We start from the raw sequence: 415,000 nt of genomic DNA on the forward strand, positions 1-415,000 counted from the left end.
TGTGGAAACAGCTCCCACACCCGGTCGCCCCCTTCTGCCATTGATGAAGCATGTGTCCGTAAAGTTGAGGCTGCCATTTTGGAAGATGGGCGCATTACTATTCGCCAAATGCCCCAATATGTCAAGATTAGTACAGGGTCTGTGCAAACTAATATGCCTGACCATTTGCATATGCATAAAGTGCCTCCCAGATGGATTCCCACGTTGGTCACACCATTCAAGATGCGAGAACGCGTCGAGTGCTCCAGGATGAATTTAGAGATGTGCCAAGAAGATGAGTCAAGTTCTCAAAAGACTGATTACACAGGATGAAACCAGAGGCCATCATTATGATCCCGAGACCAAAACCCAGTCAATGCGCGTGAAGCATATGGAGTCACCACCTCCAAAGAAGGCAAGGATGCAGCCCCCCGCTTGCAAGGTCATACTCACAGTCTTCTGGGAAAAGTACGGAGTTGTGATGACATATTTCATGGCAAGGTTAACCACAATTAATGGGGCCTATTTTGCTTCACTTCTGAAGAAATTAAGGGAAGATATCAAACTCAAGAGGCAGGATAAGATCAGCAAAAGCACCCTCCTTCTGCAGCACAACGCTCCGGTTCACAACTCGCATGTTTCCAGATAAGAAGCACGGGCCTGTGGTTTTGAAACCATCCCCGTCCTCCCTCCTCTCCTGCCCTTGCGTCCACTGACTGTCAGCTCTTCCAAGCCATGAAGTTGTATTTGAAAGGAAAACGTTTCCCAGATGATGCAGCCTTGATTTCTGAAGTCACGTCGGGGTTGGAGGACCAATCTGGGGTGTTCTACAAAAACGGTCTATAGAGCTGCATGAAACGAGGAGAGAAATGCATAACTCTGGGTGTTTGCTAGGTAGAGAAAGACTAATAACTGAGCCAATTTTCTCGTCTTTACTTCTATGGGAAGTGGGTAAAGAGCATTATTTATTGCACACTGCTCGTATTGAATTCTTTTAGGATTAAGACATATTTTATAAATCGAATTGCAATATGAATAAAATCGTATCAACCAGAGAAATTGGAGTTAAATCTCTAGTCATTAAATAAAGAGCGACCGACTTTCAGAACGAGACACGATTTTATCGTCGCAATAATCATACAACATAGAACCCCTATAGAAGTTTCAATATGTTGGCCATCAGTTATTGGTAAATACTTAATTAAGTTGAGGTAATTACTCAAAATGGGAATGTTAATGAAATGACTATACCGTTAAAAAGTTTTATTTCATAATAAACATAATATATTACTAAACGTAATATATACGACATTGTACTCGATTTGCTGATCATACTGTTCGTTAACGTTAGATTGTTCGTAGTTTCGGTTTTAACTGAAAGTCTATAATTTATGTTTTAACATTTTACAACTTTACAATTTTTGGATTTAACATTTTACAACTTTACAATCTTTGGTTTTTGAAATCATTTCATTTCATTTAATGTAACGATGTGGTTTCTCTTACAATGCACATACCCATTCATATATTCTTGAAATTTAAACGCACCAATTAAATGTTTTATTTTAAAATGAAAAATGCAAGTTTAGGCATTGTCAGTTGCATCAATAAAGTTGATAAAATTCTTGTTTTTACCTTGCGCTTAGCAATAAAAATACTATTTGTATACTAAAATAAAATAAACATTTATTTGAATAAAACATTTTTGTTATAATTTGTATTTAATGTCACATTTGCTGTGTGTGTTTTTAATTACAAATAAATTTATTTAATTAACGTTCAATATCATTTCTCATGTCTATGACTTATTATAAAAGAAGCAGATGGTCGCAATCAGAAGAAAAACCAAAAAGACGACAGTTCAAGCCATTCATAAATATCTTCATAAAACAGTTGCTTTATTTTTTAAGTCTCATCCCTTTACAGTAGATGTCCCATTAACGATATTTCTCTGCGAGGCTCATTCACCTGGTGTAGATGAGGAGCCAGATGGTGATCTAGGCATGACGAAAGTTGAGTTCCTACATGGAAATTTTGAAAACTTTGTTGAAGGGGCATATATCAATGCGGCCAACACATACGCTAAAGGCGAAAAAAGCGAAGCTGGTAAATAAAATACAGCTTACTTGAACTGTTGATAATCGATGACGAAATGTGACGATGATACTCCTTCCGAATTGATGTATTTGACATGTATTCAAGAGTTTTGCTATAATTGTGGAGTGAAGTCGTTTTTCCGGATGTGTTTTAAAGTGATAAAACTTCCCCCATTAAAAGAAACTCACATTGAAAACTAAAATCTAATGAGAAACAGTATTACTTAAATTCCATTAAAAGAAAATCACATTGAAAAAAATTTATGAGAAGAGAGTATTACTTAAATTCCATTAAAAGAAACTCACATTGAAAAAAATCTTATGAGAAGAGAGTATTACTTAAATTCCATTAAAAGAAACTCACATTTAAAAAAAATCTTATGAGAAGACAGTATTATAAAAATTCCAGTAAAAGAAAATCACATTGAAAAGTTAATCCAATGAGAAGACAGTACTACTTGAACTCACTAAATTCTTCTATTTTAATAAACCTTTTCCACATGAATATTTATAAACTTTTCTGTATATAATTTATTAGTTTATGTCATTATCCAATGCTTCAAGCATTGAAGAACAAATAAAGTATGTTTATATTATTTGTGGTAAATGTTATTGTTTTTGTAAGATTTACTGCAAAAACAAGTGGTTCACTACATTTATAAGTTATTTGCGATTATATATATTTCTCATATCATCAGCAAATTAATGGTAGTACACCTTTTTAAATGGGGGTTGTAATTGAAAATTTTGCATATACATAGATGTAGTTGAATATATGTGTGCATATATATATATGTACACATATACATACATATATAGAGAGATATACACATATATATATATATATAATTACATATATATATATATATATATGTATATGCTGCTTTCAACGTCTTGTCAGACGAGTGCAACTCCCTAAGACACTAAACATCCATGAGGCCAAAAATAACTTCCGTCGCCACAGGACCATTTTAAATGCCTGAGGGAGTATATATGCACAGATGATGTTACAGCGTCTTAGATGTTTACGACAGGTCAGTCTCTCTCTCTGGATTCAAAATGGAACAAGCAAGAGCAAGATAGCCAGCAACGTTAAAATGCAGACTAGCTTAATGCATGTACTGGTATCCCGCTTTATGTTTTTTTTTAATCAGAGATTTGATTCTCCTAGAGAGGTTGATTTCACCACGGCTTACAGGATCACTCTCTACCACAACACACACAAACACAGACGGTGCTAGTTGGCCGTTGACCCCAAAAAGGGTTCATTCGCCCTTTTGAAAGTCTTGTTCTTAATCCTTCAGGGAGACTAGTCACCCTCCTGACAAGACACGTTTGGTGGGGGAACCAGTTTAGTCCCCGGTGACCCAACGCTGAGGCAGGTAGTACTGGGTTACATGGCCTGACATATACGCATATATATACATACATATATAAAAGCCAAGTGCGTCCAAGGATGGAATACTGCTGCCATATCTGGGCAGGTGCTTCTAAAACCAGCCTATCCTGCCTTGAGAGAGTACAAAACGGACTTCGTGGCTTAGTGAGGGATGCCCTTTATTTTCCTTGCTATCTTTCTCCCACAGAAGAGGCGTTGCGAGCCTATCTTTGTTTTATCGTTATTTCCATGGCATGACAAGTTGAGGGCTATGGAGAGTATAGCGGATGAGTAAGAGATTTGTAGCCCGATTCGTTCAACGTTTGCTGGACCTGTTAAGAAACGTGCGGTCGGACATTGTAGCGGAGAGGAATTGAGCTTTTTCTATTGACAAATGTTGGTTGTTGCTACGAAAATCATGATGTATTTCATCCATTTGTTGAGAATACTTCTCCGCCGTAATCATTTCGCCTGCATTCTAAAAATGTAATCGATGAAACCGCTCGCAGACCACTAAGTATTAAGCAAAACTTTCATTTTAGTTGAGTCCTGGCTTCTGGAAGTGTATGTGGTTTTGCCGACGTCTAACCACTGATCTGAGTGTTGTTGGTCGTCAAGAAACTAATTTTCATCGAGAGTTACAACCCTGTCGATACACTAGTTGTTCTTGTTGAGTTAAATAAGGGAAGATGCCAGTTAATAACGGTGTTTCTCTTGACTGTGGTTCAATTTAAGAGATCCAATACTTATCAAATCATGTTGTCTTTCAAATGTCTATTAATGGTTTGAAACTCGTGTTATATATTACGTGTAATTCAGAAGTAAAAAAATGCAAGAGAGCTATATGCCCAGTCTGTTAAATCCAAGGTAGCTGATCAGCGGCGATGTTCTCACCAGTTTTGGCAAATAACAAATAGGATCCTGAACAGAAGTGTGCGTTCTATCCCACCCATTATCAATGAACCAGAGGTCATCTCGTCAGCGTCAGACAAGGCCAAACTATTTACAAAGAATTTTCAGCTAATTCTACCTTATGCGACGAAGGCCATCAACTCCCCATATTTCCTCCTATAACACAGAACAAGCTAGGTAACATACAGATATCCGTGCATGAGGTCGCCAAGCTAATCAAGAACCTAGATTCCAGTAAAGCAACTGGCCCTCATGGACTCCCAATTATAGTGTAAAAAAAGCCTAAACCAGAACTTGCTCCCATACTTAGGAAACTATTTAAGCGCTGCCTTAAGGAGAAGTGCTTTCCGACTCCCTGGAAGACCTCATCAGTTTTCCCTGTATTTAAGAATTCAGGTGATAAGTCATCTCCCTCTCAGTACAGATCGATAAGTCTCCTTTGTGTTATGAGTAAGTTGCTGGAATCCATATGAAATTGAGAAACAGTCAACCACCTCAGCAGAAATAACCTTCTTAGTGACACACAATATGGTTTCCGCTCTGCAAGAACTACCGCAGATGTGCTGACAGTTATATCTTACAAGGTTAGTAAATCTCTTGACAAAGGTTTCCTTTCTAGGGCAATTGCTCTTGACATATCAAAGCCCTTCGACAAGGTATGGCATAAGGGTCTACTTCACAAGATTTCCAGCTACGGTATAACTGGAAATGTTTTCTCAATCATTAAATCATTTCTCTCCGATAGGCTCATAAGAGTAGAGCTAGATGGACAATAATCGGAGGCCTGCAATATAAATGCTGGAGGCCCTCAGGGGTGAATTCTAGACCCACCTCTCTCCCTGATCTACATCAATGGCCTCCCTAAACACATACTTAAATCATTCGTTGACATCTCTGCTGATTACACGACCATCTACGGCAACACATCAAAGGCTGTAAATGACAAAGTTCTCTCTGATTCTCTCTCCTCTGATTTCGAGCGCGTGGTTCAGTGGGGGAAGAGATGACTGGTTACCTTTAATGCATCCAAAACCAAACGCCTATCCTTACATCATCAACGCTGTGATCCCCATCTGGCACAAATTGTGATGGATGACTCTAGTCTGGGTGAGGTCCCGTGTTTTGACAAGCTTCTGGGTTTGACCTTTACTCCTGATCTGAAATGGAACACGTACATAACGTCTGTTGCCAAGGTCGCTGGAAAGATGGCCGGATCCTTCTACCGCTCCAGAAGATATCTCACTACTGATGCAATTCTCTATCTATATAAAAGCCAAGTACGTCCAAGGATGGAATACTGTTGCCATATCTGGGTAGGAGCTGCTAAAACATCCTATCCTGCCTTGACAGAGTACAAAATAGACTTCTTAGCTTAGTAGGGGATGCCCTTTTTACTACCCTGCAACCTCTCTCTAACAGAAGACTTTGCGAGCCTATCCTTATTTTATCGTTATTTCCATGTGGCAGGTGCTCGTCTTAACCCCGAATCTCTGGACTCCCCTCGCTAATCTTTCACGAAAAACACCCGTCTAACTGAATCCACTGTGAAAAATTTCCCCCACTCAAAAATCTGTGTCTAATTCAAAACGCGGATTCCATGAATAAAGCTTCTTTCTTAGAACTGAACGCCTGTGGAACTTTGTCCGTCATCCTGCTTCCCACCGGACTACAACTTGGATGTGTTCAAATCCAACGTTACCAAATTCTTAATGATCCGCCCCCTTAAGTAAACACTTCATCAAATCTCCACACTAACGTAATTTACTTGCAATAACCCTTATCCCTGAGTGGATTCCAGGACTTGATAAGTGGTGATCACTGTAAAAAAATGGAGCAAGTTCACGAATAGGTGTGCGCTGGTTTGCTCCGACTTGGGCTCGTAATTGATCCTTGTAAACAATTGATGGCTGAGAACTATGATCATTCTCCTAATGACTGCAGCCACGAAATTTCCTAAAGAACTATTGTGCTGTCCATTCTGTACTGGTTGTTTTGCCAAATGCTTCGTTTATATCGCAAGCTGTTTCAGTAGCTTTTTAGCCTTACTTTAATTAAAGTAATACATTATGCGAATCTGCTTTCTTTTCGATCTTTAATTCAACGTTCTGAAAATAATGCAATGGTGTGGTGTAATTAAAATTTAAACAATTACACGTTAAATTTAATAAAATAGTTATATTTTTAAATTATCTATTAATTTAAGGTATATGCACAAAGACTTTTAGAAAATACACTAGTTTAAATCTTAATTAGGAATTCCAAAAGAACTGTCTTCTCAGTCTCATAACTGCCGTGCTTTAAGTATGTAAAATTAGCAAGAAAACTTGGAAACAGTCAAATGAAATAAATATTAACAGAAAATGCAAAGACATATATTCGTTGAGTGGGAAGTCCGCTCAACTTGATGAACAAAGTAAGGTTGTGAACCCTCGATAGCAGAAACTGGTAATCGAAGTGTTGTTAACAGTAGTTGATTGTCAGAGTCAAGAACTGCATCCCCAACACTCCACTTCCCAGTTGTTTTCTTCGTTGAAGATGTTTATATTTCTTTCATGCATCCATGACTCTCCATTTTCAAACTGACCGTCATGTTTCTGGTGTCAAGTGTTGAAAGAATAGATCGAATGTTTTGGAAATTAACTCGATCCGTTCCTCATCTAACGCTCGTGTCTCACTGTTGTCGTCAGAGCGACATCTTACTTGCTTCTGCTGGTGTATGCGGCTATGTCTCGGCCCTTGCACGATATAAAAGATATCCTGGAATCTCTCTTTAATCCTGTCAAGTCCAAGAATAAGTTGCTATTTTTGTAATACACAATTTCGACGGAGGGCACGTTTCTTGCTTATTGAATAGCCATTTGTAGCTTAATCTGCTTTGCAAAGAGATCGTCAAAACGGATTTCATCTTCCGTGCGAACATGGTTTTCGTTGGTGAGACAACTGTGTACAGTGAGATTAGTTGTAATTCTGTACACGTGTAAGAACTGTTTGCTTCATCCGTCGTTGTACTTAGAGTTTACTTTAATAGGTTTTTTTGGGTTTCTCCAGGAATCTTTCCGCCTGCCACTTCGATCTCCTGTAGTATTTCACGCGTGGTAATGTGTTTGATTTGAAAACGTATTTAAAATGTTGAACACTTCGGATATTAACTGTGCTCCATTAGCGTTCACGATGCAGTCTACTACACAGAAGCGTGCAAACATCTCCTGTAAACAATTGTTGTTCCAGACGTGAGACTTTTCGATCTTCATATCTCCTACTATTGATATAGCAATCGACTACGATTATGTAATAATAGTCATTGAGAAAATCAGACAAGGCGATGTGGATTCGGGAGTATTGATTGTGAGTTTACGGCCAAGGGTTAATTGTGATAGGTATTGCTTTTGCATCAAGGTCGTAACTACTTCAAGAGTCGATCATCTATATTACGTCTTTGTTCACTTTGTACCAGTAGACTTAGCTTCCCATTCAGCTTTGCATCTGCTATTTAAAGAGTGTTCCGTGTGAGAATCCATATTATTTTATTCTAGAGAGTTTTAGAATTACCACTCTTTTTATATACAGTAAGGTTGCTTTACAAAGCGAGAATACTTCTGTAATTTTGTTGTAATTTCGAAACGATTTTGCTCTATATATCCTAAATAAACTCCATTGTTTCGGCTTCTTTTTAAACTGATGCTACTTATAAACTATCCGGATGACTAATTTGTTATGATGTAATGTATTCAAATTGGGTAATAATCTAGTGTGGTAGTACTGGTATTTCAAAGGTCCAAACTTTTAAGAGGATTTATAATCCGCATCTTTTTGAAAACACAGTCATCAATAAGGTCAACAGGATAACCATTATTGATTAATATTTCCCTGCTCATATCGTGTTCGGCATCTAATCTATTAAGTAAACAAATCATGAGGACTTTATGTATGTGGATGGCTCTCGTCTAAGGGAGGCCCCAGGATTTGATAAGCTCCTGGGTTTTACCTTTACACCTGATCTTAAATCAAAACGTAGATACCATGAACAAAGCTTCTTTATTAGCACTGCACGCCTGTGGAACTCTGTGCCGCTTGCCTGTTTCCCTCCTGACTTCAACATGGATGTCTTCAAGTCCAACACCAACTAATTCCTAATGAACCGCCCCCCTAATTAATGACACCTTACCAATTCTCCAATACTATTGCTACATTATCCCTTTGATTACTTTACACACAATAACCCTTATCCCTGAGTGGCCATTGGACCTTGATAAGTGGTGAACTCCATGTAAAAAAGTATTAATTAAGCGGAGCTTACGTGATTTTGGTACAAAATACAACCAATTCACATATAGGCCAGTAAATGGCGGCTTCTTATAAATTGTAGTGAGAAATACCCCCTCCTTGAAACTTCGACAAAAAACATCCAAGAAGGAAAGCTAATTGTCCTTCTCACTTTCCATAGTGAACTTTAAATTTAAATCCCCTAAAGAGTTTGGACCTTTGAAATGTCCGGTTTATTTAAAACTGCCGGGGATTGCGGATAAGAGTAATAGATTTTCCAAACAGATTCGCAGAAATATTTACGACTGCTTCTATTCTATGTCCTTGCGTTTGGTATACACAACACGACCTGCTTTTCCTTCTTTTCACAATAATAGTTTGCCTTACATCCAATATAGCAATATTGTGTATCAATTTACATGCCAATGCGATGCTGGTTATGTTAGGCAAACATTCTTTCATGTTTTGACTCGTAGAAACCAGCACGTTTTATCTAAAATTATTCAAATTGAGTCGTAATCTAGCGTGGTAGTATGTGCATCTCAATAGAGTACTGATAGTATACTTCGGTAAACCTTTGTTTATTTTCCAAATAGAGTTGAGCGTTTTCTTTCAGCTGAAATTATGCTATATTATAGCCTTTGTAACTTTTCCTAGTCGCGTTAAAACACTTTCTTAAATTTCCCTTTAAACTTGTCATATAATTGCTCGTAGAGATTACTACCTAATACGAGAGACTGTTAATCTGTAGGTCCCAGAGTTTAAATTGCTCGATCCAAATATAGGTTCGGATATTTTGTGCACAAACACCCTAACAATTTTGTGTGGTACCATTAAATGATAAAAGGTTTATTTGCTTTCTATTAAATTTTTATCTCATTGTGTTTCCAATCTTTTTTCATATGTTTAAAATCTCTAAAGAGACCACAAACACATACACACGCACGCACACGCACACGCGCATACACACACATATAAACACACATATATATATATATAATATATAAAAGATGCAACCTATGTATATTAGAATCATGGCATATACTAATATCAAAAGTAAAATTATTAAACAAACGACTAGATGTAATCCACGGTTGTTTGCAAAGACACACATATTTAATTTCACGCACTAGAGCAGAACGAAAAAAACAAAACAAAACGAAACGTATAATATAAGGAAAGATAAAAGATGCAAGCGAGGTAATTCTAGATATAAAAAATGATTCTATGAGAGTGACCCCCTTTAAACAGAAGGATCGAGTAATAATACGAATTCAAACACAAAGTAAAACAGGAATATTAAAATAAACTCGCAAAATGTAGAAATAAAATGATATAAAATCATATTATGATTGGAAAAAAACAAATAGAAAAAAGGAGAAATTAAAAAAAATGAATAATTTATAAATAACAAATAAATAAAAAATAAAAATACGAAACTACGGGTTAAAACGGAAAACTATCTTCACATAATACCAAAAGAAAGAGGAAGTGAGGAGGCATGGCTTTGGAAATCTTTTTCCCTGAATACGATGTTCAGCATATTAAAAATATACGTTTTGTTGCAAAAAATCTAATGGATAAACATCTGAAGAAGTTTGTGGGGACAGGATATGTTTATGGGTACATAAATCGTAAAATTGCCTACCCATGTATGAAACAAATGTGATAGAAAAAATCGCGGAAATACACGGAGGTTATAAAAAGAAAACATGAGACTTTTAATTTTTAACAAAAGTTTACTATATATATATATATATATATATATATATATATATATATATCCGCACTGATAAGCTATGAAACAGCGCAACATAACTGTATGTAGAGTACTATAATTCTCCCTATCTTAGATTGGGCATATTGGGAGGTGATATACAGTTTACCATTAGCGTATAATTCGATGCTCTTTGTGTAAACTAATTCAGCTTAGGTATTTGAACAATGTCAAAACATTATTAATTAACAGTCTACATAGCAGCAACCGAACAGCACAACGGTTAGAAGCTCCGAATGCACATGCCTACACTCTCTACAAGAGGCAATCCTTATATGTAGATGACTCCAAATACAAGCATATGAAACAAGTATAACAGACTGAGGAAATGTTTATAAGCTAAGACTGCTTACACTTATACATGAAATATACCGTTGATTTTTGTATACAATTACTCTGGCGTTCCAAGATCTTTCTGTTTGCCTTATTTGTACACAATAGTTTCGACACATCGGCACTGATAAACATTATTTCTTCCTTCCTTAAAAAGCAAAAAAAAAAACAACTTTATTTCATATGATTCAAGTACGTCTTTATTTATACGAAAAAATAAATTAAAAAAGGAATAAGCAGAGAACAGTAGTCATAATCCGCACTTAACGATTTATATACTTACAAATCGTCTTATGTGTGATTTGAAAAACTTAAAACTTTCTATAATTTCAACTACATAGATACTTAAAAACGGATGTGTGATTTGTAAGCCTTGGAACTGTCTGTTTTTGTCTATTTCCAAATTTAATGTGTGCATATGAGTACGTGCGCATGTGTGCAATTGTGTTTGTTTGCTGGAAATGTTCATGTACCTATACCTGGTTTGTTCTTTTTCATATAGCTCTATTCAAACTCCTTTTATCTACTTATCCCTCGCTCTCTCGACACACACACATACATACATAATACATACATACACACATACACACGCACATATAATTATTTATGTACATTTCATTTAATCAGGAAAAAATAAATACAAAAAGCAAAAGGTTTCAGACCTTTTCAAATTTTAAGGAGAAAAGATATGCCATGACTGACATGAAACAAGGCTAAAGTACTAACGTTATTAAAAAGTGTAGCCTTGTTTCATGCCTTCTTACCTCGAAATTTTAACCTTTTTTATTTTTGTATTTTAAATGTTGTTGCTTCATGAATCAAATTTGATCGAAACAGTCTGCACATCATAGCAAGGTATTACTGTATTTACATAAAAAATCATAACAAAAATATGATTTGCTCTCTTAAATTGCGCACTATCAACGGGCCTTGTTGAAATTATGTAATTCTTTATCTATCTTGAATATGTATATATATATGTGTGTGTGTGAGTCATGTGTGTGTACCTGTGTGTGTGTGCGTTATTCGATAAAATAATATTAAGAGTTTGATTTTTCTAATAAACTCTTCTATACAATTGTACAAATATTTTCTAAAATAAATGGTAGAAGAATACCTCACCGTACACGAAACTTAAAGAGCAAATATTGAAATTTAAGATAAGTAGAATACCAAATAAGATACACCTGCCACAGTTGGATATTCACTTATATGACGAATGGTGAAGGGTTAAATAATTCCATGTTTTATAACTCTATGGATTTCCGATGCGAAATTTAAGACAAATACAAAACAAAGGCTAATGATGTTTAAAATAAAGTAAATACTAGAGGAGACTAAATAAACTATGTATATTTTACGGTTTGTTAAACGGTTCAGTAAAAGGTTTAATTTCTTTTTATAAGAGATTTCTCTCTCTCTCTCTCTCTCTCTCTCTATATATATATATATATATATTAATATAGATACATATAGATAAATATATATATACTTATATATACATATATATGTGTGTGTGTGTGTGACTTGCCTACATAACCCTCTAAGTCAAACAAAGATTAGGCGGGCAATACCAGATAGGAAACCATAATGGTAATGCTAGACATCGTATGTTTTAAATTCATCCACTATCACGGCGGTACAGCAGTATGTAAATAAACAGAAATTGCCTAAAATATTATCCTATTTTTAGAGAAATGTGCAATTATTTAATGATATTTCTTTTTTGCTATCGATTTTCAACAGTATTTCCGATTTAATAGTGTATTAGAATTATAAGAGTCATTAAAACAAACGTATTAATTTATATTTCAAAGATTTAAAAGTAGTGTTTTCTGCAAAACTGATGACAATATACTTTTTTATTGCTAATCTAAAACGATAGCGTTTTAAACAATGTCTTGTTTATTCAGTTACTTCGGTACCGTTGTCAGGGTTAGTGCACTTAAACACATACGATGCCTAGCATTCCAATTATGGTTACCTATCATCGAATCTAACCATCCAAACAGAGCAGCTGAAACATTAAAAAAAAACATTCAAAATTTGGATTTTTAACTTTTAGATCAGATAGGTGGGCAGCTGTTTTGTTTTTATTTGGTTTATCTGAAATCCTAACCCTCTCACAATATTTGGCTCAGTTTTGCCTAATTATTTTAAGCATATTTTACCCACAAATAAAAAAGGGTACACCATTACAAAGTGCATTTGTCACTTAAATAATCGGTGACAATTTCGAATTAATTGGATGATGAAAGCAGGAACCCGGAAGGGTGCTGAAAATTTTAGCATATGTGGAAGAAGGCGTCCTTACATCTAGGGATCTCTACTGGTTAGCAGATAGATTTTTCTGTGTGTGGGGTTTGTCAGGTGGTTTTACGTAGAGGGGGTGCAAGGGCTTGCAGTTTGTCGCAGCATCCACCATTAAAAAAAAAAACTTGTAGAAAACTGCCTCATATAGGCCCACTTCCCATAGTAGTAGAGCAACGAAAGTGACACAATTATTAGTCTGTCTCTACATAGGAACCACTCAGAGTTAGGTATTTCTCCCATCGGTTGATGCAGCTCTGGAGACTGTTTTGGTAGGATACCCGAGGTTGGTCCTCCAACCACGACGTGACTTCAGAAATCAAAGCTGCGTCATCTGGAAATCGCTTTCCTTTCACAAACAACTTCATGGCTGGGAAGAGGTGAAAGTCAGAGGGTTCAAGGTCAGGAGCGTAGGGAGGATGGGGGAGGATTCGATAATCACACGCCCGTGCTTCTGATATGGCGATATGCGAGTTGTGGACCGGAGCGTTGTCTTGCAGGAGGAGGGTAGTTTTGCTGATCTTGCATCGCCTCTGGATTTTGATAGCTTCCTTTAATTTCTTCAAAAGTGAAGCATAATAGGCTCCTTTAATTGTGGTACCTTTTGCCAGGAAATCTGTCATCACTACTCCGTCCTGGTCTTAGAAGCCTGTGAGCATGAGCGTGCCAGCGGAGCGCTGGATCCTTGCTTGTTTGGGGGAGGAGTCTAAGTGCTTCAACAACATTGACTAGGTGTTGATCTCTGGATCATAGTGATGGACCCAGGTTTCATCCTGGTAAATCAGTCTTTTGAAAAACTTTGACTCATCTTCCTGGCACATCTCTAAATTAATCATGGATCATCGACGCGTTCTCGCTTCTGGAATGGTTGGATCAACCTGGGAATCCATCTGACAGACACTTATGCATATGCAAATTGTAATGGATAGTAGTTTCCACAGACCCTGTACAAATCTTAACATCTTGGGCTGTTTGGCGAATAGTAATGTGCCCATCTTCCAAAATGGCAGCCTCAAATTGAAGGACAGATGCTTCCACAATTGCAGAAGGGGGCGACCAGGTCTGGAATCTGTTTCCACAGACTTCCGGCCATGTTTGAATCCACGATGCCAGCGTTTTACAAGATCATATTATGGGGAATTATCACCATACGTTTCTTTCATTTCGTCAAAAGTCTCCTGTGGTGTGCGTCCTTTCAAATACAAAAACCGGATTACTGCTGAACATTCAACAGGCTCCATTTCACACATGCCTCAGTTCAACACGTGTAAAACAGAAACCACAATTAGGTAATGCTTAATCACATCAAATGTGCACACTCGTCTTTTGTTGACTACAGATATTATATATTATCGTGTGGATTTATGTTCCATTGGAATAAATTGATAATCCATTTTAATGTTCCGAATAAATAAAAATATAATGTTTTAATCTTTAGAAAAGAAGTATTGTATGTATTTATCTTCAGTAAATTTACGCGACTAATCTTACTTAGAGCCATGTCATAGTATTTTTATCTTAATAGTAAATGAAATTTCGAATAAAACTTTTGTTTCGATGTTACAAATCTTCTTACTCAGTAATTCTAATTTCATTCATAAATGTGCATATATTTCTTCAGTTGTAAATTTTGTTTATTTTTCGGAGTTTTGTAATAGTAAGAAAATTGTTTTACTATTATAATAATAACAACTATTAAACAAAACAACTTATTAAACGACACATTTTTACACTCATGCTGATTTAATTCATCTATCTAATATATATTAGTCCTCGCGCGAAAGAGCAGGACACAACATTTTTTAAATAATAATAATAATAATAATAATAATAATAATAATAATAATAATAATAATAATAATAATAATAAAATAACGATAACAAAGACTGTCGCTGGCGAGGATTACTATTTACTGTAACCAGTTATACAGTCCTTTAAAATTTTTCATCTCTATTTTTCTCGTTATGTAGTGAATATTTGTTAATGAAACCTGTATGACATATGTTCCTTATTACATTTTTAAGATTTTCTATTCTGAAAGAAGTTAACAAAGATTTAATCTAAAAAAGTCATTTTAAAGTTTTTGTTAAAAACAGTTAAGATTTTTTCATCATTCATGCCTGTATTACAAAGAGAGAGTTGCCAAAATGAGTTGTGGTGTCAGGAGAAATACAAACAGAAACAGAGAGAATATTACGGCCTGTAATAATACATAGAGGGTGTTGCAAAAATAAGTTGTGGTGTGAGGAGAAATACAAACTTAAACAGAGAAAATATTTAGACCTGTAATAATACAAAAAGGTGGTTGCAAAAATGTGTTGTGATGTGAGGAGAAATACAAACTGAAATGGAGAGAAGGTGATTTTTTGAAATATAATCTTAAAAAGATGAGATACAAGTTAGAAAAGTATTTCATCCAAGGCATGTAAATTTTTAAACAGAATGTTTTTACTATAGGCTTTAAAAACAAAGGTACACGATTCAATTTAAAATTTATTCATCTTCAAAGTGCACTTTAATAAATTTAACACAGTAAGGTATAATAATTTAATTTTAATTGGATCAAAAAATTATCTTGAATTTATTTTATGTAATGTACATATTGGTGCAATTTAAAAACATTATATTTCATCCAGCAATTAGTGATATAGGTATAAAATTTTAAATAACTTTTTTAAAAAGTGCAACAGAATGTACATTACATAAAATAACTTTGTTATTGTTTCGTATACAGTTTAATATTATTTCAACACAGAAACATTTTATATATTATTCCTTAATTGGAATCCATTTTTGAGATGAGCATCATATATTAATTTATTTTTATTTCGGACTATTAATCTCATCTTTATTAGTTGTTGTTTTTTATCTTTTATTGGTTTTTGTTTAATCACAACGTTTCGGCCAACTATTCCTCTGGCCTTCGTCAGGTGGTAACCGCTATCGATAGGAACTTCGAATCTCCTAACTGCATTCTCAGTCATCACTGCCATTCCTGGCGTAGTTGATAGAGACGTTGAATCTCTACGGTTCCAGATGAACATTGTCTGAAAATAGCGGTTTCAATCTCACCCAAAGCGTGCCAGAGAGTAATTGGTCAAAATGTGGTGAGACGACAACAACTACGGATGACAGTGATGGCTGAGAATAAAGTTAGGAGATTCGAAGTTCCTATCCGTCGCGGTTACCACCTGATGAAGGCCAGAGGAATAGTTGGCCGAAACGTTGTGAATAAACAAAAACCAATAAAAGATAAAAAAAAACAACAACTAATAAATATGAGAATAATAGTCCGAAATAAAAATAAATTAACTCTAACATTTTTTTGAAAAGTGTCTACAAAATTTAAAAAATATAATGTTTGTAAAGGTTTCATGCATATCAATGGGAAATTTCTAGTTCGTCCGTTGGGTCATCAAGCACATATATACGTCAATAATTTAAAAACTTTTTCCAGTTGTTTGGACGTATCAGGTTGACAAGATTATTTTCGTGGAAGGCACGCTTATTTATGCCAGTAACGAAACAATCTTGCGTGTTTCTAGCAATTACGTCAGTGAAGTCCTTTTTGATAGCGCCTAGGTTTTTTTTTTCAAGTAGAAAGTCTTAAAGATTCTTAAAAAACTAGTATTCAGTAGATGAGGGGTCGGGAGAATATAGCGGATGAGGCGGAGTTTCGAAGCTCAATTCATTAAACTTTTACAGGGTCGGTTTAGCAACATGCGATGGAGCATTGTCGTGCAGGATAATAAGGCTATTTCTGTTGACAAATAATGGTTATTGCTTCCGACATTCATGATGCATTTCATCTATTTTTTTTTAATTATACTTATTCGATGTCAGTGTTTCGCTTGCATTAAAAACTAAGTTGTGAGAACGTTCGCAAACCACCAAAACGTCCGGATATGTAGTATAAAAGCGACAATACCGTATGTTCTTGCTTCGCTAGCTACAATTATTTTCAGCTTTGTAACCCTGGATTCGCGATATGTCGTGTAGCTTCGTGGACGTCTAACCACTGAGCTGAGCGTCGCTGGTGGTAGTAAAAAAAAACATTTTGAATCTCAAGTTACAACCCGGTCGAGAAACTGTAGTTCTTGTTGCGTTTAAGAAGGAAAGATGTAACTTTAGTACAGCGGTTCTTTTGATTGTGGTTTAATTAATGAGGGAACCTATTCATCAAGTTGTATTGTATTTTAAATCTCTTCCAATTGTTAGAAATCCTGCAATACCCACCGTTGATGGGCCTTTACTAAGGCTTTTAATTGATCGTTGTAAACATCCGATGGCCGACCACTACACTTATCCTCCTCAGGAATCTCGTTGCCGACACGAAATGTCTTAAACAACTATTGTGCTGTTCATTCAGTAGTTGTCCGTGGGGCAAATGCGTTGTTTATACCGTAAGCTGTTTTGGAAGCATGGTGACTTCACATCCTTTGGACTCACCGTAGTAGCTTGTGGAGAGTAGAGTTCAATGTCTCGAAAATGGACTCAATCACTTGTACATTCAACGGTGGGATTTCACTGTTGCTGTCTGCGCGATATCTTCTTAATTAGTTCTGTTGGCGGACGTGGGTATATTTCGCTCCTTGCACGATATAAATAATCTTTTTGACTCTCTGATCGTATCAAAATTCCATAATGAGTTGCTATTTTTCTAACTCTTGCAGAACACTCTCTTTCTCTGGATGACACGTTTCCTGCCTACGCAAGTAGTTACTTGGTGTTTCGCCTGCTTTCTTAAGAGATTGTCAAAACGGATCACATTTTCCATCAGAATATGTTTTCCGCCGGTGAGACCGTTGTTTGATCATTAGGATTAGTCGTAATATTGTGCACATCTTTAAGAACAGGTAATTTCATCCATCGGTGTACCTTGGCTCTTCTATAATGTTTTTTCTGAGTATCGCCACAGATCGCTCCGACTGCCCATTCGAACTCATATGTTATTGCGGCTATATTGATATGTGAGATCAGAACATATCGCAAAACATCTTCAACTCTGCAGATGATAACTGACTTTCATTATTGCTCACTATGCAGTCTACTACACCGAAATGTGCAAACAGTTCATGTAAAAATTAATGTCGTTCATGATGTGAGTCTTTTGCATCATATGTCTTACCATTTGTTTTAACTAGCAGCAATGATAAAGTAATGATCGAGAAAACCTACAAAATCGATCTGGATTTTGAGCATTGCATGAGAGATGTCGGCCAAAATTTACTTTAAAAGTATTAGTTTGTTGGTTGTTTTTGTTTTACGGCATACTGACCATTTTCGGGTTATTTAATGCCGAATTAAAAGTATTGGTTTTCGGATCTAAGGCGCAACCTCTACAAGAGTCGATCATCTGCATTACGTCTTTGTGCAAGTAAGACCAGTAGACGTTGCTTTTCAATAAGGGTTTTTATCTGTGTATTTCAGAATTCCCCATGTGAAAATCTCTTAGATTTCATTTTGTAGAACTTTATTGTTACCTATCTTTCGCTATTTTATGACTGCGTTGTTAAGTCAGACTACTTTTAGAACGTTCTGTCTTTCATACCGTTGTAGCCCTTTTGTTTTTTTGAAATTCCTTTTTAATTGATGGTAGAAATAATGCGGTCTCTCTAATTGTGTTACCTATCATTGTGTCTATTTCAAAATCGGTACAGAACGCAGAAACGTTTTTTTGTATCAATTTTGATAGCTAAGCCGTATGGCCAATTTGTTACGATGACAGTCAGAATTTAGTAAGATAGCACCGACAGTTCAGTCGTCTACTGACAGTCAACTTCGGTAAACTTTTTTGGATTCGAAAAATCGTCAATAACATCTTATGATCGGTTTACACCATGAACGTTCTGCCATATAAATACCTATGAAACATCATTAACGCGAATAAATACTTCGAGCTGTTTATTTTCGATTTGTGAGTACACCTTAGAATATATTGTACAACTATTGAGTTTGCGAAGTGCGCGGAGGGCATAGTAGTAATCGTTCTTAGACGGTAACAGACCCGTGAATTAATAGTAAACAGTTCAGCTTATCAAACGTTTTTTTTTATTTCTTTTTTGTACTTTTGTACTATTTACTCGAGAACAGAAAAAAAAAATTAGATTGAGATTGTATTCTTTCTACTTGCAAGCGTTTTCATCTTTTTATGTGGCCGTTTCTTTTTATAACTTCTTTTTGGCGTCAGTATAACTTTTATTCATGGGACTTTCGAGAAAATGGCTTTATGTTCTCTCGGTTTTTTTTTTCAGATTTACACTAGCCGGGTTTTCCTTGTAAATTTCTACGACAAAATGTTTTTTAAATTACTGTCAATTGTTATTTTGAATTCTAATAGCTCTGTCGCAAGTTTTCTGTACCGTAAATCTTGTGATTGCTTAGGAACAATGAAATGAAATATAAACACAAAATTCAGGAACGTGTCTTGGTTTAGTGGGAACTCCGCTAAACTAGTAAGACAAAGTTATGATTCGACCATTTCCCAATGTGTCTAAAGACTGCTCGATAGATGAAACTGGTTACGGGAAGATGTGTCAGTAATAAATAACCTTCAGTGCATGTAAGGTTGCAACCCAACGATAATAAACATTATAGTTTTAGTCGATATATAAAACTGGATTACACAGTTTTGTCCATGTATCACCTTAGTCCAAATAACAATAAACGACATTAAGAATAGCTGGTGAAAACCGGATTAAGTTAAAAGTTAAAAAGGTTCTTGGCGCTCGAAGTTTCTACAATAATGTAGGATGTAGCAGCTCTTTCCTTAACATTGTACATATCGTTTTAATTTGCTTATATTATATATTATTGCTACGATCATTTGAGAAAACAGATATATAATTAAAATTCACCAATTTAATAATATAATATAATATAATATATATATATATATATATATATATATAAGGGATATTACTTTGCCCAACATAAACATATACAATAGATATAAATTATTATGTGTTTGCGAATAGATAAACAGTTCATAATATTATCCAGTAAATACGTAAGACACGCAAAGAACATCTAAGATTAAAAATAAAATCAAACGCAAATGATAGTAGATGCGAGAAAATAATTTTACTAATCCACGAAAATTTTCCCATTATTTGCTTCCTTTCCAGGCCGTATAACTAAACTACATAACATGAAGACAATTTCAATAAACAAATCACAATATATGTAAATGAGCAAATTAACAAAACTAATAACATTTTCAGCTAAAAAATAAACAAAAGAATTTATATAATAAAACACGGGAAAGATAATTCTATTCAACAATCGTATTTGTCATAATATTATTATTAAACGATAAAAAATAACATATTTATGCAGGGTTTTATAATATTTAAGAATTATAAGTTAATAAACACAAACGAAATATTATGACTGGAATGATAAATAACGAGTTTCTCATAATATTAAGCAATAACGAGTGCAAACGTTGGTCATATTTAAATAATTTAAGATAAAATGTGACACTATTTAACTGCTTTAATTGTACTTTCGGCATCCAGCATAGCTACATTCATACTGATTTAATATAGTTTATCTATCTACGTCGTGAATGTAGGGGTTACCAACGGAAATTAGAGATCTCTAAACAACAAAACCATACACTTTTTTGGTAAATAAATATTATAAGCGCAAACATTTAAAACCTGGCAATATTCTCATTATCCTGTTTTCTATCTTTTCTCGTATCCTTTGCTGATATTCGCAAGATTTAATGTCATATCCCTCATATATAAGTTTTTTACACTGTACGAGTCTTAACTCAATCAAACACATCTTCCACTTTTACACACACACACAGGAACAGACTCAGATGCACACACATACACACAAATATATATGTGTACGTCGGTGTGTTCGTGTGTGTATATATGTAATCCTACATAACCCGGGCAAAAATCTATGCCATAGAAATCATTACTTTACACACAAAGTAAAACTTGAATCGTGTTCTGTTCAATGCAACACCTAAGATGTGATAAAGTGATTTTAAATAAAAATGAGTCTAAGTATCGAAATTATTTATTGAACTGTTTTAAAATGAAAACATATTTTATTAATAGAAACATAATGAATGAAATCGGTATCGCCTACATAAATTTGAATTTAATGATGAGAGACTGATTTAATAAATGTTAGCAAAATAATAAACCACTACCAGATTAAATCGGAACAATATTAATAATACATAGAACCCCATCGATGTTTCTAGACGTAGGTCGGGCGATTTTTTTCATATTATTTATTAAGTTTAAGTAAGTGATTATTCAAAATGGAAATAGTTATGAAATGTTTATTTAGTTAAAAGAAATTAATTTTCTGATTAACATAATATATTATTAAACGTAATATATACGATATTGTACTGGATTTGCTGATTATACAGTCCGTAAACGTAGGTTGGTACGTAGTTTCGGTTCCAATAAAAATATGTATTTTATGTTATTACATTTTACAACTTTACGACCTTTTTCTTATAAAGCATTTAAATTTATTTAATGTTCGTTTTTTTTTTATGTAATCCTCTTGGTTGCGTTTTCTCCAACAATGCACATCAACATTGACATCTGCACATATAATTAAGCTTTTAACGTACCAATTATGTTTTATTATCAGCGTAATAAACGCAAGTTAAGGCATGATCAGTTGTAATTACCAAAATAAACCAACTTGAGTTTTTGTTTTTACGTTGTGCTTAGCGACAAACAAAGTTAGTTAACAATTAAAATAATAAAACATTCATAAAATAAATAAGTTTTGTTTTAATCTGTACTGAATTTTACATTTAAAGTCTTTTATTTTTATTATAACAAATTAATGTGGGTGATTAAAGTTTAACTTCTTTTTCTCATGACGATAACATATTATAAAAGAAGCAGAGGTTAACAATCAGAAGCAAAACTTAAAAGACGACACTTTCATCAGTTTCTCCATAAAACCGTCGCTTTACTGGAGGAACCTTGATATATATTTTCCTTGATATATTCATTTTCTGTGTTATATCAAAAACAAAAAAATCACAATGAAGGCTAAAATGGCAATGTTCGTTTTACCATTTCTTCTCTTCGCATTAACGATATTATTCTGCGAAGCAAACGCGCCGGATGGAGATGACGAGCCAGATGGTAGTCCAGGCATGACACAACTAGAGTTCCATCATGGCAACCTCGAAAACGTCGTGAAAGGAACATTTATCAATATGGCTACCGCATATGATAACGGCGAAAAAGGCGAAAATCCAGCTGGTAAATAAAATACAGCTTACTTACACTATTGATAATCGATGACGAAATGTGACAATGATACTTCCTTGGAATTGACGTATGTGACATGCATTCAAGATTTTGTTATAATTTTCCAATCGACCCGTAAAGTTTAACATGTCTTCAAAAGTAATAATATTTCTTCCATGAAAAAAATCATATTGAAAAGAGCTTAAATTAAAGAACTGTTTGGTTTTACTCGAATTCACTACATTTCACCGAAGGAACAACGACAAAATCGAAAGCTTGCCTTCATCTCCGATCTTTAAAGGTATAATATTGAACAACAAAAATATGAACACTTCACATCATTTCTGCATCTTTTGAAAATATATCTGAGTGTTCATATATTTTTTATCTGTTTTATTTAGTGGTCGAGCAGTGTCAAATATAATAAATATTTTAATGGGACACATCCAATACATTGGCTTTATGTCTGATGGTTCTAAAATCATGAAGCGAAAAAGAATATAGAAATGCAAATTTCTATCAATATTTCATGTGAAATGTTAAATTTTTTACAAATATAAACATATATGATACCACAAATATATATATATATATATATATATATATGTATATATATATATGTATAAATCTAGTACTGCATATGGATTAATATGTATAAGTTAATATATTTTAGTTATGTATCATGAGTATTATACCTTAATGATTATTACACTTGTTGTTTTCCTCTAGAAATGTACAAAAATGTATGATTCAAATTATTTAAAAAGAAGAATACTTATTCAGTTTCTATTTTAATAAAGCTTTTTCATTTGATCATTCGTTTCTTTTATGTCCGTACGTTATTAGATAATGATTATGTGCACTGATTGAAGTATTGCATTGCATAGCATATAAAGTAAGTATATTATTTATATTATTGATGTTAAATGTAATTGTTTTTTTCTTAACATTTATGATTGATTATTACAATGTTCCTCGAACGAACAAATTGTTTCTAAGTTTACTCGCTACATTGGAAACTTACAATTATGATTTGTGAATATTTCATATTTTCATATGCCCCTTCGTTATGTTATTAAACTTATTAAAAATGTATGATTTGTTAAATATATGCACACGTATACATGTGTATATATCGTAAAACTTGATAAGCACTTGTAAATCATTTTAATCCGTAAGCGGAAACCATCAAGTTTAATCCATGTAATTTCGCATGTAATGTTTTTTCTGTATCTAATAAATAATTAAAAAGGTTTTCACATGCTGAAGCATTATTATAAATTGACAGAGATTGTCATTTAAAAGCAAAAGCAATCTCATTGACAGTTTTTTATCTGTGTTATATTTAAAGCTAAAAAGCCAAATGACAACTAAAATGTCAATGTTCGTGTTACCATTTGTTTTTCGCATTAACGATTTAATTTCGCAAATTAACGTTTCTCATGGAAATGGGGACCAGATGGTAATTTAGCCACGAGGTAATGAGAGTTCCAACTTGGAAGTGTCGAAAATTTAGCTAGATATTATTTGGCGAAACAAATGTACCTGATAAAATTTCGAACCAGTTAAAGTTCCAACATGAAAACGCCGAACAAGTTGCTGTATGGATGTGTATCAATGCGGAAACCATATGCAATTCATTTATTTAGTTTATTTTACTTCAATTAATATTTTATTGAATTTATTTTTGATTAATAATAAAACAGTTTCCTTTAAAACTGGAAATCTCAGTATTAACTATGTGAGTTATTTGCCTTTGCTGTAATGGATCTATTTTAATTTAGAAATATCTTTAAAACTGCTTTATTAATTTTATAGTTTAATTTGATATGTTGCATGTAAAAAAAGGTATTTAAAAAAATATTTTCAACTCTTTTAATTTTTTAAAAACGTTATTTCTTGTAATGTTTCGGTCCTTTCTGTTGTAAAGCCTATATTTAGGGATGTTCTATTATTAAATTAATATATGGTTTTCTTTCTCGATCAATAAATATACCACACTGCGTACGATTAAGACGAAAAACGTGAACATCCAACTGGTAAATAGAATACAGCTTACTTGAACTGGTGATAATCGATGATGAAATTTTACAAATATATTTCCTTTAAATTGACGTATTTGACATGTCCTTAAGTGTTTTTTTATGGGGGTTTGATCCTTGCTAAAACATGTTATGATGAAAAAGCGCCTTAATCTAGCTAAAAAGTCCAGTGGTGGATCCCTTCGAAAAGAGCAAAAGTTTCGTAGCTGATGGAACAGATACTGCACTTTGATGCCAGCCCAAATGTTCAAAACTATTATCAACATTTTCTTAATTTTCTCAATGAAGCTCGTTTCACTCCTTATTAATAAATATCTTCTTTTCTTTAAAAAAACTGAAATCAGATAGCAGTTAATACTGAGAAGGATTTGTGAAACACCTATAACCCCTTTAAGCTTTTCCTTTTTCTGCACTTGCAATTTAAACATATGAATTTGTAGATAATTCCTTATTTTGTGAATTAAAGTCCTTACATTAATGAGTATTGTGTTCAATAGGTTTTCCTTATATTGAATTTCGATGAGTGAAACAATTTTATAGATGGTATCGGCAGACACTAATCAAATGTTAGCCTTTTATCATGTTATTTTGTGAATACAATTTATTACTTTTATACGATATTTATGATAAATGCCATCTTTATAAACTTAGAATCATAATATGACAAAATCAATTGCCGTCGACAAAATTTACAGGACTCAACTAGAAATAGTAAAGGTAGCATTTATATTTATATCACCGGCCATTATTCTAAAACATGGGTTAATAATTATTTTATTGATGTTTTTTTATCGAATAAAAGTGATGCTCATCTGTGTTTCGATATGCTTTCTTCTCGGGAGAGTACAGTAGTGTACAGGATGGTTTTCTCTCATAGTTAAATAAAGACTGATAGTGGAACAAACATGAACTTTATCCACGTAAAAAGATGTAATTTATCTAATTAAGAAAATACAGATTAATAAAATGAGTCTAGGGACACAAATTACAGTTGTTTCTTTTACAAAAAAAGCCAAACAAACAAAAAACATTGATTCAAATCAATGAAAACGTCATTAAAATATGCAAGCCATCACAATATATATAGTTTCCATTAGCATTTTTTTAAATTACTCGCCCCCCAAACAAGCCAGAGTTCCACTTAGATACAGGGGGCTACTATCACAGACATGGGTTACAGGGATACTATGAAAGGAGGTGACCATTATGATTTCTGTTTACATTACACTTGAACTTCTGCACGCCAGTACAGTCGAGAAGATGGAATTCAGAAGGGCATTCCAGAGTCTAGCATTTCTGTGAAAGAAACTATTAGAGTAGACGTTTTTCTTGCCTCTAGGGATCTCTAATCAGTAGGGGTGAAACTTTGCTGCTAGTCGTGGTCTACGGGGATAAAAACGTCGAGGGGTTTGCAATGGCTTGTAGGCAGAGAGATGCAACATTTCGTCGGTTGGACAGAGGTTAAAGCTAAGATGACAGTTCAGGATTTATCAGATTGGCGACTCTTTTTTGAACCTTGCCAGGAATGAGAGACTAGTAACAGCTGCATCAGCCGAAATGTTCAAACAATACTCCATACACAACGCTGGCCTTATAGATGTGCAGGATACTTTTAACCATTAGTAATTTTCTAGCAGGGTGGAAAGAGCCAACCTTCATCTCAGCAGCATTGGCAATGCTCTCACTGTCTCTAATCCAACCCATGTTCCCTGTGAAGGTTAATCTTAGGAGTATTTAAGTACATTCAGATAAAGTATCCTTCGCCATAGCTATTAGTAGTCAACAAGTTACTTGTCAGTAGTGAAGTAAACACGCGTGGTCTTGGCAGTATTGAAATGTAGAGCTCGACATGCATTTTAATTTAAAGTTTGTTTTGTTAATTAATTTCACTTTTCAATTATATCTGAGCATATTGACAGATATTTTTTTCTAGCTGGTTATTATTAATGCTTTAAATATCAGATGAATTTATCCGAAGAACAAGAGTATACTTGTTTTGTCGATTATACCCATATAATATGAATATAAAAATAAACAGAAATGGTGTATTCATTCATTCATTTCAAGTTAGTACTTTTAAAATGTGGATATAAACAATTTTCAAGGATATGTATACTTTTTCCACATATTTTCTAAATATTTTGCGTGTAAATTTTGTGGTTGTGTTTGGGAAATGTTGACATTTATCTATGGAAAAGTTGTTCTTAAGTATATCCTGTTGTATTATATATACTTGAAATAAATAATAGATTTTTATAATATATTCTATATATATATACTTAATATATATATATATATACTTAATATATATATACTTAATATATATATACTTAATATATATATATATATATATATATATATATATATATATATATATTAATAGCAAATGCCCTTAAGAGCGTTGTCTGGTGTAAGCATGCCTTCTGTCATATAAATAAAAAGTACGTTTTTGTTTTTGTTGTTGTTGTTGTTGTTGTTGTTGTTGTTGTTGTTGTTTTCTGTTGTCCGACCTCCAGTCTCCTCATGTTATATATGACTTTCGGAATAGACACCACCAACCTTCACTGTCAAGTAGGGTAGCCGCAATAGAAACCCAATTTTGACAGTGAGGGTGACTGATAAAATATTTGTTAAAATTTTTAACTTGGTAATCGCTATCAGGATTTCCACACGAATATACTATGAACTAACTTATAAATAAATAAATAAATGGGGTAGCAGCGTGTGCCATATATATTTAGATTTGATTTTGGGATTCTCTTCGCGATGTTAATGTGTGCATGGTTAAAGAAAATATAAATAAAAAGCATAACGCCAAAAAATAGCATTGTGGATGTTTTCTTAAGCAGATTTGAAAGCGAAAAACAATGTTATCTGTAAAGGTTATGTTTATGGTTTCAGCGATTGTTTTTGGAGAGGGAGGGTAGCTGTGATGTTATAATGTGTGCGTAATAAACTTTGAAGACGTAATATAAATAATTGTAAGCTGTTTATATTTTTGTATTCGGTTTAATATTCATAAAGCTATTGCTTCGTGTAGAAATACTCGCCATTAAAAAGGTTTTTATTTTCATCTACCTACTTTTCTAATAAGGTGTGTACTCTAGAATAATCGATTTTTCAGTTCTCAGCCAATGAAAATTGCCAGAAATTAAGAAAAAAAAAAATTTTCAAATCAGGGAATAGAAAGGTCATTTTATGTCTATGAATGTATGATCCAGTTACGAAGTGTACAACTATAATGTATTCATGATATGTATATTTCTTCTCCGTCAATACTGGAGGCTGACGGCAGACCTAAGATTTTGAGGGAAAATAAGAACTATGGCATCTAATGGTGGTGCGACTGTGATGATTTTGCTCCTAGGATGTAATGTAGATTTTTTATTATAACGATTAAATGTATCTTAAATACCGTTTTAAAGTGATATTTTTTTTTTACACAGTGATCACCACTTATCAAGGCCCGGAAGCCACTCAGGGATAAGGATTATTGCAAGTACATCACGTTAGTGAGGAGATTTTATGAAGTGTTTAATTAGGGGGGCGGTTCATTAGGAATTTGTAAACATTAGACTTGAAGACATCCAAGTTGTAGTCCGGAGGGAAGCAGGCAGACGGAACAGAGTTCCACAGGCGTGCAGTTCTAAGAAAGAAGCTTTGCTCATGAAATCCGCGTTTTGATTTAGGCACAGATATAGAGTGGGGGAAATTTTTCACAGTGGATTCAGCTAGACGGGTGTTTTTCGTGAAAGTTTGGCGAGGGGGGACCAGGGATTGGAGTTCAGACGAGCACCTGCCATGAAAATAACGATAAAACAAGGATAGGCTCGCAACGTCTCTTCTGTGGGAGAGGGGTTGCAGGGTAGAGAAAAGGGCATCCCCCACTAAACCACGAAGTCTATTTTGTACTCTGTCAAGGCATGATAGGCTGTTTTTGGCAGCTCCTGCCCAGATATAGCAACAGTATTCCATCCTTGGCCGTACTTGGCTTTTATATAGATAGAGAATTGCATCAGTAGTGAGATATCTTCTGGAGCGGTAGAAGGATCCCACCATCTTTCCTGCGACCTTGGCAACAAACTTGATGTACGTGTTCCATTTCAGATCAGGAGTAAAGGTCAAACCCAGAAGCTTGTCAAAACACGGGGCCTTTCCCAGACGAGAGCCATCCATCACAATTGATGCCAGCTGGGGATCAGAGCGTTGATGATGTAAGGATAGGAGTTTGGTTTTAGATGCATTAAAGGTAACTAGCCACATCTTCCCCCACTGAACCACGCGCTCGAGATCAGAGGAGAGAGAATCCGAGAGAACTTCGTCATTTACAGCCTTTGATGTGTTGCCGTAGATGGTCGTGTCATCAGCATAGATGTCAACGAATGATTTAAGTATGTGTTTAGGGAGGTCATTGATGTAGATCAGGAAGAGAGTTGGGCCCAGGATTGACCCCTGAGGGACTCCAGCATTGATATTGCAGGCCTCCGATTTTTGTCCATCTACCACTAGTCTTATGAGCCTATCGGAGAGAAATGATTTAATGATTGAGAAAACATTTCCAGTTATACCGTAGCTGGAAATCTTGTGAAGTAGACCCTTATGCCATACTTTGTCAAAGGCCTTTGATATGTCAAGAGCAATTGCCCTAGAAAGGAAGCCTTTGTCAAGAGATTCACTAATCCTGTGGGATATAACCGTCAGCACATCTCCGGTAGATCTTGCAGAGCGGAAACCATATTGTGTGTCACTAAGAAGGTTGTTTCTGCTGAGGTGGTTGACTATTTCTCTATTTAATATTGATTCCAGTAACTTACTTATAACACAGAGAGGACTTATTGGTCTGTATTGAGAGGGAGATGACTTATCACCTGAATTCTTAAATACAGGGCAAACTGATGAGGTCTTCCAGGGGGTCGGAAAGCACTTCTCCTTAAGGCAGCGCTTAAATAGTTTCGTAAGTATGGGAGCAAGTTCTGGTTGAAGCTTTTTTAACACTATAATTGGGATGCCATCAGGGCCAGTTGCTTTACTGGAATCTAGGTTTTTTATTAGCTTGGCGACCTCATGCACGGATATTTGTATATTACCTAGCTTGTTCTGTGTTATAGGAGGAAATATGGGGAGTTGATGGCCTTCGTCGCATAGGGTAGAATTAGCTGCAAAGTTCTTTGCAAATAGTTTGGCCTTGTCTGACGCTGACGAGATAACCTCTGGTCCATTGATAATGGTTGGGATAGAACGCACACTTCTGTTCAGGATCCTATTTGTTATTTGCCAAAACTGGTGGGAACGAAGCCGCTGATCAGCTACCTTGGATTTAACAGACTGGGCATATAGCTCTCTTGCATTTTTTATTACTCTTTTGCAGTGGTTGCTGGCAGTCCTGAAAGCAGTTTTAGTCTCAGTGCATCTATTACGTTGGTAGTTATGGAAAAAGTGATTTCTGTGCGCGATAGCAGCAGCACATTCTGGGGAGAACCATGGCTGGCTGTTAGGTTTTTGTTGGAATTTTTTTGATAATATGAATTGGTCTATGCCTACAATTAACCATTCGGTCAGATCTGATACTATAGAGGACACTTCCTTTTTAAACATGGAGTGCAGAGGTAAATCAGATATGAATGTACGGAAGCTATCCCAGTCAGCCATAGAGTATCGGTATACAGTACGGTGGAGGGGTACGTCTGATGGCTTCTTACATTTTGTTTTTATCTTAACTGATACGACGGAGTGGTCGGAGGATCCTAAAGGAGAATGAACGGTACATGAACATAGCTCAGGGGAAGTTGAAAGAAAAAGGTCTAAGAGGCTTGTATATTGATTGGGTGTATCGGGCACACGGGTGGGTTCGCGAACAATCTGAGTTAGGTCATAAGCAATGGCAAAATCATGACAAAACCTCCCCTCATCATCTGTCTTATTTGAATGGGTCAGCCATTCCACGTTATGTACGTTGAAGTCACCACAGATGTGGATGTTAGCCGAGGGATGTGAAGACAGTATGTGGTCTATTTTCTCAGATATGCTCTTAAAGATAGTAACTCCGCTGTTGTGGGGCCTATAGAGGGCAAATATAAATGCAGTGGTGTTAGCAAGTGCAACCCTGAAGCACATATAGGGTAAATTTGGATTTTCTCTAGAGATATCCCTGCCACATGGGAAGCCATCCTTAATGTAGGCACATATTCCATGCCCATGGCGAACTTGGGAGTCAGATTTAGCTGTTAAATTAGAGTATCCATTAATTATGAACTCATCTAGGGAAGTGGTCGGCCCTATTCCAGTTTCACATAGAAATAATATGTCCGGTTTCGTTTCCTGTAATTGGGTTTCAACCTCTGGAAGGTTGGAACGTAGACCCCTGATATTGGAGAAGGAGACCTGGTAGTAGGGGTCTACGCTGGAAGATGGGGTTCTAGGTTTAATCGAGTTTTTATTCTGGAGATATTTCATGTTGAGGTTTGGGGATTTGTGGAATAGGTCGGCATACTTGGTTAGAGCAGTACAGAGAGGGAAAGTAAGAGAGAAAAAGACAGGAATTTTTTTTTATTTGTAGCACACGAAAAGGTAAAGCCGTAACAATTACCCACTAGTATGGCATCGAGAGGCCCCATCAGAGACTACTGCATGGTCCAGATCCACTCACCAAATGGCAATACAGCAGTCCCAGTACTTTGCGCCTGCTGATAGGACAGCCTCCTTAGTGGTTAATCCAAGGTTCGGGTCCCTGACTATCAGGCGGCTAACGTCAGCCCAGACAAAACGTTTACCTCCAGCACCCTTACTAGTGACATGGCAACAAGGACAGACAAAGACAGAAAAATATCCGACATCTCAGACTACTGGTCACCAAGTAGTACCGACCTTTAAGCAGCTTTTATTTTCTTTTTTAGTACCGACCTTTCTAGTACCGACCTTTAAGCAGCTTTTATTTTCTTTTTTATAAGATATTGGTCAATTATCTGGAGATAATAAAATAGTATGTGGCATAATCTGTTGCAAATCTACGGTATTTTGGTCCAGAGAGGAAATTCCGTAATCAATATATATATATATATATATATATATATATATATATATATAAATCGGTAATCCTGTCTGTTTGTTTGTTTGTTCACAATTTGATTAATATATACAAAAGTTTCCTTACTTTACTCTTTCATTTATTTCTATATATAGCTTCATTCTAGGAAACTAAATACAATAAAAAGATTATGTCATTTGCATATGACATTAAGAAAAATCGATTTTATTAAATAGCGGTATCTTAATTAATGTTTCTAGCGAGAGAATTGTTTTCAGTGTTTTATTTAAAATTGTTTTTAATACATTTTAAACAATAATTACATTGATAACATATTTATTTTGTTGGGAATTATTATTTACACCATCGAAATTAAAAAAAAAAAACTTTTAGAGTTATTTGCCCCCTAGAATCTTCCGATCATTTCATTTGTTTGTTGTTATTATTCTTTAAACAGCTATACAGAAATCGCAAATTTTACGATGTGACCCATCGTTGTTTAATACCTAAAAAAATAGGATCTACTGCCCCCCTCTGAATTCCACAATTTACACTGTTCTTTCTTTTTTTTCACGTTAATCTCATCGATTACGAGCTTTAATTTCTAATTAAAAAAAAAAAGGTACATTTTTACGACGTGACTCAACGTCTTTTAACTCCTAAAAAAATTAGGACCTACTTTTTTGGGGTCCTAATACGTTTAAACAATTTTTATAAATAATATGAAAGAAGTAATTTCGAAAAAAAGAAAATTAATATTTAAAGTGGGGGATCACTTTTCTATATAAATTTAACATAAAAATGAACACCCAATTTTGGCCACAAAGCATTCAACGAGATATATCATCTCTAGCATTTTTTTTTAATTTAACGATCGAGATGGATGGGGCAAAACATGACAAATACAGTTTTTTTGTTTGGTCGGCGTGGGAATTACATTTGAAACATCTGGTGGAGAGGGTATCAGGTACTTCTTTATTTAAAGAACGTTAAATTTACATGTTTTTATCCGTTCTTTTATTTATGGAATTGTTGTGAGGGTGTGCATGTTACCCATGATGAAAATGATTAGTGCAGCAGGTGTGTTCCAAACGGAACTTCATGTCAACCCAGGCAACGCTGGTACCCATGCTAGTATATATATATATATATATATATATATATATATATATATATATATATATATATATATATACATGAACAAATTAATAAAATATGTTAAAAGGCATCTTGAAAAAGAGTTAAACACCTATTTAATTTTAAAAAAGGAAGCACAAGATAAGTGGATATAAGTGGAATATTTTTATTATTTTTCTGTTGCCTCCTGTTCCCCTTACCTCACCCTTTTTTTTTAACCAAGTAAGATCTTTGACTTACTTGTAGTTTCATTAAATACTTTTATATGCAAAATCCGATCCTGCATTTTGCTAATTCCTGCCCTCTGATGAAAAGGAGAGTATTTCTTCGAAACTCCACAGATTAAGGACTATCCACTTATCTTGCGCTTCCTTTTTTAAAATTAAAAATGTTTTTAATCTTTTTCAAGATGTCTTTTAACATATTTTATTAATCATTTGTTCATATTATAAGCTCTATTTCCTTTTCGGTTTTATTGAGCTTTTTATATCTGGCTGAGTTTATTTTACTTGTAAATATTAACTCTTTAATATTTATAATATATTTTAAGTTTGCCATTTTGATTACCTTAGTAAACTTATTGTAACTTTTTATTTTATATATATATATATGTATATATATATATATATATATATATATATATATATATATATATATATATATATCACATCGTTATATAATACTGGAAATATCCACAATGAAGGTAAATTTTAATCTCAAAGCACCTCCCTTCTAAGAGTGTTTTAGACAGAAAAAAGTTCCCTTGGTATTTCCGTCGAGCGGTTGTGCAATTATTGTCTTTCCGAATGTCATATTCTGGAGAGACTTCGACCATAGCTAGATCAATTGGCCAAATATTACGTCAGTCGGGTTTTCTCAGGTATTTTTTAAAAAATATTCCCTCGATTATTTGAAATGGCTTAAGTTGAACTGGTGTATATGATGTCTGTGGTGTTTTGCAACACCTGGACGGTATAGACTAGTTCGCTTATTATTTGTTTGAAGATAATGTTGTTTTTGTAGGATTTGAAAAGGAGTTAAATAGTTCTTATATAGCGTTACTATTTTCTTGCTAGTCGTGTAATGATTTTCTTTAATTTTGGCAATAGGCACACTTTGACTATTCGCTTCCATGTTTTTGATTTTGACACTTGCTATTATTATAGCAATAAAAGTGCCCTCGAAAGCTTTCGTCAGTTACTGGATGAGTCCTGATAAGCGGTGAGCATAGCAAAACACTTTAGATGTTAAGAAATCGATCTTGAAGTTGTCGTTAAAGAAAATCGTTTCTAATCAAAGCAATAAATTTGCAGTTTAAACTGGCAGATCTTTCTCTGAACCAGAGATTGGTATCAGGGGTTTATGGTCTGTTTCTTATGTATGTGCCGTCTTCCATGAAGGTATTTGTGGAACTTTACGACAGCGACTATTATTCATAGAGGCTCTTTATCGATTTGACAAGATTTTTTTTCAGCTGGTAGTGAGGATCTAAAAGCATGTTATTATGGAGAATGCAAGCATCGATGGTGTACGACCTTGTATCACTTGCGATGATAATGTCTTGAAAAGAGTCGTAGTTGGTGAGAGATCTGAAATGATATTGCTGATTAGGTCTTGGCATTCAGGTTTCCATAACGATGATATGTTCATTAAAGTTTATTTATTGCGGACTATCATCCTAATTTTTTTCTTACTTGTTTCACGACGTTTCGGCCAACTATTCCTCTGTTCTTCGCCAGGTGGTAACCGCGCCGGATAGGAAGTCTGAATCTCCTGACTGCTTTCACTAAGGGGCCTGTGGCCCAGTTGATAGAGACGTTGAATATCCACGGTTCCGGGTGAGAATTGCCTGAAGATAGCGGTTTCAATCCTACCGAAAGTCGGCCAGAATCTTACTTGTCCAAAACGTCGTGAGACAACAACAACTACGGAAGGCAGTAATTGCAGTGAATGCAGTCAGAGGATTCAGAGATCCTATTCGTCGCAGTTATCACCTGATGAAGGCCAGAGGAATAGTTGGCCGAAACGTCGGTAAAAAACTAAGAAAAGATAATAATAATAAATAAAATTGATAAATACTTTCAACTCAATGATTTGTTCTGCTTAAAGGTTCATTGAAAGGTGCTTTCATTAGTTCTATGTTAGTAATTAACCTGATGGTAAATGTTATCTAACTAAACTTTGTCAATCGCATTATTGCAGATTAGTAAACTATCAATATTTAACTAAATGTACGTCACAAAAACTGGACATTGTACCATCAAACGGCTGCTTTAGGTTAGTTATTTGCCAAAATTTTATTCGAATTCATGCTATCTGCACGACGTTAGGAAATGTTATTTATTATTAAGGACATTATACTGTCAATCGCTTTATTGAAGATCTCTTAAAATGCCAAAAAATCAGGTGATTAAAGGTTATCAAAAAGGAAATGATAGTTGCTAGACTCGCAAGAAGGGTGTCCATCAAGAGATTTAGTGATGTAGCTGAAAAGTAAGCCTAGAACCTTGGCATAATTACTGAAAAACCCGAACACGAAATTCAGACAAATAAGGGCCCCAGGAAAACCCCTTCAGATCGTTATATTCGGAAAATTCTTAGAGTATTCAACCAAAACCCAAACAGCACGAGTGTTTCCGTTTTTGAAAAAGCTGGACTCCCTCCAAGATCGAGGGAGGCTGGATACAATGTGTTGAATGAGACTGCAAGGAACATCAGACTTTTTACAAGGCCTCCATTTAGCAAACAATATCGGAAAAAATAAATGATTTGGACACATAATTACACGAAAATGGATTTCCAACAGGTTTACTTAGGGATGAAGGCCATACTACTCTTAACGGTCCGGAGAGATGAACCAAAGTTTGACCCGACCCGTTATAGAGTTCATCGCCAACAAGAAGGTTAAAGCATCATGTTTTGGGTGGGAATCATTGGGGATAAGTATGTTGGACCATGTCGAATACCAGAAGGTGTAAGGCTTGCCAGCAATTCCTTCATGGTCTTTTTGGATACTCATTTGTCAGCATGACTAGATGGCCTACCATTGTCACGTCGCTTTCAGATAATTTTTATGCATGAACATGAAAATTCAGCATCCCACTCTGCTTGTGGCAACTGCAGCTTTCCTTGAATCTATGAGATTCGTTGGGGACACTCTCATGACCAACCGTGTTCTCCGGACCTTAACCTCATTGAATATCTCTGGTCAATATTAAAAAGATACATTTTTTAGGAGGAGAGTCATTTACTTCAAAGGCTGCCTTGTGAAAGAACATAGTTGATGTTGATAGAGCCATAAAGCCTTTTAAGATCAAACAAATGACTTTCTTGGGGGACAAAAGTTTGATTCAAGTTATTTAAAAAAATAGTGAATAATTAATTTCTATGACGGTTATACATAAGATATGTTTTTGTTTATTATTCTTTGACGGACAAATATAATAAAAAGTAGAGTTCGCAAAGTAATGCATTGTGTTTTTGACGCAAACATATTTAAAGCGACCTTGAATAAAACAATAATAATTCCTCGACAAAGAATAGCCTGTGATAACATCGGTAATATCGCATGAATTGGAATTAAATTCTTGGAAATAACTAACCTTAAAGCAGTCGTTTGATGACATAATTTTCATATGGTGTGACCTATATTCAGTAAATTGATGATATTTTATTAATTTGTAATAAAGCGAGTGGCGCAGTTTATGTGACCGACGGGTTAGGGTAAGGGTTATGGTTAGTCTCTGTTTCTGATGTGGCCTATGTATTTGATTTCTGGTAAAAACATGTCTCACTTTGCCTCTTTAACCCTAAACCCGCATGAGTGTAATGGACTCCTGCTTTAGATTTACTAGTAACTAGTATATCATCCAAATATGCCGCATAGCATGTTATCCATGACCTGCTGTAAAATTGACCCCAGGAGCCAGTCTGTTGTATTTGTACAATCATCTGTGAGTGTTTATACAGACCAATGTAGAATTTTCGTCACCCATCTTTATCTAAAAGTTTGCATTTGATAGGTCAATTTTAGAGTCCATTTTTCCATTATTTAATTTGTTGCAAATTATTTCAAGGGTTCGCAAAGGATAATGGCGACTTTGCAAGGCATCGTTTTTCCCTCTCGCCAAATCTCCACGTATTCCTATTTGGTTGGACTTGGTTATTTAGCTGGAATGTAGGTGAATTCGATTTGATAAAATATGTCTGATACAGAATACCCGCTCGTTCAAACATCTTTTATTGTTTTCCTCTAAACAAATGGGCATGCTCCGTTTATTCTACAATAAATGTTGTGCACCAACCGTCATTGAGAGCTTAGATAATAATTTCGTACATTTTCCAAGGCTGCCAGAAAAATAGATGGGAAATTTTCGAATTAGACAGTGAACTAACTGTTTTGCGAGAAATGGCATTGTGTAATCCTATAGATTAAAGCTTTCTAGCCAATTCGTTCCGAACAGTATCTGAAGTTTGAATACGTAAGGTTTCAGATTTTGGTAACTGCATTTAGTGCTACTGTTAGGCTTACCTGAGCTAAGATGTTGATAAAAGTTTTTGGGCTTAACCATATTACTTTTCATGTTCGCATTTTCTATTGTAATATATATATATATATATATATATATATATATATATATATATATATATAAGTGTACGTGTTAAAATGCTATTACAATGAAAGGAATATAATGTTGGCGGTGTTGAAGAAAAAAGTGCTATGAAATAAAGCTATATATGCATATAAATATATATGTGTGTGTATGTTTGTTCGTGTGATTTTGGCAATAACAGGCTTACTTGAAAAATAAAGCTTCTACACAATGATGTACTGCGTGTTTTCTTCTAATACTGCGAGGCTCTTCTTTCGAAGAATTATTCTTTCTCTGATGGCGGATGTTTCAACTCATAATATCGCAACTATGAACAAGGACGCCGAAAATATCTCAGAAATCAATGGAATAATTTTATTTATTTGACAGCGAAATACTAAGTATTAATCATTTATTTTTTTTTCCTTTATTTCATTTTGTGTGTTTATATCGCTGGTATTTCCTGTTTATTGCCTGCTATTTGTTTTACGTTTTTATTTATATCTTTATTTAGATAGAGCCTCACAAGAAATGAAACCTAAAAAATGCAATATATATGAAAATTCAAAGCTGAAGAAAAACTGTATTAACTTATCAGATTAATAAGTATGGCAGAAAAAATGTCATCAGTAGACAAGAAAGTTACTGATTTTACCATTTTATCCATCTTCTAATGTGTCAGCTTGTTTAATTCTCCCCAATTACGCCAGTTTATAATTGGAATATAAGACTCCGAATCCAGCTTGAATTTTTTGGCGTTATAGAAAATATCAGAAGTCACATATTGTCTTAAATTCCTGTCAACAATGTTGTGTAATAGCGCTTACCAAATTTTAATTAGTGTTTCCTTGTTTTTGATGGCGTACTAATTTTATGGCGATTCTTATTGTAGTTTTGTGAAATTTGTTTACTTCTTGATTGGACCGAATTGTTTTGAATCCTATTCATCACAATGGTAAGCACTGTAATAAAGATAAATTACACGAAAGGTGACAATATTAGAATAAAGGGAAGCGGAGTTTTTGTCAGGTTTTGTGAAGTACTGGTTGTGTTGATAACCGATGAATCATATCGTCAACAGTTTAAAATTTCGTGTTTGTTGTTTTGAGAGTAATGTTTAAACTATTACTGCTTTGTGTCTACTGTCAAGAAACCAAATTTTAGGAATATTTTGAAGTACGGCTATTTTCATATAATCGAACATATAATCAAATGGGTTATTGCAAGTACAGTACGTTAGTGTGGAGATTTAATGAAGGGTTTACTTAAGAGGGTGGTTTATTAGGAATTTGTTAACGTTGGACTTGAAGACATCCAAGTTGTAGTCAGGTGGGAAGCAGGCAAACGAAACAGAGTTCCACAGGCATGCAATTCTAAGCAATAAGCTTTGATCATGGAATCCACGTTTTGATTTAGGCACAGATAAAGAGTGGGGGAAATTTTTCACAGTGGATTCAGCGAGATGGGTGTTTTTCGTGAAAGATTGGCGAGGGAGGACCAGAGATTGGAGTTCAGACAAGAAACTGCCATGGCAATAACGATTAAATTAAAGACGAACCAAGTATTTCATATAATGTCAACACAATAAAATTTACACTGGGTATGTTACTCCACGGACATTTCACAGGAATACATAAATGACGTTTCTGTTTTTTTTCTTATATGAGGATTAATTATTGATATAATATCGATTGGTGTTATATTTATAACGTTTCGATCAGGTTATCTTCTGGCATTCTTCTGTGTGCGTTTTGTAAAACATACGAAACACAAATCTCTTGCCAGATACCTGTACTTTGTTCTGTCGTCAAAAGTGTTATGCCTTCCAGGCAGGTTTTTTGAAGATCCCATTGAGTTTGAGAAAAATCGAATGCCGCAAGAAGAAAAAGACCGTGGAAGAATTTCTTCTAATACTGCGAGGCTCTTCTTGCTAAAGAACAGCTGAACGCTTAAGGCATACTGGACATTTACGTTTTGGTGATGGACAAAAGCATGTGATGCACATACATAGGTTGAAGAATCAAACAGATTACACTTAGATATTTGTTTGATTTTCGCAAAAAAATATATGTGTTAAATTATTGTAGACACATTTTTTTTACAAATAAGTCCCCACTTATCAAGGCCCGAAGGTCACTCGAGGATAAAGGTTAATGAGTGTACAGTGGTTATAGGAAACATGTTGTAGTCATCTTTAATAGTGGAAATGTGGTAAATTGGATTACTTATGCGGATACCTCATCAAGAATTTGTTCACGTTGCACTTGAAGACAACCATATTGTAGTCAGTTGGAAAGCAATACAATGAAACAGAGTTTCACGGGCGTGCAGTTTTAAAAAATAAACTTTGTTCATGAAATCTAGATTTTGGTTCAGGCACATATAAAGAGTGGGGGAAATTATTAATAGTGGTTTCAGCTAGATGAGTATTTTTCGTGAAAGTCAGGACAGAGGATGTACCGAATATCTAATACCGATTTAAGCATACATAAAAAATAATGATTTGAAATGCAAAAACCTCGTAATTTCAATAAGAGAATGACATAAATTAATAGATTAAAACTTAACTTAATAAAGTAGGGCCAAACAATGTTCAGTTTGATTTGGTATTAACAAATTGGTGTTAAATTTTCATAACAGTATTTCCGACATTAATATTCAATTTCTTATATTAGGCAACATTTTCAACATACTAGCGAGTGGTGCGGTCGTAAATATCGCTTAAATATATTTTAATTTGTTCAGCTTTTTTGTCACATGGTAGACACCACTTATCATGGCCCGCGACCACTCGTGGAGATAGGTTTTTGTGTGTACAGCAATGAATGGGATAATATTGTAATGATCGTTAGTAATGCATATTTGATAAATTGGGTTACTTAAGGAGTTGGTTTATCAGGGAATTTGTTTATGTTGGACTTGAAGACATCCAGGTTGTAGTCCGGTGAAAAACAGGCAAACAGAAGAAAGTGCCACATGCGTGCACTTCTAAGAAAGAACCTTTGTTCATGAAATCTTCGTTTTGATTGAAGCAAAGATAAAAAGTGGGAAAATTATTGACAGAGGTTTCAGCTAGACAAGTGTTTTCGTGAAGGATAAACGGGGAGGGGACCAGAGACTGCAGCTCAGACTAGCATTGCTATGGAAATAACGATAAAACAAAGACAGGCTCGCAACGTCTCCTCTGTGGGAGAGAGTTGGCAGGGAAAAGAAAAGGGCACACCCACTAAGCTACGACATCAATTTTGTACTCTATCATGGCAGGATAAGCTGTTTTAGCAGCTCCTGTCCAGATGTACTCCATCCGGGGACGTACATGGCTATTATATAGATAAAAAATCGCATCAGCAGAGAGATATCTATCAAGCTGTAGAAGGATCCCAATATTTTGTCAGTAACCTTGGCAACAGACTTTATGTACGTGTTCTATTTCAGATCAAGAGTAAATGTCAATCCCAGAAGCTTGTCAAAGCATGGAGCCTCCCCAAGACGAGATCTATCTATTTTAATTGATGCCAGACGGGGATCAGATCGTTGATGATGTAAAAATAAAAGCTTGGTTTTAGATGCATTAAACGTAATCAGCCACCTCTTCCCCCGTTATACCACGCGCGCAAGATCAGAAGATCGTGTCATCAGCATATATGTCAACGAATGATTTAAGTATGTGTTTGGGGAGATCATTGATGTAGATCAGAAAGAGAGTTGGGCCCAGGATGGACCCCCGATGGACTCCAGCATTAATACTGTGGGGGTCTGATTTCTGCCCATCAACCACTACTCTTACCAACCCATAAGAGAGAAATTATTTAATAATTGAGAAAACATTTTCAGTTATACCGTAGCTGGAAATCTTGTGAAGCAGGCCCTTATGTCATACCTTATCGAAGACTTTAAAGGTATTACGATAAGTATGTTGGTTTGGATTATATATGTAGTGTGGTTCATTGCTATTGATAGCGGCAGATCTTGTTATTTGATATGGTTTCTTGCGAGTCATATTGTGTGTGATTTCAAATTTAAGGCGTCATCAGGAGGAGCATAATGGTTGTATTTAATCTTTTCATTGTATCATGAATTGCTTCAGGCATTATTGAAGAAAGTGGCATTATATATATATATGTAATTTAAAAAAAATAATTATTGCGTTTACTAGGAGAAAGCTTCTGTAAATAAAAACGAGATATAAACATAAATATTTATATAGCGCTCCAACCAGACAAAATATAAGAATAACATCAATAAAACCCAAATGAGATAAATGTTATATAGTTGGCCGAGCAGTAGGTAGTTTGTCTACCTATCAGTTTATCTAATAATCTTTGTATCTAGCTATGCATGTTTTTATCTGTCTATCAGTTTATCTCTCTATCTATCTATTGATATATATATATATATATATATATATATATATATATATATATATATATATATATATATATATATATATATATATATATATATATATAACTTACTTGCGGGGTAAACAAGAGTGATCATAAAAAAAACAATATTAAAGACTGTAAATTAATATTTTCCAGAATTCCTTATTCGACTGGAAACTCAGAACGAACCATTAAGCTTATTTTAATACGAGGAGTTTCAAAGAATGAGTGTTTTTTTTTTACCAGAGCGAATATTTAAGCAAAATACTTTCTCATCGTGTGATACTACCGTTTATTTAAACTACACAACATGCATAGAATTTTAAGAGAAATAACATATGAAGATAGAAATATATGCAACGATCAAGTAGGTCCGGAAAAATTGGTAATATAGTTCATAAGATGAAATAGTTACATATTTGCAAACGAGTTTTTAAGAGGAAAGACGCGCATACAGAGTAATGCAGGTTAAGAATACCAAATTAGAATAACACATAATGAATGGTGAGCGTTTTATTTGTTATGTAAATTTATGTAATATAACTTTTCTGCCAAATTTAATAAATAGTTTATTCGAAACCGCAAAAAAAAAGCAGGAAACCACGTGAAATAAGTTTTGGATCGAAATAGTGTATGTGCATTCATTTACTGTGAAACGTAGAAAATTAGATTAGAACCGATTTTGAGATTGTTGATACTAAATATTATTTAGAATGTTCGAATAATAACGTTTAAATCCTACTCGCAAATGTTCAGAAAATTTTATCAAATAGGTTCAAGTTCGAGTCACATAAAAAGTTAAAATCACTCTGCTATCTTTTACCATTTATCAAATCTACAAATGTTTCATTCTAAAAAAGCAAATATCTTAATTCAATATCTGACAAAAATAAATCAACTCATAGTATTGTTCCAACGTAAACAAATAATAGAGATCAATCTATATATCAAATCTTCAGAATAACGAAATATATATGTTGTTATTTAATGTCTTACCATTTGCTTATCTATATATTAACAAGCACTGGTTGCCGGCGTTGCTCGGGTGTTTGGTGCTGTGTGTTGCGACAAAAAGAAAGTTGTTTTAGGCAGGCAGTACAGCGAAGGAGTAAAACACGGGAAAAGGTGGCGTCTTTGCTGTTGGGTCCATAATCCACTCGGAAGTTGCGAAGGTCAAAATCAAGGCTAGTCAAGCGAAAGGAGGAGATGACTTTTGAAAATATCGGCTAAAAAAGCGAATCCTCTATGTAGAAAAATGTCCAGTTGAGGATTAAAGAATTAAAGTTTTTAACGAATTGTTCGATATCTGTCGTCTGAAAGCTTAAAAGCGATACCATACAGACATGCATGCATACATACATACATACATACAGGCAGACAGACAGACAGACAGACAGACAGTTGAGATTTATATTATAGACAACCTTTCTCCCCGGCGTTGCCCGGTTGTTTGAAGGTGTGTGTTCAGCAAAAAAATAGTGGAAGTAGGTAGGCAGGATAGATCCCGTACCGTGAAAGAGAAAATAAACGAGAAAAAACTCCTGTCGAAAGTTTTAAGCAGACATAGAACATACATACATTCAAACAAACAGGTTAGATTTATATTATAGATGTAGTTTGTATTTAAAATGGTCGGGTATCTAATATCCACAATCGAGATTACTTCGTTTTACTCAATATGTAACTATGTTTGGATATAAACATATGCTTTTCAATCCTAATTATGCGTGAATTTTCTATAAAAGTATTTTTATTAGTTGAATAATTGCAACCTATATTCATATCGATTTTCTTATTTAGATCATTGATTTTCAAAAAATGTAAATTCTTCCATAATCATTAAAAAATATTCACGTGAACTCAAACATAGAACCTGATTACTACAATCTCTAGGTTAAAATGGTATTATATATTAATAGAGTAATAGAGAAAAATATAAAGAACCCTGTGCCATCCCTCTCATTCGTTTAAAAAACTAAAAATAGTTTTAATGAATAAATTATAAACTCTTCTAGAAATAAGTTATGTTTTTATGAATACATCTTAGATCGAAATTCAATTGATTATTAGAAACTTAGTTCTACATTGCATTAACACCAATTTATTCACATTGTCATGTGTATATATTAGTTGGGAAAACTTCTTATCCGACCTAAACTACGAAACAATTTTACCAATATAGATGTTGAGTGTATTCTTATATGTAACAGATACCAGAACTTAGATCCATCATCATGATATTTTCTATTGTGTGTCAGTAACGGTACGGCTTAAAGCAACTTGTTTGTATCAAGTTAAATGCACAGAGGTGGTAGGATTGAGGCTAATAGATATTAAACCCACTTAATTCGAATGACAATACATGCGCATGGTAGCAAAGTTCACCAATCACGAAAGTGCGTTTTTAGTGCAAACCTGTTAACGGTTGTTGCTTCCTCACATATACACCTTAAAGAAAATAGGGACGCACATGCGTTTTAGTAGACATTTTAGAGTTTAGAGTTCGAGTTTCCAGTTCGACAGTCTATAGCCTATCGCAATTCCGAGAAGATGGAAGAATTCTCGTGGGGGTGACGAGAGATAGCGATGGATGTCAGATAAATCGATCGAAAAATTTCCACATTCTTTTAAGGAGGACGCAGCATTAGGGATGCAACTCCGACCGTAAAACTGATTAAATGAATTGCGTCTTTTGTTGTGCATGAGAGATCTTTTGTTTCCAGTGCGTCGACATCGGAACAAACGACTCGAAGACACGGAGAAGATAAAAAATAATTCGCTCTGCCTAGTATTTCTAAACTCCTGGTAAGTGCTGATGTGCACTAAAGTGAACATTTCACGCAATATAGACATACATAATTTCCTTTCGCGAAACATTCAAAGGCAGGTTTCTTTGAAGATCCTTATTATTTTAATAAAAATAAAATTTCACAGAAGCAAAATCAAGTCTATAAAAACAGTATGTTTTTCATCTTCTCTCCAACGAACAGGTGGCCACTCAAGACATACTGAACACGTGCGTGTTAGTTATGTCGACTACGAGGCATAAACATATTCATGTTCAGAAAATGCACAGGTGGGAATGTGAAAAAACACTCATATGTTATATTCACTTATAAAAACGCATGAACCGTTTCTGTTTATTATATAGTCTCCAATAAAAGATATGCAAACGTGTCATTTTAATAAACGAATGGTGTAAATTTAAAATTCACTTATTCCTCCAAACACATCTATTATATATAGCGATCAACTTCGGTTTTGTTAGGTATTCATAGGAAAAACTCATTATAAAATTCCGTTTGATATTTATATTTGATTTATCATATTAAATCCATATCTATTAAATATTTAATTATTTTTAAAAATATATTTAAAGTACAATGGCGATTCGATTCTGACGGCGTTTTGTTACTCGGCCAGAATGTTCTACCTTGTTATGTATCTCACGATCGGAGGGGGTTCACATACACTTCGAGCGTCTCGCTGTTTTTTTCGTTTAGTTTTACTTGTTCTCTCCCTATTCTATTCTTTTCTATTTTCTTATATCTGTTCTGGCGATAATCTACGGTGTTGCGCAATTGTACTAAATTAAGACAAGCGGTTTGGACGAAGTACTTTTTTATCAAAGTCACTCAGAGAATTCAACCTCATCGACGATCCTCAATCAATGGTCACTCCTTACCGAACAAGTGCATTCACGTTCGCTGAGAGTTTGGTCGATTCCCATGGAAATAGCATACGTTTCAACTTGGAGAAATTTTGACACAAACCTTTGACATTGACCTGCACGTACAGCTGGGTTTACTAATATTATTTCTATTTACATCTGGATTTAGGATTTGCCGAAGCTGAAAAAAATTCTAGGAGATAATCCACGGTACAGGGAAACTTCAAACAACCATTGATACACTGTTGACATTTGGGAGATGTTGGAATTCTATTAGTCTGGCGACTGCTTTTTTTATCTAAAGTACTTTTATATACCTATCGTCTCTACCACCTATGTGCTATGCCGTTTTTATGGTTATCATATTTTTAATGCTGCCGACTTTCTATTGATTATTGTTTGTTTTGTTTCTTTTCATTTTCATTTATTTATTTATGTTTTTCTTTTTCGCTATTTTTCATTCTTTAATTTCTTGAAAGCTTTTCCCTTATTTATTTATATATAAGATCAATGCCCTTATGATAAGGGTTATAGTTAGTGTAAAGGGAGATATTTGCGTATTAATACGATTTGAATAAATGCATTGTATTTGTATTACATTTCTCCTATAGAGTTATGTTTGGGGGAATTATCGTGACAACAATATTTATATGTCTATGCATAAACTTAATTTTGATGGTTGTGATTTTTACGGGTAGTAAAATTGTTTTTATTACTATAATATGTGTATAATTGAAATGATAATATAGTTATTCTTGGGGGTTTGATACTAAAACTATCGCCATGTAAATGGATGCATATTTATTCATATTTCAACAATCAAGCATATACAGGGTGGTCAAAAAGTCAGGTAACATTTTAAAGAAAAAACGATATTAGCAATACACGTATATTTAAGTACCATACATTGAAATATAAAATGAAACAAACATGAAATTTGTTTATTTTGTTAACTGTCGTCCATTTCTCTCTCTATATATATTACACTCAAATATTTAAACAAATAATATTAAACAAATAGAGATTATAATGGATCATATTGTTTTTTCTACCTTTAACATGTTACCTGACTTGTTGACCACCCTGTATATAGAAGCGACGGCAGTAATATAAAAGTACTTTGGTCACGGGAATAACAGTAACCCCCATACGTATAGAATTCGAACACCCCCAACTGTCTGCAGTATAATTGCATAAAACAACACTTCTTTCCACGTTACTCTGAAATTTTAAAACGAATGTACGAATAAAACCGCCAGAAATATACTAATGACAGCTTAAACACGAGAAACAGCATTCCCCTTTCCTTCATAACACATCCCCCCAAAAACATACGACGCATATTCACAAAGTATCCACGCCAATTTTCAACGGCATGTACATCATGCAAAAATTTCTTATGAACACAATCTTGACAAATTAAATCGTTTAAATATCAATTCTATTTTCGTCTGATGAAGTGTTGTCTCTATTTGAACACCACTTAAAAATGTATGCACATATGCAACAAATAATGTTTGTATAATAGACATAATACATACATATATTTATATATATATATATATATATATATATAATTTGTACAACCAAATACGCACATATTATTAATAACGTATGCTACGGATATGACAACAATTAAAACATAAAATCAAGAATTCAAAAATCAAATAATAATATGTAATAATCGCGTCATTGACATCATAGACATAGCACAAGTACATGTGATTAGTTTGGCTTCTCTAATCACAATGATATATCTTGTAACATCACACCTAACATACCTATATTCTATTCTTGACACACACAGTAACGTTTCCGACTCGTCTTACAGATTGTCAGAACCAGCAATACATTTTTCTAGACCTATTCTTGACCACAGTTCCTTAAGATTTTTTTAATTTTTTTTTATATTTTCACCCCAAACAAGGCACATTGCCACTTTGGTGTAGGGGGCTACTATCAGGGGAAACATCTACTGGGGCACTATGTAGGGATTAGGGCAGCGAGATGTTGGTTCACGTTGCACTTGAACTTATGCATGTCAGTACAGTTGGGGAAGCAGTGACCTGGAATGGAATTCCAAAGTCTAGCAGTTCTGGGGAAGAAACTACTGGAGTAGAACGATCTTTTACATCTAGGGATCTCTACAGTGTGGGGGTGGGATTTCACAGCTTGTCGGGTCTGTCGAGGGTGTTCACGTCGTGGGGGCACAAGTGCTTGCAGTTCTTCAGAGCATTCACCATTATAATACTTGTAGAACAGGCAGAGGGATGCAACGTTTCGACGATGGGACAGAGGCTGAAGTTTTGATGCCAGTTTAGGGCCTATCAGATTTGCGACTCTCTTTTGAACCCTGTCAAGGAGAGAGAGACTAGTAGCCGATGCACCGGCCCAAATATGACAGCAATACTCCATACATGGGCGAATAGTGGCCTTATAGAGGTACAGGATACTTTCGGGTGTTAGAAGTTTTCTAGCACGGTAGAGAGAGCCCACCTTCCTCGCAGCGGCCCTGGCAATGCCCTCGATGTAATTGTTCCAGCTCATGTTTCCTGTGAACGTTAGGCCAAGGAGCTTGAAAGACGTACTCTCAGCTAAAGAGTCGTTGGCCATTGCTATAGGTGGTAGAGAAGGTTTCCTGTAATTATTGAATGAAACCAGTTTTGTCTTGGTGGCATTGAACGTTACCATCCATTTTTGTCCCCATTCCACTACTGAATTGAGGTCATCCTCCAGTGTTTCTGCCATTACTTTAGATATATGTTCATTTGTTTTCCTGTCGTGCCTGCTATAGAGTGTGGTGTCATCAGCATATATACCCATCTCAGAAGCAATTTTATCGGGGAGGTCATTTATGAATATCAGGAACAGCAGAGGACCAAGGATAGATCCCTGGGGCACTCCGGCATTTATATTATATTGTTTAGACGTACGACCGTCGAGGACAACCTGGATTTTTCTCTTATCTAAGAAGGATTTAATTATGTTAAGTATTCTACCAGTGATACCGTAAGATCTAATCTTCCTGAGGAGACCCTCATGCCATACCCTGTCAAAAGCCTTAGATATATCTAGAGCTACCGCTCTGCCCTCTCCCGCTTTGTCCAGTGAATGGTATATGCGTTCAGAGATTACAGTGAGGATGTCTGCCGTGGAACGGGCTTGTCTAAATCCATATTGATGGTCGGTCAGAAGTTTAGCATCTGTAAGGTGTTGGACTTGAGCATGGTTAATTAAGGTCTCAAATATTTTGGCAAAAAGTGGGAGGAGGCTAATAGGGCGATAATTTAATGGGTCAGTTCTTTCGCCAGAATTCTTGAATACTGGTACCACAGAAGCAGTTTTCCAGCAGCTCGGAAAGCAAGATTCATTAAGGCATTTGTTGTAGAGTTTGGAGAGAACTGGAGCTACTTCGGCTGAGCACTTTTTTAATAGCACAGCTGGGATGAGGTCGGGTCCACATGCTTTGGAAGTGTCAAGGTTTTTTATGATAGCATGCACCTGAGCAGGGGTGATTTCCAGATCGTCTAGCTTGGCATCTGTCCGCATAGGAAAGTCAGGTAGGGGGTGGTTTAAAGGGTCCAGTGTAGAGTTGGAGGCAAACCGACTGGCAAGCATGTTAGCCTTCTCGGTTGCTGAGCAAAGAACCTCGTGATTGTTGGTTAGTGGGGGAATCGTTGATTGCCCATTATTTACTACACTATTGTAGATTTTCCAGAAGTCACGAGTTCCGAATTTTTGTGCTTCGATGCGTTTTTTAGTGGTTTCCGTAAATTCCCTCTTAGCTGTCGCTATTTCTTTCTTAACGTTACTTCTAGCTTCTATGTACTTTTGTCTGTTTGAACTGGACTTATGTCGGTTAAACCTTCGGAATGCATGCTGCCTTTGAGCAATGGCAGTTGCGCAAGTCGAAGTAAACCATTGGGGAGAGTTGGGCTTGCTATAGAATTTCCGCATGGGAACATGCGCTTCGATTGCAGTTTGGAACCATTCAGTGGTCTCAGTTGCACACTGTTCAGCAGGAAGAGAAAAAATATTTCCCCATGGGGCGTCTCTGATAAGATCTCTGATAGCTTCCCAGTCAGCCTTTTTATAATATCTGGTTGTTTTGAGCACTGGCTCTTCAGTTTTGGGTCTAGAGTTTAGGGCGATTTCAACCATTATTACCGCATGATCAGCGTTCCCAAGTGGGCTGTCGGATTTCGTTACACAATCATCAGGAATTGTGGTCAAAAACAGATCTAATAGTGATGCGTGTTGTTCTTCCTGATCAGGGAAGCGGGTTGGAAAAGTAACAATTTGCGATAAGGAGTGAGATACAGAGAAGCTATGAGTTGCGCTGCCTGCTGCATCTGTATAAGTAGAGAATCCAAGCCAGTTTTTGTGATGGACATTAAAGTCACCAAATACATGTACTTGGGCGCTAGTGTCGAAGGAGAGTGCTGTGTCTATGCTGTCAGATACTTTGTTTATTATGGTGCAGTCTTGGGTCGAAGGAGAGCGGTAGAGAAAGTAAAAGTAGCTAATGTTGTGTTGCATGATTAGTCTAAAGCACATAAAGGCTTGATCATCCGTTTCTAGGTTTGTCTCTCTAGTCAGGGGAAGGGTATTACGAATGTAAACTCCAAGTCCGTGCATATGTCTGTCAGAGTCCTTACGGCAGAGTGGGAGATATCCAGGCATGTTAAAGTAGTTAGAGGGGATGGAGGAGTGTAGGTTAGTCTCACTTAGTGCTAAGATATCCGGGGCATTTGTTAGGAGAAATGCTTCAACATCAGCTAAATTTGTTCTAAGCCCACGGATATTTGTGAATGCAAGCCTCAAGGGAGGAGGCAAGTTGAATTTGTTTGACCCTAAGCCTGGTTTAAGCTTATTTTTAGATTGTACTGTCATCATGTTTTTTAACGAGTTTCAGTTGGGTTAGGGGAAGCCGAGCAGGAGGTTATGCAGAATATCACACATGCATCACAAGTAGACCATCAGCTGACCCACCATCAACTAGGACTGTGGCCTCAGGAAAGCCCACCGGGGATGAGTGCAGGGTCCCTTTCCATGCGCGCCATGGCACTGCAAACATCCCGATATTATTCAACTGTTGATGGAGCAGCCGCTCTAAGCGCTACCAAAGAGTTAGGGCTCCTGTACTACCAGTCGGAAACAGCAGCCAGTAACTGTCAATCCGTCACCCTCAACCCATCAGAGGAAGGTCAACCCAATCTAATTGCTCAGGCATATGTGGTACTCAAGCATTCTCAAATGCCCAGCTTTAGGGTTGGGGTGTGTCGGGAGTGGGGGAAACGGCGTTCATTGCCCTAGACAAGAAACAAGATCTACCAATGGGTGTGTCTGTCGAATCACTGATTATGTAACAAATGCAAATTGAATTCTCAGGAATGCTGATCACATCATCCTAAACCCTCGATTCGAAGTCGAAGAGTCACTGCTCAAAACAAGGTACTCCATTAAGACTGACGGAGATGCGACCAGAGACTAGATCAGAGATAGCCTTGAAGTAATATCGTTTTTCTATCCTGCGAATGAGTGTGTAAATGAGATTACTAAATAAATCGAAGCAGCAATTGAAGTATGTTTTCCCACACGGAACTCCTGTAGCAAACCCCACTCGCCCTAGTGGTTTACTTCTACTAAGAAAACTGCCCTTGCTCAAAGGCAACATTTATTTGGCAGATTTATCCAATAAATTTAGTACAAATAAACATTAATCTAGAAGTAAAGTGTAATTGTAAAAAGGAAATAGCCATAGTTAAGAGAGAATATACCGAAACCACCAGAACACAAAGTGAAACGCATAAATATGTAACTTGCTATCTCTGGAAAATCTATTAGAGTGTAGTAAATATTAGCTAATCAGCAATTCCCGACTCTCCAATAATCTTGGAGTTGTTTTTACGGCGACCAACAAAGATAATCCGCTTGCGCGTTGATTTGCTTCCAATTCTAATTTGAACCTCGCAAACCATTCCCTCACAGAGTTTCTCTGCGGGCGTAAACCACACTAGATTATATGAACACCACTTCCCCTCAAGTACATGACATAAAATACGTAGACACCTCAAACACACTTGGATCAAATCTCATTTTGTCTGACTATTGAAAATACCATAATTCTCTTTTTTTATATGAAAGCCTCCTTAAAAAATGTTAAAATATGTCTCGTCCTCTATTGGATGTATATATTTTGATATATGTGTTGATATATATGGTTAGACAACTATGTGTATTAGAAATTAAAAGAAATCTTCCCAATTGAGCTTAAATATCCAGTTATATTTATGCGGAGAGAATTGCCTGCCACTTTTTCTATCATAAACGATAATTCGTATAGTTTCACACAAAGTATCCGTTGTGCAACAAAAGTTTACTTTTGGTTGTCCCGATACTGCCGTACAAAAGACAATGCTAGACAACCCCTAAAATGTATCTGTAAAATATGGAATGCTAGATAAATATTTTCCACCCCATGTGTTGCAAAACCATAAACAGACTGTGAAACAGAACTATTAGAATCATGAAAAGGCAAACCTTATATTTACAGTATCTTCAAAACACATAACATTTTCTGTAATTATATCCACTTATCAAAATATTTACCACCATATAAAATTCTGAGAACCATCCGAATAATAACCAGACAAATTGTACAAATAAAGCGAGCAGCTTTACGCCATTAAACTGCTCAAGGCAAACTTTCAGGCATAGTACTTGAAGATTATACAACCAGAAATTGCTCTTATCTTTACAAATAGTTCCATACGTCGTTTAATAAAAGAAATTATTCCTTATATCATAGTACACAGACTGTTTGATCAGTAGTAAACCAAACTGGACAATTGTTTTCTGCAATACAATACAAATGAATTATCATGTTGTGAAAGTGTGTAATAAAATATACGTCGCAAAGCATCTACGCATAAACTATCAGCTTTGTGCCAAGCAATATAAATTTAGTTCCGTCAGATCGGCACCTAAAGTGTTGACTGTGATATCAAGAAGTATTATCTAATCGTTTGATGACGCCATTATGCTTGAGGCATTACTTTTTTTTATATATCAGATGTCTTCGATAGAGTTTGGCACAAAGGTTTTCCTCACAAACTTCTAAGTTATGCAAAATCGTTTAATCTGATAAACACTATAAAATATTTTGCTGGCTTCATTTTATTTTTCATACATTATTTTTTAATAGGTAATGTTTCTACTAGTAATTTATCGACCTTGTGCAAAATCCTATCTTCAAAAACCAACACGTATAGATCGAAAATATGCAACAAAGTGTAAGAAAATTATAAATATCTTGAGGGTTTTATTTATTTTTAATGCATTATTTTTAGAATAGTTAATTGTCCTATTACTAATCTATCGATTGTGTGCAATATTCTCATTCTAAACTACAACGGGCAGAGATAGAAGCACCATTCGAACGAGAAAAAAAGTTAAAGCAAAATTTCAGCATTTTTTTTTAAAGTTTTGTCATTTTAACTACCGTTAGTTTAATTTGGACTTAAATCTGCTAATTACATGATTTTAATATTATTTTAAGACTAAAATAAAAAAAAATAAGTTATTTTATTTTCGAAAATGCATTGTATTCGAACAAATTAAGACTTTTTATGTAATAAATTAAGAATTCGCTAAAGGCATTTTAGATAGAATCTCTCGAGTTGCTTCAATTGTAGACGTTTTGTTGTCCAACATTCAGACGAGTAAAGTAAAACAGAAAGTACACAGGTCGAGTAAACATTAGTCTTGGTTTTGGCAAAGATGCTACGATCACACCGTATATATATATATATATATATATATATATATATATATATATATATATATATATAACTACTTAATTTACTCACATAAAATTAATATACGAAAGTATAGATTTATGCGTACACTTTAAGTATTTACTTCAAAAGTGCTCAATACATAAGTAGAGCTTGTTAGTAAGTTATAAAATGTATATGGCAATTAAGCTACAGTGGATATTGTTTACATACGGTGTTTTTTATTGTTGAATGTACTTTCAATAATAAAACACCGTATTAAAACAACACTAGCCAATAAATACCGGGAACTTAAAGAAAGCGAACATTCGCCGGTAGTCGAATGGAAAATAATAAGACAAGCTACCATGTGTAGGGACCTAGACGGCCCATGTAGATTATGCCTTCATGAAAAAATTGCTATCCTGCACTTTAAAGAACCCCAACATCTATTAAACTTTAGAGGAGAAATAGAAAACAACTGTTTTCACAAGATAAAATTTACTCTAGGATAGCGATACAAAATAGTTTAAAACTAACAAAAGCAATAGTTTAAAACTAACAAAAGCAATAGAAACTAAACTACTAAATAAATTAAATAAACATGAATATATATAAACGATCACACATATTTGTATGTATATATATATATATATATGTTTTGTATGTGCATATATATGGGTGTGCACATATATATATTTATATATACACTAACATAAAAAAGCTAACCTAGATTTAAAACAGATCAAGAAACTAAATAACCAAGCTTAATAGAGCCCACACAAAAAAAATCAACCAATAGGCCTTTGTCCGATAAATGCATGTTCATTGGCTGATAAGAAGGGCGCGATGGATACTAGAAAGTTGATTGGCTAACTAAAATCTCAATAGAAGCTGCGCATATAAAAACGACAAACAACCACAGAATTCGCGCATAAGCCTAAAGAATCCTAGAGTGGATGAGGCGCGGAATATTCAGTGTCGCTTAATCGTCATATACATTTTATAACTTATTATATATATATATATATATATATATATATATATATATATATATTGCAAAAATATAATTATCCACTGGCACGTGTTTCGTTTTTTTAGATTCATCAGAGTGGCTGAATCTAGCGAGATCCAACATTAGTCAACGGTAAGAAGCCTAATACTTTACTTCTGGACTATATAGCACAAGATGTAGCTTTTTCGCGTTTATGAAGATGGTATTTGTTTGTTTTCTTGGTATACATTTTGCAATGAATTTAATTATTTATAAAAATGTATTTTTTCCAAATGCGAGGTGAGAATAATTTTCCCTTTTTAATAATTTTGTAACGCCCAATGGAGAGTTGTATATGTATTGTTTAAATATAACTATCCAATGACACGTGTTTTGTCGTCTACGACTTATCAGAGTTCCTGATATCAGGACCCAATGGTAAGAAGCTTAAGCATCTACCACATTTCGCACGACTGCCTAATTTATTATTTGGTTTTATAAAGATGTTACAATTTCTTTGTTTGTTTTACGATGCGTTTGAATTATTGTGCAAATATGCTAAATATTGTACACTGGAGATATTCGTGATTGTACTGTATAATAATATTTGATACTGGAGATATTCATAATTGTATCCTATTTCTAAAGAGAAGAGAAATAGGAGAAATATTTATCAATAATATCTATTTGATATAAATATGTAAAATATTAATATAAAAATATACCGAGAGGGGACTGGGTTTGTTATTGACAGATACGGAAACCATGTTGCATCATTTAAAATTGGACAAAAGAATGAACCAAATCAGAATGAGGATAATAATAAGAAGAATGAGTATCGATGAAAAATAATGTTAAGAAAAGAAGAGCAACTATCTAGATTAGGTGATTAGGTTATGGAACTGCCTAAGAATAGTAACGGATTTTAAGTAAATTGATCAATAGCAGATAAACCCATAGAAAATAAACATCGAGTAAATAAAAAAAAAAGGTTGTTACTTCTATTTACTAAAGGCCACATGGTGATTTTAAAGGGGAAATTCTACTCCAAAAAAGAACATGTTCTAGAAACTTTCTTCAGAGAAAAAAAATGTTATACGCTTAAAACCTGATTGAAACAAGATGTGGTAAGCGATTGTGTTAACAAGATTTTGATGGTTAGGGTAAGGGTTAGGATTAGGGAGGGTAAGTCTTCCAGAATTTGGATGATCTTATGAGAAAAGAAAAACTTCAAATTTCATTATAAATATATCGAATTTTGGATTCCAGTAAGTTCGCTATCAATTTCCGACTTTACATGACCGAAGCACTACTGATCAGAAACTACACTGATTCTTCAATTGAATTTATTACCGCCAGTTTGTCCTACAGAAATGCTCAAAGCATAGGAGATTGTTCGCTCAGCCATCGACTTACACTGGCGGCAAAAGGAAAGTCCGCACTTGTAACTTTGTTCAAAAACTGCAAATTTAAGCTAAATTTAATGTAACTGTTCAAACAAACTATACCTCATTTGGTTGGCCTATTATTATTCTATAATTTTACCTGTTCATATTTGACTTTTAATTGAAATATTATGTGTTCACGTCAATTAAAAAAAATAACTTCAAAAAAGAACGTCCGCACAATGGAAAATTGTTATTTAAATGTAAATGTAGGACATTAATGCAACACAAATACAACAGGAACACAATGAACTAGTTACTATTTAGTAGTCTGAATTATATGCCTGGAACCATTGAAAACAAACAATTTTGTGGCCTCTTTCATAAAAAAAAGAAAACAATTTTCTAAAGAAACGACATCTGCCTCAGTCAGAGCAAGATGTCTTTACCCATTCAATCCAAAAATATATCAGACTGAATACGAACATAAATATAGAGTCCCAGTGATCATACAAGCAATTATGAACATTTCATATTCTTACGAACCTGAACGATTTAGACATTCTCACCTTCTTGACAGTCGGCAATTTTTTGGGAAATACTTGAATTAGACTGCAATAATACTCCGGAGAAAGGGCATATCACTTTTCTTTCATTTTTGTTCAAAGTTCTTCCGAATTTGGAATTTTATCATTGCGTAGCTGTTACATGCTGTAACGCCATAAGTTTTCGATAGGATTGAGGTCTGGAGATTGTGCAGGCCAATCCAAACATGGAATACCATGCTCTTCAAGGAACCTCTTGACATTACCAGCAGTGTGAATAGGAACATTATACTGCATGAAGATGGGATAATCATCCAAACCCCGACCAAAGTAGGGTAGAAAATGTTCAGTCAACGTATTAACATACTTGCTCGAATAATTCGACCTTGCAACCGAACTATAAGCCCTGGACCATTGGTATTAATAATGACCCAAACAAAAACTGAACCTCGACTAACTTCCAGCGTTGAAACTGAGCACCTCGGATTAAAGTCTACGTCTTTCTTCCAACTGATGTACTACCTAAAATAACTGTCTAGCCTATTGAACTTGCTTTCATTGCTAAAAAGCATTTTTGACGAATATGAAGAGTCATGAACTTCATTGCATCTGACGAAGTCCAAACGGCACTTCTGTTCTTTATAGAAATAAGTGGCTTGTGTCTTGCAACATATCCTCGCAAATTAAATTCGTTTAATCTATTCCTGACGGTAGTAAGAAAACATTTTTAATAAGATTGCACTGTTGTTGGATTTGGAGAGCCGTTTAAAATTTGTTTCTTAGGCTGCGGATCTCGATAGCATTGTCTTTCTTGATAGAACTAACTCTAGTACGACCAGATTTAGGGGCATCGCGAATACCGACGGTGTTTGGGTGTTTTGCACAGCGTTTCGTACCGTCTTCACATCACATTTCAATCTGTGGCACATTTCTCGATTGGATAAACAAGCGAGGTTGAGATTAATGAGCTCCTGGTAATCACTTAGAGGAAGTCGTGGCATATGAACTGAATGTTACGTTGTATAACCTGGAACAACAACAATTATGTTTAGAGATGCTTTGTTGCCTGTTGTAGCATATTTTAAACTGATTTATAGGCGATGATTTAAACTAGTTTTAAGTGAATTTATTACTGCGGACTTTCTTTTTGCCTCCTAAATTTGAAGTTTATTTTTTTAATTGACGTGAACACTTGAATATTTCAATTAAAAGTTAAATTTGAATAGGTAAAATTTTAGAGGACTAAAAGGCGAATCAAATGAGGTAGAGTTTGTTTAAAAAGTTACATATAATTTAGCTTAAATTTGATACTTTGGCAAAAAATGAAAAGTGCGGACTTTCTTTTTGCCGACACTATAGGTTTGACGTATTTGAATCTAAATTCAAATTGTGGCAGGTGAAATTTCTGACATATAGTAAAATTAACGTTAGCAGGATCTTTTCAATGTACAGTTATTAGTTAATTGTTGTTTTCCTGTCCATAAGTAAATTTTATACCAACGAAACCGATAACTATCCAAGATCGTCCATTTTATTTTTTATTTAATTTATTCTAAGCGTCTTATAAAGTATTTTTACAATTGGAGACAAATAATATTTCGTCACCCTCCCAACCTCTGAACAATTTTTACTTATATTTTTAATATATACGCACGTGTGTACTAGACACTGCCTGAATTGTTGTTCTATTAAATAATTATGCAGCGTTAAGCCCAATTGTGAGCGCTTTGTCTTAGACCATAAAGTGATTTATTCAGTTTACATGCGAAATTTTATTTTTAATTTTTAATTCCTCAAGGTGGTAAATATACATTTCATAGTCAATCGGAGCATTTAAATAAACATTATTTTACATTACATCTATGTGACGCATTTTTAAATTTAAAAAAATTGTACGCGAGAGTAATCTAATTTTCACTACTTGCTAACGGTTTCACGAATACGCATGCGTGAATAATTTCCATTAAAATTACTCATGTTAAGAATAAGTAATTTGAAAAATCCTTTTTAAGATTGTGTCACGCTAGTCTAATTGTAAACGTACTTGATTTAGTATTTGTTTTCTTTTCCTACTTACCATCTATCTAAAAATATAAAAACACAATACTTCCATGCACATATCACAGTTTGTTTTTTTTATTAAAATATATGATTATGCGTATTTTCTGACCGGACAACGCCGAGTGACCTGCTAGTACATATATGTTATTGTAAACATCTACTTGTCTGTTCTTCAGCTAATTGGTTGGTTGGTTGTTTTTGTTTTCCGGCATATCAACCCTTTTCGGATTATTTAATGCCGAATCCAAAGATTTTGAAGTAAACAATTTTAATAGAATATATTTGTTGTTTTCAAGTCGGTTTCTATTTAACCCATAGTTACGAGTACTACAACTCTGGGTCAGAGTGGACCTGGGAGCAATGGCAATTAAACGGTGGCTCCACACTCCCTAAAACCCACAAGCTGGAGCCTTACCATTGGATATAGTTTACATTCATATCCAGGACACCCATTGAGGGACTTTTACCCTCTGCAGGGGGGCAGTCGGTGTATTCTAATGCCCCACCGACAAAGCCTGATCTTCAGCTGAGGAAGAAGGTACCACTGTAGATAGTGTTTGGTTGGAACGTTATTCCACATGTATTAAGTGTTGCATACATGTGACTTTAATAGATATTGCGATTTTATTGGGTTTCATGTTAGACTTTTATTTATATTATCTTCACGGAGAGAAAACCGTCATCAATGTGTACATGTGCGTGATATGAATCTCATTTAATTAAGTTTTAACTACTTTCAGAATAAAAGATTGGATACCCCATTGTACACTGTAGTAAATTAACTAACTTTGTGTAATTTAATTGCGTTTGTGAGTAGCGATTAAAAATTCGTAATTAAATTAGACTGTAGTACAATCTTTGTTACAGAAACTCGTTAATTATTTATTAGTATTAAAATGCCATTGATGCATTGGCACTTTATGGGAGTGCCTTAATTTGAAACTTGGACTGAGTACAAGGTCTAATCTGATTATATATAGCGACCAACAACCAAACCTCACTAAATGCGCTTTAGAGATTTGAAAAGATCTTAACAATATTTCCGCTTGTCTCATCAAGAATAAAGATCTCTTTATCGAAACATTTACTCTTTCTTGGCGAAATCAATATATCGAAATCAATACATCGAAATCAATATATCGAAATCAATATATCAAAATGAAAACTCAAATTTCTATGTTTGTCATACAGTCTCTTATCGTTTCTTTAACAATATTATTTTGCGACTCAACCAGTGATTTCAAAAGGAACTCAGGAAATGGTAATGGAGTAACCCAACCAACAGGAGGACCTGCTTTAATGCAAATCAATAGGAAAAGTTTCACAACCAATGATGCAGAAAAGACCCGACTAACTGGGGAAGCTGGCATAATAAAGTTTAACATTGTAAAACCCATTATCGAAAAATATCGGGATGATACTATAGTATATCCAGAAGAAAAAATGCTGAAACCACATGGAGTTAAAAATAACGACAAACACACTTCAGCTGGAATAAGTGAGGAGAGAAGTAAATATCCGGCTGGTAAATAGAATTCAGTGTGAAGCAAAAAATTAGCAGTAAAGAATAACAAAACCAATGATATTTACGCGGAACCGACGTAGCCGGAACGTTTCCAATCAAATGTAAAATGATGTTTTTTATTGATCCGTACACTTGAAATACTTTCGAAAATGTGAAATCTGACATTAAAACAACAACTATGAATCCGCTTAGCAACAAAATCAAACTGCATCACTGTGCAAGTTTCTAAATATCAGAAAAACCTTCTAATCTAATAGTTTCTTCCTTTAACACCCACATTTTGGAATTCCTTTCCTGCTACTTTATTTGCCGCCTATACTGAGATGAAGAAGTTTTAACGTAAGATACACCAAGCCCCTGTTAATATTTTCCAAGCACTGTCCCAAATACGACCCCCTTACGTAAAACTAGCGATCTGCATTTTGGGGGTGAATGTGAGAACAAAAATATTTTAAAAAAGGAAACGAACTATGATGAAACAGTGTCCGTAACTATTGAAATGTAAACAAACTATAGCGAAAGGAGACGGGAGTCAAGTACTACAAAAAAATTAACAATCAAAACTGAATCAAGAATAATATTTAGACGAGGAAGGATATCAAAAATTACTTTTATTCTGTGGAATTAATTTTGCGTTCATTTCTATGAATATCATATCTGTTCTCACAATAATTATACAAACACTTTTAAAATTCGCATACGCATAATAACGCACACATACATGCACACACACACACACACACACACACACATATATATATGATATATATGCATATATGTATATATATATATATATATATATATATGTACCCATACACACGCATATATATGTATATATATATATATGCTTGTGTATGTGTTTATGAATTATCAAATTATTTCTAATGTATTGAACTAAAACAAAACAAAATATTTCTGAAGTGTTCAATACGTAGGAAATATAAAAAAAAATGTCATACGCATTTTAAAATCTCTTATTTTGCTTTCCGTTATTTTACATTTGAATAAAACTTATTTCACATATATATTTTGTTAAGTTATTTACGAAGCCAACAAATAGCGGAAAATAACTGCTTTGATTGAAGCAGGTAAGTATTGATGATTAACTGTTTTATAACAAAATCTAATCCACAATATACTCTTTACCTACATTTTTGTCAGATATTAAATTATAAGAAAAGGGTTTCAAAGCTTATACGTCCCACTTTGTCAACAAGATGCCAACCCCTGTCCCGTCGTCAGAATGTTACATCCTGTGGGCCTGTTGTACAAGAATCTTTATGGAATGTTTTCTGATGAAGTAATTGCACTTGTGCCCACTCGACGCACATACACGACAAACTCACTTAGCAACAAAATCACACCCCTTCACTGCTGACGTCTGTAAATGTAAGAACGGTGTTATACTCTAATACCTTCTTCCCTAGAACAGCTGAACTTTGGAATTTTCTTCCAGCTACCGACTTCCGAAAGTGTACTGATATGCTGAATGTGATATGCAACGTATACCAACATTTTAATCTTTCTTATGCATGAGCCAAATTAGTAGCCCCTTATGTCCAAGTTGTAATATGCATTTTTTGGGGTGAGGATTAGTGAAAAAATAAAATTAAAGTAAAGAAGTGATAGAAAATATGGTTTAATCTTCATGTATTGAAAACTTAATAACAATTCACACATCCTCCTTCCTAAAACGGTTTCATTCGCCGTTTTTTTCTCCCGTTATATTATGATGATAGTGTTTTATATTTATACGGAATTTAAAAAGAAACATTTATGGTTTTAGTATCGAGAAAATCAAACGTATATTTTCGAAATTGCATTCTAGTTTTTTTTTATTATATCACATTCGACACTATAGAAATGCAACACAGCAATTCTTAAGTAATTATTAAATTACCCTACATGAACGCACATTATTAAAAATAATCATTAATTTACTAAATACTATTGTTAGCTGAGAACATTAAATTAACGACTGTCTCCCTGCTCTTATGCGTTTTTTTGTCCTAGGATATAATGGAATACATCGCTATCACCATTCAATGTAGACATCTTCTAAAAAAACACTCGATCTTTTGATTCGAAGTATGACTTTATCGACCACCAAAAACACAATATATTCGCACGTGCAGCTTTATATACACATCACCGCAGAAACATTTAAACACATATATATTTGTAGAGAATATACAGCCATATTTGTAAAAAAATGTTTTTTCGTTTACTAATGAAACAAGAAACCCCATCTATTCTCATAGATCTATTTGATATTTTTTCATTTTTCTATTTACGTAAAACGTTACAACTATATTTTATGTACTTTATTGTCTTTCGCAAAAACATATATTCAATCGAGCGAATGTTTCTTAGTGACTCGGGCACTTTTTATTTATTGATTTTTAGATTAGTTGTTCTTGGTTAACAGCGTTTCAGCCAACATCCTCTGACCATCTATGTGTGATTAACCGCTACTGGATAAGAATGCTGAGTTTTGTAACTGCATCCCTTACATAGTTGTTGTTGTTTCACACGCTTTGGTCAACTGAACTGGTTTTGGCCAGGATTAATACCTACGCCACATGCTTGAGGTGCAAGTGAGAATTATCTGAAACGAGATAAGTATATATTTTTAGCATTATGGTTCTTGTGTCATATAACTACGCACTAAGCTACCATCTTTGATTTATATGTAAATTATGTACTTAATAGTAAGAACACCACGCTTTCTAATTTTCATTTGTGAGTGAAACAAACAATTGGTTCAATTCACACAGTATTAAAATCTTACTATAAATTCTTGTAATCTTGCTATCTGCTCATAGAAACAATCTAATCAACCTTTCCATTACTGTTAATATACTCGCGGCTATATTAAGAAAATCTTGTATTCTTGATATAATCTAACAAATATGAAAATTTAATGCAATCAACGAGTTCATCAACGTGATGCCTACGTGAGGCAGTAAGGATTTGTTATCGTATCTCCATCTTTTTCAAGTATAACAACAACGTAAATGTTCAGTGAACTGTTTTGTGGGCATGAGGAGTTGTGCCTCAAAGTACATCAAGGAAGATAAGAAAAAAGGTGGTTTTCTAAAGTATAATTTTAGTATAAACACATAAATGCTAATTATCGAGTATGATACCACTGTGTTTTTTTATGCGGGCTGAAAAAAACGGCTAATTCCTCTTGTGTTTTTCCATTCAACTTGTATAACTTCCATATAACGCATGCCCCTATCATTTATAAATTGACTGATAAAATATAGTTTTCCATACGTTGATCAAATATTATTAAACCGGGAAAACCTAAAAGTATATGGAGCCAGGATTTTCGGTTCTCCTTAATTATGCGGCCCTGTCGGTGGGGCATTAGAATACGCCGACTGCCCCCCTGCAGAGGGTAAAAGTCCCTCAATGGATATGACCTTAAACTATATCCAGTGGTTAGGCTCCAGCTTGTGGGTTTTGGGGAGTGTGGAGCCACCCTTTAATTACTATTGCTCCCAGGTCCACTCTGACCCGGAGTGGTAGTACCTGTTAGGGTCCCAACTATGGGTTAAATAGAAACTGACGTGAAAACAACAAATATATTCTTTTAAAAATGTCTTCAAAATCTTTGGATTCGGCATTAAATAACCCGAAAAAGGTTTATATGCCGTAAAACAAAAACAACCAACCAACCAACCAACCTTTATTATGTATGAAATATTAAAATAGTCTATCGCAATTATAAATATTCCCCGTTTTATACACCGTCTTAATTCGGTACTTATGCAAACCATCAGTACAACAAGTCAAATTATCATTTATTTACAGTGTGGTTACTTTGCGAAATATATATATATATATATATATATATATATATATATATATATATATATATATATATATATATATATATTAATTCATTTTAAATCAGCAGCGCAGAAAGCAATAAACCACTTCACATATTCAATAAACTAATCTACAATGGGGCAGTGACAGAAAATGAACCGCTGTTTAAAGAAATAGGGGATTGACATCTATATGGAACACCGGACAGAGGGTTTTTTGATGTTGTCCTTGAACTGAAGACAAGTTCCTTCTTATTTAAAACTTAACCTACAGAACATGTGTTTCTCTAGATGCTCACATTATTCTAATTAGTCACGTGGATATCTTTATGGGTTGAAGATAATACTAGCAGACTGGTTAATATTGATGGTAAAACATCTGACCGCCACGTGTTCAGCCATTTCATGGGAATTCTTTCCCTGTTCGATTCTCTTACATTTATAAATGGCAGTCATTATTTTGATAATTATTTTATTTCATTTACATTTCTAAATTTCTACAGAAATCTAAGCACACTTCAATAAATAATGATGTGAATTATGTAAACATTGTGTTTAGTTTTGCTTTTACAATTTATTTTTCTATATAAATAGATAAGTTTCTGCATTGAATTCACAAATTTAAGCACTTGAACATAGCGCAGCGCCACCTCTTTACTCTTCATTCCATGGCGTCATCATACGCAATTCCAGGAAGCAAATATCCAACAAAAATACCGTTGAAGATAAAAGTCGCTATTTTTTTCCTCGATATCTTGTGTCTTTGTCGGGAGTAAAAACGGTCACGGCATATGCAGAAGCACAAAATATATAAGTTTAGGTTTTAACCTAGTAGCATCGAAGTCATATTTTTAACCTTTGTATATATATATATATATATATATATATATATATATATATATATATATATATATATATATGTATGTATATATATATGTGTGTGTATGTATATATATATGTGTGTATATATGTGTGTGTGTTTATATATACATACATATATATTATATATTTGTGCGTGTATATATACAATTATAAATTAATGTATATTAACTACATTTAAATGATCAATAAGAAGAAAATGCTTATATATATATATATATATATATATAGTTGATATATATATATATATATATACATATATTCATATAATTTAAATATATATATAAGTATATATATAATAGTGGAATTATTAAAGTTCAATTCTGTAAAATATACAAATATATTTAAGTTAATCATTTATTGTTCGAAACAAGGTATATACAGGGAAATGTTACATTAATTTCCTTAATCCATGGATTTTCAATAATGGCTCATATCGAGAGAAGAAATGAAATGCAATTAGAAAAATATTCAGCTATGAATAAACAAATATTTTGCTTTTCAAAACACACATTCAATATGTTATTTAACAGTTATGTGACTGGTGCAGAATATTTGGTTGTCCAATAACGTGATTTCCAAAGGCATATATATGTATATACTTATATATATATATATATATATATATATATATATATATATATATATATATATATATTCTTATGATGAGCTGTGAAACAGCGAAACAGTACTGTATGTGGATGACTATATATATATATATATATATATGTATGTGGATGACTATATATATATATATATATAAAGGGTGACCAAAAATATATATAAGCTAAATGGAGGCCATCTAGAACATATGCCGCAGAATGGAGAAAAAAAGGCCAAAGACCCTGGTGTTTTGATGTGATGTTTGAATATAATAAACTAGTTATGACCAAAGTTTCATTTTATTCGCACAAAACACTAAGAAATGGGGCTAATTAGACTATATATATATATATATATATATATATATATATATATATATGTATATATATATATATATATATATATTGTTTTGTGAACTGCGGGAGGCGTGCAATAAGTAATGCCCCTGACTCACTTCTCATAGCAGTAGAGCAACGAAACTTTGCACAGTTATTAGTTTTTTTCTCTACACAGTTATGCATTTCTCTGATCGTTTGATGCGGCACTGGAGACCGTTTATGTAGAACACCCCAGGTTAGTCCTCCAACCACGAGGTGACTTCAGGAATCAAAGCTGCATAATCTGGGAAACTATTTCCTTTCAAAAACAACTCCCTGGCTGGGAAGAGGTAAAAGTCAGAGGAAGCAAGGTCAGGAGTGTAGGGAGTATGGGGAAGGATTTCATAACCGCACGCCCGTGCTTCTGATCTGGCCTCATGCGAGTTGTGGACCGGAGCGTTGTCCTGCAGGAGGAGGGTACCTTTACTTATCTTGACCCGCCTCTTGATTTTGATAACTTCCCTTAATTTCCTCAAAAATGAAGCATAATAGGCTCCTGTAATTATGGTACCCTTTGTCAGGAAATCTGTTATCACTACTCCGTCCTGGTCACATACGACTGTGAGCCTTACCTTACCAGTGGAGGGTTTCCCCCTTTTCTACTTTGGAGGTGGTGAGTCCAAATGCTTCCACTGCATTAACTGGGTTTTGGTTTCTATATCGTACGAGTGATGGATTCAAGTTTTATCCTGTGTAATAATTCTTTTGAAAAACTTTTACTCATCTTCTTGGCACATCTCCAAATTCATCTTCGAGCACTCGACGCGTTCTCGCTTCTGGAATTGTGTGACCAACCTGGGAATTTATCTGGCAGACACCTTATGCATATGCAAATGTTTTCGGTGATTTTATCAAAAGTCTCCTGTGGTGTGCGTCCTTTCAAATTCAAAAACCGGATCACTGCTCGACATTCAACAGGCTCAATTTCACACTTGACTCAGTCTAAACACCTGTAAAACAAAAACTACAATTTGTTCACAGCTATAATTTGCCACCTCACCCGTCGAGATATAAGTCATTGCACAAGCAAAATATTAGCTAGATCAGACAACTGGAAGTGGCCCAGGGCCATTACTTATTGTACGCCCCTTGTAAAAGTAAGTAAAAATATCAACAGTTATATTGTTATATCGAATAAATACAAAAAAAAAACATAATAATTATAATCGGTTTTTGGTCAGAAATTTTTGGGTAAGGGTCAGATCTCCATGATTTAACCGCTGATGACTCTACCGATTTTGGGTCTAAGCACTTTAAATTTTAGATGAACGTTAGTTGGACGGAGATCAAAATTTATAGAATGTAATTTGAGCCACAAAGACTAAATGTTTAGGGCCAAAAATGTGTTCATTGCTTAAAAAATTGATCTCTGCGGTCTCTACTAAATTACTAAGTTTAATATTCTAAACATTTTAAATTTTACATAAACTGTATTCGGGGATTAAGCAAGCTTTGTACTCGTTTTTTTGCCGAAAATTTGGCTGCAAAGATTTATCCTTAACGGTTTCTAGACGACTATTTAGTAAATTTTGGATCTAAACATATGCAATATTACATAAATGGTATTCAGACTTGCAGCAAGCTTTTTAATTTGTATTTTTAGGGAATATTCGGCTAGCAAGAAATCAAAGACTCAACCAAACTCTTGTGCCAATTTTGTGTCTAAACATTTGAACTTTTAAGATGACTTGATAGATATATAAATAGATAGACAGGCATAGAAACATGTATGCATGAATATATAATGAATGAATGACAAAAGTCTATATGCCAAAATTCATAATATCTACCATCTTACAATTTATTACGTTAATTTACTTGACATTTTCAATTCTTTTCAGTATATTTTTTCGTAGCATAAAATGAAACTCTTAATTATTATATCAACCAGTGAATATGTTTGCCAATGGAAATAGCAACAATCAATCCATCGAAAAACGATTAAATGCATTTTGACATGATTAAAAATCCGAAGATTGCAAGAGAAGCTGTAAATATCTTATAACATTTTTACATTATGCCATTTCGAATTTCGAATTTCTAAATTTATAATGGCGTAATGTAAGCGTGGGATTTAGACTTTTTCTAGTATTGATCATTTAATGGAGAAGCTTATATTTTTAGCCTTAAGATTTTTAATAAATGTAGAATGTATTGTATCCTTTTTGTTGCCCGTGTTATCATTGTTTAAAAAAGCATTTGGTTTGAAAGATTGAAGTAAGTTAGAGTGGACGCTAAGCAAGTATACATATGAGTTTAAGTGAGTGTTCGTGGAATGTTAATTGTACGGTTTCTATTAGTAAAATAAGGTAAAGAAAGGTTACTATAAATAGTTTAGTTATGATTATTCGGGATTAGGTCGCTGTTGCAAAAAGGTCGTCAATATATCCGGATAATTTATGGCGTTGTTAACCTAGTTAATATTATCGTTAGCAATCGGAGAGAACCAGTTTGGGATGGAAATAGAAATGAGTTTTGAGATTTTATTTGAGGGAAAGCTGGATTAAGGTTAAAATTATAAGAACAATAGGAAGAGTATTTAGATGCAGTTCGCAGATTACATCCTTATGAATTAAATTATTATCTAAATGGCAAATCAGTTTCTTCTTGAAATTACATTTAATAGTGTGTGAACCGTGATAACACTATATTTATTCTAGATGCTATTATTGTTTGTGCAATATTAGGCATATGAGAATATGAGATGCTGATTGAGTTTTTGTTTAAAATTATGCTATATATATGAGAGTGTTAAATGATTTTGCTACAATTCTAAATAATGTCTTTTGGTATATTAGTTACGACGTTACTGCTAAAGGGGGTGATTAAATCAAATATTTTCTTCTGTTTAGATTGTTTCAGGAAACAAAATGGTGAAGATCATTTGGTTGAGTCGACCTAATAGTTATACGGTGTTATATCAATTACTCTTTGAATTGGAAGAGGATTTTCAGTTTGTTTTTTCTGTGTCAAATTATGTGTGATTAGGGATTTAGGCAGTTCGGGGAGTTAGCCTTTAGTTAATTAAATCTTGTCAGAATATCCTGTATTTAATAATGCATTATTGAAAAAATAACGGTTTTGGTCGAACGTTTTTCCGGCGCCTGATATCTTGGATATTTTGTATGAAACTGAGGTAACTATTGTAAACTGAGGTAACTATTGTAACTGTGGTAACTATTGTAAACTGAGGTAACTAATCAAATTAGGGTAGTTTAAACTTTATGGACATAAAAGAGAGATAGGTTATGATTATGGTAGAGGCTAAAAGATTCTGACATTACTTTTTAGATTAATACCTAAAAGGTTTGATATGTTCTTATTTTGACCTATAATTATGGTTAGGCCACAATTGTTGAATAAAAGAGTGTAGCCTCTTAATTTTATTCCCTAGGTCGATTTCTAGTAATAAGTAATGCGTCATCCTAATAAAACCCTTCATGCATAGATTTGAATAACTTTTTAACTTATGTCAACATACATTACCGACGAAATTTGTGATTTCGTGCAGAGTTATTAGAATCAATGATAATTAAATATGTTCTTTCCAGTCCAAATCTAATTGTCAAAAGGATGAGGGATAATTTAGCAAAAAAGATTAACTTAATTTCTAGGTCTGTAAGATCAGTGCATTTTTTGCAAATATAAGAGCTATATTTAGGAGACTAGGGTAAATTCTCTCGTAATAACTTGTTATATTAAATGTTTGCAAAAAATCCTGTCTTTGCAAAAAATATCAGGAAAACTAATTGTATTGAGCTCTTAACTAAAGCTGTGATGAAATGCAATGTAATATTGATCTCTGCACAACGTCATATAGAAACAGATGCATCAAATTACGAATGAATTAGGCTTGTTTGAAATAACAGAGAAACCACTTAGAGGACAAGTTACAATAATAAGAACATATAAATGATTTACTGCTATTTAAATAGAAAACATAAAGCCCACTTGGGAATGAAGATTTACATGAGCGTGTAAACATCAATAAACCTGATGGAATTGGCGAAGTGTCGAGAGTAGAAGAATCAATTGAAATGGAAAATTAAGATATTGTAACTTACAACAATTTCACATTATTCAACATGGGGTCACAAAGAAGATATTGATATTACCAGATAGTTTGACGCTAAGCAAAGAATTGTATATTTAGAGCAGTGCCAATTTTGCGAGTATTAGAAATAGAGAAAACATAAATCTGTCACTACAAAACGGGGATTCTGTATTCTTCTCGGTATATAATGTAGATAAGTAAATTTATGTGCGTAAGTTAATCTTTTCCAATGTATGAATTAGTTTTACTTGTAAAGAATTTTGATAGGGTCGGGGTACAGCTTTTATGTCTACAGTAAAGCGAGTTCCCCTGATGTTCAATGTAAACATCCAACAAAGTATCTTAAATTGTAATCTACTGTGGAAACAACATCTAATTCATGAAACTGACTATGTCTGTCTGTCTGTCAGTCGTCATATTTTCAAACTCTAGTTTTTTTTTCCGAAAAAGAAATATCGGTAATTGGCGCCTCAAATGTTGTAGATCGTTCTCTTATGTGTCTTTAGCAGGTTTAAATAGTTTTAAAGGGTCAAAATTTAAAAAAAAAATCGACACACATTGTGTACACCCATCTAAGTTTATTTTAATCAGTCCATGTGCGTGTCACATTAGTACAGTTGTAACGTCACCAGCTTTGATTGCTACAGCTTAGTTTTTGGTTTCGCTTCTAGCTGACGGCATCCAAATATGTTTTTTTTCACTTTTGAAATAACGATTGTATGATAAGATATTCTAGGGCTGGTAAAATTAAAATATATTTAAGCGTATATTACGACCAGGCGTAGCTGGGCGTCCCCTCCTCGCTCGTAATCTATGTAATTATAGCGTATGCCATTGAATGTAGGTATGTTTCACAGATTCCAGATAATAAATTATACGACCTGGGCATCCTCTTTATTACAAAGGAAAATACAAGGTGATAAAATATTACGCACATGAAATTCGTATATAGAGGAACTTATTTCATGTTATAGCAATCTATCCTGCTTTTTTAATAAATATGATATCCGAACACAAAAAAAGCAAGTTTAAAATGATATAAATTACAAGGATGTAGCTTTTAGCCCACGGGTGATGATGTTGCTTTTAGCCAATGCGTGAAACTAAAATATATCTTTGCAGTTTTCTAAGATCAAAGGGTAGTATCTCTTCCGTCCAAAGATGGTTAACTACTATTGGAAGGTTTCCGTTCGAGCTGGATGTCCATACAGTAGAAATATGTCACAAAATACTATAAGGATATAAGATATAATAATTAGATAAATATTTAAACATTTAAGAAAAAGGCTACGATGATTTGCAGGGTCTCCATTCATGCTGAATCGGCACAGAATGCACATAAACAATATATTACATACAGAACATGCTGCTGTGAACGTTTTAAAAGCCTATCTTACTAGAACTAAATAGAAATCCTTGAAACACTGCGAGCCGAGTAGCTGCCCCTGAGTTCACCTTTTAATGTCTCTCTCGCTTTCAGTCTCTCGGTCTGTCTGTCTCTATCTGTCAGTCTCTCTCTCTCTCTCTCTCTCTCTCTTTCTCTGGCTCGTGCACACACACCCAATACAAGGTTCTGTTTAAAGACAAAGCTAACGCGTTGAAAAGAGCTATTTGAAAAAAAAGCATTATATCTCTTTAAATGGAAGCGAGATTTGACAGGTAAATGTTACAAATATTTTTTGCGGACTAAAGGACGCTACATTTAATGCCTTTCTGCAGTGTGCATTTTAGATATTTCGTGTAGATGACATATATCTCAATACGAGAGTAATCCCCACTGGTTTTGTGCTACATATTTTCACTTTTTTCCATCCTATGATCTGTATTGTCATAATTCTTGCTATGAAAATAAATATTCCTATATGTCACCACGCTGCCCCCGCTCTAACTGCCCCCCCAAGAAAAACATTCCACTCTTTTAGGTGTATTTTTTTTATTTTCTCTATATAAAGATAAATAGCGGTCTTGCTTACTATAACAAAATAGATATCCTTTAAACCATACCGAGTAGCTGCTCGTGGGTTCACTGTGCTACCCCCTTATTATTCCTCTCTCTCTCTCTCTCTCACTATCTCTCTCTGCCCCGTGCTCACACTCTAATACAAGACTATGTAGAAAGAAAACGACTCGTTAAAGGCAGCTCTTTGAACTAATATATACACACACACACACGCACACACACACACACACACACACACACACACACACATATATATATATATATATATATATATATATATATATATGTGTGTGTGTGTGTGTGTGTGTGGCTGTGTGTGTGTGTTTGTGTATGTGTATGTGTGGGGGTGTATATTTAAAAAGATACGAGATTTTCAATGTGAATAGTATTACAAAATGTTTGCCGACTAAAGGATGCAAAATCAATGCTGCCTCTTTGAAGTTTGCCTTTTTTTAAAGATTCCTTGTAGGAGGCATACATCTCAATAGGCGATACATCCTTCGTTTTGTGCTTATTTTTATGCTTACGTCTTTAAGTATTTAAAATGCAAATGTGTCTAGAATATTATGAAAAAGTATTAAAACTATAACAAACAGTGACATATTTATTCAACAATACCAAGTCAGGAGTAAATATAGGAGGGGAAGCTATTTTCAAATAAACTCTTCAATTTGGAATAGAGATAGGAATTATACTACTCAAATATTAATAAGCCTCTCTTAACTTTTGTCTGTTGGGACACTAGGAACGATTCCGAAAAAACAATTAAAATAAGAAAGGGAGAAATTGGAATCAAAGTAATGGCTGTAAAGATACAACGAATAACAGTAATGTAACATATTACGCAAAAACCTTGAATGGGGAGACTAATACACATGGACAACATGCGCGAACCAGACGAGCTGCTGCAGAGATAAAACCTGAATAATCGTTAAATAGAAGCAATAACATTGAAAATGCATATCTATAAGTTATCTATTCCCTTCCCCATCCCATCCCATTGCCCATCCCCCACCAAAAAAAAAGATGATAACAAATAGCCGAGAAGGTTACAGGAGTATGAGACGACCGAAGAGAAAGCATTGACCAGGCGTCCGCTAGACAATCGTAAAGAGACCTTGGACCTTGATGAGACTTATTGTCACACAAATTTAACTGAAGATAAATGCAATCTGTAAACGAAAAATCAATGACACGCGGATGTTGCGATAATGCAAATTTATTTGCAAATGTTATCAGAAGAGGGGCGAGTACTGCAAAACTGTGGAAACTTATTGACACTCTTCATCCAGAGAACACTGCACGCTGTTTTTAAGTAGCGATAAATTATTACCTGTGTGAAAGCTATTTGTGAGCCAATAATAATAATAATAATAATAATAATAATAATAATAATAATAATAATAATAATAATAAGTGTAGATATTTCAGAATACAATCATTCATATGTAATATATTGATTTTGACATTCTGTAGATTTCAGCGTATGTGATATTATTGTAGCTCAGTTGATTAAACTGCAAAGGTATTTATCTGAGTTAGCAGGGTCTCTCGGCGTAGCCCCGTCGTAAAGTAAGCTTAAAGATGATGATAATTAATTTTTTCAGACTCTGTCTATAATATTTTAGAGTAAATAGTTTACTGTTTTTATATGATGTGATTCGATTTAAAAAAATAAAATATATAACATATGGCATGTTCATTAGCTTTAATGGAAACGGAAACCAGAAATTTTGAATATATATAAATATATATATATATATATATATATATATATATATATATATATATGTGTGGGGGGTGTTTGTGTATGCATGTGTGTATATATATATACACATATATATATATATATATATATATATATATATATATAAACGAGAGTTTCTCAATTATAAAAATAGAATCAAAAACTTATGAACTCTTAATAAAATTATTTATAAAAACATAGATGACTAAATTCTCGTCAGCTATAATCGAAACCGAGACCAAAACTTGGTAAGGATTCTTGGTAAAATGATTTCTAAAAATAAATGTTAGTCTACACCAATTAAACGACAGTCACCTGGATGTTAGCGTGACACACAAAATTAATAATACACATTCTATCCTTTGAATATATTGATGATGATAATAATAATAATAATAATAATAATAATAATAATAAATTATTATTATAAAGAAATCATATTATCTAATATTAAATAGTAATAATAATTGCAATTCGAATAAAAAAGAGAGCAACCACAAATTCGCCATCTTGTGAAATCATAAAAGATTAGGTGATTTTGATGCATAAGGCTACAAATACTTAATTTTGCTTGTACTTTACATTGTGCTCTGTTAGGGAATTTAAGAGAAGACAAAGTAGTGCATATTGAGGGACGCAAAATACTCCTTATATCTCGACTAAATTTTAGGAACGTATTCAACGTCATCAATTTGAGAGCTTTCGCTGTAATTCGGTACAAGCAGCTTTTATAAAATGGATCTAGGAAATAATAAGATAGCTGAATAGAGATACAGATATAGTTACTCAAATATGGAACACTTTACGCGAATGTTACCAAGACTACGCTGTACATAACGAAAGAGAAAATATGGAGAACTTTGATTGGGATTAAGGAATGAGGCGGGTGGCGGTTAGAAGTGTGCACCATAAACAGCCGTGAGGTATTACATCCGTGGCGAAAAAGGAAGATAAGCAGAAGTACTAGAAAGAATTGAAACAATAGATGATTGCGTTGTAAAACTGAAACTCCAGGGCCACAATGACAGTTAAATAGCCAGGGTACGTGGAAGTCTCTTTTCAAGTAGAGTTGAAAAGTAAAACACACTCCTATATTTGCTGGTAAGGTCACGCAATTATCACAAATGAAATAAATAGAAAAATTCACGGGAAAGGATGTGCTGATAAGAAAGGATGTGTAGTGTGACACTTAAAACAGGATCCCACATTTTTACTGGGTTTCCTGCACTCGCGACAAAAGTGTACCAACGACGCCATGACAAAATATCTGCAGATCTGCATGAGGGTTTGTTCCAGAAATTTGGAATAAAAGTAGAGGATATCGTATCGCCTTGACAGTGATAAATAAGATTTTCTGGATTTTCATGGTTCAATGACCGAGAGATAACTAACAGAAAATCACATATTATAAGTTTGAATGAACAAGAATAATGCATAGCAGCTTATTTTAGGGCTTGTCAAGGCGACTCTGACTTAGCAGGCAAAATTAATGAGAAACTACGGAACTTATAGAAACTGAGTATGAAGATGTAGGTTTTGAAACAAGTATACTTTCATCGTGCACCTAATCAAAGGTGCACTTGGTTTAATTTCAGATAATCTGTAGAAATAGTTCAACTCTTTAGAAATAAAGTACATTATCGAGAATCCAGTCATGTTTGAAACAGCCAACTTCCACGAAAGGTATTCTTATCTAATTGACCCCTTGAATATGTTAACAAGCTTTGGTGTAAAAACTTGTTCTTCAGTAAAAAATCACCGGTTTAAAGCATCAGAGCACTGTTAAGTTTACGAAGACAATAATAATGATAATGATAATGATAATGATAATGATAATAATAATAATAATAATAATAATAATAATAATAATAACAATAACAATAACAATAACAATAATAATAATAATAAAAGGAGTCGTGAGAGTTTTTAATTACGAAGTTTTTTGTCAATATACGGTTGCTTACAAGCAAAGCTAAGGCGTGTAGGTATTGTTTCGTATTTTTAGAAACATATGTATATATTAATAGATCCATAAAATGTTAATTATAAAAAATTGGAATCATATTCTTATTTCATGACAAAGCTTTTAATCATTTTTATGCAATAGCATTTTATCTTTTATTTATAACGCCACGTACAAATTTAAAAGTCAAACAAATTATTTAGTTGATTAAATTTATTTACATTAATTTATTCGCTTGACAAATTGCAATACCAGTCTGCGCAGATGTCATTCTATGTTCAGCTTACATGAAACAAACTTCACAAAATCAATTAAACTTAACTCAATAAAACGTGCTGTAAAACCAGAAATGGTATAGGTGTAAAATCATTTTATTTAAACGTTTCAATCTAAATGCAGTTTTACTACTGACTTGTCTATATTTTTTCTAACGACAAGGTAATTTAAAAATAAAAGACAGCTACATATGTGAGTGACAACGTTTTGGTTAATAGTTATTCTTATAAACATAAAAACACGAACTTGATATCAGGATAGTAATTGTCTGTATTTTTGAGATGAGGTGTTTTCATTTATTGAGATTGTCGGACTGACTTATTCATCTTGGTTGTTATAGTCACAGCGTTTCGGTCGTTTTTTCCTCCAGCCCACATCAGGTGATTTGTATCGAACGGGGGAACGGTTTGTTAGGAGTCTCCAACGCAACCCTTTAAGTAACATTCAAAACGGAGAATCAGCAACTATGTCTCAGAGCCTAGCTGGAGTCCGAACACGGTAGCCCGTAATAATAATAAAGGGTTGGGTTCGAGACTCCTAACAAACGGTTCCCCAGTTCGATACAAAACACCTGATGAAGGCCGGAGTGCAAAATGGCCGAGACGTAGTGACTATAACAACCAAGATGAGGAAGTCAGTCCGACAATCTCAATAAGTTGATATCAGGGATTCATATTATTCATGTGTCAACATTTATTTGACATGTTATTGTTTAACGTATAAGTTTATAAATTAAAGAGAAACACAAATTAATTATTGTGCATTTTTTTGTAAGAAAACATTGCAATACATGGTTCTCTGGACCATAGTTCTGATCTCAAGTGTCATATTCACAATGTTTCTGTCGATGTAAATAGTATCAAATCATCCACAGGCGAATTTGTTTTTCCACTAGCTGTGTAACGTAGCCGGTTCGCTTCAGTTATTCATAAAAATAAAACTGAAAGGAAATATATAAAAATCCATGTCGACATATTTTTTGTTTGTTTTTTAAAAAAATATTTTTATTACGCGCTACTCTCCAGTCTTTATACCAGCTAAAATATCTATCGCAACCACATTTCAATTTTTAAACCTGGTTCGCATTTTTATTTTTTTCGGTCGCATGCTAGCCACTGCCGTCACATTCTCGTCTCTCACTGTTCACGTCCATTTTCTTCGACGCGCAACGTACTATTCTGACAACGTGATGTATTTTCCTCCTTTGTCTCTATTTTCTGGTAGCTAGCTCTTTCTAATCTTCATACGCGCCTTTTTTTAGCTACTTTTGCTGCGTCTGCAAATCTCTACGCAAATCCGTGATCCTCCCCGCTAGTGATACTGTCTCACGCGCGTATATACATTATATTATATACTTTCACCACAAAACTTATTTCCTTGCAAAAAATAAATTAAAACTTTCATGAGTTACAAAATGAACCCCCAAACTTTCCAAAGTTAACACCTTTAAATTGAAAAATTAAATGCAAATCCAAATGTCTTAGTAAATACCGTTTTCGATATTTCAACTTTATTTTTTTTTTCTTAGCACATACGTTTTCTTATTTATTTCTTTATTTTTTTCATTTGTAAAAAAAAAAACAAGGGAATTCCAACATATGCTTCCAATTATTTAAAGGCAACATTTTAAAACTTTGAAAGGGGAAGACTTGGTTAAAATAGCAAATATGATGTTTTGTTGTATTTTCAGAAATTTCACTAAAGCAGTGTTACAGTGTTTCAGCTTGGCTGTGTAAGTATACAAGTTTAAATTTTAAAAGCATTTTACAAAGCCAATCAAAATATTGCAAGATAAAATCAGGGGTTGCATAGTCTTTGCCCGAAAATTCAACTAAATTGCGTAATTTTTATTTCATAAATAACGTTAGTTTTTTTTCTTATTGAGAGTGTTCATAAAACATATGTTATAATATGAATTGTATTTCAAGATATATTTATACATGTATATATTTTTGTGTGACTTTTTTATTCTCGTGGCTTTTTATATTATTATATCATAGTAACCCTGAATCTCTCTCCATATTTCATCAGTCATAATATCTATATCTTTCCTTGGTTATTTATAGAGTTTTACGCAAACAACTATTTTTTATTTGATTAATACTTATCCTTGAAACTCTTGGTTAATTTAGTTATTATTACATTGTATTTTACTGCCATGAAGCATTCATCTATTTATGGGTCAGTTATTTTAATCTAATGACTTGAGACAACACTAGTTTATCTAAACTTTTGTTTAGTCCACGAACATTTTTTTTAAGCTCAGCCGAGTTTGTTCATTCAAGGAAATGTCGACATATTTAGTCTCTTATAATCCCAGTTACTTTTGTCAAGATTATTCAAGACAATTCGCGCTTGGAACCAGGCCCAACAGGACAGATGTATTATCTGCGACTTCGACTAAATCGGATATCAACATTATACAACAATTCTGCCATTTTCCTCTTTTCGTGTCACAACACGGTTTAAACATATCATTAAGCATCGACAGATCTGCTAGTAAACACGAGTACTATTAATTCATATTCTCTAATTTCACTATCTTTTAAGCCTTTTTATTCGTAAACTGAGCCACCAAAACCCGTCAAAGTCTTCCAGCGGCCACCTGATTGCTCTAGGGGTTCGCCACATTCTTCAGTACATCCATGTGCACTTTTGTGTTTACTTTTAAGCCAACTAAAAAGATGTAAATGGCATGATCTTTCCCTCACTTAAAACCACATCAAATACAATAACTGTTGTTCATTGCGAAGCTTCTGGTCATGGTCTTGTTGCTATAACTTGGAACAATATGAAGCATGAGTTGTAAAACAGGGCATCTGCGATCTCACTTGTTGAACATCGTGTCACGTTAAAATATGATAAAAGGCTCCATTCCCTATTTGCGATTTGGATACAACTGACTATAGTAGATTTGCGGCTGCAAATGGAAATAGAATCATATCTTCTTTTCTAGGGCGACAATTTTCTCGCTTCACCATGGACGACACATTTATCATTCACTCGATTTATACTGTAAAACGTCTACGTTGAATAGAGTAGAACATAGAAACTCGCTATTGAATATATATATAAAATGCACATGTTTTATACAAACAATAATACATATTAAAACGTACACATATCTAAGGCCTAAGAGGTGAGGCGGACGACAGTACAAACATACCTGAACGTAGACCACGTGTATGAACACATAAATATATACGCATAATATACACATCCGTTATATGGTCCATTTTATTACTATAACTCTCGCTTCGTATACTTTATCAGTAATTCGTTGTTATTCATGTGTTGTGTTTCTGGAAAAGGCAGTTAAAAATTTGGTCATAATTTATTTAGTGCCAATATAATTCGGAGGTGAATTAAGTAATTCGCTCGTCATATACTTTTACCAGACGACGAAGCTAAACGTTTTCGTAGGGCTGATTTTATAGTGCGGAAAACGTAAAGAAATTAATGTTGTTTTACTCCAAATAAGGCGACCTTATTATCATGGACAATTTTATGATTTATAGTTTTATGGGTAATAAAATCTTGAATCTGTTTTATTTTTCAGTTTAATACTCCCTATGCATCCACATTGACTGTAAAATTCAATGCATAAAACTTGAAGGAAATACAGACAGACAGAAAAAAGAAAACATCACAAAAGAGACCAGGGCCTACATTAGCTTTTTTTTAAAAGGACTAAAAATTAAAAGTAATACAATTTAAAACAGTAATATAAATAGTTTTTTAAGATTTGGTATTAAATATATGCGGAAAAAAAGAAAATAACACGGATAACGAAAAAAAGATAGCAAATTACAAAACGAGGAAACGAATTTAGTTTTACTCACAATAAGTTTGACCTATAATCAAAAACGATATTTTATATTGTGATTAATTGTAAACATGTTGTCGTTCACGCATGTAGCCTCACAATAGCATTTATATAGAAACTGGTGTCGTGTAATATCATTTTTTACAAAAAATCATCTAATGTAGCATCCCTCTGCCTGTTCTACAAGTACTTTAACGGTGAATGCTCCGACGAATTGCAAGCACTGGTACCCCTCAATGTAAATACCCCCGACAAACCCGACATGCAGCTAAATCAGACCCCTCCATAGTAGAGATCCCCAGATGTAAGAGAGCCTTCTACTCCAGTCGTTTCTTCCCCAGAACTGCTAGACTTTGGAATTCCATTCCGGGTTCCTGCTTCCCCGACTGTACTGGCACACAGAAGTTCAAGTGCAACGTGAACCGACATCTTGCTGCCCAACTTCCCACATATCACCCCTGTAGATAATGCCCCTGATAGTAGCCCCTACATCAAATTGGCAATGTGCCTTGTTTGGGGTGAAAATATAATTAAAGAAATATTTCTTTGTGTTGTTCTGTTTAGATATCTGTTGAGAGACTTCAGAAAAGTACAAATTAGTCAACAACACACATTTAAACATATTAACCCCGAAACAATAAAATTGAAAGTAGCTGTTTAGTGCACAACCCCCTACCTAACGTCCCTGCTAATTCAGTCCAAATTAGTAGCTGCAAAGAACTTAGTTCCACTGAGCATGTTTGGGGGAAATAATAGTTCTAAAAGCGTTCCTTAGATACGATTCTTCTTTTCTATCACAAACGATCCGTGTGCTCACTTTATGAATGTCGTTAACGTTTCTGATTTTGTAGATGACGTCATCATCCATATCATAACTAGTCCTAGATGGTAATCTTAAGAGGACCATGATCACATAATTTTCGCCTACACATACATTGTTTCCCATCTGGTAAAGACACTTTAAAAGATAAAAAACAAACTAATTTGCCTTATATATGTTTAGTGCTGCACATGCTGCCAAAACCGCTTGCATATTTTCCTTTTATCGTCTCCTCATTTATTGTGTATACATTATTAGAAAACGTTGGACAGAATTTAAAAAAATAATATTAATTTTCTGCTAGAAAGTAATGTTACAATATAAAATACTGAGTCGTTATAAAATTAAACCAAAATTATGATGAAAGAGGAATTTTTATGACATCTCCTTTGCATATTGAATTTGTTGAAACTTCGACCTTCTTACCCGGTCTGGATTAAACTTTTTAAGCCAGTTTGTATTTTTTTCTAATAAAGTTTGCGAAAATATGTGTATATGAATTCCTATTGAAACTTGATCCTCTCAATCATACGTTTGGGTAGATTGAGATAAAAATCTCAGCAATGAAACCTTATCTTTTTTCGATACGTTGCAAACTTGCAGCGATTTCCACTACGCGCTAAAAACAGATGAACAATGTAAGTCGACATTGGAATACATATAAGGAATTTTGTCAAAATCATCACAAAACTTGATACATACAAGGCAAATGGCCATGACAATGTTCCAGACATGTTAATAAAGAAATTAAAACACCCCTTCCACTGATTACAAATATGTGTCAATATATATATATATATATATATATATATATATACGGAATGTATGTACCGCTCTAAATAGTGGAATATCTAAGGTTCGTATCTGACGCACGTTTAGTTTACTGTGGGAGATCCACCTCCGCATAAATTCGGCTGGCGAGTAAGCGACAGGGCGATAATATAGACAATACTGTGTCAGGAAGGACATTCAACGTATCAGAGAGAAAAGGTTTTTTTATCTAGATCAGAGGTTGTTCAATGAAAGACTTAATTTGCGACAAAATCACGTAAATTGTGCAACAAAGTCAGAAGTGTGCAAATTTTAGAGATGATATTTGAAGTGTTCGAAAAGAAACATAATCGAAAATACTTTGTGACTGGAAGATGTGGGGAATGCTAACCAAAAACCAAGTTAATGCAACCTTCAGATGCAGTAAAAGTGATTAAGGGCAAAATGAGTATACAATGTTAGAAAATTCGAAATTGGAAAGCTCCCAGACAAGAGAGTGTATAGGGGTGTTTATAAAAAGATTAACCATTTTTCATGGAACGACTGCATCTCAAATTAATGGAATGTTGACAAGCGATGTAATTCCTGAGTGAAGCACACGTGGAAGAAAAAGGACTCTACATGAATTATATTTCAAAGAACTTTGCTGTTTATAATGATCGGCCCACTTATGTGGCACCTGCAGACAGGAATTTTGGCAGATAAGTTTTACAAATACCTGGAACAGTAAGAGATCTTATAAAAAGTATTAAAAGCGATGTAGGCGAGGTAGTAGAGGGGCCCAAAAATTAGTGTTTTATTGATAGGACAATACTTCGGGAGTATAATAGGAGGTCTACAAATCTATGCATGTAATATACAGATTCTCACAAAAATATTAGCAGGTTCCATGTAGCTGAAGTAAGTAATATATTGGAAAGATTTATAATCGTAACGAATTTGCGCGGTTTCTTTAGAAATAAAAAGAAACAATGGAAAACGTCATAAGTTCATATGAAGAGAGGAATGTTTCAGGGGTGACAGCTGGTCACCATTGCTGTTTGTTATTATGGTACTTTTATCGTTTATATTCCGAAGAGTAAATACTTATCATGTGCGAAAAGTAGGAATACCAGGTAAACGATATATTTTCTTTATAGATGACTTACATTCCTATGCAAAGAACAAAGATCAGCTAAATATTCCTGTAAGAAATTTTCAAATATTTAGCAATGAAATATGTTAGAAATATGTTCTAAAGAAGTGATGGGTCTTGAAATTGAACATGGAATCCAATTTGGATAGTAAAAGAATAATAAAAAAAATTAATAGGGAAAAAATAAAAAAAGTTGAAGTAGACGAATACTCCTACTTAGGCATTGTGGAATTAGATAAAATAAAAGTAGTTAAAACGACGAAACAATAAGAAAACAATACAAGCAGAAACTATGGTTACTTTTAGGTCAAGATTGAATGGGAGAAAAATATCTGAAATAAAAGCAGGACTGGTAGATATATTTCGATATTGCGCGAGTATTATTCAATAGAAAGAAAACGAGTTGACAGATATAGACAAAGAGAAAAAACAACGATGTAATGAATGGAGCTCTTCACTCAAACCTGAATCGAGACGTTATATTTGAAAAGGTAGAGATAGGTTATATTTGAATAGTAAAGAGAAATTAGTGTAAAAAAAGAAAAATGTTTGAAAGTGTAATTCTCTAACCGTAAAGAACAGCTAATAATCAGCGTATTAAAAGTTAAAATATTGCAAGACAGCAAACCAGTAAAAGACAAGCAATTTGAAGCAATTAATGAACAAAAAATAACAGCCAAGCGGATTGTAAAGAAAATGCATAGACAATTCAGTAGTAATGTTCCAGTGGAAGTATACCAGGGAAAAACCTGGCGATGATTGTCAAAAAGTTACTTAAAAGTTTTTGGGAAAAAAAACTTAATATATGGCACACAAAAGGAAGCACCGAGAACTAAGTATGTGAAATATCACACTTATAAAACGGCTAACTTACTAAACGGCTAATCTGATAAAAGCGAGGTGATCATATTGTGACTTGTTAGAAAATAAACTAAGCAATACTCATTCATACACCAGTATCAGCTGTTGTGAATGCAGAGGAAAAATAGGAAGGTGAATAGTGCCTAAATTTGAGAAGAAAGTTATAAAGAATAGGGACCTTTTAGATACAACGATTAATCATCTCGTTAGTATTTAAAATGCAATAATGTATTTTCTGTATAGTTGATATATTTGTGAGTCAGCTTAAAATTAAAAGCTTTCGTAAACTATTAAGAAGTATTATATTGACTAGAATGGAACAGTCAAAACACAACAGCACAGAAAGACTCCCGAAGACCTCCCGACAATTATACAATACGTTTGCTTGCTTATTCAAAAGTTAATTTATTGATGTATTGCCGTTTAAATCTGATCAAAATCGGGAATCAGAATGACGAATCAAAGTTCTATGTTCCTGTAGATGTTTCTTTCTATTTTTATTATCAATATACTTATGCATTGCGAACCCTAATGTAGAAATGAACTCAAACAATAATGCACCTCTACCTAGTTTTCCCAGGTGGAAAGGCTGCAAAGGCATTCATGTTTTCCAAGACGAACCACCTAACCCATCGCTACCACCAGGCTTAGGGTTCATGGAATTTAACATTATAAATCCGGTCATTGAAAGCGATCGGGATGATACCAATATACATACAAAGCAAAACAATAAAATATAACATGGAACGCTAATTAACGGTCTCAAAGTTCAATGGAGGATTCGTCCGGGGAATACGGTCTAAAGCCAACACTGCTTATCAAAGAGAAAATTCGATGAACCAGAAACTATTTAAAAGGACATTTGTATCGAACTCCTATATTGAACATTATTTTGGCATGTAATACTTTACTTTATATTAAAGCAAGAAAATAATTTTACTTAACTATTCCCAATGGAAATATGAAATAAAAATGACAGAAAGAGAAACAAGAAAAACTTGAGAAAAAGAACAATGAAGTAACCATTGAAATATAAATATTACCATTATTTCAATTTGTAAAAGTAATTTAGTATGTATTTCTATGAATATCGTATTTGTTCTAAATATATATATTTATCTGGAATTGTTCAGGCAGTTATTGCAAAAAAAGATTTGTATATACTTTTATAAAAAAATATGAAACACTAGTAAATATTACATGTGATGTACTTTCAGAGTTTATTTATTTTCTCATGAGATTTTAATACAAAATAAACTCCGTGTAATGCATCTTATTTTTCTACATTTGGTATTAGAAAATTATTGGATTTTAATGTCTTTAATAGCAAATAAAATAATTTTAAAAAATGATTTTAATAGTCTCTTATTTTTCTTATTGTTATTTGCGTGATATTATCGACTATATTAGACTATTATTAAAAGTTGACAAGAGGAAAAGATATTCAAAAATTGACTAAAGGAAAAGATAACACGACAGGAGGAGAAAAATTTATTTTATCAGCAACAAAATGTTGTTCAACACTGCTCATAAGGAAAAGAGAAATTGTATTAATGGCTGGCAAACCGAATATTACAGGAAGAACATATTAATTGTTACTTGTGAAGGTTGCGAAAAATTTGTCGAGGGTTTATGATAAGTGTTTGCGACGATTGACGACGTTTATAGTTGATGTCAATAGCCAGCCTGTCACAGTTAAAGTAATGTTTTGAGGGACATAACTGCCCAACAGGCAGACAAACATAATCGCGACAGACGATACGGGCAGAAGTGTTTATTGGGCCGAAATGCAACTGATCTAAACAGAATGTTCCAGGAATTTTGTGTGATGTTACTTTTGTGAACACGTGGGCGTAACTTTCAGGCGTTGTGAAAGACGAGGAAATGGCCAGAAAAAAACGAAGAAGCACCTATCGGCAATATTTGTTAGGCTAGCGAGCAACATGGGTCACTACACTAGGATAAATTTTATTTTACACAGTTATGTCGTTAAATGATTAGGTATGTCGTAAAATACTTTACATAAAAATGCTTATATTCAGCGAAGTAATGAGGTAAGGTTAAATAAATAACCATTTAATAACCAATTATAACAATTCATTCATTTTATCATTAATTCTCGGATATTGCATCTTTAACTTCTTCGTTTGACAGATGAAATTATATTGGTGTTTTTTTTTCAATTATTAACTTACAGTCGTCTGATAATATGTCTTTTTGTAAAATTCAGCTATTTTCTATGTGTATGCTCATTCTCGTGAAATTCACTTTCCGTCTTCTTGTACGTTTGTTATTTATTTTTATGATCGTGTACATTAACGTTTTCTTAAAATTAATGAATAAACAACGGTATTTTCTAGAGTTCATTCTCCTATAAACCTGTATATGTACACACACACACACACACACACACACACATATATATATATATATATATATATATATATATATATATATATATATATATAATGGTGAAAAACACGAAGAGTTTCTGTTGAATGGCTTGTTTTTGGATTTTTACATTTACGTATTAATATTTTTGTAGTATTTTAAAATGTGTGTATGTAGGCCATATGTTTCGTGTTCTTGTATTTATTCGGTTAGCGCTTTCTACTAAAACTTCAGTCGTGGTCGCTTGTTTGTCCATCGTTTTATAACCGTGGGCATCTATAGAAAACTTCGTTTAGGGAGATCTTATCTCGTTTTTAAGGTCTCTCCAATTGTCTCTATGTGCAATATAAAAATTACTGTACAGTAAAATTTTTAATTGAAAATTAAGAATTTTCCATTTACCACCCGACTAATTATCATTAATTACATTCCTAGACACTTTTATATATTACGACTGAATTCGTATTAGACATCGTTTATGTTGGACCTTTCGTTTTTATGTACAAAACTTTTTAAATTTTCAGCAGTTTTACATTCGTATTATTTTATGAGGTGTTTATGTGTTCAGTTATAATGTTCCTAAATTCTTAGTGTAGGCAGCCATGGTGACTTATGAAAAACGGGTCAGACATGTGGAACATTAGTGCTCGTTGTGTAACGAATGTAATGATTTTTACTGGAATTGTTAAAGAGACATTCTCCCAAATGGGAAATAATTTTTTTCTAACGATTTTTCCAACACAATACTATGTATAAGACGGTATTATGTATAAGACGGTATTATGTATGAGACGGACACAATTTGTTTATCCGTTAAAGTAAATGATGAATTGAATTTTTATTGTTGACGGAGGATACATATTTAGGCATACTATTTGAATAATATTGTAGTACTTACCAACACAACAAACGCCCTCGTGTTTGTGCCTTGTATAGGCATGCGCGACAACAAAACTTGGGTTTTTATAAGCGGAAGTCTCGAGGTTGTCAGGAATCTACAGGCGCATGCGCAATAAAAGGGATTGTTGTTTAAAGGCAGGTCGAGTGAGAAGGTTGTTGTTGTTGTTGTCATTGGACGTTACAGTGACGCGTGCGTTAGCAAGTGATTAAGAGCCGGTTTATTTTTGCGTGTCAAGTCGCGCACCTCGGTGAAGGTCATATAAATCGTTCACCTCGGTGAAGGTGAAGGTCATGAATATTTCATCGGTTTTGAGGTTATATTGTAATTGTGTTCGGTAGAATATATTAATGATGGGGAATAGAGTATTTGGTTGATTGCTATTAATTTGATGGAAATGTTCAAATATTAATTTATTTTTCGTCAACTTTTAAATAAGGTAATTGATTGTTTAATGTTTTTTTCGTTTACTTATTCGACGAAATGAATTTGGCTCGGTGCATTATTTTTTTTTTTCACTGCAATTTTGTACCGATATGGACATTCACGTTTGTAGTGTAAGATACAAGAATTACTAGTGGTAGGATCTTATCTTATAAATTTTCGTACTGTCTGTCTGTCTGTCTGTGTTATGCGGTTTATCTCAGCTTACAGGCAACCCACTCAGGCAAGTAAGTTACCGAAATGAAGCTTAGGACCCAGCGGATATTTATATCCATTTTTGGTGTATGGAAATGCAAAAAATAAAAAAATAATAAAAAATAACGATTTACTAAACAACGTTTTATTTACTGGATATTGTTCCGGTGCAAGGACTCAAGTTTGCCCAGCTGGAAAAACTTAGGTTCTTATTTACTGGAATGATGAATTCCATTTTTGTTGGAGTGAATGAGTATATCTAGAAACGGGATTTTGTTGATAACGTTGAGTACGTAAAAACTGCCGAGGACTTTAATCTTTTCCAGACGGGATCAAACAAGCACTGCGCGAAAGCGAAGCGATATGAAGAGAGTACTCAACTATTCAGTGGAAATCGGTTATTTTAACTAAAAAAGAATACGTTCTATGGAAGACTTCTTATTTGGCCAAATTAAGTAAATGAAGTACCAAAGTCAGAAAAGTGTACAGCTATTGATGGTATTTGTAGTTTTAAACGGTAACAATAGAAGTGTGGTTGAAAGAGGTAAGAAATAAAATACAATGTAAGTTACAGCAACTTCAAGATGTAATACATTTGATCATGAAGAAAGTGAGTAAAGAATATAAGAACATTCCAAATTGGAAGAATTCTGGATGGTGTACAGCGGAATGTGTTTTAACCTTTAAAATTTTGCATGGCAAGATTTCATCGCAAATTGATGGAAAGTTGCAATTCCTTAATTTAGCACGGATGGAATAACAGTTGCTTGTTAGTCAAGTGGCCAACATGCGTTATTACACTTGGGTAGATCTTATTTACACAGTTATGTCGTTAAATCATTACGTATGTCGTAAAATAATTTACGGAAAAATGTTTATATTCAGCGAAGTAATAAGCTGAGTATTAATAAATAACCATTTAATAGCACATATGCGGTGTCATTGATATTTGAAAATGCGCAGCGGTCGATAAATACTGACGTGAAAACTGCTGTGAGACATTTAAGCAGATAAGATATACATATTGATTAGATAATTCTTCGGGATTGTAAGATAAGCTCGACAAAAATAGATAACATGGATAGATTACCGCAAAGCGTATGATAAGCATTCAGCTAGCGTGAATTATATATTAGTGGAAATATTTATAATAGCGACAAACATGAAACAATAGATGGTGTATATATCATCAAATTGAGATCCTGTAAAGAGATGGATTTTTCAAATGGATCGCTTGTTGCCCGTGTTGCTTGCTTTCTCTTGTAGTTCATATTACGAAAGTGAAATGCGTGTTATGATTTAGTAAAAATAGAGTATCAGGTAAAACATTTATTATAAATAAAAAAAAATAAAGTCGTATGCTAAGAAAGAACATAGACCAACTAGATACGTTTGTATGTTCAGGAATTAAATGTGTATAGTAGTTTACCTGAAGAAGTGTGGTGCATTGAAATTGAACAAACAAAAAAGAAGTTGTAAAATGTAAACTAATAAAACATTTGAATGGGGAAATGATAAAAGAGGTACAGAGCAAGGATAAACTTACTAAGGAATTGTGGAATAAGATGAAAAATATGAAATAAATAAGATATTAAAAAGGATTAAGAAGAAACCTGCGGTTAGTTTTTGGGTCACTATTGAAGGGGAGAAACAAAATATCCACAGGATAACGTGGCTAGTAGCTATATTTCTATATTGCAGCGTATAAATTAATGGCAAGAAAATTAGCAAAAGGCTAGCAAAACAATAAAATGCATAGAGCTACTCACCTAGGTGTGAAGTTGATTTGTTATATGCTTAAAGAGAAGAGAGAAGGAAGATGACAAGTCGGTGTACAAAGATGTACAAAAGACGAAAATGGTCTGAATGTTTACATCTACAATTGTAAGGAAAGTCTGGTAAAGGGCGTCTCGAAATTTTAAAAGATGAAATAGAACGAATTAATAAAAAGATATACTATTTAAGGCAGTTAATAAACAAAAAAATAAAAGTCAAGCGGAAACAGTAGAAGCGACAAGGGCAAATCAACTAGAGAAAACCTAATGTTAATTGTCACAATCAGTCTTGTATGTTGGAACAGAAGCGTAGGCACAAGCGACTAAGACACATATGACATTGATAAAACGACTAAATATCCACGATGTCGGTTGTGTAGACAGAAAACTGAGAATGTGCAACCCATCCTCAATAGTTTCGCAAAGTTTGTTTTAAGGAATTACAAGAGACGGCATAGCAAGTAAGATCAATTGGGATATATGCAAGAAGAGGAGAATAAAATGTAGTCGAAAAATGGTATGAGCATGTTTCAAAATGTGGTGGTGAAAAGTGATCGTGTTAAGTCATTTTGTAATATGAATATCCAATGTGATAATTTAATTGAAGCCAGGAAACGATATTTAATATTGGTAGAAGCAAAAGAACACTGCAATAATCATCGATATAGCAGCGCCCGCTGATGGGAATATGGTGGGCAAAACGAAAGTCGAAAAGTACCAAGACTATAAAAGACAGATAGAAAATTGTGGAAGTTAAAGAAGGTAGAAGTTTTACCAGTAGTGAAGGAAGCTTTGTTGAGGATAAAAAATAATTTGAAAAGTGAATGGAGATAATTTAGGTGCATTGCAATGTTGGAGTACTTCAAAAATCTTCCTTGTTATGAACCGCCAGAATCTTGTGAAAGACTGAAAGATCGATGCTGATAGCTTATGCCCATTTGTTATGTTCCGCCAATCAGTATAAAATCGGTAATACCAGACATACATTGTGAATGATAATATTAATAATAAAAATATTGATAATAATAATAATAATAATAATAATAATAATAATAATAATAATAATAATAATAATAAACAAGAGTAAAGTTTTGTTTTGTAGTAAGTAAAACTCTGAGTCATAACCGACAGTTTCTCCATAGCTAGTGGCTCGATATAAATGCTGGTTGTTGGAAACCATAGAATACCACACTCGAATAGGAATATAGCGGTGCAACGGGCACGCTAATTTATTTCTAGCCTTAATTTGCAGTCACTTACAATAGAAATACACATGAGGGAACCTCTATAAATACAACACACATTCTTTTGATGAATACAAATAAAATGATTTTAATGCAATGAGGACTGCATGTTTAGTGTAAGATTCCCAACCATCTGAGTGTGAACTTCAACCAGGCAGAAACTCTTACTTGAAGTATCGGCGAAGAGATGAGTTGGTGTGTACAATTTGAAACAGAAGTTTGCCGTGGAGTATAAACTCTAAACAGAATTCGATGATGATACAGTTGACAAAGTGGAGCTATTAGATTGAAAATGTTTGTACTCTATCCCAGAGAGAGAAAGAGAGACAGAGAGATAGCGAGATAGAGAGAGAGAGGGGGATAGAGTGAGAGAGAGGGAGAGACTAGTGGTAAGTGCACCATTCAAGATGTGAAGCTAATATTGCATGCATGGGCTAACAATTGCCTCGTAGACGTACTGAATACATCCAGGTGTGAGCATTCTGCTAATGGGGGGACACACATTCTCTGAAGCAGCCTTCGCAATGTTCTTAATATGTTTATTCCAGTTCATATTTCTTGTAAATATTAAGCGGTAGAATTTGACGAAAGAATTCTAAAGCGGGCTTTCATTTTTCATTGGTGCGTGAAGGGGTATCTTACTTAATAACTGTGAGAAGTTTCAGTGCGGAAATGAGAGATGGTAAATTAAATTTGCTCGTCTTAACAATGTAATGAGAAATACTTATTGAGCAGTTGCTTTTTCCTCAGTCAGAGAAAACTCCTAACACTTCATTTCTGTATATGAATATACACACGTTTTATTTTCTGCTTTTTTTCCGTATTGCTTCATGTGCGTGCGCTCAGTAATAGAAGGAGTGTTGACAGGAAGGTGGATGGATAGAACGTCGAGCTTGTTCAATGTTGCTTGTAAGCTTATTGTAGGCATTTCTTAATTTTTGCTGTTTTCTCTATGTGACATGGACTTCTACATGTGCGCTCATATCTACAGCTGCGTGCGTCTAACAGGTAATCTTAAATAACCGACGATATAATTCTGATATTGTGATCCCATCGACCAGTGCATTTATCTACCAGCTGTGTGTGGTTGCGTATGGGCACTTTCAACACGCAACATATCACACCTCTGTTAAAAAAAAAAAAAAAAACATATTCATATATTTCTCGTTCCCTCTCCGGTGTAGCTATCTCTAGCTGTTTATCACTTTATACTTAATTTTTTCACAATTCAAAAAATAATAATTACAATACAAAACCAATTACAATATGGAAAGTGATCAAGATTCAATATCAGTATAAAATGCACATACGAGTTCACATTGGCTTTGATATACATATATTTTTTGTTCGGATGTAATAAAAGCACATGTAATAAAAAGCACGTGTAATAAAACGCTTACATAAAACAATTATCAATAAGTAAATATCAATTTATATAGTTGTTACAAAATTTGCGTCTTGAAGAAAATCGACAATAAGAAAAATGCTGTTTTTTGATTGTGGTGCTTCCGTAGACTTTTTCGTGTAAGCTTGATGAACAGGCATTCGGACGAATGGTTTTTAAAACATTTGACTATGTCAAAGACTGATAGGCACCATCAATGACAGAAAAATGCGCGTTTAGGGACATGTGTCCAGAGCAAACAGTCTAACAAAAAGCCTGCTATTTGGTAACACCCCTAGCAAGGGAAAACGTGCAAGATCAAAAACAAGAGTCTTAGACGACGCGATGGACATCGGATGACGCCAAATCTGTGTCAACAGTAAAGACCCGTACAGGGTATTACGGCTGGCTAGTAATGAATATTTAATCAAAGAGATAACTATAAAAAAAGGTTTAGACATGATAGATAGCAGTTCTATCTAGATCCATCGTATAGACAAATTTTTCACAAAAAAGCAAATCCTCATATTATTTTTATCGTCGCAATAATATAAAAACACCACCTGACTTAGAATTACAACCATATCCACTTGGTCTAACAGTGATGTTGACATTCATTGGTGGGAAAGATAAGTGTACGAACAGCCACTGTGTTCACTTATGTCATGTATATTGGAACCAGAAATTGTATGTATATTTAATCTATATGTTAAATAAACGTCAAGACTAGTACTACGTTTGCCAATTTTGAAACTGGCAAATAAAATATATTCTCAGCTTTATATAGGCGTAACCAAGATGTCTCGGTGCGTTTCTTAATAAAACAGCATTACGAATAATAAGATTTTTTTATAAGGAATATCAGGGGTTAAGGAAAACGATAACACTTTAGAAAATAAATTATTCTACAAATATCATTTCATCTGGAGGTATATCGGCAGATCATTCGAGACTGATCGAATGATCCCTTATATAAATCCAGGTGAACCTCACAATTTTATTTGAACTTTTTTTCTGAATTTACGATAAAACTTAAAATTGCCGCACGTAATTTCTTAATTTACATATTTAATAACTAAACATTAATCAGAAGGGACTTTCCGGAGCATTCATTGACAACCTGAAATATAAGCTGACTTTATATTGTAAACAAACACAGACGACATTGGATAAACGTAATAATCATTATCATATCTTATTTTATTTTTTTTATTTATCTATTTTTGCAAGTTAATCCAGCGAGCAACTTATTCGTACTAATGTATAACAACAAATAAAGGATTGCTACTTTAATAATACATACGCAATTTGCATACATGAGCATATTATCTTTAGCTTATGTTACCAGCGGGCAACGCCGGGCGTCCAGTTTATTTAAACATATGAAGACTCTCATCAATGTTTACAACTGCGTAATTTTAATCTAATAAACTAATATACGTTTTGATTATCTACATAAAACGACCGAATGCGCAATTAGTACTCGATTAATTGGCATTCGGTTATAAAAGTTATATAGCTTTGTGGTTAAAGATAAAAGCTGCGTAATTAAATAAGACACTAGAAAAATCTTTTTTAATTCTAAGATAAAATATATCTCATTAGTATTTAAAATGCCTAAATGTATCTTCTACCATTAGTGAATATTTTATGAGCTTGCTTAAATTCGCAAGCATTCGCCAAGTATAATGATAAGTATTATATAAATAAATTAGAACGGTCAAAACCAAACAGCAGAGAAAGACTCTTGAAGATTTCCGAAAATTATACAATACTCCTGGGTTTTTTATAAGATAATTTGTTTGTGTATTGCCGTACAAATCCGATCAAAATCAGGAATCAGAATGACGAATCAAAGTTCCTTTTTCGCTTTGATATTTCTCATATTTTCTTTATCAATATACTTATGCAATACAACCCCTAATTTAGAAACGCACTCAAACAATAATTTACCTAGTTGTCCCAGGGGCAAAGGCTGTAAAAGCATTCATGTTTTCCAAGATGTACCACCTCGGCCACCGAGCCCACCACGACCGGGATTCATGAAATATAACATTATAAATCCGATCATCGAAAACGATCGGGAGGATACCATCGTACGCCAAGAGCAAAACTATGTCAAATAAGATGGAAAAACCAGTGACTCCTACAAAGTTTTAAAGTTCAATGGAGGATTGAAAATTATGATGCCAACTAGATTACGGTCTAGTAAAGGTATAACTGATTATTAAAGATAAAAAAATACCGAAGAAAAATCCATAGCATCAGATTAATACGAAACTATTTAAAAATATATTTTAATTGAAACCGCTTATCGGAAATTATTTTGGATATGTAATTCTTTACTCTATATAAAAAGGTTTACTTAAATACTCCCCATAATGATAGAAATATGAAATAACAAAAAAAAAAATATATATATATGAAACAACAAAAAAACAAAACAAAAAATATATGAAATCACAAAAAAAACAAAATATATTATGTAACAACAAAAACAGAACCAAAAATATGAAATAACAACAAAAACAAAAGAAAAAAATATATGAAATAACAACAAAAACAAAGCAAAAATATATGAAATAAAATATATATATGAAATAACAACAAAAACAAAACAAAAAATATATGAAATCACAACAAAAACAAAACAAAAAATATATGAAATAACAACAAAAACAAAACAAAAAATATATGAAATAACAACAAAAACAAAACAAAAAATATATGAAATAACAATAAAAACAAAACAAAATATATGAAATCACAACAAAAACAAAACAAAAAATATGAATTAATAACAAAAACAAAACAAAAATATGAAATAACAACAAAAACAAAACAAAAACTATGAAATAACAATAAAAACAAAGCAAAAATATGAAACAACAACAAAAACAAAACAAAAACTATGAAATACCAACAAAAACAAAGCAAAAAATGACATAACAACAAAAACAACAACGAAAAAACTTGAAAAACTTAGCATTGAAATATAAATATCACCAGTATTTAATTTTTTTAAAAATCTATTTTGTATGAATCTCCTTTGAATATATTATCTGTTGTCAAAAATTATACACTTTTTCTAGAATTATACACGTATTTATTATACTTTTATAAAACAAATCTGAAACACTATTAAATATTACATGCAATTTACTTTTAAATTTTAATATTTACCTTTGTTATGCATCGTATTTCTGTATGTTTGGCATTACAATATGTTTGTATTTTTATCTTTAATAGCAAACAACAAAAGTATTTAAAAAACGGTTTAAATTGTCTCTTATTTTTCTTTCATTTATTTGCGTGATATTATCAACGTTCTCTGACTATCATTACAAATTGAAAACAAGAAAAATATCAAAATATTGAAAAGAAGCACCGATACCATTACAGTACGGGACAAGTAATTTTATCAGCAAAAAAATGTTCATATAGAGTAGGGAAAATTGAATTGTAAATTTATGGCTGAAAAACCAACCGGATATTAAAGGAATGATTATATTAATTGTTACTTTTTAGGAATTGCTAAGTTTTATGGCAGGTTATGATAAGTGTTGGGCGTTGAAATCGGTCTTGGGTTTGCGACGATTGACGCCAGTCGGGTTAACAGCAATAGCCAGCAACCCACAGTGGAAATCGTGTTTTGCTTAAATTTTCTGCTGACCTGACTGAATAATATAATCTCAAAAGCCGACTATGATACGGGTATAAGTGTTTAGTGGGCCGGGAATGCAACTGATCGTTACAGAATATGCCAAGAATTGTGTGTGTGTGTGTGTGTGTTTTTGTTAAAATTATTTGTTATGTTTGTGAGAACATTCGCGATACTTTTGGGCTGTGTAAAAGACAACGAAATGGCGAGGAAAAAAAACGAAGGAGCAACAGATCCCAGCAGATAACATTGGTTCTAAGCTCTTTGTTGGGCGAGCTAGCAACATAGGTTAGGGTTACACTTTGATAAATGTTATTTTACGCAGTTTTTCGTTCATCATTTTGTATCTCGTAAAAAGGTTAACGGATAAATGGTTACATTTAGCGAAGTACTGAGGTAAGTATTGCTGAATAATCATTTAATAACACTTTTATTTTAAATTGAAACAATTCATTACTTGTATCATTGATTATCGGCTATAACATTGTGAACCTCTTTTTTAACAGAGGAAAAACTATTGGTCGGTTTTATTTTCAACTATAGAGTTACGGTTGTTTGATGAGGTGCCCTTGTGTAAAATTCATCTATTGTAATGTTTATGCTAATTATCGTGCAGTTTCCTTATTGACACGTTCGTCTTTTTGTACGTATGTAATTGATTTTTTTGATCTTCTCAATTAAACTGTTCATAATAGTAATGTAAAAAAACAACATACATTTTCAGCATTTCAAGTTCTTATACACACACACACACACACACACATATATATATATATATATATATATATATATATATATATATATATATGTATGTATGTATGCATAAACATGACAGGGTGTCACGAGAATAAAAGGCAAATTATGTGTATTTACTTGCCATATATATTATCCTAACTTTCTCTCTTTCTCTCTCTCTCTCTCTCTATATATATATATATGTATATATATATATATATGTATATAGTAGCATGGGTGTTCAGCATTGCCCGGACATTTGGAGGTGTATACTGAGCAAAAAACAACAAAAACCCGTAATTTTTTTTTTAATTTGACCCCTATTATGACCACTTGTCGTTTTGGGCTCAAATCAAATTATTAAGTTAGATCAATGTCCAAGGATCTTATATCTAAAATTTACAGTGTTTAGACCCAGAATTGTCGGAGGAGTTTGGTAGAGTTCTAAAAGATAAAATCGTTGAACTTTGACCCCTTAACAGCCAAATTTCGTAGCGAAACCCGATCACATAAATTTTTCCAATTCTCAGTAAACTGTATCTCAAATTTAGAGTATGTAGACTAATATATTGACAGACTTATTTCGTATGGAAATGTGCACAGAAACACAGACACACAGGCACACTGACACGTTCAATTCCATAGATATACTAGCGTTTTAGCTCGGCGTTGCCCGGGTGTTTGGAGGTGTACGCTGAGCAAAAAAAAAACAAAAAAAATAACAAAAGCAAACAAAAAGTGTCAATTTTTTAAACTTTGATCCCTATTATGAACCCTTAAAATGGATAGTTTTGTGCTCACATCAAGTTATTAAGTTAGATCCATGTCCAAGAAACGCATATCTAAAATTTAAAGTGTTTAGACCCCGAATTGTCGGAGGCGTTTGGTAGAGTTCTCAAAGGAAAAATCGTTGAACTTTGACCTTTTAACAGCCAAATTTCCGGCTGAAAACCGAGCACCTCAAATCTCAGTAACCTGAATATCAAATGTGAGTCCGTAGACTAAAAGTTCACAGAGTTATTGCGTAGGGAAATGTGCACACACAGACACACAGATACACACAGACAGACAAACACTTTCACTTTTATAGATATATAGATTTTGTTAAGAAACAAGGAGAGTTTCTGTTGAATGACATTGTTAGAATTTATATTTTACGTATCAATATGTGTGTAGTATTATACACTATATATAGGTCATATATTAAGTGTTCAGCGCTTTCTACTAAATCTCGTGTTTAAGTGTATCTAATTAACTGTATGTACAGTATTTATACAGGTGTATTAAAATTACTATATGATCAAATTTACAATTTAAAATTTTACAATTTTCTATTAGTCATCGTGTAATCATCGTTAATTACATTCCTAGGCACATTCATATTTTACGACTGAATTTTTATTTAATATTATTTACGTTGGGCCTTTCATTTTTATGTACAAAACTTCTTAAACTTGATCAGTTTTACGTTCCTATAATAATGTCGGACTTTTATGCTTTCAATCATAATTTTCCTTAATTCTGAGTGTGGGCAGCCATGTCATCTCAGATAAAAGGGCTCGGAAAGTGCAACGTTACTATTAGTTACAATATGTTTTTATGTTTAACCAATATAAGTATTTTTACTGAAATTATTAGAGAGGTCTTCTCCTAAATATGAAAATAAACTTGTAGATGTTTTCTAAAAATTTGTTTGACAGAAGCGGCATTGTTTATATGAAGGTGAGACTTTTACCTTTACAGTAAATAATAAATTGAAGGTTTTATTGTTGACGGAGGATACATATAGATACATATCTGAGAAGAATTTTTTGATAACGTTTTCATCGGTGTTGAGTTTATAGTCTAATTGTTTCCCGTAGAAATATTAATGATGAGGAAGGGATTATTTTGTGCATTTTTATTCGTTTGATTGAAATTTGTAAATGTTAATTGTATTTGTTTGCGTTCTCGCGCCAGTATTGAATAGAAGTAACAAAATATTCACAGTAAAGACGTGGCCAGTAGCTATATTTCGTTATTGTCGCGTATTAATTAATGACAAAAAAATGAGCCGATAGATATTGTCAAAATGGAGGAAAACATTAAAATTAATCGAATTCTTTACCTAAAAGTGATGTCGATATATTATATGTAACATCTGTACCTCTAAAAGGCCACCATTCGCCCATGTATAGAGTATTGTTGCTACATTTGGGCTGCTGTATCTGCTGCTAGTCTCTCGCTCCTAGACAAGATTCAAAGAGAGTCGCCAATCTGATAGGCCCTGAACTGGCATATAAGCATCAGCCTCTGTCCCATTGACGAAACGCTGCATCCCTCTGCCTGTTCTACAAGTACTTTAATGGTGAATGATCTGACGAACTGCAGACACTCGTGCCCCCACGACGTAGACACCCTCGACAAACCCGACATGCAGCTAAATCACACACCGACACAGTAGAGATCCCTAGATGTAAAAGATCTTTCTACTCCAGTAGTTACTTCCCCAGAACCGCTAGACTCTGGAATTCCATTCCAGGTCCCTTTTTCCCTAACTGTACTGACATGCAGAAGTTTAAGTGTAACGTGAACCGACATCTTGCTGCCCAAATCCCAACATAGTACCCCAGTAGTTGCTGCCCCTGATAGTAGCCCCGTACACCAAAGTGGCAATGTGCCTTGTTTGAGGTGAAAATGTAATAATAAAAAATAACCTTTAATCAAACCATTATAAACATAATTTATAGAATCAACTCTAGGTTCTTTACAGTGCAACTGAGACTAGAAAACATTGTGCAGTGAAGCTTTTTCTTGGTATACCGCCTCGAGTCACCGGCTGAACCAATCAATCTGTATTGGAAAATAGCCGATTATTCCGGTTTTTGATGATAAAAAAGGTATGGGAAGTAATAAAAACTGGGCAATGTCAGGTCTCCTTAGTGGTCTTATTTTTGTAGGCAATAGTTTTGATATTAATCATATTAAAAGTAATTAGTTTATGTAATTAAATAATATAAAATTGGTTTATTTGACACATCAGAGTTCCGTATTTTTTGTTTGTTTATTCCTTGCATTATATCATAAGCTTTATCGGTGAATTTATTTTCATTTTTTATGATTATACAAAATCATGTCCATCAGTTGCGATTATTAGAAAGACCATATCATTTCCTTTATATATTTTGATAAGTATTACAAATAGCAATGGTTATACGCAGGAAATTTTTAACACGACATTATTTTGTTATTTTTCTCCAAATTAGCAAAAATGCACAATGGAAAGTGTTTCATTGAGTTTCATTCATTAATTGATATTTATGGGAACTACAAATCTTATATTGGATTTTAAAAAATTGTAAAATAAGAAAATGATCTGAATGTTTACATCGCCACTGTTAACAACAAAAAACGGAAAAGCCAATTGTAATCCGAAGGAAATACAAAGGCAATTCAACTAGAGGCAGTGTACAAAGAAAACCTGATGATAATTGTCAAAATGAGGCTTGTAGGCTGCGACGCCTTTATATATGCCGCGAAGGATCAAGCCCCGGGGACAAATTATGTAAAATATAAAATTGATAAAATGGTCGAATGTCCGCCCTGTTTGTATAGAAAGTGAGAATCTGTTACACTTCGGCAGTATGATGCCAAGTTTGCTCCAAGTGATTACACTAAATGGCATGATAATATTGTGAGATAATCCATGGGAATATATTCGCAAGAATAGAAGGTTTGAGTGCAGTGAAAAATAGTGGGGGCATGTTCGGGAAAGGTAGTGGAGACTGATAGCGTTTAATTACTGTATGATATTAATATCCACTGTGATAATATGATTGAAGCAAGGAGACCAGGTTTGATCGTGTAAAAGAATAAACACATTTACACAATCATGGTAATAGAGATGCCAGCTGATGTGAATATGGAGAAGAAAAAGAAAAGGAGTAGGTCGACATGTACCAAGACTAGAACAGTGAGGCAGAAAGATTGTGAAAATTGAAGAAAGTAGAGGAGATTGTGAGGGACTCTTGTCGAGGATAAGAAAAGAATACCACAAGTGGATTGAGAAAAAAGGAATGAATTGCATTATTATAGTACTTTATCAAACTGCACGGTTAGGAACCGCCAGAATCTTTCAAAAGACTGAAATAATAATAATAATAATAATAATAATAATAATAATAATAATAATAATAATAATAATAAACTTTCCCTCGCTAGAAGTAAAAGTTCTGATTCATAGTTGACAGTTTCTATAGAGCTGGTCTCTCGATGCAAATGCTTGTTTTTGAAAACCATAAAACACAACACTTGGTTTTACGGGTCGTTAAACTGATTTTATAGCCTTGATTTGCAGTTACTTAAGAATGATGTCTCGATCGAAATACAATGGAATGAACTTCTACAAATTCAACACACATATGGTTTCTGAATACAAATACAAATGATTTCAATCTAAGGAGAATTGCATCTTTTGTGCAAGAGTCCAAGACCTCTGCGTCTGAAATTCAAACTAGCAACACTTCTTAATTTGAACTACTGAGTTTATTCAAAATTACGAACTCAGCGGAGAGATCAGTTGTGCTGTTAAGGTTAGAACAAGAAGGAACACATGTTTGCAGTGGAGTGTAAATGCTGAACGGAATTCGAAAGTGAACTTGTTAGATTGAAAACTATTTTCCCCCATCCAACAGAGAAAAGCTAGTGGTAGGTACACTATCCCATATGTGGTAACAATACTACATGCATGGGATAATTGTGGCATTGTAGAGGTGCATGATACCTTCAGGTGTGAGTAGTTTCTAACTCGATAGAGTTGACCTACATTTTCTGCAACAGCATTCGAACAAGTCTTACTGTATTTATTTCATGTCATGTTGCTTGTAACTATTAAGTCGAAGAATTTGACAAAAGAATTCTAAGGTTATTTGTCATTGATATGAGGACGAATAGCTTACGGAATGACTGTGAGAACTGTCACTGCGGAATGACAGATGGTTGATTAACATTTGTGTTGGAGACGCCCCTCCAGGGGATTAATGGACTATATCATGGCGTCACTTCCTTTAGTAACGTCACTTCCGGTATCGAGACCAGCACCCGGCAGTGAGATTGGCACGAGGCCAAGCTGGACATGTGCAAACGTCATACCGTTGAGCAATGGTATTCTCAACTCGACTTTGCCTGTAATTTATGTGAATACATGTTTCGTTCCTACAAATCCTGTGTTCCTTCGTTTATTAACATTTAACACCATAACAACTGGCGGCGGGGTGTCGACTTTCACACGGGTTAACTCCACAAGAAGAAAAAAAAATAATTAACTTCAAAAGAACGACGAATTTACAAACTAAGAATTCGACTACGTTCTAAAAAACAACAAAAAAAACGAACTCATGGCAAAGTTATCGACGAAATTGTAAGTAATCTTTTTGTCTCTATATTTACATTGAAAAGGAAAACTAAGCTGAACGCATTTTTATAATGTTTTAAGATTAAGTTGGTTGTCTATTGAAAGAAGAACGAAAAAAAGAGAAAAATGCTGGCCTAATGTTCATGGCAAGAATAATGATCTCGTAAAATGCCGACTGTTTAGGGTTAGGCAAATTTGAACATGTTTCAAATGAAGTGAAAAGTTTTTTTGCCATTTTTTTTACTGATAACGTTATGCATATTTAAAGGAGTGTGAAATATTTCTTTTTCCCATTTTCGTGTAACTTGGACTAAAAGAAAAAAAAGAAATACTTTTTTAATCGAGTGAAATTTTCTGAAATATTATATTTTTAATGTCGGTCCTAAAGTTAAAAACTATGTTTCTGTCGAGTGGGAACACCCCCCACGCACATAAAGAAAAACAGCCATTTTAGTTAACTTCCAGACAATTCCACATGTATATCCATTCTTTTGCAACTATATGGTACCAATGTATCTATTGCTTTTTGTTTCGCAAGTAATTTTTTCTACCCTCATATTCGTTATCTCTAAGGTTTTTACCAAGAAGCAAGGCATAAATTGCTACCTCTTCATACGCACACATTCAAGGAAAGGACATTTTATGTTTTTTTTTTAAATTATTTTATCTCTCCTTTCCAGTCAAAAACAGAAACAAATATTTTTCGTGCGTAAAAAAGAAATTAAAAGCTGGAGAAAGTTAAAGCAGTATAAATACAGCTAATAAAGGCTAGGATGGACCAGCAACAGAAAACTGAGGAACAAAACGGGCGGTTCATAAGGAATTTGTTTACGTTGAACTTGAAGACATCCAGGTTGTAGTCAGGTGGGAAGCAGGCAGACGGAACATATTGATGCACGTAACTATGTACAAGTATCCCCAAAAATGTCTTTGGGTAGGACCGAGAAATAGCCAACGCCAGCGTGTTGCTTTCTTAGTTTTCTGATTTTACACGGATTATATTTGAATATGCATACATTCACCTTCTTAAATAAACACGGTCAGAAATATTTTTGCTCAATGTCATGGAACGCCTCTTTACACCCATGTGACCCTTATCGTCATAGTGCCGCAATAACACTCTATTTTCTAATGCGGCAATGCATAGAACCTAATCAATAGTCTGTCGTCAGGTTGCGACAAGCAATACACTATCTCTTCCATAACTATGGACGTTTTTTGTTTCATTGTGGAGAATTTACTGTTTTCAATCTTATTTTTGAATTAAAAATTTCCTCATCTATCTCTTGTTTCCTAATTAAATCTAAACACAATACCGTTGGACGTTCGAGTGAAAACCTAGGAGCCTTCAACTTCCTTATTCGACGCAAAATCTATCAATTCAAAACGAGTCAAGTTTATCAGACTTACCGAGTAATTCCTACCGTCGATTTCTACCGGGGATCGTCATTGTCTCGGCTCGAATGCAAGGCGCGTGACACGGGATCCGCACAAACATTTTCATTTATCTTCAGCTATTTTAAGTCTGTATTTTCCTATTCTGTATAGGCGAGTTTGATAATTATTCTAGGGGGCTGCGATTGTTATAGATAGTGTATTCTGCTTTATACAAATAGTGATTCAACTTTTTAAGGGCGTAGTGTATCGCGCTTCTCTTTCTATAGTCGACTATCTCGCCTGCGTATCGTTTTGTTTATTGCATAAGAAGTAAATTGATATTTCAAAACCTTTACCGTCACTCTGACTATAGACTATTTGCGATAGACATTTCCCAATCGGATGATCAGAGCCATCCGTGTACAGTCGATTCTCCTTCTCAGGATCAGGATGAGCTAGTATAACAACATCTGCAAGCGTCATTTTTAGGCCATCAAAATCAGAGTGTTATGCATCATCCTAGTGGAACCTCGCATATTTCCTCGTCAAGCGCGCGAACGGTTCGGCGATCTCGGGGCATTATGATGTCATACTGATAAGGTTCTCACTTTGCTCACAGTAGTTAGAGTCGAAATCGATTTAATCGGTTTGACTTTGTTCCGGTATGGCTGTTTACTCCGTTTACTTTTTTACCCTAGGTATTTGACTTCTCTCCTACAAACTTACACTTCGCGGCTTTCACATTGACGTTATGCTTATGTAAACTTTGCTTACCATCGTATCTGAACAAATTAAAACATCATCCAAATACCGTAATGCTAAATCTTTCTGTCCCTGTCTAACTATGGACATTAATTCTTTGAAGACACCGGGGGCGTTCGCTAGTCCTAAAGACATCAGGGTAAAATGTAAAAAAAACGGTAGCATCATGAACGCAGTGTTCTCTTTATTGTTATTATTTAATTTTACCCGCCAGTACTCTGACTTTAAATCCAATTTGGAGACGTAGTTTGCCGACCCGAGCAAGACTAATATATAATCAATGACTGGTAACACTTGGCATACTTGTTCGTGACTTTATTTACATCCCTAACATTTTTCTACCGTCCTATTTTTCTACTAACACTATCGAAAAAACTCCAACGTCTCGCAATAACACCTGTCCTCATCATTTCCTATATTGCCCAGTCTACCAACTTTCTTGACTTTAGCGATGTTTGTTACGGGCATCTCCCTCTAAGCTTATGCATTAATACACACACCCTCAGTATCGTTTATGCACACGTCCCTATCATCCGTAACGAACAAATCTCAATTTCGCTTCAGCAATCTATAAACTTCCAACTTGAATTCTTAGGATATTTTCATTTTCTTTAAATTATTTTCGAAGATCTCATTCTTTTGTGCATCCGAACTATTACTCTTGATAATGATATCAGTTGCACTACACTTATCTATTTGGCAGCCCATTCTCATAGTGATCGTTTAGTTCATGTTGTTCATTATAAGCAGCGGAAACTTAAGAGAGCCTCGAAATTTACCGCTGCATTAGCTTCCAATATTCGCTAAGCTTGCTAACGAATCAACTGCTTATTAGTTTGACCTCATATTTTTATCCTTGACCATTTCTAAAACCTGCTTGAGCTATGCATGTTTGCCGACGTTGTTTTTTTCGTAATTATCTGTGCAAGCCTTACTATTGAACACATATTGGCATCATCTTTCAGAGCTATATACTCGTTACTTTTTATCGTTCATAAATCGAAGTACATCTTAACGCTATTTTTGTTAAGCCAGTGGCGGCCTAGTATCACATTTCGGTGGAGATTCTCTGCAACAAAAAGTTATGGTGGGAAGATTTATTTCCTCTCCCTACTCTTAATAAATCGAGTCCTCCTACAATTTTTGGAGACCTATCAGCATTTAAATCATTTTTATCACATATTTCAGATTTCTTTTAAAGTGCGTTAAAACACGCACTGCTAATTATTAATGACATCTCTGCTCCCGTATCCACTAGGGCTCTGTATTTTTCCCTCAGTTCGAATCGAAATGGAATCTGATGCGCCCATGTTAGCGACTATGTGAATCGATGCGCTCTGGTTCTTTTTGTCCAGCGTCGCATGAACTGCACCCCCCGTTTTTCTGGATACGCTACTTGCAGAATATCTCTATGTGCCCCACGTCATTACAAGAGTAACGCATAATTGCTTGCCCGTTTCTTTCCCTGTGTCTACTGAGTTTCTAAGTCAGGGTTTTTTTTTTCTGTAGGGTGCTTGACTCTCAGAAGATGTTTCCGGAGAGTTAAATCACTCCTGATTACTGTCCTGATGTCATGTCGATTACATATTCGTTTTTTTCGAGTATATTAATATATGGTATACACACTGTGGTGAGTTTATTCATATATGGTATACACACTGTGGTGAGTTTCTGCATATATGGTTTACAAACTGCGGAGTATATATGATATACAAACGGTGGTGCGTATATGGTATACAAACTGTAATGAGTTTGTATACCATATACCAAGGGTTTGTCTGAAAACAGTGTAAAAACTGTGATATGAAAGCTCATGTATATGTGGAAAACTATACAGAGGTGAAACGTGTCGTCCGTTGAAAGTACGATTAGAAGATCATCGAAAAGCCGTAGTACGTGGAGAGACTTAAAAGCCAGGTATAGATGGAATATCTGGTCATATAAGACGAAGTAAAACTTATAGACAAAGGAACAATAGAGAATAAGACGACCGTAAGAAGCAGCACATATGTCGAGGAATAACCAACTGCTAAGCAGATCTAGTACAGAGTTCAATACAATATGAGAACCAGTAATTATAAACATTAATATATACAAGTAATAAGTAAATCATTAATATATACAAGTAATAAGTAAATCATTAATATATACAAGTAATAAGTAAATCATTAATATATACAAGTAATACATATATATATATATATTATATATATATATACATTAATATATAGTAATAATTAGTAATAAATGATGATATTTACAACGATAAATAAAAAGTATGTTTAAGGCTCCTAAAATTCGTACTAGAATTGTCCGCAATGTCCCGTGGCGCAGTGAATTGGGAGACCAATTGTAAAAGTGATATTCTCCTGAAGATTGACGGTTCAATTCTCAGTGTAGCGACCGAAATATACATTTGTCGAATTACTTAGGACCTCTCTCCAGTATGGCTGACGGCAAACAGCACGCTACACCCGTGAAGTAAATAAAGTGTTCCGCTCGAAATTCCGTTCAAATTCCCGAGTTCCACAGAAACATTCCTAAGTTCGACAAGATACAGAAGAAGGTATGTTATATCAACCGAAAGGTTGAGTAACTCACACTCAAGATGAGAACAGTAGTCTCATGAATAATAATACACATAACCAATCCTTATCTAAAAAATTCAGAGACGGCATACTCATTTCCAGTTTTTCGTATATTGACTTGTTGTCTAAGTGAATTTATCTTCTATATAAAATGTTGTTTGTTTTAATACCTTGTAATGTTCTGCCCAAATACTTAAAAGTATTCCGGCTTCTTTATCTCTCGTCCGACTGAAGTATTGCTTACAATCACGACCTAGCCTATTGAACTTGCTTTCATCGCTAAAAAGCACTTTTGACCAATATCAAGGGTAAGGATAATCACTGCATTTGAGAAAGTTGAGACGGCGATTTCTGTTCTCTACAGAAATCATTGGCTTTCGCCTTGCAACAAAGCCTCGCAAATTCAATTCCTTTAATCTGTTGTAGACAGTAGAAAGAGTAGAAAGAGAGCACTTTTTAAGAAAATTGCACATTTGTTGGATTTTGGACCCGTTTCTAATCTGTTTCTACGGCTGCGGATCTTACTTAAATTGTCTTCCTTGTTAGAAGAAAATCTAGTGTGACCAGATTTAGGGGCATCACGACCACTGCCGGCGTTGATGCTTTCGTACCGTTTTCTCATCACATTTCAATCTGTGGCCGATTTCTCGATTGGATAAACAAGAAAGGTGAGGTGATTGGTTTCCGCACAATTATTAAGAGAAAGTCGTGGCATATGGGCTAAATGTTACGGTGTATAATCTGGAATAACAACAGTTACGATTAGAGATGCTTTGTTGCCTGTTGGTTTATATTTTAAACGAACTTAGGGGCAATTATTTAAGCTGGTCTTAAGCGAATTTATTGTTGCGGACTTTCTTTTTGCCTCCTCAATTTGAAATTAATTTTTTCAATTGACGGAAGCACTAGAATATTTCAATTAAAAGTAAAATATAAACAGGAAAAATCATAGACGAATAACAGGCGAACCAAATGAAGTATGAGTTGTTTAAACAGTTACATTAAACTTAGCTTAAGTTTACAGTTTAAAAACAAAAACTTAAAAGTACGGACCCTTTTTTGCCGATACTATATACATATATATATATATATATATATATATATATATATATATATATATATATATATCTTTTTAACCATCATATCTTTACAATTTTAAATAAATAAGAATGTAAATATATAAAGTTCTAATCTAAATAGGGAGTAATAAGTATTCAAATGGGTTACTCCTAATCTTATAAATACAAGATTGGTAAATAAAAAAATATAAACCTTTTTGAATTTGGAAATAGTCGAATCTCACAGGAAAGGATTCAGTTTATAATTTGAATAAGCTAGCTGAATTAATTAAGGATAGGAAACTAGATCTTATATCTGTAACATTATTTTTGTTCTTAAGATTTAGGGAGGTGGTGTTTGATCAACACTGCTGGGAGCCATGCTTTAACATACTGCTTAGTTTTTAAATCCTCTGAAAGAATGTTTCATGGTAAATAACTGATGATCCCTTAAATTAACATTGTTACTATAGTGAATTTGAGAGAAAGTCGATGCATTGATTGCAGATGATTAAATTACTTACTTAGTAAATAGTTTTCTAACGTATGATAAAAAATGTAAAAATTGAATTAGTTTTTTTTACATATTTTAAAGGATAAAAAACCTTCAAAGACTATATATATATATATATATATATATATATATATATATATATATATATATATATGAGAACAATAGGAGTATGGGATGAAGTCACAAAATTATATATTGGTGGATATAGGTTGGTTCATTTATTGAATAAGGGGATACAAGCAATTATTTGGGGGAGAGAAGGTACTATTTACGCAAAGGCATTTCGAAGCCTAATAATTTTCATCCGAAGAGTAGAGAAGATGCTAGATAGCATGGTAGAGATGCGGCGTCTAGCGTAGTGTACATTAGGGACGAAAAGACAAACTGAAATTATAGAATGCTGGGGGAAGCTTTATTGAATTCTAAATAAAGAAGAAGCTTGTTATATATAGTATGATTTAAGGAAAGAAATGTATATGGTCTTTACCATAGTCTTAACTTGAAGGGGTATATGTGTTATGGTGATAACGGGGGTATATAGTGGCTGCGTTATAGTTATATTTTAACGGTTTTTGAGGTGTCTATTATCTATGAGTTCGTATTTTTACAGGTGAAACCACGACGGCAAACAGCAACTATAAAATCGCGTATAATTTTGGGAGGGGTAGTTGTAAGGTAATAATATTGAATTTCAAAGCTCAGTATATGTTAAGTACTATGTGCCAATATTTCTAAGTTCTGTTGTTATGGTATAGGGAGTATGGATTAGGGTAGGTTAGAACGATAGGGTGGAAATATCTTTGTGTGCGTTTAACTGGATAAAAATAGGTATTTGGATACAAATAACTGGCGCAGTGGATGAATAAGGGGAAGTTACTACTTATAAAAGGGGTAATAATACCAATAATAATAATAATAATAATAATAATAATAATAATAATAATAATAATAATATTAAAAATAATAATAATAATAATACCAATAATAATAATACCAATAATAATAATAATAATAATAATAATAATAATAATAATAATAATAATATCAATGATAAAAGTAACACCTATGGTGATGGTAATAACAATGAAAATGATGATAATAGTAACTGTGATAATAGCAATGACAAGGATAATATTAAAATTATTATTAATAATAATAATTTTAATATTAATAATAACAATAATAATAATACTATAATAATAATAACAACGATAATAATAGTAGTAAAAAACAATAATAATAATAATAATAATAATAGTTATTATTATTATTATTATTATTATTATTATTATTATTATTAGGAGGAGGAGGAGGAGGTGAATAGAATCAAGGGGTACAGACAAATGGGAGGCCAGAATAACATGAAATAGAGTTATGGGGTGAGGGGTGAGGGGTCACGTGAAAAAGGAATATATATATATATATATATATATATATATATATATATATATATATATATATATATATATATACACACACAAGAGAAATAAACAATAAACGTTTTTTTTTAAATGGGGAACGTTTTGGATAACCAGGGTGCATGTGCACGAGAAAGCGGTACAAAGGAATTAGGGTAGTACAAATGTACCCATATATATACACAGACACACACACTGACACACACACAGACACACACACATACACACACATACACACACATATATACATACATATATATATACATATACATATACATATATATATATATATATATATATATATATATATATATATATATATATATATATATATATGATGGACTCTTCCGTCGATTTCGACGTAGGAGGTTCAGACAACCCCTATTTCTAAAACTCATTTATGCTTTTGCCTCTGATGACTTTTTAGTCCAGCAAGGGACTTGAAGACAAGGCCACAAATAGAACATGAATGTGGATTTAATGCTGCAGATATTGGTTCGGCTGGTAGTCGATTTGCTCTTACTCTGTTTTCTTTCAGTTGCCTTAAGCTTTCAGATGGAAACCTCTGGAGACCTTCAAAACACCTTGATCTCCATCCGTTTCGGTCATTCACTTCATCTTCAAGACTCCTGTATGGCATGTTCACTGCAGACAAGTTACTCTTCAACTTGTCCTTGTACCTAAGCCAAGGACGTCCGACAATTCCTTTACCCCCCTCAAATTGACTGTACATCGCAATTTTTGGAATTCTGTCATCGGACATCCTCAATACATGACCAGCCCACCGCAATTGCGATTGAATAAGGAATAATTCAATGCCAGATATTTTGCATTTTGTGAATAATTTGGCATTTGATACCTTGTCGCGGAGGCTAAGACCACATATGGAGCGTAGACAGCTTTTGTGGAAAACGTCCAGCTGATTAATGTGATGTCTGTATGGAGTCCATGACTCAGATCCATAAAGAAGAATGGAAAGAACAACAGCACGGTAGACAAGGATTTGTGTGTCTAGTCGAATACCTCTTTCGTTCCACAAGCGATGGCGGTGATATCCAAAGGCAAAAGTGGCCTTAGCAATCCTGTTGACAATTTCATTATCAAGAGAACCGCCCTGGTTCACCTTGCTACCAAGGTAAGGAAAGGACTTGACATAATTGATATCATGACCGTCGACTTTCAGCTTGCGCGCAGGAAATCTATACTCTGGTGGATTTTTCTTTACGCCTTCAACTTGTTTAGGGGTAGGGTGTGGCTGATGCACTACCTCAGTCTTCCTTATGCTAATTGTCAGGCTAAAGTCCTTGCACGCGGCTGAAAATCGATCCAGAAGAACCTGGGCTTCCTCAAAGGATGTGGCTACCAGTGCGGCATCGTCAGCGAAGAGCAAGTCGCGAATAATTTCGGTGCGAAGGAGAGTCTTGGCCTTAAACCGTTGATGGTTTAATAAGCCACCGGATGACCGAAATTGAAACTTGACACCAGTGTCCAAATCATCAAATGCATGTTTCAGCATTAGTGAAAAGAAGAGCGCAAAGAGGACTGGTGCCATTACACATCCCTGTTTGGTCCCATTCGTAACATCAAATGGATCAGACAGCATACCATCTGAGACAACACTGGCCTTCATCCCCTCGTGAAAGGAAATGATTACATTCAGCATGTTTTCTGGAATACCAAGCCTTCTTAAAACTTGCCAAAGAGCATCGCGATTCACAGTGTCGAAGGCCTTCGTCAGGTCAACTAACACCATATACAATTCCTGATTTTTCTCACGGACCTTTTCTGCCACCTGACGTAAGGAAAATATCATGTCAATGGTGCCGCGAACCGACCGAAACCCAGACTGTGACTCTGGATACACCTTATCAACAAGATGATTTATGATTCGGTTTAGAATGAGCCTAGCCAGAATCTTTCCTGCAATTGAAAGCAGAGATATCCTCCGATGGTTGTCACAGTCATTCTTGACTCCTCTATTTTTGTAGAGATGTTTGATGCAGGCATCTTTGTAGTCCTGTGGAACTCGGCCTGCTTTCCATATCTTTACAAAGAGAGCATGGAGCTTTTTTACCAGCACATGCCCACCATGCGTGTAAACTTCAGGCGGAATTGGATCCTTTGGTGATGGGGACTTGCCAGAAGCAATTTGTTTGATGGATTCCCATACCTCCTGATAAGCAGGTTCCAATGACAATTCTGGAATATCTGGATTCTAAGAAATAGAGGACACAACATCGCTGTCAATGACAGATAAGGTGTTTAAGACAGTTTCAAAGTGCTCCTTCCAACGATTGAGAATATCTGATTCATCAGTCAGCAATGTCTCTCCATCGGCTGTGCTTAATGGGGAAGCACCACTTTATATATACACAATTACATCCATACACATACATGGGAGTAGCCGGCAAACCTGTTTTTTTAAAGTCCTTTACGAGGAAATGTTTGCAAAAGCCCACATTCAATTTCTTAATTGCCAGGATACTAGGGCCAGCAATCTATGCTATTTATGAATAAGCAGGGCCTACAAAATAGGATACATACGTTCCCGTTTTTTACCAGGAGGGAAAGGATTTACGTCTCCCCTAAAAAATTATGTTATATTGTTCAGATGGTGTTGCATAGTTGCGCTGGTGTCATGGATTCTTTTTCTCCGGTATTTGTTTTAAAGAAACTCTTGCGGTGGAGCGTTCTAGAACTCGTTCGATCTGTTTTAGTTCCAGTCGTACCAGATAGAAGTGATAACTAGAAAAGGTTGTGGATGATTTAGAGATGATATTCAAGTCAGAGTGTGGGGTTGACCAGATAGCTGATAGGCATGAGGGGTAGATGAGGGATGGGGTGTGTCTGTATAGGTGACGGGAGTAGGGTGGGCTAGACCGCAGGAGCTTATCTTACATTAAATTTTCGGTACATTCAAACGTTTAAATATAAATACTTCTGCAATGAGGGGGTTAGTGTTATTCTGATTGCAAAGTACATATTTGCTGATTTTTTAATTACTTCTTATTGTGAGGGAGCGCTTGCAAATGGGAGGTTGCGGGTGGTGCTTAAAGAGTTCTGGTTTTAGATGTTATGTCTGAGGCCCTGGTAGGGGATTTCGAAGTTATTTTTCGTCAGGCTTGGGCTTTAAATTGGTTAGGCCATATTCTTGGTGCAACTAGTGCTGGTTGGTAGTTTGGTTGCAATTTTATAGGTGGTATTACGTTCAAGGATTTGCGGGGATAGTGCTGGTTAGGCAAAGTTTCTGATAGGTTATAATAAAAATAGTTATATCGCTAGTTAGGCCTCGCCAGGAGGCAAGCGATTCAAGGTTGTGTTTTTTATTTAGTGTTATATAATAGTTATATATTCAGTGGGTGTGTGAATAGTTTATAATAAGAAGTTGACGTTTCTTATGGCGATTTTGCAGATAACAAATGCTTAGTGGCGGTTGCAGAACAAAATAGGTTTGGGGCTTTGCTAGGGGAGAGAGTCAGCGATGTATATTATTACGTTTTATTTGGATAATGTTATAAGTGCAATATGTTAACTCCTGCCCATGTTAAGAACGGCTTTCGGAATAAACACCCTCCAACCTTCCAATGTTAAGAACGGATTTCGGAATAACATCCCCGACCTCCCCATATTAAGAACGGCTTTCGGAATTAGACCTCAAACCTCCCCATGTAAAGAACGGCTTTCGGAATAACATGCCCAACCTCCCCATGTTTTATTTGAACATAAGTAACCAATAATGTTTGTGTAATGAACAGGCTGTGTTTATATATATATATATATATATATATATATATATATATATATATATATATATATATATATATATATATATATAGTCTAAAGATGCTTTGAATAAAAAAATGCAAAAAATAAAAATAAAGAATGCAGTTTAAATTCCCGGATGGAAAAAATATATTAACTTTAACCTATCGCAGACTTAGCATCTACATAATCCGACTTTTTAAAATGTTTATAATTACCAAAGAGAATCCATTTATATAAGGATCAAACAAAAAACCTTTACTAAAATTGTTAAATAGAAATAAACTTAGCATTTGCATAAGCCGACTTCGCAAAAGTATTCAATTTTAAAACAGAATTTTACTACATAAGGATGAAAAGAGAAAACCTTAACTGAAATTTTGTCAATAGAAAACGGGGATCATCAGCTTCTTAGCATGAAGCTATTTCGGAGATTTATAAAAGAGGACAGCTGTTCAATACATTGCTCTCCAGTGGATAATACAACTTTCCCAATAAAAAAAAGTAAAATAATACGGTTACTTTTTTTACTAATATATGAATTTTTTTAATGAATTAAATAATAAAATAGAAATAGAAAAACTATTAATGAGTAAGTTTAGGATTACAAGATCCATGCTGCGACATGCCAACTAGCATATAAATGCTATGAGAATAAAAATGCACAAAAGCTTAAGTATCTTAGGTACCAGAATATATAAAAGGCTGTTTATTATACAAACATTATTGGTTATATATAAGCATATATGTTTCAATAAAGTCCCAATCCAGGGACAACACGTCGCCCGACCGTCCCTGAATTAAAACTCCGCTGAAACATGTATGCACATATGTAACTTATGATGTTTGTACAATAAATATACTATATATCAGCTCTATCCTGCATTGAATACTCTCTAATAATCACGAAGGTGTCATTGGATTTACACCTCGCCTCATATATATATATATATATATATATATATATATATATATATATATACATATATATATATATGGCAAATAGCAAACAGAATCCTGAACAGAAGCGTGTGCTCCATCCCAACTATTATCAATGGACCTGAGGTAATCTCGTCAGCATCAGACAAAGCCAAACTCTTTGTCAAGAACTTTGCAGCAAATTCTACCCTTTGCGACCAAGACCGCCAACCCCCAATATTTCCTCCTGTATCAGAAAACACGCTATGTGATATACGTATATCTGTACGTGATGTCGCGAAGCTAATCAAAAACCTTGATTCGAGTAAAGCAACTGGCCCTGATGGTATTCCAATTATAGTACTCAAAAAACTTCAACCTGAATTAGCGCCCATACTTACAAAACTGTTTAAACGTTGTCTTAAGGAGAATAGTTTCCCATCTCCCTGGAAAACCTCATCAGTATGCCCTGTATGTAAGAATTCAGGTGATCGCTCATCCCCCTCTCAGTACAGGCCAATAAGTCTCCTGTGCGTCATGAGTAAGTTGCTAGAATCTGTGTTAAATACAGAAGTAATCAAACATCTCAACAAAAATAACCTTCTTAGTGACACTCAATATGGTTTCCGTTCTGCTAGATCTACAGCAGATGTCATTACAGTTATATCGCATAGGATTAGCAAATCTCTCGACGGTGGCAATCTTTCTAGAGCAATTGCTCTTGACATATCTAAAGCCTTTGATAGGGCATGGCATAAAGGTTTACTTCATAAGATCGCTAGCTATGGTATAGCTGGAAAAGTCTTCTCAATTATTAAATCATTTCTTTCTGATAGGTTCATAAGAGTAGTAGTTGAGGGGCAAAAATCAGAAGCTCACAGTATTAATGCCGGTGTCCCTCAGGGATCCATCCTGGGCCCAACTCTTTTCCTGATCTACATTAATGATCTTCCAAATCATATCCTTACATCATTTGTAGACATTTATGCTGACGACACTACCATTTATGGTACAACATCTAAGACAGTAAACGACCAAGTTCTCTCCAATTCTCTCTCCTCTGATCTTGAGCACGTAGTACAATGGGGAAAGGAGTGGCTGGTTACTTTTAATGCGTCTAAAACCAAGCTTCTCTCTTTACATCATCAACATTCTAATCCACATTTGTCATCAATTGAAATGAATGGCTCTCGTCTTCAGGAGGCCTCAAGTTTTGACAAGCTTCTGGGCTTGACCATTACTCCTGATCTTAAATGGAACACGTATATCAAATCTGTTGCCAAGGCCGCTGGAAAAATGGTGGGATCTTTCTATCGATCCAGTAGATATCTCACTGCTGATGCTATTCTCTACCTATATAAGAGCCAGGCACGTCCAAGGATGGAATACTGTTGCCACATCTGGGCAGGAGCTGCTAGAAAGGACTTGTCCTGCCTTGATAGAGTTCAAAATAGACTTCGTAGCCTCGTAGGAGATGTCCTTTTCTCCTCCTTGCAACCTCTATCTCACAGAAGAGATGTTGCGAGTTTGTCTCTGATGTATCGTTATTTTCATGGAAAGTGTTCAACTGAGCTTCAATCTTTGGTCCCCCCTCGCCAAACTTTCACAAGAAACACTCGTCTAGCTGTAAACACTATCAATAATTTCCCCCACTCTTTATCTGTGGCTAAACCTAAACGTAGATTCCATGAACAAAGCTTCTTTCTTAGAACTGCACGCCTGTGGAATTGTCTTCCGTTTTCGTGCTTTCCGGCTGACTACAATATGGTTGTGTTCAAGTCTAAAGTAAATAAGTTCTTGATGAGCCGTTCCATATAAGTTATTAAATTTACCAAATTTTCATTACTAATGATTACTATATTGACCAATTTCTACTGTACACTCTTTAACCCTTATCCTTGAGTGGCCTCTGGGCCTTGATAATGTGGTGATGCCTTTGTAAAAAAAAAAATAAAAAAATAAAAAAAATGTCTGTATAATTACACTTCATAAACATGTATCTATTTGTAGTATTTAAGTTCTGTATACGTAAGTTAAGATAGGAAGTGAGTTTTAATAATATATATGGTAGTTACGTTAAATATTAACACACACACACATATATTTATATATATATATATATATATATATATATATATATATATATATATAAAGAGAGAGAGAGAGAGAAATAGAGTGAGGGAGTTAAAAAGATATATTTTTGATTTGATGAAGACACAAAGAAATCCAATCTATTGCATTTTAATGATGAGTGAATTCATATTTATGGCTTGACATTTTCATGTTTCTTTCATAGATAATCATGCCGTTGGACTTGAAAACCAACAATTGAACGTGCGTAAGTAGCATTAATACATCCTGGAAAAATGCATTGAGAATGGTTATCTAGAAAAAACTGTGAATAAACAAGCATTTTAAATAGTAGTGAATATGAAGAAAACAACTGGTAAAGAATAAACGGGCGCTTGTTTTAATGCCAATATTTCCATCTTTCTGTGTCTAATTTTTTAAAAATAAATATACAGATGTTTACTGTATATATCACTTCCTTCCACTTTTAAAAGTATCTGATGTGACCGACAATGATATTAAGGCCAAAACTATGACATCTTGTCTTGACTAGAAAGGGGTATATATTGAAAGATGACAGGGGATCGTATTTAACGTTGATTAGGGAGAGAATACATTTATATATCAGTTCTTATAACACATCTTGGAGAACGGGAGACATTTCTTGTGATGGAGAAGATGGGACACATTACCTTGAAGGGTTTACAATAAGATGATAAAACACAATTACCCTTCGTTCATGATGAAGGCCGACACAGGAAAAGAGTTACAAATAATGATTATTTCTTTATTCATCTGATCCACCGGTCGATTGACGTCAAGAATTAACATTTGGATCTACATAGTCTAAATGCTCTCCCTTCGCTTTCGAGGGGTTAACTGACCAAATCTCTGGCTCTCTTGCTGACTGACTTCTCTCTGACTAAAATCCGACCCAATAATATGGAAAAAGGTCCTTTATCTATGACGTCAGAAGTGTGTTTTTCAAACGTGACCAATTTTCACGTGTTTATCCAACACACTTTTGACAAACAACACAATTCTCAATTCTAATCTAATCTGTTTTAAATAATATAATTTAATTTTCATTGTTCGTTATTTTTGCTGCAATATTTTGGTGTTATAATAGGGTAAGTATTTATTTTCAGAAAAAAATATGTACAGAAATATTTTTTCAGAAAAAATTGGCACAAGGCCGAACATGGGGGGCGGGGGGAGGGCGGTCTTCTCTGTCTAAAGCTAACTAATCTAACCTAACTAGTTCCTACATTCACTCTACTTTCACCACGATACCACATTCATACTCTACATCTATCAGCGTATACATCCTTCGTCAATCACCATAAGAACATCATACCATGATAAACTAATTAAAACCCATAAGAAAAAGGGGGGGACATAAAAATTTTATAATACAAGATAAAATGGAATATATACAATGTTAGTAACACTGTTTACTAAACTGTGGTAGGTGCGCTGATTAACCAGTCGAAAGGGGGGTGTGGGTCCGAACGCTTTATTTTAACACCTCTTACGAAAACTACGAAAGGGAACCCGCATCTCTGGCGAATCAAGCGATCTATCACCTAAATTGGGGAAGGGGATGGGGCTAAAAAATAAAAAATAAATAAAAAAACGGGACAAACTTAAAAAGGGCCTTATGATCTCTATCACACACTAATTAGGTTATGAACACAGGAGCCTAAAAAATGGTCCTAATCTTGCATAAACCGTGACCTACTCTGGACCTTAAACGAGTCAGGGCTGACGTTCGTTTCTGTTACTCAAAATTCTTTACCTAAGGGACAGCCAAGAACAAGTACAGACTTGCTTCTCTCACCCGACACACACGCGCAGCTGACACTCACCTTTCAACAAAGTCTGACGAAGAAAGTCTAACTCTCTTGGCCTTGATACGACTCTTCAAATCGTAACGGAAGATTCATATAAGGTCGAGGGGAGCGAAGTCCTCAGATCCGTAAACCACTCTCATACGTGTTTTCGAAATGATACCTCTCATTACTGCTAGCAAGGTCAAACACAATTCTTTTCTAATCCTATCCGCTGTCGGATCCCAACTGCTACATACATTGATAGGAACCAAAGTTAAAGACGATACGTTAAGTATGCGGAGCATGAGACCTGTAACAAACACAATAAGCGGCACCACGATGCGACAATAGACGAAGGCGTGACATAAAGTCTCGACCTCATCGCCGCATCGCATACAAATAGGCGAAACCGCCAAGCCAGCTGAGTGAAGTCTCTTACCGATCCAGACAGCATCCCGAATTACCAGCCAGGTCAAGGATGCCTCGTCATTAGTCAGGCATCCCGACCACGGCGCCCAAGGCCAGAGTAAGCGGAGCTGCCCCTTCGTCAAGGGGAGCCCCTCACCAATAACATCCCTTACGAATCCCTCCCCTCACTTGTACCCGATAAAATGCGTTTAGGGACAACAGCAGAGCGTTGGAGAGGCTTTCCTTAACACTTAAGAGGAACTTCAGCGCGCGCCGGCACTCGCGGTAAAAGGGGCATTCACCTCGGAGTAACCTGTGTGCCTCCTCCTCGGACACGGGCACCCCTCTCAAAGCCGGAAAGACTTTCTTGGTGTCCTCCATCCAGAGGGTATCGTGTTCCCTATCTTGTGTGCACATTCGATCTAGGTAGTAGAGCCGTAATGTGTGGAGCAGAATCTCCATGTTTGGCATACCTAGACCGCCTTCAGAATGATGTAGGTAGCAGACATCGCGACAGACTATAGGGGCCTTTGCAAGCCATAAAAAGTTGAAAAGAGCCCTCTGCAGATAAAGCAGTGTATCTGACGGGGTTGGAAGCACTGATAGACGATAAATGAAGATTGGATAGATGTGGGTATTACACACCTCCGCTCTCCCCTTTAATGAAAGGTTTCTACTGATCCAAAGCGCCGCTGCGGATCGAACCGCTTTCAGAACCTCCGACCAATTTTTCTCCAGCTGGAGGTCAGGACCAAACCAGACGCTGAGTATCTTGCAAGGCCCGTCACTCCAACTAAAGGGCCCCTGAATAGGCATATCCCTCCAGGCAGCGATGCGCAAACCCGAAGACTTGTCTCAGTTAATTTTGACCCCTGTTACCGTTTCATACAATCTGATTTCTACACCGACGACACTAATCCCAGCACTGCGCATTACAAGCACAGTTACATCGACGGCATAGGCGGATACGTTACCTGAGCACCCGCACCTGGCAAAGTGATTCCGCGTAGGAACAGATTCACCCTTACCTTGCGTAAGAATGGCTATATTGCGAGCACGTACCGCATGGGGGATAACAACCACCCTTGACGAATTTAACGTGGCAAATTGAAGAGTCTCGACCTCTTCCCATTTACTTCTACTATCACCGCGGGGTTAGCATAGAGAAGATGAACCCACGAGTGAAATTGCGGGCAAAAACCGGTCACCGATAAAACAGCCCCCAAGTACCGATGGTCAACCCTATCAAAGGATTTGGACTGATCTAAATTGATCAGCGGGGCCTCAGTGTCGACTTTTTCTATCATCAGGCGTATCGTGTGCAAGTTATCCTGGATTGTGCTGCCCTTCACAGCACACGTTTGCTCAGGGCTTACAAGACGAGCCAGGAAAAACCGCAGACGATTTGCGATAATCTGGGCCAAAACTTTTACCTTCGCGTTAAGCATCGTTAACGGCCTGAAATTAATTAAGCCATCCCCACCATCTTTGCTTTTACGAACAAGTTTTATCACACCCATGGTAAAGTACTTGGGGATTGAGAGGTTTCTAAACCATGAGTAAAACAAAACCGTCAGCAAATGTAAACGATGTGCGACAACCTCAAATACACTTCGTAGGGCAGACCATCAATTCCCGGAGACCTATTAAGGCCGATCCGCTTTAAGGCTTCAATAACTTAATCCTCCGTTACGCCACCTTCGCACCTAGCCGCTTCGGTCGTCGAAAGACGAGAAAAGTCAGCCAAATAGATGTCGAACTTTTCTAATGACAGACCGGGTTCCATGGAAAAAAGCTCCTGGAAATGAGATCTAAACGCCTCCAGCACACCCTGGTTTGTGGCCACAATATGCCAATCCGGCAATGTGACACGAGCGATGTGCCTATCGGACGCTTGCCTCAGCTCATCTGTATTCAGTTCAGTGGCCATGTTTGTTACTTCCTGGGGCATTCTTTTTAACCTAGCCCTAATTGCTTAAGCTTGGTGATCCTTTTCAGTAAGGGAGGCAAGTTGAGCCTTAATTAAATTAACGCTAGCACTATCCCCCTCCTTCATCGCCTGATCTAATCTAGACTCTAGTGTCGCTTTAGCTGCTCTTGAATCTAGGTTGAGTCTTTTGTTAAAATTGGCAGAAAAGGACTTAATGGCTTCCATTATTTTTACCCACAACTTATTCGCAATAATTGCCCCCGTCAATTCCCACTGTGTGGTTAGTTATAGCCCTTCCCGGAAGCCATTCACATCGAATAACGACTTGTTGAGCTTCCAGTAACCGCCTAATCTAGGCTTAGGTCTATCTAAGTTTACTCGTACACGGACAAGTCTGTGATCCGAGTAAACTATGTTGTGGAAACTTGGACAATTCAATACTCCTACACCGACTCGCCTAACTAAGAACCGGTCAATATAGCTCGAGAGCTGTACCGGACCGGAGCCGCGTCTACCTGTCCAAGTCCACACTAAGTCACGGGGCTTTTCATTTGGGAATTTGTCGATAAGATCAAACTTATCCACAAATTCACGAAATAAAACAGCATCCCGATCTCTGTTAGTTCCCCTAGAATGTAACCCAAAACGATCTAAATCGGAATCCAGGACCGCGTTCCAGTCTCCCGCTAATATTACCGTTTGAGAAGTATCCATGAACTGCTCTATTCGCCGAAAAAGGGCAGTCAGCTCAACGTGGTTATTGGGCGCATAAACCCCAATAAGACGAAATGCACTACCCTTTATGGTAACATCCAAAACGCATAGTCTTCCCTCCGGATCCATATAGCACGGGGCACATGACGCATCTAGGGACCTTTTAACTAGCCAGGAGACCCCTCTAGAGTGAGAATTAAAGTACGCTGAATAATCCTTAAAGGGCTTATACAGCGCACGTAAATGGTCACCAGGAATAAAATGTGTTTCCTGCGCACAGCAAATATCCACTCCGAGGTGCTGCAGGTCCAAACTCAAGCGCCATTTTCGCGAGTCGGCCCTTAGCCCTCGGACATTCACACTAGCAAGCTTGAGATCCATGATTGTGTCTTAGGGTTGAGAATCAGAAACGAACATCGCGGTCGTAAGCGTGCCGACAGCTCTCGTGAGGGAATAGGTCCCCATCGCAGTATCGATGAGTCCGTCACGAGAGATACCGCCGACATGCAAAGGATGGGTTAGTTTAGCTATCCTATCCAGGGAGGGGTTAATTTTTCCGGGACCCTCCCAACACAACATTTTTTTTAACTTCTGATGTCAGAGTCCTTGAATATGGCTAGGGGAGGGGAAAGATTAAAAGCCATATTTGCCTCCTCCAGCATTTGCCATAAGTCTTTCGCTTCTTCTTTCTTCTTAATTACTGTTAAAATGCGTCTTGCTTTGGGGAAATTGGTGGGGGTGTCTATTAGCTTCCCCCTACCCCCTGAAATAAATTAGCATACTGAGGTCTGCACCTTTAAGGTTCTTTTTATTGTTCATAGCGGCTGAATTGAGGATACAAATATCTTTTCCAGGAAGGTAGAGGTTTTTTTCTTTTGATCAATTACGGGGGTAGTGTTCTTGTTAGTGGGGTTAGTAGGTTTTTTTCTTCAGGAGATGCAAGAGGCATACAATGAGGGGACTTTGAGGTGGTTGCACCAGGAGAGGAGGATTTATGTTTTTTAAGGGGACTTAGTGGTATTAGTTTGGCCGTTTTTTTGAGGGACGGGAGATGTGACTGGAGGAGGCATTTTGAAGTGGGAAGGAGTTTTGGATGTCGTGGGAGACTGAGTGATGAGCCTGATATTCTTTTAGGGAGGTGAAATGCATGGGGATTGGGGTGTTTGTTTTTTTGGAGGGTGTATAATTTTTTGAGGTTCACTAATTCGATGTATTTTTCCTTACCGGGTTCATTGTTGAATCTGAGAGGCGAACGACTAACATGCCGAATACACCCTTTTAACACTATGTTATAAATCGTGAGGCAGGTGTTCACATGGCATTCGGTTTACATGGACTGCTCACCGAAGTCTCATAAAGTTAAGTCTGGAGGAAACTGCATCCGCGCCAGTCCGTTTGAGGAGCTCTTTGTTGTCATTCTGCCCTCCCATTTCGCCAATGATTAATCGGAGACATCTTGTATAGAAGACACTAACCCTGGATTCTTGAAGATGATATGCAGACCATGTCTCTGTCCCATAGAGAAGGACACTCAACACACACGCTTCGTACTCACGGATGCTGGTCTTGATGATCAGATGCTTTTCCTTCTAAACGCGCTGCGTGAGCCTCCCAAATATGGTAGAGACCGACCAAAGTCTCATGCTAAGTTCGGGACAAAGAATAATGTTGTGGTGATGGTCTCATCAAAGTATTTTAATGTATCCACCTTCTCGAGGGTTGCATTCTCTTTTGTAAAATTAACACTTTCTGATGATTGGGAGAGAATGATGCTTTTCGTAAGACGGATTGTTAGTCCAGAAGTCTACATGAATTTGGGAAAGAATCTAGAAGTGGTTGAAGATGCTCAGCAGTATCGGCGTAGAAGAGTTCGCGGACAACTAGTTCGTGAAATCTCCACTTAGCTTTGTATCGTGAAGAAGGTAAAGAAATTCCCATCGTCACGAGTAAGGATCGAAATGCCCATAGAATTATGAACGTTATGATATGCGTGTATGAAAACAAAGAAGTACACCTTGAACAGGACTGGGGCGAGCACGCAACCCTGTTTGTCTCCGCGATTGGTCGGAAAACGACCAGAAAATATCCCCCGTACCGTATTCGCCCATGCATGTCCTATGAAATATCTTTGATGAGTAAAAACAGGGAAGGGGGACAACCTGCTTTCTCAAGGACGATGAATAGAGCTTCTCTGTCAACCAAGTCAAATGCTTTTGTCAAGTCATATGTAGTGGTTGCCGCTATTATCTTGCCTTTTCCTGGAGCTGTCTCACACAGAACATCATGTCCACAATTGACCGACCTGCCCTAAAACCACAGACCGGCATCACTTAATCAGTTTCATTGAGAAGTGAGATGTCACGGCAATTGTTGCAATCCCCGCTTGAACCAATGTTTTTTACAAGTGTGGTAATGTTTGCATCTTTAAAACTTTGTGAAACAGTTTTGTGGTGCCATTTGCTGTTCTCATCTGAGGTAAGCAAATATTATTTTGGTTACCAATTAGATCGTTGGTTCTTCGTCTAGTTCATTTATGCATTGGGAAAGTATTGGTTGACTGAATGGCCGAGTGAGAGGCATTGAAGGAACTATTACACAAGTCATTGTATGCTCAATTCATCGATCTAATTTCTCCAAATTATCAATGATTGTCGTATTATCTTCACACTGAAGGATACCGAGTGAATAATTTGAGGACCCTAATGCAGATATTATTACAGAATGCATTCCTCGAATGTATGTTGCATCACGGAATCTTTCAATTGACGAGCAAAGAGAACCCCAATACTCACTCATGTATTTCCTTCAATACGGTATTTCCTGTGGTATATTTTACTTTTACTAGTTGGCCTAATTTTATGGGAGAGAAGGGCATACCATTTTTCTTCGAGAACTGGTTGGATAGTACGAAGTGAAACGGAAAACAAATCTGGCTTTCTCTTGGCCTGTCCCCCAAAATAACAATAGCACAGTCTTGGGTTGATTTTTCTTTAATTGTAGCCCATTACCCTTCTGGATTGGTTACCCCGTCTGTGGATGTTTTCAACCTTTCAGACAAGATCTCGTAAAACTTATTGCATTTGGAGGAAAAGTTTGTTGATGAGAGGTAAATCTTAAGCTATTTAACAGCTCTCTTATGGTAGGGAGTTGGCTGAAGCACAATTCGAGACACAACAAAGCTGTGATCTATGGCACAGTAGGAACTCTGGTATGTTGTGGTGTTTTATACTCACTCTTATAATTTTTTTGGTTATAACGAATCACGTTGATGCCAGCGGGATGACCTTGGATGATACTAGAACGCCTTCTGAAAAAGGTTTTATGGGTATAGCGTGTTTATGGTGATAAGGTTGTTTCTGCAGCAGAGCTCAAGGAAGCGTTTCATTTTCATTTATCCTTCCAACTCCAAACTGTCCGGGACATTGTCGCTAGCTTGCATAATCAGCTCCAACCCGACCATTCATATCTCCAAACAACACTGAGAATTCTTTCTCAGAGCATGTTCTTAGGTTTTTTCTCTAATTTCTCACAGAATGCATCCTGCACTGAAGCTTCGGCATCAAGTTGTGTCGCGTAGGCAAATAAGACGAGAACACTACCCTGCTCTGTGTTGAGCCTCAGAGGAGACAGCCTGTCAGATGTTCCTGTTATCTAAATGTTCGGATTATGTATATTCCTCACAGCAACATCAGTGTCATACATTCTTACTTCTCCTTTCGGTCTAACAAAACAGTAAAATTTATAATTTCACTCTTTGATGGTGCCACTTCCAGAGATCCTCATTTTTTTGAAGTGCTGCAATATCTATAGTGCTGCAGTATCTATAGTTCGCTTGTAGGATAAATCACAGCAGTTTTTCGAGCATCATAAAGGACAGAATTATTATAGTATTCATTCCAGTAGTCATTAGCCGGACATTCCATGTAACCAAGATAAGCTTAGATGTATATATGAATAACTGAACGTTGTATCCTACACACACATGCGTGTGATGAAGTGATACCACTTGTTAGGCGGTGCGTAACTCCAGATGGCAGTAGCTTATCGTGAGAATAAACAGTCTCTCAAACTGGTGGTTGCAGTCCCTAGTGCCTGGCTATAGTACTAAAGCCATAGCTTATAACCGGTAACAACTGTAACCGTGTTTGCTTCACCAGATAGAGTGTGAGCTGGTTGCCTCTGCTTGGTCGACGCGATGTTGATGGCAATAGTTTGGATCTCTGAAAAGACAGTTAAGCTTGCTTGGATGGTCCTTGCATTGAATATGCGTGTCTTTCTCCTGAACTCTCTCTCTCTCTCTCTCTCTCTCTCTCTGTCTGGGAGAGAGAACGTGCAGGGGCATCCAAAAAAAAATCAAGGATTATCTCAAGTGATTTAATGGTACCCCATTCCATTTAGTGGTTGCCATTAACTGCTTGATAGCTCATCCACCCCTAAATATTACACAGGAGGGGCACTCCATCCTTAAAACGTCCAGGGCAGTGCCGGGCAACATGCTGGTAATAGTGAAGAGGACAACACTGCTGGAACGTCATGCTACCGAAAGCCGATGTGAGACTCCATCCCTGACATGTGTAATGATAATAATGTCGCCCTAAAAATGGTTTTCATGATTGAGTTTTCGTTTGTTTGATGAAAACCGGTTTTCGTTTTTTTTTATTGCATACCATCTATTAGTTGGTCTGCTTAATCTGTAGAGCGATAGAAGTCTTCTATCATGTCTGAAATTTACAAAATGTTCAACGAGCGAGGTCGGAGAGGCGCGGCTATACAGTTCTTGTGCTTTACCAATCTAAATTATGACGACAGAATTATTTCCAGTTACCTCAAAATGCATCGCTGGATTGTCACGAAAGCAAGTGCATACCCAGCGTGATGAAAACAATTTTTCCGGCTATAGTTTTAGTATGTTTTGTGATTTCACGTGATGACATCTTTTAAGTCTGAAAGTGTGCTGAAGAATGTGGTGATCCATGGTGGCCGGGTTAGGGTCAGAAACTTGATATGGCAGCAGAATTGACCCACATGTTCAAAGAGATCAAGTGTTGGCTTAAGGAGGAGTCCTACGAAGCTGTATCCTTCTGTCACTGTTCACACTCCTTATCTCCCGACCTGAAAATATTGGACTACTTCGTTTAGTCATAGGTCAGAGACTAGCAAGAACTTCTATAACACCAAAGCCACCCTGATCCTCGCTATTTACATAGTATCCGCGGAGATTCTACAGGCGCTTGCGAAAAGAACATGTTTTCAGCTTATGGCCGTATCGAGGCGATGATTGAGGCTGAAGGTACTTTGAATAGATGTCAACTCTCATACATAATCAAATTACCTGACTTGATTTTTCTGAATAAAAGTTTATAATAAAGCTGTAGAGTTTTTTTTTAGTTTTTTCGACACATTGATCCACTCTGTAATATAATATATACTATTAATAAAATTCTAAATGTTTATTTTTTTATGTGCCTATATACCAATGAAACTTTCAAACAGATGCACGACATTGAAAAATGTTTCTTTCCTGAAAGATATGAGTGCCTAGATTGTCCTTATCAATATATGGTTCATAACGAACAACGCCGAGTCACACAAAACGCACGTTTTTGGCCGTTTCGTAAAATTTTCGAAAAGTTATCTGCCAATGTCAACGGAATTTTGTACTGTGTGTATACAGTCGCGGTAATATCTTTCGTTATACGGATAGGACTTGTGCCCCAATGTATAATACGTTTGACTACGGATCCGATGATTCCTGGTTCGAATCCTGGCAAGTTCCTTATAATGTAACCCAACATTTACTCCTTTTCCTTAGTTAAGGTATTTTTGTTTTTTCAGTGAGTTTGTTTTTTCATGTGGAAATATCCCATACGCCGAGTTCACAGGATAAACGTTGATGGTAGATGATGTTGGGGTTACTTGATGTTGACGGCACTCAATTTTGTGCGTTACTCAGTGTTGTGTGTGCTGACCCGGCGATGCCGCTAGTATATAATGAACATTAAACATGAGGAACTAAGTAGCACAAGAAAATTTTCAAGTATTATTATATACTTTTTGGTAAACAAATTAGATTATTCACGACAGTGTCATTCGGGTGATCAATACTTACGCTGCATTCGAACCAGACCGTAAATGAGAAAACCAAAAGACTTTTAGCTTAACAACAGAGAGAGAAAAATGTATAATAAAAATAACGGTATTGGTTTGTTCCATAAGAAGTCTGGCATTTAACAATGCCGGAAGTGAAGCTCATTCGACGTCATATTTTTTCAAACCGATAGCCCTGTTATTGTTGTAACAAAAAGTAATTTGTTTCGTAAATAGTAAATAAAATCTTACGGAATATTCCAATGCTAAAACATTAGAACTGTAAAATAAAATAAACAGAACCAAATATTTTTTTAATAGAAATACGTATAAAGCAAAGTTTCCTTGCGTTTAAATAATTTGCTATTACGTATCTATTAAGTCTATTAATGTTAATCACTATTTACATTGCGTTTATTTAATATAAAGTGTGTATCGCATCGGTAGATAAACCAAATATTTTATTCAAGCATAGTTTTCATTAATGGAAATATACGTTAGAATGAAAACCTTAAATAAAGCATATTATTATTTTCTACTTGGGGATACTTTTCAATACAAAAATAAGTCCGTCCTACATCTCTTGGCTGTATTTCGCGAAAGAAGATTCTATGAAAGGGGTTGCCCACCTCGACTGCAGGCAATATTGTGGCTGACGACCCGATGCGGGACAAGCAGGTTTGACAGCAGCGGCTGCAGTCAAAAGTCGCGTCTGGTGTTGCTGCTGCGGCTTCGCAAATCTTCCACCTACAGCGCTTCTCACGCAGATTTTCTGTGCAGGAGATCTCAAAGGAGGTGACAGCCTGGTGGACGGTACGTTGCCAAGTATCATGGTCAGCAGCAAGAGCAGACCACTGGAGGTGGTCAATATAGCAGCCACTGAGTCTTCTTCCGGAGTCTTTATGCATTTTCTTCGGTGTCCCTCTGTCACGACGGCCAGTAGAGACTTCGCCATACAGGACTACCTTCGGCAGGCAATGATCGTTTATTCTGGAGAGTTTCCCAACCAGCGTACTGTGACTACAGCAGCATGACCTCGATGCTGGTGATTTCCGGCCGCTCGACATTAGTGACATGGAGCAATCTGACATTTCACCCTTATTTTTGTACAAAGTATCAATGACTAAACCAAGGACGTCCAGAGGAAGTTCTCCTTGCTCCTAACAACATACTAGGAGCTCATGGAGTCTGCTGTGCCCCGCTGGGCCTCCATATTTCCATATCTCTGGCGGGATCTCGTAAATTCTCGCTACTTTCCCACTCTTCAATTGTTTTATAGCCACATTGAGTTCTTCGATGGGAAGAGGTTCATCCAATTCCACTTTGTTTGGAAGTTGATGGATGCGAAGGATTGCTGAGTAATGAATGATCCGTTCAGTTCTGACGAGAGTCTGGAAATGCTCAGACAAACGGTTCAGGATAGATTCTCAATCCGTGAGAAGAATTTGGTATCCGCACTTCTCAGTGGACTCTGGACGCGGTGCGTAGCGCTATACACTGTCTTCAGGGTTTAATAAAAGCCTCTGTAGTCACCAGCGTCTGGAATATGCTGTATTCTTATTGCGACGTAGGACAACCACTCGTAATTTATGATTCTAAGTTAGCGCTGGAGGTTGCTACAGGCGTCCATAAGTGGTATGTCCCTTTCAGTGTTATAATTGAAAGGTTATATTTGGTCTCGTATAAAGCGTTACACTTCAACAGACATTTAAATTTCACATTTATAAATTGTTGAGATCAGGACAAGTGATTCGTATTTTTTCGATTCACCGGACTATTGTTCTCAAACAATAGCGAATTACTTGGGACCTCTATCTAATCATGGCTGAAGGAACAAAAATATGTAATTCCCATGTAGTAAATAAACGGTTCCGTTCTAAATTCTATCCAAATATTCGAGTCTGACAAAAGCAACGTTCGAAAAGATACACGTAGAGAAGGTCGGAGATTACATTGATTGAAACCTTGTTTAAATTTCACTCAAGGTGAGAACAGTAGTTTGACGGATCTAAATAATACATTTAAATCAATTTGATTTTCTCTTTCTAGTATACTCGATTTTTATTCACGGTTAAAACTCCTCATAAATGTGACAATGACGTAGTTTATTATATAATAAACAAAAGTACATGGTGTGCATTTTTGGAGGTGGATTATTATTAGTAGCCAATTAAATAATTAAGTATGTTTTGATATTAAAACGACCTTGTGTTGGCATATAAAAATACGTAATTAAATAAAACAATAATAAAACAGAAAATAATTAATTATATTTTCGTATTTAATACAAACATTTTAGTTACTGTTTAAATATTTATGGAGATACATAAATTTAAATACTTTGGTCACGTCTTAGAGCAAGTCTTATTATATAAAACAAGAAAAACAAAACTGCACGGAAAAAAAACATTTGACGGCGTTCAGAGATTATTAAAACAGTCTGTGTTTCTGTCTCAAACGAAAGAGTTCTTTGGATATATTGTCGTCTAATTTTTTGACAAAACAGATTCAGCATGACAAAACATATTTCTATGATCGTTTTAACATTTATTATATGCTCTTCAACAATATTATTTCGCCAAGCATATGCGGATTCGAAGAAGGGCGCACATAGCGTCTTACCTGGATCTTGTTGCCATGACTACAAAGCATTTCAACGATTACCACCAGCACCTCCAGGGTTTTTTATGAAATTTAACATCATAGACCCCATCATCAAAAAGTATAGAGATGATACCATCGTAAATCCAGAGTAAAGCGTTCTATAATCAGCAGGACAGTACACTTTCAGAGGACAACCTCGGTTCAGTTGCGAGAGAAATAAAATAACACCTGCTGGCAAATCGAACACAGTTTAAAATCAGCCATGATTATTAAAGATAAAATCAACCAATGATAATTCCTGGACACCGACAACTCTGAAACTTTGGAATTCGTATTTTAACTGACTCTTTACTGGACACGATTTTTGGGATATGAAATCCTATTTTACATACAATAGAAAAACAATAACAGAAAAATAAGAAATACTTTTACAAAAACATACACGTAGCACTTGAAATGTCGTGAACTATCGATGAAACGAAAAGGATCTACTGATCCAAAATATGAAAATATAATGAAAAAAGAGAACAGTGTAGAATCAGTCGTAGATAACATTATAAATATAAGATATTATCATTATCTTTTTTGTAAAGTAAGTATTTATTTCTTATAATATGTCTTATGTTGCCAGAGTTATATATATGCACCACAAATAGCATCTAAACGCAACGGCACACATGTATGCATCTGTAAATATATGCAAATATATTCATATGTATATGCATCTATATAACTATACACATGTTCCTATCTATATAAATATGCATAGATTTGCATATATGTTACTATGCAGATATTTCCATATATGCCAATATGCATACATATATATGTATATATGCAAATATGCATATATACGTGCATATATGTAAATATGTATGGCTATGCAATTATATGGGAATCGAAATCCAAACACTGGAAATAGAAAACTCAAAGTGCAACATACTTAAAGGTATACTTTTATCACATTTGTAACTATCACGTGTCTTTACTGTCAGATTTCGGCATTTATTATTGCTTTTTTGATATGAGGATTTGTTAGTGTTTTTATCGGAATCGTACTATGTTTATCATTAAAAATTGTTTTTTTTCTTATTGAGAAATACCAAAAAATTTAATAAAAACGATTGAATTGCCACACGTTTTCGTTATAATTTGCCTAATACTATTATTATTAGAGGTTATGATGTAGTAGAGGTAAAACAGAAATATGACCAAAAGGAAGAAAAAGGAGTTGTGTTAGGGACCGTTTGCTATTAGTATTGGATTGTAGAATGTTTACGAGAGGTATCTTTAAAGATAGTGATAAGTCTAAAATATGAAATTCTGTTGTAGCGAAGTTAATGGGAAAATGAAATGATACAGAAACCGAGAGAAATACTTACAGCTGATAAATAACCTATGTATATGATTCGATATTTTACTAATAGCATACCTATTGCCCAAGTGAAAATACGCTATTAATAGAATTCTCCACGTACACCTACTCATATACGCATATACATTTATATATATTTACATATATATATATATATATATATATATATATATATATATATATATATATATATATATATGTATCATTATTTATTTACTTACACACATACATATGTATATATATTTATTTAAGATAGGGAGATATGGAAAATTTAAAATGATTGAATTTCTACAATGCCGTTGATAGTGCGGAATAAAGGAGAGCGAATTATATTTTTAAAATACAGCCATAGCTTGCTGCGATGTGCAGACCGTTTAAATCACATTTGATTTCATCAGGCAAATAAAATTAAAATACAAACATTTAAAAGGTTCCAGAAATTTTCGAATTTTTAAGAGAGAAATATTGCGATGGTTTCAATGAGAAAAAAGTACAGTTCTCCTAAGAACGTTTATTTTTGCTTATTGTCACTCAATAAAACTACAAGTAAAAACTAGAATAGAAAAGAGTAAAATAAAAGTAAATACTAAAACCTTGAATGCATTGTTTAAAAACATTAATAGAATTACAGAACCACTAAATGTCTACATCAGTATATTACCGGTTACTTGGAGCAACGATTATAAACCCATAGATACTCTTAATTAAATCTATAACTAGAACAAAAATGTATTGCGCTAAAGAACGCGAAACACTTACCAGTGGTTGTCGTTGCCATCTTAGTAAATATAAACACCCATAACGGGTTCAAACCAGGATGAGAACTATGTGCTACAGAAAAGTAGTGTTAGATTGCTACAAGTAACCCAGAAAATGTAGTAGACAGGATGAACATTCTTTTCTTGTATAAATTATCTGCACCGATATAAAAAATACATGAAGTGTCCCACGTTGACATCTACGCATTTCTGAGCACGTTCACCAACATTTGTAGATACTGCCCGTAGAGATTCACTTGTGATTTTACTGATAGCGTTCGTAATGTTCTCCTTTAGTCGGTCTAGACTTCAAAGATAGTTTCATAAACCGTTTTTTTTAAAGTCTCGCAGAGATAAAAATCACATGATGACAAGTCTGAAAAAACAGGTGGCTATAATCCGTTGCTAAATATATTATGTCTTTAGCAAAAATCTCATGGACGTGTGTTAGTTATCTTTATGACATGTGTCATGTAGCGCCATATTGTTGTAAGAGGAATTGCATTTTGCCTTGTAATGAAAGTTGATTGTAAAGAGAATGATTAAAGAGAACGGACAACTTTTTATTAAGTCGCTAAATCTACAATAAATATTATAAGAGAAAGATTTGAGAGATCGGCTTACTTGAAAGTGGCTTATCCTGTAGTAGAGAGATGCACAAACTTAAAATCTTCAATTGTGATATTATTAAATTATTATAATGAACAAATAGATGAAACCTAAAATATTAAAATTCAGAATATGTGATTATTTCAAATAATATCTTACTATAATCCCTTGCATTATATATCAGTTTAATGATTGTTTTCTGCTCCATCTCATGGTTTAAATTACAATCGTTTTGAAATAAGTAAATCTTCTTTGCAGAATGTTGAGTATAATATTGAAAGAAAGCAAATTTGCACAGTTTTCTTATATCAATCAAAGCTAATACGAAACGCTGGTGAAACAGGTCGCAATATACACGAAGTATTTTGCCCAGGAACAAGTACAAGAATTTCCAGGCGGCGATAATATATAGAGCGTAAAATAACCTATAAAAAATTTCTAAAATTTCGAATATGTGCAGGACGGTAAGGATATCTCGATGTGTGTACATTAGTGAATATTAAATACCTTACGTTCATTATAAGCATCACATTGGTCGTCAGAACCACTACATTCGGTCAGCTGACCGATTGTCATTTATGTATATCATAAAAGAATGCTTACAATACCAACTGAATTTTACAAGTAAAATGTGGACAAAGAGACATGATGACAATCTTTTCCAGAAATCGCACACGCTCCGGCAACAATGGCTATTGGTTAAAGTACATCGCCTCAATACTAAACGCAAGAAGGTCTCTGAATAATGGTCATATTTAAGGAAGCGTGAATTTTTGTACTAGGATCGCTAGAAAATACAAGTAGCCTGATTGTTTGTAAAACAATGGATAAAAAAGTATAAGAAAAAACAATAGACCTTTAGAATGGCAGGGCCAAAAGGTTATTGATTAACCAAGAGGAAGAATCTACACCCAGAAGAAAAACAGCTCTGAAGAAAGGAAGAGACGCTTGTATTGGAACGGCTTGAAAGTGAATATAATCGGTAGTAAACTGACCGAAGTAGTAAAAATGTAAATAGTCTATGACCTTTTGAAAAAAACTCTGAGGACGTAAATGAGCATACATTTTTTTTAAAAGCAAACGTATAAATAATGATATTATGTCGCCCTTGCAGCGGCAGGATTACATGGATGGTATTGCGATGGTCTAATTTTTATCAAATTCAAATATTTCAATAAACATATTTTTCAGTTGCAATAGAATATTACAGGGTCAGATGTTTTAACATGTTAACTACCGTATAAAAACCAAAAAAAAACATTAGCGTTTACAATATTTAAATAAAATTCAAGAATATCAGTACTCCTCTCATGTCGGGCGTTTTGACTATGATACCCGCGCGGAGTATGTGAATGGTGTGGCGAGCAATGCCAAAAAACTGAACAATTATTTCTGTGTTACTGTCATCTGGAAAGATATAGCAAAAAGGGCATTCGGAAATAAATTTTTACCTAAAATATTAAAAGTTAGATTTCGAAATGTTTATAAACAAATTATTACACGGATATTTTTGTGATCCGTGCAAGACGTTACAAATGAAAGAAACCACAATTAGTGTAAAGTTTATAAATATGGTATGTGTTTACCATAAATAATACAGGAGCCATTAAAGTGGTATGAAAGGAACGTGTTCGTAGCATGTAGTTAAACATGGTATGAATGTCATAATTTAGTCTTTGAAACCAGTGGTATTTAGAGGACTTGTTGATTCATGCCAGAGTTTGTGAAGTTAGTGGGTTGAGGGGATTGAGTTCTAAAGCTAGAGCTACATGGATGTTATCTTCAACAAGTGTGAGGCTTGTGTATCTCTTGTTCGCAACCTCTCTGAGAATTTCGAGGGTATGTTGCATGTGGTTTGGGTTTCCAATAAACGGTTGAAGGGAGGGAAGGGGAGCTCGGTGTGTAATATAGAAAGGAATGGAGGTGGTAAGGGGAAATGGAATAGGAAAGAACGAAAAAGGGGATGACGACAGAAGAGGGAAGGGGAAAAGGGAAAGAGAAGTTAGCGTCATTAAAAGCTTCGTCTTATCTTACTTAAATCAAAATCAATTTTTTTACCATCCCAAAATTGATTACTATTGATTAATGTTGATTGATTTATTGGTGTATTAGGAAATTAAAAAAAAAAACAAAGCTATCAATGATGCTACCTTCTCTTTCCTTTTCCGTCTTCTCTCTTCCTTCGTATTCTCCTTTTGTTTTCTTCGTATTCCATCTCCACCTACCCTTCCTTCCTTTCTATATTACACATCTAACTCACCTTTCCTCCCTTCAACCGTTCATTGAAAGCCCAAACAACATGCAACAGACCCAGATAAATTCCTAACCTCTTCTCAGATATAAGTATATTAAATTAAAACAAACATAAAACGGGGAATTTTATGACCCTCGAAACTCTCGAACAACAAAAAAACAAGCTACATGCTTGTTGAAGATAACAGCTGTGTAGCTCTAGCTTTAGAACCCAAACCCCTCAACCCACTAACCCTAGAATTTCTAACCCCTAAACAGAAAAATAAATAAAGACACCGATAAATAAATAAATTAACAAATACCAAAATAAATAAACTAACAAGTCGCACCCAATTCAATCCTGTTCTCCGCGACGCTGAATCTCTACCCTCATGACCCGTTTATAAACAGCCTTTTCTTTGCTGAAAGTTAATTTTTGCTCTTCTATTTAGAATTCCGTTTTCGAAAACAAAGGGTTGTTCACTGAAGAGTTCTCTACTTGCTAAATATTAGTAGACCGAAACATGCTCATGACTGTGAAGCAACAAACTACTGCTTATGTAAAGACAAATTTAAAATGTAACTTGCTATACTTCTCTATTTAGCACTTTTGTAGAAACCTCGTTATATTTCACTGGTTACCCTACCTTTTAAACATAGCAACCTCAAATTATATATATATATATATATATATATATATATATATATATATATATATATATATATATATGATCATTGCAACGTCTTGTCAGACAAGTGCAACTTCCTCAGACACTTAAATCCAACAGTCCAAAAGTGATTTCCATCGCCACAAGACCATTTTAATTGACACATGCCTGAGGGAGTATCTATACACAGATGCTGTTATTGAGTCTTTGCTTTGTCCGACAGCTAAGTCTCTCTCTCTCTCTCTCTCTCTCTCTCTCTCTCTCTCTCTATCTCTGTCTCTCTCTCTCTCGGTTCAAAATATAGAGATTCAGCCACAAGTAAGAGCAAGATACACAAGAAACAAGTTCAACTGCTGATCAGCTGAATTAAGGTACTGGTCTTCCGCTTTTTTTTTTAAATCAGATTTGCGTCTCCTAGAAAGGCTGCATTCACCAGGGCTTACGGATGCCCTCTCAACCCCAATACACACATACATATACACAAACATATACGGTGCTAGTTGGCCGTTAACCCCCAAAAAGGTGTTCCGGGCAAATTAACCTAGGTGTTGTTTGTAATCCTTCAGGGAGACTATATATCACTTCCTTCCACTTTTAAAAGTATATGATGTGACCGACAATGATATTAAAGCCAAAACTATGACATCTTGTGTTGACTAGAAAGGGGTATGTATTGAAAGATTACAGGGGATCGTATTCAACGATGATTAGGGAGAGAATACATTTATATATCAGTTCTTATAACATATCTTGGAGAACGGGAGACATTTCTTGTGATGGAGAAGATGGGACACATAACTTGGAAGGGTTTACAATAAGATGATAAAACACAATTACCCTTCGTTCATGATGAAGGACGACACAGGACAAGAGTTACAAATAATGATTATTTCTTTATTCATCTGATCGACCGGTAGATTGACGTCAGGAATTAACATTTGGATCTACATAGTCTAAATGCTCTCCCTTCGCTTTCGAGGGGTTAAGTGACCAAATCTCTGGCTCTCTTGCTGGCTGACTTCTCTCTGACTAAAATCCGAGCCAATAATATGGAAAAATGTCCTTTGTCTATGACGTCAGAAGTGTGTTTTTCAAACGTGACCAATTTTCACGTGTTTATCCAACACACTTTTGACAAACAAAAAGATTCTCAATTCTAATCTAATCTGTTTTAAATAATATCATTTAATTTTCATTGTTCATTATTTTTGTTGCAATATTTTGGTGTTATAATAGGGTAAGTATTTATTTTCAGAAAAAATATGTACAGAAATATTTTTTCAGAAAAAATTGGCACAAGGCCGAACATTGGGGGCGGGGGGGAGGGCGGTCTTCTCTGTCTAAAGCTAACTAATCTAACCTAACTAGTTCCTACATTCACTCTACTTTCACCACGATACCACATTCATACTCTACATCTATCAGCGTATACATCCTTCGTCAATCACCATAAGAACATCATACCATGATAAACTAATTAAAACCCATAAGAAAAAAGGGGGTAGGGACATAAAAATTTTATAATACAAGATAAAATGGAATATATACAATGTTAGTAACACTGTTTTTCTAAACTGTGGTAGGTGCGCTGATTAACCAGTCGAAAGGGGGATGTGGGTCCGAACGCTTTATTTTAACACCTCTTACGAAAACTACGAAAGGGAAGCCGCATCTCTGGCGAATCAAGCGATCTGTCACCTAAATTGGGGAAGGGAATGGGGCTAAAAAATAAAAAATAAATAAAAAAAACGGGACAAAATTAAAAAATGCCTTATGATCTCTATCACACACTAATTAGGTTATGAACACAGGAGCCTAAAAATGGTCCTAATCTTGCCTAAACCGTGACCTACTCTGGACTTAAACGAGTCAGGGCTGACGTTCGTTTCTGTTACTCAAAATTCTTTACCTAAGGGACAGCCAAGAACAAGTCAATACTTGCTTCTCTCACCCGACACACACGCGCAGCTGACACTCACCTTTCAACAAAGTCTGACGAAGAGAGTCTAACTCTCTTTGCCTTGATACGACTCTTCAAATGATAACGGAAGATTCATATGAGGTCGAGGGGGGCGAAGTCCGCAGATCCGTAAACCACTCTCATACGTGTTTTCGCAATGATACCTCTCATTACTGCTAGCAAGGTCAAACACAATTCTTTTCTAATCCTATCCGCTGTCGGATCCCAATTGCTACATACATTGATAGGAACCAAAGTTAAAGACGATACGTTCAGTATGCGGAGCATGAGACCTGTAACAAACTCAATAAGCGGCACCACGATGCGACAATAGAGGAAAGCGTGACATAAAGTATCGACCTCATCGCCGCATCGCATACAAATAGGCGAAACCGCCAAGCCAGCTAAGTGAAGTCTCTTACCGATCCAGACAGCATCCCGAATTACCAGCCAGGTCAATGATGCCTCGTCATTAGTCAGGCATCCCGACCACGGCGCCCAAGGCCAGAGTGGGCGGAGCTGCCTCTTCGTCAAGGGGAGCCCCTCACCAATAACATCCCTTACGAATCCCTCCCCTCACTTGTACCCGATAAAATGCCTTTAGGGACAACAGCAGAGCGTTGGAGAGGCTTTCCTTAACTCTTAAGAGGAACTTCAGCGCGCGCCGGCACTCGCGGTAGAATGGGCATTCACCTCGGAGCAACCTGTGTGCCTCCTCCTCCGAGTCGGGCACATTCTAGGTAGTAGAGTCGTAATGTGTGGAGCAGTATCTCCAGGTTTGGCATACCTAGACCGCCTTCAGAATGATGTAGGTAGCAGACATCGCGACAGACTATAGGGGCCTTTCCAAGCCATAAAAAGTTGAAAAGATCCCTCTGCAGATAAAGCAGTGTATCTGACGGGATTGGAAGCACTGATAGACGATAAATGAAGATTGGATAGATGTGGGTATTACACACCTCCGCTCTCCCCTCTCTGCTGCGGATCGAACCGCTTTCAGAACCTCCGACCAATTTTTCTCCAGCTGGAGGTCAGGACCAAACCAGACGCTGAGTATCTTGCAATGCCCATCACTCCAACTAAAGGGCCCCTGAATAGGCATACCCCTCCAGGCACCGATGCGCAAATCCGAAGACTTTTCGCAGTTAATTTTTACCCCTGTTACCGTTTCATACAATCTGATTTCTACACCGATGACACTAATCCCAGCACTGCTCATTACAAGCACAGTTACGTCGACGGCATAGGCGGATACTTTACTTGAGCATCCGCACCTGGCAAAGTGATTCCGCGTAGGACCGGATTCACCGTTACCTTACGTAAGAATGGCTATATTGCGAGCACGTACCGCATGGGGGATAACAACCACCCTTGACGAATTTAACGTGGCAAATTGAAGAGTCTCGACCTCCTCCCATTTACTTCTACTATCAACGCGGGGTTAGCATAGAGAAGATGAACCCACGAGTTAAATTGCGGGCAAAAACCGGCCACCGATAAAACTGCCCCCAAGTACCGATGGTCAACCCTGTCAAAGGCTTTGGACTGATCTAAATTGATCAGCGCGACCTTAGTGTCGACTTTTTTTATCATCAGGCGTATCGTGTGCAAGTTATCCTGGATTGTGCTGCCCTTCACGGCACACGTTTGCTCAGGGCTTACAAGACGAGCCAGGAAAAACCGCAGACGATTTGCGATAATCTGGGCCAAAATTTTTACCTCCGCGTTAAGCATCGTGAAGGGCCTGAAATTAATTAAGCCATCCCCACCATCTTTGCTTTTACGAACAAGTTTTATCACACCCATGGTAAAGTACTTGGGGATTGAGAGGTTTCTAAACCATGAGTTAAACAAAACCGTCAGCAAATGGAAACGATGTGCGACAGCCTCAAATACACTTCGTAGGGCAGACCATCAATTCCCGGAGACCTATTTAGGCCGATCCGCTTAAAGGCTTCCATAACTTCACCCTCCGTTACGCCACCTTCGCACCTAGCCGCTTCGGTCGTCGAAAGACGAGAAAAGTCAGCCAAATAGGTGTCAAACTTTTCTAATGACAGACCGGGTTCCATGGAAAAAAGCTCCTGGAAATGAGATCTAAACGCCTCCAGCACTCCCTGGTTTGTGGCCACAATATGCCAATCCGGCAATGTGACACGAGCGATGTGCCTATCGGCCGCTTGCCTCAGCTCATCTGTATGCAGTTCAGTGGCCATGTTTGTTACTTCCTGGGGCATTCTTTTTAACCTATCCCTAATCGCTACAGCTCGGTGATCCTTTTCAGTAAGGGAGGCAAGTTGAGCCTTAATTAAATTAACGCTAGCACTATCCCCCTCCTTCATCGCCTGATCTAATCTTGACTCTAGTGTCGCTTTAGCTGCTCTTGAATCTAGGTTGAGTCTTTTGTTAAAATTGGCAGAAAAGGACTTAATGGCTTCCATTATTTTTACCCACCACTTATTCCCAATAATTGCCCCCGTCAATTCCCACTGGATGGTTAGTAATAGCCCTTCCCGGAAGCCCTTCACATCGAATAACGACTTGTTGAGCTTCCAGTAACCGGCTAATCGAGGCTTAGGTCTATCTAAGTTTACTCGTACACGGACAAGTCTGTGATCCGAGTAAACTATGTTGTGGAAACTTGGACAATTCAATACTCCTATACCGACTCGCCTACCTAAGAACCGGTCAATATAGCTCGAGAGCTGTACCGGACCGGAGCCGCGTCTACCTGTCCAAGTCCACACTAAGTCACGGGGCTTTTCATTTGGGAATTTGTCGATAAGATCAAACTTATCCACAAATTCACGAAATAAAACAGCATCCCGATCTCTGTTAGTTCCCCTAGAATGTAACCCAAAACGATCTAAATCGGAATACAGGGCCGCGTTTCAGTCTCCCGCTAATATTACAGTTTGAGAAGTATCCATGAACTGCTCGATTCGCCGAAAAAGGGCAGTCAGCTCAACGTTGTTATTGGGCGCATAAACCCCAATAAGACGAAATGCACTACCCTTTATGGTAACATCCAAAACGCATAGTCTTCCCTCCGGATCCATATAGCACGGGTCACACGACGCATCTAGGGACCTTTTAACTAGCCAGGAGACCCCTCTTGAGTGAGAATTAAAGTACGCTGAATAATCCTTAAAGGGCTTATACAGCGCACGTAAATGGTTACCAGGAATAAAATGGGTTTCCTGCACACAGCAAATATCCACTCCGAGGTGCTGCAGGTCTAAACTCAAGCGCCATTTTCGCGAGTCGGCCCTTAGCCCTCGGACATTCACACTAGCAAGCTTGAGATCCATGATTGTGTCTTAGGGTTGAGAATCAGATACGAACATCGCGGTCGTAAGCGTGCCGACAGCTCTCGTGAGGGAATAGGTCCCCATCGCAGTATCGATGAGTCCGTCACGAGAGATACCGCCGACATGCAAAGGATAGGTTAGTTTAGCTATCCTATCCAGGGAGGGGTTCATTTTTCCGGGACCCTCCCAACACAACATTTTTTTTAACTTCTGATGTCAGAGTCCTTGAATATGGCTAGGGGAGGGGAAAGATTAAAAGCCTTATTTGCCTCCTCCAGCATTTGCCATACGTCTTTCGCTTCTTCTTTCTTCTTAATTACTGTTAAAATGCGTCTTGCTTTGGGGAAATTGGTGGGGGTGTCTATTAGCTTCCCCCTACCCCCCCTGAAATAAATTAGATTGCTGAGGTCTGCACCTTTAAGGTTCTTGTTATTGTTCATAGCGGCTCAATTGGGGATACAAATATCTTTTCCAGGAAGGTAGAGGTTTTTTCTTTTGATCAATTACGGGGGTAGTGTCCTTGTTAGTAGGGCTAGTAGGTTTTTTTTCAGGAAATGCAAGAGGTATATTGTTAGGGGACTTAGAGGTGGCTGCAACAGGAGAGGAGGATTTATGTTTTTTAAGGGGACTTAGTGGTATTAGTTTGGGCGTTTTTGGAGGGACGGGAGATGTGACTGGAGGAGGCATTTTGAAGGGGGAAGGAGTTTTGGATGTCGTGGGGGACTGAGTGATGGGCCTGATATTTTTTAAGGAGGTGACATGCATGGGGATAAGGGTGTTTTTTTTTTTGGAGAGTGCAGATCTTTTTGAGGTTCAGTAATTCGATGTATTTTTCCTTACCGGGGTCATACTTGAATCTGAGAGGCGAACGACTAACATGCCGAATACACCCTTTTAACATTATGTTATACATTGTGAGACAGGCGGTCACATGGCATTCGGTTTGCATGAACTGCTCACCGAAGTCTCATAAAGTTAAGTCTGGAGGAAACTGCACCCGCGCCAGTCCGTTTGAGGAGCTCTTTGTTGTCATTCTGCCCTTCCATTTCGCCAATGATTAATCGGAGACATCTTGTATAGAAGGCACTAACCCTGGATTCTTGAAGATGATATGCAGACCATGTCTCTGTCCCATAGAGAAGGTCACTCAATACACACACTTCGTACTCACGGATGCTGGTCTTGATGATCAGATGCTTTTCCTTCTAAACGCGCTGCGTGAGCCTCCCAAATATGGTAGAGACCGACCTAAGTCTCATGCTAAGTTCGGGACCAAGAATAATGTTTTGGTGAGGGTCTCATCAAAGTATTTTAATGTATCCACCTTCTCTAGGGTTGTATTCTCTTTTGTAAAATTAACACTTTCTGATGATTGGGAGAGAATGATGCTTTTCGTAAGACGGATTGTTAGTCCAGAAGTCTACATGAATTTTGGAAAGAATCTAGAAGTGGTTGAAGAAGCTCAGCAGTATCGGCGTAGAAGAGTTCGCGGACAACTAGTTCGTGAAATCTCCACTTAGCTTTGTATCGTAAAGAAGGTAAAGACATTCCCATTGTCACGAGTAAGGATCGAAATGTCCATAGAATTATGAACGTTATGATATGCTTGTATGAAAACAAAGAAGTACACCTTGAACAGGACTGGGGCGAGCACGCAACCCTGTTTGTCTCCGCGATTGGTCGAAGAACGACCAGAAAATATCCCCCATACCGAATTCGCCCATGCATGTCCTATGAAATATCTTTGATGAGTAAAAACAGGGAAGGGGGGCAACCTGCTTTCTCAAGGACGATGAATAGAGCTTCTCTGTCAACCAAGGCAAATGCTTTTGTCAAGTTTATGAAAGTCATATGCAGTGGTTGCCGCTATTATCTTGCCTTTTCCTGGAGCTGTCTCACACAGAAGATCATGCCCACAATTGACCGACCTGCCCTAAAACTACAGACCGGCATCACTTAATCAGTTTCATTTAGAAATGAGATATCACGGCAATTGTTGCAATCCCCGCTTGAACCAATGTTTTTTACAAGTGTGGTAATGTTTGCATCTTTGAAACAGTTTTGTGGTGTCATTTGTTGTTCTCATCTGAGGTAAGCAAATATTATTTTCGTTACCAATTAGATCGTTGGTTCTTCGTCTAGTTCATTTATGCATTGGGAAAGTATTGGTTGACTGAATGGCCGAGTGAGAGGCATTGATGGAACTATTACACAAGTCATTGTATGCTCAATTCATCGATCTAATTTCTCCAAATTATCAATGATTGTCGTATTATCTTCACACTGAAGGATACCGAGTGATTAATTGGAGGACCCTAATGCAGATATTATTACAGAATGCATTCCTCGAATGTATGTTGCATCACGGAATGTTTCAATTGACGAGCAAAGAGAATCCCAATACTCACTCATACATTTCCTTATGAACCTTTGGCTTCAATACGGCATTTCCTGTGGTATATTTTACTTTTACTAGTTGGCCTAATTATATGGGAGAGAATGGCATACCATTTTTCCTCGAGAACTGGTTGGATAGTACGAAGTGAAACTGAAAACAAATCTGGCTTTCTCTTGGCCTGTCCCCCAAAATAACAATAGCACAGTCTTGGGTTGATGTTTTTTTTTATTGTAGCCCATTACCGTTCTGGATTGGTTACCCCGTTTGTGGATGTTTTCAACCTTTCAGACAAGATCTCGTAAAACACATTGCATTTGGAGGAAAAGTTGTTTGATGAGAGGTAAACATTAAGCAATTTAACAGTTCTCTTATTGTAGGGAGTTGGCTGAAGCACAATTCGAGACACAACAAAGCTGTGATCTATGTCACAATCGGAACTGTGGTATGTTGTTGTGTTGTATACTTCACTCTTATAATTTTTTGGTTATAACGAATCACGTTGATGCCAGCGGGATGACCTTGGATTATACTAGAACGCCTTCTGAAAAAGGTTTTATGGGTATAGCGTGTTTATGATGATTAGGTTGTTTCTGCAGCAGAGCTCAAGGAAATGTTTCGTTTTCATTTATCCTTCCAACTCCAAACTTTCCGGGACATTGTCGCCAGCTTGCATAATCAGCCCCAACCCGACCATTCATATCTCCAAACAACACTGTGCATTCTTTCTCATAGCATGTTCTTATGTTTTTCTCTAATTTCTCACAGAAAGCATCCTGCACTGAAGCTTCGGCATCAAGTTGTGTCGCGTAGGCAAATAAGACGAGAACACTACCCTGCTGTGTTGAGCCTCAGAGGAGACAACCTGTTTGATGTTCCTGTTGTCTAAATGTTCGGAGTGTGTATATTCCTCACAGCAACCTCAGTGCCATACATTCTTACTTCTCCTTTCGGTCTAACAAAACAGTAAAATTTATAATTTCACTCTTTGATGGTGCCACTTCCAGAGATCCTCGTTTCTTGAAGTGCTGCAATATCTATAGTGCTGCAATATCTATAGTTCGCTTGTAGGATAAATCACAGCAGTTTTTCGAGCATCACAAAGGTCAGAATTATTATAGTATTCATTCCAGTAGTCATTAGCCGGACATTCCATGTAACCAAGACAAGCTTAGATGTATTAGGTGAATAACTGAACGCTGTATCCTACACACACATGCGTGTGATGAAGTGATACCACTTGTCAGGCGGTGCGTAACTCCAGATGGCGGTAGCTTATCGTGAGAATAAACAGTCTCTCAAACTGGTGGTTGCAGTCCCTGGCGCCTGGCTATATCACCATAAGCCATAGCTTATAACCGGTAACTACTGTAACCGTGTTTGCTTCACCAGATAGAGTGTGGGGTTGTTGCCTCTGCTTGGTCGACGCGATGTTGATGGCAATAGTTTGGATCTCTGAAAAGACAGTTAAACTGGCTTGGATGGTCCTTGCATTGAATATGCGTGTCTTTCTCCTGAACTCTCTCTGTTTGGGAGAGAGAACGTGCAGGGGCATCCCCCCCAAAAAAAATCAAGGATTATCTCAAGTGATTTAATGGTACACCATTCCATTTAGTGGTTGCCATTAACTGCCAAGATAGCTCATCCACCCTTTAGTATTACACAGGAGGGATACTCCACCCTTGAGACGTCCAGGGCAGTGCCGGGTAACATGCTGGTAATAGTGAAGAAGACAACACTGCTGGAACGTCATGAGACAGGTAATACCGGGTTTCATGGTATCGATAGCAGATGTTAGACTCCATCCCTGTTATGTGTAATGATAATAATGTCGCCCTAAAAATGGTTTTCATGATTGAGTTTTTGTTTGTTTGATTAAAACCGGTTTTCGTTTATTATTATTGCATACCATCTATTAGTTGGTCTGTTTTAATCTGTAGAGCGATAGAAGTCTTCTATCATGTCTTAAACTTACAAAATGTTCAACGAGCGAGGTCGGAGAAGCGCGGTTATACAGTTCCTGTGCTGTACCAATCTAAATTAGGACGACAGAATTATTTCCAGTTCCTTCAAAATACATCGCTGGATTGTAACGAAAGCAGGTACATACCCAGCGTGATGAAAACAATGTTTCCAGCTATAGTTTAAGAATGTTTTGTGATTTCACGTGATGGCATCTTTTAAGTCTGTTATAAAGTAAACACGAAAGTGTGCTGTAGAATGTGGTGATCCATGCTGCATTCAGGTGGCCGCTGGCAGAAACTTGATATGGAAGCAGAATTGACACACAAGTTAAAAGAGATCAAGTGTTGGCTTAAGAAGGAGTCCTACAAAGTTGTATCCTTCTGTCACTGTTCACACTCTTTATCTCCCGACCTGAAAATGTTGGACATTTTCGTTTGGTCATACATTGGAGACTAGCAAGACCTTCTATAACACTAAAGCCCCCTGATCCTCGCTATTTACCAAGTATCCGCCGAGATTCTACAGGCGCTTGCGAAAAGAACATGTTTTCAGCTTAAGGCCGTATCGAGGCGATGATTGAGGCTGAAGGTACTTTGATTAGATCTCAACTCTCATACATAATCAAATTACCTGACTTGATTTTTCTGAATAAAAGTTTATAATAAAGCTGTAGTGTTTTTTTTTAGTTTGTTCGACACATTGATCCACTCTGTAATATAATATATACTATTAATAAAATTCTAAATGTTTATTTATTTATGTGCCTATATCAATGAAACTTTCAAACAGATGCACCAAATTGAAAATGTGTCTTTCCTGAAAGATATGAGTGCCTAGATTGTCCTTATCAATATATGGTTCATAACGAACAACGCCGAGTCACACAAAACGCACGTTTTTGGCCGTTTCCTAGAATTTTCGAAAAGTTATCTGCCAATGTCAACGGAATTTTGTACTGTGTGTATACAGTCGCGGTAATATCTTCCGATATACGGATAGGACTTGTGCCCCAATGTATAATGCGTTTGACTACGGATCCGATGATTCCTGGTTCGAATCCTGACAAGTTCCTTATAATGTAAACCAACATTTACTCCTTTTCCTTAGTTAAGGTATTTTTGTTTTTTCAGTGAGTTTGTTTTTTTCATGTGGAAATATCCCATACGCCGAGTTCACAGGATAAACGTTGATGGTAGATCATGTTGGGGTTACTTGATGTTGACGGCACTCAATTTTGTGCGTTACTCAGTGTTGTGTGTGCTGACCCGGCGATGCCGCTAGTATATAATGAAAATTAAACATGAGGAACTAAGTAGCACAAGAAAAATTTCAAGTATTATTATATACTTTTTTGTAAACAAATTAGATTATTCACGACAGTGTCATTCGGGTGATCAATACTTACGCTGCATTCGAACCAGACCGTAAATGAGAAAACCAAAAGACTTTTAGCTTAACAACAGAGAGAGAAAAATGTATAATAAAAATAACGGTATTGGTTTGTTCCATAAGAAGTCTGGCATTTTACAATGCCGGAAGTGAAGCTCATTCGACGTCATATTTTTTCAAACCGATAGCCCTGTTATTGTTGTAACAAAAAGTAATTTGTTTCGTAAATAGTAAATAAAATCTTACGGAATATTCCAATGCTAAAACATTAGAACTGTAAAATAAAATAAACAGAACCAAATATTTTTTAATAGAAATACGTATAAAGCAAAGTTTCCTTGCGTTTAAATAATTTGCTATTACCTATCTATTAAGTCTATTAATGTTAATCACTATTTACATTGCGTTTATTTAATATAAAGTGTGTATCGCCTCGGTAGATAAACGAAATATTTTATTCAAGCATAGTTTTCATTAATGGAAATATACGTTAGAATGAAAACCTTAAATAAAGCATATTATTATTTTCTACTTGGGTAAACTTTTCAATACAAAAATAAGTACGTCCTACATCTCTTGGCTGTATTTCGCGAAAGAAGATTCTATGAAAGGGGTTGGCCACCTCGACTGCAGGCAATATTGTGGCTGACGGCCCGATGCGGGACAAGCAGGTTTGACAGCAGCGGCTGCAGTCAAAAGTCGCGTCTGGTGTTGCTGCTGTGGCTTCTCAAATCTTCCTCCTACAGCGCTTCTCACGCAGATTTTCTGTGCAGGAGATCTCAAAGGAGGTGACAGCCTGGTGGACGGTACGTTGCCAAGTATCATGGTCAGCAGCAAGAGCAGACCACTGGAGGTGGTCAATATAGCAGCCACTGAGTCTTCTTCCGGAGTCTTTATGCATTTTCTTCGGTGTCCCTCGGTCACGACGGCCAGTAGAGACTGCGCCATACAGGACTACCTTCGGCAGGCAATGATCGTTTATTCTGGAGATGTTCCCAACCAGCGTACTGTGACTACAGCAGCATGACCTCGATGCTGGTGATTTCCGGCCGCTCGACATTAGTGACATGGAGCAATCTGACATTTCACCCTTATTTTTGTACAAAGTATCAATGACTAAACCAAGGACGTCCCGAGGAAGTTCTCCTTGCTCCTAACAACATACTAGGAGCTCATGGAGTCTGCTGTGCCCCGCTGGGCCTCCATATTTCCATATCTCTGGCGGGATCTCGTAAATTCTCGCTACTTTCCCACTCTTCAATTGTTTTATAGCCACATTGAGTTCTTCGATGGGAAGGGGTTCATCCAATTCCACTTTGTTTGGAAGTTGATGGATGCGAAGGATTGCTGAGTCCTGAATGATCCGGTCAGTTCTGACGAGAGTCTGGAAATGCTCAGACAAACGGTTCAGGATAGATTCTCAATCCGTGAGAAGAATTTGGTATCCGCACTTCTCAGTGGACCCTGGACGCGGTGCGTGGCGCTATACACTGTCTTCAGGGTTTAATAAAAGCCTCTGTAGTCACCAGCGTCTGGGTAATGCTGTATTCTTATTGCGACGTAGGACAACCACTCGTAATTTATGATTCTAAGCTAGCGCTGGAGGTTGCTACAGGCGTCCATAAGTGGTATGTCCCTTTCAGTGTTATTATTGAAAGGTTATATTTGGTCTCGTATAAAGCGTTACACTTCAACAGACATTTAAATTTCACATTTATAAATTTTTGAGATCAGGACAAGTGATTAGTATTTTTTCGATTCACCGGACTATTGTTCTCAAACAATAGCGAATTACTTGGGACCTCTATCTAATCATGGCTGAAGGAACCAAAATATGTAATTCCCATGTAGTAAATAAACGGTTCCGTTCTAAATTCTATCCAAATATTCGAGTCTGACAAAAGCAACGTTCGAAAAGATACACGTAGAGAAGGTCGGAGATTACATTGATTGAAACATTGTTTAAATTTCACTCAAGGTGAGAACAGTAGTTTGACGGATCTAAATAATACATTTAAATCAATTTGATTTTCTCATTCTAGTATACTCGATTTTTATTCACGGTTAAAACTCCTCATAAATGTGACAATGACGTAGTTTATTATAAAATAAACAAAAGTACATGGTGTGCATTTTTGGAGGTGGATTATTATTAATAGCCAATTAAATAATTAAGTATGTTTTCATATTCAAACGACCTTGTGTTGGCAGATAAAAATACGTAATTAAATAAAACAATAATAAAACAGAAAATAATTAATTATATTTTCGTATTTAATACAAACATTTTAGTTACTGTTTAAATATTTATGGAGATACATAAATTTAGATACTTTGGTCACGTCTTAGAGCAAGTCTTATTATATAAAACAAGAAAAACAAAACTGCACGGAAAAAACACATTTGACGGCGTTCAGACATTATTAAAACAGTCTGTGTTTCTGTCTCAAACGAAAGAGTTCTTTGGATATATTGTCGTCTAATTTTTTGACAAAACAGATTCAGCATGACAAAACATATTTCTATGCTCGTTTTAACATTTATTATATGCTCTTCAACAATATTATTTCGCCAATCATATGCGGATTCGAAGAAGGGCGCACATAGCGTCTTACCTGGATCTTGTTGCCATGACTACAAAGCCTTTCAACGATTACCACCAGCACCTCCAGGGTTTTTTTATGAAATTTAACATGATAGACCCCATCATCAAAAAGTATAGAGATGATACCATCGTAAATCCAGAGTAAAGCGTTCTATAATCAGCAGGACAGTACACTTTCAGAGGACAACCTCGGTTCAGTTGCGAGAGAAATAAAATAACACCTGCTGGCAAATCGAACACAGTTTAAAATCAGCCATGATTATTAAAGATAAAATCAACCAATGATAATTCCTGGACACCGACAACTCTGAAACTTTGGAATTCGTATTTTAACTGACTCTTTACTGGACACGATTTTTGGGATATGAAATCCTATTTTACATACAATAGAAAAACAATAACAGAAAAATAAGAAATACTTTTACAAAAAACATACACGTAGCACTTGAAATGTCGTAAACTATCGATGAAACGAAAAGGATCTACTGATCCTAAACATGAAAATATAATGAAAAAAGAGAACAGTGTCGAATTAGTCGTAGATAACATTATAAATATAAGATATTATCATTATCTTTTTTGTAAAGTAAGTATTTATTTCTTATAATATGTCTTATGCTGCCAGAGTTATATATATATATATATGCACCACAAATAGCATCTAAACGCAACGGCACACATGTATGCATCTGTAAATATATGCAAATATATTCATATGTATATGCATCTATATAACTATACACATGTTCCTATCTATATAAATATGCATAGATTTGCATATATGTTAATATGCAGATATTTCCATATATGCCAATATGCATACATATATATGTATATATGCAAATATGCATATATACGTGCATATATGTAAATATGTATGGCTATGCAATTATATGGGAATCGAAATCCAAACACTGGAAATAGAAAACTCAAAGTGCAACATACTTAAAGGTATACTTTTTATCACATTTGTAACTATCACGTGTCTTTACTGTTAGATTTCGGCATTTATTATTGCTTTTTTGATATGAGGATTTGTTAGTGTTTTTATCGGAATCGTACTATGTTTATCATTAAAAATTGTTTTTTTTCTTATTGAGAAATACCAAAAAATTTAATAAAAACGATTGAATTGCCACACGTTTTCGTTATAATTTGCCTAATACTATTATTATTAGAGGTTATGATGTAGTAGAGGTAAAACAGAAATATGACCAAATGGAAGAAAAAGGAATTGTGTTAGGGACCGTTTGCTATTAGTATTAAATTGGAGAATGTTTACGAGAGGTATCTTTAAAGATAGTGATAAGTCTAAAATATGAAATTCTGTTGTAGCGAAGTTAATGGGAAAATGAAATGATACAGAAACCGAGAGAAATACTTACAGCTGATAAATAACCTATGTATATGATTCGATATTTTATTAATAGCATACCTATTGCCCAAGTGAAAATACGCTATTAATAGAATTCTCCACGTACACCCACTCATATACGCATATACATTTATATATATTTACATATATATATATATATATACATATATATATATATATATATATATATATATCATTATTTATTTACTTACACACATACATATGTATATATATTTATTTAAGATAGGGAGATATGGAAAATTTAAAATGATTGAATTTCTACAATGACGTTGATAGTGCGGAATAAAGGAGAGCGAATTATATTTTTAAAATACAGCCATAGCTTGCTGCGATGTTCAGACCGTTTAAATCACATTTGATTTCATCAGGCAAATAAAATTAAAATACAAACATTTAAAAGGTTCCAGAAATTTTCGAATTTTTAGGAGAGAAATATTGCGATGGTTTCAATGAGAAAAAAGTACAGTTCTCCTAAGAACGTTTATTTTTGCTTATTGTCACTCAATAAAACTACAAGTAAAAACTAGAATACAAAATAGTCAAATAAAAGTTAATACTAAAACCTTGAATGCATTGTTTACAAACATTCAGAGAATTACAGAAACACTAAATGTCTACATCAGTATAATACCGGTTACTAGGAGCAACGATTATAAATCCATAGATACTCTTAATTAAATCTATAACTAGAACAAAAATGTATTGCGCTAAAGAACGCGAAACACTTACCAGTGGGAGTCGTTGCCATCTTAGTAAATATAAACACCCATAACGGGTTCAAACCAGGATGAAAACTTTGTGCTACAGAAAAGTAGTGTTAGATTGCTACAAGTAACCCAGAAAATGTAGTAGACAGGATGAACATTCTTTTCTTGTATAAATTATCTGCACCGATATAAAAAATACATGAAGTGCCCCACGTTGACATCTACGCATTTCTGAGCACGTTCACCAACATTTGTAGATACTGCCCGTAGAGATTCACTTGTGATTTTACTGATAGCGTTCGTAATGTTCTCCTTTAGTCGGTCTAGACTTCAAAGATAGTTTCATAAACCGTTTGTTTTAAAGTCTCGCAGAGATAAAAATCACATGATGACAAGTCTGAAAAAAACAGGTGGCTATAATCCGTTACTAAATATATTTTCTCTTTAGCAAAAATCTCATGGACGTGTGTTAATTATCTTTATGACATGTTCCATGTAGCGCCATATTGTTGTAAAAGGAATTGCATTTTGCCTTGTAATGGAAGTTGATTGTAAAGAGAATGATTAAAGAGAACTGACAACTTTTTATTAAGTCGCTAAATCTACAATAAATATGATAAAAGAAAGATTTGAAAGATCGGCTTACTTGAAAGTGGCTTATCCTGTAGTAGAGAGATGCACAAACTTAAAATCTTCAATTGTGATATTATTAAATTATTATAATGAACAAATAGATGAAACCTAAAATATTAAAATTCAGAATATGTGATTATTTCAAATAAGATCTTACTATATCCCTTGCATTATATATCAGTTTAATGATTGTTTTCTGCTCCATCTCATGGTTTAAATTACAATCGTTTTAAAATAAGTATATCTTCTTTGCAGAATGTTGAGTATAATATTAAAAGAAAGCAAATTTGCACAGTTTTCTTATATCAATCAAAGCTAATACGAAACGCTGGTGAAACAGGTCGCAATATACACGAAGTATTTTGCCCAGGAACAAGTACATGAATTTCCAGGCGGCGATAATATATAGAGCGTAAAATAACCTATAAAAAATTTCTAAAATTTCGAATATGTGCAGGACGGTAAGGATATTTCGATGTGTGTACATTAGTGAATATTAAATACCTTACGTTCATTATAAGCATCACATTTGTCGTCAGAACCACTATATTCGGTCATCTGACCGATTGTCATATGTATGTATATCATAAAAGACTGCTTACAATACCAATTGAATTTTACAAGTAAAATGTGGACAAAGAGACATGATGACAATCTTTTCCAGAAATCGCACACGCTCCGGGCAACAATAGCTATTGGTTAAAGTACATCGCCTCAATACTAAACGCAAGAAGGTCTCTGAATAATGGTCATATTTAAGGAAGCGTGAATTTTTGTACTAGGATCTGTGCCATGGATTGCTGAGATTCCTAACTTGGAAAGATCCAGTGCATTAGTACAATATAACAGATACATTGTGTAACTGAGGAAATGACCAATGTAGATATCGCAAGCAGGGTTTTCGGTTTTTATCCCCAAACATAAGGAGTAATGATGAATCGATATTGATTGAATAACCCGATCGCTAGAAAATACAAGTAGCCTGATTGTTTGTAAAACAATGGATAAAAAAGTATAAGAAAAAACAATAGACCTTTAGAATGGCAGGGCCAAAAGGTTATTGATTAACTAAGAGGAAGAATCTACACCCAGAAGAAAAACAGCTCTGAAGAAAGGAAGAGACGCTTGTATTGGAACGGCTTGAAAGTGAATATAATCGGTAGTAAACTGACCGAAGTAGTAAAAATGTAAATAGTCTATGACCTTTTGAAAAAAAATCTGAGGACGTAAATGAGCATACATTTTTTTTTAAAGCAAACGTATAAATAATGATATTATGTCGCCCTTGCAGCGGCAGGATTACATGGATAGTATTGCGATGGTCTAATTTTTATCAAATTCAAATATTTCAATAAACATATTTTTCAGTTGCAATAGAATATTACAGGGTCAGATGTTTTAACATGTTAACTACCGTATAAAAACAAAAAAAAAACATTAGCGTTTACAATATTTAAATAAAATTCAAGAATATCAGTACTCCTCTCATGTCGGGCGTTTTGACTATGATACCCGCGCGGAGTATGTGAATGGTGTGGCGAGCAATGCCAAAAAACTGAACAATTATTTCTGTGTTACTGTCATCTGGAAAGATATAGCAAAAAGGGCATTCGGAAATAAATTTTTACCTAAAATATTAAAAGTTAGATTTAGAAATGTTTATAAACAAATTATTACACGGATATTTTTGTGATCCGTGCAAGACGTTACAAATGAAAGAAACCACAATTAGTGTAAAGTTTATAAATATGGTATGTGTTTACCATAAATAATACAGGAGCCATTAAAGTGGTATGAAAGGAACGTGTTCGTAGCATGTAGTTAAACATGGTATGAATGTCTCAATTTAGTCTTTGAAACCAGTGGTATTTAGAGGACTTGTTGATTCATGCCAGAGTTTGTGAAGTTAGTGGGTTGAGGGGATTGAGTTCTAAAGCTAGAGCTACACGGATGTTATCTTCACCAAGTGTGAGGCTTGTGTATCTTTTGTTCGCAGAATTTCGAGGGTATGTTGCATGTGGTTTGGGTTTCCAATAAACGGTTGAAGGGAGGGAAGGTGAGCTCGGTGTGTAATATAGAAAGGAATGGAGGTGGTAAGGGGAAATGGAATAGGAAAGAACGAAAAAGGGGATGACGACAGAAGAGGGAAGGGGAAAAGGGAAAGAGAAGTTAGCGTCATTAAAAGCTTCGTCTTATCTTACTTAAAGCAAAATCAATTTTTTTTACCATCCCAAATTTGATTACTATTGATTAATGTTGATTGATTTATTGGTGTATTAGGAAATTTAAAAAAAACCAAAGCTATCAATGATGCTACCTTCTCTTTCCTTTTCCGTCTTCTCTTTTCCTTCGTATTCTCCTTTTGTTTTCTTCGTATTCCATCTCCACCTACCCTTCCTTCCTTTCTATATTACACATCTAACTCCCCTTTCCTCCCTTCAACCGTTCATTGAAAGCCCAAACAACATGCAACAGACCCAGATAAATTCCTAACCTCTTCTCAGATATAAGTATATTAAATTAAAACAAACATAAAACAGGGAATTTTATGACCCTCGAAACTCTCGAACAACAAAAAAACAAGCTACATGCTTGTTGAAGATAACAGCTGTGTAGCTCTAGCTTTAGAACCCAAACCCCTCAACCCACTAACCCTAGAATCTCTAACCCCTAAACAGAAAAATAAATAAAGACACCGATAAATAAATAAATTAACAAATACCAAAATAAATAAACTAACAAGTCGCACCCAATTCAATCCTGTTCTCCGCGACGCTGAATCTCTACCCTCATGACCCGTTTATAAACAGCCTTTTCTTTGCTGAAAGTTAATTTTTGCTCTTCTATTTAGAATTCCGTTTTCGAAAACAAAGGGTTGTTCACTGAAGAGTTCTCTACTTGCTAAATATTAGTAGACCGAAACATGCTCATGACTGTGAAGCAACAAACTACTGCTTATGTACAGACAAATTTAAAATGTAACTTGCTATACTTCTCTATTGAGCACTTTTGTAGAAACCTCGTTATATTTCACTGGTTACCCTACCTTTGAAACATAGCAACCTCAAACTATATATATATATATATATATATATATATATATATATATATATATATATATATATATATATATATGATCATTGCAACGTCTTGTCAGACAAGTGCAACTTCCTCAGACACTTAAATCCAACAGCCCAAAAGTGATTTCCATCGCCACAAGACCATTTTAATTGACACATGCCTGAGGGAGTATCTATACACAGATGCTGTTATTGAGTCTTTGCTTTGTCCGACAGCTAACTCTCTCTCTCTCTCTCTCTCTCTCTCTCTCTCTCTCTCGGTTCAAAATATAGAGATTCAGCCACAAGTAAGAGCAAGATACACAAGAAACAAGTTCAACTGCTGATCAGCTGAATTAAGGTACTGGTCTTCCGCTTTTTTTTAAAATCAGATTTGCGTCTCCTAGAAAGGCTGCATTCACCAGGGCTTACGGATGCCCTCTCAACCCCAATACACACATACATATACACAAACATATACGGTGCTAGTTGGCCGTTAACCCCCAAAAAGGTGTTCCGGGCAAATTAACCTAGGTGTTGTTTGTAATCCTTCGGGGAGACTATATATCACTTCCTTCCACTTTTAAATGTATCTGATGTGACCGACAATGATATTAAAGCCAAAACTATGACATCTTGTGTTGACTAGAAAGGGGTATGTATTGAAAGATGACAGGGATCGTATTTAACGATGATTAGGGAGAGAGTACATTTATATATCAGTTCTTATAACATATCTTGGAGAACGGGAGACATTTCTTGTGATGGAGAAGATGGGACACATAACTTGGAAGGGTTTACAATAAGATGATAAAACACAATTACCCTTCGTTCATGATGAAAGACGACACAGGACAAGAGTTACAAATAATGATTATTTCTTTATTCATCTGATCGACCGGTAGATTGACGTCAGGAATTAACATTTGGATCTACATAGTCTAAATGCTCTCCCTTCGCTTTCGAGGGGTTAAGTGACCAAATCTCTGGCTCTCTTGCTGGCTGACTTCTCTCTGACTAAAATCCGAGCCAATAATATGGAAAAATGTCCTTTGTCTATGACGTCAGAAGTGTGTTTTTCAAACGTGACCAATTTTCACGTGTTTATCCAACACACTTTTGACAAACAAAAAGATTCTCAATTCTAATCTAATCTGTTTTAAATAATATAATTTAATTTTCATTGTTCATTATTTTTGTTGCAATATTTTGGTGTTATAATAGGGTAAGTATTTATTTTCAGAAAAAATATGTACAGAAATATTTTTTCAGAAAAAATTGGCACAAGGCCGAACATTGGGGGCGGGGGGAGGGCGGTCTTTTCTGGCTTAAGCTAACTAATCTAACCTAACTAGTTCCTACATTCACTCTACTTTCACCACGATACCACATTCATACTCTACATCTATCAGCGTATACATCCTTCGTCAATCACCATAAGAACATCATACCATGATAAACTAATTAAAACCCATAAGAAAAAGGGGGGGGGGGTAGGGACATAAAAATTTTATAATACAAGATAAAATGGAATATATACAATGTTAGTAACACTGTTTACTAAACTGTGGTAGGTGCGCTGATTAACCAGTCGAAAGGGGGATGTGGGTCCGAACGCTTTATTTTAACACCTCTTACGAAAACTACGAAAGGGAACCCGCATCTCTGGCGAATCAAGCGATCTGTCACCTAAATTGGGGAAGGGAATGGGGCTAAAAAATAAAAAATAAATAAAAAAAACGGGACAAACTTAAAAAATGCCTTATGATCTCTATCACACACTAATTAGGTTATGAACACAGGAGGCTAAAAATGGCCCTAATCTTGCCTAAACCGTGACCTACTCTGGACTTAAACGAGTCAGGGCTGACGTTCGTTTCTGTTACTTAAAATTCTTTACCTAAGGGACAGCCAAGAACAAGTCAAGACTTGCTTCTCTCACCCGACACACACACGCAGCTGACACTCACCTTTCAACAAAGTCTGACGAAGAGAGTCTAACTCTCTAGGCCTTGATACGACTCTTCAAATGATAACGGAAGATTCATATGAGGTCGAGGGGGGGGCGAAGTCCGCAGATCCGTAAACCACTCTCATACGTGTTTTCGAAATGATACCTCTCATTACTGCTAGCAAGGTCAAACACAATTCTTTTCTAATCCTATCCGCTGTCGGATCCCAATTGCTACATACATTGATAGGAACCAAAGTTAAAGACGATACGTTCAGTATGCGGAGCATGAGACCTGTAACAAACTCAATAAGCGGCACCACGATGCGACAATAGAGGAAAGCGTGACATAAAGTCTCAACCTCATCGCCGCATCGCATACAAATAGGCGAAACCGCCAAGCCAGCTAAGTGAAGTCTCTTACCGATCCAGACAGCATCCCGAATTACCAGCCAGGTCAAGGATGCCTCGTCATTAGTCAGGCATCCCGACCACGGCGCTCAAGGCCAGAGTGAGCGGAGCTGCCTCTTCGTCAAGGGGAGCCCCTCACCAATAACATCCATTACGAATCCCTCCCCTCACTTGTACCCGATAAAATGCCTTTAGGGACAACAGCAGAGCTTTGGAGAGGCTTTCCTTAACTCTTAAGAGGAACTTCAGCGCGCGCCGGCACTCGCGGTAGAATGGGCATTCACCTCGGAGCAACCTGTGTGCCTCCTCCTCCGACTCGGGCACATTCTAGGTAGTAGAGTCGTAATGTGTGGAGCAGTATCTCCAGGTTTGGCATACCTAGACCGCCTTCAGAATGATGTAGGTAGCAGACATCGCGACAGACTATAGGGGCCTTTCCAAGCCATAAAAAGTTGAAAAGAGCCGTCTGCAGATAAAGCAGTGTATCTGACGGGATTGGAAGCACTGATAGACGATAAATGAAGATTGGATAGATGTGGGTATTACACACCTCCGCTCTCCCCTCTCTGCTGCGGATCGAACCGCTTTCAGAACCTCCGACCAATTTTTCTCCAGCTGGAGGTCAGGACCAAACCAGACGCTGAGTATCTTGCAAGGCCCGTCACTCCAACTAAAGGGCCCCTTAATAGGCATACCCCTCCAGGCACCGATGCGCAAACCCGAAGACTTTTCGCAGTTAATTTGGACCCCTGTTACCGTTTCATACAATCTGATTTCTACACCGACGACACTAATCCCAGAACTGCTCATTACAAGCACAGTTACGTCGACGGCATAGGCGGATACTTTACCTGAGCATCCACACCTGGCAAAGTGATTCCGCGTAGGACCGGATTCACCGTTACCTTACGTAAGAATGGCTATATTGCGAGCACGTACCGCATGGGGGATAACAACCACCCTTGACGAATTTAACGTGGCAAATTGAAGAGTCTCGACCTCCTCCCATTTACTTCTACTATCACCGCGGGGTTAGCATAGAGAAAATGGACCCACGAGTGAAATTGCGGGCAAAAACCGGCCACCGATAAAACAGCCCCCAAGTACCGATGGTCAACCCTGTCAAAGGCTTTGGACTGATCTAAATTGATCAGCGCGGCCTTAGTGTCGACTTTTTCTATCATCAGGCGTATCGTGTGCAAGTTATCCTGGATTGTGCTGCCCTTCACGGCACACGTTTGCTCAGGGCTTACAAGACGAGCCAGGAAAAACCGCAGACGATTTGCGAGAATCTGGGCCAAAACTTTTACCTCCGCGTTAAGCATCGTTAAGGGCCTGAAATTAATTAAGCCATCCCCACCATCTTTTTATCACACCCAGGGTAAAGTACTTGGGGATTGAGAGGTTTCTAAACCATGAGTTAAACAAAACCGTCAGCAAATGGAAACGATGTGCGACAGCCTCAAATACACTTCGTAGGGCAGACCATCAATTCCCGGAGACCTATTAAGGCCGATCCGCTTAAAGGCTTCAATAACTTCACCCTCCGTTACGCCACCTTCGCACCTAGCCGCTTCGGTCGTCGAAAGACGAGAAAAGTCAGCCAAATAGATGTCGAACTTTTCTAATGACAGACCGGGTTCCATGGAAAAAAGCTCCTGGAAATGAGATCTTAACGCCTCCAGCACACCCTGGTTTGTGGCCACAATATGCCAATCCGGCAATGTGACACGAGCGATGTGCCTATCGGCCGCTTGCCTCAGCTCATCTGTATGCAGTTCAGTGGCCATGTTTGTTACTTCCTGGGGCATTCTTTTTAACCTATCCCTAATCGCTACAGCTCGGTGATCCTTTTCAGTAAGGGAGGCAAGTTGAGCCTTAATTAAATTAACGCAAGCACTATCCCCCTCCTTAATCGCCTGATCTAATCTTGACTCTAGTGTCGCTTTAGCTGCTCTTGAATCTAGGTTGAGTCTTTTGTTAAAATTGGCAGAAAAGGACTTAATGGCTTCCATTATTTTTACCCACCACTTATTCCCAATAATTGCCCCCGTCAATTCCCACTGGATGGTTAGTAATAGCCCTTCCCGGAAGCCCTTCACATCGAATAACGACTTGTTGAGCTTCCAGTAACCGGCTAATCTAGGCTTAGGTCTATCTAAGTTTACTCGTACACGGACAAGTCTGTGATCCGAGTAAACTATGTTGTGGAAACTTGGACAATTCAATACTCCTATACCGACTCGCCTAACTAAGAACCGGTCAATATATCTCGAGAGCTGTACCGGACCGGAGCCGCGTCTACCTGTCCAAGTCCACACTAAGTCACGGGGCTTTTCATTTGGGAATTTGTCGATAAGATCAAACTTATCCACAAATTCACGAAATAAAACAGCATCCCGATCTCTGTTAGTACCCCTAGAATGTAACCCAAAATGATCTAAATCGGAATACAGGACCGCGTTTCAGTCTCCCGCTACTATTACCGTTTGAGAAGTATCCATGAACTGCTCGATTCGCCGAAAAAGGGCAGTCAGCTCAACGTTGTTATTGGGCGCATAAACTCCAATAAGACGAAATGCACTAGCCTTTATGGTAACATCCAAAACGCATAGTCTTCCCTCCGGATCCATATAGCACTGGTCACACGACCCATCTAGGGACCTGTTAACTAGCCAGGAGACCCCTCTAGAGTGAGAATTAAAGTACGCTGAATAATCCTTAAAGGGCTTATACAGCGCACGTAAATGGTCACCAGGAATAAAATGTGTTTCCTGCGCACAGCAAATATCCACTCCGAGGTGCTGCAGGTCCAAACTCAAGCGCCATTTTCGCGAGTCGGCCCTTAGCCCTCGGACATTCACACTAGCAAGCTTGAGATCCATGATTGTGTCTTAGGGTTGAGAATCAGAAACGAACATCGCGGTCGTAAGCGTGCCGACAGCTCTCGTGAGGGAATAGGTCCCCATCGCAGTATCGATGAGTCCGTCACGAGAGATACCGCCGACATGCAAAGGATAGGTTAGTTTAGCTATCCTATCCAGGGAGGGGTTCATTTTTCCGGGACCCTCCCAACACAACATTTTTTTTAACTTCTGATGTCAGAGTCCTTGAATATGGCTAGGGGAGGGGAAAGATTAAAAGCCTTATTTGCCTCCTCCAGCATTTGCCATAAGTCTTTCGCTTCTTCTTTCTTCTTAATTACTGTTAAAATGCGTCTTGCTTTGGGGAAATTGGTGGGGGTGTCTATTAGCTTCTATTGCTGAGGTCTGCACCTTTAAGGTTCTTGTTATTGTTCATAGCGGCTGAATTGGGGATACAAATATCTTTTCCAGGAAGGTAGAGGTTTTTTTTTCTTTTGATCAATTACGGGGGCAGTGTCCTTGTTAGTAGGGCTAGTAGGGTTTTTTTTCAGGAGATGCAAGAGGTATATTGTGAGGGGACTTAGAGGTGGCTGCAACAGGAGAGGAGGATTTATGTTTTTTAAGGGGACTTAGTGGTATTAGTTTGGGCGTTTTTGGAGGGACGGGAGATGTGACTGGAGGAGGCATTTTGAAGGGGGAAGGAGTTTTGGATGTCGTGGGGGACTGAGTGATGGGCCTGATATTTTTTAGGGAGGTTACATGCATGGGGATAGGGGTGTTTTTTTTTTTGGAGACTGCAGATCTTTTTGAGGTTCAGTAATTCGATGTATTTTTCCTTACACCGGTCATACTTGAATCTGAGAGGCGAACGACTAACATGCCGAATACACCCTTTTAACACTATGTTATACATTGTGAGACAGGCGGTGACATGGCATTCGGTTTGCATGGACTGCTCACCGAAGTCTCATAAAGTTAAGTCTGGAGGAAACTGCACCCGCGCCAGTCCGTCTGAGGAGCTCTTTGTTGTCATTCTGCCCTTCCATTTCGCCAATGATTAATCGGAGACATCTTGTATAGAAGGCACTAACCCTGGATTCTTGAAGATGATATGCAGACCATGTCTCTGTCCCATAGAGAAGGACACTCAACACACACGCTTCGTACTCACGGATGCTGGTCTTGATGATCAGATGCTTTTCCTTCTAAACGCGCTGCGTGAGCCTCCCAAATATGGTAGAGACCGACCTTAGTCTCATGCTAAGTTCGGGACCAAGAATAATGTTTTGGTGAGGGTCTCATCAAAGTATTTTAATGTATCCACCTTCTCTAGGGTTGTATTCTCTTTTGTAAAATTAACACTTTCTGATGATTGGGAGAGAATGATGTTTTTCGTAAGACGGATTGTTAGTCCAGAAGTCTACATGAATTTTGGAAAGAATCTAGAAATGGTTGAAGATGCTCAGCAGTATCGGCGTAGAAGAGTTCGCGGACAACTAGTTCGTGAAATCTCCACTTAGCTTTGTATCGTAAAGAAGGTAAAGAAATTCCCATTGTCACGAGTAAGGATCGAAATGCCCATAGAATTATGATCGTTATGATATGCTTGTATGAAAACAAAGAAGTACACCTTGAACAGGACTGGGGCGAGCACGCAACCCTGTTTGTCTCCGCGATTGGTCGAAGAACGACCAGAAAATATCCCCCATACCGAATTCGCCCATGCATGTCCTATGACATATCTTTGATGAGTAAAAACAGGGAAGGGGGGCAACCTGCTTTCGCAAGGACGATGAATAGAGCTTCTCTGTCAACCAAGGAAAATGCTTTTGTCAAGTTTATAAAAGTCATATGCAGTGGTTGCCGCTATTATCTTGCCTTTTCCTGGAGCTGTCTCACACAGAAGATCATGCCCACAATTGACCGACCTGCCCTAAAACTACAGACCGGCATAACTTAATCAGTTTCATTGAGAAATGAGATATCACGGCAATTGTTGCAATCCCCGCTTGAACCAATGTTTTTTACAAGTGTGGTAATGTTTGCATCTTTAAAACTTTGTGAAACAGTTTTGTGGATCCATTTGCTGTTCTCATCTGAGGTAAGCAAATATTATTTTGGTTACCAATTAGATCGTTTGTTCTTCGTCTAGTTAATTTATGCATTGGGAAAGTATTGGTTGACTGAATGGCCGAGTGAGAGGCATTGATGGAACTATTACACAAGTCATTGTATGCTCAATTCATCGATCTAATTTCTCCAAATTATCAATGATTGTCGTATTATCTTCACACTGAAGGATATCTAGTGATTAATTGGAGGACCCTAATGCAGATATTATTACAGAATGCATTCCTCGAATGTATGTTGCATCACGGAATCTTTCAATTGACGAGCAAAGAGAATCCCAATACTCACTCATACATTTCCTTATGAACCTTTGGCTTCAATACGGCATTTCCTGTGGTATGTTTTACTTTTACTAGTTGGCCTAATTACATGGGAGAGAAGGGCATACCATTTTTCCTCGAGAACTGGTTGGATAGTACGAAGTGAAACTGAAAACAAATCTGGCTTTCTCTTGGCCTGTCCCCCAAAATAACAATAGCACAGTCTTGGGTTGATTTTTTTTTTATTGTAGCCCATTACCGTTCGGGATTGGTTACCCCGTTTGTGGATGTTTTCAACCTTTCAGACAAGATCTCGTAAAACACATTGCATTTGGAGGAAAAGTTGGTTGTGGAGAGGTAAACCTTAAGCAATTTAACAGCTCTCTTATGGCAGGGCTTGGCGTAAGCACAATTCGAGACACAACAAAGCTGTGATCTATGTCCCAGTCGGAACTGTGGTATGTTGTTGTGTTGTATACTTCACTCTTATAATTTTTTGGTTATAACGAATCACGTTGATGCCAGCGGGATGACCTTGGATTATACTAGAACGCCTTCTGAAAAGAGTTTTATGGGTATAGCGTGTTTATGATGATTAGGTTGTTTCTGCAGCAGAGCTCAAGGAAGTGTTTCGTTTTCATTTATCCTTCCAACTCCAAACTTTCCGGGACATTGTAGCCAGCTTGCATAATCAGGCCCAACCCGACCATTCATATCTCCAAACAACACTGTGCATTCTTTCTCATAGCATGTTCTCATGTTTTTCTCTAATTTCTCACAGAATGCATCCTGCACTGAAGCTTCGGCATCAAGTTGTGTCGCGTAGGCAAATAAGACGAGAACACTACCCTGCTCTGTGTTGAGCCTCAGAGGAGACAGCCTGTCAGATGTTCCTGTTGTCTAAATGTTCGGATTGTGTATATTCCTCACAGCAACCTCAGTGCCATACATTCTTACTTCTCCTTTCGGTCTAACAAAACAGTAAAATTTATAATTTCACTCTTTGATGGTGCCACTTCCAGAGATCCTCGTTTCTTGAAGTGCTGCAATATCTATAGTGCTGCACTATCTATAGTTCGCTTGTAGGATAAATCACAGCAGTTTTTCGAGCATCATAAAGGTCAGAATTAGTATAGTATTCATTCCAGTAATCATTAGCCGGACATTCCATGTAACCAAGATAAGCTTAGATGTATTAGGTGAATAACTGAACGCTGTATCCTACACACACATGCGTGTGATGAAGTGATACCACTTGTCAGGCGGTGCGTAACTCCAGATGGCAGTAGCTTATCGTGAGAATAAACAGTCTCTCAAACTGGTGGTTGCAGTCCCTGGCGCCTGGCTATATAACCATAAGCCATAGCTTATAACCGGTAACTACTGTAACCGTGTTTGCTTCACCAGATAGAGTGTGGGGTTGTTGCCTCTGCTTGGTCGACGCGATGTTGATGGCAATAGTTTGGATCTCTGAAAAGACAGTTAAACTTGCTTGGATGGTCCTTGCATTGAATATGCGTGTCTTTCTCCTGAACTCTCTCTCTTTGGGAGAGAGAACGTGCAGGGACATCCCCCCCCCAAAAAAAATCAAGGATTATCTCAAGTGATTTAATGGTACCCCATTCCATTTAGTGGTTGCCATTAACTGCCAAGATAGCTCATCCACCCTTTAGTATTACACAGGAGGGACACTCCACCCTTGAGACGTCCAGGGCAGTGCCGGGTAACATGCTGGTAATAGTGAAGAAGACAACACTGCTGGAACGTCATGAGACAGGTAATACCGGGTTACATGGTACCGATAGCAGATGTGAGACTCCATACCTGATATGTGTAATGATAATAATGTCGCCCTTAAAATGGTTTTCATGATTGAGTTTTCGTTTGTTTGATGAAAACCGGTTTTCGTTTTTTTTTTATTGCATACCATCTATTAGTTGGTCTGTTTTAATCTGCAGAGCGATAGAAGTCTTCTATCATGTCTGAAACTTACAAAATTTACAACGAGCGAGGTCGGAGAAGGTCGGTTATACAGTTCCTGTGCTTTACCAATCTAAATTATGACGACAGAATTATTTCCAGTTCCCTCAAAATACATCGCTGGATTGTCACGAAAGCAAGTACATACCCATCGTGATGAAAACAATGTTTCCGGCTATAGTTTAAGTATAAAGTAAACACGAAAGTGTGCTGAAGAATGTGGTGGTCCATGCTGCATTCTGAATTGACCCACAAGTTCAAAGAGATCAAGTGTTGGCTTAAGAAGGAGTCCTACGAAGTTGTATCCTTCTGTCACTGTTCACACTCCTTATCTCCCGACCTGAAAATGTTGGACTACTTCGTTTGGTCATAGGTCAGAGACTAGCAAGAACTTCTATTACACCAAAGCCACCCTGATCTTCGCTATTCACCAAGTATCCGCGGAGATTCTACAGGAGCTTACGAAAAGAACATGATTGAGGCTGAAGGTACTTTGAATAGATGTCAACTCTCATACATAATCAAATGACCTGACTTGATTTTTCTGAATAAAAGTTTATAATAAAGCTGTAGTGTTTTTTTTTAGTTTGTTCGACACATTGATCCACTCTGTAATATAATATATACTATTAATAAAATTCTAAATGTTTATTTATTTATGTGCCGATATCAATGAAACTTTCAAACAGATGCACCTAATTGAAAAATGTGTCTTTCCTGAAAGATATGAGTGCCTAGATTGTCCTTATCAATATATGGTTCATAACGAACAACGCCGAGTCACACAAAACGCACGTTTTTGGCCGTTTCGTAAAATTTTCGAAAAGTTATCTGCCAATGTCAACGGAATTTTGTACTGTGTGTATACAGTCGCGGTAATATCTTCCGATATACGGATAGGACTTGTGCCCCAATGTATAATACGTTTGACTACGGATCCGATGATTCCTGGTTCGAATCCTGGCAAGTTCCTTATAATGTAAACCAACATTTACTACTTTTCCTTAGTTAAGGTATTTTTGTTTTTTCAGTGAGTTTGTTTTTTTCATGTGGAAATATCCCATACGCCGAGTTCATAGGATAAACGTTGATGGTAGATGATGTTGGGGTTACTTGATGTTGACGGCACTCAATTTTGTGCGTTACTCAGTGTTGTGTGTGCTGACCCGGCGATGCCGCTAGTATATAATGAAAATTAAACATGAGGAACTAAGTAGCACAAGAAAAATTTCAAGTATTATTATATACTTTTTTGTAAACAAATTAGATTATTCACGACAGTGTCATTCGGGTGATCAATACTTACGCTGCATTCGAACCAGACCGTAAATGAGAAAACCAAAAGACTTTTAGCTTAACAACAGAGAGAGAAACATGTATAATAAAAATAACGGTATTGGTTTGTTCCATAAGAAGTCTGGCATTGACATTGCCGGAAGTGAAGCTCATTCGACGTCATATTTTTTCAAACCGATAGCCCTGTTATTGTTGTAACAACAAGTAATTTGTTTCGTAAATAGTAAATAAAATCTTACGGAATATTCCAATGCTAAAACATTAGAACTGTAAAATAAAATAAACAGAACCAAATATTTTTTTAATAGAAATACGTACAAAGCAAAGTTTCCTTGCGTTTAAATAATTTGCTATTACCTATCTATTAAGTCTATTAATGTTAATCACTATTTACATTGCGTTTATTTAATATAAAGTGTGTATCGCATCGGTAGATAAAGCAAATATTTTATTCAAGCATAGTTTTCATTAATGGAAATATACGTTAGAAGGAAAACCTTAAATAAAGCATATTATTATTTTCTACTTGGGGATACTTTTCAATACAAAAATAAGTCCGTCCTACATCTCTTGGCTGTATTTCGCGAAAGAAGATTCTATGAAAGGGGTTGCCAACCTCGACTGCAGGCAATATTGTGGCTGACGGCCCGATGCGGGACAAGCAGGTTTGACAGCAGCGGCTGCAGTCAAAAGTCGCGTCTGGTGTTGCTGCTGCGGCTTCGCAAATCTTCCTCCTACAGCGCTTCTCCCGCAGATTTTCTGTGCAGGAGATCTAAAAGAAGGTGACAGCCTGGTGGACGGTACGTTGCCAAGTATCATGGTCAGCAGCAAGAGCAGACCACTGGAGGTGGTCAATATAGCAGCCACCGAGTCTTCTTCCGGAGTCTTTATGCATTTTCTTCGGTGTCCCTCTGTCACGACGGCCAGTAGAGACTTCGCCATACAGGACTACCTTCGGCAGGCAATGATCGTTTATTCTGGAGATGTTCCCAACCAGCGTAGCTGTGACTACAGCAGCATGGCCTCGATGCTGGTGATTTCCGGCCGCTCGACATTAGTGACATGGAGCAATCTGACATTTCACCCTTATTTTTGTACAAAGTATCAATGACTAAACCAAGGACGTCCCGAGGAAGTTCTCCTTGCTCCTAACAACATACTACGAGCTCATGGAGTCTGCTGTGCCCCGCTGGCCCTCCATATTTCCATATCTCTGGCGGGATCTCGTAAATTCTCGCTACTTTCCCACTCTTCAATTGTTTTATAGCCACATTGAGTTCTTCGATGGGAAGAAGTTCATCCAATTCCACTTTGTTTGGCAGTTGATGGATGCGAAGGATTGCTGAGTCCTGAATGATCCGGTCAGTTCTGACGAGAGCCATGAAATGCTAAGACAAACGGTTCAGGATAGTGAGAAGAGTTTGGTATCCGCACTTCTCAGTGGACTCTGGACGCGGTGCGTGGCGCTATACACTGTCTTCAGGGTTTAATAAAAGCCTCTGTAGTCACCAGCGTCTGGGTAATGCTGTATTCTTATTGCGACGTAGGACAACCACTCGTAATTTATGATTCTAAGCTAGCGCTGGAGGTTGCTACAGGCGTCCATAAGTGGTATGTCCCTTTCAGTGTTATTATTGAAAGGTTATATTTGGTCTCGTATAAAGCGTTACACTTCAACAGACATTTAAATTTCACATTTATAAATTTTTGAGATCAGGACAAGTGATTCGTATTTTTTCGATTCACCGGACTATTGTTCTCAAACAATAGCGAATTACTTGGGACCTCTATCTAATCATGGCTGAAGGAACAAAAATATGTAATTCCCATGTAGTAAATAAACGGTTCCGTTCTAAATTCTATCCAAATATTCGAGTCTGACAAAAGCAACGCTCGAAAAGATACACGTAGAGAAGGTCGGAGATTACATTGATTGAAACCTTGTTTAAATTTCACTCAAGGTGAGAACAGTAGTTTGACGGATCTAAATAATACATTTAAATCAATTTGATTTTCTCTTTCTAGTATACTCGATTTTTATTCACGGTTAAAACTCCTCATAAATGTGACAATGACGTAGTTTATTATATAATAAACAAAAGTACATGGTGTGCATTTTTGGAGGTGGATTATTATTAGTAGCCAATTAAATAATTAAGTATGTTTTGATATTCAAACGACCTTGTGTTGGCAGATAAAAATACGTAATTAAATAAAACAATAATAAAACAGAAAATAATTAATTATATTTTCGTATTTAATACAAACATTTTAGTTACTGTTTAAATATTTATGGAGATACATAAATTTAAATACTTTGGTCACGTCTTAGAGCAAGTCTTATTATATAAAACAAGAAAAACAAAACTGCACGGAAAAAAAACATTTGACGGCGTTCAGACATTATTAAAACAGTCTGTGTTTCTGTCTCAAACGAAAGAGTTCTTTGGATATATTGTCGTCTAATTTTTTGACAAAACAGATTCAGCATGACAAAACATATGTCTATGCTTGTTTTAACATTTATTATATGCTCTTCAACAATATTATTTCGCCAAGCATATGCGGATTCGAAGAAGGGCGCACATAGCGTCTTACCTGGATCTTGTTGCCATGACTACAAAGCCTTTCAACGATTACCACCAGCACCTCCAGGGTTTTTTATGAAATTTAACATCATAGATCCCATCATCAAAAAGTATAGAGATGATACCATCGTAAATCCAGAGTAAAGCGTTCTATAATCAGCAGGACAGTACACTTTCAGAGGACAACCTCGGTTCAGTTGCGAGAGAAATAAAATAACACCTGCTGGCAAATCGAACACAGTTTAAAATCAGCCATGATTATTAAAGATAAAATCAACCAATGATAATTCCTGGACACCGACAACTCTGAAACTTTGGAATTCGTATTTTAACTGACTCTTTACTGGACACGATTTTTGGGATATGAAATCCTATTTTACATACAATAGAAAAACAATAACAGAAAAATAAGAAATACTTTTACAAAAACATACACGTAGCACTTGAAATGTCGTGAACTATCGATGAAACGAAAAGGATCTACTGATCCTAAATATGAAAATATAATGAAAAAAGAGAACAGTGTAGAATTAGTCGTAGATAACATTATAAATATAAGATATTATCATTATCTTTTTTGTAAAGTAAGTATTTATTTCTTATAATATGTGTTATGTTGCCAGAGTTATATATATATGCACCACAAATAGCATCTAAACGCCACTACACACATGTATGCATCTGTAAATATATGCAAATATATTCATATGTATATGCATCTATATAACTATACACATGTTCCTATCTATATAAATATGCATAGATTTGCATATATGTTAATATGCAGATATTTCCATATATGCCAATATGCATACATATATATGTATATATGCAAATATGCATATATACGTGCATATATGTAAATATGCCTATGTATGGCTATGCAATTATATGGGAATCGAAATCCAAACACTGGAAATAGAAAACTCAAAGTGCAACATACTTAAAGGTATACTTTTATCACATTTGTAACTATCACGTGTCTTTACTGTTAGATTTCGGCATTTATTATTGCTTTTTTGATATGAGGATTTGTTAGTGTTTTTATCGGAATCGTACTATGTTTATCATTAAAAATTGTTTTTTTTCTTATTGAGAAATACCAAAAAATTTAATAAAAACGATTGAATTGCCACACGTTTTCGTTATAATTTGCCTAATACTATTATTATTAGAGTTTATGATGTAGTAGAGGTAAAACAGAAATATGACCAAAAGGAAGAAAAAGGAATTGTGTTAGGGACCGTTTGCTATTAGTATTGGATTGGAGAATGTTTACGAGAGGTATCTTTAAAGATAGTGATAAGTCTAAAATATGAAATTCTGTTGTAGCGAAGTTAATGGGAAAATGAAATGATACAGAAACCGCGAGAAATACTTACAGCTGATAAATAACCTATGTATATGATTTGATATTTTACTAATAGCATACCTATTGCCCAAGTGAAAATACGCTATTAATAGAATTCTCCACGTACACCCACTCATATACGCATATACATTTATATATATTTACATATACATATACATATATATATATATATATATATATATATATATATCATTATTTATTTACTTACACACATACATATGTATATATATTTATTTAAGATAGGGAGATATGGAAAATTTAAAATGATTGAATTTCTACAATGTCGTTGATAGTGCGGAATAAATGAGAGCGAATTATATTTTTAAAATACAGCCATAGCTTGCTGCGATGTGCATACCGTTTAAATCACATTTGATTTCATCAGGCAAATAAAATTAAAATACAAACATTTAAAAGGTTCCAGAAATTTTCGAATTTTTAGGAGAGAAATATTGCGATGGTTTCAATGAGAAAAAAGTACAGTTCTCCTAAGAACGTTTATTTTTGCTTATTGTCACTCAATAAAACTACAAGTAAAAACTAGAATAGAAAAGAGTAAAATAAAAGTAAATACTAAAACCTTGAATGCATTATTTACAAACATTCAGAGAATTACAGAACCACTAAATGTCTACATCAGTATATTACCGGTTACTAGGAGCAACGATTATAAACCCATAGATACTCTTAATTAAATCTATAACTAGAACAAAAATGTATTGCGCTAAAGAACGCGAAACACTTACCAGGTTGTCGTTGCCATCTTAGTAAATATAAACACCCATAACGGGTTCAAACAAGGATGAGAACTATGTGCTACAGAAAAGTAGTGTTAGATTGCTACAAGTAACCCAGAAAATGTAGTAGACAGGATGAACATTCTTTTCTTGTATAAATTATCTGCACCGATATAAAAAATACATGAAGTGCCCCACGTTGACATCTACGCATTTCTGAGCACGTTCACCAACATTTGTAGATACTGCCCGTAGAGATTCACTTGTGATTTTACTGATAGCGTTCGTAATGTTCTCCTTTAGTCGGTCTAGACTTCAAAGATAGTTTCATAAACCGTTTGTTTTAAAGTCTCGCAGAGATAAAAATCACATGATGACAAGTCTGAAAAAACAGGTGGCTATAATCCGTTGCTAAATATATTTTCTCTTTAGCAAAAATCTCATGGACGTGTGTTAGTTATCTTTATGACATGTGCCATGTAGCGCCATATTGTTGTAAAAGGAATTGCATTTTGCCTTGTAATGAAAGTTGATTGTAAAGAGAATGATTAAAGAGAACGGACAACTTTTTATTAAGTCGCTAAATCTACAATAAATATGATAAGAGAAAGATTTGAGAGATCGGCTTACTTGAAAGTGGCTTATCCTGTAGTAGAGAGATGCACAAACTTAAAATCTTCAATTGTGATATTATTAAATTATTATAATGAACAAATAGATGAAACCTAAAATATTAAAATTCAGAATATGTGATTATTTCAAATAAGATCTTATTATAATCCCTTGCATTTTATATCAGTTTAATGATTGTTTTCTGCTCCATCTCATGGTTTAAATTACAATCGTTTTAAAATAAGTAAATCTTCTTAGCAAAATGTTGAATATAATATTGAAAGAAAGCAAATTAGCACAGTTTTGTTATTTCAATCAAAGCTAATCGTAAACGCTGGTGAAACAGGTCGCAATATAAACGAAGTATTTTGCCCAGGAACAAGTACCTTAATTTCCCGGCGGCGATAACATATAGAGCGTAAAATAACCTATAAAAAATTTCTAAAATTTCGAATATGTGCAGGACGGTAAGGATATCTCGATATGTGTACATTAGTAAATATTAAATACCTTACGTTCATTATAGGCATCACATTGGTCGTCAGAACCACTACATTCGTTCCGCTGACCGATTGTCATATGTATGTATATCATAAAAGAATGCTTACAATACCAACTGAATTTTACAAGTAAAATGTGGACCAAGAGACATGATAACAAAAAAAAAATGAAAAAGTAAAGTAATTGCTGGAAATTTACAAAAAATTACTCTAGATTTATTATTATTCGTGAGCTTCTAATGAAAACATTTTCCAAAAATCGCACACGCTTCGGGCAACAATAGCTAATGGTTAAAGTACATCGCTTCAATACTAAGCGCAGGAAGGTCTCTGAATAATGGTCATATTTAAGGAAGCGTGAATTTTTGTATTAGGATCTGTGCCATGGATTGCTGAGAGTCCTAAATTGGAAAGATCCAGTGCATGAGTACAATAGAACAGATACATTGTGTAACTGAGGAAATGACCAATGTAGATATCGTAAGCAGGGTTTTCGGTTTTTATCCCCAAACATAAGGAGTAATGATGAATCGATATTGATTGAATAATCCGATCGCTAGAAAATACAAGTACTCTGATTGTTTGTAAAACAATGGATAAAAAAAGTATAAGAAAAAACAATGAACCTTTAGAATTGCGAGGCCAAAATCTGTTGATTAACTAAGAGGAAGAATCTACACCCAGAATAAAAACAACTCTGACGAAAGAAAGAGGCGCTTAAAGTGTATTAGAACGGCTTGGAAGTGAATATAATCGGTAGTACACTGAACAAGTAGTAAAAATGTAAATAGTCTATGATCTTTTGGAAAAAAATCTGGAGACGTAAATGAGCATACATTTTTTCAAAACAAACGTATAAATAAGGATATAATGTCGTCCCAGCATCAGCAGGATTACATGGATGGCATTGTGATGGTCTAATTTTTATCAAATTCAAATATTTCAATGAACAGTTTTAAAGCGGAATAGAATATTACAGGGTCAAATGTTTTAACATGTTAACTACCTTATAAAAACAAAAATAAAAAAAACATTAGCGTTTAGAATATTAAAATAAAATTAAAGAATTTCAGTACTCCTCTCATGGTGGGCGTCTTGACTATAATACCCGCGTAGAGTATGTGTATGGTGTTGCGTTCAATACCAAAAACTGAACAATTATTGCTGTGTTTCTGTTCTCTGGAAAGATATAGCTAAAAGAACATTCGGAAAGAAATGTTTACAAAAAATATCAAAACTTAGATTTAGAAATGTTTATTAACAAATTATTACTGAGATATTTTTGTGATCCGTGCCAGACGTTACAAATGAGAGAAACCACAATTAGTGTAAATTTTATAAATATAGTATGTATTTACTATAAATAAGACAGGAGCCATTAAAGTGGTATGAGAGGAACGTGTTCGTAGCATGTGGTTAAACATGGTATGAATGTCTCCATTTAGTCTTTGAAACCAGTGGTATTTAGAGGACTTGTTGATTTCACTTAGTTCTCAAATGGGGGTTATTTGTACCTCACGGCTTATGTTAATGTAATAAAATAGATTAGGAATTCAGTTTTATACACAACAATAAATGGAATTGAGCTGGTCACGTAGAAAACATAAGTGTTTTTTTTTTCATATAAACTACATATACAAGGGTCAGGGAACGAAGGAACCGTTCACGAGAGTACGTTGTCGTTATCAGTCAGAGACGATGAAAGGCAAACGAAAATTAAAACCGTTGTAATTCTCTGAAAAAAACACATAACTGGGAAAATGTGAATAAACAACGAAAAACAAAACGACTCCATGTTGTTAATGTGTTACATTCAAATGTTTTCTAGTTGTGCCGACAGACAGGTGGGGAACAACTTAAGGTTACTTGTCCGTTATCATCCGGCCATTCTGTGCTCATGTGTAAAAATTGTTAAGCCCCTCCAATGCTAATGAGTTTTCTATGTTACGATAAACTTATAAACTTGTTTGAATATGTGTAAACATGCACACCCACACACAAACACACACACACACACATACAAAACAACAACGGACATTTGAACTACTGGATGATACAAGCAGCGGTTTCATACAAAGGTATATTATATAGACTAGATATGCATGAACACACATATATACAGTACACCTGCACTACTCTCTTCTGTTTGACGACTTTCCAGCTAACTACAATACCGAAAATGGTCGTTAGAATTTGGAAGACGTGTTTTAGAGGAAATAATAATAATAATAATAATAATAATAATAATAATAATAATAATATATATATACATATATATATATATATATATATATATATATATATATGTAGCAGAACTGGTAAATAATGAAAACTCGAAGAAGGTGTTCAATACAATTGCAGAGCAAATATATATTTTATATTTTATTACCGTCTTATCTGTTTACTAACACATATTTCTGCTACTGAGTCGTATTAGCGATCCAATGACTTCGTCGGACTTGGAAGTGTTAACTATGATTTAAAAAGACGATATCGGAAGAGGTCGAGTAAAAAACAAAGGGTGAATCCTCATTTATATCCTGCAACATTTGGTTTTTAGATTTAATTACTAAAGAAAAGAAAGAAAAAGAAAGAAAAAAGCGTGTGAGGTTGAATTAAAAAGAACTTTAACCAGACATTATAGGATTTCTAGAGAAAGAGATATATACATGGAAATAGGGGAGGGGTAAATTGAAAAGAAGAAAAGGGTTATTTTCCAATTTAATAAGGGAAAAGGGAAATACATATTAAACAGGTGGGTGGTTATTCTCCATTTAGATCCGGCAACATTTGATTTATAACTAAGCTAACTAAATAAATGAAAGACAAAGTAAAAAACAGGGGGCTTTTATTAAAAAAACACTTTAACCAGACAAGGCAGGATGGGGAGGGGGTAAGTGAAGAGAATAAGACGATAAGAGGGGTAGTTTTCAATTTGATAACAGAAAAGGGAGATACATATTATATATATATATATATATATATATATATATATATATATATATATATGTGTGTGTGCGTGTGTGTGTGTGTGTGTGTGTGTTACGGGTGAATATTTTTAGCGAGGTTTGAGAGGAGAAAGATACGCTGGGGCTATACAGACATGCATATGTCAAATATAAATGCTGTGCTTGATGGATGGGATGGGTTGGTTGGGACTATTAGGTATTTATGGTATTGAAGAAAATTTGCTTGCAAGTGTTAGATTTTCTTTTTTTTTTTTTTTTTGATTGTGCATGGTTTTACTGAGGAAAAGTGTGGTTTTGGATTTCGTGAATGTTGAACTAGAGGAGGTTGGGATGTGCAGGTGTTCAGCAGTCGGATATTGCATGTGGGTCGTGTTAGGGTTTCATTTATTGGGGAGTAATTTGCAAGTGAAAGAGCAGATGCGATTTGTTATGCGTGCAGTTGATAGACGTTTCTTATTTCTTATTTAAGAGTTTATCTATATCCTAAAATTTTATGACAAATAGTTTTTCATATGTCGGAGACGAACAAAAGCTTCTATAACACCAAAACCAGCCTGATCCTCGCCATTTATCAAGTACCCACCGTGATTCCACCGGTACTTGTGAAAAGAAAACGTTTTCAGCTTAAGACCGTATCAAGGCGATGATCGAGGCTGAAGGTAGGTGCTTTGAATAGATGTCAACTCCCATACATAATCAAATTACTTGACTTGATTTTTCTGAATATTTTTTTTAATAAAGCTGTAATGTTTTTTAATTAGTGCGACACATTGATCCACTCTGTATATATAATCTATACTATTAATACAATTCTAAATGTTTATTTGTTTATGTGCCTATGTACCAATAAAACTTTCAAACTGATGCACTGAATTGAAAAATGCTTTTTTTCCTGAAAGATATGAGTGGTTTGATTGTCCTAATCAATATATGGTTCGAAACGAACAACGCCGAGTCACACAAAAAAGCCCGACATAAAGGTTTTTGGCCGTTTCGTAAACTTGTCGAAAAAGTTATCTGCCCATGTCAACGAAATTTAGTACTGTCTGTATACAGTCGCGGTAATATCTTCCGTCATACGGATAGGGCTTGTGGCCCAATGGAAATGCGTCTGACTACGGATCTGAAGATTCGAGTTTCGACTCCTGGAACGTTCCTTATAATATAAACCGACATTTACTCCTTATTGTTAGTTAAGCTATTTTTGCTTTTTCAGTGATTTTGTTTTTTGCATTTCGAAATATCCCATACTCCGAGTTCACAGGATAAGCGTTGATGGTAGACTGATGTTGGGGTAACTCTATGTTGACGGCACTCAATTTTGTGCTTGACTCGGTGTTATGTGTGCTGACGCGTCGCAGCCGCTAGTATATGATGAAAATTATACATGAGGAAACCCGTAGCAAAAGAAAACTGACATTTCACTCTTATTTTTGTTCACAGTATCAATGACTGAATCACGGAGGTCCTGAGGTAGTCCCCCTTGCTCCTAACAACAGCAAGGGGTTCATGGAGTCTGTTGTGCCACGCTGGATTCCATATTTCTAAATCTCTGGTAGGATCTCGTCAATTCTTACTCATTTCAACTCTTCAATTTTTTTATGGTCAAATTGAGTTCTTCGATGGGAAGAGGTTCATCCAATTCCACTTTGGTTGGCAGTAGATGGATGGAAAAGATTGCTGAGTTCTGAATGATCCGGTCAGTTCTTGTGAGAGACTGGAAATGCTCAGACAAACAGTTCAGGATAGATTCTCAATCAGTGAGAAGAGTTTGGTGTCTGCACTTCGTAGTGGTCTCTGTACGCAGTGCGTGGCGTTATACACTGTTTTCAGGGCTTCATAAAACCCTCTGTAGTCGGGGCACTGCTGCGTTCTTACTACGACGTAGGACAATCACATTTCTTTATGATTGTAAGCTTGCGCTCGTGGATGGAATAGGCGTCCATAAGTGGTATTTCCCTTTCAGTGTTATTATTGAAATGTAATATTTGGGCACGTATAAAGCGTTAAACTTTAACAGAATTTTCTCATGATAGTTTTACTCGATTTTTATTCACAGTTAAAACTTCTCATCAATGTGACAATGACGTAGTTTTTTATCTAATAAACAACAGTATATGATGTGCATTATTTGAGATGGAGGATTATTAGTAACCAATTAAATAATAAAGTATTCTTTGATATTCAAATGACCTTGTGTTGGCAGAAAAAATGCGTAATTAAATAAAACTATATTAAACCAGAAAATAATTATTTATATTATTCGTATTTAAAACAAAATTGAAATTTTAGTTACTGTTAAAATATTTATGGAGATACATAAATTTAAATACTTTGGCCACGTTACAGTAAGTCTTATTATATAAAACAAGAAAAACAAAACTGCACAGAAAACACATTAAACGGCGTTCAGAGATTATTAAAACAGTCTGTGTTTCTGTCTCAAACGAAAGAGTTCTTTGGATATATTGTCGTCTAATTTTTTGACAAAACAGATCCAGCATGACAAAACATATTTCTATGCTCGTTTTAACATTAATTATATGCTCTTCAACAATATTATTTCGCCAAGCATATGCGGATTCGAAGAAGGGCGCACATAGCGTCTTACCTGGACCTTGTTGCCATGACTACAAAGCCTTTCAACCATTACCACCAGCACCTCCAGGGTTTTTTATGAAATTTAACATCATAGACCCCATCATCGAAAAGTATAGAGATGATACCATCGTAAATCCAGAGTAAAGCGTTCTATAATCAGCAGGACAGTACACTTTCAGAGGACAACCTCGGTTAAGTTGCGAGAGAAATAAGAGAGCATCTGCTGGAAAATCGAACACAGTTTAAAATCAGCCATGATTATTAAAGATAAAATCAACCAATGATAATTCCTGGAAACCGGCAACTCTGAAACTTTCGAAGTCGTACTTTAACTGACTCTTTACTGGACACGATTTTTGGGATGTGAAATCCTATTTTACATTAAATAGAAAAACAATAACAGAAAAACAAGAAATACTTTTACAAAAACATACGCGTAGCACTTGAAATATTGTGAACTATGGATGAAACGAAAAGGATCTACTGATCCTAAATATGAAAATATATAACAAAAAAGAGAACAGTGTATAATTAATCGTAGATAACATTATAAATATAAGATATTATCATTATCATTTTTGTAAAGTAAGTATTTATTTCTTATAATATATGTTCTGTTGCCAGAGTTATATATATGCACCACAAATAGCATCTAAACGCCACCGCACACATGTATGCATCTGTATATATATGCAAATATATTCATATGTGTATGAATCTATATAACTATACACATGTTTCTATCTATATAAATATGCATAGATTTGCATATATGTAAATATGCAGATATTTCCATATATGCCAATATGCATACATATATGTATATGTGCAAATATTTGCAAATATGCAAATATGCATATATACGTGCATATATGTAAATATGCCTATGTATGGCTATGCCATTATATGGGCATCGAAATGCACACACTGGAAATAGTAAACTCAAAGTGCAACATCCTTCAATGTTAAACTTTTATCACATTTGTAACTATCACGTACCTTTACTGTTAGATGTCGACATTTATTATTGCTATTTTGATATGAGGATGTGTTAGTGTTTTTTCGGAATTGTTCTATGTTTATCATTACAAATTGTTTTTTTCTTATTGCCAAATACAAAAAAATTTAATAAAAACGATTGAATTGCTACACGTTTTCTTATAATTTGCCTAATACTATTATTATTAGGGGTTATGATGTAGTAGAGGTAAAACAGAAATATGGCCAAAAAGGAAGAAAAAGGAATTGTGTTAGGGACCGTTTGCTATTAGTATTGGATTGTAGAATGTTTACGAGAGGTATCTTTAATGATAGTGACGAGTCTTGAATATGACATTCTGTTGTAGTGAAGTTGATGGGAAAATGAAATGATACAGAAACCGAGAGAAATACAGCTGATGAATAACCTATGCACATGATTCGATATTTTACTAATAGCATACCTGCTGTCAAAGTAAATGTACGCTATGAATAGAATTCTCCACGTACACCCACACATATACGCATATACATATATATATACATATATATATATATATATATAATTATTTATTTACTTACACACATACATATGTATATATTTTTCTTTTAGTTAGGCAGATATGGAAAAATTTAAAAAATTGAATTTCTACAAGGGTCGTTCATAATGCGGAATAAAGGAGAGCGAATTATATTTTTAAAATACAGCCATAGATTTCTGCGATGTGCAGACCGTTTAAATCACATTTGATTTCATCAGGCAAATAAAATTAAAGTACAAACATTTAAAAGGTTCCATAAACTTTCGAATTTTGAATAGAGAAATATTGCGATGATTGCAATGAGAAAAAAGTAAAGTTCTCTATAACTAGAACAAAAATGTATTGCGCTAAAGAACGCGAAACACTTACCAGTGGTTGTCGTGGCCATCTTAGTAAATATAAACACCCATAACGGGTTCAAACCAAGATGAAAACTATGTGGTGAAGATTAGTGTTGCTAGATTGCTACAAGTAACCCAGAAAATGTAGTAGAGAGGATGAACTTTCTTTTCTTGAATAAATTTTCTGCACCGATATAAAAAATACATGACCCGTTTAAAAACAGCCTTTTCTTTGCTGAAAGTTAATTTTTTCTCTTCATTTAGGATTCCGTTTTCGAAAATAAGGGTTGCTCACTGAAGAGTTCTCTAGTTGTGAAATATTAGTAGACCGAAACATGCTCATTACTGTTTAGCACCAAACTACTGCTTATGTAAAACAAATTAAAAATGTAACTTGCTATACTTCTCTATTGAGCACTTATGTAGAAACCTCGTTATATTTCACTGGTTACCCTACCTTTTAAACATAGCAACCTCAAATTATATATATATATATATATATATATATATATATATATATATATATATATATATATATATATATATATGATCATTGCAACGTCTTGTCAGACGAGTGCCACTTCCTCAGACACTTAAATCCAACAGCCCAAATGTGATTTCCATCGCAACAAGACCATTTTAATTGACACATGCCTGAGGGAGTATCTATACACAGATGCTGTTATTGAGTCTTTGCTTTGTCCGACAGCTAAGTCCTTCTCTCCCGGTTCAAAATATGGAGATTCAGCCACAAGTAAGAGCAAGATAGACAAGAAACAAGTTCAACTGCTGATCAGCTGAATGCAGGTACTGGTCTTTCGCTTTATTTTTTTAAAATCAAATTGGCGTCTCCTAGAAAGGCTGCCTTCACCACGGCTTACGGGAGCCCTCTCCACCTCAATACACACATACATATACACAAACATACACGGTGCTAGTTGGCCGTTTACCTCCAAAAAAGTTAATTCGCCAGGAAGGTGTTGTTTCTAATGCTTCAGAGAGACTAGCCACTCTCGTCACCAAACAAGTCTGGTGGAGGAAGCGGTTTAGTCGCCGGTGACCAAACGATGAGGCATGTAGTACTGGCTTACATGGTATCAGTAGCATATGACATGACCTGACACACATAGATACATGCATATATACATATACCTATTGTATACACTTTGCAGCTAATTCCTGGCTGAAACTACTGTTAATTATTTTCTCCACTCTTTATCTTTGCCTAAATCCAACGGAGATTCAATGAGCAGAGCTTCTTTCTCAGAACTGCGCGACTGTTGAAGTTTCTTAAATTTGCTTGTTTCTTTCCTGACTACAGCTTGGAATTCTTCAAGTCCAATATAAACAAATGCTTGACAAACCGCCCCTTAGGTAAGACACTCTATCAAATACCCAATACTAATTGATTACTACAATCCTATCTCATTGATTACTGTACCCTTATCCCAGAGTGGCCTCAGGGCCTGGGTAAGTGGTTATCTCCATGTGAAAAAGATACACACGTCATATACATACCCATACAAACACGTATATATATGGAAATAGAGGTGGGATACAAATAAATAGATACATATGAATATAAGTATAATTAACTAGGTGGGTATTATGCTAAATGTAATAAAGGTACATTGTACATAGTACAAATTTTCTAGGGCAATTGCTCTTGACATATCAAAGACCTTCGACAAGGTATGGCATAAGGGTCTACTTCACAAGATTTCCAGCTACGGTATAACTGGAAATGTTTTCTCAATCATTAAATCATTTCTCTCCGATAGGCTCATAAGAGTAGTGGTAGATGGACAAAAATCGGAGGCGTGCAATATAAATGCTGGAGTCCCTCAGGGGTCAATCCTGGGCCCAACTCTCGTCCTGATCTACATCAATGACCTCCCTAAACACATACTTAAATCATTCGCTGACATCTATGCTGATGACACGACCATCTACGGCAACACATCAAAGGCTGTAAATGACAAAGTTCTCTCTGATTCTCTCTCCTCTGATCTCGAGCGCGTGGTTCAGTGGGGGAAGATGTGGCTGGTTACCTTTAATGCATACAAAACCGTCCTATCCTTACATCATCAACGCTCTGATACCCATTTGCCATCAATTGTGATAGATGGCTTTCGTCTGGGTGAGGTCCCGTGTTTTGACAAGCTTCTGGGTTTGACCTATACTCCTGATCTGAAATGGAACACGTACATCAAGTCTGTGGCCAAGATCGCTGGAAAGATGGTGGGATCCTTCTACCGCTCCAGAAGATATCTCACTACTGATGCAATTCTCTATCTATATAAAAGCCAAGTACGTCCAAGGATGGAATACTGTTGCCATATTTGGGCAGGAGCTGCTAAAACAGCCTATCCTGCCTTGACAGAGTACAAAATTGACTTCGTGGCTTAGTGGGGATGCCCTTTTCTCTATCCTGCAACCTCTCTCCCACAGAAGAGACGTTGCGAGCCTATCCTTTTTATCGTTATTTCAATGGCAGGTGTCGTCTGAACTCCAATCTCTGGTCCCCCCTCGCCAATCTTTCACAAAAAACACCCGTCTAGCTGAATCCACTGTGAAAAATTCCCCTCACTTTATTTCTGTGCATAAATCAAAACGCGGATACCATGAACAAAGCTTCTCTCTTAGAACTGCACACCTGTGGAACTCTGTTCCGTCTGCCTGCTTCCCACGTGACTACAACTTGGATGTGTTCAAGTCCAACGTTAACAAATTCCTAATGAACCGCCCCCTTAAGTAAACACTTCATTAAATCTCCACACTAACGTAATGTACTTGCAATAACTCTTATCCCTGAGTGGATTCCAGGCCTTGATAAGTTGGAATCACTGTGTAAAAAAAAACACAAATTCATATAAATACACATATACGCACATATACGCATATATATATATATATATATATATATATACATATACATGCACATGCACATATATACACATTTACACATATATATACATACATATAGTTACAAACATACATACATATATAAAAATAAAAGCATATATACATACATACACATACACATACGAAATACAGATATATGCATACAGGTCTATAGAAAAAAAGAGGTTAATGTATGTTTCTAACAAATATTTCTCCATACGTGCACAAGGTTACATAGCGCACATATATGTATCTGCATAGACAAATACGCAAGTATACAAAATGCATGCATACACGTACACATACAGAAATAAAAACATATGCATACAAACACTTATACATATGTGCATATACATACATATATACCCATATATGGACACGTATACGCACATATACATGACCCCTGCATATATATACTTATAGATATACAAATACATATAAATAAATACAAACATATAAATAAATATATACACATATATACCAATATCCACACATTATTTAGATACATACAAAACATACAGGAGTATATAGACGTACAAACACACGCATGCGTATTTGATTTGGGGATCAAGTAAATAACTTGAAGTTAGTAAGAGCAAAATAAGTAAGTAAGATGTTGGTCTATTAGCAAGTAGGGAGGGAGTGTCGGTTCTAGATGGTTAATTCGTTAATAATTGGGTAATGTATAATTATACTCGGGAATGTATAATTACAGATTTTGAGGAGACGTCTAGTGTAATTTATGGCCCTATTTTTATGTATTTTAACTATATTATAAAATAAATTACATTATAGACTAATCCACGCCCGTACTAATATATATCGATATTTGTATAAGGTATATACACATGTATATAGATGTAATATATATGTATAAACACACACACACACACACACACATATATATATATATATATATACATATATGTAATAAGTAATAACTCATCTGACGAAGTAACTTTCAATGATTGCAAATCTATTTATAATACAGCACTTAAAAAAAGAACACAGAGATAAAATATCAAGTAACTAATTCTAGCACAAATAGATCAAGAAATCGTAATAGGAAGGTGATTTGGTTCACCCCCCCCCCTTTAATATTATGCTCCAAACAACACTCAGTACAAAATTTTTACAACTTTTTAAGAAGCATTTCCCACAAAATAATAGATTACATAAAATCATTAATAAAAATCCATTAAAATTAAGTTATAACTTTGAAAGAATTATAAAAAAAATAATGGAAGAATTTTAAGCACGACCAATAGAGAAAGTGTAAATATTAGTGATCACACGCCTATGAATAAATGCAACTGCCAAATACCTGAGGAAGACCCAATAAAAATGAATGTCTAACCTCATCCGGGGTATACCAGTTTAGGATATTCCCAGAAGAGAACCGAAGGGATGAAAGATTTTACATAGGTAGTACCCAAATGACATTCAGAAATAGATTCCATGGACATACACGTTCGATGAATAATCAAACGTATGAAAAAGGCACTTCCCTATCGTTATACTACTGGAAATTAGTTAAAGAAAATAAAACACCTAGGATATAATGGAAGATTATTAGAAGCGTCAATACTTGCCATTCATTAAACTCACCATGTTCATTATGCTTATCAGAAAAACTTGAAATAACTAGGTTTAAGGATAGGGATAAACTGCTAAATATTAAACAGGAAACTGCTATATCATGCAAACATTTCAGAATACATGTATTTAAAGAACTCTAAGTTAAGAATATCAGAACAACTACGATTACAACAATCCCCCATCCAATACCCTCCCCAAAAGAGGATGTGTGAGGTCGTAACTATTATCCTACTTGTATGGATTACATAATCGCTTAATATTCTATTTGCTCAAGCAGTTATAACATTACACACCTAAATAAATACCTGTAGGATAGTATACTTGAACCAAACGGGTAATAGATTGTTGGGTGAACCTCGAAATAATGTATGCATGTGGATATTTTTGGTGTGTACATGTATGTGTATATGATCTGTATATATATATATATATATATATATATATATATATATATATATATATATATATATATACGGGGTAGGAAAAATAAAAAAAAATAAAGAAACAAAGGCGAATGAATAAAGACAAAGGTAAGTACTACAATATATAAGTCTTTATACTCCGTTTGTGTAACCTAAATGCTCTGATTTTGTTGTCATATTTTATTATATATTATTATTTCATCGTTATATATCTTATGTATATCTGTGTAAACCTCGAAGGAGTACTTACTAAATCTGCGGATAGACCTATAGACTTCAAGCTGAATTCACTATTAAGTTTTACGTAGTAAAAAAACGTACAACTTAGAAAAAAGTAACAAGCGGTTAGGGACGGGTAATATAACTATGCGTGAGGGATTATAAAAAGAAATATGTAGTGAATGAGTTAATTCATATTTCTATTTTTGATGTATCATTTGGTGGCAGTATACATATATATGTCTAAATTTTGTGTGAATATGTATGTATATGTGTATCTATGTGTGTATGTGTATGTATATATGCGTGTGTCTATATGCATATGCATGCGTGTGTATGTATATGTATATGTATATATATACATGTATATATATGTATGTGGGTGTATGTATGTATATGTATATATATATGTATATATTAAAATAGGCTGTCTCGTATACGACGATTATAATAATGTATATTACAAGAATGTATGAGTGTCTGGGTATATAGGCATGTATGTTATATATGTATATATACGCCCGAGTAAACTATAATTATACGCTGTTTCATATAAAAGGTTTACCACACTACGGAAGTTAACGGGCACTTTATTATTAAAAAAGGTTTTTGTATTTGTGCGTGTATTGTTGTGCTTTCATACTTTGTGAGTAAGTGGGTATCTGTGTGCCCATGTGTGTATATATATGTAAGTATATACGTGGGTCTATATTGATATCTATATGTATATGTGTCTCGTATATATCTGTAGAGATTTGGGACACGTATAGATGGGGATGTGTGTCTGAACCTGCGGATAGTCTGACTGTGTGTGTATATATTGTGTGTATGATGGTATGCATGTGCATGCATATGTGTATGTATATATATAAATATATATGTATATATGTGTATGTGTCTGTATATATATATATATATATGTATATATATACATATAAATATATATATATATATATATATATATATACATATATACATATATATATTAGCGAGACGTGTATCCGGTTAGGGGCCACATGTTTTTAAGTTCCCAATCGACAGTCTTATTATTGTTGTTATTATTGATATTGTTAGTGTTATTAATATTATCAATATTATAGATATTATTATTATTGGGATTGTTGGTGGGATTAAAATTATTAGTTTTGGTATAATAACAGTCATAATATATGATATCCAGGTGTGTGCATGGATGTATGTGTTTGAAGGTCGATGCATTGATATAACTGCGTATGTAAGTATAAATATAAACAGATTATAACTGTATGTGAGAATTATGTATCTATGTATGTGTATGTGTGTATATATATATATGTATATATATACATATATATATATATATATATATATATATATATATATATATATATATATATATATATATATATATATACACGGGTGTATCAAAGTGTGGGTGTTTATACGTGTATTTATATATATGTATGCATGATGAGGTTGATAACTTCCGGGGTTTTATGTTTATTTTAATTTTTATTTTTTTATTTTTTTATTTTTTATTTTATTTGTTTATTTATGTTTTATTTTATTTATTTATTTAATTTAGTTTTAATTTTAATGTTATTCTTGTGTGTCCTTATAGCTATTGTTTGTTTTCAGTGCGTGTGTAAGAGTAAAATACTGCGAACACTGTGTATCAACTTAGTATAAGTATAAGCTTATGGTGTCTTCAAGTGTGTGTGTGTACATGTGTGTGTATGTGTGTATGTGTGTGTGTTGGTGGATTGAAAGACACTGGTCAGTACTCAATGGCCACAAGGAATGTTTTTAATTTACTGACTGCGAGACAAATATACTAAATTCTCAAGTACTTTATGACATAAAAACCAAAAGATGGGATAGATAAACTTTTAAAGGGAATATTAAAAAAGAAAAAAAGAAGATGTTTATTATCTTCAAAGGCCTCACTTATCCTCTCCCGACTCATAGCCGCCACCCATGTTACATTCTAACTTTGTAAACGAATTAAGAAAATGTTTTTGTTTGAAATATCAGTTATCGACGATAATTCTGGGCCTGAAGACGTAATCCCCAACGCGGGTGATTACAGAAACATGTATGCACATATGTAGCCATCAATGTTTGTATAAATAAGTATATATATATATATATATATATATAATTTATTTATATATATATATATATGGAAGTTACAAAAATAAGATCGATTCTTTTAGAGCTTTCGAGCTTATCAATATAAATATAACAGTACATGAATGTGTGTGTCAAAATATCTAACAGGTAAACTCTTAAACTACCGATCACATAACACTGAAAATCTCAGGAAATTATAGAATGGTTTATCGTGAATTATATTTTGGTTTACTTGCATTAATAACGCGCACAGTCATCGGCAAATTACATGTAAAATGTGCATTAACATCGAGCAGACATTTTGTTGCGGTAATGCGCATGCGCTCACTTGATAGAGAACACAGCAATTAGCTGGAATGCTAGATGTTTTGATTTAAATTCTAGCTGATAACACCAACTTTCTTTTTTAATTAATACGAAAAATAAATGAAATAATACTTAAATTTTACCCCCGGTTTTGAATTTGTAAGCCTATATATCTTTTATTTTACGATCTTGTATTTATTTCATATATATTTTTTAAGATGGAGGGGGTGGAAAATAATATGCGAAATACGAACCCTACTGAAATAATAACATTTAGAAACCTATTCTTTATATGGGGAGGAAAAGGTATTTTTAAACTATTCTGTACTTCCACCTAACAATTTACAAAATAAGAAACTGAAATACGAATCGTGGTGAAATAACAGCGTAATTATTTAGAAAGCCATTCTTAATATGCGTAGGGTAGGCTACGTTTTTTACAATTCTTGACTTTCTCCTAAGAATTTAATAGAATTGCCTAAGTAATGATAACCAAGTTGTTTTCACCAGGCATTATCTCTTCCTTAAAAACAAATGGGGGGGGAGGTCGTTGAAATAAGACCAAGTCAGCAAAATAGAGTTTCCTTATGGTAGAAGAGATATTATTTCTCATATGTTGTACAATACCTGTCGAGAGTATGTTAAATTGTTTAATATACGTATTTAAAATACTCGTTGGAGGGTAGGTAAAATTATTTTAAATATGTGTTGTGCATTACTCGTCCCGCAAAGGTAAAATTATTTCATATACGTGCTGTAAATACGTATCCTAGGGAAGGTACAAATATTTCATACATTCGTAATGCCCGTACTAGGGGAAGTAAAATATTATTTTGCTCTAAACAGCAAATGATACATAGACATTAAACATAATCTAGCCTAAGTAATAACACATGTGTTTTAAATAAACTTCAATTTTCTCATTGTTTGTACAGTCCCGAGCAGCGCCGCGTAGTCCTACTAGTAACGAATAAATGTGTGTAAAATGTTTCACTGTAGTTACATAAGATAGTGGCTAATACTCTAGGATAAATTTGTATGTGGCTTCAGTTGTTGTACACCTAATGTATTTTGATTCAAAGGTGAATTTCTGCAATCATATTATTATTATTAGTATTATTATTATTATTATTATTATTATTATTATTATTATTATTATTATTATTATATATAGGATAAAAATCTATAGAAAAATTAACTCTCTAAAATATATGAGAAATTCGTAAAATTGAAATATCATATTTAAGCGTACCTTACGACCATGCTACGTTCCTGCTAATATAGATGATTATTTTTGGAGTCTTTACAAAAGTGCTACAATAAAATCATAGCGTCTTCATTTATTTTGAACATATGCAGAATGTCAACACAATATGTTACATATGAATTGGTTCTTTGTGGAATTTCCACAGGTCCCACTAGTTCGTATTATTTGAATATTTCCGACTACTGTTTCTACTACGTTTCAATCGATGAAACTTTCGGCTTTATTCGTGTTGTTTTTTTTTTCGAACTGGGGTATCTTACTATAGTACTCGAGTATATTCAGGAAATTTCGAAAAGGGGTCTGTTTTTTTAATGAACGAGGGAAGCATGCTATTTTTCCGTCAGTCAAAACTTGATAGAAATCTAAAACTAATTTGCAGCTCTATTTTTTATTTCACCGCACTGAGGATGGAACATTAAACATACGAGCAGCCGCCAATAACTGTCCATACTCTTATCATATTGACAAGTTTATTGATAATGCACACATTAAAGTCGCCTCAAAAGTAATCTACTCCCGCCACAATGCAACGATTTCTAAATGACACGCAACGAAATCCTCCAATTTAAGCGTGTCAATGACCTTACTCACAACCACTTTCGTCTATTTAATTTCTTAATAGCAACGGTTTTTAATGTTACCTTAGTAAATACTTTAAGTTAAAAGGAGAGGGTTTGGACTAAAGGGAGATTGAAAAACTGGATGCCGATCTGGGTTAAATTGTCTGTTGCAAGAATGGAGTTGTGGACTGGTGCATTCGCGCAAATCTTCTGTATTTTTAGTTCCTCGCGAACAATTGTGTATACAGTTCTAACACTGTGCACTTGTTGTCTTTATAAAGACACGACGCACTTTACCTATGATTTTTTTTTTTATTTAGCGAACCAAATCTGACGTTCTCACTTCCTAACTCCTCTTAAACCTCTCGTCAACCGAAATCGGTTATATTGCTCATCGTCCTGGTACGCTCGGTATATTTCTAGATGATGTTGAGAAAAGGTTACACTCCTTGGAAATAAAGAACCACATCATTACATTCTAACGGTGTTTTCCCTCTCTTATACTGCGTTCACTAACTTTGGTGTAAAATCCTACTTTGGGGTGAAAAAGAAATGGTGTAAAACATCACAATACTGTTCAGTTAACGAACATAATAATAATAATAATAATAATAATAATAATAATAATAATAATAATAATAATAACAACAACAACAACAAAATTAACAATAACTAGCGGAACCTGTGGAAATTCCACTGCGGCATATTTCATATGTAATATACTGCTGCAATTCTCTGGGCTTTCAGCATGAACGAAGACACCCTCATGTTTTTCTGGCCACTTTTTTAAAAACTGTATCGCCCCACCACTTACTAAAATAATAATTTTGTTATATTTTCTTGCGCTCGTTATTCCATTACAAACACACTAATCAATTAACTCACATTTCATAATTTCATAATTTTTGCATATTTAACTTATTTCAAAAATCGTATTTTGTTTTGATCCACATTACAACCCACCTTACTAAAGTAATAACTTTCATATATTATCTGCGTTGATTATTTCATTACAAACACACCAATCAATAAACTCACATTTCATAATTTTCCATAATTCTTTGATATGTTACTTATTTCGACAATCATTTTTCATAATTTAAACCCATTATTTTCGCCCCCGAAGAACTTTGGTATATTGTCTGGGCCGATTATTTCATTACAACCACCCCAATCAATTAACTCACATTCCATAATTTTTCATAATTCTTAGATATTTTTCTAATTTCGACAATTATTTTTCATAATTTTGATTTACATTATTGCCTCCTTACTAAAATACTAACTTTGATAGATTATCTGGACTTATTATTTCATTCCAAACGCGCCAATCAATTCGCATGTCATCATATTTCATAATTCTTGAATATGTTACTTATTTCGACAATCATTTTTCATAATTTTACCCCACATTATCCCCCTCTTACTAAAATAATAACTTTGATATATTGCTGATTTTTTCATTAAAAAACATCAGTGAATTCCCGGTATTCTCCTACTAGATACGTTCCACATATCTTATCCAATTCCAGATGAATATATCTTCCATCGCTCTCATTACAACCCGGGCGACGCTGGCTATTCTTCTATTATATGTTTTCCACTATCTCATTTAATCCTGAACGACGCTTCGTATTCTGCTAGTATATATTTGCACTTATCTCATCCAATCCCGGGATTGACTTCATGTTTCCAACCCTACTGTTAAAAATATACATGAAATAAAGTAACGTTTAAATTGTAAACTATTTTAACTATTTCCGGAACTTATTTTATATCCTCAACCCACTGTGAAAATATACATAAAATAATGTAATGTCTAAATCGTAATATGTTTCAGGCATTTTCGGGACTGAATTCTTATCCCCATCCCCATTGTAAAAAAATATACATTAAATAAAGTGATGTCTTAAACGTAAATGGTTGCAGCCATTTCCGTGACTGACTTGATATCCCCCATTTCACTGTAAAAATATGTATGAAATAAAGTAATGTTTTTGTGTAAACGTTTTCAGTCATTTCCGGAACGTATTTCATATCCCTCACCCCACTATTAAAAATATACATGATAAAATAATGTTTAAATCTCAAATAGTTTCAGCCATTTCCGGGACTGAATAACACCTCCCACTTCATTATTTAAAATATATTTGAAAAAATTAACGTTTAAATCATAAACTGTTTCAGCAGATTTTCGAAATTAATACATAAACACATTAACATGGTTACAAATTAGGCAGCCATTACTTTAACATGGCTTTCTTAGTGAATTATCAGTCTTAACATCGCGATCACTTTAATCCCCCCTTCTTAAGAATAGTTAAGGATCTACAGCCATGAGGCCTGTAAGGTTGAAACTATGAACACAGGATTACTTGATATATTTACGTGATTTTTGAAATGCCACAAATAAGACCTTAGCGTCCACTGACCTATTTACCTTAGTTTTCGAATCAGCAGTACATCCATGAGATTTTTGGAACAGGACATCTTATGTCAATGTAGTACATCATAAATATATTATATGAATCTTTTTAACACAAGATAATGGCGTCATCACCGGAAGTAAGCACTCGAAAAGACATAGATTATTCCTCGGATCCCATTAAACACTCACCAAATCCATTAACTCACTTTTGCTATAATTTATATATTAATACAGTGCGTGTTCTTAAATCTCAACCAATGAAATTTGTCGGAAATCGTGACACACAAAAGTATACATACGCTATCGTATTAATATCTAGATAATAACAATAATAAGAACGATAACACTATTACTATTACTACTACTACTACTAATTCTAATAATAATAATAATAATAATAATAATAATAATAATAATAATAATAATGATGATGATGATGATGATGATGATGATGATGATGATGATGATGATGATGATGATGATAATAATAATAATAATAATAATAATAATAATAATAATAATAATAATGATGATGATGATGATGATGATGATGATGATGATGATAATAATAATAATAATAATAATGATGATGATGATGATGATGATGATAATAATAATAATAATAATAATAATAATAATAATAATAATAATAATAATAATAATAATAATAATAATAATAATAATAATAATAATAATAATAATAATAATAATAATAATAATAATAATAATAATAATAATAATAATAATAATAATAATAATAATAATAATAATAATAATAATAATAATAATAATAATAATAATAATAATAATAATAATAATAATAATAATAATAATAATAATAATAATAATAATAATAATAATAATAATAATAATAATAATAATAATAATAATAATAATAATAATAATAATAATAATAATAATAATAATAATAATAATAATAATAATAATAATAATAATAATAATAATAATAATAATAATAATAATAATAATAATAATAATAATAATAATAATAATAATAATAATAATAATAATAATAATAATAATAATAATAATAATAATAATAATAATAATAATAATAATAATAATAATAATAATAATAATAATAATAATAATAATAATAATAATAATAATAATAATAATAATAATAATAATAATAATAATAATAATAATAATAATAATAATAATAATAATAATAATAATAATAATAATAATAATAATAATAATAATAATAATAATAATAATAATAATAATAATAATAATAATAATAATAATAATAATAATAATAATAATAATAATAATAATAATAATAATAATAATAATAATAATAATAATAATAATAATAATAATAATAATAATAATAATAATAATAATAATAATAATAATAATAATAATAATAATAATAATAATAATAATAATAATAATAATAATAATAATAACGTTAGAACTACACCGGTGGAGAAAATAAAAGAGAACAAAATAATTATTCTCAGTAAATACCTTCCCATGGCGTGTTGTCCTACAATATAGAAAATGTTCATAGCTCAACTGTAAGAACAAAATTATCACTCTCCCGTAACTGTGGATTACTCTTTGAGGAACAAAAACAATGAGACAAAAGAAAAAGAGAAATACATGACTTATTATACGTCGGCAAAAAGATTCGTAAAGAAGTAAAAAAAAAGAGAAAAGAAAAAAAATGCCATAACATGGATCTATTGCAGGGACGCCTAGGATATGATACCGCAAGCATATATACTAAAATGCTTAGTAACGGACAAAATATCAGCCACGCTTATCAATTTGATGGAAAATGTGATGAGAACATTGGTACTTAAACTGATAGATAATACATAACTGAGATTCAAATACAATGGGTATCTTCCACGGTGATTACATAGCCATGAAGTGTTTTCACAATAAACTCAGAACGCGCGGACCCGGATACAAGTTCACTAATATAGACGGGAGATTAAACCGTTTTATGTACGATCCAAACCGTTTTTATATCCAAGATTGAACTAACTAGTGACGCTAAACAGAATCAGAACTGATAACCTGATCAACAGTGCACATGTGTCTATATCGAATTCCACAAAAGGATAAAGCTGGAAGCAATGAATAGCATGGGACTACCTAAGCCAACGATAATAAACGCACCAGGTAGAAATGAGAGCTAATAATATCTTGGAGCCCTTAAAGCAGACGCCATGAAAGAAACAGAAGTGAAAGAGAAAGTATGATTACCATCAGGATAAGGAAAACACTCCGCGAAAGAAAATTATATCGTAATGAAAACACCCCGCGAAAGTAAATTATATAGTAAAAAAAAAAAAAAAACAGACTCCTTCAGGCTTGACAGACTAAGGATAGCCACGAAGGGTTGCCTGCGTGTGAATTTTTTGTGGCAAGAGGTGCGCAATATCCAGGCACGCCTCTCCTGTAACGACATTATTAAATACTAGTGGCAAGTGAAGTACAGGACAACTGGAAACAAATGCCTAGATAATCGGAGAGCACATGCAGCACCTAAAATTCCCAAATGGTCACCCATCTGGTATTAACCAGGCTCAACGTTGCTTAACTTCGGTGATTTGATGAGAACTGGTGTGTCAACGCGATTATGCCGTATATAAATTATATAGTAGAAACCTAAATAAAAGCATAAACACATAGGAAGTACGATTAGTAAGATTCTCTAGACCGTTTATAGGATGGGCTAAACAATACCTAATAACTTTGATTAAGAAACCAGGAAGCTAAAAACTATGCAGAATGCACTACATCCAAAGGATGATGTTTATGAAACTATGTGAGAAGGAAAGATTGAGGAAAGAGCCTGACTTGTATTAAAGTGTGTGCATCGAAAAATGAATTAGAATAATGCATAGTGCAGAACACCGAAAATAATAATTACCGCAGCAAGAAACAAACGAACAAATTACAGACAATAAGGGATACTATATGAAAAGCAACATGGGAATAGTAATGCTTCATAAGAATGGTAAAACATAAAATTAATGAAAACACTTAGAATGTCTTATAAAAAACTTAATCAAAGATATCGAAGCACTTATTACAGTCGCACAAGATAATGTAAGTAAAGGAAATTGCATCAAGGCAAGGATCAGCAAGACACAAAGAAAGAGAAAAGGCAGCCTCTGTGGACAAATAGAAGAAACAATACACCACATAATAAGCAACCCAGCAAACTGGCGCAAAGTGTATATAAGAATCTACACGATCAAGTAGAGATAATACATTTGGAAATATACATACAACTACATCTTCAACAATCTGACAAATAATATAAGCACAAACCGGCAAATTGGGTATGGATATATAATTGGGTAAATTCATCCAAGCAAATATCCCGGATATCATAAGTGTTACCAAGAAGGAAAATTCCTGCCGAAGTGTAGATTTCTATTGCAGATGGAAGATTAAGGAGTAATGGAAGCAAAGTAAATACACGGAACTAGCCAGAGAGCTGTAAGACATATGGAAAATGAATTAAAATCAATAATTCAATATAACACCATTAATAATAGGAACATATGCGACAATACTAAAAACTTTGACAAAATATAGGAAAGGAGTGAAAGCAGAGGGATTGCCGAAAACATACAACTGGTAACAACAACAAAAACGACTGAAATATTAAGGAAAACACATGAGCTAACGAGACTAGTACACACGAGCTACATAGACTAGTACACATGAGCTACAGAGACTAGTACAGGAGCTACAGAGACTAGTACACATGAGCTACAGATACTAGTACACATGAGTTACAGAGACTAGTACACATGAGCTACATAGACTAGTACACATGAGCTACAGAGACTACTAGGTATGTGCTACAGAGACTAGTACACATAAGCTTCATAGACTAGTACACGAGCTACAGACACAAGTACACATGAGCTACAGAGACTAGTACACGAGCTACAGACACAAGTACACATGAGCTACAGAGTCTAGTACACGAGCTACAGAGACTAGTACACGAGCTACAGAGACTAGTACACGAGCTACAGAGACTAGTACACATGAGCTACAGAGACTAGTACACATGAGCTACAGACACAAGTACACATGAGCTACAGAGACTAGTACACGAGCTACAGAGACTAGTACACGAGCTACAGGGACTAGTCCACACGAGCTACAGAGACTAGTACACGAGCTACAGAGACTAGTACACGAGCTACAGAGACTAGTATACACGAGCTACAGAGACTAGTACACATGAGCTACAGAGTCTAGTACACGAGCTACAGAGACTAGTACACGAGCTACAGAGACTAGTACACGAGCTACAGAGACTAGTACACATGAGCTACAGAGACTAGTACACGAGCTACAGACACAAGTACACACGAGCTACAGAGACTAGTACACGAGCTACAGAGACAAGTACACGAGCTACAGAGACTAGTACACATGAGCTACAGAGTCTAGTACACGAGCTACAGAGACTAGTACACATGAGCTACAGATACTAGTACACATGAGCTACAGAGACTAGTACACATGAGCTACATAGACTAGTACACATGAGCTACAGAGACTACTAAGTATGTGCTACAGAGACTAGTACACATAAGCTTCATAGACTAGTACACGAGCTACAGACACAAGTACACATGAGCTACAGAGACTAGTACACGAGCTACAGACACAAGTACACATGAGCTACAGAGTCTAGTACACGAGCTACAGAGACTAGTACACGAGCTACAGAGACTAGTACACGAGCTACAGAGACTAGTACACATGAGCTACAGAGACTAGTACACATGAGCTACAGACACAAGTACACATGAGCTACAGAGACTAGTACACAAGCTACAGAGACTAGTACACGAGCTACAGGGACTAGTCCACACGAGCTACAGAGACTAGTACACGAGCTACAGAGACTAGTACACGAGCTACAGAGACTAGTATACACGAGCTACAGAGACTAGTACACATGAGCTACAGAGTCTAGTACACGAGCTACAGAGACTAGTACACGAGCTACAGAGACTAGTACACGAGCTACAGAGACTAGTACACATGAGCTACAGAGACTAGTACACGAGCTACAGACACAAGTACACACGAGCTACAGAGACTAGTACACGAGCTACAGAGACAAGTACACGAGCTACAGAGACTACTACACATGAGCTACAGAGTCTAGTACACGAGCTACAGAGACTAGTACACGAGCTACAGAGACTAGTACACGAGATACAGAGACTAGTACACATGAGCTACAGAGACTAGTACACATGAGCTACAGAGACTAGTACACACGAGCTACAGAGACTAGTACACGAGCTACAGAGACTAGTACACGAGCTACAGAGACTAGTACACACGAACTACAGAGACTAGTACACGAGCTACAGAGACTAGTACACGAGCTACAGAGACTAGTACACATGAGCTACAGAGACTAGTACACGAGCTACAGACACAAGTACACACGAGCTACATAGACTAGTACACGAGCTACAGAGACTAGTACACGAGCTACAGAGACTATACACATGAGCTACAGAGTCTAGTACACGGGCTACAGAGACTAGTACACGAGCTACAGAGACTAGTACACGAGCTACAGAGACTAGTACACATGAGCTACAGAGTCTAGTACACGAGCTACAGAGACTAGTACACGAGCTACAGACACAAGTACACATGAGCTACAGAGTCTAGTACACGAGCTACAGAGACTAGTACACGAGCTACAGAGACTAGTACACGAGCTACAGAGACTAGTACACATGAGCTACAGAGACTAGTACACACGAGCTACAGAGACTAGTACACATGAGCTACAGAGACTAGTACACGAGCTACAGAGACTAGTACACATGAGCTACAGAGACTAGTACACATGAGTTACAGAGACTAGTACACATGAGCTACAGAGACTAGTACACATGAGCTACAGCGACTACTAGGTATGTGCTACAGAGACTAGTTCACATGAGTTACAGAGACTAGTACACATGAGTTACAGAGACTAGTACACATGAGCTACAGAGATTAGTACGCATGAGCTACAGAGACTAGTTCACATGTGCTACAGAGACTAGTACACATGAGTTACAGAGACTAGTTCACATGAACTACAGAGACTAGTACACATGAGCTACAGAGACTAGTACACATGAGCTACAGAGACTAGTACGCATGAGCTACAGCGACTACTACACATGAGATACAGAGACTAGTACACATGAGCTACAGAGACTACTAGGTATGTGCTACAGAGACGAGTACACAGGAGCTACAGAGTCTAGTACACATGAGATACCGAGACTAGTACACATGAGCTACATAGACTAGTACACATGAGCTACAGAGACTAGTACACATGAGTTACAGAGACTAGTACACATGAGCTACAGAGACTAGTACACATGAGCTACAGAGACTAGTACGCATGAGCTACAGAGACTACTAGGTATGTGCTACAGAGACTAGTACACATGAGCTACAGAGACTAGTACACATGAGCTACAGAGACTACTACACATAAGCTACAGAGACTAGTACGCATGAGCTGCAGAAACTACTAGGTATGTGCTACAGAGACTAGTACACATGAGCTACAGAGACTAGTACACATGAGCTACAGAGAATAGTACACCTGAGCTACAGAGACTAGTACACATGAGCTACAGAGACTGATGCTACACCAAGTAAGTCATGAAAGTCAAGGAGTATCGAAAAGCCGAGGAAGGCATACACTAACAAGCGGCCACTTGATGAGTAATGAAGGTTGTTAAGACTTTGGGGAGGCTTATTTCCACCGAAATTGCAGTGAAGACACATTGTTACTGCCAAAGAGCAATCAATAATAAACGGCTATTGCGATAACGAAAATTCGTACCGGTTGTTTAAAGATGCAATGAGTATTAGAAATCTTTATCATCAATGTTCCACTGTATAACATAAATAGTCTTCAAATGGAATACTTTCATGATGACCTGTGTGAAAAGTAACAGTGTGTAATAATAATACTAATCGATAGGACAAAAAAAGCAGCAAAATCCAAACACTCTGGATAAAGGGACGATACGATAACCTATATAAATGCATCAAGCAAACTAGCCATGAAAGACAATAAGAATATATATATATATATATATATATATATATATATATATATATATATATATATATATGTATATATATATATATATATATATATATATATATATATATATATATATATATATATATAACAGAAATGTAAGAAATATGTAAACATCTGCATTTTAAAAGCATATACAAATGGTTCGTCCGCGAATCGGCGGTAGCAATACAAAGCTGATCAGGTAGAGGAGTAATTATCTTCTAGATCATTTTTCTTAAATCTGATTTTTATAAGAAAAGTTCTGCCAGTTCATAGATTTCGTCACCCAGCAGACAGCAGAATTAATATCAAAAGGAGGGAACAGTGACGAAAACACCCGGAACTCGCCAAATAGCTGATTACAATGTGGAGAAATGAAAGCATAGAAATAGTATTAAGAAAAACCCCGGGATCCTTTGATAAAGGAGGATGAGACATAATAATCAAGGGGGAATACTGATGAACGTATACCAATAATGAAAACGGCTGAAATATCAGGAAAACTGTGATATCCGGAGACATGCGGTAAAACATCTTACTAATCATATACAAACAGCAACAAATGTAAAACAAAAATATACATGTAATAGATTAAATGACAATTTTATACAATTTAAAATAAAATGATTTCCTCATAGCAAAGCCTTTAGTATTTGCTCATGTAATTGCATTTAAATTAATTTTATTGCGACCACGAAAGTCATCAAAAAAATCAGATGTAATTATATATTTAATTCACGACAAATGGAAATGCTTCATTTAATGTTTATTCTCGAACGAATGACAAGATTTAATTATTTGCTTTAAATTTCAAGCATGTGTGAACATGTCAAAAGTGATAAACATTAAAGGTGTGTAAAGCACATGTAATTAAAAACTTTATAAACAATTAGCAGAAGGATTATTTTAATTGTAAAGTTGTAAACATTTACGAGGTGCCTTCAATAAGTTTACAAACCTTTTGTACAAGCATTTAAAATAATCGAGGAAAATTCAGGATGTTATTGCTATATATTATACGGCTTGACATACACATTTTTGTTTTAATTTCAGGTTCAAGAATTTAAACTCACCTCACAAATGCCTGATTGTCACACCAGGTGAATTAAAAATGCAATCCCAAGGAGGACACATTAGATGAACGATATTCAATAAACTTGTGTTTTAAACTTGAAATATGCAAAAAAAAGTGTGTAAAGCGTCATACTACTTTTAGATCATTTGGAATGAATTGGAGATTAGTTTTTTATGTGGGATAAGAGACGGAAGAAACGTAGAAAATGTGTGAGGTATAGGAGGAGTCACATCATTAGACTCTATTGGGCAAATAGATAAGTTTATGGATAAGTAATGCTGTGTGTCTCTAGAGACAATGCGAACACAGTTTGATTTAATGTTGAAACTGTACACACAGTTGTTTATGAGAAAATAAAGATGCATACATTTGCGCAAGGTATGTTATAAGGATGCAGTCAACAACTCAATCTTTGTCACAGAATATGGGGCTAAGATGGACATCACGATAGTTACTCAACCTTCCTATCGTCCAAACCTTGCTCTCTATTGATTTTAGGTTATTCTTAAAGCTCACCAAAACCTTAGAGGGTGTTGTAAGGCGACTATTGACTTGATAAAAAGGTGGTGAGTAGTGGCATTTACATGCCCATACTAGAGGATTGCCTGGTGACTTCCAGAAGTTATTAAAATGGCACAACAAGTTGACTACTGCGAGAGGAGTTTACATCAAAGTAGACTAAAATGCCATCATGAAAAGTGCCTACCAGCAAAAAGTCTGGAAATCTATTGTAAGCTCCTTGGGGGCTATATTAGATAACAGTTTCATCCCAAATCTTTTATGAAAAGCAAAACTAAAAACACATCTACATATGCCATTTACTATTCAAAAATAAAACACAAATTTGATGGCTTGAAATTCAAACTATTCCGGCATGTGTCAACATTGATTGACATTTTCGGTGTTGAAAGCATACAAGTACCTTAAAATATACAAGTACGTATAAATAGTGTTTTATTAAGTTTGAGCGTATACTCGTATAAAATAACGAATATATAATAAAGGTACATCTTCAAGAAAGTTACTAGCTACGTACATATCCACATGAGCAAGTTATCGATCTGCTAAATAAAATATATCGATAAATTAATCATGTATACAAAAGCACATATTCATTAATAATTTCTAAATTTGAACTAAATCTCATGCATTTCAAATTGTTTAGTTCAGACAAAAAGTTTCTACAAATTTAATAAATTATGTGGGCTGCCACTGGAGAATAAAGCTACTTAAAACTTGGAAGTAACTATGCAGATTTTATTCGTTGCGATGAAGTGAGGAAAATATTCCACATTTGGTAGTTCATCTTTCACCGATGATAAATATTATTCACTAACTATTGGTCCACACTTTACAAGAAAATTTATGCTCAAAATGACATGCGCATCACAAAAAGTTAACACTATGACTTGTAATGAGTGAGTATTTCATTACCTTGCACGGTGTTTAATATGAGATATCAAATTAAACGATAATACACACACATATATATATATATGCACTCACCCACACACCCACACACACAACACACACACAACACACACACACACACACACACACACACACACATATATATATATATATATATATATATATATATATATATATATATATATATATATATATATATACAGTAACGTACAAAAGTGCAGGACAACATTTTAAAACCTAATGCTTGTTAAAAATAACAAATGTGAAAAACTGAAATTTTTACAACTGGTAGACATTATCATCCATAATAACATACTAAAATTTGAATTATTTACAAAAGATAGAAAAATAATAATAACAATTATTTATTATTTTCAAAATATGAACGTTCTGCATTCTGTGTCCTATCGATTAGTATTATTATTATTACACGCAACGTCTTTTCACACAGGCCATCATCAAAGTATTCCCTTTGAAAAAAAATTGCATTGTACAGTGGAACATTGGTGATAACGAATTTTGAATGTAAAAATAAGGTTTCTTAAGTAAGCGATGTTTAAGAAAGCACGAACTTTTCTCCATATGCTGGAGATTTGTTTGTCATTACGCTGTGCTCGTATGATGTCAAAATGCATCCAGTATTCTTGAAATACATACTTGTGAAAACAACTCTGAAATATTAGAATGTTTCAGCTTGGTTGTTCAAGAATGTAGTTGTTCATGTGAAAATAATTTACAAACCGAGTAAATCAAGACAAGACTAACCCAGAGTGTAAATACCCTTTGATTTGTAGTAGTTTGGAGTCTGCAAGTTCATCAAACTGATATTTATATTTTATTAATAAATCCCTTTTTATTTATTAACTTATATTAAACCAGCCCTCTCCCCAACCATTCTGTCAGTCAAAACAATTATATGTTTCTTTGTCTGTTCTCTGAATTTTCAAACCAGCCCTCTAATATTTTACTTTGATTAAATCTTCCTTTTTAAATCGTCCATAACTCTGTTTCCTTTCATATTGCCAAGTGTAAACCTAGTGAGATTTTTAGAGAATATTTCGGTCTATTTCGTTCTCTAAATTGCTCCTCAATTTTTAACATGATTATTCAAGACAATTACGGTTATTTAAACTGACCCAAGGGTAAAAAAAACTTATACTTGTCCCCAACTTAATCAGAGAGCAATATCGTATGAAGCAATTATCCTATTTTCCTTTTTTTGCTACAGTGCAGTTTAGCCTTATCATAAAGGATCGGCAGTTCCGCTATCTATTGCTAGCACTGTTACTTTAATCCCTCCTGTGTCCGGTACCCATTAAGCTACTTTGTTTGTAACCTAACACATCAAAATTCAAGCCAGTAACTTATAAGTAATATAATCTGGAAATTTGATTTGTTGTCCACATTCTCTCGACAACTTTCAGAATGTCTACAGCGAATATCGTCGGTATTTACTTTCTAAATTTCTAAATCCGAGAACTGTGATGATTTTAAATGTTTAATGGCACATTTTTCTACAATAGTTGCAATGCCAGCTAAAGTGTCACGTCTTCATAAAGATTTTAAGTCGCAGAAAATAATTTTCTTTCATATCAAGTGCCCTACTTGACCGTCATGAAATCTTACTTGCCAATATAAAAATATTAAGACGACTAAATTCTGTGTCCAGTATTATTCCAAACTCAAGTATAAAAGTCCCGACAAACGAAAACCTCTGGAATAAACCAAACTTATTTATAGGTTGTTCAGCATAGCCAGTTCCACAACTCACTCCCTATCACAAATGGTTACTGTTACAACCCGTTTCCCTGATCAGCAAGTACAACACGAATCACTCTCTGGTCTTATTCTGACCACAGTTCTCGAGGATTGTATAGCCAATGCTGACAGCCCACTCGGGAACGCTGATGATGCAGTAATAATGGTCGAACTCGCCCTAAACTCTAGATCCAAAACTGAAGAGCCAGTGCTCAAACAACGAGATATTATAAGAGATGCCCATGGAGAAATATTTTTTTCCTCCTTCTGAACAGTGCGCAAATGAGACCACTGAATGGTTCAAAAAGGCAATTGGATCACATGCTCCCATGCGGAAATTTTATAGCAAGCCCCGCTCTCCCCAATGGTTTACTTTGACTTGTGCAACTGCCATTGCTCAAAAGCAGCATGCATACCGCAGATTTAACCGACATAAGTCCAGTTCAACCAGACATAAGTATATAGAAGCTAGAAAGACCGGTAAAAAAGAAATAGCGAGAACTAATAGAGAATTTACTGAAACAATTAAAAAACGCATCGAACCACAAAAATTAGAAACGCGTGACTTCTGGAAAATCTACAACAGTGTAGTAAATAATAGGCAATCAACAATTCTTCCACTAACAAACAATCGCGAGGTTTTTTGCTCAGCCACCGACAAGGCTAATATGCTTGCCAGTCGGTTTGCCTCACACTCCACACTGGACCGTCTAAACCACTCCCTGCCTGACTTTCATTTGCGGACAGACATCACGCTAGACGATCTAAAAATCACCCCTGCTTAGCTGCATGCTATCATAAAAACACCTTGGCACTTCAAAACCATGGGGACCCGATCTCATCCCAGCTGTGCTATTAAAAAAGTGCTCAGCCGAAGTAGCTCCAGTTCTCTCCAAACTCTACAAGAAATGCCTTAATGAATCTTGCTTTCCGGGCTGTTGGAACACTGCTTACTTAGTACCAGTATTCAAGAATTCTGGCGAAAGGACTGACCCATCAAATTATCACTCCATTAGCATCCTCCCACTTTTCGCCAAAAATATTTCAGACCATAATTAAGCATGCTCTAATCCGTCACCTTACAGATGCTAAACTTCTGACTGACAAACAATATGGATTTAGACAAGCCCGTTCCACAGCAGACACCCTCACTGTAATATCTGAACGTATATACCATTCACTGGACTAAGCGGGGGAGGGCAGAGCGGTAGCTCTGGATATATCTAAGGCTTTTGACCGGGTATGGCATGAGTGTCTCCCCAGGAAAATTAAATCATACGGTATCACTGGTAGAATACTTAACATAATTAAATCCTTCTTAGATAAGAGAAAAATCCAGGTTGTCCTCGACGGGCGTACATCTAAAGAATGTGATATAAATGCGTGAGTGGCTCAGGGGTCTATCCTTTGCCTCTATTGTTCCTGATATTCATAAATGACCTCCCCGACAAAATTGCCTCTGAGATGGGTATATATGCTGATGACACTACACTCTATAACAGCCATGACAGGAAACCAAATGAACATATATCTAAAGAAATGGCAAAAGCACTAGAGGATGGCCTCCAATCTGTAGTGGAATGGGGACAAAAATGGATGATCACATTCAATGTTGCCAAGCCTAAACTGGTTTCCTTCAATAATTACAAGAAAACTTCTCTGCCACTAATACCGATGCCCAGTGACTCCCTGTCTGAGAGTACATCTTTCAAACTGCTTGGCCTAACGTTCACAGGAAACATTAGTTGGAACAATTATATTGAAAACATTTCCAGGGCTTTTGCGAAAAAGGTAGGCTCTCTCTACCGTGCTAGAAAACAGCTGACACCTGAAAGTATAGTGTACCTCTATAAGGCCACCATTCACCCATGTATGGAGTATTGCTGTCACATTTGGGCTGGTGTATCTGCTACTAGTCTCCCGCTCCTAGACAAGGTTAAAAAAGAGTCGCCAATCTGATAGGCCCTGAACTGGCATCTAAGCTTCAGCCTCTTTGCCAGCGACGAAACGTTGCATCCCTCTGCCTGTTCTACAAGTATTTTAATGGTGAATGCTCTGACGAACTGCAGACACTTGTGCCCCCACGACGTAGACACCCTCGACAAACCCGACAGGCAGTTAAGTCACACACCAACACAGTAGAGATCCTTTGATGTAAAAGTTATTTCTACTCCAGTAGTTTCTTCCCAAGAACCGCTATACTCTGGAATTCCATTCCAGGTCCCTGCTTCCCTAACTGTACTGACATGCAGAAGTTCAAGTGCAATGTAAACCGACATCTTGCTGCCCAAATCCCTACATAGTACCCCAGTAGATGTTACCTCTGATAGTAGCCCTCTACACCAAAGTGGCAATGTGCCTTGTTTGGGGTGAATATGTAATAATAAAAAATAAAAACATTCTCGTGTTCATGTAAAATAAATGTTATAAAATGTAGTAACTGTTTTCAATCTTTTAAAACATGAAAGTAATCATTTGTAGCCAAATAAAAAAGATATAAATTTAATTCAGATGAACGATTGAAAATACGTAATTAAATAAAAGAATGGTAAGATATATGTCACAAAATCATTACTTACTCCTTTATACTTTATAGGATATTTTATGTATTTTTTACTATAACCACACACACACACATACACATACACACACACACACACATATATATATATGTTTGTGTGTGTGTGTGTGTGTATGCAGAAGAAGATTTGGAAGAGTAAGAGCATTCTACTATATATATATATATATATATAACAATCACTGACAGAACTTCACAGAAAATTGCTCTGGTTGCTACTTCAACAAGTTGTCTTATTGATATATTGCCATTTTTGTCTGTGCTAAACCGTGAATAAGAATGGCGACTCAAATTCATATGTTGGTTTTACCATTTCTTATTTTGACTTTAACAATATCATTCTGCGAAACATACTCTCATTTGAAAAAGGACGACGCCAATGCTCTACATCTACCTGCTTGCCATACCTGCAAAAACTTCCTACCCAAGCTACCCGGACCACCAGGCCCACCTCTCCCGCCGGGCGAAGACCCCGAATTACTGAAATTTACCATCATTAATCAAATAATTGAAAAGTTTGAAGACAAGACAATCGTACATCAAGAGAAACTATTTCAAAAATAACATGGAGATAGAAATAATGACAAAACAGTTTCAGATCGCATGGAGGGGTTTTTGATGGATAGACAAGAGGACATTCGTATGGAAAATAGAACACAGTTCAAAAAAGCAGTGATTATCAAAGACAATATCAACCAATGATAATTACTCAGAATCAACAGAACCGAATTTCTTATATAATTAATGGATTTTATTTAGTGGGATCGTACATGGGACACGGCTTACGACACATGAAATATTTTTTATCAACGAAAACAACACTAAAGAAAAAAAAACAAGACTAAGCAATTAAAATGTTCATGAACAAAATAATTCACTTATTAGAAATCAGAAACAGTAAAGTAATAAAAGAATATTGAATATAAGTAAAATGATATATATATATAAGTTACACATATATATATATAAGTTACATATATAGGTAAAGTGATACATATATATATATATATATATTAAAATTATTTCATATTTATAAGTTAAACCTACATGGCATTTCTGTGAAAACTATACGTGTTCCCATACAAAACAGACACACGTTAACATTATTTAACACATATACCAGAGTATACATAAATACACATACACACACACATATATATATACATATATATATATAATATATTATATAATAAAAAGCTGAATGGCTGTGTGTGTGTGTGTGTGTGTGTGTGTGTGGGTGTGTGTGTGTATCTGGTCACGAATAGGCTCCTATGTGGCTGACTATTTAAAAAAAAACTGATTACATATAATGATAGAAGATGTATTGAGACACAAGAGTGGGTATGTTTTATCTAGCAGAACATTGATTCATTAAAATTGTGGGGACTGCGTTCGCGCATGGTCCGCAATGTATGGAAATAAAAAAATTAACAAAACAAAACGTTTACAAGAGTTTTTGATATAGATGTACATCAGAATACTTTGATAAGTATGTTTTAACTTAAATAGGGATTGTATAATAAAATTGTGGGGTCTGCGTTCACCCCTGGCCTCCATGGAATGAAAATAGGCACACACTTTAATATAGACTTTTTATATCTATCTGCGAAAGTATACTTTGATAATTCTGTTTCAGTTTGAAGAAATATGGTATGATAAAATTATGGTGTGTTCGTTCGTACCTGACCTCCATATAATGGAAACATGTCACAAAGTATTACAAGGTTCTTTAATATAGATTCACAGAATATTGTGATAAGTGTTTCAGTATAAACAGGTATGGTATAATAAATTATGGAGTTTATCTATTTTATTTTTACGTTTATCATATTTTGCTTTGGGTTTGATACCCCCGAATTCGAAGTTATCTCTTTACAACTCTTCCTTTTCATAACCTATTATACTTTCATAAATCAGAGTCCATTTTCTGTATGCTGTTTTTGAACCCAGTCAACGACGGGCACTTGTGCTAGTATATATATATATATATATATATATATATATATATATATATATATATATATATATATATATAAATACATATATATATAAACCTTGTTAAAGTAAACAGATAGCTTTTGTTTATTTATAACTTTTTTTAATTTTTGCTTTGTTTCTGGTGAGTTTTTATATGTAAACAAAAATAAATACATGTCATATATTCAGGTTTGCTTCTTCGAAGCATCTAACGATCTTGTTACTTTTCGTCTTTCCTAAATTCTTAAACGCCTTACCGTGTATTATGTAGACTCTAGTGCTATTTACAGAATTTACAGAATAAAATAACTGCCCCCTCCGAAATCAGAGAAATTTTAGTCAGCAACACACAAATAATATATCACGAAAGAAACGATATAAGACCAAAATAAAAAAAGCTGTATATATAAGAATTGAAAAAGCTGTTCCAAGTAAGGTTACATATCAATCAAGCAAAAACTCTGAACCTGCCTTCACACAACAATTAGGAAATCCTACCCCCCACTAAACACTAACAACAACTCTACTACGAATGTGTTAGATTCCGTTATTCTCATTGTAGGATCCGTTTGTAAGTCATTATGACCAATCAAAGTGTACCGCAAAATAGACACGATGTAACTGCAATATATGTGATCATAACTATTTCATATATATAACATTAATATCATGATTATTTTATATATATATATATGTGTGTATATATATAATATTACTACGATAACTCTTTAATATATGTGTAATATTTATATCATAAATAATAAATATGCGTGTAGTAATACGATCATAACTATTTAATATATTTAATTTTTCTATCGTAACAAATATATATTTAATATTAATAGTATGAATATTAATTATACATATGACCTACCAATTTAATGTACATAATATTAATATTATAACTCTTTAATATATGTAATACTACTATCATTACTATTTAATATATATAATATTATTATCCTATTTCATATATGTGATATTACCGCCATAACTATTAAATATAGAGATAATATTAATAGCATAGATATTATATATATAATATTACTATCATAACTATTTATTATATGCAATGTTACTTTCATAACTACCTAATATGTATGAAATATTTATATCATAAATATTAAATCTATATATATATATACAATATTACTATCTTAACTACTTTGTTTACATGTAATTTTATTATTATAACTATTTAATGTATATATTTTAACCATTATAACTATTAAATATATGTAATATAACAACTATAACTATTAGATATACGTAATATTAATATCATAACGATTACAGAATGTAATATTACTCTCATAACAATTTAATATGTGTATTATTACTATAATAGTTTTTTAATGTATTTTACACTTATATATGTAATATAACTAGCATTACTATTAAATATATGTAATATTACTATCAGCAACCCGAACCTTGGATTAACCACTAAGGAGGCTGTCCTATCAGCAGGCGCAAAGTACTGGGACTGCTGTATTGCCATTTGGTGAGTGGATCTGGACCATGCAGTATTCTGTGGTGGAGCCTCTCGATGCCATACTAGTGGGTAATTGTTACGGCTTTTCCTTTTCGTGTGCTACAAAAATAATTTCCTGTCTTTTTCTCTCTTACTTTTACTCTATGTACTGCTCTAACCAAGTAATCCGACCTATTCCACAAATCCCAAAACCTCAACATGAAACATCTCCAGAATAAAAACTCGATTAAACCTAGAACGCCATCTTACAATGTAGACCCCTACTACCAGGTCTCCTTCTCCAACATCAGGGGTCTACGTTCAAACCTTCCAGAGGTTGAAACCCAATTACAGGAGACGAAACCGGACATATTATTTCTAAGTGAAACTGAAATAGGGCAGACCACTTCCCTAGATGAATTCATAATTAACAGATACTCCAATTTAACAGCTAAATCTAACACCAAAGATCGCCATGGGCATGGAATATGTGCCTACATTAAGGACGGCTTCTCATGTGGTAGGGATATCTCTAGAGAACATCCTAATTTACCCTATATGTGCTTCAGAGTTGCACTTGCTAATACCACTGAATTTATATTTGCCCTCTATAGGCCCCACAACAGCGAAGTTACTATCTTTAAGAGCATATCTGAGAAAATAGACCACATAGTGTCTTCACATCCCTCGGCTAACATCCACATCTGTGGTGACTTCAACGTCCATAACATGGAATGGCTGACCCATTCAAATAAGACAGATGGTGAGGGGAGGTTTTGTCATGATCTTGCCATTGCTTATGACCTCACTCAGATTGTTCGCGAACCCATCCGTGTACCCGATACACCCGGTCAATATGCAAGCCTCTTAGACCTTTTTCTCTCTTCCCCTGAGCTATGTTCATGTTCCGTTCATTCTGCTCAAGGATCCTCTGACCACTCCGTCGTATCAGTTAAGATAAAAATGAAATGTAATAAGCCCCCAGACGTACCCCTCCACCGTACTGTATAGCGATACTCTATGGCTGACTGGGATAGCTTCCGTACGTTTATATCTGATTTAGCTCTGCACTCCATTTTTAAAAAGGAAGTGTCCTCTATAGTATCAGATCTGACCGAATGGCTAATTGTAGGCATAGACCAATTCATACCATCTAAAAAATTCCTACAAAAACCTAACAGCCAGCCATGGTTCTCCCCAGAATGTGCTGCTGATATCGCGCACAGAAATCACTTTTTCCATAGCTAACAACGTAATAGATGCACTGAGACTAAAGCTGCTTTCAGGTCTGCCAGAACCACTGTAAAAGAGTAATAAAAAATGCAAGAGAGCTATATGCCCAGTCTGTTAAATCCAAGGTAGCTGATCAGCGGCTTGGATCCCACCAGTTTTGGCAAATAACAAATAGGATCCTGAACAGAAGTGTGCGTTCTATCCCAACCATTATCAATGGACCAGAGGTCATCTCGTCAGCGTCAGAAAAGGCCAAACTATTTTCAAAGAACTTTGCAGCAAATTCTACCCTATGCGACGAAGGCCATAAACTCCCCATATTTCCTCCTATAACACAGAACAAGCTAGGTAACATAAACATATCCGTGCATGAGATCGCCAAGCTAATAAAAAACCTTGATTCCAGTAAAGCAACTGGCCCTGATCGCATCCCAATTATAGTGTTAAAAAGCTTCAACCAGAACTTGCTCCCATACTTACGAAACTATTTAAGCGCTGCCTTAAGGAGAAGTGCTTTCCGACCGCTGGAAGACCTCATCAGTTGCCCTGTATTTAAGAATTCAGGTGATAAGTCATCTCCCTCTCAGAACAGACCAATAAGTCTCCTGTGTGTTATGAGTAAGTTGCTGGAATCCATATTAAATAGAGAAATAGTCAACCACCTCAGCAGGAATAACCTTCTTAGTGACACACAATATGGTTTCTGCTCTGCAAGATCTACCGCAGATGTGCTGACGGTTATATCCCACAGGATTAGTGAATCTCTTGACAAAGGCTTTCTTTCTAGGACAGTTGCTCTTGACGTATCAAAGACGTTCGATAAGGTATGGCATAAGGGTCTACTTCACAAGATTTTTTAGCTACGGTATAACTGGAAATGTTTTCTCAATCATTAAATCATTTCTCTCCGATAGATTCATAAGAGTAGTGGTAGATTGACAAAAATCGGAGGCCTGCAATATAAATGCTGGAGTCCCTCAGAGGTCAATCCTGGGCCAAACTCTCTTCCTGATCTACATCAATGACCTCCCTAAACACATAGTTAAATCATTCGTTGATATCTATGCTGATGACACGACCATCTACGGCAACACATAAAAGGCTGTAAATGACAAAGTTCTCTCTGATTCACTCTCCTCTGATCTCGAGCGCGTGGTTCAGTGGGGGAAGATGTGGCTGGTTACCTTTAATGCATCCAAAACCAAACTCCTATCCTTACATCATCAACGCTCTGATCCCCAGCTTGCATCAATTGTGAGGGATGGGTCTCGTCTGGGTGAGGCCCCGTGTTTTGACAAGCTTCTGGGTTTGACCTTTACTCCTGATCTGAAATGGAACACGTACGTCAAGTATGTTGTCAAGGTCGCTTGAAAGATGGTGGGATCTTTCTACCGCTCCAGAAGATATCTCACTACTGATGCAATTCTCTATCTATATAAAAGCCAAGTACGTCCAAGGATGGAATACTGTTGCCGTATCTGGGCAGGAGCGGCCACAAAGTCTATCATGCCTTGACAGAGTACAAAATAGACTTCGTGGCTTAGTGGGGGATGCCATTTCCTCTACCCTGCAACCTCTCTCCCACAGAAGAGACGTTGTGAGCCGATCCTTTTTTGTAATTGTTTTCATGGCAGGTGCTCGTCTGAACTCCAACCTCTGGTCCCCCTCACAAATCTTTCACGAAAAACACCCGTCTAGCTGAATCCACTGTGACAAAGTTCCCCCACTCTATATCTGTGCCTAAATCAAAACGCGGATCCCATGAACAAAGCTACTTTCTTAGATTGCACGGCTGTGGAACTCTGTTCCGTCTGCCTGCTTCCTTCCTGACTACAACTTGGATGACTTCAAGTCCAATGTTAAGAATTTCCTAATGAACCGCCCCCTTAGCTTAACACTTCATCAAATCTCCACACTAACGTAATGTACTTGCAACACCCTTATCCCTGAGTGGCTTCCGGGCCTTGATAAGTGGTGATCACTTTGTAAAAAACATGTAATATTAATATAATAATGAGAACAAGAATCATGATTAGAAAACTTTGTAAACATTTGTGGCAAAAGGATATACAGTGTTTAAAGATAAATTTGACGCCTTAAATAAAACAGTACAGGTTTTAAAAAAATATTCAAAAATCAATTCATTTTGTTGTAGAGGTGAAATATATTCCATGTAGCAAGCCTCAACCTCAATCACCGCCTCGATTAGGGTCCGGCTCTGGGAGAATGCCTTTTCCCGCAGCAGCAGCGGAAGTTCGATGAATATTCGCGGATGGTGGTAATCGGACTTGCTATTGTGGTAGTTTATGTTAGTGATGTTCTCGACGTGTGACTAAACGTCTAGCGTGTTCCGGTCAGGAGAGGAAGGGGCCAATCAAAGACGGGTACATGGTTGTAGCACTCTTTCTGAAGACACACCTAGGCATCTTTAGGCATGTGAGCCGACCCTGAGTCCTTCTTCCACACCTACGGCCTTCCACCGGCCATCTGATTGCATCATCAGGGAATCAGGACTCACTTCAGTACATCCAGGTACACTTTGGTGTTGACTTTCAAGCCGACTTCGAAGATATGATGTAGCATTTTGTTGACCTCACTTTAAACCATACCAAAACTATAACCGTGGCCGAACATTTTGTTTGGTTACTTTGGCACGCCCCTATTATTCGTGGCAATCAAGCGATGCAATTTGAAATCGCTGACAATGTTCGTGTTTTCATAATTTTGATCGATAGAGAGCAAGGGTTGTACAGTTGCACATCTCCGATCTCGCTCGTTGAACATTGTTTCAATGTTAGAAGAAGAAGAAGAAGGAGAAGAAGAAAAAGAAGAAGGAGAAGACGAAGATAGAAAGTTCCTCATGCTGTTGGTATTTGTACTAACTAGTAGATGAGTTTCAACAACAACAACAATAACAACAGATACGAAAAAAAAACACAAAAACGGTTTTCACCGAATGGAAATGAAATTATATATTTTCCATGGCGAAAATTTTATCATTTCACCTTGTAATGACTATGCGAAAATAAATTCGTTTAAAAACTCCAGCAATTATTAAAACTATATGCAGTGTTTAGGGTTTGTGATACCTGAGCCGAATGTAAGTTTTTAAGTTCTTTAACGTGCACTGTCTTTACATGCAATGTTTTCTTTTTTAACACATAATTATTTATGTGTTAAAAAAGAAAACATTGCAAGTAAAGACAGGTCTTGTTATGAAAACACACAAATCTACCTAAGTATCAAAAAATGTTTTTTTCTGTATTGAAAGACAACAGAACCAATGTGCTTTATATTTTTTGCTTTACATTTTTAATAACATGCGTTCCATACTTAGCTTACGACAATTCCTAAAGACTAAACAAAAATATCTCAATTTAAAAACATATGTATTGTTTGGTCGAATATTACGATAGTTTTATAATTAGTTAACTTGTTTTTGAGATTTTTTAAAAGCGCAATTTTATTTTAATATTAATAGACCGCATCATTAAAACAAAAACCTAATAAATTAATCTAGAGAGATTTCTCGTTCAGTGAAATATACTTGGACTCAATGGTTATGGGTTTGATAAACATAATTTTATTATATTATTTTATAAGTAGGGTGGGCTTCTTTTCTTAACTTACCCACCATTTAATAAATATAAAGCAAAAATAAAAACCCGCTTTGATTATTATGCTCGCTGTGTTTTCAGTTATTGAAAAATGCTGCGCAATTCCAGTTCATTGAGTATTCGAGGTAAGTATTTCTGATGAGCTGCCGGGTCTTAGAATCGGTAAAATTTCCAGCTTTCAATTTCTCCATTGAACAATTTAGTGTGGTAACCTCCTTCCAGTTTCAGACTAAATCAGAATATAAGTTTAAAAAAGAATAAGTGAGAAAGTTAAACCTGATTTAAATAAGGAATAATACATTAAAAATAATATTACAAGTTTAAAGTTTGTTTAAATATTTTACAGAGAAAAAACTAGCATTCGTATATTAATGTCAGAGCGATAAATGACTCACGTTTATTAGTATATATATACACATGCCCCCCCCCACACACATATATATATATATATATATATATATATATATATATATATATATATATATATATATATATAGTAAATTATAAAATATATATTCCGCGTTTCATCTACTCTAGGGTTCTTCAGGCTTATGCATAAGCCTGAAGAATCCTGGAGTGGATGAAACGCGGAATATTCAGTGTAGCTTAATCGCCATATATATCTTATAACTTAATTATTAGATCTACCTACGTATATATATATATATATATATATATATATATATATATATATATACTCATGCATATAATATATATATATATGATATTTTTGCAAGAATTAAGCAACAAAATATAAAATAAAACACTATATGGTGTATTTCCCTTATTTACTAACTATCCCACGTTCGTTTTTTTTCATGAATATGATACTTCTACGATTTTTATTATTTTTTTTTAATTTTTATGATTTTGTTTCCTCACTAATGTTTGACTTTTGTTTATTTAATTTTTTTTACATAGGAGGCACCAATTAGCAAGGCCCAAACTAAACACAAGGATAAGGTTTAAAGACGAGCATTAGTCATTGGGACAATGTCATAGTAATAGTTGTTCAATTTTATTATTTAAGCCGTACGACTTATCAGGAACTTGTTTTCTTGAACTTGAATACGACCATATTGTAGTCAGCTAGAAACCCGGATAACGGAAGTTAACTCCACATGTGCGCAGTTCAAAGAACGATTCTTTCTTTATGGAATCTGCGTTTAAATTAAGGCACAGATAAAGAGTTGGGGATATTATACATAGTGTTTTAAGCTAGAGTCTTTCCCGTGAAATTTTGGCGAGGGTGGACTATAGACTGGAGCTTAGATTATCACTTGCAATAAAAATAACGATAAGGCAGAGAAAGGCTCGCGACGTATTTTCTGTGAAAAAGAGGTTGTAGCGAATAGAAAGGGACATCCCCTACGAGGTTACAACCTCTAATTTAAACTCTATCAAGGCAGGATAAAGGCTTTCTTGTAGCTCTTGCTAAGATGTTGGAAAAATCTTCTATCCTTTGACATACTTGTCTCTTTTATATTAAGAGCAGATATCTCACTGCTGATTGAATTCTCTAAATATATAATACCCATATAATAAAAATGCTGAATCAACATATTAATACACTTTGTCGAATATATTCGATCTTGAAAGCAAACTAATGACCTAGGACAATTGGCACTAACAACGCCTCGCACCAAAACTGAACCCACACTTTCTTGCAGCGAGGAACCTGCGCACTTAGGATTAAATTCTGTGTCCTTTTCTCGCCGGACTTGTTTTCAATTATTACTGTCTTGCCTATTGAACTTGTGTTCATCGCTAAGATTCACTTTTGACTAATTTGAAGAGGCATGATCTGCATTGCATCTGACGAAGTTTAGACGGTGTCTATTCGTTACATAAATGATGGGCTTGCATCTTGCAACAGTCTCGCAAATTAAATCCCTTCAATCTCTTCTCTGTAGCAAGATTACTTTTGTAGCAAGATTACTTTTGCGTTGGGTTTGGGGAACAGTTTCGAATCTGTTTCTTCGGCTACGGATCTTAATAGCATTGTCTTTCCTGTAAGAAGTAACTGTAGGACGACCAGATTTTGGGCAATCACAGACTCTGCGGTGTTTTGGAGCTTTTGCACAGTCATGTGTTCTGTTTTCTTATCATATAAGAATCTGCGGCCATTTTTCCATTGGATAAATACAAAGGTGGCGGTTAATTTGCTCCTAATGAAAAATGGCAAGAAGTAGAGGCATATATACTAAATACCACGATGTATAACCTGGAACAACAACAATTATGTTTGTTCGGAGATTCTTTTTGCATGCTCAGTTTGAAGTTATTTTGTTTAAATTGACGTGGGCACTGGGATACTTCAATTAAACGTCATATATGAACAAGGAAAATTATAGAGGAATAAAAGTCGAACAAAATGAGGCATATGGTGTGCAAACAGTTTTATTAAACTTTGATTTATTTAGCGTTTTTTTGAAAAAAAACAAGTGCAGACATTCATTTTGGCGCCATCTTTTATATAAATCTTACTTGTTTGTTTAAATGTATGAATGCATGCATGTATCTATGTGTGTATGTCTGACTGAGACTTTCGACAAAGGCGACAGATTTTCACGAGAAACTCGACCCTTCGAAAAAGAAATATCGAAGACTTGCCTAAAAACATTAATTCCTTCATCCACAACTAAGCACTTTTCTATAGATAGGGGTCACTTTTTTCGCCGATATTTCGAAAGCCATCCCCTCTTTTGCATGGACGTAATATAACCCTTCGCCACTTCCGGTTTCTCTCTAGACGCAACAGCAAAGACGTAACTTTTTTCTCGCGTTGTTTCCCCCCTTCGCGATACGGGTTCGAGCCTACCTGCATGCTACCATTTATTTTTTTGCTCAACACACACCTCCAAACACCCGGGAAACGCTAGACACCTAGTTTGTCCTATCCTTGATAGAGATTCAAAATAAATAGAGGTGGTGAAATATTGTATATTTGTCAATGTATTAAATGAATGTCTATATTTGTACTCGAGCCCAGTCTAGTGGGTCAGTATAAGGGCCATGCCAATAGAATATTCTTATCATTGTTTGGCTTTCCAATATATAATCAACACAGTAAGACACAGTTAATCAACCGAGAACCACACCACTCTATATAAACACTTATAAGATATAAACTGATATATACTCGAGAGTCAAAAGAATGAAAATAATATTCTCCTGTCATATATATTCCTAGCCATTATACATTATTATGCTTTTCTATTCCAGATTAATTAAATTAATTAAGAGACGGTAATACTTACAATACTGGTGACTCTCTTACACCGACAGATCTGATGAGATTTGAACCCGGCATAGCCAACTTCGCAGTACTTGCTGATATCATCTAGGTCAACGACACACCCTTTTGAAATGAATGAATAAACAATTACAGGGTTACCACCCCCCCAAAAAAAACATAGGACATTCAATTGTTTTTCTGAGCATTTTACAGTCAACGGAGAGAAAAAAAAGGCCAAAGACCCTAGTGTTTTTATGTGATGTTTGGGATATAATAAACTAGTTATGACCAAAGTTTCATTTCATTCGAAAAAAAGACTAAGAAACGGAGCCTAATTAGAGTTGGGCCCCTTTTTGATTGGTCGCCCTGTACTAGCAGAAATACTTGGCATCGTTGGTGTTAATGATTTCTGTAAGATGGTTTGAATATCTACAAAAATATTGCTGACTGTTTATTTATTAAGTTATTTCTTGAGAATGATGTGAATATAGGAGAAATTTATATATATTTTTAATACATCACATCCACCAGTAATAATGAAGATACATTAATAACAATCTTTCCATGGCTTTTTTGCCTGAAAGCAAAATGTAGTATCTGTTTTATATGTCGCACTTCATCTTTTCTATCCTGAGCCAGTAAATGAAATTCCTTCTAGTCCAAGGGAATTTTTATTTTTTCCCATCGAGAGTGTCCCAATTTTCGGGGGAGGAACGGGTTTTGATTTTCACCCCCCCCCCCTCAAGACAATATTGTATCTAACTTTGCCCTCGTGTGGAGGCAAGAAAAAAGAAGCAATATGCTATAACAAGATTTCAATTATCAATTGAAACTCATTAAAATACGTATTTCAAGTTATTTTCCTTTTATAGTTAGAGCTTTTATTTTCTTAGAATAGTCACCATTATACTTGTATGGCGTAATTAAATACACATTTTTTTATGCCACAGCAAAGTATCCAAGGAACCAAATTGTATTATTACTCACACTAGAGACCATCTTACAATTTTTCAAAGTCACCATTCGTCCATACATGGAGCATTGTTCTCAAATCTGGCCGGGTGATATCTACCACTAGTCTCTCACGCTTAGATAGGGTCCAAAGGACAACATCAAATCTCCAACTTCCAACCTCTGTCTCATGCCGCGATGTTTCATCCGAGTGTTAGTTTTGCCAGTACTTTAATAGAATGTGTTACAATGAATTCGCAGCATTTGTAACCTCTTTAGATACACACTCCCGACTAATTGGACAAGCTAACAAATTCCATCCCTTTAATAGTAAGATCCCTAGATGCTGAAGAGACTTATAATCTGATAGTTTCTTCCCTCAGACTGAAAAATATGGAGTTCCCTCCCTGTTTTCTTCCTCTCTACCTGTACTAACCTGCAAAAATTTTAATGTAATGTACACAGATATCTCACAGCTTTACTCGCCACATTTCTCATTTAGACACAAACCTAAATAGTACCCATTTATTTTCAAGTGTAATATGCCGTGTTTTAGGTTTTAAAAAATAGTATGAAATATATAATTTAATGGAAATGTTTAACGACGACAAAAATCTATTGGATATTAGCTGTATATTTTTATACATTGCTTATCTATATCCTGTTCTTTTGTTTGTTTAAAAAAATATTTGTATATTTATTCACTATATTTGTATTTGATATTTTCAGTCATTTTCCATCGGGAAAGATGACCATTTGGCTATATATATATATATATATATATATATATATATATATATATATATATATATATATATATATATATATATGAAACTACTGATATGTTTGTTGTCGATAAACAAAAAAACTACACACCTGTTTTATTCATATTTTGCGACAACGTTTTTAGCTAATCCGAGCGTGTTTTTATATACTTAAAATGAAACTATTAAAATATTTTTAAAAAGTGTTGTGTTTTTTAGTTCGTGTGCAATCGTATGTAATTGACAAAATTGTCTATGTGTTACAGCAGCAAACACTGACATAAGAGACACGCTAATTGGCTTAATCCCAAAAGTGAACACGCGTAATTTATCGCTTCGGCATTCGTCCACATGTAAAGAATTAAAGAGATGATATCGGCGAATGGTACTGTTTAAAGAGTGGCGATTATTATTTAAGCAAACAATTTTTTTTCCAAATTGGACACCGCCATATATTTTTTTTTTATCTACGAATTTTTGATAAATGCAACATACATTTTTTAATAGTTTTTTTTACGCATTTTGGCGTTTTTGCTACAATTTTACGCTTTACCAGTCGATTTCTTTTTGTACTAATTTACCGTGCTGAATAAAATGTGCTATATCAGGAAAAAACAAACCAAAAATAAATGCTCGACATAAGTTTGGTTTTGAGTTGAAACGTATGAAAGACGAAGAAATTAGAAGGAAACAAAGACGTTAACAAAAGCATCTTTGTTGTAAAAACATTTTTTTTTATCAAATTGTACACCCACTTTTTTTCTGTTAATAGAAATTGTTTTTATATAAAAAATGTAAACGCTTCTTATTAAAACCATGAATTATTAGGTGAAATTACAGAAAACATTTTTTCCTATAAAATATTCGGTACATATTCATTTTGGTAACGTGCTTAAATAATAACGTTATAATTTTTTCAACCATTCGTACCATAGGGAGTGTATTTTGTAACTTTTCTATGGTTCTAACTAACAATTTATTTTAAAAATAGATTCCCTTAAATTTTAATTTAACTTGGATAAAAAAAATGGATACCGCGTTCAACATTGTAGCCCGTACCTATTTGACAATTGGGGTCAGATTCGTATACGTCACCGGGTTAATTTTTTTTACTGTCATCTTTTAGGTCAAAGTTTTTTTTTTTTCAACGAAACATTTTTTTTATAAAACTGGTAGTACACGTATTTAGTTATTGTTTTTTTTTTTTGTAAACAAAAGTTGTTTTCATAAAAGAAAATGTGAATGTTTTTTTTTTACGACCGTCAAGTGTTATGTGAATATACAAACGTTTTTTCAAGAAATTCTGCAGTACCTATGAATTTTGGAACCGTACTGAAATAATAACGTTATTTTTCAGTCATTCTTCCAATGCGTAGGAAATTGTTTTTTGCATGTATTCTGTACTTTCGACTAACAATTTATAAAGAAAAAGATATCGTGAAATTAAAATTGAATTTAGAAACACCTTTTAAAAAATAGCGTGTTATCAAAAATACATAAGCACCAAATTTACAAATTACTTTTTGTCAACAAATTAAAAAAAAAAACAGAAAAATACATTATTCGTGTTTGTACTAATATACACATAGATTCGAAACAGTCGAAAAAAACAAATATACAACAAATATATGTTATTAAAATGCAAGATGAGCATATTGGCTACATAAGTAGATCCGTTTGTTAGTGTTTTTATTTAATGTAACGTTTAATCGGCTCGAAAAACATACAGGGTTTATCGGTATAGTTGAAAAAGTTAAATGGCGGTGGGATCTTTGTTGATTACCTAAGGTTTGGGAAAATGAGATAAAATTAAAAACATATATAAAAAATACTGTCAGAAATCCATCGGATATATGCCAGCGTATGTTACAGAAACATGTATCCGGTTGGTTTCTCGCAGTAGTGTTATAGTTTTTTAGTGTTATATCGATCTCACAAACTTAGCGTATTCAACAGAGAGTCCACGTCCATTTGTCTTTTTTTTCAAATAGATCGAGAAGAACTGTAACAATAAATAAAAACGAAAAATTATTCAGCTCCATATAAAAACAACATCCTTCACCCAAATACTAATTAAACACCCACCTTTTTTAAATAAAAAAACAACAACAATACATTGAGTTAGCGTTTTAACATTTATCAACGCCCGGCTTCATCCAGGGATTGCTGGTCTAGCCGAGGCCATGATTGATGGAGACTTCAGTGTCCCTAAGTCAAATTCTGCAAGAGGACCATTTTTTATTTTCGCTTTTTTTTTTCAATTTGGAGAGCGGGTTGCTGTAATAAGAATGTAAGAAACATGCATTTTATCTTTTTTAATAGATTTTTTCCATTACACTAAATTGAACAACAGCATGCGTGGCTGGGTAAAAGTAATATATATATTAAGGCACTATCCCCTTCCTCAGAAATAAAAACCTGTCATGGCAAATATCTTTTTAAGTCCATACCTAAACAGATATTTACTTAAGAAAACCCCCGATTTTTATTAAATATTAACACATACACGTCCGACCTTTTAAGTTCGTTAGCGTAGAAAATTTTGTAATAAAAATAAAAAATACACCTAGTCCGTCGCGTTTATTCTTCGCAAATGCTTAAAGACTACGACATTTTCAACAGACATTTTAAAATGTTTTTAATCGTTGGTGGAATAAATAAAAAATGCACACGTGTTTTATTTGTTATTGAAGTTAACACAATTGTATACATTACATGTTATTAAATTTGAATTTTGTAACACAATAACAACGTAATCCTAGAATTTTTTGTGTAAAAAATAGAATCCGTAAACAGTCCTTATCCAAAATAAACAAGTTTTTTTTTAAATGTTGTTGTTATTTTTTAATTAAGAGTATTGCTTAATAGATACGAGTGCAAAAATAAAAAAGAGTACCTTAAGTTAAAGAAAATGTTTGATTATTATTTTTAATAATAAATGTTATTTCAAGAACACGGATTTGTGTGTGTGTTTTTTTTTCTTTCAACTTTATACAATTTGAGTGTTTATTTCTTAGGTTTTTCCAACCTGCAACTTGATTTTATCTAAATTAAATAGTTTAATATTGCCAAACACCAATAATGATAATAATTAAAAGAAAGAAAAGAAGAGGAGGAAAAAGAAGAAGAAGAAGGAGAAGAAGAAAAAAAGAAGAAGAAGGAATCAAGAAGAAGACTAAGTCATTACTAGCAGATGACAGAGTTAGACATAAGGACTGTTTTAGATATGGGAAAACCAAGTTCTCCCAAAACAACACACCGGATTCGAAAAAAATGTTTCTCTTTTAGAATTTCTGTATAAATAGTTGTATTTCTATTCATTTTGTTTGCTCTCTGGCTAAAGAGAAAATATTATGAAGAAAATAGCTTATTTTTTGCAAATATCTTCAAGTTTGAAGCTAAAACGTAATTTGCCAAAAATAACCTACATCAAGATTCAGTAATTTCATGGCCATGTTTATTTAAAAAAAAAAATGCGTAAATACTTTTATGTTCGATCAAAATCCAGCACAACTAAATGTCTGATTCAGCTGCTGCTTATTGGAGCAGCTTTACACGCTGTTTCTATATTAAAAACACAGGAGCACTCAGTCATCCATTTATTGGGAATAATTTTGATCGTATATACTAAGGAAAACCAGTGTTTTCTTTTGCTATATTTAACCTTCTGTCTTTTGGGGGGAGGGCGGTAACTTTTACATTAGCTCCACCCTTACAATTTTCTTCAGATATTTCCATCCTAGCATCCCCCCCAACATGCGGTTATCTACTTCGACAGCCGCTCTTCATATGGAAATGTTGGGGGTGTCTATTTCAAACGCAATTCTTAAGATAAGATTATTTTTCGTAATTTTAATTATTTATGTGTTTTACGCATTCTTTTACTTGCTTTTTTATACACAAACAGAACCTGTAGGTTATCGCCCGAACCCTACAACAACCTTAGTTTACTTTTTTGTGAGTGGAGAAGGCATTTACCGAACAACGACGGTTAACGGATCCTGATAGTTCTTAATATTCCTTGCTGTGAACAAATATTTTTTTACTAAAATCCAACAAGACGCATATTGTGTATGAGAAGATTGTATCAATGTACCTACATTGATTCATTTTAGACATTCTTTTGCATGAGTAAATTGTATGTACAGAAACCATGATATTTTTCGAAGATTTTGATTTTTTTAAAATTTAATTTGTTCTTAATATCATTAAAAATTTTGTCATAATTTGATGCGATGAAAATGTCATCGACCCATAAAACTCAAATAAGTTGTTTATTGTATTTGTTTAGGGCAGACAAATGGGGCCAGCTGAGCATTGTTCTAATTGTCGTTCAATCATATATTCATAACATCTATTTCGCTTTTCGATTGGTATTTTCCATTGTTGCAAATGTTATGAATAAACTGCTTCCTGTAAATTTTTTAGCATATCATCCATTGAATTGCAATAGTCGACTTAATAATCTTCAAAATTGTCGACCACGAAAAATCGGGTCGCCTTCTACTTCGCTTCGTGTAACGTCTTGATGAATTTTCAACTTAACTTTAGCATCACTGCTGTCATCTTTATTAATATATTTGTCATCGTCAACAGCGACTTCACTGCCATCATTTGTTTTAAGAATTTGAGTAAATATGAATTCATCCCCATCCTATAATGGATTATCGCTATTGAAATTTAAAAAAAATGTCTGTATATTTTACACATCCAGCTCTTTTTATTATATTTTCCTCGAGTAAATACTAAGTAGGCTATGATATTTGACCGTCCTCAAGACATATAGCTTGACCGATATTGATATTAAAGTTGGTCTCTTACTTATAAATACGAAACAAATGGAATCATATACACATATTCAGCTTAAATCTGGCTTTTTCTGTCAATAGCTTCATACGGTGTTCTGGATAGTCTTTTGTAAAACAACCCAGTGCGTATATATGCAGCAATCATTGGTTTATATCAGCTAAATAGTTTTAGTTATGAGCAAGGTATTAGATATATTCTTAAAAAAAAAGACCATTATTAAACCGGAATAACCGCCCCCAAAGTTTAATGCATGCATGAAGTTTCCTCTGACCATCGATTCCATGGTAACGTTCAAGTCATGATGTGACCGTCTTATCGGGCATTTTGTTTTGGTACTTTGCCATTTTACTTTATGTACAAATGCCGCAGTTTGTCAAATTTTTTAAAGTTTTTTTATTTTCATACCCTCAACCACATCTGGCAACTTTCTGATATCTGCAATATTGCAAAAATAGATGTTATGTCTGTAAATGATGGCAACCAGTTTTTTTATAGGCCTACACTCTTTAAAAAATATAGGCTTACATGTTTTACAATAGTTCCCTTTAGGTACACCCGTTTTTTTCATTGGGACTTATGTTTATATTTGGATTTTTTTTAGTAGCGGGTTGTAAAGAACATATATTTTATTTTAATTTTGATATTACAAAAACATTTTCCAGAGTTTAGATATTAAGTTCACCTTTATTGTTTCTAAGAAAGATTTTAGCATTGCCCCACTTAAAACCGATATTATTTACTTTATTTCCTTCGGCTAACTCTAAAAAGAGATCTGAGATTTAAAGTTGGTATCATAATTAGAAAAAATCGATTCCTTCGTAATTACATAATTGTCATTGTCCCACAAGCGACAATAAAGTTCTTTCTTTTTGTTTAATTGTCAAACGAACATGGAAATAAAATGTCATTTCGCTAATGAAGCGCTCCACATGTTTAACGGAGTCCCCTTTGAAATACTTGACCTTCCATTTGAAACTCTTGTGATTGTGTCGCCCATAATTCTAGGAAAATAATGGTCGTTCTTTTCTTAGAAGAGAAATATCGTTTTGGGAAAATTTGCGGTTTTTATTCGAGTTTAAGATATAATTTTATTTTGGTGTTTTTTAAGTGGATATTTTTTAATTTGATATTTGTAGATTCGTTTTTTCTGTGAACATGTCCTAATTTATGTATTTATTTGTATAAATATGAACAAAGTTATGTAATCGAAGTGGTCAAAGATGAGATAAGAATAAACAGAAATAAAGTCTCATGCTATTCAGGTCATGTATGTCGTTCAGTTTTACATTTTTTTAAGATAAGTCGGGAAGTGATATCATACTACGGCTATATATATATATATATATATATATATATATATATATATATATATATATATATATAATTATATAACAATTATCATACTACGGTTATATATATAATTATATAATATTTAATACTACGGTTGTATATATAATTATGTAATAACATATAATTATTTATTATGCAATAATATGTAATCATTTATTATGCAATAAAATATAATAAATTATTTTGCAATAATATATAATAATAATGTATTATACAATAATATATAAGAATAAAATATACAGTGATGATCATATTTATTGGCACGGTAAAATAAAAGTTAAATTTTGTCTAATAAATTCTAAAAAAGGGATTAAATTAAAGAAAATAACAAAGTATATTATGTATTTTTAACTGGCCTTTCCGATGCAGCAATCGGATTTTAGAAAAAAATAAATAACAAAGGAACAACAAACATAATTGCAAAAAAACCTTGTTCAAAATTATTGGCACGGCTTTGTTTTTCTTTTAGTATCAGTATAATATCAATCAATTTCCGGTTTACGTGCTTTCTGAACTTTTTTATAGCCATATTATGCTTGTTTAATGCTAATTCAGTGAATAATTCTTTTCAGATAATTTTTAGATAGCGATTTATTTAAACTATTATGAGTGACTAAATTATAATTTTCAATCGCCATGGTTAAAACTAAGGAACACAGCGAAGACGTCAGGAAGCTTGTTGTAGCATGCCATACCAATGGGGAGGGCTATGATAAGATTTCAAAGAAGCTAAACCTTCCCAAATCAACTGTTAGAGCCATAATAAACAAGTTCAAATCGCAAGGCCACGTTATGAGTTTAGAGAGTAGAGGGAGAAAAAAGATTCTTTCCCCAAGAGATGAACGGAAAATTGTTCGACAAGTAAAACAAACCCAAGGATCTCTGTTGGGGAGATTGTTGATGAACAGAGCACCTCTGGAGTGAATGTATCTCGACATACAGTTGGTAGAGTTTTGAAGAGAGCTGGTTTAAAAGCATGTCGTCCGAGAAAGACTCCCTTATTGAAGCCTATGCACCTGAAAGCAAGGCTAGCCTTTGCAAAACGTCATATTGATAAAGATGTTGCATTCTGGAAACGTGTTCTATGGACTGACGAAACGAAAATAGAGTTATTTGGCCATAATAAAGTGTCTTATATTTACAGAAAATCTGGCGAAGCTTTCCTGCCTAAGAACACCATACCCACAGTGAAGCACGGTGGAGGCAGTTTGATGTTTTGGGGATCCTTTACTGCCTCTGGACCAGGGCGACTTGTTAAGGTCACAGGTAGCATAAAAAAGGAAGATTATGTTAAAATATTGGATGAAAACCTGAAAGACTCTGCTAAAGAGCTCTCACTTGGTCGTCGTTGGTGGTTCATGCAAGATAATGACCCAAAGCATTCGGCTAAACTGACTAAGAAATGGCTTGAGGACAATCATATTAATGTTTTGGAGTGGCCATCACAAAGCCCAGACCTTAATCCAATTGAAAATTTATGGAGAACATTAAAATTGAGGGTAATGCAAAGGACGCCTAAGAATCTTATTCAATTGGAGGATTATTGTCAGGAAGAGTGGGCTAAAATTACTACTGAAGAGTGCAACAACTTGGTTGTAAACTATGAAAAGCGACTGAGGAAGGTAATCAAGGCCAAAGGCTATACAATTGATTATTAAATAAATCGTGCCAATAATGTTGAACAAGGGTTTTTTTGCAATTATGTTTGTTGTTCCTTTGTTATTTATTTTTTCTAAAATCCGATTGCTGCATCGGAAAGGCCAGTTATAAATACATAATATACTTTGTTATTTTCTTTAATTTAATCCCTTTTTTAGAATTTATTAGACAAAATTTAACTTTTATTTTACCGTGCCAATAAATATGATCATCACTGTATATTTTATTATGCAATAACGTATATATAATATACTATGTAATGATATATAATTGTTTAATATGCAATAATATATAATAATTTATTATGCAATTGCATATATATATATATAATTTATTATGCAATATCATATAATAATGTATTATCAATAATATATACTAAATTATTATAAAATTAGATATACTAAGAAATATGCAATAATATATACTGCTTTATTATGCAATAGTATATACTATTATATTACGGAATAATATGTAATAATTTATCATGCACTAATATATAATAATATATCATTGAATAATATATAATAATTTTTATGCAATAATATACAAGAGTTTATGATGCATTAATACATAATAATATAATATACATCATTATATAATAATTTATTATACAATAATATATAATAATGTATTATGCATTAATATATAATAATTTATAATGCAATAAGATATAGCCATTTATTATACAATAATACATCTTTTAATATGCAATAATATATACGAATTTATTTTAAATAATATATAATAATTTATTATACACTACTATATAATTATTTATTATGCAACAATGTAAAATAATTGATTATGCAATAATATATAATTATTTATTATGCAACAATATAAAATAATTTATCATGCAATAATATATGACGATTTATTATACAATAATATATAATAATTTATTATGCTGTAAAATATAATAATTTATAGAGCATCTATGTAAATTTAAGGTTAAATAGGACAATTGTATTCTAAAAGTTAATAGTATATAGTCTCCTATCAATACAAAAGTATCATATTGTATAAGGACTACCGTTTCTTAGTAAAACGAATCAAATTTCTTTATGGAAAGACATTTTCTATTACAAGATGAATCACGAAAAGTTTCCAATAGCTTAATTAAAATTGTTTTTGTGAAATTGAGTTATATATATATATATATATATATATATATATATATATATATATATATATATATATATATATATATGTATGTATATATGACCCCCGTTACATCCTCTTTAATCTTTCCAATTTTCATCATCACGAAATTATCTAAGGTGTTCCTTTAGCTTAGAGAATAACCAACACTCACAGCGTGCAAGGCTTGGATTACACGGAGAGTGATGAACCGTTATGATATCCATTTTGTTCAAAACGTCTCATTTGAATCCGAAACGATAGAACGTAGTCAATACTCTCATAAGATGTATAGAAATTACATACTGCATTTTAAAAAAGTCTACATCAATTTAAAATGTATGTACATAAATGTTTGGAAACTTTATTAAAATGGCCTATTACTGTCGTCTGGATAATGAAATCTAATCCATGTAGTAGTATCCTCTAACGACATTTATTGTTTCTTATGTGTGAAAATATCTACTTTCCCTTTGAATAGAAGATTATGTATATATATATCTATTATTTAGTCTTTGGATTCTTCAACTGCTAACCCCTTTCAGAAAATAAAAAAAAACAATAATGCGAATTCATAAATCAATTCTAGGGCTACAAATAGGGCTTAGGTCGTTGTGAGCCATATTTTCTAAAAAAAGGCTTCTATCTGTACATCATCAACGCTCTGATCCCCATGAATTGAAAGATATGGCCCTCGTCTTGGAGGGGCTCCATGTTTTGACAAACTTCTGGTGTTGCCCTTTACTCCTGATCTGAATGGAACACGTACATCAGATCTGTTTACAAGGACGCTGGGAGAATGGTGGGATCGTTCTATTACACCAGAAGATATCTCACTACTGATATAATTCTCTATCTATATAAAAGCCGGGTATGTCCAAGGATAGAGTACTGCTGCCACATCTGTGCAGGAGCTGCTAAAAACAGTTTACCCTTCCTTGAATGAGTACAAAATACACTTCGTAGTTTAGTGGGTTATGCCCTTTTCTCTCAACAGAGATGGTGTCTGTCTTTGTTTTATCGTTATTTCCATGGCAAGTGCTCGTCTGAGCTCCAAGTTCTCGTCTCCTCTCGCCAATCTTTCACGAGAATCACCCGCCTGGCTTAAAGTACTGTTAATTATTTCGTCCCACTCTTTATCTTTGCCTAAATCCAAACGTAGATTCCATGAGCAGAGCTTATTGCTCAGAAGTGAACTTTCTTCCGTTTGCTTGTTTCTTACCTGACTACAACTTGGATGTCTTCAAGTCCAATATAAAATATTCTTGACAAACCGCCCCTTTAAGTAATACACTCTATCAAATCTCCAATTCTAATTGATTACTACAATCCTATCTCATTGATTACTGTGCCCTTATCCCTGAGTTGCCTCAGGGCCTTGGTAAGTGGTTACCTCCATGTAAAAAAGATACACACATATGTATACATACACACAAACATGTATTTATATAGAAATATAGATGGGATACAAATAAATAGATACATATAAATATAAGTATACTTCACTAGGTGGGTATTATGCTAAATGTAATACAGGTACATTGTACATAGTACAAACGAAAATTCATATAAACACACATTATTCACACACATATACACATATATATGGCCACACCCACACACATATATATATACATGCATATGCACATATAAATACATATACGCATACATATGCATACATATAGTTACACACATACAGATATATACAAACATAAAAGCATATATACATACACATAGACATACATATATAAATATGAATACAAATACAAAATATAGATGCATGCATACAGGTCTATAGAAAAAAAGGAGGTTAAGATATTTTTGACACAAATATTGCTACATACGTGCACAAGTGTACATAGCACGCATATATGTATCTGCATAGACAAATACGGAAGTATACAAAATGCTTGCATACACGTACATATGCATTAATAAAAACATATGCATACAAACACTTATACATAAGATCATATACATAAATATATACCCATATATGGATAGATATACGCACATATAGATGCCCCCTACACATATACAAACATATAAATCAATATATACCCATATATATATATATAAGTATATATATAAGTATATATATATATATATATATATATATATATGTACCAATATCCACACATTATTTAGGTACATACAGAACATACAAGAGTATATAGACGTACAAACACACGCATGCGATTCAGGGTTGCACTTGCTAACACCACTGCATTTGTATTTGCCCTCTATAGGCCCCACAACAGCGGAGTTACTATCTTTAAGAGCATATCTGAGAAAACAGTCCACATAGAGTCTGCACATCCCTCGGCAAACATCCACATCTCTGATGACTTCAACGTCCATAACGGGGAATGGCTGACCCATTCAAATAAGACAGATGATGAAGGGAGGTTTTCTCATGATTTTGCCATTGCTTATGACCTTACTCAGATTGTTCGTGAACCCACCCGTGTGCCCGATACATCTGGTCAATATGCACGCCTCCTAGACCTTTTTCTCTCAACTTCCCCTGAGCTATGTTCATGTTCCGTTCATAGATTTAGAGATCAAGTAAATAACGTGAAGTTAGTTAGAGAAAGATGAGTACTAAGATGTATAAGGTGTAGATATTCCTTACAAGTAGGGAGGGAGTGTTAGTTCTAGATGGTTAATTCTTTAATAGTTGGCTAAGATGGTGGTCTCGGAATGTATATTTACAGATTTTGATGAGAGGTCTAGTGTAATTTATATTGGTTGACTATTTCACTTATGGCTGTAGTTTTATGTAGTTTAACTATATTATAAAATAAAGTACATTATAGACTATTCCACGCCCGTACTAATATATATCGATATGTGTATAAGGTATATACACATGTATATAGATGTCATATATATATATATATATATATATATATGTGTGTGTATATATATATATATATATATAATAAGTAACAACTGATCTGATGGAGTAACTTTCAATGACTGTAAAGCTATTTATAATACAGCAATTAAAAATAGTGGGTAAAAGAACATAGATATAAAATATGAAGTAACTAATGCTCGCACAAATAAATCTAGAAATCGTAATAGGAAGGTGATTTGGTTCACACCCCCTTTAATATTATGCTCCAAAATAAAATTCAGTACAAAATATTTACAACTTATTATATATTACATAAACTCTTTAGTAAAAATCCATTAAAATTAAGTTATAACTGTGGAGATAACTTGGAAAATAAAAAAAACATAATGGAAGAATATTAGGGGCGACCAATAGTGAATAAATATGACTGCTAAAACCCTGAGGAATGCCGAATAAAATGTATACCAGACTGATCCATTGGCAGATCTTGTTTTTTGAACTGGTTTCTTACGAGTCATATTGTGTGTGATTACAGATTTAAGGCGGCCTGCAGGAGGAGAGTAATTGTTGTATTTAATCTTGTCCTTGTGTCCTGAGTTCCATAAGGCATTATTGAAGGAAGTAGCATTTTGATTAAAAGTTTTTAATTAGCAGAAACAGCAGAAATTCTCCTAGAGACGGATGGTACTATAGCTTTTATAATTGAGTTGGGGTGGTTAGAAGATTTATGGACGTATAAAAGCGTAAGATTAGGTTTATGATAGCGGATATGAGTTTCGGTGTTAAGATTAAGTGTAACATCTAGAAAATCTGAAGTTTTTTTGTTTCTTCCGATAATTATAGGAAGGTCAAAGTTATTGAAGAAGTTATGTCATTTTTAATTGTTTTGTTGTACTCTCTTGACCTGGTTGTTGTAGTAAAAAGGACATCGTCTCTATAAGGACACATTGGATATGTTTAAATTAGTATTTAAGTTCTTTAAATAAGAAGATTCCCACTAAATATGTAACTTCCGTAGAGTCAGAAACATCCATCAAGATCTCAACAGTATCAGGGGTATCCTTTCTAGTTGAAAGATTATTGTTAAATTGTATAAAGGACTTTCTCGCTAAGAGAATTAATTTTATTTCTAAATTAGTTAAGTCAGAATTGCTTTTAGTAAAGATAAGAGCCTTATTTAAAACGGTCGGAGAAAATTGATTGATAATAATTTTGGATGTCAAATGTTATGAAGTTAAGGAGGTGTTAATTTTTAAGAGAGACAAACCAATAAATTACGGAATCTGAATTCAGCCAAAGAAGGAAATTTACTTTTACTTTAATAGAAGGGATTATTCTATCTAAGATCATTTTGCTTACAGTTCCTAAGTCAGAGTTAGATGGGCAGATTAATCTGATGGAGGGGTTGTCATAGAAATTAGGTGTATATATTTCCTTGGTCTTTCTTAGTTATATATATATCTCGGCAGTAGAATGAACAGCATATCTTATTTTTCTTTTAATTATATTATTTGAATTTTTTACTTTTTTTCCTTGTACACACTTTTGTGTTTCTTTCCATGGATTTCTGCATTTGGATTATTATGGACCATCTGCTCCAATTACGGGATTTTTTTTTAAATTTTACTTGTGTAAATGGAAAGTCAATTAACTTTCTTGAAGTTATATATTTGGATTTTACCGTCACTGGAGTATTTATCTTCCACCAGACTATCCATTCATGTGTAATCACCTTTTCTTCACTATATTCCCTCTGCTTCACTTTTTTGTTTTCAAGTAAGATCTTTGACTTACTTGTTGTTTCATCAAATGCTTTTTGCATGCAAAATCAGATCCTGCATTTTGCTAATACCTACCCTCTGATGAGAAGAAAAGTATTTCTTCGAAACTCCGCGGATTAAAGACTATCCACTTATCTAGTGTTTCCTTTTCAGATTAAATATGTTTTGAACTCATTTCAAAGTGTGTTTTAACATGTTTTATTAACGGTTTGCTCGTATTATAAGCTCTATTTCCTATTTGGTTTCATCGAGCTTTTACATATGGCTGCGATAACTTTATAAATATTGATTCTGTAATGTTTATAATATACTTTAATTTTACTATCTTGGATCATTTTTGTAAATTTAATTGTAATTTTTCTTTTATTTTATTGTATATATATGTATATATATATATATATATATATATATATATACATATATATATATATATATATATATATATATATATATATATATAAGTTCCAAAAATAAGATCGGAGTTTATCTATATAAATATTTGAGCGTCTCGTATATATATTTTTGAGAGGGAGGGGTTTGAAAATAATATACGGAATACGAACCCTGCTGAAATAATAATATTTAGAAACCCATTCTGTATATGGGGAGGAAAAGTATTTTAAAACTAATCTTTACTTTCATCTAACAATTTATTAAATAAGAAACTGAAATACGAATCGTGGTGAAATAATAGCGTCATTATTTAGAAAGCCATTCTTAATATGGGTGGTATAAGGTATGTTTTTTTACAATGTTTTACTTTCTCCTAAGAAGTTAATATAATTGCCCCAGTAATGATAACCAAGTAACCAAACTGTTTTCACCAGACATTATCTCTTCCTTAAAAACAAATGGGAGGACGAGGAGGTCGTTGAAATAACGCCAAGTAAGCAAAATATAGTTTCCTTGTGGTAGAAGAGATATTATTTCTTATATGTTGTCGAGAGTATGCTAAATTGTTTCATATACGTATTTAAATTTCCCGTTGGAGGGTAGATAAAAATATTTTAAATATGTGTTGTGCATTACCGTCCTCGCAAAGGTAAAAAAAAATCATATACGTGCTGTAAATACGTATCCTAGGGAAGGTACAATTATTTCATACATGTTTAATGCCCGTCCTAGGAGAGGTAAAATATTATTTTGCTCAAAACAGCAAATGATACATTGACATTAAACATTATCTATCCTAAGTAATAACGCATATGTTTAAAATAAACTTCAATTTTTTCATTGTTTATACAGTTCTGAGCAGCGCTGCGTAGCCCTGCTAGTAACGAATAAATGTGTGTAAAATGATGTACTGTGGCTACAAAAGATAGTGGCTAATACTGTAGGATAAATTTGTATGTGGCTTCAGTTGTACACCTAATGTATTTTGATTAAGAGTTGAATTTCTGCAATCATATTATTATTATTATTAATCTTATTATAATTATTATAATTATTATTATTATTATTATTATTATTATTAATATTATTATTATTATTATTATTATTATTATTATTATTATTTTATATAGGATAAAAATCTAGAAAAATTTAACTCCCTAATTTATATGAGAAATTCGTAAAATTCAAATATCATATTTAAGCGTAGCTGCGACCATGCTACGTCCCTGCTAACTTAGATAAATATTTTTGGAGTCTTAACAAAAGAGCTACAATAATATCGGAGCATCTCCATTTACACTGAGCATCTACAGAATGCCAAGATCAATATATTACATATGAATGAGTGTTCTGTGGAAATTCTACAGTTCCCACTAGTTTGTATTATTTGAATAATTCAGACTACTGTTTCTACTACGTTTCAATCGATGAACCTTTCGGCTTTATTCGTGTTGTTTTTTTTTTCGAACTGGGGTATCTTATTATAGTACGCGAGTATCTTCAGGAAATTTCGAAAGGGGTATGTTTTTTAATGAACGAGGGAAGCATGCTATTTTTCCGTCAGTCAAAACTTGAGAGAAATCTAAAACTAATTTGCAGCTCTATTTTTGATTTCACCGCACTGAGGATTGAACCTTAAACATACGAGGAACCGCCAATAAGTGGCCATACTTTTATCATATTGGCACTTTTATTCATAATGCATTAAAGTCGCCTCAAAAGTAATCAACTCCGGCCACAATGCACTTGCTGTACTGTTCCAACGACTTCTAAATGACACGCAACGAAGTCCTCCAATTTAAGCGTGTCAATGACCTTACTCACAACCACTTTCGTCTATTTAATTTCTTAATAACAACGGCTTTTAATGTTTTTGTTTTACTTAGTAAATACTTAATGTAAAAAGGAGAGGGTTTGGACCATAAAGAGATTGACAAACTGGATGCCGATCTGGGTTAAATTGTATGTGGTAAGAATAGAGTTGTGGACTGGTGTATTCGCGCAAATCTTCTGTATTTTTAGTTCCTCGCGAACAATTGTGTATACATTTCTTATTGTCTTTATAAAGACACGGCACCCTTTACCTATGAATTTTTTAAATTTATTTAGCGAACCAAATCTGATGTTCGCACTTCCTAACTCCACCTAAACCTCTCGTCAACAGAAATCGGTTATATTGCTCATCATCCTGGTGCGCTCGGAATATTTCTAGATGATGTTGAGAAAAGGTTACACTCCTTGGAAATAAAGGACCACATCATTACATTCTAACGGTTAGTTCTACTTGGCACAACAAACATCCTACACCAGGTGTTTTCCATCTATCATACTGCGTTCAATAACTTTGGTGTAAAATCCCACTTTCTAGTGAAAGATAAATTGTGTAAGGCATCACAATACTGTTTAGTTTACGAACATAATAATAATAATAATAATAATAATAATAATAATAATAATAATAATAATAATAATAATAATCAAATTAACAACAACTAGCGGAACCTGTGGAAATTCTGTCGGCTTTCAGCTTCAACGAAGACAGCCTCGTATTTTTCTGGTCCCCTTTTTTTAAAACTGTATCGCCCCACCCCTTACAAAAATAATTACTTTGTTATATTGTCTTGGGCTGGTTATTTCATTACAAACACACTAATCAATTAACTCACATTTCATAATTTCATAATTTTTGCATATTTAACTTATTTCGAAAATCGTATTTTGTTTTGATCCACATTACAGCCCACCTTACTAAAATAATAAGTTTCATATATTATCTGGGTTGAATATTTCATTACAAACACACCAATCAATAAACTCACATTTCATAATTTTTTCATAATTCTTTGATATGTTACTTATTTCGACAATCGTTTTTCATAATTTTAACCCATTATTTTCTCCCCCGAAGAATTTTGGTATATTGTCTGGACTGATTATTTCATTACAATCACACAAATCAATTAACTCACATTCCATAATTTTTCATAATTCTTAGATATTTTTCTAATTTCGACAATCAGTTTTCATAATTTTGATTTAGATTATTGCTCCCTTACTAAAATAATAAATTTTGGGACTGACTTCTTATCCCCAACCCCACTGTAAAAATATACATTAAATAAAGTGATATCTTAAACGTAAATGGTTGCCGCCATTTCCGTGACTGACTTGATATCCCGCATCTCACTGTAAAAATATGTATGAAATAGAGTAATGTTTTATGCGTAAACGTTTTCAGTCATTTCCGGAACGTATTTCATATCCCTCACCCCACTATTAAAAATATACATGATAAAATAATGTTTAAATCGTAAACAGTTTAAGCCATTTCCGGGACTGAATCACATCTCCCACCTCACTATTTAAAATATATTTGAAATAAATTAATGTTTAAATCATAAACTGTTTCAGCAGATTTTCGACATTAATACATAAACACATTAACATGGTTACAAATTAGGCAGCCATTACTTTAACATGAATTTCTGAGTGAATTATCAGTCTTAGCATCCCGATCACTTTAATCCCCCCCCACCTTAAGAATAGGTTACCAACTACAGCCATGAGGCCAGTAAGGACGAAACTATGAACCCAGGATTACTTGATATATTTACGTGTTTTTTGAAATGCCACAAATAAGCCCTTATCGTCCACTGATCTATTTATCTTAGTTTTGGAATCAGCAGTACACCCATTGGATTTTTGGAACAGGACATCTTATGCCATGTAGTACATCATACATATATTATATGCATCTTTTTTAACAGAAGATAATGGCGTCATCGCCGGAAGTAAGCACGTCAGCTTATCACCCCCTACTCGAAAAGAAATATATTATTCCTCGGATCCCATTAAACAATCACCAAATCCATTAACTCGCATTTAATAAAATCTATATGTTAATATGATACAATGTGTGTTCTTAAATCTCAACCAATGAAATTTTCCGGAAATCGTGACACACAAAACATACATACGCTATCGTATTAATATCTAGATAATAACAAAAAAAATCAATAACACTACTACTACTACTACTACTACTACTACTACTATCACTACAACTATTTCTACTACTACTGATAATAATAATAATAATAATAATAATAATAATAATAATAATAATAACAATAATAATAATAATAATAATAATAATAATAATAATAATAATAATAACAACGTTAGAACTACACCGGTGGAGAAAATAAAAGAGAAGAAAATAATTATTCCCACTAAGTACCTTCCTATGTAGTGTTCTCCTACAATATAGAAAATGTTCATAGCTCAACTGTCAGAACAAAATTATCACTCTCTCATAATTGTGGATTACTCTTTGAGGAACAAAAACAATGACACAAAAGAAAAAGAGAAATACATGACTTATTATACGTCGGCAAAAAGATTCGTAAAGAAGTAAAAAAAAAAGACAAAAGAAAAAAAATAGCCATAACATGGATCTATTGCAGGGACGCCTAGGATAGGGTACCGCAAGCATAGATAATAAAATGCTTAGTAACGGACAAACGATCGGACACGCTTTTCAATTTGATGGAAAATGTGATGAGAACATTGGTACTTGAACTGACAGCTGATAGATAATACATAACTGAGATTCGAATACAATGGGGTATATCCACGGTGATTTCGTATGAAAACTAATGTTCCTCATAGCCATGAAGTGTTTTCACAATAAACTCAGAACGCGCGGACCCGGATACAAGTTCACTAATATAGACGGGAGATTAAACCGTTTTATGAACGATCCAAAACGTTTTTTGTAACCAAGATTGAACTAACTAGTGACGCTAAACAGAATCAGAACTGATAACTTGATCAACAGCGCACATGTGTCTGTCTCGAATTTCACCAAAGGGTAAAATTGGAAGCAATGAATAGCATGGGACTGCCTAAGCCAACGATAATAAACGCACGAGGTAGAAATGAGAGCTATTAATATCTTGGAGTCCTTAAAGCAGACGCCATGAAAGAAACAGAAGTGAAAGAGAAAGTATGATTACCATCAGGATAAGGAAAACTCTCTGCGAACGAAAATTATATCGTAATGAAAACACCCCGCGAAAGTAAATTATATGGTAAAGAAAACCCAGACTCCTTCAGGCTTGACAGACTAAGGATACCCACGAAGGATTGCGTGCGTGTGAAATTTTTGTGTCAAGAGGTGCGCAATATCCAATCACGCCTCTCCTGAAACGACATTGTTAAATACTAGTGGCAAGTGAAGTACAAGACAACTGGAAACGCATGCCGAGATAAGCGGAGAGCACATACATCACCTAAAATTCCCAAATGGTCACCCATCCGTTACTAACCAGTCTCAACGTTGCTTAACTTCGGTTATCTTATGAGAACTGGTATGTCAACGCGATTATGCCGTATATAAATTATATAGTAGAAACCTAAATAAAAGTATAAACACATAGGACGTACGTTTATAGGATGGGCTAAACAATAACTAAAAACTTTGATTAAGAAACCAGGAAACTCAAAACTATGCAGAATGCACTACATCCAAAGGATGATGTTTATGAAACTATGTGAGAAGGAAAGATTGAGAAAAAAGCCTGGCTTGTATTAAAGTATGTGCATCGACAAATGAATTAGAATAATGCATAGCGCAGAACACCGAAAATAATAATTACCGCAACAAGAAACAAACGAACAAATTACAGACAATAAGAAAATATATGAAAAGCAACATGGGAATAGTAATACTTCATAAGAATGGTAAACATAAAATTAATGAAAACACTTTGAATGTATTTAAAAAAAACTTAATCAAAGATATCGAAGCACTTATTACAGTCGCAAAAGATAATGTAAGTAAAAGAAATTACATCAAGGCAAGGATCAGCAAACACAGAGAAAGAGTAAAGGCAGCCTCTGTGGACAGAGAGAAGAAACAATACATCACATAATAAGCAACCCAGCAAACCGGCCCAAAGAGCATATAAGAATCTACACGATCAAGTAGAGATAATACATTGGGAATTATACATACAACTACATCTTCAACACACTGACAAATAATATCAGCACAAACCGGCAGCAATACTTGAAAACGAATGTTATGGGATATGGATATACAATTGAGTACATTAATCTAAGCAAATATCCAGGGTATCATAGGTGTTACGAAGAAAGAAAAGTCCTGCCGAAGTGTACATTTCTATTCCAGCTGGTCATTACATTGAAGATTAAAGAGTAATGGAAGCAAAGTAAATACACGGAACTAGCCAGAGAGTTGTAGGAGATATAGAATATGAATTAAAATACAGCAAATCAATATAACACCATTAATAATAGGAACGCTTGCGGCACTACTGAAAAATTTGACAAAAATAGGGAAGGATTGAAAGCAGAGGGATTGCCGAAAACATACAACTGGTTACGACAAAAAACAACTGAAATATTAAGGAAAACACATGAGCTAACGAGACTAGTACACATGAGCTACAGAGACTAGTACACGTGAGCTACAGAGACTAGTACACATGAGCTACAGAGATTACTAGGCATGAGCTACAGAGACTACTAGGCATGAGCTACAGAGACTAGTACACATGAGCTACAGAGACTACTAGGCCTGAGCTACAGAGACTAGTACACATGAGCTACAGAGACTACTAGGCATGAGCTACAGAGACTAGTACACATGAGCTACAGAGACTAGTTCACATTAGCTACAGAGACTAGTATGCATGAGCTACAGATACTAGTACACATGAGCTACAGAGACTAGTTCACATGAGCTAAAGAGACTAGTGCACATGAGCTACAGAGACTAGTTCACATGAGCTACAGAGACTAGTACGCATAAGCTACAGAGACTAGTACACATGAGCTACAGAGACTAGTTCACATGAGCTACAGAGACTACTAGGCATGAGCTACAGAGACTAGTACACATGAGCTACAGAGACAAGTACACATGAGCTACAGAGACTAGTACACATGAGCTACAGAGACTAGGTCACATGAGCTACAGACACAAGTTCTGTATACATAAACTGCTACAGATCTAAACCACTAAGAAACAATACTTGGACTCATGAAAAATGAATCTATGTATTGTAAGTTAATCACCCGAGCGCATGGTTCTGCCCTACTTCCCCATTTTTTAGGATCATTACAAACTGGTGCTACAAGTCAAGGAAGATCGAAAAGCTGAGGAAAGAATACACTAACCAGAATTACACTTTGGGGTGATTTATGCCACCGAAATCGCAGTGAAGACACATTGTTACTGCCAAAGAGCAATCATTAATAAACGGATATTGCGATACCGAAAATTTGTACAGATTATTAAAAGATGCAGTGAGTATTGGAAATCCTTATCACCAATGTTCCACTGTATAATATATATATATATATATATATATATATATATATATATATATATATATATATATATATTGTCTTCAAAGGGAATAATGTGATGATGGCCAGTGTCAAAAGAACTAGTGTGTAATAATATTACTAATCGATAGGACAAAGAAACCCATATAAATGAATCAAGCAAACTAGCCATGAAAGATATTAAGTATATATATATATATATATATATATATATATATATATATATATATATATATATATATATAACAGAAGCGTAAGGAATATCTACACATCTGCATTTTAAAAGCATATACACATTGTTCGACAACGAATCGGCGATAGCAATACAAGTGGACGTCAAAACAGATAAATGCACCTTACAAAGCTGATCAGGTAGAGGAGTAATTATCTTCTAGATCATTTTTCTTATTCCTGCTTTTTATAAGAAAAGTTCTGCCAGTTCATAGATTTCTTCACCCAGCAGACAGCAGAATTAATATCAAAAAGAGGGAACAGCGACGAAAAAACCCGGGACTCGACAAATAGGCTGATTAGAATGTGGAGAAATGAAAGCATAGAAATAGTATTAAGAAAATCCCCGAGAACCTTCGATAAAGGATGATGAGATATAATAATAAAGGGGAATGCTGTTGAACGGATACCAATAATGAAAACGGCTGAAATATCAGGAAAACTGTGATATACGGAGACATGCGGTACAACATCTTACTAATCATATACAAACAGCAACAAAGGTAAAACAAAAATATATATGTAATAGATTAAATGACAATTTTATACAATTTAAAATAAAATTGTTTCCTCATGGCAAAGCCTTTAGTATTTGCTCATGTAATTGCATTTAAATTTATTTTATTGCGACCACGAAGGACATCGAAAAAATCAGATCCCATTATATATTTTATTCCTGGCAAATGGAAATGCTTCATTTTATGTTTATTCTCGAACGAATGAAAAGATTTAATTATTTGCTTGAAATTTCAAGCATGTGTGAACATGTCAAAAGTGATACACATTAAATGTGTGTAAACCACATGTAATGAAAAACGTTATAAAACAATTAGCAGAAGGATTAATTTAATTGTAAAGTTGTAAACATTTACGACGTGCCTTCAATAAGTTTACACACCTGTTGTACAAGCATTTAAAATAATCGAGGAAAATTCAGTATGTTATTGCTATATATTATACGGCTTTACAGACCGATTTTTGTTTTAATTTCAGGTTCAAGAATTGAAACTCACCTCAGAAATGCCTGATGGTCACACCAAGTGAATTAAAAATGCAATCGTAAGGACACATTAGATGAACGATATTCAATAAAATTGTGTTTTATAATTGGAAAATGCAAACAACGTGTGTAAAGCGTCATACTGCTTTTAGACCATTTTGAATGAATTGGAAATTATTTTTTTTTGTGGTATAAGAGATGGAAGAAACCTAGAAAGTGTGTGGGGTGTAGGATGTGTCACATTAGATTCTATTGGCCAAATAAATAATTTTATGGATAAGTAACGCTGTGGTTCTATAGAAACAATGCGTACACAGTTTGATTTAATTTTGAAACTGTACACACAGTTGTTCCTGAGAACCTAAAGATGCATAAAATTTACGCAAGATATGTTATAAGGATGCAGTCTACAACTCAATACTTGTCACAGAATATGGGACTAAGATGGAAATCACGATAGTTACTCAACCTCCCTATTATCCAAACCTTGCTCTCTATTGACTTTTGATCATTCTTAAAGCTCATCGAAAACCTTAGAGGGTGTTGTAAGGCGACTATTGACTAGATAAAAAAATGTGAGTAGTGGCATTTACAAGCCCATACTAGAGGATTGCCTGGTGACTTCAAGAAGTTATTGAAATGGCACAACAAGTAGACTACTGCGAGAGGAGTTTACTTCAAAGTAGACTAAAATGCCATCTATGTACAATCATGAAAAGTGCCTACCAGCAAAAAGTCTGGAAATCTATTGTAGGCTCCTTAGGGGCTATATTAGATAAGAGTTTCATCCCAAATATTTTATGAAAAGCAAAACTAAAAACACAGCTTCATATGCCATTTACTATCAAAAAAAATAAACCACAAATTTGATGGCTTGAAATTCAAACTATTCCGGCATGTGTCAACATTGATTGACATTTTCCGTGTTGAAAGCGTACAAGTACCTTAAAATATACAAGTACGTATAAATAGTGTTTTATTAAGTTTGGCCGTATACTCGTATAAAATAACGAATATATAATAAAGGTAAATCTTCACGAAAATTACTAGCTACGTACATATCCACATGAGCAAGTTATCGATCTGCTAAATAAAATATATCGATAAATTAATCATGTATACACAAGCACATATTCATTCATAATTTCTAAATTTGAACTAAATCTCATGCATTTAAAATTTTTATAAAATTTAGTTCAGACAAAAAGTTTCAAGAAATTTAATAAATTATGTGGGCTGCCTCTGGAGAACAAAGCTCCTAAAAACTTGGAAGTAACTATGAAGAGTTTATTCGTAGCGATGAAGTGAGGAAAATATTCCACATTTGGTAGTTCATCTTTCACAGATGATAACTTAAAACACGCTAATAGTGATACATATTATTCACTAACTATTCTTCCACACTTTACAAGAAAATTTATGCTCAAAATTACATGCGCATCATAAAAAGTCAACATCATGACTTGTAATGTGTGAGTATTTCATTACCTTGCACGGTGTTTTATATGATATATCACACCCTAAAATTAAACGATAATACACACACACACAACACACACACACACACATATATATATATACATATATATATGCACTCAGCCGCACACACACAAAACACAGACACAGACACAGACACAGACACACACACACACACACACACATATATATATATATATATATATATATATATATATATATATATATATATATATAGTAACGTTCAAAAGTAACGGACAACATTTATAAGGACAACCTAATACTTGTTAAAATAACAAATGTGAAAAACTGAAATTTTGACAACTGGTAGACATTATCATCCATAATAACATACTAAAATTTGAATCATTGACAAAAGATAGAAATATAATAATAACAATTATTTATTATTTTCAAACTATGAACGTTCTGCATTTTGTGTCCTATCGATTAGTATTATTATTATTACACGAAACGTCTTTTCACACAGGCTAGAATCAAAGTATTCCCTTTGAAAACAAATTGCATTGTACAGCTTGGTTGTTCAAGAATTCAGTTTTTCATGTGAAAATAATTTAAAAACCGAGTAAATCAAGACATGACAAACTCAGGGTTTAAATACCCTTTGATTTGTAGTAGTTTGGAGTCTGCAAGTTCATCAAACTGATATTTATATTTCATTAATAAATCCCTCTTTACTTATTAACTTATATTAAACCAGCCTTCTCCCGAACAATTCTGTCAGTCAAAACAATTATATGTTTCTTTGTCTGTTCTCTGAATTTTCAAACCAGCCCTCTAATATTTTACTTTGATTAAATCTTCCTTTTTAAATCTTTGACTACACTAGTAAACATAACCTTTTAACTAGTATTATGGCTCATTTGGCCATGTATTGCTCAGAAATTTTTCATATATTTTTATCGTCCATAACTCTGTTTTCTTATCATGTTGCCAAATGTAAGTGACTCAAGGGTTAAAAAAACCTATATTTGTCCCCAACTTAATCAAGGATCAATATCGTATGAGGCAATTATTCTATTTTCCTTCTTTTGTGCTACAGTGCAGTTTAACCATAACACAAAGAATCGACAGTGCCTCTATCTAATGCTAGCACTGTTATTTACTCCTAGTCTCCGGTATTCATTAAGCTACTTTGTTTGTAACTTAACACATCAAAATTCCAGCAAGTAACTTCTGATGGGTAGGTTACGTTCCATATATTCTGGAAATTTGATTTGTTGTCCAAATTCTCTCGGCAACTTTCAGACTGTCTACAGCAAATATCGTCGGTATTTACTTCCTAAATTTCTAAAACTGAGAACTGTGTGGATTTAAAATGTTTAGTGGCACATTTTTCTACAACAGTTGCAATGCCAGCTAAAGTGTCACGTCTTCATAAAGATTTTCAGTCGCAGAAAATAATGTTCTTTCATATCAAATGTCCTACTTGGCCGTCATAAAATTTTACTTGCCAATATAAAAAATTAAGACGACTTGATATTTTAATATTTCTGTGTCCAGTATTATTCCAAACTCAAGTAGCAAATTCCCGACAAAAGAAAGCATCTGGCACTCAATAAAACCTCTCGAATAAACCAAACTTATGTATAGGTTGCTCAGCATAGCCAGTTCCACAACTCACTTCCTATCACAAATAGTTACTGTTCCAACCCGTTTACCTAATCAGCAAGAACAATCGCATCACTTTCAGGTCTTATTCTGACCACAGTTCCCGAGGATTGTATAACAAATGCCGACAGCACACTAGTGAACGCTGATGATGCAGTGATAATGGTCGAAATCGCCCTAAACTCTAGATCCAAAACTGAAGAGCCAGTGCTCAAACAACGAGATATTATAAGAGATGCCCATGGGGAAATATTTTTTTCCTCCTGCTGAACAGTACGCAAATGAGACCACTGAATGGTTCAAAAAGGCAATTGAATCACATACTCCCATGCGGAAATTTTATAGCAAGCCCCACTCTCCCCAATGGTTTACTTCGACTTGCGCAACTGCCATTTCTCAAAGGCAGCATGCATACCGCAGATTTAACCGACATAATCCAGTTCAACCAGACATAAGTATATAGAAGCTAGAAAGAACGGTAAGAAAGAAATAGCGACAGCTAAGAGAGAATTTACTGAAACCATTAAAAACGCATCGAACCAAAAAATCAGACTTCTGGAAAATCTACAACAGTGTAGTAAATAATGGGCAATCCACAATTCCCCCACTAATAAACAATCACGAGGTTTTTTGCTCAGCAACCGACAAGGCTAATATGCTTGCCAGTCTGTTTGCCTCAAACTCCACACTGGATCCTTCCAGCCAACCCCTGCCTGACATTCCTTTGCGGACAGAGCCAAGCTAGACGATCTAAAAATCGCCACTGCTCAGGTGCACGCTATAATAAAAAAATCGTGCCACTTCAAAAGCATGTGGGGCCGATCTCATCCCAGCTGTGCTATTAAAAAAGTGCTCAGCCGAAGTAGCTCCAGTTCTCTCCCAACTCTACAACAAATGCCTTAATGAATCATGCTTTCCGGGCTGTTGGAAAACAGCTTCATTTGTATCTGTATTCAAGAATTCTGGCGAAAGAACAGACCCATCAAACTATCGCCCCATTAGCCTCCTACCACTTTTCGCCACTAATATTTTAGACCATAATTAACCATGCTGTAGTCCGTCACCTTACAGATGCTAAACTTCTGACTAACCAACAATATGGATTTAGACAATCCCGGTCCACGGCTGACATCCTTACTGTAATATCTGAACGTATATACCATTCACTGGACAACGCGGGGAAGGGCAGAGCGGTAGCTCTAGATATATTAAGGCGTTTAACAGGTTATGGCTTGAGGGTCTCCTAAGGAAAATAAGATAATAGTGTATCACTGGTAGAATACTTAGCATAATTAAATCCTTCTTAGATAAGAAAAATCCAGGTTGTCCTCGACGGTCGTACATCTAAACAATATGATATAAATGCGGGAGTGCCTCAGGGGTCTATCCTTGGCCTCTATAGTTCCTGATATTCATAAATGACCTCCCCGGCAAAATTGCCTCTGAGATGAGTATATATGCTGATGACCTGGCACTCTATAACAGGCATGATAGGAAAACAAATGAACACCTATTTTAAGAAATGGCAAAAACGCTAGAGGATGACCACCGATCTGTAGTGGAATGGGGATAAAAATGGATGATCACATTCAATGCTGCCAAGATCAAACTGGTTTCCTGCAATAATTAAAAGAAACCTTCTCTGTCACCAATATCGATGCCCAGTGACTCTTTATCTGAGAGTATATCTTTCAAACTGCTTGGCCTAACGTTCACAGGAAAAATGAGTTGGAACAATTACATTGCAAGCACTGGTAGGATCGCTGCAAAGAAGGTAGGCTCTCTCTACCGTGCTAGAAAACTTCTAACACCCGAAAGTATCCTGTACCTCTATAAGGCCACCATTCGCCCATGTATGGAGTTGTTGTCACATTTGAGCTGGTGCATCTGCCGATAGTCTTTCGCTCCTAGACAAGGTTCAAAAGAGAGTCGCCAATCTGAAATGCCCTGAACTGGCATCTAAGCTTAAGCCTCTGTCTCATCGACGAAATGTTGCATCCCTCTGCCTGTTCTACAAGTATTTTAATGGTGAAATCTCTGACGAACTGCAGACACTTGTGCCCCAAGACGGAGACACCCTCGACAAACCCGACAGGCAGCAAAATCACACCCCACACAGTAGAGATCCCTAGGTGTAAAATATATTTCTACTCCAGTAGTTTCTTCCCCAGAACCGCTAGACTCTGGAATTCCATTCCAGGTTCTTGCTTCCCTAACTGTACTGACGTGCAAAAGTTCAAGTGCAACGTGAACCGACATCTTGCTGCCCAAATCCCAACATAGTACCCCAGTAGTTGGTTCCCCTCATAGTAGCCCCCTAAACCAAAGTGGCAATGTGTCTTGTTTGGGGTGAAAATGTAATTTAAAACAAAAAAAAAATTGCCGTGTTCATGTAAAATAAATGTTATAAAATGTAGTAAATGTTTTCAATCTTTTAAAAACAATTTATTATATCTGTAATTCTTTGTAGCTGAATAAAAAAGATATAAATTTAATTCAGATGAGCGATTGGAAATAAGTAATTAAATAAAAGGAATGGTAAGATATATGTCACAAAATCATTACTTACTCTTTTATATTTTATAGGATATTTTATGTTGTTTTTACTATAACCACACACACATACACATACACACATATATATGTATGTATGGATATATATATATACATATATATATATATATGTGTGTGTGTGGGTGTGTGTGCGCGTGTGTGTGTGTGTGCAGAGGAAGATTTGGAAGATTAAGAGCATTCTTACTATATATATAACAATCACTGGCAGAACTTCACAGAAAATAGCTCTGGTTGCTGCTTCAACAAGTTGTTTCATTGATATATTTCCATTTTTGTCTGTGCTAAAACGTGAATAAGAATGGCGACTAAAATTCATATGTTGGTTTTACCATTTCTTATTTTGACTTTAACAATATTATTCTGCGAAACACACCCTCATTTGAAAAAAGACGACGGCAATGCTCTACATGTACCTGCGTGCCTTACCTGCAAAAACTTCCTACCCAAGCTACCCGGACCACCAGGCCCACCTCTCCCGCCGGACGAAAACCCAGAATTACTGAAATTTACCATCATTAATCCTATAATTGAAATGTATTCAGATAAGACGATCGTACATGAAGAGAAAATATTTAAAAAATAACACGGATAGAGAAATAATGACGAAACAGTTTCAGATGGCATGGGGAGGTTTTCGATGGATAGATAGGAGAACATTCGGATCGTAAATAGAATACATTTTTAACAGTTATCAAGTTATCAAAGACAATATCAGTTATCAAAGACAATATCAACCAATGATAATTACTCAGAATCAACAGAACCGAATTTCTTATATAATCAATGGATTTTATTTTTAGTGGGATCGTACATGGGACACGGCTTACGACACATGAAATATTTTTATCAACGAAAACAACACTAAAGAAAACAAACACGACTAAGCGATTAAAATTTTTATGAACAATATGGGGAACAAAATAATTCACTTATTAACAATCAGAAACAGTAAAACAGTAAAAGAATATTGAATACAAGTAAAATGCTATATATATATATATATATATATATATATATATATATATATATATATATGTGTGTGTGTGTAACTTATTTCATATTTGTAAATTAAACCTACATTGCATTTGTGTGAAAACTATACGTGTTCTCATACAAAACAGACACACGTTAATATTAGTTAACACATATACCAGAGCATACATAAATACACACACACACAAACACACACCTATATATATATATATATATATATATATATATATATATATATATATATATATATATATATTCCATTCCCCTTTTCCCCGTGCATATCCTCATACTTTCACTACACCGATGGAGACTGAAGGATCGGTCGAAAATTATGTACTTATAAAAAAGTGTTTTAATTTTTTTTCACAATATTATATTGTATTCCTGCACGTCACCAATTGAAAACAAATAAAGAAAAGTTATAAACTATTATACTTTTCGTATTCTTTTTTATTCATATATATATATATATATATATATATATATATATATATATATATATATATATATATATATATATAAAGCTGAATGTATGTGTGTGTGTGTCTGGTCACGAATATGGTTGACTATTTAAAAAAAAAACTGATTACATATAATGATAGAAGATATATAGAGACACAAGAGTGGGTATGTTTGATCTGGCAGAACGGTGATTCATTTAAATTGTGGGGGCTGCGTTCGATCATGGTCCACAAAGTATGGAAATAAAAAAAATTAAAATTTTAAAAATAGGTTTACAAGTGCTTTTGATATAGATGCACATAAGAATACTTTGATAAATATGTTTTAACTTAAATATGAATGGTATAATAAAATTGTGGGGTCTGCGTTCACGCCTGACATACATGGAATGGAAATAGGCACACACTTTAATAAAGACTTTTCATATCTCTCTGCGTAATATACTTTGATAATGATTTTTCACTTTGAAGAAATATGGTATAATAAAATAATGGGGTGTTTGTTCGCACCTGACCTCCACAGAATGAAAATATATCACAAGTTTAACAAGGTTGTTTAATATAGATTTACAGACTATTGCGATAAGTATTTCAGTGTGAACAGGTATGGTATAATATATTATGAGGTTTATCTATTTTATTTTTACTTTCATCATTTTTTGATTTGGTTTTGATACCCCGAATTCAAAGATATCTCTTTACAACCATTCCTTTTCCTAACCTATAATACTTTTAAAATATGAGTCCATTTTCTGTATGCTGTTTTTGAACCCAGTCAACAACGGGTAATTTTGCTAGTATATATATATATATATATATATATATATATATATATATATATATATATATATACATATATAAACATTGTTAAAGTACACAGCTAGCTTTTTTATTTATAACTTTTTTAAATTTCTGCATTTTTTCTGGTTAGTTTTTATATGTAAACAAAAAATAAATACCTGTCATATATTGAGGTTTGTTTCTTCGAAGCATGTATCGATCTTGTAACGTTTCGTCTTTCCTAAATTGTAAAACGCCTTTCTGTGTATGATATAGACTCTAGTGCTATTTACAGTATTTACGGAATAAAATAACTAACCCCCCTCGAAATGAGACAAATTTTTGTCAGCAACAGACAAATAATATATTTCGAAACCAACGATATAAGACTAAAATCAAAAAGCTGTAAGAACCTGCCTTCACATCAAAATTAGTAAATCCTACCCTCCCCACTAAACACATCAGCAACTATACTACGAATGTGTTAAATTACGTTATTCTTTTCGTAGGATCCGTTTGTAAGTCAACATGACCAATCACAGTGTACCGCAGAATAGACCCGATGTAACTGCAATATATGTGATCATAACTATTATATATATATATATATATATATATATATAACATTACTCTCATAAATATTTTATATATATATAATATTACTATGAACACTATTTAATATATGCGTAATATTTATATCATAAATAGTAAATATGTATGTAGTAATACGTCATAACTATTTAACATATGTAATTTTCCTATCATAACAAATATATATGTAATATTTATATTATGAATATTAATTATACATATGGCATAACAATTTAATGTATATAATATTAATATTATAACTCTTTAATATATGTAATACTACTATCATTACTATTAAATATATGTGATATTACTGTCATAACTATTAAATATAGAGATACTATTAATATCATAGATATTATTTATATATACTAGCTGTACCCGGCCACGCGTTGCTGTGGATCATCTTCTAAAAATGGAACACATTCCTCCAGAAAAATTGCATTTTGTTCCTTTATTTACTTTTCTTATTTTTTGCAATTTTTTTAATCAATAAAAGTTATCCCCCCCCAAAAAAAAGATTAATTTTTTACCATAAATTGTTAGGTGAACGTTTTTTTTTTCAGCAAAACGTGCACTTTTTTAAAAAAGAAATTTGGCAGTAAACGTTTCTCTTTTAAAAGGGAATTTTTATTATAAAAAAGAACAGATGAATGCTTTACATGAACACTGTAAATAGTTATGTGAATGTAGAGAAAAGATAGATTCTTTTTTTCATGAGAATGTACAAATTATTTTTGGAACAGATGTTAAGAAAATAAATAGACAAATACTTCCATCATCAATTATGCAGAAAAAATAAATAATATGTTGATTTATTGTTTCAACATCATGCCTATAAATTATGATAAAAGTTGCTGAGTATGCGCTGTTTTATGGTTGTTGTAAAAATGGAACAGAAACTTAAATTTCGCTTAGTTTTAATCTTTCTTATTTTTTTTAATTGTGCCCTCCAAACGAATATAATCAAAACAGTAACATTCAACACTTGTACTTTATGTATATAAAACACGAAATATAAAAAAAAAATAAGTTAATAACGAAAGGGAAATAATTCCATTTTTAAATGAAAAAGCCAGTTTGGTATATCTTTTTGTTATTTTTTACATAAGTCCAGCTTTCACATTGGAAATGTCGACATTTATAGGTTGTCGGGTACGTTTACAAGGAATACACACTCCAATCTAGTTGATGCATCAGAATTTTTGTAGGAATTTTTGACATCCCTATCACGAAACTGCGAATAAAATATAAAAATCTCGTAATTTCCTTGTTTAAAGTGGGTTGTTTATTTTCTTTAATGATTATACTTCCAAAATCAACTAATAAAGTTGTTTTAAAAGACATAGATATATATTTTTTTTTTTTTTAAACTAATGAATTTTACGAACTCAATACTTTTCAATTTTTAAACTTTAAAAATCTATCAAAATTTTTCTATTGATTCTATTTTTACGATATTTTCAGGATCAATGTGAAATTTTATACTCTTTCCAATAAACCGAATATAATATTTTAGTCAAACGTTTTTTATTTAATTCACGCCCCCCCATTTTCAAGTGTCTATTAAAAAGTAAATAATTCATTTACACACCAAAGTTTTATAAATCACAAATTGAAGAGAAAAGGTCAATAAATAATATATTCAAATTTAAAACAAAAAAGTAGTGTTTTTTAGAAATTTACCTGTAAAGTTCGAAGTATTTTTAAACCACGTGGTTTGTATTTTCTTTTGTTTTTTTTTTATAAAACTTGGTCCTTGCTCCTTTAATTGAAAAAAAATTAGGGCTTGAATTACATTTTTCGAATACTTATAAGCTTGGAAAGACAGGGTGGTCGAATAATTCAGGCCTTCCATTTTTAAATGTCTATTAAAAAGTAAATAATTAATTTACTCACCAAATTGTTATGTATCACAAATTAAGGAGAAAAGGTCAATAAATTATATATTCAACTTTAAAACAAAAAAAAATAATGTTTTTAGAAATTTACCTGTAAAGTCCGAAGTTTAAAAGCTTTATTAAAAAAAACACGTTTTTTTTTTAATGAAACCATGGTCTTGCTCCTATAATTGAAAAAAAATACGGCTGGAGTTACATTTTCGAGGAGTTATAAGCTTGGAAAAACGGGGTGGAATTATTCACTATTTTTCACGAAATTTCTGACACACCTACCAATCTACCCATGTTAGAACGGCTTTCGGAATATACCCCCCTAACCTTGCCAGCATACCCGAAAAGCTATAAAAGTTGATGTGTCGAATGTGAACGATGAGTTGGACGTAATGTAAAAATGTACCGAATTTAAAAGGGAACGAAATTCAAATTTCCGTTCCATTTTTACATCAGCCGTAAAGTAGAGCATTCTATGCAAATTTTACATAACTTACTGTATTAATGCTATTTTTTGGGGAAAATATATAAAATGGTCCGTGTTTTCTCACTATATGTTTCTGGAATTATATTGAAGCGGTTAGCTCCCCAGAAGGCTTACATATTTTATGAAGCTAGTTTTACCTGTTTTTTTTTTCAGAGGGTATTTTTGTTTTGCAAGAAACAAATCATGAAGTCAAACTATAAAAGTTAAATTGAAATATACTGCAAATTAAACATCACAATAATAGTGCAACATATTTTGAAATTAGAAAAATAAAAAAAAACAAAAAAATTGTTTTAGCATGTTCAAAGTATTTAGGTTGGTAGATAATTAAATTCTACTGTATTGGTATGAGTTTTTTTTTTTGCTGTTGTTTCTTGCTTTTAACAATTTTCGACTAAATACTTCTAAATTAAGCGGGATCGCTTAGATCGTATTTTAATCTAAACTTCGTAGGTTGGAATGCCCTCCCCACCTAAAATATAATTGGAAAAATCGATTTTATAGCGAGATTTAAGAATGTTTAGCCGAAAAAAGGTGAAAAACAAAACAAATAATCAATAAATAATTGTTACCAAAGGCAATAAATAAATGCTACTTTCTTTTACTAACATGAATGATTTCATTTTACGTTTTAAAGTATTTTCAAGCGCTTTTCTTTATTTTTTTATCTAAAATTGCGTGTGGGTGGGTGCGAAATATCTCCAGATTTTCTTGAATTCCCATTTGATTGCAAACGTAATCTCCAAATCTAACAGGAAAACCGCTAAATTGGACACACTAGTCACGTGACAGGAAGCGGTAATAAATAATTGTCCCTAAATTAAAAAATGGCATATCGGTACGAAGAAAACAACCTATTTATCATAGAAAAATTAAGTATAATTTTATAATTAAAAAGAAATATATAAAAACACACATGTATATAGTAAACATATTATACCAAAACGTGGAAACAATCCGTCCAGTGGTTTTTTTAGACTATTAAATGCGAATGAGCCAAGAGTTACATTTATATATATATATATATATATATATATATATATATATATATATATATAGAGAGAGAGAGAGAGAGAGAGAGAGATAGATAGATAGATAGATATATAGATAAGTATAAAATATTACTATCATAGCTATTTATTTCATGCAATATTACTTTCATAACTATCTAATATGTATGAAATATTTATATCATAAATATTAAATCTCTCTCTCTCTCTCTCTCTCTCTCTCTCTCTAAATATATATATGCATATATATATATATATATATATTACTGTCATAACTACTTTGTTTACATGTAATATTACTATTATAAGTATTTAATGTATATATTTTAACCATTGTAACTATTAAATATATGTAATATTACAAATATAACTATAAGATATACGTTATATTAATATCATAACTATGAAACAATGTAATATTACTATCATAACAATTTAATATGAGTATTATTACTGGCATAGTTATTCAATGTATTCTTACACTTATAACTATTCAATATATGTAATATTACTAGCATTACTATCTAATATGTTTGATATTACTATCATTACTATTTAATATATTTAATATCACTATAATAATGAGAACAAGAATCTAGATTATAAAAATGTGTAAACATTTGTGGCAAAAGGAAATACAGTGTTTAACGATACATTTGACTCCTTGAAATAAACAACAGTACAGCTTTAAAAAATTACAAAAAAATTAATCCCGGTTCATTTTGTTGTAGTGCTGTAATATATTCCATATAGCAAGCTTCAACCTCAATCACCGCCTCGATTAGGGTCCGGCTCTGGGAGAATGCCATTTCCCGCAGCGGATGTTCGATGAATACTCGCGGATGGTGGTAATCGGACTTGCTATTGTGGTAGTTTATGTTAGTGATGTTCTCGACGTGTGACTAAACGTCTAACGTGTTCTGGTCGGGAGAGGAAGGGGCCAATGAAAGAAGGGTACATGGTCTTTCTGAAGACACACCTGGGCATCTTTGGGCATATGAGTCGACGCTGAGTCCTTCTTCCACACCTACGGCCTTCCACCGGTCATCGGATTGCGTCAGGGAATCAGGACTCACTTCAGTATATCCAGGTACACTTTGGTGTTGACTTTCAAGCCGACTTCGAAGATATGATGTAGCATTTTGTTGAACCCACTTTTTTTTTGTTTGATTAGTTTGGCACGAAGAAGAAGAAGAAGAAGAAGAAGAAGAAGAAGAAGAAGAAGAAGAAGAAGAAGAAGAAGATAGGTGTCTCTCGCTCTTGGTATTGGTACACATTACTAGTAGATGATCTGCAATAACAAAAAAAAACACACAAAAAAAAACGGTTTTCACCGAATGGAAATGAAATTATGTATTTTCCATTGCGAAAATTGTATCATTTCACCTTGTAATGAATATGCGAAAATAAATTCGTTTAAAAACTCCAAGAATTATTATGTAGTGTTTAGGGTTTGTGATACCTGAGTCGAGAATAAGTTTCTTTTCGTTGGAAAAAACAACAGCCACGGTTCTAAGTTCCTTAACGTGCTCTGTCTTTACTTGCAACGTGTTACGAAAACACACAAATCTACCTAAGTATGAAAAGATGTTTTCTGTATTGAAAGACAACCGAACCAATGAGCTTTATATTTTTTCCTTTACATTTTTAATAACATGTATTCCATACTTAGATTACGACAATTCCTTAAGACTAAACAAAAACACCTCAATTCAAAAACATATGCCTTTCTTAATCGAATATCAGGATAGTTTTACAATTACTTAACTTGCTTTCTGAGATATTTTTTAAAAGCGAAATGTTATTTTAAAAGTAATAGACCGCATCATTAAAACAAAAACAAAATAAATTAATCTAGAGAGATTTCTCGTTCAGTGAAATGTACTTAGACTCAACGGTTATGGGTTTGATAAACGTAATTTTATTATTTTATTTTATAAGTAGGGCAGGCTTCATTTCTTAACTTACACACCATTTAATAAATGTAAAGCAAAAATAAAAATGCGCTTTGATTATTATGCTCGATGTGTTTCAAGCGCTGTTAACATATTATTGAAAAAAATGCTGCGTAATTCCAGTTTATTAAGTATTCGAAGTAAGTATTTCTGATGAGCTGCCGGGTATTAGAATCGGTAAAATTCCCAGCTTTCAACTTCTCCATGGTCAGTCTTGAACAATTTAGTGGGGCAACCTCTTTCTGTTTCAGACTACATCAGACTATAAGTTTAAAAGAGAATAAGTGAGACATTTAAACTTGAGTGCAATAGAGAATAATACATAAAAAATAATAATACTGCAAGTTTAAAATTGAGGATTAATAAAGACAAAAATATAAATCAGGAATTAAGAGTATAAAAAAATTCCGATAAACTAATGAATCGATGAATGTGGGCAAAATCGAGTTATGTCTCTTAGAGTGTCTCGATATACTGAATAATACGGGAATTAGTATAAGCTAAAAACAAAACAACAAAAAACAAAAAAAAAGGAAACAAAAAACAAAACAAAAAACAAAACAAAACAAAAACAAAACAACAAGAAACAAAAAAACAACAAACACAAAACAAAAACAAAACAAAAAAACGAAAAAAAAACAAAACAAAAAAACAAATCAAACCCAAAACAAAACAACAAGAAACAAAAAAAAACAACAAACACAAAACAAAAACAAAACAAAAAAACGAAAAAAAAACAAAACAAAAAACAAACAAACAAAAAACAAAACAAAAAAAAGATTAAATGTTTACATTAAGATGAAACAGGAAATGATAGATTTAGCATTTACATTAATTGTATGAGAAGTATGAAGAAATAATGTATATTCGTATTATTTGGATTAATCGGATTACTGTTCTAATCCTGAGTGTGATTTCCACAAGGTTTCGGTCGATGCTAATCTTTATGTACTCGCTCGTGTATCTACGTTTACAGAGAACAATGAAGATTTATATATTACTGCCAGGGCGATAAATATTCCATGTTTATTAGCATGTACATATATATATATATATATATATATATATATATATATATATATATATATATATATATACATTTATATATATATTTTTTGTATATATATGTATATATATATATATATGTATATATATAAAGTTTGTATATTTTACAGAGAAAAATGAAGATTTATATATTAATGTCGGAGCAATAAATAACTCATGTTTACTAGTATATATATATATATACACGTGCATATATATACATATATATATATATATATATATACATATATATGTATAAGTTTGTTTAAATATTTTACAGAGAAAATATTAATGTCAGAGCGATAAATGACTCATGTTTATTTGTATATATATATATATATATATATATATATATATATATATACACGTGCACACATACACACACACACACATACACACACATATATATATATACGTGCATATATATACATATATATATATATATACATATATATGTATAAGTTTGTTTAAATATTTTACAGAGAAAATATTAATGTCAGAGCGATAAATGACTCATGTTTATTTGTATATATATATATATATATATATATATATACACGTGCACACATACACACACACACACATACACACACACATATATATATATATATATATATATATATATATATATATATATATATATATATATAGAAAGTTATAAAATATAGATGGCGATTAAGCTACACTGAATATTCCGCATTTCATCCACTCTAGGATTCTTCAGGATTATGTATAAGGCTTAATTGCCATATACAGGGTGTTCCAAAAGCAGATATGAGAACTTGAAATGTTCCCAAGGCTTTTGGAACACACTGTATATGTGATAACTGAATTATTAGCTCTACCTACGTAGTGAGCACTGTTGAAGTAAATACTTAAAGTTTGCACATAAATTTATACTTTCGTATATTATTTTCATGTGAGTAAATGAAGTATATATATATATATATATGTATGAATATATATATACACACATTCATACATATATATATATATATATATGATATTTTTGCAAGTATTAAGCAACAAAATATAAAATAAGAACACTATATGGTGTATTTCCTTCATTTACTAATTATCCCGCGTTCGTATTTCTTTTTTTAGGTGATACTTCTACAATTTTTATTTTTAAAATTTATTTATTGTTTTATTTTTTTTTATTTTTATGATTTTGTTTCGTCTCTAATGTTTGACTTTTGTTTATTTAATTTTTTTACATAAGAGCCAATAATTAACACGGCCGAGAATAAACACAAGGATGAGGTCTAAAGATGAGCAGTAATAATTGGGACAATATCATAGTAATAATTATTCAATTGCATTAATTAAGGCGTACGACTTATAAAGAACTTGTTTACTTGGATTGAATACGAATATATTGTAGTCAGCTAGAAACCCGGATAACGGAAGTTAGCTCCACATGTGCGCAGTTCAAAGAACGATTCTTTGTTTATGGAATCTACGTTTAAGTTTAGGCACAAATAAAGAGTTGGGACAATTATACATAGTGTTTTAAGCTAGACGAGTGTTTTCCGTGAAATTTTGGCGAGGCTGGACTATAGATTGGAGCTCAGATAAGCATTTGCAATAAAAATAACGATAAGGCAGAGAAAGGCTCGCGACGTATTTTCTGTGAAAAAGAGGTTGTAGCGAATAGAAAGGGACATCCCCTACGAGTTTACAAGGCAGGATAAAGGCTTTCGTGCAGCCTTTGCCAAGATGTTGGAAAAATCTTCTATCCTTGGACGCACTTGTCTCTTTTATATTTAGAGCAGATATCTCACTGCTGATTGCATTCTCTAAATATATAAGATCCATATAATAAAAATGCTGAATCAATATATTAATATACTGTGTTGAATATATTCGCTCTTACAAGCAAACTAATGGCCTAGGACAATTGGCACTAACAACGCCTCGCACCAAAACTGAACCCACACTTTATTGCAGCGAGGAACCTGTGCACTTAGGATTAAATTATTCGGTCTTTTCTTGCCGGAATTGTTTTCAACTATTACTGTCTTGCCTATTGAACTTGTGTTCATCGCTAAGATTCACTTTTGACTAATTTGAAGAGTCATGATCTGCATTGCATCTGACGAAGTTTGGACGGCGTCTATTCGTTACATGGGTTTGTATCTTGCAAGAGTCTCGCAAATTAAATCCCTTCAATCTCTTCTCTGTAGAAAGAGAACACTTTTGTAGCAAGATTACTTTTGTGTTGGGTTTGGGGAGCAGTTTCGAATCTCTTTCTTAGGATGCGGATGTTAATAGCATTGTATTTCCTGTAAGAAGTAACTGTAGGAGGACCAGATTTAGGGCCATCACAGACTCTGCGGTGTTTTGGAGCTTTTGCACAGCCATGTGTTCTGTTTTTTATCATATAAGAATCTGCGGCCATTTTCCCATTGGATAAATAAACAAGGTGGCGGTTAATTGGCCCCGGATGGAAAATGACAAGTAGAGGCGTATGGACTAAATACCACGATGTATAACATGGAACAACAACAATTATGTCTGTTCGGAGATTCTTTTTGCATGCTCAGTTTGAAGTTATTTTGTTTAAATTGACGTGACCACTGGGATACTTCAATTAAACGTGATATATGAACTAGGAAAATTATAGAGGAATAAAAGGCGAACTAAATGAGGCATAGGGTGTGTAAACAGTTTTATTAAACTTTGATTTATTTAGCGGTTTTTGAAAAAAAAATACAAGTGCGGGCATTCATTTTGGCGCCATATTTTATATAAATCTTACTTGTTTGTTTAAATGTATGAATGCATGCGTGTATCTATGTTAGTTAGTCTGACTGAGACTTTCGACAGAGGCGACGGATTTTCACGAGAAACTCGACCCTTCGGAAAAGAAATATCGAAGAATTGTCTAAAAACATTAATTCCTTCACCCTCAACTGAACTTTGTACGCCGATATTTCGAAAGCCATCCCCTCTTTTGCATTGACTTAATATAACCATTCGCCACTTCCGGTTTCTCTCTGGACGTCACACCAAAGACGTAACTTTTTTCTCGCGTTGTTTCCCCCTTCGCCGTACGGGTTCGAGCCTATCTGCATGCTACCATTTATTTTTGGCTCAACACACACCTCCAAACACCCGGGCAACATTAGACACCCAGTTTTTCATATCCTAGATAGAGATTCTATATAAATAGAGGTGGTGAATATTGTATATTTGCCAGTGTATATAATGAATGCCTATATTTGTAACCGAGTCCACTCTAGTTGGTCACTATGTGGGCTATGACAATACAATATTCTTATCATTGTTTGGCTTTCCAGTATATAATCAACACAGTAAGGCACAGTTAATCAACCGAGAACCACACGCCTCTACATAAACACTTATAAGATATAAACTGATATATACTCGAGAGTCAAAAGAATGAAAATGATATTCTCCTGTCATATATATTCCTAGCCATTATATATTAATATGCTTTTCTATTCCAGATTAATTGAATTAATTAAGAGACGGTAATACTTACAATACTGGTGACTCTCTCCAACCGACAGATCTGATGAGATTTGAACCCGGCATAGCCAACTTCGCAGTACTTGCTGATATCATCTAGGTCAACGACACACCCTTTTGAAATGAATGAATAAACAATTACAGGGTTACCCCCCCCCCCAAAAAAAAAACATAGGACATTCAATTGTTTTTCTGAGCATTTTACAGTCAACGGAGAGAAAAAAAGGCCAAAGACCCTAGTGTTTTGATGTGATGTTTGGGATATAATAAACTAGTTATGACCAAAGTTTCATTTCATTCGAACAAAAGACTAAGAAACGGAGCCTAATTAGAGTTGGGGCCCCTTTTTGATTGGTCGCCCTGTACTAGCAGAAATACTTGGCATCGTTGGTGTTAATGATTTCTGTAAGGTGGTTTGAATATCTACAAAAATATTGCTGACTGTTTATTTATCAAGTTATTTCTTGAGAATGATGTGAATATAGGAGAAATTTATATATTTTTTTAATACGTCACATCCACCAGTAATAATGAAGATACATTCATAACAATCTTTCCTTGGCTTTTTTGCCTGAAAGCAAAATGTAGTATCTGTTTCATATGTCACACTTCATCTTTTCTATCCTGAGCCAGTAAAGGAAATTCCTTCTAGACCAAGGGAATTTTTTTCTATCGAGAGTGTCCCAATTTTCGGGGGAGGAACGGGTTTTGATCTTCACCCGCTCCAACCTCAAGACAATATTGTATCTAACTTTGCCCTCGTGTGGAGGCAAGAAAAAAAAGCAATATGCTATAACAAGATTTTAATTACCAATCAAAACTCATTAAAATACGTATTTCAAGTTATTTTCTTTTCATAGTTACAGCTTTTCTTTTCTTAGCATAGTCACCATTATACTTGCAAGGCGTAATTAAAGACACATTTTTTGATGCCACAGCAAAGTATCCAAGGAACCAAATGGTATTATTACTCACACTAGAGATCATCTTTTTCAAAACCACCATTCTTCCATACATGGAGCATTGTTCTCAAATCTGGTTGGGTGATATCTACCACTAGTCTCTCACACTTAGATAGGGTCCAAAGGACAGCATAAAATCTCCAACTTCCAACCTCTGTCTCATGCCGCGATGTTTCATCTTAGTGTTTGTTCTGCCAGTACTTTAATAGAATGTTTTACAATGAATGCACATCATTTGTAACCTCTCTAGATAAACCCTCCCGACTAATTGAATAAGCTAACAAATTCCACCCCTTCAATAGTAATATCCCTAACTGCTGAAGAGACTTATAATCTGATAGTTTCTTCCCTCAGACTGCAAAATATGGAGTTCCCTTCCTGTTTTCTTCCTGACTGTTTTGCAAAAATTTAAATGTAATTTACACAGATATCTCACAGCTAAACTCGCTACATTCCAATTTAGACACAAACCTAAATAGTACCCATTTATTTTCAAGTGTAATATGCCGTGTTTTAGGTTTTAAAAAATAGTATGAAATATATAATTTAATGGAAATGTTTAACGACAATAAAAATCTATTGGACACTTGCCTATTTTTATCCTGTTTTTCTTTTGTTTCTTTTCGGGAAAGATAACCACTTTGCTAGTTATATATATATATATATATATATATATATATATATATATATATATATATATAAATGAAACTACTGATATGTTTGTTGTCGATAAACTAAAAAACTACACACCTGTCTTATTCACATTTTTCGACAGCGTTTTTAGCTAATCCGAGCGTATTTTTATATACTTAAAATGAAACTATTAAAATATTTTAAAAAAAGTGTTGTTTTTTAGTTCGTGTGCAATCGTATGTTATTGACAAAAATTGTCCATGTTTTACAGCAGCAAACACTGACATAAGAGACACGCTAATTGGTTTAATCCCAAAAGTGAACACGCGGGATTTATCGCTTCGGCATTCGTCCACATGTAAAGAATTAAAGAGATGATGTCGGCGAATGGTACTGTTTAAAGAGTGGAGATTATAATTTAAGCAAACAATTTTTTTTCCAAATTAGACACCGCCATAGTTTTTTTTTTTTTATCTACGAATTTTTGATAAATGCAACATACATTTTTTAATAGTTTTTTACGCATTTTGGCGTTTTTGCTACAATTTTACGATTTCCCAGTCGATTTCTTTTTGTACTAATTTACCGTGCTGAGAAAAATGTGTTATATCAGGAAAAAACAAACCAAAAATAAATGGTCGAAATAAGTTTGGTGTTGAGTTGAAACGTATGAAAGTCGAAGAAATTAGAAGGAAACAAAGACGTTAACAAAAGCATCTTTGTTGTAAAAACGTTTTTGTTTATAAAATTGTCAATCCACTTTTTTTCTGTTAATAGAAATTGTTTTTACATAAGAAAATATAAACGCTTCTTATTAAAACCATAAATTATTAGGTGAAAGTAAAGAAAAAAATGTTCCTAGAAAATGTTCGGTACATATTCATTTTGGTAACGTGCTTAAATAATAACGTTATAATTTTTTCAACCATTCTTACCATGGCGAGGGTATTTTTTTTAACTTTTCTATGCTTTTAACTAACAATTTATTTTAAAAATAGATTTCCTTAAATTTTAATGTAACTTAGTTAAAAAAGCATGGATACCGCGTTTAACATTGTAGCCCGTGCCTATTTACAATTGGGTCAGATTCGTGTACGTCACCGGGTTAATTTTTTTTTACTGTCATTTGTTGGTCAAAGTTTTTTTTTTCTCAACAAAACATTTATACGTATATAGTTATTGTTTTTTTTGTAAGCAAAAGTTGTTTTCATATAAGAAAATATGAATTTTTTTTAAGACCGTCAAGTGTTATGTGAATATACAAACGTTTTTTCAAGAAATTCTGCGGTACCTATAAATTTTGGAATCTTGCTGGCATAATAACGTTATTTTTCAGTCATTCTTCCAATGCGTAGGAAAGTGTTTTTTATATATATTCTGTGCTTTCGATTGACAATTTATTAAAAAAAGATATCGTGAAATTAAAATTGAATTTAGAAAAACCTTCTTAAAAATAGCGTGTTATCAAAAATACATAAGCACCAAATTTACAAATTACTTTTTGTCAACAAATTAAAAAAAAACAGAAAAATATATTCTTCGTGTTTGGACCACTATACACATAGATTCGAAACAGTTGAAAAAAACAAATATACAACAAATATATGTTATTAAATGCAAGATGAGTATATGTTCTGCATAAGTAGATCCGTTTGTTAGTGTTTTTATTTAATGTAACGTTTAATCGGCTCGAAAAACATACAGGGTTTATCGGTATAGTTTAAAAAAGGTAAATGGCTGTGGGCTCTTTGTTGATTACCTTAGATTTGGGAAAATGAGATAAAATTTAAAAAATATATAAAAATAGTGTCAGAAATCCACCGGATATATGCCAGCGTATGTTACGGAAACATGTATCCGGTTGGTTTCTTGCAGTAGTTTAATAGTTTTTTAGTTTTAATCGATCTCACAAACTTAGCGTATTCAACAGAGAGTTCACCACCATTTGTCTTTTTCAAATAGATATAGAAGAACTGTAACATTAAATAAAAACGAAAAATTATCCAGCTCCATATAAAACAACTCCCTTCACCCGAATACTAATTAAACACCCACATTTTGTAAATAAAAAAAAACAGCAAGAATACATTGATTTAGCGTTTCAGCATTTATCAACGCCCGGCTTCATCCAGGGATTGCTGGTCTAGCCGAGGCCATGATTGATGGAGACTTCAGTGTCCTTAAGTCAAATTCTACAAGAGGACCATTTTTCATTTTCGCCTTTTCTTCAATTTTGAGAGCGGATTGCTATAATAAGAATATATGAAACATGCATTTTCTCTTTTTTTTTTCCATTACACTAAATTGAACCACAGCATGCGTGGCTGGGTAAAAGTAATATATATATATATATATATATATATATATATATATATATATATATATATATATATATATATAACATACGCATCGCCACATATATAGGCCTAAAGGCCACTCGAGGATGAGGCATAAAGAGTGTACAATAGAAATTGGGCAATACAGTAACTGTTAATAATGGGGATTCGGAAAATTTGTAAACTTATATGGAACGGCTCATCAAGAAATTGTTTACGTTAGACTTGAAGACAACCATATGGTAATCAGCTGGAAAGCAGAAAAACGGAAGCCAATTCCCTAGGCGTGCACTTCTAAGAAAGAAACTTTGCTCCTGGAATCTGCGTTTAGGTTTAGGCACAGATAAAGACTAGCGGAAATTAATGATAGTGTTTTCTGCTATATGGGTGTTTCTTGTGAAAGGTAGGCGAGGGGAATCATAGAATGGATCTCAGCCGAGCACTTGCCATGAAAATAACGATAACACAGAGAAATACTCGCAACATCTTTTCTGTGAGAAAGAGGTTGAAGGGAAAGGAAAAGGACACCACCCACAAGGCTACGAATTCTATTTGTAATTCTATCAAGGCCGGGTGTCCCTTCAAGCAGCCCCATGCCAGGATGTGGCAGCAGTACTCTATCATTGGACGTGCCTGGCTCTTATAGAAATAGAGAATTTCATCAGCAGTGAGATATCTACTGAATCGATAGAAGGATCCCACCATTTTTCAAGCGGCCTGATGTTAGAGAAGGAGGCCTGGTAGTGGGTGTCTACGTTAGAATTTTAAGATCCAGGTTTAATCGTGTGTTTTTATTTAGACTTTTCATATGTTTTGGAGTTTGCTGACTAGGTTAACAGACAGATATGCCTGAAGAAGGGCAAGAGGGAAAGTAAGAGAGAAATCGAAATGAAGATTTTTTGTAGCACATGAAAAGGTAAAGCCGTAACAATTATCCACTAATATGGCATCGAGAGGCCCCACCAGACTCTCAGGCGGATAACATCGGCTCATATAAAACGTTTACGTCCAGCACCCTTACTTGTGACATGGGTACAAGGGTAGACATAGAAACAGAAATTTTCCGACATCCCCGCCGGCTTTTCACGCAAAATACTGCCAACCTAGGAAACAGCTTGTTCTTCTCCCTTTTGTCAGCAAAATCACTCATTAAAATGAGGACCGAGGGAAAAATAATTAGAAGCGAGAGTAACGGGAGCTGCCAATAACGCATCCACAATTCATTGTCAACTCTTCATTAAAAAATAATAATGTATTGTACTTAATAAAAGTCCATTCGGTGTGTTAAAGAGGGGGTTAGGTGAAACATTCCCCTCTCACCAACTGAAAATATAAACAATTGCAAAATCTGTTATGCTATGAACTTGGAAAATATAAATATTTATGGACACGAAAAATTTATGATAAAAATAAATAAAATAAAAGATATATTCCAAATGAACTTGCAAGGCAGAATCGGTACATCTTTCCACGATAAAAGCATTTACACAATTAATAAAATAATGAAATAAAAATACAGATTAAAAACTGAAATAAATATAATATTATGACCACTTGCATCTAGAAGAGACATTCATAACTTAACTGCTATGATAAGGCATCCTTCGCGGCTGCAAATGGGAATTGATTCTGCTTGAAATAAAAATGATAGAAAGTTATATATATATATATATATATATATATATATATATATATATATATACATATATATGTATATAATATGGTGTAGTTTCTGTATATTATTTTGACTGATAAACATTTTTTATCTATAAATTTAAACAGAAATATTAGGAAGGTATTTTACATCTTTATATAAACGAAGTTGTTACTGTCATACAAAACTTTTTAATAACACTTAATTTCTGCCATCCTCTGTTTATTTTTTTCATCTCTTTATTAATCCTTATATCCCTGTTTTACTCAACCTTTAAATCACGATTTCCTTATCGTTTCTCATTTGCAAACGACTGCATACACACACACAACTTTCCCCATCAATGATAAATAATCAAATTACTATGTAGATGAAGTATAACTTACGATGACGAAGCCTCTACTTTTCTCTGTAAATATTTAATCATACCACTATTACCAGTCGTCACCGGGCCATATACTACACTTTTCAATTGAATGTGCTTACTCTCTCCATAACTGGGTAACACAAACATAGGCATAACATGTTATTTTCTTATACCTAATAATAACGGCTTACTTGCAATGTTCGGCACTCTCAAATTGGCTGCGACCGGATATTCTCATATTTTGGAATGAAGCTAATTCCTAGATAAACGGACGCTTCTAAAAGTTCAAATATGGCGTGTCACTTTACATGTTGCACTATCGCATGAAAAAAGAAATGCAAGAATTTTTACCAGTCATAAACAGACACTTCAATGCTGATAACCATTATTACTGGAAACAAACGTGCGCAAGTAAAGATTTTTTATACATTCACGTTTTGCTTCAACGTCCGGAAGACTAAAAAAATGTAAACACAGCAATGGTATTGAAATGTAAACATGTACAAAATACCGTAAGACACTATTCCCTTCCTCCGAAATAAAAACCTGCCATGGCAAATATCTTTTAAAGTCCATACCTAAACAGAGATTCACTTAAGAAAACCCCCGATTTTTATTAAATATTCACTCATACACGTCCGACCTTTTAATTCGTTAGCGCAGAAAATTTTGTTATTAAAATAAAAAAATACACCTGGTCCGTCGCGATTATTCTTCGAAAATTCTTAAAGACTGAGACATTTTCAACAGACATTTTCAAATGTTTTTAATGTCGGTGTAATAAATAAAAAATGCACACCTTTTTTTATTTGTTATTGAAATAAACATAAAATGAAGTTAGTCATAGTCACAATTTTAAGCCGAAAAATGTATTGTATAAATTACATGTTATTAAATTAGAATTTTGTAACACAATAGCAACGTAATCCTAGAATTTTTTGTGTAAAGAATAGATTCCGTAATGTGTTCTTATCCGAAATAAACAAGTTTTTTTTGTTTTAATTTTATTGTTATTTTTTAATTAAGAGTATTGCTTAATAGATACGAGTGCAAAAATAAAAAAGAGTACCTTAAGTTAAAGAAAATGTTTGATTATTATTTTTAATGATAAATGTTATTTCAAGAACACGGGTGTGTGGGTGTCTGTTTTTTTTTTTCTTTCAAGTTTATATAATTTGAGAGTTTATTTCTTAGGTTTTGCCAACCTGAAACTTGATTTTATCTAAATTAAATAGTTTAATATTGCCAAACACCAATAATGATAATAATAAGAAGAAAGGAAAGAAGAGGAGGAAGAAGAAGAAGAAGAAGAAGAAGAAGGAATCAAGAAGAAGACTAAGTCCTTTACTAGCAGTTTAAAGAGTTATACACAAGGTCTGTTTTAGATATGGGAAAACCAAGTTCTCCCAAAACAACACACTGGATTCGAAAAAAAATGTTTCTCTTTTAGAATTTCTGTATAAAGAGTTGTATTTCTATTCATTTTGTTTGCTCTCTGGCTACAGAGAAAATATTATGAAGAAAATAGCTTAATTTTTGCAAATATCTTCAGGTTTGAAGCTAAAATGCAATTTGCCAACAATAACCTCGACGAAGATTCAGTAATTTCATGGCAATGTTTACTTAAAAAAAATGCGTAAATACTTTTATGTTCGATAAAAATCCAGCACAACTTAATGTCTGATTCGGCTGCTGCTTATTGAAGCAGCTTTACACGTTGTTTCTATATGAAAAACACAGGAGCACTCAGTCACCCATTGATTGGGAATAATTTTGATCGTATATATTTAGGAAAACCAGTGTTTTCCTTTGCTATTTTTAACCTTTTCTCTTTTTTTTTTGGGGGGGGGAGGGCGGTAACTTTTACATTAGCTCCACCCTTACAATTTTCTTGAGATATTTCCACTCCTCGCACCCCCCCAACATGCGGTTATCTACTTCGACAGCCGCTCTTCATAAGGAAATGTTGGGGGTGTCTATTTCAAACGCAATTCTTAAGATAAGAAAGGTGGTGATTGTATTATGAAAACCCTTTTTTACATAGGGTTTAAGATATCTATTTTAAACGCCGTTTTTAACACGGCAATACTCAAAAAGTGAAATTAATCAAGTCGTACTTATTTTGTTTTGTTTCACACTTTAAAAGGATGACATGAAGCTGGAATTGAATTTACTAATTTTGGTGGAAGAGGTGAAAAGAAGAGAAAACATTGAACAACAGACAGAAACAGTTAGGATTGTTTCATCCTATTTCAATCACTATAAACATTTCATATAGTGTGAACATCTTAAACATATGTTTTTACTTTCTTTTATTACTCTAATGGAGCATTTTTCCAAATTTTAATTATTCATGTGTTTTACGCATTCTTTTAATTGCTGTTTTATACACAAAATGAACCTGCAGGTTATCGCCCGACTAGAATATTCGATTTTGGCCACAATTGCACATACTGGTAGTGGTTGGCCACCACTGCCAGTATCTGCAATTGTGACCACCACCAACAACCTTAGTTTATTTTTTTTTGTGAGTGGGAAGGCATTTACCGGACAACGCCATTTACGGATCCTGCTAGTTCTTAATATTCCTTGCTGTGAACAAATATTTTTTACTAAAATCCAGCAAGACGCATATTGTGTATGAGAAGATTTTATCAATGCACCTACATTGATTCATTTTAGACATTCTTTTGCATGAGTAAATTGTATGTACAGAAACCATGATATTTTTCGAAGATTTTTATCTTTTTTAAATTGAATTTGTTCTTAATATCATTAAAAATTATGTCATAATTTGATGCGATGAAAATGTCATCGTCCCATAAAACTCAAATAAGTTGTTTATTGTATTTGTTTAGGGCAGACAAATGGGGCCAGCTAAGCATTGTTCTAATTGTTGTTCAATCATATATTAATAAAATACTATATTGCAAATTTGACCGCTCTGTCTCAAACATTGTGAATCCCTCTTGTAGCGTCATATAAATTTATCGGATCATTTAAATAAGATTCTTACGTCCATTTGATAGATGTCAAGTTTTCATTGCAAAAAAAAAAGTCCGTTGTTGTTCGATGTGTAGTCGGTGAAAACGTAGAAACATGTTCTATACCGTAAATCTGAGAGTATCCTTTAGTAACAAATCTAGTCTTGTACTGTTTAATGCCTTACGCTGTAGTCTTTTTGTAAGGACTCACCGAAAAGAAATGGCATGTTTTTGAATAGGTGTTATTTATTATAACATCTATTTCGCTTTTCGATTGCTATTTTCCATTGTTGAAAATGTTATGAATTAACTGCTTCCTGTAAATTTTTTAGCATATCATCCATGGAATTGCAATAGTCGACTTAATAATCTTCAAAATTGTCGACCACGAAAAATCGGGTCGCCTTCTACTTCTCTTCGTGTAACGTCTTGATGAATTTTCAACTTAACGTTAGCATCACTGCTGTCATTTGTTTTAAGAATTTGAGGAAATATGAATTCATCCCCATCCAATAATGGATTATCGCTATTGATATTTAAAAAAAAAAATGTCTGTATATTTTACACATCCGGCTCTTTTTATTTTATTTTCTTCGGGAAAAATACTAAGTAGGCTATGATATTTGATCATACTCAAGAAATATAGCTTGACCGATATTGATATTTAAGTTGGTCTCTTACTTATGAATACGAAGCAAATGGAACCATATACACGCATTCTGCTTTAATCTGGGTTTTCTGCCAAAAGCTTCATATGCTGTTCTAGATAGTATTTTGTAAAACAACGCGGTGCGTATATATGCAGCAATCATTTGTTCATATCAGCTAAATAGTTTTAGTTATGAGCAAGGTATTAGATATGTTCTTTAAAAAATAGACCATTATTAAACCGGTATAACCGTCCACAAAGTGTAATGCATACGTAAAGTGCCATCCACCCATCGATTCCACGGCAACGTTCAAGTCATGATGTGACCGTTTTGTCGGACATTTCGTTTTGGTACTTTGCCATTTTACTTCATGTACAAATGTCGCAGTTTGTCAAGTTTTTTAAAGTTTTTATTTTCATTCCGTCAACCACATCTGGCAACTTACTGATATCTGGAATATTACAGTGCCCAAAAACGTATGTCATGTCTGTAAATTATGGCAGGCAGTTTTCATAGGACTACACTCTTTAAATAATATAGTCTTAAATTTTTGACTATAGTCCCCTTCAGGAACACCCGTGTTTCTTTATTGGGACTTATGTTTATATTTGGAATTTGTTTAGTAGTGTGTTGTAAAGAAAATATATTTTATTTTAATTTCGGTATTACAAAACCATTTTCCAGAGTACAGAAATTAAGTTCACCTTTATTGTTTCTTAGCAAAATTTTAGCATTGCCCGACTTAAAACCGATATTGCTACTTGATTTCCTTCGGCTAACTCTACAAAAGAATCTGAGATTTTAAGTTGGTATCATAAGTAGAAAAATCGATTACTTCGTAATTATATGTGTCGTTGTCCCACATGCTACAATAAAGTTCTTACTGTTTGTTGAATTGTCAAACGAACATGGAAATAAAATGTATTTTCGCTAATGAAGCGCTCCATATGTTTAATGGAGTCCTGTTTGAAATACTTGACCTTCCATTTGAAACTCTTGTGATTGGGTCGCCCATAATTCTAGGAAAATAATGGTCGTTCTTTTCTTAGAAGAGGCATATCGTTTTGGGAAAATTTGCGGTATTTATTCGAGTTTAAGATATAATTTTATTTTTGTGTTTTTAAGTGGATATTTTTTAAATTTCATATTTGTAGATTCGTTTTTCTGTGAACATGTCGTCATTTATGTATTTATTTGTATAAATATAAACAACGTTATGTAATCGAAGTGGTCAACGATGAGAGAGGAATATACAGAAATAAAGTATCATGCTATTCATTTCATGTATCTCGCTAAGTTTTATATTTTTTGAAGATAAGACGGGAAATGATATCATATTACGGATATATAAAAATAATTATATGACAATTACCGTACCAGCGTTATATATATATATATATATATATATATATATATATATATATATATATATATATATATATATATATATATATATATATATATATATATATATATATACCCGGGTTTTTTATATTCAAAAGTAATGGACTAATGAATTCAACGAGGTTGTTAGATAGTGCTCAATAAAAAGAGCTAATAATACGTGTTTATTGTTATATAAACATGTTCACATCCCGTTGCTACAAATAGCCACTTGTTTCAATCAAACAACAGATATCATCAGGCAGCGACTTGACTATTCAAAAGTTCAATGAATAATGGATTTTTATTTTAGGTAGGAACTCTTTAAAAGTTGGAGTTAAAAAACTTAAAACACAGAACTTTAATTAAAAAATGTAAAAAGGGAGGGGCAATTTAAATAAAGTTAAAAGATTACAATAGGGGAAAGAGTGATTGAGAAGAGAAAAAAAAGGAATAGAGAAAGAAATAGAGAAAGAAAATAGAGAGAAAAAGAAAAAAAATAGAGAGAAAAAGAAGAGAGAAAAAAAAAATATATATATATGATATGGAGAAGAAAAGAAAAATATATAAATGGTTATTATAAAGAGAATAAGAACTAGAAGGAAAAGGAAAGAGTAATGAGATCTAGTTAAATAGAGAAAGAGAGAGAGTAAGAATTTGACAGTATATAGAAAAAGAAAAAGAAAGAAAAAGATCTGCGTATCAACCAATTTATGAACAATTATACAATTCAGTAATGAAACATATTATTACAAATACAAACAGAAGATACAATCCAAGCGTCAGAAATGAACATGTCAAATTTAATTTATTTAATCCCCTCTTATGGCTTAATTTGTTATATTAAAAAGATAATAAATAATAATTTTATTCTGTTATTATTATTATTATTATTATTATTATTATTATTATTATTATTATTATCATTACTATTATGTTTATTATTATTAATAATAATTTTAATATTGTTTTATCATTATTTTTTTCTTTTATTTATATATTTATCTAATAAAAACGCGAAAACTTTAAACTTATATTATTTAGCATAAAGGGCCTAATTAATTGTAGACGTATGTTTGAATTGAGTCTCCTATCATCTAAAATAGCTCGGGCACAACTCGTAGCTCAATTCTTAATACCTACTCATACTGTAACACTATACTAGACCTAAGCTAACATTAATAAAATAAAAAAAAGGGTAAGACTAAAATTACATTATCTCCTCCCTAACAAGCCCTCTTACAAACATAGACGCTTACACTGCATGAACTTCACCCACCCCCTTTATCCATTAACAAGTAAATAGCATGTCCCTAAATCACTTTGAGGAGTGTAACTAATCAGTAGAGATATAATCCCCCACAAACTAACCCAGTAACACTAACAACGCGGGGTCGCAGAAATACCTGGATTAGAACCTAGGCGCGGAGAAAACCCTCTCAGGGCTGACGGACTCAGTAGGTCTTCCCAGATCATCCGTCTAGGAGAAGGAAAACTCTGAAACTAAACCAAAGGGGAGAGAGGCCTCTTCAGTCTTGGATGACAACCTTCCTAGAGTTGGTGACTCAAACAAATTCACCGGTTTGCAAACCTAAATTGCTTAAGGAGTAGATAGGCTCTGTCTATCGCCCGGCTTCCATACTCCTTCTTTGCCTATTAGTCAAGCGCAGAGACACTATCTCAGTGATTCGACAGAAACACCCAGCGGTAGATCTTGTTTCCTGGCTAGGGAAATGAACGCCGTTCTTCCCCATTCCCAGCATGCCCCACCCCTAAAACTGAACATTTGGGAGTGCTTGAGTATAAGATATGCCTGAGCGATTAGATTGGGTTGACCTTCTTGTAAAGGGTTGAGGGTACCGGATTGACAGTTCCTGGCTGCTGTTCCCGACTGGTAGTACAGGAGCCCTAACTCTTTGGTAGCGCTTAGAGCGGCTGCTCCATCAACAGTTGAATAATATCGGGTTGTTTGCAGTGCCATGACGCGCATGGAAAGGGACCCTGCACTCATCCCCGGTGGGCTTTCCTGAGGCCACAATCCTAATTGGAGAAAGGTCAGCTGATGGTCTACTTGTGATGCATGTCTGAAGCTCCGCATAACCTCTTGTTTAGCTCCCCTTTACCGAAACTCTTAAAAAAATATGACGACAGTACAATCTAAAAATAAGCTTAAACCAGGATTAGGGACAAACAAATTCAACTTGCCTCCTCCCTTGAGGCTCTCATTCACAAATATCCGTGGGCTTAGAACTAACTTAGCTGATGTTGAAGCATTTCTCTTAACAAATACCCCGGATATCTTAGCACTAAGTGAGACTAACCTACACTCCTCCATTCCCTCTAACCACTTTAACATGCCTGGATATCTCCCACTCTGCCGTAAGGACTCTGACAGACATATGCACGGACTTGGAGTTTACATTCGTAATACCCTTCCCTTGACTAGAGAAACAAACCTAGAAACAGATGATCAAGCCTTTATGTGCTTTAGACTAAACGTGCAACACAGTATTAGCTACTATTATTTTCTCTACCGCTCTCCCTCGACTCAGGACTGCTCCATAATAAACAAAGTATCTGACAGCATAGACACGACACTCTCCCTCGACACTAGCGCACACATACATGTGTTTGGTGACTTTAATGTCCACCACAAAAACTGGCTTGGATTCTCTACTCACACAGATGCAGCGGGCAGCACAACCCATAGCTTCGCTATATCTCACTCCCTATCACAAATGGTTACGTTTCCAACCCGTTTCCCTGACCAGGAAGAACAACACGCATCACTTCTAGATCTGTTTTTGACCACAGTTCCCGATGACTGCATAACGAAGGCCTACAGCCCACTCGGGAACGCTGATCATGCAGTGATAATGGTTGAAATCGCCCTAAACTCTAGACCCAAAACTGAAGAGCCAGTGCTCAAAACAACGAAATATTATAATAAGGCTGACTGGGAAGCCATCAGGGAACTAATTAGAGATGCTCCATGGAAAAATATTTTCTCTCTCCCTGCTGAACAATGTGCAAACGAGACCACTGACTGGTTCAAAACTGCAATCGAAGCGCATGTTCCCATGCGGAAATTTTATAGTAAGCCCCACTCTCCCCAATGGTTTACGTCGACTTGTGCAACTGCCATTACTCAAAAGCAACATGCATACCGTAGGTTTAACCGACATAAGTCCAGTTCAAACAGACTGAAGTATATAGAAGCTAGAAATAACGTTAAGAAAGAAATAGCGACAGCTAAGAGAGAATTTACGGAAACCACTAAAAAGCGCATCGAAGCACAAAAACTAGGCACTCGAGACTTCTGGAAAATCTACAACAGTGTAGTAAATAATGGGCAATCAACAATTCCCCCACTAACCAACAATCACGAGGTTGTCTCCTCAGCAACCGACAAGGCTAACATGCTTGCCAGTCGGTTTGCCTCAAACTCCACACTGGACCCTTCCAACCACCCCCTACCTGACTTTCCTATGCGGACAGACGCCACACTAGACGATCTGAAAACCACCCCTGCTCAGGTGCATGCTATCATAAAAAACCTTGACACCTCAAAAGCATGTGGACCCGATCTTATCCCAGCTGTGCTATTAAAAAAGTGCTCAGCCGAAGTAGCTCCAGTTCTCTCCAAACTCTACAACAAATGTCTTAATGAAGCCTGCTTTCCGGGCTGTTGGAAAACTGCTTCTGTTGTACCAGTATTCAAGAATTCTGGCGAAAGGACAGACCCATCAAATTATCGCCCCATTAGCCTCTTCCCACTTTTTGCCAAAATATTTGAGACCATAATTAACCATGCTCTAGTCCATCATCTTACAGATGCTAAACTACTGACTGACAAACAATATGGATTTAGATAAGCCCGTTCCACAGCAGACATCCTCACTGTGATCTCTGAACGTATATACTATTCACTGGACAAAGCGGGGGAAGGCAGAGCGGTAGCTCTAGATATATCTAAGACTTTTGACAGGGTATGGCATGAGGGTCTCCTCAGTAAAATCAGATCATACGGTATCACTGGTAGAATACTTAACATAATTAAATCCTTCTTAGATAAGAGAAAAATCCAGGTAGTCCTCGACGGTCGCACATCTAAACAATATGATAGTGCCCCAGGATTCTATCCTTGGACCTCTATTGTTCCTGATATTCATAAATGACCTCCCCGACAACATTGCCTCTGAGATGGGTATATATGCTGATGACACTACACTCTATGGCAGACACGACAGGAAGACGAATGAACACATTTCTAAAGAAATGGCAGAAACACTAGAGGAAGACCTCCAATATGTAGTGGAATGGGGACAAAAGTGGTTGGTCGCGTGCCAAGACTAAACTAGTTTCATTCAATAATTACAAGAAACCCTCTCTACCACCCATAGCAATGGCCAACGACTCTTAATCTGAGAGTCCATCTTTCAAACTCCTTGGCCTAACGTTCACAGGAAACATGAGTTGGAACAATTACATTGAAGGCATTGCCAGGGCCGCTGCAAGAAAGGTAGGCTCTCTCTACCGTGCTAGAAAACTACTAACACCCGAAAGTATCCTGTACCTCTATAAGGCCACCATTCGCCCATGTATGGAGTATTGCTGCCACATCTGGGCTGGTGCATCGGCTACTAGTCTCTCGCTCCTTGACAAGGTTCAAAAGAGAGTCGCAAACCTGATAGGCCCTGAACTGGCATCTAAGCTTCAGCCTCTGTCCCATCGACGAAATGTTGCATCCCTCTGCCTTTTCTACAAGTATTTTAGTGGTGAGTGCTCTGACGAACTGCAATCACTTGTGCCCCCACGACGCGAGCACCCTCGACAAACCCGACAGGCTACTAGATCCCACCCCCACACTGTAGAGGTCCCTAGATGTAAAAGATCTTTTTACTCCAATAGTTTCTTCCCCAGAACCGCAAGACTCTGGAATTCCATTCCAGGTCCCTGCTTCCCCAACAGTACTGACATGCAGAAGTTCAAGTGTAACGTGAACCGACACCTTGCTGCCCAAATCCCTACATAGTACCCCAGTAGTTGCTGCCCCTGAGAGTAGCCCCCTACACCAAAGTTGTAATTTGCCTTGTTTGGGGTGAAAATGTAATAAAAAAAAATATTACTCGTGGACATATGTGAGAGGATAAATATGCTGGCTGGATACATTCACTGCCTTTTTTAACATGTTCATTTCTGACGCTCGGATTTTATCTTCTGTTTGTATTTGTAATAATATGTTTCATTACTGAATTGTATAATTGTTCATAAATTGGTTGACACGCAGATCTTTTTCTTTCTTTTTCTTTTTCTATATACTGTCAAATTCTTACTTTCTCTCTTTCTATATTTAACTAGATCTCATTACTCTTTCCTTTTCCTTCTAGTTCTTATTCTCTTTATAATAACCATTTATATCTTTTTTCTTTTCTTTCTCCATATCATATATATATATATATATATATATATATATATATATATATATATTCTCTCTTCTTTTTCTCTCTATTATTTCTTTTTCTCTCTATTTTCTTTCTCTATTTCTTTCTCTATTCCTTTTTTTTCTCTTCTCAATCACTCTCCCCCCCATTGTAATCTTTTAACTTTATTTAAATTGCCCCTCCCTTTTTACATTTTTTAATTAAAGTTCTGTGTTTTAAGTTTTTTAACTCCAACTTTTAAAGAGTTCCTACCTAAAATAAAAATCCATTATTCATTGAACTTTTGAATAGTCAAGTCGCTGCCTGATGATATCTGTTGTTTGATTGAAACAAGTGGCTATTTGTAGCAGCGGGATGTGAACATGTTTATATAACAATAAACAAGTATATATATATATATGCTTAAAGAAAAAATAGAAAAAAACGAATGAAATTATTAAAAAATCAACGTTTCGTCCTTGTTTCTAAGGGCATCTTCAGGATAATTGAAATAAAAATGTGATAAAAGAAAAAGTCATAGATCGTGCGAAAAAAGACAATTTTTTATATATATATATATATATATATATATATATATTAATTCATACTACGGTAATATATATGATTATATAATAATTCATTATGCAATAACATATAATAATATATTATGCAATCATATGTAATAATTTATTATGCATTAAAATCTAATTAATTATTTTGCAATAATACATAATACTGATGTATTATACAATAATATATAATACAATATGCAATAATATATATATTTTGACGTAATTATGTATAACATTGAATTATGCAATAATATATAGTATCTTATTATGCAAAAACGTATATATAATATACTGTGTAATGATATATAATAATTTAATATGCAAGAATATATAATAATTTATTATGTAATTACATATATAATGTATTATGCAATATCATGTAATAATTTATTATTAATAATATATACTACATGATTATACAATTAGATATCATAATATAATATGTAATAATATATAACGCTTTATTATACAATCGTACAGTACGCAATAATATATAATAATTCATCACGCACTAATATATAAGAATCTATCATGCAATAATATAAAATAATTTATTATGCAATAATATATAAGAGTTCAAGATGCATCTTTACATAATATTATAATATATATTTTTATATAATAATTTATTATGCAATAAAATATAATAATTTATTATGCATTAATATATAATAATTTATAATGCAATAAAATATAGCCATTTATTATACAATAATACATACTTTAATATGCAATAATATGTAACAATTTATTATAAATAATATATAATAAATTATTATGCAATATTAAATAATTATTTATTATGCAACAATATACAATAATTTATTATGCAATAATATATGACGATTTATTATAAAATAATATATAATAATTTATTATGCAGTAAAATATAATAATTTATAGAGCATCAATGTAAATTTAAGCTTAAATAGGACAATTGTATTCTAAAAGTTAATAATATATAGTCTCTTATCAATACAACATTATCATATTGTATGAAGACTACCGTTTCTTAGTATAACGAATCAAATTTCTTTATGGAAAGACATTTGCTATTACAGGATGAATCACGGACAGTTTCCAATAGCTTAATTAAAATTGTTTTTGTGAAACTGAGTTATTTATATGTATATATTACCCCGTCACATCCTCTGTAGTCTTTCCAATTTTCATCATAACGAAATTCTCTAAGGTGTTCCTTTAGCTTAAGGAATAACCAACACTCACAGCGTGCAAGGCTTGGATTATACGGAGAGTGATGAACCGTCTTAATACCCATTTTGTTCAAAACGTCTCATTAGAATCCGAAACGATAAAACGTAGTCAATACTCACATTAGATGTTTAAAAATAACACTGTATTTTAAAAAATCTAGATCAATTTTAAATGTATGCACATAAATGTTTGGAAACTTATTAAAATGGCCTATTACTGTCGTCTGGTTAATGAAATCTGAACCATGTAGTAGTATCCTCTAGCGACATTTATTGTTTCTTATGTGTGAGAATATCTACTTTCCCTTTGAATAGAAGATTATGTATATATTTCTATTATTTAGTCTTTGGATTCTTCATCCGCTAACCCCTTCCAGAAAAAAAAAACAATAATGCGAATTCATAAATCAAGTCTAGAGCCACAAATAGGGCTTAGGTCTTTGTGAGCCATATTTTTCTATTATCGCTGGTCTACGTTCTAACGTTCCAAAGGCTGACCTCCATTACAAAACGTTTTATTTCTACTACAATTTGTTTTTAGATTTCCAAAACAGTACATGTTATTTAAATGTGAATTGAAACCTGGTCCCCAACAACGCTAATGTGATGCAATTATAATCAAGATTAGAAATAAGTCGAAAGACACCTATTCTTCTATGTGTTCGGTGCTGTATTTCTTCGCAAATATTTCTTCTCGTATGTCTCGTACACAACTTCTCGGTATGTCCTGCTTCACAGGATGCACGTATTTTTGTCTCTGTTGTGACGCCGCTTCGCGCAGCCGGATTGGTCATTTTAATATATTTATGGAGATGTTGCTAGTGCTTCAAGTACCAGCGGATCTGTTAGAATTTAGCAAAATGGACGAGCCCATGATTAATACTCCTTCAGTTCCTATTCACGTATGTGACAACTTCAGAGTCCACAATGCTTAGTGGCTACGCTACTCAAACATCATATGATGCGGTGAGGCATTGTCAAGCTTCCTCCTTACGTATAAGGCTATGCAATTCTTTGATATATCCAAGCGGGTATGCGATGATAACACACATTTTGCAAGTATTTTTATTTTTTATTTTTGTGACGATTTACTGTGAACAGTTCAAGTTTACTGCATTGTTGTTACTGAGATCTTTCTTAAAAAGAATGAATAAATTCCATGCTATCACCTTTGGCTATTAATCATGTGATAATTTCGAGTCCATCCAAGCTCAAACACTTTAATTTAGACTTGGATGTAACACGTATATTCGGATAACACTATATTTTGTAGTAGACTCAAGAGGATAACCAATGCATAACTATTTGGGGAAATGGCTAAGACTCTAGACAAAGTGCTCGAGCTATCGGTGGAATAATGCCGGTATCGCAGGTAACGTTCAATGCCACCAAGACAAACCTTCTTCCTTTAAATTATGTTGTGTGGTAGGATCCACCTAATTAGCATACGTCTAGTGTCAAGCACATGACATTTTCAACAGTCTCTGTCATCTCGCCCTAATGTTTACACATCCAGCTTTCCCGGCATGCATTATGATTCTTTTCCGACCACATGGCGTATTTTACTCTTCTTTTCTTGTGACACAAGGTTGCACACACTTGCTAATTTTCATGTATACTTTAACGACACAATTTTGACATGTTTTATTCCAAAAATGGCCGTATACTTTCTAATGTAATGTATCATATCGGTTACATGGTCTCGGTGGTAATTTCTTTTTTATGGTCCACCTGTTTGGAAAATGTGGATAGCAATTTTCGTTTTTCTCCTTTTAGAAAATATTTTTTTTATTTATTCTTAGAAAAATATGGTTCCGTTTTTTTTGTGAGGTTAATTTAAGATGTAACCTTTATTTTTTAACGTTTTGCTTCACCCGGTTTTTCTATGCATGCTTCTCGCATTTATAACCGTTTGGTAACGAGAGACCCAACGACAGACTCAGAGAGACAACGAGATCGAGAGTCGACGACTACTTAGCCGACAATTTCTCCAGGGACGGTCTCCCCATGACTATACCAATGGATTCTATGTAAATATTGCATATCTATTCTTGATCTCAATATATATGTTCTATTTTACTTTTGTTTTGTAGTTATTTATTTCAAGTGTTTAGTCAAGTTTAATACATGAATCTCATTCCTCGTCGCCATTGTTGAAACTCGACGGAACACATGATTAGCCGTTTAATCTCGATCTCGTTCTCTCTCTGCGTCTCTCGTTAGGGTCTCGTTGGATCTCTCCCGTTTTTACGGTACCAACCATATTTATATGGTTTATACTCCGCTTATGCTAATTAGGTGGATCCTATCACAACATAATTACAAGAAAATTTCCCAAGGAACTGCTTGTCATAGTTAATGACACACTACCTGAAAGTACTTCCCTTAATCTCCTATGGCTTAACTTTCACAAACAACATTAATGGAAACTAATACAATGAATAATTGCCAAAGCTGCTGCGAGGAAAGTGAGCTCTCTCTCTCTCTCTCTCTCTCTCTCTCTCTCTCTCTCTCTCTCTGGTGCTAGAATGTAACTAACACCTGAGTACGATGTGAAATCTAGTATGAAATATATTTCTCGCATTGAGTAGTGATGCAAGGATTTCTAAAATATTGTGACTAGCAACATTAATTGCACTCAAAACGTTAATGAAATATTGAAGAACAACATTGAATTAAGTAAATAATTAAGTTCCAGAGGTAAAACCCGAAGTGTTGGATTTATTTGCAAAATTAATTTAGTTTTCATTTCTATATAAGTCGCATATATATATATATATATATATATATATATATATATATATATATATATATATATATATATATATATATATATATATATAAAATAAAAAAGAAACAAACCGTATTATGTGTTCACCAAGGTTTCGTCTTTATTTCGAGACTTCCTCTGGGTGAATGAGATTAAGAAACCAAAAAATATACCAATCTCATTCACTCAGAGGAAGTCTCGAAATAAAGACGAAACGTTGGTGAACACATAATACGGTTTGTTCCTTTTTTATTTTCTCTATTTTGTCGGAATACTATTTCCATTATTTTCATCATATATATATATATATATGTATGTATATATATATATATATATATATATATATATATATATATTACTACTTCATTTATTCACATAAATTTAATATACGAAAGTATAGATTTATGCGTAAACTTTAAGTATTTACTTCAAACGTGCTCAATACGTAGGTAGAGCTAGTTAGTAATTTATAAAATATGTATGGCGATTAAGCTACACTGAATATTCTGCGTTTCATGCAACTATAGGATTCGTCAGGCTTATGCGCATAAGCCTGAGGAATCCTATAGTTGGATGAAACGCAGAATATTCAGTGTAGCTTAATCGCCATATATATTTTATAAATTACTATATATATATATATATATATATATATATATATATATATATATATATATATATAAATTCGAGAGCGAGTTGATGCAGTGATTGCAGGTGATTAAATGACTTAGTGACTAGATGATTTTCTAACTAATGAAAAACATTTTTTGTTTTGGTATAGTTTTAAAGGTTAAAAACTTCAAAGACTATATATATATTAAATTCCCCGATGGATAAAATATATTATCTGTAACATATCGCAGTCTTAGTACATACATAATCTGACTTCTAAAATGTTTATAATGACTAAAGCGAACTCATTTATATAAGAATGAAAAAAGCCTTTACTAAAATTGTTAAATAGAAATAGACTTAGCATTTGCATAAGCCGATTTCGCAAAAGTCTGCAATTTTAAAACAGAATTTAACTACATAGGGATATATATATATATATATATATATATATATATATATATATATATATATAATTTTGTTAGTATATATATATATACTAACAAAATTACCCGTCGTTGACTAGGTTCAACAACAGCCGACGTAAAATGGACTCTGATTTATGAAAGTATAGTCGGTTGTGAAAAGGAAGGGATGTAAAGAGATAGCTTCGAATTTGGGGGAATCAAAACCAAAGAAACATTGAATGAAAGTAAAAATAAAATAGATAAATCCCATAATCTATTATACCATACCTGTTCACACGAACACACTTATCACAATATTCTGTGGATCTATATTAAAAACCTAGTTAAACTTTGTGATAAACATTCCTTCTATGGAGGTCAGGTGCGAACGAACACCCCATAATTTTATTATACCATATTTCTTACAACTGAAACATAATTATCAAAGTATATTTACGCAGATAGATATGAAAAGTCTTTATTAAAGTTTATGCCTATCTCCATTCTATGGAGGCCAGGCGTGAACACAGACCCCACAATTTTATTATACCATCTCTATTTAAGTTAAGACATACTCATCAACGTATTCTTATGTACATCCATATCAACAACATTTGAAAACGTTTTTTATTTTTTATTTTTTATTTCCATACTTTGTGGACCAGGGTCGAACGCAGACCCCACAATTTAAATGAATCAACGTTCTGCCAGATAAAACATGCCCATTCCTGTGTCTCGATACATCTTCTATCATTATATCTAATCAGTTTTTTTTAAATAGTTAACCATATAGGAGCTTATTCGTAACCAGACACACACACATACACACACACACAGACATTCAGCTTTATATTATATTATATATAAATATATATATATATATATATATATATATATCCCAAACATAAGATACCGTATTGGTAACAATAAATTTACAGACTTTATTTATAAAACGCATGTTAAACTCTACTCCACTTCTAAGTTATTTCCTCCAGTTACCATGCACTTTGTTTACCGTTCCAACAACTTCTGGAAGTTCTCGTGTGTGAGTGTGTCAATGATCCTCGTTACAGCGTCTATCATCTCCTTATCTGTCACATAACGACAGCCTCATAGGTAATCTTCGAGCTTAGGGAACTACCAAAAGTCATAGTGAGTAAAATCTGAACTGTATGGAGGGTGGGGAACTGTCTTCATACTGATCTTGGTCAAACAGTCTGTGAAAAGGATGGAGGTTCCTTGTAACAAATTTCATGCAAATGTTCCGTAATCTTCAGTCTCTGGCGAATAATTGTGTTTACACCCCCCACACTGACATCAAACTGGTATCAATCCACGACCCTTCTCCCACATGAAATTATTTTTTGGTGTTCTGACTTCCTAAAGTAGCTGTTTATTTGGACCTAGAAGGATAAAAAAGTTGTCGATCATTGTTTATGATGAAAGCAATAACATACTGAACTTTCAAGAGTTTACGACAATTTACATGTCTTTACAAACAAGGCTTCATGATTATTTAAGGCACTTCGTAGATAATATTCGTTATGCTGATTCTACAATGTGTAATCTTAGCTAGGTACGTAGGTAGTAATGTTAAGTAAATATTATGTTAACTATCATAGGAAAACATCTGCATTATTCTTGGGTTTAAAAGTGTCAAACTAACTAAATTTTATGGTTCTTTTTATGTATGCGATTTTGCTCACATAATGTACACAAACAAAATGTCCTCGAAAATAACGACGTATAAAATTTATATATCATGTGTTTAATTCTATTTGTGTTATTACTTTAATCATCCTGTTTGGAATTCGAGTAGATAATGAAGGTTAATCTTTGATGACTTTAGCAATGAAAGGCATAATTAAATAAGAAAATATTTTCTCACAAGAGGCCAATATTATATTTATTTGTATTTAATAGCATGATAATTAAATTCTTCTCAATGGCTCTTTTTATATCTGTGAATCCAATACAATCCTAAAATATTTTCGTTTAACTCATGTTGGGTTATAAAAGAAACAACGGTCGACGACATATCAGAACAAAACGCGGAAGAAACCGCAACCCGTTTTAAATATTTCCATAGGCTTGCTGGATGCTTTACTTATAAGTGACCATTCTGCTTTCTTATATATGACTGATTTAGTTGTGGCAAAACAGAGGATGAATATAATAACTCGAATCTCCGTGATTGTTATGTGGTTTCTTTTTTCTCTACCGATATTATCCTGCAACAAACACAGTAAATCGAAAGGCCACACTTATCAATTCCGACCCCCTCGCCCAACTGACTCTCCCTTCCCCCCTGGCATTCAAGATATATGGAGTTTTATGGTAAAACACCCCATCATCGAAAATAAAGAGGATCGCACTGTTGTAGAGAGAAGCATATCACGGTTGGGGAACCGTCACATGTCAGTAAATGAAGATGAAATTTTCTAAACATCCGGGGATACATTTTCAAAAACTATATACAGAACTAACTGGTCGTGATGTATAAAATAGAAATAACAAAGAAAACTTATTATTATAACAGATTCAGAAACCGAACAATGACTCTGTTCTGGTAAACCATTGGGACACACTGCAAGCAAAATTTTAATGCGTATTTTTTATCCAAAAGACAATTAACGAATGGTTACCATGTAACTCGCATATCTTACATATTTCCAGACAATATGCTGACAAAATTTAAATTGGGACATAAATAGTAAAATTGCAATTAAGATAATGACACTAACACAAAAAAAGATTGTAAACAAAATTGCGGTCCATAAAATAGAGCATGCTGAAGTTTCATTTTAAACTTAATTTCAGAGAAAGAATAAATAAATCAAATATTTGATTTTCCTTGTTTCGAATTTTATTTATTTCACACACACACACATATATATATATACATACATATATATATATATATATGTGTGTGTGGGGTGTGTGTGTGTGCGTATGTCTGTATGCATATATGTAAAAAGTGGCAAACTGAGTTATGCGTTCCTCAACGTTTCGTCATTATTCCGAGATTCCTCTAAATGAAATAAAGACAAACCGTTAATGTACACATAACTCAGTTTGTTCCTTTTTATTTGTTTCTTTTGTCGGAATACTATTTTCATTATTCTCATTATACATATGTGCATTTTATTTTTATTATATATATATATATATATATATATATATATATATATATATATATATATATATATATAACATTTGTTATACCTTGCCGTCATAATTCACTAGCCAAAGTGATAACAGAGTTTCAGTAGGTCAAGTCAGTATTGCAAAAACTTATGCTACGAAGACGCTTTTGCCACCAAAGGGTATTAAAAAAAACGATCCAGGTGATATCATACCCTTCGTTCCTGCTGAAGTATTTTCTGTCTCGATTTAATCCAACTTGATGAATATTGAGATGTGTTTTAAAGACGATCAGAGGAAACATCCAGATAGTTTCAATTTTTGCAAGAAATGAGATAACGTGTGTCGTATTAATTCTAATGATAACCAACCTCAGTAGGAATCACATGGAATCTCCAACATTTTTTTCACGCAGTCGGCATTTTTTTCATATCGGTTTTCTTCCGTTCATGTGCTTCCTCCTGGGTTTCCTCATCCCAGGGTGTTGTTAGTTCTATAAGAAATACATTTTTTTCGAATCTGACTCCTTTATAATGGCTTGTCGCTTTTCTATTTGGATTATGTTGACTGGAAATTTTTGGTATGTCTTGAGATCCACAATTTTACATAAGATTTTCTTCTCTGTAGTACATTCGTCTTCTTTGTAAAACTGAATTATGGGTTCCTTTAGGTAACAAGTTGCGTGTTTGTTTTTCTACATTGCATGTTTAAGAAATACGTAAGTGTTTCCAGCAACTTATGTCGACATAGCTGAAGTAATTGGTGGCATGTAAACAGTTCATGGCGCAAATATCCCGATTATTTTACATAAAAAACACATCTCTCTCTCTCTCTCTCTCTCTCTCTCTATATATATATATATATATATATATATATATATATATATATATATATATATATATATATAAAGCCGTCTACATAAACTACTGTTCAGCTGTTTCACAGCTGCTAGACCGGCAGCTACCTCAAACTAAAATCGAATCCGACCGCTAATACGAAATTCGGAGCTGCTAAACGTTGCACTATACGGATGTTACTATACGGTCAGCGAATTAACAATGTTTTGACATTGTCCAAATACCTAAGCTCAATTTACACAAAGAGCATGGCTTGGTACGCTAATGGTAATTGGTATATCCCATCCGAATATGCTTAACCTAAGATAGCAAACAGTATAGTCATCCACACCAGTATTATTTCGCTGTTTCACAGCAAGTCAGTGTGGCTAGAGAAGCAACTATCTCAACCTATATGTACATATACAGACTGGTCGGTCAATTTAGCTCTTATAATGATTAGTTCACACTAACAGGCGTTAAAAACCATCAAAACTATAAATGTGTCTTCATGCTGATCTTCGTCAAACGGTCTGTGACAAGGATGAAGGCCCCTTGTAACATATTTCATGCAAATGTTCCGTAATCTTCAGTATCTGGCGAATAATTGTGTTTACACCCCCCCACACTGACATCAAACTGGTATCAATCCACGACCCTTCTCCCACATGAAATTTTTGTTTGGTGTTCTGACTTCCTAAAGTAGCTGTTTATTTGGACCTAGGAGGATAAAAAAGTTGTCGATCATTGTTTATGATGAAAGCAATAACATACTGAACTTTCAAGAGTTTACGACAATTTTAAATGTCTTTACAAACAAGGCTTCATGATTATTTAAGGCACTTCGTAGATAATATTCGTTATGCTGATTCTACAATATGTAATCTTAGCTAGGTACGTAGGTAGTAATGTTAATTAAATATTATGTTAACTATCATAGGAAAACATCTGCATTATTCTTGGGTTTAAAAGTGTCAAACTAACTAAATTTTATGGTTCTTTTTATGTATGCGATTTTGCTCACATAATGTACACAAACAAAACGTCCTCGAAAATATCGACGTATAAAATTTATATATCATGTGTTTAATTCTATTTGTGTTATTACTTTAATCATCCTGTTTGGAATTCGAGTAGATATGAAGGTTAATCTTTGATGACTTTAGCAATGAAAGGCATAATTAAATAAGAAAATATTTTCTCACAAGAGGCCAATATTATATTTATTTGTATTTAATAGCATGATAATTAAATTCTTCTCAATGGCTCTTTTTATATCTGTGAATCCAATACAATCCTAAAATATTTTCGTTTAACTCATGTTGGGTTATAAAAGAAACAACGGTCGACGATATATCAGAACAAAACGTGGAAGAAACCGCTACCCGTTTTAAATATTTCCATAGGCTTGCTGGATGCTTTACTTATAAGTGACCATTCTGCTTTCTTATATATGACTGATTTAGTTGTGGCAAAACAGAGGATGAATATAATAACTCGAATCTCCGTGATTGTTATGTGGTTTCTTTTTTCTCTACCGATATTATCCTGCAACAAACAGAGTAAATCGAAAGGTCACACTTATCAATTCCGACCCCCTCGCCCAACTGACTCTCCATTCCCCCCTGGCATTCAAGATATATGGAGTTTTATGGTAAAACACCCCATCATCGAAAATAAAGAGGATCGCACTGTTGTAGAGAGAAGCATATCACGGTAGGGGCACCGTCACATGTCAGTAAATGAAGATGAAATTTTCTAAACATCCGGGGATACATTTTCAAAAACTATATACAGAACTAACTGGTCGTGATGTATAAAATAGAAATAACAAAGAAAACTTATTATTATAACAGATTCAGAAACCGAACAATGACTCTGTTCTGGTAAACCATTGGGACACACTGCAAGCAAAATTTTAATGGGTATTTTTTATCCAAAAGACAATTAACGAAGGGTTACCATGTAACTCGCATATCTTACATATTTCCAGGCAATATGCTAACAAAATTTAAATTGGGACATAAATAGTAAAATTGCAATTAAGATAATGACACTAACGCAAAAAAAGATTGTAAACAAAATTGCGGTCCATAAAATAGAGCATGCTGAAGTTTCATTTAAAACTTAATTTCAGAGAAAGAATAAATAAATCAAATATTTGATTTTCCTTGTTTCGAATTTTATTTATTTCACACACACACACACACACACATATATATATATATATATATATATATATATATATATACATACATATATATATATATATATATATATGTGTGTGGGGGGTGCGTATGTCTGTATGCATATATGTAAAAAGTGGCAAACTGAGTTATGCGTTCCTCAACGTTTCGTCATTGTTCCGAGATTCCTCTAAATGAAATAAAGACAAACCGTTAATGTACACATAACTCAGTTTGTTCCTTTTTATTTGTTTCTTTTGTCGGAATACTATTTTCATTATTCTCATTATACATATGTGCATTTTATTTTTATTATATATATATATATATATATATATATATATATATATATATATATATATATATATATATAACATTTGTTATACCTTGCCGTCATAATTCACTAGCCAAAGTGATAACAGAGTTTCAGTAGGTCAAGTCAGTATTGCAAAAACTTATGCTACGAAGACGCTTTTGCCACCAAAGAGTATTAAAAAAACCGATCCAGGTGATATCATACCGTTCGTTCCTGCTGAAGTATTTTCTGTCTCGATTTAATCCAACTTGATGAATATTGAGATGTGTTTTAAAGACGATCAGAGGAAACATCCAGATAGTTTCAATTTTTGCAAGAAATGAGATAACGTGTGTCGTATTGATTCTAATGATAACCAACCTCAGTAGGAATCACATGGAATCTCCAACATTTTTTTCACGCAGTCGGCATTTTTTTCATATCGGTTTTCTTCCGTTCATGTGCTTCCTCCTGGTTTTCCTCATCCCAGGGTGTTGTTAGTTCTATAAGAAATACATTTTTTTTCGAATCTGACTCCTTTATAATGGCTGGTCGCTTTTCTATTTGGATTATGTTGACTGGAAATTTTGGGTATGTCTTGAGATCCACAATTTTACATAAGATTTTCTTCTCTGTAGTACATTCGTCTTCTTTGTAAAACTGAATTATGGGTTCCTTTAGGTAACAAGTTGCGTGTTTGTTTTTCTACATTGCATGTTTAAGAAATACGTAAGTGTTTCCAGCAACTTATGTCGACATAGCTGAAGTAATTGGTGGCATGTAAACAGTTCATGGCGCAAATATCCCGATTATTTTACATAAAAAACACATCTCTCTCTCTCTCTCTCTCTCTCTCTCTCTATATATATATATATATATATATATATATATATATATATATATATATATATATATATATATAAAGCCGTCTACATAAACTACTGTTCAGCTGTTTCACAGCTGCTAGACCGGCAGCTACCTCAAACTAAAATCGAATCCGACCGCTAATACGAAATTCGGAGCTGCTAAACGTTGCACTATACGGATGTTACTATACGGTCAGCGAATTAACAATGTTTTGACATTGTCCAAATACCTAAGCTCAATTTACACAAAGAGCATGGCTTGGTACGCTAATGGTAATTGGTATATCCCATCCGAATATGCTTAACCTAAGATAGCAAACAGTATAGTCATCCACACCAGTATTATTTCGCTGTTTCACAGCAAGTCAGTGTGGCTAGAGAAGCAACTATCTCAACCTATATGTACATATACAGACTGGTCGGTCAATTTAGCTCTTATAATGATTAGTTCACACTAACAGGCGTTAAAAACCATCAAAACTATAAATGTGTCTTCATGCTGATCTTCGTCAAACGGTCTGTGACAAGGATGAAGGCCCCTTGTAACATATTTCATGCAAATGTTCCGTAATCTTCAGTATCTGGCGAATAATTGTGTTTACACCCCCCCACACTGACATCAAACTGGTATCAATCCACGACCCTTCTCCCACATGAAATTTTTGTTTGGTGTTCTGACTTCCTAAAGTAGCTGTTTATTTGGACCTAGGAGGATAAAAAAGTTGTCGATCATTGTTTATGATGAAAGCAATAACATACTGAACTTTCAAGAGTTTACGACAATTTTAAATGTCTTTACAAACAAGGCTTCATGATTATTTAAGGCACTTCGTAGATAATATTCGTTATGCTGATTCTACAATATGTAATCTTAGCTAGGTACGTAGGTAGTAATGTTAATTAAATATTATGTTAACTATCATAGGAAAACATCTGCATTATTCTTGGGTTTAAAAGTGTCAAACTAACTAAATTTTATGGTTCTTTTTATGTATGCGATTTTGCTCACATAATGTACACAAACAAAACGTCCTCGAAAATATCGACGTATAAAATTTATATATCATGTGTTTAATTCTATTTGTGTTATTACTTTAATCATCCTGTTTGGAATTCGAGTAGATATGAAGGTTAATCTTTGATGACTTTAGCAATGAAAGGCATAATTAAATAAGAAAATATTTTCTCACAAGAGGCCAATATTATATTTATTTGTATTTAATAGCATGATAATTAAATTCTTCTCAATGGCTCTTTTTATATCTGTGAATCCAATACAATCCTAAAATATTTTCGTTTAACTCATGTTGGGTTATAAAAGAAACAACGGTCGACGATATATCAGAACAAAACGTGGAAGAAACCGCTACCCGTTTTAAATATTTCCATAGGCTTGCTGGATGCTTTACTTATAAGTGACCATTCTGCTTTCTTATATATGACTGATTTAGTTGTGGCAAAACAGAGGATGAATATAATAACTCGAATCTCCGTGATTGTTATGTGGTTTCTTTTTTCTCTACCGATATTATCCTGCAACAAACAGAGTAAATCGAAAGGTCACACTTATCAATTCCGACCCCCTCGCCCAACTGACTCTCCATTCCCCCCTGGCATTCAAGATATATGGAGTTTTATGGTAAAACACCCCATCATCGAAAATAAAGAGGATCGCACTGTTGTAGAGAGAAGCATATCACGGTAGGGGCACCGTCACATGTCAGTAAATGAAGATGAAATTTTCTAAACATCCGGGGATACATTTTCAAAAACTATATACAGAACTAACTGGTCGTGATGTATAAAATAGAAATAACAAAGAAAACTTATTATTATAACAGATTCAGAAACCGAACAATGACTCTGTTCTGGTAAACCATTGGGACACACTGCAAGCAAAATTTTAATGGGTATTTTTTATCCAAAAGACAATTAACGAAGGGTTACCATGTAACTCGCATATCTTACATATTTCCAGGCAATATGCTAACAAAATTTAAATTGGGACATAAATAGTAAAATTGCAATTAAGATAATGACACTAACGCAAAAAAAGATTGTAAACAAAATTGCGGTCCATAAAATAGAGCATGCTGAAGTTTCATTTAAAACTTAATTTCAGAGAAAGAATAAATAAATCAAATATTTGATTTTCCTTGTTTCGAATTTTATTTATTTCACACACACACACACACACACATATATATATATATATATATATATATATATATATATACATACATATATATATATATATATATATATGTGTGTGGGGGGTGCGTATGTCTGTATGCATATATGTAAAAAGTGGCAAACTGAGTTATGCGTTCCTCAACGTTTCGTCATTGTTCCGAGATTCCTCTAAATGAAATAAAGACAAACCGTTAATGTACACATAACTCAGTTTGTTCCTTTTTATTTGTTTCTTTTGTCGGAATACTATTTTCATTATTCTCATTATACATATGTGCATTTTATTTTTATTATATATATATATATATATATATATATATATATATATATATATATATATATATATATATAACATTTGTTATACCTTGCCGTCATAATTCACTAGCCAAAGTGATAACAGAGTTTCAGTAGGTCAAGTCAGTATTGCAAAAACTTATGCTACGAAGACGCTTTTGCCACCAAAGAGTATTAAAAAAACCGATCCAGGTGATATCATACCGTTCGTTCCTGCTGAAGTATTTTCTGTCTCGATTTAATCCAACTTGATGAATATTGAGATGTGTTTTAAAGACGATCAGAGGAAACATCCAGATAGTTTCAATTTTTGCAAGAAATGAGATAACGTGTGTCGTATTGATTCTAATGATAACCAACCTCAGTAGGAATCACATGGAATCTCCAACATTTTTTTCACGCAGTCGGCATTTTTTTCATATCGGTTTTCTTCCGTTCATGTGCTTCCTCCTGGTTTTCCTCATCCCAGGGTGTTGTTAGTTCTATAAGAAATACATTTTTTTTCGAATCTGACTCCTTTATAATGGCTGGTCGCTTTTCTATTTGGATTATGTTGACTGGAAATTTTGGGTATGTCTTGAGATCCACAATTTTACATAAGATTTTCTTCTCTGTAGTACATTCGTCTTCTTTGTAAAACTGAATTATGGGTTCCTTTAGGTAACAAGTTGCGTGTTTGTTTTTCTACATTGCATGTTTAAGAAATACGTAAGTGTTTCCAGCAACTTATGTCGACATAGCTGAAGTAATTGGTGGCATGTAAACAGTTCATGGCGCAAATATCCCGATTATTTTACATAAAAAACACATCTCTCTCTCTCTCTCTCTCTCTCTCTCTCTCTATATATATATATATATATATATATATATATATATATGTATAAAGCCGTCTACATAGACTACTGTTCAGCTGTTTCACAGCTGCTAGACCGGCAGCTACCTCAAACTAAAATCGAATCCGACCGCTAATACGAAATTCGGAGCTGCTAACCGTTGCACTATACGGATGTTACTATACGGTCAGCGAATTAACAATGTTTTGACTTTGTCCAAATACCTAAGCTCAATTAACACAAAGAGCATCGCTTGATACGCTAATGGTAATTGGTATATCCCATCCGAATATGCTTAACCTAAGATAGGAAACAGTATAGTCATCCACACCAGTATTATTTCGCTGTTTCACAGCAAGTCAGTGTTGCTAGAGAAGCAACAATCTCAAGCTATATGTACATATACAGACTGGTCGGTCAATTTAGCTCTTATAATGATTAGTTCACACTAACAGGCGTTAAAAACCATCAAAACTATAAATGTGTCTTCATGCTGATCTTCGTCAAACAGTCTGTGACAAGGATGGAGGCCCCTTGTAACAAATTTCATGCAAATGTTCCGTAATCTTCAGTCTCTGGCGAATAATTGTGTTTACACCCCCCCACACTGACATCAAACTGGTATCAATCCACGACCCTTCTCCCACATGAAATTTTTGTTTGGTGTTCTGACTTCCTAAAGTAGCTGTTTATTGTGACCTAGAAGGATAAAAAAGCTGTCGATCATTGTTTATGATGAAAGCAATAACATACTGAACTTTCAAGAGTTTACGACAATTTACATGTCTTTACAAAAAAGGTTTCATGATTATTTAAGGCACTTCGTAGATAATATTCGTTATGCTGATTCTACAATATGTAATCTTAGCTAGGTACATAGGTAGTAATGTTAAGTAAATATTATGTTAACTATCATAGGAAAACATCTGCATTATTCTTGGGTTTAAAAGTGTCAAACTAACTAAATTTTATGGTTCTTTTTATGTATGCGATTTTGCTCACATAATGTACACAAACAAAATGTCCTCGAAAATATCGACGTATAAAATTTATATATCATGTGTTTAATTCTATTTGTGTTATTACTTTAATCATCCTGTTTGGAATTCGAGTAGATAATGAAGGTTAATCTTTGATGACTTTAGCAATGAAAGGCATAATTAAATAAGAAAATATTTTCTCACAAGAGGCCAATATTATATTTATTTGTATTTAATAGCATGATAATTAAATTCTTCTCAATGGCTCTTTTTATATCTGTGAATCCAATACAATCCTAAAATATTTTCGTTTAACTCATGTTGGGTTATAAAAGAAACAACGGTCGACGACATATCAGAACAAAACGCGGAAGAAACCGCAACCCGTTTTAAATATTTCCATAGGCTTGCTGGATGCTTTACTTATAAGTGACCAGTCTGCTTTCTTATATATGACTGATTTAGTTGTGGCAAAACAGAGGATGAATATAACAACTCAAATCTCCGTGATTGTTATGTGGTTTCTTTTTTCTCTACCGATATTATCCTGCAACAAACACAGTAAATCGAAAGGCCACACTTATCAATTCCGACCCCCTCGCCCAACTGACTTTCCCTTCCCCCCTGGCATGCAAGATATATGGAGTTTTATGGTAAAACACCCCATCATCGAAAATAAAGAGGATCGCAGTGTTGTAGGGAGAAGCATATCACGGTAGGGGAACCGTCACATGTCAGTAAATGAAGATGAAATTTTCTAAACATCCGGGGATACATTTTCAAAAACTATATACAGAACTAAGTGGTTCTGATGTATAAAATAGAAATAACAAAGAAAACTTATTATTATAACAGATTCAGAAACCGAACAATGACTCTGTTCTGGTAAACCATTGGGACACACTGCAAGCAAAATCTTAATGCGTATTTTTTATCCAAAAGACAATTAACGAAGGGTTACCATGTAACTCGTATATCCTACATATTTCCAGACAATATGCTGATTAAATTTAAATTGGGACATGAATAGTAAAATTGCATTTAAGATAACGATACTTACACAAAAAAAAGATTGTAAACAAAATTGCGGTCCATAAAATAGAGCATGCTGAAGTTTCATTTAGAACTAAATTTCAGAGAAAGAACAATTAAATCAAATATTTGATTTTCCTTGTTTCGAATTTTATTTATTTCACACACACACACACACACACACACACACACACACACCCACACACATATGTATATATATATATATATGTGTGTGTGTGTGTGGGTGTGTGGGTGTGTGTGTGTGTGTGCGTATGTCTGTATGCATATATGTAAAAAGTGGCAAACTGAGTTATGCGTTCCTCAACGTTTCGTCATTATTCCGAGATTCCTCTAAATGAAATAAAGACAAACCGTTAATGTACACATAACTCAGTTTGTTCCTTTTTATTTGTTTCTTTTGTCGGAATACTATTTTCATTATTCTCATTATACATATGTGCATTTTATTTTTATTATATATATATATATATATATATATATATATATATATATATATATATATATATAACATTTGTTATACCTTGCCGTCATAATTCACTAGCCAAAGTGATAACAGAGTTTCAGTAGGTCAAGTCAGTATTGCAAAAACTTATGCTACGAAGACGCTTTTGCCACCAAAGGGTATTAAAAAAAACGATCCAGGTGATATCATACCCTTCGTTCCTGCTGAAGTATTTTCTGTCTCGATTTAATCCAACTTGATGAATATTGAGATGTGTTTTAAAGACGATCAGAGGAAACATCCAGATAGTTTCAATTTTTGCAAGAAATGAGATAACGTGTGTCGTATTAATTCTAATGATAACCAACCTCAGTAGGAATCACATGGAATCTCCAACATTTTTTTCACGCAGTCGGCATTTTTTTCATATCGGTTTTCTTCCGTTCATGTGCTTCCTCCTGGGTTTCCTCATCCCAGGGTGTTGTTAGTTCTATAAGAAATACATTTTTTTCGAATCTGACTCCTTTATAATGGCTTGTCGCTTTTCTATTTGGATTATGTTGACTGGAAATTTTTGGTATGTCTTGAGATCCACAATTTTACATAAGATTTTCTTCTCTGTAGTACATTCGTCTTCTTTGTAAAACTGAATTATGGGTTCCTTTAGGTAACAAGTTGCGTGTTTGTTTTTCTACATTGCATGTTTAAGAAATACGTAAGTGTTTCCAGCAACTTATGTCGACATAGCTGAAGTAATTGGTGGCATGTAAACAGTTCATGGCGCAAATATCCCGATTATTTTACATAAAAAACACATCTCTCTCTCTCTCTCTCTCTCTCTCTCTCTATATATATATATATATATATATATATATATATATATATATATATATATATATATATATAAAGCCGTCTACATAAACTACTGTTCAGCTGTTTCACAGCTGCTAGACCGGCAGCTACCTCAAACTAAAATCGAATCCGACCGCTAATACGAAATTCGGAGCTGCTAAACGTTGCACTATACGGATGTTACTATACGGTCAGCGAATTAACAATGTTTTGACATTGTCCAAATACCTAAGCTCAATTTACACAAAGAGCATGGCTTGGTACGCTAATGGTAATTGGTATATCCCATCCGAATATGCTTAACCTAAGATAGCAAACAGTATAGTCATCCACACCAGTATTATTTCGCTGTTTCACAGCAAGTCAGTGTGGCTAGAGAAGCAACTATCTCAACCTATATGTACATATACAGACTGGTCGGTCAATTTAGCTCTTATAATGATTAGTTCACACTAACAGGCGTTAAAAACCATCAAAACTATAAATGTGTCTTCATGCTGATCTTCGTCAAACGGTCTGTGACAAGGATGAAGGCCCCTTGTAACATATTTCATGCAAATGTTCCGTAATCTTCAGTATCTGGCGAATAATTGTGTTTACACCCCCCCACACTGACATCAAACTGGTATCAATCCACGACCCTTCTCCCACATGAAATTTTTGTTTGGTGTTCTGACTTCCTAAAGTAGCTGTTTAATTGGACCTAGGAGGATAAAAAAGTTGTCGATCATTGTTTATGATGAAAGCAATAACATACTGAACTTTCAAGAGTTTACGACAATTTTAAATGTCTTTACAAACAAGGCTTCATGATTATTTAAGGCACTTCGTAGATAATATTCGTTATGCTGATTCTACAATATGTAATCTTAGCTAGGTACGTAGGTAGTAATGTTAATTAAATATTATGTTAACTATCATAGGAAAACATCTGCATTATTCTTGGGTTTAAAAGTGTCAAACTAACTAAATTTTATGGTTCTTTTTATGTATGCGATTTTGCTCACATAATGTACACAAACAAAACGTCCTCGAAAATATCGACGTATAAAATTTATATATCATGTGTTTAATTCTATTTGTGTTATTACTTTAATCATCCTGTTTGGAATTCGAGTAGATATGAAGGTTAATCTTTGATGACTTTAGCAATGAAAGGCATAATTAAATAAGAAAATATTTTCTCACAAGAGGCCAATATTATATTTATTTGTATTTAATAGCATGATAATTAAATTCTTCTCAATGGCTCTTTTTATATCTGTGAATCCAATACAATCCTAAAATATTTTCGTTTAACTCATGTTGGGTTATAAAAGAAACAACGGTCGACGATATATCAGAACAAAACGTGGAAGAAACCGCTACCCGTTTTAAATATTTCCATAGGCTTGCTGGATGCTTTACTTATAAGTGACCATTCTGCTTTCTTATATATGACTGATTTAGTTGTGGCAAAACAGAGGATGAATATAATAACTCGAATCTCCGTGATTGTTATGTGGTTTCTTTTTTCTCTACCGATATTATCCTGCAACAAACAGAGTAAATCGAAAGGTCACACTTATCAATTCCGACCCCCTCGCCCAACTGACTCTCCATTCCCCCCTGGCATTCAAGATATATGGAGTTTTATGGTAAAACACCCCATCATCGAAAATAAAGAGGATCGCACTGTTGTAGAGAGAAGCATATCACGGTAGGGGCACCGTCACATGTCAGTAAATGAAGATGAAATTTTCTAAACATCCGGGGATACATTTTCAAAAACTATATACAGAACTAACTGGTCGTGATGTATAAAATAGAAATAACAAAGAAAACTTATTATTATAACAGATTCAGAAACCGAACAATGACTCTGTTCTGGTAAACCATTGGGACACACTGCAAGCAAAATTTTAATGGGTATTTTTTATCCAAAAGACAATTAACGAAGGGTTACCATGTAACTCGCATATCTTACATATTTCCAGGCAATATGCTAACAAAATTTAAATTGGGACATAAATAGTAAAATTGCAATTAAGATAATGACACTAACGCAAAAAAAGATTGTAAACAAAATTGCGGTCCATAAAATAGAGCATGCTGAAGTTTCATTTAAAACTTAATTTCAGAGAAAGAATAAATAAATCAAATATTTGATTTTCCTTGTTTCGAATTTTATTTATTTCACACACACACACACACACACATATATATATATATATATATATATATATATATATATACATACATATATATATATATATATATGTGTGTGGGGGGTGCGTATGTCTGTATGCATATATGTAAAAAGTGGCAAACTGAGTTATGCGTTCCTCAACGTTTCGTCATTGTTCCGAGATTCCTCTAAATGAAATAAAGACAAACCGTTAATGTACACATAACTCAGTTTGTTCCTTTTTATTTGTTTCTTTTGTCGGAATACTATTTTCATTATTCTCATTATACATATGTGCATTTTATTTTTATTATATATATATATATATATATATATATATATATATATATATATATATATATATATATATATATATAACATTTGTTATACCTTGCCGTCATAATTCACTAGCCAAAGTGATAACAGAGTTTCAGTAGGTCAAGTCAGTATTGCAAAAACTTATGCTACGAAGACGCTTTTGCCACCAAAGAGTATTAAAAAAACCGATCCAGGTGATATCATACCGTTCGTTCCTGCTGAAGTATTTTCTGTCTCGATTTAATCCAACTTGATGAATATTGAGATGTGTTTTAAAGACGATCAGAGGAAACATCCAGATAGTTTCAATTTTTGCAAGAAATGAGATAACGTGTGTCGTATTGATTCTAATGATAACCAACCTCAGTAGGAATCACATGGAATCTCCAACATTTTTTTCACGCAGTCGGCATTTTTTTCATATCGGTTTTCTTCCGTTCATGTGCTTCCTCCTGGTTTTCCTCATCCCAGGGTGTTGTTAGTTCTATAAGAAATACATTTTTTTTCGAATCTGACTCCTTTATAATGGCTGGTCGCTTTTCTATTTGGATTATGTTGACTGGAAATTTTGGGTATGTCTTGAGATCCACAATTTTACATAAGATTTTCTTCTCTGTAGTACATTCGTCTTCTTTGTAAAACTGAATTATGGGTTCCTTTAGGTAACAAGTTGCGTGTTTGTTTTTCTACATTGCATGTTTAAGAAATACGTAAGTGTTTCCAGCAACTTATGTCGACATAGCTGAAGTAATTGGTGGCATGTAAACAGTTCATGGCGCAAATATCCCGATTATTTTACATAAAAAACACATCTCTCTCTCTCTCTCTCTCTCTCTCTCTATATATATATATATATATATATATATATATATATATATATATATATATATATATATAAAGCCGTCTACATAAACTACTGTTCAGCTGTTTCACAGCTGCTAGACCGGCAGCTACCTCAAACTAAAATCGAATCCGACCGCTAATACGAAATTCGGAGCTGCTAAACGTTGCACTATACGGATGTTACTATACGGTCAGCGAATTAACAATGTTTTGACATTGTCCAAATACCTAAGCTCAATTTACACAAAGAGCATGGCTTGGTACGCTAATGGTAATTGGTATATCCCATCCGAATATGCTTAACCTAAGATAGCAAACAGTATAGTCATCCACACCAGTATTATTTCGCTGTTTCACAGCAAGTCAGTGTGGCTAGAGAAGCAACTATCTCAACCTATATGTACATATACAGACTGGTCGGTCAATTTAGCTCTTATAATGATTAGTTCACACTAACAGGCGTTAAAAACCATCAAAACTATAAATGTGTCTTCATGCTGATCTTCGTCAAACGGTCTGTGACAAGGATGAAGGCCCCTTGTAACATATTTCATGCAAATGTTCCGTAATCTTCAGTATCTGGCGAATAATTGTGTTTACACCCCCCCACACTGACATCAAACTGGTATCAATCCACGACCCTTCTCCCACATGAAATTTTTGTTTGGTGTTCTGACTTCCTAAAGTAGCTGTTTATTTGGACCTAGGAGGATAAAAAAGTTGTCGATCATTGTTTATGATGAAAGCAATAACATACTGAACTTTCAAGAGTTTACGACAATTTTAAATGTCTTTACAAACAAGGCTTCATGATTATTTAAGGCACTTCGTAGATAATATTCGTTATGCTGATTCTACAATATGTAATCTTAGCTAGGTACGTAGGTAGTAATGTTAATTAAATATTATGTTAACTATCATAGGAAAACATCTGCATTATTCTTGGGTTTAAAAGTGTCAAACTAACTAAATTTTATGGTTCTTTTTATGTATGCGATTTTGCTCACATAATGTACACAAACAAAACGTCCTCGAAAATATCGACGTATAAAATTTATATATCATGTGTTTAATTCTATTTGTGTTATTACTTTAATCATCCTGTTTGGAATTCGAGTAGATATGAAGGTTAATCTTTGATGACTTTAGCAATGAAAGGCATAATTAAATAAGAAAATATTTTCTCACAAGAGGCCAATATTATATTTATTTGTATTTAATAGCATGATAATTAAATTCTTCTCAATGGCTCTTTTTATATCTGTGAATCCAATACAATCCTAAAATATTTTCGTTTAACTCATGTTGGGTTATAAAAGAAACAACGGTCGACGATATATCAGAACAAAACGTGGAAGAAACCGCTACCCGTTTTAAATATTTCCATAGGCTTGCTGGATGCTTTACTTATAAGTGACCATTCTGCTTTCTTATATATGACTGATTTAGTTGTGGCAAAACAGAGGATGAATATAATAACTCGAATCTCCGTGATTGTTATGTGGTTTCTTTTTTCTCTACCGATATTATCCTGCAACAAACAGAGTAAATCGAAAGGTCACACTTATCAATTCCGACCCCCTCGCCCAACTGACTCTCCATTCCCCCCTGGCATTCAAGATATATGGAGTTTTATGGTAAAACACCCCATCATCGAAAATAAAGAGGATCGCACTGTTGTAGAGAGAAGCATATCACGGTAGGGGCACCGTCACATGTCAGTAAATGAAGATGAAATTTTCTAAACATCCGGGGATACATTTTCAAAAACTATATACAGAACTAACTGGTCGTGATGTATAAAATAGAAATAACAAAGAAAACTTATTATTATAACAGATTCAGAAACCGAACAATGACTCTGTTCTGGTAAACCATTGGGACACACTGCAAGCAAAATTTTAATGGGTATTTTTTATCCAAAAGACAATTAACGAAGGGTTACCATGTAACTCGCATATCTTACATATTTCCAGGCAATATGCTAACAAAATTTAAATTGGGACATAAATAGTAAAATTGCAATTAAGATAATGACACTAACGCAAAAAAAGATTGTAAACAAAATTGCGGTCCATAAAATAGAGCATGCTGAAGTTTCATTTAAAACTTAATTTCAGAGAAAGAATAAATAAATCAAATATTTGATTTTCCTTGTTTCGAATTTTATTTATTTCACACACACACACACACACACATATATATATATATATATATATATATATATATATACATACATATATATATATATATATATATATGTGTGTGGGGGGTGCGTATGTCTGTATGCATATATGTAAAAAGTGGCAAACTGAGTTATGCGTTCCTCAACGTTTCGTCATTGTTCCGAGATTCCTCTAAATGAAATAAAGACAAACCGTTAATGTACACATAACTCAGTTTGTTCCTTTTTATTTGTTTCTTTTGTCGGAATACTATTTTCATTATTCTCATTATACATATGTGCATTTTATTTTTATTATATATATATATATATATATATATATATATATATATATATATATATATATATATAACATTTGTTATACCTTGCCGTCATAATTCACTAGCCAAAGTGATAACAGAGTTTCAGTAGGTCAAGTCAGTATTGCAAAAACTTATGCTACGAAGACGCTTTTGCCACCAAAGAGTATTAAAAAAACCGATCCAGGTGATATCATACCGTTCGTTCCTGCTGAAGTATTTTCTGTCTCGATTTAATCCAACTTGATGAATATTGAGATGTGTTTTAAAGACGATCAGAGGAAACATCCAGATAGTTTCAATTTTTGCAAGAAATGAGATAACGTGTGTCGTATTGATTCTAATGATAACCAACCTCAGTAGGAATCACATGGAATCTCCAACATTTTTTTCACGCAGTCGGCATTTTTTTCATATCGGTTTTCTTCCGTTCATGTGCTTCCTCCTGGTTTTCCTCATCCCAGGGTGTTGTTAGTTCTATAAGAAATACATTTTTTTTCGAATCTGACTCCTTTATAATGGCTGGTCGCTTTTCTATTTGGATTATGTTGACTGGAAATTTTGGGTATGTCTTGAGATCCACAATTTTACATAAGATTTTCTTCTCTGTAGTACATTCGTCTTCTTTGTAAAACTGAATTATGGGTTCCTTTAGGTAACAAGTTGCGTGTTTGTTTTTCTACATTGCATGTTTAAGAAATACGTAAGTGTTTCCAGCAACTTATGTCGACATAGCTGAAGTAATTGGTGGCATGTAAACAGTTCATGGCGCAAATATCCCGATTATTTTACATAAAAAACACATCTCTCTCTCTCTCTCTCTCTCTCTCTCTCTATATATATATATATATATATATATATATATATATATGTATAAAGCCGTCTACATAGACTACTGTTCAGCTGTTTCACAGCTGCTAGACCGGCAGCTACCTCAAACTAAAATCGAATCCGACCGCTAATACGAAATTCGGAGCTGCTAACCGTTGCACTATACGGATGTTACTATACGGTCAGCGAATTAACAATGTTTTGACTTTGTCCAAATACCTAAGCTCAATTAACACAAAGAGCATCGCTTGATACGCTAATGGTAATTGGTATATCCCATCCGAATATGCTTAACCTAAGATAGGAAACAGTATAGTCATCCACACCAGTATTATTTCGCTGTTTCACAGCAAGTCAGTGTTGCTAGAGAAGCAACAATCTCAAGCTATATGTACATATACAGACTGGTCGGTCAATTTAGCTCTTATAATGATTAGTTCACACTAACAGGCGTTAAAAACCATCAAAACTATAAATGTGTCTTCATGCTGATCTTCGTCAAACAGTCTGTGACAAGGATGGAGGCCCCTTGTAACAAATTTCATGCAAATGTTCCGTAATCTTCAGTCTCTGGCGAATAATTGTGTTTACACCCCCCCACACTGACATCAAACTGGTATCAATCCACGACCCTTCTCCCACATGAAATTTTTGTTTGGTGTTCTGACTTCCTAAAGTAGCTGTTTATTGTGACCTAGAAGGATAAAAAAGCTGTCGATCATTGTTTATGATGAAAGCAATAACATACTGAACTTTCAAGAGTTTACGACAATTTACATGTCTTTACAAAAAAGGTTTCATGATTATTTAAGGCACTTCGTAGATAATATTCGTTATGCTGATTCTACAATATGTAATCTTAGCTAGGTACATAGGTAGTAATGTTAAGTAAATATTATGTTAACTATCATAGGAAAACATCTGCATTATTCTTGGGTTTAAAAGTGTCAAACTAACTAAATTTTATGGTTCTTTTTATGTATGCGATTTTGCTCACATAATGTACACAAACAAAATGTCCTCGAAAATATCGACGTATAAAATTTATATATCATGTGTTTAATTCTATTTGTGTTATTACTTTAATCATCCTGTTTGGAATTCGAGTAGATAATGAAGGTTAATCTTTGATGACTTTAGCAATGAAAGGCATAATTAAATAAGAAAATATTTTCTCACAAGAGGCCAATATTATATTTATTTGTATTTAATAGCATGATAATTAAATTCTTCTCAATGGCTCTTTTTATATCTGTGAATCCAATACAATCCTAAAATATTTTCGTTTAACTCATGTTGGGTTATAAAAGAAACAACGGTCGACGACATATCAGAACAAAACGCGGAAGAAACCGCAACCCGTTTTAAATATTTCCATAGGCTTGCTGGATGCTTTACTTATAAGTGACCAGTCTGCTTTCTTATATATGACTGATTTAGTTGTGGCAAAACAGAGGATGAATATAACAACTCAAATCTCCGTGATTGTTATGTGGTTTCTTTTTTCTCTACCGATATTATCCTGCAACAAACACAGTAAATCGAAAGGCCACACTTATCAATTCCGACCCCCTCGCCCAACTGACTTTCCCTTCCCCCCTGGCATGCAAGATATATGGAGTTTTATGGTAAAACACCCCATCATCGAAAATAAAGAGGATCGCAGTGTTGTAGGGAGAAGCATATCACGGTAGGGGAACCGTCACATGTCAGTAAATGAAGATGAAATTTTCTAAACATCCGGGGATACATTTTCAAAAACTATATACAGAACTAAGTGGTTCTGATGTATAAAATAGAAATAACAAAGAAAACTTATTATTATAACAGATTCAGAAACCGAACAATGACTCTGTTCTGGTAAACCATTGGGACACACTGCAAGCAAAATCTTAATGCGTATTTTTTATCCAAAAGACAATTAACGAAGGGTTACCATGTAACTCGTATATCCTACATATTTCCAGACAATATGCTGATTAAATTTAAATTGGGACATGAATAGTAAAATTGCATTTAAGATAACGATACTTACACAAAAAAAAGATTGTAAACAAAATTGCGGTCCATAAAATAGAGCATGCTGAAGTTTCATTTAGAACTAAATTTCAGAGAAAGAACAATTAAATCAAATATTTGATTTTCCTTGTTTCGAATTTTATTTATTTCACACACACACACACACACACACACACACACACACCCACACACATATGTATATATATATATATATGTGTGTGTGTGTGTGGGTGTGTGGGTGTGTGTGTGCGTGTGCGTATGTCTGTATGCATATATGTAAAAAGTGGCAAACTGAGTTATGCGTTCCTCAACGTTTCGTCATTATTCCGAGATTCGTCTTAATGAAATAAAGACAAACCGTTAATGTACACATAACTCAGTTTGTTCCTTTTTATTTGTTTCTTTTGTCGGAATACTATTTTCATTATTCTCATCATACATATGTGCATTTTATTTTTATTATATATATATATATATATATATATATATATATATATATATATATATATATATATATGTATATATAACATTTGTTATACCTTGCCGTCATAATTCACTAGCCAAAGTGATAACAGAGTTTCAGTAGGTCAAGTCAGTATTGTAAAAACTTATGCTACGAAGACGCTTTTGCTACCGGGAAGAGTATTAAAAAAAACCGATCCAGGTGATATCATACCGTTCGTTCCTGCTGAAGTATTTTCTGTCTCGATTAAATCCAACTTGATGAATATTGAGATGTGTTCTAAAGACGATAAGAAGAAACTTCCAGATAGTTTCAATTTTTGCAAGAAATGAGATAACTTGTGTCGTATGAATTCTAATGATAACCAACTTCAGTAGGAATCACATGGAATCTCCAACATTTTTTTCACGCAGTCGGCATTTTTTTTCATATCGGTTTTCTTCCGTTCATGTGCTTCCTCCTGGTTTTCCTCATCCCAGGGTGTTGTTAGTTCTATAAGAAATACATTTTTTTTCGAATCTGACTCCTTTATAATGGCTGGTCGCTTTTCTATTTGGATTATGTTGACTGGAAATTTTGGGTATGTCTTGAGATCCACAATTTTACATAATATTTTCTTCCTCATAGTACATCCGTCTTCTTTGTAAAACTGAATTATGGGTTGCTTGACATAACAAGTTGCGTGTTTGTTTTTGTACATTGCATTTTTAAGAAATTGTTTCCAACAACTTATGGCGACATAGCTGAAGTAATTGGTGGCATGTACACAGTTCATGGCGCAAAGTATCCCGATTATTTTACATAAAAAAACAAAACTCTGTATATATATATATATATATATATATATATATATATATATATATATATATATATGTATATATATATATATATATATATAAAAAGCCGTCCACATACAGTACTGTTCAGCTGTTTCACAACTGCTGGACCGGCAGCTTCCTCAAACTAAAATCGAATTCGACCGCTAACACGAAATTCGGAGCTGCTAACCGTTGCACTATACGGATGCTACTATACGGGCAGCGAATTAACAATGTTTTGACATTGTCCAGATACCTAAGCTCCATTAACACAAATAGCATCGCTTGATACGCTAATGGTAATTGGTATATCCCATCCGAATATGCTTAACCTAAGATAGGAAACAGTATAGTCATCCACATCAGTATTGTTTCGCTGTTTCACAGCTAGTCAGTGCGGCTAGAGAAGCAACTATCTCAAGCTATATGTACATATACAGACTGGTCGGTCAATTTTGCTCTTATAATGATTAGTTCACACTAACAGGCGTTAAAAACCATCTAAACTATACATTTGTAAATTTCACCAAACAGTAAAAACAGAAGTTGAAGATGTTTAAGATTCTCACTGCATATGAACTGCTTAGATGGTTCGAAGCAGTTTTAGCAGTTTCCGTTTGTTGTTCTAGTCTTCATCTTGTTTCGAACTTTTCCATCAATTATATTAAATTAAATTCTATTAAATTAAATTCTTTCTAACTTTTCCACCAATTCTATTAAATAAAATTCTATTAAATTAAATTATTTCTAACTTTTCCACCAATTATATATAATTAAATTCTATTGAATTAAATTATTGCTAACTTTTCCATCAATTCTATTAAATGTAATTCTATTATTTAATATTTGTTCGTGGAATCAACTTTTTGATTTAAGCACAGTGACGGGAAAATTATTGACAGTGGTTTCAGCAAGACGGGTGTCTTAGGTAAGGCTTGGCGAAAATGAACCAGAGATTGGAGCACAGACCAGCGCTTGCCATGGAAATAAAGTTAAAACAAAGCATCTCTTCTGTGGAAATGAGGTTGAAGGGAAGAGAAAAGGACGAAAGTTAGAGATTATAAAAGTTAGTTCTTAATTCTTCGGCATCACCCTAAAATGTTTTTACTTCGCCATAAATAGTAATAGCGAGAGAGAGAGAGAGAGACAGAGAGAGAAAGAGAGAGCGGAAAATATGTACAGACAGAGATAGCGAGAATGAGAGAGACAGAGATGAAATACAAACGTCGTAAAATGAAAGAAAATGAATGCAGCCATTTACTCAGAGTGCATAGTAATTATCATTTCTACGCCATATTTGAATGGTGCATTAGCGTTCGTTTAGCATGAGAATACAGCTCATTCGAAATATAGGAATTGTCCGATGGTCAGCTAATCATAATGAGAGTGATGTTGGTTTGGAAAGACTTTTAATCAGAAAAGTAAAAGATTACGTTATGTCTATAAGTATATGATCCACTTACGGAAGGAGAAAAACTGTATTTGTCGAAAATGCAGATTCATCCCAGTAGGACGGTAGAAAAATGTAATATTCAGAAGAAAATAGGAACTACTTCATGGTTACCGTAGTAATGATGTTCCTCCTAGAATGAAATGTCTGATTTTATTATAACGAATAATGCATCATAAACAGCGTTCTAAAGTTACATAAAATAGTTATAAGTGTGCATATAGTTAACTTGTATGTGACATCTTCTGTCTCAAAGTTACGGTACTTTGGTCCAGAGGGGTATTTCTCCAATGAAAATATACATGAAGATATAGCAAGAATATATAGATTAGGATGCTAGTTCTATATGCGTTAAAATGAATTACGGCATTTCTGAAACCAATTGGAAGCATTTGTTTTTTTAACAATAAAATCCCCACTAATCAAGAGCAAAAGGTCACTCGAGGATAAGAGTTAAAGAGTATACAGTGGTCAAAAGGCCAATATAATAGTAATCGATAGAAGTGTAATTTTGGTAACTTGGATTAATTAAGGGGAACGGCTCATCAAGAACTTGTTTACATTGGACTTGAAGACGCCCGTATTGTAGTCAGCTGGAAAGCAGGTGAACAAAAATTGTGCAGTTCTTAGAGAGAAGCTTTGTTCATGTAATCTACCTCCAGGTTTAGGCACAGATAAAGAGTGGGGAAATTACTAATAGTGTTTACAGCCAAACGAGTGTTTCTCGTGAATGTTTGGCGAATAGGAACCATAGATTAGAGCTCAGAAGTGCACTTGCCATGACAATAACGCTAAAACGTCTCTTTTGTGAGAAACAGGTTGCAAGGAAGTAAAAAGGGCATTCTCCACTAGGCCAGGAAGTCTATTCTGAACTCTGTCAAGTCAGGATAAGTTTTTCCTATGAGCTCCTTCCCAAATGTGACAGCTATATTCCATACTCAGACGTATCTCGCTCTTGTATAGGTAGGAAACTGCATCAGCAGGAGGATATCTTCATGATCGATAGAAAGGTCCCATCATTTTTCCAGCGATCTTTGCAACGGATTTGATGTACGTATATCATTTTAGATCAGGAGTAAAGGTCTAGCCCAGAAACTTATCAAAACATGGAGCCTACCCAAGACGAGAGCCATTTATTTCAATTGATGCCAAATGGGGACCAAAACGTTGATGATGCAAAGATAGAAGCTTTGTTTTAGATGCATTAAAAATTAGATTTAAAACACATTTACGCCATCGTATAAGACGGATCTTATAAAATCTTTGTTACATTATTTATTTTATATCTGAACCATTCATTTACATTACTACGCATCCTATATCGAACGTGATTAACTGTGAGATGCCGATCGCACATTCCACAAGTATAAATGGTATTAAATAAGTAGATATTATTTGGTCGATATTTTCGAAAATTTTTATACTCTATATATAACCTGCATTAAATGAATTCAATATTTTTAATTTTATCATTCACGAACAAAAGATGCACAACAATCTTTTATGTGCGTATATATATATATATATATATATATATATATACATACATAATTATATATATATATATATATATATTAAAATCTTATAATTCGCAATTAAAGAAATAGCGTTTAAATAAAGTTTAAAACACGAAAAAATGCTGCAATAGGTTGCAAAGTACCATGTATTTGTTGTATATTTTATTTTTTTTACCATTTTTTGAGTCTATTTGTATAGTAATACAAACCCGTTTTTACATTTTTGTGTTGGATATTTCACCAGCAAAATACTTTTTCGCTTACTGATCTATTTTCATATATATTTCGCCCAAATTGGAAATCAAAATCAAGAAATAAATCCATATGTTCGTTTTGCTTTTTTATTTCCTTTATTAATTAATGCGGCTTGATTTAAAAAGGAACAATGACAGAACAAACACTCCAGGCAAACAGCGTCAACAATTCTCACCTGCCCAGCACGATATAATTAAATTTAATACCAGAAATCCCATTATCGAATAGGATATCAACTGCGCACTAATTGGTTTGTGTCTCGGACCTGAGAAAATATCGTACTTATAAAAAATGTGAAGATTCTAGAATTACTATAAATGTGAGACTCGGAAGATCAAATAAGGGACTAATTTATTTGGATTAAGTAAATATAAAGGGCCCCCCTAAGAATAAAACATCTTAAGATAACAAAATTTGTGGATTTATCATATGTATATATATATATATATATATATATATGTATGTATGTATATATATATATATGTATATATATATATATATATATATATATATATATATATATATATATATATATATATATGAAAACAACAAAAATAAAAACTGAAGCAACAAAAAACTATATATTGGTAAATATAGAATAGTTATTTATTCAATAAGGGCATACACATTTAGTTGGGGGATACAGGCGACTCTTCATGCCAAGGCATTTCAAAGCCCAATGCTTCTCATCAGAAGAGTGGAGAAGATGCTAGGTAACATAACGTTGATGCTACGTCTCGCGTGGGATTCATCAGAAACGAAATAAATCAATAAGATTATAGATGATGTTGAGGGGAGTTATATCGAATTCTAAGATAAAGGAGGAGCGTATTTTATAGTCTGTAATAGGAAAAGGTGTATATATCTCTATCATACTCTTAAATGTACGTAGTATATGTTTTAAGGCTTATGGCGAGGTGTAGTGTGGATGGGTGGAAATTCTATTTTATCAGTATGTAAGATGCTTATTATCTACGTAGGGGCATTTATTGACAGATGTAACCGAGATGACAACAGCATTTGAGACGGTGTATAATTTCAAGAGGAATATTATGGTGATGACTTAAGGCGAAAAGGTGTATTCTAAGCAGATTTGAACAAAAGTTATTACGTTGGGTTTTAAATTCATGTTTAAATTAAATCAATTGTAATCATAATCACAATTTTCATAATGATTGAGGAAATATGTTATTTTAAACGCTCATTTCATTTGAACTTGACACAATACATTGCTGCCCATGATTCATTGCTTTACATGAAATATGCGTTTGCTGTGTTGTCTTTTTCGTGTTTAAATTAATGTAATTGTTCTCATCATCACCATCGTCATTATCATTGAGGAAATCTGCTGTTTTAAATGCTCTTTCAATTTAAACTTTATTTGCTCATTATTTTTTTTAAATCTGTGAGATGCATCATCATCATCATCATCATCGTCGTCGTCGTCGTTGTCATCTGCAAGCCTAATATGTTGGAAGTGTGTAGTCACTAATCTGTACACACGCAGCTTAAAGCTCATCTTAAAGGAAAAAAACTCTGGACTTGATGAGATACCTGTTGAATTATTGCTATTTGGAAGTGATAGCTTTATCAACGCAATCCACACACTAATGCTTGCTGTTAGGCATAGCAATGCTATCACTCAGGATTGGATTGATGCAATATTGGTTCCAATTTATAAGGGAAATGGGGGTAAAATCTGAGTCTGGTTATCCAAAAAGCATTAACTCTCTTAAAGTTGTAGGAAAGGTTTCGCAACCGTGTTCTTAAAATCGTTTGCTGAAATGTACTTGTCCTTCTATCATCCCAGAGAATCAATGTGGTTTTAGATCTGGAATCGTCACGCTTTACATGATGCTCTCAGCGCGACAGCTAAAAGAACAAATGTATGGAGCAGCGATTGCCTTTGTAGTAAGTTTTTTTGTCGATTGAACAATCGAATTGCACTCTGAAAAATTCTTAGGAAACTAGACTGTCTTATTAGTTTTGTGAAGTTACTTCAGCAGTAACACACTAATATATAAGCCCGAGTGCACTTAAAAGGACATATGTCTGATTCAATTACAGTTAGAAACGGTGCGGAACAAAATCATATACTTGCTCCTACATTATTTTCCATATATTTTGCTGTGATGCCGGTGGATGCTTTTAACAATTGCGATAATAGGGCGATGCTTCGTTTTCGCATATCAGGTAAAATTTATCTACCTTAGACGTCTCAACGCAAGCCAAATTTATTCAGAACCTTATTTGTGAACCCTTACATGCAGATGAACCAGACCTTGTTGACATCCAGAAACAGACACACATATTATAATGGACAAGTTTTCAGAGGATTGCAAAGCGTTTGGTCTTACAATCAGCCTCAAGAAAACATGTTATGTATTCCTCTCTTATAGGAATGTCATATGTTAAACCAATCATCTTGATTGATGATAAGTAAAAGTAAAATGGCACGGACACTTTTGTGTATCTGCCTAGTACGATGAGTAAGGACTACGTTTGATGCGAAGATAAATGGCAGAATAGCCACATCCAGTTCTGCTATTTATGAAACTGAAGAAACGTGTGTAGTCAGATGGGGAGATCACATAAAAAAACTAAGTGTTTACGAAGCATGCGTTTTGACTACGCCGCTATATAAGTAAGGGATTTGGACAACATATAGTTATGTTAAAGTTTTCACCAAAGTTGTATTCGGAGAATACTAAATATAAACTGAAGCACTTTAATACCTTACACTGTAGTTCCGTAACGATAAAATAGTACTGGTATAGAAATGAACATCATTCAAAATCAGATGCGTTGGACTGGACACTCGTTTAACATGAGTAATTCATGTAGGACTAAAGCTTGCTTAAAAAGGTTACCTACGTGCATACAAACGCACAACGCTTAACTGAGGAGATGGACAACTTCTGTCAAGGAGAAGCAACTATATATATATATATACATATATATATATACATATACATATATATATACAATGATAGCTCCGTTTTGACAGATAATTGGCATTTTTAAGGGTTTATGTCGAGCATTCATATTCAAGCAAGTTGCTCTTCAAACAAGCTCATATTTTCATAACTATTTACAAATGTGGCAGGTCAACTTTCAAGTATTTAGTGGTGATTGTGGACAAAGGTCATTATGCACATTTTATATATAATCAAAATGTGTTTTTATGTACAGATATATCTACAAATATGTACTTGTGTTGTCTGAATAGCAGTATGCCCTCATAAATATTGGTCGACTTTACATTATTTTCAAAACATGCTATAAACTGACGAAATCTGCTACAGCAACGGATTAAAGTCGGCAAATTACGGTGACATCCTGCTCTTATTTATTACGTTTCTCTACTGCATATTTAAAACACCTTCCATCGAACATTCTGAAGATATCCATGCTTAATTTTCTTCGATTCACAGGTCGAACTTTTCAGTTATTCACATCAATTTTCAATCACTTGCGCTTTTTCTTCTGTGCATGCGTAAACTTTTTGTATGTTTATGCTGAAGTTTTGGTGTTCCATAGAAAGCTCAGTTTAAGCAACTGTGTGTTTTTTGTATCTATGCTTCGTTCATCCTTGCCGTCGTTTCTCATTTATATCCTACAATTGTTTGATTGTTTATGGACAGCAGATCCAAGAAAAAACAATTCCAACTGATGTAAAGTATTTTAATGATGAACTTTTGATGAAAACTTCCGAGAGTTTTTATAAACCTTCGGTATGTTGTTCATGTTTCTGATACATGTAACGGGCAAGTAAAGATACATGCCGCATACACATTCATCTTTTTCTCACAGCGATTCATCTTTATATCAGACACATCATTCAAGATTACTTACCGCAAAGCAATCCAAGGCGTTCTTGTGAGACTATCAAGATATCAAAAAATGGCAGTGATATATATATATATATATATATATATATATATATATATATATAGAGAGAGAGAGAGAGAGAGAGAGGGATATATATATATAGATAGATATACATTAGTGTATGTATATGTGCATTTATTGCAAGTTTATATATGTATATATATTTACCATATACGCATAGAGAAGTTAAGAGAGAGTTTTCTATGTTGCTCTATAGATTCGCTTTTCATTAGAATATCGTCCAAGTATCCGATGAAAAAATCACGGCCGCTCAACAACGATCGTTGGTGCGCCATTGATCTCTTTTATTTCCCAGAAAGATGTAATCACATGAACTGGAAATCTTTAAACGGGGTAAACGCCATGGAGAGTCTGTATTTTGGTGATAGCGAATAGTGCAGGGCCAACCCTTGTCATCTTTCTCCGTTAATGAGAATCTGTAGATGGTGCTTCGCTCAGATCTACTTTTACAATATTTCCCCTCGATTTAGTTTCGTAAAAAAGCAGCTCCCTCTAAAGGGGGTACCCTGGCAGTGTGCAAAAATAAAAGTGTCCTAAGATAAATAGGTTTTCCACCTTCATTGACAAAGAACAATTACAGTCCAACGTCAGAGCAGACACAACACCCCGGCCACCAGGCCAACCGAGAGGAGAAGAACGCCTGTTTTATTTAGCGTGTTCGGTCCCGGCTCTGATATTATTTACTAGCAGAACTTAATGTTGATTAAAAACACGCTTAGGCACAAGGTCATCTACATAGCTTACCAATTATTCTATTGAACATTTATTTGGCCCTGCACTATTCGCTATCACCAAAATACCAGATTCTCTCCATGGCGTTTACCCCGTTTAAAGATTTCCAGTTCATGTGATTACATCTTTCTGGGAAATAAAAATAAAACATTTATGTACAGCAACCAAGGTAACACAATTATGTACAAACTTAAGGTTTAAAAAAAACCTAAAACAAAATATGAGATGATGGGGTGGGGCAGATAAGAATGTACGCAAAATAAAAGAAAAAGAAAATAACTAAATGAAATGCCTATGAGGTCGGTTAGTATTGCCCTCTATACCTAATCCTAAGTTTAGAACACCCACTATGTTATGACAACTATCGAAAGCAAGCAAAACTTTTCCTAATGGGCAGTTGAGGACCTAAGAGTTGTAATTCAAAAGACAAATTATATCGGTATGGGAATATAGGGAAACAGACGGGGGACTAATCAAAGGGTAAAATAAGCATATTAGGGATTTCTCATAGTACCGATTGTCAAATAAACAGGGTCAGTAACAACATTCATACGTACCTTAGTCTAGAATGCATAAAGTTTTCCACTGTAAGTAGTTATCCTTAATCAAAATGATCTTTGATCGGGCTGGGTTCTGTACTTGTAACGTAGAATTAAACACCGCATGCCAAAAACACTTAGCGAATTAACAAAAACTTGAACCCAGCGCCTCGTGGAATGGGCAAACTAGTGTTGTGCATCAATCGCCAAAGACCATGTGATGTAATCTGTTCCAATCGCATCTGAGTTTAACTCTGATCTGCTGCTTTTCGTAAGCAACCAGATCTCGATCGGAAACAGATCCAATCCCATGGACTTACCTAGCTACTGCTACGATCGCAAGAAATACTATTCGTTTCTCCCTACTAAACGGCAGGTCCCTGTTGCCAACGATGTAAGCCAAATCAAGTGTAACATATTGCAAACATCTTCTTAAAGAAGCCCGCTGAAACTGCATGTAGAAGATTTGAAATATAATGAAAAGCCACCGTGTTCTAAGTGTGAATATCATTTTTGCATCATACAATCCAGAAAACAAAGGGTGTTTTAATACATGTATATATATATATATATATATATATATATATATATATATATATATATATATATATATATATATATATATATATATATATAATAGCTGTACCCTACCACGCGTTGCTCTGTCTCAATTTGTGCAATGGAAAAATCTAATAAAAAGAGAAAATGCATTTTTCTTATATTGATAGTTCAGCAATTCACGCCAAAAGTGTTTGAAAAAATACAAAAAATAGAAAAAAACGGTACTCTTGCAGAATTTGACCAGGATCCTTAGGAGTTTCCATCAATCTTTAATTGGGATCGTTGCTAAAGTGTTGGAATGATTAATTGATTTTCTTGTGTTTTATTGTAATCAAAAATCTTACTTTTCAATTAATATTTTGGTGAGGTGGGTACTATACACAGATTCGAAAAGTTGTCCAAAGACAAATAAATGTAAGCAAAGGTAAGGTAAGTTACATTTCTACATAACTCGATATTTGTTAGTTTTTATTTAATGTAAAATGTTTAATCAGCTCGGAAAAGCACACAGTGTTTATCAATGTATTTGAAAATGACAAATGATCGTGAACTCTATCGAATATGTTAAGTTTGGGAAAATAAGAAAAAAAAACTAAAAAGCTATACATAACAGTGTAAGGAACCCACCGAATATATGTGAATTTCACAGAAAATGGGATTGTAGATTTCTAGTTTATCGATTTGGAATAAACCAGACGTTCCATTTATATATATATATATATATATATATATATATATATATATATATATATATATATATATATATATATATATATATATATATATGTGTGTGTGTGTGTGTGTGTGTGTGTGTGTACATTCTACTATTTTCACTTTTGTTTCTCATCCTGTCTTCTATTTTGCGTATTCAATATCAAATTAACGTTTCGGTTGATGAAACACCATTACATTTCATATACAAAGTTGACAAATCAGAAATATTCTACTCAAACTTAAATATCGTCTGTTACATACACGCAAACATTGTGTCCGAAATATCAACATCATAATCACATATTATAAATACTATTATAAAAGAATTCGAAATAAGTTTTAAATAACACATAAGTTTAAACAGTAAAAATAAATAAATAGGTAGCGATACTTTAAAGCCTCACTTTGATTTATTAAGAAATATATATATATATATATATATATATATATATATATGTATATATACATATACATATATACATATATATATATATATATTTTTATATATATATATATATACTATGCATGGTTAAAAATAAAAAAAAAACTTACCCAGGCTAGTGTTTGTTTCATTTATTCGTAATATATTAAAACTTAAGCAAGAAATATATCTACAAAGCTATTACAGATGTATGTTGATATTCAGTATGTCTAAAGAGAAATGTAACATGGTATTCTCGAATAGATTGTGTAATATTAACTCTTCTAGAAAAATATATTAATTTTCCGGGAAAATGATGCACTGTAATACAGGGTGACTCACAGGAAACGGATGTTTTTAAGGAAAACAACACTCTGTGAATATTAAAAAAAAAATTGTAATGTAAGTAAAAATATTTCCTAAAGTATTTTATTATGGCATAATGGATGTTCTAAAAACATCCGTTTCCCGTTACTCACCCGGTGATTTGTTGTTAATCAAGGAATATATGGATTGTATAACATTTTAAATAAAAATTAAAGTTGCCCAAGCAAGCTTGTTTTATTTGTAATGTAATGTAATCAAATACCATTTAAAGGTATGCAGGAATAATATTCTTCAAAAGGTATTAGCAGCTTTATGTTGATGTTCAGTAGTCCCAAAATAAAATGTAATCTAGTATTCTTTTCTATTTTACATTGCAGTCACCACTTAGCAAGGCCCGGAAGCCATTTGGGGGTAAGTGTTATTGCCTGTACAGTAATCAATGGGATAATATCGTAGTAATCGTTACTAATGGAGATTTGATAAATTGTCTTACTTAAGGGGGAGGTTTATCAGAAATTTGTTCATGTTGAAATTGAATACATCCAAGTTGTACTCAGGTGGGAAACAGGCAATCGGAAGAGAGTTCCACAGGTGTGCACTTCTAAGAAAGAAGCTTTGCTCATGTAATCTACGTTTTGCTTTAGGCACAGATAAAGAGCGGGGAAAATTACTGACACTGGTTTCAGCTAGACTGGTGTTTTTCGGGAAAGTTTGCCTATGGGGGGGGAACTAGAGATTGGACCTCAGACGAGCACTTGCCATGGGAATAATGATAAAACAAAAACAGTCTCGCAACGTCTCTTCTGTGGGAGAGAGGTTGCAAGGAAGAGAAAAGGGCATCCTCCAGTAGGCTACGAAATATATTATGTACGCTGTCAAGGCAGAAAGTCATATAAAATTATATTACTTTTTTGAAAAAAATATTGCAATGTAATAATTTGGTGATTAAACAACGTGATTTTAATTTATGTATCTGAAATATAGAGAAAAACATTCTGATTAGAATTCAAACCGAACGGAACATTTACGTAAAAACAAAACACAAATCATGTTCTCCACAAATGTATTATCCAATAAACGGAATTAGACCGTCACGCTGAAGCTTTGAGACTTGATATTAGCGTGAGAATAAAATTGTCTACGACTTAATTCAAAATATGGAAACAAAGCAAATTTATATTTACTAGAAACCCGCATCATATATTGACATTAATGATGGTTGAAATTGATTCAAATGTTAACTTTCAAACATAGACAGTAGAAAAGGCGGCAAATTATCTTATATTTATTCGTTTTAAAATCACACTGTTTCCATCACTTATATTTAAGCTAAAAACTAATAAATACAACGCAAAAGTCTGATGATTTTGTAATATTAAAAGTTTTATTCAGAATATATTTAATAGTAAATAATAAAATCGTAATGTAAAGCAAAAACCTGAAACTGTTAGTGTCGAATTCTAGTAATTGATCTTTTTAGATTTCCGTAAATAAACACTTTATGTTCTTGGATTTTGGGGGATAAAGATTTAATTAGTTATGTCTTCTGCCCAATCACCTGACAGAACGAAAGATTGCTACGTATTCTGTGGATTAAATAAGGAGACCTGTTTGTAATTCTGCAACATTTCCTAGTTGATAGAAAGATTACCGACTCGAACTAGATATCTCTAAACAAGGATATGGGGTAATATCCACTATAACGTTGTGTTAATAAATCAAGACGAAAACAGTAGACCAAAAATAATTACAAAAATACACTAATTATGATAAAATTATAATATAATTATAACAAAAGTTGTCATAATTAATGGTTTGACATGACACCATATATACATGAAATATTCAGAATACGAATTCGAACAAAAACAGTAACTATATAGATGCATGAAAATTATCAATTGTGCTTGGAATTATGTTAATACTAAGAACAACATATGATTCTTTTAATAACGTATTGGCCTTAAAACTATTTAATATTATTTTATAGTTTTTTTACTGGATGCTATTCTCGTAGTCATTTGTTCACGCGTCATAGCGGATCTGCCACTTAGAACGTAGAAACCGATATATATATATATATATATATATATATTACATATTATATACATATATATATATATATATATATATATATATATATATATATATATAACAAGATAAGGGCCACAACTGCAAATGACACACAGAATGGGATTTGTGTTGCAGAAATAACGTCTAGATCGGATAAATATATAATAATTGAGTTCTAAGTAACATATCAGTCATGAATAGGCATTTGCTTTCAAAATAAATTACAATTAAAAATGAATTTTCGAAAGTAATAAACAAACAAAGTAACTAAGTTAGATACGTATTTTGTTATAAATTAGCCGTACTTGTTTGAATAAATCAAAGGATGTCGCATTCACCTTAATTTTCAACAAAACGTGTACGTTATTATATGAGTAATATTTTGAAAAAATGTTATTGGAAAATTACTTATATTTCAATATAGTATAAAAGAACGTAACAAATAATACATTCGGAATCATTTCTTTTTTTAATATATTCTTCGGAAAGTCTAGTTATAGGACATTTTTTATTAATACGAACTCTGTGGATTAGTGGACACGGTTTATGCAAATATGCTTATGATATAAACATTAATTAACACTTTCTTTATATTGATTTACTTTTCCGTACGTCCGGTGTCACAATAAAACGTTCATCATCGCAAACATTAATCGATATATATATATATATATATATATATATATATATATATATATATATATATATATATATATATTTCAGAGAAGAGGTCTGTCGGTTAACAACTTCTTTAAACTTTTTATATCACATAAAAATTATAACATCTCCGAATTAACAACGGTGCTCGCCTGTTTATTTATTTGGTTGACTTAGGAAAGATAAATATTCAACAGTTTTCGCACGCCGCATGTGGATTAGGCTTTTTCCTATAATAATAGCGACACTAATTCTGGCGGTATTTTTCCGGCTGCCATCGCCGGAAGTGGAAATATTTTCCTTATATCAGATAATTGCCATTCAATTTGGACAAGGGGAGCTTCCCTCCCCCAACATCCTGGGAAAATAAAAATAAAAACCCCGCAGTAAAAGTTTACCTCATTAAATCATAAAATGTGCACCTGCAAATTCTAAGTTATTAAATAAATTCAAACGTGTTTCCGTTTGTATGTCGCGGTGGCCCAATGATTAACGTCGCACGTTTTTTTTTTTTTTTCACACTTTAATTTTTTTATTACATTTTCACCCGAAACAAGACATATTTCCACTTTGGCGTAGGGAGCTACTATCAGGGGCAGCAACTACTGTGGCTATATGTTGGGATTTGGGCAGCAAGATATCGGCTCACGTTACACTTGAACTTCTGCATGTCACCACAGTTGGGGAAGCGGGGACCTGGGATGGAATTCCAGAGTCTAGCGGTTCTGGCGAAGAAACTACTTGAGTAGAAAGATATTTTACATCTAAGGATCTCTACTGCGTGGGGGTGGGATTTAGCTGCCTGTCGGGTTTGCCGAGGGTGTCTACGTCGTTGGGGCACAAATGTCTGCAGTTCGTCAGAACATTCACCATTAAAATACTTGTAGAACAGGAAGAGCGATCCAACGTTTCGTCGATGGGACAAAGGCTGACGCTTAGATGCTAGTTCATGGCCTATCAGATTGGCGACTCTCTTTTGGACCTTGTCTAGGAGCAAGAGACTAGCAGCAGATGCACCAGCCCAAATGTGACCACAATACCCCATACATGGACGAATGGTGGCCTTATAGAGGTACATGATACTTTCAGGTGTCAGTAATTTTCTAGCACGGTAGAGGGGGCCTACTTTCTTCGCAGAGGCCCTGGCAATATTTTCAATGTAATTATTCCATTGAAAACATTGCCGCTGCGAAGAAGATACGCTCTCTCTACCGTGCTAGAAAAGTACTGACATCTGAAAGTATCCTGTATCTCTATAAGGCTGGAGCATCTGCTGCTAGTCTTTCGCTCCTAGACCTTTGCCTCCAGGGCTCGGGTTCGATCTTCATACTCACCTACCAGAATTTCTTTTTAATTTAACCCCTCCCCCGGAGTTTTAATGTATCTCCAAACATCCGGGCAACGCCGGGTGCCCCCTCCTTGTTAATAATAAACGAAATATCACTCTTTATATTTGCTAGTTATTAGATAAAACCTTAAAACGTTTCCCCTCCAAAAATTTTCAAAGAAAACAAAAACAAAACAAGAAAACCATGGCTTTCTGTGTACAGTTTCAAATGGAATTGTTTTTAAAATTCACAAGAAGTTAGTATGAGGTAAGCATGTAAGTTTTTATTGGATTATAGATTCTTTTCAAAATTAAAAAAATCTGCAAGTAGATTGATATGTGTTCTTTTATAATTCATCTTAAAAATTATTCGAAAAATAAAAACACAATCCTTTGTGTAACAGGTTTTTTTTATTTAAATATAGTTTTTTTTTAATAAATTCATTGTAAGCTTTAAAAGGTTGAAAAAAGTGTTTACTATAAAATTGTTTAAATTGTTGTTTTAATCATTTTATTTATAATAGGTTTTTAAAAATGTTCAATTAATGTGTGGAATTTCCACGGGTTCTGATAATATAAACTATTCAGAAATTGTTTTCATTTTTTTTTTATCGGTTAAATTTTTTTGGGTTTTGTTCGTGACCTCTTCGTATTCTGACCTTTCAATCAAAGCGTGTTCTTCGGTGCCATTCACATTGCGAAAAGTCCAATCTGTAATAAAATTTCGGTTGAAGCTGTTTTTTCATTTTGTTATCATTGTTGTCCATATATTTTTTTAAAGTCGGGTTTAGTTATATAATCGTTTTTTTTTTCGCACATTCCCATCCAAATTTATGCTAACATCTTTTGATTTATGGAGAGGTAAAAATGTTTTTGGGTTCGATGTCCATGTTAATAACTGCACGGTCCTTATGCTTGTCGACGATGGAAGATATGATACTAAATTTCGTTACTTCGTAATTACGTGGTGGGAAGGGTGGTATCGGTGGTCGAGGTGGGCCAACATGAGGTTTATGTATCTCGCTTTTTAAATCAAGGTGTGATTTGCAGAATAATATATTAAAAGACAGAAGAAGAAGAAACGGTAAAACGAACTTAGAAATTTCAGCGGCCATTCTAATTGATGTTTTCGCTCAAATTCATACAACTATGCGAAAATATCAATTGCTTTTGAAGCACAGAGAGAAATTTGATAGTTTGTAAATATCTATCAAAAGTCTGCTATGCAGTGTTGTTATCTGTCTTCAACGATGACTGCTTTTATAATCAAACATCTAGAAAAAACACTAAAATAAACACCCTCCTAAAGCTATACATATTATGAGAAAATACGTTAAAAACGTAATGAAATCGCAATAAAAATAGTAATATTCTCTTGATAAACACTTTAGTGTTTTCTTATTTTATTATGTTCGCAAAGTCTTAAGACAATGCCAGCTAATACATTAAACCTATTTATTTGAGCGAATAAAATAAATCTTCAAATAGTTTTTTACAAGTCTAATTGTGGAATAAATTTTCCGAGATTAACGACATTTGCGTCATGTTAATATCTTTCAGAAGTTTTATATGTAATTAGAAATGTACATATGAATGCATATGTATGTATGCGTATTTGTGCGTGCGTTAGCGTATGTATTAACTCTTAACTGCATAAAAAAAACAACCCATAGTAAACTGAAATGACCAATGCGACTATTTAAATTTTAAATGGAACCCTGTACTTGATTGAGATTGTTGGACTGACTTCCTCATCTTGGTTCTTATCGTCACAACGTTTCGGTTGTTTTGCCCTCCGGCCTTCATCAGGTGTTTTGTATCGAACTGGGGAACCGTTTGTTAGGAGTCTCGGGCGAAACGTTGAGTATTCAGGTCCTTCCACCTCCATTTTATTTCATATGCGTGTATATCTACTTTTTTCTAAGTTTTTAACTGAAATAAAGTTCAGTGGCATGTATAAAAAGTTAATTTAGGTCGCGCAGTTGCTAGTCAAAATTAGGTTAAACACTATTTGTAATGTGTGATTATTCTTTTATAATCGACTCCTTAGGCCAGCAATAATTATCATCGTCACCCCTTGAAAAACAGGCTAAATGTTTTTTTAACCATAATTAGTATATTAAATTATATAGGAATGGGAGTATCACTCATTGTAATAAGCAGGTACTTAACTGATCGCGCGTTGTAAATACTAAATTAATTGTTTTCTCATAACCTTTTTGCAAGTAACCGCCGAAGCAAAAGCATTTAATATTTTATTGTTGTTCAGTGTTGAAAAAGTGTGGGTAGTGAAGTTTTGACGCTAGGGAATTTTTCAGACTCATCTCATGTACAATTACATCGCATTATTATTTGATATATTTTATGAAGAATATATATATATATATATATATACATATATATATATATATATATATATATATATATATATATGGGGGGGTATACGTGTGCGTGTATGTGTGCGTGTATATTGTGTCTAATACTTCAGTAAAGTAATTGTGAGATTTTCGGGAATACTTCTCACTAGTGTGATGTTCTCCTGGACTAATTTGTACGATTCTTTGTGAGGTGGTTGATTTTAATTGGAATATCGCATACGGCTATAATTCGGGAATTATTTTCGCTGTTAACCTTCCTATTTCTAAGGGTTTCATTTGGTCTAATCTTTTGTCACTCTTATGGATCGTTCGTGTAGATTTTTATCCTCCGATTTTTCTTTTCTCGTCTCATCTCTTGCCTCCTTTTCTTCTGTATTACTCGTGTCTTTTTTAGTGTTTTTGCTGCAATAATCCCTCTTTCGGTGTCTTACATTATATATTTTCTAATTCTGTTAATTATTTAATTTACACAGTCTTCTGTACAAACCATTACTCCTTCTTCACCTTTACATGTAACATAATGTCGGTCAGAATCATCCCTTGGGTGTTCTGCATTATGCATAGTGAGAATTTCTGAGTCTGTTGGTTGAGATGCATGAGTTACATAGCCCATGTGTTTATGCTTTTTAATATATTTGTACATCACATCCGGGGTAATTTTCACTTGTTTTGAAGGTATTCAATTACAATTTTCCTTCTCATTTCTGTTGAGTTAGTGTTATCTGCTTCTAGAACTCCCAAATATGTGTAGCTAAAATTTTTACTTAGTGCACTTCTGTTCGTTTGCTTAGATATACGCCTTTCGTTGCATGTTGTTTTCCCCTCTCATAATCAACAATGCACATTTCTGTTTACTGAATTCCATTCCAGTATTCTTGCTGAATTATTACTGGTTGTGTTTATTAGGGTTTCTTGTTGCTTCTTGATTTTTACAAGTCATCCATGTTCATTAGGTGGGTCATACTTTTTTTTTTTTTTTAATTACATTTTCACCCCAAACAAGGCAAATTGCCACTTTGGTGTAAGGGGCTACTATCAGGGGAAACATCTACTGGGGTACTATGTAGGGATTTGTGCAGCAAGGTGTCGGTTCACGTTACACTTGAACTTCTGCACGTCAGTACTGTTGGGGAAGCAGGGACCTGGAATGGAATTCCAGAGTCTAGCGGTTCTGGGGAAGAAACTATTGGAGTAAAAGATCTTTTACATCTAGGGATCTCTACAGTGTGGGGGTGGGATTTAGCAGCCTGTCGGGTTTGTCGAGGGTGCTCACGTCGTGGGGGCACAAGTGATTGCAGTTCGTCAGAGCATTCACCACTAAAATACTTGTAGAAAAGGCAGAGGGATGCAACATTTCGTCGATGGGACAGAGGCTGAAGCTTAGATGCCAGTTCAGGGCCTGTCAGGTTTGCGACTCTTTTTTGAACCTTGTCAAGGAGCGAGAGACTAGTAGCAGATGCACCAGCCCAGATGTGGCAGCAATACTCCATACATGGGCGAACGGTGGCCTTATAGAGGTACAGGATACTTTCGGGTGTTAGTAGTTTTCTAGCACGGTAGAGAGAGCCCACCTTTCTTGCAGCGGCCCTGGCAATGCCTTCAATGTAATTGTTCCAACTCATGTTTCCTGTGAACGTTAGGCCAAGGAGTTTGAAAGATGGACTCTCAGATAAAGAGTCGTTGGCCATTGCTATGGGTGGTAGAGAGGGTTTCTTGTAATTATTGAATGAAACTAGTTTAGTCTTGGCAGCATTGAACGCGACCAACCACTTTTGTCCCCATTCCACTACAGATTGGAGGTCTTCCTCTAGTGTTTCTGCCATTTCTTTAGAAATGTGTTCATTCGTCTTCCTGTCGTGCCTGCCATAGAGTGTAGTGTCATCAGCATATATACACATCTCAGAGGCAATGTTGTCGGGGAGGTCATTTATGAATATCAGAAATAATAGAGGTCCAAGGATAGAACCCTGGAGCACCCCCGCATTTATATCATATTGTTTAGATGTACGACCGTCGAGGACAACCTGGATTTTTCTCTTATCTAAGAAGGATTTAATTATGTTAAGTATTCTACCAGTGATACCGTATGATCTGATTTTACTGAGGAGACCCTCATGCCATACCCTGTCAAAAGCCTTAGATGTATCTAGAGCTACTGCTCTGACCTCCCCCGCTTTGTCCAGTGAATGGTATATACGTTCAGAGATCACAGTTAGGATGTCTGCTGTGGAACGGGCTTGTCTAAATCCATATTGTTTGTCAGTCAGTAGTTTAGCATCTGTAAGATGATGGACTTGAGCATGATTAATTATGGTCTCAAATATTTTGGCAAAAAGTGGGAGCAGGCTAATGGGGCGATAATTTGATGGGTCTGTCCTTTCGCCCGAATTCTTGAATACTGGTACAACAGAAGCAGTTTTCCAACAGCCCGGAAAGCAAGCTTCATTAAGGCATTTGTTGTAGAGTTTGGAGAGAACTGGAGCTACTTCGGTTGAGCACTTTTTTAATAGCACAGCTGGGATAAGATCGAGTCCACATGCTTTTGAGGTGGCAAGGTTTTTATGATAGCATGCACCTGAGCAGGGGTGGTTTTCAGATCGTCTAGTGTGGCGTCTGTCCGCATAGGAAAGTCAGGTAGGGGGTGGTTGGAAGGGTCCAGTGTGGAGTTTGAGGCAAACCGACTGGCAAGCATGTTAGCCTTGTCGGTTGCTGAGGAGACAACCTCGTGATTGTTGGTTAGTGGGGGAATTGTTGATTGCCCTTTATTTACTATCGTCACCTGTGAACTTGTATCTTGGCTGCCATTTTCTTACGGGTATAATTGTTATGATACACAGAAGTGATGGTAGGGGATCACCTTGGAAGATACCTATTTGTATTTTACTTTCATTTATGTATTGGCTATTTGCTGTCAGTTCAAGTCTTCATTATTTCATTGCACTTTCTCTCCCGTTGATGAACGCCTGGTGTTTCGTACATTCTTATTATTACATTTATTATCCGTGCTTGTCGGATTCTATCATACACATTCCTGTAGTCTATCCACGTCATGGCTTTGTGTTTTTCTACTTTTTACCTCCTAGAGGACTATTTGATCCATGTATAATAGGTCATGTTTTACTCATTCCTTTGAACATCCTTTTCTACTCCTTTGGTAGTAATCTTGAGGTGAACGGAATGCTAATTTTGTTCCCTCGGTTTTGCTATAAATATTTTCCAAATTGTAGATAAACATGTTATAGGCTTGCAGTGTCTAGGAATAGTTTATTTTTCTGCGATTTTTTTTCATGTGCCAGTGTAGTTGTACCTTTGACCATCCATTCCTGCACAGCGGCTTCGTAGATACATATTTTCATATTATGAATAAGCCTTTTATCTATGCTGTGAATTCTTAAAACCAGCAAGAACCTATGCTGTCGAGACGTGGTGTTCTCTTCAGCAGGTTGCTATGTTCCGTAGGGTTGTGATAAGGGGTTTGTTCTGAGTTTTTGTGTTTATTTATCGATTGCCTTTGATTCCGCTTTCATATCATTCAGGTATTCGGAATTCCTATTATGATCCTATCGTTTTTCTAATATCTCGCTTCAGTAGCTCTTTGTTTCCATCGGGTCTGGTTGTTATGTTTGTGTTTTTCTGCCTTCACATTCAGATAGAATTAAATTTCATTATTTTACAAGGTCGTATTTTGCTTGCACTGTGGAGATTGTTATCTGTATCGTCTTAATCTACATTTTTTTCTGCTGTTTCAGTTTTCCTTTTTTTTCTTTAACCTCTCTGCATTGGTTGTATTCCTACTTTTCCGTTTTCTTCTAGTTGACGCCATCTTGTTACTTGCTGTGATTTCTGTTCTAAGTATGTTTATCTGGTTTTCTAGTCTCAATTGCAATCCGTGTTTGTCGCATTATATTCGTTCCTCCCCATTTTTACTACTTTAACTACATACTTACTGTTTTGACACCTGTGTGAATTAAATTTTTTATGTCTGTAAAAAGATCCGTAGGGATGTATGGAGGGTTATTGCTCACTGTCTGTTTTTTTTTTTTATTTTAACTTTTATCATTTGTTATGTAAGGGTAAAAACAAAAGATCGGGCTCGTGACATAGTTTAGAGACCTCTGATGTTTTGGACCCATGTCATTTTCTTTGATGATTCTCGATTTGCATTTATTTTCGCAGTGGAATGGAGCCTCCCTCAGCAAAAGTTTTACTTAAAAAGACTGCAACCAACACTGAAATATGGGGTTTTCTCTGTTATGGGTTTGAGCGGAATTTGGAGTGATGATAACTTTGACCTGGTGGAGTGCGAAGGAAATTGATTCCGCTAAAGATGTTTCAATATTACCAGAAGACCTCCTATAAATATTCTCAAGTAGTAAAATGAACCAAGTTAACTCCCTATCTATAGATGACGATGTTTATTGCTACTCTGTTAAGACGACCGTACATTTGTAAAGCCAAAATGGGATTAATAAATTCGTATGGCCGAATATGAACCAAATTGATAAACCCCTGCGGCATATTAGCCCGGAATATTCGCAAAAAGAAAAGTAATTCATCTTGTAAGCATTATCTCGTCAGACATGGCAAGATACTCCTCAAGAGTGTATCAGTCGACTGATCAATAGCATGTCAAGAGTGGTTCATGCATTAAACACAGCAAAAGAAATTCAACGGGTATAAATTATAAACTTAGAGCCGATTTAATTTTGATTTTTTTCTATGAATAATGTTTGTCGAAATAAAATTTTCTATGGATGCCTATTCTTTGTGTTATGTATATATGTATGATATGATCTCATGTATATATTGGATATCATTTAACAAGATATTCATTGTGTATATATGAATTTATTTAAATGCATGCTTGCAATATTTGAACATATAATTTTACAAATAACCACAGAATTTTTACAACATTTGTAAACGATATTTTTGCATTTAATAAAAAAGATTTCTCATTCGCTCGTGAGAAAAATTTGGATGCATAAAAATCAAATTCTACTAGCTAATTTTACAATCAACAACTGTACATTGCAAAGTAGATCATATTACTATTTCATTTCATTTATTTACATGATCCACGTTTACATCAATAAACATAATATTTCGATATGTATTTTAGTATTTTAGTTTACTGTATTGGATTTTTGATGGCGGGTGTCTATTTAAATAGACATTCCGACGAGTTATTTACGGGGGTCGATTCCATGGTCGAGTGGGAGAACTGCCGACTGTCAACACGACAGTTCTAGGTTCAATCCTTGGCTTGGGAGAGATGCTAGTCTAGCGGCATTGATGAGTTGTGATACAACGAAACAGGACTGTATATCGATGACTACAAATATATATATATATATATATATATATATATATATATATATATATATACCAGTGAGCAGAAAAATGGGCTAAACAAACATTTTTATGATACTTGATATTTTTAACAAATCTTTTTTAAGGATAGATTTTAAACTCTTCTTACTTAAGATTGCTAATACTACAATCTGGAAGGTTACGGACACAAAAGATGCATTTTTTTTTATTAAATTAGACTTCTTACACATGATTAAAATGATAATACCAATGATATAAATTGGAAGATTTATAGTAATTCTAATGTTTTTTGTTCAGTTAGTGATGAGCAATCACTGTGTAAATGGGTTACCATGCCTAAACAAGAAAAGAAACCGAAGCTGAGCTCGCTCGAATTCTAGGATTCCATAAGCAAGTAATGTCACAGCGAGCGAGAGCAGCGAAGGTAAATCGCAGTAAATCTGTTATTCAATATTGATGGTTCTGATTGCATCCAGCGATATTGGCATGATAAAACATGCCCCTTGAAATTATGTCCACACGTCATAGTGATGAAGGCCCCCTAATTGTATGGGGTGCCTTTCCTAACAGAGTGATGATTGAGCCCGAGGTTGTGCAGGGTCGTCAGGCAGCAGCGGGTTATGTTCGCAGGCTACAAAAAGCATATTTGATGATGGAGGATCATCGTTTATGTGGGGATAGATGGTTATTCCAACAGGATAATATTGCAATCCACACTGCAAGGCAGACCTTGAGATTTCTGCAAGAAAGTTGAGTCTATCTCTTGAGACATCTTGCATGCTCGCCCGACTTGAACCCAACTGAAAATGTTTGGGGATGGATGACAAGATTGCTTTATCTAAATGGGAAAGAATATTCAACAAAAAATGAACTTCGTGAAGAAACTGGAGCAGCATTCCCCGCACCGTAATGGAAACACTTATTTCTAGCATACCCCAAAGAATTTTCGAATCATCAAAAGCAGTGGAGGTAGAACTCATTAATAAGTTTGATTGTTGAATATTTTCATACACTTTTAAAACACACGTTCTACATTTTAATATATTTTTGTCTGGTCTTATAATTTTAATGATGTGTAAAAAGTATAATTTAATAAAAATGTAAATTTTAAAAATAAATCTTTGTAATATAGCTTTTTGTTTCCATTGTAGTATTAGTAACTTTATGTCTGAAGAGTTTAAAATGTATCCTTTAAAAAAAAAATTGTTTTAAAATATTTTCAAGTGGTCTTAAGTTTTCGATCATCAATATATATATATATATATATATATATATATATATATATATATATATATATATATATATATATGTGTGTGTGTGTGTGGGGGTGGGTGTGTGTGTGTTTGTATTTTGTGTAATATTTACGCGTTTTATAAGCGTATATTTAGATAGCAATCATTTCAAATCAAATCAAGGCATTACTAGTTTCATATGAGAGAATCATGCTGTGGGGACTCTGCTAATTCCTTCAAATCCTCGAGCATTTTTTGTCCCTGGTGACGAATTGTGGCGTATGTGGTAGAGTGATTACGTTTCAACAATGTTTCATCAATCTTCATCTGCTTCATAAGATTTTCTCAGTTGTTATTGCATAGTATAGTTCGTTTTTTATTTATTTGTTTATAAATCAGTCGCAATAAACTGCTTGGAAGATAATATCTGACAGGTTTTTCCCGGAATACAACTTAAATTAATAGAACATTTGTAAAAATTGAAATATTTTATTAGAATATATAAAACAGTATTTTAGGCCCGAAATACTATTTAAATAAGAAATGGTGATAACCAGGTAAAACCAACATAATAGAATCGCTGGGAGTTCTCCAGTCCTCTCCATCATTTACAACAAATGCCTTAACGAATCCTGCTTTCACAACTGCTGTAACACTGCTACTGTAGTACCAGTTTTCAAGAATTCTGTCGAAAGAAATGACGCATTAAATAATCGCCACATTAGCCTCCTCCACTTTTCCAAAATATTTGAGTCCATCATAAACCAAGCTCTAGTCCGTAACTAAAGAGTGACTGAACTTCTGACCAAAAATGGGCATTGACTTAGGAAAGCCCGTTCTACAGCAGGCATTTTAACTGTAATCTCGGAATGTATATATTCTACACTTGACAACGCAGGAAATGGTAGCCCTTGGTATATCTAAGGCTTTTGACTAAGGTATAGCAGGATGGTCTTCTCAGGAATATCAGATCACTGGACGATTCTTTATCATAAGTTGATCCTTCTTAAATAGGAGAACAATCTAGGTTGTCCGCGACGGGCGTACATCTAAGCAATATAATATAAATGCAGATGTTTCTCTGGAGTCTAACCTTAGACCTGTATTATTCCTAATTTTCTTAAATGACCTCCCTGATACAATTGTCTCTGAGATGGGTAAATTTGATGATCACACAACTCTCTATAATAGGCACAAGGAGAAAACGAATGAAAACATATCTAAAGAAAAGGACAGAAACGGTAAAGGAAGACCTGTGATGTTTAGTGAAATGGGAGCAAAAATGGATGGCCACATTAAATGCTGCCAAGATTAAGCTTGTTTCCTTCAAGAATTACAAGAAACTTTCTCAAATACCAATAGCTATTCCTAAATATATATTACCTGAATGCAATTGTTTAAACTCCTCGGACATGAGTTGAAACAGATTCATTGAGAGCATTGTCAGAGCCACTGCGAGGAAAGTGGGCTCTCTTGACCGTGCTAGAAAGATAATTACGCCTGAATTTTTTCTGCTGAACCTCTACAAGGCCACCATTTGCCCATGTGTGGGGTATTGTTGTCAGATGTTAGCAGGTGCGTCTGCTACTAGTCTTTCACTCCTGGACAGGGTTCAAAAGAGATTCGCGAACCTGATAGGTCATCTAACCTTCGGCCTTTTGTATCATCGACAAATGTTGCATTCCTCTGCCTGTTTCACAAGTATTTTAATGGCTGATGCTCTGACGAACGACACACCCTTGTACTTCTTCGACGTTAATAACCGCGGCAAACTGACAAGCCTGACAAGTAGAAACATCTCACCCCTACACAGTAGAGATACCTGTGTCTAATTACGCCTTCTACTGTAATAGTTACTTGTCCAGAACTGCTAGACTTTGACACTTTTTTTCGTATTTCTGCTTTCTGAACTGTCCTGACATGCAGCAGTTTAAGTGTAATGTGAAAAGGCGTCTTGCTGCTAAACTCCTTACATAGTATCTCTGCAACATATCTTCCAGATAGTAGCTCCCTACATCAAAGTGGATTTGTGTCTTGTTTAAGGTGAAAATATAATAGAGAATCTTTCTTTGGCTAATTTGAATTTTAATTTCGGCGCCCCTTAAAAACACATGCTTAGAAGATAACGAATAGCCGATTCCACAATTGGTAAACGTTAGCGTATAATACAGGAAATAATTTAATGTAAAATTTTCCCACATCCTATTCCTTTACCTTAAGATAATATCTTTATTTTAGCCCCGTTCTAATGCTCACATATTTTCATTAGTTTTCTGCGTATGTGTTTACAAATAAAAATGCTAACAATGCTTATATGTGCGTATACCGTTCGGATACAAGCTATTAATTAAATGTTTTATTCGCTTGACGTGTTATGAATCATTGGTAGTTGTAATCTATTAAATAAATTACCTTTCCTCTATCTCTCTCGTTTAGATGACCTTGACACTAGCAACAAAATGGAGATACTTAAATAAGAATGTAACACTTTCGCTACACGCAAACAATTTATGTTCTATCATTATTTTATAAGACATCTTATGTATTTCTGTGGAGATGTATGGCTGTTATTACATTCTAAACTTACAGATAACCGATGCCTGTTTAATTACAAGAAACCACCAGCAAATTAAACTGTGCAGAAATTCTTCGAAAAGTAAAATGATTTCACATTTTTTTGTTGTGGAAGAGGAGACAATTTCGCTCGCAGATAAAATTCTGAAATAAGATGTTTGACTCAAATCCGTCACGTCTATTGTTTCTTTAATGATAGTTTTTATTATAACGCCTTTGTGTTGGACGAAATCACCGGTTGGACAATTCCTTGTAGAAAATAGGATATATAATGTATAAACATTGATAGGAATCTGCGCGGACACAGTTCGCCCTGATAAACACAGACAGTGAAAATACTTATATATCCAAAGAGAGAAGGGGCAAGATAAATCCAGAAAAAATGTCCCATAATCATTAAAGGAAGAAACTGGTTTCATTTTAAAGTAGAGATGAAATACTGAGTAGATAAATGTTTTCAACACTACTTGATGCAAGTGTGAGAGATAATAGGATTCAGACGAAAGTCATCAGTGTTCCTCCTAGACCAAATTAAGCAATGTTGTTCCTTTATAGAACTGATGAGTTTTGTAATAGAATTCGTTAATAGAAGCTGGTAAAACATTGTTTATAACCCAACAGCAATAATATCAACTACCAGGATTTGCGGAAATTTTAAAGCGGCATCTATAATGCTTTTTTGCTGCGTATTCTGTGGACGTTCAATGTAAAAAGAGATCCCGCAATATTATTGTTACCATTTTGTTAAAATATACAGGAATTTATCTAATTGATCTTGTTAATGAAATGTCAGAGTGCACCTGGTTATTATGGTTTATCTCTAATATCCTTATAAGTGTCTCTAACGAATGTCTATTTTATAGAGCACATACGCAAACGGAAACCCCGCCATATAATCATACCATCTTAAGACAATACATAAACGTTGCTTGGATCCTAGAGGGAAAATCAAGAAAATGTAATTTAGTTTTACGTACAGCCCAAAACTGATATCATTTTCCATTTACTTTTTTTTTTTTTTTTTACAAGGGTGTCACCACTTATCAAGGCCCCGAGGCCACTCGAGGATAAGGGTTAATAGGTATGCATTAGTCATTGTGATTTAAGCATAGTAAACAGTGGGGATTTTGTAACTTGGATTACTTAGGGGGACGATTCAATTAGAACTTGTTCACATTGGACGTTTTCTTTTTTTTTTCATAGGTATCAACTCATTATCAACGCCAAGAGGCCACTCAAGGATAAGGGTTAAAGAGTGTACAGTAGAAATTGGACAATATAATAATCATTAGTAATGAAAATTTGTTAAATTTGATAGCTTATATGGAACGGCTCATCAAGAACTTATTTACGTTAGACTTGAAGACAACCATATTGTAGTCAGCCGGAAAGCAGGAAAACGGAAGACAATTCCACAGGCGTGCAGTTCTAATAAAAAAGCTTTGTTCATGGAATCTACGTTTAGGTTTAGGCACAGATAAAGAGTGGGGGGGAATTATTGATAGTGTTTACAGCTAGACGAGTGTTTCTTGTGAAAGTTTTGCGAGGGGGACCATAGATTGAAGCTCAGTCGAACACTTTCCATGAAAATAACGATACATCAGAGACAAACTCGCAACATATCTTCTGTGAGATGGAGGTTGCAAGTTTTCATTACTTTTTTATATTGCGTTCTCGGTGATTGGGAAGAGGGCACAGAGTTTTAGAATGCTGCAAATTTTAAGTAAGTCTGTAGAGTACTTTAATGTTTGTGGTATGTTGTTGCCTTCTGTTTTCCTTTGTAATGAATAGGTTCTCCCGATATAATGATTTATATTCTGGAAACTGTAACTGCCGTACATATGTATATACGTAGTACCTTAAATGTACCAATGTGCTAATATATAAGAATCAAGTGTGCTTTAACTATAATATTGCCCGTATCAAATAAAATATATTATTTACTATTCATAAAATACGTTTTAGATAAGTTTCTATGCTTAAGAATTAATAGGAGTTCTTAAATATATGTGTGATAATCTATTTTTCTCGTGCCGACCAAGCTCGATCAAGAATGGTTATTTCCATCAAAATTTTATTCATTAAATCAATGTATTGCATCTAAAGTTTAAGATCATGAATGCAAATAGTATTATTATGTGTTCTCATTTAAATATAAATAAAAAAATTGGTAATAATATTTCCATTTCCTTTTATGTTACTGATATTGCAATCTATGATAAAATAACTATTTTTTCAGCGTTCACAATGTAGATAATAACAAATAATAAATATGAAAATATTAAACTCTATTATTTTTTAAGAAAGTAAACGTTTGTATAATGTCTGTTATTAATTATCATGAGACCTACTCTCACACATGAATACGCCTACTTATAGAAAGTGACAGACAAACACACACACAGATATATATATATATATATATATATATATATATATATATATATATAAATATATATATATATTGTTGTGTCTGTATCAATAACAACACGGACGCAGAAAGTAAAGGTAAAACAAATATATTAAGACGAAAATATAATACATATTTACAAAGCTGCAGTTGTACTGCAGTTGGAAGATTGTCCGGCAGAGGCCGTGTTAAAGTCTTTCATAGAGCAACCAGCACATGCGTCTTGCCTAGCCGGCGTTCGAACACAGCTCCCTGGTCTTACTGACTTGATACCTTTATCTATATCTTGTTCCTCCCCGTATGCTAATTAGTGGGCGTCTCCAACCCCCCTCTTAAGATTTGAAGTCGTTATAGATTTCAATATCTTTTCCTTTTGAGGGTCATTATCATTGGGTCTATAATCTTTCTTTTTTTCCCGATATCCTCGGTTCGGACATGGTCTGTGGTGGTTCAATATTAAACGCTCCGTATACTATATCAATTGGATCGTCCTGTTCCTCAGGTTTGTCATGTGCGTTGTCCTTCCTATAACGTTTTCTCAATTGATTTTGGTATCTTTTGTGTATCCCTTTTTGACCTTTTATCATGTAGACAAAGTCGCCAATACGTTTATCTACCGTACCAGACTCCCAATATGACATATTTTTTTTAAAACATTTAAAATATCTTGATCACCAGGTTTTAACCTTTTACGTGATGTGCGTGTCGTTTTATATATGACTGCTTGCTTTGGTATTAATTTATCAAATGATGATTTTGTTTTTCTCGCAAAGATTAATTCTGCTGGCGATAATTTCGACGGTGTATTTGGCTTCTCAGTTAGCCTGTATATTTGCATGATCGGTTGTAATGCTTTATCCATAGGTTTCCCTATGGATTTTTTAAGGGCAAGATTTATCGTATCTACGAACCTTTCCACTAATCCATTTGATCTACGATGGAACGGTGGTGTAGCTATATGGTTTATCTTAGACGATTCACAAAAATCCTTGAAAACACTTGAAGCAAATTGTGTTCCGTTATCTGTGACTACAATGTCTGCTACCCCAAAACGTGCAAATATTTAATGCAGAAAACTTATTGTGTTATATTTCGTTGGGTTTTTGATCCGCTTTACTTCCGGACATCTAGACAAACACTCTACTATGATAAGTTAATATTGTCCCTCGATCGATCCAGCAAAGTCTAGATGAATGCGTGACCATGGATGGTCATTTTTTCCAAGGTGTATGAACTATCGGTGGTGCCTTAGCGGCTAACGCACAACCTTTACATTTGTTTACTGTTAATGCAATATCCACATCCATATTACGCCAGTAAACATAACTCCTCATAAATGTCTTCATCCTATTTATATCCAGGTGTCCTGTACGAACATCACGTAAGATATTTTTCTGCAATGTATTCGGTACAACCACTCTTTCACTATATAAAAATACCTCATTGCATGAGGAAAATATACTTTGCGTTTTTCGGTCATTTTCCCTTAATTTTTTTTTCTTTATGTCTTTGATGACGTCGTCATTTTCAGCCTCCCTTTTTATATCGGCAAGCGTGACTGCTAATGCTCTTATTATATTCGCCACCATGTTTTTTCCTCATAATAGTTGCAATTACTGACTCTACAAAGGGTTAATCTCTTTTCGGTATAAGCCTTGACAATCCATCCGCATGACCTATTTGTTCCCGAACGTTGATGTTTTATTTGAAAATCATAATTTAGCAAGATCCTACCCCAACAAAGTAACCGATTTGCCGTATATACTGGTAAGCCCTTTTTTGAGCCGAAAATAGTAACTAGATGCTTGTGGTCTGTTTCCAGTATAACATGTCTCCCGTACAGATAACGGTGGAATTTCGTCACCGCGAAAATAATGCGTAATGCTTCCTTTTCTATTTGGGAGTAAGCCTTCTCGGACGGAATTAGGGTTCTTGAAGCGTGCGCTATAGGTGTCCTCATTCCATCTGGCATGATATGCTGTATGCAGGCTCCTATACCATACGAGCTCGCGGCACTCGCAACAATTATTTGTAATTTTGCTTTGTAATAAGTTAAGGATAAATCTGACGTCAACGTCTTTTTAATTTCCTCAAATGAGTCTTGAAATTATTTTGTCCATATCCATGGTGTTTCTTTCTTTAATAATTCGTTCAGCGGAGCTCTTAGGTCGTGCATGCCTTGATAAATACTTGGTAGTAATTCGCGAGACCTCAGAAGCTCTCTAAAGTTTTCACGTTATGTGGTACTGATATGTTCCTAACTGCTATCGCTCTTTCTGGATCAGGGCGTCGACCATCTTTACTTATTATTTGTCCTAAATACTTGATCTCGTCTAGACAAAACTCACATTTGTTTTCTTTCACCTTGAATCAATGCTCGTCTATTGTTGTGAACACTTGTTTTAAATGCTCTCTATGTTTACTTATGGACGCGTTCCTCATGATTATTTCATCCAGGTTTGCACAAGCACAATCTAAACCGTTCAGCATTGTGTCCATTGCCTGCTGGGATATCGCCGGCGCGGCTTTTAACCCAAACGGTAATCGGTTATACTTGAATAACCCTTTGTGTGTGTTAATGCATAACATCTTTGAGCATGTTTCTTCTATCGGAATTTGCAAATAAGCGTCGGACAAATCTACTTTTGAAAACATTTTCCCACCATTTAGTTTGGCAAAAATCTCTGCTGGGCTTGGTAAAGGGTAATGGTGATCTTGTAGCATATTATTTAACCCGGTTGAAAAGTCTCCGCAGGCTCGAATTTGTTCCGATTTGTTCTTTGCGTACACCGTAGGTGCTGTCCAAACGCTGGTTTCGATTTTCTATAAAATGCCCGTTCTTTCAAATCTGTCTAATTCGCTATATATTTTGTCTAATCTGGCGAACGGCACGTTCCGTTTTTTCTACAATGCTGGTGTTGCATCCATTTTAAGCTCGAACGAAGCTTTAAATTTATCACATCTTCCCAGTCCCGTAGTAAATATTTCTGGAAATTTGTTCTTTAGTTCATTTTAAATATTTTCTGACGTTGTGATACAGCTGCTTATTTTTTTTACAAAAAAGTGTTCATCGGTTTATCACAAAGGTTGAATTTTCCAACAAAAGCTGCTCCCAATAAATTCTCGCTTTCTTTAATTACGAAGATTTTCAGTTTCTTCGTCGTGCCATTTAAATTAATGGGCAGGACGACTTGTCCTTCGAATTTGATTTCGTCTCCTATCACCGTTCTTGCACCCTTACTTGACTTTTTCAGAGTCGGTTTATCCAGTTTTTTTTTCCAAGTGCTAACGTTTATTACAGACAAATCTGCTCCAGAATCAAGTTCACATTTTATTTGTTTGCCGAAAATATTAACCAATACATATTTTCGTAAATTGTCTGTCTCTTTGTCGTTTGTTCTCATTTGATGTACTCTATATTTTGTTCTGCAACAAATACTCTTATGTCCGATTTTGTCGCAATTGAAGCATTTGCTATTTTTGTAAGGACAATCCTTTCCCCAACGTTTTTCATCACATCTTCCACAATTATTACTTGGCCCCGATTTTCTATAGTTCCTTTGACTTGAATCGTAATTTCGTTTTCTGTAATTAGAGTTTGGGTATTTATAACAGGCGTAATCTTTTGGATTTTGACGAGTTTCACACTTTCTTTGCCTGCGTTTCTGCCAGATTTTCTAATCTTCCTTTATGAACGACACTCCTGCTTCTTCTATATCTCTGGAGTCTTTTTTAGTTATACTGCCGTGTTACAATCTTCTGCTAACTTTTGCAGTGTCAGACCTTTTTCTGTCTCTAAATTTGAGAGAACGTGTCTTCGGATCTCTGATTTTTTTTGTAGAAACTAGCCCCTGTGCAAAAATTAAACATTTGAAGTCGTCCACCGTAGGTTCCGATAATTTAAAATTGTCGCAATGTTTATTCACTACTGACGCATATGTCAGGAACTCCTGCTTCTCCGTTTTCTTAAGGTTCATACACGACCATCTCTTGTGAAAAAGAGGCATGTTCGGTCCGAATAACACCTTTAGAAGTTTTACGGTCTCAGCGAAGTCTAACTGATTCGTTCTCCTTGGCAATATGAAATCAACAAATTTGCAATGTCCACTGGTACCAAGCTTCCGAAGTAATAAACTTACTTTCTTTGCGTTTGACCATCTTTCGCAATCTGTTTCGAAAATATCTTCATACATCTTGAAGTATGCCTCAAAATTGTTATCCTTTTCCGGTAGGTACGTGAACACGTCTATGCTATTCACAATTGTTGCGTTGGAAAAATTCGTATTGCATTCCTGTGTAGAATTAGACGCTAATCATTCCAACAAATCTTTTTGACCAAGTTGCATTTGCTCTGTACATTTCAGAAGCCGTTCATTCTGTCTTTCATCTCTTTCTTGTTGTTCTTTTTTTCTGTGATTCGTCTCTTTCTTTCAGTTCTTTTTTCTATAATTCGTCTCTTTCTTCTAGACGCCTTCTCTGTACTTCGTCTCTTTCTTGTTGACGCATTTACATTTCCGCGAATAACTTGATAAGATCCTCCATGTTGATTTTCAAATTAGTACATCAGTCACTTTCACAATTTCCTTTTTTAATAACTACGAACAACCGATTCCTTTTGCTACGTTATTAATTACGTACAAGAAATAAAAAAAACCCTTCTTAGTACACTGAGAAAAAAAACACACTTTTTCTTTCCAAACAGTCTACCTAATGTTCACGTTATCTTGGCGAAAAACTTCTTTTTTGTGCACTTTGCAGAAAGCATTACTGTAACTTTCAAGTTTTTTTTTTCTCGTAGACACTTTGAAATAAAGTGCTTGCTTTTTTTTTCAAGTGTCCCGGGTTTTGGATTTCCTTTTCAAGTAGTCACAAAAAAATCTTGCTATTTTGCAAGTATCCAGCGCTTGAATATAACGTTCGACAATTTCGTAGTTGCTGCGTTTTAAACATTGAATTCCCCAGTGATTTTTTTTTAATCTTTGACGAGTATTTCCCGAATACCACTGTTGGGTTTGATTGTGTATATTCTCACGCGTAAATCTTTTTTCGAAATCCCGTCGCCACTCTTGTGTCTGTGGCAATAACACGAACACAGAAAGTAAAGGTAAAAAAATATATATAAAGACGAAAATATAATACATGTTTACAAAAGTGCAGTTGTACTGCAGTTGGAAGATTTTCCGGCAGAGGGCGTATTAAAGTCTTTCATGGAGCAACCGGCACATGCGTATTGCCTATCCGGCGTTCGAACACAGCTCTCCGGTTTTGCTGACTTGATACCTTTATCTATACCTTGTTCCCCCACGTATGCTAATTAGTGGGCGTCTCCATAGCATATATATATATATATATATATATATATATATATATATGTATATATATATATATATATATATATATATATATATATATATATATATATATATAAATAGCGAAACAGTACTGTATGTGTATGATCATAATGCTCCCTATCTTGGGTTGAGCATATTGGGGACTGATATACACACTGCCATTAGCGTATTAAGCGAAACTCTTTGTGTATACAAACCGAGCGGAGGCATTTGAACGATGACAAACATCGTTAAATTCATAACCCTCACAGCAGCAGCCGTATAGCGTAATGGAAATAATCTTTCACTGTCATTTGGGCGGTCAGGTTTAGATCCTAGCTTGAGGCAGTTGCCTGTCTAGCCGCGCTAATTGGTATTTAGCAACGCTTACTAAGCAGATGGGTGGCTGGTAATTGTACAACTCTTGTTTCAATAATAAAAATTACAAACACAGGCATCTTTTCAGTAGGTAAACCTGACCCGTCAAGACTGAAGAAAGCTACCATATATAAATATATCTAACTTTTCTTTTATTTAGCACTCTTAATAACTTCGTAAAAATCTTACTTGGTTGTGACGATCCGAGATCGTTTATACCCAAAAGAGGTAAGAGCAGAGCACGCTAATGAAGGAAGACAAGTGGCTAATCAGGTTAGATTTAATAAAAACACTAACCAACTCTTGTGCCAGAAATAAAAGCAACCGTAATTTCGGGTATTATTGACTCAGTGAGTCAGACAATCCATAGATGTAAAGATCCCGTTCAGTCCACACCTGTCGAATGATTTGGGACTCCGTTATCAACAAGCAAGTTATAACGTAGAAAAAAAGAAGAGAAATTACGAAATCTCTTGAATGAATCAGCTTTATTGTGCGCGTGCATCTTCAGTACAGTAACCATCTGTACAGTGAGACTGTCAACTGCTTAATTATTTTGTATATTGTTTGACTTTAATTTAAGTTGTAATCGACTTGTATATATTATGAGTTTTCGAAAAAAAAATTATCATAGGGAATCTACTTAAATTCACAGATAATTGACGTAACCCCTCCGAAGCTTATAAGCATCATTCTTAAGTTAAAATCGTAATAATTCATATGCTATTAACATTTTGACGTCGAAATATCTTGTAGGGCATGCTACTGTCGATGGCCGTCTCGGCACACATATTATATCTGATTTCTTGAAATATTTAGAAATAGGACGTCAAGGAAGAGTATAACATATATATATATATATATATATATATATATATATATATATATATATATATATATATATATATATATATATATACATCTCTACTCTAGCGCCCAATCTGGAGGCGGGGGTAAGACAAGGTGACATTATTTAGCTGTCAAAAGGATGGGATAATTAGTAAGATTAAGTGGAAGAGTATAGAATTCAACATCGATTACGGACACCTGTCACATCTGAGCATTGCTGATGATATAGTGCTAATAGCAAACAATCCTCAGCAACTAAATGTCATCCTAAATTACACCCACTCAAAGAGCTAAAAAGTTGGCCTCAGCATGCATCTTCGGAAGACAAAGGTGGTGTTAAACGAACACGCTGTCAAGTTGCCAGTAATTGTTGATGGAAAGACTATTGAGAAAGTCGAAATCTACATCTATTTGGGACAGAAAATTACGAAAGATGAAGATCTCCTATCTGAGATAAAGAGAATGATAGCATTGGGATTGAATGCTTTTGGGAAAGTGGAGAATATCATGAGAAGCCAAAAAGCAAATATGTCAATCACTTGTAAATATTTTCAATGAATGTATACTACTTGTGATGATCTGCTGTAGTAGAAAATGACCCTGATAACTCGCCAAAGTGAAATCCTGGCAGTGGAACGAAGGAAGATAAAGAGGATTATGTTGGCATCACTCACTAATGCAAACTGACACACCTCTTAATCCGCTAAGGAACAGAAATCATTTATATTATTACCGCAATCAATACATCCAAATACAGATTGGCAAGGCACGTAGTCAGCAAACGTAACAGACGGGCTCTCAGGACAACTGAATGGACGCCTCGTGAACATAAGAATCCAAAAGAAAGACCAAGAACGAGATGAAAGGACGACTTGATTCAACATAGGGGTTCCACATGGCAGCAGATAGGGCGGGACAGAGATAGATGGCTAAAGTCCAGGGACGGGTTTCTCCTTGAGTCACATAACCCTTATATATATATATATATATATATATATATATATATATATATATATATATATATATACTACCAAATGTTACACGCGTTGACTGGGTTCAGAAACAGCCTACAGAAAATGGAATCTTATTATGAAAGTATGATGGGTTAATAAAAGGAAGGGTTGTAAATAGATAGCTTCGAATTTGAGGGTATCAAAACCAAAGCAAAATATGATGAAAGTAAAAATAAAATATATAAACCCCATAATTCATTATACCATACCTGTTCAAACTGAACCACTTATCACAATATTCTGTGGATCTATATTAAAAAAAAAACTTTTTAAACTCTGTGACATATTTCCATTCTATGGAGGTCAGGCGCGAACGAACACCCCATAATTTTATTATACCATATTTCTTCAAACTGAAACATAATTATCAAAGTATACTAACGCAGATAGATATGAACAGTCTTTATTAATGTATATGCCTATTTCAATTCTATGGAGGGCAGGCGCGAACGCAGACCCCACAATTTTATTATACCACCCTTATTTAAGTTAAAACATACTTATCAAAGTATTATTATGTACATCTATATCAAAACACTTATAAACGTGTTTTTCGTGACCAGCTACACACACATACGTTCAGCTTTATATTATAGATAAGTTTAATGGTTAAAGTTTAATTTTGTAATCAAAATATGAACATATATATTCAAGTTAAGAATTTATTGTTTGATACAAGGAATATATAGAGAGAAGTTATGTTTATTCCCTTAATCCAAATCCTCTAAATGACTTTCTTCACATGTTCTCAACAAGTAAACCAACCCTCCAGAACCCCCCCCCCCAGAAAATCGGCCCATATTAGAAGCCAATACTCAAGCATATCGGATGGCAAAAGCATTACTCCGAATATTTATCAATCCTAGTCTTGCGAATTTTCGAAGATTCTCGCACCCGAGATATGAATCAGCGTACGAATTTCATTACCGACGGAAATATATGCTTTGGAATGAAACATTGATTCGATATTTGATACGTTGTATCCACACCCTAAAGGATTTTGGATTTCTTCTACCAACACATCTTTATATCGCCGACGAGGACGACCACTTCATATACTCTGCGGGATAACCGCATAGAACAACCAAACATTCTTGATACATTGGATTACTGACTTTCCCCCTGGACCACTACTCTTCCGATATGGCAGTAATACCCCAGAAAATATCTAATTCATTCCGATAAGGGACTGCCCAGGTTGTATTGAATTCCTTTTCCTAAAACTACTATTCACCATTTAAATAACATTTTCAATATATGTGGTGAAAATCAAAATGCGTGTTTATTCACAGCTGAACATTTTGCTAATTGCATTTCATTTCCTCTGATGATGTAATCCATTATTGAAAATCCATGGATTAAGGAAATACACATAACTCCCATCTATATATTCCTTGTGTCAAGCAATAAATTTATAACTTAAATATATATGTTTATATTTTGATTTACAGAATTTAACTTTGACCATTCCTGAAAGTATTACCTCAATGTAATATCTAACAGGATATTACACTTCGTCTTTAATCTGTGACTTATCTCATATACATATGACGCTGATGTTACCAAATTAGTCAAATGGAAAATTATTCCAACTCGTATTCAGGAAAAAAGGGCATAACCGTATAATTCATTAAAAAAAAAGTATCGCAAAAAAACAAAAGCAAATAACATCTATATATATATATATTTCATTCAATAACATAAATTAATATATGATTATATAATTTTATGAGTAAATTTTAGTATCTACTTCCAGATTGCTTAATACATAGGTAGAGCTAGGTAGTAAGTTATAGAAATACATGGTCATTAAGCAACACATTATTCAGCATTTCATACTCCTGCGAATTAGTCAGGTACATCAGCTCGAAAAACACATTGTTTATCGATGTAGTTGAAAAAGATAAATGGTCGCGGACTCTGTTGAATACGTTAAGTTTGGGAGAATAAGTAAAAACTATACAAAGCAGTGTCAGAAACCCACAGAATACATGTTACCGTGACATAGGCAAAATATTCGGTATTTTTCTGACAGTATTTTGTATAGATTTAAAGTTTAAACTCATTTTCCCAAACTTTAGGTGATCAACAGTGTCCGCAATTATTTGTATTTTTACAAGATACCGATTTTTCGTGCCGACTAAACGTTACATTAAATAAAAAGGGCGTGTATTACTAAACACAGATACGAAAAAGTTGTCGAAAAATAAATATATCAGAAATAAATGTTATCAAATGCAAGATACGTTACTTTTCTACTTAACTGGACAAGATTTTAGTGTTTATTAAATGTAAAATATTTAATCGGTTCGAAAACAGCAGTGTTTATCAGTATATTTGAAACTAACTGTGTTAAACGCGTTAAGTTTGGGAAAATGAGTTAAAACTAAAAAAAACTATACAAATACTGTTAGGGGGTCAATATATGTTATCGTGGCATAGGCTGCCATATATTCGGTGGTTATTTAACAGTAATTTGTACAGCTTTTAGTTTTAACTCATTTTCCCAAACTTACCGTGTTTAACATAGAGTCTACTGACATTTGCAATTTTCAAATATAGTGGTAATAATAATAACACTAAAAAAATGATCCAGTTTGGTAGAAAAGTAATTTATCTTGCCCTTGATAATATTTGTTATACATTTGTACTTTGACAACTTTTCCGAATCTATGTGTACAGTAATACAAACACAATAAAAACACTAACACTTATCCAGTAAGATAGAAAAGTAACTTATCTTGCCTTTGAAAATATTTGCTTGTTATATATTTGTTTTTGTTGACAACTTTTTCAAATCTTTGTGCAAGTACAAACCCGAAGGGGATATTTTTCTGTCTATTTTTATTTTCGGTACCGCGCTATTTGAACATAGTTTATTCAAGTTAAATTTAAATTTCACGATAACTTTTTTTTTTATTTTGGTATATTTTTTTTACACTAGCTCCACCTCCACAATTTTTTTTTTAATTAATACTTTTAAATGTTTTCGACTATGCTGAATATTAATATCTCATTCAAAATTTGCAGAGGCAAATAGTTTTCGAGATATAAAGACCTGTAATATGCACTATAATTCACTGGCAGCCATGAATAAATACCCCAACCTCTTTATATTAAGAACGGCTTTCGGAATAAACACTCATAACCTCCCCATGTTAAAAACGGCTTCTGGAATAAGTATCATTATTCTCCCCATGTTAAAAACGGCTTTCGGAATAAAACCCCCAACCTACCCATGTTAAAAATTATTGAGGTGGACCTAATGTGAAAATTCACGTTTTGTTTTGTTTTTTTATATAAATTATTAGTTGAAATCACAGAAGGCAGATTTCCCGTTTAGTTGTATAAATATCCTCAAACCAGGTAATCACTAAAAGGGGCTTTTAAAGGTCGACACCGGCATCGAGCAAAAGTTTGTTTACATGTTTTACAAACTTTAAATAGGTAAAAGATAATCACATAATTATTGAAAATGTGATCATGTGATTAAAATTTAATTTAAATTAACCATGTTGTTTAACAAATAAAAAATATAATGCAAGATGAAGTTTTAAAATGATTAAACGTTTTATTTTATTGAAAACAAAAATAAAAAAAAAACATCGCCCAATAAAAATGAATGAAAATGAAATGTTGGGGATAATGTATATGCTGAAATATTAACGTTATTATTTTGGAAACAATTCTTAATGAAGAGCTGAGGGTGTTTTATAACTATTCCGTTCATCCACTTTACTATTAAACCAAAGATATAGTTAATTTTAACTAAAAACAACTACAAAAAAAAATAAAACTAGCACGGTAGCATCTGCCATCGTATACGTTCGAAAACAATATACACTTGTAAAATTAAACCAAATTTTGGTGCTTATGCGTTTTTGATACCACGCTATTTTTAAATATTTGTTTCAGATTAAATTAACGTTTCAAGGTATTTTTAAACTGTAAGGTGTAAGCACAGAATAGTTCAAAACATCCTCCCCGTGTTTAGAAAGGCTTTCTAAATAATAACATTATTGGAACATGGCCTTCGGGACAAGATCAAAGTGTAGTATCGGTCCCGGCAGATACTGCAAGCTATGACTAGCTATGACTAGCAAAGACCAGATGTGGGGGCAACCCCACATGCCTGACCTTCAACCAGCTCCCATTTCCCACCTCTCGGGAGCCGGTCCCCTTTTTCCCCCTCCCTTCACATCTCACATGAAAAATCGGCCTTGTGCCTAATTTGCTCGGTGGGGGAGCAAATAAATACCATCTGTTCCGGCAGATACTGCAAGCTATGACTAGCTATGACAAGCAAAGACCAGATGTGGGGGCAACCCCACATGCCTGACCTTTAACCATCTCCCATTTACCACCTCTCGGGAGCTGGTCCCTTTTTCCCTTCCCCCTCCCTTCACTCCTCACATTAAAAATTGGCCTTGTCCTAATTTGCTCGGTGGGGGAGCAAATAAATACCATCTGTTCCGGCAGATACTGCAAGCTATGACTAGCAAAGACCAGATGTAGGGGCACCCCCACATGCCTGACCTTTAACCAGCTCCCATTTCCCACCTCTCGGGAGCTGGCCCCCTTTTTCCCTTCCCCCTCCCTTCACTCCTCAAATTAAAAATTGGCCTTGTGCCTAATTTGCTCGGTGGGGGAACAAATAAATACCATCTGTTCCGGCAGATACTGCAAGCAAAGACCAGATGTGGGGGAAACCCCACATGCCTGATCTTTAACCCGCTCCCATTTCCAACCACTCGGGAGCTGGTCCCCTTTTTCCCTTCCCCCTCCCTTCACTCCTCACATTAAAAATTGGCCTTGTGCCTAATTTGCTTGGTGGGGGAGCAAATAAATACCATCTGTTCTTCAGATGCTGGACTTCTATTTCTTGTTCTCTTTCGGTGGAGGAGAAATCCTTCACGACTGAGACAATTTTTATTTTTGTACCTTTTCTCCACGTTAAAAAACGACCCTGGTGTCTAACTCTGTCCTGTGGGGAGGCATATTAAATAGGTACACTTTTGACTCCTAATGTTTCGTCTGCTAAAATTGTGATCACGTGATTACGGTTCAGCATAAATAAAATAAACCATAAATTAAAGTGCCGCTTATTATGGATTTAGCTGAATACGCTATTTAATATCACTTTTTCGGTACTTATGCAATTACGTTACCGGACGGGTTGGTGAATTTCAAAGAAACCAGCAAAAGTAAAAAAAAAAAAAAAAAAAACAATAAATGTTAGTTTTCCACCGGCATTTCTCATTTTGTTTTAGACCTCGTTTTTTCCCGAAATAATTACACATTTTAAATTTAAATCAATGTATTCAAACGGTTCTTTTGGAAAAAAGAAATATGTAATATAATGTGGTGCATGTTACGTCTTTTTTTAACCCGTATTTTTAATCCATTTTTTACCCGTTTTTTACCGTTTTTTTAAGTCGTTTTTCAACACACGTTTTTAAATCCGTTTTTAACACCTTATTTTAACCACGTATTTTAACCCGTTTTTTAACCCGTTTTTTTTAAAATACGTATTTTAACCATTTTTTATTTTTTTACCAGTATTTTTAACCCGTTTTTTAACCCGTCTTGAAAAAACAAAACAAAAAAAAACTTATAATTTACGGTAAGAAAAAACAAAAACAAAACAATCAAAACATAATCGGACCTTAATAGCGTTGTTTTATTTTTCAAGTTAAATTCAACTTTCAGTTTTAGCTTTAAACACATTAGCGCTCCAAAGATTTTTTTTTTTTAATTAACCGTTAAAAGAACAGCACGGTCATATTTTGGACTTTAGCTAATGACGTTTTAAGAAATTTGCGATATAAAAGGAAAGCGAGGGAGGAGTCTTACGAAAGTCATCTGCTGACGTTATAAGTAATTGCGAGATAAAATGAATACAGAATTGAGGGGTGGGGTCTGAAAAGATAATATAATATTATATTCATTCCTACATATACTATGATTATTGCCAAATTTAAGATTAAAGAGATGGCGTCATTTCCATATTAATTTAAGGAAAATCGACTTCATTCAATAGCGGTGTATAAGTTATTTTTATAGGGAAAGCATTATTTTAAGTGTTCTATTTGAGTTTATTATTTAAATTTGATGTATATCGATGGCATATTTAATTTAATTTATTTTTACCGACATCGGTTATTTTATGAATCGGTTTGAGTTATTTCCTTAGGCACGAACGTTGTTCTTTTTGTTTTGATTTTCGGAGAATATTACAACTAACATCTTTCCAGCATTATTTTTCGAATTAGTTTAAGTGAAATAATTTCCGTGACTTCAAAATTTTAAAATGAACAAACAATTCAATGCAACTAGGATTCTTTATTTAAAACAAAAACACTTTCATTTACGCTTTTTACAAGTTTTTTTCTTCGCCTTTTTTTACAATAAAGCAATAAGTCATATGTTTTATAGCATACACATTCGGTTGACACAAATTCTACTCTGGTATTTTTTAAAATGAATTATTTACAGTTATATATTCTTGCAACAAACTGAAAAAAAAAATCTTTCTAGACTGAGGTAGCATAAAAGAAATGCGCTGAAACTGAAATATAGTCATAAAACAGTGCTCAATATATCTGGAGAATAGCTTTGCTTCGTATAATTTCTGCCGATATATCTGGTAGGGGATTTTGCCACGTACTTCTTTTTTCGAGAGAACAGGTACAGGTTAGTCTTTTCATTCCTTATTTTATTTTTGTTAGGTCACGATAGAAAGGCCTTCGACAAGGTATGGCATAAGGGTCTACTTAAAAAGATTTCCAGCTACGCTATAACTGGAAATGTTTTCTAAATCATTAAATCATTTATCTCCGATAGGGTCATAAGAGTAGTGGTAGATGGACAAAAATCGGAGGCCTGCAATATAAATGCTGGAGTCCCTCAGGGGTCAATCTTAGGTCAAACTCTCCTCTTGATCTACATCAATGACCTCCCTAAACACATACTTAAATCATTCGTTGACATCTATTCTGATGACACGACAATCTACGGCAACACATCAAAGGCTGTAAACGACAATGTTCTCTCCGATTCTCTCTGCTCTGTTCTCGAGCGCGTGCTTCAGTGGGAGAAGATGTGTGCGGTTACCTTTAATGCACCCAAACCCAAACTCCTATCCTTACTTCATCAACGCTCTGATCCCCATCTTGCATCAATTGGGGTGGATGGCTCTCGTCTGGGTGAGGCCCCGTGTTTTGACAAGCTTCTGGGTTTGACCTTTACTCCTGATCTGAAATGGAACACGTACATCAAGTCTGTTGCCAAGGTCGCTGGACAGATGGTGGGATCCTTCTACCTCTCCAGAAGATATCTCACTACTGATGCAATTCTCTATCTATATAAAAGCCAAGTACGTCGAAGGATGGAATACTGCTGCCATATCTGGGCAGGAGCTGCTAAAAACAGCCTATCCTGCCTTGACAGAGTACCAAAATAGACTTCGTGGCTTAGTGGGGGATGCCCTTTTCTCTACTCTTAAACCTCTCTCCCACAGAAGAGACGTTTCGAGCCTATCCTTTTTATCGTTATTTCCATGGCAGGTGCTCATCTGAACTCCAATCTCTGGACCTCCCTCGCCAATCTGTCACGAAAAACACCCGTCTAGCTGAATCCACTGTGAAAAATTTCCCCCACTCTATATCTGTGCCTAAATCAAAACGCGGATTCCATGAACAAAACTTCTTTCTTAGAATTGCACGCCTGTGGAATTCTGTTCCGTCTGCCTGCTTTCCACCGGACTACAACTTGGATGTCTTCAAGTCCAACGCTAACAACTTCCTAATGAACCGCCCCCTTAGGTAGACACTTCCTCAAATCTCCACACTAACATAATGTACTTGCAATAATCCTTATCCCTGAGTGGCTTCCGGGCCTTGATAAGTTGTCATCACTGTGTAAAAAAAAGCATACAATAATAACCGAAATTCATGTCGACCCTGGCAACGCTGGGTATCCATGCTAGTACATATATATATATATGTATATATATATATATATATATATATATATATATATATATATATATATATATATATATATATAGTAATTTATAAAATATATATGTCGATTAAGCTACACTGAATATTCGGTGTTTCATCCACTCTAGGATTCGTTATACTTACGCGCCGAATATTCAGTGTAGCTTAATCGCCATATATATTACTAACTAGCTCTACCTACGTATTGAGCACTTTTGAAGTAAATACTTAAAGTTTACGCATAAATCTATACTTTCGTATATTAATTTTTTTTTAGTAAATGAAGTAGTTATATATATATATATATATATATATATAGTAAGTTATAAAATATATATGGCGATTAAGCTACACTAAATATTCCGCGTGTCATCAACTCTAGCACTTCTCAGGCTTTATATATATATATATATATATATATATATATATATATATATATATGTTATTTTATTCAATAATAAATATGTAATATTGATCATTATGTTCGACCAATGTCAGAAAGTTTATATTTTTTTCATTTTTACATTATCTCCATTTCCATTCTAATATATATATATATATATATATATATATATATATATATATATATGTGTGTGTGTGTGTGTGTGTATGTGTGTGTGGGGGTGAATGTGGGGGTGTATATATATATGCACATATATACAGATATTTATGGATAGATATATAGATAGATTAATATATAAATAGATAAGTATATTTCTTTGAATATATTTGTGCGTGCATATGTATATATATATATATGCATATATATATATATATATATATATATATATATATATATATATATATACTAGACTACCCATGGCCATTAGGTCAGTACGTTATATAAGCTATGGTATTAATGTATGAGCGTGACACTTGTGACGTAAATAACATAGTTTTTATGACATGGCAAAAACATGTCTATGGAAGTATATTACAAATGAAAAAAAAGAATATAGATAGATTTCTATGAGTCGTTCTGTTTATAATTGTTTATTTTGGAAAAAGAAGTTACAGCCATTGAATTATAATTGGTTTTCCATACTTATAAGAAAACCTGCACTATTGAAATTTTGATATATCGTTGAATTTAAACGCGCAAAAAAAACAATTGGGACGCTGAAAACGTACACAGTAAAACAATACGTTGTAAAATACTCTTATGGTTGCCAAACGTTAAAGTAGATTTGTTTGTAAGAACATTGCGTTAAAATAACTTAAACGTAGTACGGAAATGAACGATGTAAAAAATGTAGAAAGTTTTAACAATTAGTTAGATAATTTAAACGCGAAATTAAAACCAATTGGGACGCTGAAAAAGTACACAGTAAAACAAAACGTTGCCAAAGGGTCAAAGCTTATTTCTTTGTTGTGAACATTGCAACAGTATACGTGTAATACAGAATAGTTACCAAACATCCTCACCTTTCCAATATCAAATAATAATTTCTAAATAATAACGTTAATATTTTATTGCGCAGGTCAAATTTTGAAAAAATTGCGATTTCTGTGTATTTGTTTACGCTGTTATGGGTTTATGTTTATGTACACATGCGCAACCGGATGTTGGCTTACAACACTGGTTACAAGGTCATTTGAGTCATATATATATATTTAATATATATATATATATATATATGTATATGTATTACAAAACTTTGTTGAAATTCAAAGACTTACATCTTTCTTCTGTTTTGTAACTTTTATATGTTTCATTTTGGATTAATTTTATTACAGCCATTCCTATAAGTGAAATGCAATTTTATGATTTTATGGTTTCCTAAATGTCTCCAATCCTCATAACTTCCTCATACGTTATTTCCATTCTATGTTACAAAAATAAAATTAATTTTATACATGATAAACCATGGCGTTTTCGTTTTGGGAAAATGAATGTTATCCTTATCTTGTTACAAGTCGGTTATTATGGATACCGTCCAAACCAAAATTTATTTTATTTCGTATTTTTTTGTTTTTATTTCAATTTCCAATGTTTTTCTATTATTTATTCTTTCCTATTTTTTCATAATTTTTTCTATCATTATGCGTATTTCTTTTAATATTCATTTTCTTTGGTTATTAATTATGTGTCTTAATTTACACTGTCACGCTTTATATGCTAAATCAACTAAATAAAAAAAACTATTCCAATATTTTAAGCAGTACTATACCGGGATGATGCATTGTTTTATATGAACTCAACAAGTAGGGGAAAAACAGACAAAAATGTACACAATTCTTCAGTAAGTTGAACTTTGATATATCAACACGCCCAAACCGTAAACAATGATAACAATTATAGAGACAATCTCAATAATAAAAATAACCACAGAACCAAGAGTTATAACAGAAATAACAAGAAAAAATAAGAAAATCGCAACTACATAAGCAGTATGGGCTAAGTAATTAAAGAAAAATAAAACTGAATATGAATTTAGATGGGCTATAGTAGATAGAGCGACAAAATATAAACCATGCAAATAAAAAAGTGTCAATCTTTGCACACTAGAACATACCATATACTAATATCGAAATAACAATTATTAAACAAACGACAAGATTCAGGGGTGTCTGCACAGAAATGGATACTTAATTTCACGCATTCAACCAGACTAAAAAACAACAACATAAACCATATGTAGAGCAAGTGACATAATCAATTGATCATATAAGAATAATGCTAACACAAATAAAACAACAAAAGGTAACGTAAGAGTATCATAAATAAACTAGATGAATATAATTTAAATAAGGAAAATGAAAAAGAAGGAAACAATTAAATGATAAAATAAACTAAAACCAAAAGTAGAATATAAGCAAAGAAAAAGACGTAAGGAAAGAAAACTCTAGTAAAGAAAATTATATTCTATTAGAGTGACCTCCTCTTGAAACAAAGACATTAACATATAATTAAGAATACGAAACCAAACAATGTGAATATTAGAATAAACACGCATAAACGTAGAAAAAATATTTTAAAAAATATGAAGGAATAAATAATAGGAAAACATTGGAAATTAAAACTAAACCAATTTAAAAAAAAATATGAGAGAAAGGTTTATAACAGAAATTTTGGTTTGCACCATATCCAAGATGACAACATGTTACAAAGTTGGGATCGAATTTCCTTGCCCAAAACGAAAACACGAGGTTTATCATGTACATAAGGAACTTTTTGTTTGTTACATCGAATAGAAATAACATCTGCTGAAGTGATGAGGATTAGAAACATGAAATCATAAAATTGCCATCCCATTAACGAAATGGCTGTAATGAAGAAATGCAAGATGAAATAACCAAAATTTTCTAAATAAATTAAGTATTTTAGTTCCAATAAGGTTTCGTACTTTATATGCTTTGCACCCATAAAGTAGATACATTAAGCTTTACTTGAAATTAACAGTGATTCAGTTTTTATCATAACAGTCTCCACCCGTTAAAAAAACAGTATACATTGACATTAATAATATTTGCAAAATAAACATTTATAGAAGTATATATATATATATATATATATATATATATATATATGTGTATATATATATACATATGTATATGATGAAAATGATGGAAATAGTATTCCGACAAAATAGAGAAAATAAAAAGGAACAAACCGTATTATGTGTTCATCATCATCAGGAAGTCTCGAAATAAAGACGAAACGTTGATGAACACATAATACGGTTTGTTCCTTTTTATTCTCCTTCTCTCTCTCTCTCTTTATATATATATATATATTTATATATATATAAATATAAATATATATATATATATATATATATATATATATATATATATATATATATATATACTATTTTTACGTATTGGTTACATTAGCCAATTATGATTTTAGCCCATGTTCTTAATAAAAATAATTATAGATGTATAGGTATATCAACAAAATTGACAGATATATTTCTGTCTGTGTACGTGTGAGTGTGGATTTCTATTAGCATATGTGTGACCTTGTAACGAGTGTTGTAACCCAACATCCGGTTTCGACTCCCGATTGTGCATGTATACATAATCATAAACCTATAACAGCGTGCGTGTCGATGTAGATTTCTATTAGCATATTCGTGTCATATATGGGAGTAGGTCTAATCCGCATAAAATTGTAACAAATGCATTGCAATTTACCGGATAATGTTTTTTCAATTATTCTTTTTTTTTTCTCAATGAAACCATGTATTGTTTTTTAATTTTTATTTCACATGTTATATTATTTTTCTATCTTTTCGCCGTTGTTTATTAATTAGAACTTGCAAACATTTTTATCGGTACAGCATATACTTAAATTAAAGTTCTTGCACATTCTTCTTATTTTCTGTGGCTTTTGTTTTTTGGATGACCAATTCATACATGCCCGATCAAGAATACCTAAAACAATTTAAATTCATATTTTTTGAAGGGGTGTCAGTTTCATCAGTGACGATGGTGATTGCGTTTCTTATTTCGTCTTGAATAATTTTTTTTAGTCCGCATTTTATTCGTTCCCAGGATTTGTTAGTGTTTCATTAGCAAAGAGGCGTCCATTGTTCGCTGAAGCAATTACATTATAATTTATCTCGTTATCGGCATTTGCTTTTTTGCTCTAAATCAGAATTTATGTTACTGTATATTTTTCAACGTTTATCTCTGACTGCTTCTAGGAATCTTTCTGATTGATGATTTCAGAATCATTCGTTTTATCGCATTTGGTTTCACTGACGCAGTCGCCATTCCTTTCTCTGATGATATTTTGGCTGTTTCATTAAGTCGTATGCGACAGGTAGGGCGGATGGTAGAGTTGGCAATGGTGGAAACGGAGGTTTAGGTCCCATCCCGGTGTTATGTCTGCCTTCAGGTTGTTTTCCGTCGCTTAATAATATCGTTAAAGAAAATAGAAGACATAATATAAGCAATTTAAATGCCATTTTAATTCCCGACTTTTCCAAGATGAATCGGGCAAGATAGATGATCTCTCGACTATAAAGCAAATACCAGGATTGTGGGAGCCTTTTTAAGTCGCCGAGTATATTGTAGCGCAGTAATATTTTGTTAGAGCTTTGGCTCAATTTATAATCAGATTTACCTCATCAACAGGTAAAAGTTGTCAAATTACAACAGGCTCTTTAACATGCGCATACGTGTAGCAAATAAATAAAACGATCTATTAAATAGAAATAAAAAAAAGTATATTGGTTTCTTGTGACGATGATTGGGTTTTTTTCTTATTTAATCATGGTTTCAATTATAGCCAACAAGGTCATATAAAAAAGAAAACGTAGTTTATTCTTTAACTGCATACACATGAAAATGTTAATTTGTGAGAAAAATGCATCAAAGGAAAGAAAAGTGACGTGAATTAACTTGTCCAAAATTTAACCATATACGGATATGTCAACGTCCCCGGAGAATGTAATTTGTGAATATTATATGAGGAACATGAACTTATCTCAAATGTTAATACTATTTTATTAATTTAAATATCTATTAATAAAAAAACATAGTCGTGAATGTAACAGGTAAGATAACATATCTAATTTACAACAATCCAAGAACAAACTGCCGTCCCTGGTTGTTGAATCAGTAGGACTAATTAATAATATCATGTATTCGGTGATTACTTGTGAAGTATTTATAACCGTGATCGATTTTTCTTTTTTAAAATCAAAAGTAGGCAGCTCGGTGTTGCCCGTTCGTAAAATACGCATAAACATTATAGTTTAATTTATGCAGTTTTCTTTATTATTATAAACAGAGCGAGAGTAGGTATTAAAGATAACGTTCAATCCCATTTTCAAAAATGAATTTAAAAACACGGAAAGAACCTGAAACATGCGTATGCGAGTAGTATGTTCTTTTCTAATCATGTCACCCTTTGTTTGTAAAAAATACTCGAACTCAGATCTAAACCGAAACGTGAACAGAATGAATCAAGTATAATAATTATTAGGCATGCTTGACATGATCTTTAAAAATTGTTTTCAAACCTAATTATCTATGCGCATCGGGAAACAAATATAAACAGAAAAAAAATCTGATGACACCTAAGTAAGACTTTTGCAATTTTGACACATTAGCAATTTGTTTTGTGTGTGTGTGTGTGTGTGTGTGTGTGTGTGTGTGTGTGTGTGTGTGTGTGTGTGTGTGTGTGTGGAAGATGAAGACCGATTAAAAAGTGTCAGAATATCCTATATTGTAAATATCTTAGTTTTTAGATTAATAATTCGTTGAGTATATTGGTATAAAATTGTCCTCATACACACGCACATTATCATACACACGCACGCACGCATTATCATACACACGCACGCACGCACCCCCATATATGTATATATATATATATATATATATATATATATATATATATATATATATATATATATATATATGCACAACCGATGTTACCACTGATGTAAAGTTTCATCAGTGTATATTAAAAACATTCTGCGTATATATATATATATATATATATATATATATATATATACATATATATATATACATATATATATATATGTATATATATTCAAACATTTAACGAATCAATATATGAACAATAGGTGAGGATATTTACATCGCCAAATTATTATGCTCTAATACACTCTATAATGAACGCGGAGGCTAGCTTAAGTAAGACCCAGCTTTTATATGTTCGCGTTTGTTTGAAGAAAAAATACATCTGTTGGATTTACTAGGACCTTAAAACATAATGGAAAGTAACTTATTGTAACATTGTAGACATTTTTGTTTTAAAATGTTTTACACATTCACAGACACAATGCGTTGTAAATTTTGTCGCAATTAAAAAAAAAATCAAGGAAAAAATGCAACGGGCTGTGTTTTCTTCTTTTTTTAATAATGTATTGCGGGCAATGTATTTTTTAAATAATTATTTAAACCTTTTCTTCTTATCCGGCCGTGTTTTTCTTTACGACTCTGCTGGCACGTCACCTATTACTTGGGCACGTATTTTTCTGCGAATTGGTCACACCCCGTACACGTGTTTCTCTTTCACGGCTCGATCGCCAATTTTCTGTTGCTACTCATCCAGTGTTATATCATTATATCCTCATTTCCGTCCTTCGATTGCCCTCATTTAATATTTGGACGTCGTGTTTCACCCACATAAAATTACTATTTATATTTAAATCCCCTAAAGCTTTATTTACAACTTTGTTCTATAATGTTGACTCTTCCATATATCTCGTAATTATTTTTGACTACCATAGTTTTTGCCTTCGGGACAAGATCAACGTGGAGTATCTGTTCTCTGATACATACACAGCGATAGGCAGTGTTGTTCTGGCGACACATTCTCGTGCCCGGCGAGCTTGTTGGGTAGCGTTCTGTCCGCGCCCCCACTTGGTCTGTCTTTCTCTGCTCTCCCCCCTCACGGGGGGATCCGAGCTGATAATTTACGACCTTCCCGCGAGGGAGGGTCGGAAACACTTTCTCTCTTCCCTCCACTAACTTCCCACTCCCTCTCTCAGTTCTATCTCCCCTCTTGCCGCCTTTGGCGCCACTTCTTTTTGGCGCCAAAGTCGGCTCCCACTTTGGACGCCGACTCCACGTCACTCATTTTGGTGAATTATACAGGGAAGAGAGAGCTTTTTTCAAAAATGGACACCCCCAGCCCGGGGACGACCAATAGCGATACCCCCAGCCAGGGGGCTACCACAAGAAAAACTGCTCCCCAAGAGGACGACTCCCCAACAGGGGAAGCAAAAAGCAACGGGGCATACCGCCCGGACACTAAACCGAAGGACGCCCCCCAGAAGGGAGAAAACTCACCAGCAGCTCCCCAAGAGGGCGACTCCCCACAAAGGGGAGAAAAAACAATGTTGGACGGGGCATCCCGTTCCGACAACAAAAATCAAGAGGCAGTAGCCCCAAAGGACGATAAGGGAGACAGTGCTCCCCAAGAGGGCGACTCCCCACAAAGGGGAGAAAAACAATGTTGGACAGGGCATCCCGCTCTGACAACAAAAATCAAGAGGCAGTAGCCCCAAAGGACGATAACAGAGACAGTGCTCCCCAGGAGGGCTACTGCCCCAAAAGGGGAGCAAATCAAGAAAACGAGGGGGCATACAGCCTAGACCCCCCAAAAAAAACAAAAGGGGCAAAAGCTCCCAAGGACAATAAAGAGGACAATGCTCCCCAGGAGGCCGACTCCCCAAAAAGGGAAGTATTTCCTGGAAGAGGTATAGAGCAGGGAGAGTCGGTCCCAAAGGAAAGCGGAAAGGGAAATGCCCCTCAAAATAGCAACCTTTCCGCCAAGGAACAGCAAAAACAGTCCAACCTCACCAAAGATCCAACACCAACAAGAGGGTCGGCATGGGGGAAGACTGTAGAGAAGCAACTGTCCCCTCAAGAGTATAGAGACTTGTACTTGACCAAGTACAGACAATACATAGAGGGGGCAGAAATTAAACCAGTGCCAGGCGCTTGGGAGGCAATCGAAGACAGAGTGCTCTCCCTCATCATCTCGGATATGCCGGAAAACCGCCTCCTAGGGATGAAAAAGGAAGACATGGCAGGGCTCCTACACAAGCTAAACATCCCGGTATTATACCTGTACCAGAGGAGCTACGCCATGTGGGACATCCTCCTACCCACCAAGGAAGGTGCGGAGAGACTCTCCCTACAGGAAATTAAGTATGGGAGAATAAAACTAAAGCCCGAATACCAGGGCAGGACAAGGACCCGGGTGCAGGTATTCAATGTACCTATGCAAATATCAGCAGAAATCCTGGGATCCTTCTTCACACAGTTCGGCGAGGTGGAAAAAATAACCCCAGTGCGGTCGAAAACCGGCATGCACTTGGGCAGCTACACTGTGGCCATGAGGCTAAACAAGGAAGGCTTCCAGGCGATACCAGCACAGCTGACATTTAAGGAGGCAACTATGACAGTAGTAGTGGAGGGGCGTCGTCCGCACTGCTGGTTCTGCCAAAAACAGGGTCACATGGCCAAGAGCTGCCCTCAAAGGTCAACTCCTACTCAAGTGACACTAAAGGCGGTCCCAACCTCTGAGACACCACCAGTGTCCAAACAGGCTGTCACAACTCCTGCAACCGGAGCACCAACCCCAGCACCGAGGAAACCCAAAACTGTGCAGGAGGCCAAAGGGGAGGAATGGATCACGGTAATGAGGCGGAAATGGAAGCCCACAATCCCATCTGCTACCGTCCCACAACCAACCCAACAACTGAGGCAGCAACAACAACAGCAGCCTCCACAACAGCCGCAGCAACAGCCATGGCAGCAGACACAGCAGCAGCAGCCAAACCAGCTGTTGACCCAGCCGCAGCAACAACATCAGCTGGCGCGGCCAATGCCACAACCAATGCCACGAAAACAGCGGCAACAACAAAAACAGCAGCAGCAGCAACAGCCAGAACAGTAGCAGCAGCGACAAAAACGGCTGCAGCAACCAGAAAAGCAACAGCACCAACCGGAGAAACAACAATTAGAGGAGCAGCAACAACCAACGGTCCCCACACCAATTGAGACGGGGATCAAGCGAAGAAAACACTGCTCCTCTGAGGATGAATCTGCTAGTGAGAGGGAGAGGAACTCAACCTCACCACTCCCCGGTTCATTCAAAAGAATAAAAAAGAAAAGGAAAGGGGAAGAAAAGGCAGCCCCCACTCCCTGTGAGCATACACCACCTCTAACAACAACACAACCCACTTCCACCCCCATACCACATACTGCACCAACACTAGACACCGCACTAACACCAACACCAACGTCAGACACCGCACCAACACCAGACACTGCACCAACACCAGAAACTGCACCAACACCAACACAAGACATCGCACCAACACCAGACACCACACCAACACCAGACACCGCACCAACACCAACACCAGACACCACACAGACACTCGTCCCCACACCAATGCAAATTGAGCCGCCATCCCAGAAAGAAAAGAATGAACCCGGGAGGGGGAGAGACCCTTCAGATTCTCCCCACTTACGGACTCACTCCAACAGGGACTCCCGCCCTCGAAACGAGAGAGGAACTTTGTTTTGTAGACCCCCTGTCTGTGGCAATGGGCTTACCACACCGGCAGAGAAAAAATTTAAAACCTCTGCTGGACTTCCAACAGATAGGGGGAAAAGATGTTAATGCCCCCTCTAATTTCCCGGACGCCCCACGGCTAACAACTTTCGTCAGGCTTTCTGAGGCCTGCAAAACCAACGTGTGGACAATGCTGGAAGCCGCTGAAGGGGCTGGTCCGGGAATTGAACTGATTAGGAAAAATGACCCTTCCCTTGAGGAACTCGCAAAACAATGCAAGGGAAGGGTCCCAGTGTTGGTCCATCCGTCACTCTATAGGGCCCTTAAATTGACTTACCCTTTGGATGTCGGCGGCATTGTGAGAGAAGGTCAGGACATGCAAAACCTGACCACCTTGAGCATTGCACACAACGTCGGTGTCCTTTCCCCGGCTGACTTCGGAGCTGAGTGTAACACACCTTAAGGTAGGTGCCATGGCTTTGTATTTGGCTAGTCTGAATGCGAGGGGCTTGAGATCATCGGGCCGGGCGGCTCGCCTCCGGCACGACCTCTTCTCCCTGGGAGTAGATGTTGCTGCGATTCAGGAGACGCATTTCGTTTCCTCTGTGGACTGTCAGGTGCTGGCCCGAGACTTTGAGGTTTTCTCAGCATATGGCAGCCCGCGGGGGAAGGGAGTTTCCGTGCTGGTTAAACGTACCCTGTCGGCGACAGTCGACGTTGTCCATAGAGATGCGGTGGGTAGGCTGGTTGTGGCCGATGTTGCCGTAAAAGATTCTGTGTTTCGGGTGATTGCGGTTCATGCGCCCAGCACCGCTCGTGAGAGGGTCTCATTCTTCAGTCAGCTTGACGCGTTTGTAGATTGTCGGAAGCGGGTAGTGCTAATGGGGGATTGGAATTCCATCTTAGACCCCGACATAGATAAGGTAGGAGGCGGAGCTAGAGGATCGGAGAGGTGCGAGTCCAGCCTGGCTGATCTGATGGCTAGATGCGGTCTGGTCGACAGGTTTCGGTTCGAGCATCCAGGGCGGGAGATGTGGACGTGGACCAATAGTGTTTCCTCCTATCCAAATACCTATTTGGACAAAATGTAAGTTAGGAGAGGCGAAGTAGACTTCTTATCTTGTCCCACGTTCACTTGGCTAGGCCAGACGGACCATAAATTAGTTATGGCCCGGCTGAAGCTAGGAAATAGGCCTAAGTAAGCGGGGTACTGGAAGTTAAACACCTCCCTTCTGGAGATACAAGACTTCCAAGATCAGTTAAGAGAATTGATTAAAAAGGCACTAGTGGGGGCGGTTACCGGGAGTAAGTGGTGGTTAGGTCTCAAAGCCAAGATCAGAAGCTTCTCCGTCAAGTATGCCAAGCGCCTCACACTAGATAAGGCCAAGACGACGAAGAAGCTAGAGCAGAAACTAGCCCAGGCTACGGGGGAGGGTGATAGGGTTATTCAGGAACTAGCTAAGCAGGACCTTCTACGCGAGACTAGCGAGCGTTACGAAGGCCAAGTAGTTAGAGCTAGGCTTAGAAAGATAGGCAACGAAGCAGTCAATTCTGATGCAGACGTGCGCCGTGAGGTTTCTAGGCGTGGCTCGGACAAATACATTGCAAAAATCAAACATCCGAATGGACGCACCCTGGAATCGACTCGGGAGATCTGCGAGGGGTTTCGAGAACATTTCGAGGAGCGTTTTACGCAGCAGCCCGATCTTCCGGTCCTTGAGTTTAGCGACTATTTGGCCGACTCTCCCCGCCTCGAGGCGGCTAGAGCGGCTAGTTGCGAGGGCCGGGTGACGGAGCAGGAGGTCTTTACTGCGCTTAAGCAGGTCAGCTGTGACAGATCGCCAGGACTTGATGGCCTGCCATACGAACTGTACTTGAGGCTGTCGCCCATGTTTCTGCCTCTTCTGACGGATATGTTCAACCATTGGTTTGCTCAGGGATCCATCCCAGGGCAGGTGACCAAGGGAGTGATCACATTGCTGAAGAAAGGTGACGGGCATGGAGGGGAAGAGTTAGACGACTACAGGCCCATAACTCTGCTAAACACAGAGTTGAAGATTTTGGCCAAGGTCCTGTCGAATCGGCTGCAGGTTGTTATCGACGAGTTGGTTGAACCGGAACAGAACTACGCTGTGAAGGGGAGATCGATTCAGAACAACTTGCACCTGATCCGCATGATCCTAGAGGGGGGAATAGATGACGACACGGAAGCCGCGCTGATAAACTTAGATCAGTCCAAAGCTTTCGATAGGGTCGACCATCGTTTCCTGGCATCTGTCTTAGAGGCCGCCGGTTTTAAACCGGACTTTTGCAAGTGGATCTCCATAATGTATCGACAGCCCATGGCTGTCGTGCAAGTGAACGGAAAGCGCTCGAAACCCTTTGTTATCTCTCGGTCGGTTCGTCAGGGTTGTCCGCTGTCGCCCCTGCTTTATGTCCTGGCTTTGGAGCCTCTTCTCCGCAAGCTGAGACATGGGGAGGCAAATTCGGCCCTGCGCGGAATGGCTCTGCCTGGCGGCTCAGCTGCCAAGGTATCCGCGTTCGCCGATGATGTCACGATCTTCGTGTCGGGCTTCAGAGACATTGAGGTCGTGTCGGAGGCACTCACACAGTACGAAAGAATTACAGGGGCCAAGATAAACCGCAACAAGTCGGTAGGACTGCGGTTGGGCGCATGGAGTGGCAACGCAAACCTCCCTGCGCCCTTCAGCTGGACAGATGGCCCGGTCCGGATCCTCGGCGTGTGGTCCGGGCCGGGTCTCCAGCTTGACAAGAATTGGGTGGAGGTACGGTCAAAGGTGGAGGCTGCAGTCAATTCGTGGCTTCCTAGGAAACTTTCCTTAAAGGGTAGAGCTGAGGCGTGCGCCACTTACGTCTTTCCTCTCATCCTTTACCGACTGGCCGTACTTCCCCTGCCTGCACAACACCTAAAAGCTCTTGTCGAACTCTTGTCCTCGCTCCTTTGGGACAGAGGAAGACACTGGGTGAGCAGACAGGTCTGTATTCAACGTCCGTGTGAGGGAGGCTTGGGAATGCCGGACTTGAAGTGTCATCGAGATGCTGAGAGGCTGGCCTTCCTGAGCCACTATATGCAGGATGACCAACCGTGGCACCCCGTGGTTACTGCCGCCTTCCCCGACCTCGTTCTCGACCCTTCCATCGAGAGCCGTCGCAGGCCGCGGGGAGAATCTGCCTACATGAAAGAGTGCCGAGCCGCGCTAAAACGACTACCAAGGTCCAGTGACCTTGTGACTGCTACCCGTAGGGAACTCCACAGGGATCTAGTGAAGGGGCCGCTGCCGACCCGCTATGCGCGCGTTTGGGGTGGCAGCAGAGTGAGATCCGCTCCGCGTGGAGCTGGGCGCCAGGTTCGAGTCATCTGAACAATTCGGAGTTCTCTCTGACCTGGCGATTGGCCCGAAATGCACTTCCACTCAACAACATACAATGCAGTTCTGGGTTTCTGGAGTCGCCTGATTGTCCCCGTTGTGGAACAACGGCCGTGGAAACTACGGATCATGCTTTCTTCGATTGCCGCGAACTCCGCCAGTACTGGTCGTATGTCAGTGGGGTGACGGCTCGCATCGATCCTGAGCATCCTCGCCCAATTAATGTATCCAATGTTGTGGACAACGTGAGGCCGCCGTGGGACCGGGAAAGACAAATGGTCTACGTTACGATCCTGGCCGTGGCGAGAATGTTGATTTGGACGTCGCGTCTGCAAGGTTGCCGGGGGGTGTTGTCTTTTTCTGATCAAGATCTGATCGCGTTCTTTAAACACCAACTACGGGTGAAGATCAGATGTGATAGAAGAAGGCTGCATCGCGCGGCATTTGACAGAAGATGGATACATGTGGCAAGTCTGTGTGTACGAAGAGGAGCCAAATTTGAATACGTGTTCCCCGCCTAGGTGTGGAACGCGCAGTTCTGTAAAGTTAAATTAAACAAGTAGTCTCTCAGCTAGCTGAGTGTGTGTTCCATCCCTCCCCGATTAGGAAGCCTCCAAGATCCCCATCCCCTCTTACCTGCAATTTTTGTTTTCACCCCTTCCTCTAAATTTTACCCATCTTCGAGAAAAAGAAATACAAACTAACCTCCATCCCTTACCCACAAAAATTTTCTTTTCTCCATTCACCCCCATCTAGAGGGCATCCCCACCTAGAGACTGACCCGCAGAAGCGAGGTTCCTTTTACAAACCTAGTGGATCGGGCAGTCTATCAACTAGACGGGGTTGGGAGGGTCCTACTAATCACCTTTTGTTTTTTCTTCCCCCTCCCTCGACACAAATGAATTATTGTTACCATTTTATTGTTATCTTTTTTGTTTTTACGCGTCAATAAAAAATGTTTTTAAAATTGGGAGTTACTAGGACGTCCCCCAATATGAAAGGGTGAATGCGGTATTATGGTGAAAGAAGATACTAGCTGGGAGAAACTTTTGACTTTGTTTAGTTCTGGAGTGACAAGGATGACCAACGACCCCCAACATCCCCCCTTTTGAGTTGGCCATGTGCCTAAGTTTTTTGTTCATCGTTGATTTTTTTTCTGTATTTTTTTAACATGAATAAAAGATTTAATATCTCAAAGTGTAGTATCTGTTCTTCAGATGCTGCACTTCTATTTCTTGTTCTCTTTCGGTGGAGGAGAAATCCTTCACGACTGAGACAAATTTTATTTTTGTACCTTTTCTCCTCGTTAAAAAACGACCCTGGTGTCTAACTCTGTCCCGTGGGGAGGCATAGTAAATAGGTACCCCAGTATATAGACGTGCCTTCCACGGCTATTTCAGTATCTTGTTTTATTACGAAAGAGGAAATAACAAATATCATAGGCTTTCTGTCCAACATATTCTTCTGGAATTCCAAAATAACACTACAGCACGAGAACACGCAGATTCTTACGGAACTGTTTTTTCTTCAATTTACCGCAATTGCAAGGAAAAATGTATAAAATTCTGTGGATTGATATAAAATAACTTCAAATTTTTCTAATAAAAGTATTTTATACGTATGTTATTTTAATACTCTTATATTGTTTTAATGATTAATGATATTTGTTATTCCACAACCTATTTTTACATTCGGTACTAATTGGTGAATGAGCATTCAGTTAAACTTGTCTTTTTGACATTTCATGGAAACTATATCAGGCAAAAGTCGTTTTCATTTCGGTCGTCTCTTGTTTATATCTACTTATATTTGACTTATAACATATTGATATGGGAAGTGCATGCTACCCTTACTCAAAAGCAGGCGCACAACTAGAAGTGACTTATTACGGAGAAGGGGAAATTTCGATAAACTTTTGGTGTTTGAATATGTGCTTCAATTTCTGCTATGAAGCATATACTTTACTAACTGTTAAGCAGGAAACGGAAACATCATTCCCTGTAGCATCTCTGATAGTATATCTGATAAATAATTAGCCTAATTACTTTCTCATTTTCAGCAATTATTCCTTAACTTAGGGTCGAGCGTTTGCGGTAATGTCCCTTGATAACACAAGGTAATAAGAGTGTTCTTGGCACACAAGCCACCGTAATTGGAACCAGGAATATTTCAAAAAGAGAGGTTTCGCTTATCCTCAAGATCGAAGAGGCTGTTTGATAAAGTGAGTCTGCGTAAGGAAATGAGATATAAAAAAGCTGTGTAGATATTGAATAGGAGCCAATTAGTTGGATGGACATTAGAATCATTCTTGACTTCTATATTTACATAAAGTGTATGTAACATAGTGTTTATGAGAGAGTGTGGAAAAATATCAGCAGTAAGGAAAGATGGGTTACGTGCGAAGAGATTTCCAGCAGCAGCAGCAGCCTTAAAATTGGGAAGTGTGCGTGAAAAACAAAGTGAGAACAAGAGGCAAAATGCAGTACGAGGTCGTGAGAAGCAAAGTGCGCGTTGGAGAAAATGGGTGTGTAATGTTGAAGACGAGAATGTGCAATTACACCGGCAAAGAAGATAATTACATCTTACCAAATCGTTTCTTCTTGGAGAAACTGAGTTATTGACATCTGAAGATCAAGCTAAGTGGTAGGAGATTCGACTACCGAGCGAATGATAACCTGTTCACGCCCGGTTGTACCTCACCAATTTATTTTTTGTTTCTTAATTATGAGTTCAATTTACGATAAAACAAATAAGTACAATTTAAAATCGCCGCAAGAAAAAAGATTGATTCGTTTGCATATTTAAAAACTAAACATTATTCAAACGTTACTTTTCTTGGACATTCATCGTCAAGCCCAAAAATCAGCTGACGTTATCATGTAAACATTCAATCGCTCCTTTGTAGTGTATTTTTTAGTGGATTTCATCGTTTTGTTCCCTGTCCTGCAGAACATGAATGAGTTTTGCAATTGGGAAAGGGAAGTGGGTTACGGTATTAATGTTTAGTACATTTTAAGTTAGGAAACCAGTCAGAAAGTGGGAAAGATACAGAAAGAAAGAGAAAAATGGGAAGAAGGAAAAGAGCGAAAAGTTGGGTTGTTATTGTTTTTGCTTTTGCAGAACATAATTAAGTTTTGCAAAAAGAAGTAGAAAAACAACAAGCATGAATGTTAGGTGCGTTTCCTCTAGGGAAGTCAATATCTTCAGAGAGCCTCATCTGGTAGCACCAGGCTAAATATTATGGTATCCGTTCGATGCATAGGTAGACATTAATATGAATTAGTCTTTAAGTTCCACTTTTTCTCAGTATTAATCCGTATTTTTGTTTATTTTTCTGCAAAGTAGTCTACCGGGAAAATTATTTTTCGTAATATATACTATTCAATAGCGGAGTGATTCTATTATAATACATAAGCAATCAGCATAAATTATTTTTTTTTTTTTACATTTTCACCCCAAACATGGCACATTGCCACTTTGTTGTAGGAGCTACTATCAGGGACATAGGTATTAGGGGTACTGTGTAGAGAGTTGGGCAGCAAGCTGTCGGTTCAAGTTACACTTCAACTTCTGCACGGCAATACAGTTTTGGAAGCAGGAACCCAAAAGGGAGTACCAAAGTCTAGCTGTCATGGGGAAGAAACTACTGGAGCAGAAGGCTCTCTTACATCTAGGGATCTCTACTGTGTAGGCGTGGGATTTAGCAGCTTGTCGGGTTTGTCGGGGGTACTTACGTCGAGGGGGTACAACTGCTTGCAATTCGTCAGAGCATTCACCGTTAAAGTACTTGTAGAACAGGCAGATGGAAGAAATGTTTCGTCGATGGGACAGTGGCTGAAGTTTAGATGACAGTTCAGGGCCTATCAGCTTAGCGACTCTCTTTTGAACCTTAGCTAGCAGCAAGAGACTAATGGCTAGTGACAGATGCATCAGGATTAAGCCTATTATAAGACCGAGGAACGCTCGACGTCCATGTAGTAAACAAATATGTGTAACCATTGTGATTTTTAAATGCATAAACTAATAACTGTTCGTGAAATCCGAATGAAAACTTAATTTTCTGATTCTATAGTGATTCCTATACACAATTGTCATTTTGCCGATTCATGAACCTGATGCCAGTCAACTGTGTGGCCACACATATATTCATATATTAAATAATGATAAGAAAAAAGTACAATCAAATTGCTAATATAACCAAAGGCTCTTTTTTGTGTCGTAAACTACCATTTATTTGACTTTAAACAAAGGACAATTTACGTCATACTCATTAAAATTCGCTTGTTCGTAATCGTAGCGAACATAAACATATAATGCGTCTCATGAAATAATTTGTATCCACCTGAAGTAATTAATTTTATGCGTTTTCTATATATTGCGTGATATATACATACATACGTATACATATATATATATATGTGTGTGTGTGTGTGTGTGTGTGTTTAGACGGCATTTGTTCTCTATATCATAGGTCATGACATAAAATAGATGTTTTATGCCTCTTAATTCTATTTTCGATCCTCTCAAAATTCGGAATAAGTCATCACTTGTGGCGGGAACTTGCTTCTCTAATCACTATATTTTTCATAAATCAGAGAAGTATTCATCATCAGGGATACATTAATATAACTGGTTTTGAACAAATTATAAATTTCAAAGAAACATTATAAATTGTTCAAAACCAATTAAATACCATATACATTTTGAAAGCAAAATTACAGCACACTATTACGAAAATAAACAACATTTTACTTAAAAATTATTTAAGTTTTTTTTTCATCATGATATAGATTAATTACATCTTATAAATGTAAACTATTGAGAAGTCTGATTATGCAAGTGCTAAATCTATTTTATTCAATAATATTCGTTCAATTTGTCTTTTTCTGTTTACATCACGATATAGTTGTATTATCTATGTTAATTGTAAAAAAATTTAGAAGTCGGTTAGGTAGCTTCTAAGTCTGCGATAGAATATATATATATATATATATATATATATATATATATGCATGTAGATATATATGTATATAATATATATTCTACCGAATACATATATATATTTATATATATTATATATATATATACATATATATAACTACTTAATTTACTCACATTAAAATCATATACGAATGTATAGATTTATGTGTAAACTTTAAGTATTTACTTCAAAAGTGCTCAATATGCAGGTATAGATAGTTAGTAAGTTATAAAATAGATATGGTTATTAAGCTACACTGAATATTCCGCGTGTCATCCACTTTAGGACTATTCAGGCTTAGGCGCATTAGCCTGAAGCGTCCTAGGGTGGATTAAACGCGGAATATATTTTATAAATTACTATATATATATATATATATATATATATATATATATATATATATATATATATATATATATATATATATATATCTGTAGAAATATATTTTCTTATAATATAAATCACTCCTTATTTATGAGATTCATTGTAATTTCAGAGCAATATAGAGAACAAATGACAAATATATATATATATATATATATATATATAACTGCATTTTTTATTTTTATTATCACTTTTTTTATACTCCAAGCTGTTTTAGACTATATACTGGGTATTTAGATTATGGCGTGTGCCTTTTCTCTTATGTATTTTCCACTCTGGTACCAAATGTAGTCAAGATTTTATCTATTTTTATTCTCATACCATGTATATGCTAGTTTACATGTTGCAAAATAGACCTTGTAATTTAATTAAATGTCGATACATATACATATATATATATATATATATATATATATATATATATATATATATATATATATATATATGTATGTGTGTGTGTGTGACCCTGTCAGTGGGGCATTAGAATACACCGACTGCCTCCCTGCAGAGGGTAAAAGTCCCTCAGTGTGTGTCCTGGATATGACCTTTACTTATATCCAGTGGTGAGACCCCAGCATTCGAGCTTTGGGGAGTGTGGAGCCACCCTTCAATTACCATTGCTCCCAGGTCCACTCTGACCCGGAGTGGTAGTACCTGTTAGGTTTCCAACTATGGGTTAAATAGAAACCAACTTGAAAACAACAAATATATTCTATCAAAAATTTTATCTTCAAAATCTTTGGATTCGGCATTAAATAACCCGAAAAGGGTTGATATGCCGTAAAACAAAAAAAAAACAAACAATCAACACACCAACCATATATATATATATATATATATATATTATCATTATTATTATTATTATTATCATTATTAATATTTCATTTTTGTTTCAATTCTATTTTTTTTTTCATATATTATTATAAATAGTGACTGTGTTCTTCTACATTTTATTGTTAGGGGAAGTATTAGTATTTTTCATTATATGTTAGGTTATGCTGTAATTCTTTAGTTTTTAAAGCGTATCATCTATTTAATTTGCTAAATAGAGTTTCAAGTTCTTGACGTATGTATATATACAATTAGCTGTTTCAAAAACACACAAAAAACACACACTTGACATCAGTATATAAAAAGGAATGCCAATTTATTTTCTGTTCAATACTTTCTCAATGTGCTATGGAGAGAGACAGACAGACAGACAGACAGAAAGACGGGGCGTGGTGGAGTGTTTTGGGTGACACAAAATGGCAGCTGGGCGTCTTGATGCCCTTCTCTCTAACTGGTTGGTTGTTGGTTGTTTTTGTTTTTCAGGTTATTTAATGCCGAATCTAGTTATTTTGAGGAACGATTTTTGATGAGGTATGTTTGTTTTTTAAGTCGGATTCTATTTAACCCATAGTTGGGACCCTAACAGGTACTACCACTCCGGGTCAGAGTGGACCTGGGAGCAATGGCAATGAAAGGGTCGCTCCACACTCCACAAGTCCCACAAGCTGGGGCCTCACCATCGGATATAGTTTTAGGTCATATCAAGGACCTCTCTCTAACTGACTTTTTCCTTCGTTTGTATTTTTTTTTGTTATCTACAAAAACATTACATAGGAAGTTCATTTTTCCATGCCGCATTCCAGTGGCCCTTATTACATTCTTCCAAAGGCCAAATTTCAATATGACTGTTTTCAAAACTTGTCAATTGAAGAATGTTGATTTCAAAATTTCTGCACACTTCTTGCAATCGTTATGACTTTTGATGGAATTTGTTGGTTTGAAGATTTCTACAATATTTGCGTGTACGCATCCAGTTTAAATGCGTATGTGTTCAAACAGCAGAAATTCCGGCGTTGCGCAGGATACTATTCAACATATAAAGCCATGCATTTTACAGTTGCCATCTTTTTTAATCTCCGAAACTGTTACATGGTAGTCAGCTGATGATCCCCCTGTTCGCTTTAAAAATAGTTTTTTTTTTAAATTCGTATATAGTTTAATCTCCTTATATACGTCTACCCTATTGCGAAGAAGGATTATGCAAGTGCTGAGTCGATTTAAACATTTTCGTTAAGTTTTTTTTTCTATTTTCCTTTCTCCATCGTTATATAGGTGAATTATCTCTTGTACTGGTAAACTTTTTATAAGTCAGATTATCTATGTGCTAACTTTACGATAGGTTAAATATAAATGTTTTTTTCCTGGAATTTTAATAGCATTTTTATTTTTACTTTTAGATGTTCTTTTACTGAAAATTTTTTAAACTCTCTCTTTCTCTCTCTCTCTCTCTCTCTCTCTGTATATATATATATATATATATATATATATATATATATATATATATATATATATACTAGCAAAAGTACCCGTCGTTTACTGCGTTCAAAAACAGCCTACGGAAAATGGACTCTGATTTATGAAAGCATGATAGGTTATAAAAAGGAAGGGTTCTAAAGAGATAGCATGGAATTTGGGGGTATCAAAACCAAAGCAAAATATGATGAAAGTAAACATAAAATAGATAAACCCCATAATTCTTAATACCATACCTGTTCACATTGAAACACTTATCACAATATTCTGCGGATCTATATTAAAAAAACCTTGTTAAACTTTGTGACATATTTCCATTCTTTGGAGATCAGGTGCGAACGAATACCCCATAATTTTATTATATTATATTTCTCCAAACTTAAATATAATTATCAAAGTATACTTACCCAGATAGATATGAAAAGTTTTTTTTTTATTAATGTGTGTGCCTATTTCCATTCTATGAGCCCCAGGCGCGAACGCAGACTCCAAAAGTTTATTATGGCATCCCTATTACAGTTAAAACATACTTATCAAATTATTTTTATGTACATATCAAAAACACTGTTTAAACGTATGTTTTTAAATTTTTTAATTTTTTATTTCCATAATTTTTAGACATGGCGCGAACGCAGACCCCACAATTTTAATGCACTACCGTTCTGCAGGATCAAACATACCCATTCCTGTGTCTCGATATATATTTTATCATTATATGTAACCAATTTTTAAAATAGTTAACCATATATGAGCCTATTCGTGACCAGACACACACACATTCAGATTTATATTATATATATATATATATATATATATATATATATATATATACATATATAAATATATTATATATATACAAATAAATATTTATGTATATATATATATTTAAATATATATGTATATGTATATATGTATATATTTATATATATAAGTAAATATATACCTATGTCTGCCTATATGTATATATATATATATATATATATATATATATATATATATATATATAAACAAACATAAATTTCAGCCTCATGAAATTAAAAATTGAGTGCCAGAAATGTAACAATATACATAATTAAAAATATATTAAATCGAACTAAAATATTAGCATCCACAAAAACTACTCATTGAAATGTAAAAAAAAAAAACATCAAACAAGTACTTATTAGCAATCACTTTCTCGCATTACTTTCTTGATGAACAAATAAAACGAATGCTACACTCCCTTAAAACCCTAATAATTACAATTATTAGCACCGTAATGCCAATCCCATCAATATCAAATGACAGTATCGAAGAAAATCGAAATGCTTATGTATTACTGTATAAATAACTCATCATTTTACACAGGTTTTTGGTAATATATTCCATGTATTTGTTCGAATTTATCTTAACTCTTGATGTTTCGCTAAGGACTATAATGAAAGCAACGGACGACTGGGAAGTTTTCTATTAAAAGTGAAATCAAAGAAGCTTAAAGCTTAAATGTTACCGTCGATTTTTTCTTATTCAGCTACACACTGAAGATCATGTTATGATCTTTCGTCTCTTGTAGATAATTGTACGATAGTTTCCTCTCGTGTCCGCCATAGAACGTAGTGTCATCAGCCAATATATTTATGTCGGACACATTTTATCAGGAAAACGGATTATGAATAACAGGAATAATACTCGTCCAATTATCGACTTTTGAATTTTACTCCTATTTTAGACATGATATTTTGAATTACGGACATTTCTTATCTGATAATAGTAAGTATTCATCTACCGTGAAGATTCATTTTTAGGGGAAGACGTCCAAGAAACTATCAAATTATTAAGATTAATTTGGGTTTAACACTCAATCTTCCTCCGCTTTGATACATGTAATATACGACACAGAATTATATTAAGAATGTTTATTCCAATGTCCTCACATGTTTTACAAATATAGACGATCTGGTTTGATTAGACATTTAAATTTCTGTCAATTTATTTGTTTTATATTCTAATAAAATATCCTACACTCCTAACCTACTCGTCCCATTAGTTGCTTTAAAAATAAATATTACTCATGTAGCAAAGATTGCTCATAACGAATTCCATCTTTGTGTTGATTAATAATTCGTACATAAATATGCCAGCAAGTTGACATGTGAAATATCCATTTCTAATTTGTCGACATAGTTTAATAAGTTTGGCGCATGCGCAAATTCAATATCAGCTAGAGTTTGTTAATTTTCAATCATTCTTATCTATTTCTCGATAGCAACTTTGAACGCGACAGATACGCAAAATAAGGTATCGTAGCTAGAGCACTAATTTTTTTTAATTTTATTTTTATTTTTTTTTTACTTTTGAGTCTACTTGTTATTTGTAATCTATATAAAACTATGTTGTGTTTTTTGTTATTATAGTGACCTTGAGGTTATCAATTAAAAAAGTGTAATTAAATAAAATAATTCTTTTCTTTAACTAGAAATGTTTCTCGATTTCTTCAATGCATTATGATCTAATGTTAACTTTTAATTAGAATGCGCAATTTTTAACGCTTTAGGTTGTATATGAGTGTCAGTTGGCTTATAAAAGAATCAAAGGAGACGACCAATAACTAAATCATTTCAGATAACTCTGTGAAACCTATAAAAGTCTGTCAGAATTGCTCTACTTTCATCACACACAAGAGCTCTTTTCCTTTGCTGAAGGATTGGTGTATTATTGCTGGTGAAATACGGAAATCAAAATGACAAGTAAAATCTCTACGTTCGTTTTATTGCTCATTCTACTTTCTTTAGCTGCATTCTATTGTGAAGGATGCATTGGTGTTGGAAAGGAAACACGCGATGTTCCAGTCGGCATGAAAAACATCGAAAATGATATCGACACTACAATAATTGACATCACGACCAGAAATGATGAGGATTCACCTACATTAGTAAATCGAATGTATTGTAAGCACGGGTTATCTTTGGAAAATAGAAATGCCGAAAGAAAACACAAACGGCAAAGGACAATTGACTCGCCCTTCGTGGAACTATTGAGAAACATCCTGCTGGCATATAATAGTACTTTCAGGGTAATATACTCGCACATGTCAATGAATTATTTTTGGAAATTATAAGCAAATTGACAACAGGCAATGCGCGTATGTATTTCAAAGTTTCTTGCATTACAATAACAATAAGGAGTTATCAAAATAAAAGTTAAAATTGAATTAACGACTGCAATATTTATAATGGGAAAATTATTAATTAAAAGGAAATTATTTTCTGATCGATAACATTCATCATGGTAATGCTTTAAAAATTATAATTTTACAATAGAAAATGAAATAGCAAGAAAGTAAAGAATGAAAATATGATTATGTCTAGAAATGCACGGATGAATATTCATGGAAATTTCTGCAGAAAATCATCAGAATTGATGCGCGATATCTATGATTTTCGATATCTTCTATTTCTGATAGGAAAGCAACCGTAAAGCATACTGATTTCTTTAAAGAATGAAACATTATTTTTTTGTTGAGCTTTCTTGTAAAATACAATTTCATACTATATATATATATATATATATATATATATATACGCACAAGTATATGGGGTGTATACGTGCATGTTAATGTGAGTTCGACTACATATTTTTTTTATTTCTGTAATGCATTGTCGATTTTGTAACTTTGTATGCTTTTATATACGAATAAAACCATTTTTTCATAGCCATTTTTTAATTACACTGTGCAATTAATTTCAGGTTAAAAAAATTGCACGCCACATAAATTATGTTTTAATGTAAGAAATGTTTGCTGATACTAAAACTAACTTTTATTGCACTAGACTCGGCAGCGTTTTTATTTGTTATAAATCATATTTTTTATTGTGCGTTATAAATGAAAAATAAAAAATAGTCAGTTTGAACAACATTGGCTCTCTTTACCCTCTTCACATTTCTTAACTATGTTCTGTTATTCTATCTTCCCATTTCATATCCCAGGAGCAGTCATTCATCATACTTGGTTTAACTTTCTGTTAATAAATTTCTCCATCATTGAAATATCCAGTTTGGGATTAATAGGTTGGTCACCCTCGTCATTAAGATTCTTCACAAAATTGTACAAAGTGACGATTTTGCGAGAAAAAAAGAGCATTAAACTACGCATACGAAAATTCAATTAATTACTTTAAAAAAGTTTAATATTCATTTCCTATCTTCCGATTGCTGCATCGGCAGGAGACGCGACTAGAGTGTTTAATGTATTCGTTTTGATTTTACCTGATGGCGCCCAATCAATTTTAAAAAACTTTTCAAACTACTACTATATTTACAATATAATATTCAATAGTGAATTGCTTCTCTGATAAACGGGAAAACATGCATAAATTACATTACGTTTTTACAACTCGACAAATCATTGCTTTCCCCATCAGATATATAAATTAACTAACAAATCTGAGTAATGACTTAAAACTAAATAATTATACTAATAATGTTTATAATATCAGAGAATTAATTGTATTACGCCAAAGTTTTACAATAAAATACAAGCAAAATTTTTAAATATATAAAAAAAAGTTTATATTACTTGTTTTGATCGGACTACCGTTCTCATCTGGAGTGTTACTTGCGAAACGTTTTTACCTTCGTCATACATGTTGATCGTTATCTTTTAAAAGAATAGAATGGAGAACAGTTACTGACTGCGTGGGTAGTTTCGTATTCTAGTAGTTTTTTTCACTGTGGTTTCAAATGTGTGAAATAATTGATTGAAAATGGGGGGATAATTTTAATAATATTGTACAGGGGATTATTATCATTGAAATTTAAATAGGGATTGTGCAAATGTTTGTGTTTTCTACAATAAGATGTTCTCATATGTAGCAGAAATTCCACGCTTTGTCTGCTGGGTATTTTTTAACATGTGTGACGCTTCTTTGCGGCTCCACCTTGCACCTCTGTCAATTATTTTGGCTCCTTTTCACAAATGAGAAGCGTGGCATATTTCTTTTCATATGTGGTCAGCTAGTCCCAACATTTCGTCCTCCATCCACCCCAAGATTTTACAGGGTTCTTCTAGCCTTACTTTTAATGCGCCACTTGTAATAGCTTTTTATAGTTTTTCGCATTTTCATTAAATCTCATATACGCAGTTTTTTAGTCATGCGAAATTAAATCGTACTAGGAGTAATTTGAGGGTTATGATGTCATGTGAACTGCATATTTAAAAAAAAAATCGTATAGGCCCTTTTTGCATGATGTGCAAACAGTGGCGACGTTTCGAGTATTGTCCTTTAGTTGTTGATGTAGATTATTCGAATCCGCTGTAACGCTTTCTTTGTAGCAATTTCTGTGGATGGTTATTCTTCGGTTGTACTGTAACGGTTTGTTTTCACTATAGAGAAGATACAAAATTCTGATCCGTGCTGGTAATTATTAATACATCCAGGATTTTGAGCGTGTTGTCGGGTTTGATTCAAAGGTTAATTCGATAGAACGGCATGTGGAGTTCACGTGGTCTCGTAAGAATTGGACAATTTCTTCCGGGGCCGTAATATAAATATACTATCAAAATATCGTAGCCACAGTTAGTTTCCGTGGTTTTTAGCTTACTGCCAACTCCCCCAAATGTTCCATACATATATATATATATATATTTATATATATATATATATATATATATATATATATATATATATATATATATATATATATATATATATATATATAAAGCTGAATGTCTGCGTGTGTGTTTCTGGTCACGAATAGGCTCCTATATGGTTGACTATTTAAAAAAAACTGATTACATATAATGATAGAAGATCTATCGAGACACAGGAATGGGTATGTTTCATCTGGCAGAACGGTGGTTCATTAAAATTGTGGGGTCTGTGTATGCGCCTGGTCCACAAAGTATGGAAATAAAAAAAATTAAAATTAAAAAAAACGTTTACAAGGTTTTTCTTTTTCATATAGATGTACATAAGAATACTTTGATAAGTATGTTTTAACTTAAATAGAGATGGTATAATACAATTGTGGGGTCTGCGTTCGCGCCTTGCCTCCATCATTAGTTTGGTTTCGTGTGGTGATAGTTATGTTATTAGTGTTAATTATTAAAGTTGAGGTTTTAAATGTAGTATACTATATTATTAGTTTGATATTTTTGTCCTATTTTGTAGGTAAGGTGTATCTTTGAATGAGGTTTGTTATGTTTTCATGTGCTTTATTGTTAGTGTGTAGTTGAATTTTATAGTATACTTTGATGGTGTCGTTTTCTAAAGGTTAGGGTTTATGTTTTTATTGTAGAGTGATTAAAGGTTTTATATACTTATCGACGATTCTATTAGGAAAATCATTGTTTATTAGAGTTAATTCTATATTTGTTATTTCTTTGTAGAATATTTTTCGGGCTGATGCTATATTATATGAGCTGTGAATGATTTTTCTTTTATAAATGTGCAGTTTATATTTTTCTAGGCATTCGCTATGGTAATTTAAGTGTATTGCATAAGTGTTGGTTGTTTTTGTATGTTTCTTAATCAATTGTTAGGAAAACAACATAATATTATTACGGTAATTATGTTAAAAAATAATTCAAAACGTACACACATTGGCGGACTGCATGTCTGTCTTTGTGTATGTGTGTATGTACTTTTTATTTTCTTAACAACTTTGAATACGGAGGGCCAACCCCGTTCTAAATTCTTTGAAATATATTTTTCAATTGTTTCATTCGATACTATTATTTATACAAAAGAGTTGGGTCAAATAAATAATAATGAGATTTTGAATAGATTCATAAAGAGATCTGTATTAAAAAAAAGCACACACCCACACAAGAAAATAATATATTGTTTATTCCTGCTCTATTCACCTGTTAATAGAATTTGCATATCTTTACTATACTTTAAATTGAAATGTATATTTAGGTAATTATGTACGAAAATCTAATAGTTGTATTATTAATGAGGGATAGGAAATTATATATGTTTATATATATATATATATATATATATATATATTGAGTAAGATGATTGATAATTTATAATTAAAGTTAAACATTAAAAATCTGTTTCACAAGGAAGGGCAAACGAAATCAATAATTGTACGATCGTTTCGGAAACAATGTTTTTTATTGAGATAGACAATAAGTCTTATACAATAATTTTATCATATTCTTGTTTTAAACACGGTGTCCTCATCAACAAAAATATTGGGTGGGCGTTTCATAAACTACATTTAACACCCCAATGTATGCATGGACGGTGATACTTATGAGTTATATAAGGTGAACCATTAAAAGATACATCTGCCTTACTTATGCTAGCTGTATTTTTGGTGTCCTTAAAAATAACCGCCCAATATTTTTGATGATGAGGAGACCCTGTATCAAAAAACTATATGATCAAATTATTGTCCAAGAGTTATTACCTATCTTAATAAAACCATCGTTTCCGAAATGATCGTGCAATTTATTGATTTTGTTTGTTCTTTCTTGTGAAACCGATTTTTAATTTTTAATTTTAATTATGAATTATCAATCATCTTACTCAATATCAAATTATCTCTAGGATATATACGCCTATCGTGCTTAATATATACCTACATTAAAACGAGCACTGTTTTTTTATATTTTATTTTAATTTTATTAATAGAATTTACTAATATATTAAAACATACTCTGCTCTTTAGACTGTTGTTCTAATCCCCTTAAAATATGCATGTATATATATATATATGTATATCAAACAGGGTTTTTTTTTTTAAAGTATTACGATGCCCCATTTAACTCTTGCTAAGGGCGAATCAAAATAAATACTCCCACCGGACAATGCCGGTACGCTCGTCTTGCTCACGAAACATTACAATGTTTTTTTGATATAGATTTACTTTGATAAGTATGTTTTAACTTAAAAAGAGATGGTATAATAAAATTGTACGGTCTGCGTTCGCGCCTTGCCTCCATCATTAGTTTCGTTTCGTGTGGTGATAGTTATGTTATTGGTGTTAATTATTAAAGTTGAGGTTTTAAATGTAGTATACTATATTATTAGTTTGATATTTTTGTTCTATTCTGTAGGTAAGGTGTATCTTTGAATGAGATTTGTTATTATGTTTTCATGTGCTTTATTGTTAGTATGTAGTTGAATTTTATAGTATACTTTGATGGTGCCGTTTTTTAATGGTTATGTTTATGTTTTTATTGTAGAGTGATTAAAGGTTTTATTTACTTATCGACGATTCTATTAGGAAAATCATTGTTTATTAGGGTTAATTCTATATTTGTTATTTCTTTGTAGAATATTTTTCGGGCTGATGCTATATTATATGAGCTGTGAATAATTTTTCTTTTATAAAGGCATGGTTTATATTTTTCTAGGCATTCGCTATGGTAATTTAAGTATATTGCATAAGTGTTGATTGTTTTTGTATGTTTAAGTTGTGTATTTAGTGGAGTTGCTTGAATTTACTAATACGTCGAGAAGTGTCATGATCTTATTTATGTTTGGCTTGTTTGTAAATTTGTGGACAGAGCTTGTTTCTAAATTAATTTTGACATTTTTGTGTCTTGTACGGATTCGGCTGCAGTGCGTACGTCATCGACATATCGGGCATAGATAGTGGGTTTATTTTTTTATCGGAGAACATTTTGGTTGGTTGTTTTTGTTTTACAGCATATCAACCTTTTTCAGGTTATTTAATGCCGAATCAACTTACTTTGAGGAACGATTTTTAATGGAGTATATATATTTTTTAAAGTCAGATTCTATTTATTATTATCGTTGCAATTTAAAGTTGGGGTTGTGCAAATGTGTGTATTTCCTACGATAAGATGTTCTCATATGTAGCAGAAATTCTACGCTTTGTCTGCTGGATATTTTTTAACATATGTGCCGCTTCTTTGCGGCTCCACCTTGCACCTCTGTCAATTATTTTGGCTCCTTTTCACAAATGAGAAGCGTGCTCTTTTTCTTTTCATATGTGGTCAGCTAATCACAACATTTCGTCCTCCATCCCCCCCACGAGTTTACAGGGTTCTTCTAGCCTTACTTTTAATGCGCCACTTGTAATAGCTTTTTATAGTTTTTCGCATTTTTATTAAATCTCATATACGCAGATTTTTAGTCATGCGAAATTAAATCGTACTAGGAGTAATTTGAGGGTCATGATGTCACATGAACTGCATATTAAAAAAAAACAAATTGTATAGGCCCTTTATGCATGATGTGCAAACAGTGGTTATGTTTCGAGTATTGTCCTTTAGTTGTTGATGTAGATGTTTCGGATCCGCTGTAACGCTTTCTCTGTAGTAATTTCTCTGGATGGTCATTCTTAGGTTGTACTGCAACGGTTTGTTTTCAGTATAAAGAAGATACAAAATTCTGATCCGTGCGGGTTATTATTAATACATCCAGGATTTTGAGTGTGTTGTTAGGTTTCATTCAATGGTTAATTCGATAGAACGGCATATGGAGTTCACGTGGTCTCGTAAGAATTGGACGATTTCTTCCGGGGCCATAATATAAATATACTATCAAAATATCGTTGCATCATAGTTATTGCCCGTGGTTTTTAGCTTACTGCCCAACTCCCCCAAATGTTCCATATATATATATATATATATATATATATATATATATATATATATATATATATATATATAAAGCTGAATGTCTACGTGTGTATTTCTGGTCACGAATAGGCTCCGATATGGTTGACTATTTTTAAAAACTGATTACATATGATGATAGAAGATCTATCGACACATAGGAATGGGTATGTGTCATCTGGCAGAACGGTGGTTCATTAAAATTGTGGGGTCTGTGTTCGCGCCTGGTCCACAAAGTATGGAAATAAAAAAAATTAAAAATTATAAAACAAACGTTTACAAGGTTTGTTTGATATAGATGTACATAAGAATACTTTGATAAGTATGTTTTAACTTAAATAGAGATGGTATAATAAAATTGTAGGGTATGCGTTCGCGCCTTGCCTCCATCATCAATTTGGTTTCGTGTGGTGATAGTTATGTTATTGGTGTTAATTATTAAAGTTGAGGTTTTAAATGTAGTATACTATATTATTAGTTTGATATTGTTCTTCTATTCTGTAGGTAAGGTGTATCTTTGAATGAGGTTTGTTATTATTTTTTCATGTGCTTTATAGTTAGTGTGTAGTTGAATTTTATAGTATACTTTGATGGTGCCGTTTTTTAAAGGTTAGGTTTATGTTTTTATTGTAGAGTGATTAAAGGTTTTATTTACTTATCGACGATTCTATTAGATTCTAGTTATTTTGAGGAACGATTTTTAATGGAGTATATATATTTTTTAAAAGTCAGATTCTATTTAACCCATAGTTGGGACCCAAGCAGGTACTACCACTCCGGGTCATAGTGGACCTGGGAGCAATGGCAATTAAAGGGTAGCTTCACACTCTCCAAGGCCCGCAAGGTTGGGCCTTCCCATCGGATATAGTTTTAGATCATATCCAGGACCGGAGAACATTTTGATTTCGAGGTTGGTTATAATAGTATTCTGCAAACATTGAGGCTAGAGGTGATTCCATTTAGAATCCATCTATTTGGATGCATGTTTTTCCATTAAGGTCAATAAAGCATGTGGTGAATTTTAATAACTTTTCAGAGGGTGTTATAGTGAACTTTCACACCTTTGACAGTGGAGTTTTTGACCGAAACCCGATTAAAAAGGAAATGTACAGACACGGACAGGCAATATTACATTTAATGATATATAAATGAAAACACTGACAATGGTCCTCGGCCCGTAAATTTAATATATGAGTTCAATTTTATGTAGTTTAACTACTGAAAAAATGTCATTGAAATCAAATCAACAAACAATTATTAATCAAACCAATAAACAACTTACAGTAATATCAATTATTTCATGCATTTTTAAATCTGACTAGAATGTTTATAAGTCTAATTAAAAAATATCGGTTATACATTGGGTAATAACTACTTAAATGCTTGTTAAGGGAAACAACTAGTGGTGATTGTTTGTTCTTTTGCTGTGCAAATATAATGGAATATATAGATTCCTGGTGTCTCTAATGCATTTAATAATCTTTGCTTGAATGAAAAAAGACTGCCTAATTATAGCAACTTCATATATATATATATATATATATATATATATATATATATATATATATATATATATATATATATATAAACAAGCGGGGGTGGGCGCGCCCGGCTTTGCTCGAGCGTAAGATACGGTTAAATATGATGTTTTTATTAGTCCAGATTCCGTATATATATAACCAAAACCGCACATTCCAAGCTTGGCGATGTTACCATTGTGCCCACGTGAAACGTCGAGTAAAAAAATAAGAATAAAAAATAAACTAATGTTAATGCCAATTAAAAACTAATTTAAGCGACTAAAGACCCATAAAATAACGGGCTTAAAAATACAATCATTTGAGGCCCCTATCTGCGACTTTTTGTCCGGAGGCGACAGATTTTGACAATTTGGAGACAGCCAGGCAGAGAGACAAATAGCATGTTATTATTAGACTGGCCGGGGAGGCGCCCGTCATTGACTGCTTGTAAAATAGGCTTTTATATTATATTTTAATTTGTCCAAGTGTGTGTATATATTCTTATAGAGTCGTGCTTCCTAAAACGTGTCATCAGGCAGAATCGAAACCAAAGCATAAAAAACCAGGCGACATTACCAATGCACCAACGACGCATATGAACTGCTTAAAAACAAAAATAAACTAAGATGAATGTACACAATGTAAAACGATTTTTTTTAAATTGTGACCTTAAAACTATTTTACCGTCTAACGACGCGTAAAAGAACGCTTATTAAATATCCAATCATTGGAGGCCCCTGGCGCTGCTTTGCGACATTAGTTTCGGAGGTCATTGAGTTGGAAAATATGGAGAAAGACTGAAAGACGTATGGTCTTTTATTTATTTATTTATTTATTTATTTACATATATATATGTATATATATATATATGTGTGTGTGTGTGCGTGTGTGCGTATGTATTTTGTACATATATATATATATGTATATATACATATATATATATATGTATATATGTATGTATGTACATGTATATACGAGGGGTGTGCAATAAATAACATCTCATCTCTCTCTCTCTCTCTATATATATATATATATGTATATATATATATATATATATATATATATATATATATATATATATATGTATACATATATATAACTGTGTTCCAAGAAACCCAGTGTGGTTTTAGGGCAGGAAGAGGAACTGTGGACATGATCTTCAGCCTTCGGCAACTACAGGAGAAAGCGAGGGAGCAGAATAAGGACTTGTTTGTCACATTCGTTAACCTCACAAAAGCATTTGATACCGTCTGTAGGGATGCCCTGTGGACTGTTTTAAGGAGGCTTGGTATTCTGCACAAGATGTTGAATGTGAGTCTCCTTTCACTGGGGAATGGTGGCGACAGTACGATCTGGCTGTGAACAAAGTGAACCATTTGAAGTGTCAAATGGAACTAAGCAAGGATGTGTCCTTGCTCCGATCCTATTTGCTCTTTTCTTTTCAGTGATGCTTGAGACAGCTTTCAGGAACACCTCAGGAGTTATAGGTGTTGAGTATCAATCAAGTGGAGAATTATTTAACCAGCAACGGTTCAAGGCCAAAACCAAGACTTCTGTGCAGACTGTTCTTGACCTCCTTTATGCTGATGACTGTGCTATTGTCACCCATAGTCTTGATGACATGCAGAACATCCTCAACAGCGTTTCTGGTGCATGTAAGGCCTTCTGTCTGACAATTAGCATAAAAAAGACTGAAATTATTCACCAGCCAAAACCAAACACTACTTCACAACCAGTGGTATATATTAATGGTAAAGCTTTAAAAAACAGTATCTTCTTTTACATACCTCGCCTCTATTGTGTCTGGTGATGCTAAATTTGAAAAAGACATCCAATGTAGAATTAATAAAGCTAGTGAGGCATTTGGTAGGTTGCAACACAGACTCTGAAACAGCCACGATGTGTCTCTAAAAGTAAAGGTGGAAGTCTACAAATCTGTTGTTCTGCCTACTCTTCTGTATGGTGCCGAAACGTGGACCTTGTACCGCAAGCATATAAATCAGCTTGACTCCTTCCATATGAGATGTCTGCGTTTTATCTGGAATTTTGGATTGCAGGATTGTGTTCCGAATAGTGAATTACTGGAGAGATGTGAAATCACTGGTATTGAATCATTTTTGATCAGGATACAAATGCGATGGTCGGGTCATCTTGTAAGAATGGATGACTCAAGAGTTCCTAAGAAACTTTTTTATGGGCAACTGACAAATTCTGTCCGTCCAATAGGGTGCCCCCTGCTTCGTTACAAAGATAAACTAAAAGACACTCTGAAACGTTGTTGAATTTCTCTGAGTTCCTGGGAGAGTGCAGCAGAGGATCGCAGAAAATGGAGGAAGACGTGTTTCCTGGGGACCAAAGAATTTGAACATAACCGCCTTTGTCATAGGGACAACCTTCGTGCAAATATGAAGGCAAAGCACAAGGAACATCCACCTAAAAATGAATATGTATGCCATTGTAGTTTCAGAGCACGCAGCAAACCAGGGTTATCTGTTCATTCGAGAAGGCATCTTTGACCTACGAGCATATGAAAGTTCATCATCTGCGGAGGAGTGTGCGGGACGTCTACAGTATTGCAATTACGCATGTGGTGTCACAAATCTTCGATGAGAGAATCCACCATATATATATATATATATATATATATATATATATATATATATATATATATATATATATATATATATATATATATATATATATATAAACACGGCATAATCGGGTTGACACACCGGTTCTCGTCAGATTACCGAAGTTAAGCAACGCTGAGCCTGGTTAGTACGAGATGGGTGGTCATTTGTGAATTCTAGGCGCTGTATGTACTCTCCAGTTATCTTGGCATTTTCCAGTCGTCCTTTACTTCACTTGCCCCTGGTATTTAACAATGTTGACTCAGGAGAGGTGTGGTTGGAGATTACGCACCTCCTACCACAAAAATGGCACGCGCCCGCACCCCTCGTGAGTATCCATAATCATTAAAATACTGAAAGAGCCTGATTCTTCATATATATATATATATATATAAATAAATATATGCATATATATGTATATATATATGCATATATGTATTTATATTTTAATGACTGAGATTGCTTTGAATGTAATTCATGTGTAAAAATGTGATGCTGAGTGTGATGCGTGTGCAGAAATAAAACTTATTCAAATACATGAAAACTAAGAATTGAGACCCGGGATCAGATTTCATCCTGTGCTTCACAACGATGCTCTGCCTCATGTGGACATAGTCATCGATTCTTAAATAATAACTTGGTATATCCCATGAGTGTAGAAATGTAAAAGCGATTCATATCTGAGGGTCAACGGATATCCTATACTTTTATTTTCTGTTATCTTTTTCACCCCGAACACAAAGGAATAAATGCATCTGCAACAGATATGAATAGAATTTTTTTTAATCAATTGTTAGGAAAACAACATAATATTATTACGGTAATTATGTTAAAAATAATTCAAAAATGTACACACATTAGCGGACTGCATGTCTGTCTTTGTGTATGTGTGTATGTACTTTTTATTTTCTTAACAACTTTGAATACGGAGGGCCAACCCCGTTCTAAATTCTTTGAAATATATTTTTCAATTGTTTCATTCGATACCATTATTTATACAAAAGAGTTGGGTCAAATAAATAATAATGAGATTTTGAATAGATTCATAAAGAGATCTGCATTAAAAAAAAACACAAACCCACACAAGAAAATAATATATTGTTTATTCCTGCCCTATTCACCTTTTAATAGAATTTGCATATCTTTACTATACTTTAAATTGAAATGTATATTTAGGTAATTATGTACGAAAATCTAATAGTTGTATTATTAATGAGGAATAGGAAATTATATATGTTTATATATATATATATATATATATATATATATATATATATATATATTGAGTAAGATGATTGATGATTTATAATTAAAGTTAAACATTAAAAATCTGTTTCACAAGGAAGGGCAAACGAAATCAATAATTGTACGATCGTTTCGGAAACAATATTTTTATTGAGATAGACAATATGTCTTATACAATAATTTTATCATATTCTTTTTTTAAACACGGTGTCCTCATCAACAAAAATATTGGGTGGGCGTTTCATAAACTACATTTAACACCCCAATGTATGCATGGACGGTGATACTTATGAGTTATATAAGGTGAACCATTAAAAGATACATCTGCCTTACTTATGCTAGCTGTATTTTTGGTGTCCTTAAAAATAATCGCCCAATATTTTTGATGATGAGGAGACCCTGTTTCAAAAAACTATATGATCAAATTATTGTCCAAGAGTTGTTATCTATCTAAATAAAACCATCGTTTCCGAAATGTTCGTGCAATTTATTGATTTTGTTTGTTCTTCCTTGTGAAACCGATTTTTAATTTTTAATTTTAATTATGCATTATCAATCATCTTACTCAATATAAAATTATCTCTAGGATATATACGCTTATCGTGCTTAATATATACCTACATTACAACGAGCACTGTTTTATCATATTTTATTTTAATTTTATTAATAGAATTTACTAATATATTAAAAATACTCTGCTCTTAAGTCTGTTGTTCTAAACCCCTTAAAATATGCATGTATATATATATATGTATATCAAACAGGGGGTTTTATTTAAAAGTATTACGTTGCCCCATTTAACTCTTGCTAAGGGCGAATCAAAATAAATACTCCCACCGGACAATGACGGTACGCTCGTCTTGCTCACGAAAAATTACAATACTAAAATCTAAGAATCAAAAAATAGTTATCAAAATAGAATAAGAGAACCCCTACCCTTATTTCAGAAGTGCTGGTTCTCCCTCTCCCTACACATACACATCAGTAACGACCTTGGATCACAGTCACCTTACTAGGGAAGCAAATAACTTCATAATACTATAAAACAGTACACACATTTTCAAACAAATAAAAGAACCCCCCCACACACATATCCTACCCTAAAGGTAAAGAGAAAGCACAAGAAGGGGGAGAGAGTGAGAGAGAGAGAAACACAACACAGGAGTGACCATAGCCCAATAAAACAGTAATACAAATAAATTCCAATAAATAGTAGACACTTACACGTTTCCACCACTTGGAAACACTTTAAATGAACTACAATTTTTTTTTAAATAATTTCTGAAGATGACGCTTCGCGGAACGTCTGAAACGCGTTAAAAATGATTTCAGTGATTTAAAAACATTATTACAATGATCTAAACATAATTCTCAATGAAAAACCAAGACACGGAATAATAAAATAATGTTAAAAAATACACATTGTTGGTGACTACCCCCTTATTTAAATATACATCTTTCTTTCGTTGGGATTTCTAAACCCATTTGGTATATATATATATATATATATATATATATATATATATATATATAATAAAAACAATCATACATAGATATGTATATACATGTATATATATATGCATATATATATACGTACATACGTGCATACATACACACATACATACATACATACATACACACATACATATAACATGACGGGTTTGTATGTCGGACTTTTAAATTTGTTTAATTATTACTGGGTTTCTTTATAATGTTGAAATTTTTATGTTATTTACTATTGTTTAATATATATATATATATGTATATATATATATATATATATATATATAGCAAAAAATAGTAAGTATTAAAACCATAAGAAGGTGCTCAATACTATTGCAGAGAAAATATGCGTTTTATTCTTTACTTACCGTTTTATCTGCTTAGTTACACATTTTTCGGTTGCCGGGCCATGTCACTTATCTTCCAGCAACGTCAGACCTTACAGAAACCTCTCTGTAAGGTCTGACGAGGCTGCTGGATCGTAGACATAGCCCAGCAACCGAAACATGTTTAACTAAACAGATAAAACGGTAATAAAAATAAAACACGCTCATACACACAATGACACACAATGACACACACACGCATATAAATATATGCACATATATATATATATATATATATATATATATATATATATATACAATTATACATTATATAAATGCAACTTTGTCACTGTGTTTCAGTTCGTTACTTATAGGCTCCGAAATGGCGAAACAGATTTTCTTTTTAACTTACAAAGCTTTACTTTATAAGTCTGGGAGTTATCTTATTTTAGTTTTGTTTCAGAATACCCGCGATAATTACCAATAATCGATAATGGAAACCGTTATTTTAATTTTTCTGTCATCGGTAAAGCCATTTTTCCATGTCGTCGCTTAACATCAATGATTAACAAATAGTCCGTGAAAAATCTACTGTGGTTAAGTAGATAGCGTATTTTTATTTTTTTTTTGTATAACGTTATCTGTAGTTCAATAATCTGAACGTAAATTTCATTAACTGTAAATAATTTTATAAGACTTTAAAATGTACGTGTTTTTTTTTATTTTATTTGGTTTCATGGCGTGCTATGACCGGTCTTTTTTTCGTTAACTAGCAACAAGTTTATATAAACTAATTTTCTAAAAATAGCAGTAGCTTATCTAGAGTACAATGTTGAATAGCATATCTTTTCTACTAAATTATTCATGGAGACATGTGAAGCTTCCTCCCCGGTGAATTACGTAATTTGAACTTGCAAAAGTAGTTAAAATCAGATTTAGCCGGAAACAATTAGCTGCGAGCGGTTTTCCACTCCATGTCTATCCAGTATACATTTATGTAGTTATCTACGTTAATTTTTACTATTTTGATATCTGTGTGTCTTTAAGATATATGTTATCTAATGCAGTTTGAAAGCTAAATGGTGTGTTTCGATTAGAGCTGAAGCAATTCAAAATATATGGATTTTCAGATTTTTTCAACACTAATGTAAAATGGGTGCAGTATAAAACGCATTAGAGATTTAGTCATTTTATAAAACGTACGCAAAATGTAATAATTAAAATAGAATAAAGCGTTTTTAAGAAGTCTAACGAACACTACTTTAAATCGCTGTAATGTTGGATCCGTTGCTCTCTTTCTCTCTCTCTCTCTCTCTCTTTCTCTCTCTCCCTCTCTGTTACATAAATGAAGTTGTGGAAAAACATTTTTTCTTCATCAGAAGTTGCTTGCAAAAACATGTTTGTAATTAATCGGAAGTAACATTTTCAGATCATTTTCGTAGTGTTAAAACTTTTTAACATTAAATATAGGAGTTGAAAAACGAATCAATTGTTTTTTACAATTCAATATAAGTGAAAGTTCCAGGTCATTTTGTAAATAATCTGAGATGATTTTTCCTAAGCATCTTTTTTTTGTAATTCTCCCAGAGAATTTTGTAATTTATCAGAAGTGACTTATCTAGGAATTTGTAAAAATTAATTAAAAGCGATTTTCCACAGAATTTTATTATGAGCCAAACGTGATTTTTCAGGGGTTTTTTAATTAATCAGCAGTGAATTATACATAGCAATATTTTTATTAATATGAGATTCTTTTTCCGGCCATTTTTGTAATCAATGAGAAGGCGCATTTCTAGTGATTTTTGTAATTATTCAGAAGATACATATACACGAATCTTTTGGAAATAATCAAATATGACTTTTCAAAAACATTTTATTATTAATCGGAAATGTCTTTTGAAATTACTTTAAAGTGACCTTTCCAGGACATTATTGTAATAAACAAAAAATGACTTTTAGAGGGTTTTTTTTAATTAATTAGAGGGCATTTGTTTAATGAATCAGAAGTAACTTTTGGAATTAATCTGAGGTTAATTTTCTAGGACATTGTAAAATTCCTCAGAAATTACGTCTCCATTGCATGTTGTAATTAATCAGAAGTGAGTTTTCAATAACATTCTTGTAATTAATCAGAAATGATTTCTATTTTGTAATTAATCAGAAATGATTTCTATTTTGTAATTAATCAGAAATGATTTCTATTTTGTAATTAATCAGACGTAGTTTTACCAGTTTTTTTTTGTAATCAATCAAAAGTTACTTTTCCAGAGTATTTACTAATAAATCAGATCTGACTTTATCATGATATTTTTGTAATAAATACGAAAGTGATTTCTTCACATTTTCAATTTGTTAGAAAGCCATTTTTGTAATTAACTTGAGGTTACTTTTCAGGGCATTTTTGTAATTAATCGGAAATGCCCTTTCCAGGGCATTGTGTAATTAATCACAAGTTACTTTTCCAGGGAATTTTCTAGTAAAGCGAATGTTATTTAAGGTTACTTATCTGTAAATTGTTTCAAACAAATCAGAAGTGACCTCCTCAGGTCATTTTAGTAATTAGCAGAAGCGACTTTTCCAGTGAATGTTTGTAATAATCAGAAGTTACTTTTCCAGGGCATTTTTTTTAATTAATCAGGAGTGATCTGCCCAATCTCATTTATGTCATTTATCTGAAGTGAAGTATCCAGGAGTTTCTGTTATTAATTGGAAGTTATTTTCCATATCATTTCGTAAGTAAACAGAAGTGTCATTTCTAGTCCATTTTTCAAGAAATTAGAAGTGACTTTTTCACGTCATTTTTGTAATTTATAAGTCACTTATCCAGAAAGTGTTTATAATTTATTTAAATTTACTTTGTCTTAAGCGTTTTTTTGTGTTAAAACTTTGCTTGGATTAAATAAAGTTGCTGTAAAAGTAAACATTTTTTGTCTTCTAATGAATTAGAAGTGATATTTTCTAGAGCATTTTGTAATTAATCAGAAATTACTATTCCAGGGAATTATCATTAAAGCAGAAGTGACTTTTCGTGTAATTTTGTAATTCATTTAAAAAAAACATTTTTTAGATATTTGTGTAAGCATATGCAATTTTATATAAAATAAAATATATGCGAAATAGAAAAAAATCTTGCAATTAATCAGAAGGTACTTTTCCAGGGCATTTTTGTAATTAATATGAAGTGAGTTTCCAAGCCACTTTGTAATAAATCGAAAGAGATATTTAAAGAGCATTTTAAAATTAATCAGAAATGACGCTTCCATGGCGGTTTGTAATTAATCAGATAAGTTTTTTTCGAAGCAGTAAGTACTTAATTAGAAGTGAATTATACATGGCGTTTTTATAAAAAATTAGAAGTGCGTCTATTAAGGCATTTTTGTAATTACTCAGAAAAGTGATTTCCTAGGAATTTTATAAATTACTCAGAACTTACTTTCTTACGGTATTTTGCAATTAATCAAACGTGACTTTTTTCAAAGCATTTTTAATTAATTAGAAATGTCTTTTCCATTGCATTTTTATAATTAATCAAAACTGAATTGTTCTTTTGAATTATGTAATAATGAAAAAATCACTGTCACGTGGTATTTTTGTAATTAACCAAAAGCATATTTCCCTGGCATACTTATAATTAATCCGAAGTGACCTTTTATAACAATTTATAATTCATGAGAAATAAGTTTTCAGTTTTATTTTTGCAATAAATCAGAAGTAGCTTTTTTTTATTAGAAGTGTTTTTCACACAGATTTTGTAATCAATTAGAATAGACAAATCCAGGGTGTGTTTGTAATAAATTAGAAGAGACTTTTCAAATGCATTTTTTATTACTCAAGTGTAACTTTTCCAGCGTTTCTGTAATTAATCCAAAGTGATTTTCCAGAGGAGTTTGTAATTAATCAGAAATTACTTTTCCATTACATTTTTAATTAATTAATTTTTCAATGCTTTTTTTTTAAATACAGTTTTGTAATTAATTCGAAATGATTTTTTGCGCATTTATTAATTAATCAGAAGTGACTTTTCCAAGGCACCTAGTAATCCACCAACAATGATTTCATATGACATTTTTCGTTAATCAAAAGTAACTCTTCCATAGCATTTAATAATAATTCAGAAATTATATTTCTCTAAAATGTTTGTAATTACTCAGAAAGAGCTTCCCTGAGTATTTTTATAATCAATCTGAAGTGACTTTTTCTAGAACATTTTGAATTAAGGAAATGAGTTATTTCCATGTCATTAGTTAATTAATCAGAAGTAACTTTTCCAGGATATATTTATTATGAATCAGAAGTGACATTTTTGAGGATTTCGGTGATTAATTAGAGGTTGATTTTTCAGAGCATTTTGTAATTAATCAGAAATAACTTTTGCAGCGATTATTTTATTAATTAGATGTGACTTTTCCAAGAAATTTAGTTATCAATTAGACGTCAGTTTTGTAATAAATCTGCAGTTACTTTTCTAAGGCATATTTGTCATAAATCAGAGGTGACTTTTCCAGAGTATTTTGTAATTCGTGAAGTTGATCCAATTCTCTCCAAACTTACCAACAAATGACTTAACGAATCGTGCTTTTCTGACTTGGAAAACTGCTTCTATTGTTACAAGAAAAGACCCATTAAATTATCGCCTTATTAGCCCCCTCCATCTTTTCGCCAAAATATGTGAGTTCATGACTAATTAAGCTCTAGTCAATCACATTACAGCTTCTAAACGCCTAACCGACTTACAATATAGAGTATAGGCAGACCCGTTCCACAGCAGATATGATAGTTGTAATCTCTGAACGTATATACGATTGACTGGACAAAGCAGGGGAGTGTAGAGCGGTAGCCCTAGATATATCTAAAACTTCTGACAGTGTATAGCACGATGGTCTTCTCAGGAAAATCTGATCATATGGTATCACTAAAAGAATACTAACCATAATTAAATCAGTTTTAAGTGAAAGAAGAATCTAGGCTGTCTTCGACGGTCGTACATCTAAACAATGTTATATAAATACGGAAATTTATCATTAATAATTGATATCTCTGATAAAATTGTATCTGTCATAGGTATATCAGCTTATGAAACAACGCTCTATAACAGGTAGGAGGGGAAAACAAATGAACACACACCTAAGGAAATGGAAGAAATACGAAAGAAAAAGCTTAAATATGTAGTGGAATAGGGATGGTCACATGTAATGCTGCCAATATGGCCACATTCAATGTTGCCAATATTAATCTTGTTTCCTTAAATAATTACAATACACCTTCTCTACTACCAACAGAAATTGGCAAAGAAAGTACCTATTTTACTCTCTTACGCTTACCGTTCACAGGAACCATGTTGCCTTCTATGCTTAGGTTGGTCACTTTTTCATAATTTCGTAAGGAGGCCTCAACTTTATTTTCTTAAAGGGGTTTATAACGATATGATTTGTATAAAGAAGTAAAACAAAAAATATTTTTATATATCTACAGACACTAATGTTTCATGCTTACGCAATCATCAGTGTAGGAAGTGATAGTTACTACCAGTCGGAAAATGCAAACCGAGTCACAAAGTCAGCCTTAACTGTAGGCTAGCATTCAACTTCTAGTCTAAAAGGAATTAAAACAGTAATTGAAGTAGATTAAGTATTTATAAATGCCAAGTTAGCGGGCATGATCAATAAACAGTCAGAGAGTATTCAACGACGGATTAGCTTTAAAAGTATAATACTTATTAATTAAAAAACAGTAAATAAAGGTTACATTCATTGCCAGCATTACATTATATATATATATATATATATATATATATATAAATATAAAGCTGAATGTGTGTGTGAACAATGAGACCATTGCAAGGTCTCAGCGATGAAGGTGGGCTTCCTATATCATGCTAGAAAGCTACATATACCTGAAAGTATCGTGTACCTCTATAACGCGAACATTCGTCCATGTATGAAGTATTGTTGTCATATTTGTGAATCTGCTACAAGTCTCTCCTTCTTCAACAGGGTTCAAAAGAGAGTCGCCAAGCTTATAGGTCCTTCACTCCAATTTAACCTTTAGCCTCTGTCCCATCGACTAAATGTTGCATTCCTCTGCCTAGTAATGGTTAATGCTTTGACGGACAACATGTCCTTGTACCCCCCTCGATGTAAATACCCACGACAAACCCAACAAGTATCTAAATTTCATCCTTACACAGTAGAGATCCGTAGGTGTAAGAAAAATTTCTACTCCAATATTTTTTCCCGTTGAATTGCTAGATTTTGAAACTTCTGAAAATTTCAAGCATCCATACACTACGTTTAAAATCCCAATGAATGCATTGACGACGATACTTACGTATTTTAGAAGGCGACCTATTAAAAGATACATATGTCTTACTTAAAAATGCTAGGTTTATTTCTGGTGTCTTAAAATAAAAAAAAAGCTACCCAATATTTTTGCTTATGAGGAACTTGAGTTTCAAAAATCAAATGATAAAATTATTGTCCAAGACTTATTGTCTATCTGAATAAAAACATAATTTCTGAAACGATCGTACAATTTATTAATTTTGTTTGTTCTTCCTATTGTAAATTTTTAATTTTAATTATAAATTATCAATTATCTTACTCAATATATATATATAAATATATATATATATATATAAATATATATATATATATATATATATATATATATATATATATATATATAGAGAGAGAGAGAGCGAGAGAGAGATTGATAGATAGATAGATATAAAACATTTATTTTTGGTTAACGACGTACCTAAGCTATATTAAACCATAACTATTCCAAGGGCATTTCTATCCGAAATCGAAGAAAACTCTAGCACATAACAGTTCATTTTAGAACGCACAACTATCAAACTAAAAATATAAAACAAAATGTACATATTAATACATACAGCTAACAATCAACAAATATAATTCCAATCAGATTCATATACCAAAAGATATTTAGTACCAACGCAAGTGGATTATTAATATACTACCTAAATCTGATTCATGGAAATCAAAGAAAAATTTAAATAATATAACTAAACATATCCCTGCAAATTACTATTTCTCAATTACTATCACTAAAATTGGATAGAGGGATTTAAAACTATTATGATTCTAAGTTTATATGAGAACTACATGGTCCAGTTCCCGCTTGAACAAAGTCATACATAAAAATGAGAAAAATTAATTCCAAATATGCAGTCTAAATGTATCTATTATATAAATTTTGGTTGTCAACAATTGAAAGTATCGCTTTTTCTAAAAAATCTGTTTATTTTCAACTCTTAGTTAATACATCGCTTCAAAAGATCGTTGTATACAACAGCTGATTGTTATATGTTCGAAACTTATACCAAGACACGTATATCTTCATTTTTCAATGCCTTTCCGTTGTGTAATATTATTGTATTTAGAGAGATGATTTATGACAACATAAAAATATTTATTTATCATATCGTATGAATCAGAATCACTCATCTCATCAGAAAATGTACGGAGGTGTATCTCCGTTTTTTGTTGGGGTCTTCGTTGTTAATTGGTATGGGAATGTATTCGTTGGGCGAACAACCAAGGCTCTGACATCCTTTCGAACGTTAAGTTCAGAAAATGTGGTTATTATGCCGGCCTGATCACCGTGTTGGGTCTATTCTATCATCAGTGTTTGATTCACAGAAAAATATCGTAAAAGAAAAAGCGAGAAATAGTATAACGGACACAGATACAATTCCTTATTTCAATATGTGGTTTTGGTCTGACTCACACAAAGAATATATGAGTAGGTTATAACTTCGAATAATCTGCCGCGCAGTTTACTAATTAGTCGAACACGCTGGCTACTTTTATGATAGAGTATCATTAGTATTTGACGAACCACAAACACATATCACAGCCTAGTAAATATTTATAAAGGATGTAATTAAATGTCTAATTAGATATAAAAAGTAACAATTTTCTACTTTCGGAAACATTTTATTGTTTTTTTACGTACGAGTGTATTAATTACTATCGACAGGGTCATATAAAATGTCACTTTGATTATATATGGGTACGACTAGGAATCACAGCCTTAAAAGGTTTTCTAAAAAAGACAACCAAATGACATTAATAACTTTATGTACAAATTATATGTACGTTTAATACAATAGAAATACATAGTTACCACTGGCCATAATAATTAGCAACGGCGAAAAATTTAAAAGCGTACTTTTGTAACGACGACAAAATTCATGCAAACTAACCAACAACCAATATATAAGTTTATTCATTAAAAATATGCCCCCAAAATGAATAAGTTTACCTAGAAATTACAGACATATATTAGGTTTGGGATCAATACGTCGAAATAAACCCTAGCAGATTATTTTTACTAAATATTTAAAAAACATACCAATGTACTGTTTCTAACTTTTTCTGTTGCCGCTGACGAAAAATCTAGAGCGAGCTTTGTCAATCAGATCTCTATGGCTATACTGCTGAAATATGGCTGAAATCGACAATCTGTCTCTTGTCTGTCCTTACACCAACGATATACGCTTCATAATCAACCAACAGGTACCGGTAAATAATGCTCGATTAAATGTAATAATGAAGGTCTGATTGTGACGCACTTCAATGACAGAGGTTGATTTCTAAAAGTCTCATACCGTCAATATCTACAAAAGTTCAGGAAAATCAAGAAGTTTAGTCATTATAACATTGCAATTTGTCTTGTCTCATGACACAATCGGGCAGAATTAATAGAGGGGTTATTTTCCGCGCCTAACCTCCATAGAATGGAAATGTCTCAAAGTTTAACAAAGTTTTTTATAATAATAATACTGTGATAAACGTGTTTCAGTTTGAAAAGGTGTGGTATAATAAACTGATGGTGTCTTTTGGCTTTCATAGAATGAATTTTCATTTTTTTTTACTAAAATATATTTCTTTAAGAAAAATAAAGTGGCTTGTGAATAATGTCGAAATCAATTAAGGTTACCGAAACAGAATTTTACCAATATCAAAATAATCTACATAACAAAGCTGAGCGTCTGTGTGTGTGTGTGTGTGTGTGTGTGTGTGTGTGTGTGTGTGCGTCTCTGTACAGGAATGGGTATATGGTTGCATATATTATGTAAAATTGACCACATAACAGTGGTAGAAGGGGCATCGACGCCAAAACATGTGCATGTTACATTGTGAACAGTTTTAGTTCATAAAAACCGTGGAGTCTTGTTACGCGTGTGGCCCCTAAAGTATGAAATTAAAAAAGGAGTATTGAAAAAAACGTTTCAAGGATTCTTTTTCATACGTATGCATGAGAATACTTTGCTAAGTATGTTTCAGCTTGGACACAAATGATAAATTAAAATTGTGGGGTCGCCGTTCGCGCCTAAACTCCATAAAATAGGAATAGTCTACAAACTATAAAGAAAGACATCAGCATTATACTTTGCGAGATGTGTTACAGTTTGAAGAAAGATGTTATAATAAAATTATGAGGTCTGCGTTCAGGCCTGACCTCCGTAGAATAGAAACATATAACAAAGTTTACCTAGGTTTTTATAATATAGATCCACATCGGAATACAGTTATAAGCGTGTTTCAGTTAGAACTGTTCTAATAAAATAAAATTCTAGGGTCTATCTGGCAGAAATAGGATAATAAACTGAACGTGTGCGTGACTGTACGCGAATAGGCTCCTATATTGTTTACTATTATAAAATCTGACCACATACAATGTTAGATATTAAGTCCTTACATGCAGACAATGCATTGATATATTTAGTTGCATCTTAAACGTTAACACTTCTATTATAACGTGTTTAGGTTCTACTCCATAACATTAAATTATATATATATATATATATATATATATATATATATATATATATATATATATATATATATATATATAAAATGAGTATAAGTAAGATTGGTGTGTTTTCCCAGTTCTATTTTTGTAAGCAACTAATGAACCCGTAAACGGTAGGCGTCCGTAAAATTTCCTCGTGAATTATCAAGTAGCGGTGTAAATGGGGAGCGGGAAAAGGAGGAATTTAATAGAGAGAAAATATTTTACAAATTTCATTAAATCTAACCAATTTTGGCAGTGGACTCTCACCAGAGAATATAGGAATGGACGATTATCGAGCAAGTGTAGAGGTAATATACCTATAGCACACCTCAGATAATGTGCCTCAGTTTGTGCAAATAATATCAGCATGAAATCTCCTGATTTTTAATCCTATTAAGTTCAAACTCACACGGGAAAAATGAGTTCATTTTATTTATATAGGAAAGATAATTAAAGGAAATAATCATATCAAATAATTATAAAACACATTCGTAAAATTCGTACTAGATAAGCTTTTATTTTACAAATGAATGATGCATTAAAATATATACGCATATCGAAAACCTTTGCACAGATTCGTATTTGTTTTCAATAAGAATAAGTTGCCTGTTATAAAAGCATCCTGTTAAATTTGCAATTTTCCTTGCTGGTAGGTAGTTCAAAACAATTTCTATTTTTTTTAAAAAGACACACGACACACTTGCTTTTAAAATGCCTTCTATTAGAACGATCCACAGGTTCTCAATGCGACAAAAACAACAAGTTTTTGAAGGCCAGCACATAACCGAATTATCAGTAAGTCTATTTTCTTAAAACCAGAATTTTGTACACTTCAATACATGACGTAGTGCGTTATTTTGCATATATATATATATATATATATATATATATATATATATATATATATATATATATATATATATATATATACATATACGTATATATGAGGATTAAGGACTATCCACTTATTAAGTGTTTCCTTCTCAGATTAAATATGTTTTTAACTCTGTTTCAAAGTGTTTTTTAACATATTTTATTAACTACTTGTTCTTATATATATAGCGAGAGGTGAAAACAGAAAAAAGGAAACCAGATGTTCGTCAACATTCTGTCTTCATTGTAAGACTTATATATATATATATATATATATATATATATATATATATATATATATGTGTGTGTGTGTGTGTGTGTCTGTGTGTGTGTGTGTGTGTATAACAGGAAACCAAGATGCCATTACCGTTAATCACATGTAACATTCCTACTGCAGGCTTATAGGTTTTCAAGAAATTTCTCCAGGAATATTTCTTGCAAAGTCACGTTCGAGCAGATCCATCTGGACTAGCGACGGTGATCATTTATTCGTCCACAAAAAAGCACTTTGCTGAAATCAATGTATATTTCTGGCGATTGCATTATTTTTACTTATGTACACTCGGTGAAATAGTTTTCTGTATGCGATTTCTAGTGTAAAAAATCAATAATAATTTACACCTTGTTTTATTTGACTCCATAGTAATCCCAACGGCCTCACACATAAACACGTTTCACACATTTGTGTATCCTATTAGTTTCTAATTGATATATTTTCAAGATTATCTTGTGATCCCATTTGACATCATTAACTATTTAAAGCACAGATTTTCCTTAGTTAATTTGCTTAATTTTATAGTTATCTGCATATATTAGTACTTTTTGTGCCATACTACCAATGTGTAGTTTTTTTTTTTAATTTCTATTTATCTTGGAATGTTTTATAACATTTCGACAAATCCTTTACTCGCATTAACTTTCTTGACCTTGTTTTAATATCATATATATATATATATATATATATATATATATATATATGTGTATATATATATACATATATATATACATACATATATATAATGTAAAAAAAGTCAAGAAAGTACAAGAGAATTATAGATAATATATATATATATATATATATCAAAAGTGCTCAATACCTAGGTACAGCTAGTTAGTAAGTTATAAAATATATATGGCGATTAAGCACACACACACACACGCACACACACACATATATATATATATATATATATATATATATATATATATATATATAGTTAGTTATAAAATGTATATAGCGATTCAGCTACACTGAATATTCCGCGTTTCATCCACTCTAGTATTCTTCAGGCTTATGCGCGAATTCTGTGGTTGTTTGTCGTTTTTATATGCGCATCTTCTATTGCGATTTTAGTTAGCCAATCAGCTTTCTAGTATCAACCGCGCCCTTTCTATCAGCCAATATGCATGCATTTTTCGGACAAATACCTATTTCACCTGTGGGTGACCTGTTCCTTTGGGTGTGCTCTATTCAGCCTGGATATACAGTTTCTGGAGCTGTTTTAAATCTAGGTTAGTGTTTTTTTTAACGTTAGTTTATATATAAATATATGTATATATGTGTGTACACAGATATATGCACACATATATATATACATATATATATATACACCTATATGTGTGATCGTTTATGTATATTCATGTTTATGTAATTTATTTATTTGTTTATTTTCTATTGTTTTTGTTAGTTTTAAAACTATTTTGTATCGCTATCCTAGAGTAAATTTTGTCTTGTGGACGCAGTTGTTTGCTATTTCTCTTCTACGGTTTAATAGATGTTGGTGTTATTTAAAGTACAGGATAGCACATTTTCTATGAAGGCATAATCTACATGGGTTGTCTAGGCCCCTACACGTTGCAGCTTGCCTTATTATTTTCCATTCGACTACCGGCGAATGTCCGCTTTCCTTGAGTTCCCAGTATTTTTTTCGCTAGTGTTGTTTTCATACGGTGTTTTTTATTCTTGAATGTACTTTTGTGGTCATAATATCGAGTTTTGAAATCTAAGGAAGTCATACCTACGTAATATTACTTGCTATTCGGGTTTTCTTTCGCAAATATTGTGGCCTGTTAAACTCCGCTTTGGTTAGACATTTATTTTGAAGTGGGCAAAGTGTGCGTTGTCTACAGTTGCATTTATCTTGTTCGTTATTAGTATTTTTATTTATAATATGGTTGTTCTTGTCCCGGGTTGGTTTATTATTACTATTATTATTATTATTATTTTTATTATTATTATTATTATTATTATTGTTGTTGTTGTTTTTGTTGTTGTTGTTATTGTTGTTGTTATTATTATTATTATTATTATTATTATTATTATTATTTCTGCTAGCGTTAGTTTTATTTTTGTCATGGTGTATATTTTTTATTGTTTATTTTGTTGATGTTTACATTGTTTTTATTTAGTATTTTGTTATTATGTGCTTTATCATCTCTAAATTTTCGGAACAGTATACCAAATTATAGTTCTTTTTCTTCTATTTTTAATTTTCTTATAGTTATTGGTGTTGTGTTGCTTATATTTGATATCGATATTTTTGTATCCACTATTTTTTAGGGCTGTTTCGTAGATATTGGTTGACCTGTTAAATGCATTTTCATCGCATGAATTATTACTGAGCCTACTCACGATCGAGTTAGGAACCTGTTTTATAATTGGTAGTGGATGATTGGACTTGGGGTTTACGTATATTAGAGTAGCGTTATCTTTTAAGTAGGGTTCATTTTTTTGTATCTAAATTGAACGTGACGTCCAGGAAGTTTGTTATTTTTATGTTAGCTGATACGTCCGCTTATATGCCTTATTTGTTCATTTCCTTGTGTATGATCTTCTTAAAGTTATCTCTCATGACTTTGATGGAGTTTTTTTTTATTATAGCTAGCCCTTCATCTCTATAAAGGCCGATATCCGCAGTATCAAATATACTTGTGAGGGTATATAGAATGAATAATCCCACAAGATCTGATGCCTCTGCAGAGTCCCTGGCACCTCTCGCCAAATCAAACAAATTCTTCATTTTAGTTTTTATCCATTGGTTATTGTTATTTATTAGAACGGATTTTCTACATTTTTTACTGATATTGATTTCTTCCGAGGATATATCAGTGTATTCCTCCGCAAATTCTAGGTCAATGTTAAAATTTCTTCGGATATCGAGGGATAAAAGTCTATGATGTCAAACTGCATAAACGTTTATTTATCTTTGTTTTCTATATTTTAAAACCAGATGATAGCTTCTAGAGTAAACAAACAAATCAAACAAGACCTACACTTAAACCAATGGGCAAATATTCACTTTAGCCATCCATTCTTTCATGAGTTTTTTACAATTGGATCCTACATTCCTCATTTCTCCTTTTATCGTTGGTAGGGCTATCTAGTCCAGAAACTGTTTGCAGCTTCACTATTCTGTCGTCCTTTAAACCATTCCAACCAAATAATTCCATTAACAAAGATCATACCCCAAACCGTAACTACTCCTTCCATCATCTGTCGTTTGTTCAGTGCAACAGACTCACTCCTTCTCGACCAAGTGCACTATCCATCGGGCCCATCAAACTTGAAACGCTTCTCATCAGGAAATATAACCCTCTTAAAGCCAGTATGCTTTGTTAACCACCTTTTAACATACACCAGTCTTGCTTCTGTGTGTTTCTTTGTTAGTATAATGTTTTCTTAGTCTTTGCATATTTCAAACCAATCCTATGCTGCATTCTTTGGGTTGTTCGGACGATTATATCTAATTGACATTTCGTCTTCACTTTTCTTGCTGTAACTTTTTCTCCAGATGTAAAAAGCCGTGTAACATTCCTCTCAATTCTCCTTTCAGTCCTCTTGCCAATTGATCGTTTTCGTCCTCTCTTTTTTCCTCTTGGTGTTTATCTTCAGCATGTATTTGATCGTTGATTTCACCAGCTTCAGATCCATGGCAGTCCGTCCGATGTTGAGCCTATTTTCGCGTCCTTTTGAATGCATTTTATCTCAGTAAACCCAATGGTTTCGCCATTAGAATAGAACAGATAAATGATTCTAATGATAACAGTTAAGTGTACTTGCATACATAAACATAACTCTTAATAAAATAGCATTTTTTGTCATATCCTAAAAATGGTATCGCACAAATTGTCGTAAAAATAAAAATAAAATTATCAAAACCAAACAAAAATATGAATACCCTAAAACTACGTACTTACAATCTCAAACGTTTTTGACACTAGTAACCACCTTGAAGTACTTTTTTTCAAATTGTCCGAAATATATTGGCGGGCCTATATATATATATATATATATATATATATATATATATATATATATATATATATATATATATATACACCAATATATATATATATATTTGCATATGTATATATATATATCCATATATATAATTATACATATAATTATATATATATATATATATATTTATATATATATATACATACATACAGCAGTCGGTTATAAGATACGACTGTCATAGTGTCGCACTGATTGGAAACAGTACTGTATGTGGATAGCTAAATATATACATATATATATATATATGTATATATATATATATATATATATATATATATATATATATATTAATATATAGCAATCCGCATAAAGGGGTTATTAGTTGGTTGGATGACCGCGTTCCTTGTTGAGACGAAGTAGGTTCATTTCACAGTCGGATTTCGGCGCGGTTAGCTTGATCTTTTTTGGTTAATATAAATTCTTCTGTGCGGGGGTTTTGCTCAGTTGGTAAAGTGCTTGCCTTGCATGCTGGTGATCAGATTTCGAATCCTGAGTTTGGATTTGTCTGACTGATGCGCCCAATTGAGGGCGAAACTCGAGTCTTGGACTTCCGGTTCGTTGACTGTCATAGTTCTTATGGGCTGCGACGTTGTTTGGCTGTGGAATGTATTATATACATATATATATATATATATATATATACATATATATATATATGTGTGTGCGTATATATAATTAAGTAAACGTTTTACGAGACTTTGCCGTGTTCAATTTAAAAGCTGTTTTTAAAACGTAAATAATTAATACTTGTAAAATACTATTAACTGAGTTGTAAATGTTTTGTTAATTTTGTATATTGTTAATTAAAACTTTTGCGAGTTTTCTTTGGTTCATCAGACTATATAAACATCTTGTGTTAACAATATACACCTCACAGACGCAAACGCTCTTAATTTTTTTTTCTATAAATTTCAAAGTCTATCTTTATTCATCACTTACACGATTCCTGTTCGGCTGGCACATATATTGCTGCATACCTACCGCCAGAAAACAGGAACCAAAATGGTTACGAAGAATTCTAGGTTTGTGTTTTTACTTCTACTTGTAGCTCTAACTGCACATTTTTGCAAAGCTATTAAGGATTTAAGAATGGAGACATCCAATGAGCAACACGGTATGAATAATTTTTTCTTCTGGATTCAAACCATCGCAAAAGATAGGGGAGACTCAGTATTCAAGATGGCAGCAAACAATGATGAAGCCACTCGCATGTCAAAAGAACAAGAAAAAATCAGCAAGATGTATGGCACCAAAAATATCGCGAGTAATGACGAATATATCGAAATGCAGGATGATAAGAAAATTGGTTATGACGACACTGTTTTTGAAAATAAAAAACTGTATTCAGCGAGAAACCATTGGTTCACAACAAGACGTCCACACGTATGACAATCTAAAAAAAAAAAAAAAAACGGATCGAAAGAAATATTTTTTTCGCAATGAGTAATTTTTTGGAAATTGGATCTTGATACGAAGAACAATTAATAACTTTCTTTATTTTTTTATTATTTTTAGAATGTAATAATCCGTTATCATTAAGGAAAAACGGGTATCTATTAGATGCAAAACAAGTAACGAGCTTACAGGAGAAATGCCATTCAAAATAGAACGACAGATCCTTATTAAGCATGAAAAGTCATTATTAAATATGAAACATATGCTCAGCTTATTGACAACAAAAATACAGTGTAAGACTTTATCAGAGTAAAGTAAATTAATGTATTGTTTTGTTTGAAAGTTTCGCAGTCGTGTTTTATGCTAAACAGCTGATGGTTCCTTTGAAATGCAATGGTACTATTGTTTGTTCATGTATGTAAAACGATTTACTGAGACTGGAAACTATTTGACTTTCTGACAAAATAATTTTCCAACAAAGGACCTTTTTTTTGTTTCAAAACCCTCTAATACTTTATATATATATATATATATATATATATATATATATATATATATAGTCACACACACATACATCCATATATATATATATATATATAGAAATATATGTATACACACACATATATATATTTATATATATATATATATATATGCACATAATCACAAAACAATCGAAATTCTTTAAATAATTTTCTTTTCGTTTCTCTTCCTGTTACTTTAATAAACCATTATTTACAAGAATAACTCGAAAATTAATACGTGTAATTACCTTGAATTGATAAACACTCTGAAACGATCGGAATTAAAATGATATTTAATACCACAATATTTACTTTTATGTGAGGCATTTGACTTTTTACATCACATGTTCGAATATACATTTTCTAACATTTATCGATCCTATCTACCATTTGTTTTTATTATTATATTTTCTAATTCGATTTTAATATAATTTTAATTGAATATTTTTCCTGTTTATTATCTAATCATATTATTTTCTTATTACTTCCACTTCTGTTGGAACTGATCCGTGGTTATCTGGGTTTTAATAGTTTCGTGGGTTACTTATTTAAATCACGAAATTTATGTAATACTTTAGTTATTCTCATCAATTTTGGTCTTCAACATCTTTTCATCATCATATGTGTTATTTCAAATTTCTTTTTTGTTATAAAATATTTTTCTGCATGTTCCATGTGAGTTTTTTTTTTTACATTTTTCCTATAAATTTAACAAGAGTTAGTGACGGCACTTACGGTTTTTGTTTCTCAAAGTTTTGGTTTTCTATTTTCTGGTTCTTTTACCCCATTTGAATGTGTAATCTGTTTGCACTCGACATATCTACAAAGGGATGACACTGTTTCTCACAAAACACTTGCCCTATTGTCCGCGAGCAAGTTATTTTTAAGTATTTATTGCCTGATCTCTTTAGTATTAACAAAATATTCAGTTTGTGAATTTTTTTTTCATAGTTTCCAGTTGAGGCAATTATCTCTTGTAATTTATTCTGATATCTTTTAGTATTTAATCACTAAAATTTTTCATACAAGTCATTATTAATAGGCACATAAAATCCCTCCAAATTACAAGTAATTAGCAATAATTTGAAAGTTCCGTATGAGAATTACTTGCATGAAGAACTAAGTATGGCATACATTTATTGGTAAATAATATTAATTTTTAGAGGATTATAAATATGTAGTGGCATACTAAATAAAAATATTATGCAAATATTTTATAGTAATGTTAGTTATAAAAATATATTTAGTTGAAGTATTACAATTAAAAGCCGACTGCCTTAGTAATATGTGTTTTGCTTATTTATTATTGAAAAAAAATATCACATATTTGTGACAACATACGCTAGTCGAAACAAGTTAAAATAGAAAGCTACATAAATTAAAGATTCAAAGCATGATAAGGTAATTCTACGTTTCTTTTTCTTGTCAAATTATACACCTTTCAAGAGGGTTGATGCGTGTATTTTTTTATTTTCCATTTCAAATATATTTCTTTTATTCATCCCACTCATAATATCTTTTTTTTTTAATTCGACGCCGATTATTCCTTGAAAAAGAATTCTTGTACCGGGCTCAGTAGATTCATTTTCATTCACCACTCTTTGGATCCACTTGTGCAGATATTGTTTCTTTTAAATGAATATATTTGTCTTGATTTACGTCAAATATTATTTGAAAATGTCACGTAATATTGCGCGTAGAGTAATATCTATGCATTGTCCTTGAGAGAGGATGCACTTGTGTGTTGATTTTTACGGAATGGTTTTTATATGGATTTAAAACTGACAGTTTTGAGAAAACCGAGCTGTTATTGCTTTGCAAGTGTTCATTAAGAACACATTTCAGAAGTTAACACAAGGTAATTTAAAGAAAACTTGGTCAGATTAAAACGTAATAGTATAAACTAGCCAACGGGGTCTCTAGCCCTGTCTGTGCTTCAATCGCTCACGAGAGGATTATAAATTTCGCATCCTCTATCCACTCTCTATAATAATCGTCGCTAGAACAGAAGACCACGAGAGGATTATAAATTTCGCATCTTCTACCCACTCTCTATAATAATCGTCGCCATGGGGTACAGTGGCCCTAGGATAAAGTTTTCTTTAAGTTAAGATGTGGGATACGGTGTTTTTCTGGCCCCTGATTACGGTATTTCCCCCGCCTTACGGTGTTATTTATTATGTTAGAATATACACATAAGTATCATTTACTGTACTGTATTTTGTTACTAATTTTTTATGCCATATCCCGGGGTGCTCCTGTAGAGTATCTCGCATAGTCTCTCTACTGCATTGTTGATTTTAATTGTCAGTTTCTCCTATAATTTTTTTCTATTTGAAATCTATTTTTTTTACCTGGTACTCACCACTTATAAAAGCCATGACACGTCGCTCGAGGATATATGATTTATTAATGTTAGGTAGTAGTGTAGTAATCGTTAATAGTGTACATTTAATCGACTGATTATTTATGGGGATGGATCAACAAAAGCTTGTTTACATTGGATAATGGAGGCTATTGTGTTGCAATGTACGGGGAAACAACCGATGGAACAGTTGAGGAATCTAGTGAAAAGGTTTGTTCATGGAATCTGCGTTTAAATTAAGATATATATCCAGGGTGAGGGAAATCGTTTATAGTGGTTTTAGCTAGTCGTGTCATTATTGTTAAAATATCATAATTGTTAAAATTTACCAAGGAGGAACCATAGAGTGGAGTTCAGTTGAAAATAAAGATGAAGATTAGACAAGCTTACACCGTCTCTTCTTCGCAAAAAAAAGATTGCTGGGAAGAAAAAGTACTCCATTTTAGGAAGTATCTGACACTTATACAGATAGAGAATTTCATCGGCAGTGACGAACAGAATGGAGCTGTACAGTGATCCAAGCATTTTTTCAGCGATCTTGTAACAGATTTGACGCATGTATTCCGAGATCTCTCTTTTTTTTTCAATTACCAACATTAGGCGTCATAACCCATGTTCCTCCATTTTTTGTCATCTGTTCATGCTAATCTCTGCCAGTACGTTTCACCCCTCTATACATTACTAGCATATTCATCTGTCAACTTGTGGGGTTTATTTTTCTATTTGAAATTCAATTATCACTGAAGAATTTAATTTCCATAACTGTGCAGTTTAAGTTTCTTATCTATTTAAACATGTTTTCTCCAGTTTTATTCTACTGTGAACATGCTCCTATGTTTCGTGCGCCTCCTGTTAAATTTCAATCGTTTGGTTACTTTTGTGTATCTTTTCAAATGGTGTCTTGCAGTTGTTTGTTGAAGTCCAAAAGATGTTTTTGAATCCCATTTTATATTTATGCTAATAACAGCTTTATTCGTTACTGGTAAAATTGCCCACGAGATTATGGTATTTTGGTATCCACACACACACACACACACACACACACACACACACACACACACGCACACACACATACACACACATAGACACATGCACACACACATATATATGTATGTACGTATGTATGTATGTATGTATGTATGTATGTATGTGTATCAGAGATTTGCTTCTCCTAGAAAGGTTGCCTTCACTACGGCTTACGGGATCCCTCTCCACCCCAACACATACATACATACACACAAATATACACGGTGCTAGTTAGTCGTTGACCCCGAAAAAGAGTTCATTCGCCCTTTGGAAGGTCTTGTTTTTAATACTTCAGGGAGACTAGCCGCCCTCCTCACCAAACAACTCTGGTGGGTGAACCAGTTTAGTCGCCGATGACCCGACCATGAGGCATGTAGTACTGGGTTACATGGTACCAGCAGAAGCAAATCTCTGATTTAAAAAACCATAAAGCGGGAGACCAGTACCCGCATTAAGCTGGTCTGCAGTTTCATTTGTTGCTGGCTATCTTGCTCTTGCTTGTTGCTGGATCTCAACATTTTGAACCGAGAGAGAGACTTAGCTGTCGTACAAAGCCAAGACTCTGTAACATCATCTGTGTATAGATACTCCCTCAGACATTTGGGCTTATGGACTTTAAGTGTCTGAGGGAGTGGCACTCGTCTGACAAGATGTTGCAATCATCATGTATGTGTGTGTGTTATAACTGTATAAAATATTCAAATAACTAGCAAAGCTCTATAAATTCTATATATTCTCTATTATTATATAAAAGTCACTTAATGTGTGCGTGGGTTCCTTTCTCATGGGTATTGAAACACCTGAGTTTAACTTTTTCAAATTTCAAACCAACGTAATTTATATGTCTGGCAGTGATTTTTTTTTTTTTAGATATCTTTGCTTCATAGGTTCACCCGATAAGTATCGAAAATCGAAAACAGAAAACAAACTTTCTTAGAAATAAACTTTCTCTTAAAGATAAAATAAAGATTTTTTTTTACAGTAGAATATTTCGTGTCCGGTGTTACGTTAAATATTTCCCTGTAAAATATATTTTTCTCCATAACAGAAGAAATACTACATAAATATTGCCAAGCCCAAACGTAGCTGACATGGTATTGTAAACAAACACAGACATAATTAATGACGGAAATCGATGAACGGCATTATTATTATTTTATTTTATTTTTTTTACACGGTGGTCACCACTTATCAAGGCCCGGAAGCCACTCAGGGATCAGGGTTATTGCAAGTACAGTACGTTAGTGTGGAGATTTGATGAAGTGTTTACTTAAGAGGGCGGTTCATTAGGAATTTGTTAACGTTGGACTTGAAGACATCCAAGTTGTAGTCAGGTGGGAAGCAGGCAGACGGAACAGAGTTCCACAGGCGTGCAGTTCTAAGAAATAACTTTGTTCATGGAATCAACGTTTTGATTTAGGCACAGATAAAGAGTGGGGGAAATTTTTCATAGTGGATTCAGCTAGACGTTTTTTTTTTCGTGAAGGATTGTCGAGGGGGGACCAGAGATTGGAGTTATGACGAGCACCTGCTATGGAAATAACGATAAAACAAGGGTAGGCTCGCAACGTCTCTTCTGTGGGATTTTAGATTTTAAAAAATTGCCAATTAGTCCACCGGCAAAATTATACTTCGAAATATATAATAATTAAGATAGGACTGATTCTATAATCGTACATACGCAATCTTCATAAAGTAAAGCGTAGTGTACGACCGGAATACACCGGCCGACCAACCAGTATTATATAATCGAATAAATATCACAAGATCATATTTTAGATAGCTTAATATTGATGTGGCTAAGTTATAAGTATTTATATTTATACGTAAAGATACCACATTAAGAGAAATAGACACACGCTCGTACTCATTTTCAAAATGTTGGCCTTTTATTGCGTACAATTGTATCAGCCGCTATGTTAGCATACACGTATATAATAGTTGAACAATAATAAATACGTACTATAAGGCTTCATCAGTGCGTAACAATAGCTAATTTGTCAAATATTTCAGAGCCACTAAATCAGGACGTTTCTTATTTACAGCCGGTATTAAGTTCCTTTGTTTTTATTCACAATATACATATAATCCTATTTGCATTTTTTTATGAAAACAGGTTCGCTTATATCCAATGTTCTTGTAATTCCGAATGTTGGTATTGTTATTATTCTTGTTGCATGCCCCGTTTTAATTTCATATTCATTGACCTATCTATAAAATTGTACAATTCCATATTCTATTGTAATAAACTTCGATAGATTTCGTGAGATTTTAATTAACAGAGTCTTCAAGCGTATTCGTATATTTTGGTATCAGTGATTTAAATAAAATAAAAAAAAACTATATAACTTTCAAGTCAGGCCTAATAACCGTTTCTAAATTCAAATTGAATTATTATTTAAATGCGTGTTCGAGAGTGGAAGATTTCATGTGGGCAAATGTCGTTTATAAAATGTTTAATTTTGTTCAATAAAGCCTTCCGAAATTCTTTAGTGAACACATTAAAAGAGACAATACTTGTATACTAGTCGGCTAGTCAAAATTAAATATACCAAAGCTAGATGAAAGTTGAAAGATACCAACCTGTCAGCAGTTACTTCATAACACAGAAACTCGAACTTTGTCCAAATATACACAATAAATAAAATAGACGCGATGCATTCTTGTAAATAGTGTGTTACCAGAATATACACGATTTGAAAAAAATTGAGGTGGGTACATACTACTGAGGCTTTATACGAAAAACCCCCAATGGATCATAACTGACTCAATAACTGAAATGTATTCATATACTAGCAGGGCGTCAGGCATTGCTCCATCGTTATATACGCTTAAATATGATATTTGATTCATGCAGAGTTCCTATTTATTATGATGTTCAATTGTAATCAATATATAGTAATGATATAAAAAGTTTAAAAAAGAAAAAAAAAAGAAAATTGAAAAAAAACCGTTCGGGGTACGATTTATTTTTGCGTCTGGCTTTACAAACTGATCCATGAAGACATGTTTTCTGCAGTCCTAAAAATTAAAACTTTAACCAATGAATTATGCGTTATCAATGTGTTATGCACACGTATTCTTAATGCCGACGTTCTACACATTTGAACAGAGTTTCTCGGGTTAAAACCCAAATATAAAGTTTCGCATATAAAGTTTCAAACACCTTATATGTATGGAGATTCATGTGTGTAGACCAACAATTTTAGGAGGAGTTTGGTACGAAATTTTCTTTCAGACAAAAATATACACGTATGCATAAATATATACAGAAAACATTTGGTGTTAACTATAATTATTTTACGAAGATATTACGCAAGTATAAATCATGTAGAATATCTGCATTAATATATGTGCCTGTATTAGTTTGCTAAAGATGATCATCGCATTAGAAAACTGAAAAAGAAACAGTAAATTAATTAAAATGAATGTGTAAAAGAATATGCAAATTAAGTTGATCTTTAGCTAGGGAACGCAATTCTATGACCCATATTACAAAGTATATATATATATATATATATAAAGTATATACATATATATGTATATTGCTATATATATATATATATATATATATATATATATATATATATTGCTATATTTGCCTATGTATTGAGCACTGTTGAAGTAAATACTGCAAATTTACGCGTAAAATTATATGTTCATATATTACTTTATGGGATTAAATATTAAACATACACACGCGCACACACACACACACACACACATATATATATATATATATATATATATATATATATATATATATATATATGAATAAAAAGGGGTTTTTAATATGAATATCAATAGACACAAAAAAAATTATAGGAGTATAGAAATTGCACGTAGATAAAATGAGAGAAGTTTTAATTATCTAATGTTGAACAAATAGTGGCGTGTTTCTCTTACTTTTTCTGTTGTCAAATTACGAAACAATGTTGTCATTTCTAATGTTGATTAATAGACAAATGTTTAGTACCATCGCTATTAACATATTTTTATTTTTTATTTATACTAAAATTTACAAGAAAATCAAAACAGATATGATACACTTTTGGTTGAAATATTATTTGAACTATTGTTATTATTAGGAGGGCACGTAGTAATTCCACGGTCTGAGAAATATATTACACCAGGAAAATATGTTGCCATAAACCTGATATCTTTCAGAATACTGCAAAAATGGTTTATGGCATGAAAAAATTATACCAAGCAGCGAATAAGTGTTTCTATAAAAATAGTATCTATTGTATTTTATATATAGAAGATGCTGCTTAAATAATCCAGGATATATAGCACACCTGCGTGAATATTTTAACATGAATAGTAAATACGAGTAAAACAAATATCGTTCAACATGCATGATATTGGACAAATCTAACATAGTTTTAAATTTATTTGTATCGAATATTGTTGAATCCTGATAATGACCATTCATTTTATCTTAAGCAGAGTCTTTTGAACTCCATATAACGTTTAAGCAAATGCGAACTTTATTCAGATAATAAATCTATTTCTATCATTTCTCTATGAAGAATGCTAGGTAAATACATTTCTTTATGAGCGAAAATTTATCATATGAATATGGCTGGCATTGTATAATAGCACCATCAATCACGACTATTTAACATTACTGATGAGAAAATATGAAGATATTCAGATCTCATTACATTTCCAATTCCCTATTGAACTAACGCTTAAATCAGTAGCTTTGCTAATTCAATCTAAACGCAAAAGCTGTGCATTCCAAAATCCTGAGTGTTGTATAAGGCCCACACGCCGCGTTATTTTATTCCTTATCTTTCGTTCTCTCTTTCTCTCTCTCTCTCTTCCTCTCTCTCTCTCTCTTCCGCTCTCTCTCTCTCCATATATATGTATTAAAAATATATATGGCGATCTGCAGAGGATATTCCGCGTTTCATTCTCGTGAGGAAAATTCGTCAGGATTATGCCATTCTTACGAGAATAAAACGCGGAATATTTTGTATAGCTTAATTGTCATATATATTTGTATAACTTACTACCTAGCTTTGCCTATGTATTGAGCACTGTTGAAGTAAATACTGTAAATTTACGCATAAAATTATATTTTCATATATTACTTTATGTGATTAAATGTTTAACACACACACACACACACACACACACACACATATATATATATATATATATATATGTATATATATATATATATATTCTGCCTAGCTTTGTTCATAGAAGCAAGCAATCGGATACTTTTATACCTAATCCCGACAAATGCAACCGGAAAAACTAACTTTAGGCCAGCGAAAACGCAAGATGTCTTGAAAAAGTGAATATAAACTGTGGATACGGACACACACACACATAGACCTATATATGTAATGTACACATACTGTAGCGCATATGAGGCATGTGGCGCCAGCCGAAAAAGAAATCTGAGATCAATAAACGTCATTACAAAAGATAAAAACATTCTTAAATCGTGCTTATCAATGCTGGTACAACAGAAATAAAATACATTCAGATATGTTTGTGATTTAGAAGATTCGAGTTTCTTATAGCATTAAACATTTAAAAAAAAAACATGGATTTGAGATTTATTTCTTGCAGTCACGAAATTAATTTTTAGATGATTTGTAAAAATATTAATTAAATAAAAGACATTATTATTCGCAGCGATATTTCTTTCATTTAACGCTCAATACCGTTGGCGTGCCATACAATTAACGTGTATAATTGATATTTTCGTTCCTAATTAGTGCAGTTTGTTGGGACTGAATCGCGTTTATTTTCTTTGTTTGTTTCATTACCATATTCTTTATTGTCTGGTCAGGTTATAAGGTCGGTTTATGAGTGCACTGGGTATATTTGTTCTCATAATCACGTTAGCTAGGTGTATTTGTTTGGACTTGATATGTACAGGATTATCGCCTGTCCGGTAATCGTGAATTTCCGAATAGAGATGCTGAACGTAAATTTTCCAAAAGTGGGCTATATTAATGTTATTTAGCTTATATGCAATTTTACAATGGCAAGTGCTCTGAGGAACATTGAGCACTAGTAAAAACTCGCCAATAATACTCGCGACAACCCGACAAGCAACTAAATCCAACACGTACACTGTGGAGATCTTTAAATGCCGCAAAGCTTTCTATGCAAATAACTTTTTTTTCCCTCGGACTGTTGCAATTTGGAATTTCTTTCTCGGGCACCTGCTTCTCTGACATGCAAAAATTCAAGTGTAATGTGAACAGACATCTCACTGCTCCATTCCATGAATAGTATACCTGTTAATCTAGTCGCAAATTGTAGTCCTCATTATAAGTGGCTTTCTGTTTTATTTGAGTTTAAATGAAAATAAAATAAGTGTAGGTACTCACTATTTGCAAGAACAAAAAGAGACCTTAGATACCCCATACGTTTTGCATTCTTATTCATCACAAAGATGTTGTATTGGTACTTTTAGGCCCTTCAATGTCGGATCATGTCTCCACAGAACTATGTGGTGATTTATTTTAAGAGATGTTTTTTATTGAATTACATTTGAAATTCTTGATCTTAGAATAGTCAGATAAACAGACAATCAGAATAGAATTCTAAATCCAGCAGTTTGAGGATATAAAACAAAGACTTGAAGACAGTTCGGCAACAAGTCTCCTCAATAATAAAGAATAGGATTGTGCTGTTTGTATTTTCTTATGCCAACACTTGACAATATTAAAGCGTTGCGGTGGATGAGTGCAAAATGGCATTAAGATCATGTGTCGCTTGTCCTGTGTGTAGTCGAGGTTCTTTTCTTTTTGCGTCGGTGCCTTCTGCCTCTATTTAATTGACACAGATAACGTCAAAATATTGCACCATGCAAGTCCTGAAATGTTGGTCAGTTCCGCCGTCCTAATCTCTGAGGATTCTATATCATCCACTTTGCCTTTTTTGAAGCCATTCCCGGGCACATTGTTACACAAGTTCGACAAATCAATCTTATTCTTTACATAAACGTTGTCATTTATCATGACTGCGCATGCGCTGTCATGAAATAGTTAACAAATAGGTAAAAATCCGACAACCACCACGTACCAAGTTTTCAAATTTGACAAGTTACTCCCTTTTTTCCGGATGAAAACGGATTAGAGATGTTTAAACATGTCTGAATACCCTCTATACTAAATTCCGTTAAAGTCCGAAAAATGCAAGACATATAGAATCATATCTTCGAAAAATATACGAGCAGGGATAATAATATACAACCAATAATTCCTACAAATGCGAAAGATTGCCTATCAAGTTAAAACAATTGCTCATACATCATAACCCATATTCGTTTTACAATTTCTAGGTAGCGTCTAATTTCTATTGTCATGAATATGCGCATTTAGATAATAATGTGGCGAGGACGTTGTTTCTACCGAATCGCGTATCTGTACTCACTTCAAATCGAAGAGCTAATGAGACACAGTGGTTGTCGACGGAAAAATATGGTAGAAAATGTGATGAAAGCATACCTAAAATTAAACTATTCGATGTTGGATTATTTCAAAAACAATAAACACGTATCCAAGCAATATCAAAATATTGCTTAATATTAATAACAATAATAATAATTATAATAATAATTATTGCTTTGGCATCACGGTGAACTGGGGATACGATGCTCATCATAAGATGAGCATCGTATCCCAGTTCACGGTGATGCTATAATGTAAGTATCTAAGATCTATTATACATTTTTACGTTCAACTTTACTTGCAAAGCAGAGATTCATATATTGAATGGATATAGAAGAAAGAATGGTAAGACACATATACTGAAACCTGGCGCGCAAGTCGCAGTGGGGGAAATTTGTTATAGCAAATATATTAGATTGATGAGAAATCTCTTGCGGAATATTTATTTTGATTTCAAATTATGTATTTTCACATCAATATTCGTTGTCATAAGTCTACTTTATATATCATTTTAAAGAGGGGTTTTCGTTGTATCTATTCGTTAAAATTACAACTGTTTTCAAACAATTATTTCTTCTTTTGAGAACGTAGATTAAAATAAATTCGCACAATTTCCTTTTCAAGTCAAGTGGAAAAGTTGTTCAAACAGCCCCCGATATCAAGGAAGCACAGTAACCACTACTAAACGCATCGAACAATGGTAATTAAAAAAAAATAAAACTTTCGTGGCGGCGACGAGAGTCTTGAAGATAATGATCGTTGTTGTTTGCCATCGGATAGCGATAACCATCAATTAATAGCCTTAGTCGAGTAAAACAATGCACAACTGTTCGAGAACTGTCTTCTAAATTAGACGTAATATCTACGACGAGGGATTAGAAAGTCGAAATCTTAATAAATGTACCTAACGAATTGGACAACAACGAAAAGAAACGCCGTTATGAAGTGGCATATTCCGTTTCTCTACTCAACAAAACGGCAAGTTTCCTGATCGTGTTGAGACTATCGGTAAAAGCTGAGTTCTTTACGACAACCGGCGACGCTCAGCTCTGTGGTTAGACGCCGGCAAAGCTCCTCAACACGTCCCGAAGCCAAAGTTGTACCGAAAATGGCCATGTTGACTGTTTTGTTGTCTGTGACTAGTCTCATCCATTACAGTGGTGACGTACAGTCAACAGATAAATGAAATGAATCAAAAACGTCAACATCTTGACCCAGCATTAGTAAAAAAAAATGTCCAATTCTCCTCCACTATAATGCCCGAGTGTACCAAGTAAAACGTATCTGCAGAAGTTGAACAAATTTCGCTAGGAAACTGTCTCATCCGCCCAATTGTCTAGACCTTTACCTACCGACTACAACATTTCGAAGCTTGTCAACAACTTTCTGCGTGAGAAATGATTTAGTATGTTATATAAAAAGGTTTTCCGCAACTTAAACGCGACGAGAACGCAAGACTTTTTAGGTTAATGGTTTGTTTGTATTGATAAAAAGTGTGTTGATTCTGATGGTGCTTATTATAACGGAAGTATGTCCATCTGGATTTAAAGGTTTAAAATCGCAAGAATTTAAT

The 415,000-nt window shown here is 34.3% G+C and overlaps 1 long non-coding RNA gene across 1 annotated transcript; it reads left to right on the forward strand.

The window, feature by feature from the left end:
• Nucleotides 1-92,468: 92,468 nt before the first annotated feature.
• Nucleotides 92,469-325,456, forward strand: LOC145242691 (uncharacterized). The gene is made up of 3 exons (XR_013862813.1): nucleotides 92,469-100,674; nucleotides 314,638-314,671; nucleotides 324,872-325,456. It is a non-coding gene; the product is annotated as an uncharacterized LOC145242691 (long non-coding RNA).
• The last annotated feature ends 89,544 nt before the right edge of the window (nucleotides 325,457-415,000 follow it).

Source organism: Euprymna scolopes, chromosome 21 (assembly GCF_053919585.1).
Source record: "Euprymna scolopes isolate OS-2025 chromosome 21, ASM5391958v1, whole genome shotgun sequence".
Lineage (NCBI taxonomy): Eukaryota > Metazoa > Mollusca > Cephalopoda > Sepiida > Sepiolidae > Euprymna > Euprymna scolopes.